This window comes from Sus scrofa, chromosome 14, assembly GCF_000003025.6.
Source record: "Sus scrofa isolate TJ Tabasco breed Duroc chromosome 14, Sscrofa11.1, whole genome shotgun sequence".
NCBI classification, from domain to species: domain Eukaryota; kingdom Metazoa; phylum Chordata; class Mammalia; order Artiodactyla; family Suidae; genus Sus; species Sus scrofa.
In genome coordinates, this window is record NC_010456.5 from 34670411 (window position 1) to 35111836 (window position 441426).

The following is a 441426-nucleotide window of genomic DNA, read 5'->3' on the forward strand; positions in this document are numbered from 1 at the left end:
GGATGAGTGGAAAAGGGGTGTCCCAGCCTATGTCTTGAGTCCCCACGTGGTCCCCATGGAGGTCTCCAAAGATGCCTCCACGTGAAAGAGCCAGCATGTGAGTGCTTACCACAACATGGGGGGTGGGGGGCTCTGACACTCATGCAAGAATGATACCTATACTCACGTGTCCCATCTGAGGCTCCCTTTCCACCCATTCCTCTGCTCCTGGACTCCAGCAAGGAGGGGAAGCTGGAGAGGAGGCAGGAAAGGACACACCTGCCCTAGTCTCCACTACGGCTTCCTGAGCAATCCGTGGGCCAGACCAGAGGGGTGAGGAAGAGGTGTTAAAGTGGATGTGAGACTGAAGTTTTGGTTGGATGAGACTGGACTTCTCATATTTAAATTTGAGACTATTCTGATACTTGAAACTAAAAGCTATGGGCTCTAATGAGGTATTGCCAAGTTCAACACATTCACCAGCCCAGTAACTAGCCCACTATTGATGAAGCTACTCTGAGACACTCATCATTCAGAGGTAAATGCAGTTTCTGGGATGAAATACAATACAGTTCTCATCAGTTAGCTCTAGTTCTCTAAGCTTGAAATTGGTGAGGTTCTTATTGATTTGAGGTGTGAACCCCTCTACCAGGGGCAGCAAACACAAATGCCTTCCAAGTGATGAATGCAGGGGGCTGGGTGGGGACGCTGGTGAACTGCAGAGCCTGTATCCCATCAGAAAGGGCCAATTTTTGCCCAGCGTGGCCATGTTTTTCCATTTTCAAAGAAAGGCCAGACATCTCCATTTTTTGGCCACGCCCATGGCATGTGGAAGTTCCAGGCCAGGGATCAAACATGTGCCACAGCAGTGACCCAAGCCAATGCAGTGACACCACCAGATCTTTTTTTTTTTTTTTTTTTTTTTTTTTTGTCTTTTTTTGCTATTTCTTGGGCTGCTCCCGCGGCATATGGAGGTTCCCAGGCTAGGGGTCTAATCGGAGCTGTAGCCACTGGCCGACGCCAGAGACACAGCAACGCGGGATCTGAGCCGTGTCTGCAACCTACACCACAGCTCACGGCAACGCCTGCCGGATCGTTAACCCACTGAGCAAGGGCAGGGATTGAACCCGCAACCTCATGGTTCCTAGTCGGATTCGTTAACCACTGCGCCACGACGGGAACTCCACCACCAGATCTTTAACCTGCTGCGCCACGAGAGAACTCCAGAAATCTCCAATTATTGGTAGTGTCTCCTGATTTTGGAATTACTGGCAAGAACATTAGTCAGGGTTCTTTGTTGCAAAAGGCACCATCTACTCCAGGTAGTTTAACAGGGTGGTGCTATGGACTGAATTGTGTCCCCCAAGTTCATATGTTGAAGCCTTAACCCCCAGTGGGTCTTTACAGTCTTTAGGAGGTAATGATGAAGTCAAAAGGGTAAAGCCCTAATCCAGCAGGGCTGTGGCCTTATAAGAGGAGGAAGCCACATGAGCCATGTCTGCCACATGGACACAATGAGAAGCAGCCACCTGCAGTCTAGGAAGAGAGCCCTCACCAGAACCCAAACATGCTGTCACCCCAATCTCAGACTTCCAGCCTCCAGAACTGTGAGAAAATAATTTGCTGTTGTTTAAGCCACCATGGCTATGGTATTTTGTTAGGGCAGCCTGAGCAGATTAAGACAGGTAGTTAGAAAGCCTATAGAAACTCCAAGAGGACAAGAGAGCCAGGTTCAGACTATGTAGCTAGGAATGCTTTGCAAACCACACTTTGGGGCTGCTCATGCCATGCCTTTTAGCATAAACACCAAGCTTATATGGGGGAGCACACCTGGAAGCAGGTGCATTGGCTGCCATGCTCACTGTCATGTATATTTCTCCTCTTTGTTGCTCAATTTCCAGTAGCAATCTCATGTGTCTATGGCAGAGCCCATCACATGAAACCTGGCTGCAAAAAAAGGTTCTGGAAAAGTGCTTTGGTTTCTCTTATGGAAAAGTGGGACTCATAATGTGGGGGCATTTTCCAAACATAGGAAGGATATTCAAAGGAGGCTGGGTGGATACAAAGCATAGCAAATGTCCACTGTAGCACTCCATTGGAAAAAAAAGGGGGCAGGTGTCAAACAGAATGCATGTGTGCTGCTTACAATCCTGCCAGGTTATGACCCTGATGGACTACTTTCACTGTTCAAACTTCCACCTCAGAAAACAACTAGAAAAGTCAGATAAAATCATCATCATCATTGTTGTCATTGTCATCATGGTCATTGTCATCACTGTCATCTGCTGAAAGGCATTCAGAGAGCTGCAGAGGCAACGAGGACAAGAGGGACCAAGATTCTGGAGAGAGAGGAACTGTATGGAGGTGAGCTGAAATTGTGAAGCCACTTTCCCCCAGAGGCATTTGCAAATTTGGGCACATCGAATCTAGAGTTTTCCCAGGCAGGGAGCTATTTCTGGGGAACATAGAAACCACAGAACTTTTGTCAGTCTCATAGGGTAGGAAGACAAAACTGGTGATGTTAAGGTCTAATATCGAAGAGAGAAGGAATAGGGGACAGAAAAATGAGCTTGATAGATGGCAATTTCACCCTTAAGCCATTTAGCAAATTCTGAAACAGTGCAGGTCCAGAGGCTAAGAGGCCAAGCAAAAGGTTCCTGAAAGACAGAACAGAAAGTTTTCAGCAGTTTTGCTGTGTTATAGAGACAAGGATTAGAGCTTGGGAGCGGGGTGGGGGGAATGTTCTCAGTGAACACCTGCATTTCTCAGTTGGAAATCTTGAAAGGCCAGGGCTGAGAGGTGAGAGCCAAAGTTAAGTGGTGTCTTATCAAAACTGTAATCCAGGAGTTTCCTGGTGGCCTAGTGGTTAAAGATTGAGCATTGTCACAGCTGTGGCTTAGGTTTGATCCCAGGCCTGGGAATTTCCTCACCCCAAAACAGAAACAACTGCAATCCAGCCTCCATCCAGTTTAGCCTCTGATTGGATTAAGATGGTCAGTCCTCCTGCTGTCTGACTTGCAGAGAAGGGTGAGCCCTCTCCAGAATTAGACAATATCACCTGGAGACTCTAGATATTTTCTTCATGCACAGACATTGTATGGCACTCAATAAAAATGTAAAGGCCTGCCAAGAGACAGGACCAAATCGCTGAAAACAGAGAAGAACAGTCAATAGAAATAGACCCCACAGGTAACCAAGGCATTGGAATTAGACAAGGGCTTTAAAATAACTATGGGAGTTCCTGTTGTGGCACAGCAGAAACAAATCTGACTAGGGACAATGAGGTAGCGGGTTCAATCCCTGGCCTTCATCAGTGCGTTTGGGATCTGCGTTGCCATGAGCTATGGTGTAGGTCGCAGACGCAACTCAGATCTGGTGTTGCAGTGGCTGTGTTATAGGCTGGTGGCTACAGCTCCGATTCAGCCCCTAGCCTGGGGACCTCCATATGCCGTGGGTGCGGCCCTAAAAAGACAAAAAATAAATAAAATAACCATGATTAATATGTTCAAGAAAAACAAAGCAAAATACAGAGAAAATAGGTAAAAAGAGAATTTTACCAGAGAACTGGAGTCCATAAACTTCATAGTCCAAAAGATTGAGGGCATAGAGAACTCACTTGAGTTCTTCCTGGAGGAGAGAGAGAGAGAGAGAGATTTTGAAAATGCTGATTCAGCTCTATATGCGCCATTAAACCCCACCACTCAGTCTTAAAAGTTTGCCATCACTGAGTGTCATTCCTTCTACTTTTTAAGTGGCTTCCTTTAAGGGATACCTACTGTACTATGAGTTTTGATTCTACTCTGCCCCATAAGCCCAGTCCCTGGAATGGAGCTTTGTTGACCCACTGAAAGTTGTGCCTTTTGCTAATTATCCTAAACACATCCTTTGGGCAATGTGTGTTGGGAGTCCTATAAGATAATCAGGGAGATGAGGCCTTTGAGATGACATTCGAGTTGACATTAAGTGACAAGCAGCCAACCAGGAGAGGTTTAGGGGGAATTTTGACCTGGGCAGAGAGGACAAAGACCTCTGAGGCAAGACTATGTCTGGCAATTAAGCCAGGGTTTGGCTAACTTTTCTCTAACGGACCAGATAGTAAATATTTCTAGCTGTTGCCAAGTCATACAGTGTCAGTTGCAACTAAATTCTGCTGTTATAATGCAAAGGTAAAAATGCAATAAATAAACTGGTGGCAGTGTTCCAATAAAACTTTATTTATGAGCATTGAAATTAGAATTCCTTGTAATTTTCATGTTGCAAAATATTCGTTAGACTTTTCCCCAACCATTTTAAAATGTAAAATCCATCCTCAGCTCTGGGAGCCTAGTTTGCTGATATAAGGTCGGTTAGGTAGGCTGGGATCAGATCATGAGGGACATGTAGGACATGGTAACAATCAGATTAAGGCAAAGCCCTTTTCACTCTCCAAATGGAAAGCCACATGTCAGGGTCACTGCAGGCCAAGGTACCAATTCTGGGAGGCACCTTCCTACAGCTCATGGGAGATCATCAGATTTTTTTTGTTTGTTTTATCCCCCCCCCATATCAAGAAGGACAAAAAGATACACCCACACACACCCATACACACCCCCCACACACACACCGAGACGGAAAGCTAGAGAGGACGTGCCCAGGTTTGCGCTGACATTTCTCTAGCACGCACTATGGGGTTTAAAGTTGGGCGCACACCTGCTCCCAGCCAGAGCGCACCTGCTGAGTCGCGCTCTGGCCTCGTCTCGCGAGAGCGGTGCTGTAGTAGGGGCCCCCACCCCACCCCGCCACCAAATCCTTCTCCCCGCCCCTCATCCAGCCTACGCGCTCTAGCACACTCCCTGCCATCTCCACCTCCTCCGGGAGCCGACTCGGCCCGCCGTGCGCGCTTCCCTCGCGCCCACGCCCGCCGGTCGCTCGCTCGCACGCACGCCCGGTAGTAATTTCACTTTGCCACGCGAGCTCCGCATCCCCTAGAAATCCCGCCCCCCGCTCCCCTGGGCCCCTGCCGGAGCCGTCCCGCTCCCTGCCAGGTGCGCGAGCCTGCGCGTTCCTCCTCCGCCTCCTCTGGCTGGTCCCTGGCGCGCCGGGGCCGGGACCCGGCGGGGGCGGATGCGCGCACGGCGCCTTTCCACCAACCCGCTACCCTGCAGGTCCCTCGCTCGTTCTCCATCCCTCGCCTCGCTCCCCCCCGCCCCACTTTGATTGACAGGCAAGATGTCGGTGTGGAGCGAGGCAGGAGCGAATGCAGCAGCCGTCACCCCCGGAGCCCGGCGGCGGCAGCAGCAGCAGCAGCGCGAGGACGAGACAGCAGCCAGCCGCAGTCGCCGCCGCAGCCGCGGGAGCAATGCAGACAGCATCTTGAGAACGCGCTAAAGCACCTCAAACGGTGGACAATGCCGTGTCACTGCAACTGGGAGGGGGGCAAACCAGATTTTTTTTGACATAAAAGCCAGCCAGCCAAAAATATATAATTTTGTCCTTCACGGAGCCGGTGTGTAAAGAGTGAGCGCTATTTTCCTTCTCCTCCTCCTCTCCCTCCCCCTCCTCCTCCTCTTTTTCCTCCTCCTCCCTAAGTGTACAGACAGCATCACATCACCTGGTTCGCTTCTGAGAAACAGCATCTCTCCTTTTCAGGGACCAGAGACTCAGAGAGAGGAGACGTTCTAATGGAGTCTGCTTGATACCCCAAAATAAAATAATAAATTTTGGCTCTTGTCCCCTCCTCCCACCCCACCCCCTCAACCCTGTGTGAGATGTTGGGTTTCTTCTTCATGAGACATTGTTGAGAAGTCGCAGTGGTTGGAGAGGCGGAGGGGGTAGACCTACCTCTACTCCCCCCACACCCCCTTTTTTCTCTCTGGGAGGAGGAGGAGGGGAAGGGGGCTTGCAGAGCAAGCGATGGATGAGGAAAACATGACGAAAAGCGAGGAGCAGCAGCCTCTGAGTTTGCAAAAAGCCTTACAGCAGTGCGAGTTGGTCCAAAACATGATAGACCTGAGCATCTCCAACCTGGAAGGGCTTAGGACCAAATGTGCTACCTCCAACGACCTCACACAGAAAGAGATCCGGACCCTGGAGGTAGGTGTTGCCTATGGAAAAACAGCAATCCTTCCTTCCCTCCCCTTTCTCTCCCACCATCCCCTTTCCCTTGATTCTGTTTGTTGGGGGTGGGGTGGGGGTGGGAGGGGAGCAAGGTGGGCACGGTTGGTCTTCTGTGATTTATCTTGCAAAGCCTTTACTGGACATCTCTTTAGTGTACTGTACTGCTGTCGTCTACGCTTGGCTAGGTGGTGGTGGTAGTAGTAGTAGTAATTGTTATTCTTTATTATTATTTTCGCGGCTGTTGTTATCATTGGCTTCCTCTCTGAGGAGTGAGTTCTCTCTTTTTTCCGCTTGTGGATTTGTTTATATGCCACGGGGGCTTGTGTGCTGGTAAGACATTAAGGCGCTGCAGAGAACCCACGTGACCTTGCGCATTCTGCAGGTGGTCAAAAGGTGGTTTTTGCTCGCAGAATGGGGCTGCCTATAAATATAGACCTCTTCTTTCTCAGCCTCTTTCCCAGCCCCCCTTTTGCTCCTTAGATTTGGTTGGTTGGTTTGCTTTCGGTGATATACATTTCAGAAGGCAAGATGCATGAAAAAGAGATCCCCTTTGAGCTACCCATTTCCAATCGTATCATTTTGATGCAGGGAGCTATCGCAGGCCTAAAACATGTTTAAAAAAAAAAAAAAAAGCCTGGATCAGCACACACAGGTGGTGTGGGAAAATACTCTGGAATTTTGGTAGGACCATGAAAAAAGGGGTCGAGAGGAGGAGTTATCTTTGGTGTGTTGTAGCATTCTCTCCAACAGAACTTGAGGGGGAGTTTGAGGCAATGTTGTGGGGGGTGGTGGGATGAATGCAAAGTTACTCAAAAAGAAGATGGCAGAAATTATTTCTTCTGAAGGCCATCTGGTCAAAGGAAGAAGATTTCGAGAGCTTTAGAAAATGCCTGGCGTCCACGTAATCATTAGGCATCCACGTTCTTTGAAGCACCTGAAGGATTCGACTCACATTCCTCCCTCAAACCGGCCCCGTGGTACACACGGCTTGATTAAATTTGGGAACTCCCCTTAGCTGACTTTTGCTGAGGGTGGTGGCCGTGGGACTGGGAGCAAAGGCGGGTGGGTTTGAAAGTGAAGTGAGTGAGTGTGTGTGTGTGTGTTGTTGAATATGAGATTTGCTCCCCTAGAATGCATCTTGTGTGCTCCTGTCATCTGGGAAAATGATGATCTGAAATGAAATAACCTAAGTGTCAAGGGTTAGCAAAGGGGTGGGAATCCTGTTGAGAGGCACAGGTCTTTTCTTAGAGCTTTGGAGAGCGGTCTAGGCTAGGACTCCACTGATGGAAGAAAAAGTGTGGGATGCCTTGGCCCAGTTTCTGTCTCTGTCTGAGCAGTGCCCTAGAGAAGATTCTGTTCAGAATTTCATCCTGTAAATAAGTAAATAACCCAAAAGGGCCACCGGAGGTCTCTTCTGTTCCTCTGAATCAGGAGTCCCAAATGCTGGTTTGTGGATTATTGTGTAAGTTTCTCCAGTTCTCTTTTCCTTTTTTCAGTATGCTCCATTCTCTGAGAGCTCCCTGGACCACAGTGATTGTTGCAGTGGCCCACAGGTTCCATTGCATCTTTTCCACAGTGGTTTTCTTTTTAAACTGGGGGATGGAGGCTTTGGTAGGGTGGGAGGTGACAGATACTGGGAAGGTCTATTTGTTTCCCAATCCCAGAATGCCACAGAGCATGCCAACCACTTTATCCATATTGTGCAAGAAAGAGTTTTGACCAGTTGTGCCAATTTAGGCTTCTTAAGTTGCTAGGGCTAGGGTGGGGCCCCTGAGGAGGGGCTGGTGCCATAGGGTCCAGCCAAGTCCTGCCAAACCTCCCTCACACAGGCTTTGGATCCATAGCGGGTTTTTTTTTTTTTTTTTTTTTTTTTTTGTTTTTTTGATCCCAGAAGTTGTCAAACATTGTATATCAAAACTACCTGAGGGAGCATCTTAAAAATGCAGATTCTCATCCTCTCACTCCAGTGGTTCTAATTCCATTGAGATTGGAGGGAGCTCTCCTGTATTTAGTAAACGGTCCTGGTATGTCTGATGCATGTTTTCATATTGACCTTTGAGACAAACTTATCTAATAGGAGATAGAGGCCATAGTTCAGCTATTCGATAGTGACAACTCCCTGCTCACAAACCCTAAACAAAGTAGTAAATGGAACAGAATATTCCCCCAAATCTTGCCTCTACCCCTGTAGAAACAAAAATGTACAATGTGGACTTGGCCTCCAAGAAGCAGACTTCATGATGAGGCAGATGAAGCTAATGTATATATCAAATAATGATAAAGTCCAAACAATAAGTCATACAGGAGACAGCATGTGGGTCCATTAGGAATGTGTTCAGATGCATGAAAGGGAAAATCCAACCAATGCGGTTAAGCAAAAAATGGTTTCTTTTTCTCAAGTAGCAGGAAGTCTGAAGATAGGTAGCTGTTTGAGTTGGCTCAGGGCTGATGTCTTTGTGAATTCTCATGGCCTCTTCCTTGTGGTTGCATAATGGCTGCTGAAGCATCAGCCCTCACACCTGGCTTCAAGGCAGTGAAGGGGGGACCAAGCGAGTGGGAAGGAATGAAGGTTTTATACCTTTGTTTGACTTCCACAGGATACCCCCTCCTCCCTACCCCATAGATGATGTCTCATTATGCCTTCTTTGCCAGAGTTGGGTCAAACGGCTCTTCCAAGGTGCAAGGCAGTGGGAACAGCATCATGATTGGTTTACATGGTCATGATCCATTGACTGGTTTGACCTGTTGCCCCTTTATACAAAATCAGGGTTCTGCTAGCATGGAAGAAGGTGGGAAGGGATATTGGGTCGACAGCCAGCAGCTGATGACAATATGTTATCAGCAGGTACTTTGGCAGAGAAGAAAGATCACGAGCTTTGGAGTTGAAAGGAGGTAGTTTTGCATTCTAGCTTTTTTTGCTTACTTTATCTTGACCTAGTGATTTAAATTTTCTGACTCCTGCTTTCATTTTTGGCAAAATGGCAATGAAGAAATAACATTACCTTTCTCAGAGGTGGTTGTGAGGATGAAAGGCGGTGACATTTTTCAAGGGTCTAACACTCTCTGTAGCTCAGTGTCTGCAGGTGCTAAATAAATGACGATTCTTTGATGGTGATGATTAGCATTATGTGGTATAGAGTAGATGACATGGAAGGGAACAGCTTAGACTGGGGGAAGGGAATAAGGAGCTTGAGTGGCATTTCTAAAGTATGTTCTGTGGAACCCTAGTTCTGTGGGATGTTAGCATTATTTATTCTTTTGACAAATGCTGAAATTCAGGCACTGTACTAGATGCTCATGGTCAACAAGTATTCTGTAGGTGAAATAAGTCCCATGGCTAGCACACTGGGGAAAGGTTGAGTTAAGCAAAAGAAATAGGCTTCTTGGCTGCAGGACTTCTCAGAGCCTTTAATACACCATTCAGGTACATTGTAACTCCAAGAGAGGGTAGAGTCTCTTGGGCCTGATGTTCCATAGAATACACCTGGGGAAACATGTGGCAAAGCAGTTAGGGAAACGTTCTTGGCTGGGGAGCTGGGGACCCTGAGTGGAATAAAGGATGGTGGTAGGGGTGTTAAATTACAGCATGTGGGGAAAACTCTCTGGGCACAAACAACAAACCAGATGAAGGCATTTTCCTGCCTTCAAGGGATGGCTTACAGACCAGTGGGCCAGCGTGGAGAGTACCTGGTAGAGTGTCATAGGAAACAAATTAGGTCACAAACTGATGGGGTCTAACTAAGGACTGGGAAGACAGACGAACAAAGTTTCATCCTTTTGAGGGAGGAGATAGAAATCTTCAAAGGTTTTGGAGTGAATACAGTAAAAAAGATGTTTAAAGGTTAGTCTGATGGCAGCCTGCAGCAGGGGCCAGCACACATTTTCTGTAGAAGAACAGATAGTAAATAGTTCAGGCTTTGTGGGCTACATGGTTTTCATCACCACCACTCAACTCTGCTGTTGTAGCAGGCAGCAGCTGTAGACAATCCATAAATAAACATTTCCTAATAAAACTTCATTTATGGACCCTGACATTTGAGTTTGATACAGTTTTCACATGTCACAAAATGTTATTTTCCTTCTAATTTTTTTTTTTTTTGGCCGCACCTGTGGCGTGCAGAAGTTCCTGGGCCATGGATTGAACCTGCACTACCGAAGTAACTCTAGCCACAGCAGTGATAACACCAGAGCCTTAACCCCTTGGCCACCAGGGAACTCGATTTTTTTTTTTGACATTTAAAAATGTAAAATCAATCCTTAGGTTTTGGACCTTACAAAAACAGGTGGTGAGTCAGATTTGGCCTGCGGGCTGCAGTTTGCTGGTCCCTGGTCTCAAAGGGTAGGGGGGATGGGAAAGAACCTGGAGGCACAGAGACCAACTGAAAAGTGAGCCAGTGACTCTGGGATTGGAGGGCATTGGCCAAATACAGGTAATACTGAGTTGGGTTCTATTTTGAGGAGGGAAATATGATGGATTGGGTTGGAGGAGTGGATAGGTAACAGAATCTCCTTATGCAGCAAGGGCATCAGAGCCATCACATGTCAATCATTGGTTCTTTATGATTATGGTATTAACAAACCATATGTAGACTTAATTATGTTTGGGAAACTTTGAACTTCAGACAATAACTTGTTCTTTTCAGTGGTTCCCTGGGAATTGGCTGGGCGGTTCCCTTGCTGGTCTTGCCACATTCGCTTGGCAGATGGACCTGTAGCTGAGACGGCTACGCCTCTCTCTCTCAGTGGCCTCTCCAGTGGGCTAGCCTGGGTTCCTTCCATGGCCCCAGTATTCCAAGTGGGCAAGAGCGAAAGTTGCAAGGTTCTTGAGATTCAGAAGTCACATGGTGTCACTTCCATTGTGCCTTATGAATTGGCACAAGTCACATGGCCTGCCTGGGTTTAGATGATGGGAAAACAGACTCCACTTCTGTGGCCAATTTAATTTTGGACAGGTGTAGATATTTAGTGAGCACTACTATGTACGGTGGGTTGGGCACTGTTGTAGGCACTGGAAACAGAGTGATGAACAAGACAGGTGAGGCCCCTGCTCTCACAGAGCTTGCATTTTGGTGTGAATGTCAGGGTGGGGCAGGGCAGACAAACAATAAACAAGTGGACAGAGAATCTCAGTTGTGTATTAATTCAGAGAGGCTATAACAAATAGGTCCCTGAATGTGCAGTGGCTCCAATATAGTAGCAGTCTTGTTCTTGCTCACAAAACAGTCCAAGATGATCTTGATTGGGAGACTTTTCTCTCCTGCTCCAGGCAACACTGTTGCATCCAGAAAGGGGTAAAATTGTGGAGAAGACAAAGCCTCTTAAAAGCCTCATCCTGGAAGTTGTCCTCATCAGTTCTGTGTGTGTCCCCCTGGCTAGAATTTAGTCAGCACTGCAAGATGGGAAAGTGAGTCCATTTGGCTGAATAGCTAGTCGTCTCTGGCACAGCTAGTGATAAGCTGTCATAACAGTTATCTATTGCTATAGAACTAGCCATCCCAAAACTTAGTGGTTTAAAACAATAGTCATTTATTTGCTAATAAGTCTGCAGTTAGGGCTGGACTTAGCTGGCCAGTCCTGCTGATCTTGCCCGGGCTACTCATACTGTGGTCATCTGGTGGCTCCATGAAGGCTGGATGATCCTGGATGGCCTGACTCACTTGGCTGGTGGTTGGCTTTGTGCTTGGCTGGGGTGCCTCCCTTTTCTTCCACGTGGCCCCTCTATAGCAGGACAGCCCATATTTCTTACATGGTGGCAGCAGCTGTGTTCCAAGAAGACAAGCTCCAGTTCACAGCCCCTCTTAAGCCTCTACTTCCTTAACCTTCGCTAGCGTTCTGTTGGCCAAAGCAAATCACATGGATGAGCCCATAGTCAGCGTGGGGGTTAGTAGCCAAGAGTGTGGATTCCAGCAGGTGTGATTCATTGGGGGCCACTGAACAATCTAATGTAACAGTGTACCACAGCTGTGGGAGAAACCCCAAAAGACAGAACAGAGAAAGATTCACAGACATGGAGAACAGACTGGTTGCCAAAGGGGAGGGGGAGGGAGTGGGATGGATAGGGAGTTTGGGATTAGAAGATGAAAACTATTCTATTTAGCATGGATAATCAACAAAGTCCTACTATATAGCATAGGGAACTATGTCCAGTCTCTTGGGAAAGACCACGATAGAAGATAGTACAAGAAAAGGAATGTATATTATGTATGACCGTGTCACTTTGCTGTACAGCAGAAGTTGACAGAACACTGTAAATTGATGTTTCCGTATGTTAATGTTTCTATGTAAATTAATGTTTTATAAAGTATCTACTATAGTAAAAAAAAAAACTCCAAAGAAAACAAGGTATGGAAAGAGAGGAGGGTCAGGGTTAGAACCCGCAACTGCATGGTTCCTAGTCGGATTCTTTTCCACTGCACCACGATGGGAACTCCGAGGAGGTTTTACTGACTTAAAGAAGCAAGAAGTGAAATATCTGAATGCACCAGGCAGAGGGAACAGCAGGTTCGGAGTTCTTGGGTGGGAATATATCCTGTGTGTTATGAGAACAGCAGGAAGTCCACTGTGGAGGTTAGGGTGGGAGTCAAAGCCAGAATGACTGTGCTTTTGATTAGAGTAATGGTTGGGGAGATGGAGCAAGTGTCTGTTCTCAGGAGGTCAAGTGCATGGGAGATGCTCATGAATTGGATGTGGGAAGTGAAGGAAAAAGAAAGAACAGAGGATAATTCCTAGGTGTTTAGCCTAAGAAGTAAGTGAGTGGTGGTGCCGTTATTTGAAATGTGAAGGTGGGGTGGGATAGGTTGGACTTGACAGTTAAATCCTGTCGAGACATTTACATTTTTGAAGTAGGCAGTTGGGTGTGTGAGCCCGGAGATTGGAGGAAGGCTGGAGATGGGAAGTTCACTTAATATGCCAGGAATATATTTTCATTTCATTAAATATTATCTTTATTATTTTTATTTTTTGGCTGTGTCCATGACATGGGGAAGTTCCTGGGCTAGAATGGAACCCATGTCACAGCAGTAACCAGAGCCATAGCTATGATAGCATTGGATCCTTAACCCTCTAAGCCACCAGAGAACTCCCAAAATATTATTATTATTATTTTGTCTTTTTGCCATTTCTTGGGCCGCTCTCTCGGCATATGGAGGTTCCCAGGCTAGGGATTGAATCGAAGCTGTAGCCACCGGCCTACACCAGAGCCACTGTAACGCGGGATCCGAGCTGCGTCTGAGACCTCCAGCACAGCTCACGGCAACACTGGATCTTTAGCCCACTGAGCAAGGGCAGGGATCGAACCCGCAACCTCATGGTTCCTAGTTGGATTCGTTAACCACTGCACCATGATGGGAACTCCCCAAAATATTATTTATTTATTTATTTATTTTTTTGTCTTTTTGTCTTTTGTTGTTGTTGTTGCTATTTCTTGGGCCGCTCCTGCGGCATATGGAGGTTCCCAGGCTAGGGGTCGAATTGGAGCTGTAGCCACCGGCCTACGCCAGAGCCACAGCAACACGGGATCCGAGCTGCGTCTGCAACCTACACCACAGCTCACGGCAACGCCGGATCGCCAACCCACTGAGCAAGGGCAGGGACCGAACCCGCAACCTCATGGTTCCTAGTCGGATTCGTTAACCACTGCGCCACGACGGGAACTCCCCAAAATATTATTTTTAATGTCTGCATAATATTCTATGGATGTACCATACTTTAGCTTATTTAATTGTCTTATGTGTATATCATTTGCCACTATTCTAAATAATACCACAGTAGATCCCTGTGGCTTGTGGTAATCCTTGCCTTCAATTCCTAGAAATGGAATTGCTGGATCCAAGGATAGGCAAAGTTTTAGGACTTTTGATAGGTTTTGCCAGAGTACCTTTCACCATCAGTGTTCCATACCCTCAGTCTGAGTTTATGTTTTGTTTTATTTTATTTTTTTGGATTTTTATTTTTTTTGGATTGACTATGTTTTGACAACCAAGAGCTCAGGGTTAAGGAGACAGTTGTCCTAGGCTAGAGTCTCCTCTTTCCTGTTTCTAGTTGGGAAGGACCTGGGAACCTGTATCAATGGAAGGAGAACTTGGTTTTCCATGCAAAGTGGCCAGCCTTTGAAGAGCCAGTCTCTTCTCTGCCTTGTCTTTATAAAGACTTCTGAGTTGGTGGAAAGAGTTATTTCTGTAGGGTTCTCTATCCCACTGGGTTTTTGGAGTGGGTTCCACTAGGGAGCTCTTATCCTTCCTCCAATGGGCAGAAAACTGGGGAGTCTCCCTTCTTGCCCTGAGAATGGGTCATTTTCTGGGCTCCCACCCTCCAGGCTCCAGCTTCTGGCACCTGGCATTCCTCCCTGCTGCTCTGGAGCTGAGGAAGACCAGGGGGACCTGGTAGCCTAGAGGAGGATGGAGAAGCTGAGGACTGGGGAGGGGAAAGTGACAAAAATGGGAGAAGAAAGCCCAAGAGTAGAATGATTTTCTTCAGTAGGGTTTCTGTGACCCTTGGAACCTCTCTCCAGTGGTGGTGGTGGGGGGTTGATCATAACCATAGTTGTTCCTGTTTTACAAGCTAGTTGACCAAAGTTTAGAATCACCGGTCTGACCCAGACTGTTAATCCAGGTAGCCACGCCTATGGGAAGAGGCTGATAGCTGCTCTGTGGAGTCCCCCAAAGAGGGCATGGCCTGGAAGAAAAGAAAGCGAAAATGAGAGCAAATAAAAATGAAGGAAGAAGCACAGACCATAAGGGCCATGTGATCAGAGGTGATGGCTATAGGATTCACAAGAGTCACTGTGATGGAATGCTTTGTCACTCACATGCTTTCATTGGTGACCATTCCAAATGATGACTGAAGAGAAATAGGGAACTGACAGAGATAAAGTTGGGCATCCACAGAGACCAGGAAAGATGAGGAAAAGAGAGGGACGCATTTTAGATCTGAGAGGTCCAGTTTGCCAGCCACTTGCCACATTGGCTTTTGACCAGTTGAAATGTGGTGAGTTCTAATTGAATGTGCTGTTACTGTAAAATACACACCAGGAATTCCCGACGTGGCTCAGTGGTTAATGAACCTGTCTAGTAGCCATGAGGTTGCGGGTTCTATCCCTGGCCTTGCTCAGGAGGTTAAGGATCCAGCGTAGCTGTGAGCTATGGTGTAGGTCATGTTGCTGTGGCTGTGGCTGTGGCCGGCAGCTACAGCTCCTATTCAGTCCCTAGCCTGGGAACCTCCATATGCCTCGGGTATATGACAAAAAGCCAAAGACAAAAAAAAAGAAGGCACACCAGATGCCAACCTCGTAGAATGAAGAATAGAATGCACAATATCTCATTGATTTTTTTTATGTTGACATGTTGAAATGATACAATTTTCGATATATGGGTTAAATTTACTATGTTAAAATTAATTTCACCTGTATCTTATTCCCCCCCAAGATTATGAGAACATTTTAAATGACACTGGCATTCACTGTATATTTCAATTGGTCAGCACAGCTTCTGTTCATTGAGGTGATTTCTGTGTTTCGCCACAACAGAAATCTTGTTCTTGATAAAGACTGAAAGCACAGGCCCCCAGGAGTTACTAGGCAGCCATTGATTAAAATCATGGACGTGTGTTTCAAAGATGGATGCCTTCAGTTTCCTTGGACCAGGAAAAAAATGAGATGAAGATTCAACATCATAGCTTAATTGAGTGCCTGGAAATTTGGGTGGGTGCTTGAAGCATCCAGTTATTTGGGAGGCTTAGGCTCCCAGCAAGACTGCTTGGATTCCAGTCTGAGTTCAGGATTTCCTAGCTAAGTAACTTTGAGCAAATAAACTCCTTTCTGAGCCTGGGTTTCCTTGCTGATAAAAATCAGACCAGTTTTACATGAGGAAATTTACATGATTAAATGGAATCATGCGTTAAAAAGCTGAGGAAAGTGCCTGGCACCTGGAAATGCTTAGTAATTGTTAACTTTGGTGGTTTTGATTATCCTACTCTCTGTAGATTGTCATGGGGCGGTTAGGGTGTTTCTGCCCTGAGTGGTGGGTAGGGTGTTTCAGCCATCCAGGGAGCTGCCGGTTCATTCATTTGGTCAGTACAGATAGAGCCCCCAGTGTGTGAGAGGCAAGGACCTACACAGCCTGGCATGAGAAGGAGAAACCCACAGAATCCTTCCATGGGATAATGGCACACCTGCTGGGCTGCAGGTGACATAAGTGAACAAGATTCTGATACCAGGTCTGCATCTTTGAATTTGCTCACAGATGACTCACTTTCCATCAGTGCCTGGCAGGCTTTAGTCTCTCAACCTTGTGCTCATCATAACTCTGAGTTGGAGAACAAAATGCCAGTTACAGGGTTGGGCCTTAGAACTCTGGAGCTTATCTCAAGCTGGTGTGGTAAAGAGCAACATCGGAAACTGTGATATCCAAGGGCTTCAAGAGCATGTTCTTTCATGGCCAGGGAACCCTGAGGGGTTGTGAGACCCACCTCTGGCCCAGGGTCCAGCTTTGGCTTGGTGATTTGGGGTGAGCACTTCTTCACAAGGCAGCCTTTTAAAAAATTCAAAATTTTTTTATTGTTGTAAAGCTATATAGAACCTGAAATTTACCGTCTTATTTAAATTTTTTTTTTTTAACTTTATGGCTATACCCATGGCATTTGGAAGGTCTTGGCCAGGGACTGAATTTGAGCCGCTGCTGTGACCTACATTGCTGCTGCAGCAATGCTTTAACCACTGTGTGGGGCTGGGGATCGAACCTTCACCTCTGCAGCAACCCCAGCTGCTGCAGTTGGATTCTTAACCCACTGTGCCAAGATCTTTGTATTCTAACTTTTTTTTTTTTTTGGTCTTTTTAGGGCTGCATCTGGGGCATATGGAAGTTCCCAGGCTAGGGGTCTAATCGGAGCTGCAGCTGCCAGCCTATACCACAGCCACAGCAACACCAGATCTGAGCCGTGTCTGTGACCTACAGCACAGCTCATGGCAATGCCGGCTCCTTACCCACTAAGTGAGGCCAGGGATCGAACCCTTGTCCTCACAGATACTAGTCAGGTTCGTTACCACTGAGCCACAGCTGGAACTCCTTAAATTCTTTTTTTTTTTTTTTTTTTTTTTTTATGTACAATCAGTTTCTTACATGTATACATTACATCTTAATTCTTTTAAAATGTTTAAGGTTTATTTTATGATTAGACTATATTCTTGCTTGGTGAGTGTAGCAAGTGTACTTGAAAATTCTACTGTTCATGGGTGCAGTTTTGTATCAATGTCAGTTAGATCCAGTGGGTTGATGGTATTAAGTCCTCTATATCCTTGCTCATTTTCTCTCAAGTTTTATTGGTGACACAGGGTGGAGTGTTGATATCTCCTTCTATAATTGTGGATTTTTCCATTTCTTTTTATAGTTCCATCAGTTTTTACTTTCATGTATTTTGAGCTGTTTTGTTAAATGCATATACATTTGGGATGGTTGTTTTCTTGGTGACTTCACCCTTTATCATTATCTAAAATTACTGTTTATCCCTGGTAATCTAACCTGCTCTGCAAACTATTTTCTCTGATATTAATATTGCCATCTCAGCTTTTCTTTTTTTTTAGGTTTTTAAAAATGGAAAATTCACATAGCATAAAATTCACCATTTAAACTCTGTAAAAACATACATTTGAATAGTTTTTAGTATATGTGCAATGTTGTGTAAACATTGCCCCATCTCATTTTAGAACATTTCCATCACTACACATGAAAAAAAAAAACACTAAAAAACCAAAAAAGGAAAACTGCTTGTACCTGTTAGCAGTCAATCCCAATTTCCCTTTCCTTCATCCCTGGCAATGATGAATATTTTCTGTTACTGTGGTTTTTCCTGTTCTGGATATTGCATGTAAATGAAATCATAGAGAATGTAGCCTTTCATTTGCGGCTTCTTTCACTGAACGTGCTGTCTTCAGGGTCCCTCTATGTTGTGGTATGTAACAGTACTTCATTCTTTTTTATGGCCGAGTAATATTCCAGTGCTGCATTCCTTTTTATGAATAATATTCCACCATATAGATATACCCATTTTGTTTATCTGTCCCTCAGGGACATTTGGGTTGTTTCTACCTTGTGGCTGTTGTGAACAGTCCTGATGTGAACCTTGTTTGTGTAAGGGGAGGGGGGCATCCCAGATGTTTTCTTCTGCTCAAAACTAAAGAAACATCCCTAGCTTCAGGCCAGTGTGCAGTGAGGAACCCTAAAGTTGGAAGTTCCTTCCATAACTTTTGTGGTTGTATGTGATGGTCTCTGTGACATTTCCCTGGAGCTCTAGCAGGAGCTTGGTTGGCTGTTCAGGATACATATGCCAGGTTATGAATCGTTCACCCTGACTTTAGAAATGGAACTCAAAAAAGAAAATAGTCATTTAAGGGAGTTCCTGTTGTAGCTCAGCAGTAATGAACCCAACTAGTATCCATGAGGAAGTGGGTTTGATCCCTGGCCTCAATCAGTGGGTTAAAGGATGTGGCATTGCTGTGAGCTGTGGTGTAGGTTGCAGACATGGCTCTGATCTGGCGTTGCTGTGGCTGTGGTGTAGGACGGCAGCTGCAGCTCCAATTTGACCTCTAGCCTGGGAAACTGCATATGCTGTGGGTGTGGCCCTAAAAGGACAAAAAAAAAAAGAAGAAAATAGTCTTTTAAAAAACATTTATAGCCATTAAGCAAAGCATATTCACCATAGAAAAAAATAGAATATGCATTTAATCAAAAAGAAAAATGAATACACTTATAATCCATCTTGTGAACATCTTGTTAGAGAGTATTATAGGATTTTCTCAGTGCAAACATGTACTTTCATATGACTTTTAAGAATAACTATATTTTATTTATTTCATAGTCTCTTTTTTTCTTTTCCCCTAAAAAGTTGATTTAAGACATAAATGCCTTTCCCTGCCAAAACCTTTTTTTTTTTTTTTTTTTTTGCTTTTTAGTCCTCATGGATGCTAGTCAGAGTCATTTCTGTTGTGCCACAACTGGAACTCCCCCAAACCATTTTTTGTAGCATTTCAAATGGCTGGTGACATTCCAGCATAAAGATAGAGCATAATTGAGTTAACCCCTTTTGATGAGTTAGGTTATTTCCGTTTTTATGTTTTTTGTTTTGCTCTCATAAACACACCCTTAGTGACTACTGTTGAAATGAAGTCTTTGTGAAGCATTCTTATTTGTTTCCTTCAGAAATATACCTAGAATTAGAATTACTGTGTGCTTATAAGACTTTTCTCAGAGTTCCTGTTGTGGTGCAGCAGAAACGAATCTGACTAGGAGCCATGAGGTTGCAGGTTCAATCCCTGGCCTCGCTCAGTGGGTTAAAGATCTGGCATTGCTATGGCTGTGGTGTAGGCCAGCAGCAACAGCTCCAGTTAGACCCCTAGCCTGGGAACCTCCATATGCCTCGGATGTGGCCCTAAAAAGACAAAGAAAAAAAGACTTTTTCTCACCTGTGGCCAAGTGATCCTTTAGAAAAAGTGTACCCTTTAAAACTCTCAGAATTTTTGAGAGTAGAGATTGTGGCTTCATACCTTCAAGAATGACAACTGTGAGACATAAAAGTTTCCAGTAAATCTGTGACTTAATAAAAAATATGTAAAGTCATTTTACTGCATCTGTGAATCAACTTATGAATAGCTAAGAAACTGGAGGCAGGCTTGATTTTTAAAGATATGTACTTTCAGTTGAAATAAATACAGGCTTAGAATCGTGTCAACTCTGACAAGGAAGCCTAATTTAAAATGAATTTTTCAGAGTCTGTTGTGGCTCAGTGGGTTAAAGACCCAGCATTGTTACTGCTGCAGCTGGGGTTGCTGCTGTGATGCGAGTTTAGTCCCTGGCCCGGGAACTTCAGCATGCCATGAGTGCGCAGCCCTCCCCCCAAAAAAAAGAAAGAAAAAGAGAAAATGAAAATTTTCTGAAAGGACATTATAAAGGGAGGGATGTGAGCTTTACAGATGTGGTCTTCTGGTTTCCAGGGATCACAAGTCAGTTGTTTTCTGGGTCCAGCCAGGAAACCATAGAAGAAAGTAGGAGAGCAGGATACTTGGGAGAAGACCTCAGGGCCATGGTGACTGGAGAGTGTATATCACATCTATAGCTGTCAATGTTGTCAGTGGATTGGATGTAAACTCCATTTTTATCATGGAATTTCCATCTTCCAGCAGAACTCAGAAATCAAAACTATAAGTAAAAGGCAGGAATTGGCTCATTAGCTCATTATTATCTAATCAAGAACTTCACTATTCTCTCCCCACCTCCCCCCATTTTTTTTTTTTATGGCTACACCCTCAGCTTATGGAAATTCCTGGGCTAGAGATTGAATCTGAGCCACAGCTTCGACCTACGCCAGATCCTTGAATCCACTTCGCCAGGCCAGGGATTGAATCTGTGCCTCCGCAGTGACCCAAGCTGCTGCAGTTGGATTCTTAACCGACTAGTCATGGGAACTTCTGTTCTCTTCCTTAAGTCAAATGCATGTGTATATGTTTAAACATTGTTGGATAAGGAAAAGGAAGGCACAGATAATCAATACTCTTTTCCCTCTTTAAATTTCTTTATTTTTTATTATCGTTGATTTGCAGTGTAGTGTCAATTTCTGCTGTATAGCAAAGTGACCCAGTCATACCTATATATACATTCTTGTTTTCATATCATTCCCCATCATATTTTGTCCCAAGATACTGGATACAGTTCCCTGTGCTGTACAGTGAACTGAATACCTGAAGTAATTTGTGCACCAGGGGGTTTGATAACTGCTGTTTCAAAATTTTTTTCTAATCCTATACTCATCCATGTGTTGAAAGAATGTAGATTGTATTGTTTTGTATTGTTTAGTACAGAGAAGATGAGGGAACTTATTACTTGTTGATTTTATGATCTTAGTGGGGGCCTATTCTTAATCTCCAGTGAGGGTAAAGTTAGGGATGTGACTGGAACCAGATGTGCGAGTGCGTGCGTGTGCACGGCGTGCAAACACACACACACACCTTACTCACAAACCTATACAAAAGTAAGAGAATAGCATAATAGACCCTTACGTACCCATCATAAAAATTTAACAAGTATTAAATTAGGGCCAGTCTTCTCCTCGCACCCCTATCCTCCCAGGATTTTTCTTAAAACATGTCCTAAGATATCCTTTCATCCTCAAATATTTCAAAGATATATTTCTGTTAAATACCTAGTGCTTTGTTTTAAGCATAACTAGATTCCTATTATCCCACCAATAATTCCTTAATTAGATATTTCCCTAAACAACAAATCAAAACATTTATTTATTTATTTGCCATGCCCTCAGCATGTGGAAGTTCCTGGGCCAGGGATCAAACCTACGCCACAGCAGCGACTCAAGCTACGGCATTGACAATGCCGGATCCTTAACCCACTGCACCACAAGAGAACAAAATATTTATACACAAAAGAGAGTTGAACTTCTCAAAACAGCCATGATAGAAGGCATCTATCTTGCCCCAGCTCTATTGGCCTTACTTAAAATGTTCTTGAAAACTGTCTTCAGAGTGACTTTGCGAGTCTCTATTTTTTCTTGACCCTAAATGGTGGCCTTCAAGATGGAAGGCTACCATCTTGACTTGGCTTAACTGATTCCCAATGGCTTTTGTCCATTTAAAACTTATGAAGAGGCAAGTCCACTCTTAAAGAACAAACTGTGTTGCCCCTGAAGATGATCATGTTCATGTTCTGGGGGTGGTGTCTAAGAGAAAACTCAAAGAGCCATAGCTTTGGTGTTGGGATAAGCCTTTAGCCATTTCCAGTGTCTGCTTTGAAAAGGGACCTGGTTGCTTAGCTTCATCATTTATTCACTCCTTCACTCACTCATTTGCTCATTCCACTTGGAGTTGAGTGCATTAGACATACAAAGGTGACGGGCAAAATGTCTTGCCCACCTGGGGCTTAGGATGTATAAATATGTATAGCACATATGGCACTGTTCTAGGTGCTGGAATATGGAATAAACTGACCCATGGATCTAGTGATGTGGTGGTGCGGTATTAGAGCTAAAACCTGAAGGGCAGTGGAGTTAGAGTTGCAAAAAGGCTGTTCCAGGTGAGGGGACAGCATGTGCAAAAGTCTTAGGGGTAGGAGGCAGCCTGGGCTTTTGTGGGACCAGATAAAGTCCAACATGGCTGGCGCATAGAATGCTTCAGGCCCATTTGAAAGCAGGGGGATGGGGCAGCGCTTTTTCTTTCTCTAAACTGGGTTCCTTTGCATCTTCTTCCTGCCTCATCTCCTCCTCATTATAGAAAAACGAGGCAGTCTCGTTTGCCAAATTGAATAAAACTCTAATCTGTGATCACCACTTCTCCATTACGATTTGAAAGCATAACATGAATTTATTGGTCCCCTAAGGTGGAGGCAGGTTCTTTAACACCACAACAAACACAAGCCATCCCATAATAATAATAGATGGGCAAGACCTCGGGGAGGGTGGGCTGGAGGGAGGGAAAATGAAGCCTAGAGAGAAGGAGGTGGCGAAATGGAAATACATTTCCAATCCCATGCTTCGTGGTTTATTATTAACAGCAATGCAGAAAATGTCTCCACTGAGTTATGAAAAATTCATTAGTAGCATGATCCAGGTCTGAGACGCTGGTCATTGTTTGATCAGATTAACGATAATGAGAGCAGTCTTAAATTAACTCAGATTAAGAGGAGGACTCTTCCCCCTACAACTCAGTCATACATGTGTAATCACATTTTCCTCACAGCCAGTTGCCCTTAGTTCTCTGCTAAGATGGGAACTGGGGTCTTTGCAAAGGTAGACCCAGGACAGCAGAGGGTGGGCTATGCTCCAATGCCACCTTGAACCTGAGGTGAGGAAGAGTCTCTGGACCCTCCCCTGCCCCCCAGCTTTTGTCCAGTCTCCCTGACACTGCACTTATATTTTTCAGACCCGTTTCCTTCCTTCTGGGTCTGCCTCTTCTCAACTCATGATTTCCCAGGTTGAGCCCTTGCAATGTGCCACCTGGAGTTCTAGGTGCCAAGGATACATCCGGAGTAAAACAGGCAAAGAGCCCTGCTGTTGTGCAGCTCACATTCTGGTCAGTGGAGACAGACAATAAATAAAGAGTAAAGAAACTAGAAGTGTGCTAGAAGGTGGTACATATTATGAAAAAAGAGGGAATTTTTACTGTGGCTTAGTGGGTTATGAAGCTGACTGGTATCCATGAGGATGCGGGTTTGATCTCTGGCCTTGCTCAGTGGGTTAAGATCGGGCATTGCCGTGAGCTTTCGTGTAGGTCGCAGACACACCTCAGATCTGGTGTTGCTGTGGCTGTGGTGTAGGCCGGCAGCTGTAACTCTGATTTAACTCCTAGTTTGGGAACTTCCATATGCTTTAGGTACAGCCCTGACAAGCAAATAAAAAAGAAAGAAAAGGAGTAGGGCAGTCTTCATGGAAAAGGTGACATTTGCGTGAAGACTTAAAAAGTGAGTCGTCCATGAAGCTATCTGGGATGGGGGAAGAGCACTTAGAGGGAGACAATAGCTCAAGCAAAGGCCCTGAGGCCTTAGAGGAATAACCAGGAAGCGGGTGTGACTGGAGCAGAGAGTTGAGGATCAGTCAGAGCAGCAGTGGTACCAGATCAGTAAGGTCATTTAGGCCAGTGAAGTGAGGTGCACTGGAGTGTTTTGGGCAGAGGAGTAACATGGCCTGGCTTGAGTTTTAATAGCATCCTTCTGACTAACAGACTGGAAGGGGCGTGAGTAGAAGCAGGTAGAGGAGTTACAAGACTCTCACAGCTGAGAGATGACTGTGGCTCACACCAGACTGGTGAGCCATGGATGGATTTTGGATATATTTTAGAAATTACAGCAAATGGGATTTCCAGATATTTTTTACCTTGCCCATGGATTGATGTCAAAAATGACAGTGTTTACGGTCCAAACTCTTTTGGTCACAAGAGACAGGTACCTCAAAATGCTTATGCAAAAAGTGGGAATTCAGAGGTCCCACTGTGGTGCAATGGAATCAGCAGCATCTCTGCAGTGCCAGGTCATAGGTTCGATCCCTGGCCCAGCACAGTGGTTTAAAGAATCTGGTGTTGCTACAGCTGCAGTGTAGGTTGCAAATGCAGCTCAGATCCCTGGTCCAGGGAACTCTATATGCTGTGGGGCAGCCAAAACAAACAAGTGGGAATTCTTAGGCTTATGTAACTGAGAACTCTGTGGGTTGTCCTAGCTTCAGCATGGCTAAATCCAGGTTCTTAAAGAGTGCAGGGGGAGTTTCCTGGTGGCCTAGTGGGTTAAGGATCTGGTGTTGCCACTGTGGTTGCTCAGGTCATTGCTGTGGCTTAGTTTCGATCCCTGCGGACCAAAAAAAAAAAAAAAAAAAGAAGTGAAGGCAAGGAACCACTCTCTTCATCTCTCAGCTCTGCTTTCTCTCTCTGTTGCTTTCATCTAGTCTTTCTATCACCTTTACTACTATGGAGGAAGAGCATCATTATTTCCCAGGGGCTCCAGCAAATAAATGTCTGCAGTGTCCTTTTCACTGGTCAGGCTTGGCTCATTTCTCTCTTCCTCCTCTCTACAGGAGGGCACAGCATTCTCAGAGGTCAGTTCTGGAGCCCAGGGCAAAAGGGCAGCCCATCCCAAACCTCGTGGACTTAGCAGGGAGGTTCTCTGAATGAAAGCTAGGATGTTGTAACAAAAGATAAGCTTGGCTGAAGGGAACACTAGATTCTGTCGTCCTAGTCCTTAATCCAGAATTCCAGCAAATGCAGGAAATTCAGAGGAAAGTATAAGGATCAAAGGGATAAAGCATACCTTGGGAATGTTGAGATGCTTGTAGTGGGGTGTATCAGAAAATTTTTAATTCAGAGTTCACAAAATCAGTGGATTTACGTAGTAGCCTTATGCTGTGAGTCTACTCTTGGACTTAAGAAACCTTTGCATCCGGGGTGTTCTCCTGTCTGGCCTGCCTTTCAAGGTGAGCCATGTACCTCTATTGGGACAGCAAGTCGATGAAAAGCTGGAACACAATGTATGGGTCCCAGCTCTGCCACCCTCTTGCCACTGTCTGGTTTGGACAAACTATATTACCGCTGAGCTCAGTGGATACCAGGAGGATCAAAAGGAAATACACTTTTTAAAGTACTTGGGAGGGAGAGTGGACTAAGTCAGGGCCTTGGCTGTATTGCTCATGGCTAAAGAATTCTTTATATTTGCTGATCATGGGATTTCCAGATAAAATACAGGACGCTCAGTTAAACTTGAATGTCATATAGACAATGAATATTTTTCCAGTGTAAGTATGCCAAAGGTTGCACAGGACATATCTACACTAAAAAATTATTTTTGTTTACCGACATTCAAATTTAACTGCATATTCTTTTATTTGCTAAAGCTGGCAGTGCTAGGTGATCATGACAAGGGAAATGTGTTATTATTACCAATCACTCTCTGCTATCTCTTGATAACCACTTCAGGTGAGGACCAGAAACTTTATCCAAATCGTAGACATCACTAATGTTTTCGGATTGGAGCTACATGAACTTTTTGTTTTCTCTTTGGGCTATGGGTTTACGGCTGAGTTTAAATTCTTGAATTTGGAGTTCCCGTTGTGGCTCAGTGGTTAATGAATCCAACTAGGAACCATGAGGTTGCGGGTTCAATCCCTGGCCTTGCCTGGTGGATTAAGGATTCGGCATTGCCATGAGCTGTGGTGTAGGTTGCAGACGCGGCTCGGATCCCGTGTTGCTGTGGCTCTGGCATAGGTTGGTGGCTGCAGCTCCGATTGGACCCCTAGCCTGGGAACCTCCATATGTCATGGGAGCAGCCCTAGAAAAGACAAAAAGACAAAAAAAAAATTCTTGAATTTGACTGTGTGTGTGTGTGTGTGTGTATATATATATATGAATCCTATAATACCACATTTTGAAATTTTCATTTTAAGATAGGTTTAAGTTTTTGATAACAGTGTTGGCTTTTCCGGTTAAGTGCCCTAACCTTGGGCTTAATCTTCTCTGTGTCTCAGTTTTCGCATCTATACAAAGAGGAAAGTGACAATACTTACCTTGTAAGATTGTTGTGGAGATTAAATAATATTTGCAGAGGGCTTGTCACCTGACGAAAACTCAGTACGTGTTAGCTGCTGCAGTTATGGCAAATCTCTAGAAATTTATCTGGCTGGTCCAGAACAATTTGTGTTTGGTTTTCCAAATTAACCTCTCAGCTCTATTTGGAGTATCTGGGGTTGAACTGTCCCTATGGTTTGGGCTTCATGCTCACCATATCACACCCTTGAAGCAGAATAACAAGATGTGGTCTTGAACTTAACACATATAGGCAGCTTTTGGCTCCAAATCTGGGGGAGGGGGAGAAATGGGAGGGAAAACTAACAGTGATTTGGACTGTTGTTCCTAAGCTTGGTGGGCATGATTTTGGCAGTCTTGGCTCTAGATTTTGCGCCAAACCCACCAGCAGGCATGCCCTGTTTTGCAGGGGGAATGGACATAGGAGCATGACTTGGATCCAGGCCATGGAGATGTGCTCTTTTTTGAGTCATTTTTATACGGCTTCTGTTTATAACTTTTTCTATCCATTCCTCACCTACAGACCCTGGGCAAATGCCAGGGTTTAATACAAATGAACTCCTGGGTCACCAGAAGTATTGCGGGCTGCCCAAGACCAGAGTCTGGACAGGGCCTGCCCAGGGTTAACCCTGTGTGTTACGCATGCTTCTTTTTCTGTGGTTCACTGGAAATGTTTTCAATCTCGATGTCTTATCCATATTCCATTGTGAGAGAAAAGTTTTTAGATGGCTGTGAGAAACACAGCTGCTGAAGTCTCTGCTCTGCAAAATTCTGGAAGCTTCTGGGAAAAGAGTGTGCTTGGGGCTTATGAAATTTCAGAGGCAGATCAAATGGGCTTCTTTCTTCTTGAAATGAGCATAACCTGGGGCTGGTTAGAAATGCAGAGTCTCAGGCGCTGGCTCTGACTCATTAAATTGCATTTTATTTTATTTTATTTTTTTTTTTTTTTTTTATTTTATTTTATTTTTTGTCTTTTTGCCATTTCTTGGGCCACTCCCTCGGCATATGGAGGTTCCCAGGCTAGGGGTTAATCGGAGCTGTAGCTGCCAGCCTACACCAGAGCCACAGCAACGCGGGATCCGAGCCGCATCTGCGACCTACACCACAGCTCACGGCATCGCTGGATCGTTAACCCACTGAGCAAGGGCAGGGATTGAACCCGCAACCTCATGGTTCCTAGTCAGATTCGTTTACCACTGTGCCACGACGGGAACTCCAAATTGCATTTTAATACAACCAAGTAATCCGTGTGCACGTTAAAGTTTGAGAAGCACCAATTGAATCATTAGAACAACCCCAGTATTATTAATTCCATTAATTTTTTTTCTTGTGGTAAAATATACATAATATTTATCATTTTAAGCATCCATCAGTGTATGATTCACTGACATTAAATACATTTAAAATGTGGTGTAATCATCACCACTGTCTATACCCAAAACTTTTTCATCATCCACAAGAAAAACTGTAACCATTAAACAGTAATTCCCCTGGCCCCCTCTTCCAGCCCCTGGTGACCGCTGTTCTACTTTCTGTCTCTATGAATTTGCACATTCTAGGGACCTCATGAAAGTGCAGTCATACCATATTCTTTTGTGTCTGACTTATTTCACTTGGCACAGTGTTTTTCTTGTCTTTTTATGGCTGCCCCTGTAGCATATGGAAGTTCCCAGGCTAGGGATCAAATTAGAGCTGCAGCTGCCAGCCTACGCCACAGCCACAGCAGCACTGCATCTGAGCTGCTTCTGTGACCTACGCCACAGCTTAAGGCAATGCCGATCCTTAACCCACTGAGCAAGGCCAGGGATCAAACCAGCATCCTCATGGATACTAGTTGGATTCTTAACCCACTGAACCATAGCAGGAACTCCCAGCACGGCATTTTCAAGGTTCATCCACATTGTAGTATGTGTCATTGCCTCCTTCCTTTCTGTCTGAATAGTCTTCTATTGTATGGAATTGTACATCCTTTCATTCTTGATGGACACTGATGAGTTGCTCTACCTGCTGACTATTGTGAATGGTGCTGTTCTGAGTATTCAAGTACCAGTACCCGTTTGTACTTTCCTCAATTTCAGTCCTTTTGGATGTATTCCTAGGAGTATTAACTCCACTTACACAAGAAGAAATTGAGATGCAGAGATGTGAAGGGACTTGTCTCAAGTCACATAGCTGCTGGGTGGTGGTACTGGGTTTCTGTATTTATTTGGTTCCTTCCTTTTTGGGGGTGTGGGGGCTGCCCCTTGGCATGTGGAGCTCCAGAGCCAGGGATCAGATCCAACCCACGGTTGTGACCTATGCCACAGTTTAACCCACTGTGCTGGACCAGCACTCCAGAGACATTGCCGATCCCATTGTGCTGCAGTGGGAACTCCTATTTGGTCCCATCCATTGGCCCCAGAGGCCACATGTGTCCCTGAAGATAAAGACAAGAGTTTTTCTTCCTTTGCAGGGGATGACACCATGGCCTGGAGGTAAATATTGGGCTTTGGAGTCTTCCAGATTTGAGTTTAAATCCCAGCATTGCCCTTGCTAAGGTTAATGTCTTGGACTCAGATGAGAGCTAGTCTTCAGCTCTCTTTTTCCTTCTGTAAAATGAAAATGCCTACCCATGGGAATTGCTATGAGAATTATGTGGGAAAAAGTAATTTAATTGCCTGGTTTGTAAATATTTAACAATTCATTGTTTACCATTAAAAATAAGAAGGTTTCAGAGTTCTTTTGTGGTGCAGCTGGTTAAGGATCTAGTATTGTCACTGTAGCGGTTTGGGACGCTGCTGTGGCACAGGTTTGCTCCCTGGCCCAGGACCTTCTACATGTCATGGGCATGGCCAAAAAAGGGAAACAGAAAAAAAATAAGGAGGTTCCTTAAAAAGTTAAATATAGGAGTTCCACTGTGGTGCAACAGGTTAAGGATCCAGGTTGTCTCCATGGTGGTGTGGCTTTGATCCTTGGCCTGGTGCTGTGGGTTAAGGATCTGGCATTGCTGCTGCTGTGGTGCGGTTTGCAGCTGCAGCTCAGATTCAGTTCCTGACCCAGGAGCTTCCATATGCTGTGGATGTGGTGGTGGTGGGGGGGGAGTTAAACATAGAAATACCATCTGGTCCAGCAATTCCACTTCTGGGTAGATACCCAACAGGATTGAAAGCAGGACTCAAACAGGTATTTCTAGATGAATATTCATGGAGGAATATTCGCAATAGACAAGAGGCAGAAACAACCCAAGTGTCCATCAACGAATGAGTGAATAAACAAAATGTAGTCTGTCCATACAATGAAATATTATTCAGCTGTGAAAAGGAATGCAGTACTGATAAATGTGAGAACATTATGCCAAGTGAAGTAAACCAGCACAAAAGATTAATACTGTCATTTTCCACTTTTATGAGACAGCTGGCATGGTCAAATTCATAGAGGCAGAAATAGAATTGTGGTTGTCTGGGGCTGGGAGAGAGGGAAGTGGGGAGTTATTGGCCAACAGGTAGAGTTTCAGTTTGGGAAGATGAAAAGATTCTGGAGATGGATGGTGATATGGATCTGCTACACCGTACACTTAAAAATGGCTAAAATGGTATATTTTATTTATATATTTTAGTACAGTATAAAAAATATGGAGGACAAGGTACAGAAGAGTGACTTTTCCAGGTGTTCATTTTTCCCCCGTATGCCCTGATTACCTTGCTTTCACATACCAGTGTGTGATTGGAGTCTGGGAAAGGTAGGTCCTTTTTTCTTTATTGTGATGAGTGATCAGTGTTGTTACTGGGTGCTGATAGCGTGCCAGAGCTGGGGCAAAGCCCTTTCTGTATATTATTCTATTTTCATCCAGACAACAATCCTGGGAGGTAGGTGCCACCATATTTTTTTTCACAAGAGAAAAAGACAAGAGGTCAAATAACTCTCTCAAGGACACACAGCTAGTTATGGGTGGAGGCAGGATCTCCTACAGGCCAAGCTGTGCTGCCTCCCAGGACGTCCACACAACAGCCGTCTGCAAAGGGCACCCTTAGCTCGAGATTATGCTTCCATGTTGCGGGGAGAAGTTATGAAGAGAAGGTCACTGGACCATCTCTGCCAAAAGCAGGGCCCTCTGTGACTTTTGCCACCTGTGGCCGCTGAGTGATTTTTGTCCTCCGAGTGGGGGTGAATGCATGATGGGAGAAGGAATGTTCAGAGAAACTTCCTTGGTGCCAGCGAGAGCTCCCAGAAACAGCACTAGTAGGAGTCCAGCCCTGGGAGACCAACCACTTTCCTGTGCCTAAAGGAGCCCTGACATATGCAAATCAAACTTAGAATTCACCTCCATAGGGGCAGCTTCCAGATTCCAAACCAAGAGATGCTAAGTAGGAATTGTGGAGCAGTCATCATCCTTGGGGGTGCTCTGCACATGATATCTGGGCTCACAGTGTCCCTGTCAACAAGTCACCAGGACTTCTCTTTTTGTAACAAAAAACAGGATGGACCAGTGAAGCTTCGCCTGGTTCCCTGAGAAGGAAACCGAGGCTGGGATGGGGAGAGAGCTGATCTTTCCCCTCTTTGTTGTTTATTTCCACATCTACATGAGAAAGATAGATGGGCAGCCATTGCTTTGTTTCTGAAAGGGCTATGTTGGGCTGTGTTCCATGTCAGGTAAACACACACTTTAGAATCAGCCCTGGGTTCAGATGTCCGGTTTGCTGTTTATTAGCTGTGAGTCTTCAAAGAACAACTCTGTCAGTCTTATCATCTGTAAAATACAGATTATAACAGGACCCACCTCTCAGGGTTAGGATTTAATGAGATAATACATAGAAAATGCGTTCTATCGGGCATGCAGGAACAACATTAATAGCTACTGCTGTTGTCATTATTCTATAGTTATTATTATGTAAAATCCTACCATGTGTTAAAAATCATCAGCATTAACTACTTCTTTAAGGATTAAGGTAAATAGGAGACAACTTATTTGAAGACTTTTTGAATGGAAAAATTTAATAGATTGTACAATAATCAGCATTTTGCCAGTCTTGTTTCATTTGTCTCTGTGTGTGTGTGTGTGTGTGTGTGTGTGTGTGTGTTGGCATATTTTAAAGGAAATCCCAAAGGTTGTAGACTTTCATCTGTAAATTATTCAGTATGCATCTCAAACAGGTTAAGCCTTTTAAAATAATATAACCACAAAGCTGTTAACCACAGCTTACAAAATAAAAACTAATTTCTTTTCCTTTTGTCCTTTTGTCTTTTGAGGGCTGCACCAGCGGCATATGGAGGTTCCCGGTGTTGTCCCTGCAGTGGCTTGGGTCCCTCCTCTGGCACAGGTTCAGTCCCTGGCCAAAGAATTTTCACATGCCATGGGCACGGCCAAAAAAAAAAAAAAAAGCAAATATATATGTGTACATATACATACATATGTGTGTGTATATGATAAATACATTAATTAATATTACCCCCTTTTTTATACAAAAGAAAGAATACTGTATATACTACATACGATAGTCATCTAAAGTAAAGCTCTCCTGTTTAGTCCTATGTCAGCTCAGTTGTTTTCTACATTGTGCTTACAGATTTGAATGAGTCGATTCTCGTTATTCATTGTAGTTTTGTTCTATAAAGTTATCACCGAATTAAAAAAAGCTGAACCATCGCCCCAGGGTTAGGTTCCTGAAAGCCTCCAGTCATGATTTTGCCAACTGATCCACGCATAACCTTGTTTTATGTGTCTTTCCGTTTAAAGATACTTTATTTAGTATCACGACCAACACTACTATAACTCATGCCTGAATGAACCTTATCTAACACACGTATTTTCTCCATGAAAATACTTCATGAGTCACGTTTCCCAGCTTTCTTGCTTAGGAACTCTAGATAGCACTTCAAAACCATGCTTTGGTGCTATTGAAAAAAAATATATACACATATATATAATATTTGTATATCTTTTATGTATTTATATAAAATATACTTATACATAAAGAATATTTTATATATTTGTATGTTTAAAATATATATATTTCAAAAAGGCACAAAAAAGTGGCTCTAAATAGACCATGAGAAGGACACTTATTTGTAGAACCAGAGCTAAAACAAGAGGCCAGGGTGTCCCTTTGTTCAGTGTCAACTGGCACCATACAGTGGGCAACACAGACCTTTCACTGCTCTGTGTATGTTCCCAATTGACTGTAAAAATGCTGTGAGTATCGATTTGGGGGTTATAAACACATTTTAATAAGTAGGATTTCTGCAATAGGAAATCCACGAATAATGAAGTTGAACTGTATTTTATTTGCCTATCTTCATTTTTTTCCCTTTCATTCTCCACAAAATTGTAAGCTCCATGCTGTATGTGTTTTGGACATGGTAGGAGCTTAATAACAGTGGATGAAGGCATCCCCAGGTGAGATAGATATTTTGTACTTTGGGTTGGGTAGCTCTAATATTTGTGTTTAATGTGGTTTAGATGTGTTTCCATTCTTCTGAAATAGTAGTTCTTTGTCTATAAGGCACTGGTCTGGCACATTAGTCATCAAATCTATCAACTCTGTTGGTTTTGGGTCTTTAGAAGTATCTTCTGTGAAGTCAGACTCATGTAAGATCTCCAAGTGCCTCATTTGTGACTGTTGGTCACCCCTCCCCATATAATTTACCCAGATTGTCTGTAAATGGGAAACTCCACTAAAAGGTGCAAACTGTGCTTTCTTTTTTTTTATTTTTTATTTTTTTGCTTTTTAAGCCCGCACCTGAGGCATATGGAGGTACACCACAGCCACGGCAACTCGAGATCTGAGCCGAGTCTGTGACCTACACTGCAGCTCAGGCAACACCGGATCCCCAACCCACTGAGGGAGGCCAGGGATCAAACCCGCATCCTCATGGATGCTAGTCGGCTGCTGAGACACAATAGGAGCTACCAAACTGTGCTTTCCTTTATCCCAAGTGGATTGATATATACTCCTTCAGTTGCATGGACTCTGACCAATGAGCTCATTACATTGTCATGGTAGGTGATCTTGAGCCATGAATTTTTAGCCTGTGAGGGAGAAATTCTCGCAGAATTTCTCTGAGAAGAAGTTAAAGCATTTGCGTTAGATTGGCTGATGAGTTTTTTGTTGGATGTTGCTAATTTGAGCCTCCCTGGGTTTGCCCTGTCTTCAGATAGGTGGGAACATTTCTGGGTGTGATTAGCAGCCTAAATATACCATATCATCATGCCTGCAGAGGAGCTAAGCTTCCAGAGAGCTTGGGAAGGAGTCCTGGCTTCTGTCTGGGGACTGCTTCTATTAGCGTCTTCATCATACTTTGTTTACATTTAGTGCATCAAATTCGAGGCAAAGAAAATCATGCAGCCTCCATAAATAGCTGTCACACAAACATACATTTGCTAAGCTCTTGAGGGATTTGCATTTATATATGTTAAGAAGAGCATCTACTGTTTACCGATCACTTCCTGTTGTTTTGAAATGTTCAAACCACTTTACTAGCTGTGCATCGTTTTGTGGATGCCTTTATAACATTATTTGTGGTGGGAGAAGGAGTAGGACAAAGTGAGCCCAATGCAATGACTTAGTTGCTGTTGGTGATTACTGTTCTTTAATGAGCATTAATATTTATTACATGCTGGGCAATGGTGCTAAGAGCTTTATATTAATTGCATTTAATTCTCCTGGCAGTTCTGAAGGGGGTACTGTCAACATCTGTTTTATAGATGAAGTAGTTGAGGCTCAGAGAGGGGAAGCAATCTACCTAGAGTCACACAGCCTGTTAGTGACTGAGTCTAAGTCAGCCTGGCTCCAAAGCCTGTGTGTTAACCACCTTGATTAGAAGTGTCTCTAAAAAGCCTCTTTGTGACAAGGTCTCACTGTGTGGTCTTATTCCACCTGCTTAATATTTACTTGAACACATGTCATATGCTAGACACCCCAGTCGGCATTTGTGGAATTAAGAATAACAGCAGCATCCAGCACTTATGAAGTATTTAATGTGCCCCAGGCTGTTCTGAGGATTTTACATATATTGGGTCGTCTGATTATTATAATAACCATTTGAGATAGATTTTATTATTACCCTCATGTTACAGAGTAGGAAACTGAGGCGTAGAGAGGTTAAATCAAATGTCAGAGTCAGACAGTGAGTAAATAGCAGCCAGGACTCACACCCGGCACCAAGGTCTCTGAGCTGGACCACTACACTCTTACTGCCCCTAATGATAAATCAAACACCAACAGAGGAATAAGAACAGTGCCCAAATAACTAAAGTTTAGAATGAGGAGGGTTTTCCCCCCACAGCAAGGCCACAGATTTCCCACAGCTTGTTTGCTGCCCCCCCGGAGCTTGCTGTTTGTGGGGTAAAGCCAGGTGGGTCCCCAGTTCAGAAATTCTGCTGTTTTATCTCAAATTCTTCCTCCCCTCTCCCTGTTCTGTGGTGTGAGCAGCCACCCTGGGAACCTGCCATCCCCAGCCCAAGGCTTGTGTTTATTTATAGGAATTAAGGGGCTGCGTTACAGAATGTAATCTTAGGAAAGCCCCTTCACCTCCTCAAGTCTCCATGGCTTTATTTAAAAATCAGAAATCATAACTAAACCTCTTACAGGGCTCTTGTGAGGTTTCAAGTTAATGCATCCAAAGTTTCTGGTTTAGTGCCTGACATAGTAAGTGTTCAAGAAATGGTATTAATTGGAAGTTCCGTTGTGGCTCAGCGGTAATGAGTCTGACTAGTAGTGAGGATGCGGGTTTGATCCCTGGCCTCGCTTAGTGGGTTAAGGATTCAGTGTTGCCATGAGCTGTGTAGGTCGCAGATGTGGCTCAGATCTGGCATCACTGTGGCTGTGGCGTAGGCCAGCAGCTATAGCTCGATTCAGCCCCTAGCCTGGGAACTTCATATGCCACAAATGTGGTCCTAAAAAAAAAAAAAGAAGAAAGAAATGGTATTAAGAATTACTATTATTCATCTCTCTTATTTTTAATCTAGGCAATGGTTTCCTAGTCTTCCTTTATTCCAGTCAAAGCCACCATCATAGACCTACTTTATTTTCCCTTCATTTATGTTCTTAAAAAATTATTCATATAGCGCATAGTTCATTATCTTAGTGAAAAAAAATAGAGTGTTACCGATAGCTCTAAAATGCTCTTAAACATCCCTTCATTTCTGGGGCCTGTTCTTGCTCCCCAGTATGCTAAGTAGTATGATCAGTTTGCTGTGTATCCTTCTAGATTGTTTTCTTTGTATTTACATATACATATATGTGCTTGTGGGAAATACATGTCATTGTTTAACTTGTATATAAATATATATTTTATACCTTTACTTACATATTATTCTGTAATTTTTTTCACTGAATATGTATGAGTTTCTTTTTCAGATCATCCTTGATTTTTTCTAATTCTTCTATCATTTGCTAAGAGTAGAGTGTTAACGTCTCCAACTATTATTATTAAATTGTTTATTTCTCCCAGTTATGTGAATTTTTAGTTCATGTTTTTTTGGGCTTTGTTGTTAGGTGCATATTTTGTATAGTTGTTAGTCTCATCTTGTAGAGTGCTTGCATTGTATTCTGTAGCATATGTACCAGTCAGCATGGGCTAGGATATGCTGTAGTGACAAATAACCCTTAAATTTCAGCAGCTTAACACAACAAAAGTTTATCTTTATTTCATGTTACGTGTTCAGTGCAGGCCACCAGGGAGCTCTGTTAAACAGCATTACTCATTGAGTGTAGGCTGACAGAGGTTTCAACTTTACCATCACCAAGGCAGAAAAAGGGGATGTAAAAAGAGACTGCCACGCTGGCTCTCAAAGGCTCCCATGTGGATGTGACACATGTCACTTCTGCTTCTGCTTCATTGGTCAGAGCAGGTCACATGGCCATGCCTTACTTTAAAGGATATGGAGAGGTACAGTCTTATGTGACAAATGAATGTGAAATCAGTGAGCAACACTAATGACAGCCATAATATGGGTGTTCCATAGTTTAATTAACCATTTTATTATTAAAAGTCATCTAGAATATTTTTGACTATTTGTTAGTATAGTCATTACTGTAGCAATAGCCTAGTACATGCCTACTTAAGGACTTACCTTCTATCACACTGTATTTAAAGCTGAAGATGCTTCTGCTTATTCCTTGGGGCTCTGGGACTTGTTCACCAACAAGCTACAGATAAAACACAGAAATCATTCAAAACAGGGACAAGATCATACCTGGTTTGAAGGACCAGATAAGGTTTATAAGGTACAATATTTGAAATGGGTATTGAAGGTTGGTTAGGAGACAGTAGGTAGGTAACAGGGTGAATAAGTAGATGAGAGGGCAAGGAAGTTTGAGGTTTGTAGTGCAGTGTGTGACCATATCACTGGGGCATATCATCAAGAGCTTTGAAAACATAGTTTGGTGGAGAGTGGGAGCTGGTAAAATTTCATGAGCAGGAAGCTAGCATGATGAGAGGCGTGTTTTAGGATGCTTACAGGGCACCATGTAGGGCTTAGGTTTGCAAACTCAAATGCTTAGAGATGCCAAAGATGCCATTATGATGAATGGGGGCAGTGTCCCCCGAAATAAACATACAGTCCAAGTAACAATAGCCTGGTTTCTGGGTATTTCAGGTCAATTGTCAGCCGCCTCTTCCATTCAGAAATCCATCCCTGATGGAGTTGCCATCCACTGGATGTAATATAAGAAGGAAGAGGATGGGGGGGGAGATGGGGCCAGTTGGGAAGTGGAGACACTGCTACTAGATTCTAGCTGGGGTTTCCATGTGGGAATGTGGGCTCAAAATTACTGGGTCTTTTGTTTGTTTTTCAAGAGAAACCGGATATTCAGATTTTTCATGATTTCTCCTAACTTTCAAAGTTTGAAAACTAATTATAGACACTTTTTATGGGCTGAATCTGACTGTGAGTTGCCCGTTTTCATCCTCTGGTGCTGAGAAGAAAACAGAACACAGAGAGGCCAGATCCAGTAAGGATTCAGAGTGTTGATTACATTCTGATCTATCTACAGATACATCCATTTTTGGGTGTGGGTATGCTGTCGGTTGGGGTTTCTCAAACTTAGGAATATTCCTTTTATAAAGGAAAAAGACTTTTAGATATGTTATATAGACTTAATTTTTTTTTGGTCCGCACCAGCAGCATGTGGAAGTTTCCAGGCCAGGGATCAAACCTGCACCATGACAGTGATCTGAGCCACAGCAGTGACAGTGCCAGATCCTTAACCGCTAGGGAACCTCTAGACTTAATTATTTTATTTGTCTTTTTTTTTAGGTCCGCATTCCCAGGCCAGGGGTCAAATCGGAGCTGTAGCCACTGGCCTATACCACAGCTCTCGGAATCACAGATCCTTAACCCACTCAGTGAGGCCAGGGATGGAACCTGCATCCACATGGATACTAGTCAGATTCCTTTCCACTGAGCCACGATGGAAACTCCTAGACTTAATTATTTGAATGTTATTTAAATGTCTGTTGACAGAAGCCTAGTTCTTAACCAGGGGGTGGTTTTGCCCCCTCCCAGAGGTCACTTGGAATACCTGGGAACATTTTTAGTTGTCATGACTGCGGGATGGATTGGGTACCACTAGCATCCAGTGTGGAGGGACCAGGATGTGAATCAACACCCTATAATGCACAGGACAGTCCCCACAACAAAGAATTGTCTGGCCAGGAGTTTCCGTTGTGGCTTAGTGTGTTAAGGTCCTGACATTGTCTCCATGAGGATGTGGGCTTGATCCCTGGCCTTTCTCAGTGGATTAAGGATCTGGTGTTGCCACAGGCTGTGGCATAGGTCACAGATGTGGCTCAGTCTGCCGTTGCTGTGGCTATGGTGTAGGCCAGCAGCTTCAGCTCTGATTTGACCTCTAGCCTGGGAGCTTCCATATGCCCTGGGTATGGCTGTAAGAAGAAAAAAAATTACCTGGCCCAAAATATCAGTAGTGCCCGTATGGAGGACCCCTCCTAATGCCCCCACCAACCCACTGCACAAACCTAAGTGTAAATGGCTTATGCTTATAGATGTTAAACAATGATGAAGATGATGCAAATTTGCAAAAATTAAATGCAGACTGCTTTGCAAAGCCAGTGTATTCCAGTGGATAACATCAGGGTGGACGGTTGTTCATTAGAAACCTGATGGAGCTCTGCCTTACTCCTGTTTAGTCGTTTTGTCTTGGTGAGCCTCAGGTGTGCGCCTTGGTGCCTGAGTTCTCTTGTCCTCTGAGGAAGGAAGAATATTGGATTTGGCCTTGAGGAGAAATCAGTTATCTAGGTATTAAGTCTGCCTCAGTCCGATTCTCATTAGCCTGTGATAATTAAAGCGGAACGGCTTGGCACCAAAAGACTCATAAATTACAAGCACTGAAATTGCCGGGTAGGACTGGTTTACCAGGTGGGCATCCAGATGATCCAGCGGGTGTACACATCATGTGCCATTTTTACAAATTAGCTTCGAATTGAAAACTCAAAATTAAGAAATTCTTGTGTGGTGTGTATAGACCCCCAGGAATTCACTTGAGCATTTTCAAGGCTTTATTTATCTTAGTTGGAGGACCACTGATGTTGGCCATATGAGAATGCGTTGGATTGGGAAAAAAGCAAGAAATGAAAGTAGAATTATTTGCTAATCTTGCAGTTGGCCGAATGAGAAGTTGGTCATTTCCTCAAAGTCTGTTTAATGGTAGAGAAGCTTTTGATAATTCCGGGTACGGGGGAGGTGGAGGGAGGGTGTTCTGGGTGTGCAGGTGAGAGGATTTAAATGTGCCTCAAAAGTCTTTTTTTTTTTTTGGCTGTGCTCTGGCCAGGGATCGAACCCACACCACAGCTGTAACCAGAGCCACAGCATTGACTATGCCAGATCCTTAACCTGTTGAGCCACAAGGGAACCCCAAATCTTCCTCAAGTCTTAAAGAGGCTTCCAGGTGAAAGAACTATTTGAATCAGGTCTTGAAAAAAGAGGAACTTTTTCTTAGGCTTTCTCTCATGGCAAAGCTTCTAACCTTGTCAGGATCCATGGAAAAAACACAGATATGCAGTTTTGCCAGAATAGGTTTAGTCAGTGATCAGTCTGGTGGCAGAGGCCACATGTATTCCTTGGCACTGGTTCCCCCACTGTCTGGTGTGTATGAGAACACAGCTGAAGATCTGTTACAGTGGTGAGTGCCTGGTCATTTCGGCTGGAAATGCTCTGCCCTGCTATCTTTGACGTGCACTGGGGCTTATCAGATCTTGAATCTTGAGTTGTACTTAGGAAAAAAAGCCACTGCAGACACAGACTGTTGCTGGTATAGTAATGGATTGGGGTGCCCTTGTACCTCCCACTGACGTTTGGTGTTGCAAACCTTCACTGTGACTGATCTTGGATACGCAAATGTATCTTTTATTGGCCTCATCTTTCTGAGATGCTCTGCTGACCCACAGCCTCCTATGCTTTCAGATCCTGACGTTCACACTGTATTTAGCTTATGTGTGCGAAAATTCATCACTTGTCATATTCATCCAAGTATTGTCCGGCACTTATTACCACCGGGCACTGAGACAGGCAGGCACAGAAGGGACCAATCAGGGGTCTTGTAAGGGCTCAATGGACAATAATCGGAATTGAACTCTCTTAGCTTTGTTTTTGCATCTATGTAATGGGGATAATAACATCTACTTTGTGAAGTTATCTTGAGGCTCAAACACATCGCAAAGTGGAAGCAGCTCGCAAACTGTAAAGTGGTGCCATTTTTGAAATTTATTATTTAGCAGCCGCTAATTTTCCTGCCTGGTTCCAGGAACTGCAGAATCCTTCATTATTCTCTTAGCTCCACTTTTGTCCAAGGCTGTGCAGATCAGTGTAGGAGAAAGTGCCAACAGAGGGGCATAAGCAGCTGAGTAAAGGTATTACCGGTTATGACAGATGAAATCAGTTGAGCATTTCCTGAGTGTTAGGTGCTGTGCTAGATGCTTTGCATGGGAGTTCCCACTGTGGGGCAATGGGTTAAAGGATCTGGTGTTGCCGTAGCTGCGGTGTAGGTCTGGAAACTTGCATATGCCACAGGTGCAGCCATAAAATTAAATAAATAAATGCTTTGCATGGATTACTTCTTTGAGTCTCCCCACACAGGATACAGCTGGCACATTATTCTTCTCAGTTTTCAGATGGGAAGTCTGATGCACTAGGAATTTTATGTGATATATATCCAGTGTCACACAACCAGGAAGTGGCAGGCCCCCTTAGAACCACGTGGGGGCCGCCATTTGCGCCATTTGGAGTGAAGAGAAGAAGAGAGAGGGAAGGTCAGAAAGAGAGGGTGATGGGTAGGAGCTGGCTTCACAGCGCCAGGCTGGAGTACTTGGTCGGTGTGTTTGTTTCCTGGGGCTGCTGCAATAAAATTCCACAAACTGAGTGGCTCAATGCCATAGAAATTTATTCTCTTGGAGTTTTAGAGATTTGAGGTTGGCATCAAGGCATCAGCAGGGCCAGGCTCCCTCTGAAGGCTTCCGTGGGAGGGTCCTTCCTGGCCTCTTCCCGCTTCTGGTGGCTCTGGGTGTCCTTTGGCTTGTGGCCACATCCCTCTGGTCTCTGCCTCCGTCTGCACAGGGCCTGTGTCTCTCTGTGTGTCCTATTTCCATTTCTAATAAGGACACTCTCCTCGGATCCAGGGCCCACCCTAATTTAGAATGATCTCCTCTCAATCTTTACCTTAAGCACATCTTCAAGCACTCTATTTCCAATTAAGGTCACATTCTAAGGTTCCCAGGGGACATGAATTTGGGAGGGGACACTATTCATGTCTAGAGGAGGATGGGCAGCTTTAAAGAAAGAAAGGCCTGGAAGGGCGGGGAGGGGAGTGGGGGCATAGGATGGTGTTGTGACTGCCCCACGGCACTGAGCGGTGGGGACTCCTTCCTTGGGGACAACGTTTAAAGCTCCCCAAGCCCAGTGACACCTGAGCATCTCAGAGTTGAAAGAAACCAGGTCCCCACGTCCTGGTCCAAATTCGCTGTCCAAATCCCAGGATGTTTCTCCTGAGCCAGTAAGGGGTCAAGCACTCTGCTACCAAAGCCAGACAGGCCATTCGTGTCTAGGTTGAAGAAGTCACAGTCCCCCTGCTCCATTTCTGACTCTCCTGCCCAGGGTTGGGCCTCTCACCTCTGGGCCAGCTGGAGAGTCTCATCAAAAGGTTAATTTGGAACAAACTGTTTTCAGAACTGCTGCTAACGGTGTCTGCCCTGAGGGGACTGACTGCCAATGAATTTTTTTTTTTTTTTTTTAAACTAGGTAAGCCCCCTGGCTGGCATTTCACTATCTTTACAGGTTCCCGATTGCCTAAAATACAGCAGCCAAGAAGCTGAGATCAGAGAAAACTCTATCCTCTGGAGCGTTAAGCTCAAATTACTCTTCCTTTTAATCTGTGTTTTCCGTCTATTTTACGTCGTTAGATCTGGCTCCTTGTTGAACATTTGGACAATATGCAAAAGTACTGAAGTGCACAAAACAGTTCCACAATGCCCCTGCCCCCAAGCATTCACCAAAACATTTTTAATATTTTTTCCCCTTTATAATATTGAGGTCATCTGCATATAATGCTTTGTATCTTGCTTTTCTTGCTTCACATTATATTCTCGCTTGACCATTTCTCTGTCATTTCAAAACCCTCAGACAGCTTAGATCCCTGTGGACAAACAGATCTGCAGTTTTCCTCAAGGGTATACATTATTATTATTATTATTATTATTATTATTTTGTCTTTTTAGAGCTGTACCCACAGCATATGGAGGTTCCCAGGCTAGGGGTTGAATTGGACCTGCTGCTGCCGGCCTACGCAGCCACAGCAAAGCCAGATCCGAGCCATGTCTGTGACCTAAACCACAGTTCACATCAATGCCAGATCCTTAACCCACTGAGCAGGGCCAGGGATTGAACCCGTGTCCTCATGGATGCCAGTCAGATTTGTTTCCACTGAGCCACAATGGGAACTCTCTCAAGGGTATACATTATAAGAGAAGTCTCCTTATAGCCAGGTTTTGCTGTGAGTGTCCAAGGTTCTAAATGATCTTAAGGTCACAGGTATAGTTTTTGTGTTTCCCAGAAGAATATAACCTATTATCATTTCAACAGTATTAATCTCTACTTTTATTTATTATTATTATTATTATTATTATTATTATTATTATTGGCTGTAGCATGCAGCAGCTTGATGTGGGGTCTCAGTTCCCAGAGCAGGGATTGAACCCCGGGCTGCAGCAGTGAAAGTGCTGAGTCCTAACCACCAGACCACCAGGAACTCCCTCTACGTTTATTTTAACGAGGAAATTAAGATAAAGCCTTAAACAGGTTTAAGGATCTAAATAGTTTAACACCAGCAAAATAGCTTTTCCCCAGTCAACCTGGCTGCTTAATTTGGTCTTGGGAGAACTTAATTTTCATACTTCGTATATAAACACATTGAGAATTCCCATCATGGCGCAGCGGAAACGAATCTGACTAGGAACCATGAGGTTGTGGCTTTGATCCCTGGCCTCACTCAGTGGGTTAAGGATCCAGTCTTGCCATGAGCTGTGGGTGCAGCCCTAAAAAGACAAAAAACAAACAAAACTGAACCAAAAACACCCCACCACACTGAGTTCCAGTCCAATGACATTGAACATCCAAGACTCTTGTTTATTGCGATATATGCTAGAGGTTGAGGGAGACCTAGGCCACTTTCATTCTTTTTAGTTTCCCAGTATATTGGAAATGAAAAATAAAGGCCCAACCGAATTATGCAAGTTGGTGATATTTTTTAAATGTTTTCATTTAGGAAATCAGCATGTGTAAGCCTTACGATATAGTGAGATTCATGGCCTTTTGAGATGGTGTCAGATGTCTGAATTTGAGGGCCTTTTTGGCTTCAAAGCTCAGGACAAGTGGCCCTCAAGAAGCCTAAGCCCTGACTTTTGCCAAGCAATATGTTGCAGTTTTTTTTTTTTTTTTCTTGTGCTTGTTTGGGATTTCTATTTTTATGTACTTAATTTATATTGAATATAGTTGATTTACAGTGTTGTGCTATATTGGAGTCTTTATTTTTAATTTTTTAAAATTATAGTTGATTTACAAAGTTCTGTCAAATTTCTGCTGTACAGAAAAGTGACCCAGTCATACATACATATAGACATTCTTTTTCTCACATTATCCTCCATCATATTCCATCACAAGTGACTGGATACAGTTCCCTGTGCTATACAGCAGGATATCGTTGCTTATCCACTCCAGATGCAGTAGTTTGCATCCACTAACCCCAGACTTATGCCTGCAGTGATTGAGAATGTGTAATCATCATGAATGGTGCTATGTGTCAATAGAGTAATTTATCCAGCCAGTGTATTGAATGCCTGCCATGTAAGAAATGAAAGAGATGTGGTTCCTGCCCTCAAGGAGCTGTCTTATGTAGACATGGAATTGTAAAGAAAAGCACTTGAAGAATGATCAGAAGTTCTTGGGTAGACACATGCTTAAGTATTGCCCCAGCAGAGGAGGGGGTTTGGTTGTAGCATGTATTAAGTGACTACAGCTTAAGCCGATGCCCTTTGAGGGCACGGGACTAGTCAAGCCTGCTTCTCTGAGCCTTATTCAGGGACAGGCACAAAGTAAGATCCTGTCAGCCCACAGTGACTATTTTCTATGCCAGGCACTGAACTCAGTGTTTTTCATACAATAGCTCATTTGAGCCTCATACCATCCTATGAGGCAAGTATTCTTATTACAAATATGGAAATAGAGCTCTTTCTTAGAAAAAGGTTAGCAAGCAGTGGGGAGTTATTAAGGATAGAATAGCACTAAACTGAAACTCTCTTGGTATAATCTTGATGTAGTTGAAAAAATTGGAAAAAGCGAAGATGTCTCGTACCATGTGATTCAGGGTTATTTAATGCCACATGCACACACTGGCTAAATATCCCCTGATGGTAACAGGTGCACACACTCCACACTTGGGTATATTGTGTCTTAGATAATTGTTTGGGGGCAGGGTGTGTAGAGCCAGTTGAAAGACATAGGAGCTGGGGTGAAGGGCAGTGAAAGGAGAATTGGAGATGCTGAGAAGGATCAATCCCAGTTTATCACCATCCTTTCAGTAAACAATGTCAGGCAGCTAGACTTGGTAAGGAGGGAACTAGCAAATTTGTTTTCTAGGAGATGGCAGTGGGGGTGGTGAAGTAGTGCCCAGGTTTTATTCAGCTTTGGAGCGCCTTTTTCCCAGTGAAATCTTATGAAAGACTCTTAATATAAAAAAGAAGGTAAGGCGTTTCCACTGTGGCTCAGTGGTTTAAGGACCTGGTGCCTCTGTGAGAATGGGGGTTCAGTCCTGGGACTCGACCAGTGGATTAAGGATCTGGTGTTGCCATGATCTGCAGTGTAGGTCACAGATTCAGCTTGGATCTGGTGTTGCCGTGGCTGTGGCGTAGGGCACAGCTGCAGCTCCAATTCGACCTCTCGATGGGAACTTCCATATGCCACAGGTGTGACTGTTAAAAAAAAAAAAAAGTAGGTAAAAATCAAGCTACTGAGTTGAAGCAGCTGAGATTATTGGAACCCCAAGGTTTCCATGGAACCCAGTTTGAAAACCACTGGTATAAGGACATACAACTTGGTCTTGGGGGCAGAACCAAGTTTGAGTCTTGGTGCTGGATCAACCTGCTTCTTGGCTTTGCATGTTCATGCCACCCGTCTATACCTTTCCTCACCTGTAAAGTTGGATTGCATGAGAGGACCTGCGAGGCTCACTTGAGGTTTCCATATTCTCTATAGTTACTGGCTGAAATGAATTAAGTACTGGAATTGGAAGAGACATTTCATTGCCCACCTGCTTCATTGCCTTAACAGTCCAAAAGAAATTCTGTTAACTTGCTTCGGAAACTCAAGTGGGAACTTAAAGTACAAAACCTTTCCCTCTGTGGTGGTAGAATGGCGGCTTATTTGCACATGACTCACATGCTATGTGCCCCCATTCTTGTAAGAATCACTGAAGTTTCCTTGACCTCAGAGATGCTGAGACATCACAACACTGACATCTCTTTGACCTTTGACCTCTGTGGATTTAGATCCCAAAGTTGGAGTGTTATCTTTGTGATTTTTGTGTCCTAGAGATACTTAAAGCTAAACCATAGACATCTTCTGATAGTAGAAAGGGCAGCTTTCATGAATTGCACTGCTGTTTACTGTTCTATTCCTAAGGCTGGTTGCTTAGGAATATTTTGCTTTGATGAAGTCCCTTAAAGGTGAAGGTAGGTATGCATTTCCACTTTTGTTCAGCTTTCAGAACCCTTGTTTTTCTCTCAAGGCAGCTTCACTCAGTAAACATGCCAGTGGACTCTAAAATATAATCCAGAAGAAAGCCAAGCTCAGTAGACTTAGTCCTGCAAGAAAGCATAAACAAAGCCAGAGGGAATGAGTTTTCTAGTTATTTTTTTGCCAGATATTTATTTGGAAATGTATGAAAATGGATATATGACAAGTTCATTTAAATATAATCTATGCTTTGCTTTTCCGTATATGAATTGTTTTCATTTCAACATGAGATACAAATGGAAGCTACTGATGCCATGCTGTAGACTGATTGCTTTCAACCACTCTATCCTGCAAATACCCACCCCACATGTTTCTTTTTCTCATTGCATTCTTCTTTCTTGGGAATTAATTATCACTTTACTTTCACTCAACCTGAATCTTCCAGTATCTTCCAGCTCTTACTGGAAGCTTCCACTTGATTCTTTTCTCTCTAAAAGACAAGCAGTATGTTTATATTGAATACCTTTCCAGTAAGTTGGCAGCTCACAAAGAGGGGCAGTGAAAGGATTCTTATGAAGCCAGTATTATATAACTTTTATAGGAAGGAAGAAGAAAAAATTTTTATAAATGTGGCTACAGTCCCCCCTCCAGATATTCTGGGAACCTTGCACATTAATTTCTCTTCATTTGCATTTCACAACTAAACAGTGTGAGGTTAGCTTACTTTGACCTTGTGCTCTTACAGGTGGTTGGCTCGCTTGCAGCTTTTTCCATTCACTTTTTCTGATATTCTCTCTCTCTTCCTCTCACCCCCCGAGCCCCCGCCCCGCCTGTTCTGTGCTCTCTTAATCTCTAAACAGGTCAGGGCAGGAGAGCAGTTTCCATTGTGGCTGACGTCAATCCAGCCCTGCAGATTAGTTAGCCCAGGGTGCTGGGAGAGGGGTGCAGCTGTTGTGCCTTCACCTGGAGACCAGATCTCACCTGAGATGTCTGGTGTGTGTCATCTTGAGCTCCCAGACCTGGCACCTCCAGGTGTACATGATGGAGGACTCACTGTTTTTGAGTTTACTGTGTTCTGGCTAGAAGTGCACCTGTTCAATCTCTGCTGAATCAGCACAGCAGGACTCCCCCTCCCGAAGACAGTTGAACAGTTGATCTCGATGGCAAATCTCAGAGCTGCTGTAGTCGGAAAGAACTGGGTGTCAGTCTCGGTGTTGTTACTTACTGTGTTAATTTGAACAAGTGATTTAACCTCTCTTAGCCTCAGTTTCCCTGTCTATCCAATGGGGAAAATGAAAGTACCTGTTTCATAGAATTGTTGAAAGGCAGTGGTTCCCAAAGTGGGGGCCACAACCAGCAGCATGAATTAGTGTCACCTTGACACCTATTAGAAATACAGATTTTCAGATCCCACCCCAGGACTTACTGAATCAGCAACTTTGAGAGTGGGTTTAGGGATCTGTTTTAACAAGCCCTCCAGGGAATTTGATGCATGCATGCTAAACTTTTTTTCCTTACTCTTTTTTTTTTGTTGTTGATTGAAATATAGCTGATTTACAATATTATAATAGTTTCTGGCATACAACAGAGTTATTCAGTATTTTTATAGATTATATTTCATTTAAAGTTATAAAATAATGGCTATATTTCCTTATGCTGTTCAATATATTCCTTGTTGCTTATTTATTTTATACATAGTAGTTTGTGTCTCTTAATCTTAATGTTAGGTATATTTGTATGCTTTAAAATATATTTTATTGAAATATAATTGATTTATAATATTGTGTTAATTTCTGGTGTATAGCAAAGTGATTCAGTGATACGAGTATATAATAGTTTACATTTGCTAATCCCAAACTCTCAATCCATTCCCCCCTCTGCTGGCAACCACAGTTCTTTTCTCTATGTCTGTGAGTCTGTTTCTGTTTCACAGATGAGTTCATTTGGGTTATATTTTAAATTCCGTGTGTGAGTGATATCATGGTATTTGTCTTTCTCTGTCTGACTTACTTCGCTAAGTATGATAATCTCTAGTTGCATCCATGTTGCTGCAAATGGCATTATTTTGTTCTTTTTTGTGGCTGAGTGGTATTCTATTTTATATATGTACCACATCTTTATGTATTCATTCGTCAATGGACATTTTGATTGTTTTCATGTCTTGGCTATTATAAACAGTGCTACTGTGAACATAGGGGTGCATGTATCTTTTTGAATTAGAGATTACTGTATCATTTGGTAACTCTATTTTTGTTTTTTTGAAGAACCTCCATACTGTTTTCCATAGTGACTGTACCAATTTATCTTCTCCCCAATAGTGTAGCAGGGTTCCCTTTTCTCCACACTCTCTCTAGCATTTGTTATTTGTAGACGTTTTATTTTTAATTTTTTTATGGCTGCACCTACAGCAGATGAAGTTCATGGGCCAGGGATTGAATCTGAGCTGCAGCTGTGACCTACGCTGCAGCTGCAGCAATGTCAGATCCTTTAACCCACTGTGCTGGCTTGGGGATTAAAGGATTAACCATGCCTCCGCAGCCACCCAAGCCACTGCTGTCAGATGCTTAACCCACTGAGCCACAGTGGGAACTCCTGTAGACTTTTTAATGATGGCCATTCTGACTGGTGTGAGGTGGCACCTCGTTGTAGTTTTGCTTTGCATTTCCCTAATAATTAGTGATGTTGAGCGTCTTTTCATGTGCCTATTGGCCACCTGTATGTCTTTGGAGAAATGTCTATTTAGCTCTTCTGCCCATTTTTTGATTGGGTTGTCTGGTTTTTTTGTTTTTGTTTTTGAGTTGTATGAGTTGTTTGTATACTTTGAAAATTAAGCCTTTATCAGTCACATCATTTGCCAATGTTATTCCCAGTCCATAGGTTGTCCTTTTGTTTTGTTTGTGGCTTCATATGCTGGATGCACACTTAACTCTGAGAACCACTATTCTGAGGAGTCAAGGAGAGAGTCATCAGCACATCAGAAGCTTATCCGTCTGTAAAGCAGAAGCTTCATGAAGACCAGTGTTTTTTTTTTTTAATACATTTCATCCATGAGTCCCCAGCACCTAGAACCATGCCTAGTACATAGTAGGTACTTAACAAATATTTGTGGAGTGAATATTAACTATTATCATGATCACCTGATTATCATTTTTATTACAAATTATTACATGATGTCTTTCTACTTTTTAAGACATGCAATCAGATCTTAAATCAGGTGGTATAATTTAGTCCAGATCTCTTCAGAAAGATAAAGATATATGAGTCCCATTTTCTGGTTATTTTATTTATTGTTTTCCTCTTATTACAGCTCTGTGTCTAGTCCCCAGGCATAGGGCAGAGCTGTGATTCCAGCACTTATCACCCAGCTCTCAGGGTAATGTTTTTCTGCTGCTAGGTGCAGTCCTTACTGGGAGGCGTGTACATTCTTAGTTCCATGTAAATTTTCATCACTGATATTCCATCGCTGTGGTGTGTCACCTACATGTTACATCAGCTCTTTCTCTTTCTTCCTCTGGACACCTGCCTGCCATTATTGTTTTTGCCCCTTCTAGAGTTTCAAGCATCCCAGACTGTGGCAAATTGACCACCAATAGTACATACACACAGTGACTGGGGGCTGGGGTGCGGCATGTGGGCAAAACATTTTGCATTTCAGTAGTTACATGTTTAATTTTATTTCTATTAAACATGCAGTACTAGCTTGTCAAAATTATGGCGTTCCAGATATTTTGATGTCGGACAAGGCTGAAATGAGTAGTGATATTAGGTCCACATTAACTTGAATACAAGTTTTAAGGAAGTAGCAAATGCCGATTTTTTTGGGTGGGGTTTTATCAATTAATTTTTTAAAATTTTAATTATTTATTTTTAATTAAAATATAATTGACTTGCAGTGTTGTGTCGGTTTCTGCTGTACAGCATAGTGACCCAGTCATACATATTTTCATTCTTTTTCTCATAACCATTTTCCATCATGTTCTCTCCCAAGAGATTGGCTATAGTTCCCTGTCCTATATAGCAGGACCTCATTGCTTATCCTTGCTAACTGTCATAGTTTGCATCTACTAACCCCAAACTCCCAGTCCATCCCACTCCCTCCCCTCTCTCCCTTGGCAACCACAAGTCTGTTTTTCATGTCTATGAATCTGTTTCTGTTTGGTAGATACATTCATTTGTGCCACAATTTTAAGTTCCACATGTAAGTGATATCATGTGGTATTTGTCTTTCTCTTTCTGACTTACTTCACTTAGTATGAGAATCTCTAGTTGCATCCACGTTGCTGCAAATGGCATTGTTTCATTCTTTTTATGGCTGACTAGTATTCCATTGTGTATGTATACCACATCTTCTTAATCTATTCATTTGTCGATGGACATTTAGGTTGTTTCCATGTCCTGACGATTGTGAATAGTGCTGCAGTGAACTATTTTAAAGAAACAGCAGTGGCTGTGGCAAAGGTCAGAAAGGGGGTAGAGATGTGACAAGTTTGGGAAACTAAGGAGCTAAAAGCATCATTTTTGGGGTTAAACACAGCTGGGTTTGAGTTCAGGATCTGGCATTTACCAGCTCTATAACCTTGACCAAACCATTAAACATCCTCAAGCAATTGTTTTCTCATCCATACAGTGGGAATATTTCCTCCCTCACAGGGCAGTGGGGAGGGTTAAGTGAGAAATGTATGCAAAATACTTAGCAGAGTGCTGGCCCTCTGCTAAGTGGTGCAGTGCACCTAGTAGATGCCCAGGATACAGAAACCCAATATGTTTAGGAACGGAAGGGGATTATAGGCCATCGATCTGTTTTCTAGTTTCTTAAAGATGGTCTGAATTTCAACAGTGTTGATGTGGAAAATGTTAATATGAATGGTAGACTCTAGACTTCTGAATTCTGCAATTTCAGTCTCCATGCATTTGCCTGAGAACTAACGGAACCATATGTATACTGGACACTCTGTGTGACACTGTCTGTGGAATTTCAACCTCATTCAATGAGTTTAGGTGCTGAGTATTACCAGAAGCACTTCCTCAAACCAGAGGGGTTCCCTTGTGAGGCTGGTGTCCTATGATGTGAACCTGTCAGGACCTGCTTAAGGGGCCTGATGGTCATGGTCACAGCTCTCCCTTTGTGTAGGGACACTGTTATACTCCCTGTAAGCAGTTTTCCCTGGCACATGTCACCTGCTCCCTCAAGAGCTACAAGGTAAAGCATTTCTGACAAACCATTGGGAAGGTGTTTTTTTTAATGTACATTTTTCAAAAAATATTTTTGCCTCCTTGGAGTTCCTGTTCTGACGCAGTGGAAACAAACCTGACTAGTACCCATGAGGATGCCCCTTCGATCCCTGGCCTTACTCAGTGGGTTGGAGACCTGGCATTGCTGTGAGCTGTGGTGTAGGTCACAGACACAGCTTGTATCCCTAGTTGCTGTGGCTGTGGTGTAGGATGGCAGCTTCAGCTCTAATTCAACCCCTAGCCTGGGAACTTTCATATGCCACAGGTGTGACCCTAAACAGCAAATATATATATATATATATATATAAATATAAATATTTGCCTCCTTAAAGGGAAAGATGAAGCATCATGTAACCTGTGGTTATTGTCCTGGTCATCGTTAGCAATATGGATTATAAACATTCTCCTGCAATGATGGTTTAGGCCTTAGACTGGAATATTTGAGCTCTTGTGCACTAGGTAAAAAACAGGATACAATTACATTTGAATTTTACTTAATTTTAGTCTTGTTATTTTTTTGGCAGCACCCACAGCATGTAGAAGTTCCCGGGCCAGGGATCGAACCTGAGTCACAGCAGTGACAACACTGAATCCTTAACTGTTAGGCTGCCATGGAACTCCTAAATTTGAATTTTAGATGAACAGTGAATAATTTTTTAGTATAAGCGTGTCCCATACAATATTTGGGACATACTTATACTAAAACTCTATTCATTTATCTGAAATTCAAATTTAACTGGACATCCTCTATTTTTATTCACTAAATCTGGCAGCTCTATGGTCTTACACTATCCATCACTGTACTGTTGGATATAAATCTATGCTTTTCTACTCCTCAGCAGTATAATCCAGGATCAGCTATTGGCCAGCTCTGATTTAGGACTTCAGATAATCAAAAGTGTAAGTCAAACCCTTATTTTTGGATAGACTTTATTCATACATTTTATCCTTTATTACCATATTTCTATTAAAACTGGTGACAAAGGTGATTGGAAATCTGGCATTGTCACTGTAGCAGCTTGGGTTCGATCCCTGGCCCAGAAACTTCCACATGCTGTAGGTATGGCCAAAAAAGTAATAATCAGCTTGTCACACCTACTGTGAAGATGAAATGTATAAAGTCAGTATCGTGGTACCTGGCACACACTAGATTTGCAATAAATGGTGGTCACTACTATTTTGAATTTTAGATCTGTTTTCCTCTCCTTTCCCTTGATGCCTCCATGAAATGTTCTTTGATTACACACTGTGTGCTCAAGACTGACCATAGCACCTTTGGCTGCTATCAGAAAATCTCTTTCATACAGGGTCTGTTCCTGATGGCTATGTCTTTCTAGCAGTATGTTTCTTTTCTTTTTTTTGGCCATGCCCATGGCCTGTGGAAATTCCTGGGCTAGGGACTGAACCCACGCCACAGCATCAACCTGAACCTCTGCAGTGACAACACCAGATTTGCTGCACCTCAAGGGAACTCCAGCATTGTTTCCTATTAGCTGTGTTCTGGAAAAATATACACTTGAATTTATGTACTGAGTTAGAGTTAATAAGCCTCTGTATTGGATTTGTATGAAAGTCCATATACTTCTAAGTAAGTAGTTAAGGACCTCTGTATTAGTTTTATATTGCTGCATACAAATGATCACAATTTTAGTGGCTTAAAACATACACATTTAGGAATTCCCACTGTGGCACAGCAGGTTAAGGATCTGGCATTGTCTTTGCAGCAGCAAAAGGTTAAAAGAATCTGACATTGCCTCACCTGTGACCTAAGCCACAGCTGTGGCTTGGATTTAATCCCTGGCCCTGGACCTTCCATGTGTCAAGGGTGTAGCAAAAAACAAAACAAAACAAACCAAAAAACCCCAACCAACCAACCAAACAAAAAAACAAAACGCATGCAGTTTCCATGAGCCACATGTCCAGACATGGCTTAGCTGGGTCCTGTGCTCACAGTCTCACTGAGCTATAATCAGAGTGTGGGCTGGGCTGCATTCTCATCTGAAGGCTAGACTGGAGAATAATCTGCTTCTCAGTTCATGTTGTTGGCAGAATTTATTTCCTAGCAGCTTTATGACTGAGGGCTCCAGCTTTTTGCCGACTGTTGCCTAGAGGCCACCCTTATGTCCTGGAAGTTGCCCGGGTTCCCTGACCATATGGCCATCTCTGTAGGCAGTTCACACTGTAGCTGTTTGTTTCTTCAAGGCCAGAAGGGAAGTCTTATTCTCCAGTCTGCTAGGATGGAAGTTTAATATTATGAATCTTAATCATGGCAATGACATCTCATCACCTTTGCCGTATTTTATTGGCTGAAAGCAAGTCACATACTCTGTCCACCCTCAAGAGCCAGGGTTGTACCAGGACATAGCAGATCATGGGCCATCTTAGAAGTCTGCTCACCACAGCTTCCTTGGAGAGAACACTTAGATGTCAGGCTTTGTGAAAACTATTTTATTTCTCACAGGGCTTCATCTATAATGTACTTATGGTTGTGTCCCAAAGAGGGGGTGGGTGTTGCTGGAAGTGTGGCCTAAGGAGAAGTAGAGATATTTATGTTTTTCTCACGTGCTAAGTATCCATGATATACCAATCAAATTATACAACTATTGCAATAATCTGTGCTTCTGTTGGGACCCAGAATATTGAGGTTTTAGGAGAGGGAGGGACTTTCAACAACAGTTTATACCTAAGGAAGAGCCTGAGTTCATTTGATCCTGCTTACTGCCTCCAAGCAGGAATTTAGATTGTCCATACCCCTCCTGAACAAAAGCAACCCAGGAGTCAAAACATTCCCGCCACTACCTCCTACCATTTTCTTAAAGAAAGTGGAATGCTTCCCCAAACCTCTTCTCAAGCTGGAGAGCTTTTGAAGTATGATTGCATTGGGCTCTGTACTAAGAAGACAGTTGTTGAGAGGGGAGAAGTTTGACCATCAGTGTCTGTGTTCACAATCTCATCACCCTTTTGAAGTGCATTTAAATCTCTTAACCTTGGAGATGGGGAACTAGTTTGCAGGAAGTTGATGTGAAGAAGGCAGGAGCCCGCAGGTAGCCACCTGGGAGAGGTGCTAGGTTTCTGAGTGCCATGTAATGTATCACACACATACACACACATACAGGGTGCACAATAAATTGCCAACGCTTTTGTGTGGGTGGACATATTCTCAAGCCAAGTGAAACTTCTGCGGGGGTGGTTTCATAGAAGGCTTCAAAATAAAACAATATTCCTAACAATCTGGGGACTCGAGCACATTATATTTGGGGGGCATCTGCTTGGTGGTTTCTGCTGCATTCATGAGCTGGCATCACCAGGCTTCTGTGCTCTGCAAAAAGCTAGCACCCAAGTCACCTAGCTCACATTAAAAAAAAAAGGAAAATTACCAACCTAGTGCTTATTTTTGTACCAAAGGGGATTTCCACAGGGGGAGAATTTTCCTCCCTTCTGTAGGCCGTTGCTACCTCAAAGACATGTCTATTCAGCCAGGTAATGAGGACAAGCATGAAGACAGGAAGAAGCCAGAATGCGGCCCCTTGCATGGGAATCACAGGAGACGCCAGCTAAGCTTTGATTGTATTTTTGGATACTGCAAGGCTGATGTGGTTTCCTAGTCAACCTTTCATACCTCCTGATAATGGAGGCTGCTGGCTGACTGACTGGAACACTTACTCTTTCTCTTAAAAGGAGCTGAGGTCTCAGACTTGCTGGGTCAGGGAAAGCAACCTTACCTTTCTGCACAGCATGCTGAGCGCCAAAGCTATTCTTAGTTCACATGTATTTCCTTGGCATCCGTGCCTTTTTTTTTCCCCTCCAGATTATTCCTGCCATGCATAATGTGGCTTGAAACTGGTATCTGCCACTGCTTGGGAGATGGATGCTTATGAAGCAATAACTCCTGATAACGGAAGTGTAGGTGTGGCTCCCCCCTTCCCAACCCCCACCCAAGCCCCGGACCAGTCCCTGTTGACTTGAGCAAAGAGCAACAGGGCAAAGGGAAAGAAACCACTCCTCACACCTGGTTAGCAGAGGAAGTGGCACAGCACCTGCCCTGTCAAGCCCCACCTCATCCCTCAGTTTGATTACCATTTGAGCTTTGACCTTGCTGAGATTGTGTCAAGCATGGCACACTCATTTCATAAAGATGCTCTATAAAACTCCTCTGATCATTGTAAAGCGTACAGTTCAGTGGCATTGAGTGCATTCATGGTGTGGTACCACCATCACTTCTGTCTAGTTCTAGAACTTTCTCATAATCCCAAATAGAAATCCAGTACCTTTTAAGCATTCATTCTCCATTCTCCTCTCCTCCAGCCCCTGGCAGCCACCAGCCTGCTTTCTGTCTCTCTGGATTTGCCTATTCTGGATATTCCATGTAAGCAGCATCATTCAAATGTGACCTTTTGTTTTAATTAAAAAATTTAAAAAAAGAAGCGTTCCCATTGTGGCTCAGTGGGAATAAACCCAACTAGAATCCATGAGGATGCGGATTCGATCCCTGACCTCACTCAGTGGGTTAAGGATCCAGTGTTGCCATGAGCTGTGGTGTAAGCCTGCAGCTGCAGCTCCAATTTGACCCCTAGCCTGGGAACATCCATATGCTGCAGGTATAGCCCTATAAAGAAAAAAAAAGGTCAGTAATTGAGATATATAACTTTTTTTGGCCTTACCCTGGCATTCGGAATTTCCCGAGCCCAGGGTTAAACCCATTCCACAGCAGTATTCAGAACCACTGCAGTGACAATGGCAGATTCTTAACCCACTGAGCCACCTGGAACAGAAACTTCAAAATATTTAATATTTTGATGCAGTATTTAAAAATCAAAATTAATGCAAAAAATTCTTGGTAAGCAAAATAGTCAGATTTTGTGTAAAGACAGTCTATGATCCAGCATCGACGTGGCTTTGCTCACTCCCCCTACCCTAATCCTGGCACTTTTGGAGCCTGTCTTTATTTAAAATTTTGAGCTTTGGGAGTTCCCATGGTGGCTCAGTGGTAATGAACCGACTAATATCCATGAAGATGTGGATTAAGGATCCAGCATTGCTGCGGCTGTGGTGTAGGCCAGCAGCTGCAGCTCTGATTCGACCCCTGGACTAGGAACATCCATATACCACAGGTGCAGCTCTAAAAAGAAAAAAAAATTATGAGGTTTTATTCTTTGGGGATTTTTTAATGGTATTAATTTCAAGTTTTAGAAAAGATCGCATTAAAATAGAATCCGTCTTGAGTGTTTGGTGACTCCTTGAATTTTGCAGCCAAGGTGAATGAATGCCTCTCTCGCCTTGCCTTTCTCCCAGCCCTGCATTTACCTGCTTCCAGATGTTGTGAATATTAAGCATCTACTATGTTTCAGTTCCTTTTTTTGATTTTTTATTAGAGTATAGTTGATTTACAATATTGTGCCAATTTCTGCTGTACAGCAGAGGGACCCAGTCATACATATATCACACATGTATATATATTTCTTTTCGTATATCGTCTTCCATGTGGTCTGTCCCAAGAGAGTGGATATAGTTCCCTGTGCTCTACAGTAGGACTGTTCCAGTTCTTTTTAGTTTCATTGTGTGACCTCATTTTATCACACCTAATTCTCACAACAATCCCTTTGAAGTAGGTGATAGAATCCTCAGTTTACATATGAAGACGCGAGGTTCAGAGAGGTAATGACTGTGACCCAGATCACACAGGGTGTGGGTGGCAAGATCAGATCTGGACGCAGATCTTTGTGCCCAGAGTCGTGGCTTTTTGCACATTGCTGTGTTGCTGCCTGCTAGGGTGTCTGACAGGTTCAAGTTCCCAAGCCTCAACCAACCCTGCAAAGTACAAAGAACGGAGAGTATTTGTTCCCATGTACAGATGAGCAAACTGAGCCTTAGTCACAAATTCTTCAGAAACCTGGGCACTTTTCCTGAAAGAGATTTTTTTAAGTTTACATAGAATCTCATTCCATTTTCCCCTTAAATTTCATTAGCAGTTCATTTATTTGGTTCAGCAAATAATTGCTGAATCCTGCTATGTGCACCATGTCATACTGGTTATAGAATAGAGGATAAAACATCCACAGTCCTGTATCTAGAAGTGGAGATGCAATACTATCCATAAAAATCCACTCTGCAAGCAACTTTTCATAAATTCTTTTTTTTTTTTTTTTTTTAGTATGTAGAGCTGGGGTCTGCAAACTTTTCTATAAAGAGCCAAAAGGTAAATATTTTAAGCTTTCCAGGTCCTGCAGTCTCTGTTGTGGCTATTTAACTCTGCAGTTGTAGCACAAAAGCAGTCACAGACACTATGTACACCGAATGGGTGCATCTGTGTTTCAATAAAACTTTATTTGCAAAATCACACTGAGGGCCAGATTTGGCCTGGGAGCAATAGTTTACTGACCCCAGATGTCAAGGAAGTTGTACCTCTCATCAGAAGCTAGGAGGGGAAAAAAATGCATGGAAATACCTGAAATTGGCCTGTTGAAGATAGAACTTTCAGAGACTGGAAATGAAATGAGTTCTAAAAATTGGAAATGGGAAAAAGTGGATATATTATGTTGTGAGAGTCCTCAATCTTGGAGGGAGATCTTCGTTTAGTCTTGAATTTTAAATAGAAAAAAAGTGAGAATGTAAGAATAGAGATGTTTAGGAGTTCCTGTCATGGCGCAGTGGTTAATGAATCCAACTAGGAACGATGAGGTTTTGGGTTCGGTCCCTGGCCTCGCTCAGTGGGTTAAGGATCCGGCGTTGCCGAGAGCTGTGGTGTAGGTTGCAGACACGGCTCGGATCCCGAGTTGCTGTGGCTCTGGCATAGAAGGGCAGCTACAGCTCCGATTGGACCCCTAGCCTGGGAACCTCCGTATGCCACCGGAGTGGCCCAAGAAATAGCAAAAAGACAAAAAAAAAAAAAAAAAAAAAAAGAAAAAAAAAAGAATACAGGTGTTTAAAGGGACATATCAGCTACTCTTTTTGTTCATTTGACTCTCAACTGTCTTTTAAAAATTATAAAAATGTTTATTGTAGTAAGAACATGTAACATGAGGAGTTCCTGTTGTAGCTTATCAGTTTAAGAACCCAGTTAGTATCCATGAGGATGTAGGTTTGATCCCTGGCTTTGCTCAGTGGGTTAAGGATCCGGCATTGCCACAGGCTGTGGAGTAGGTTACAGATGCAATTCGGGTCCTGCATTGGTGTGGCTATGGTGTAGGCTGGCAGCTGCAGCTCCGATTCAACTCCTATCCTGGGAACTTCCGTCTGCTGCAGGTGCAGTCATAAAAAACAACAACAACAAAAAAAGAATGTTTAACATGAGACACACCCTCTTAAAAGATTTTTAAGTGGAAACACAGTTCTGTTAGATTTCTATAGTTGCAATGTCGTATATCAGATCTCTAGGACGTACTCATCGAATGTAACTGAAATTTTAAACTTATTGGTTAGCAACTTCCAGTCCTCTCTCCCCAAACCAATTTTGAAAAAAAGCTTTTTAGATGTACAACGACATTTCTAATAAAAGAGGTGAGCACCAGCTATTGGAACTCGAGGTCTAGGATTTAAGAACCTCACTTCCTTTTCCCATCCCACCCCCTCCCCCGTACACTTCCCATGTGACCCTTGAATGAGCTAAAGGGATGGCAGTGCTTCACTGCATCATCAGGTGACCCAGTGGTAATTCCTCGTCACCAAGGGAATCCAGTAGCCCTTGGAGGAAGAAGATGGGCTGTTGCAATATTCCACTTGGAGACTTCCTTTTCCCATCTGCTGGAACCCATGTCCCCTGGCTCCCAGTCCAACATTATTTCCATTACACCATTTGTGTGTGATGCAAGATTTGGCAGAAAAATGTCCCATGGTGGATCCAAGTGGGAAGAAAAAAACCCCTACGGTTTATGGATTTATAAACAACTTTAAATGCAATGAAATGGTTCTGAATGAAGCATGGGGGAGAGGTCCCACATAAAGTAAGTCAGGCCTGAGATCATGGATAAAATATCTCTCCTATAAAAATTTCTACAGCCTGCAAAAAGCTTTAACCCAGAGCAGACCTTTAAAGAGTGATCTTATTTAAAAATACCAGATTGATAAGCAGGGCTTGCAGGAGAACACGACTGTGGAAATCTGAGCTTGGTCCTCTTCATCTGAAATTTAGAAGCTCCATTGATGGAGGAGGATGGTGGTTGGAGAAAACACATGCAAAATATACCATCCTGGGCTCCTAAGGACACTTGGCTTGACCCTGAAGCCTTGGGGCACCCATGGTGGTTGGAGAATAAATGGATTTGGATTTGAATACTGCTTCTGTCACTTAATAGCTTGAGTGACTTTGAGCAACACCTGTCTCCTTTAGAACCTTTGTTCTCGCATCTAGAAAATAGGAAGGACAGTGCTGATGCCTCAGGACTGTTGTGAGGATGACAGAAGACAGTGCTTCTCACGCTTTAGTCTCTGGATCAGCAGCATCAGCATCACCTGGTTGGATGCAAAATTGGGCATCTCCCCAGACCTCCTGAATCACAGCTCTGGGGTGGGGAAGTTGTCCAGCAGTTTCCTTTCTAACAAGCCCTCCAGGGGATTCTGATGCAGCTCAAGTTTGAGAATCATTTGTCCAGGAGAGGGTTTCTCAGCCTCAACAGTTACAGATATTTGGAGCTGGATATTTCTTTGTTGTGGGGGTGATGAGAGGGGAATGGGGGGCTGTCCCGTACACTTTAGGATGTTGAGCAGCCACCCTGGCCTCTCTGCCCACATGACGTCAGTAGCGGACCCTCCCCTGTAGGTCATGACAATCAAAAATGTATGTCTCCCAACTTTGCCAAACATCCCCTGGGAGCCCAAATTGCCCCTAGTTGGGAACCACTAGTTTAAGTATAAAACAGGTTCCTGGTTCTATGGCAGGCTGTTAAATTAAGCATTAACTTGCTTTACTTTCTTCTGTGGTTTAGCCATTTGAACTGTAATAGGAAAAAAGAAAAAAAAAAAAAGGCAAGATGCAAACCTTTTTTTTTTTTTTTTTTAAACTTTTGTGGGTGTGCCGGCATCGTGGCCTGATGTCTCATTTAAAAATAGTCACACTCTTTAAACTTTCTAACAAAATTTTCTTCTGGGTTGAAGCTAAACATGGAAAATCTCAGCCCCAGGGACGCAGGTTAATTCTCCCCCAAGGGTGAAGTGGCTGCACATGGGGATTTTGGTGGAAAGTTTCAGACCAACGTGAGTGCAGAGCTTGCTGCCCCGATGCGCCGGCATGACGTCCCCTCGACTTCACCTTGGGTTCCTCTCCCGTGAGAGCTGCACAGTTGGTGCCCTCTGCACCTGGCTGCCTCACCCTGCTAATAATAACCAGAAGCGATCTGTGTTCCGTTGCTGGTGAACTGTCTCTTGTGCCTGGATTTTCCTCTGTCATGTGACCTGAGTTGGAAGAGGCATCTGAGGCTGGGGAAGAAGGGAACATTGTCCCCACGTGGTGCCATGGAATTGGGTGACCCTGGTTCTAATTCTGCCTCTGCCGCCGACTTGCGTGGAAGAAGCTAGGCAAGTCATTCTGTTCCTGCATCTGTACGGTGGACTCTGTAATACCTGGGGCTTCTGTGGGAACATACTTTTCCTTTTATTGTTATATATATATAGCATAAAATGTACCATTTTAACCATTTTAAGCAGACAATTCAGTATTAAGTGTATTTGCATGTTGTGTTGCCATGATCCATCCCCAGAACTTTTTCATCATCTCAAACTGAAACTCTGCATCCATTAAATAAAACTCCCTGTCAGCGGGGCTGCCTTAACAAAACTACCACGAAATAGGTGGCTTAAACAACAGACACTTATTTTCTCATGGTTCTGGAGACTGGCAGTCTAAGATCAGGATGCCATCATGGTCAAGTTCTGGTGCGGGCTCTCTTCCTGGTTTGCAGACAGATGCCTTCTTGCTCTGTCCTTACATGGTGGAAAGGGTGCTCTGGTTTCTTCCTTTTCTTATAAGGCTGCTCGTCCCTTCAGTGGGCCCTCCCCCTCATGATCTCATCTAAACCTTATTGCCTCTCAGAGTTCCCAACTCCAAATACTGTCATATTGAGGGATTAGGGCTTCAACGTATGAATTTTGGAGAGACACAGACATTGAGCCCATACACTCCCACTCCCTTCCCCACAAACCTCGACTCTACTTTCTGTCTCCATGAATTTGACTATTCTAGGTGCCTCATATAAGTGCAATCACACAATATTTGTCCTTTTAGAGAACATACTTTTTTGGCCACACCTGCAGTATGGGGAAGTTCTTAGGCCAGCGATCGAACCTGAGCCACAGCAGTGACAATGTCAGATCCTTAACCCACTGATCACTAGGGAACTCCACGAATGTACTTTTGATATGGTGGAAGCTTTTATTTGTAGCATTGACCTTCTTTGAGTTTTCCCAGAAGCTTCATCCAGGGCTGAATCTGAACTTGGGTGGAAAGTTTGGAACTGCCCTTGGGGAAAAACTAAAGATCACATCTGAATAAAAACTAAAAAATATTGGTGGTTTTACAGTTATCCTCAACATGTGTTTAAGCCAGAAGTCATTTGGGGCTGAAAAGAAGCACTTGTTGGGAATACTGTCCCAAGTATTCAGCCTTTCTTGAGGCAAACACTGTGTGTAGCAGACACTCCTATTTGCCTATCCAAAGCCATCCGTATATTCCTCCCTGCTTCCCAAATGTTAAATCTGATTTTGTTTGTGCTTGAGTAGCAGTGCACTTCACTGGATGGCTCATGACTAATGACATTCTCTTTGCAATGATTGGCTTATCCTGACCATGTGACCTCCCATTCTGGCCAATGGGATGCAGGGGAAGTCTAATGGAAGAAGTTTGTCTCACAGAGAGGCCTCTTGGAAAAAATGCTGCCCCTTTGTTGTCACCTACAAGGAACTGCTGCAGCTACTTTGTGCCCACTGGGAGAGCAGTCATTGTACATGGGTCCTTGCTAGTGTCAATGAGGCACTGAATGAACCAACCCTGGGAGCCACTGACCTCTGGATTTCCTTCTCTGCAACTAAAAGATTCCTCTGTTGAAGCCAATTTGAGTAGGGTTTTTAGTTCCTTAAGACAGAGCAGCCCGTGTGTGGGCTAGATTCTTAGGAATCGGTAATGGGCCCTCTTTATTCCATGTGGTTCCATGTGTATACTGGGTTTTAATCAAGATGGGCCTGCATATAAATATCATGGACACCTCTACCCTGCCCTACATACCTCTTCTTAGAACTTTGAAAAGAAGATATTCTTTCTCTTTCCCAGGGGAGGGATGACCCTATGCTTTTAATAATTCAGGTCATAGATGCATAAATATTCATAAATATACATAGCAAAACCAAAAAAGGATATGCTTACATCTGTATTCTGTACTATGCTATTATTATACATGTTATATATTCTATACATTCATTGATTGTATGTACATACATATGATTTCATGTATATTATATAAATAATGTACATATTACGCACACACACGTACACACACTTTTCCTCCAGAGATGACCCTGACAGGGTAGTGAAGTAGGTCCCTCAGCTCTGAGCTAGACCCCTTGTGTTTATTTTTTATTTTTTATTTTTTTGGTGTTTTTGCTAGTTCTTTGGGCCAGTCCCGCAGCATATATGGAGGTTCCCAGGCTAGGGGTCGAATCGGAGCTTAGCCACCGGCCTACGCCAGAGCCACAGCAACGTGGGATCCGAGCCGCGTCTGCAACCTACACCACAGCTCACGGCAACGCCGGATCGTTAACCCACTGAGCAAGGGCAGGGACCGAACCCGCAACCTCATGGTTCCTAGTCGGATTCGTTAACCACTGCGCCACGGCGGGAACTCCCCCCCTTGTGTTTATTTTTGGGCTCCACCTTTCCTGGCTGTGTGGTCTTGGGCAAACTAACCTCTCTCTCTGTCCATTTCATTATTTGTAAAATGTGATTAATAATAATGAATTCCCGCTGCTATGCATCAGGTTAGGGCTGCAGCTTTGTCTCTGTGCCAGCATGGGTTCATTCCCTGGTCCAGTATGGTGTGTTAAGGATCCAGCATTGCCACAGCTGTGGCATAGGTTGCTGCTGTGGCTCAGATTTAATCCCTGGACTGAGAACTTTCATATGCCTCGGGTGTGGCCCCCCCCCCCAAAAAAAATCTACTTCATAGGTTTGTGGCACAGATCAAATGAGATAAGCATGAAGAATGTATGGTATGATGCCTAGCATGTAGTAAGCACTCAATAAAGAGGGGTAGTTATGACTCCTACAACCTTCATTGGAAAGACCTGGATTCTAGGTCCAGCTGTTCCACCTCATAGGTGTGTAACTGTGAGCGGACCACTTTGCCTTTTTGAGGCTGGGCTTTACCATCTGCATCCAACAGGGCTGTTGTGACTGTGCCCATTGCAGTGAAATCTGAGGCCCAAGTCAGTGAGATGATGTGTCCAAGGACACCCACCTGGCGGGGCTCTGTTCTCCCTCCTCTGGGCAGGACCATCCTTTGGCATCACCTGTTGAATGTCTGGAGAGAAGACAGAAAGGTATCAGTTACCTGTATTTTTCTACACAGTAGATGCTATGGCTGCCTCTACCCCCATTTATCGCTGGCGAGGCTTAAATTAAAGAGAAGGACTGGAGCAGGTGGTAGAAGTGATGGAGACAGAGAAGGCTGGTGGGTTTCGTAGAGGTCTACTCAGTGCAGTGTTTTGCATCTGCTTTTGTCCTTTCTACTCACTCGCTACAACAGCTGCAGAGGTCAAAGGATGTATAATTTGGATTTTTAATAACTCTTGCCAGATTGCTTTTCATGAATATATAACTGCTTTTAAGGTTGTGTGTTTCCTCAGTCTCAAGGCAACGTTTCTGGCAACATCTCTTCTGAGTATCATCTTTTGGTGGAAACAATATATGGGGCTGGCTGGCCATCAGGATTCTGGAAAGGTGTTTTTTTTTTTTTTTTTTCTTTTTTATCTTCCCCTACCACTGCACATAATAGTTCTTCAGAAATTTCCCTTTTAGAAGACCATCTTGGGTTCTAGTCATTTGCTGGCACAGTTGAGGGTTTTGCTGGTGTGATACGGAGCCGGAAACGTCCACCTCAGCTCATGTACATGGTTAGTACTGATTGCTGTGTTGAGGCCTTGCCGGAGACAGGATCCCTCCTCATCCTCGGCCTGATGCCTTTTTTCTTTCTCTTTTGCTTGAATCGTTTGCTTTGGGATTGGGGATTATGTGGAGCTGTAGTCTGGAGAAGGGCCTTCACTGTTGAAAGGCAGGAGGAGGCCCAAATGGCCAGCTGACCTGGGTTACAGAGTTACAGGTCCAGAACAGGTAGAGGAGTCCATTAATCCTCTGGGAACCCGTTTGTAAAGTGAGCATTGTGACATTGGCCGGACCCATCCCTCATAAGGTTGCTTTACAGGACAAATGAGATTTTTTTACGCACTTTCTCAGGTAATATTACTCTTTCCTTAAAAAAACCTTCTGCAACATGGGTAGACCTAGAGAATATCATACTAAGTGGAGTGAGGCAGAGAAAGACAAATATTATGTATCACCTATATGTGGCATCTAAAAAATAATATCAATGAATTTATTTACAAAACAGAAACAGATTTAACAGACATGGAAAACAAACTTATGTTTACCAAGGGGGAAAGGGGGGAGAAGGGATAAATTAGGAGTGTGGGATTAAAAGATACATACCACTATACATAAAGTAGGTAAACATCAAGGATTTACTGTATAGCACAGGGAACTATATTCAGTATTTTGTAATAACCTACATGGACCAGAATCTGAAAAAAAAATATAAATGCACATGACTGAATCACTTTGCTCTACATTTGAAACTAACACAATGTTTTTGATCAATTGTACTTAAAGGAAAAAAAAAACACCCCAGAACCAAACTACATAAACAAAAGATGAAAAATTTTGCAGCTCCCTACTGCATAAGAATAATACTCCTTGCAATGACTGTAATAGGACCCACATGATCTAACCCCTACCTACATCTTTGACCTCATCTCCTCCTCCTCTTCCCTTTGCCCATGATCACACAGCTCTCATTCCTGAAACGTGCTAAATGCTTCCCCACCACAGGGCCTTTGCACATGCTGTGCTTGTCTGACTGACCCCCTGTGTAGGGAGATTTCCTTTGGCTGGTCCAGGTAACAAACCATCCTTCTCTGTTACATGCTGTAGGTTCCTTGTTGCAACCATAGCATTTATTGCAACCTGTAGTTCTTTTATTTATTGCTTACTTGTTGTTTCTCCTTCCCACAAAAACAGAAGTTCCATGAGGTTGGGGATCAAATCTGCCTTGATCACCATTTTATCCAGAGGCTTATCACAGTGGTTGGCACTTGCAGGAAATCAATTATTTATTCATTGTCTACTATGTGTCAGGCACCACGAGAGGCACTTTTCAAGCAGTATCTTATTCTACTCTATGGTTTGTTGTAAACTACCATTATCAGTAAGACTAGTAACAGAAATTTATACCACTTGGATATAATAGCTACACAAAGCCTGATATGCCCAATGTGATGTCCTTGGCTTTCAAGATGGGAGTCAATCCTGGCCTCCCTGTGTTTTCATTATATGGTGCTAGGCAGGTACCATGAGCACAATGCTTATATGATGAGTGGATGGTTAGGTGGATGAATAAATGGATGGTTGCCTAGGTAGTTTCATGGATAAGTAGATGGATGAATGGGTGGGTGGGTGAATAGGTAGATGGTGGATGGATAGAAGATGGTTAGGTTCCAGATCTCTGCAATCATAGAGATTCCAGGGTTGAAAGGAACTTCCATTCATCCAGTTCAATCCCCCATCCACACGTGACTCCCCTCTGCTCAAGTGGAAGCTGCTGTGGGTATGTTTTGGGGTATAGGGGACAGCTGAATGGCAACTTGGAAACAAGACATTATGGATGTCTGTCAAGGCCTGCTTTGGACGCCACCTCCTCCAGGGAATTTTCCCAGATTGTCCCTCCTGAAAGTCATGTCTCTGTCCTGGGAGCACTTGGCTTCTGCCTCTATCCTAGGGCCCATTCCCCCTGCAGTCAGCTGGAGAAACTGTGCCGGTACCTGTGTGCTTCACTATCCTCCAAGCTCCTTGAGGGTTGGGCCTTGTTGGGAGTGGCAAGGTTCTTTCCTCATGAGGTTGTCTGGCTTTTTATAGCTGCCGTGGTGTTTCCCTGCGGAAACCTGTAGGTGCCTCTGGGTTTTCAGGGAAATGTATGTCCTCTGAAAATGCACCCAGGATACTTCAGCATACCCTTTGAGGGGCTCTGGATAGGATTGGGTCCTGGGGGTGGGGCCCTATACCATTTAGTATCCTGTTCTCTCACTGTATTTCTTGGGACCTTGAGAGCTATTCATAGGGCCGAGATGCATAGCATCTCTGACCTTGTTGGACTTAAATACAACCTTGGCCCATGGTTCTACCTCTCACCAACTCAACTGGCCACTGTGGCTCATGGAAGGACTTTGGCTTTGCAGCAGGAAGCCCTGGGTCAGCTCTCTGCTCTGCAGCTAGACTTGCCCCCCTGACAAGTCCATGGACATCCTATCTTCCTCATTTGTAAAATGGGGACAATGAGGCCAACCTTGTAGGTGTGCAATAAGGATTTGAGAGAATATACATAGAGAGCCTAAAACAGAGACTCCTGCTGCCATTATTAGCTGCTGAGATGATTGGGAGAAATGACACAGCGGGGCTTGGGACAGTCACCTCCTAAAGAGGATCACATGTCTAAAGACTCTTTCTTCTTCGTTCTCTTGGGAAAGAATGGCTTTCCACTTCTCCCTGCTGTCAACAACCTCATCTCTAGGTTAGCAGATGGTTGGAGTTGCCAGTCTGTTGCATTTGTATACCAACCCCCCTCCACACCAAAACAACAAATAAAAGATGTGATCCTGAGTCAAGGCTGGGAATCCAAAATCCCAGGACCTATGAGGCAGCTGTGGGTCTTGTGGATGGAGAAGGCCTTACCTTTGGTCATTTGTGCATCCCTCATTCATTCGTGAATCCATTCTACAGTTTGAACCACTTCCTCAGGGGACATCACTGTGTTCATTGATGGGAAGATGTGGAGGTAACAAAGACAAGGCTCCCTGCTTAAAATCTGGTGGGAAAAGTAAGATGTGAATAGAAACAACTCAATACGAGGGAATGCATGTTAGTTGTCAGGCACAAACATGGTGATCTTGGAGTTGGGGATGGTGGGTTGTACTGGGTGGAGAAGAAAGAAGGCTTCTAGGGAGAGTGAGCGTTTCAACCAGAACTTGGAGGATGCATGGGAGATCAGACAGTAGGAAAGTTGTTTCAGAAGAACATGGTGCCTTCACGGGGTTAGTCCCTGCTCTGGGAATTGAGATTTGAGATCCCACATCAAGCCACTGTATGCTGTGGCAAAAAAAAAAAAAAAAAAAAAAAAAAAAAGTCACATTGGGTCACCTCCAGCATTTGATTCAGTGGGTCTGGGATGAAGCCTGAGAATTTGCATGACTAACAAGTTCCCAGCTGATGTTGATGGCCCTGGCCTGGGGATCCCACTTTGAGGACTGCTGGTGAAGGCAACGGGGCAGAGGAAGAAAGTATAAGAGATCGTTCATTCATTCTCTTTCTCAATGAACAAATATTAAGCATTTACTACACATCAGGCACTGTGCTAGGTGTCAGAGATACAGAGGAGGATAAAAGAGACTGCTGCCAAGACAGAGGAAGAAGGATGTTAGATAAGGAGACACCAGGGGAATATGATTGGAAGCTGTGATGAGTGCTGTGAAGGTAGAGAACGTGGTGATATAGGACAGAGCAGGTCTCATCAGTCTTGTTGGAAAGGACATGACATGTGAGTGGGGCTCTGCAGGATGAGAAGGCCCTGGCCAGATGTGTGTGGGGAGGGTTCCTATGAAGGGACCAGCATATGCAAAAGCCCTGGGGTAGTAGCAAGTTTGGCTCATTTGAGGAATGGAAGAGACTGCTCATGAACTTGGAATAGAGAGTTGTAGGTTCATGATGGGGAAGAAGTGGGCAGAGCCCTGCCATCCAGGGTAAGGCATTTGGATGGTACTCAGAGTGCACTGGGAACCCAGCGAATGCACATTTGGGGGAGAAGTGGAGAGAGTTTAGGTCATAGGAAAGGAAATCTTGGTTCATAGTCTCTGGCCAGTGGGCTTTCATCCATGGCCACAGCAAGATCTGAATGGGAGACTGCACTGACAGTACCGCCTCATACCTCTGAAGGGACTTTCTCTTAGCCAGCCCTCAACCCTTCATAGTAATCCTTTATTCAACCCCTCAACATACCTGGAAGGTAGGAAGGAGCAGTTATGACTTTTTGCCAAGGGGGAGGAAAATGGGGAGAAGAAACACCATTAAGAAAGGGTTACACCTGTGCTGTCCAAGATGGTAGCCACTGATTACATGTGGTTATTGAAAACTAAAGCAGGGAGTTCCCGTCGTGGCTCAGCGGAAATGAATCTGACTAGCATCCATGAAGATGTAGGTTCGATCCCTGGTCTTGCTCAGTGGGTTAAGGATCCGGCGTTGCTGTGAGCTGTGATGTAGGTCACAGACGCAGCTCAGATCTGGTGTTGCTGTGGCTGTGGCGTAGGCCAGTGGCTACAGCTCTGATTCTATCCCTAGCCTGGGAACCTCCATATGCCATGGGTATGGCCCTAAAAAGACAAAAAACAAAACAACAACAAAAAATTAAATCAGTATTAAATAAAGCTTTGAATTCGGCTCCTCAGTTACACCCTATAGCCGTGTTGCAAACACTCATGGCCACAGGTGACTAGTGGCTACCATCTTGGACAGCATATTGCCATGGTCATCACAGAAGTTCTATTGGACAGTGCTGCCTTAAGCAGCGTTCTATCAGCTTATCTGGGAGAGACCAGAGGGAACCTGGTCTCCTTAACATCTCCCAGCCTGGAACCTTTTTGCTCTCTGATTTCACTTCCATGGCAGCCACAGTGTGCTGAAGGCTTTGATTGCTCAAACCTAAGACCAGAAGGCTCTCACCCCAACCCCGAGCCCCACCTGCCTGAATTAGTGTTCTCTTCTGAACACTGACCCTGTTGCTAAGATCCCAAGAATAGCACATGGTTTTCCTTGCCCAGCAAAGCCCAGGCTAATGTGTAAAACTTAGTAGGAAGCTTTTGCTTTTTCTTCTTCAGTGTCACTTATACATCTAAGCCTGAAAATTTTGAACCAGGGCTCACTCTGGAGAGTGTGTTTTAATCTTTCATTCAATGGATAGATAAACGAGTCTGTGGGAGCTCATGGGGCTTGCCTGGTGCTGCACCCACAGCACATGAAAGCTCCCAGGCCAGGGATCCAACCGTGCTGCAGCAGCCGAGCCACTGCAGTGACAATGCTGGATCCTTAACCCACTGCACCACCAGGGATCTCCCCACCTTTTTAATTGCAAAGCAGAGAGCTGAATGCTGGGTCTCTGGCTTTGTTTAGTCTTTCTTCACCTGGCATTCAAAGGCATGGTGATGGTTCACTTTAGCTCAACCATTTTCTGGCTCGCTTGAAAATTTCCGAGTTTATTTTTGGGTCAGAATCTTTTAGTTTGTGTGTGAAATTTACTAAATGGGAAAACAATCAGAATCGATGAAACCACTCCCTGATTCCATTCAAAGCTGCTCAATATTGAGCGAGGGTCAGAGTGAAAGGAATATCAAGAATCTGGCAAAAATCCACCATAAAATAAAACGGAAGGGGATGTGAGGGTGCATTTGTAGCCTCTATGCTTCCTCCTGCAGATTTTTATGGATGTTCATTCTGGGTTCAATGTCACAGCCAGCATTCCTTATACTGTTCTCCTCTCCCAGGTTTGCTCTGGAGCTATGCCTTATTTCCTTCAGGGGCTTGCATTTTCCATCGGGACAATCCTGAATCATGTAAAGAGTTATATTGCGTTTGCTTCCTAAAAAATCTGCTAAAAATTGGAATGCATTGTAGAGGAAACATTCTCTGAATGACCAACATATTCTACATCTGCATCGTCCACTGGCCACATGTGGCTCTTGACCACTTGAAAGGTGGTTAGTGCAACTGAAGAACTGAATTTCTACTTTTACGTAATTACTTTTTGGTTTTAGAAGGTAATAGTTTATTAAAGCAAAAAAAAAAAAAAATTCAGTACCGTTATTCTCTTCATGATTTAAATTCAGCTTACCTGCAGTATTATTCTATTCATGTAAGTCTAGCAAATTTTAGCAATCATATATAAGGGGATTTTTGCATATGTTTGCTTCCATTGACAACCTTGGTGAATTAAACATCTTCAAACAATTTAAACTATATTTATACATTTGACAGGCAGGAATTTATTTCAAGTACTCAGTTGACAGGCAAGCCTTCCCAATAACTTGCATAGCACATAGAATCTAAAAAATTAAACTTATAAATATGTTGGACCTTAAGCCACTTCCTAATATAGTCTGTAATTTGAATACAATTTCCCTTCCTTCCTTCTTTCTCTCCTTCCTTCCTTCCTTCCTTCTTTCTTTCTTTCCTTCCTTCCTTTCTTCTTTCTCTGCACCCGTGGCATATGGAAGTCCCTGGGCCAGAGATCAAATGTGAGCCGCACCTGTGACCTACACATCCACAACACCAGATTCTTAACCCTCTGCCCTGGGCTGGGATTCAAACCGAACCAAAGCAGAGACAACAATGGATCCTTAACCCACTGTGCCACAGCAGGAACTCCGAATATGATTTCGATATAAAATGTCTAAACTAGGTATTATATTACACATTTCAAATTAGAGTTGGAAAGATTAGAAGTTTTTGTCTAATTGGCCAAATTATATAAAACATTAAGAGAATGTAAAATGAATACTCCAAAGGCACAGCCTCTTTAATTCAAATAGTAATGTTATGGGTTTAATTATCTTAAATATGTCTGTAATTCATCCTAGATTTTTTCCAGCACTTAAAGATGCTAACCCATTCAGGAAATAGTTTATCTCACACAATTCTAAGCTTAAATTCTAATGACGTTTTTTGGGGCAGGTTGAATTGTGTGATTGCCTGAGGTCACATAATGGCCAGTAAGGTTACTTTCTGGATTTTTGTCAGAGGTACCCAAAAGCTGCCTTAATCTTGTTTGGTCACTGAGTCGATTATGTAATTTTGGTTAATTTAAATTTACTTGTACATAGTCCCATGTGCCAAGTGGCTGGTGTATTGGGAAGCACAGCTCTGGATGGAATAGGCTTCCACAGTCAAGGTGAAGTAGCTGTTCAAATGAGACAGGCTTTCAGGGTATGTGGGATTTGTGGGTTGTTTTGTTTTTGTCTTTTTGTCTTTTTAGGGCCGCATCCATCGCATATCTGAGTTCCCAGGCTAGGGGTTGAATTGGACCTGCAGCTGCTGGCCTATGCCACAGCCATAGCAGTTCAGGATCCGAGCCTCATCTTCCACCTACACCACAGCTCTCGGCAACACCGGATCCTTAATCCACTGATCGGGGCCAGGGATTGAACCCACATCCTCATGGATACTATTCGGGTTCATAACCCGCTGAGCCACAATGGGAACTCCCATGTGTTTTTCCATTGCTTCATCTGAACTTGTTTTATGTCTGGGATCTTAGTTCTACTTTTCCTCTTATTCGGACAGTGAAGAATAAGGCAACAGATGGCCTGGGGTAGACCTTCCAGAGATGTTCTTGGCTGATATTTTTTGAGTTTAGCTCTGTCCCCCAGCTGCCCAGGGACCACAGGCATGGCATCCCAGAACTTCTGCAGTTTTCCCCTCAGTCACACCTCCTCTAGTGCAATACCCAGCTACTGGCTTTTTAAACAAATTTTTAAAAACAGCTTCATCCATCTTTGTCACTTGCCAGGAGGTCTCATGCTTCCATGCGTAGATGTAAATGCTGAGACCCCACCCCGAAAGCTTATATGTATCTGTCCAGCTAGGTCCCTGGGGAATGATGAAGGAAGAGGTAGGGGGATGGGCAGGGGGAAGTCATTTATACTAACCGGCTTTGCCCCCCTCAGGCCAGCCCTGGACAAAAGGGCCTGCTGTTACTTATTACCCTTCATGCAGGTTGTCCTTGTTTCAGAAAGGTTGGGAGAGGTTACACCTGGGACACAAGCTAAGTTTGCCTGAGGGGACCCCACAATCTTATTTTCCCCCTGCTTCTTCTCATTTGCAGGATGATCGGTCCTGCCTACATCATCACCCTGCCCTCTCTGGAATCAGCCCCTCAAGACTCGCTCATTTAATCAGATCGCCTAATTGGCACTGCAGGGGCGATGACGGATTAAGAACCTGAAGGCAGTGGTTCTGGACTTTTTGCCTCTGTCAGAACTATCTGGGGACCTTGTTTAAAAGAAATGAGAATCCCCCTGTCCCCAGGAGCATTTGATTCTGCATGTGTGGGTCGAGGGAAGCAGGGGCCCATCCTGCATGTTCTTAACAAGCTCCCCTAAGGGAGTGAAAGGTTGTCAACTTTAAAGTGTGGTATGGAAATAAAGGAATGGGGCAGGCTGAGGGGCCGCCTTAGCCCCTGCTTGTTTGTCCCTGGGACCGAAGGCAAGTTACATCATCACTCTGTGCCTCCATTTTCTCATCTCAAAAATGGGAATAAGGAGTTCCTTTCGTGGTGCAGCAGAAACAAATCCAACTAGGAACCATGAGGTTGCAGGTTTGACCCCTGGCCTTACTCAGTGGGTTAAGGATCCGGTGTTGCCGTGAGCTGTGGTGTAGGTTGCAGACGCAGCTCAGATTTGGCGTGGCTGTGGCTGTGGCACAGGCCAGCGGCTACAGCTCTGATTAGACTCCGAGCCTGGGAACCTCCATATTCGGCCCTAAAAAAGGACAAAAAAAAAAAAAAGTGACCAAAAAAAATGGGAATAAGACAGTTCTTAGCTCTTAGGGCACATAATGACAATCTAGTGACATTAAGGAAGTACTTAGTGTGGTGCCTGGCACATGGTAAATGCTCAATAAAACTTAGCTATGAAGATGATTATGAATGTATTATCGTGTAATATTTATTGATAGCATCCTTCTTAACTAAGCAGTAGGCACAGGGCTGGCAGGTAAAAAGTATCAACAGATGTCAGTTTTATTATTATAAATACATAATATATGCTATATAATATAAATATTGTTTAAAATTATGTATTATATATATATTAATACATATATTTTTTGGTCTTTTTAGGGCCATACCTTCAGCATATGGAGGTTCCTGGGCTAGGGGTTGAATCAGAGCTGCAGTTGCAGGCCTATACCACAGCCATGGCAACACTGGATAGGCGCCACATCTGCAACCTAGCTAGGATCTGCTAGCTCCTTGACCCAGTGATTGAAGCCAGAGATGGAACCCGTATCCTCATGGATGCTAGTCAGGTTCTTTACCTGCTGAGCCATAAGGTAACTCCTGAATTCTTATCTGTGATAGACCTATGACTATAATATATATTATACAGATACAGGCTACATATAATATGTACCATACAGTAGTATATAATAGATCAATATATAACATACTGTATCAATATAACATACTGTATATGTTATGTCATATATAGATATGTTTGAAATATATAGCAAAATGTATTGTTATGGCAAAAATATAAACATTATCATTATGTGAGGAAGTTACCAGTGGGGCTGGCATCTAAGTCAGTACTCATTAAATATATGAGCTCTTTTTTTTCTCTACTGTCTGTAATATTCATTAGCCATAAAAACGTAAAGAGAAGGAAAAGCTACCAGGAACACTGAAAGCTTTAACACAAAGCAGTGGGCGGTTTGGGGTAGAGCGAGCCGGCGCAGTAGGCAGCCCCAGGGCCAGCGCAGGACCGCTGGGTCCGGTTGGCTCCAGCGCGGAGATCCTGTTCTAACTGGGATGGGCTGGGGAGAGGAGGAAGGGAACGTCTCCCAGGCTGCCAGGCTTCAGCAGCGAATTTGCCTGCGGATGCAAATGGCCGGTTACTTGAGACGTGAGCGAGTCAAATAAATTCTCTCCGCTGTCAGCTGTCCCCCCCCACCCCAGCGGCGGGGATGTTATGACAATAGTCTCCCTGGCAACCGCGGGAAGGCGTCGGGCCGCTGAAGATTTCTTTACCCTCCACCACCGCCGCTGCTTCTGAGAACCTGGGAGCCTGGGCCGAAGAGCTGGTTCTGAACGTGGTGTGCCCGCTGGAAAAGGAGTTGGGTTATCTGGGCAGGGGCCTGATTCCCCCACCCCAGTGATGCTGGTTCATCGAAAGACCAAGAAATATGTCTTGCATGCTAGGCCCTGATCTGAACACTGGGGGAAAAGACAGGCAAAGCCCATGCTCTTTAGAGCTGACATTCTGATGGGTGTGTGATGATGATGATAGGGGGGGGCGTAACTATGGAAACCAATAAACAGGATAATTTGCGGGATAGCGATGAGTGCTCCCAAGGAAAAAAAACAGGGTGTTGTGCTGGTGACAGTGGAGGATGGTTGGGAAAGGATGACACTCCGGAGGATAGGAAAGTGCCATTTATGTCTAACGCCAGAGGGGAAGAACTCTAAGCTGTGGGAAGACGTGGGCCATTCGGTTTCAGGGCTTTGAGCTCTCTGCTACCAGCTGCTTCCTGCTAAAGAGAAGACAGCAGTGATATGGGGTGCTTGCTGAAGGCACCCTGAGGGGAACAGACGGCTCTGGAGCCTGTCTCTTCCTCCTGTGATTTTTAAGCCTCAGTTTCCACCTGTGTAAAATGGGCATTGCTATGAGGTTTACAGGAGAGCTGATTTCCATAAGGTCAGGAAGATCCCCAATCTGTACTGCACCCCTTTCCAGCTTCCATGGACTCTATTTTAGTGCTTTTTTTTTTTTATAAGTACCTAAAGTGGTGAAGGTTTTGGACCCCAGCAAACCAAACCTGAGGGGCTTTGCCGGTAGATCTCTCTCATGGTTCATCTTGGTTTAGATTCTGAGTGGAAAGTCCCCCGTTTTTACCTTAGAGATTTCAGACATAATTATTTATAGCTCTGTCACGTGCCCTGACTTTAAACTTTTTTTTTGTTTATGCTGCTAAATTTACCATCAAGCTAATACTGAGTACAGTAATAAGGCTTGAAGATGCTCAGATCCAGGAGGGAGGGTCTGAAGAAATTTTCCATCTGCGATGGAAAGTGCCAGGCTGCCCTCTGGTGTGGAGATGGAGAACTACAGCCTGCTCTCCAAGTCCTGTGATCCTTCTGACCCCAGGCCCAGGAAACCTTTTGTACCAGAGTGCAGGCGCTGATGGTGGGCTCAGCTTGCGAGTGCTATTCCATGGGCCCTGTGTTTCTTCCCTTGAAGATGGAATTTCTTTGAACTTTTTGCAGTTCAGCTCTGCATGGGCTTGAATAGAGGGTGACCTAAAAATAAATTAGGACACATGGGAAGGGTGAGGTCATGGTGAGGCCCCTTTCTAAGTGTTTCTCAACTTTGACCTCTAGATGGTATGAACTTTCTCCGCTTCAGCAAAGTGTTATGGGGAAGAGGGCTGGCAACTGGGCATCCTATCCTGAGTTCGAATCCTGACTCTCCTGCTGCTTTAGTGATGTGAACCTGGGCATAATTCCAAAGCCTCTGAGCCTCAGTTTCCCCATCTGTGGAATTAGTTAGTAACAGCTCAGCATCCACTTCAGCATTGTCACAGTGCTCTGCAAGGCAGTATCTTTAGAATCATTTTGGAAAATAATTTATTTAATGATGTAGGTGGATTAAGACCAATCCCTGAAAATTCCCCAAGTGGAGCTGTGCCTCTCACACTTTGTGTGGGGAAGGATCAGTTTTTTCCTTGCCTGGTACTTTGTAGCCAGTACAAGCTAGGATAAAAAATATCTTAGAAAAATGAAAGAGACCCCAAACGAAATATAAGCCTCTCTTGGGAACTATCAGATTCCACGGAAAATTACCCTGTCAAATAGCCATGACAGTGTCTAAATGCTCTCAATTTCTGTACTTCACTGGGCTGGGCTGCAGGGCCTTCCAGGCAGGGAGGGTGTGTAATTGATTTTATATTGCCCAGCTCTTTGTATTTAGAAAGTACCTAAACACACACAAACACACACACACCACTTTTAAATGAAAGGATGAGAGGCCTTTCTTCTCTTTGGGTAAACGTAGAACTCCCATCTTTATCATCCTATGGTCTTGCAACATCTCTTGTACGAGGCTGTTCTGGTAATTTTGCATCCTTGATGCCTGTGCTGACCCTAGGTGCCCTTCTTCCCTCTACTCCTCTCCTTGGCCTTGTGGTGTACGTTTGTATAGCTAGCTTGTCTGCCCCACTGGGAGCTCCTTCAGGCCTGGACTGGTGCAGCCTGCTCCTTGGATTCTCCAGGCTCTGGGTGAGGACAGCTCCTCAGGAGGTGCTTGGTAGAGGCCTGCTGTGCAAATCAGCCCACAGCCCTTAAAGGCCCCTGCTGGCAGAGTGGGGGTGGGGGTGGGGCTGCTCCCAGGCTTCCAGAACTGGTTTTCTGCCCAAGGATCCGGATGCTTAAGCTTGTCTGAGAAACAAACTGCTTTCCTTACATAATTCAGACAGTTAGATGGATGTTTCTCATGCTTGCCTGATGCGCAGGATCATTGGGGTGCTTATGTTTCTATGACTTCCTGGGCCTTCTCCAGATTCCCTGAATCAGAATTTCTAGGGCATGGGTCTGGAAGTTTAATTTTGAACAAACACCTCCAGATGATTCTTATGGTCAGGAAATTAGAGGGAGAGGGAACTAACTTGTAAAATTATCTAGTGCCTTAGGAGAGTTACTTAAGCTCTATAGCTCTCAGTTTCCTCATCTGTAAAATAGGCTGATGTGCATGTATGTGTATAGTTATATTTATTTATTTTTATGTGTTATATACATTTAAAATTTATTTAATGAAATGGCTAACATCATGACCCACATCTTTTTGTTGACAAGTATCTGACTTTCATGACATTTGTGATTAATTGTTACATAGATAATTCAAGCTTATGGAAAAATTACAAGATGCACAGGCATAAAAATGAGCAAATCTTACCTATAATCTAGAGATGCAGCTGCTAGCTGCTAGGAACATTTTTTTTTTTTGTATGTGTGTGTGTGTGAACATGTGCATTTATATTCAGAAAATGGGATGATACTGTTCCTGTTGTGTTGTTCTATTTGGCAGTAGATCATAACATTCTTTGTGTGTCAATAACTGAATGTTTGTTAGACTTGGGTTCAAATCTTGACTCCTTCACTTAGTAGCTGGGTGACCTTGGGCACGTTATTTAACCTTCCTGTGCCTTGATTTTCTCTACGGTGGAATTGGGACCGTCACTGGACCTGTGTTGCATCGTCACTATGAGGATTGAAGAGATAATTCCAAAAAGGGCTTTATCACAGCATTTGGCTCAGGAGGCCCATGTGAGCTGGCAGCCGTGGTTATTTTACACAACAGTGCTGGAGACCTGGTGGAAAGAGCTGCTGATTCCCAGGGTCCCCCTTTGGGCAGGGCTACTCCATCTCTGCCTAGGGCTGCTCCATCTCAACTTAATGCTCTGGGAAGTTTTCTGGGTCTTCCCTTGCTCAGACTAGCAATATGTATGGGTGTATGTATTTGTCCACACCCATGGCTTATGGAAGTTCCTGGGCCAGGGATCGAACCCTTGCCACAGCACCAACCCAAGCTGCTGCAATGACAGTGCCAGATCCTTAACCTGCTGCGCCACAGGAGAACTCCCAGACTAGCCATATTCTTGTCCCAAAAGGTGATTTTTTTTCCTTTTTGATTCAAGAGGAAACCTTGGACTTGTGGCTGCCCTCCTGCCTCCCCCCTTCCCTACTCTGTCTGCTTTCTACACCCATCTCTCTCCCTCTTTCTTTTGTTCTTTCTTTCTTTCTCTCTTCCTTCCTTTCTTTTTTAAACTTTTACAGCCACACCTGCGACATATGGAAGTTCCCAGGCTGGGGTGAATCAGAGCTGCAGCTTCTGGTCTACACCATAGCCATGCAACACTGGATCCTTAAGCCACTGAGCAAGGCCAGGGATTGAACCTGCATCCTCATGGATACTTTGTCAGGTTCTTAACCTGCTGAGTCACAGTGGGAGCTCCTAGCTTCTTCTTTATATTGACTGAAAAAAAAATGCACAAGGTGAGAGTTATGAGTTAAGTTTTATTTGGGGCAAAATGAGGATTATAGCCCAGGAGGCAGTATTTCAGATATCTCTGAGAAACTGCTCCAAAGAGGTAGGGGAAAGTCAGGATATATGTGATTTTGGTGAAGGGGGAGGTACATGCAGTTAAGCAGACATTTTTTAGAAGGTCACTGCTACTCTTGTGAAAGTTACTGCTAGTCATGAGGAGCAGATGTCACCACAAAGGATGTTAATGCTTTTCTAGATATGAGGATGTGCAAGAATTGGGCTCATATAATCCTCTGAAAATATCTATCTGAAGACCTGTTCTGCCAGTTTTCCCAGAGCACAGGGTACCTCACTCCTGATCTCCACCCTGAACTCTTTTTTTTTTTGTTGTCGTTTTGTCTTTTTAGGGCCACACCTGTGATATATGGAAGTTCCCAGGAGGGGCTGAATCGGAGTTGCAGCTGCTGGCCTACACCACAGCCACAGCAATGCCAGATCTGAGCTGCATGTACGACCTACACCGCAGCTGTGGCAATGCCAGATCCTTTAACCCACTGAGTAACGCCAGAGACCCAACCCACATCCTCATGGATACTAGTTGGATTCTTAACCCACTGAGCCACGATGGGAATTCCTCCACCCTGAACTCTTTCAGGAGGTGTTGAAGGTCCGCAATTGCAGTGGCTCATGGTTTAATCCTTGTAGAGGCAGATGGCAAGTGCCAATATCCAGTGGGCATTTACAAGGAAAATATATGGATGTGTTTATTAAATAAGATAAAGTTATCCTTTGTCTAATATTGGGGCTTTGAAATCAGACTTGGGTTTGAATCCTAGCTCTCTACTTAAACTGTGTTAAGGTGAGCAAATGACTTAATTTCTCTGGGGCTCCTTTCTTCATCTGTAAAATGTAGACCTTAACAGCACCTCAATCCTGGGGAATGTGAGGATGTGGTGACATGATACATGTTAGAGCACATGGAAGTGCATAATAATGGTATTTTATTTTTCTTAGTACTATTATTTCATTTCCAAATCTGAAAAGGGCTCCTTAATTCTTTAAGATATCCTGTGTCTTCATGGCTAACCAATGCAAGAAAAGCAGTCATAAGTTTTATAATAGCATATGTACCAATCAAATGTCAAGAAGAATTCATAAAGATTTTCTGGAGAAGGTGACATCTGAGATGGGCTTGGGAGAGAAAGAGTTCCATGAGTTGATGGGGTGGTGTATCAGTTAGCTATGGGTTCCTCCTAATGCTGCATAACAAAAATCACAAAACCTCAGTTGCATGCAACATAAACTTTTTTGGCCCCCTGATAACTAGTGGCATTCTTGGCTGGGCTCACTCATAACCAACCCCAGGCAACAATTTGCTGTTGGCTGAGCTAGGATGGCTTTGGCTGGGATGTCTGTGAAAACTTGATTTTGCTTTGTGTGGTTTCTCATCCTTCAGCTGCCTAGCTGGCCAGCCTGGGCACATTCTCATGGAGATCCATGAGAGCAAGTAGAAACACACAAAGCCTCTTTCTGTTGGCCAAGGCAAGTCACATTCATGGAAGGTGCTGGCATAGACTCTGGCTCTTTAATGAATTAACTGCAAGTCATATCACAAAGGGTATGGAGGCAGGAGGGGTAAAGGATTCAGGTTATCTTTATAATCTTTCACAGGTGGGTTTGGAAGGGATTTCTATGTTGGAGGAGCCTGAGTGAATGAATAGAGAGGTGACATTGAGGTGATGTGTGAGGGAATTGCATGGAAATGAAAGAGGCAAAGAAAGAGAAATGGAGTGGAGTTGGTAGTCTGAGGAGTCTGAACATTATTCTATCAAATAGTGTTGCCCAAACTCAGCACTCTTTTTGCCATGTCTGTGCATTTTGCCATCAACCAAACGCAATTTTCTAGGAAAATCTATGTGTTAAAAAAACAAAACTGTGTACAACAAAACTGTATTGTAATGGAAAGCCAGTATCACTTGCCATCAACTAAAGGCAACCGAGAACAGAAATACAGTGAAAATGTGTCATTAAATTACTAAACATTGTTACCTGCCCCAGGCTGTCTAGGTCCTGTTCTCTGTCATAGAGATTAGCTGGTGTTGGGTGTTGAGACACAGTATCCTTGAACTGAGACTGTCTCCTTGATATACAATCAGATGACTGATGGGAGATGAGGACAGGAAAGAATGTTTAGTGTTGTTTAGTGCCATGCCTGGGTACCACTCCAAGTTATGAGTGGCACCCATGCTGGGGAAATGCTGATTTTCAAGCATTGGTGTTTAAGCAGTGACATGGTTCCATCACTCCTGCTATTAGTGTCTGGTCTCAGTCTAGTTTTTCAGTCTTCTGTGATGATGACACACGATGTTACTGGTTTCCAGTTGATGCTGATGCCTTCATTTTTTTCACAGGTTGATAGAGCATTGTTATTTATTTAAAGAGAACAGATCCTTATTGCTTTTGTCATATTTGAAACTCAATAAGGCATAAATAGGTATTGAATAATAAACAGGGAAATATTACTTATTCATAAGAAAATGCTGAGAAAGACCAGTCCGCAAAAAGCCCAAAGTTATAGGTATTGTTGATGAGGAAAACATGTATTCCTTTCAAGCAATTTCTGTAAGTTGAGCGGATTCAGATTCTATTAATTTCCAGATAAGGATTTCATTAGTTAACTAAGGAGACCTAATTTTTAAAATCCAACTTTTATTTATTTATTTATGTCTGTCTGTCTGTCTTTTTTTGCCTTTTCTAGGCCGCTCCCATGGCATATGGGGGTTCCCAGGCTAGGGGTCCAATCGGAGCTGTAGCTGCCCTTCTATGCCAGAGCCACAGCAATGCGGGATCCAAGCTGCGTCTGCAACCTACACCATAGCTCATGGCAATGCTGGATTCTTAACCCACTGAGCAAGGCCAGGATGGAACCCACAACCTCATGGTTCCTAGTCGGATTCATAACCACTGAGCCACAGCGGGAATTCCCCAAATCCAACTTTTAGTACTTTTAGGTACACTTTGTATTTTTCGTGCATTCCCTTGCAGTATAACTTTAATCTCTAAACTTTGGTGAAATGTCTCCATCATGTCTTAAACCTTATAAAAATGTCCAGGAGTTTCCTCAGGGCTCAGCAGTTTAGAGATTCAGCATTGTCACTGATGGGGCTCTGATTACAGCTGTGGCACGTGTTCAATCCCTGGCCTGGGAACTTCCACATGTCATGGGTGCTGCCAAAAACAAAACAAAAGAAGAACCCCAAAATGTCCAAATGTCACAGAATATTGAAAACCAGACTAAGACCAGACATGGAATGCCAGGAGCCATATATTTGACCCTTAAAGAATATTTATTTTGGAGTTCCTGTCGTGGCACAATGGTTAGCGAACCCGACTAGTATCCATGAGGACGTGGGTTCAATCCCTGGCCTCGCTCAGTGGATTAAGAATCCAGCATTGCTGTGAGCTGTGGTGTAGGTCGCAGACGTGGCTCTGATCCTGCCTTGCTGTGGCTGTGGCGCAGGCCAGCGGCTACAGCTTGTATTGGACTCCTAGCTTGGGAACCTCCATATGCTGTGGGTGCGGCCCTAAAAAGACAAAAAAGACAAAAAAAAAAAAGAATATTTATTTTATTTTATTTATTTATTTTTTGGCCGCACCCATGGCATATGGAAGTTCCTGGGCCAGGGATCAAATCCCTACCACAGCTGTGGTAATGCTGGATCCTTAACCTGCTGCACCGCAAGGGAACTTCCTATTGTTTGTTTTAAAGTGGATTAATATTGATTTATTAGAAATACTTTTTCTGATGCTGGTAATCAGTATATTTGGGGCATCCCCCACCCCAAGCTCACCATGAAAAATGCTTGTGAATTCATGTAACACGCAGTTGCTATGATATTAGGAGTGATTCTTTCCACTTTGCAGGACTGATCTCTTTTTACTGTTATCACCAGCCTAAGAAACAGTACAGTTGAATCCTCATTTTCCAGCAGATAAAACTGAGGGTTAGAGCAGTTTTGAGATTCCCTTGAGGTTGCTCAGCTACTGAGGGGTGCGGGGGGTCACTGGAGCCCAGGTCAGGCTGATTCTGGTGCTGAAGATTCCAGCCCCTCCCTGATACTGCCTCTTATTCCAACACTTTGGCACTGGGGGACAAAAGTAAGATAGAGTGATGCAACTGAGTTCTCTTCTCTTGTCTGATGTGGTGCTTTTCTATTCTGTTGATGGCTAATTAGTCCTCGACTTAAATCAGTGCACACAGAGAAGCCTTCCAGACATACATGACTGCTAGTAAAAAGTGGCATTGTCTGAGAGATTTCCCCCCCCCTTTTTTTTTCTTTTTCTTTTTTGTCTTCCCCGAGGCATATGGAGTTCCCGGGCCAGGGATCAGATCTGAGCCACAGTTGCCATCTAAGCCGCAGCTGTGGCAATGCCAGATCCTTAAACCCTCTGTGCTGGGCTGGGGATCAAACCTGTGACCCAGTGCTCCCAAGACGCCACTGATCCCCTTGTACAGCAGTGGGGACTCCCATTTTTGCTTTTAATTACATGGTATTTTCCCCCCAATGTGGTGAGGAAAGGTATAATCCTGAGAAGATGTCTCGTTCTAAAATTTACTAGATGTCAGGAGCAATAACTGTTGGATACACGTTTCATATCTCAGTCTTCTGAAATATGGCTTTGGTTCTCTGGACTGAAAATAAAAGAAAGAAGGTGAACTTTTGGTTAATCATATGCTTTACTGGATTCCCAGAGTGTAGCACAGTGCCTGGCCCTTAGGAATATTTTTTGAGTGAATGGGTAAATTATGTGTATGCCAAGTGTGGATACCTAAATGAGTCAAATTTTAAAAATTCTTCTAAATATGAAAAAAGCAAAGCAACACATGCTTATTATAAAAAATACATCCAGAGTTCCCAGATGACTCAGCAGGTTAAGGATCTCACCTGTCACTGCTATGGCTTGGGTTGCTGCTGTGCGCAGGTTCAATCTCTGGCCCAGGAATTTTCAAATTCTGTGGGCATGCAAAAATAAAATAAAGCCAGTGAAAGAACTAGCATTAAAAAAAAATAAAGATAAAACGTTATACATGTATGGTAAAAAGTGACTGTCTCTTCTCTCCATTTTTACTATTATAGTTCATTGTATTTTGCTAGTTCCTATGTTTACAAACATATTAACATACACATAGTTTTTATTTATTTATTTTTATTTTTTTGTCTTTTGTCTTTTCAGGGCCATACCTACAGCATATGGAGGTTCCCAGGCTAGGAGTCTAATCGGAGCTGTAGCTGCTGGCCTACACCAGAGCCACAGCAATGCAGGATCCTTAACCCACAGAGTGAGGCCAGGGATTGAACCCGCAACCTCATGTTTCCTAGTCGGATTTGTTTCCACTGCGCCATTACAGAAACTCCTACACACATTTAGTTTTTAAAACTACAAGGCAATCATATTATACAGTGTCTTTGAAGTTTACTTTTTCATCATTTTGCCAAAGATGAAAATCTTGGAGATTTCCCCAGATCATTATGTATCAATCAATCTACCTTATTTTTGCAGGTGTAAAGAGTATTCCATTCTATGGATGTACTGTAACTCATTGATACTTAGCTTTTTCTGTTAATTTACCTTCAGAAGATTGTTTCAGTTTTTTTTTTTAAAATCACAAACTTAGCTGCAATAACCAGCCACCTTTTTACTCCACATACATACATGTATAATTTCTGTAGGGTGGATTCCTAGAAATGAGATTCCTGAATCAAAATGCATATATATCAAAATGTTGATATTTGCAGGAGTTCCATAAGGTTTGATCCCTGGCCCCGGAACTTTGACATGCCGAGGGCACGGCCCCCTGCCCAGATGTTGATGCTGCCAAATCAGATTGCCTTCCGGTAGCCACCTCAGTGGCTTCTCACATTCTCACTGACACTGGAAAGTATCAGTGTTAAAAATTTTTTTTTTTGCCAAATGGATAAGCAATGAGGTCCTACTGTACAGCACAGGGAACTATATCCAATCTCTTGGAATAGAACATGATGGAAGATAATACGAGAAAAAGAATATTACATACATTCATATATATATGTGACTGGATCACTATGCTATACAGCAGAAATTGACACAACACTGTAAATCAACTATACTTTAATAAAAATAAAAAAAATATTGCCAAGCCTATCCAAACATTTTTTTCCCATTGTTAAGTAGGTAATACATGTACATTGTATTTTCTAATATTGCTAGAAAGGAGCAAACAGGAAATAATTAGATCACTCATAATCTTATTACAAACATTTTGTTCTATACCTTCCTGAGGCTTTTTGTATGCATCTGCACACATAGAGTTTTATCAATCCTTTTTTTTTGCGGGGGGGGGGGGTCTTTTTAGGGTCGTCACACTCACAGCATATGGAGGTTCCCAGGCTAGGGGTCCAATACGAGCTGTAGCCACAGCCACAGCAAAGCGGAATCCGAGCCACGTCACATCTGCGACCTATACCACAGCTCACAGCAATGCCGGATCCTTAACCCACTGAGTGAGGCCAGGGTTGGACCCTTGTCCTCATGGATACTAGCCTGGTTCATTACTGCTGAGCCACCACGGGTATTCTCTATAAATCTTGTATCCATTATTTATATGTTGCAGATATACATATTTTATGCATTGTTTTAATGGCATGTCATTACATGAATACATTGTAATTTAGATTAGCCCCTATTGCTGAACAGTTGGATTGTTTCCAGTCTTTCATGGCTCTTCTGCACTTGGAGCAAAACTTCATGAATATCCTTAATGATTTCTTTAGGATGAGACCCTGGAGCAGGATTGTCCATTAGAAATATAATGAGAGTGACAGATGTGAGCCAAATGTATAATTTGAAAAGCCGAAATATTCTTTTCAGAAAGGAGGGGTGGAAATGGAGACCAGCTAAAGAGAAACAACCGACGCCCACTCTGTCATCCCCTGCTCTGAATTATGTGATCGTGCAATTCCAAGACTGTCTTCTGGCTAAATATTGGTTGACAGGTGCTTTGAAATGGCAAAGGCATTTACACAACTAAGGATTTTTAAATTTTTGTTTCATTTAATTATCTGTATGAAATAGATTTTAAATGACAAAGATGATCCTATGCTTTGGATAACTGTTGAAAACAAAGCAAAAATATATAAAGAAATACAAACATATTTTCTCATCCCATTGATAGAACCTCGCCATCCCAAGTTAGCAGGCTGGGCTGTGTCTTCTGCACCTCTCTCTGTTCATGCACCCTTATTGCCTTTCTTTTGTTGATGGTGTTAGTTTTTACATAATAGGCGATAAAACACTGTCCTTTCTTGGAGTTCCCATTGTGGCTCAGTGGGTTAAGAACCTGAATGGTATCCATGAGGATGCGGGTTGGATCCCTGACCTCTCTCAGTGGGTTAAGGATCTGGTGTTGCCGTGAGCTGTTGCGTAGGTCACAGTTGTGTCTCAGATCTGGCATTGCTGTGGCTGTGGCGTAGGCCGGCAGCTGTAGCTTGGATTCAACCCCTAGCCTAGGAACTTCCATATGCCGCAGGTGCAGCATAAAAAGAAAGAAAGAAAGGAAAAAAACCTTTCATTTCTCATGTCATGGCATCCCTCTAGAAACATGGGTTCAGGTCCATCTCCTTTGAAAAGTGTTTATTAATTTCTGAATACTTGTGTGTGACTTAAGATTCAAAGAGTATCCTGCTGTGTAGCACTGGGAACTATGTCTAGTCACTTATGATGGAGCATGATAATGGGAGAAAATAGAATGTGTACATGTACTGGGTCACCATGCTGTACAGCAGAAAAAAAATTGTATTGGGGAAATAACAATAATAATAAAAAAAAGATTCAAAGAGTACACCTCGGTTCCCCACGCTCCCCCTTCCTGTCCCTGGAAGACTGGGGATCCTTCCAGACAGTGCCTGCATTGTCAAAGATAAATACATGTAAAAATTTCCCACACGAAGGAGAGCGTATTTGTTTTTATTTATCAGAGTGTTTGTTTTCATTTAGAAACCGTTCTGTCATAGGACAAAGCACACTTCCTCATTTTATCTTGCGGCTTCGCAGAGCTCCCTTGTGGGTAGGTGTCATTTATGAGGAGTCTCCTACTGATGGTGCCTCAGGGTGTTCGCAGTCTTTTGCCTCTGCAAACACAGCTATAGGAAACATCCTTGGACACAGTCCCTGGGTACAGGACAGGGTGTCTATGAGATGAGTTCCTAGAAGTGCAACTGTTAAGGTCAAAGGATTTATGCAGCAGAGACTTGGATGTATAGGGCTCAAACCCTGACTCCACACAGAGGGTACAATGCACACCTCCTTACCCAGCAAAAGATTGGAAGCTGCCTGTTTGCTCCTCTTTGCCAGCACAGTTGGCACAGAAATTGGGTCTCACTGCAGTTGGACTGGTCTCTAAGATACGGAGTTGGATGGTGTTGGGGCGGGGAGGGGACAGTGAGGAGATCCTTGCCTCTCCTCCCAGTGGTGGCCATGGCTCTGAGATGCGTCCTCTGTTCTCTGTGTCTCCGCAGAGCAAGCTGGTGAAATACTTCAGCCGGCAGCTGTCCTGCAAAAAGAAGGTGGCCCTGCAGGAACGCAACGCCGAGCTGGATGGCTTCCCCCAGCTCCGGCACTGGTTCCGGATCGTCGACGTGCGGAAGGAAGTCCTGGAGGTGACCAGAGGCGACCCCTGCTCCCTGCCCCCTGCCCCTTCCTGGCCGGAAGCAGCCCTCTGGCAGTGGGGTTTTGGCTGTGTCTGGCACAGAGGTGGACTTTAAAATGTCTTGGATGAAGGCACCGAGCATCTCTGATGCTGCCGGAATGGGGCCATTGAGGGTGTGGTTCTAGAGTCAGGGAGACCCTCCTTCAGCGCTGCCACTTAAGAACTCAGTCACTTGGGCCAGATCATTTTACTTCTTAGTCCAGTGCTGTCCAGCAGGATGTTACACTGTGGTGGAAATAGTTTATATCTGTGCTGCCTGATCCCGAAGCCACCAGCTACATGTTGCTCCTGAGCCCTTGAATTGTGGTCAGTGCCTGTGACCGAGGAACTGAATTTTTAATTGTATTTAATGTTAATTCCATTGGCCAGTGGCTACTATATTGGGCAGCCCAGTCTTAGGACGTTTGTTTTCTCTTCTCTTAAATGGGGTAACGATCATCTTTTTTTTAAGTAGCTGGCATGAGGAAACAAGATGATCTGTATAAAACGTGCAGCCCATAGTCTGGAATCTAATAGTACCCCCGAAAATGTCAACTTATTATTATTATTGTTGTGGCTGTTGTTGAAAACTTTGGAAGCAATACATTTTCCAGTGACAAAAGACACCAGAACACCTGTTGTCTTGCATCCACCCTCTGGGAATGGACCCCGTCCTTACGTTCTCAAGGATGCTGGGATTTCCTTACCTTCTGGGATCTTTGGTCCCCACTGTTTTCAGTGACTGAGTATAACCTTTCCTAATTAAATCAGCTCACATTCCTTGAATCTTCCATGCCAGGCATTGTACTGAGGGCTTTACATGCAGGATCTCAATTCTTGAGACTGTTCAGACCCTCACAAGGACATTTTGAGGTAGGTATGACTACTGCTTCGTTGTACAGAGCAGGAAACCGAGGCGGGAGATGGAGTGGCTCGCACTGCTAGTGAGCAAGCAGGGCCAATGGGGAAAACCCAGCTCTGATTGCTCCGGGGAGCGAGGTGGGAAGCTTGGTGCTCCCTCCTTGTTTTCTTGTTGTGAGGGTCTCCCAGAGGTTGAGAGAGGAGGTGGGAGGAGGGGTTGGGGACCAGGACCAAGTACCATTTCTCAAGGTGCTCCCTGCTTCCTTCTTGAAGAGGCCTGGAAGATCCTCTTCTATCTTTTGTCCTTTTAAAACTTTGTCCCAGATGTGATCTTGCCTAAACCCACCGCATCTAAGAGTCGTGAGCTAGAGAGGCAGGACCCATCCTCCACCATGTCCTCCCAGCCACCCCAACCCCATCCCGCACATGCGCACCAGATGGTGTATACTGCTTTATTAATTTCATCCTCAAGAAGGCTGTTTCGTGTCAATCCCTTTAAAATGAAAGGCCCTGTATAAGCACAGATAGTACATTTTATTTGCCTGGTTCCATACACTCTTCAGAGGCTTTTGGGACCATTTATTTGTCAAGCGAGGCGAAGAAGACCGAGAGAAATCTGTAGGGGTTGAAAAGTGGTGGCCCTCCGCTGTACCTTGTATCTGATGCACAGACGTTTTTTTTGTTTGTCCTCAAAATTATTTTTAAGCCAATTTTTAAAAGTTGGAAGAGTTTGTATAAAAAGCCCCAGCTTTTTGGCTTCTCTTGGGAAATTGGAATAGCTGATCGCACAGAGCTGAATCCCTTTCTGGTGTCAGTGTACTGAATTCTGATGCCTTTTAGGATCCCACAGGCTGGTCAGCAGCTTTGCTCATTTACGTCTGGCCTGCAGGTGCCTGAGACCTGGCTTTTAGTGTAGTCTGTGAGAATCGAGTCCAAGGCCACCAATCTGTCTGCAGCTCATGCGTGTGTCCACCAGAGGTCCCCATTCTGTAGAGAAACCAGCCGCCTGGAGAAAGCTTCCAGTGAGACGCCCTGGGTTCAAACTCACTATGTGACCCTGGGTAGTGGTCTAACCTATTTGAATTCTAGTGTCCTATTTACAGGCTGATGATGATACTTAAAAAGTGCTCACTTTATGTGGTCTTTGTGACCTTAAAAGAAAATCTGTCAAAAGCACTTAAACAGTGTTCCATCCATTTCATTTATTATTATTATATTTCTATTATCATTAGTATATCACACAAAAGTGTATTTCTTCTTTTGGCTCAAGCTTGTTAAGGCATTCTCTATTTTTTCTTTCTTTATTCCTTCTGTGATTGTGTCTGTGTGTGTGTAAACTTCAGTTTAAATTGAATATGAGGGGGTAAATTATAGGATTAAAATGCACAAAGGCAATCTTGCAGCAAAGAGGATAATTCTTTTATGTTGTGAATCATCTCTTCTAAATGAGATTCATTTTGTACTTTCCTATACTAGTTGGTCATTTTTTTTTTTTTTTTGGTTTTTTGTCTTTTTAGGGCTGCACCCACAGCACTTGGAGGTTCCCAGACTAGGGGTAGAATTAGAACCATAGCTACTGGCCTATACCACAGGCACAGCAACACCAAATCCGAGCCACATCCGCGACCTACACCACAGCTCACAGCAGTGCGAGATCCTTAACCCACTGAGTGGGGCCAGGGATTGAACCTGCGTCCTTGTAGATACTGGTCAGATTCGTTTCTGCTGAGCCACAATGGGAACTCCAAGGTCACCTTTCTTAAAGTGGGGCTTCCCTTTAACATGATAAAGTCTCCAAGTGACTCATTATTGTTCTCTCTCTGTCCCTGACCTAGTAAGTTGGAAAGGCACTGACTGGGTTTCAGCTTTTGTCCTGCATCTTTTTTTTTTGGGAAGAGTTTTGTGCTGATTCAGTTTTCACCTTTCTGCCTACCAGATTAAGGAGAGGATGTAGGGCAAAGTGGTGTCTGACTTGGTTGTAATACACAGCTATGGCCACAAGAGGGCAGAAGCATCCCACAATAGTGCCTTAGATTCTCCATCTTTGGATGTCTAAAACTCTTTTTTTCTTTTTTATATCTTTTTAGGGCTTCACCCGGGGCATATGTAAGTTACCAGGTTAGGGATCAAATCAGAGCTGCTGGCCTATGCCACAGCCACAGCGACACCAGATCGAGCAGAGTCTGCGGCTATGCCGCCTGATCCTTAAGCCTCTGAGGGGGGACAGGGATCCAACCCGCGTCCTCATGGGTACTAGTCGAGTTCTTTACCGCTGACCCACAGGGTAACTCCCAAACTGTTATCGTAATAATAATAATAAATGTAAAAACGTTGGTTACCATTAAGTGCTGCAACATGAAGGCTCTTTTTTTTTTTTTTTTTGTAGGCACATAAGTATAAAGGTTTGACAAATTTCAAGATATATCTATATTGTGTACACAGTTATGCGGAAGGGAGGGTAATTGCTGGTGAAGGGAAACGTACATTTATAGGCAGGAATCCTACCTTTCTGTTGCCATCTCTTCAGAGGTGTTCCCTTTCCCACTCCATTCTGTATTCTACTCTTAGACTGCAAAGTCATGCTCCATGGGGATCAGACACAAATCCCGTTTCATTAACAGTACTGAACCACCCAAGGGTTCTAGCTCCCCTTTCCCCTTAGGGTTTCTGAACCCCCAATCTCAACCTTAGAATGTGTGGTGGGAAAGAGAGAAGCAGGGAGTGGAGAACAGCCATCAGGAGCCTTGGGCTGTGCAGTTTGCTCTGCTCGAGTTCACCCTGAATTTGGGAGAAGTCATTGAAATTCAAGCCGGGCAGGAGGTACAGAAGGCGCTCAAGATGAGTAATTTGGAGGCCTGACCATAAGGAGTTCGGAAGCTGCATGTAATAAGTGCCACCATCTGCAGAGCTCTGACCAGGTGCTAGGCATACATGCTGCCTTGCAAAGCACATGAGCTTAAGATTCCTATTGCACAGGTGAGTACAGTGAGGTTCAGAGAGGTTAAGTGGTTTGCCCAAGTCATCTAGCTAATGAGTGGCAAAGCGGAGATTCAAACCCAGGTCTGTCTGACCCCGAAGTCAAAAGACCCAACCATTATGCCAGGCAGACATCCTCCCGCAGCCTGATGTTCCGTGAGATACCACTAGAGGGCGGCATGGAGGCCTCCCTTCTGGGCGCTTCCAATCTACTTACCAGCCTTTTCTGTTACTCCGCTAGGAGATCACCCCCGGCCAGCTGAGTCTGGAGGACCTCCTGGAGATGACGGATGAGCAGGTGTGTGAGACCGTGGAGAAATACGGGGCTAACCGGGAGGAGTGTGCCCGCCTCAATGCCTCCCTCTCCTGCCTCCGGAACGTCCACATGTCAGGTGAGTGAGCCCTGGGGGATGGAGTCCCCAGCTCGTACCGCCTTCAATCCAGACACCTGCAGGCCGGGCTGATGGTCTATACCGCTGGTGAGCAGAGGAAAGAGGGGCCTGGAGTTCGGAGCCAGAAGAAGTGGTCAGGGCAGCTCCTGGAGACCCTTGCCCAAGGGAGACCTTCGGAAGTTGTAGGACATTTGGTCTGGATAGTTAGTGTCCAGATATGGAAATATTGGGTGTGTGTGTGTGTGTGAAATAGCAGGGTCTTTTAAACTTAGACATTTGTATTCTGCCTCAGTATCTAACTTTTGCATTTTTTTTCATAAAGAAAATACATTCATTGTAAAACAAATTAGAAAATAAACAGTGCTGGCTTCCGCAGCACATATACTAAAACTGGAACAATTCAGAGAAGATTAGCATGGCCCCTGCACAAGGACGGCATGCAAATTCCTGAAGTGTTCTGTATTTAAAAAGAAAATAAACAAAAATAAAATACCCAAGTCCCACCCTCTGCTATTATCATTTTGGTATAATTTTTGGTATAATTCTGGAGTTCCCTTGTGGCTCAGAAGTTTAAGGATCTAGGGTTGTAACTGTTGTGTCTCTAGGTTGCTCCTGTGGCTCAGGTTTGATCCCTGGCCCAGGAACTTCTGTGCGATGTGGGTGCAGCCAAAAACCGTTTTTTTTTTGTTTTTGTTTTTTTTTTTTGGTGTAATTCTTCCTGTGGGCATGTATATAGTTTTTTTAAACAGTAAACGATAAAGCAATAAAATTAGGGTTATTCTTACACATTATTTTGAAACCTGCTTCTTTCACCTGGCAAAATAACCTCTGACTTGTTTTATCAGTTTGGGGTCCAAATATATTGTCATCTTTCTTTGACATTTCTCATTCATTTCTCAAATTCCTGTTTGCCTTGATAAGCAGGACACACAACATCATCCTGAATGAGGCTTTCTGTTTTCCCCTAGGCTCATGATTTTCCCACAGTTTCTGGGGCCTTTTCAGTCCTAAGAAATCAGTTTTGCAAACACTAGCCAAAGCAAAGCGTTATTGGTCCACCTGCACGGTTTGTTTAAGTTCCTACCACAAGGGGGCACTGTTGAACACTAGTCTGGCGCGGGCATGTGGATGTCTATCCACATATGCCCCCTAGATGGATTCAACACAAAACATTCAAGGAGCATTTATGGAATGATTATATGTGCCAGCGAGGCTGGGGATACAGAAGTGGACAAAAAATATATTTGAAACGGGTCATTGGCCCAGATCCCCCTTGCATGCCTTTTTGGTATTCTTTCTTGCTTGCAGATTCTGATGATGCATACAGTCAGCATCAAAAGGGACCCGAGTTGGGAGCTGTTCTGTCATTGAAGGATGTTTGATAGCATTTCTGGCCTCTTCCTACTAGATCCAGTAACACCCATCCTGGTCATGACACACAGAAATGTCTCCCGATATACATATTTTTTTTTTTTATGTGCTAGTCTTCTTTTTTTCCCCTACATTAAAAAAATTACAGCATTGTTGATTTACAATGTTGTATTAGTTTTTGCTGTATAGCAAAGTGATTTGGAGTTCCCGTCTTGGCACAGTGGTTAACAAATCCGACTAGGAACCATGAGGTTGTAGGTTCGATCCCTGGCCTTGCTCAGTGGGTTAACGATCCGGCGTTGCTGTGAGCTGTGGTGTAGGTCGCAGACGCGGCTCCGATCCCGCGTTGCTGTGGCTCTGGCGTAGGCCGGTGGCTACAGCTCCGATTAGACCCCTAGCCTGGGAACTCCATATGCTGCAAGAGCGGCCCAATAAATGGCAAAAAAGACAAAAAAAAAAAAAAAAAAAAAACAAAAAACAAACACAAAGTGATTTGTATGCATACACACACACACACTCTTTTTTAAAAATATTCTTTTCTATTATGGTTTATCACAGGACCCTGAATATAGTTCTCTCTGCGTTACAGTAGGACCTTGTTGATTATCCCCTCCATGTATAATAGCATACATCTGTTCACCCCAACCTCCCACTCCATCCCTCCCCCAACCACAAGTTTGTTCTCTATGTCTGTCTCCGGATATTTCTAAATGCTCCCAGGGAGGGTGCAGAATTACCCCCAGTTGACTAGCTCTAAAGGTCACGTTATTCTTCACTCTAGTACAATGCTATTGACTCACCTAATATTTGCATAGAGAAGAAAGCGCTCAGTCACTCAGTACAGACACAACTGGCTTCAGGGTGGTGACTTCTCACTCCCTACAGTGAGAAGCAGCTGGCGGTTTTCTCTCCTTTAAAAAATTAGACCTAATTACAATATCCTATCATAAACATCTTCTTTGCCAGATGTTTTTTTTTTTTTTTTTTTTTTTTTTTTTTTTTTTTTTTTTTTTTTTTTTTTTTTTTTTTTTTTTTTTTCTTCCTTTGCCAACAGATGTATTTCCTGCTTATTTTATTTTTTTAAATGATTTTTATTTTTTCCGTTATAGCTGGTTTACAGTGTTCTGTCAATTTTCTACTGTACAGCAAGGTGACCTGATCACACATACATTCTTTTTTTCACATTATTATGCTCCATCATAAGTGACTAGATATAGTTCCCAGTGCTATACAGCAGGATCTCATTGCTTATCCATTCCAAAGGCAATAGTTTGCATGTATTAACCCCAAATTCCCAGTCCATCCTTCCCCACTCCCCTTGGCAACCACAAGTTTGTTCTCCAAGTCCATGACTTTCTTTTCTGTGGAAAGGTTCATTTGTGCCATATATTAGATTCCAGATATAAGTGATATCATGTGGTATTTGTCTTTCTCTTTCTGACTTACTTCACTTAGTAAGAGAGTCTCTAGTTCCATCCATGTTGCTGCAAATGGCATTATTTTGTTCTTTTTTATGGCTGAGTAGTATTCCATTGTTCATAATATATATATATATACCACATCTTCTTAATCCATTCATCTGTTGATGGACATTTAGGTTGTTTCCATGTCTTGGCTATTGTGAATAGCGCTGCAATGAACATGTGGGTGCATGTGTTTTTTTCAAGGAAAGTTTTGTCCGGATATATGCCCAAGAGTGGGATTGCTGGGTCATATGGTAGTTCTATGTATAGTTTTCTAAGGTACCTCCATACCATTTTCCATAGTGGTTGTACCAATTTACATTCTCCTGCTCATTTTTTTTTTGGTCTTTTTGTCTTTTCTAGGGCCACACCCGTGGCTTATGGAGGGTCCCAGGCTAGGGGTCAAATCGGAGCTGTAGCCACCGGCCTACACCAGAGCCACAGCAACACGGATCCTGTCGCGTCTGCAACCTACACCACAGCTCATGGCAACTCCAGATCCTTAAGCCGCTGAGTGAGGCCAGGGATCGAACCTACAATCTCATGGTTCCTAGTTGGATTCACTAACCAGTGAGCCATGACGGGAACTCCCTCCTGCTCATTTTAAATGCCTGAAATCTGTCCACTGGTCTCCTAATCCTAGAAATGTAGGTTGTATCCATTTTCTCCTATTATACATATTGCTGCAGTGAACAGCTTTACATGTAAAGTTTGGGTACATCTGTGGTGAACCCTGTTGTGTAGATTCATAGCAGCAGGGTTCCTGCAGGAAAAGGTTTATGTATTTTAAGACTTCTGGTGAATGTAGCCATGTAACTTTCCAAAAACTTTGTACCAATTGACACCTACCCCTCCCACTGTTTCCCCCCCCCCCTCATAATGCATGACAAGCATTTGAAGTTAGGTTCCTCTTTGCTTTTCAGGGTTCATACCTTTTCCTCTGAGTTGTACTCCTGAGTTTGAAAAATGAGCTGGACCCCAGTTCTTCCTGAGAGTGGGGTTTGTGTTGCCTCTCCATGGGCCGGGACATCATCCTTTGTTACATTCTGGGCTGGGGAGACCTTGAGATGGCCCCTCATCTGATGTTTTTTAAACTTTTTTTGATTAAGACACACAGCAGGAATTATGATTTATATCACAGCCCTGTCCACACACACACACAAACACACACACAACTGAAAGGAGTTCCATGAGACAATTCTCATTGTTACTATGCATGATGTTTTACACATTGTTTTCTATTTTATTCCCTGTCATTTACCAGATGCTGGTGATGACCCACCACTTTCATTTCGCACCCCACTTTTGGGCTGTGAGCCCTGGTTTGAAAAAACTAAACAAAACACTCATCTAATCTTCCTGCCTCCACCAGCTATTCCCAGGCAACTGAGATTCCTTCAATGATGTCCTACCTCTGATGCCAAGTTAGAGTCACCAGGACCTTGAAACTAGTGGCCCAGGGCTGTGCTTGTACCCCAGTTCCTCCAGCACTTAGCACCTAGGTCAGCTTGGAGAGAACCTCACGTCAGTAAAGACGGTCCACTAAGCTGAGTGTCCTTAATATCACACTTTACTTCTGTCCTTCCTCTGCATAGTGGTGCCACTTTTCACACTTTATGTTTAAAATTTTTATTGAAGTATAATTAGTTTACAGTGTTAATGTCTGCTGTTCAGCAGAGTGATTCAGTTATAGCTGTATATATTTTTCCATATTCCTTTCCATTGAGGTTTATCACAGGGTATTGACTGTAGTTCCCTTTGCTATGTTGTAGGACCTTGTTATCCATTCTATGTATAATAGTTCACATCTGCTAATCGCAAACTCCCAATCCATCCCTCCCCCACCTTCCCCTTGGCAACCACAAGTCTATGCTCTATGTCTGCGAGTCTGTCTTTGTTTCATAGATATGTTCATTTTGTGTCATATTTTAAATTCCACATATAAGCGCTAGCGTGTGATATTCGTCTTTCTCTGTCTGACATCACTTAATACGAGAATCTCTAGGTCCACCCATGTTGCTACAAATGACATTATTTCATTCTTTTTAATAGCTGAGTAATATCACACTTATTTTTAGTTTGAACTTTTTAAGGGAGGGGTTTGTTTTAAATGGCTGCCTCTCCCTTAGCGACCCGAGGCTGCAGGCGGGCAGGGCTTAACACCTGTGTTTACTCACCATTTATTCGCAGCTCCATATCTAGCTCTTAGGAGGGACTCAGTAAATCTCTCTCTGGGTCAGTTCATCTTCCCCCTCAGGTAGCCCATGAAAACTCCGCAGTGGCTCAGGATACCTGGTCTTTCTTTCTTTTTTTTTTTTTTTTTGTCTTTTTGCTATTTCTTGGGCCGCTCCCATGGCACATGGAGGTTCCCAGGCTAGGGGTCAAATCGGAACTGTAGCCACTGGCCTACGCCAGAGCCACAGCAACGCAGGATCCGAGCCGCGTCTGTAACCTACACCACAGCTCACGCAACGCCGGATCGTTAACCCACTGAGCAAGGGCAGGGACCGAACCCGCAACCTCATGGTTCCTAGTTGGATTCGTTAACCACTGCGCCACGACGGGAACTCCTGGTCTTTCTTATGGATGACAAAGCACCTCAGGATTTGGCTTCCATTTGGAACCCCACTATTCACGTCCCCATCCCCACAAGTCCTAAATATCCAATTAATCTATTAGCTCCTTAGGGTGTCCTAGATTAGGCATGGCTTTCACATCCTGATTACTCACCCCTCCACCTCGAGTTCCCTTCCTCTTTGTCCTCCTGGTGAATCACTGCTTATCCCCAGGCCCAACCCCTGCCTCAAAGCCTCTGCACTTTGTTGAATGGATGAATGAATGGCCATGCCTGACAGTGACTCACTCCCTCCTCTGTGACTCCATGAGGCAGGTGCAGTGGGTCACTTGCTCTTCACCCCTTTATTCCCAGCACCTGGCCCAGGTTACGTGCTTTTGTCCAAGGAGGTTCGGGAAGGCTGCCTGACATGCTTGCTACTCATGTCCACCAGGGGCAGCAGTGAGCCACCCGCCAGCGATTCTTGCTTTAAAGTCTCTTCACTCAACGGGGTTAATAGATGCAAACTATTGCTTTTGGAGTGGACAAGCAATGAGATTCTCTGTATAGCACAGGGAACTATGTTTAGTCACTTGAGGTGGACCATGATGGAGGATAATGTGAGAAAAGAATGTGTATATATGTGTGTGTGTGTGTGTGTGTGTGTGTGTGTGATTGGGTCACTTTGCTGTGCAGCAGAAATTGACAGAACATTGTAAATCAACTATAATGGGGAGAAAAAACTAAAAAAAAAAGATCATTGGTTACCTGAAGCTTTGAATGATTTAGGAGCTCGATGGTTCCTGTCATTTCCTGCCCCTCACCTTACGCAAAAATGTTATCCCAAACTAGGAAAAAAATGAAATGCCTTTCCCACCAGACTCTTGTTTCTTTTATTTTTAAATTTTATTGAAGTACAGTTGATTTACAATGTTGTGTTAATGTCTGCTGTACAGCAAAGTGATTCAGTGATACATGGATACTCTTTCATATTCTTTTCCATTATGGTTTATCACAGGATATTGAATATAATTCTCTGCTCTACAGGAGGACCTTGTTGTTTATCTATTCTCTCTCTAATAGTTTGCACCTGCTAATCCCAAACTCCCAGCACCCCCCCCCACCTTGGTCACCATAAGTCTGTTCTATCTGTGAAGACTTGTTTCTTGAGAGTCACACCATCTTCATCTTGGTATCTCCAGCTCTCAGCCAGAAAACTGGGGTCTCCTGCAGTGATGAAATCAGATATTTTAAATTCTGGGGTGAAGTGGGGTCTCAATGCTTGTTTGTTGAATGACTAAGGGAATACAAATTGTTTTGAGAAACTCATATGGAAACCAAGCATGTGGAAATAAGGAAACCTGATGTGTGGCCAAGAATGTGTGTGGTCTCTGTCTTTCTTAGAGGCTAGGGGCAGCTTGAGTTCAGAATTGTTAGCTCTAATCTTAGTTTTCTTCTTGGCTTTTGTGGGTGTCTTTATTTCCCAGTACCCAAGGAACCCCAAAGATAGGAAAGCTTAACTCTTCTCTTCCCACAGCTTATTAGATCAGCTTTAGCCTGAAACCAGAGAACACTCAATCCTTCCTTCAACAAACTCAGGGGACCCTGAGACAGGATATTGTAAGCTTTCCTTATCGTTGATCTTATCAGCTATGATCTGAAAGCAAAAAATATCCTTCCTTCCTTCCTTCCTTTCGCCACACTCAGGGCATACGGAAGTTCCTGAGCCAGGATTCAATCAGAGCGCAGCTGCAGCAATGCTGGGTCCTTTAACCCACTGTGCCTGCCTGGGGATCAAACCTGCACTTCTGCAGTGACTGGACCTGCTGCAGTTAGATTCTTAACCCGCTGTGCCATAGCAGGAACTCCCCACCCCCAATTTTTTTCCACTTATTTAACAGAATTTGTCGAATGCCTATGTATACCAGGTACTGTTGTAATCTCTAAAAATTTGTGCTTAGATGTCTGTCCTCATGGCATTTGCTTTCTAGTGGGGGAGAAAGGCAATAAATGATATTCATACTAAGCATGTACATTGTAAAAGGGGTTAGAACAAGTGCTGTGGAGATTCTAGAAATTTGAGCAGGTGAAGGGGGTTGGCAGTGTTGTCTGGGAAGGGAAACAGGCTGTCGTATTACATCCTCTTCACCGTTCCCCTTTCTGCTGTCTCTCTCTCAATCTTCCGCTGTCTGCGCAGTGTGTGGAATCTGGCATCAGACCAGCTCAGGGTCTGCCGCCCATTAGCTGTGTGGTTTTGAGTTAGGTGTCTCACCACGCCGAGCTTAGTTTCCCAAGCAGTAGGGTGGAGAAGACCGTCATTTCCACCCTGCTGATCGTTGGGTGGATTACATGAGCTGATGCAGACAAAGCACAGGGCTTGGTCTGGATTAGGTACGTAGTAACCTTATGGTGACATTATCATCCTAATTCTCATCATCAGCAGTAGCACCATGCCTGCCCTATACTACAACCACCATATCACTAGTCCTAATCCAGTTCTCACACCAGCGTCATCACCACCATCACCACCATCACCACCACCATCACCACCATCACCGTCATCACCGTCACCACCATCACCACCACTATCACCACCACCACCATCACCACCATCACCGTCACCACCGTCACCACCGTCACCACCGTCACCACCATCACCACCATCACCACCACCATCACCGCCACCATCATCACCACCATCACCACCATCATCACCATCACATCACCATCTCCAGGCCTCTAGGCTTTCTCTGCCTCCAACTCACTTTCCTCCCCCTTCTTTCTATCCTCCTCTCTTTTTTTCCTTCAAAGGGCCCTTGGGCTTGAGTTTTCTAATTCCACTCTCTAATTCTTTGTTTCTCTCTGATTTCCCTTCCTTCTGAGCCACAGCTTCCCTTAGCTTTGATGCTTCTTTAGAATCTACTTCCCCTCTCTGTCTGGCTGGATTGTTCTCCAGTGGTACCCACCTTCCTCTGGCCAAAAACATAAAAGCAGAACTCCAAGCAATTTTTCCCATGGCACCACCCCACCCCTGTGGCCCCTATGGACCTGAGTCCTAGGGTGAAGTTGATTTGCCTACTGGAAGAATATGTACTTGCTTCCCCCCACCCCCACCCCATCCCCACCCCCTGCCTCCTGCCCAAGCTCCATCCAGCCCAAGGTTGGAGATCTCAGGTATGAAGAACATAGGCTCTTTTCCTGAACTTTCCTTTCTTGGGTTACAACTACCTTATCAGAGGAGGGCCTGGTGGGAGCATGGCTCAGATATCTGAGAGCTATTGCTGGGGCATTCTTTCTCTTTTTTGATGTTTCCTCTGTCTCTCTACTCTGTATCTTGGCTTTTTTATCAATTTACCCTAATAAGGTGTGGTCACTTGTACCTTCACTTTCCCAAGGAAAAAGCTATGTTCAAGACAGTGGAAGACCTTGCTTTTCTCCATCCCTCCCACCCAACCCTCCCTCAATGTGTGTTGAGCACTCACTACACGCCTGGCCCTGTGCTGGGTCCAGGCTTGAGGACTTTCTTGAGGGCTTCAGGGTGGAGCTGAGACCAAAAGCAGGAGGAGGTCTCCTAATGATTGGATGGAAATGCATTGCTTCCATATGGAAGCGTGGAGCATCCCAAGTGTGGAGAGACCAGTGTGGCTGCTCCACAGGGAATGCTGGGGAGAGAGGAGGGAGCTGGGGTCAGACAGAGGGCAGGGCCAGCCCCTGCAGTGGACTGAGGCATGGAGCTGGCAGGGCAGCACTTGCCCAGTTTTCAAACACTCTGACTATGGTGTAGCTGGGTGGCTTGGGGGTGAGATGCCGGGAAGTGTAGGGGGAGCCCAAGGCACCCCTAGCAGAGGGGGGTGGGTAGGGTTGGGGTGTGTTGGGGGGACAGATGGACTTCCTTCATTGAGCTGCCTCCATCTCCTCCTCCCCTGAGGGTCCAGGGTGGGTGAACTGGCAGCCAGGAGAAAAACAGGAAGCAAAGTGGCCCTGAAATAGGACAGCCTCGGATGCGCTCTGGCTTCTTTGCAGTTTGGGCGTTGAATGAAGCCCACCAGAACTCCGCTTCCACTGCAGCCTTCCTTCAGTTGGAACAAAGAGAAGGAACCGTCTTGATTGCCCTATTGTTCTGACTGCTTCAACTTCCGGAGGGCTGGGCTGGTGGGGAGGAGAGCTGCCCCTCCCCTGCCCCACAGTGTCTGATATGTTCCAGGGCCAGTGTCCTCACATGTGCTCCAGCATCCCGTTCTGTGGGTTCTCAGGAATCCATCACTCAGCGGGGCCCCTGTGTTAGGACTCTGGATCGTAAGCGACCTTACACAGACACCGCTCATTCACTCGCTCTACAAATACTGATTGACATCCTTTGTGTGGGTCACTGTGAGGGACAAAGGGCACCGTGGGGGTCAAGGCCAGCCAGCTCCCATGGACCACGTGTTCTAGACCCAAGCTGTTCACTATGGTGGCCCCTAGACACGTGTAGTGAATTAACTTATATTCATTAAAATGAAATAAAATTAAAATTTCACTTCTCCTGTCACACTAGCCACACTTCAAGTGATCCATAGCCACCTGTGTCTAGTGGTCACCTTATTGGAAAAGCTCGGTTCTGGTTCCATCATCATACAAAGTTCTATTGGACGGTACTGCTCTGGAATATTTCAAGAGAAACAATAAGAGAAATAACAAATGGTGATCAGTTTTATGCAGAGAATTAAAATAGAGTGATACGATGGTGACTAGGTGGCCGGCTTTGAGGGGCTGGCCACAGAGGGGGTGTCCATCAGAGCTCCACCAGAGAAGCAGAACGAGTAGAATAAATTTATTAAGACATTCATTGCAAGGATTTGGCTTATGAGATTGTGGTGACTGGCTGGCTGGTCTGCAGTCCACGGGGCAGGCATCAGGAAGGGCTGGCTGCAACTGCCAGGCCTGAGCTGAAGTCAATGTCTGTGGGCAGAGTTTCTTTTTCTTCAGGAAAGTCTTAGTACTGCTTTTAATGAATTTCAATGGATTAAATCAGGCCCATCCAGATGATTGAGGATAATTTCCCTTACTTAAAGCCAACTGATTATGGACTTTAATCACATCTACAAAATACCTGCACAGCAGGAATGTAAATTAATGTTTTTTTTTATGACTGGAGACTGTGGCTTTAGCGAAGTTGACATACTGAACTGATCATGACAGTGGACTTCTCTGGGGAGGTGACATTTAATCTAAGACTTGAATGACAAGAAGGTACAGATATGAGCAGATCAGGGGAAGCACATTTTGAGCTGAAGAAATGGATCATCAAATCTCCAAAGCCATGTTAAGCAGAAAGGAAGCCCATGTGGCTGAACCAAGTGGTGTGTTTGGGTGACCCGTTGCTAGGTAACACTGTACTCCACAATTTAGTGGCTTAAAATGACACCTGCCTTGTTGCCTCTCATGATTCCATGGGTTGGCAGGGCTCAGCTAGGTGGTTCTTTGGTTGCATGTGTTAGGGCTTGACTGGGCTGGAACATTCAAGATGATGTAGATGCATGAATGGCAATTGACACTGGCAGTTGGATGGGAGTTCAACCTGGGCTGTTTGTGGGGGTGTCCACATGTCGCATGTGGCTCGGGCTCTTACAGCAGGAGTAAGCATTCCAGAAGGCAGGAAATGGAAGCTGCCACTTGCCTTAGAGGCTTAACTGGCACAGGTACAGTGTTGCTTTTGCTGGCAGTATCATTAAGGGGTCCACCAGAGAGCAGAAACACTGTGAGTGCAACAGAAAAAAGGAAAAAGAATTTATTTTAGGAGTATAGACCTTATACAACTGTAGGAAGAGCTGGGGAAGTCAAAGCTCACAAGGACAAACTGGAGATTTAGAGAAAGGTCTCTAACCTGCCCCCATATGAGAGGCCAGCCTGGGTTGTTGGGAACATCTGGAAGGGGCATTTCTAGCTGTTGCGGGGGGACTACTAAAGAGGAGCCGGTGGAAGGTTATTGGTTCTTTGGAGCTGCCACCGCTGTCAGTTTGCAGGTGTCCATGGGTGGACCTGAGGTCACTGTGGGCCACCATGGTCCACTGATAGGCAAGGAGAGTCGGCTGTGGAGCAGAGATGATGGAGGATAAAAGAGGCCAGCAAGCGCTACCACATCTGCCTCCTGCTGCCCCTCCCCTGTCAGCCTTCAGAGCTGGGTGGCCTCACTCTCCCTTCCCTAATCTGGTACAGGTACACTTTTGGCCAACTCTAACCTGGACCCCTACAGGGAAGGGGATGCAGGAAACATGGTGCCTGCCCAGCCAAGTCGGCTGTGGGCCAGTGCAGCTTATGGAGCAGAGGTGGCAGGAGGGAAGGGGCAGGTGAAGAAGCAGCAGGGACCAGCTCCTGGGGAGCCTCGGAGCCATGGCAGGAAAAGGACAGGAGGCTGTTGGAGGGGTTTTTAAGGGCATCATGCTGATTCCGTTAGACTTTACTCATCAGTCAGGGATGGATGGAGCTGGCTTTAGGCAAAATTCAGTCCATCGGTCAGTGCCCTTCCTTCATCTTAGTTCTGCTTCTCTTAAGGTCGGCCTCAACTTCCCCTGTCTACTTCACTCACCTCACTTTCCCCATCTGCACAGTGGGCATGCTGATAGTATCTTCCTCATGGTGTCCAAGAGTTAATACAAATACTTAGTCTGATTTCTGGCAACTCAAGTGCTTAATATATGACAGCTGCGATTATCCTTATTATTATTTTTTAAGTCAGTTCTCCCCACAACTCCCCAACCCCTGCTCTCCCAAGCTGAATCTGAAGAAAGGTAATCATTCTTCCCACAAGCCTCTGGCTGCTCCCTGCGGAGCAGGATGTTGCCCCCCAGCCTTTGTCTTACAGAGCCCTGGCTAGCACCCTGTCCAGGGCTTCACTGCCCTTCCCCAGACAGCTTTCCCTTCTACTGTCCTGTAGGCCACCTTCCAGCTTCTCTCTAGTCCACCTGCCACTGCTTGCCATCAGCTCTGGCTTTCATGGAACGACCCCCCCCGCCCCCCCACTGAATGAGAACAAAGAGAACCTGGCTTCCCTCTGTCATCTCTGATCAGCACCATGGTTGCGCTCAGCAGGTGCTATGCAGAACTGGGCGCAGGACTGACACTGAACTTGTGCTGTGTGGTCCGCAGGGGCTGAACTGTTTGAGGACGGGGGGGCTCCCTGTGCGCTCTACCCATTGAGCCAAGTCTCTTAGAATCGGACCCCAGCACCTCCCCGCAGGCTCCTGGTTGGGTCCCTGTCTCCCCATGTCTTTACTGGCTCGTCATGCCCAGCTACCCCCACCGTCTTGCTTTTCCTTGTATGGCCTGTCTCAGGGCCTTTGCACAGGTCATTCCTTCTGCCTGTCATGCTCTGTCTCAATCTTCCTCTGGCTGTTTCCTTGTTCTTTGGGTCTCAGCTCATATACCACCTTCTCCTGGGTCCATCTCCATCACAGTCATTCCCTCATTTCTTCATGGTCCCTGTCACGAATAACACGATTTTGTTTAAATCTTGGTTTCTCTACCTCTTATCACTAGAACAGTGGTTCTCAGCCTGAAGGTACATCAGAATCCCCCTGAGGGCTCCACCCCCAGAGTTCCCACTTCAGCCAGTCTGGGGCAACACCCAGGAATCTGCATTTTTTTGCCCACACTTATGGCTTGTGGAATTTCCCGGGGCAGAGATTGAACCCATGCCACAGCAGTGGCAGCATGGATCCTTAACCTGCTGAGCCACTGGGGAAATCCAGGAAATCTGCGTTTTTAAACAAGTTCCCACGTGATGCTTCTGCCATTAGCTTGGGGACTGCATTCTGAAACCCAGAATTGTCCCAGGGCCTGGCTCAGCACTAGAGGGTAAGGCATAGTTACTGAGTGATTGAATGAGTGATGGTCCATGGTCCTCAGAACTCCAAATACTGAGTTCTTACTGGGCCAAGAGCTGTTCTAGGTAATTGACATGCAGCACTGGCTTATTTAATACTTTCGACAACCTCTTGAGGTCCATGTTACTATTTCTAGCTTCTGGTAAGAAAACTGAGGCTCGGAGTCACATAGCAACTGAGTATCAGAGGCTGGGTTTGAACCTGGCTCTGATTCCTGTTAAGCCAGGCCTCCTTCCTTAACTGAGGGAGGCCCATGTATCTCCGTTTGCTCAGCTGAAGTGGGCACCCTTGCGGGGGGGGGGGTTTGCAGGGATGTAGCAGCTTAAATCAGAACTGTGTTAAAAAGAAATTGCTTAAAGCCTGCGTATAACTACCACATAACAGCAGCACTGCCCATTCTCAGAGCACCTGCAGTTGCAGGAAGAACCTGCATAGAGATGGTCCCATTTGATTCTCACCACCCTCTGAGCGGTGGGCAGGCCAGGCTGAGTACCCATCACACAGGTGGGAAAACTGAGGCCAAGAGAAGGTCGTTTTGACTGGCATAAAGTCCCACAGAGCTGGGGTTGGAATCACAGTGTCCCATTTCTGCTTCAGCACAGAGCCCTTTCTGCTGTGTGCTGTGGGGTGCGGGGTGGGGTGATGGCCGTGGCTGTGTTTTCCTCCAGGTGGGATCCCAGAGCTGGAGAGTGGGGCTGCCCTAAGCCGGGTGTGGCTGGGAAAGGTCAGAGGTCCCTCGATCCACTTCAGAGTCCAGAGGACTCTTCCTTCTCTTGGTAGTTTGAGTCTCTCTTGGTGACTATTTCTGCCCTTCTCATTTGTGGTTCTGAGAGAATGGGAGTCATCTCTGGGTATGTGAATGTGTTTGCAAAGTTGAGTAAATGTGCAGGAGGAAGGCAGGAAGGGCAGGGATGATGGAGAAGACATCTAAGACTTAAGACGGTGGTGTTATTTGGAACCAAAATATTCCCCCCCCTGCCATGTCCCAATATTGTGACACCATATTGCTGGAAACTACACGATGGTTCTAATTCATAATAGTTGTGCTTTTCACTCAGGCAGGTTTTTTTTTTTTTTTTTTTGCATTGTTTAATTATTTTCCTGATTATGGACTTATAATCTTACATGAGAAGTTGTCCAAGCTGTTATGGGGGGAAGGAGGAAAAAAGGCTTGTTTTGATCATAATTTGCATACTACTTAGTATTTTTAAAAATGGGTACATGCATTTCTCTGGTGGCTCAGCGGGTGAGGGTCTGGTGTCTTCACTGCTGTGGCTTGGGTTTGATCCCTGGCCTGGGAACTTTGGCATGCCATGGTCATGGCCAAAAAATAGACAGGTAAAGAGAAGCCAGCTGAGATTCTTACAAAAGAAAAGAGTCCATAGAGAAAAAAGTCTAGAAGGAAATACACTTGGATATTTATTTAGCATGATTGTTTTGGATTAGGGCGATTGTGTGATTTAAGCAGAAAAAAAAAATCTGAAGGAAAAACAATCCACCTTGACCCCAGTTTGTTTACCTTTTTCTATACCCACCGCTTCTGCTATTTGGATGAGTTCCTTGCTGATTAATCTCCTTCTTTGCACCTGTTTGAAAGGACAAACTTCCTGCTGCATTTTCCTGAAGTAAAATTTCCTGTGGCTTAGGCAATTCTTGATAATGCCCTAAGAGGCAACGTACATGCCGTCACTGCCGGGAAGATTTCCTGGATTGCTCCCGTTCCACTCTTTGTTTTATTTCCTGCAGTTCTCTTGTGGTTGTTTTGATGTATAAATCTCTCATATCAGATTGGAAATTCCTGAATAGCAGGAGCCATCATAAGTAACAATGATAAATTATTACAAGCAGACTTTGTATGAGGTACTCTCCTAAGCTGATTTTAAGGGTAACTTCACTTAATCGTCAGAAGTTGCCCATGAGATAGGGATTCGTGTAGTCCCTGATGTTTAGGTAAGAGAACTAAGGTGCAGGGAGGTGAACCTAGGGACCCAAGGTCATGTGCAAGGAATTGCAGGGCCCCAGGATTTGAGTCAGGCTGACCACAGGCTCTTATTTTTTGGTTTTGGCATCTTTTGTTTCCTATAAAGGACTTAGCACAGTAGCAAAAGTATCATTGAAGGAATGAACAAATAAATGAGCGGTCATGATTTAATTGTGGAAAACGATTCCTTGAAGGGGGAGGTTGAAGCATTTCTGGATTTGCCCCAGGAGAGAGAAGAGAGAGATTGATGACTTCTGTCTATATCACGGATGGGCGTGTGAGGTACAGCTAACAGATAATGAGAGAGCATTCTCTCTAGTTCCCGGGTCAGGGAAGTGCAGTCCACTGGCCACATTCGGCCCCTCTGCCTGCTTCTGAAAATAAAGTTTTATTGAACTACTGTCACGCCCATTTGTTTACAGTGCAAAATAAAAGTCACATTTTATGGTAAGAGAAGAAAAGTGCAAATGTTAAAAAAAATGTTAAAAAAAAATCTGCATCACGGGAGTTCTCTTTGTGGCTCAGCAGTTAACGAACCCAACTAGAATCCATGAGGATGCAGGTTTGATTCCTGGCCTCGCTCAGTGGGTTAAGGATCCAGCATTGCTTTGTGCTCTGGTGTAGATTGCAGACATGGCTCGGATCCTGAGTTGCTGTGACTGTGGTGTAGGATGGCAGCTGTAGCTCTGATTTGACCCCTAGCCTGGGAACTTCCATATGCCACAGGTGCAACCCTAAAAAACAAAAAACAAGACAAAATCTGCATTATGCCTCAGCAAACCTTCCCCACGGGCAAAAACCCCGATCAACCAACAGAGCACCATGCTCCCAGCATCAACCAGACACCTCCTTAAAGATCACACTCCTCCTTGATTTTATAAGGGGCCATGGTGACGCCTAGATCTGGACTGTTAAACCGTCAGTAATACGCCATTTGATGTACAGCCCACTGTCAAAAAACTTATGGAACCGTGCCTTGACTGCTAATAGGCAGAAAAGTTCTCCGAGCTTTCCAAGATGCCGTTCCCGAGTTTTAATCCTCAGTGTGGCTCAAATAAAATTTTCCATTTCTTTCTTAGATCGATGAATTAATTTTCCATCGACAACCTATTATATTGTCAATGGCTGTTTTCACACAGCAACAGCAGGACAGAGACCACATGGCCCAGAAAGCCTAAAGTATTGACTCTCTGGCCTTTTCCAGGAAAGTTTGCTAACACTTATGGTAAAAGACGAAGCAAGAAATCCTGAGCATCAGCTAAAACAAAGGCACACATGCTCTAAAGCAGGAGAGATCTCCGTGTGATGTTAAGAAGAACTTCCTTTGGGAGGAGGGAAATATGTCCACCCTGAGGCTGGGGGACATTGATGGTGGAGAATTCTAGGAGGAGAGTGAAATGCTAATTGCACATATGGGTGCAACATTACTTGGAGTTGCCCTTTATCGAGCACTTCCTGTCCTCAATGCTCAGGGAGAGGAAGATAGGGCAGGAAGGATGGACATGCCCAGAGAGGTTAGGGAACTTGCTCAGGGTCACACAGCTGGTACAGGGTAGAGCCCACGCCAGATTCACTCAAGACACGTGCTTTCGTTGCAGTGTCTGCCATGCTGACTTTCCTTGTCTCTTTCCCACCAGACTGGGATTTGGGGGGGGGCAGGGAATGGGGATCTCTTGTCATTGTCTCTCAAGTGCCGTCTGGATTGTGCCTCCAGAGGGTCATTCTCCTTTAGGGGGTTCGTCCTACTAGAATTCCAAATGTGGGGCTTCCTCACACTTCAGATCTCCCTGAGGCCTTCACTCTTTACCTGGAGAAAGAAACCAGAAATGCCTCCCTTCTCCCAGTGACACAGACCTGTTGATGTGTCCCCACCCCCACATCAACCCTGTCCTTGGGAACAGAGCTTGGTTTAGCTCCATCATCTGATCATCTTCTTTCTTTAGCGCCTTTGTTCTCTCCTTCCCTGTCTGGTACTTTGTGGAGGAGAAATGAGGCGGACAAGCTTTGTAATCGGATACCAGGACGCCCTCGGTGATGGGGTGACAGACTGTTTTCCCAGCTCTAACTTCTAAAGACCTCCTGCCTTCATTGTCACGGAAGGCGGAGGGACTGAGTGGCAGGGCTTTATTTTTGCTTTAAACCCTAGGCTCCTTGCTTGAAAAAGTTGGGTCAAACAGCTGGTTGGCAGCAAACACTTGGATGCTTCTTCCTCCCAGTATTTGTTGCCTTGGACACCATCCGACCCAGGCTGCTTCTTGATGATTCTTGAAGGCCACCAGAGGGCGCTGCCTGACCATCTTCCTTTAGTGGAGGCGCCAAAGAATTTGCTCAAGGGCCACGGAAAAAAGATCCACTTTCAGGAGCAAACTGGTCTAATCACCTCAAATTTCAAATAGGGAAAAAACCCGAGTCCCTGAGAGGAGAAAGGCTTGATTTATCTACATCAGGAACAATGTGGGCTTAATTCTGTGTTGTGGGCAGAGTATCTGGGCAGGCTGAGAAACTTTAGTCTCTTTTCCGGGCAGCCTCTCGCCAGCCACAGAGCATTGGAGCAGGCCTGCTTCCAATCTGCTCAGACAGGGGTCTTGCTGTCACTCACCTTCCTGCAGCTCTCATAACACTGAAGCTCTCACCTCTGTCTCCCTGCCTCACTGCAGTACCAGTTAAGGGAAGAAAATGATCAGTAAAGGAGGAACCTTGAAATGCAGCCTCCAGATGATAACTAGTGGAGATGAAATGAGCGCTCCAAAGAGATGGTGGCATCATTCCCTTGGGAGGCATCTGGAAAGAGCGTGGGGCCAGGTGTGGTTTAACTCCAGCTGTGCTGGAGCCTCCTGGAGGCTGTCAATAGGATGGCAGAAAAGAGAGGCAGCGGGATGTGGCTTTGATTGAAATCAACACCTCTCCTTTGCCACATTGCCTGGCACTGGGGCACAGAGATAAAAAAGACATGGGATAGGATTTCCAGTTGTGGCTCAGGGGGTTAAGGACCCAACATAGTATCTGTGAGGATGCAGGTTCGATCCTGGCTTCGCTTCGTGGGTTAAGGGTCCTGTGTTTCTGTGGCTGTGGTGTAGGCTGACAGCTGCAGTTCTGATTGGACCCCTGGCCTGGGAACTTCTTATATGCCACAGGATTGGCTATGAAAAGGAAAACAAAATTTAAAAAATAAAAATAAAAAGACCTGGGCTGCAGTTGGCCAGGGTCTGGATTCTTCCAGCTGGCCCAGTAAATTTGTGGCACCATTGGGAGGGTGTGTGAGGTCTGACCCTGGCATGTGAGTCCTGGCAGGGCCACTGGGCTGTAGTGCAGCTGGTTCAGCCCTTTCCCCATCAGGGTCTCTGGGTTTGAAACAGGCATCAAGACACCTGACCGTTTAGTGTTGTCTTGAGGAATAGGTGAGACGAGGTATGTTTTTTCCTCTGACTGGGGCTACCTCCGCCATTTGAGCAGAACTGTACTTTGGTCCTTTGGGCTGGAGTGAGCTGGAAACCCTGTGAACCGAGTGAATGGGCCAAGCCAAGTGGTTTCTGTCTCTGCTCCTCTGTTCTGCTTCCCAAAGGCAGACTTATCAGGAGCTGAATGTCAGGACTTCGTCAAGCCCCCAAATTTGCCAGAGCTAATGCCTCATGGTGGGGAGATCAGTGCTGCCCTTTTATTATTTTGGAGCAGAAAAAAGATAACAACCCATCTCAGCCTTCCTTTAAGACATCTGCGAGGTTGGAAAAATTCCTGTTGTCTTACAGGACCATAGGACTATGTTTATTGGGCTTTAGACAGTGAATCTGTCAGTTTCCACATGGTCGTTCCTCACTGCAGACTGTCTCCCAGCAGTGGGGTGGGGGTGATGTGCTTAAGAACAAGGATCATTGTCTGGTAATCCCATGGGGTGTCTGGGTCACCAGATCTCAGACCCCAGGCAGGAGATCTTTGGCTCCCCGGTGATAGGATGTAAAGGGAAGCTTGGGGAGTTCCCTTGTGGTCTAGTGATTAGGACTCGGCATTTTCGCTGCTGCAGCTCGGGTTCCATCCCACATCAAGATGCTGCACATTGCCCCTCCTCCCCCAAATGTGTGTAGGTAAAGCAAAGCTCAGTGTCTCAACCTTGGCACTGTGACTGTGGTGAGGGCTGCCCTGTGCCTCGTAGGCTGTCAGCAGCTCCATCCTCCTTGATGCCAGTAGCTCCATCCTCTGACCCCTGCCTCTCTCATGAGATCAGAACCGTCTCCAGGCACCCTCAGATGCACCCAGTGGAGAGCCACTGCCTTGACTTCTCCAGGTGCTCCAGGCTTCGCCCAGCTGAGGCCACTCTTGCTTGGACGATGGTGATGATAAGGATGATGACAATGATAACTGCAGTATTCTGAGGCCAGACAAAAGCCAGGAGATTTTTGTGAAGACTAAGGGTCTATGAAAGCACAGAAAGCCGTAATTGAGTTGGACTCAGGCTTATCGTGCCCAGAGCATCATTTTCCCAGGGGTTTTTAGTCAAATTTCCGGGAACCAGATGAAAGCTAGGAGCCTTGATGTTCCATCCTCCCTCCTACACACACACACACACACACACCCACCCTCCTACACACACACATACCGACATGCACGCACGCGTGCGCAGGTGGGTGAAATCTTCCCTTTCCTCCCCAGGGGCCTCCTTAAAACTTCAGTCACTTTTGCAGGTAAACAGCTCTTAATGGCCTGAGCTCTCTGGCTATGGGAGCCTAGACCAGCCACGTGGCCTTCCTGAGCCTGGCGTCCTGGTCTGTAAAACACCCAGGGACAGGAAGGATAGACACTAAAACTTTCCCCCGAGATTCTGTATCTCAGATTTGACCTTCTTGCCAGGCCAGTGAGCTGACAGCAGTCACCGCGTCCCCACCCTCACAGACAGCCCTGCCGTGGCTTCCAGCAGTGATGGCTGTTATTGCATTGACACCCGTATAAACTCAGACACCTTTTTGGGATTCTTTGAACAAAAGAAGTTAGTTCCCACCTTTGCAGCATGTCTTCTGCCTGCTGTGCTCTCTGGGGGACTGGCTCCTTCCCATTATTTGCTCCCAGCTCAAATGCCGTGGGAAGTGCTCACTACACGGTATTAGTCAGATTATCTTCCCATTACTCTTTATAGACTGGGAAGCACCGGGGCTGGGAGAACCCCAGGGGAGGGCCAAACACAGCCAGTTCAGGGAAACTTTCTAAAGGAAGGAACAGCTACACCGAGTTCCAAGGATGACAGGCTGTGTTTGGGCTTCTTCACTTGCTTCCTGGGTTGATGATTATTATTTATTTTTACTATTTTTTTTTTTTTTTTTTTTTTTTTTTACAACCACACCTGTGGCATATGGAAGTTCCCAGGCCAGGGACAGAACCTGAGCCTTTGCAGTGAACTGAGCTGCTGCAGTCAGTTTCTTTCTTTCTTTTTTTTTTTTTTTGCTTTTAAGGACCATACCTGTGGCATTTGGACGTTCCCAGGCTAGGGTTTGAATTGGAGCTGCAGCTGCCGGCCTGCACCACAGCCACAGCAACACCAGATCTGAGCCACATCTGCAACCTACACCACAGCTCATGGCAACCCTGAATCCTTAACCCTCTGAGCGAGACCAAGGATCGAACCCACATCTTCATGGATACTTGTTGGGTTTATTTCCACTGAGCCACAACAGGAACTCTTGCAGTCGGATTCTTAACCCACTGCACACACACCACAGCAGGAGCTCCTTCATTATTTGGTTCTATTGCCCACCAAATCCCAACACTTAAATCTGCTCAAGGTGTTTTATTTTCTTCAAATCATCCTAACTCAAAAAAAGTTTGTTTTTTTTTTTTTCAATATTATCTTGGACTTTTTTTTTTTGAGGGGGGCAATATCTTTCTGGACCATTTTGTGTTGTGAAGGCTACCTGCAGACTTTCAGTGCCAAAGTCAGTCCTGTACACCTTCTGGGGAAAGTGCACCTTTTTCTTTCTTTCTTTTTTTTTTTTTTTTGGAAAGAAGGATGTTGTATGTACAGAAAATGTCAGGACCTCACCCAACTCCATTCCCTTTCCTTTGTTCCTTGTACCTATGACCAGAAGATGAAAGAGAGTTGAAGTTAAATTCCTCCTAACCCCTGACCATGAACTTTATTTGGCCAAGTCTTTCAGGTTCCTGGGTAATGCTAATTCTATGAAGAGGCACTGGGATTTCGGCAAAGGGAAATCATTACATCGGGGTTGGGCCAGAAAAAGTTGGAATAGAGATTCGGGGTTTCGTTATGAAGGAAGGGCTTGGTGTTCAGTGGATTTTTTCAAATGTTCATGGTGCCAATGAATGTGGAAAGGGAGGATTTAAAATGCCTCGAACTCTTCCCCTGCCTCAGGTGTCTGTCTGTGTAAATGTTTGCTCTTCCTTATTGCGTATGAAGCATCACTCCATGGTTCCACGTGGTCTATGAGGGCTTTCTGTATTGGCCACCTGCTATCCTTGTAAAGCTTTTGTAAAATTGGGGCTGCCCTGTCCTTGTGAAGAGGAAGGAAATGGAGTTCAGAGAGGTGGATGAATTCAGCCAAGGTTGCACAGCATAAGCAAATCATGAAGCCAGCCTTACACCTGGGAGTTTGGCACATAACCGCCACTTTACATCACATCCCGGGGCTCTGAGGAGAGACAGGAAGGGAGTGGCATTGATTGAGAGCCCAGGCACTCTACGGAAGTTGGAAGTCAAAAGTCAGAAGTCACTTGGTCAAGGTCACCCCACTTAGATGTGCCTTATCTGGAGGCGTTAGCAAAGAAGAGGTGTAATTGCTCTTGAACTAAATTCCCTGGAGGTCTGGTTTTCGGCCCCCGAACATATACCTACAGACATGATACAAATATCTTCAATGGCCCATCCTGGAAAGCAGAGCCTGGCTAGTCAAGAGATGCTGTTTGAGGACCTAGTTCCCCCCCCCCCCCGCCGTGTTCAGCTTTAATGAGCATTTATCAGATACCGCTCTCCCCCCAGGACTGTGGGACAGGTACCTGCTTTTGGCCTCATGTGAGTCTGGGCCATCATTTCCTGGCCTAAAAATTCAGATAATAGTTGTCCCTCTTTCTTGGCTTGTTGGGAGGATTAAATAAGATAAAATATACAAAGCCTAGTGCCTGGCGTGGAATTCCCATAGTTACCATTAGGTTTCTCCACCTATCTGATCCTATTTAATGCTTCCAGAGGTCCTGCAAGTGCCACTCCGTTTCCCGACCCTGCCTTCTATGTGAATTAAGTGCCTGAGTTTCATGGCCCCCATTTGTGGATGAAGAAAGAAGTACAGCTGCCAAAGCAAATTGGCCCAGGTCTCAGAGAGGCAGAGAAGGGGGTCCTTAGGCTGCTGTCCCTCCTCTGCCTCTATCACAATGGGCCAGATGGGATGGTTTCTGCCAGTGTGATGCTGGCACGAAAGTTCTCATCTAAGGAAAGAAATAGCCAATACCAGTGAAGAGAGAAAAGTCATCAGTCAGAAAGTAGGACAGGAGAAAGAGCTGAGCAGTAACCCAAACTTTTTCAGATGCATTGTTTGGGAAGGCGAAAGAGCAAAATGAAATGAGTTCTGCCTGAACGGACATGATTTAATGTGGCCAGGGCATATTGATAATAATATCAGGGAGTCTCCTGCTCTGGGGGAAGTATTTGGATTTTTCATGCTTCGTCAGTTCCCCAGGAGACAAGGACATGGAAGGAAGTTGGATTTGGGGGCCTGTCACATCTCTTTTCTTTTATAGTCAAGAAAATCTATTTATTTAATTGAATTTCCTTTGAGTTTAGTTTTTCCCTTGAGCTCATCTTCTCTTCTGTTTTCCTTCCCAAGATGTGGGTTGGGCAGAGTTTATCAATAGAAATGACAGTATTAGTAACAATAACAATAAAGTTTGTAATATGATCCAAGCAGCACCACATCCTCTGTTAGCTTAAGTCTGCGGCTGAAGTTGCATCTGTCTCTTTAGAGGAATCTGTCACTAACAAGTAGTTTACACAGATTTTGTACTTCCCATGTCTGCCTCCAGAGTTTGAAGCTTGAGGTCTGAGAGAGTTCTGAGAAAATCTTTTTAATCATCCAGAAACCATTCAGGCTTTAGGAGATGCCATGCCCACCCACTAGCCCCCTTTCTTCCTCCCTCTCTCCTTCTGCCCTTTCCCTATCTATTCTAGCTTGGCCAACTGTCTTTGGGGGAAAACAGGGGAAGACTTTCTAAGAACAAGCCTATCTCCTTTATGCCATTTCAAGATGTATTAAATATCTAATCCAGGGGCCAGCAAACTATGGCCTGCAGGCCAAATATGGCCAGCTGCTTTCCTTTGAAAATAAAATTTTATCGGACCATGCCTACATCTATTCACATATGTGCTGTCTGCGGCTGTTTTGCATTACAGTGGCAGAGTTGAGTAGTTGTAGTAGAGGCAGTATGGCTCACAAGTGGAAATATTTTACTCTATTGTCCTTTAGAGAAAAAAAAATTGCCAATCCCTGTTCTAGTCCTTGACTGTGGTCCTCTGTGGTTTTTCATTTGTTTCTGCTGTGTGTGCTTGTGAACAAGTAAGCATATTCATTTATTCATTCATTAAGTGTTTTTGGTGCCAAGTTCCCTGTTAGGGACAAGGGATGCTTCTTTAAGGAATCATTGCAGTGCACTAAGGAACAAACAGAGGGCTGCATCTGCTGAATGGTGAAATGAAGCAGGAAACAGGCAGAGTTTTGGAGGTGGGGTGCAGGAGAAAGGGAAAACTTCAAAGAGGAGGAGACATTTGAGATGGGTATAAAAGTGGAAACTTTCCGTATGTCTGGGGGACCATGACATTCTGGCATGGGAACAACCTACAGTGAAGCATGTGGTTGTGATAAAACATGACTATCTCAGAGAATTGGAAGTCAACTTGGAGGATAGTTTGGGTGATGAGGGGAAAAGATGAGACTAGTAATATGGGTGAGAGGCTATGTGGGAGCACTCTAAGGACAGGAATGGTGACTTCTGTGTCTGTTGTGATTATTTCCAAGCCACAGCTTAGGGGTGGTGTGTGGTTGATGGGGTTCATAAGTCTGAGGAGTACCTCAAGGTCACCTCATCTGCAGGTAGCTTTGGAGTTGGCTGATCTGGATCCAGGTTGGCTTTTCATTTTCATACCCATCTCAAATGTCTCAAATGTCTTCCTTTAGAAATACTTAATCTTTTTGGAATTTACTCCACTCCTTTTGAGGCCAATGAGAATATTAGCAGTAGAATTATTCAAGGCACAGTTCCTGTTGCACAGTGAAGTACAGATGGCAGTTAGGAGGCTGGCCAGGGGAGAAGAACCCAAGTCTAGTGCATTCTACAGAGGGTCTGGGCAAGTCCCAGAGGGAGAGCCACAGCTATATGGTCTGGATACTGGATTCCCTTTGAGGGCCTGAGACCATGGCTGAGAAGCCCCAGGGTTGGCAGGATTGGGATCAGTTGACCTTGGGTGGTAACTGCCCTTGTAACTTGGGACAGCCTGGCCACAAAGGCAGGTCCAGGGTTTGTACATTTGCTTTGATAAAGGGGCTTAGAGATCCTGTGCTATTTCACATCTGTGAAATAGGGTAATTATAAAGCTCACTTCTTAGGATTATTGGGATAATTTAATGAGTTACAATAGAAAGCAAGTGCCTGGAACAGTAAGCATTCAATAAAATGGTTTAGTAATGAAATTACTCTCCAGGGTAGCAATTTCTAAAGGATGTTAAGGGGTTTTACTTAAAAAAGTCAAACAGGTTTCTTTTCTGTAGGGCTTTTTGGTGCATGTACTGTGATTTTACTTATAACATATGAGGAATGAACCCAGACATGGCTGTGGCTCCCTGTTTTCACTGCATGTCTATTGAGACAGTGTCTCAGGAAGCAGGCTTTGGGGAACTCTGTTTAAGAGGGGAGTTATACCTACCCAGGCTTCCTCTCTGTCAGGCATTGTGCTAGGCTCTGGGACATAAGCGTGAATAGGAAGCACCCGGCCTTGGCCCCCATGGACTTTGATGGTAGCTCCTAGAGTTAACATGAGAGTCCTGAGCTGCTCTTCTACTCCTCAGTGTTAGACTCTGTAGAATGGGGACCATGTGAATCCCTGCTGCATTGTCTTTTGCCAGGAGGTTGTAAAGGTAATGAGAGATACTGACCTCAGCAGGGGTTAAGAAAGCTGAACTTGGGAGGAGTCACATTTAAGCATGCTGTAGGAGCTAAGAGCTCAGACTCGCTGAGGTTGGAGAACCAGCTGTGAAACCTCCTAGCTGTGTGACCTTGTACAAGTTACATAACCTCTCTGGGCCTCTGTTGCCTCTCCTAAAAAACGGGGAGAATATTACTGCTACCTCATAGGGTTGTCAGGAGAATGTAATGAGTTATAAAGCACTGACACATGTGAAGGGCTTTATAAATATTAAACAAAAAATAATCACTAACAATGGTAAAGATAACACCAGCATTGGTGGACTGTTTGCTCTGTGCCAGACACTTTCCATGCATGTGTTTAACTGATTCCCCACAACAACCATACCTGGTAATTACTATTATCGTCTCCATTTAATAGATGAGAAACCCAAGGCTTAGAGTTGGATTGACAGACTCCGGTGCCCAAGATGGTAACCACTGTCCCATTCCCACATAGAGGAGATTATTGTGGAGCTGAATGTGTCTACGAGGTGGGGGGGCTGGGATCCAGCTTAGGGACGCATGGAGGGGAACCCCAGGAGTGCTCCATGGTGGACCACATTGGTTTAGCATTTTCAAAGATCATTCAAATCCAGTCTTTCTTCCTCAGATTTTGGGCACTGAGACGCCTTCTCCTTTTTTCCCTTTTAAAAGGCAGACTTGCTTCTCTTTCATCCTCCTCTCTCCAGTCTTTGTAATGACTTTTTGAAGCCAGAAGTACAGTCCAGGGCTCCTAAGAACAGATCTGTAAAAGAGAGAACTGCCTTCCACAAGTGTTCAAACAAAAAGTGTAGGAACATGGGAGCCCTAATCCTTGAATCAGTTCTGTATGCATGCATGTGTGTGTCTTGTGCATATTTTAAAAAAAGATCTTGCCAAATGCTAACACCTGCCTCTGCTAATGTCAGGCAGCGCTTCATGGAGGTCACCTTTCAGACTTCATGTGTCTCTTGCTTGTCATCTTCTGAATATTTTGAGAGTGGGGGGGCTTGACCTACCCCCTCAGAAGCACTGTATTTTAAGAGTGCCTTTTTGTTTTCTGTTTGTCCATTCCAGTGATTTTTTTTTCCTACTTGTCTTTTAGAATCTCCCCTTTTCCTCCTTCCCAGTGCTCAGCAGCCTGACCCTGCCTTGCTTATCTAAGACAATAAAACAGGAACAAGCTCATGTCAACCTCCAGGGAGAGGTCATTGCTGCAGCTCTGGCTGAGGCTGCAGGGCAGAATTTCCCTGGCCTTTGCAAAGAGAGAATTTAAATACCTTAGCACCTGGGAGGGTTGGGTGTCTTCTCTGTGACCACGTTGGGCTTTGTCAGCTGGTGACTGAGCAGAGGCAGAGGGAGACTTGATCAAAGGGGCAGTTGTCCTGAGTGTGGGTCAAAAGGGAGTGTATTTGCTCATTAACTCATTCATTCATCCATTTTTTCCTCTTTTTCTTTTACCTTCTTGCTATCCTATGCTGTGCTCTATCCATCCATCCATCCCCCATCCATCCATCCACCCATCCACCCATATATCCATCCATCCGTCCATTCATATATTGGTACATCCATCTATCTACTCATTCTTTCACTCACATACCTACCTGCTAACTCATACATCCACCCAACCACCCAGCCACCTAGTAATCCATCCATCATCCATCCACCCACCCATCCATTTTATAGGTACCAAGGCTCTTCTATGCACCAGACACTCTGTTGGGTGCTAGAGATTTTGAAATGTGGAACATGGCCCCTGCCCTTGTAGGGCACAGAACCGTCTAATGAGGGAGAGAGACAGTAGACCATCAGACAGAGAAATGAGATGATTTGAGAATCTGACAAACACTGTGAAGAAAGTAGTGAGAGATCCATGTTCATTAGAAGTCAGCAAAGTTTTCTCTGAGGAACATTTGAACTGAGAGCTGAAGAATGTAAAGCAGTGAGGAACTGGCAGAAAGAGTTCTCTAGATATAGGGAATGCTTGTATGAGGGAAAGGAGTTCCAGTTTAAGAAACTACCCAGAGTTCTCTGTGGCTGGGGCAGCTGTAGCCATACCCCCATCAAGGTACCCATCCACCCATGCATCTGTCCATTCAGCCATTCCCGTATGCATCCCTGCATATATCCTCGTATCTATTTATCTCTCTGTGTACCCATCCAGCATCCATGCTCACATCCATCCTGCACCCAGGCACACATTCCTGCACCCATCTCTCCATCCATGTATCCATCCATCCATCTGTGCACCCATCAGTTATCCACGTGCACATCCATCTATGCACTCATGTGCTCATCTGTGTACCCATCCATCCATCCATCTGTGCATCTAACAAACGTTAATCAACAGCTTGTTTTATATCAGACACAGCTCTCTTTTCTTACTCTTTTAGCAGCATATACAACCATGGGCCACATCTTCCTTTTGGAAACATTCTCTTTTGGCTTCCAAGAAAGGCATATGCTCCCTGCTTACTACCTTTCTGTCGCTCCCTGTTTACTACCTTTCTGTAAAGTGCATTTACTCGTCTTCCTTCCCAGTTGCCCTTCCGGTAATTTTTTTTTCTTGTTGGTGAGGGGCAGTGCTATCTCTCTAGTTTAAGCTGGAAACCTGGGAGTCATCCTTTTTTCAGCCCTACCTTTGCTCCTCCTGTGTCCCCAGGTCATATTAATTCTGTTTCCAAAATGTATCTCAAGTATGCCCACTTCTCACCACAACAACCCTCGTCTTTTGCTTGGATGACCGTAGCAGCCTCCTCTCATTTCCATGCTTTCATACTGGTTCCCCACTAGTCCCTGCTCTACTTGGAGTCAGATTAAGCTCTTATAACCCCAATCAAATCATGTGGCTCCCTTGCTTAAGATTGTATGTACACATAAAAAAAAAAAAGATATACTGGGTAGGAAGTTCTGTGAAGGTAATTCAGAGAGTGACTGTATTTCACATGGGTGAATGACTCTGTGCCAGGCATTGTGCTAAGTGCTGTACAGGCATTATCACATTTAATTCTCCCAAGGGCACATTGAGGTAGGTGCTATTACTGTCCATCCCATTTTACAGACAAGTGACTGAAACACAGAGAGGATAAGTCCCTTGTCTAAGATCTTACACAGAGTTAATGGCAGAGCTAGATGTATCAGATTTTCAAGTTCTTGCCTTTTAACCTCCACACTCCTGGGCTTTGACATAACGAAAGCTCCAGAGTATATCTCCAGACTTGGGTGATGTGGGCCTTTGCGGTGGTCTTGGCTAAGCACTTGGACCTTCTTTTGCTTTGAGGAGGGAGGTATACCAGATGAATGCCATTTAGAACTTTAGCACAGGTATTCCTTAAAAGGCCCTAAATTGCATGGGCACCTAGATGTTTTTTTCATACTCAGTTGGTGAGTTTTGTTTGCACATTTGAGGCCAGGCTGCGGCTGATGAAAGTCTGGTTTGGGGGTGTGGTGTGGGTCTTGGCCTTTGGGATTGGATGGTCCTGGGTAAGAACGTGACCTTGCTGAGGCCTGAAGTCTTTCTCTTTCTTCCTATTCCTCTGTTCCCCTGGGACCTGGAACCAGAGTCTGGTTTTCAAATTGCAAGATAACGATCTGATTTAGTGATTTATCCGATTAGGCTTAAATGTATTTATTACATGCTTAAACATATTCCAGTGAGCTCTGAAAACGAACCACAGGACTGTCCTGGGATGAATTTCCGGGACCCACTGGAGCAAGTTCAAGAAAAGCATAATCTACTTAGAGGAAAACAGAACCAGGCCCTAATCCAATCGGTATCTGTGTTTGGCAGCACATCCCCCACCACCGGTGCCCCCCAAACCTTAGAAGTCTGTCTTTTAAGGGGCCAAGGTCACCTGATATTACCACACTCCTGGATTCTCCCTCCCCTCAAAACCAGTGTGGGGAGAACACCTTATGTACCCCTTATTTACTCTAAAGTAATATTTATTTCTCTTTTGATACCAAAGTCATTTTTATTTGCAAAAATTCTGGAAAATAGAGACTGAAAAAGCAAACCCCAATCACTCCTAATCTTGCTCATATTCACATTTTATGGTGGGTCCTTTCACTATTTAAAAATGCTTTCAGATTTCCCTGGTGGCCTAGCGGTTAAGGATCAGTGTTGTCACTGCTGTGGCCCAGGTTCCATCCCTGGCTAGGGAACTTCCAAATGCCATGGGTGTGGCCAAAAAGTGCTTTCAAAGTTGCCCACCTAACAGAGGATTACATTTTAATTATGATAACTCCTAGACTTTTTTCTATGCATTTTTAATAGACTAGAAACAATATCAAATTGTATAGCTTGTCTTATATCCTTTTTCCTTCATGCATATTTTTTTTTGGCTGTGTCATTAATTAACTTTTGAAAATATTACATTGAAGAACTATACCGTTTCCTTCAGTGGCTGTGGTGAATTTGCATAGTCATTGGTTTTGGTTATGTTGTACTTTCTGTTTTTGTTATTGTTAATGTTAGTGGCCTAAACATCTTTGTATCATCTGGTCTTTGTATTATATCTACTCTCATTCTATTTCTTTTAAAGAAGGTGTATATCTATATATATCTGCCTGTGCCCATGGCATGTGAAGTTCCTGGGCTAGGGATCAAACCCACGCCACATCAGCCACCTGAGCCACTGCAGTGACCATGCCAGATCCTTAACCCGCTGAGCCATAGGAGAACTCCTAAGGAGGGTATATTTTTTAAGAGCTTCATTGAGGTATAATCAACATAAAATAAACTGCACAGATTCAAGTATACAATAGGATACTTTGACATACATATATACTCAGGAAACAGACGTCATGAATCAAGACAGTGAACATATATGTCACCCCCAAACTGTCCTTGAATGACTTTGTTTCCCTTGTACTTTGAGGCGACCTCACGTGTCTGGGATGCTCTTAGCAATTTCAGTTCCCCTTGTGGTCCTAGGACACAACTTAGGATATGCCCTGCCTATAGAAGGTGCCACAGTTTACCAAATGAAAGCATGCAGCTTAAACTCCTGCTTGGTGTATGCACCTACCTGCTTTGAATGCCTCCAGTAACAGGGAGCTCATTCTCCAAAAAAGCTCCCTTCCACTACTGGCTCGTTCTGGACGTTCTACCCTTACGTAGTCTTACATTGGCCTCCTGGCACAGTGTACGCTCTCTGGTTTTACTTCTGTGCTTCCACCTTCTCAGGGCGCATTCCTTCTCTCCTTCCTGGCCGCTGCTTCTTTCCCTGGTCATTCCTCTCCTCCAGGACCTGGTACTAAACGTTTTGGTGGCGAATGCGACATACCCACTTCTTGATCTCACAGGACTCATGGTTAGGTGGCGGAGATGGACATTCAACAACTAAATATGGAAATAGTGATTTAATGGCAGAGTGGGTGACACTCCGAAGGAGAGGGCTGTAAGGAGCTGTGAGACCTCATAATGGGGGGCTGAGCTTTTTCAAGGGGGATGCCCAGGGAGGACCTCAAAAGAAAGTGACAATGTGCTTTTCCTCATTGGGAGATAGCATCTCAGGCTTCTTTTTCGTTTTTTCATCTCTGGACCAAACATTTTCAGTCCTGTGGACCATTTTTCATGGGCAAGATTTTCAGACTTCTCTCCCCTCCTCTGCTTTTTGTTGTCTTTGCATCCCGTGACAGGAGAACGCTAGAGCTGTCTCCGAGGACATGACTTGCCTAATCACACAGCCAAGGACTGCACTCATTTTCCCTTCTCCAGCCACAGGAAATGTTCGCAGGATCCAAGGCTGAGGAGCAATAGTAACCACCATAAGACAGCACCACCCGTGAACATGGACACATGCTTCTCGTTCCTGTGCTCAGCCCTTCCCATGAACCCACTCACCTTCTCCCCAGGACAGTGTAAATCCCTCATGAGAGCCAACTCTTTCCAGTGTGTGGGGTGTGAGGGCTCTGTGGTGAGTGGCTTATGCCTCTTAACTCACTTAATCCTCACAGCGTCCTGACGAGGTCAGCGGTTTTTTTTACTAGTCCCACTTTATAGATGAGGATGCTGAGGCAGAGAGGTTGAGTCCTTGGCCCCAGACCACACAGACAGGAGCAAACTTTCATCATCAGTATTTGGAGTCCCCAAGTGCTATGTAACCTCTGTTACGGTTCCTGTTCTCCAGATCAGGAATTTGAAGGTTTTGGGGTGGGCAATAGGGAAACTTCCCATGGCCAAATGGTGACATTGGGATTTGACCCCAGCAGTGTGACTCTAAAGGTTATCCTTAAACCTTCTTCTATTCCACCTGCTCCTTGGGGGAGCATCTTTAGGGAAGGAGGTTGGGTGGGTGAGACCCAGGCTCCGCAGGGGGAAGATGTCTTTCTCCCTCCACTGTCATAGCCCTCCAGGGTCTAATCCAGGTCTGGTGGGAAGCACCTGTGTCAGCATGCAAATGGGAGGCATGGGGAGGGGGCCGTTCATAGTGACAGCTGTAGGTCAGATCCTGGAAGGGGTGGCAGGCCTGCCGTGGGAAGGTAACACATTCCTGGCTGCAGTGTGCATCCATGATCTGGAATGAGTGTTGTGGCAACCTTTCCCCCTTCTCTCTAATTATTATTGAGTCATTCATTAGAGCCGTCTAATTTCCTGTGCCATTTCTAGTTGGGAAGGTGGGGAGGGTGATGGAGAGGGGGAGAGCTCACATCATTATCTTTTCTGTCACTCTCCGAGTCTAATGAAGTTTTGCTAGAATGGTTTAGAAATTCAGATGTGAGCAGACAGGAGGTCTTAAGGGATTTCTTTTTGTCAGCAAACTTTCTCTTGCAGAGGAAGAAAGACTGTCATGGAGAGGCTCTGACAGTCTTTAAATGGCTCATCAAAACTTCCACGAATAGGGCTTGAACTTGGTTAAACGCTGAATTCTGGGGCTTCTAGTGACATCAAAAGGGTAGAAGTGGCCCAGCCATTCCAGACAGAAGTATGTCCATCTGGCTGTTTGTCTGTCTGGTGGCTTCTTTGTGTTGCAAGTGTGTTGCTTCAGGGTATAGGCTACCGAATCCACCCAGACAGTACTGGGTTGGAATTTCTGCTCTGCCCTTCTGAGCAGATGAGCCACAGGCAAATTCACCTTACTTCTCTAACCTTGTTGCCTTATCTGCAAAGTGCGTGATCATTCCTATGTTGCAGCATGGTTGTGTGAATTAACCGAATCCGCACATCTAGAACCCTCATCTCAGTGCCTGGTCCCTGGTGAAGGCACTGGTCCCCAGTGAAGGCAACTGTCCCATTGGGTCAGTATCTGTGCTGGGTATTAAGAATGATGGTGGTAGAGACGTTGCCTTTAAGGAACACACAGATGCTAGAGGAGACAGAGGTGTAAACTAAGAAATAGAATGAAGAGTTATATAGCTCTGGTCCAGGACCCTCCCTTTCAACCATCATGATCATCCAGTGGTTCCATGATGACCAGGAAAAGACAAAGTCACTTCACAGACACTTGTAAAATGTTATTGTAACAGTTACCGCTGCTGCGTAACAAACCTCCCCAAATATAGTGATGTTAAATAGCAACCATTTTGTTGTGCTCATGGACTCTTAGGGTCAGGAACTGCAACAGAGTATGCTGGGGATGGCTTGTGTCTGCTGCATGATGGCTGGGGGCTGGAATCATTGAAAAGCTGACCCACACTCATAGGTCTGGAAGTTGATGCTTGCTATTGGCTGAAACCTCAGCTGAGGTCTTTGGTGGAACTCCTACACATGGCCTTGCCCTGTGGCTGCTTGCACACCCTCACCACATGCCACAAATGCAGCTAGGCACATTAGAAAAGAAAAAAGAAACAGATAACATTAATGTTTTCTAGCTTTCCTGACATATAATTGACATATGAGATTGTGTAAGTTTAAGGAGTATGATGTGATGATTTGATACCAGGAATGGTGATCTGTGATGACCACTGTAAGTTTAGTTAACACATCCTTCATCTTACCTTATTACCTTTTTGTTATTGTTGTTGTGATGGTAAAATACAGTAGCTCTACTCTCCTATGATGTTTTAAGGATATAGTACAGTATTGTTAACTAGTTATCATACTGTAATTAGATCTCTGAAACTTATTCATTTTAAAGTTGGTAACCTTTGACCAGCATCTCCATATTGCTGCCCGCCCCCAGCCACTGGCAACCACAGTTCTATTCCCTCTTTCTGTGAGTTTGATTTAGATTAAATGAGATCATATAGTATTTGTTTTTCTCTGACTTATTTCACTTAGCATAATGCCCTCAAGGTCCATCAGTGTTGTCACAAATGGCAAGATGTCCTTACCTTTTTTTTGGCTGTACCTGTGGCATATGGAAGTTCCAGGGCTGAGAATTTAATCCGAACCACAGCTACAGCAATGCTGGATGCTTAATCCATTGTGCTGGGCCAGGGATGGAACCTGCACCACCACAGAGACAACACTGGATCCTTAACCTGCTGCACCACGGTGGGAACTCCAAGATTTCTTTTCTTTTTTTTTTATGAATAATATTTCTGTATGTGTATGTGTGTGCATACATGCATGTGCACATGTATTGAATTGTGTGAGTTCCTTCTGTATTTTGGATGTTAATGCATCATATTTATGGTTTGCAAATATTTTCTCCCAGTCTGTATGTTGCCTTTTCATTTGGTTGATTGCATCTTTTGCCATGTAGCTTTTTGGTTTGATGTAATCCCATTTGTTTATTTTTGCTTTTGTTTCTTGAGCCTTTGGTGTCATATCCAAAAATTCATTGTCAAGACCAAGTCAAGGTACTTTTTCCCTGTTTTTATTTTTCTAGCAGTTTTATGGTTTTAGGTCTTACATTTAGGCCTAATCTATTTAGAGTTAGTTTCTGTGAGTGTGTAAGATGGGGGTTCATTTTCATCTTTTTGCATGTGAATGATCAGTTTTCCCAAATACAGTTTATTGAAGAGACTATGCTTTCCCCATTGAGTATTTTTGATTCTGTTGTCAAATATTAATTGACATATGTGGGTCTGTTTCTGGGTTCTCAATTCTGTTCCATTAGACTCTGTGTCTGGCTTTATGCCAGTATCAAACTGTTTTGTTACTATGGCTTTGTAATATGGTTTGAAATCAGTAAATGTGATCTCAAGATTGTTTTGGCTCTTTGGAGTCTTTTGTGGTTCCATAAACATTTTAGAGTTGGTTTTTTTTCTATTTCTGTGAAAAATGACATTGGAATTTTGAGAGGGATTGCCTGGAATCTGTAGACAGATTACTAATTTTAATGTGTTTTACTTAACCCCACATATCCAAGATATGATTATTGCAATAAGTCATCAGGATAAAAAAAATTACTGAGATGGGAGCTCCCATCGTGGCTCAGTGCTAACGAACCCAGCTAGTATCTCTGAGGACGTGGTTTGATCCCTGGCCTCACTCAGTGGGTTAAAGGATCCAACGGTGCCGTGAACTGTGGTGTAAGTCACAGATGCAGCTCAGATCCTGCATTGCAGTAGCTGTGGTGCAGGCCGGCAGCTACAGCTCCAGTTTGACCAATAGCTTGGGAACTTCTATATACCACAGGTGTGGCCCTAAAGAGACAAAAAAAAAAAAAAAAAAAAAAAAAAAAAAAATCCAAAAAACAAACAAAAAACTTGAGGTGTTTTACATTTTTTAATTTTGCACCAAGTCTTTGAGGCTTGGTATGTATTTTACACTTAGAGCCCATCAATTCAATGAGCCACGCTTCAAAGGCTTCATAACCACATGTGCCTGGTGGCTACCCTGTTGAACTGGGCCACTCTAGAGCTCTCCAAGGTGGGTCTTTTGTGAATGTCACCTTGGAGACTTTAACCCAATGTACTCCAAGCAGAATCCTGCTGCTCCCAGAACCCAAGCTCAGGGGATGGACCCCCTCAGGGACTTTCATGGGCATGTTCATCTGGCCTGTGCCAGAAGGATGCCAGCATAATTATGCCCTTCTCCAAGCTCCAGGCAGAGCTGTGAACTCCAAATGCTGCCTTGGATATACTTCAGCTTCTACAGCGTCTCCAAACGTCTTCCATTCTGAGCAGGCACATCTGAGAAGACCTCAGCCCAATTTAGGACTCACCCTCTTTCCATAGCTACCAAATTTTAGGAAATGGGTGATGATGCCTTTCAGCATCATCCTTCTCAGGTGCAGGTGCTGTGTTAGTCCCATCGCAAAGCTTATGTCACTGATTGCTCCCTGCCACCCTGTGATGTGGACGCATCTTCTATGCCCATTTTAGAGAGCAGAAGTGGAGGCAGAGAGAGGATAAAGTAACTTGCCAAGGTCTTCATGTGAAGCAGTATGTTTCAAATTTGAGGGTGTGTCCGAATCCCCCCGGGAGGGCTTCTCACAACACAGATCACTGGGCTCCACTGTTGGAATTTCTGACTCTGCAGGTCTGGGGCGGGGGCCCAGGAATGTGCCGTCTCAGTAAGTTCCCAGGTGCTGCTGCTGCTGCTGCTGGTCTGGGGACCACAATGTGAGAAGCCCTGTGCTGAAGTTAACCCCACCACCTAGTTGCTTCCCCTGCAGAATGGTTGTAGCTACTCAAGGTATTTATCCTGAAAGCAGAGCTGAGAAGGCCACAGTCACACCCAATTGTCGCTTATGAGCAGAGCTGTCACAGGGCAGAGGAGGGCAGTGCTGTGTTGCGGTGGAGGGCAGAGCAGGGCCAGAAAAGCAGAAGTTACCTGACCCTGTTTGGGCTCCATGAAAGGAAGAACTCCCCATTAACCAGGCCTCCCTCATGTAAGAGGATTTGAGCTGAGACTGCATATCGGTCAGAGAGCAGGAGGAAAACCCTTTCTTTGGAGACTTTTATGAAGAATCATCATGCTCTCAACTTTGCTATGTTTTTCAAAACATTGTAGTGCATTTTAATGTGGATTTAATTTTATTTTGTTTCACAACATCATTCTCATTTATTCATTTATTTTTAGCTTTGTTTTGATAAGCTCATTAACTTTTTTCTTTCATTTCTCTTTTCTAAAAGCAACCAAACACAATACCCCCCAAACAAACAAAATAAACATAAAACAAAGACTAGCTGAGGGTCAGGATTGTTGAACATAGTTTAACTATTTCTACATACAGTCGCTGTCTGTCATTTCTTCCACATATTAGCTGGGAGTGTTGAGATGAGGGCTAAGATGTGATGATTTAATTGCCAGTCAGGTGACACCTTTACAATCGAGAGAGGATTTATTTAATATTAAACTGGGGTTTGATGGAGATACTGTAGAGTCAGGATTCATGGAGTAATAGCTTCATGAATTATTGTCATTTGCTCTAAAAAACCAGATCAGTTGGTTAGGTTCCGCTGGCCAGAAGCTCATTGGTGGTCCATCCTTTAAGGAGTGGTGGCCTCAGCAGAGTTTCCAGAGAGAAGACAGAGTTCCTGCTGTGGTGCAGTGGGATCAGCGGCAGCTCTGCAGCACCACGACACAGGTTTGATCCCCGGCCTGGCACAGTGGGTTAAAGGAGCCGGTGTTGCTGCAGCTGTGGTGTAGGTCACAACTGCAGCTTGGATCCAGTCCCTCTCCCAGGAATTTCCATATGCCACGGGGTGGTCAAAAAAGAAAAAAAAATTTCTAGGGAGAGGAAACAGCACGTAAAACCCCTAAGGTGATATATTAGTTAAGACAATGTGATTATTATAGAAGGAAACCTCAGCGGTTCAGCAGCTAAGTAGAGTAGAAGTTTATTTCTAACTCAGTTAAGTCCAAAAGGGATGGTTTGGATCGGAGGTGAGGTGGGGGCTCTGCTCGTTCAGGAACCCAGCACCCTGGTCTCCCATCTTCAACATGGAGCTACCCAGGTGGTCCTGGATATTGACACCCAGAAGGTGGGTGCCAGGGTCTGGAGTGGAGGATGAAGGAGATGGTTTTCATGGACCTCCTTTCCTTCTGTGGTTTCCCTTGCTTCCATCCCTGTTCCGTTGGCCAGAACTCTAACTGTGAAGGAGGCTGGGACATGTTGTGCAGATGTGGGTTCAGGAGGAAAGGGACGAGCGTTCCGTGTTCAACCAGCTAGTGTGGGGATGAGGCCTTGCAAGGAGTTCCCAGGACTGGGGTAGGGCAGGGAGGGGAGTGTGTAGCGGTTGAGGTTGGAGGGATGAGCATGTGCCTCGGCATGCAATTGGACAGACACGCTCTGTTTTCTTAGGAACACTGGCCAGTGGGATGTTTCAGGGCTTGGGCACTGGCCTAAACTAACTAACTTCCTTCCTTCCTTTCTTCCATTGGCCATGCCCATGGCATGTGGAAATTCTTGGGCCAGGAATCCAACTTGAACTACAGCAGTGACAAAGCTGCATCCTTAACCCGCTGAGCCACCCAGGAACTCCATGCGCTAACCTTTTTTCAATGAAAATCTCACTTAATCCTCACACTGACTCTCTTGCGATTGTTACTCTTATTATTCCCCCTTTAGAGTTGAGGTTTAGAGAGATTAAATAACTTGGCCACGTGCTCATGGTCACATAGCTAATAAAGGTTGGCACTGGGATTTAATCGCAGGCTCTGTGGGGCGTAGGCTAGTGGTTCTCAAACTTGTGGGTGCATCAGAGTCATCTGGAAGGCTTGCTGGGCCCCACCTTCCTGGTTCTGCTTAGACAGATCTGCAGGGCCCTTGGAGAGCGCCATATATGTAGTGTGGTTCTCCAGGAACCTTCCTAGGGCTTCACACAACAGGGAGGGAGAGGTGGGGATCCTCTGTTTTCCCAGTGGATTTTACAACGTGGCTGAGAAAGCAAAAGGTAAAACAGGGGATGTTAACAACCGAAGAGAGTATGAAAGTTCCAACATAATTTTCTGGGAGCTGGCACAGGCAGAGCATAATTAAGTACCTCCTGGATAAGGCATACCATAAATATTAGAGGAGCTCAAAAAGGAAGCTGTCACCCCTGATTGGAGGGGCCTGGAATGGAAGCTTAGAGGGATCATAACTCTTCTACCCTCACATCCTCAGTCCCTCCAGTTGTGCCTGGCACATAGTAGGTTCTCAATAAACATTTGTTGAACAAAGCATGAATTTGTGTAGGGACTTCTAAGATGCATTTATAGGTGAGGGTCTGCACATACAGAGGAATAGTTCCTTGATCAGATGTATTAAATGAGCAGAGGAGTTCCCTTGTGGCTTAGCGGGTTAAGGATCTGGCGTTGTTACTGCTGTGGCTCAGGTTTGAGCCCTGGCCCAGGAACTTCTGCATGCCATGGGTATGGTAAACCAGCTATAGTGGGAAAAAAAATCATTTTATGTATATACAAAAAAAGATAAAATTTTAAAAAAAGCCTAATTTCCTTTCCTGCAGGACTTCTCAGAGCCTTTGACTTGAGGACTTGCTTTGGAAATCTCAGGAAGGGGGAGCTGATATTCAGTGGTACCCGAACTTCTTAGAGCATCTGGTCTCTCTTTCCCACAGCACCTGGCGACGTACTGTGGAGCAGTATTATTTGATGGAGCATGATTTGGAAGATGTTCTAAAGCCATGGTGGTTTTCTTATGGATCTCTGCTCCCTCTCTCCCTTTCTATATGGCACCCTCAAGCCATCCGTGGTTTTCAGGTGGTTCTGGGTGGCACCCTGGTGGTCAGGTGGAATTTGGAGGCAGGTTCCCTGATAGGCCCAGAATGTATCGCTGTCATTTTCTCTTTGCCTTGTTTCTTTCTGGAGCAGAGCGTTTGATAAGAGTGACACTGTCTTGTTGATCAGCCCCCCTCCCTGTCAGCTTTCATCAGGGCCTCATGGCTTCTTCATGGCACTGCCAGTTTCCCACCTCAAAAAGGAAGTGTCAGGGCTGCTGAGTGAGTCTGAGGGGGTCTGAGCGGAAGAGGTTCACATGATGTGCCCTCTTTGCCCATGTCCTTCTCTAACAGATCCTGACTTGGGAGGGGCCATGGGGGGAAGGAGTGTGACAGGTGTGAGGAGACAGGTCACTCTGAAAGGTGAGAGGCCTGTTCTGGAGGCCAAGCTCATGTCTTTAGCCTCTACAGGGATTGATTGGAGTTCTGATTCATGGGATACTAGAGACCAAATGTACTTTAAAAGGAAGGAAGCTCTGGAGTTCCCTGGTGTCTCAGCAGGTTAGGGATCTGGCATTGTCACTGATGTGGCTCATGTCACTGCTATGCAGCAGGTTCGATCCCTAGCCCTGGAACTTCCACGTGCTGTGGACATGGACAAAAATTTTTAAAAAAATAAATAAATAAAAGGAAGGAAGCTCTGATTCATACTACAATGTGGGTGAACCTTGAAAAAAGCCAGACACACAAGACCGCATATTGTATGATCCCATTTCTTTCTTTTTTGGTTTGTTTGTTTTTAGGAGGGGAGCACACCCACGGTATATGGAAATTCCCAAGCTACGGATTGAATCAGAGCTTCAGCTGCCGGCTACTACCACAACAACGTGGGATCCAAGCCGCATCTGTGACCTACACCATAGCTCATGGCAACGCCAGATCCTGGACCCACTGAGCAAGGATAGGGATCAAACCCACATCCTCATGGATACTATCAGATTCGCTTCCACTGCGCCACAATGGGAACTCTCCATTTCTTCTTTTTTTTTAATTTTTAATTTAAAATTTTTTCATTTTTGACTACATCCAAGGCATATGGAAGTACCCAGGCCAGGGATCAAATCTGAGCCAGAATTGTGACCTATACCACAGCTGTAGCAATGCCGGATCCTTAACCCACTGCGCCATAGCAAGAACTCCTATGATCCAATTTCTATCAAATGTCCAGGAGAGAAAAACCCCTAGAGGCAGAAAGCAGACTGGTGGTGGCCTAGGGCTGGGCAAGAGGAAATGGGGAGTGACTGCCTAAGGGGTACAGTTTCTCCTTTTGGGGTACAGATGTGTTAGGACTTAGAGGAGGTGCTTGCACAAGATTGTGACTGCAAATACCACTGAAGTGTACATATTGAAGCAGTTTCATATTGTGTGCATTTCACATCAATTAAGAAAAAATTCCTTAGTCTGCCTCCATCAACTTAGAGGGAAATGGAGCTCTGGAAAATTTTTGGGATCTGGGCTGGACTGGAAGGGGAGTTTCACTGCAGGCTGCAGGTACAGTCACCTGGGGAGCTTTAAAAATCCTGGCTGCCTGGGTTCCACCCCCAGAGATGATTAAATTAGTCTGGGTTGGGTGGGGTCTGGGTGGCAGGAAGCAGGCGTTGGAATCCATTGCAGGTGAACAGTAAAGCTGGAGCCAGAACAAGCATCTCCTGAATCCCACACTCCCACCCCATGTTGTTTATACCCACATCCCACATCCTTCCCGAGTCTCAGCTGTCAGGAAATGCCAGACACGGCTCCTCCCACTCTAAGGAGCATGTAAATCATCTAGGGATGTAGTGCAGTGAAGACCTCAGTTCAGCAGGTCTGGGATGGGTGTGAGAATCTGTATTTTCTAACCAGCTTCTGGGTGGTACTGATGCTGCTGGTCCAGGCATCACCCTTAGGCAGGGTCTAAAATGCAAGTAAATTAGCATAGTGAAAATCCAGGTTCCAAGCCTTTTTTTTTTTTTTTTTTTTTTTAAAGCATAGAACCCAAGAGAGTTATTGACTGTTGAGCTGTCTTATGTCCTCTGGTCCTTTTAGTCCTGACACCAGTTCTCCAAGGCAAGTGTTTCGACTGTCCCTGATTTACAGATGAGGACGCTGAGGCTGTGGGGTAGGAGTACCTTGTCCACACTTGTACGATTGGAGTCTCCATCTCTGCCCCTTGCCACTTTCTAGGGGAGGGACCGGAAATGGCCAGACCTGTGTGTCTTTGCCCATAGATGATGCAGAGATGGCCAGGGTGGTCTTCAGAGTCCAAATTCAGCACAGTCAAGCTGGTCCATAAATAGGTGTGTAGGGGTGTTTGGAACCCACAAATAGGTCCCTTGAATGAGAGCTTTGTAGTTGACTTCAGCAGAGCCTCCTGTCTGCTCCTGATGGGGTGAATACCAAATATATGGGGGACAAGAATGACCATCTCTTGCTGGTTTGCTGGGGACTTTCCTGATTTAAGCATTGAAGTCCCCTGTTCCTGGAACCGCCCCCCCACCCCGGCCCCAACCAAGTCCTTGGAAAACCAAGATGATTGGTTCCCTACTTAGAGTTCAGGAGAGGATGCTGTGGCTGGCAGGGCAAGATGTCTGAAGTTGCTTCTACTTTGACTCTCCACATGTATGGCCTGTCGTGGTAAATAACTTTGACCTGTTTCAACTGTGCACCTTTGAATATCCCTGGAATTCTGTGATGGGAAGAAGAGCAGCTAATATCTTCAGAAGAGCCTGTTGAAGGATACAGTTGCAATTTTGATTCTCATTAAGAGCCTAGGAACATTGAAAAACAGTAAACTATTATTAAATATGTGGAAAGGTCTCATGATTTACTGCAGGAAACACAGCAGTTATTATCTTGAAGGCTGGTTCCTTGATGGGGTGGTTGGCAAGATGTGTCTTTCTCAAGGAGATAAAGATGGTAAAAGCATAATAATAACAGTCCTAAAATAACAACAATAATAATGATTGTGATTATTTTGGGTACTGAACACCTAGTTTCGGGACTCCAAGTGGACCATGAACTTGCTGGCAAAGGGCTTAATGCCAGGAGTCAGCAAATTTTCTTAAAGGGCCAGACAGTAAATATTGTAGGCTTTTATAGGCCATGTGGTCTCTGTCACAACTAGGCAACTCTGTTGTTATAGGATGAAATCAACCCTAGGTGGATGATCTGTCAGCAAAGGTGGCCGTGTTCCAATAAAATGGAGTTTGCAGAAATTGGTAGCCGGCCCTTGGGCTTCAGTTCGCCACTCCCTGGTGGAGGGGGAAGAGCACTGTCTTTGGGAGTCAGACTTTGGTGCCCTACCCATCTCTGCCACTTTCCAGCAGGTGACCTTGGACACGTGTAACTTTGTCCTCCCTGAGCCTCAGCATGCTCATCTGCACAATGGGGACAGCAATGGACCCAGTCTCGTAGATTTGTAGTAAGGATGCGTGCACGTCCAGAGAGCCGGCATGGAAGCTAGTGCTCAGGAAATGTCAGCTCTTTTGTACAAGCTCCTCGGTGTTGGGGGGCGGGGTGTAGGGGTTGGGGTAGGGGGTGTGGGGAGACGGCAGGCATCCTGGTACCTCTTTCAGATACCTGGATGGGGGGTTGAGGTTCATTGTTCAAACACACTCCTGCACGGCCTGCAGACTCCACTTGTCCGCACTGCGCCCCCAGCTCTGGGAAAGAACGTGGTGTTCCTTTCCCAGGTGTTGTTCCATGGAGGAGAGGCTGAAGTCCTTCTCTCTCTTTGTTTTCATGCCCAATAAATCACTCTGACAAGGGCTTGTTATTATTTAACTCTGTACATTGTTTCGGCAGTTGCTGGTAGGAGAGGGGAGGGAGAAAGGCATCATTTTGCCTGGAATTGCTTCGGGAATGGAAATATTTTTTTTGGTGAATTAATATTCATCAAATAGATCAGGTAAACATCCCATAATGACAATGCACGGGCAATTTATCAATTCCGGTTCAGAATGCAATTATCAGTCCAATAGCTCCGAGACACTGTAATGAAGCCTGCCTGAAAAATCCCATTACTCCCAGATCGGGGGGTGTGAAGATTCATTTTTCACTTTTGTATGAAGAATGATACCCTTTTGTCAGAGTAAGGTTCTTCTGAGGCTAAGCCTTGGACAAGGAGTTTGGCAAACCCGGGTTGCAAAGATGCATCAGGCCTCGTGGGGATTTCTGGTAAAGAGTTGGGGTAGGAGAGGGAAGAGGGTGGGCCCCAACTGACCGCCCCCCCAAACCTGCTCTGTCCTAGGTATTGCGCTAAGTAATCATTGCATTCTTGTTGTCATCCTCACGCAAACACCGGACATTGGTGCTGATCATTATTATTATCATGATCATCATCATCATTTCCATTTTATAGGCTGGAAAACTGAGGCTCAGAGAGAGGAGAAGGGACTTACTTGCTATGGTAGATGGAACAACAGACCCCCCGAGATATCCTTGACCTAATCCCTGGAACCTGTGACTCTGTCACCTTCATAGTAGAAGGAATTTTGCAGCTGTGATTTTTTATTTTATTTTATTTTATTTTTTTGTCTTTTTCCCTTTTCTAGGGCTGCTCCCGCGGCATAAGGAGGTTCCCAGGCTAGGGGTCGAATTGGAGTTATAGCTGCCGGCCTACACCACAGCCACAGCAACGTGGGATCCGAGCCGTGTCTGCGACCTACACCATAGCTCACGGCAGCACCGGATCCTTAACCCATTGAGCAAGGCCAGGGATCAGACCTGTAACCTCATGGTTCCTAGTCAGAATCGTTAACCACTGTGCCACGATGGGAACTCCTGCAGCTGTGATTAAGGATCTTGAGATGGGGAGATTATCCTGGAATGTGCAGTGTGCCCAGTGCAATCACAAGGCTTCTTATAAGAGGAAGAGGAAGGCAGGAGGGTCAGAGTCAAAGAGAGGGATTTGAGGACACTACACAACTGGCTTCGAAGTTGGAGGAAGGGGCCAGGAGCCAAGGGAAGCGGGCAGCCTGGAGAAACCAGAAAAGGCAAGGAACCAGATTTCCGCCCAGGGCACCCCTCTGCTGACACTTGGATTGCAGTCAACTAAGACTGGTTTGGGTTTCTGACAGTCAAAGCTCTAGGATAATAAATGTGTATGGCATTGACCCACTAGGTTTGTGGTAATTTGTTACAGTGGCAATTGGAAACTGATACCTTGATGGAGGTTAGGTAGCTAGTAAGTGGCTTTGCTCAATATCCCTTCTGTCCGTACATCCTGCCCCCCTTCTATTACCTTCTCAGTCACCCTTGTCTTGGAGACAAGTTGCCATGGTGAGAAACTGGGATCATGTAAAATTCTTCAGCACCCCCTGGGCCACTCAAGAATCCCAGACCAGCTGCCCAATGGCCTTTACTGAGCCACGGGCATGTCCTGACCTCCTGGCCTTTTCTACCTTCTTCTCCATCCTGTTGGAGTCTGCTCTTTTCCAGGCAAGTGGCTGGCGGGGCTTGCTTGGCCTCCCCAGATCCCAGGGACAAGCACCCAAGCCTCTGTGACTCTTGGAGTTTTGTGCTTTGGTGATCAGGGCTGGCAGGTGAGGAAGCACACCATCCTTGGAGCTCCCCGCTCCCCAGAGTCGGACATGTGGTGAGGGCCCAGTATGTGCCACCATGATAGCAATCTGCGTTCCTAGTCCCTGTGATCATCTGAAGTAGTGCCCAGTGGGTCGATGCAGCATCTGCTGTCCCTTTTGATTCCTAACTCTGCCCAGAGGTGAGTTGTAGACGTCCCCCAGAGCAGTCTTATCACAGGTGGTACTTGGGGGCAAGGGAGGCCCTTCAGAAAGGCTGATGGCCATGGGTACCTGGGCTCAGAAGATGCCCTTTGAATGCTCCCCCTAAGTTCCCAGGTAGAGCTGTCATTGAATTAGCACCTCCACTGTCATCTTGTGGGCATGCAGCTGGCCACGTCTCATAGGACCCAGGAGTCAGCCCCGCAGGCAGATTACTTGCCCCTGCTCTGGGTGTCTGTCTTTACTCTCAACAAAGTACAGCTCTGGGAGGTGGAGAAGAGCTGTGGTGCCTCTTAGGTACAACCCTAGTTCTCAACATTTATCACTATTTAGTCATCACTCTGGCCAGGCATCCGTTTACATCCCTCAGCTCTGGGTACTATTCTAGATTAGGAAGCAGTTTCAGAGATGTCAAGTGTCTTATCCAAGGTCACACAGCTCAGGGGTGGCTGCAGCTGAGCTGCAAACACTGATCTACTCGATTTCCTGATGGCAATCCCCTGAAGTTTGCTTTTAGGAAGACTCAAGCTAGTGACTGCTCATCATTGATAATTTTCTTAAATATTTATTTATTGTGGCAAAACAGACAATGTAAAATTACCATCATAACCCTTTTGATGCATACAAGTCAGTGGCATTGATAACATTCACAGTATTGTACTGCTATCGCCATCTATTTCCAAAACATTTTCATCACCCCACGCAGAAACTCTGTACCCATTAAGCAGTTATTCTCCATTCCCCTTTCTCTCTCAGTCTTTGGCTTATCTACTGCTCTCCTTTCTGTCTCTATGAATTTGCCTGATCTAAGGATTTCGTATAAGTGGAATTGTACACTTGTCCTCTTACGTCTGGCGTTTTTCACTTCACATAATATTTTCCAGGTTCGTCTAAATTGTAGTACTTCCTTCTTTTTTATGGCTGACTTCATTCCATTGTGAGGACACCACATTTTGTTTATCCAGTCAACCATTGATGGAAGTTTGGGTTGTTTCCACTCAGTGGCTGTCATGAATAATGCCACAGTGAACAATGGCGTACTGCCCCACTGCTGCCGTAGCACCTGGTGCTTCAAAGCACTTACTTCTGTTACGCATAATTCAGTCTTGTTTTTAATGGAGTGAAATTTACATAACAGCAAATTAACTATTTTAAAGCAAACACTTCAGCGGTAAACAGTAAAGCAACATTTATAATGTTGTGAAACCATCACCTCTGTCTAGTTCCAAAGCATCTTCTCTCCAAATAAAACCCCCATACCCATAGGGCAATCATACTTCTTCCTTCCTGAAGCTCCTGGCAACTCCCAGTCTGCTTTCCGTCCCTATGGTCTTACCAATTCTGGACATTTCATAAATGGAGTTGTGCAATAATTTCCTTTTGCGTCTGGCTTTGTTTTCCCACTCAGTATCATGTTTTTGAGGTTCATGCACATTGTAGCATGCATCAATGCTTCATTCCTTTTTATGGCTGAATAATATTCCATTGTATGACTGGACCATGTTTTGTTTATCCATTCATCTGGGTTGTTTTGACCTTTGGGCTCCTTTGAGTAGCGCTGCTGTGAACACTTGTGTACCAGGAGTCTTTTGAGCACCTGTTTTCCATTTGGAGGGTAGGGACCTAGGAGGGAGATGGCTGAGGGATGTGCCATCATAGTTCTAGGTCTAACTTTTTGAGGAACCATACTCCAGTCTTTGTGTGATAGTTTTCTGCAGGGATGTCACCATCCACAGTCTGCTGTGGAGAGCAGGGGCTGCCTTGGCTCTGCTTGCCATTGTGTTCCCAACCTCTGTGGGATAGAGTGGTGGGATCATGTTGAGTCATGGTGTTTTTCATCTTTCCTAAGTCACTTCCTTCAGGAGAAGCAGAGGGAGTTCTTGTCTTGTGAGCACTTACCATGTTCCTGGTTCCGTGATAAGAAACTGTTTCTCCTCCCACCTACTCTGGGAAGTATCCTTTTCCAGCTGAGGAACCTGAGGCTTGGGAGAATTAAGGACATGTGCCTGGGAAGCGGCAGAGCTTGGGTTTGAACTAGGCCAGGTCTGACTCTGAAGGCCATGCTCTTTGCCCAACGCAATGGTCTTCTTTCAGGTGGAAGGCCTCACCGGGTGCTCTCAGGAATGTAACGTGGGTCTAGAAATTTACAAGGCTATTTCCATCCCATCCACATGTCATCAAAATATGAATATGATGATGATGAGGATGAGATGGCAACTCAGTACTGAGCATGATGCTGAGGGATTTCCTTGCATTATCCTATTTAGTTCTCAACTGATAACCTTATAGGGAAGATGTTATTCTTCCCAACTTATAGACAAGTAAACTGAGGCTCACACCTTCCTCACTCCCAGATGCCTGACTAGACAGACGTAGAGCTTGGATTCCAGCATAGACTTCTGATCCCAATCCCCACTCACCCTCACCCATGTTCTCCTGCCAGTGAGCTGGTGTGACCTCTTTCCTTCCCCTTGGTGGCAAAAGTTATCCTCTGGATGCCAGGGATATCTGTGATGATTCTGGATTGTTCCCAGCACATCTCCATGTCCTGGTAAGTGGAATCTTGTTGTTCTTCTCTGCTGTCCTAGGCTGTTCCACCTGACATGCTGAGCTCCAAGTGAAAAGCACCAGCTCGGGAGTTCCTGCTGTGGCTCAGCAGGTTAAGTAACCAACTAGTGCCCATGAAGATGCAAGTTCGACCCTTGGCCTCGCTCAGTGGGTTAAGGATCCAGTGTTGCCGTGAGCTGTGGTGTAGGTCGCAGATGCAGCTTGGGTCCAGTGTTGCTATTGGCTATCACGTAGGCTGGAAGCTGCAGCTCTGATTCGACCCCTAGCCCGGGAACTTCCCTATTCTGCAGGTGTAACTTTAAAAAGAAAGAAAAAAAAAAACAAAAAAAAAAAAAAAAAGAAAAAAAAGAAAAGCACCAGCTCTGTCCAGGGCATCCTAATCTTTCATCATTTTCCAGAGTGTTGTCACAGGGAGGCACGGGTGATGTCCCTGGAAAGACGAGGCCACTGACAAGTTGGGCTTCATCTCTTTTCTAAAACATCTAGTGGTTTTAAAACCTTGTGCTTATGGCCCCTGAAAGGTACAGGGGAGAAGCAAATGGTCCCAGAAGTGAAGAGTGAATTTCTTCCTCACCCTGGCTTCCTGGGCACGTTCAATGGCAAGGGAGGCCTTTCTAGCATCTGGAGAAAGGGGAGTTGGTGTCCGTTTGTGATGCGAGTTAGGCTGATATGCCAGGGAGCCATTTCTCTGCTGAAGGAGGGAAGCCTGATGCCGCCTTAGAGTAAGGGATGCTCTGGTGGCATAGAAATCAATGACTTTGCTGTAGCTCTGGGACAACTGTGACAGGCAGTGTTTCTGATACCATGGTTAGGCTGCTTCATCCTGTCCCCATGCGGGGACCTCCTGACAAGAGTTCTCTAATGAAATGTCACCATCATCAACTCGCAGTGAGAGTGATAAAGGAGCAGAGGACTTTCCCCCCTTGGCTAAAGTTGGTGTGTTTTCCCACCCCAGTTAAAGTGACTCTGTGTGTGTGCACGTGAGCACGTGCGTGTGAGTGTATACACACGTGCCTGATGCATCCCAGTGTTCTCCGTGGCGCCTTCACTCCCAAGGCACCTGGTTATTTTTAGGGATGACGCACCCGACATCAAAATAACTGGTTATTTTTGTGATTGGGTGCATCAATCACATTATGACATCTTCCAGCTCTGGAGGCCAGACATGGAAAGGGATCAGAGTGAGTCAGACACGGGGACAGAGCTGGAGGGCCAGGGGCCAAGGGGCTGGGAGAGGCTGCTGAGTCCATTGAAGTGGCCGGGACTCCTAATAGGACTCTCTTGGTGGAGCCCTTGGTTGAGGGGTTGCCAGGCACAGTACTGAGCCCACTACCTGTAGGGGCCTGTTTACTCCATGTAAGGGTCTTCTGCTTGCAAAACTGGGTAGGAGATCTTGTTGTCTCTAATTTGCAAATGCAGATGCTGGGGCCCAGGAGTTCAGCATACTGCTGGAGTGCTGCATGGAACATAACCAGTTTTGTACAGATGCAAAGTCTGGTCTTTTTGCGTCTTAATGAGAGAATGCCAGTTCTTCCCCTTTTATAAGCTCCACATATTTCTAAAATGGTCACTTAATTGTGGACACTTTTGAACTGTGCAAGTTATTTTTTGGGGGTGAAGAGAAGTTTGGAAAGAGAGAGAGATAGAAAAGCCATTTCCAGCCCTGAAATGACTACAGAACCATTTAGTTAGGGAGACAAATTTTTTCTTTTTCTTTTTAGGGCTTTTTTCTCTTTTTTTTCTTTTTCTTTTTCCCAGCTTTGCAGCAACACTGAATTCTTAACCCACTGATCGAGGCCAGGGATCGAACCCACATCCTCATGGATACTATTCGGGTTCTTAACCTGCTGGGCCATAACAGGAACTCCCAACAAAATGTAGATTTATGTTGCCATACAATTCGCCTATCTGGGCAGTGTGGTGGGATGGACTGTGATGGGGGTTTTGAACTTTGAGGCCTCCTTTCCTCTTTGACATCTTGTCAGTCATTCTGGCCAAATGTGCCTTGAGTGGATATGTGTCACTCCTCCCCAAACCACTGCTAGTCTCTGCTGTCCAGCCATCCTCATCTCTGCTGGGTTTCCATGTCAGTCCCCCAAATGATCTCACCTCCTGACCCCTTATACCAAGGGATCTTTCTAGAAAGTACCTCTGATCGTGTTATTCCTTGGCTGGAAATCATGCAGCTTCATTTTATGTTCTGGTCACGCTGAAGGGTTTGGAGTTTTTTGGCTGTTCACTCACTCACTCACTCATTCAGTAAATATTTGGGGCCTATTATGTGCCAAGCTCAGTTTGAGGTGGGAAAATGGTCAACAGGATAAACAAAAGTTCCTGATTTTATAGAGATTACATTCCAGTTGAAGGAGACAGACGGTAAATGAATAAACCAGCAAATAGAGAATGACTCACTGCTGGCAGAAAATACCACTTTGATATAGTAGGGAGTGCCTGGTGGGAGAGGGGAGGCCTCCCTGAGAGGAGTGTAAGCTCATGACCCGTGTGACAAGGAGCCAGCTCTTGAAGGGTCTAGGGGAAGAGCTTTCCAAATTGGGAAGAGCAAGTGCAAAGGCCCTGAGGTGAGTAGATGCGTTTGACAGAAAGTAGGAAGGTCAGTGCGGCAGGAAGTGTGAGGGCAAGGGGTAGAGGCAGAAATGAGGAGGGAAAGGCATGGGCTGTGCTCTGATTAGGGAGAGGCTTGTAGGCACCAGGAGGGAATTTGGATTCTAAGGGTAATAGGGAGCCATTGAGTTTATAGTAGGGAAGCGAGGGTCTGTTATATGATTGTAAAGATCAGTTGTTGGAGAGTGGGTTGTAGAGGATCTGGAAGCGAGGCAAGGAGACCAATCTGGAGGCTCCTGCAGCTGTCCAGGCAACAGATGATGGTGCCCAGGACTGGGCAGTGGCAATGGTGAAGGAGAGAGTAGGTGGATTCAGGATGTGTATAGAGGTAGCATGGAGAAGTCGAGTTTTGAGTTTCGTAGTGCTCAAGTCCTACTCTGCAGGACTTGTCAGAGTCTTTAACACACTGACATGCTTTGTGAGTCTCCAAAAGATTTTGGAGGAGTATAGCATGCAATCTTTCTCACATTTACTTGCATGATTCCTATTCCATGGCACACAGTTTGGGAAATGTAGATCTAGTCCAATCTCCCATCACATAGACAACCCCATCTCTAAATTTCTGGTTATTCAGCTTTTTCTCCAAAGCTTCTAGACACAGGGGATGGTTGACCTTATGACATCACTCATCTCTTCTTTTAGAGAGGCTGTTGCTAACTATTAATGTTGGACTTACACTAAGCCAAGTTTGCTTTCCTTTCATTTCCTCCTACTGATTTTAGGAACAACCCCTGGAACCATCTAGGACAAATCTAACTCCTCTTCTGCCTGACAGGAGCAGAGAGATAGCTGTCAGTCATGACCTCTTCCCAGGATTTCTCTTTTCCACTTCCCATCCCATAGATATGGTCTGACTTCTGTTGTTAGGGAAGTGCTGGGCTATTGCTTCTTGAAAATGGCTTCATTCCCAGAGGTGATTACGAAGAGCAAACATTTATCATTGGGCAGGTGGGTATTTCAAGAATCTTCTGTAGTAGTTTATCATCATTCCATCTCTCTGAGGCAGATAGTAGTCCAGTCTATTAATAAAGATCTGGGGCGATCACAATCTTTCTCCTTTGCCTGTTTTGGTGAAGTCTGGTAGTTTTGCTCTCCTGAAATCTCCTTATGCCTAATGGCGTGGTTGCCTTACCTTTCTTTTTCTAAACCTCATTTGCACTTCACTTTGACTAAGCAACCAATTGACCAAAATGACTGACTTCTCTCCTTTGTCCATTTATTCATTCATTCCAACATCTTTTGGTGCCCGCTCTGTGCCAGGCATCTAAGGGTACTACTTGCCAGGGCTGGGCAAGACTGGTTTGCTTTGCTGTCTCTAGGGAGCAATGAGGAAATGAAAAGAACACATAAATATGCTATTTTAAACGTGTGTGAAGTGGCAAGGCAGTGAGGGAGCATAATGAGGAGTGGGGACCAACCTGGATAAGGTGGTCAGGGAAGGATGCTTGGGCTGATGTATAGAATTATAACCCATTTATTTTGATTTCTTAATTCTGTCTGATTGTTTGTATCCTGATACTCAGCCTTAGATTATAAGGCCCCAGAGGGCAGGGACTAAGTTTTTGTATCATGTTTAGTATAAAGACACAGGCATTGTGGTTGATATGCAGAAGACCTGGAAATCTCATGTCTGGTTGGAAGAAGGCTCTCCCTGAAGAAAAGCAACCCACAAGCTATTATCTTCTTTAAGTATCAAAGTATACTCGAGCAAGTATGATGTTATCATTTATTAAGGGTCTACTGAGGTCTGGTTTTCCACTCTCCTTTACATGGCAGTTGTCTCAGGTCTTACATCTGTAAACATTGAAGTGGTTTTGAAGTACCTCCTGGAAATTTTTGGAAGAGCATGAGCTTCTGAGTCTCCTTTGGAGAATATTGATTATTGTTGGTTTTGTTTTGATTTTCTTTCCCTTTTTTTGGCCATGCCTGCAGCATATGGAAGTTCCCAGGCCAGGGACCGAACCCGCACCACAGCAAGTACCCAAGCCACAGAAGTGATAATGCCGGACCTTTAACCCACTGAGCCACCAAGGGACTCCAGTTTTGATTTTCTTTTTTTTTCTTTCTTTCTTTCTTTCTTTTTTTTTTTTTGTCTTTTTGCTGTTTCTAGGGCCACTCCCATGGCATATGGAGGTTCCCAGGCTAGGGGTCTAATTGGAGCTGTAGCCACTGGCCTTCGCCAGAGCCACAGCAACGCAGGATCTGAGCCACGTCTGTGACCTACACCACAGCTCACGGCAACGCCGAATCGTTAACCCACTGAGCAAGGGCAGGGATCGAACCTGCAACCTCATGGTTCCTAGTCGGATTCGTTAACCACTGCACCATGACGGGAACTCCAGTTTTGATTTTCTTAAGCCATCCATCTGGTTAGGTTCAGGCTGTCAGTTTTGCTTTGCTTTCTGTGGGTGATGCTCCAACACAGATCATTCTTCAAAGTTTTTGTGATGCTTCCTTCAGTGGGTTCTGAGCATGCGTGTGAAACACACATAATTAGGAAGGCCCCTCTCCCACTCTTTGCTTTTGGGGATACTTTCCACGTCCTCTGGCTCTCAGGGCTCCTTTCTCTAGTTCTTCTGGCCGGAAGATGGTGTCCTCAGTTTTAAGCTCCTGCCCTGGTGCACAGATCCTAGCTTGGGGTGAAGGGGTGAGAAAAGAGGGGGAGAAACCACCCCTGTGGATCATCCCTGACGTTATTTACATCACACTGGCCCCTGTTCCCAGTTCCTCTAGCCCAACAGAGGAGTTTTCTCTTAGGAGCCTAGGTGCCTGTGTTGTTTCCATGTCATATGAGAGCAGTTTTATGGCTGGGGTGACCCGGGGACAAGGCTAGGAGAAGAGAAAAACAGAGAGAAAAAAAGGATTCTTCCCACATTCTTCTGCTCATGGGACCTATGTTCCCATCCTTTGGTCCCAAAGATGGGCTCCTCGAGGGCGTTTATTCCCCCTCCTCAATGCATTGTTGCTAGATTCTGCCCACTTTCAAGGCACCACTGGGAGAGAAAGGAAATTCACCATCTTGGTCACTCTTTAGGTCTTTGCTTTCCTTGCCACTTCACCTGCTGTCATTTACTAGTTTGAATCCTCAGAAAGTTAGCTGTCTTTTGCATTTTCTCCAGAGTTTTGGGCTGTAATCAGTGCTCTGAAGATGGGCTCTCCCCATCACGGCCAGACCCAGAACCGTCATGGGTGCTTTATAAACGTCAGCTCACTAGACCTCAAAACAATCCTCTGAGGTAGGTGATACTGTCCCCATTTAACAGATGAGGAAACAGAGGCTCAGAGAGACAAAGCTGGGATCTAAAGCTTCAGCTGACTGCCATTTTCATGTTACCAGGTGTCTTGCCTAAACCATCTTCCTGGCATCAAAGCTGCTTACCTGGGCACCTTGTCTCTGCTACTCTACTGGGGCACCCTGGGGTCAGGGGCCATATCCTCCTGATCCTTCATCTCTAAAATAGGGAAATATTGGTATATCCCTTACCGCACTGTTATAAGGACCGGATTTGGTAATATGAGTGCTTAGGACAGTGCCTGGCAACCAGTAAGCTCTCAGTGAAGGGTGCCTGGAATCATTGTCGCTGCTTTTATTTTTTCCTTGTATATTGGATGTTGCTCAGCATGGCAACTGGCATACAGTCGGGCTCAGTAAATACTTACTGAGTTCAGTCATTTGTGAAATCATGTTATCCTTAACCACAGTGGATGGTACCTTGTGGTTTCTTTTCTTTCTTTCTTCCTTCCTTCCTTCGTTTCTTTCTTTCTTTCTTTCTTTTGTCTTTTTGTCTTTTTACGGCCGCACCCATGGCATATGGAAGTTCCCAGGCTAGGGGTCAAATAGGAGCCACAGCTGCCAGCTTTACGCCACAGCCACAGCTACGCCAGATCCGAGCCACGTCTGTGACCTACACCACAGTTCACAGCAAGCTGAGCGAGGCCAGGGATCGAACCTGTAACCTCATGGTTCCTAGTCGGATTCATTTTTTCTGTGCCATGACAGGAACTCCCAGTTAGCGTTTTTGATCTTTATTTCTTTTCTTCCCCCAGCTGCTGACACTGCCCAGAGGATGCTCCCGGGGCGCTGAGTGTCCTGTTCCCATTCTCTGCCCTTTCCCAGTTTCCTCCCCCCCTTCCTTTTCTTCCTCTTCTCCCCCTCTTCCTTCTCCTCCTCCTTTTTCTTTTTCTTCTTTCTCTGCGTCTTCTCCTTCTTCTTTTGCTTTGATGAACCTCTCCTACTTCTTCCTTATTATTCTCCAACCACAAGAGGAAGAAAAGAGGAGCTCTGGTTTCAAAAACTGGCTTTTCCACGTAATAGCAGTATAGCTTAGAACAAGTAAAACTGAGACCTTGCCCCCACAATCTCATCTGTACCTTGAGAATAATTGCTTCCGTCTATGAAAATTAAAAATATGGGCAAAATGTCTAGCACAGTGACCAGCACATAGTAGGGCCTTTAAAAAGGTTCATTTCCGGAGTTCCCGTCGTGGCGCAGTGGTTAACGAATCCAACTAGGAACCATGAGGTTGCGGGTACAGCCCCTGCCCTTGCTCAGTGGGTTAAGGATCCGGCGTTGCCATGAGCTGTGGTGTAGGTTGCAGACGCGGCTCGGATCCCACGTTGCTGTGGCTCTGGTGTAGGCCGGTGACTATAGCTCTGATTGGACCCCTAGCCTGGGAACCTCCATATGCCTCAGGAGCGGCCCTAGAAAAAGCAAAAAGACTAAAAAAAAAAAAGTTCATTTCCTTAGTAACCCCTGATAATATGCTATTCAGAAGTTCCTGTCATGATGCAATGGGAGATATTCCAGATGTGAGAGTAGTGGTGGTCCAGATGCCATTGGCAAGAAGCTGACCAAGACTTCCAGCACCACTCAGGTACTTGCTACATAATAAATGCTCAGTAGCTGTTTGTGGGGGGAGTAAGCCACCGCAGAGTGGAGCTTGGTGCCTCATCCATCAGTATCAAACTACCCTTCGGGGTGAGTAACTAGCCATGAGCGTCTGCGTTGCTAATATCTAGACACACTTTGCTCCATCTCAGTCTATGCTTTTAAAAATCAGTTTAAAAGGCTTAATTATTGTTTGGACCTGAAGGGATATTTTTTACTTTTGCATTTTTTTTTTTTTTTTTTGTCTCTGGGCCTGGCAGCATCTCCCCTTGGAAATGTTCTTTGGCAGCACTGTCAGTGTGATGGTTTGGGCTCTTGTGGCAGCCTAGGTGTCAAGAAAGGTTAGCTGCTATGGGAATAGGCCCACTTGGGTTGGCCTCCTTCAGGTCAAGCTAGCAAATTTTCAAAATTAGAGTATAGTTGATTTATAGTGTTGTGTCAATTTCTGCTGTACAGCAGAGTGACCTAGTCATACATATACATGCATTCTTTTTCTTATATTATCTTCCATCATGTTCTATCTCAAGAGACTGGATATAGTTCCTTATGCTATTCAGTAGGACCTCATTGCTTATCCATTCTAAATGTAGTAGTTTGCATCTACTAACCTCAAAATCCCTATCCATCCCAGTGCCTCCCCACCTCCCTTGGCAACCACAAGTCTGTTTTCCATGTCTCTGAGTCTGTTTCTGTTTTGTAGATAGGTTCATTTGTGCCTTATTTTGTTTTGTTTTGTTTTGTTTTATTTTACTTTATTGCTTTTTAGGGCTGCACCTGCAGAATATGGAAGTTCCCAGGCTAGGGGTCAAATCAGAACTGCAACTGCCAGCCTACACCACAGCCACAGCAATGCCAGATCCTTAACCCACTGAGCAAGGCCAGGGGTTGAGCCCATATCCTCATGGATACTAGTCAGATTTGTTACCCACTGAGCCACAAGGGGAACTCCCCATTTGTGCCCTATTTTAGATTCCACATATAAGTGATAGCATGTGGTATTCGTCTTTCTCTTTCTTATTTCACTTAGTCTGATAATCTCTAGTTGCATCCATGTTGCTGCACATGGCATTATTTCATTCTTTTTCAAGGCTGAGTATTCCATGGAAGATATGTACCCCATCTGCTTAATCCATTCATCTATCAATGGACATTTAGGTTGTTTCCATGCCTTGGCTATTGTGAATAGTAAGCTAGCAAATATTTATTGGTGCCAAAGTTATGCCAGGGGCTCAGGTGGTATGAGGAGATGGAAAGTGCCAGGACATGGCCTCTCTCCTCCAGGAGCTTGTGGTCTAACTGCAGCTGTGGGCTCAGAAGCAGTGGGCTCAGTTCCTAAGGGGTGGCCGTCTGTGCCCTGAGATCACAGGGGGCACCATCCTCTGGATGAAGCCTTGGCTTCCCACTTGGACCCGCAGGGCCCTGCCTGCCTCCCCCCACCTGGCCCCCGCACTCCCACCCTCTCTGCTCTGGCCCCCCGGCCCCTCGTATTTCCTCCAGAGGGTCCCAGCCTTGCACATGCTGGTCCTGCTGGCGGCACTTGCTCCTCTTTCTTTGCCTCATTAACCGCTGCTCCTCCTCCAGATCCCAGCTCAGGGGAGCCTCTTCCCAACCCTCAGCTCCCTTTGTCCTCACTCAATAATTCAAGTGCGATTCCGTGTTTAATGCCTGCCTGCTTTTCTAAATCTGCGCTGGACGTTACATGTATGAGGGGAGGATAAAAAGAAACGTATGACATTCATTTTTTAACCTGCTTGAGTATGCACAACATAAAATGTCCCATTTTAACCCTTTTAAGTGTTCGGGTCAGTGGCAGTAAGGCCCTTCATGATGTTTATAATTATCCCCACTGTCCCCTCCCCCACCCCGAGCTTTTCTCATTGTCCCAAACTGAAACTCTGTAACAATGAAGCAACCCCAGCCCCTGTCAACCACCCTTCTCCTTTCCCTCCCTATAAAGTTCACTATTCCAGGCTCTTCCCATAAGTGGAAATGTTATATTCGTCCTTTTGCGAAGAGATTATTTCACTGAGCATGTTTTCAAGGTTCATCCCTGTTGTGGCATATATCAAAATTGCATCGGTTTTAATGGTTGAATAATATTCCATTGTGTGAATAGACCACATTTTGTTTATTCATTCATCTTTTTTAAAAAATTAAGGAAATTTTTGATTGTAGTTGATGTACAGTGTTCTGTCAATTTCTGCTGTATAGCAGAATATATATACATTCATTTTCTCACATTATCTTCCATCATCTTCATTCATCTGTTGAGCTGTTTTTACCTTTCTGTTATTGTGAGTAATGCTGCTATGAACATCGTGTACTTGTATCTCACCATCCTGCTTTCGGTTATTTTGGGTATATACCTAGGAGCGAAATTTCTGGATTATATGGTGACTCGATGTTTAATGTTTTAAGGAATGACATTAAATTTTATGATACATTTTATATAGCCTGGTATTTCCAAAAGAATTACCCTTTCAACATACAGTTAATATAAAAATTATTAGTGAGGTTTTTTAAACTTCTTTTTCATGCTGAATCTTCATAATCTGTCATGTAGGGTATAAATTCTGTGTGGGTGGAAAAGCTGCTGGTTTTGTGGTTCCACGTGCCTTGTACCTAGTGAGTGTCTACTCTGAGATGAATATGCATAGCTGCCTGGGGAAGGAAACAGAATTACAACTAGGCAACAACAGCAACGTCCTAACTGTGATGGAAGGTGGAGTGTTTGCAAGGTGCTTTATTTTCACAAAATCTGAAAACAACCCTCTGGAGTGGGAACTTTTATTATTCCCTTTTGAGATACATTAACTGCAGTTCAGAGAGGTTAAGCACTTGACTCCAGGTCACACAACTAGCAATTAGTAGAGCTGGGATTCAAACACACTTGGGTCCTGCCATTCTATGCCAAGGAGTTATCTGAGGAGGTGCTAAATCTTGATGTCTTGGAAAAGCCCCGGGTGCCTATGGAGGCGTCTGCCTCGATGAAGAGGGGGTGATGGAGGATAGTAAAAGTTCACCCAACATCTTTTTCCTGGATGCATCCACATTTCTGTCTGTCTCGGAGTCAAGACTACGTGGGTAACCTGAACAGACTGCCTGCCGCACCAGGCTCCAAAGCTTTCACAAGCAATTTTCCTACAGAGGGAAATTGGGAGAGAAATCAGGGCAGATGCTGGGCCCACTGAATCCTCATGGTGAGGGAAGAAGCAGGAGGATTAAGAAAACCCACTGTCCCAATCACTTGTCTGGAGATAAAAATTGGTGCCTTGCTGTACCTAAGGTCATCTAATGCCACCTTCTGCTTTCTTGAATTTGCCAACAGAAGTTATAAAACTAATACAATGCCTGTCACTCAAAGGGAGGCAGAGTGATGGAGCAACAGAGAGTTCTGGAATTAGAAGAGTCTCAGAGAGCAGCCTTCTCTAATGTGGCTTGTCCTCATGTGGACTCTCTCCTGCCACATCCCTGGGTGCTGGTCTGAGCCTGGTGAGCCTCCCCAGCTTCTCACCTCCTCTTCCTTCCTCAGAGGCCCATGGGGCAGCCCATCCTTCTGAAGAGGGTAGGGCAGGCTAGAGACACAGTTGTTATTCAGATGATATAGCGTCAGAAGGAGGCAGGATCAGGTAAGGGCATCTTCCTACTCTCTCTCTCTCTCTTTTTTTGCCGCACCCATAGCATGTGGAAGTTCCCAGGCTAGGGATTAAACCTGCGCCACAGCAGTAACCAGAGCCATAGCAGTAACAATGCCATATCCTTAACCTACTGAGCCACCAGGAAACTCCAGGTCATCGTCCTACTCTTTTTTTTTTTTTTTTTTTCCTGCCATACCTGCATCATGTGGAGTTTCCTGGGCCAGGGATGGAACCTGAGCCATGGCAGTAACCAGAGCCACAACAGTGCCCATGTCAGATCCTTAACCCACTGAGCCACCAGGGAACTCTGGGACATCTTCCTACTCTTTTTCTTTGGTTATCAGATCTTTATCTCTCAAGGCTTTGTCTTTCCAGCGCAGCCCTGGGCAGGAATGGGATTTTAGCTGTGGTAAGACATTTCCTGCCTCACTGCTTGCTGAATTCAGGATGGTGGTACAAACAGTGTTATTAATCATAGCAGTTAGAATTTATGTGTTCAAGAATCAATTCATTCCATAAATATTGAAGTGTCATATAATTTGTGCATCAAGACCAAATAATCAATATTTATTTTAAAATCGTCCCCCAGCTCTCTTCTGATATAATGGACAAATAATGTGGTGCAAGTCTTAGATGTTCCAAATGATGATTGGATACAATATGTGTTGGGGAAAAATATCTGTACTTCTTTGTTGCCAGGCTCTGTGCTAGATGCTAGGGGATGCAGTGGTGAGAAAGTTAGCCCAGGCTTCTACCTTCTCAGGGCTGATATTCCAGTGGGAAAGACAGATGATAAGCAAAACAGATAAATATGGTTGGTCCTAAATCTTTGTGGTTCTATATTCATCTCTATAAATTCACCTACTCCCTAAAATTTATTTGTTGCCCTAAAATCACTACTTGCATTTGTGGACTGGGGAAAAGTTTGAGTCGCCTGATATGCAGGTTCTCCACTGAGAACCCTCTGCCTTCTTGTTTCAGCTCTCACACTGTTAATGAGTGGGTTTTTTTTTTTTTCAAGTTTAGAAAGAGTTTTTTGTGTTTTTTTGGGGTGATTTTTCTGTTTAACATAACCCCTGAGGAATTTCCCGGTGGCTTAGTGGTTAAGGAACTGGCATCGTTGCTGTGGCTGGGGTTTGATCCCTGACCTAGGATCTTCCGCATGCCATGCGCACAGCTGAGAAAATAAAAAAATAAAATAAAATGACCCTGAGCATAGTGCTGAAGTGCTGTCTAGTTTTCCTGAGTGCAAGCAGCCTGTGATGTGCCTTATGGAGAAAACATGTGTGTTACATAAGATTCGTTCAGGCAGGAGTGATAGTGCTGTTGGCCATGAGTCAAATGTTCATGAATCAGCAGTACAGATCTTAACTAACTTACTATATGCTGTCTTTAAATGGAAGTGGACAAAAAGCAGGATTATTATGGATCAGTTGAGGAAAATGTGACTAGAGGCTTATAGGAACCTAGCCTTTTCTTTCCACTAGGAGCAGTGGTTCAGTGTTGGCTAATTCAGTGTTTGGCTTGACTTTATAAAACATAATGATGGTGAATAATGAGAGCAGATGATAAAAAGAATCATTCCACTGAATGCTAAGAGTTGTGAGGAAAGTGAAACAGGAGGGGGGGGGAGAGGGAGGGAGAGAGAGAGGGAGAGGGAGAAGGGGAGAGGGAAGGGGAGAGAGAGAGAGAAGTAGGGTGAAGGCGATGAACAGAGATAGATAAGGGGCACTCAGTGCTGTGGGGAGCAGAGGGGAGCTCTGCCTGGAACCCAGGAATCTTGAGGCCCAGTGCACTCTGCCATCCATTCTGCTCACTGTTTGTATTAGGCTATTGAGAGCTGCATTGTGATGCTGACAGCCACTGGCATTCAGAACTGTGGTTCCCAGGAGACTGCAGTGCACAGTGTCAGAACCATTCAATACTTCAGGGCTTGCTGTCCTACCAGACATCCTAACCACCACTGGAAGGTATTTTATTGCAATATTTCCCTTGCAAATTCTAACCGTGCTACTAACTATGGAGGGCCTTTTTGTTTTTTTCAGTTTAAACTGTGCAGCAGATGGTGGCGGTTGCTCTCTTTATTCTGGAGATGGGATGCATCCTAGTTACAGTTTTAATCGGACTTAACAATTAAAACACTGAATATTGTAAAAGAGTATATAGTAGCGGGAAAAGAACAGGTTGTTTGGAGTCAGATCTGGCACTTTCTAGATAGGTGGACCTAGGGAAAGTCCCTACTCCTCTGTGAGGCTCAGTGTCTCCATCTGAACTGAGGGGCTGGTAATACTGTCACCCTGTATGACCATGAGGATTAATTCAGATATGCCATGTGTAGCTGCCAGGGGAATGTGATCTGTAATCAGGCTACCAAGGTTTTGAGCTTGGCCTTGAGCAGGTTGTTTTGTGTGTGTGTGTGTGAGAGATTTCTATTTTTTCTATTATAGTTGATTTACAATGTTCTGTCAATTTCTGCTGTACAGCAAAGTGACCCAGTCTCTCTCTCTCTCTCACACACACATATACATCCCTTTTCTCACAGACAAGTGTTTTAATTTTCCAAAGCCTTAATTTCCTCATCTATCCCACAGGGTTGTTGTGAGAATTAAATGAAATAAAGCATGAGGATGAATGATGGTGGGGCAGAAGTGTGGTGTACAGTAAGCACTAAGTGAATATTAGCTGTGGACATTATTTTTAGAATTTTATTTATTTATTTATATTAAAATATAGTTGATTTATGGTATTGTGCTGATTTCTGCTGTACAGCAAAGTGACCCAGTCGTATTTCTATATATAAATATAATGTATACACATTCCTTTTCTTACATTATCTTCTATCATGGTCTATCCCAAGAGATTGGACATAGTTCCCTGGGCTATACAGTAGGACCTTGTTGACTCTCAATTCTAAATGTAATACTTTGTGTCTTTAATCCCACACTCCCTGTCCATCGCACTCCCTCTCCCCTCCCCCTTGGCAACCACAAGTCTGTTCTCTGTGTCTGTGAGTCTGTTTCAAAGATATATTCATTTGTGTCATATTTTAGATTCCACATATAAGTGATATCATATGGTATTTGTCTTTCTTTTTTTTACTTACTTAGTATAAGAATCTCTATGTTGCTGCAAATGGCATTATTTCATTCTTTTTAATGGCTGGTAGTATTCCATTGTATATATGTACCACATCTTCTTAATCCATTCATCTGTTGATGGACATTTTGGTTGCTTCTATGTCTTGGCTATTGTGCATAGTGCTCCAGTGAACACAGGGGTTCATGAATTTTTTGAATTATAATTTTGTCCAGATATATGCCCAGGAGAGGGATTGCTGGATCATATGGTAGTTCTAGCCTTAGTTTTCTGAGGAACCTCCATACTGTTTTCCATAGTGGTTGTATCAATTTACATTCCCACCAACAGTGTAAGAATGTTCCCTTTTCTCCATACTGTCTCCAAGATTTGTTGTTTGTAGACCTATTAATGACAGCCATTCTGAGTGGTGTTAGGTGGTACCTCATTGTAGTTTTCATGTGCATTTCTCTAATAATTAGTGATGTTGAGCATTTTTTCTTGTATACTATGGCCATTATTAAGCTGCTTTATTAAACACCCATTAAGAGGGTGATGATAGTAATAATAAAAATGATGAAACAGAAATAACAAGAGTTGGCTAAGATTGGGAAAAACCAGACCCTAGTCCATTGCTGGTGGGAATGCAAAATGGTGCAGCAGCTGTGGAAAAGAGTTTGGCAATTTCTCAGAAGATTAGACATAGAGTTGCCAATGACCCAACAATACCACTCCTAGATACATACCCTGAAGAATGAAAAACAGTTGTTCAAAGAAATACTTGTATGCAAATTTTCATAGCGGTGCTGCTCACAACAGCCAAAAAGTGGAGACAACCTGTATGTCCATCAGCACATGAATATATAAACAAACAAAATGTGGTCTACCCATAGAAGGGAGTATTATTCAACTGTAAAAAGAATGAGATTTCTGATAAAGGCCACAAAATGAATGAACCTTGATGCAAACATTGCATCTTGATGCAGATGAAAACATGATGCAGGAGTTCCCGTCGTGGCGCAGTGGTTAACGAATCTGACTAGGAACCATGAGGTTGCGGGTTCGGTCCCTGCCCTTGCTCAGTGGGTTAATGATCCGGCGTTGCCGTGAGCTGTGGTGTAGGTCGCAGACGCGGCTCGGATCCCGCGTTGCTGTGGCTCTGGCGTAGGCCGGTGGCTACAGCTCCGATTCGACCCCTAGCCTGGGAACCTTCATATGCCGTGGGAGCGGCCCAAGAAATAGCAACAACAACAACAAAAAGACAAAAAGACAAAAAGACAAAAAAAAAAAAAAAAAAAAAAAGATGCAAAGTGGGAGAAGCCAGTCACAAAAGATCCCATAGTTAGGATTCCATTTATATGAAACATCCAGAATAGGTAAATAGGTAAAGATAGAAACAGATTAGCAGTTGCCAGTGGCTGTGAGAAGGGGGTGGAGTGGGAAGTGACTCTTTCACAGCTGTGGGAGTTTTTGTTGGGCAGATGGGCATTTTCTTTGGAATTTATAGAGGCAACATTGTAAATGTACTAAATGCTACTGAACTTCGAACTTAACGGTTATGTGAATTTCACCTCGATAATTTTTTTTTAAAAGGAGTTTTTTAAGAACAGAAAAGCTCCCTTAAAGTTAGTGACCAAAGGTTAATCTGGCTAGATCTCCTGGTGGGTAATAAAATGGCTAAAGCCTTATAGAGATGGGAAGCATTACTGGGTCAGAGCCCTGCCCTGGCTCGTCTCCCAGATGACCTGTACAGATTGGGGTCAGTGCATTGGTTTGGTCCTGCTTGGTGATGTCCTGGGGCTGAGACAGTGCCCAGCAGGACCCACAGTTTGGCCAGATGCCACCCTCATGAATGCAATTTTAGATTAAGATTCTTGCTAGTTTTGAATTGCTTTGGCAATGGTGTGTTTTTCATTTGTCCTTATTTACTTCTTGCATGTACTACAAATCAGACGCTTGAAAATTCGTCCTGGATTTCAGGTTTCACTCTTTCAGGAATTGTGGCTATAATGAGTATCATATTTGACTTACGAAGGATCAGGTGGCATTGTACCCATGGCTGATCCAAGAAGTCTGTGTGAAATGGTTTGGCCTTTCAAGGGCTTTCTGGCTGGGTTTTACCTCCTGAGGGCATTTGGAGGCTCCCAGAAAAACTGAGATGGTGAGGGGTATAGACCTGCTTTGGAAGCCCCACTGTATCACTTATTAACTGTGTGACATTGGGCAACTCAATCTCTTAGATAACTCGCCATTTCCTCCACTCTAACATGGAGACAATAGCAGAGTTTCCTCCAAAGGGTCTCGTGAGGATAATGTGAGGTGATGCATATAAAATACTTAGAATACTATCTGGTACATAGCGAGTGCTCAGTAAATAGTAACTATTAAGAATGTTAATAACAATTGTTATTGTTCCTGTTATTTTGCTTTACCAAGGACTCCAGTGAAATATTTTCAACCAGCATCTAAAAAAGTTCTGTTTCTTATGGAGTTCCCGTCATGGCACAACGGAAATGAATCCAACTAGGAACCATGAGGTTGAGGGTTCGATCCCTGGCCTCACTCAGTGGGTTAAGGATCTGGCATTACCGTGAGCTGTGGTGTAGGTCACAGATATGGCTGGGATCTGGTGTTGCTATGGCTCTGGCATAGGCAGGCAGCTACAGCTCTGATTGGACCCCTAGCCTGGGATCCTCCATAAGCCTCAGGTGCAGCCCTAAAAAGACAAAAAGACCAAAAAAATACAAAATGAAAGTTCTGTTTTGTAGATGGCTGCTTAGCTCAGTTGGTTAGAGCTTGGTGCTGATAAAAGTTCTGTTTCTTGTCACAAAGTGACAAGGATTAAAGTACAAATGCTTCGTTTTTGGTCCATGGTTAATTTCAGTCTATTTAGCCAGCATCTAAAGGTTTTGATTCTTGGGAGTTCCCGTTGTGGCTCAGTGGTAATGGACCTGACTAGTATCCATGAGGACTCAGGTTTGATCCTTGGCCTCGCTCTGTGGGTTAAGTATTTGACATTGCCATGAGCTGTGGTGTAGATTGCAGATGTGGTTCAGATCTGGCATTGCTGCAGCTGTGGTGTAGGCTGGAGGCTACAGCTCCCATTCGACCCCTAGCCTGAGAACTTCCATATACTGTAGGTCCAACCCTAAAAAGACAAAATAAATAAAGTTTTTTGTTTCTTGCTGGAAAGTTATGAAGATTAAACAAACTAACCAGCGTTTTGAAATATTCACAAAATTACAAGCAGGGGTGATTCTGGAATAGTAGACTCTTTGCCAGTTCTGCCTCTGAAGTTAGCCCTTCATGTTCATTCTGATGCTGGCTCTGAAATTCAGGCAAATTCTAAGCCACACGCTTGTCTGTTTATGAAATTTTAATGGAAAGGGACAAAGAAGTTAGACACTTGCCGAGACTTTCTGAAATCGCTTTCTCCCTTGAGAATGGCTTTTATTTCTCTTGGTCCCTTATCAGAGAATGTCAAAAGAAAAATCCCTGCACCTTGAAATGCCTTTAATCAATCCTCAGACCTTTCATTTCTTCAAACCTATTCCCTTCTTCCCACCCCTTTCACGACTTGAAATAAAATGATTTTCCAGAAACGGATGACAAGATAGCGAGGGCTACGATTAATAACCCCCAGAGCACCTGGGTGCCACACCTCCCCTATTTAAAATGAAAAATTACCCGTTTCCCTCAGACTTTATTAAAAAGAGGATCAAAAGAGAGAGGGAAAGAGTTGATATAATACAGCCCATCAGTGAAATACTTCTGAAGCGTCTGCAGAGAGAGGTCGAAATTGCTGTCAGTGGAGCGGCTGGCAATTTGGATAATGAAATGAGGCTTTTTGCTCCTTCATTCCCAAACTTCTGATTTTTAAATGTAAGGGTGAAGGAGAAGAGAGTATGAGGAAGAAGGGAGTTTGGAAGGAGTGAAGCTTTTCTTCCTCTCTTTTGATCTCTGACTTTGAAACTTCAGGACAGGGTACCTCTGTGCTTCCTTGAATCTCATGGAGGGTGTGTGTGTGTATGTGTGTGTTTGTGTGTGTGTGTGTGTGTAGGAACTGTAGGCTGTGGGGGGCAGTGAATCTCAGCTCAGCTTCAGCCGCCATGTGATAAGGGGGAAGCATGAAGGTGAAGGTTTCTACCAACCATGGAACTTGAGCCCTGTCCTGTCACTCATCTGGAACTCATTTATAAAAGAGATCAATAACACCCACAACACAGGACAGGTGGGACAAGCCCTGAGTCCCCTAACTGGCCTGGCAAGACCCTCCAAATGCTAACTTTTGTATTTCAGTAAATGTCGCTGACTCTTAGTTGAAGGCTCTGTTTGTCTCCTAGGACTGCTCTAACAAAGCCATCACTAACTAGATAGCTTAAAACAGCAGAAATGTATCTTCTCATAGCTCTGGAGGGCCTGAGGTCTAAAATCAAGGTGTCAGCGGCACCTTGCTCCCTCAGGAGGCTGTGGGGAAAGAGCTATTCCACACCTTTCTCCCAGCATCTGGAGGTTGTTGGCCATCCTTGGCATGCTTTGGCTTGCAGCTGCATCATTCCAGCCTCTGCCTCTGTCTTCACATGGCCTCCTCCTCTGTGTGTCCTTTGCTCTTCTTAATGTCATCAGTCCATGGGGTGCAGGGTGTGCCCTAATCCAGTGTTACCTATCCTGAATTGATTACATCTGCAAAGACCCTGTCTGCAAACAGAGTCATGTTCACCCACACTGGGGGTTAGGGCTTCAACATAGCTTTTGAGGGGATACAGTTCAACCACAGTAGGACTCAGTGGCTTTGGATACTGTGGATTTTCTCTCCGTAGGGGCAGCAGCTGGCAAGATCAGGGATTAAGGCATGGGAGGCCAGGCACTCTATGTACTTATTCATCTCTTTGATCCTCACCAGCATCATGTAATACAGGTGGTTTTACTCTTGTTTTTGTTAACATTTATGCAGCATTTACTGGGTACCAGAGCTTGTGCTAAATGCTCTGCCTGTGTGGTCTTATTTCATCTTCAGAACAATCCTAGGGGAAAGCTCTCATGTTATCTCCATTTTGGAGATGAGGAAACTGAGTCACAGGGAAGGTGGGGCAAATTAATTTCTTAGCCTCATGTTGCAAAGTCCATGGTGTTCCATGTGTATAAAAACTCCTGGAGTTCCTGTCATGGCTCAGTGGTTAATGAATCCGACTAGGAACCAGTTCAGTTGTGGGTTTGATCCCTGGCCTTGCTCAGTGGGTTAAGGATCCGATGTTGCCATGAGCTGTGGTGTAGGTTGCAGACGCGGCTCGGATCAGGAGTTTCTGTGGCTCTGGCATAGGCCGGTGGCTACAGCTCCGATTAGGCTCCTAGCCTGGGAACCTCCATATGCCGTGGGAGAGGCCCTAGAAGAGGCAAAAAGACAAAAAAAACAAAAAACAAAAAACAAAACTCCTGCTTCTGGAGTTCCACTGTGGTGCTACTGTGGCATGTATTCGATCCCTGGCTTAGGAACTTCCACATGCCACGAGTGCAGCCAAAAGACAAAAACAAGAACAAAAAACCTCCTACTTCCTTGCTTGATGTTTATTTAGAATTAATTCTTTTTTAAAAAATTATGGTCCATTTACAATGTTGTGCCAATTTCTACTATACAGCAAAATGACCCAGTCATGCATATACATACATTCCCTTTCTTATATTATCTTCCAACATGGTCTGTCCCAAGAGACTGGATATAGTTCCCTGTGTTATACAATAGGACCTCATTGCTTATCCATTCTATTTTTTTTCTTTTTTCTTCTTTTTTTAAGGGCTACACCTGTGGCGTATGGACGTTCCCAGGCTAGGAGTTGAGTTGAAGCTGCATCTGTACCTGCACCACAGCCACAGCAAGGCCAGATCCTTAGCCCACTGAATGAGGCCAGGGACTGAACCCATGTCCTCATGGATACTAGTAAGGTTCTTAACCCACTGAGCCACAATGGGAACTCCTGCATATCCATTCTGAATGTCAATTTTTATATCTACTAACCCCAAACTCCCAGTCCAGCCCACTCATCCCCTCTTCCTTCTAGGCAACCACAGGTCTGTCCTCTATGTCTGTGAGTCTGTTAGAATTAATTCTTATTCTTTTGGTTCAGAAAGCAAGTCTTCCAAATGCAGAGACATCTCTTCTTCTTCTGAGGGAGTCAGTCAGTGGGTGATGAGCTCATCACCTCCCCTCCCTGACCTGTAATTCAGGGCCATGGGATATCTGCTCTAAAGATTCAATGATCAGATGGGAGAGGAGACAAAAGGAGAATGTGATTCAATCATGTCATATCTTTCTTTAAAAAAATCTGAGATGAGCTTGACATTCCTGCATAGACTTGGGAGGTTTTAGAATCTCCTGACTGATGCTCTCAGGCTAAAAAATAACTGCTTCCTGAGCAGTGAACAGGGGCCAGGGTTTAACAGCCATGTAATGGGAAGAACCTTGGCCTCCAGCCCCAACCCCCTTCTCAGCATTTGCCCATTGGGAGAGCCAGCCCTTCCTGTAGCATGAGAGGGGTTCATATCCCAAGCCTTGAACAGTGTGGCCAGACAGGAACTTGGCTTCCATGCCATCATCTTTTTTTAATTAAAAAATTTTTTTATGACTGCACCCTCGGCATATGGAAGTTCCTGGCCAGGGGTTGAGTCTGAGCCGCAGCTGAGACAATGCCAGATCCTTTAACTCACTGCTCAGGGCCAGGGATTGAACCTGTCCCTCTGCAGCACCCTGAGCTGCTGCATTCAGCTTCTTAACCCCCTGCACCACAGCGGGAACTCCATGCCATCAATGTTTATGGTTGGGGGAGTAGGCATGACATGCGACTGGGGTCCAAGCCTTGATCTTACAGCTGTATGATGTGCTGGACCAGAGCTCCCTCCCCCCAGCCCCCATTCTGGGTTTGATGGCCTTGAGACCTCAGGTTTCCAGGAGCCCCCCAAGAGGTCAATGCCAGGGATCACTCATGATCCCCTTCCACTGACAAGAGCAAATCCCTGGATGGTCCTCCTTTGCCCTTCTTTCCAGCCTCGGCTTAGATTTCTTCCTCCCTCAGAATATCTCCAGCCATGCTGAAGTGCATGCAGTTCTCCCAACTCACCATGTTCTGCCATCTCCTGGCCTGGGCCCTGCATCCTTCTGTCTGTATCCTTCCTCCTATACCTTCCACTCTGCCTCTTTCCTAGGATGTGCTCCTTCATCCTCAAGATCTGGGCTTAGGTTCTTCCTCTGGGCTGCCTTTCCTCGCCCTTCCCCAGAAAGCTGGCTTCCTCCCCTCTGCTCTCACTTACCTGCACTTTCTCTAACTTCACATGCCCCGTTCCGTATTATATTTATTCATTTATTTAATTAGGTAAAACTCATAGAACATACCCCTGACCATTTAAAAGTGAACAATTCTATGGTGTTTAGTGCATTCATAATGTTGTGCAACCATTGCTTCTATCAAGTTCCAAAATGATTTTATCACCCCAGAAGGAAACTGTGTACCCATTAAGCTGTTGCTCTCCATTCCTTTCTCCCCCCATTCCCCATCCTTGGCAATCACTAATCTGATTTCTGTCTTTATGGATTTGCTATTAGGAACAGTTCATATAGATGGAATCATACACTGTGTGATATTTATTTATTTATTTTTGTCCTTTCTTTTTAAGGCCATGCCTGCGGCATATGGAAGTACAGGCTAGGGGTCAAATTGGAGTTGTAGTTGCTGCCCTACACCACAGCACACAGCAACATGGGATCCTTAACCTGCTGAGTAAGGCCAGGGATGAAACCCGCATCCTCATGGATATTAGTTGGGTTTGTTACCACTAAACCACACTGGGAACTCTAATATTTCTCTTAAAAGTTTTTTTTTTATTGAAATATAGTTGATTTACAATGTGTTAGTCTTCCATTATAGGTAATTACAAGATACTGAGTATAATTCCCTGTGCCACGCAATAGGTCCCTGCTGGCTACACATCTCGTATATAGCAGTATGTGTGCTTTAATCCCAATCTCCCAGTCTATCCTTCTCCCCTTTCCCCTCTGGTAACTATAAATTTGTTTTCTATGTCTGTGAGCCTCTTTCTGTTTTGTAAATAAGTTCATTTGTATCCTTTTTTAGTATTCCACATATAAGTGATATCATATGGTATTTGTCTTTCTTTATCTGGTTAACTTAGTATGATAATCTCTAGGTCTATCCATGTTGCTGCAAATGTCATTATTTCATTCTGTGTGACATTCATGTTTGGCTGATTCCACTTGCATCATGTTCCTCCAAATCGAAGCATGTTATCATGACTTCATTCTTTTCTGTTGGTGGATTCATATTTCATTGTATGAACACACCACCTTTAGTTTATCCATCTGTCAATCCACAGGTATTTAGGTTATTTCCACCTTTTGGCTGTTGTTCCTGTGTTGCTATGAGCATTCACGTACAAACATTTGAGGGCTGCTTTCAATTTCTTTGGGTCTATACATGCACGTGCAATTGCAGGGAGCACTTATGTCATTGTCGTTGTTCCCGCTTGACTGTGAGCATCTTGAGGGCAGGGAAGACAGATACCTGACCCCAGGGGCTGGCCTAGTGAATGCCTGGGGAACAAATTGGATGAATCCCAGGCATCCAGAATAGATGTCTTTCTCATCTTCAGTCACTGTCCATTTGTCTGCATCATTGTGTGGTCCAGGCTCTGCGCTGATGGCTTGTCTCATTTTATCTTATTAACTTGCTCCTTACTTTGCTCTGCTATTTGCTCATATGTACCCCAACATCCTTTAACTTTTCCCCATTTTTAAAAGTTTAATTGAAATATAATTGATTTACAGTATCGTGATAAGTTCTGCTTATAACAAAAGTGATTCAATTATACGTGTACACACATCTATTCTCTTTCAGATTCCTTTACCACACAGACCACAGAATATTGGGTAGAGTTCTCTGTGATACACATATGGCAGGTCCCTATTGGCCAATCATTCCATATACCACAGGGTGCATATGTCAATCTCAAACCCACAGTCTATTCCCCCCACCCCACACACATAAGTTTTTCAATCTATGAGTCTGTTTCTGTTCTGCAAATAAGTTCATTTGTATCCTTTTTTAAAGATTCCACATATAAGTGATATAATATGATGTTTGTCTTTCACTGTCTATCTTCACCTAGTATGATAATTTCTAGGTTTATCCATGTTGCTGCAAATTACATTATTTCATTCTTTTTTATAACTGAGTAGTATTCCATTGTATATATGTACCATATCTTCTTTATCCATTTATCTGTCAATGGATATTTATGGCTATTGTGAGTAGTGCTGCTGTGAACAGTGGGGTGCATGTGCCTTTTTGAATTGCCCAGGAGCGGTATTGCTGGATCATAGAGTAGTTCTATTTTTAGTTTTTTGAGGAAGCTCCATGCTGTTTTCCATGGTGGTTGCACCAGTTTACACTCCCACCAACAGTGTAAGAGGCTTCCCTTTTCTCTGCACCCTCTCTAGCATTTATTCTACATCCTTTTCTGACTGGGGAAATCATTCTCTGCCATTCTTTTTTTTGGTACCCACGTCCAGCTTTATTTTCCTCTATAGCATTTATTATTGTTAACATTATACACAGTGTATTATATACAACATCTTACAGATAATATCAGAGTTCCTTTCCTTTATTTGCTCACCTCCTTTTCGTCTCTGTTTCCCTAATAAGAGTATGAGCTCTGTAAGAAAAAAGCTTTCATCTCTTTTGTTCACTGGTCTATTCCCGTGCCTAGAATAGTGCCTGGTATATGAGAAGAGTTCAAATATATGTGACATATACTTGGATGAATGAATGAATGCATTTAACCCTCACTGCACCCTCCTAGGGAGCCAGGATCATTCTCATTTTACAAACCCAAAAACAGAGTCTCAGAGAGGTCAAGTAGCTGGCCCAAGATCACAGAGCTGATCAGTGGTGGAACCAGAGTTCTTAGCTGAATCTCTATTGAGTCACAATCCCATATTTCTTTTTTTAAAAATTTGTATTGAGGTATACTTGATTTACAATGTTGTGTTAGTTTCAGGTGTACAACAAAGTGATTCAGTTATACATACATATATATCTATTTTTTCAGATTCCTTTCCTTTATAAGTTATTACAAAATATTCTTTTCGTTTCACCCAGAGGAACATGAGCAATAGCAATAATGTCCAATGTACTTCTCTGTGGCCTTGGAGTGTGGTATGTGATTAAGGTAACTTAAAAAAATAGATTTACTTTTTTTTTTTTTTTTTTTTTTTTTTTTGACTGTACCTGAGGCATATGGAAGTTCCCAGGCCAGGTACCGAATTCGAGCCACAGTTGGGACCTGCACCACTACTGTGGCAATTGCTGCATTCTTAATCCACTGTGCCACAGCAGGGACTCCCTACATTTCCTTTCCTTTCCTTTCCTTTCCTTTCCTTTCCTTTCCTTTCCTTTCCTTCCCCTTCCTCCCTCCCTCTTTATTTCTTCCTTCCTTTCTCTCTTTCTTTCTTTCATGAACTTTCTTAAACATATTTTACTTAGGCTAATTTAACAGTGACTTTGTATTCCCCAAGCAAATACGTCGGTTGAGAGCTTGCTGGCTGATGGAGACTCTGACCTGGGCCTGACTGTCTGTCTGCCCTCAGGTCTCAGAGCTGTTCAGCCTCTCTGAACACCAGCTTCCTAGAGGTCCACAGAGTGAGGACAGCATCTGAGACAGCTCTCAGCACAGGTGCATGCTTTTTAAATGGGAGGCAGTAACAGAGCACCGTGATCTGGAGGATTCCAGTCCAGGCAACTAACATGTACAGTGTGCCTGCTGTGTGCCAGGTGCTGGGCTCAGCAGATTGCTTGTGTTATTGTATTTGATCCTCAGGATATTCCCCTTGGGGCATAATCTCATCTCTATTCTCTTATTGTCTCATTTCACTGCTGATAAGGCTAAAGCTCAGAGAAGTTTGATGAGTGCCCAAGCTCACACAGCCAGCAAGCAGGAGAGCCAGAATTGGGGCCCAGTCATGTAACTCCAGAGCTAGCTCTCTCAGTCACTGGACTGATGTATGTGTAAATATTTGAGAATAGACATCATGGTGATAGTGATTTTGGTAGACTGTTCTGGCAAAGTCTGGAAGGAGGGAGAAGGGAGACTCTTGTCAGAAATAGCCATTGTTCCAGCTCCTATTCCCCTTTGGTTGTGTATGATGGTCCAGGGTCTTTGGTTAGCGCAGGTCCCACTCTGTCCCTGATGCCCTGTGCCCTAGTGTTGAGGAAGCTCAGATCCTGGGTTTGAGTCCTGGCTGCCAGTTCCCATCCCTCCTGTAACCTTGGGAACATTGTCTTTGCACATACATTTCCTTATCTACAAAGTGGAGATCAAAATGGTCCTTTGTGCACAGATTTATGAAAATTAAGTAAGATACAGAACAGTCCCAATATAACAAATGAAGCAAGCAGATGACAAACCATTAAATAAGATCGTATGGCACTTCTTAAAAAAAAAAAAGAAAAGAAAAAAAAGGCACAGCAAACCATCTGGCAGGCGCCATAGCCAAGCGTTAATAGGGATGACAGCTAGTCTGTAGAATGACATTGCCTTTTTCCTTATCTGAATTTTCGAAATTTTCTGTAATGCATATGTAATAACAAAATGAGTTGTTTTAATTAAAAAGGGGGCGGTGAGTCAGCGTTCATGAAAGCACTTTGTAAACTGTCAAATTCTCAATAAATTAGCTCTCGTTATGGTCCTTACAGTAATTATTATTGTTATTGCTAGTTGGCTATGAGTTGGAATTTATTTCTGCCCCAAAATCTCCTTCCTGGTGATGGGAAGACCCACTCGGTCGCCTTCTCCAGGTCCTGCCACATGTTTCTTGACACCAGCTAACTTCTCTCCATCTTTGCTGCCAGCACCCCAGTGGAAGCCAGCATCACCTCTTGCCAGGAACTTTGTGGTACCCTTTCACTGGGTTCTCCTTGTCTGAGCAGCAGCCCCAGTGACATTTTGGAAATGAACTTTATTTTATTTTTTGGATTAGTTAAGTTTTATCTATCTATCTGTCTATCTATCCATCCATTATCTATTATCTATCTACCCATCAATTGTCTATTATCTATCTATTCACCAATTGTCTGTTATCTACCTATCCATCAATTGTCTGTTATCTGTTTATCTATCATCACTTATCTGTCATCTATCTATCTACCCGTTATCTATCTCTGTTATCATCTATTATCTGTCTGCCTATTAACTCCATTATATCTGTCATCTATCTATCATTCTAGCTATCTATCCACCTACAATCCATCATCTATCTACCCATTATCTATCTCTGTTATTTTTATCTACCTATTATCTATTATCTATCTACCTATTATCTATCTGTTATATCTGTTATCTATCTATCTGTCTATCTTCTAGTGTTATTGAGAAATAATTGACATACAGCATTGTATACATTTAAGGTGTATAGCATAATGATCTGATTTACATACATCATGAAACAATAACTGCAATAGGTTTAGTGAACATCCATCATCTTATATAGATACAAAAGAAAAGAAAAAGAAAAAAATTCTTTTCCTATGATGAGAACTCTTAGGGTTTGCTCTTTTAATGACCCTCATATATAACAAATGATGGTGCTAGTTATAGTAATCATGCTTATTTTATAACTGAGAGTTTGTAACTTTTGACTGCCTTCATCTAATTTTCCTCCTACCCACCCACTGCCTCTGGTAATGACAGATCTTCTTCTATGAGTTTGTTTGTCTTTGAAGCATAATTGACCTACAACACTGTTAGTTCCTGGTGCATAACATAGTGATTGGATATTTCCATCTATTACGAAATGATCACCATGATAAGTTTAGTTACAGCGTGGGGAATGTAGTCAATAATAATGTAATGTCGGGAGTTCCCGTTGTGGCTCAGCAGTTAGTGAACCTGACTAGCATCCATGAGGACGTGGGTTCAATTCCTGGCCTCACCCAATGGGTTAAGGATCCAGCATTGCCATGAGCTGTGGTGTAGGTTGCAGACACGGCTTGGATCCCGTGTTGCTGTGGCTGTAGCGTAGGCCGGTAGCTACAGCTCCCGTTGGACCCCTAGCCTGGGAACCTCTATATGCCACAGGTGTGGCCCTAAAAAGACAAAAAACAAAACAAAACAAAAAACAAAAACAAAAAAACAATGTAATATCTTTGTATGGTGACATGGTAACCAGAGGAATGAACTTTAGATCAAAACCCTCAATGGCTTCCCTTTGAACTTGGTATGAAATCCACACTGCACCTTGGCCCATGGGCCTGGGGTCTGTCCTCATCTGTCCCTTCAGCCTCCTGCATCACTTGCGCCATTGTCACCATACATCTTCTTCAAAAAGACACCAGAAAAGGAATCCAGGAAAGTGCCTGCCCTGACTTAGATGGTTTTGGAGCTTGTATGTTTGGTCTTAGTATTTCACTCTTACGGTTTTATATCTCTTAACACAGAGGATGTAGAAGGGCTGGGCAATGTAGCTCGAAGGTCTGTACATCAGACCAAATTTGTATTTGTATAGCAAATGAGTGAGAAGTCTTTTTTTTTTTTTTTTTTTTTTTTTTTAAGGGCTGCACCCTGCACCCTAGTTGGATTCTTTCTGCTATGCCACGACAGGAACTCTAGAGTGAGAAATCTTAATGTTCCACTAGATTTATTTTTATTTTCGGATTCAGCTTATGTCAGGGCTGAAAACCTCAAGTTGCAGTCGGACAGTGGGATTTTAATTTTTTTTTAATGCTGCATTTTTTTCTAATAAAGTGTTGCACAACCAAAAACATCCTCTTTCTACATCTGTACTTTTGTCCTTGCCATCTTCCTCCCCTCCCCTCATACCTACCGTGCTCTTTCCTTGGCTCTTGGCATGGCCATCCCCTTCTTGTCCCCAGATACCAGCTTTTTATTTTATTTATTTTTTTATTTTTTATTTTTTTTTTTCCTTTTTGCCATTTCTTGGGCCGCTCCCACGGCATATAGAAGTTCCCAGGCTAGGGGTTGAATCAGAGCTGTAGCCACTGGCCTACACCAGAGCCACAGCAACGCGGGATCCGAGCCACGTCTGCAACCTACACCACAGCTCATGGCAACACCGGATCGTTAACCCACTGAGCAAGGCCAGGGATCGAACCCGCAACCTCACGGTTCCTAGTCGGATTCGTCAACCACTACGCCACGATAGGAACTCCTATTTTTTTAAAGTTTTATTGAAGTATAGTTGATTTACAAGATTTGATAATTTCTACTGTACAGTAAGGTGATTCAGCTTTTCACATACTCATATCCATTCTCTTTCAGATTCTTTTCCCACATAGTTTGTCACAGAATATTGGGTAGAGCTCTCTGTGCTATACAGGAGAGCTCTCTGTGCTATAGCTCTCTGTGCTATACATTGGCCTATCATCCTATATACCACAGTGTGCATATGCCAATCCCTAACCCTGAGGCTATCCCCCGCCCTATACCAGCTTAAATGTTACTTCCTTAGGAGGCTGATCACATTACTTAAAGTAAACCTCCCACCTTGTATTTAAAATTTTTTTTCCAGTGAGATTTTTATTGAGCTAACTGTAAATTTATATGCAGTTGTAAGAAATCAGAGAGATTCTGTCATAGTCAGTTTGGGCTGCTATAATACATAACCTTGGACTTGGTGGCTTAAACCTTGTATGTTCATTTCTCTCAGTTCTGGAGGCTGGAAGTCAGAGATCAAGATGTTAGCTGAGGAGTTCTTGTTGCGGAGCAGCAGAAAAGAATCCAACTAGTAACCATGAGGTTGTGGGTTCGATCCCTGGACTCGCTCAGTGGGTTAAGGATTCGGGGTTGCCATGAGCTGTGATGTAGATAGAAGACATGTCTTGGATCCTGCGTTGCTGTGGCTGTGGTATAGGCTGGCAGCTGTAGCTCTGACTCAACCCCTAGCCTGGGAACCTCTATATGCCTTGGGTGCAGTCCTACAGGGCAAAAAAAAAAAAAAAAAAAAAAAAAAAAAAGGTGTTAGCTGATTTGGTTCTTGTTGAGGACCAGCTTCCTGGCTTGCAGACAGCCACCTTCATGGCCTCGGGTGTCCTTTCCTTGCAGCTCTTCTCTCTTCAGTTTCTCACAAGGGCGCTAATCTCACCATGAGGACTCCACCCCCATTTAAGCTAATTACCTCCCAAAGTCCCCACCTCCACATACCATCACCCAGGGGGTTAGGATTTCAACATATGAATTTCAGGAAGACACATTTAGCCCATAACAGAGTCCTTGTACCGTTTGCTCAGTTTCTCTCAGGGCTAACTTTTTTGCAGAACTGCAGTGAAATACCACAACCAGAATACTGACATCGATACAACCTACTCTCTTGTCCAGATCTCCCCAGTTTTGCATGTACTTGTGTGGGTGTGGATTTAGTTCTGTGCAGTGTTGTCACCCTGGTGGTTCATGTATCCACCCCCACAGTGAAGATACCGGACAGTTCCAACACTATACATGGTCTTCATGTTGTTGTTGTTGTTTTGGTTGCACCCATGGCATGAGGAAGTTCCCGGGCCAGGGACTGAACCTTCCTGAACCTTCGCCACCTCAGTGCCTTCAACCCCAGCAGTGACAACGCCATGTCCTTAATCTACTAGGCCACCAGGGAACTCCTCATGTTGTTCTTTTACAGCCACATCCACGTCCCCCCTGCCTCTGTCCTTCCTCCCTCACCCTTGGCAACCTCCAAACTGTCCTCCATTTCTAAATGTTATCATGTCAACAATGGTACACAACTGGAGTCATACGGTGACTTTGGGATGGGCTTTTTTTCGCTTAGCATAATTCTCCACAGAGTCACCCAGATGGTGTGTCCGTCTTCATTCCTTTCTGAGGCCGAGAAGTGTTCTGTAGTTTGTATCACAGTTTACCCATTCACCATTACAAGTACCTTTCTTATCACATCATTCTGTTTCTCTCCCATCACTAAGAACCGTCTGAAATCCTTTCCCAAGTACGCTTTCTTATCTGTTATATCTTGTCTATCTTGTCCTCCTTCAGCAGAATATCAGTCCAGGGGATCAGAGCCTGGATGTGTGTGGTCTGTTGTGCCTTTTCCAAGCACAGCACCTGGCATGTCCAATGAATGCATGATCAAGTACACAGCAGTGATAGATCCAGAAGCATTGTGCCATAGCTTAATAAGCAGCCAGGGAGTGATGGGCGTGAACTTGATGTCTGCGGAATTCATGTATCTCACCTGGGGGTTAGATATGAAAATTGCTGTGTAATTGAAAGGTTATCTTTGAAAATTCTTTAAAGTGCTTTGAGACAAAGGCTGGAACTAGGACCCTTTGATGCTCAAAAGGCAAGAATTAACCTCTTCGCTTTTCTGGGCATTTGAATTGTGGGCTTCTCAATCCAGGGACAGTGAAGGGCAAGGCTGTTGAATGGGGGCTACAGGGAGAGGGTCAGTGAAAGGATTTCATTCTTTTTGAGAGGGCCAAGTGGGTGTGGTTGAATTTATGTAAATGTGCCTACGGCATATCAGGCATAATTTACATAAATGTGACGTACAGCACATCAAGTTTACGCTGTAGTCTGCACATGGTGTGCGGTGAATACGGCGTAATGTTCATACACGGTAACGTACATACAGTAATGTGCATATATGGTAACTCATGCACCTGGCTTTCTCATGGCTCATCCGTTGTCTCTGCTCCTTTGTTCCAACTCAGGAGGCAACCTTTCCAAACAAGACTGGACCATCCAGTGGCCCACCACAGAGACGGGGAAGGAAAACAACCCCGTGTGCCCTCCGGAGCCGACCCCGTGGATCCGCACCCATCTCTCCCAGAGCCCCAGGGTCCAGTCCAAGTGCATCCAGCACTACTGTCACGCCAGCCCCACCCCCGGGACCCCCGTGTACACCCACGTGGACAGGCTCACCGTGGATGCCTACCCGGGCCTGTGCCCGCCCCCGCCACTGGAGTCGGGCCACCGTTCCCTGCCCCCATCCCCCCGGCAGCGGCATGCGGTCCGCACCCCACCGCGCACCCCCAACATTGTCACCACCGTGACCCCACCGGGCACGCCACCCATGAGGAGGAAGAACAAACTGAAGCCCCCGGGGACCCCACCGCCTTCTTCCCGGAAGCTGATCCACTTGATCCCGGGTTTCACGGCCCTGCATCGGAGCAAGTCGCACGAATTCCAGCTGGGTCACCGCGTAGACGAGGCCCACACACCCAAGTGAGTGCATTTGGTGGGTGCCCGGGGCAGCTGAGCCTCCCAGTTGGGGAAGGCTGTTTTCAACTTATATTTCCCTCCTCCAGGGGAATGAAACGTGGAGTTTCCCTAATGGCTGCTCTAGAAAATGAATAGAAGAGAATTTCCTAGAAATGACCCTTTTTACTAATATTAATGCTCTAAAGTAGGGGTTGGAAAACTATAGTAGCCCAGGAGCCAAATCTGAATTTATTGCAACACGTCTGGGTTCATTCCTTTCTGAATTGTCTGTGAGTGCTTTCCTGCTGCAGTGGGCGAGTTGAATATGGCCCCCAAAGCTGAAATCTTTACTATCTGGCAACGTACAGGCAAAGTTTTCGACCCACAGAGTCGGTCTTAGTCAGTGCTACTCTTGGAAATAGGAGGCCAGCTGCATATGCAACCATACGTTTTCTAGTAGCTGCATTAACAAAAGTAAAAAGAAGCAAGTGATATTAATTTTCAAAATATGTCATTTAACCCATTATATCAGTATGTCATTTTACCCAAAGCATTACTATTTCAAGGTAGAATCAGTGTAAAATATTATTACAGAAATATTTTGCACTTTTTTTCTTTTTGGTCTTTTTAGGGCCGTACCTGCAGCATATGGAGGTTCCCAGGCTAGGGATCAAATCAGAGCTGTAGCTGCTGACCTACATCATAGCCACAGCAACACCAGATCCGAGCCACGTCTGCGACATACACCACAGCTTATGGCAATGCCGAATCCTTAACCCACTGAGCGAGGCCAGAGATCAAACCTGTGTCCTCATGGATGCTGGTCAGATTCATTTCTGCTGAGCCACTATGGGAACTCCCCAATATTTTGCATTCTTTTCTCCATAATGGTTTGAAATCTGGAGTGTGTTTTACATCTGTAGCTCATCTCACTTTATACTGGCTACATTCCACGTGTGGAATGGCTACCTGTGTCAAGTGGCTGCTGGATGGTGCAGCTCTGACTTGCTCTGTGTTTATACCTAAGATGCAGGCCCAGCTCTGCTTGGGGTGGGAGGGGGCTCAGGGTGTGGCGAAATGGACTATCAGAGCAAAGGTCATCATACAAAAGTTGAAGGTGGGGAACCAGGGGAGAAAAATCATGAAAGTGGATGTGGTGTGTACCTGGCTTTGGCTTGGAGGGGGGGGGGTGTACCTGGCTCTGGTTTGGGGAGCGGTTCTTGAGGCCAGCAGAGGGTGACGTGCTGTCTGTTGCTGCATGCCAGAAATGGAGAAGTGGAGCAACGCTTTTCAGGGCCCCTCAGAAGGGGACTGTGATCTGAGTCCTTTGCAGGCTTTTGAGATTCTCAGTGTATTAAAAAATGGAAGAAATGCTAAATAGGGTCACAAAAGTGGGTGGCATGTTTTAAATATTTACATTTTACAAAAGTGCATTTGAAGCATAGACGATGAAATGGTTATATAGAATCTTATTAGGAGCTGCAGGAAAGGGTCTAAATTTGTGGGGGGGGAACTATTGTGTGCGAGAGGCCTAGACCCCTGTTCTGGGAGTTTGGATGTGGGAGGAACATTAGGGAATGTTTCATTGCATTTCCATTTCAATGATTTAGCCTGTGTTCCCTGAACTCTCATTACCATATGCACTTGACTAAGAATCTAAGATGTTGATTGTAAGATGCATCCTGTGAGAAAGGTAAAAATATATGCATCTTAGAATTGAGGGAATGTGATGTGTTCTAGGCTCTGGGCTGGGTGGCAGGGGTATAATGGTAAGGAGAAGGAGACATAGCCCTAGGCTTCGTGAAGACTGACTTTAATCAAATAACCAAACATAGGTGTTATAATCTTATGTCCAGTAATTACGAACAGTGTTACTGGAGAAAGTGCAGGATACTGTCAGAGCTTAGGGACCTGATTGAGTTTTCACTGGCAGGGAGGTGAGTGGGGGGACTGGGGAGGGTTTGGGCAGGCATGGTTCCCAGAGAAACTGTTTGGACTGAAGGCTAATGAGGGATTAAGATGGTGGAAGGGGTGGGAGCTGTTCCAGGAAGGGTGCATGGCACATTTGAGGAATTGCAGAAGGCCTCTGTGGCTAAGGAAGCAGGCCTGTGATGTAAGAAGAAACTCTCAAGTTAGGCAGGGGTGGCACTAGTCACAGTAGCCACCAGGTGGGAACAACCCAAGTGTCCATCAGCAACAAAAGATTATTCGGTCACAAAAATGGTTGTAATTCTGACACCTGCTACCACATGGCTGAACCTTGAAAATGTTATGCTAAGTGAAATAAGCCAGGCGCAAAAGGGCAGCTATGGTATATGATTCCTCTTATATGAGGTGCCTAGAAACCAGCAAGAGAATTCTTCATATTCACATGGAGATAAAGTGGAATAGAGGTTGCCAGGGGCTGGAGGAGGGGGCATGAGGTGGTAGTGTTTACTGGGTACAGAGTTTCAGTTTGCGAAGTGCAAATTTCTGGAAGTGGATAGTGGCCATGGTTGCACAACATTGCAAATGTACTTAATGCCACTGAATTGTGCCCTTAACCAATGTTTAAAATGGTAATTTTATGTTACATATATTTTTCAACAAAGACAGAAAAAGAGTTAGGCAGGAAAGCTGAGCATTGGCACACGTTTTCTGTAAAGGGCCAGATAATAAAAGCTTTAGGCTTTGCGGGGGCAGGTGGTCTACATGTCTCTGCTATCGTCGTAGGAACAGCCAGACAACAGCTGAATAAATAGGCGTGATGCTGTGCCAATAAAACTTTATTTGTAAACACAGGTGCCTGGCTGCATTTGGCCCTCAGGCTGTAGTTTGCCCTGGCAGAAACTGATGTGGAAAGTGATACTCCCCTCTAAGGCCTTAAAGGGGAAGGCCTTGCAGTGATTTAGGTGGAAGACACGATCAGATCTGATTTTACAGAGCTCCTTTACTCAAGCTTCTGTGTGAAATTTAGATCAGAAACATACCGCTTCAACAGATATACATAGGACATCAGAGGCTTAATCAGGGAGCAGATAGATTTCCTCTTTTTTTTTTTTTTTCTTTTTTTCTTTTTTCTTTTTTGGGACTGCATGTGCGGCATATGGAAGTTCCCAGGCTAGGGGTTGAATTGGAGCTGCAGCTGCCGGCCTACACCACAGCCACAGCAACATGGGTTCTGAGCTCTCTCTATGACTTAGGCCACAGCTCTCAACTCTGGATCCTTAACCCAGTAAACCAGCTATGGAACCTGTATCCTCATGGATACTAGTTGGGTTCGTTACCTCTGAGCCATGATGAGACCTCCCAGATGTTTCTTTGATTGGAGTTGGGCTTAGTTTTTATGGTTTTCTGAGAGCCAGAGAGATGGAGGGGCTGTTGAGACCTTAGGGGGAGGGTGTGGGGAAGGCTGCAGGAAGGCTAGAATATAGGGTGCTGCGGTGGAAGGTAGGAGAGGCATTTGGGGTCTGTTTGCCATGGTGGGGTGGTATTTGACCAGAATGCAGAGCCTGCCTGGTGAAACAGACACGTCATCTTTTAATCTACCGGGTAGGCTGCCTTTGCCTATTTGTTTTTTCCCCAGCATTATTGAGATGTAATTGACAAACAACAGTGTAGGTTCAAGGTGTGCAGTGTGTTGACTGAGCATACATACATATTGTGAAAGTATTGTGAAATGGTGATCACAGTAAGGTTAGTTAACACATCCATCACCTCACATAATTACCTTTTTTGTGTTTGTTGAGAACAGTTGAGATTTACTCTCTGAGCAACTTTCAAGTACTAACACTACTGTATTGTTAAACAGTCAGCATGTACATTAGATTCCCCAGAACCTATTCTTGGAACTGGAAGTTTGACCCCTTTGACCAGCATCTCCCAATTTCTCCCACTCCCAATCTCCTCAGTCCCTGGCAACCACCGTTCTATTCTCTGTTTCTATAATTTGATGTTTTTAGATTCCACATAAAGTGAGACCATGGAGCATTTGCCTTTCACTGTCTGACTTATTTCCCTTAACATGATGCTCTCAAGCTCAATCCATATTATTGCAAATGGCAGGATTTTCTTCTTTTTTATGTTTGACTAATAGTCCATTGTGTGTGTCCGTGTATGTGTGTATACATATGCTACGTTTTCTTTATCCATTCATCCATAAGTGTGCATTTAGGTTGCTTCCATGTCTTGGCTCTTGGCAGTGAACATTGGGATATAGATATCTCTTAGAGATGACAATTTTATCTTCTTTGGATATATATACCCAGGAGTGGGATTGCTAGATCATATGGTAGTTCTATTTGTAAGTCTTTGAGGAACCTCCCTACTGTTTTCTGTAGTGGCTGTATCAATTTATAATCTCATCAGCAGTACCCAACTGTTTCCTTTTCTCCACATCCTCACTTGCGCTTATTATCTTTTGTCTTATTCTTGATAACCATTCTAACTGGTGTGAGGTGATATCTCATTGTGGTTTTGGTTTGTATTTCCCTGATAATATGCATATGCATGTTGGCCATTTGTAAACTTGTAAATCTTCTTTGGGAAAATGTCTATTTAGGTCTTTCGCCTTTTTAAATTGAGCTTTTTTTTTTTTTTAACTATTGAGTTATAGGAGGTCTGTAGGTATTTTGGATATTAACCCCTATTAGACATGTGGTTTGCAAATATTTTCTCCTATTCTATAGGTTGCCTTTTTATTTCTGATTTTTTTCTTTTGCTGTGCAGAAGCTTTATAGTTTGATATGTCCCACTTATTTATTTTTGTTTTTGTTTCTTGTGGTTTTGGTGTCATACCCAAAAAATCATTGCCAAGACCAATGTTTCTTTTTTTTTTCTCGTCTTTTAAAAAATTGAAGTATAGTTGCTATATATTATAAGTGTACAATATAATGATTCACAATTTTTAAAGATTGTACTCCATTTATAGTTATTATAAAATATGGGCTATATTCTGTGTTGTACAGTGTATTTTTATAGTTTATTTGATACCTAATAGTTTGTGCCTCTTACTCCCCTACCCCTATATCATCCCTCCCTGCTAGGGAGTTTGTTCTCTACTGTCAGTCTGCTTCTCTCTCTCTCTCCTTCTTTTTTTGGGGGGGAGGGGAGGGCCGCAGGTGTGGCATCTGGAAGTTCCCAGGCTAGTGGCTGAATCAGAGCTGCAGCTGCCAGCCTGCACCACAGCCATGGAAAGCACTGGATCTGAGCTGCATCTGTGACCTACAGTGCAGCTTGTGGCAGTGCTAGATCCTTAACCTGCTAAAGGATCGAACCCACATCCTCACAGAGACAACATCAGGTTCTTAACTCACTAGGCCAACAATGGGAACTCCTGAATCACATTTTAAATGCATAGGAGTAGCTCAGTATTAATTCTGTTGTAAATCCCCCTCCTTTTTTAAAAAAAATTCTTTTTAAAAATAATTTCCGACAATGATTTTGTTTCAATTATAGAACTATTTCCCAGATACAGCTTTCTTTTGAAAATAAAAGCAGTATAAAACGGAAGCAGTACAAAGTCAAAGTCCCCTTTGCCTTGCTGTAGAGGATGACTAGAACTGCTCTTAATACTTTGATAAGCGTCCTTGTGTACATATATTATGTCTGTTTGTGCATATCTAGTTCCCTTTCTTCATAATCAGAACCATACCATATGGCTTTTCCAATGTGACTTGCCTCTATTAACCCTGCATAAATATACATATTCCATTTATGACCTTCTCACACCTTATCCCTTTTAGAAATCTTCTTTTCCCTTAAGGGTCGTTGAGAACATTCCTTTGTTCAGACCTCTGCTTTCAGGCCTCTGTATGGTTTGTGTATGAGTACATTTCACCTCTGTCCTCCTAGGGCAGAGTGTGAAAACCCTCAGCTGACGTGGGCATAAAGAGAATAGACTGGAGGAAACCCACACTCCATCCTCATGCTGAATTCATACCTCTGTATCTGAGACCTATATCATTTGTAGCTTGTGTGAAAACAGACTTTCCTCAACAGATTCATTATGTGAAGGAGATGTCAAGGGGGCTCTTTTCATTTATTTTAGGAGACCAATTATTTGAAATAACTCAAACTCACTGGCATGCACCTACGGATCATTGTGCTAATGCTAATAGTGAACTCTAATGTATATTTTTTTATTTTTTATTTTTTTATGGCCATACCCACAGCATATGGAAGTTCCCAGGCCAGGGATTGAATCCAAGCCACAGCTGCAACCTGAGCCACAGCTGAGGTAACACCATATTCTTTAACCCACTGAGCTGGGCCGGGGATTGAACTAGCACCTCTGCAGCAACCTGAGTTTCTGCAGTTGGATTCTTAACCCATTGTTCCACAGTGGGAACTCTGAACTCTAATATATTTATAAGGGTGAGAGTGGAGTATTTGTGTATCACAACATAGTTATGCTTATGCCCAGGGTCCTTTTAGGTCAAACTAAGTATTTAGACTCGTGAGATTAATATTGGTCACACTTGGCATCTGACTGATGCAGGAGGATACAGGGCAGCGTCATGTGTAACATTGTTGGTCCTCAGGTTGTTGCTCTTCCTTGTCCTCACCTCCAAGTGGCAGTTGAGGTGCAGAGTGATGAGATCCACACCAAGCAGGTGTGGGAACCATCCTGGCTTCGGGGATAATAGCTATTATAAAAACCCCATTAGTGTTGCTCCTAGGGTCCCTGCAGGGAACCTGCCCGGTTATAACCATTGCACTCCTCCAGGATCCCCAAGGCTGTGGATTCCTCATCAGGTATTTCAAGTTGACACTGAGAACGCCCAGTCTCCATGCAGTCTACCCACTGGAGGCATTTCTGTCATGAGCAGCATGGTCTATTCACAGAGTCAAATTGCCCCTTTAGAGTCAGAAGATCAGAGCTTAAAAATCAACCTAAGGTCAAATTGCCATTTGCAAAAGATGAAAAGGTTGAGGTCACCCTTCACCCACAGCTTCCCTTGAAAAACTCTGCTATGTGGACTTGCCTCCAACTCACACTGAGTTCCCTATTTTGAATTAGTGAGGTCTTTGACAAGGTTTTTGATAATGTTTATAACAATATATGCTATGTATATTATATATAACATAGTTTATATTTATTTGCAGTAAAATTTATGCTTATCAGTTTTTTTCTTAAGTGTTGTCATTACCCGGAGTTCCCACTGTGGTGCACTGGGTTAAGAATCTGACTGCAGCGGCTCAGGTTGCTGTGGAGGTATGGGTTCAATCCCTGGCCCTGTGCAATGGGTTAAAGGACCCAGCATTGCTACAGGTGCAGCTCAGATTCAATCCCTCTCTGGGGAACTGCATATGCCATGGGTGTGGCCATAAAAGGAAAAAGTATTGTCATTACCTCGCATAAGAAAGTTCACAGCTGCGTCTTCCCATTCAACCTCAACCTTCACCTTCTAGCCTAGATTCCAGGCCCTCCTCCCTGGGTCTGGAGTAAGAATAAGCTCTTACCCTCACTGAGGCCTCTCCTTTTCCCTGAAGCTGCTGACCCTTTCATTCCTGTGATGACTCCCATGAGACGCAATTAGAATCCGTTTGCCTTTCCAAATATCCATGGAGCCGTCTCTCCCTATTTGCCCTGGAGGGTTATAAAAACACCCTCCACCCCACCCTGCCGTGAACCATCCCTCGATACATTCCTACTGACATAGCAGCTCTGAGGTTCCGCAATGAAAATTTAGCTCGACAGTGTGCTTATTTTATTATGATTTCTTGCGGTGAGGTGTGCTGTGGTTTGGGGAATAGATATTTTGTCTGAGGTGCCTTGTTATTGACCAGGAAGGATTGACGATATTATTCTGGTGAGATTGGTTCTGATTCTCTGCAGAGTCATTTTGCTTCCCAGAGCCTGCCTCTGTCTCTTGTTATTTCTCTTTATGGAGGTGAGAGTTTCCTAGGAGGCTTTTGGAACAGCTCCATTTGCTTAGCTCCCAGTTTTAGGAGGAGCCTGGGTGTAATGGTGGTGGTTCCAGCTTTGCCGCTGACCAGCCTTGTGACTGGAAGCGAGTCGTGAGGGAACTGTCACTTCCCCTGAGAGGAGTCTGTGTCTGCCCACTGCTTGCATTACTGAAACTCGGCCTCTGTCCACCAGTGCCGAATAGAAACTCATAGACAGAGTTTTGGGTGAAGAGGAAAAAAAATAGCTTTTATTGTCTTGCCAGGCAAAGGGGACCACGGCAGGCTAATGCCTTAAAGACTGTGCCCTCCCTTGGGGAAAAATTGCAGGGAGTTCTATAGTCTAAAATGAGAAAAACAGGGTGTCGGATAAGAATCAGGATTGCGGAGTTCCTGTTGTGGCTCAGCGGTTAGCAAACCAGACTAGCATACGTGAGGGGTTTGATCCCTGGCGTCGCTCAGTGGGTTAAGAATCCAGCGCTGCCGTGAGCTGTGGTGTACGTTGCAGATGCAGTTCCCATCCTGTGTTGTTGTGTCTGTGGTGAGGCTGGTGGCTACAGCTCCAATGTGACCTGTAGCCTGGGATCCTCTGTATGCTGCGGGTGCGGCCCTAAAAAGACATTAAAAAAAAAAAAAAAAAAAAAAAAGGAAAAAAAAAAAGAATCAGGATTGGGGTAAACCTGCATTTTTCTTTCTTTGGGGGAATCTTAGTCATTGAAACTGGTGTCAGGAGATCTTGGCATGATCCTGGTTGTGGTCCTCTGGGTTATTGCCTGGAATAACAGTACTTGTGAAAAGGGCATATAGATCAGAGATTAGAACAAATTAGGAAACGTCCTGAAAAAATCATGTGCTAATGATCTTTAACCCACAGACAGTTGTGCTCAGGGTGGCTGATCTTTAGCTCACAGATGATTGTTTTTAGGATACAGTCCAATGAAGGAAAAGCACAAGGAAGGGCTCAAGCTGTTCACTTTTAAAGTATTCGTTTTGGGGGGGATGGAAATGCTATAAAATTGGCTTGTGATGATCGTTGAACAACTATAAGTGTAATAAAATTCACTGAGTTAAAAAATATGTAAAATGTAATAAAATTCACTGAGTCATGAAGAAGAATAAAGCACATAACTTTTCTCTTCGGTGTATAAGATACCTACATTATCATGTGACTCCTTTGAGAGGGTCAGGACCCTGTCCCAAGGCTGTACTGTTGTTTCTTGACTGTTCCTCCCTGGTCTCTGCAGCCCCTTCCTTCCCTGATCAGCAACTGTCTGAACCTGCCCCTTGGAACTCAGGGAGGGCCACGGAGGCTAAATGAGGCCCATTTCCTAAAACAAGAAATGGGGGACATGGAAAGGGTTTTGTGCCCAGGAGCCCCACAGGGCCCTGCTCCGTCACACAGGTGGCAGGTGTGGCTCTGCCTGCACCCCCTGGGCTGGATGTTACCTGCAGCTTTGGGGACAGAGCCTGGGCACACCCAGGTCCTACCTCTGGCACCTGTGGCCCTGCCTGGGGGCTTTCTTGGGGTAGCAGAGCAGTGCTTGAGGGCAGAGCAGTCCATACCCGCAGGAGCAAGCTTTGACCAGTAGGGATAAGAGTTGTGCGTGAATCTGCTCTCAGTGGGGCCATTCTGGAATGTGTTCTACACACCCTCTTGGAGGGTCCTCAGAGGGGCCGAGCCCCAGGTGTCCACAGTGGAACAAGACTCCCCCCCAGTAACACATCCTCTGGGGCTTTTCCTTCTTTTCCCTGCCTCACCTCTTACCTCATCATGTTTCCTGGGACCACCTCCCATGTATCCTGCTTGCACCCCCAAACCTGCTTTAGGGCCTGATTTGGGGGAAAACCAAACTAAGGAATAAAGTTAATCACTAATATAATTGCACTGAGCTCTAGACACAGCTGCGTGGACACATTTTTACTCAAGACGTTTGCCGATTGAATGATTGTTAGGCTAATACAGATCATAGCTGTCACTTATCGTGTTGTATTGCTTTTTGTATGCTGGCACCTTACATAGTGTATCTTATTTAATCCTCAAACATTCCATTTTACAGGCAAGGGAATTGGCTTTAAGAGAGAGTATGCCTCGTCCAAACTTATTCAGACCAGTTAAGTACCGGAGTTGTGGTTCCTTCTAATCCAAGGCCCATGGTGGCATTAGGGCATGGGTTCTGGAGCCAAGGGGCATGGTCTGCATTCTGACTTCACTGCTTCTTGGCTGTGTGACCCTAGACAATTTGATTACCCTCTCTGAGCCTTGGTTTTCTCATCTATGTAATGGGGCTCATATGGCACCTAGTTTATAGTGTTGTTGGAAGAGTTTATATCTGTCAAGTGCTTAGAACAGAGCCTGACACATAGCAGAGGCTAGATAATTGTGCTATTCATTGTCACTATTTTAAAAAATCTTTCCTGGTGGTTATTCAGAATCCATGATAGTAACCTTGATTGTTTGCAGTTTTCCTGCAGGGGAATAATTCATTAATAATACTCTACGTAGAAAAGAGGATCTGATAGGACCCCTGCTGCTTTTAAGGAGCTTCAGTTCTAGTTTGAGAGGACAGGCATATTGTTAAGGCATAATCTTAATAATGTAAGACAGATCAAACATAAAAATAGATTTGCAAGTAGGAAAAAAACTGACAAATTTGTTGCCTGTGGCCTCAGGCTCTTAGCGTTTCCACACAGGGCAGCTCTGAGTGGCCACATAACTGTAGCTTTCCTCTTCCTTACCTTCCTGCAGGCAGAGTTAGAAAACCTTCCTGTTAGATCTTGGACTTTGCATAAGCCAAGACCATGGAGAAGTTCGTATCAGGCTTCAACAGGGGGCATTGCTTCCCTTTTGTTCCGTGACTGGGATGTATCATGTGACTGATAGAGTCTAGGTTACTTTTGAGTCTTGACTCTTGCAACCAGCGCTGCAGTAAAAATTCTCGAACTTCTTTCCTTGTGTGTTAAGTGCAAGGGTTTCTCTCTGAAACCTCCTTTGAAATAGAATTGCTGAGCCAGGGGCATTTGTATTTTAATGGGGGAAGGAGTTGCAGTGTTTTCAAGGATCAAGGGAGGACTCAGGTACTAAGGTTGGTGATGGGGGTGATGTTTTGGTCTGGACTGGGGCAGGGGGGTCTTTCTTCCTGGAGTCCATCAAATCAAATATCTTATAAAGCTGGTGCTGCCGTCTTTGCTTTTTGCTTTTGACCATCAGTTAAGTTTCAGAGCCAGTGGGGGAAAGTGGTAAGGCACTGTCCTTCTCTCCTAATTACTTTTCTTAGATGGACTGGGGATTCTCCTAGAGGAAGTGCCCAAGAGGGCCCCCAGAAACAGTGGCCTAAGTCAGGCTTGCTGGGAGAGTGTTTGCATTGAGCTGGTATTATTTCTTTCTCATCTTTTTTTTTGTCTTTTCTAAGACCACACCCATGGCATATGGAGGTTCCCAGGCTAGGGGTCTAATCGGAGCTGTAGCATCTGGCCTACACCAGAGCCACAGCAACGAGGGATCCGAGCTGCATCTGTGACCTACACCACAGCGGCAACACCAGATCCTTAACCCACTGAGCAAGGCCAGGGATTGAACACACAACCTCATGATTCCTAGTCGGATTCGTTAACCACTGAGCCACGACGGGAACTCCATCTCATCTTTCTTTATCCTTGTCATTATCATCATCTTCCTGGAACGGGCCAGGTTCTGTTCATTAGAAACAGTCATACCTTGGAGTTCCCTAGTCATTCAGTGGGTTAAGGATCTGGCATTGTCACTGCTGTAGCATGGTTTGATCGCTGGCCACGGAATTTCTGCATGCTGTGGGTGCGCCACCCCCCCGACCCAAAATACTCATACCTAACTTATGTCCGTCTAACTGTGTATCTTGGCTTCCTCCTGGAACTCTTCTTTGACCTTGGGCTCTGGGAAGGATTGGAGGGCTTTGGTCAGTTCTTCCTGCCTCCTTTGCAGCCCCCTGCATTCCCATGGGGGCTCCCTCGGGCTTCCCTCCCTCATCTTCAACCACCCTTTAGAGTCTTTCCCTTCTGTCTTCTTCCCCATGCCATCTTTGCCACCACTCTTAGTCCTGTCAGACTCTGCTGGTTTTGCTCACCATTGGGTGCTTAGTGACAATATGGCAGACCTTGCCTATGCATTTGTGAATGATTGGGGAGGGAGTCAATATTAATAACACCATCATTGATTTATTGAGTGTCAAGGACGTCCCAGGCACCACGCTAGTTACTTAAAAGCACATTTTCTTATTTAATTCCCTCAGCATCCCCTATAAAGTGGACGCAGTTATTATCCCCATTTTATAGATGAGGAAACTGAGGCTCAAAAAGGGTAGACAGATTACTGAGAGCCACAACTAGTAAGTGGGAGCCAGAGTTGAAACCCAGCCTTGACTCCAAATCCCTTTCCCTTGCGCCTTGCTGCTTCCCGAGGAGCATTGACTTCTGCCCAAGAAAGACTTGGGTTGGAATCCCTGATGCTTGGAGCCCCAGAGAGGGGAATGGTTGCCCCCTTGCTGCATCTGTGTGCTTGTGGAGCAAGACTTCAGGACAGTGATTTGGATACCCTGGGACTCAAACTGCTGTGAGCAAGATGACTTGATCACCTACATCGGGCAGCTTGAAACACTTGAAATTATTATGTTCACATTTTCATGTTATTAGAAGAAAAAAAATGTGTGGCTGACACATCAGATCCAAGATTCAGTCAATGTTGTTGGTTGCTTAAGGTGATGCTAAAATAAAAAGTCCCTTTAGGAGTTCCTGTTGTGGCTCAAAGGATTAAGAACCCAACATAGTGTCCATGAGGATGCAGGTTTGATTCCTGGCCTTGCTTAGTGGGTTAAGGATCTGGCATTGCTTCAAAGCTGCAGTGTAGGTCACAAATGGGGCTTGGATCGGGCATTGCTATGGCTGTGGTGTAGATCTACAGCTGCAGCTCTGATTTGACCCCTGGCCCGGGGACTTCCATATGCCACAGATGCAGCTGTAAAAAGGAAAAAAAAAGTCCATTTAAAGAAACAGGGAGTTAAGGTCGTATTTAGTTATGGCAGAGCTTGAGCAAGTGGTTCCGAGGAAAGCTTCAAGTCACAGTCTCAGCACGAAAGATTAGATTTAATTTTCCAGTGTGGGTGAAACACACTCCCAAGTTCATGGAGGTGGAAAGCTGTGTTTGGAGTCGAGCATAGAAGATTTTGGCTGTCAGATGGGGAGGGGCGCAGTCTTCCCTGTGGCTCTGCAGCTGGATGGTCAAAGCCGAGGAGACTGGTTCTTGGTAGGGAGGAAACCTGAAATAAAGTCGTTGGAATCTCCCCCTGGCGATGTACCTATACCTCTGATTAGTTTCTAAAGTTCTTGCAGTGAGATGAGGATGGGATGCGATTTGTTCAAATGGAACATGAATTCAGCAGACATTTCCAGGCCCCTTCCATGGACCATGCCTAGGGACAAGCCTGGTGGATGCAGAGCTGAACACAGAGGCAAATTCCCCCAGTGAGTGTCAAAAGTGCTAAAGAAAGAGCAGTTTCCAGAGTCAACCATTTTTGAACAAAGGAATGTTTATTTTGCTCCACACAGAAGGGAACAGTGCCAAGGAAAGCTCACGTAAATAACTGATCCTGGGTGACATGTTAATGGCACCTCCTGGATGCGACTGGCTGGGCACAGAGAATGGGGAAAAAATTTTAGTACCCATTTGACCTGATTCAACGATGGCCAAATGACCGAAGGCAAGGTTGGCATATCTGATAGGTATAAGGCTGGCCATTTCCCCTTCAGTTCCAGAGGAAGGTGTTTTTCATGGATCCTAGTATGACTTCAGCATCCTTTTCAACACAACACCCCGGACTGTCACTATCAGTCAGTTGAAACTGGGGTGTTTGATTAATTAATGTCTAACATATTCCATTCCTCCCCAAAGCCCTTCATTCTGTCGATTAGAGCAAATGGTTTGTCTCTCGATGGGGTTGGGACTTCAGATATGAAACAAAGACAAGTAAGAATAAGCTGGAGGAAGAGTGTTACCTAAGCTCTTAAACATATTTCTTAGCTTCTATTATAGGCACCCTGTTGTTTGTGGTGCTGCAATTATCTTATAGATGCACTTTCCCAGAATCCTCCAGAAGTGTCATCCTAAAGACTTGCTGTTTATGCAAACCAAGGGCTGCTCAGCCACAAGTGGCGTGAGAACAGTTTGCATGGCACCAGTATTGGTGTCTTGCGTTCAGAGGGAAATCAGGCCCCACTTAACACCCTGTCCCACTGTTTGCCAGATGGAAGGATTTTATGATTGAGTTTCATTTGTTCATTCATTCAGTCATTCATGCTCTTGAATGAAGAATGATCGTCATTGTTATTACCAGGATGAAAGCAAAAGCACAAGAATTAGATTCAGAATTGAGATGCCTAGGAATAAAAGCCCATCTTGCATACAGGAAACTGCTGGGTTTCCTGATGGACCTCATTCGTTGAGTAGAATTTATGAGTCCTTTTTATCTTTCTTTGTGGAATCACGTTGAGTTTTTGCTTCTCTCTCTTTCTCTCTGCTTTGCCACTGGCAGGCGCCAGCCTTCTGGGGGCGGGGGAGGGGGGGGAGGAAATGTCACTTTGTTGCCAAATCAAATGGCCCAGATCTATCCACTTGAGAGGGTGGTACCATTTCTGGAAAAAACAAAACAAAACAAAATTAAAAAAAAAAACAAAACAAAGAGAAGGCACTGTTCTCTCTCTTGCTATCTGACCCATTTGATAAAATTTGAGACGAACCGTTTAGTGTGATAAATGGGGAGGCAGAAAAATTCCTCCCAGGGCCAACTTCTCCACTGCGTTTCGCTCCTGGATGGCAACTTGAGTCATTGAGGGCAGCCGCCCAGTGCTGTGATTTAAGATAATAGGGGCCAGGATGTGGGAGTGATATCAGCGTGAGGGGGGAATGGGCACACCGAGGCGGGCTGTAAGTGTGGCCTTTGAAAGCCCAGGCAGAGGTCAGGAGCAAGGCTGGGCACAGCTGAGACCCAGAAATGCAGCCAGAAACTGGAGGCCATGATGCAGAAGCTGTTTAAAGCCAAGGGTGTAGCCTTAGCACTTGGATGTAAGTGGCCACAAAACAATCATGACTGTCCTTATATGTTCCCTTTTGTGTTCTCTGTATTCACGTACCAGTCCTGGGTCCACCCCAGAAGAAATATACTGTATACTGAATGGAAAGTTTTTTTTTTTTTTTTTCTTTTTAGGACCACAGTGGCAGCATATGGGAGTTCCTGGGCTAGAGGTAGAATCAGAGCTGCAGCTGCTGGCCTATGCCCCAGCTACAGCAATACCAGATCCAAGCCGAGTCTTTGACTTACACCATAGTTCATGGCAATGCCAGATCCTTTAACCCACTGAGCGGACCCAGGGATCGAATCCACTCCTCATGGATACTCGTCGGGTTCTTAACCTGCTGAGCCACAACGGGAACTCCTGGATGGAAAGATTTGATGATTGAGTTCCATTCATTCATTCATTCATTCATTTGTCATGCATTTTTGCCTACATGGTGCCAAGTCTTCCAGGGATTCCCTAGTGAGCAAATGATCCTTACTTATGGCTGAGCAAAAAAAGCTATGTTAGCAGACTAAAATAGTCAGATGTGCTGAGAGGGATAAAGAAGGCCTTTGGGGAAAGTTCCCTTGTAGTGCAGCAGGTTAAGGATCTGGCATTGTCACTGCAGTGGTTTGGGTCACTGCTGTGGCATGAGTTTGATCCCTGGCTGGGGAACTTCCACATGCCGTGGGAGTGGCAAAAAAAAAAAAAAAAAAAGAAGGAGTTCCCATTGTGGCTCAGCTGTAAACAAACCAGACTAGGAACCCATGAGGATGTGGGTTTGATCCCTGGCCTCCCTCAGTGGGTTAAGGATCCAGCATTCCTGCAAAGCTGCAGTGTAGGTCACAGTCACGGCTCAGATCCAGTGTTGCCGTGGCTGTGATGTAGGCTGTTGTTTGACCCCTAGCCTGGAAACTTCTATATGCCACAAGTGTGGCCCTAAAAAAGCAAAAACAAAAAAACAAAACAAAAAAAAACCCCAAACCAAACCAAACAAAACAAAAAAAAGAAGAAAAAGGAAGAAAGAAAGAAAAAGGTATCCTTGGGGGTTACCTTGGAAGCAACAGTAGGATTTAGAATATGGGTCCCCACTTGGAGCAGTCCATCCCGAACTGTTAGTGACACTGTCCTCTCTTCTCCTTGCATTTGCCCTGGGAACCATTCCCCAGCACCTCCTTGCTCACTGGTTGGGCTAATGCTTGGAACCCTTCTTGTGTCTCTGTTCATTGCAGGGATTTAATGCTGCCATGCAGTGCTCTGGCCACATTGCCAACAGCCTGAAATTAGTGGTACTCTATTTAGTGGTATTATAAAGCTCTCCAGCCCTGCATCAAACACTTATCTGCTCATTCTTTCATTCAGGAGAGCTTATTTTTCAGTGCTTATGAGGTGTGAGGTATGTGTAAGAAGCCTGGGGAGCAGAGTTGGAAACAGAACAAAAAACCAAACCCCCAAACCAGCCTTCCTTTCCAGGAGTTCAGGATTTGGGGGAGACAGGCTAGAAACCTACACTCTTAAGTCAATGGAGGAAGGACTGGAATAAAGGAAGCCAGACTAGGACTGAGGGAGCCCAAGAGAGGATCACTGGAAACTTTGGAGGGAGCCAAGGACAGCTCCCTGGAGGAAGCTTCATCTAGGGCAGGAGTCAGAAGACTTTCCTATAAGGGGTCAATGGACTAAATACATCAGTCTCTGAAGCTCATCCACTCAACTCTACATTTGTAAGTGAAAGCAGCCATAGATGGTATGCAAATGAACAGCACAGCTCTGTTCTAGTAAAACTTTATTCACAAGCTGCCGGGGGAGGGAGAGAGAGTGCGGCAGGCAGGGTGGGTTGGGGCAGTAGTTTGCCAGCTCTCGACCTAAGAGGAAACCTGTAGAGTGCGTGGGAGTTGGCTGCGTGAAGGGGGTAGAGGGGAAAGGTGTACAGACAGGAGAAGAGCCAGCGAAAAGTTCTGGAAGTGAGGGCTGCTTGGGGAGCTGAAAATAGTTGTGTGACCAGACTTGAGGTGTGTGTGGTGTGGGCAGGGATGAGAAGGGAGGATGAAGGAGTTGCTGCTGGGGAGTTTGGAGTTTCTCCGTAAGGCAGTCAGTGGGAGCCTCTGGAAGGGCTTAGCGTGGAGGAACCTGAATCATTTTAGCTGAGGAGTGTTTTGGCTTCTGGGCCTCAGTCCAGTTGCTCTGAGCTCTTTTCTTCCTGTTTGCCATTAATTAATTCTTTCAGGTATGCAGTGTGCCTCTCAGGACACAGGAGAGCATGGTGCCAGTGACACGGCTGAGCAGAAGTCAATGGGAGGCTGTGCCATCTGCTTCTGGTGGCTGATGGGAGAGCAGGGATCCCCCAACCCCACTTCTGTTGCAGCCCACTTCCCCGCGGGCGCCGCCTCCCACGACCTTCTGGCCTACAGCTTCTGTTGAGCAACACTGGGACTCTGACTTAATATGAACATGGCCTGGGGCTTTCCCCTCTCTAGCAGTGAGATCTCCATCCCCTCCTCTTGCTCTCCTCCGGCTGGAGGTATTTATTAACTCAAATTAATAGAGGAAGGATAAAAATATTAACAACTCTTCAGGCCTCCAGCTGGGGCCCCCTTCTGCCGTGGCTGGGCTCCCGGAAGCAGCAAGAGCAGGCGAGGTTAATTTCTGGAGTGCTGCTTAATGATGTTCAGGAAGCAGTCACTGAGCCCCTTCCTTCCAGCCCTGGTCATGCCTCAGGATCCTGATTCATACATGAGACAGAGATGGCTCGTCTGTGTCCATCCGCTGAGTCAGGCACTGGTGTGTGGGTAGCCCTTTGCCAACCTGAATCTTACCACCAAGTCGGGGCGGGATGTATTTGGGGAGAGAAACCGAGCTGCCAGGATGTCATCACTCAGGACCTGTGGCTTTGATTTCACTTTCCAAGACACCGAGACTGAAACCATTTTCTTTCCAGTGAGGACAGGGAGGAATATCTGAGAAACACGTTCTCTGCCCAGGAAAGGCCCTGATGCATTTTCTTACATCCTTTCTTTCATCAGAAGTTTGTGTGTGAGGACCTGAGAACTTTCCAGTTGTCAGAGAGGTTTTTGGACAGCAGCTCGGCCCTGCAGGAAACTTGGGTGGGTCTGACCTTGTTCTAACAGGTAGATATTGAGGCTCAAAGAGGTAACATTGCCTTTGGTTTTCCTCACACCAAAAGGACCCTTGGTGCCTTTCTGCTTCCACCTGCACACTTCTGTATTCATACTAGAGTGCAATGACTAGTAGTAATAGCAGAAATGGCATCCTTACTGTGTTGTGGACACTGTGCTAAGTGCTTTACAGGTAGCAGCCACTTCTATTGCCTAGGAGATAGGTGTTATCATCTCTCTTATGTACTGAAGGAAACTGAGGTGTCGGGAGATCAAATCACCTAGGATGGCATCTTCCCCATCAGGGGCTGACAGACTAATACCTGAGGGCCCAATCTGGCCCACCACCTGTTTATGTAAATAAAGTTTTGTTGGAATGCATTACGCCCATTCACACGATGAGGCAGAGTTGAATAATTGCACCAGCCTGAAATATTTGTTCTCTGGCCTTTTTGGAGAATGGTTCAGACTCCTCACCTTAGCTGAGGTGACAGGTATAATACGCATCTGATCCAGAGGCTGAATTCATGTGCTTACAGATACTAGGCTGCCTCTGTAGTTGCCATGTCCATGCCTGTCACTTTTCCTCTAGTAGGTTTTAAGTCTCTGTTCTTTTCCAGACCCTAGACTGTGAATTCTGTGAAAGAGGGACCTTGTCTTATTTATCTTTCACTTTGCTTAACACAGCACTGGGTACAGAGTTAAAGACTCAGTAAGTGTTTGTTGAATGACTGGAATGATGGCTGGATGGATGGATGGATGGATGGATGGATGGATGATTTTTCCCAGCTCCCTCAGCATCTGAGGCCGTGCCTCCCTACCCTCAGTCTGGTGCTCTTCCTGTTAGAGAGTAAATGCAAGAGAACCTATGCAAAGAGGGCCCTTGTCGAGTATGGTCCTTTAAAGCAGGAATGGAGGTGACTGATGTTCTTGCCAAAGATACCTGCCCCATCATTTCGAGCCCTGCTCCTGCTGTCAGGGAAATGTGGGAGCAGGTGGATGATGCCAGAGGAAGTGGTCTTTGCTGTTCTTTTTGGCAGATTTCTTGAATTAGCTTTGCCTGGAATTCAGTTCTTAAGGCTCCTAACAATTCAAGGGATGTGTATCAGCCCGCATGGCAAGCACAGTCCCGAGGGTGAATTTGTGGGGACTCTTTCCTAGAGCTTCTACAGTACACCTGCAGGAGTGGGGGCCCCAGTCACCCAGGCATCTGGGAACTCCAGGGAGGAGCAGAGCAGCATCACCCTCCTCAAAGGGCAGCTGGGAGGCCAAACCCAATGGCCTGCCCAGAAGTGTTTTGCCCCAGGCCAAGGCTACAGAAATGAGGTCTCCAGCAGGGAAGCTTTTTACAAGCAAGGAAGTCATTCGCATGGAATTCGCCACTTAAGTGAGGGCTGCTAACCGCTTCTCACACTAGGAGCCCAGCCTTTCCAGCATCCCTTCCCCACCTGGGGTATCTCCCCACCACTTAGCAATTCCCCCATTGCTCAGATGAGGAAATGACTGTGGAAAGAGCCCAGGGAAGAAGGAGTCTCTGCACTTGGACTCTGTGCTCTCTGGTGCCCAGATTAATGATTTTGGCCTCTCCCTGCGTTTCAGTGACTTGGCTTGTGGCTGTGGGCAGGGCGGCTTTGAATGCCTTGGCCTCAGTCACCGCTTCCTACCTGAGCCCTTCTGCATCTGCGACTCCCTTGGGGCCAAGTCCCAGCATCGTGTCCTAGGAGAGCCCGTGCTGTCTGGGCGGTGAGGGCTGCACAGCCGTCATTCACGCTTGCAGTATTTCATGCTGCTGAGGGACCCCACAGGTTGCTCAGCAGACACTGAGTTCTGAGTTTTTCTTCACTTGTCCATTTAGGTTTTCAAGAATATTCCTGAAGTGTGGGGAGGCTGTGGGTTCTCTGGAAGCCAGAGGGGCCTCTCAGAAGTTAATGTTCCATTCCAGGTTATAATGGACAGCAGCTGGGAGGTCTTTCTGGGCCAATTTGCTGTCAACAGCTCTGCAAACCTGGCCTCCAGTGAAGAATTTTTGAGTTTACTTAACCGTGGCAAGCGCAGGTGTAACATAGTGACGGGACTTGGAGGTGGGGATGGAGTTGCTGGCATGTTCAAAGTTGGTCTTTTTCTTATACAGCCCCTTGCTTTCTCCCTCTGTTCCTTATCTGCCCCTTATCATTGTGAAAAGGTCATGTGCTTCCCAGTTTTCTCTTCTCTTGACCCTCTCTTGTTTCCAGTTTTGACAATCGAGTACTAATTTACATGCAATGAGAAACACAGATTTTAGGAGTTCCTGTTGTGGCTCAGTGGTTAACGAATCTGACTAGGAACCATGAGGTTGCAGGTTTGGTCCCTGGCCTTGCTCAGTGGGTTAAGGATCCGGCGTTGCTGTGAGCTGTGGTGTAGGTTGCAGATGCGGCTTGGATCCCGAGTTGCTGTGGCTCTGGTGTAGGCCAGTGGCTACAGCTCCAATTAGGCCCCTAGCCTGGGAACCTCCATATGCAGCAGGAGTGGCCCAAGAAATGGCAAAAAGCCAAAAAAAAAAAAAGAAACACAGATTTTTAAGTTCAATGAGTTGGATAAATGTCTATCTCCAGGTCCCCATCACCCCAATCAAGATATAGAATATTTCTCATCCATTCTGGAAAGCTCCCTTGTGCCCCCTTCTCTAATTATTTCCATCTACCTGCAACCGCCATTCTGATTTTTTTTTTTTCTTTTTAGGGCTGCACATGTGGCATATGGAAGTTCCTGGGCTAGGGGTCTACACCACTGCCACAGCAACTCGGGATCTGAGCCGCATCTGTGACCTACACCACAGCTCGTGGCAACACCAGGTCCTTAACCCACTGAGTGAGGCCAGGAATCGAACCCTCATCCTCATGGATGTTAGTCAGGTTCTTAACCCTTTAAGCCACAGCAGGAACTGCCACCATTCTGATTTTTATCACATGGCAGGGATCACTTATAAAATCTCATATATATGGAATCATATGCGTTGTACATAGATTGTTTCATGTCTGGCTTCTTTTGCTCAGTACAATGCTTTTGAGATTAATCTATGTTGTGTGTATCAGTAATTTATTCTTTTGTATTGCTTTATTATTATCTATTAATGATATTTCATTGTGTGACTCCACACCAGTTTATGTATCCATTCTCATTGTATTCGTTTCCCAGGGGTGTTATAAAAAAGTAATACAAACTTGATGCCTTAAAAGCAATAGAAATTTATGATCTCACAGTTCTGGGGGCTAGAAAGCCGAATCAAGTTGACAGCTGGGCCTTACTTCCTCTGAAGGATCCGGAAAAGAATCCTTCCTTGCCTCTTGCATCTTCTGATAGCTCCTAGCAATCCTTGACATTTCTTGGCTTGCAGCTGCATCATTCCAATCCCCATCTCTGTCTATCCTTCCCCCTCTGTGTATCCTCTCTCCTTCTTATAAGGACACCAGTCATTAGATTTAGGGCCCAGTAGGACCTTATCTTAACCTGATTGTATTTGCAAAGACCCTATTTCTAAATAAGGTATTGCTCATAGGTCCTGGGGGTTAGGACTTAAGCACATCCTTTTGAGGACCCAGTTCAGCCCACAACCCTCATCAAATTCATAGATATTTGGAGCGTTTCTAGTTTGGGACTATGGAAAATAAATCTGCTGTGAACATTCTGTACAAGTTTTGTTTGTTTGTTTGTTCTGTTTTGGTGAATGTATGTTTTGTTTTCTCTCAGTAAATACCTCTGAGTAGAATTCTTGGGTGGTAGTATATGTATATGTTTATAAGAATTGGCCAAAGGGCTTTCCAGAATGGATGTACACTTTCCAGCCCACTAGCAATGTATGAGAAGTCAGTGGCTTTGCAACCATGGTTCTCAGTGTGGGCAATTTTGTTGCCCCGAGGACATTTGACAATGTCTGGAGACATTTGGGGTTATTACAGCTTGGGGGGAGGGTGCTGCTAGCATCTAGCTCCTGGGTAGAGACCAAGAATGCTGATAAACATCCTGTAATGCACGGAACCGCCCCCACTTTTGCCCCTCCTCTCCCCAGGAAAGAACCGTCCAGCCCAAAGTATCACTGGTGCTCAGGTTGAGAAAACTTATTCTACATCCTTGTCACTGCTTGATATTGTCTAACTTTGTCCTTTCTAATAGGTATGAAATGGTATCTTATTATTTTAATTTGCACTTATTAATCGATTGATTTGCATCTTCCTAAGGGCTCAAGATGTTGAACGTTTCCTGGTCATTTCTCTCTCTTTATGTGAGTTATCTGTTCAAGTATTTTGCCTGTTTTTTTTTTTTTTTTTTTTTTTGTCTTTTTGCTTTTTCTAGGGCTGCTCCCACGGCATATGGAGGTTCCCAGGCTAGGGGTCTAATCGGAGCTGTAGCTGCCAGCCTACGCCAGAGCCACAGCAACTTGGGATCCGAGCCGCGTCTGCAACCTACACCACAGCTCACGGCAACGCTGGAACCTTGACCCACTGAGCAAGGGCAGGGATCAAACCCGCAACCTCATGGTTCCTAGTCAGATTCATTAACCACTGCGCCACGACGGGAACTCCTTTGCCTGTTTTTTAAATCGAATTGTTTATGTTCTTAATACTGTATTGTAGGCCTTTTATCAGAATATATATTATGGATATTTTCTCTCAGTCTGTAACCTCCCTTATCTCTTTCTTACAGTTGTCTTTCAAAGAGCCAAAGTTTTTCAGTTTTTATGGAGTCAGTTTATCACATTTGTTCTTTTGTACTTAGTGCTTTTTTATATTCTTTGCAAATCCCAAAGTCACCAAGATATTCTCCTGTTTTCTTTTAGAAATTTTAGCTTTGATGACAGGTTCATTATCCACCTCACATTAATTTTTGTATGTGGTGTGAGGTAGGGTCAAGGCTTGAATATCCAATAGTTCCAGCACCATTTGTTGCAAAGACCATCCATCCTCCACTGAATTACCTGGCATTTTTGTTGCATATAAATGGGCCTTGTCTGTGTGGGTCTGTTTGCAGATTCTCCATTTTGTTCTCTTCTTATGTCAGTCCCACACTGTCTTTTTTTTTTTTTTTTTTTTTTTTTTTTTTTTTTTTTTGTCTTTTTGCCATTTCTTGGGCCACTCCTGCGGCATATGGAGGTTCCCAGGCTAGGAGTCTAATTGGAGCTGTAGCCTCTGGCCTACACCAGAGCCACAGCAACTTGGGATCCGAACCGCATCTGCGATCTACACCACAGCTCATGGCAACGCCGGATCCTTAACCCACTGAGCAAGGCCAGGGATCGAACACGCAACCTCATGGTTCCTAGTCGGATTCGTTAACCACTGCGCTACGATGAGAACTCCAGCCCCACACTGTCTTGATTACTGTAGTCTCCTTGGCCCTTCTCTGCTCATCCATCTCTTCTGTCATTTCCTCTCTTAACTTCCCCTCTTTCACTGGCCTTGCGATGAGGGCTCTTGGGAGGAAAAAAAACTGAGTTAATTTCTTCTTTCATACCTCTTTGCAGTCTAGCTCTCTTTTCATCTTCTCTCTCTCTCTGTCTCTCTCTCTCTCTCTCTGTGTATGTGTGTGTGTGTGTGAAATTGACTTAACCAGGAGTAAAAAGCATGTGACTGCACCCAACATCCTTGTTCTTGTTAACCAGTTTTCTTGTTTTTCACTCAGCCCCTTAGTTCTCACTTGCCCCCCGAACATCCTATCTAAACAGACTGACCACAACTTATTCCTCCCCTTGTCTTCGACTCTAATGACTTCTTGAAACCCATGCCCTCCCCCGCACCAGTCTTCCTGGAATCAATAGAAAAAGGTCATGTTTTTTTCCTAATGAGTGACTCATCAAGCCAGGGCTGAACACTCACAAACAGCCATCCCTACAAGGGATCAAAAATGTTTCTTGTCTCTGTTGATTCTCTTGTCTATTCTTGGTGTTTTCTTGTGTGTCTGGGCTGATGCCACTGGTTATGTCCTGGTGTTGCAGGCCCCCTGCCTGTTTGACGTGGATTGTGGAGTATCCAGCAGCCCAGAAATGTACAGATGGAGTGTGGGGGGCAAGACTATTTTTGCTAATGAGCCGGAAGGTGATGCTTGTTGTGCAGCTACCAGCAGCAAAGCCACTTAAAGGCTCATGACTCTTTAGGACTACGTGGAAAGGTTATAGTGCCCACTGCATCCCAATTTAGGAAGAATACAGTTTCTATATGCAAATGATCAATCAGAACCTGTACTGATTCCTCAGCATCTGAGGGGCATTGCCGCTTATTTCCAGGTACAGTTTAAAAGATATACATTAGGGAGTTCCCGTCATGGCGCAGTGGTTAACGAATCCGACTAGGAACCATGAGGTTGCGGGTTCGGTCCCTGCCCTTGCTCAGTGGATTAACAATCCGGTGTTGCCGTGAGCTGTGGTGTAGGTTGCAGACTCGGCTCGGATCCCGAGTTGCTGTGGCTCTGGCGTAGGCCGGTGGCTACAGCTCCGATTAGACCCCTAGCCTGGGAACCTTCATATGCCGCGGGAGCGGCCCAAGAAATAGCAACAACAACAACAAAAAGACAAAAAGACAAAAAAAAAAAAAAAAAAAAAAGATATACATTAAATCATACCCCCCAACATGTTATGTTTCAAAGAGTACATTGAAATAAATAGTAAGAGCATGGTTTAAAGTCAGCGTGCATCTAAAATACTTACCTAATAAAAATTTGGGATTACTGTGCTGTCTTTATGTGATTTCCTTCCCTAAAGCATAGAATGGTACTTCCATGTCAAATATATACAATAAACATCATTTTGCACAACTTCCCAAAAAACCCACCTTAACTTTTAAAAAAATAACCTTTTATTATAAAATGGTTTAGTACTCCCAGGAAGTTGTAATGCAGAAGTTTCTGTGTACCCTTCACCCAGCTTCCCCCATTGATAGCATTATATGACCATTATTGTCAAAACCAGGACATTGACATTGGTACAACACTGGTGACACAGGTTCAGGTCTTATTTGGATTTCATCAGTTTTACATGCATTTTTTTTAAAGGATTTTTTTTGTTTGTTTGTTTGTTTTAGGGCTGCACCTGTGGCATGTGGAAGTTCCCAGGCTAACGGTCCAAACGGAGCTAGAGCTGCTGGGCCACACCACAGCCATAGCAATGCCAGATCCAAGCCGCGTCTTTGACTTACACCACAGCTCAAGGCAATGCCTGATCCTTAACCCACTCAGTGAGGCCAGGGATCTTTTCTGGGGTTTAAAAAAATAATTATCTTAGAGTCCAAAAGATGAACCAGCAAAATAAATTTTTTTAGGTTTTTATTTTTTCTATTATAGTTGATTTACATTGGTTTATAGATTTTTGCTGTACAGCAAAGTGACTCAGTCATTATCCTCCATGTTCCATCACAAGTGACTAAATATAGTTCCCTGTCCTCTACAGCAGGGTCTCATTGCATATTCACTCCAAATGCAATAGTTTACATCTACTAACCCCAAACTCCCAGTCCGTCCCACCCCCACCCCCCCCACCCCCGCCTTGGCAGCCGCAAGTCTGTTCTCCAAGTCCATGAGTTTGTTTCTTTTCTGTAGAAAGGCTCATTTGTGCCATATATTAGATTCCAGATATAAGTGATCTCGTATGCTATTTGTCTTTCTCCTTCTGACTTACTTCACTTAGCATGAGAATCTCTAGTTTCATCCAAGTTGCGGCAAAGGGCATTATTTTGTTCTTTTTTGTGGCTGAGTAGTATTCCATTGTGTATATGTATATATCATATCTTCTTTATCCATTCATCTGTTGATGGACACGTTATGTTTTTTCCATGTCTTGGCTATTGTGAATAGTACTGCAATGAACATAGGTGTGCATGTATCTTTTTGTCTGGATATATGCTTAGGAATGGGATTGCTGGGTCATATGATAGTTCTATATTTAGTTTTCTGAGGTTTACCTCCATATTGTTTTCCATAGTGGTTATACCAATTTATGTTCACACCAACAGTGTAGGAGGGTTCCCTCTTCTCCACATCCTTGCCAGCATTTGTTATTTTTTGACTTGTTAATGATGACCATTCTGACTGGTGTGAGGTGGTACCTCATAGTAGTTTTGATTTGCATTTCTCTGATAATTGGTGATGTTGAGCATTTTTTCATGTGCCTGTTGGCCATGTGTATATCTTCTTTGGAGAAATGTCTATTCAATTCTTCTACCTGTTTTTCAGTTGGGCTGTTGTTTTTTTGTTGTTGAGTTGTATAAGTTGTTTTTATATTTTAGAGATTACCTGATAGCTGTGGCTAGGACTTCCAATACTATGCTTAATAATATTGGTGAGAGTAGGCATCCTTGTCTTATTCCAGATTTTAGTGGGAAGGCTTTCAGCTTTTCTCCATTGAGTATTATGTTGGCTGTGGGTTTGTCATAAATGGCTTTAATCATGTTAAGGTATGTTCCCTCTATACCCACTTTGGTAAGAGTTTTTATCGTGAATGGATGTTGGACTTCGTCAAATGCTTTTTCTTCATCTATTGAGACAATCGTGTGGTTTTTTACTTTTCTTTTGTTAATGTGGTGTGTGATGTTGTTTGATTTGCATATGTTGAACCAACCTTGTGAACCTTGGTCATGGTATATAATCTTTTTTATATGTTGTTGGGTTTGATTGGCTAAAATTTTTTTGAGAATTTTTGTGTCTGTATTAATCAAAGACATTGGCCTGTCATTTTCTTTTTTGGTATTATCTTTGTCTGATTTTGGTATTAGGGTGATGGTGGCTTCATAGAATGTCTTTGGAAGTATTCCTTCTTTAACAAAATAAATTTTGGAATAAGAAAACCTTGGAGGCAAATTCCAGCTCCACCACTTATCTATGTATGGGATCATGGGCAATTTGTGTAAACTTTCTGAGCCTCAGTTTCTTCCTCCATAAAATGGGGATGAGAAGAGGTGCTTATAGGGTTATTGTGAGGCTTACATAACTTACAAGAGCATACAATGCTTGGACACTGTTGCCCTAAGTTTATTGAAAAATCTAAACTCACTGAAGTATAAATATGAAGAAAGCAGCTTATTTTTCCTGTGAGATTGATTGAATGTCTCCTTTCTCATCCTTGATGACCACCTGTGCAGATTCATTCACTTATGGTTGGAAGAGTGTAAACCAGGCTTGGCTTCCTTGGCAATGCTCTGGTTTGGTCTGAGTCTTCTGCTTGGAGTAGTTTCCATAAAATTGATGAGCATCTTTTTCTCTGACCTCTCTTCATGTTCATCTAGTCACTGGGCACCACCCTTCTTGGAGGATCCCACTGGCCCCATCTGTGGCACCACCCTTGGCCCCTTTTCTGGTGACCCCTTAGACATGGGTAGATGCTACTCCTCCATGAACCTTCATGCTCTTTCCCCTGGAGCTGTGGGAACACTGGGGTACCTTCTCACACTCTCTGAGGGGGTGGCGATCTGGGATGGAGTAGGAAGTATCCTCATTTTCCCCCTGGGTTCACCACTTCTGTGTCCTTTCAAATGGCTCAGATATCACGTGCTCTCCCCGCTCTGGAAATATCTAGACCTGTACCATCCACTATGGTTGTCACTTGGCACAGGGGACAGTTATTTAAATTAAAATTAATTAAACTTAAATCATATTAGACTTTCAGTTCCTCACTTACACCAGTCACATTTCGAGTGCTCAATAACCGTACTTGGCTGGTGGCTGCCCTACTGGACATCACCGATGAAGAACATTTCCATTATCACAGAAAGTTCTTTCGGACATTGCTCATCTACACAAAGCATCTTCCACCTTACACGTACCCGTGTTCATCTCTTCCAAGAACTTTCCTTCCCTTCTCTGCTTGGGTGGTGGCATTAAAGTATGGCTGGAGGACCTGTATTTGAGCAGATATCTAGTCAGGAAACAAGATGCCAGTTTCCCTTTCTTGCATGCACCTCTGGGGACTAGGAATGCACACACTTTATGAATCCTATATCCTCACCAGGTCAAAGACCAAAACACACCTCATCCTCCTCTTCTTCTGTAGACTGGGGAGGAGGTGGTAGTGAATACTGGGGTGTAGGGATGATGCTGCCCCTTTTGTTACCCTTGTGGGAAGGAATCTGGTCCCAGCTTTGACCAGGGAGGGCAGTTCACTTTAGAAAGTGGAGTTATTTATGTCTTTCATTTTTAGCTTTGGGCCTTAACCATAAATCCAGGATAATAGGAGAAATCCCGCTTGATATCCTGTTACTCTATTGTTCTTGATAGCATCGTTCTGACTGAATAACCTTCTAGACTTGCCTACAAGTGTGGAGATATCCTCCCCTCCATTTCTTGTTTACACTCATATATAGCTGTTCATTTCACATCAGCATGTCCCCAGATTTCTCCTTCGACTAGAATTTCCATTTTTAGATAATATTGCATTGTGTCGATGCCCATGGTCCTCTAGTGATTCCTCTTTTTGTTGGAGATTTCCATTATTTCCAGAGCTTTGATGTTATAGATAGCACTGCTGCGAGCATCTTGATGCATATAGTGCCTTGATTTTGATGATTTCTTCCCTTTGGAGAAAATTTCCCAGACTTGGGACATGCAATTGAATTTATGAACCTCTTAACTCTCTATCAGAACTTAAAGTAGCCCTGACTCCACCGCACACTATTGTGGGTCCGATGGCTGAATGAAACCTTAGAGGTTATCTAGTTGACATAGCTACATGTTGCCTGTACTGCATACACATGGCTTTTCTCTCTGGTTCCATCTCATTCTGTTCTCCCGTCCCTTCTGCCCCAGGGACTTTGTCCATGCCCTTCTCTCTGTCTGGATATCTCTTCTCTGCATTCCCCACCCCCCTTTAATGATCTTCTCTTTGGATCTCAGGTCTAGGCTTAAGTGTCATTTTCTTTGAGGAATCTTTCCTCACTCCATCTACCATGTTCAAATATGTCAGACTCCTTCTTCAAGACTGGTACCCATTCTTTCCCATCATAGCATTTAGCATGATGTGTGCTTGGACACTGATTTGTGTGATAAGTAGACTAGTGTTTGGGTCCTTTGTTAGGACTCCCAGTGGAGCTCATCCCCTCATGTGCAGTGATCACCTGGCACTCGGGCACTTGAGGTGTGTTGAATGAATGCCAGCATCTGAATGCTGAGCAGGGAGGCTGCCAATCAGGATGTCAGGCCTTTGATCAGCCTTGTCCCGGCATCCTCTCACTTTAAATAACTCCTCTTTGGGGTCAAAAACCAGTCAGGTATTAAAAATCGATCTGAAGTCTGTGAATGGGCTTCAGGGTTCTGTGAACAACCAGGATATTCTGTGTGCAAGTGTGATGTAAACAGGTGTGTGGCTTTCATCAGATTCTCAAAAGGGGTAGTGAACCCTCAAAATGATAAGAACTGTCAGCCTAGATGATTGTTGGAGTCTTTGGTGCACTTGATAACCAGCTCTCCTTCCCTTATGCTCTGCCTGAGCTCTGAATTGGTTGAAAAATATGATTAAAGAAAGATGCAGATGGGGATCAAAATAAAACCTTACTACTCCAAATATGGAGGAGAATGAGCATGGAGAGGGGCTCCCTGGGGTCAGTTCCTCCCCTAGACTATGTTGCCCTCTCTCCATGGAAGGAGTGATTGTGGGTGGGGAGGAGTCCCAAACGGGGTGCTGGTGGAGTGTCTTTCATGTGGAAAGGTCATTGAAAGATTTGAGAAGCACCTGCCTCCTCCTCCTACATCCCCCCAACAGTGGCCTCAGAAAACTCTTACAGTTCTGTTTTTTTCTGAGTTTGAAGGGACCTTAGAAGCCTCGTCTTCTGTCACCTCCTTGCTTTCTAGGATTTTACCAAAAAGATATACTAAGCAATTAATTCGTGTGCATTTTGCAGAGCTTGTGAACCTCAGTACTTAATAGGGCCAGGCAGGAAATTCAAATGGACAAGAATGGCCTGGTGTAAGATGACAAATGACAACTGACATTCTGCTTCAGATGAAGGAGGCCAATAGGTCAGGGTGGAGAGTGGGGCAAACCCATTTACACACCTTGTCTCTAGTTGACTATTGCCATGTAGATTGCAGGTTCTGCATTGTTGCAGTCTAGTAATGAAAGCCGCAAGTATGGAATTTTTAATGTGGAATTTCTCTATTAAAAAATGTTGCCAGCAGCTACAAACTTAAGCCTCATATGAGCCAAATAAAATTTGCTGTCCAAATGTAACGCTTCAGGTCATTACTTTCCACTAAATTTAAAATCTTACAATCTCATTGAATAAATGTTTTCCTCGAAGTCCACCAAAATAGAAAGCCTGCTGGTTCCATTGCAGGATGGTTGGTCGAAAGGTGGGAGGTCCTTTTTTTAGGGAGATAGTGACTCTGTGACACCACCTTGGATCTTGTCGGTATCTCCAAGTTCAAGCTGTGTATAGCAGAGGGGACACAGAGAAGACCAGCACACAGAGAAAGGTTGTACTTTGCCAGGGCTGCTATTGGCATATTTATTCAAACCTATGCAGAAGAGGCTAAAATAGTCTTAGGTGTTTGGGTAATGGTTTTTTGCTTTAACAACCTTCAGGCCTTTGACACTGGTCACCTCATTAATCATGGCAGGGAGCCTGGCTTGGAGGGCAGAGCTGGACTTCCAAAGTCCATACATTTATTTCTGACATATGTGACTCTCAGTTTCCCCATCTGCCCTGTACCACCCACTCACCAACCTTGTAGCTGGCTAAGAAGGTGACCCGGGAGCCAAGAGTTGAGGGTAAAGAAGCAGGTTTCCCAGTGGAATTCCTGGTGGCAACAGAAGGTTTTTCTCAAGTAACAAAAATAAAACCCTGGAGGCCATATTAATTTAAAGCCCCATTAGTCCAGTTCTGAATTATTCCAAGTGGAGTGACTTGTCTGAAGCTTCCTTTTGCTGAGTGGTGTCTTTCCTTCCATGGACAGTGAATAATTGGGTTTCAGTAAAATGGTCACAGTGAAAGTGCCCTTCTTATCAACCTCTGTGTATTCTCAGTGACTTTAGAAGAGTTTGTTTGTGGTTAACTCATAATCTAGTTATATAAGATTCTTAGGAGCACCTCTAGACAACACTCTGTTCACCCAGATGGAGTTACTACATTAATTGAAAGTCATAAAAGTGAATTTATTTTAGAATGCACTGTATTTGACCTCTTTTTGCATTAGACAGGGTCCCTTTGGTTGCAAGTGATTAAATCTCAAGTTAAACTGGCTTCTCCCACAAAAGGCACTTGTTGGCTTTTGTGACTGCAAAGTTCAGAGGGAATCTGGCTTCAGGTAGAGTTGGATCTAGGTGACTAACAATGTCTAAGAGATTCTGTCTTGATCCTTTCTCTGTGATAGCTTTGCTTTCTTGTGGTGGCCTATTTCCTCCAACTGCATGTCTCAAGTAGTTGCAGACTTAAAATCCCAGTGGAAAGATCAACTCTTCTTTCTTGAAGGTTCCCATAAACGTTATGAGATTGGTCCCCACTAGATCACCTTGGGTCTTGTGCCCATCCTTGAAACCATCGCTCTAACCAGGGGGATAGAATAAGCTGATTGAGGCAGGTACATGTATACCTGTCTGCCCTACATAGACCAAGTGGGTGAAGACCAAGGAAAGAATGGGCCCTCGAGAGGGAAAGAATTGTGCCTATGTGGGAACTAGAGGAAATGGATGATATGCAGACTAAACCTACAAAGTTTTCTACATTTTAAAAATAATTAAAACTTCAGCCCTGGATCAGCCTAAATTTTGTAGAGCTCTCAAGGGTGCAGTTGTCAATGTGCAGTATGAGAGGGGGTTGTCTGAATAATCAAGTTTTCTTTAACCCTGTCATTGTTTGAAAGATCACCCAAAGTGGCCTCAGAAAGTGAATCATGCATCCACTTGAGGATCATAACAGTGAACTTGAGGAGTCTGACAGTGGGCTTGTCTTGCAAACTCCTTAGCTTCTGAAATTCTGTCCCCAGGAAGGGGCTGTGTCACTTGGGAGAAAGAACCAATATTGACTCCAGAAGTCAGACCATGAGGGTCAGAATTTGGAAAAGATGGAGGAAGTTAGATCATAGTCAGGAGCCAGTGAGGGAGGAAAGAAACCACTTGGGGATTTAGAAACAGAGTCAGAAAATCTCATTATGTAAGAGCTTGCATTTGTATAGATTTTTTTTTCCAGGCACTTTTGTATCCATTATCTCATTTGAGCTACAGCACAACCCATATAGTTGGCAGGTCAGAAATTCTTATATTCATTTGTTGCGTAAAGAAACCAAGACCTGTTGAAGCTAATTGACTGCACCAACATCAGAGAGCTAATTAGTAAGAAGTCTGGGAATGGAATTGAGGAGGTTCTAAACCATGCTACTTAACAGACATATAATGTAAACCACATATGTAACTTTAAAAACTCTAGTAGCCACATTGAAACAAAAGTAAAAAAAAAAAAGAAAAAAAGAAAAAAAGAACCAGCAAACAGATGAAATTGATTTAAATAATTTATTTCATTTCACCCAGTAAATCCAAAATACTGTTTCAACATAGCGTCAGTTTAAAAACTTGAGGTATTTTACATTCTTGTTTTTTCTGCATGAAGTCTCCTAAATCTGGTGTGTATGTTCACAGCTCATCTTGACTTAGACTGACCACATTTTAGTTGCTCTCTGGCCACATGTGGCCCATGGCCACCATATTGTATGGCACAGTCTACGCTGTACTTGCTATAATGGGTGAGGCCATATTTTGGAGTCAGCTTTTCTAGTTTATATTTCCTAATTCAGTTCAGTAAACTATTTGTTGAGCATCTGATATATGCTAGATGCTAAGAATATAATGGCAAGTTAGAAAGATTTGATTCCTCCCTCTCGTGGAATTTATATGCTAATAGGGGAGGCTGACACAAAACCGATTTACAATGAAAGAAATAAAGTCATTTCAAAGTATCTCAAGTGCTATGAAAGAAACACACAGGGTGTTGAGATTGAGAATAATGGGCGTGGTCAGGAAGGCCTCTCTGCATAGAAGAAGCTGAGGTCAGAAGGATCATAGGAATGGCTATGCAAACAGCTGGTGGTGGGGATGGAGGAGGGTATTGTAGGGAAAAAGAACAAAGGCCCTGAGCAATATTCAAAGGCCCTGTGCAAGGGGAGCAATTGCATGTTCCAGGAACTTTCTGAAGACCAGTATGGCTAGAGCTACTTGGAGAAAAAGTTGAAGGAAACTCATTTGTCTTGATATCCAAAGGGTCTGATGTATGGTAGGTTGTCAATGAATATTTGTTGCATGGATGGGTGGATAGATTAATGAATGGATGGATGGATGGATGGATGGATGGATGGATGGATGGATGGATGGTTAGATGGCTAGGTGGATAAATGAATGGATGGATGGATGGATGGATGGATGGATGGGTGGGTGGACAGAAGGGTTCATTTCGTATTTGTTGTATGTGGCTGCTTTGTGCCCAAATAGCAGAGTTGAATAGTTGTCACAGAGATTCTGCAGTCTACAAAGCCTAAAATATTTGCTCTCTTGCCCTTTACAGAAAAAGTTTGATCATCTCTGATTTAGAAAATGGGGACAGTGATATTTTGACTTCTTCAAGCACTTGTTGTGGGCATCAAATGAGGGGAGGATGTCCCTTACCTGCCCCAGTGATGGCTTATTTTACACTCAGCAAACGTGAATCTTCTCTTCAGTAGTCCCAAAGTCTTCTCTGAACTCCCCGTCCAGGGCTCCTGTGGACCTCTCATGTTCTCAGGCAGCTGAAATGGGAAATTGAATTCTCTCTCTGAATCCCTCAGTTCCTCCTGAAGGTGGCGTTGTATTTGCTTGAGGGGTTAGGGGTAGCATGGGGTGCTCTGTAGCCCATAGACTGCTGCAGTCATGTGGGTGGACTTAGGGGTTTCATTAACGTTCATTAAGGCCTCGCTTCATTTCAAGGGAGCACCAATTCCTACTGCTCTCAGTGGAGAGAAACTTAGATTGTGCCCCTTAATGAGAAAGTTGTGCTTCTCTTGCCACCGTGAAATTGTGAGCATGAGCATGAATTTAGATGAGAATTTATGTAGCTGGGGGCAACGCAAGAGGCAAGAATTCCCCAAATACCTGCTCACTGCCAGATGAGTTTTGTCCTGGGCGTTGGGCAAAAATATGAGCACTAGGTTGAATTTCTAGATTACCAGGATGAAAGCTGGAAGCTGCTGGGGTGATTTTACTTGCCTTCCTCATAGTGCAGACGTTCTCCATCTTCACACCGTTGGCATTTGAGGCTGGATAATTCTTTGTGGTCAGGAGCTTGCCTGCACCCTGGGGGATGTTTAATAGCTTCCCTGGCCTCTACCCACTAGATGCTGGTAGTATCCCCTCTCCCCAAGTTGTGACAATCAAAGATGTCTCCTGACATTGCCCAGTGTACCTTGGAGGGCAAAATTGTCCCTGGTTGAAAAGCATGGATATAGAAGAACTCATGGATATTGATGCCCATGTGAGTTAGGAGGCAGCTGCTAGAGGGGGCGGGGCTAGGAGGTCAGACAAACTGCATCCAAATCCCTGGGGTGAACTCTGCTTCCTGTGTGACCCCAGGCACATCACTTAACCTCTCAGAGCATAATACCTGCTTCAGAGGTTGTGGGAGAGATGAAATGGGACGGTGTGAGTGAAGTGCCAGGCATACGGGAGTTTCGTTCTCTCCCCGCTGCCCATCACCATCCCTCCAGCCCTGACGCTGAGAATCTTAGCTGATCTGTAGGGACAAATGGGTGCAGGTTGCCCTCCAGTTTTCCCCTTGCTCTTTCTCTTGCCTTTCTTCATGAGATTCAGCATAGGAGGGCACCTGTTGGAGTGAAGAAAAAGTTGCATTTGATTACTTAAAGTTCCCTTCAAAAAATGGTGCGGTTTTCTCATTTGCAACTGCATGAAAGAGTTCCACCCGCGGCTCCAAAAAGAATAATAGATCAGTGAGATTCGAACCTTAAATCCGATCATCCTTCTGCAACGGTGACAGGAATTCGAATGAATATTTAATGGGCCGGGCTTTGATAACGAAAAGCTGCTGCTTCCCCGGATCCTTTCCCCAAATCAGGAAAGAAAATCCCTCTTCTTCATTCTCGCCTCCTAGATGAATGAGAAAAGGATAAAGTAAAATATTGGCGCACAATTTGCCCTCCCCAGCTCCCAAACATCACAAGTAATGCTGTGCAGAGCTCATTTAATTCTGACTTCGAAGCAGTGGGTTGCTGGCATCCAGGGAGCCCAGAGAGTTGAAATTGATTCAGCCTCTGGGAGTAATTTGTGTTTTTGCCTCATCCCTCTGGGAGCAGCCCCATTTCACCTCTCACTCTAGAAGCCCTTTTGCTGGTACTTGCACATCAGGGCTTAGAGAAAAGAGGAAGGAAGAGGGGGCAAGGATGTGATGGGGAGGCTGGATGGGTGTTCCTTTCCTGGACCAAGACAAGCTCTAAGGGAAACATAGACATCAGCCATGTGGCATGAAGACTGTTCTAGGCAGAGGGAACAGCATGTGCAAAGGCCTGGAGACAGGAATAATTACAGTGTGTTCTTGGAGAGACGTTTGGCCTGGAGAAAGCCTTAAGGTGAATGAGGAGATGTGGCATGGTGCTTGGGAGATAGGCAGGGACAGAGCTTGCATTTGTTCAATATCACCAGCATAGGGCACTCACCATTTATTCTGCCCTGATATGTAACAGTCCCTGAGTAAAAAGCTTTACATAGTTCCTTTAATTCTTACAACCCCAGGTATGATTTTTCTCAGGATATAGATGAAGATACTGAGATTCCCCCCACCAAAGGTTAAGTGGCACCCTCCAGAGTCCCACTCCTGCAGCCTGCAGGGGCAGACTCAAATTTGAACCCAGGACCCCAAAGCTTTTAAACCCCACAGAACACTTTCTTCTGTCTACACTGTGTTCTAGTTCCAGGTTCCTTCTGCCCCAGTGTCCCAGGCCACCTGGGGTAAGGAAAGTGTGAGCACCCCTGGCTGCCCCACGCTCCAGCTTTCTGCCCTACCTTAATATGTGCTTTTTTCTGTAAGGCACGTGAACATTCCATTATTTCCGTTCTCCCAAATGCTCGGAAACTTTCCCATTTCCTTGTTAAATAAAAGATGAGAGGCAGATAATGAAATCCAGATGCCCTCGAGGCCTTCGATGTCACCTGCCAATTTTTCTGTTGGTCCTTTTTTTTTTTCTTTAAACAAAACAGAAGCGATGGTTTGATGGTTCGGAGCAAGAGGCCATATTCAAATGGCATCATTACCTGTCGGGCCTCGCTATGTTTTATTCACTCTTTTCTCTCCTTGGATTCGGGGCTCAGATTCAATATTCCAGCTGCCTCGCAGACAATTTTTCAAATACATCTCAAATGCCAAAGGTCCTCTCCAGATCCACCCCCTTGAGAGTTGAGGGCAAACTCACTCTGTGACCTTCTTTCTTAGGACAAGAACTGGGTGGGGAACTAGCCTCTTTAGGGTCAAGTGCATTTAGTGTCTGTCTGTCCCATAGGCCAGTGGTTCTCAGTCTGGGTGGTTCTGCTGTCAGGGGACTTCGGGTAATGTTTGGAGTTAGTTTTGGTGCTACTGGCACCTAGCAGGCAGAGACTAGAGATCCTGATTGATAGCCTGCAATGCACAGGCCCTTGCAACCAAGAATTATCTGCCCACCACCATGTCAACAGTACTGAGGCTGAGAGACCCTGAATTAGACTGTGACTCCCATGGGAAGCTATTGACCTCACCACCGTGTCCCCAGCCAAGTGTTGGGCCCTCAGGAGAGACTCAGTACATGTTGGTTGAATGAATGATCTCATCTGGCTCCTTTTAGCTGGAAGCTTAGGATTGGCCCATCGGCATCTCCCATCCTTCTGCAGTCCATTCCAGCAACCCCCAGCTAGTGTAGTTTTCTTTCCTTGTTCCTTTCTTCATGTCTTTCCTTGCCTTCATCCCCTGGCTAAGTCCTGTTTACTCTTTAACACTCAACTTAGGCATCAGCTCCTCCAGGAAGCCTTCTTTGACTCCTCTGCAGGTGTCCCTACTCTGAGCCCTAGCACACTCTCTGCCACCCTTTGACAGTGCTCATCCCCATGAGGTTGTGAATAATCCCTTCCCTCTCCAACATCCCTTCTGTATTGTAACCTATCACCTGCTTCCTCCTCTCCCCTTTCCTGCGGACCACCATCCTCTGACATGTCAAGTGCTCTCTCAGGGGAAAGATCATACAGAGCTTAAGAGCTGACATTTCTGGATTTTCATGCTGTGTAGGTCTCCCAGGACTGCTGTGACAAATGACTACAAAATTTGTGGCTTAAATAACAGAAATATATTCTCTCACAAATTTGGAGACCAGAGGTCTGAAATCAAGATGACTTCAGGGTTCAGGGCTCTGAAGGAGAATCCGTTGCATGCTTCTCTCCTAGCTTTTGATGGCTGCTGGCCATCCTTGATGTTCCTTGGCTTATAAACACGTCACTCAAATCTTTACCTCTGTCTTTGTAAGAACTTCCTCTCTGTGTGTCTGAGTCTTAAATCTCCCTCTCCTTTCTCTTATAATAAGGACACTACTCATTGGATTTAGGGCTCATCCTAAATCTATGATGATCTCATCTTGAGATCCCTAACTTAATTACATCTGCAAAAACTTTATTTCCAAATAAGGTCACATTCACAGGTACTGGGTGTTAGAACCTGGACATATCTTTTGGGGGAGACATAGTTCTGCCCGCTATAGAACCTTGAGGTCAAGTTGACTTACTATCAATTAGCCTGATGATCTTCGACAAGATATTTGACCTCTTGGAGTTTAAGGGGAAATGGTGTTCTCCTGCTGGGTCACTGGGATACATAAGACATAGAGCATGCCAGGTGAACAGGCCAAGCTCCTGGAGAAGCAGCCTCTGAGATGGAGAATAAGGTGCAGGGCATTGATTAAGATGTGCTCTTGGGATCAACACGTGGGGAAGAGAAGGGTAGAAACAAGATGGCTGTGGGAGGCAGAAGAATGGCCCCTCAAAGATGCCCACATCCCTGGAATTTGTGAATATGCTGCTTTACATGAGAAAAGAGACTTTGAAGATGTGATTAAGTTAAGCATTTTGTGCTGGGGAGATTGTAAGGTCTGTATAAGTGGGAGGCAGGAAGATCAGAATCCCAGGTGTGACAGTAGAAGCAGAGGTTGGAATGATGCACTTTGTGAAAATGGAGAAAGGGGCCATAAGCCAAGGAATGGAGGTTGCCTCTGGAGACTGGAGAAGGCCAAGGATGGATTTTCCCTAGAATCCCCAGAAAGAATGACGTCTTAACTCTAGCCCCGTGAGACCTGTTGTAGACTTCTGACTGTCAGAACTGTAGGATAATAAACTATAGGATAATAAATAAATGGTTTATTAAGTCACTGAAATCATGGTCATTTGTTACAGCAGCAACAGGAGACTCATACGCTTGGGAAGAGGGAGGAGTTGGGCTGTGATACAGTCTCAGCAGAGGTCTGAGGTGAACCTGCAGGAAGGTTTGAAGCTGGAATGACTTTTAGCATAATTACATATTGGAGTAATTGGTCATGAGATGTGGTCTGTTCCCAGAAGGAAGTGGACCTTGGCCAAGGAAGTTTTCTTTGGCTCTGGTCAGTTCTCAGAGAGGCTGATAGTGGAGAGCTGGCAGCAGTCATCAACTGGGGATTTGGGTCCTTCAGTCCTCAAGGGAGATCTGGGTGGCACCTCACACCACCCACTCTACCAGGTATTAGTTACCGTGGTTAATAAGTGATAGGATGTGACTGAGCAGCCAGTCTGGTCTGGATTCAAGTTTTTTTTCAAACTTTTAAAAATTATAGTGGATTTACAGTGTTGTGCCAATTTCTGCTAGTAGCATAGTGACTCAGTCATACATTTGTATATATACATTCTTTTTCTCATACTGTCTTCCATCATGGTACATCCCAAGAGACTGGATATAGTTCCCTGTGCTATACAGTAGGACCTCATTGCCCATCTATTCTAAGTGTAAGAGTTTGCATCCATCTACCAACCCCTATGTGACTGCTTGTTAGCTGAGGCAACCTCCTCCTCCAGAGAACAGGGGAAACCCCAGCCACTTCCTCCCTGTTCTCAAGAGGTTCCTATGAAATCAGGCAGAGAGCCTGGCACTGGAGTCAATGGGAGAATGGAACTTGGAGTCTTGAGTCGAATTTTAAATTATCATCATCAGATTTAACATCTAATAGTAGATTCACAATGGTCTAATTGAATTCATAGATGGCTGTTTCCTAAAGTTTTTTTTTGTTTGTTTGTTTCTTTCCCCAAAATGTAGTACCACAAGAAGCTCTCAGAAATGGGGTATGGCCAAATTAATTTTGAAAATTCTAGGTGCAGTATTCTTGTGTATCTCTGCACAAATATGTGTGTTAAAGGCTCTGACAAGGCCTGTGGCCAAGATGCCCACTTCACTTTATTTAAATGTCATAGTTTTCAAGCTAATTTTCTTTGGGGGCCCATTTTTCACATAATACCTATCAACATCAATGGGAATTAATGTTCTGAGGAACCTCCTAGGGGAAATACTGCCAGAGATCAATGATCTAGGAGGACTTAGGAAACAGGTTTAGGAATATTTGTAACCTATTACAGTCTCTGCCCAGGTGGCTATTCTTTGATGCTGGTTCACTTGGAATAGATGGGTGACCACAGGGCTAGTCCAGGTGCCTCTCTGCTGTCCTCACCTCCCCACCTACTTCTGTGTTTCTCTCGGGCACAGCCTGTGTCAGGCTCATGATGCTTAGTGCTCTCCATGCAGTAACCTCATCTAGTTCCTGTCCATACCATATGTAATCGTGCAGTTGTTATTCTTACCCTCATTTATATATATGACAAAACTAAGGGTCAAAGAGGCCAAGGCACCAGCCCAGGGTCACACAGCTAGAAGGTGGTATAGCTCAGCTTTGAACTCTGGCTGTCCAAGGCTCTATAACTATCCTTCCTATTTAATTTAATTTTTTAATAGCTTTATTCTCATACTGTACGAGTCACCCATTTAAAGCACTCAATTCAGTAGTTTTTAGTATTGTCACAGAGTTGTGTGACCATTATTGCTATCTAATTTTAGGACATTTTTGTTACCCTAAAAAGAAAGTCTGTGCCCTTTAGCAATCACTCCTCACTCCTTGCCACCTTAGCGCCTAATGACTGCTTATCTACTTCTGAGACTGTGGATTTGCCTATTCTGGGCATTTCCTGTGGATGGAATCCTACACTATGTGGCCTTTTGTGTCTGGCTTCTTTCACAAGGCATCATGTTTTCAAGGTTCATCCATGCCATAGCCTGTGTCAGTACTTCATTCTTTTTTTGTGGTTAAATATGATTCCATTATATGGATAGAACACATTTTGTTTATCCATTCTTCAGTTGATGAACATTTGGCTTCTTTTTACCTTTTGGCTATTATGAATAATGCTGTTATGAACATTTGTATACAAGTTTTTACGGGGACATATATTTCCACATCTATTTTAACCCTCCTGTTTTTGATAATATCTATTTCATATTTATAGCTATAGATAGAGCCATTTATAGCCATGTTGACCAGGCCATTTTTTTGGGAGACGCAATCATATTTGTTCATTTGTTTAACACAAAATACATCTATTTTAATACAATTAATGCATTTCAGTAAATGCAAACCTGGTCAGCTTTCACCCTACCCCAGTTTTAGATGGTGTCCATCACACCAAAAAGATTTCTTGCATCTGTTTGCATTTAATTCCTGCTTCTACCTCAGCTCTGGGCAACCATCAGTCTGCTTTCTCTATCTCTACATAGGTGACTGAGACACTTTATTTTTTTAAGTTTTTTAAAATTAATATATAGTTAATTTACAGTTTGTACCAATTTCTGTTGTATAGCAATGTGACCCAGTCATACATATGTATACATTCCTTTTCTTATGTCTTCTTCCTTCATGGTCTGTCCCAAGAGATTGGATATAGTTCCCTGTGCCTTACAGTAGGACCTCATTGCTTATCCATTCTAGATATAATAGTTTGCATCTACTAATCCCAAACTCCCAGTCCATCCTACTCTCTCCCTTCTCCCCCTTGGCAACCACAAGTCTGTTCTTTAGGTCTATGAGTCTTTTTCTGTTCTGTAGATAGGTTCATTTGTGCCATATTTTAGATTCCACATATAAATTATACCATATGGTGTTTATCTTTCTCTTTCTCATTTACTTCCCTTAGTATGAAAATCTATAGTTGCAACCATGTTGCTGCAAATGGCATTAATTTTTTCCTTTTTATGGCTGAGTAGTATTCCATTGTGTATATGTACCGTATTTTCTCAATCCATTCATCTGTCAGTGAACATTTAGGTTGTTTCCATGTCTTGGCTATTATGAATAGTGCTGCAGTGAAATAGGGTGCATGTATCTTTTTGAATTAAAGTTTTGTCTGGATATATGCCCAGGAGTAGGAATTCTAGATCATATAGTGCTTCTATATTTAGTTTTCTGAGGAACCTCCATACTGTTCTCCACTGTGGCTGTGCCAATTTACATTCCCCCCAACAGTGAAGAGGGATCCCTTTTCTCCACACTCTCCAGAGTTTGTTATTTGTAGACTTATTCATGATAGCCATTCTGACTGGTGTGAGGTGGTACCTTATTGTAGTTTGATTTGCATTTCTCTAATAATTAGTGACGTTGAGTGTTTTTTCATGTGCCTGTCATCCATGTGTATATCTTCTTTGGAGAAATGTCTATTCATGTCTTCTGCCCATTTTTCTATTGGGTTGTTTGTTTTTTTGTTGTTGAGTTGTATGTGCTGTTTGTATATTTTGGAGATTAAGCCCTTGATTGCATCACTCGCAACTATTTTCTCCCATTTTGTAGGTTGTCTTTTCATTTTTGTTAATGGTTTCCTTTGCTGTGAAAAATCTTGTAAGTTTGATTAGGTTCCATTGGTTTATTTTTGCTTTTTATTTCTACTGCCTTGGGAGACTGACCTAAGAAAATATTTGTGTGGCTGATGTCAGAGAATGTTTTGCCTGTCTTCTCTTCTAGGAGTTTTATTGGTGTCATGTCTTATGCTTAAGTCTTTAAGCCATTTTGAATTTATTTTTGTGCATGGTGTGAGGGTGACTGAGCCACTTTAAAATCTGTGTTCCAAGCAGAAGGGCTAATACTTAGAAGAATGTCTGTCTATTATGGGGATGTGGCTAGGGACCAGGTGGCTTGGGCAAGTGATTTCACCTCTTTGGGCCTCAGTTTCCCTGTCCGTGAAATGGTGTTGGTTATTGTAGGTAGTTTATAGGATTGGGAGTTGTAACCAGTAAATACATTCAAAACACTCAGCCCGATGGTCTTTCATGGTGGCCACTTGGTGAAGTTTGGACATCTTGATCACACCTCCCCTTCTCTTAATATCTCTTTGGGATGGGTGTCCTCAGCCCCATTTTACAGATGAATACACTGAGGCTTCAAAGTGAATGGAGGTGCTAGAAATGAATTCCAAAATCAGTGGCTTGCAGAGTCTGGGCCCTCTCACTTCCCTGGATTCTCAGATTTTGCAGCAAAATTCCCGAAGAGGAGGCCAGTCCCCCACCCCAACCTTGCCCAGCAGGTTCTGAGTGCTTTGTTTTGGCCCAATCTATCAGGAACCAATTACGGCTGAGAGCACTTAGTTGCAAATGTGGTTTCTGGGTAATGATGGTAATGAAGCAGATGGAAACTGTCACCGAGCAGCAAAAGGCACACACAGCTGCTTGCCATCAAGCTGAGGCCAACCTTGAGGCTGGGGCCATGGGATCTCAAGGCATCAGGATAAGGATTGGGTCAGGGACCTCTGCTCCATGTCCCCCAGGGGCCCTGTGCAGGGACCTGCCATTGCCATTGTACATTGAAGAGCTAAGAAAGGGTGTCCCTGCACCACACTGTTTTGTGTCCTATGTCCCTGATTGCAGACTCCCAGTAGTGTCTTGGGACACAAGTGGCCCTGTTGTATCATTGGAAGAAGTGGGAACAAACGGACACAGGTGACATTTTTCAGTGCAGGTTGAGAAACGAGACATGCCTCTCCTACTTGGAATGTCCTTTGCCTGACTGGTCCCAGCTCTCCTGTTGGGCCTTAGCTTCTCCAGGGACCCTTCCCCGGTCCCCTTCTCTAGGCTGCATGCCTCTGATCTGCTCCAAGAGGACCCAGGACCACCCTTCTGTAGCACTTTCCATCATTGCAATGAAGACACCCTTTACAGAATGTGCTCTAAGCCCTTTGGAGGTGGTGCTCAACTGTTGCAGTTGAGGGAGGTGGTCCACATCTCATCAATGGATTTAGAAAGGGCTTGCTTTTGGGGTGTGTGTGTGTGTGTGTGTGTGTGTGTGTGTGTTCAACACAGCAGATCCCATGCAATGACTTCCATTGTAGGGGCCAGAACAGGTGAAATGGATCCAAGTTCAAAAGGCTTTGCTTGGAGGTAAAGAATTCTTGACCCTAAGGGAGTCATGGCTTAGTGAGTATTTGTCTTAATCAAGGCTCTAGTGGATGCAAGGAGCAGAAGTCCCTCCAACTCTGGAACATTGACACTTACACACACACACACAGACACACAGTGAGATTTGTTGCCCCAGGGAGGTGGAAGTTTAGAGTTGCATTCAGGGACGAAGTATGGCCTGGACCCAAAATAGAAATAGAGTGGGGAACCCAGGTAGCCATGGCTTCCCTGCCCCTCTGTATAACCCCTGTCCCTTTGCTGGTCAGCCTCCCTGACTCTGCACACTCAACCCCAAGTTCACATGGTGCTCCTAGGGCAGCTTCTGCAGCTAATCGACCAAACGCACTAGGTCCAATTCCCAAAAATCTCAGGAGAGAAAATTTGATTGGTTCATCCTAGGTCAGGAGCCTTCCCTCATGCAATCACCTGTTGCCAAGGGAGTGAGTACATGTAGGACAATCATGGCTGAAGGATGTGGGAGTCTTCACAGAGGGAGAGGTGGGTATCTTGAAAAATGTCCACTAAAAGGAGGAGCTAGGAACTTCTTCCTGGTGATTTTTGGAATTAGGAAAAGCATGAGCAGTGAGTTAGATGAGAAGTGTGCACCCCAAATCTTGCCCATAGAGAACCATATAATGTGACCTCATTTGGAAGAAGAGTCCTTGCAGATGGAATCAAGTTAAGATGAGGTCATTCTGGATTAGGGTGGGCCTTACATCTAATAAGAAAGGAGCAGGACACTCAGACACAAGGTGACACAGAGGAGAAGGCCCTGCAAAGACAGAGACAGAAGCTGGAGTGAGCAGTTACATGCCAAGCAATGCCACAGTTTGCTGAGAGCCATCAGAAGCTGGAAGAGGAGGAGAAGGATCCTTCCCTAGAGTCTCTCAAGGGAGTGTGGCCCTGCCAGCACCTTGATTTTAAACTTCCAGCCTCTGGAAAATAAATTCCTGTGGTTTTAAGCTGTCCAGTTTGCGGTGGTGGCTTCAGGAAGTGAACACGGGTGGTTTGAATATCTGCCTTGCTCAGATTAAAGCTAGCACGGGTAGGCACCGAGGGCTTTCCATGCATTATCTCTTTACAGAGGCCCCACGGGACAGATGCTGTTATCATTCCCATCCTTCAGACATAAAGAGCGGGGCTGGGATTTAGACCCAGGCATCTGATATGGGAGCCCATGTTCTTGGACGCACTTGGCCTGCTGGAGGCACGACATAGTGGAGTTCCAGGATTCCCTCCCTCCCCAGCCACCTGGGCTGCAGGTGCTGGCTTCATTGCCCAGTTATTGAAGAGATGGAGAAGTGAGCTCTGAGATCAGTAGCCATTGGATTCTTCCAGTTTCACCTGGTACTGGTTTCCCCTTCCATGCTGGAAACATACTTTTCTACTCGTCCACTGGGCTGGAGACGGCAGTGGGTGGGATATGGTCTTGGAGGGGAGGACATGTTTCCCTCACTGAAAATGATTGAAATGAAAGATCTTTCAGGGGCACCTGCAGTTCAAGAACAATCATCACAAAGGCATGACTGTGAATGTCTCCCTCTGTGAATACGAAATGCCCTCCTCGAATTCAGAGAATCCTGCAGATCATAGGTCTTCTGTTGGAACCCCATAAGAAGCTGTGCACAGATCAAATCATATCCCCAGATGAGACTCAGCTTTTACCCAGAAACCGTCCAGATGCCTTCTGTTTAGGTTCATGCATCCTAGTTGTAGGCATGTACAGCTTTGCCCTTTGTCTCCGCAGTGTCTTTGCAAAGTAAAGCTGGTCCCACTGCATTTTATTTACCCTGCACGGAGCGGGGGTAATTTCGGGGCTCCCAATCCAGACCCTGATGTGGTTGGAGTGCACGGTGATCGGACTGGGAGGATGGACACCCCAACAGAGCAGGTCTGGGACAGACTGATATTTATGGGGTCTATTTGCGCCAATTTCCTTCGACCTCTAATCCTACTCTCTGGGAAGATTGCTGGGTAGCTGTGTGTGTTTGATAAATTCAGCCTAGCCGGGGACACACGAGTGGTTTTTCAGCAGGAGGTGGAATTGCCTTTTAAGAGCTTCAGGGTACAATTTCTTTGCTGGGCTTTTTTTGTTGTTGTGGCCAAAGGGATCAGTGTCATGACATGTAGACAAGTTTTCTCCCCTTCAGCTCTGAGACTTCATGTCAGTGGAACAGATGAGATGGTTCATTGGTAGACCCCAGCCCCTAGCACTGGAGCCAGGGTGAGGCGAATGGGGGCATAGAGAGCAGCTTTTACAGAGATGCTCACTCTGGAGGCTTGGCCAGTGCCCGAATCCCATGTCCCAGGTACCTTACCCACCCCACCCTAGTTCTTACACTGCCTAGCACATGGTTGGCACCCCATGAGTATTTTTTGAATGAATAAGTTAAATCCTGCTCTACAGGTGAAATGAGACTAAAATAGGTTAAATAACTTGCCCCAGATTTGGCACACGGCAGGTCCTGAGTTTGTGATTGGAACCCAGGCTTAATTCCTTCCCTCTCTGACCCCTGCTCCATCTGCTTTTCCTCTATCCTGTTTCATTTCTGGGGAGAGGTTTTTTTTTGGGGGGGTTGATAAGTGAGTTTGGAGAAAATGAGAAGGGAACAAGCTCATTGCTGGAAAATTGTCCTTCCTCACTTTCTCCCATCTTGTCCGCCCCCCAGGGGAGCTGGGCGGCTTCACCTTCATCCAGCCAATTGTCCAGCCGTGAAGAGAGAAAAATGGCCCCAAACGTGGAATAATGTAGCTCTGAAAGATCTCATCCCACGCTGAACGTCCCATTAGCCAGGGAGGAGCTTTAAAAGGGCCACCATGTGCCGGTCACAAGCTCCAGCCGTTCCACCAAATTTCTCTCCTTTTTGAAAGTGATCAGAGCCTTTGCCTTGGTCTCTGGGAATATTCCAGTTTGGTGCAGAGACATGGATAAAAATGATCCTTAATGAGGAAATTAGTTCTGCCAACACTGGGGAGTCTGGGAGACAAGACGTCCTGATTTGACACCATCTGAAGGCTCTGGAAGTTGTTTCTGAAAACTTTGATGTGGCTTTGGGAAAACAGGTTGGGCTCAATTGCCTCCTCACTCCAGAGACCTCCCCGCCTCTTTTTTAAATTTGATGGGTCTATTTGATTTCTGGCTATAGAATCTGCTTTTGAGCTTCTCTGAATTGCTCTTCCTTTCAACATTCAATCAAAAAATGGGGAATCTTTTATTTATCAGGCACTGTGTGCATAGCTCTGGGAATGAGTAGAAGACAGACGTGATGCCCACCCTCATGGGACAGTTCTGATGTGGGAGATGATTGAATCCCACACCTTTGCAGTGGTAACCAACATGGGCTACTAAAGAGAGGTGCTTGGGCATGAGAAGATCTGTAAAGGGGAACTCGTGCTTGGCCAGTGACATCAGGAAGATCTTCCTGAGGGGAGCTGTGATTGAATTGCTATCTGAAGGTGTAAGAGAAGTTGACTGGGGCAGACAGCGGCGACAGCATGTGCAAAGGCTCTGGGGCGGGCAGGAGAGCGTGTTGCATTTGAGTGACTGAAGAAGGGTGATGCATGTGAAAAGAGAGAGTGAGTGTGAGGGGGTGCATCCTACGAAGACTTGGGGGGCTGTACGAGTTTCCTGGGGCTTTTATGACAATGTACCCCAAACTGGGTGCCTTGAAACAACAGACATTTATTTTCTTATCATTCTGGAGGCCAGAAGTCTGAACAAGGGTTCAGCATGGCTGGGCCCCCTGCAGAAGCTCGAGGGGAGGATCCTTCCTGGCCTCTTCCAGCTGCCTGTGGCCCCAGGCGTTCTTTGACTCAGAGCTGCATCCCTCCCATCTCTGCCTCTATCTTTATGTTGCTTTCCCCTCTGTCTTGCCTTCTATGTGACATCTCCCTCTCCCCTCTTCGTTTGAGGAACGCTTGCCGTTGGATTTAGGGCCTAGCTGGGTAATCCAGGATTATTTCATCTTAAGATCCCTGACTTCATTATGTCTGCAAGGACCCCCCCCTTTTTTTTTCTTTCTTTCCTTTTAACAAATGGATTTTATCCTGAGTTTGGGGACAAAATACACACCATTATCTCTTTATCATGAGCGTATCAGTGAGGTTTCTGTACAGAGGAGGAAGAGAAAAATGGCATGACCTCTACCCTTTCCCTTGCCCCACATCAAAGCTCTGGATCCAAAATGTACTTGTCCAAGGACCACCCCCCACCCCCCCGGCCCCGCCAAATAAGGCAACATTCACAAGTCCCAGCAGATATATCTTTTGGGATGAGGGGCACCATTCCACCCACTGCAGAGGTGATGGTAAATAATTTGATATTTATTTATTTAATTTTTTAAAATTTCTTTTGCTTTTTAGGGCCACAGCTGTGCCATATAGAGGTTCCCAGGCTAGGGATCACATCGGAGCTGTAGCTGCTGGCCTATACCACAGCCACAGCAATGCAGGATCCAAGCCACGTCTGCAACCTACACCACAGCTCACGGCAACACCAGATCCTTAACCCACTGAGCAAGGCTAGGGATTGAACCTGCATCCTCATGGATGCTAGTCAGATTCTTTAACTGCCGAGCCATGATGGGAACCCCAATATTTATTTTTTGACTTGGGGAATTCACTAAAAGTTTTAAGCAAAGATGTGACCAGATTTAACCTTTCAGAAAGTTTCTTCTGCTGTAGTACAAAAAGAAGATTGGGGAAGGGGACGTCAGGTGCAGCTGAGAGGTTTTTTCCCTAGTTGCTCAGAGAGAGATGTTGGGGGCTTGTTCTGCAGCAGTGGAGGGAATCACTTTAAGAAGTGAATGGAAATAAACGAGAAGTTTCTTTTTGTTGTCTAGAATCATTTATTCGCTGCTGCCCTGCGTGATGGCACTGACGTTGAGCGCTGTACAGAATCTGTTAAGAGGCTGTTTCAGTCCTTTGAGCGAGCCATTCTCCCTCTTCTGAAAGATGCCGACATTTGCTCCCACACTGACAATTCCCCTCATTATGTGGCTTTCTTGTGAATAAATGTTTTCTTCAGTGCAGTTAATAGCGTCCTCACCTAGTTAAGTACACACAGTGGCAGGAAGCCAATTAAAGCATGGGCAGGCTTTATAGATCTCCATATAGCTCCAAGGCATCAGTGCAGCATCATTATTTTCCAGTGACTTATTCTTTTTTTTTTTTTTTTTTTTTTTAATAACAACCAGGTCAGTCCCTGTGCTGGAAAAGTAAATAAGAAAGGCAATTTTGTGCTTCCTACTGGTTGCATTTAATTTGCATTTCATAAAGGATCTCACTCTAACAGTTCAGATTGTGGCTGGGGAGACCAAGTGGTAGGTGGTGAGCCTAGGAGGTGCGTGGAGGGAGCAAAGAGGATGGTCCAGCCCATGGGCTCTGAGATCGGATGTCCTGCCATAAGATCCTGCCTCCACCACCCTGTAGCTGTGTAGCCTTGGGAAAGTCTCATAGCCACTCTATATGCCATCTGTAAAAACAGAAGAATCAAAACACACTGTCTTTATTGAGCTTTTGGGAGAATTAATGAGATAATATACAGACAATACTCAGCAAAAGGATAGTGATAATCATCATTGATATTTCACAGAAAAGCTGTAACGTGGATTTGTTCAGAGGCATGCGTTGAATGCCTGGCACCCATTATGATCTATCTTAGGTACTGGGCTACAAGGAGAACAGAACATCCAAAGGCCCTGTGCCCATGTGGCTTGATGGAGGAGATAGATAATAGGTGTATAAACCGTTAGATGCATACAATGTCAGGTGACAATCACTGTCATAAAGAAATTGAGCCTCAAGGGAAGGGGATAGAGAGCATGGAAGGGGGCTGACATTTTATTTCTTTATTTTTTATTTTTTTAATTAGAGTATAGTTGATTTATGGTGTTGTGTCAATTTCTGCTGTACAGCAAAGTTCTCATATTATCTTTTTCTCATATTATCTTCTATCATGGATCATGGTCTATCCCAAGAAACTAGATATAGTTCCCTGTGCAACACAGTAGGACCTCAGTGCTCATCATTCTAAATGTCATAGTTTGCATCTACCAGCCCCAAACTCCCCGTCCATCCCACTCCCTCCCCTTTCCACCTTGGCGACCACAGGTCTGTTCTCTATATCCGTGACTCTATTTTTGTTTTGTAGATAGGTTAATTTGTGCCCTATTTTAGATTCCACATATCAGTGATATCATATGGTGTCTGTCTTTCTCTTTCTGACTTACCTCACTTAGTATGAGAATCCCTAGTTTTTTCCATGTTGCTGCAAATGGGGCTGCCATTTTGGATCAGGTGGTTGGGATGGCCTTATTGATGTGGGCTCATTTAAGCACAGAACTGAATGAAATGAGGGGACAAGCTCTACAGATTTCTGTATGGAGAGAAGTCCAGGCTAAGGGAACAGGTTATGCAAAGGCCCCGAGGCAGCCTTGAGGTATTTGAAGGGAGGAGCAGTCAGGGAATGTCTCTTTGAAGATGTTACTATCAGGGCCGTGTGTGTTCTAGAGAGCTAGGATCTGGAAGTGGCTCTGCCCCATCCTTTTTGCTCTTCCATGTTGAAGGTGATTGTGAGCTCAGATGGAGGGAAGTGAGGGGGCTTCTCTAGCTGTGGGCAGATACCCCAGAGGCCCCTCCCGGCAGGCTCCACTCTGATGTGGACCTGGAACTCTGATTCTAGGTGTCCATGATCCCCACAGCAGAGCCGTGGACAAGACTAAGAAAGGATGACAGAATGTTCCCTAGTGGCACAACAGGTTAAGGATCTGGCATTGCCATAGCTGTGGCGCAGGTCATAACTGTGGTGCCATTTTGACCCCCTGACCTGGGAACTTCCATATGCTGCGAGCATGGCTGGAAAAAAAGAAAGGATTGTGAATATAGTGATTAAAATGAATTCTCTAGGAGCACACACAAACATCCCTTAGCCACTGTTAAGAGGTCCCACGGGGACCTCTCAGGAGCTTGATTGAGAATTAGAGAAAGAGACAGTGGGGGTATATTAATGTCCCAATAGCAAAGGTCTGTAAACAGGGTGGTGTAAATGACAGAAATTTATGGTCTCTCGGGTCTGGAGACTAGAAGTCCAGAATCAAAGTGTCGGCAGTGCTGGTTCCTTCAGGAGGAAGAGTCTGTTCCAGCCTCTCCTCTGGCTTCTGGTAGTTTGCTGACAACCTTTGGCCTGTAGGAGCATCACTTGATCTCTGCCTCCATCTTCACCTGGCAGTCTCCCCATGCCTCTTCATTCATCTCGTGTATCCGTGTCCAGATTTCCCCATTTTATAAGGACACCGATCTTTTTGGGTTAGAGGCCCACCCTACTCTAGTATGACCTCATCTAAATGTAACTAATTACATCTGCCACAGTCCTATTTGCCAATAAGGTCACAAGCTGAGTTACTGGCTTAGAGGAGGGGAGCTCAATTCTACTCACAACAGAGGGATATTTAAAGTTTTTATTGAAGTCTCACATATATAGAGAAAAACACATGCTAGGAAGTATATACCTCCTGAATTTTCATCATATAAGCTCATCTGTGCAACCAGCACCCAGATCAAGGATCTGAACATTATCAGCTCTCCGGAAGTCCTCTAGAGGGGGACTTTATTTTTCATTAGGTTCCTTTTGCTGCTGTTCTTGACATTTTGAAACTATACAGGCTTATTTTACAATAAAACCAAATTGGACTTGGAAATAAAGAGCTCAAGCCTGCGGGCCTGCGCGGAGAAGAAGCACATAGGATCCCCCATCATGGCAGGAGGGAAGCAGCTGTGTTTGTTGTCCATGCCTGTGCTTTCAGTGGAGCTTCCCAACCAGTGCCCTGCAAAATGCTTAAAGGTGCACTGAAATATTGACCAGTTCCATCCCCTGGGTGCCTGGGGCCTCCGGGGCTCCCTCATCTGTCTGCCCCAGTGCACAAGTTGTGTCCCTCTCTGTGTGTACCATGAGATGTACAAGGCTGAGGAGCCCAGCTAGACATGTGCCGTCTCAGAAAACCTTTGATGTAACCCAGGGACTACTATTCATCCCATTTTGCAGGTGTGGAGGCTGAGCTGTGCAGGGTGACCTCCCAGGTTGTTTCTTAGGTGTTTTCTTGACATCAACTGGACCTGGCAAGGGATGGTCATGGATGTCCTTGGATGTCTGGAATGACTCATGAATTGCCAAGCTAGCTAATCTCAGAGAGGATTGGAACCAAAGGGGTCCTTTGGGGGAATGGTGCCATCTAACCCAGTTCGGTCCCTTGACTGCAGAGCTGAATCCCATTTCGACCTCTGAGCCCACACCCCAAGTAGCTTCATGATACTTACTGCCCCCAACAATGCTAGGATGTAGGTCATCCCTTCTTACAAAAGAGAAATCCAAAGTGCAGGGAAGCACGTTCGAAGTTCGACTCCAAATCTGGATTTTTCTTGGCATCTACTGTGAAACCTAGCTGTGAGGGCAGCCCAGGTTATTCTAGGATGGCCATTGCCACGATCACTTCTGAAAGTTTGTACAAGTTGTCCTCCTGAGACATCCACTCTTGATAGGGTTCACTGCCCACTGGTTTTCTTACGAGCCGGATGATGTGTTGATCATGGGTGGAGAGGGACCCCGAAGAAACCCAAGCTGGGGCCTGGCAGCCTCCCCAGGGTGGCAGGTGGCAGGTGGCAGCGCAATGTGCTTGAGTGGGCCTGGGTTTTATGGCTCCTTTGCCAGTGGTCATAAACTTGGCATTAGCTTTTTGGTACTTGGGGAGCCCTGCATCTTTGATGAAGTTGGGTCTGAGCAGCTGGAGAGTGCACAGCTAGAGAAGATGTGTAGCTGCTGTGGAGAAGGCAGGGGCCCTGGGCTGGGCTGGTTGATGGTTCCTCTCGCAGTGGTGGCTGTGAGCTTTCACTCCCCATGCTCAGCTTCCTTTGCTCAGGAACTGGCACCATGACTCTCAGCAGCCCTCCCTGTGGTCTCCTTAAAGAAAAGGAGTTTCCTGTCCAAGCGTATCTTTCTCTCCCTCCCTCCACAGGACCCTCCTCCCCAAACATCAGCAGAGGTTGATGATGCTAACACATTTTAAAATGCTAATATATTTTAAAAATTATGATAAAATATCTGTAACATCAAACTTGTCCCTTTAACCATTTTTAGGTGTACAGCTCAGTGGCATTAACTGAACATTATTCTGCAGTTATCACTGCTGTCCCACTGCCAGAACTTTTCCCATCTTCCTAAACTGAAACCCTGTCTCCATGAGACACGAACTCCCTATTCTCCCCTACCCCCACCCCAGAAACTCCCATTTTGCTTTCTCTCTTTCTCCCTTTCCTTCCCTCCCTTCTTTCTTTCTTTCCTTCTTCCTTCCTCCCTCCCTCTATCCTTCCCCCCTCCCCCGCCTTTCCTTCTTTCTTTCTCTTTCTTTCTTTCTATGGCTGCACCCATGGCATATGGAAGTTCCCGGGCTAGGGGTCAAATGGGAGCTGCAGCTGCTGGCCTACACCCCAGGCACAGCAATGTAGGATTTGAGCTGCATCTGCAACCTTCATCACAGCTCATGGCAATGCCACATCCTTAGCCCACTGAGCAAGGCCAGGGATCAAACCCATATCCTCAAGGAGACCATGTCAGGTTCTTAACCCACCGAGGCTCAATGGGAACTCCAGAGAGGGTCTTCTTGAAGCCTGAGTTTACCGTTCCCAGGAAAGATAGCTTGAATAAATGATGCTGCCTTCTAAGTCTCAGGTGTCCCAACTAATCAGTAGGTCATAGCAGGACCTGCTTTTTAGGGTCGAGAGGGTTCCATGGGACTGTACATATAAAGCATCTTACATAGAGTCTGACAGGAGATGGGCACTCTGAGAGTATCGCTATTATGGATGGAAGGTATTCACCCACCCAGGACTTATCAACCACCTGCTGATGCTAGGCCTAGGGGAAAGAGACGCCTGCTATCTGTCATGTTTGTTGATTCTCAAGACACAGGCTTTGAGATGCAAGGGTCTTTAGAAGCAGCCACTCATCTTCAGTGACCCAAGCAGAGATGTAAGGGAAGTAGAGGTCTAATTTTTGAAAAATGAACTTCTTCTTCCAGTTCAGGAATATTCTAGAAAGTCAGCCCCATCCTCCAGGCTTCCATGGAGTGTAGATTGGGAGTCATTCATTGCCCATGGGGGTTCATTTTAGGTTGGTTCTTTCTCTATAGCCTATATTCTTCTTTGATTAAGCAAGGCCAGCAGGCACTTGCCATTTATATCACACTGTGGGTTCCCCTTTATTTTTATTTTTTCTTTTCTGTGTAACTTCTTGTGGGAGTCTGTCTTGGGTCCTCAACTAGACTATCAACAGCTTGAGGGCAGCACCATCTCATGTATTCTGCCCTATCGTTCAGTAAATATTTGCTCAGAGAGTGAATGGGGATCTTCTAACTAGATACAGCCTCCGTTTCCTTATCTGTAAAATGGGGACAATAGTGCCAGTACTGACCTCAAGGGATGTTTGGAAGAATTAAGTGAATTAAGAATTAAGAGTAAACATTGCATAATCAGGAGAGTGCCTGGCAGATAGGAAGTCCCTCCTGAGTGTTATTTCCTAGAGATGACAGTTTGCAGTATAACGTGGGGGCTCCAGGGACTGGTGGTGGGTAATATGTCATTAGGGAAAACGTGCAACTTTGACCAAGCATCCACTCAGTGTCAGGTGCATGCCAAGCTCTTGACACATGTCACCTCCTTTAATCCTCACGACAGCCCTGCAGGAGGTGCCCTGTCCATCCCCATTGTAGAGACAAGGACATGGAGGCCTGGGGCACTTGGAGTGACCACAAGTATGAGGCACAGCCTCCAGCATCGAGTGAGTGTTCATCTCCCTCTTTCTTCTCTCAGTCTTCCTCATCTTCTTCCCCCTACTCTTTTGGATCCCTCCACACTCAGTATCTCATTTGTGCAATAAACACTTTCCCTTGAGACTGAACAAGAAGTAGGTGGGTGATGTCAAGTTCTTTCCCGCCTGCCTGGGACCTGGGACCCAAGGCTGTTCTCAGGACTTTGTGATGCAGCTGGTCTCCTTTGCTAAAAGAGTCCCTGAACACAGGCCGAGAAATAGTAAATGGTGTCCCTGTTCCCTGAATTATTCGGGACTGAGTGCAATTCAGCAGAAGCCCCATGACCCTCGTGCTTGCTTGCCTTCAAACCTTTCTCAGGGGAAAGGTTCTGTGTGCGTCACAGGCACCACCAAGCCCCCTACCCCTGCCCATTGGCTTCATCAAAATCAACTGGACCATCTCTGCAAATGCCCTCATCACATGCCTCCAAGCCCTTCTCCCTTTGCTAGAGCTGTGGGATTTGGAACCTGTCAAGAACAACTCTTCTGTACTCTCTTTTGATCCGCTTTCATCATCTCCCCTACTCTTGAGCTGCCACCAGCCTGAGTGTAGCAGTGGCACCTTGCAGAAGCAAAGGAACACGGATTTGTAGCCAGTGGGGTCAGGCTGGAGGGCCACATCTGTGGGCCCTTGCGCAAGCAGCTTCCACTTTCTGCACCTCAGTTTCCTCATCTATAAAGTGGGGGTGTGGTCCTTTATCTCCATAGCTGGGCTCTAAAGGTTGGAGATTATGTAGGGGAAATATTTATCCCAGTGTCCAGCAGGAGGAGGCCCCCAAGAGATGGTAACATGTTTCATTAGCTTGATTTTTATCCCTGTTCCTCAATTTAATTTGCAGTTCATGTCTTGCTCAGGACACATGCCATCTTCCTGGAAGCCTTTGCCTCCACCAGAGATCTGTGATGGACACTATCCATAGTGATAGAGACAGACATACAGCTTAGGGATGCTGTACAAAAGTGAACAGGGGGGCAGGAGGGGGCCTCTTGGAACCTCTTGATGTGATGGCACCCAGTGTGGCCTTTGGTGGGCAGCTGTCTGTCTCCGTCAATCTGCCAAACCACTCTGCTACATAATTCATCTTGATGCTGAAATCACACTGAAGGCAGCAGAACCCAAAGGGCAGGCGAGTTTGCATATTCAGGAGAGGCGGGCCTCTTGTTTAGTTTCCCAGGTACCTGTGGCCTAAGAGGAGGGCCCATGACTCAGTGTTCACCGTTGCAATCTTCCCCTGTAGCAGTAAGACTCCAAGTGGTGTCATTTCCCAAAGATTTAAAGATTGTACTTGACATTGCAAAGATTGTACTTGACATTGCTACCCCAATCCGCCAGTTGAGATGCCAATTGCCCTTGATTCCAGGGCACTGTGGAACAAAGTGTCCAAAAGTGCAGCAATTTTCTTTCTACTTTAAAAATCCACTTGCACAGCTTCCCAGTTCTCCTCCTATACCCTCAAATACACAGCCCCGGCTTCTTTTGAAAGTCACCTTTACGGCATTTTCATCCCATGTTGGTCCCCACCTCCGGAGCCCTGTCCCTATTTTTGAGAAAAGATTTGCAGATTTTCCTCTGAATCAGAATCTGTTTGCCTGTGGCTGGAAAACACTGCCTGGCATTTAGAAATGCGGTTTCCTTGGAGATGGAAACATCTGCCTGCAGATCTGGGGACCTGCATGACCACAGACCAGCTTCAGTGCCTGGGCGGGAACTGGAGAACAGATCTCTAGATGTGGAGCAGAAGCCATAGTCCTGTTTCTCTTTTTCTAAGCCGGCCGCGTGCCACAGAGCAAGACCCCTTTGACGTGATAATGGGACAATAAGAACTGAGTTTTCTTTTAAAAGATCACTGTCATTTAATTAACCTGTTCAAGACATTTAAATGAGTAACACACAGCCAAATTCCCCTTCTGTCTGCTTATGTCAGGGGCTTAGGATAGTAGTTGACTTGTTAGTTCCTTAGGTTAATAGCGAGAGGCTGAGTTTTGTTCACTCTTCCTAAAACTATTTCTTGAGCTACTATGTCCCGGGGTCTGTTCTAGACACTAGAGATGGAGCAATGAGCAAAATGACTATGACCCTGCCCCTATGGAGTCAGTCTCCTAGATCAGGGATCAGAAACCATGGCTCACAGACTGAATCTGACCCATTGCCTAGTTTTATAAATAAAGTTTTATTTAAAATCTTATTACAAAAGTTTTGTACATGTAAGTTTTATTTGAACACAGCCTTCCTTCCTTTTTACCCTCCTTTGGTTTGTATTTTTTCTTCCTTCTTTCTTTCCATTTATTCTTTTCTTTCCCTCTCTCCCTCCTTCCAAATTACATACACATTACACTTGTGGTTAGCATTTTCACTGGAAAAGCTTTACACACATAGTCAGATGTGGAAGTTTCTCCCACTCCCTCACTCCCACTGCCTTTCTTCCCATTCTTTTTCTGTGACCTTAAAATACATCATTGGAATATGTAGTAACTATAGTCAAAAGTTATGCAAATGTGTCTGTACACATCTATGTTTATGTACATTTGTAGAGACAAGATCACACCAGACGTGTTGCTCAGCAGTTAAGTTTCTCCTCAAATCAGTGTGTCTTTGAATTTTCCACATTTGCTCGTGGAGAACAATTGGCAAACCATGGCTCTGGGCCAAATCTGGCCCACTGCTCGTTTTTGTAAATAAAGTTTTGTTGGGACACAGCCTCACCCATGTGTTTAAGTGTTGCCCAGGACTGTTTTTCTGTGCTTCATTGGCAGAGTTGAGCAGTTGCGACAGAGACCCCATAGCCTGCAATGTCTATAGTATTTACTGTCTGGCCCTTTACAGAAAATGTTTGTTGATCCTGGCTATAGAGCTGCCTCATTTCTTTTTAATGACTGCATAGTATTCTAAAGTGTGGTTGCATTGCATTTTATTGGGCCACTCCCTTTGTAAGACATATCCTGCTTTGCTCTCTTTACCTACTCCAGAGGTGACCCACTAAATAGGGCTGTCCCTGCAGTGTGCCAGAATTAGTGTAAATACCGAGGGCTTTTCTGATGGGGAGGGTGGTGAAGCCCAAGCCTTCAATGCTTACAGCAGAAATGGACTTTGTGGCCTCTGCAGTTGTGTCCCTGTGTCTGCCCTGGAGAGCGTCTTTTGGTGATAGTTCCCCTCTCTTCTTCTGGCATGCTTCAGCTCTGGTCTGGCTAGACACTCTGGCCTTGAAGTCTGGTTCTTGGAGAGCCTGAGTGGACACCGGCCATGTGAGTGATACTTTATTTCAGAGTGTCAGCCTGTGCCAGACCTGCCAGTAACAGTCCAGGCCACTGTCATTGCTGTTGAATTACCAGGCAGAGCAGCGGTTTTCAGGAGTGTGGAGGTGGCTTTGGAAAGCTTGTTAAAATGTGGATGTCTGGGCCCCACCCTACAGGATTTGAGAAACGCTGGAGTCGAGAGTACTTAGTCTGACATAGTGAAGCATGGAGCTATAAACCTTTTTGAAAAAAAAAAATTGTGCTCTGATGGTCTCTCTGCAGGGTGCACTAAGGGTCTTAGTTTGCAAACAACGGAAGCCCACTCTAGCTGGCTTAAGCAGAGAACTAACCGATGTGGAAGATTCTGGGGTAACTCTCAGGGTCCCCTGGAAAGCTCAGAAAGGGGTGGGACCCAGGGTGTCTTGGAAGCTCTAAGTAGCAGGAATGACTTGAAAGGGTTTTGGGGGGGAGACACCAGTAGATGAACCAAGCTTCAAAGTTTTTTATTCATTATGTGTCACACCATACAAGATTCATATTCTCAGAGTTCCCACTGCAGCTCAGTCAGTTAAGAACCTGACACAGTGTCTGTGAGGATGCGGGTTTGATACCTGGCCTTGCTCAGTGGGTTAAGGATCCGGCGTTGCCGTGAGCTGTGGCATAGGTCGCAGATGCAACTTGGATCACGCATTGCTGTGGCTGTGGTGTAGGCCGGCAGCTGCAGCTCTGATCTGACCCCTAGCCTGGGAACTTCCATATGCCTCAGGTGTGGCCCTAAAAAGGAAGAAAAAAAAAAGAGATTCATATTATCTAGAGACTCTGATGGGTCTGATTTGGTACCTGGTGACTTGGGGTGGGCAGCTGTGCCCTGGCTGACATCCCAACAAAACTGTGGACAGAGGAGAGAGAATTCCCCCAAAGGGTGGTGGGGAAGGTGAGTGCTAGTGGGTCACAATCAAATGTCCACTACATGCCACACAGGCCATTGGCTAAGATATTGAAATACCTGAGTTCTGCTGAGCAGAAAAAAATTATGTGGCCAAGCACGTTAAGTTATATCTCCCAGTGGGCCCGCCCTCTGCAGTTCTTGATCCCCAGTGAACACATTTTGTATGATAACAAGTCACTGTTGGATGCCAAAGCTGAGAGCATGTAGAAGGCCTTGATTTGAAAAACAAAACAAAACACTGCTTGCAGGCCACTGTTTTCAAACTCACATGGAAAAAGAGTTTCCGACTTTCTTCTCAGAGTCACTGCAGGGCAGTCATGACTTACTGGAAATTCTGCACTGCTGGGATCATCGCAGCTGAGGGTTTACTGTGCTTACGCTGACTCATCTGCCCCCACAGAAGCCAGGGGCAGACAGGGGGTCTGGAGAGGTTAACCCAGGGCATAAATAAGAAGATCTGAAGCCTCGCAGATTCTGACCTGCCCAAGGTCACACCGTAAGTCTGGAGGAGAGGGGCCCGCATCACAGAAACATCTTAGTGAGGATGGATGAGCTTTCCAGGATGATCTGCTTTAAGCTCTCATTTTGCAAGTGAAGAAGCTGGGAGCCTCGGGAGGTTAAGCGGCCGGCCCCGAGAGCCCAGCCAGCCCCATCGCTGTCTGAAGCCCTCCCAAGCCCTCTAGCGCTGGCAGAGGCTGCTGTCTGTCTTCCAGACTGTGATGGACACATAGCAGTGTGTATCTTGTAGAAGTACCAGATTGAAATATGTGCTTTTTAGGCATGTCTGTAAAGATTCGCACTCAATTAATTGTTCCCAGGGTACATAAAGCTTCTATGAAGTGTTCCCTAAGTGGCAAAATACTCACAGTTTCCCTGCAGAAACCTTTCCAGCTGACCTCTGGCTTTGCAGAGAGAAGGCTTTCTGCTGGCTCACCACCTGGCAGACAGTCGTCAGTTCTGCCTTTGCCTAGGATGCTGACCCTAGGGGCTTTCACATGGAGATACCAGGGTGCTTAGAATCCACATGGTGGTGTGTTACATGCCCCAAGCAAATTTAGGTCTTAGGGAGGCTGTAGTATATGTTAGGACCAAGAGCATTGAGGTCAGGCAGAAACGATTTCAAATCCTGGCCTCTGCCCCTTATGTGCTGTGTGACCTCAGGTGAGTGGCTTAGCCTCTCTGACCCTCTGTTGCTTCATCTGGAGATGATGGTCGCCATTGTAAAGACTAAAATGAGCTAATGCCTATAAGATGCTTAGCACAAGGCCAGGCTCATAGTAAGGCAGCTGTCACAGGTACCTGTCACAAGGGACAGAGTACCACAGAGTGAATCCCTGCTTTGACAGGGAAGGAAACCAGTCTCAGAGGCCATGGTGACTTGCTAAGGAATGACAGAGCCGAGTCAGAAACGCAGTCTTCTGCTTCCGCACCCAGTGATATTACCACTTAGCACATGGCCTCCCTCGGGGTCACCCTGGACAGGTCACATCACTCCTGTAGGGTGGGTGTCATGACTGAGGAGGTGATGCTGCTGAGTTTCCCTTTCCTGGCCCCATCCACCCCTCCCTTCTTTAGGGTTCCTGATTTTAAGGGATGTTCAGTTAAGTGATTCCCATACCAACCCCGGCCATCACTTTTTGGGCTGATGGAAGCCTGCCCATGTCCTGCTGGTCCAGGGAGACAGCAAAAGCAGACCTTGGTACCAATTTATCTTGGAAATTGTCTTCTCTTCAGGCAAGGGGAGGGGGGAAGGAAAGCTAAAAGAAAACATCCAGCCACATACCGGTGAAATCTCTGCCCAAAATCAGTCATCCTTTTTAATAATGAGGGCTGTCATTGGTTCAGTCGGAAATGATGGCCTGTGTAAATATTTGGTCTGTAACTGATTTATGGGTTGGGGAACAAAAATATAAGATTAGTTCCTAATCATGGGGAGGCAGGAAAATCAGCGGGCCTGGACGCCAGCACAGATCAGGCCTGGAAGGCAGAATCGAGGTTGGCTGTCTAGGGGAGCATGGATGGGGTGGGGAAAGCTGGGCCGGACTATGTCACGGGCTTTGCCTGGAGAGGGAGCCATAGGCTTCTGGACTATTCCATGGAGCAGAAGCAGCGTGATCTGTGTCCAGGTCAAAAACTGGCCAGACTTCTGGCAAGATGCCTAGTGTGCAAGTATAAGATTGGTTGTCCCCTGCCAACCCTGAAGTCAACAACCTGGACAACTCCAGGTCTGCCCAGGCAATGCTATAAAATGGAACTATATGCAATCAGCCCATCCAGTGGAATTGACAGAGTGATTAGGAATTGGCTTTGGAGTCAGTTAAGTCTGTGATCACACCCCGGGCCTTTATTGAGATGTGACCTGGGGACAGTAACTGTGGAGAACCCCGGTTACATTCCCTGGGAAAACGGGGATCATAATTGTTTCTACCCCCAATGAGATGATGTGTCCAGAACATAGCCTCTGACCCTCAGCATCTCTGCCAGACAATCTTAGTGCTGATACCAGGAGTCCCGTGATTACTGGAATTCAACCCCCCTCCAGGTGGGCTAGTACGGGCACTTATCTTTTCTGCAGGTTAACCACCCCCATAGCCACCCCGGGCAACAAATCCTTCCTAATCAGAAATAAGTACATAGGGTGAGCACCAGCCTGGCCTCTCCCCATGGCATTGAGGCAATGCGGATGCATTGGACGCCACCCCACTCCCTGACTCACTTCTAGGAGGAGCCCCCCAAACATTCAGGCGAAGGTACAGTGGGTGCACTTGGACCTTCATACGCTGGTTTCATTCACTGAGCTCTTACTATGTGCTTGGCCCTGAGGATCCACAAAGAACAAGTCCCACACAATCCCTGCCTCCTGTGCTTCCCAGTGGGTGGGAGAACCCACGTTCATCCCATAGTTAGAAAAACAGATGTGTGTTCCAGCCCTGTGGCTGGAGCTTGAAGAAGTGTCTAGGTGCTGTGACAAGACCCAGTCTACCACTGGAAGGGCAGAGTCAGAACAAGGAAAGGAAAGACACCAACTAAAGGCCAGGGGGCAGAGGCGGCGAGCTTTTGGGGTGAGCCAGGCATGGGCAGTGGGATTCAGGGCTGGTTTTTTTCTATTTTCCTTCTTTCAGGTAAGTTCAGACCCTACTAGGACAGGGGTTGGCAAGCTGCAGCCAAGACTCTGCCCACTGCCTATTTTGGTGGATGGTTTTATTGGAATCCTCACCCGTCTATCATGTGTGCCTGCTCGGGGCTGCACTGCAGAGTGGAGTAGTGGTGACAGGGAGCGCAGGGCTGGCAAAGCCACAGATATATTTTCTCTCTGGCTGAGGCCCTCTATCCTGGAACACCTTTCTATTGCTCTCCTGACCACTTTTTGTCTCTTGTACTCACCCTGGATCTGAAGTGCTTCTTAAGTGGGTGGGAGGGGAATGTGTGTATGAGAATAACATGCTCTTTCCCCAAATCAGGTCCTGGTAGAAAGTCTCTTGTACATTGAGAGCTGATCTGTAACTGAGCGAAGTTCAGCCTTAAAAAAAAAAAAAATACTATATGTCTGTTCTTAAGCATTTTATGATTTTTGGAGTTCCCATCATGGCTTAGTGGGTTACAAACCCAACTAGTATCCATGAGGGTGCAAGTTTGATCCCTGATTTCGCTTAGTGGGCATTGCCATGGGCTGTGGTATAGGTCACAGATGCCGCTTGGATCTGGCTTTGCTGTGGCTGTGGCGTAGGCCGGCAGCTGCAGCTCCAATTCAACCCCTAGCCTGAGAACTGCATATGCTGCATGTGTGGCCCTAAAAAGGCAAAAAAAAAAAAAAAAAAAAAACCAGGAAAAAAAAGACATTTTGTGTTTCTCAAGTGCATTTTTATGTTCATATATAACATATAATTTATATATATTTGTTTAATTATATATTATTTATCATACATAAAATACAAAACTATATACATTTAATTATATATCATATATATATTTAAAGTATACATATGTGTTTAATTATAGATCATCTATAATGTATTTGAAACATCTATACAGCATAGATATATGTTTAATCATATATCACATAACATGTAAAAATATAAAAGTATATATGTTTAGTTATATATCATATAATCTATAAAATATTAAAGTACAAACATATGTTTAATTATATAGCATATATAATACATAAAATATAAAAATATAAACATATATTTAATCATACATATATAATATATAAATGTGTACCATCTGCACAATTTATATATTATATATAGTTAATATTATATGCAAATATAATATTGTATAATTAAACCTACATGTTTAATTTCTAGGAATCTATAAACAACCACATTTTAATACCTGTCAGCTAAATCTGAGATATCAGTTATGAGCTAACTGATACCAGCCATTTAGGAAACAAAATCTGACTCAAATTTGATCTTAAATTTAAAACTTGAAAAAAATAATGAAACGTTTGAAATATTAAATACCAATTGAGCACATTATTCCATGCCCATACCTCTGTTTTCTAGTTTTTTTTTTCATTTTAATAAAATAAAGAGGGGAAATTCAAGCAAAAACACTATATACCATTTAAAAATTATCTTTTATTATTACAAAAGAATATTCCTGTTACTAAGTCCAAATGGCAAGGAAAAGTCTAAAAGTAACAAAACACCGGAGTTCCCGTTGGGGCACGGTGGAAACGAATCCAACTAGGAACCATGACGTTGCGGGTTTGATCCCTGGACTCACTCAGTGGGGTTAAGGATCTGGCGTTGCCATGAGCTGTGGTGTAGGTCGCAGACAAGGCTTGGATCCGGTGTTGCTGTGGCTCTGGCATAGGCCAGCAGCAATAGCTCCGATTAGACCCTTGGCCTGGGAACCTCCACATGCCTCGGGTGCAGCTCTATAAAGACAAAAGACAAAAAATAAAGTAAAATGATAAAATAAAATAAAATAAAATAAAAGTAACATAATATCTACTCTGGAATTTGCAGAGTAGATATTTTGCTGCTGCCTGCTGCCTCTTGTGTAACCTTAGACTGAGTATCTCCATCTAAGACAGGGGATCCGTATGACACGTCGGCTTAGAAAACATCTCACGTCTCTTCCTCTCACCCTCATCACACTGAATTGGCCAGCAAGTTCTGGGAGAGCTGAGTCACCAGTCCCTCCTCCTCCACCTCCATGCCTGAGACCTTGGTCCATGCTGCCAGCATCTTTTGCCTGGGTGCCTCCAGCAGCCTCCTCTCCTGATCACCACTTTCCATTCTTGCTTTCTACCACCATCAACTCTCTACACGTTGGGCAGAGTGATCTCTTAAGAACAGAATCAGATTTCATCATCTTCCTTCTTAAAACTCTCCCGCAGTTTCCCACTGCTTTCACAATCAAACTCCCTCTCCTTACAGTGGTCCCTGCGGCCTTTCTTCTCCTCCTTCAGTATGAGTTGACTTGCCCTGGCCTTGACCTTCCCTCACTGTCTGGTCCTTTCTTCCTTCAAATTTTTGCAAATCTGGTCTCTCCTTGACATGCCAGTCTCAGCCTGAAGATCATGTCCCCAGCGAGGCCATAGCACCTAGTCAGCACACCCGACTTTGCATCTCCACATAGCTCTTATTATTAACCAGTCTTTCCTTATTATTTCATCTATTTGTCTGGACCCCTTACCGTGATACCAGCCCAGGGGCAGCATGCCTCTTGTCTGCCTCCCTCATTGCAAGAGTAAATATGGTTTACTCATTCCTCATTGTCCTAGGAATAGTTATTGGATTCAGGTTTTTCATCAAGATGAATCTTTTAAAAATACAAATGAGGTCATTCTATACACATTGTTTTTGCCTCTGCCTTCAGTAATAAATGTTGGTGTTTTTACTCTCCTGATTCTTTTAAACACCTACTCCGTTCCATCAAATGGAATTACCACTTAATGGGCCAGCCCCCTATGATGCATGTTTTAGCTATTCCCAGTCTTTTGAGAAGCAAAGATAACTATTTAAAGGGGGGATGGGAGGTGAAATCAGAGAGGAGAGAGAGATGGGATGGGGCAGAAGCTCTGGTGGCAGACAGTGATCACCCTGCCCTGGAATGCCCAGAACAGGATGATGTACAGCAGCCGAGTCCAAGAGAACTTTTGGAGATGATGGAAGTGTCTTATATCTGCTGTGTCCAATATGGTAGCCACTAGCCACATGCGACTTTTGGGCATTTAAATTGTGGCAGTAGGAGTTCCCATTGTGGCTCAGTGGTTAATGAATCCAACTAGGAACCATGAGGTTGTGGGTTCGATCCCTGGCCTTGCTCAGTGGGTTAAGGATCCGGTGTTGCCCTGAGCTATGGTGTAGGTCGAAAACGTGGCTTGGATCCTGAGTTGCTGTGGCTCTGGCGTAGGCCGGTGGCTACAGCTCCGATTGGACTCCTAGCCTGGGAACCTCCATATGCCGTGGGAGTGGCCCAAGAAAATGGCAAAAAGACAAAAAAAAAAAAAAATTGTGGCAGTAGATGTTGCATTTAGAATGGATAAGCAATGGGGTATAGCACAGGGAACTATATCCAGCCTCTTGGGATAGAACATGATGGAAGCTAATATTAAAAAAGAATATATACATATGTTTGACTGGGTTATTTTTCTGTATAGCAGAAATTGGCTCAACATTGTAAACCAACTATACTTTTTTTTTTTTTTTTTTTTGTCTTTTTGTCTTTTTTTGTTGTTGTTGTTGTTGCTATTTCTTGGGCCGCTCCCGAGGCATATGGAGGTTCCCAGGCTAGGGGTTGAATCGGAGCTGTAGCCACCGGCCTACGCCAGAGCCACAGCAACGCGGGATCCGAGCCGCGTCTGCAACCTACACCACAGCTCACGGCAACGCCGGATCGTTAACCCACTGAGCAAGGGCAGGGACCGAACCCGCAACCTCATGGTTCCTAGTCGGATTCGTTAACCACTGCGCCACGACGGGAACTCCAACCAACTATACTTTAATAAAAATTTGTTTTTTCTTTTTAGGGCCACACCTGCAGGTTCCCAGGCTAGGGGTCTAGTTGCAGCTATAGCCGCAGACCTATACCACAGCCACAGAGACTCAGGATCCGGCCACGTCTGCGACCTATATCACAGCTCACGGCAACAGCAGATCCCTAACCCACTGAATGAGGCCAGGAATCGAACCCACAACCTCATGGTTCCTAGTTGGATTTGTTTCTGCTGTGCCATGATGGGAACTCCAAAAAAAAAAAAAAATTAATAAAAGAGGAGTTCCTGTTGTGGCTCAGTGGGTTAAGAACCCAACTAGTGGCCATGAGGATATGGGTTTGATCCCTGACCTCGCTCAGTAGGTTAAAGAACCAGCATTGCTGCAAGCTTCAGTATAGGTCACAGATGCCACTCAGATCTCACATGGCTGTGGCTGTGGCATAGGCCAGCACCTGCAGTTCCAATTCAACCCCTAGCTTCGGAGCTTTGATGTGTTGCAGGTGCGGGCGGCCCTGAGGGGGAAAAAAAAAAGAAAGTAAACAAAGGTAAAACAACAGCAAAAGAGAAAAATGTTAAATTGTGGAAGTTGAGACTGATAAACAGAATTTTAAATGTTATCCTCCTGAATTTAAATTTAAAATTTAAAACCATGTAGCTAGGTTTAGGCAAAGGGCTTTTTATTTACCACTGAGAGTTGTTGCCGATGCCTGACCCTGGATGACTCAGGCCACTGTGACTGGGCCACAGGGAGAAAAGGGAACAGGACAGCAGAGTGTTCATTATTTAAATGCAAAAGGTCAAGAGAGAAGCTGTCACATGAGGGAAAATAAATCCCAAGCATACTCTGGTTCTCTTTAGGATTTTTTTCATGGACAAGGAGTCTAGAACAGGGGTTGGAAGTCTTTTGCAGGAAAGGGCAAGATAGTAAATATTTTTCCCCATACAGCCTGTGCTTCGACTGACCCTGTGGTTGTCAAACTAAAGCAGTCACAGACAATGTGTAATGAATGGGCGTGGCTGTGTGCCAATAAAACTTTATTTATAAGAACAGGCTGAGAGCTGGATATGGCCTAGGGTTGGCCCATAGTTTTTTAAACCTCTGGACTAGAAGAATCTGGCTGGATCTGCTCAGTTCAAACCAGAAGGCAACTTCCCAGAGAACAAAAGTGGAACAATGCCTCAGATGGAACCCAGGGTTTCTTAAATTTTGCACACCCAGCTGGTGTGCCAGGCAGCCTAGGCGACTTGTTTCCAGGGAAGGACAGTTTCTGGTGGATCACACTTGAATTGGAGGTATGGTGCAGACTCCTGCTTTCTAGCTAGGTCTGTGCTTTCTAGCTAGGTCTGTGCTTTCTAGCTAGATCTGTGCTGGTGCAGAAGTGCTGCACGAGGTGGGACTGCCGAGAATGGGCTGGGCCTCACGTTTCCTCTGTAAGCCCTGTAGCATCTAACACATTGCGCTGCCCTTCCAGGGTGCTTGAGTGACCTGTGCGGGATTTGCAACCAAGTGCCACCTCCTCTCTGTGAACTTTAGTTTCCTCATCTGTAAAAGGGGTGTAACTGTAGCACCTTCACCACAGGGCTTTGGGGAGGACCGAGTGAGTTACCACAGATGCAGGGCTGATATCTGGACTGTAGTGAGCGCTCAGAGCACTACACAGATGCACCTGCTATGCTGTTGATGGCAACCAAGAGGCAGACGGTCCTGGAGGGCTCTGAGCTGCTCATCCTTTAGCCAGGTGTTTAAGGATGTGAGGAAGGGCGTTCCCGTCGTGGCTCAGTGGAAAAGAACCTGACTAGTATCCATGAGGATGCAGGTTTGATCCCTGGCCTTGCTCAGTGGGTTAAGGATCAGCTATGGTGTAGGTCACAGACATGGCTAGGATCTGGCATAGGCCGGTGACTACAGCTCTGATTCGACTCCACTTGCCACATGTGAGGCCCAAAAAGCAAAATAAATTAGTAAATAATTTTAAAAAGGATGTGAGGAGGGAAGACGTGATAGCGTTCTAGCAGAGTGAAGGGAGAGAGAAGCTGAGGTAGCGCTGGTTGGAGGGGAGAGGAGACTGGAAGAGAGGTGAGGCCACGTGCCTTTGGAAAGTAGGAATTTACTGGAGACAGTGCAGATTCATACCAAGAGGGTGGTGCCAAATCTTACCCCTTATAGGTTCCTTTTATCTCGCGGGACCATTTCCCCACCTCGGTGACAGCCCTCTTTAAAAAACAAGGTGAAAGGCTTAGATTGGGGAAGTGACTTGCCAGAGACCACATAGCTAGCACAAGGGGTGTGGGACCACCATCAGTCCTTGCTGAACACATTACTGCCCTGTCTGCTGTCCTCATCCATGGAAAGCCAGCCTGCACCCTGCGGAGGTCCCTCGGAAGTCCCTTGGATCACTTCCCAAGAGCCTCATTACCCCCGGACCAGATTCTGTGACTTGGGATCCATGTTCCTCCCTAGCTGGATCCTGTGTCTTAGGAGCTGGGCTTGATAGGATAGAGGCAGGCAGCATCTCTTCTCTGGCACCTTAGCAGTTCTGTTTCCTACTTTGGGGACACTATGCTTTGGTTCTTGCAGGAATCTGTTCCCTGCTCCAGGTCTCTGTGTGACCAGGGTGAGAAGGAACCCCCAGTCTCATGCAAAGAGCCCCAGAATCCTAACTTCCAGTCCAAGAAGATGTCTGGGTTCAGGATCCCGAGCTTTAGGGGGAAATTCCCTCCCTGGTGCCTGACTGGGATGGTATCACATGTTGTGGAGATCTGGGTTCTGGATTTGGACCAGTTGATTTTGAATCCTGGTGCTCTCTGGACTCAGTTTCTTCATCTGTAAAATGAAACTGCATGTGAGGCTTGGTGTTAATATTCACTTGTGCATTCATCCAAAATATAATTTGAGGGGCACTCTGTATGAGGCATTCCCATTGGTGAATAAGACTGAGATGGACCTCATATTCTCATTGGGGGAGACAGAGAACAAATGAGAAAATTAATGCATCACTAGAATAAGAATTTCATCAAGTGACCAGTCCATCCCCCAGTGACCTCCCTATCAGAGGCAATGGGTGATTCTCTTCTTTTAGTGATAAAATTATTCTGAATGGTGCCAAGGGACCCCTTAGGATGTAATAGACACTGATGGCGAGAGCCTCATGGAGTCCTAGGAAAAACACAGTAGAGGGGAAGGGGTCCCTTGAGCAAGTGTTCCTCACCAAGCCTTTTCTCTGGATGCCTTTGAAAATCCTGCTGTAACTGCCCTTCTTCCAAGAAGGCTCATGCCTCCCAAGTCTGGTGTCATCATCCCAGCGATGGGTCTGTGTGGTCCTCAGACCTTCCTGCGCTTCTCCTGAGGCAAGACGTCCAGGGTAGAGAGGACTTCTTTGGCTTTCATCATGGATACTTATCCATCTTCTCTTGGTTTTGAATCCTGACCTGTTTCCATATGGAAGAACTTTGCCCATAAGGAGCCTTAGTCTATGTCTAGAGGAGAAGAAATTTCTTGGCAAGGGATGAATGCAAGAAGAGCTACCTAGCTTAGGTGCCAGATACTCTGTAAGGCACTGAATCACATCATTCCTTCCTTCCTTCCTGCCTTTCTTTTTCTTTTTCTTTTTTTTTTTTGTCTTTTTTGTTGTTGTTGTTGTTATTGTTGTTGTTGTTGTTGTTGTTGCTATTTCTTGGGCCACTCCCGAGGCATATGGAGGTTCCCAGGCTAGGGGTCGAATCGGAGCTGTAGCCACCGGCCTACGCCAGAGCCACAGCAACGCAGGATCCGAGCCGCGTCTGCAACCTACACCACAGCTCACGGCAACGCCGGATCGTTAACCCACTGAGCAAGGGCAGGGACCGAACCCGCAACCTCATGGTTCCTAGTCGGATTCGTTAACCACTGCGCCACGACGGGAACTCCCCTTTCTTTCTTTTTTCTTTCTTTCTGTCTGTCTGTCTGTCTGTCTCTCTCTTTGCTTTTAGGGCCACACCCACGGCATATGGAAGTTCCCAGGCTAGGGGTTGAATCAGAGCTGTAGCTGCTGGTCTATGCCACAGCCACAGCAACACAGGATCCAAGCCACATCTGTGACCTACACCATAGCTCACGGCAACACCGGATCCTTAATTCACTGAGCAAGGCTGTGTCCTCACCGGATCCTTAACCACTGAGCCACAGTAGGAACTCCCTGAATTACATAATTTCATTGGCTCTTCCTACAGCCCTGTGAGATAGAGGCTTTATTAGGTATTTTTACAGGTGAGGACATTGATGCTCATAGAGGTTCAGTAATTTGATGAAGGTCACACAGCTAGGAAAGGGGAGAAACATACTTTCTGTATCACTATTATTTTTTATTGCTATTATTTTTCTAATGGCAGTAAAATACACATCACATAAAATTTACCATTTTAAAGTGTATAATTCAATGGTACATTCAGAATCTTGTGCAACTATCAGTGCTATCCAGTTCTAGAACTTTCTCATTGCTTCCATTGGAAACCCCAGACCCACCAAACAGTCATTTCCCATTCCCTCTCCTGACCTCAGCCCAGGGAAGCCACTAATCTGTTTTCTATCTCTATAAATTGATGTATTCTGGATATTTCATGTAAATGGAATTGTAATATGTGGCCTTTGCTTGTGGTTTTTCTTTCACTTAGCTAATGTTTTTGAGGTTCATCTACATTGTAGCATGAATCAGCACTTCATAATACTGAATAATATTCCACTGTCTGGGTAGAGCACAATTTGTTTATTCGTTCGTTTGTTGATGGACATTTGAGTTGTTTCCACATTTTGACTGTTGTGAATGATGCTGCTGTAAGCATTTTGTGCCCTTTTTGTTTGAACACCTGTCCTCAATTCCTTTGGGTGTGTATCTAGGAATAAAATTGTTGGGTCATATAGTAATTCCGTATCTAACTTGCTTAGGAGCCATCAAACTTTTCCACAGTGGTTGCACCATTTTACATTCCCACAAGCAACAGACAGGGGTTCCCATTTCTTCACATCCTGACCAACACTTTTTTTTTTTTTTTTTTGTCTTTTTAAGGCTACTCCCAAGGCACATGGAGGTTCCCAGGCTAGGGGTCAAATCGGAGCTGTAGCGTCTGGCCTACGCTACACCCACAGCAGCTTGGGATCCAAGTCACATCTGTGACCTGCACCAGAGCTCAAGGCAATGCCAGATCCTTAACCCACTGAGCAAGGCCCGAGGCCCGGGATTGGACCTGCGTCCTCATGGTTACTAGTCAGATTCGTTTCCACTGAGCCATAACAGGAACTCCCCGCCCAACACTTATTATCTTATTTCTTTTCTTTTTTCTTTTTTGCCTTTTTGGGCCACACCCATGGCATATGGAGGTTCTCAGGCTAGGGGTCTAATTGGAGCAACAGCTGTCAGCCTACACCACAGCCACAGCAACACCAGATCTGAGCTGCATCTTCAACCTACACCACAGCTCACAGCAATGCTGGATCCTTAACCCACTGAGTGAGGCCAGAGATCAAACCCGAAACCTCATGGTTCCTAGTTGGATTTGTTTCCACTGCGCCATGTTGAGGACTCCCCATCATCGTATTCCCTGATTATGGTCATCCTAGTAGGTATGTAGTAGCATCTCATTGTGGTTTTTATTTGCATTTCCACAGTGACCAATAATGCGGATCGTCTCTTCAGGTGCTTGTTGGTTATTTGTATATCTTCTTTGGAAAAATATTGATTCAAGTCCATTGCCCACTTTTTAATTGAGTTTTTGGTATTTTTTATTTTATTTATTTGTTTTTTTTAATTTTCCCACTGTACAGCAAGGGAGTCAGGTTATCCTTACATGTTATTTTTTATTTTTTACTATTGTTTAAAACTTTTTGTAGAGCATACCTTTCATTCAGAAGTAAAATGCACAATTTTTGTGTACAGTTGGAGAGTTTTTATTTATCAATACACCCAGATAACCACCATCAATCAAGATCCGGTTCCCAGAAGGATTCTTGGTTCCCCTCCCTATCAATAACCTTCTCAAAGAAAATCTGGCCTCTCCTGCTATAGATTAGTTTTGCCTGTTCTTGAACTTCATGTCAGTGGACTTGTAATGGAATCATATGGTATATGCTGTTTTCTGGCTGGCTTCTTTGATCCAACACTGTATCTTTGAGACTTTGCCATATTGTAGTATAGCATAGTTTTCTCTTTTTCACTGTCATGCAGTAGTCAAATATATGAGCATACAACCATGTATTTATCCATTCTACAACTGATGGACACTGAGATTGTTCCCAGTGTTTGCTTGTGTGAATGACATTGGCATGAACATTCTTACATGGCCATTCATTTTGGTTGAGGATACAGTACCCCGAGGTAAAACTGTTGGGTCAGAGCAAATGTTCAGATTCAGTAGATACTGTCAGATGGTTTTTCAGAGTGGTTGTACCAATTCACAATCTCACAAGCGTTTTATGAGAATGCTGGTTGCTCTGTATCCTTGCCAACATTTGGTTCTGTCTGCTCTATTTTAGCCCCTCTGGTGGGACCTATACTAGAATTTACTTGACATTTTTTTTTTCAACCAACATCTCTTTCCCCTTCCCCTTTCTTCCTCCTCATCTCCTTCTTCTTCTTTTTCTTTCTTTTCCTTCTCCTTCTTTCTCTTCCTCTTCTTCCTCCTCTTCTTTTAATTCTCCTTAGTATATCTTATACAAGGCTGTATACTGGGAAATAACTGCATGAAATTATGGATTTGATGTGCAGAGTCAATATTTCAAATTTTAACTGTTAAAATACAAAAAAAGGCATCTGTGTCTCATCTGAAAGTATTGCCTGTTCCTCCACACCTGGGGAAATGCAGCTTATGCTGTTTGACTGGCTCACAGGTGGGTTTTTTTTTTTTTTTTTTTTTTTTTTTTTTTGGCCAGGGCCCCTCTTAATTCTTGCCATGTCTGGAGCATTCTTGAGCCAGAATTGAGGGTTGTTGCCTGTGGCCAGGGGGCAGAATGGATTCTCAGTAAACATCCTTCCAGTGTTAGACTTAGCAGCCCTTTGATTTTCCAAACTTCCCCCTTCCCTGGGCTCTGAGAAGCTGAGCTGAGAGCCCCAAGTTACCCCTGCCTCCATCCCTTCTCTCTCGAGAACTAGTGTTATTCTTTGGTTTTGAAAATCGTCTTTCCTGGAGGTCTCCTCTTGGCTGTTCAGATCGAGACAACCGCTAAGGATTTAAATGGCCCAGTTTGAGAGGGAGGGCAGCTTGTGCAGTCCTGGGGTAGGCCAGTGGGCATTTTTTCCTGTTTGGGACAGTGGCTACCAGATTCACACCCCAGGGTGTGTGTGAGAATGAGTACTTGAGCCTGTCCTCCTGCCACACCCGTGAGGGGCTTCCTGTTCCCAGGCCTGCCATTTCCTCCCAACCATCAGGGCCAGATGCCCCAGACCCCATTAATGAGATGCTGAGGGATTTGGCCAGTGAAAGCGCTTGTGTTCAAGGGGACAAAGCTGCACACTCAAGGAAGCCATGGAGCCATGTGAGCCGGTGATTCGCCTTAACTCAAAATCCAGCAAACTTTTGGGAGAGGAAATGGTGCAAAGACTAACCACCAGTTTGGGACTTCCCTTGGCAATCTTTGTGAAGAAGGCTCTGAGAGGCAGGCTGGCAAATGGGTATCAATAGAGAGCCTTTTGAGTGCAGGGCTTGTCTGTGAGATCTAGGCAGAGGTGGCCAGAGGCTAGCAAAAGAAATTAGGTACATCTCTGCCATCAAGGGAACCATAGTTGTGAGTTAGCTGGGAAGATACTGATAAAGAGTCATCCCAAATCACAGGTGGAAACTGGGCCATGCCCTTTAGAATTACTCCAAGTTGGAGGATGTTGGGTGGTCCCAGCCTGAGTTGGGGGACATGGACTTGGATGGACCTGGCATCGGATCCTGGCTCTGCCACTGTGGAGTGCCTGCTGTGTGTTAGGTGCTGGGGATATAGGTTCTTCCCTGTGTGGTGAGCACAGGCCATGGGGGAGACAGGCACTCAGTAACCACATAAGGAAATGCATGATGCGCATTGGGATGCGTGAGAAAAGGCAGATAGTGCTGGGAGCACGTGATGCCTGGAGATCTGTTAGTTCTGAGGGTTGAGGTCAGCGTCTCAAAGGAAGTGATACCTAAAGGTGAGTAGGTCTCCACTAACAGGCAGGATGGGGAATAGTGTCCCAGGCAGAGGGAATAGCATGTGCAAAGGCTCTGAGGTGGATGAGAACTGATGTGTTCAAGGACCAGTGAGTCAGCGGGTGGCAATTTGATGGTACAAGAAGTTGGACAGTGGGTTTGAGGGTCCTATTGAAGCTTTTGTAAGCCACAGCAAGGAAGAACAATGTTTTGAAACCCTTTGGAGGTTTTTAAGCAGGGGAGTGTCATGATACAAGGTACCATTTTAAAACCCCACTAACTGCTGGGTAGAACATACATTGTAAAGAATTAAAATCAGGGATGGTATTATTCAGCCACTGCTGGGTAGAACATACATTGTAAAGAACTAAAATCAGGATGGTATTATTCAGCCACTAAAAGGAATGATGTTTTGATACATGCTACAACATAGATGAAACTCAAAAACATGATGCTAAGTGAAAGGAGCCAGATGCAAAAGGTCACATATTATATGATTCATTTCACTTATATGAAATACCCGGAATAGGCAAATTCTTAGAGACAGAAAACATATTAGTGATTGACCGAAGCTGGAGGGAAGCAGAATGGAGAGTAACAACTTCATGGGTACAGGGTTTGCTTTTGGGATTAGGAAAATATTTTGGAAGTAGATAGAGGTAGTGTTTGCACAGCACTGTGGATACTTCTTGGTACTGAGTTGTTTACTTTAAAATGATTAACTTTATATTGTGTGAATTTTACCACAATACAAAAAAAAAAAAAAAAAGCAAAGCAAAAGAAAAATAGTGGGATTGCAATTCTGAAGCAGCAGCAGCCGCCTTCCTCCCTCACCTCCCTTAGGTGAGGGAGGAAGGCAGCTTGGACCAGAACTGTGGGGCTGGAGATGGAAAGTCATCAACCAGTTTGAAGAGGTAAGGATTCTCAGGATCCTTTTTGTTAGGATGTTCTATGCAAATGAGGCATTAGGAAGGTTGGAAGAACTTTCGTAGATGCCAACATTGGAAGAGTCGTTTGCTGTCCTTGGTAAAACCAGCACATTTTCCTAGGCACAGTTTGTGGCCCAGCCTGCCATGTCAGAGAGCCCATCCAGGAAGCCACATGGCCCCCAGGGCTGATATAGCCCCAAAGCATGGAGCTGTCTTGCCCACGTTTCATGCCATCTCACCTGGCTGCTTTCCCCAGAATTGGCCCCATTTCCAGAAAAGACATTTATATAATAGATATCTAATATCATGCAAAGATCATGGAGAAGATGTTCTTTTTAATTACATCTGCAGGATCTACCCCAAAAGAGCCACTAGATTTTAGTACACAGTTACAGTCATCAGACACAGTCAGTTGTGTCTGTTTTCCCCTTCAAGTATGGCTGGGTAATGAGGGCAGGTGGTAAAAGTGGGTCATAACATCCTGTCCGCAGAAACTTCCTTGGTAGGTGGGAAGTGCTAAAGGATTTCCTTCCTTCTGATCAAAAGCCATTTATTCTCCTACTTTCTCTTCCTCCTGTCCTCTCTTCCTTCCTTCTTTCTATCCACCTTTCCATCCTACCATCCTCTCCTTCATTAAATTCATCCATCCTCACCCTTTCTTTTTTTTTAAATGTTTTATTGAAGTATAGTTGATTTACAAGGTTGTGATAATTTCTGCTGTATAACAAAGGAATTCAGTCATACATATACACATATCCATTGTCTCTCAGATTCTTTTCCCACATAGATTATCACAGAATAGTGTGTAGAATTCCCTGTTGGCCCATCATTCCACATACCTCAGTGTGCATATGCAAATAAGTTCATTTGTATCCTTTTTTTAAGATTCCGCATATCAGCGGTATCATATGATGTTTGTCTTTCACTGTCTGACTAACTTAGCTTAGTAGGATAATTTCTGGGTCCATCTATGTTGCTGCAAATGGCATTATTTCATTCTTTTTTATGGTTGAGTAATATTTCATTATATATACGTACTACATCTTCTTTATCCATTCCTCTGTCAGTGGACATTTAGAGTGCTTCCATGTCTTGGTTGTTGTATATAGCACTGCAATGAACATTGGGGTGCATGTATCTTTTTGAGTCATGGTTTTCTCCAGATAGACGCCCAGGAGTGGGATTGCTGGAGTGTATGGTAGTTCTATTTTTAGGTTCTTTGAGGAAACCTCCATACTGTTTTCCATAGTGCTTGCACCAATTTACATTCCCCCCAACAGTGTAAGAGGGTTCCCTTTTCTCTACACCCTCTCCAGCATTTATTTGTAGACTTTTTGATGATGGTCATTCTGGCTGGTGTAAGGTGGTACCTCATGGTAGTTTTGATTTGCATTTCTCTAATAATTAGTGAGGATCTTTTCTTTTTTTTTCTTTTCTTTCTTTCTTTCTTTTTTTTTTTTTTGGCCATCTGTATGTCTTCTCAGATCTAACTCCTAGGGTAATGAAGATAAAAACAAAAATAAACAAATTGGACCTAATTAAACTTTAAAAGTTTTTGTACAGCAAAGGAAACCATAAACAAATGAAAAGACAACCCACAGAATGGGAGGATGTATTTGCAAATGAAGCACCTGACAAGGGTTTAATCTCCAAAATATACAAACATCTCCTACAGCTCAATATAAAAAAGAAAACCCAAACAACCCAATCAAAAAATGGGCAGATATAAATAGACATTTCTCCAAAGAAGATATCCATCACCCTTTCATCCTTTGACAGTTTCACCCATCCATCCATCCATCCATTCTTCCTTTCACTCATCCTCCCATTCTCCCCCGTTCCTTTTATCCATCCTTCCATCTTCTCATTCTCTTTTATTCTATTCATTTTTACTCCCATCCTTTCATTCTCTGTCCATCATTCATTACATCCTTTCACTTTTTACTCCTTTTCCCATCTATCCACCCATCCTTCCATCCATCCATCTGCCCAATTAACATCTATTTGTATACCCCTTCTCTGCTCCATCTGTGGCCACAAGTGAAGGCAAATTGACTCTCTGCTGCATTGAGCTACTGTTACACGTGTGCTGGGTTAGACTCAGTTCTTGTACAAGGGATCTGGCCTTGTCACTCAGTGACCCAAGCCCTCAAGGCTCCCATTTGTGTTCTGGAGCTAATCATGGTATCTATTGCCAGTAGATTTGACTGCATCCTCTTTATCTGCCAAGGGTAGGGGTGGGTTGAGGGAGCTGCTAGATGTTTCAGGTGAAAACAACAGTTTGGCTTTGATTTTTGGCTTCTTCAGGTTTAATCCCATACTGCACAGATACCCAGTTTAACATGGTCATAGCGACATTAGTAACAGGTAACCTGAACCCTCCTTCTGTGGTGGGTCCTGTGCACATGATCTCATAGGATTGTCATGATGTTCTTATTAGGGTAGGTGTTATGATTTTCCCCCATTGTTCAGGTGATTAAACTGAAGCACAAAGAGGTGAGATCACAGTCAGGTCCTGAGCTCCAGAGTCCCCAGCCTCAAAGCCTGTGAATTTAACTCCTACATTACATTCCCTTGGTGCAGACTCCTTTTTGAATCTCCATCACTGGACACTCATATGGATGAAATACCACCCCTTATCCCCAACCCCCTTCTCCAACTACGGGCAGGGTGAGCAGCCAATGTGAGCTGCTACAACAGAAGGAGACCCCCCGGGGAGATAATAAGCAGAGCTGCCAGCGCCGCCAGCACTATGAGGGGGCAACATGCAGGCACACTTGAACTCCTGAAAGCGGGAGCAGTGGGCCTCCTGGTGAGAGTGACTTTTAGGCTGCCTCTATGGGAGGCCTCTAGTCTTAAATTAATGCGGCTTCCCTGGCCCTCCATCCAGAACTGTGAGAATTTGCAAGGAAGGTTTGCTCTGGCCACAAGAGGGCGCCCAACTCCTGAACACACCTGTACAGGGCACTGGGGGAGGTTAATTTTGGATGCAGTTTTAACCCAAACTCTCTTAAACTGATCACCTAAACTTCTGGGAAAGGGGAGAAATGTTTCGAAACCATCCCAAGAGGTCCATTCTCTTCAGCTTGTGCCACGCTAAGGGCTGAGAGTTCCAACAACAAAAACCACGGGTTCTGACCCTCAAGGAGCTCACAGTCAGGGGGAGAAGATGGAAAATTAAAACGCAGTGTGATAAGCGTCAGTCTTCATTCAGATTGATCACTTAATAAGCATTTCATTAACACCTACTGTGTGCCAGGCGCTGTGCTCCTTGCCGAAGACAGAGAAACAAGACAGAGTCATTGACCTCAATGCACTTGGAAGACAAAGCTTAAAAGAATGCATTTGGAAAAAATAGGAAAGTGCAGCCACAGAGGTATATGGAGAATATTTTAGGAAGATGGAGGAGGAACCCCAACCCAAGCTAGGAGGGAAGGGGGAGTATCAGGGAAGACTTCCTGGAGGAGGAACACTTGACCCTGGCTGGGATGGATTGTGGTGTCAAGAAATGCTCCTTGGAGGAGAGGACATTGGAGCTAGAGTTAAAGACATACTCTAGATGGAGTTCCTTGGTGGCCTAGTAGTTAAGGATCTGGCATTGTCACAGCTGTGGCTTGGGTCTGATCCCTGGCCTGGGAACTTGTGCATGCCAAAACCAGAACAAAACAAACAAACATGAAAATTGACCAGGCAAAGCAGGGGAGGGTTGTCCAGGCGGTGGGAACTGCATAAGCAAAGGGTCGGAGGTGAGAAAGAGCGCAAAGCATGTGGTGGGGGTCCAGTGGGAGGGCTCTCAATGGGGCTGGGGAGCGGGTACTGGTGGGTGCACGCTGAAGAGAGTGGGTCGTTCCCCCCCCGCCCCCCGCTCTCATCATATGTGTGTAGGGTTACATTTCCCTCTCCTCTTTCTGTGCCTCCCTTTCAGAGCCAAGAAGAAAAGCAAGCCCTTGAACCTCAAGATACACAGCAGCGTGGGCAGCTGTGAGAACATCCCCTCCCAGCAGCGCTCCCCCCTGCTGTCCGAGCGCTCCCTCCGCTCCTTCTTCGTGGGACACGCGCCCTTCCTGCCCTCCACCCCTCCTGTCCACACCGAGGTTAACTTCTCAGCAAGTAAGTCGGGGCGCCCTGGCGGCTGCACCCACTGCCCTCCGCGCTGGGGACCTGCCCTCTTCTTTTCCTTTGGGAAAATGCTCGCTGAACGCGCCTCATCCGCGGGCCCCTGCCGCCCCCACCTGCGCCTTGGGATCTTTTCGGAGAGAAGGGGGTGTAATTGGGAGGTTGACTGACTGTTGTCATTGGACCCGCGTGCCTACTCCTTCTTGCCTGCAGGTGTGCAGGGTTGACAGCGGGAAGCAAGCACGAAGGGCATGAAAAGAAACATCAGCCTTTTCTTTCCTCTGCTGCTCAGCTGCGGGTTCCCAGGATTATGCCTTGCCGCTGTGGATAAAGCATCTGTGATTCAATTTAGTAATTTTCTCCCCCCATGCAGGCCAACGCATATAACCTTTATATCTCAGAGATGGATTTGGGTTCAAACTGGGCAGAGCATGGCCTGGGGTGGTTTACAGTTCTCTCCCATGAATTTTTCGGCCAAGCGGTTATGCCTGGAAGCAGAAATGGAACTTTCTGGTGATCCAGGTCTGAGGTCTCAGAACGTGTTTAATCTTTTCTGCTTGCCTGTTTGGCTGAACAGGCATGGATGTAGTCGGGGTGGGGGGTGGGGGAGGCCTTGAGAAAAGCCCAACCAGTCTTCCAGCCAAGACAAGAACTGTTATTAACTGGGGAGGCGCTGCTGGAATGGGGAGAAAATAACCCCTTGCCCTTAATCCAGCCAGACTGTGTGCATGTGTTGTTGCTCTGATAAATACTAAGTATGTATTCATCACCCCCATACATGATTTCATTTAGTTCTTGCAATAACCAGTGGTGCAGATGGATTATTCCCATTGTATAGATGAGGACACTGAGGCCCAGGGACATCAAAGAATTGCCCAAAGTCACACAGCTATCCAGTAGTTGAGTCAGGATTCGAATCTGCTTCTAACTCCATAGCATACAAGTTTAACCCTCATGCGTGATTTCATAACCAAGATTCCTCAAATATTAGCAAGATGCCTTTCTCTGAATATGGGGTTCTGTGCTTTACTTAACAAAAGGGTTTGCAAAGTTTGTTTGGGAAGGCCATGGGCCCTTTTAGAATTGGATGCAATCTATTAATTCTCTTCCTGGAAAATGGCAAATGTAACATCCAACACACATGTCTAGTGTCAAGACTTTCAGAAGCTTTGCCTTAGCCCAGCTGGAGGGTTGGCCTGGGGCAACATTGAACTCAGTTTCACATTCCATGAGTGTGTCTGATAAGTCCACTGCAGGAATCTGCGGAGGGTCTGGTACCAGAAGAGACTCAGGTGGACATTAGTGAGGAATAGTTCCAGAGTCTGTCTGGCTTATCTCAGTGCCAAGAGGGTACAGGCCCTGAGTCAAGTGAACTGAAATAGCCCTCGTGACACACATCAGCACCAGAAGGCCAATTTATCAATTTGTCAAGAGAAATCACTGTCAGAGAGACCAGAAATGCTCCGTGATGGTGGATGGGCCTGCGTGGCAGTCAGGGAGCTGCTTGGTGAGTCTAGACCAGGAGAAGGGGTGGTGACATATCCAGTTTGTAATGGCAGTGGGGTGGGGCAGGCTCTTGTGGCCCTGGAGGGAGCCACCTGGGGTCCAGTCCTAGCTGTAACTTTTGAGCAGTGTGCTGACCTGTAGCCAGTGAAGAGCTTCTCTGAGCCTCAGTTTCTTTATCTGTAAAGTGAGGATAACAGTAGTTTCATGTCATAGATGATTGCGAGGATAAGATAAGCTCATGCATGTCAAGTTGTCTCCACATTGCTTGGTACATTGTAAGCACTTAATAAGTGGTGGCTGTTGTTCTGATGTTTATTGGCTCCTTTTCCTAGTAGCATTTCCATTCTCTGGCTCCACAATTAATTTTGAGGCTGTGGTTAAATGCCTTTCAGCTCACCCCTCTACTTCCTCACGGCCCTAAGAGTGCTTGGAATTTACCTTGGCGTGATGCTGGGAGGCTGCCTCCGGCAGCCATCTGTCTTTGAGCATCACCATCCTATGAGTGAATGTCAGCATGGCCACCAAAGAGGGTTTGACCATAATTCTGCACATTAATTCTGGCCGGAGTAGAGACATTTCCAGCTTGCTTTAAACAAACAAACAAACAAACAAACAACAAACTCTACAAACTTGCACGTTCAGACCCCTGCTTCTGCCAGAATTTTGCAAGGATTCACCCTAGCTCCCCACTTTCGTGCTTGACCCAGTCTCCATCTGAGAGGAGAGGCTTCCCTGCTTGTCTGTGGACAGGAGCAAAGTCCTTAATTAAAATCAGCTCCTGACACTAAGAGGCCCTCAGGCACAATTGCCTCTTTGGACACTCCTGGCCCTTGTGTGCAATGAGGTCACTCTCTGATCTCTCAAGAAGGAAAAGATAACATTTTAGAGTCTCAGTGGGAGAGCAAGTGTGTAACCCAAGTATTAGCTGGAACCCGGTGGACCAGTCCCACTTTCATTGATGCCGACAAATAATAGAAACAAAGGTAGCCTGGTGGGATAGGCTGCAGATCAGGAAATGAGAAGCTCTCTGTTGGAGTCTCAATGTTGTCACGAATTGTCTGTGTGACTTTTGTCCCTGCTGGGCATGTCAGCTGCACTGTTACAGTTGGGACTCACTGCAATCTTTTAGGCAGACATCTTTAGTCCCATGTTACAGATCAGGAAACTGAGGCTCAGAAAGATGAGTGGTATTGCCCACGTTGTAGGTTTTGAATCCAGATGCAGCTGTAACCTGCATCCTGTCTTCCTTTCTCTATCTGGGTCTCAGTTTCCCTAGCTATACAAAAGATTCCATGAAGGTCCATTCCAGAGCTTAGAGATGCTAAGGCTTACCCAGTGAGTATGCAGGGTGGCTTTTTCTAGGCAAATCTCTGACTCACTTAGAATGCCGGTTTGGGAGACTCTGGGCTAGGGCTGCTAGGAGAACACAGCTGCTGGCACCAGCTCCTCCTTACTTCTAACAGTCCTGTTCTCATGCCATTCTGGGTTTCAGAAGAGAACTTCCTGCCTCTGGGCCCCACTGCCAGCTTTCCTCCTGTGACCTAGCCAAGGGAGCCTCTCAGGCTGTGTCCCTGCCAGGCTGAGTCTGTCTGCCTGTTCGTCACTGTCAGCTCTGACTGTGGCTGCACCATGAAGGGTGGCGATCCTGCATCTTGTCACCCCTGACGGTAATGCCTGGAGTCAGCGTTAGGCAGCCTGGCTGCCGAGTGGCCGAGTCTCAGACCCTCAGGGTGCCTCGCCACCTCGGATGGGATGCGAGAAGGACTTACCTCCTTAGGGCTTACCTTGCTTCCGTGGTCTGGGGGGTGACAAGCAGGGGGAGGGCGGGGAGTCAAAGGAGCTCTGGCTTATGAGGAATCTGTCTCTAAGGTTAACCACAGACAAAGCGCAAGATAACAGGCTCCCCGGCTCCATGTGGAAGATGCTGACTCAGGAGTGAACCTGCTCCCCAGAGAAGTGGAAAACCACCGACTTCCCTCTCCATCTTTGCTGGGTTTACTCGGTGCTGCATTCACGCATGCCGTGTTGCCCCTGTGGTGTCGGATACCCTCCACCCATGGACCATTCTTGGTCCAACAAGCTGTGTGTCTGTGGCTCCTTGGAAGCTGTCTCTGATCTCAGCTGACTTAGCTCAGTAGCCTCTATGATCCTAATCAAGAGGCTTCTTCAGAATAAAAAAAGCGCCACCCACTTGGGAGGGGAAATTTTTTATCATCACTCATTTCCCTGGCGGAAGTGTTTGGGGTTTACTAAGCAGTGGTGGACATCACTGAACCCCGTGGATCTGTTTCTCCTCAGCAAGGATGTAGTGAGGACAAAACAGGGAAATCCTGTAGGCCAGTGCTTAGAGCTCTGAGTCTTCATAATGGTAGCTTGGGGAGCTATTGCTGTGCATTATTTGATGGAATAGCTTGTAACAATGACAAAAACAGTGATAATAATAGCAGTCAGCATTTATTGTGTGTGGACAGTGTCCTGAGCATCATCAGTTCAGGCAAAGCAACTTACTTCGTTTAAGCTTCTATTATTCCATTTAAGCTTCACAATCCTCCATCAGGTAGGTATTATCATTATCCCCATTTTACAGATGAAGAAACTGGGGCTGAGAGATTTTGGTACCTGGCCCCAGGTCCCCAGGCCAGGAAGGAGGTGGAGTTTGCACCCATTCTGAAGGTGCTGTCCGCGATGCATTCCCATGCTGTCTCCATGGCAACTTGCTTGCTCAGCACAGAGGGAGCTCAGCTTGTTCAAGGTCTCTCTCTGGTGCCCTTGTCTAGTTGGGGGATTGTGTTGTGGAGGGATAGCCTTGCTCCAGGGGAGCAGCTACCAAAGCAGGTTTGAAAGACCCATCTCACTGTGCCCTCTTATCATCTCTTCTCCAAGCAACGCCTGTTCTTTGTCCTGGAGATGCCAGGACAGACACCCTACCCTCAGTTGAGGGCCTGGCCTCATGTGCCTGGAGGCCGAGTCAGAAGCTGATTTGTTAGGGAGGCAGCCGCAGTTAGCCATAAAGACTGATGAAGCTGAGCAGTGAACTCCCAAGAAACCAGCCCCTGGAAGGGAGATAAAGAGACTCAGGATGGGGGTGATTATATAATGAGGTTTAATGAGGCTTGAGGCCAAGGTTCATTACCCCCTGGGGAGAGGGGGCAGAGGATCTCAAGTCTTGACAAAAATTGGCTGCCTGACCCATGTTCTCGTCTCAGAATCCAGAGAGATTTTGAGAAATTTGGGTCTGACCTGACTCAGTGGAGGCCGTTCCAAGGGGAAAACATATATCCCATTGGAGTAACCCCCAGGAAATTTTCTCACCCAAAATGAGCCAGAAGAAGCCCTGCTCCCCACTCCCCCACCCAGCAGACACAGGAAGAACCCCTGTCGCATGTCTCTTGGCATCTGTGCTATTTTTTGGAAACTGAGGTCCCAGCAGGTCCCTAACGCATACTGATCATGTGCTACTTGCTGGGCAGGTGCTGGCGTAGGTGCTTTGTCGGCATTCCGATAGATGTGGCTGGAAACAAATAAAATGATACGGAAGGGTTACTAGTGAAAATATTTGTCCCTTGCACCATCCTTTTCTCAATCCTGCTTTGAAAAATCTCTTTTCTGGGTCTGCTGCTTCTGGTGGTCACTTCCACAGTTTAAATGAGGTTGTACCAGTTTGTGGTTCTCAGAGCATGTCCCTAACCAGCATCACCTGCAAGCTGGTGAGAAACGCAAATTCTAACTTTCCTCTGTCCAGACCCACCGAATCAGAAGCTCTGGGGAGAGTCCAGGGTTCTCTGTTTTCACCAGCCCTCCAGGGGATTCTGCATGGTAGCATTTGAGAATTGCTCGGTTATGTCTTTTTTTAGCTTTTTTTGGGGGGGAATAGTTTCAAACTTACAGAAAAGCCTCAGAAACAATGTAAAGGATTCCTAGACTCCCTTAACCCAGAATTACTAATTTTAAACATTTCTTTACGTTTGTTTCCTCTCTCCAGTTCCCCCCCAACCCTGTCCCCCCTCCTTGTAGTGGACCATTTGAGACTAGGTCGCATACTCTCTTCCATAACCATACAGACTTATAGATTTAGTAAACTTGATTTTGAAGAAAGATTTTCATCTAACCGTCATTCAGTTTCAGCAATGTGTCTCAATAGTATCCTTTATAGCACTTTTTTTTTTCTCTTGGTACGGGATCCAGTCAAGGGTCACATTTTGCATTTAGCTCTTGTGTCGACTTTGAATAGTTCCTTAGCCCTTGTCCTTTGTGGCTTTGACATCTTGGAAGAGGAGAGATCAGCTGCTTTCCAGAATCCCCCTCAATTTGGGCTTCTGATGATTCTGTGTGCTTAGACTCAGGTTGTGCAGTTTTGGCAGGTCTTCTACATAAGTGGTATTGTGTTTTACTTGGTATGGCCCCTGTTTTGTGGCCCAGGCTGCCAGATCTTTGGCTTTTTCTTTTTCTTTTTATGGCTGCTCCTGAGGCACATGGAAGTTTCTGGGCTAGGGGTCGAATCAGAACTACAGCTGTAGGCCTATACCACAGCCACAACAACACTGGATCTGACTGGCAGCTTCAACTTCGCCACAGCTTGCAGCAACGCCAGATCCTTAACCCACTGAGACCAGGGATTGAACCCAAATCCTCAGGGACACTGTGTTGGGTTCATAACCTGCTGAGCCACAGTGGCAACTCCACATTTTAAAAAGAAGTCATAGACTGTGACTTTTAGAAGAAATTTCCCAATTTTAAATTGTAAGCACCCAGTGAAAAATCTTTCAACACTGTGTGAACCAGCTGAAATAATCTCATAGATTTGTGGGTCATATTTGGTCTTGGGGTCCCCAGTTTTTCACCTCTGTTCTAGAATCATGAAGGTCAGAACTGGTAGGTGCCTCAAAAAAATCACTGAGTTCAAGCCCTCATTTTATAGATGGAGAAACTGAGGCCAGAGGCTAGAAGGGACTTGCCTAGGGTTACAGAGCTGCCATGTGAACCCACATCTCCTGAGGCCCAGCTAATGGTTGTCTCTGTTAAGATAAGATGGTTGCAAAATTGTAGCTTCTAAGAGTGCTGCTGAAAGTGCTCCAGAGGAAGAAAACAGTGCCTTCATTTGAAAGGTGACATATTTTGTGTGTACAGAGGGCTGGTGATGTAGGTGTGTGTGAGAGGCATGTGTGTAGGTGTGTATGTTTTGTGCGAGGCCACTACTGGGTTTTTATCAGCTCCCTCACTTCTGATCTGCCTGTATATTTTGCAATTCCTGCCTGAGCACAAACAGTTTGGGCTCAGCATGCAGCGGACAACCTTAGACCTTTTGTTATGATTGCTCCCACCAGGAATTGTGGCAGCAAAAATTGGTTGGTAAGTGGTTGGCACTAGGAGCCAAGGGGGGGTCATTTGTGCCTCTTGGAGTGAGTCCTCATCCCTAGCCAGGTACACACTGTTGGTGTGGGCATACTGTTCCCTGTCATCAGGACCTGAGTCTGATTGTGCCTTTGTCCCACTAACATCTCCCATGTCATCCTCCCAACCCCAGGAGGAATTTTCAGGTTTCAACTGATTTCATAGCAGTAAGAAAAAAAGCAACAATGCCTCTGTAGAACTGCATAGTTTATGCCAGATATTTGTATTCCTTATCAGGGCTCCTGCATCCCCATTCTGCGGATGAGAAAACTGGTATTTCTAGAGGAGAAATCCATGGTTAGAGGCTCTATAGTGCATCAGAGCCAAGAATGGAAAACCACAGCATCTTTAGACTCCAGGCTGTAGGTACTCTTTGCACATAATTTGGCCCCATCTTGTTTCCATGAGACAGTAGGTTGGTGCATGGTAGGTGCATGGTAGGTTGTGTTAATCGAATTTGCTTCCCTTCCCAATAAAATAGACTCCTCTCTAGTGGCCCCATCTTGTACATCTGCTCAGTTGGGCAAGTCTGCATCTTACCTCAGTGTGATCTTGGGTCCCTTCTTCTCCCAGTCTGCCCCATCTCCAAGTCTTGTTGAGCTAACCTTCTAAATCAGAAATCAGCAAATATTTTTGATAAAGACCAGATAGTAATTATTTTCAGTTTTGCAGGCCAAGTGATCTCCATCATAACTACCCAACTTTGCTGTTGTAGCACCAAGCAGCCCTAGACCATACAGAAACAAATGTGTGTGGTGGTATTCCAATAAAGTGTTATTTACAGCAGCAGGTGGAGGGCCAGATTTGGCCAGATTGTGACCTGTTTGTCCACTTTTTCCAATATCCTCTTCCATAACCACTACCCTGGCCCCAAATATGCAATATTCTCCAAATGGATCTTTCCATAGCCTCCATGGCCCTAAATCCAGTCCATCAAAGTGATCTTTCCCAAATGAGAATCTGGCCATGATCTCCCATTATTCATAGGTGATAGCCCAGATTCTTAATGAATATGGTCCTCAGTCAAGGTCCTAAATGAACTGGCCCCTCCCCTCTCTCTAGTCCTTTCTTGATCCTTCTGCCCCTGCCACCCAGGCCTTTTTGAAAAAAATTCCATCAGTGAATATGCTTTGTCTTACCTTAAACCCTTGGGCTACTGGACACCTGTAATTGTTACTTCATTTCAATCTCTACTTCCTTGGGAAAGCATCCCCTGACACCCTGGGCCATATCCCTTCCTCCTTCTCTCATCTCCTGTACGTTTCCTCAGAAGCACAAGTCCCAGCCACCTATTTATTTATAGGGATATTTGTTTAATGCCCTGGTCCCCCATCATTAGTTCCATGAGAGCAGTGACCATATCGCTCTTGCTTATTACGGTATCTGCCGTGCCTCACATGGAGCTAGGACAAATAAATATTTTTGAATAGACAGTACAATTTTGGGGCATTCACTTTGTGGCCAGTATCATGGGTCTTCAGCTCCTCAGAATCTAGAGGGAAAAGGAGAAAGAATTCTGCTCGTTGCCCTCCAGAGCTGCAGAGCTGGCTGGTTCTGGCATCACTGAGCCCATCACTGCAGTCTTTGTGATTTTCTGATGGTTCTCCTGCTTTAATTGACCAGAGAAGCAGATGCTGTAGCAAAACTGCCCAAAACTGTTTCATTAACTGGAAAGTAAGCAGGTCATTATCACTGCGTGATGGTGGTTGTACTGACATATAGATAGCTCTGGACTCATGGTTACAAGTGACAGCTGAAAAAACAAGCTTTTTCTAGTGTGAAAGTCATTTATTGGCATATGTAACTGAAAAGTCCAGGAGTTGTGTGGCTTCAGGTGTGGCTGGATCTAGGGGGTCAGTTCATGTCAGGACTCTATATATCTTTGTTCTGCTCTTCTCCAAGATGTCTCCACTCTTAAGCTTTCTATATGGTAGCAATGTGGCCTTGGAAGTTCCAGCCCCTTCCCTCTTCTGAGGTTCATAGTAAAGGGGTGAGGATGTTTAAGTATGAGATTCACTGAGTCAGCAGCTTGACCATGTGCTCACCTTTGAATAATTCTGTAGGGCCAGGGAAATGGAATGGAAACATATTGGCTTAATCCTCAGCTGTGATCTTTACTTTTGGACTTAGAAATGGAGAGTTCCTCTTTAAAAAGGAGAGTGAATACTGGTGTAGCTGAGAGCCAGTGTCCATTAGAGTAAAAATGAGTAATGAGGGTGTCTGTCCTCAGGGGCTTTGAGAAGCATCCCCTAGATGAATTAATGTATGATCCAAGTTAGTGGGCCCATGTCTCCACCACTGTAGAGAAAACCAACTGGTTCCTTCTCAACCAAGGAAGCAGTTCTTCCCTTGGTTAAGAGTCTAGGCATCACCAGGTGGGCAGGGTGGACACAGGGCCCACTTCCATCTTCCTTTACTCACCCTCACCCTTGCCCTCTTCCTCCTTTGTCTCAGTGTCTCCTTGGGCTGTGTTACTCTGTGATCCCCACTAAGGAGTTTCTTTTCCATCCCTCTGACATTCTTCAGGGGTCTCCAGGAAACACCCAGCCTGCCAGGGAAGGTTAACCCGTGGTTCCAGGTGGAGACTCAGTGCCACTCTTCAGGCAAAGCCAGCATCCTGGCATTAGCCAGGCATGGGGTTGAGACTTAGACAAATCTGGGTTTTAATCGCATCTCTGCCAAGTGTTAGCTAACATCTCTGAGCCTCAGTTTCCACACCCTCTTCAAAATGGGAGCCTAATAGGCCTTTCTTGTGGTGTGGTTATCAGGATGAAATAAAAGGATGCTGAGCACTGTGCCCGGTGTGCTCATCAATGCTATTACATGGAGTTTGGGTTTTGGTTGTCTTTGATCCTGACTGGTTTCCATTGGTCATCGCCACCTCCCCCCAACTCCCTGCCCTGCCACACCTGAATGAAACCATCACTACTGATTGAATTCCTGGCATGTAAAGGGTGATACTGTCTTAATTCTTTGGGCTGTGTGGGTCCTTGTGACTGGGCTGGCCATAAAAGGCGTGTCCGTTGCTAATTCTTATGACGGGAGCTTTACTTTTCTGAGGCGTAGGGTTCACTCTTCTTATCTCTGGGGCTGTGCTCCCAGCCTCCCCTCCTCACCTTTCCCACCATTTAGGAGCCACACGGGCTGTCCTGATCCAGGGTGGAGCTCCCAGGCATTTTAACTTACTTCTTACTTCTTTTGAACGGGGAGAGTCCTCCTTCTCCAAAGAACAGGCTGCTTCCTAGGCCTGGGGTGGCTCTGTCACAGCCCCCCAGCCCGGGTGCCCCCTCTTGCCGGTCACTGGCGCACATCCTGGCTTGGATGCTCCAGCCCTGTCAGCTGCTGGGCAGGAGCTGAGAACCCATCTTCTGTCCCAGGCCACGTTCTTCTCAGCCAAGATCTAAGTGGCACGTGTCCCACTGGGCCTCCTGCTGCTCTGTTTGAGGTCCCTGTTAAAGCAGGTCTTCCCTTGGTTGAGAGTCTGGGCATCACCAGGCGGGCAGGGTGGACACAGGGCCCACCTCCATCTCCCTTTACTCACCCTCACCCTTGCCCTCTTCCTCTGTCCTGTCTCAGTGTCTGTCTGTCTGTTCCTCCAGATTGGCCAGCCTCTTTTTCTGTTGGTTTCCCCTGAAACAATTATTACCCTTGTCTTTTCTCCGTCTGTGTCACCTCCACGCTCTCAGATCCACCCCCACGCACTTTCTCTGTCTCTCTCTCATCACCACCTCTTTCTCTCCTCTCCTGTCTCCACTGCCCCATCTTCCCAGCCTCCTGACTCTGCCAGCGGCTCTGGGCCACATTCCTTACCAGGGATGATCTGGAGTTGGTGGGTTGGGGGCTGGAGGGAGGGAGGACTAACCCCCGCCTCCCACCTCAGAAACCAGGTGTCTGGGGGGGGGGGTACTAAGCACTAAGGAGAGGGAGGGAGGGATGGATGGATGGCAGAGGTGTCCTGGGACAGGGGCTGGGTGCTTCCCTCTTCTGGGTGATCCCCGCTGCTGATCCCGTAGCGACAGGCCTGGGATCTGAGGTCCTTAGGTGCTAAGTGGCATACCCCAGCCTGCTTCCAGCCAGGGTCATTATTTTCTGTTTCTCCAAGCCTTCTGTGGCCTCACTCAATGGATTAAGGGTCCAGCGTTGCCTTGAGCTGTGGTGTAGGTCGCAGATGTGGCTTGGATCCTACGTTGCAGGGGCTGTGGTGAAGGCTGGCAGCTACAGCTCTGATTCAACTCCTAGCTTGAGAACTCCCATATGCTGTGGGTGTGGCCCTAAAAAGCAAAAAAAAAAAAAAAAAAAGGAAAGAAGAAAGAAAGCACAGGGGCTGTGCCTCAACCTGACCCTGAGCAGTACCTCACCTCTCTCTTTTCTCGTGGTCAGTATCAAACTCGCCGTTGAAACAAATGAGCTGTTACAGGCTGTAACACTCTATGTGAATGTTTAGGCCAGGGTCAGTTATGTTTTCTAAAGGTCCAGAGTGCAGATATTTTCAGCTTTGCAAGTCAGCAGTTCTCAACAAATAACTCTTTGGTAGCAGCAGAAGCACAGCCTTAATTGAAGGGGCAAGGCCTTGTCCCAATAAAGCTTTATTTGCAAAACAGGCAGTAGGCCAAATTGGGATCAGACTACAGACCTAAAGAAGACCTGGTTTCAGGTCCCAGCTCTGCCCCCTGCTGGCTGGGAGGCCTCGGGTAAGTGAGGTCTCTGAGCGGCATTTCTCATCTAAGAGCGGCCCTTAGGAGTAATCAGGCCTCCCTCACGGGGTGGTTGTAAGATTAAATGCGAGAACGCCTGTGAGCTGCTAGCACAGTGCCAGGCACATGGCGAGCAGGTAGTAAATATCAGCAATTCTTATTTATGTAATATTATTAATATGTGCCTATGTTATATATAAAACATATGGAATATATATGTTATATCTTAAGCACATGCACATACACCCCTCTTCCATGAGATGCAGTTGTTTTCTGTGCTGGATTTAGGATTGCAGGAAGAACCAAAGCATTGAGTTTGGGGGGAGGCTTCTTCACCCACCTTATTTAATGAGGCCATGTCCCAACTGGTCCTCATGAGACACCAAGGCTTTTATCCAAGGTCCTGTTTCTTCTGTCAGGGGCCTGCCATGCCCACGACCCAGCTCATCCACACTGAGGTGACTGCCCCTTCATAGCCTCTTCCTGGCAGTCTGGGATTCTTTTTCCAGGGACACTGATTGGGGAAGCAGACTCTGAAATCAAGGCCTGAACCAGGAACATTACAACCTCTACTCATGTGTAAACTTAATTCTGAGAGCAGATGTGTGGTGTGGGGGATCCAGGCGTCTGGACAGAAAAAGCAGTCCTTACTCAGGTTTTCTTCCTTTTGGAAATCCCACAGAACCTAGACAGGGGAGTAGGGGTTATTGGTCAAAGAGGGGTACCTAGCTTAGAAACTCCCAAGACTGCATTTGTCAGGGCCTTTTCTGAGGCAGAGACCCACCACATACTGGCTGAAATAAAAGGGAACTTGCTGGTTTAGGTACTAGGAAAAAAAATCTAAACATAAACCAGGGCTTCAGGAATGGCTGGATCCAGGATCTCCATGTCATCAGGCCATGTTCTTTTTTCTCTCCCATCTCACAGTCCTGCTTTCCTCCTTATAGGTTTCATTCTTAGTTAGGCTCTTCCTTCATGGTGGCCTTTGGCTTCCATCTTTATAGATCTAAAATACAGCAACCCCACTGAACCAACTAGATTATGATTAAGGGGAATAGATCTCCAAGGAACACCTGGATGATGGAGCTCCAGAATAGGGATGTTGAGCAGGCAAGAGCAACAACTGTCTCTATAAAAACCCACTGGTCTGTGGGTTGGGCACCTGTGATTCATGCTATCATTTGTTTCTCTCCTCGTTAAGTAGCCAGGGGAAATATGAATGATTAGTAATTCAGAAGAGGAGCACGAACCTATTTGATGGGGACTATTTCCCTTTTTTCTCTCTTGAGATTCCCACTTTAAGAGGGAGTCAGGAATCTCTCTTTTCCCCCTCACTATCAGTTTTCAGCTGGCTGCAAAATAAGAAGGAACTGCTTCTTGCCTGCTGGTTCCAACCCTGGTGGTATATCCCAATCACCTGGGGGGAGGGGCTTTTCAAAATTCTGATTCCCAGGCTGCACCCCAGTCCAGTGACATCAGAGCCACTGGGGCATGAGGCCCAGACATCAGTACTTTTTAATGCTCTCTGGATGATTGCAAGGTGCAGCCAAGGTCAGGACCCATTGATCCAGCCAGAGTGGCCAGCAATTAGAAGCTATCCTAGGCAGGTGGAGGTAAGTTCTTATAGAATTTTCTGAACACCTATGACATCAGTGTAAGCACTACACATTTTCTCCTTTCATCTCAGGCTCCAGAAATAACTAGAAGACAGGTTTTGGTCTGCAGAGTGATTTCATGTGATTTACAGGTGTTGAGGCCCTGCTGGGGCAATGATTCACCCGTGCCATTCCTGCTTACTAACACACTGATTACTGTCACATTACCTGGTCCCCTTGCTGCATCTTCAGCCGGACTGGCACCCAGGCATCAGCACAGGTCTCTGAATGCACTTTGGCAGAGGTGGAGGAAGTGAGTGGGTGGACAGGTGTGAAATATAGACAGGACTGTGGTTCCTGGGGCAGATGACAGACAGCTCAGCCTTTGCGGACAGGGCCAATGAGGAGACTTGGACAGCTGTCCAGAGGGCCGAAAATATCTGCTCTTCCCCACCCAGGTCATTCATTCATTCAGTGCTTGTGAAGGACCAACAAAGTCAGGAGCTGTACAGAAGTGTCAGAATCGAATTATTGACCCCATACCTAAGATCCAAGCAAGAGGAGATCCTAGCAGTCCCTAAATGCTGGCTCTAATGCTGCAGCTGCTTCAGAATCAGTTTCCCATCCTGTTCTCCGAGGCTGGGCCCAGATACTGGGTATTGAACAAGCTCCCTTGAAATCATGACACAGAGACAGGCCTCCAGACCAGGCTTGGGACCTGGTGCTGTTTTTAACCAGCTGCCATCCAGATTAAAAATAAATAAATAAATAAGGACAAGAAACATATTGTGTTTCCATGAAGTGAATTTAATAAACAGCCCTTTAGTTTGAGATAATATCCTTCAAACCTTTTTTAGTGTTAAATGTCCCTTTTACAGTGAAATGACGGATAATTATAGACGGTGGTATTTTCTTATGCAGTGTCCTTACTTAGAAACAGACATTGCTAACTCCAGGCACTGTCTTTTTTATTTAATTTTCTGGTCCATAAAAATTCAAGTCAGGAACCCTTTGTCTAGATTGGAGTTTTAAAGGTTGATGATTAATGTTATTAAGCAACAAAACCTCTTCTTCAGAAAGAAGCTTATATAACCCCCAGTATATGAATCAGCAGGTGAAAGTGGAGTTGTTCTGGGTTATGTCCTGGCATCCCATCCCCTGGGTCCCCGCAGTGGTGGCCTCTGAGATGCTTCTTTGAAACTCACTCTAGAACTGCTATCTTAGAAATTTCTTTAAATGATTTGAGTGGGAAACCCAAGGCCCTAGGATGGAAACCATTTTCCTAAATTCTTGATTCTTAATTGAGCCCAGTCATCCCAAGGCCAGCATGTCACTGATGAATTAAAAAGACATCCCCCCACCACCAGCTCCAGGATGGACTTAGCACCTGGTAGGTGTCAGGGGGGACCGTGGTCCTTATTATAACAAGCCTTATTTTCTCATTTTGAAAATGAGAACTGCATGGTCCAGGGAAGTGACATGACTTTCTCGGGGTCACTAAGAGGGAGAAAAGACTAAGGTCATGACCTGAGGTCCAGAGCACTTTTCCACTTTCCCTTATGCTACAAAGTCAGCTCTGGCGTCTGGGCGGAAGCTTTGAAAATATTCAGGAACTATGGCTTTTCTGACAGTATAACTTCTGAGTTTATCTCTTCAAGAGTCATTCCTCCATCTGTCCATCCAACAAAAAATATTTTGGAGTGCCCCCTCCCTGTGTGGGTACCAGGGATACAGGGATGTGTAGACATTCAAGATCTCCATCTTCACGGATCATCCATTCTGCCGGGGGAGACAGATATGAGTCGGTTCTGGTGGTGATGAGAGCCTCAAATGGACGTCCATAGAGTGATGATGGGGAGTGAGGCTGAGCAGGGATGTCTGATCAAGCTGGGGAACCAGGACTGTTTATGCTGAGACACAGCCTAAATAGGGTTAACCAGATGATGACTGAGATGGACATGCATCTAAGGCAGAAGGAACAGGTTAAAAGAATTGGACAGGTTTCAGGAACCCAGGAGTCTGAGGATGAGGCAGGGCAGAGAGAAAGAGACGAGACTGGAAAGGCCAGCAGGAGTCTGATCGAGGATGTGAGTTTAGTATGTGGGGTTTGACCTCCGTGCTGAGGGAAGCTTTTAAGCCTCAGGCTTCTGCACTGACTCACCTGTGCTATTTCTGCGCTTCCCTTCGATGGCGACTTCTGCACTCTGACATGTGGATCTGTTAGGGGTTGAATTGAGATCCCCCAAAAGATAGGTTGAAGTCCTAGGCCCCAGTCCCTCAGAATCTGCTTTTATTTGGAAAGGGGGTCAGTGTAATTAGTCAAGTTGAGATGAGGTCACGCTGGAGTAAGGTGCGCCCCTCATGTAGTGTGCCTGGGGTCCTTCTAAGAAGAGGGAATTTTGGCCACCAAGGCAGAAACATATAAGGGGGATGCCATGTGACCATGGGGGCAGAGATTGGAGGGCTGCAGCTTCAGACCCAGGAGGATCAGAGATTAACAGTCACTACCAGAGTTTGGAAGAGGTAGGGAAGGATTTCATTCAGTCACAGTATCCTGGCCCTGCCCACACCTTGATACTAGGTTTCTGGCTGTGAAAACTAAGAAAAATGCATCTCTGCTGTTTTAGGCACCCTGTTCAGAGTGCTTTGTTACAGCAGCGCTAGGATACTAACAAGTGTCTGTAAGGAGCACATCTTCAGCCCTGGCATATTTGAGGACCCTGCTCTCAAGTCAGTCTCCTGGTGACTGTATAATCAGTCTGGGAGTAAACTGGGTGCTTTTTGGGAAAATGACATTGCTCCTCTCAGCTGTGAAATTGCTCATCAATCAGTGCACTCAAGTGATCACCTCACCAATGGCCTCTTAGTGACCATAAAGAGTTAGTGCTGCATCCCCAGGTGCCCCTCTGGCTCCCTGGATGGCTGTTTGCCTCAGAAGAGAATCTGGATGCGTGGCCCATGGGGGCTGTTGGCAGAGGAGGGGCAGGAACTGATTAGAAACAGCTGTTGTCGCCTACCACCCTCGGGCACATAGGTCTATACTGCCTGCAATTCTGTGGGGATAAGCTCTTTGGATTAAGCCTTCCTTCCAGCCAGAAATGCTTCATCGGAAGCCACTCTGCATCCTGTTGTCACTCCATTTTCTGATTTAATGGTAAACTAGGTAAGACACTTCTTAACTCACAAAGGATGCCAGTCTGACGTTGGCATCTGATGGACTGGTTGTTGCATGGATCCAGACCCCCGGTGTGTAGAGCCAGAGTCTGCCTCACTGCGCAATATTGACTGGGTTAGCCAGTCTCTCTGAGACTCAGTTTCCCCACTGGAAAGTGAGGATTTTTGCTGCTTCTCCCACAGCAGTATGATAAAGATGAAATTCAAGAATGGATGGCAAAGTGGCTCTTACGCTGAAGAATTCTGCCCCATTGTGGAAGGCTGATTGAGAGGTTACTAGGCAGGTTGATGGGGGCTTGAATGAAGCCCCCTACCCCTGTTTGGGGTTTGAGGTAGGAAGCATCCCTCGATCTTACTGATACATTTGGCAGTGGCTGCAGTGGATCTCTCCTAGCCCAGTGTTGTGTTGGGTGTTCTGCTCACTATTTTTTTTCCTTTCCATAAAATATTAAAATATATATATATCCCAAATGAAAAATAGTATATTTGCATATATACATAATATGTATGTGTATGTGCTGATATGTGTATGTTTATAATCTATAAACACTTTAAAGAAGAATAAACTTTTCACACACTGTTTTAAAATAACAGGTGAGGAGGAGTTCCCGTCATGGTGCAGTGGTTAACGAATCCGACTAGGAACCATGAGGTTGCGGGTTCGATCCCTGCCCTTGCTCAGTGGGTTAACGATCCTGCGTTGCCGTGAGCTGTGGTGTAGGTTGCAGACGCGGCTCGGATCCTGCGTTGCTGTGGCTCTGGCATAGGCTGGTGGCTACAGCTCCGATTAGACCCCTAGCCTGGGAACCTCCATATGCCGTGGGAGCGGCCCAAGAAATGCCAAAAAGACAAAAAAAAAAAAAAAAAAAAAAAAATTGGTAAAATGTATAAAGATGTCTCAAAACCTTATAGTAAAAACATAATTCCAAGAAAACAACAACAACAAAAGCAAAAGAAGACCCCTGGCCTGGGACCTTCATATGCCACAAGTGCAGCCCTAAAAAAAAAAAATAATAAAATAAAATAAAATAACAGGTGAGGAAACTCTGGCCTGTGGGCCAGCTGCCTGTTTTTGTTAATAAAGTTTTATTCAAACCAGGGCTGGGATTAGGGAGGGGACAAGTGAGGCAAGGTCATGTATGTGCTTATATGAAAGTTTGATATTATGCTTCTCATGGATTTTTTGCATTCATTTAAAAATGTTGCATTGAAGCATTTTTGTCTTGATACCTGAGTGTTTTGGCCACCCCCTTAAATCGTTTTGCTGCAGGTCAGTGTCTCACTTGCTTCGCCCTAGTCCTAACCCTGATAAAATTACTGAGAAACTAACTTGAATTTGAGAAATAGAACATCCCACGTTCCTGGAAGCCCTTTTTAATTTTTAATTTATTTATTTTTTGTTTTTATGTTTATTTTTTTAAAGTTGTATTGAAATAGAGCTGATTTACAATGTTGTGATCATTTCTGCTGTACGACACAGTGGTTCAGTTATACGTGTACACACATCCATTCTTTCTCATTCTTTTTCAGATTCTTTTCCCGTATAGGAAAAGAACATTAGGTAAAGCTCCTTGTGCTCTGTAGCAGGTCCCCTTTGGCCAGTCATTGCATAGACCAGTGTGTTTTATATGTCTTTCCCTTCCATTCCCCTGAAGTGAAGCCATCCAGGATTTGTTTTACTATGTCTTGCTTTTCTTTGTGGGATGCCTCATGTGTACAAGTCCCTAAACAGCATATAGTTTAGTTTCATATGTTTTTGAACTTCACAGAAATGGAATTATACCTCACCTATTCTGTGGCTTTTTTTTTTTCTTGAATATTCTGGCTTTGAGATTCATGCTGATCTGTGTGAATAACTGTAGGTCATTCATTTTTAGGCTGTCATATCCTGTGTTTCACCCACTCTAAGACGCAAGTCCCCCCTCCCCCCGCAGTCCAGTACCTCTGTCCTTTGTGAACTGTGGCACCTCATGGTCGCTGCCCTCATGGTCATGATCCTGAGGTTGGGCTGTCGTTGTTATCCCCTGCCTGTTCAGTGCTTATAGACGTGCCCCTTCATAACGTCGTCACCTCTGAGACCCTGTGCTTTGTTGATCTTACATGAGTTGAGTTTAGTTGGAGTTGAAGAGACCTTCAAAAATATTATTCCATGACTTGGCCTTGAAATAAAAAACTGTCTATATGTATTGCCTATGCAGAAAGGCATAAGAACAGAGCAGCATGATATATGATAAAAATATGTCCAAATAAATCTAGAAGAGATTTTAAAGTAACACTGCATTAAAAAATTTTAAGTATAAGAAAGCACTGTATCACAGGTAATTGACAGCCTCTTTCTATCTTAGTGGTTCATAAATTAATATCCTTATACTCAATGTCATCTTAAAAGTCAGTGAAATAAGGTAATATTCCATTGTATGAAGAGGCCACAGTTAATGCCTGCATTCCTCTTTGGTGGACATTGGGGTTTCTTCTCTGCTTTTTACTCTGAAGCACCCAACTTGACAAGATCAGAGTTTCTCAACTTCAGCACTGTTGACACTTGGGGATGAATAATTCTTCGTGGTGGGGACTGCCTTGCACACTGTAGGATGTTTAGCTGCATCCCTGGCCTCTTCCCTCAAGATATCAGCAGCATCCTTCCCTGGCAAAAACACATCTAAGAAACCAAAAGCTCTCTAGATATTGCCACATGTCTTCTGGGGGCCAAAATCACCCCATGGCTGAGAACTGTGGACTAGACGAGGTGTGATTGGATGCCAGAATGGTTGCATCAATTGATTTGTTCACCAGCAATGCGTTGGTGTTCCCTGTGCACCATATTCTTGCCAACTTTCATATGGCCAGACTGTTGCACTGTGTTGCCCATCTGGTGAGAATAAAACGGTGTTTCTGCTTAGTTTCTGCTGGTGCTTCCCCTATGCTGGTGCAGTTGAGCATCTTTAGTGTTTTGGCCTCGCCTGTTTTCTCCTCTGTGAAATGTCTCTGTCTTTTGCCCATATTTCTTCTTCTGTTTCTCTTTTTTCTCTTATTGATTTTTAGAGACTTAAAAAAATTCTGGGTTCTAATTCTTTGTGACATGTGTGGCAGATATCTTCTGATTTGTGGCATGCCTTCTCACTTTCCTTATTGTTTCTTTTGATGAATAGATGTTTTTAACATTAATGTAGTCAAATGTATCATTGCTTTCCTTTATGGTTTTTGCTTTAAAAATCATATTTAATAAATTCAAACATATTGTCCTCTCCCCCTGGAATAGATTTTTGTGTTTGGTATAAAGCAGCTTCCTTCTCTCCCCACCCCCCACCCCTGCCCCAAATGGATAACCAGTTTCCCAGCACCATTTGTCACATAGGCTTTTTTTTTGCCCCACAGATCTGCTGTGTCAACTTGTCATTGGTCAGATGTCTGAAATCACACAGGACTCTTCCTCTTCTTTTCATTCTGTTCCACTGGTAGTCACTTGTTCCTACCCCTCCTTTTTCATATAGATCTGTATAATTTTTAAAAATTTGCTTTAGTTTTCTTTTTAAAAATTGTTTGTTTGTTTTTGGTGATGCCCATTGCATGTAGAAGTTCTCAGGCCAGGGATCAAACCTGCAACCACAGCAGTGACAATGGTGACTCCTTAACCACTAGGCCATCAGGGAACTCTTTTTTTGTTGGTTTTTTTTTTAAAAATAGTCTCTTTTAAAAGCATTATGGCATCACAGAGCAGGGAAAGGATATTGGGGGGAAAAGTAGTAAAATGCAAATAAAGTCTAGTGTTTACTTGATAGCAGTGTACCAACATTGGTTTTCTTAATTCTGACAAATGTACCATGTTTATGGAAAAAGCTGCATAAAAGGAATATGAGAACTCTCTGTTCTATCTCTGCAACTTTCCCAGAAATTGAAAAGTATTCCAAAGCAGTCAGTTGATTAAAACATATTTCTCTCATTGCTTAAAAATAATTTTTGGCCTTTTTTGTCACTAATGCCTTCCTTAATCCTTCACCCCGTCACTTTTATATTTTAAATGGATCATCTCTTGAGTTTAAACTCTTTAGCTGAATCTTCCATCTCTTTTGCCCTCCATCTTTTAAATCTCTGCGTCTTCGGCCGACAGTCATTTTTATTTCAAATTTCCTTTCTTTTCTCTCACTACAAAAGGCAAAAACTTGCACTGTCTTCTTTGGCATCCTAACTCATTTTTAACTTTTGGATTATTCATCTTTTGGTTTGCTCTCACCCTTAATCTCTTCATAATCACCTACCCTCCCTTCATGATTTAAAATATATAATATTTCTCTTCTCTGCTTCTTTCTGAATCTATTCTCTTATTTTTTTCGTCATGTTGGTACGGGCAGAAAACCTCAGCTGTGGGGAGACAGTAAGGAGGAAAAGGCTTCATCATGAATGGGACAGGAGGCTTGCTTCTTTCTGCTCCTGAGTTTTAGCAGCAGATTCCGGCTTCTCAGGGACCTCCACCCTGGAAGAGTGGCCCTGGGTTAACCCTCTCCAAGCTGCAGATGGCATGTTTGATTTGCTGCGGCAGCTGCATCTGGTACCTTGGCCAGTATCCATCATACCTATTCGTAGCATCACCACCTTGTAGATTCATGGCCTGGTGCCTGGAGTCAGTGCATTTGGGCCTCCCTGACCTCTGCGGAATGAACTTGATCTTACTGCTCTCACATCCCCGACTCTGGGATGGCCAGACAGTCTGCTTCTGGGCCTGATTCAGTTTTCCTGGAAGAGAGATAATGATTTATCTCAACACTGACATTCTCCTTGCCAAGAAAAATACTATTGGCTTGGAGGTAACCCTAGTTGGTTCCAGACTTCTCAAGGGCAGGAGATCATTTCTGGGGTTCTGAGTGCTGGGCGTGGCTGATCTAAGGGGACCCAGCCCTGAATTCCTACCTTCCCTGTGACAATAGACGTACAGCTTGAAATGGAAATTCCTCCTTCCTGGTGTATTTGAACAGTAGCCTGGGGAGAGACAATTCCTGTATGACTTTATTCTGGCGGCATCTCCCTCGAGCCCCTTTCTGCTTGGAGTGAAATTTTTCCTACTTTTATTCTTGGCCTGGCAACTGTCTGCATTCGCGGTTGGCCTTTGGAGGTTTGGTGGCTGATGCATGCCTGCTGGCAGATGAACTCAGGGGCTTTCAGACTCTACAGGGAATCTAAGCTTTGTGAAGGCCTTTTATTTATTTTTTATTTTTATTAAAGTGTAGTTGATTTACAATGTTGTGTTAATTTCTGCTGCACAGCAAAGTGATTCACATGTATACACACACATATGTATATTACACACAATACATATGTATATATGCATAAATATGTACACACATGTACAACACACACATAACACACATGTGTACACACATACACATGTATTCATGTATATGCGCACACATGTACATGTATGTGTGTATACATATGCACACATATATACATGCATTCTTTTAAAAAATATTCTTTTCCATTATGGCTTATCATAGGATACCGAATCTGGCTCCCTGTGCTATACAGTAGGACCTTGTTGTTTATCCGTTCTATACGCAGTAGCTTACATCTGCTAACCCCAACCTCCCACCCCATCTCTCCCCCAAACCTCTCCCCCTTGGCAACCACAAGTCTGTTGTGAGGACCTTTTAAAGCTCTATCTTACATACTCCATCTACCTCCTTCCATCAGAATAGATACATTTTTTTGTGAGAGCTTTAATGATTTTTTTTAACACTGGAATTTTATCTAAGGAATGATAACAGCTCACATTTTGTATAATACTTTTTGCCTTAAAAGTGCTTTTTCATGTATTATCTCATTTGATAAATGGTAATTATCCCCATCCTACCCCCAAGGAACTTATTTCATCTTATTTGTGAGTATGTGGAAAACTCTGAGGTTTCATTTGGATTCCGGGTGTTAATTAACACTTAGTATGCTTAGAAAAGGAACTGACTAAAGATTATCTAGATTTATTATCATAATATTTAGCATATTGGAATATAGATGAGGAAAAATAATTAGGCATGAAAAATGTAGATAAAAGTCAAGATTTTTTTTCTGATGGAGAAGAAAAGTCCTAGATTAATAATAATCACAAAGAAAAATCATGAATTTGTTTTTTGATCATAAGAGTCTATCTAAATAATTTTCAAACATAGAGATAGTTATATGAGGTCAGACTGTCATCTAGGCTTATAGTTTTAAAATGGCAGTTCCCTGGCCACTCCAGACTCAGCCATTCATTCCATTTGTTCTTTCAATAAACTTTTCAGAGCCTTGTTTTACCATCTGCCTTTTTTTCAGCCTAGGGAGCATTTTTACTTTTCATGGAGCCCATTGGCCTGGGTTGCAAACCCTCAGGTCTTTGGTGAACCGATACCAACAGGAAATAGTACCATTGTCTTTTATCTGCAGGATTCCTGCTTTCTACAGAAGACACAGTCCTGTCCTCTGCTTTGTCTGGCTGTCATTGACATTCCTCCATTCTGCCCATCAGTACCTCTTTCCTTCAGTGACCACACTCTCATAAAACCTTATGTTCCCAGCTCCTACCTATTGTCATTCCCTGGTTCTCAAATTGCTTCTTTCCACTTACATTTCCCTGCTGGGTCAAAGCCATTCCTACCCCAGCCTCAGCTTCCTAACTCCTCCTCTCCCTTCACCTTCTCCCAGTTTATGGCCCTGCTGAAGCCAAGGAGATCTGTGCAGAAGGCAAGTGTGATTAGTTATACCCTTCCACAATCTCCCTTTGCTCTCAGGTCAAAGAGAAAACTCCTCGATGTGGCACCAGACTGAGTGCTCTGGCCCCTCTATCTCCAGCTTCATTTGTATCATTCCTGACCTAACCCCCACCTCTCCCCCTCAACACACACACACACACACACACACACACACACACACACTCTCTCTCTCTCTCTCCTGCCCTCTCTGTCTTTGCCTCATCTCTCCTTTCCCTCTTCCAGCGGCACTGGTTTCTTTCATGCCCTCATACCACCATATTCTCTCCTACCCCAGGACTTTTGCATATGCTGTTTACTTAGCCTGGAACATATTTGAGCACCCAGAATATGTGTCAACCCTCAGTCTGCCATGCATTCATGTTTCTATAAGGGGTTCCTTGAGAGACATTACTCACAGGAATGTATTAGGCACATGTAGCTCCATGTCCTTAGAACTTTAAGGTTTTCCTTGCTTCCTCCTTGGGGTGCTGGGAGAAGCCCAAAATTACTTGTGAGGGGTCTCCCTGGCCTGTTCATGAACACTCCTCTGACCCACTTCTTTGTGAGACCAGTGGGCTGAACAGTAAAGCAGATGGTAGCACAATCAGTGAAGCTGAAGTCAGTCCACTTAGTTGGGGACTGGCTAATGTTTCTTTTTTCTTTCTCTTTTTTTTTTTTTTATGGTCGACCCATGGCATATAGAAGCACCCAGGCCAGGGATTGAATCTGAGCTGCAGCTGTGGCAATGCCAGATCCTTTAACCCACTGTGCTAGGCCAGGAATAGAACCTGAGCTTCTGCAGTGACCTGAGACACTGCAGTCAGATTCTTCACCCACTGCCCCACAGTGGGAACTCCTAATGTTTCTTATTTTGCAAAATGTTGACTGATGGGAGCAGAGCTTATGGAAGGTGTGCTCAATTCTTCTTGATACGCCAAAGAAGTCTCTGTGATGATATCAGGACTTTGTCATTTTGACTTCTCACAGGATTACTTTCACTGACCTACATTCTTCATCATTAACTGGAACATTTTAGGAGAGTCCCAAGAGGGTTTTGTTGAGGATATTTCTTGATATAGTAACCCAGTGTCCTGTGGAGAACCTATTTCTGCTATCAGGAACAGGAAGAGTTGTGATTCTCACACACTCTTTTTTCACTTTTTAGGTTATGGAACCAGTGCCTGTGTCAGGTGACTGACTCTCTTTGCTCTGGCTACCAGGAAGCTCAAAATCAAAATTTTGGCCAGCTTCTTGCAGTTGTCATCTTAGCTGTTATGTCTGTTCTCCTCCAGGCTTTACATTTGTTTCCTACTCTCATTTTCTTCTTGCTCAGCTTTTTAAAAAATTAGTTCATTCAAAAAACTTTTGAATATATAATACGAATGTAAACAGCTTTAGATCCTTTCTGGAATGAAGAGAGAAAGGCATTAAAAAATAAAAGTGCAAATGTTAGGTATTATTATATATGTGGCTACTCAATCCACAAGGGCCCATGGGGAATCTACCATGTGCCAGGCATGGGGGTACATTATCAAATTTGCATTATGAAGTTTAAAGAAAAGGAAAATGAGCCTCAGAGAGGTTGGGTAGCTTGCCCAGAGTCTTAGATTAGCACTTTAGTGTCAGCTCGGTTTCTTAAAAATTGTGCTTTGAACTTAAACTTCCTGCATTGGATCATTTGCCTGCCTCAGTGCGCTATAATGTTTGACTATGTGTCTTTCTCCTGGACCTGACTGTTTATTCCAGGGAGAAAATGTTCATGGCTTGTGTCAGATTTCAGCATTCAGCACCATGTTTGGAGTGTAGAAGAGGTTCAATAAGTATGTGTTGAGTGGGTATCATCTTGAACTGGATTTGGGGGACAGTTTCCTCTTATTCCTAAAAGTAGAGTAAAGAACATTTATAAATAATTCATGATTCTGAAAATTCTATTTAAAGTTTTGTTTTTTTTTTTTTTTTAAGTATCTTATGAACCTGGGAGTTTTCTGCAGATGTAAGAGAACCTTTTTCAACCAGTGCAAGTTAGTCATGGTGTTGCCTTTGTTTAAGGTAGTGGAGGGTATTAACATGTGTTTAATCCTGTTTGACCTTGTCTTCTGGGGACAGGGAAAAAAGAATCTTGATAACTAAATTGCACAACACTCAAATTGCACAAATAGGCTCATTGAGAAGAAGATGCCAGTTGAATAAAATAACTTTTGTTGTCTTATCAAAGAGGCTCTCTGCAAGAGAATCTTTCTGTTGCTTTGCAGATGTTTTGGGTGCAGTTTGTGAAGGCTAATTGTGAATCTCGATAGTGTTGACTCTGTGAGCTCTTGAATTACACATGTAAAATAAGATGCAGGAAATGATGATTCAATCCTGAGCAAATCACATCCCCAGTCCTGGGATGATTCTTAGAGGATCGGGTACTTTTTCCATCCTCTCCTCTTTTTAAAAAATCAGAAGGGCAGAGAAGTATGGTGGCATGCCTATAGTTACACTGAGAGTCATCCATGGAAATGGTCTTCTTATAAGATGGGCTGGAGTTTTGTAACTGGCGCCATCTTGGTTGAGACCAACACAGTTATGTAATGTTCATGTGCTGAATGAGATCATCCCTTAGCTCCCTGAATTGATAGAATAGGGCATGCGGATGCCTCCTCAAGATGTCCATGGCATGTCTCTGGCCCCTTCATCCATCTCCTTTTGCATATTTTATTGTGGCGGATACAGCATGAAGGTGTGGATGGTGGTAGAGGATGGCTGTTGGGAGAAGGTCTGTGTTATGATTATTATTTTTATATTTGGCTTTGGAATTTTTTTTCTTTTTTTTCTTTTTAACATATATTTTTTTAATTTTCCCACTGTACAGCAAGGGGGTCAGGTTATCCTTACATGTATACATTACAATTACATTTTTCCCCCACCCTTTCTTCTGTTGCAACATGAGTATCTAGACAAAGTTCTCAATGCTATTCAGCAGGATCTCCTTGTAAATCTATTCTAAGTTGTGTCTGATAAGCCCAAGCTCCCGATCCCTCCCACTCCCTTCCCCTCCCATCAGGCAGCCACAAGTCTCTTCTCCAAGTCCATGATTTTCTTTTCTGAGGAGATGTTCATTTGTGCTGGATATTAGATTCCAGTTATAAGTCATATCATATGGTATTTGTCTTTGTCTTTCTGGCTCATTTCACTCAGTATGAGAATTTTTTTGAAGTTTTTTTTAATTTTGAAATCATGTTGGACTCATGAGAAGATGCAAACATAGCATGGAGTTCTTGTGTACTCCTCCCTCAGCTTCTCCCAATGATCTTACCTTACATAGCTAGGGTATATTACCAAAACTTGGAAAATGACATTGGTATGATACTATTAATTCAACTACAAAAGAAGGTCTGTGTTAGGTACATGCATAGATATGTGCACTCAGTAAGTGAATTCTTGGTCTGTATCAACCCCTTTACATGCTGATACAATATAAATCATTGTAAGAACCTGTTAAGATAGATTATCTCCATTTTACAGATGAGCAGAGTGAGGCAGAGAGAGGTTTAAAAACCAGCCTAAGTGCATCCAGCTACTAAGTAGTACAGTTGTGACACAAACCTGGATTCTGATTTCAGATCCTGTGCTCATGACCTTTTTTCTCTGCTGCCTTCCAACTCAGTAATAAAATTCTTTGGACGCATCAACTTAGATTGTATACCCTCCTGATCTTCCTGCTCTGATTTTACAGGTTGAAGGGGCTCACTACATGTTTAGGTTTTGTTTTGAATACATAGGTAGGGGCTATGAGATGTGACTATACTGGATCTTTTTCTCCCCCTACTTCTCCAGAACTTGCTAATAAGTCTAAGTTATGACCTGACCCCCTTGCTGTACAGTGGGAAAATAATAAAAAAAAAACTAAGTTATGAGAACTAGGAATGAAACAGATTGGAACAAAAGAAGAATGGAAAATATCTGCACTAGTTACTGATCATGGACCACAGAAAGGGGTTTGTCCTGGTATCAGCATCCTAAGCCACATAGGCAGAGAATGGGCCCTCTTTTCTGGCCTTTGCTGTCCATCCCATTGTGGAGCTATGGGCAAACCTAACTTGTCTCTATCAGATGTCTGTTTCCCAGGACCTCTGGAGTACATAAGCTTCAGTAGCAATTAATCCACAAACCGTCATGCTGGGTATACTTCCTTAATCTCTTCACTTGTCTTTCCTCTGTTTACCTTTGGTCAACCATAACCACAAATGTGTGATTCCTAGGTAAATATCAACTAATGGCAGTCAGTGTGAGGTCACTCACAATGGTACCTGGGGATGGTGGATAAGGATAGGGACCGGAACTAAATAGAATAAATTGATTTCAGTACAACAAATAATTATTATGCACCCATGATGGGCCAGGCAGTGTGCTTACCACTCACTGGGACCAGCTGTGGCTTTTAGGCAGCTTGCATATGATGGTGGAAGTTTTGTAGAAGAAAAGAGCTCTTAGACATGGGTTCAAATTCTGGTGCCCTTGTCATTAACCAGATGATCACCTTTGGGCAAGTCTCTTAATCTCTCTGATCCTTAACTTTCTCATTTGTAAAGTGAAAGTAACGATACTTTCATTAAAGATCAACTGTGATAAATGAAAGAAGACAAATGTAAAAGGCCATGTATTATACAATTTCATTTGTTTGAAATGTCCAGAAAAGGCAAATATATAGAGACAGAGAGTAGATTAGTGGTTGCCTGGGGCTGGGAAGGGGAACAGGAAGTGACTGCAAATGGGTAGAAGGTGCACACATTCTGGGGTGATGGAAATATCTGAAAATTGGGTTGTGATGATGATCACAACTCTGAGAATTGACTGAAAGTCACTGAACTGTACACTTAAATTGAGTGAATTTTAAAATTTGTAAATTAGACCTCAACAAAGTTGTTTTTTAAAAAAGTATCAATTATGCAGCTCAAGAGAGATGATGGAATGGCATCATTTGAGATATTCTGACATGCTGTACAGATGTGCATCATCAGAATAATTTTCAAAATTGGAAGATGACCATTCTCTGAGACCAACTGCACCCAGAAAATATTGCTGGGGAGAGCATTAGCACCAGCTTGGTATCCTAGCAGTCTAGCAGACATCATTGTAGCTATTAATGAATATTGAAAGTTGTGTCTGGAAGGTAGGGTCTGATCTTGGATCTGGGTCTCCCCAGGAGAAGAAATTCCTACTTCCTGCAATGGTGATTGAGCTATACTTTTGTGAACCAATCCTCCTGCCAAGAATAACTAGAAATTCTGGATAAGGTATTTTTAAAAATCCGTTTAAAGGCATCAGCCAGGTACTCAGGTAGTGAGGCTCCCAGAAAGAAAGGAGGCACAGAGAAGTGAGCCCAAAGTTCAGTACTGATCTTCTGCTCAAGGGATTGGCAAATTTCAAGGTGGTGGCCGAGAGGCTGAGAAGCTAAGAACTTTCTGCACCTCCTGGGACTGAGGAACAAAAATTGGAGCTCAAGACAAACAGAGGGGGACTCAATAAGTAGCAATGTGTCCAGTGGAGACCTGAGGGATTATACTCTAGGAATAAAGGTAAACTAGACACATACCAGTGCTTATAAAAATAAAGCTGAGGAGGAATTCCCGTCGTGGCTCAGTGCTTAACGAATCCGACTAGGAACCATGAGGTTTTGGGTTCGATCCCTGGCCTTGCTCAGTGGGTAAAGGATCCAGCGTTGCTGTGAGCTGTGGTGTAGATCGCAGATGCGGCTCGGATCCTGTGTTGCTGTGGCTCTGGTGTAGGCCGGCAGCTACAGCTCCAATTGGACTCCTAGCCTGGGAACCTCCATATGCCACGGGAGCGGCCCAAGAAATGGCAAAAAGACAAAAATAAATAAATAAATAAATAAATAAATAAATAAATAAAGCTGAGCTTCAAATCTCTTTAGTCCCCAGTTGGATTAATGTGCTTTGTCCCTTTCTTAACTGCCCGCCAAAAGCAAGATTTCACTCCTTTTTGTGGAGAAAAATAACATCACCCAGAATCTCAAATTATTTCAATTTTCAGACACAGTTTTAGGAATTCAGTATTAAAAAATTACCAAGCATATTAGGCAAAACTACGTGATTTAAAACCAGAAGAAAAAGATATCCAGAGGAGTTATTTGAGTCATCATACATGGGATTTTTAAATTTTATCATGATTCATGTGATTTGGGGTTTGCCAGAATTAGAAGTTAATTCCTCAGCTAGTCTAGGTCTAATTTTTTTTTTTAATCAACATACTGAGGTATAATGAGTTGCATCCATTTAAATTTGCTGTTGGATAGATTTTTGACAGATGTATACACCTGGATAACCACCACCACAATGAAGATACAGAACATTTTCATCACTCCAAAAAATTTTCTCATATCCCTTTGCAGTTAATCCCTCAATCTCCCTAGTCCCATCAATCACTTCCCTCTGTCACTATTCATTAATTTACATTTTCTAGAGTTTCATATAAATAGATTCATACAGTATGTGTTTCTTTGTGTTTGGCTTTCTTTACTCAGCAAAACGTTCTTGAAATTCATTTCTGTTGTTGCAGTTATCAGTGTTTTGGTATTTTTTTATTGCCTGTATTTCATTGTAAGACATGGACTTTAGCTATGGTTAAGATATATAAGGAACTCAATGACAAGATGGAGAATTTAAGCAAAGATCTGGAAACTATAAAAAATCAAATAGAGGAGTTCCCGTTGTGGCTCAGTGGTTAACAAATCCGACTAGGAACCATGAGGTTGCGGGTTCAATCCCTGGCCTTGCTCAGTGGGTTAAGGATTTGGCATTGCTGTGAGCTGTGGTGCAGGTCAAAGATGCAGCTCGGATCCTGCATTGCTATGGCTCTGGTGTAGGCCAGCAACTACAACTCCGATTAGACCTCTAGCCTGGGAACCTCCATATGCTGCGGGAGTGGCCCAAGAAATAGCAAAAAGACAAAAAAAAAAAAAAAGAAAAATATTTGTATCACTTTATCCAAGAAGTAAAATAAAACATCCCAAAACTTAAAAAAAAAAAAATCAAATGGGCATTTTAGAACTGGAAAACATAATAACTGAAATTAATAATCCAATATGGGGGTTTAAAATTATAGACATATTGAAGAGAGAATTAGTGAATAGGAAGGTGGATCAGAAGAAAATACCCAGACCTAAGCACAAAGGAAAAATAATAATAGAGAAAATACTGAAAAGAATGTATATGAGACATGTAAGATATATTGAGATGGTCTAATATGCTTGTAATTGGGATTTCAGAGGAACAGGAGATAAAGAAACAAAAGCAACATTTGAATTGATAATGATAGAGAAATTTCCAGACAAAAGACATCAAGCTACAGCTTCAAGAATACCTTGAACTCCAGGCAGAATGAATACAAAGAAAAATATACCCAAGTACCTCTTAGTAAAGCTATTAAGCTCAGAGTTTATGTGGTGGCTCAGCAGTAAAGAACCCAGCTAGTATCCATGAGGACTCAGGTTTGATCCCTGGCCTTTCTCAGTGGGTTAAGGATCCAGTTGCCATGGTGTAGGTTGCAGATACGGCTCAGATCTGGTGCTGCTGTGGCTGTAGTGTAGGCCATTAGCTGCAGCTCTGATTCAGCTCCTAGCCTGGGAACTTCCATGTGCCTTAGGTGTGGCCCTAAAAAAAAAAAAAAAAAAAGATAAAAAAAAAAGCATATGAGCTCAATGAGCTTCCTGATAAGCCCAGTTCCTCTTCCATGGCAGGCTCTCATTCACTGCTCAGTACATGCATGCATGAGTGCATGAATGATGAAGGAAAGGAAGGAGGGAAGGAAGGTAAAAAGGAAGGAAGATGAGTCATGAAGCCCAGCTTTCTTTTCCTGACTTGCCATGTGTTGCAGGTAGTTTCCTGGGAAGCAGAATCTGAGATGGTAATTAGCGTGTAGGAAGTTTCTTAGGGGGCACTCTTGGAATCTACAGCTTGGAGGAGTAAATGATACAAAATTGGATAGAAGGAGAATTTGGGCTGTGATACAGTTTCAGTAAAGACCTCATCAAACCTCACAGGGCACTTGAGCTGGGCTGGTAGCACAGAGATATTCTCAGTTGGAACAAAGGGCTCAGGTCTTTATATGCCTTCACTGACCAATATTTAGTAGTGGGCTTCCCTTGGGGTTTTGCTGTGGGCAAGCCTGCTTTCTTTAGCTAAGGGCAGTTGCTGCTGGGTGGAGTGGGTATCTGGTTGGTCCATTCGTTCTCTGATATTTCCTTCCATTCCCTTTCCCCATGAAAATAACTGACATGGGAACCCAGCATCCCAAGCTCTAGAGCCTTCTGAAGTTACCCAGTTCCTAACACTCATATAAAATAACTTAAGCCCTCACACTGTGTGAATGAAGAAAATGTATTTTCCTTATGAAGGCATGGTGACTGGAGGGCTACTTACCTATTCTGATTTTTTCTGATGCCTTTTTGTTTTTTCAAAATCCATCGATTAATTATTCATCCTTATTAAAATATTTTTGAGGCACTGTACTAGGCATTGACATTCTCTTAAAAATCTAAAGCCATTGTCTGTTACAGCATGACAGATCTTAGTGGCTCAGAACTTTGTAGCTTGAAACAACATACATTATTATCTCACAGCTGTGTAAGGAATTTTGGACCAGCTTAGCTGGGTGGTTTTGGCTAAGAGTCTTGCATGAGAGTGCAATCAAAATGTTGTTGGGCTGCAGTCTCAACTGAAAAATTGACAGAGAGAGTCTCAATCATATTATTACATATTATTATGGAGCTGCTGTAACAAAATACCACAGACTGGATGGCTTATAAACAACAGACATATATGTCTCACAGTTTCAGAGGCTGGAAGTCCGGGATCATGGCGCCAGCATGGTCATATGAGGACCCTCTTCCTGGTTTGTAGCTGGCACCTTCTTGCTCTGTCCTCACATGGCAGAGGGGCTAGGGATCTCTCTGGAGCCTCTTTTTATATGGACACTTATCCTATTCATGCTTAAGTACCTCCCAAAGGTGACATGTGATTAGGGTCTTAACACATGAATTTGTTAGGGGACATATTCAGACCATAGCTGAAGCTAAAGGATCCACTTCCAAGGTGGTGGGCTCACTTGGTTAGCAAGTTGGTGGTGGCTTTTGGGAGGAAGGCTCAGTTCCTCTCCATGTGAATCTTTAGGGTTGCTTGAGTGGCCTCATGACACAGCAGCCTTAATTTAACAGGAACTAGTCACCACCTCTCCACATCAGTTGATCCCTCCATTTTGCTTTGTTCCATGGTGGACACAGTCATAAATTGATGTTTTACCAAAGACTAAAGACTTGGGGATGGGCTGGTGATAAGGGAGGGAAGGGGAGATAGCAAGGAACAGCCAAGAATTCAATGTTGGTTAGCAGGTATTACTCTTCCTTATGACCTTGAGTCACTGGGCAGGGCTTAACCCCTCTGCCTGAGCTGCTCTGATGCTTTTAAAGCCAAAAAGTTATTCTAGACCAAAATGCAATATGGTACCTAAGTGGGTTGTGTAACTGGAGAGAAGGGAACATGCTTTCTTAGCAGTGTGGGTGTGTCTCACCAGGAGAAAAGATTCCAAGTGGTCACCTCAGCTGTTACCCCAAGATTCCTCCTCCTGTAGCAGGTACTTTGGAGTGGGAAACACCCTAGAGCCCACAGGTGTTCCCAGTGTGGATATTGGGTGAGAAGAGAAGAGAATGAAATAGATTTTCTTTGAAGATACGTTTTATCTTGCTGCAACCACTGTTAACAAATTCAGGCCCAATCTTACTTTAGCACGTCAAAAAAAGATGTCAGGGCGGGAAACAGAGAGCAAGTGTTTCCACACTCATATATTAATAGAGAGATAACACTCAGAGAATATCGAAGTAAATTTCAGAGGCGGTGGTGACACTTCCAGAATAAACATTAGTTAAACACTTATGAACGACCGTCAGAATTATTTCACAGGTGTAAATTAAAAGTCACTCCTGTAATATTGATTCATTTTCCTCTCCCCAAGTTCCCACAGTTGAATGCGTGGAGGTACGACAGGAAGATATGAAGAGATCTTTCTCCACATGGAGATGTCAGCTGCCTTCCCTTTCATCTGCTGTTGGGTTCCTTTTTCAGCAGGATCTATCATTTACATCTAATAGCAGTATTAGATTCACATTTTATTAGATGATGAACTAGAGTTCTGAGCAGCCCACCCAGGGAGATGTATTCCAAGAGTTTCAGGTCATTTTTTTTTAATCCAGGCTGAACAAGTCTAGTCAGTTCTCAATTATTCATTTGTGTCCTTTCTTTTGTGTGTCTTATGCTTAGAATAGTTTTCTTCAGATTTTTACAACTTTTTATGTTGGCAAGATGCAGTTTATGCTATCACAACAAATTCAAACAATAAGCACGTATATCATGTAAAAAGGTCAAATGTCACCACCAGAATGCGTCCATGTAAACCAGTCTTGAGCGTATCCTTTCAGACTTTTTTTTCTGTATATATAGTAGTGTTTCAGAAAAAAATGTATGAAATATGTTATTTCTGTGTATTTTCACTACTATATCAAGGGCATTTTTTTCACATCAGTACATATATGCTTATGGTATTAAAACATATACTATTTCATACTTTGGATGCAGTAAAATTTATTTACTTGCTCCATATTTTTTTAATCAAAGAAAAGTTTATTTATGGGGTTATATTGGTATCAGGTGTACAAAACAGTGATTGATATAGATAATTCCAAAGTTATTATAAAATATTGGCTATATTCCCTGTGCTGTACCTTACATTCTTGTATCTTATTTATTTTATACCCTCTTTATCTTCCTCCCGTAATTCCCTCTCCCCTCTCCCCATTGATAACCACTAGCTTGTTCTGCGTAAGTCGGTTTCTGTTTCGTTGTATTTGCTCCCATATCATATTGAACTGTCATAACCACAATGTCTTGTATGCAGATCTCTGAGCATAATGTTAGTTGTTTTAACCTGCCTCAAAACACAGAGTCTGAGGCAAGGATTAAGTGCTAATGCTTTATTTGGGAACTGCAGTCTCAGGGCATCGAGAGTGAGGGGTAAGAGAATAGAGAGAAGTGGTGCCATCCTGGCCACTGATCCACTGTGAGCCCCAAAGAGACACAGCATAAGCATATGCATCTGCTCTTCTGCATGGCGTGTCCCAGGACAGGCTGTGCAGAGAAACTGAGCCTCAGGAACAGACCACTCAGGAGAGGGAGGGAGAAGAAATGGATCTGCCCCCCTGCTTCTCAGGTCTGTCTTCCAGTGGTTGTGGTTCACTCCGTGGTGCACTTATAGGTTATGTCGTTCAGCCCATGTGGCACCTGCTCAGAGGCCAGATCCCATGCCGCATGGGATGGTGTTTCTTCTAAGTGTAGTGTGGGAGACTCCAGAGACTCTGGATGTGCTGTTGATCACGTGCAGGTGGCTAAAGCATACGAACCTCATGCAGTCAGTCTACAGGGTGGCAGCTGGGACAGATGAGCAGCTGAGAATCTAGGAGGCAGTGAGGCTGGGAGAACCTTGGAAAGCCAATGAGATGGGTCTGATAAACTCGTATCTCTATAAGACATAGACATAGTAGAATTGTTTGGTCAAAGGTTATATAGGGAGTTCCCATTGTAGCTCAGCAGTAGTGAACCCAACTAGCATCCATGAGGTTGTGGGTTCGATCCCTGGCCTCCCTCAGTGGGTTAGGATCTGGCATTGCTGTGAGCTGCAGTGTGGGTCACAGAGGTGGCTCAGATCTGGCATTGCTGTGCCTGTGGTATAGACTGGCAGCTACAGCTCTGATTCAGCCCCTAGCCTAGGAACTTCCACATACCATAGGTACGGCCCTAAAAGAAAAAAAAAGTTATGTACCTATAGAATTTTGATAGATTCCAACAAATGTCTTTCCAGTAAGGTCATACTGACTTACAGTCTCGTAAGAGAGCATGAGTCATTTCCTATACTTTCACCAACCCTGGATATTATCAGTCTTCATCAAGATCTCCAACTTGATAGGTGAAAAATGATTTTGTTTTTATCAGTGATTATTTAATTATTAGTGAGGTTAGACATTTCTTTCATAGACGTATTGGTCATTGGTTTTTCTTCTGTGAGTTGCCCATCTACATGTCTTAGAACAACTTAAATCTTCTATTTTTCTAGCAATCTAGATGCTTTTAACTGGGAGTACAATTTAAATATTGTCCTAGTGACCTTAGAGAAATCAAACCTTCTTCCAAGAAGAATTGCATCATTCCTTCCAAATTCAAACAAAAATGTGACTTTTTTCTCATTGTTTTTATTGTAAAATATATGTAACATCAAACTTACCATTTTTAACCATTTTTAAGCATACAGTTCTGTGACATTAAATACATTTGTGTTACTGGGCAGCCCTCACCACTACCCATCTCTAGAATTTTTTCATCTTCCCAAACAGGACCTCTATACCCATTTAATACTAACTCCCCATGTGCCCTGCCCAGTCCCTGGCAGCCACCATTCTACGTCCTGTCCCTGCAGTTCTACTGCTCTAAGTACCTGGTATCCGTGGGACCATACAAAGTTGGGTCTTTTGTGACCGGCTCTGTCACTGAGCATAATGTCTTCCAGGTTCACCCAGGATGTAGCATGTATCTGAATCTCTTTCCTTTCTATTTATTTATTTATATTTTGTCTTTTTAGGGCCGCACCCACGACATATGGAAGTTGCCAGGATAGGGGTCAAATCAGAGCTGTAGCTGCTGGCCTACGCCAGAACCACAGCAATGCCAGATTCGAGCCTTATCTGTGACCTACACCACAGCTTATGGCAACACCAGATCCTTAACCCACTGAGGGAGGCCAGGGATGGAACCCGCATCCTCATGGATATTTGTCAGGCTTGTTTCCACTGAGCCACAACAGGAACTCCTCCTTCCTTTTTAAAGCTGAATACAAATGTGATTTTCAATTGTCGCCAGCTCAGATTATCTGTGGTTCTCCAGTAGACCATGGGTTTCTGAAGCAATCATTCGAAGAGGCTCCAAGTTGCTACTGAGCACTGGGTTCGGCCATTATTTCTGCTTAGGGCCTGTTTTGTTTTTTGTTTTCTTGGCCACGTCATGGCTCCTGGGCCCCCCAGGTGTCCCCTCATTTTCCCTGTCTCCTTCCCATGAACATAAGCTTTACTGGTGCTTATCTATGCCATGACTTACCCTCTTGTTACCCTGCTTACTGATAACAGGTAGCCTGCAATGAATACGTGTGTGTGCATGTGTGTGTGTGTGTGTGTGTGTGTGTGTGTGTGTAATGTCAAGTACTGCTCAAGTGCAAACCTTGATTTGACTAGTTTGGAAACTTTAAAACAGACCATCTGTTAATCCTGGTCTTGCCACATCCTGTGGAATCCTCCAAGCTTTCTTTTGTAAATCAGAACCAAGTTAGAGTTGCCCAAACTTCCCTTGAGTCCCTCCCCACACACCACCCCCAGCCCACAACCCCAGCCCCAGCCCCAGCCCCACCATTTCCACCCAATGACTCGGACTGACTACAGGCTTCATCTCACAACTGCAAGCCCACCTGTGTTGCTGCGGGTGAGAGGAGGGGAGGGAGGACTGAAGATTTCAGGCTCCTTTAAAAATTAAAATCAACCATGCGAACTTGACTTTTACACAATACTGATAAGGATCTGTTGCAGAAGTAATCTTACTTCTCAGAGAGCATTCTTATTTGTACTGGGAAATGTAGATGTTGCCAGTGTTTTCTCCCCTCCCCCCACCCCACGTGTATTTTTACTTTTTTATTTTACTGGAATGTCTGTGTATATTTTTTCTAACTGGGATCAACTTGAATGGGTGCACAGTGCCCTGTGTTTCATTTACCCGTTCTCTGACTGCTGGGCGTTTGGGTTGTGCTCTAATTTGGGGGCATTCTAAATAATTCTACAATTTGAAAACAATCTGCGGAGCTACAGAGCTTTGGGTGCAACCATGATTATTTCCTTAGGTGGCGTTTTTTAGAAGAATAATTTCTGTGTCACAGAGCATGCATATTTATAAAGCTATTGAATTATGTTGCCAAATTACGCTGTGAAAATTGTACTGATTTATGCTCCCTGAAAGCTAAAAATCTTCCTACCCAGGAGGCTGGGTAATAATACAGTAGAAGGAACATTCCGGAAAGATGTAAAAATAAGAAAACCATTCAAGCAGTCCACGCTCTGCCACTATCCAGGGGGCACAATACGGGCAGTTCTGGCTGCTCGTCATAACTGTTTCTTCATGTATGCAGACAGGAAGTTAAATTGGCCAACTTTTCCTATAAAGGGCCAGAGAGGAAATATTTTAGGTTTTGTGGGCCATACGGCAGTAGTTTTCAACTGGGGGTGATTTTCCATTCCCAGTGTCGAGAGACACTTTGGTTATCACAACTGGGAAGAGAGGGCCACGGGGATCTAGTGGGTAGGCACCAGGGATGTTGCTAGGTATCCTACAGTGCACAGAGCAGCCCTTACCACCAGGATTTATGCAGCCCTAAATGTCAGCGGAGCCCAAGTAGAGAAACACCCCCATATGGTCCCTGTCACAGCTACTCAACTCTGTCCCTGGAGTAAGAAGCAGCTAAAGACATACAGAAGTCAGCGAGTGCATAAAACTTTGTTTGTGGACACTGACATTTGGATTTCACCTAATTTTCACATGTCACAAAATGTTCTTTTAAATCACTTAAATATGTAAAGACCATTCTTAGTTTGAAGCCACACAAAAACAGATGGTGGGCGGCATTTGACCTTCAAGCCAGTTTGTTGACCTCTGGGGTTAGTTGAACTCTACTGCATAGAGATTGGATCAGATGGAGGCAACATGTATTACTTCTTAAGCATTTAACAAATGCCAGGTACTGTACACAGATTGTTGTCTTGCTGACTCTCACGTCCACTCTGTGGAAGGTTCTTATCCCCATTTTAAAGATGAGGGACTCAAGGCCAAAAGAGATGAAGTCACTTGTCTGAGATCTCTCATTTACAAAGTGGCGGAGCTGGGGGTGGAACCCTCCTGGACCCAGTGCGTGAAATTCAACAAGCCACCTGGCTCTAAAATGACATGTCTCTTCCCCAAGCCTGGACGTGATCTACTGAGAAGGTGAGAAGAGGTGATAAAGGGAGGTTTGGTGGATGAGGCGGGAGTGGGGAGGAGTGAGAAGTGTGTGAAGGAAGAAGGTTGGGAGAAAGCCCTTCTTCCTGTTGACAGAAGGTAGGAAGGAGGCTCCCTGACTGAGGGTGACCTCCCAGAATTTCCTGTGCACCCAAGTTTGAGCTATTACTCCTTACCTTCTCCACCTCGGGCCCCCTGGCACTTGGCTCCATCTATTAGCCTCCGCTCATAGCTCTGTGCTGCTTCTGTGGGTGTGTCCCCATGAGGTCCACCCCGACCAGGTGCCCTGAAGCACTTTTGCCTTTGTGAACCCTTTCCTCTATTGTAAAAATGAAAAATCATATTTTGTGACTATACTGTTGCAGAGACAACTATAGCCCATGATGGATTGATTATTATTTACTCATTATTCATACATTCTTTTTTTTTCACTAACTTAAAAATAAATGAAATTCTTATGGGAGCATTGTCGTGGGCCCCCATAAAAATTGGGGGCCCCTCAGCATTGTCTTTCCTGTGCCAACCAGAGCAGCAGCTCTGGTGCCATCTTCCCAGAGTTCTAGGGTCAGGTCACAACTGCAAGGCTCTGAATTCTTGAGCAAGTTTCTCTACTTTCTGAGCTAAGATCTTCTTGTTTGAAAAGTAATAGTGATGCCTCACAAATCTGAGTCAGGAGGCAATGATAAAATATTACATTTCCCTTGGTGTGTTTGTTTCTTTGTTCAGCAGATATTGCTTCTCTTAAGTGAGTAACTGCTCTCCGCCACTTCTTTTCTAGGTGCTATGTAAGACACCGCCACGTCTTTGAGGAGCTTGTGGTCCAGGCGAGCTTGTAATATAACACTGGCAAGCCTTAGACATCACTAGCATCTTTTTTTTTTTTCTTTGTCTTTCTAGGGCTGCACCTGTGGCATATGGAAGTTCCCAGGCTAGGGGGTCTCATCGGAGCTGTAGCTGCCAGCTTATGCCATGTCCACAGCAACCTCAGATCTGAGCCAGGTCTTCGACCTACACCACAGCTCAGGGCAATGCCAGATCCTTTAACCCAATGAGCAGGGCCAGGGATCAAACCTGTGTCCTCGTGGATACTAGTCAGGTTCTTAACCCACTGAGCCACAATGGGAACTCCCCATCATTAGCCTCTTGACGGGCAGTTTGTCATTTAATAAGCCCAGGAGGCAGGTGCTATTTTCAGCTCCATTGTACAGATGAAGAAACTGAGGCTCAGAGAGTTTAGATAATATTCTCAGAGAAGGTGGCTCCCCTTGCACAGTTGCCCACGAGGCAGTGATTCCTATGGGCCAGGCATCCCTGCTGAGGAGCCATTGCCTGCACTTCCATGACCTTGGGGACAACCCAGTCTCCTGTGGCACCATCTGTGCCCAGACTTTGCTCTGCTCTCCTTGGAAGGTCCCCAGTGGTGTCAGAAACCCTGCACCCTCCTGTCATACCTGTCTGTTGGCCTCAGATCCATAGAAGCCCGGTTTAATATCCTGTCAGCTGAACGCCTGACACCGTCAACCCCCTGCCCATCAAGCCTGCTTATCATTTCTCGGAAGTTTCCTTTCCAGGGAGGTCTGTTGATGCAATGCAGGTGGTAGAGCACGAGCCCGAGGCAGCTCTGAACTTCACCTGATCCCCCTTTGGTGACCTCCCTACTGGGGAAGAGACTGGGGGCTTGGAGAGGTGGGGTGATGCCAGGGTTCCCAGCTCCCTGAGCCAGGAAGGAGCACTGGTCCTTCCTGAGTGGTACAGACTTGGCCCTTTGCAGCTCTCTGAGGATGCCCACCTGAGCTCAGTGCTGGCTTTGCTGCCGACCAGCCGTGCATCTCTCTGAGCTCAGTTTCCTTATCTGTGAAAGGGGCATGTGTGTGCTTCTCTCCCCACAGTCTTTGGGAAGAGCAAAGGCAGTCGAGTATACTAAGCTCTTAGGACAATGAACACATTTCAGTTATTGTTCATTACAATTAGAGGGATTTCCCCTGTGTGCAGACTAACCTAGCCCTACCTTAATTTCATGCACCTAGATCTTTGGTAGCCACCCTTTTTAGCCACCTGGGTGCTGCGCCAGCACCCAGGAGGCTGAGATGAACCATACCTGTCTCTTGTCCTTGAAGATTATTGCCACTGAGCACAGAGAGACAGCAGTCAACCTGCAGGTGCTGCCCTGGGACGGACCTGGCTGCCCAGGGTCCCAACACCTACAGAGCTGCCTGTGGATTCCGGGGTGGGCAGAAGTCTGGGGAGGCCGAGTAGGCAGAGAGCACCTTTTGGGGCCCCTCCATCCCATATCGAGGACTTTGTCTTCTTCTGTCCCTACTCCTGGGTTTATTCAGGTGAGCCTCTCTTTACAGCATTCATTTGCTTCCGTATTTTCTAGGCATTTCGGAACGTGTCTGGAAGGAATGGATTGTTTCTTAAGCAAAGAGACTTTTTTTTCTCCCTGTTTCCATATGCCTAGAGCCACGCCCACTGTGTGAGTGGAAAAGCAGTCAACAAGTGCTTGCTGCAGAAGGAGGGAGGGAGGGTGGCAAGCAGTGTAAAAGTCAGCAGGAATCATCAAGAAGAATGTCTTGTCCAATGGGGCCGCTGTAACAAAAGTACCAGTCTGGGTGGCTTAAGCAACAGAACTTTTTTTCTCAGTTCTGGAGGCTGGGGAGGACAAGATCAACGTGCTGACAGATCTGATGTCTGGTAAGGGTCCACTTCCTGTTTTGCAGAGGCCTGTCTTCTTATTTCTGTCCCCACATGGTGGAAAGTAGAAAGAGAGACATGTGTCTTTTCTAAGGACACTAATCCCATTCACAAGGGCTCTACCCTTCTGACCTAATCACCTCCCAAAGGACTCGCCCTCTAACCTCATCACCTTGCAGGCTAGGATTTCAGCAGTTGAATTCTGGAGGGTTGTTGGAGACTGCCTGTCTTTTGCTTGGATGCCAAGAGACTGCCTGTCTTTTGCTTGGTTACCAAAGCCTTGGTGCCTTGTTTAAACTTTTTAACTTGTTCACCCTTCATCTGCACAGCCCACCTCTGGACTAGGCTCTGTCCTGAGCCCTTTGCATGCATTATCTCATTACAGCATCGTACATGACCACCATCCTGAGGCATAGACTTGACTGATTTACAACAAGGAAACAGGAACACAAAGAAGTGACTTGCCCAAAGTGCCTGACTGGGAAGTGGCTGAGCTGAGATTTGAGCTCTTGACGTCACTCTCATTAATGGATAGAGTTGGAGCACTTGGACTTTTCCTGTCCTACCCTTCCTTAGAGGGAGCCTCTGTGACCTTTTCTGTCCTTTGGAAGTGAGGGTCACAGCCAGAGAGGGGAGAAAGGAGCTAGGGATGGAAGACTGAAGCCAGGGCTGGTAGGGAGTTATGTAGAAGCTGCAGGGGGCTGTAGGTTACCCTTGGCTCCATCGCCCCTTAGTGGACAAACCAGAAGCAAGGAGTGATAATCTGGGGTGTCCGTTGTGTGTTTGTTGAGTCCTAGTGATGTGGCGTGTTAATAGGTATGTTGGGAGTGGGAGGGTAAGGATTCCAAGGTCAAACAAATTTGGAAAAATCTAGGTTTATAGCAAGTCAAAGTCTTTTTTACTACAGGACTTTTCAAAACTTGTGACATTAGTAACATCAACAGTGACTCTTCAAAGTTTACTAATCATAGAATCCTTGGAGTTTTTTTCATGGGGCGTCTATTAGGGTTAGTGTGGTATGTGTAATAAGTGTCCAGACAAGCTGAATTATATCTTATAACCCGAATGCTTTGAACTTACAAGTCAGAGAAGTGGTCTCCATGGTCTCTATCTAACGGATGAAGAAACTGAGGCACAGAGAGGTGGAGTGACTGACCCCAGTTAGTACAACATCCCTCAAAACCCACAAGCAAGGCTTTATTGCATGTCTTCCAGCTTGCTCGCCATAGCACTTCTGCCATAGCAGAGCCCGACTTCCTTTTGTGGATGAACCTTCTTCACTTTAACTTCATTTCTTTGGTTTCTTTTGCTTATTTCTGGATTCCATCTGAGGCATGAAATATGTGCAGTATAATTTAGTCCTGTGAACCACTGCCCCCACTGCAGCCCTGATAGGGTAAGAAGTTTGGGGTCCTTGTCGGCAACACTAGAGGAACTTTAGTGGATGTCCGACCCTTGCTGGCTTGAAGAGAGGCTCTTTAAAACCCAGTCACCAAGTCTGTCCCAGTGGCCCTCACCCAAACTGGGGGTGCATGATTCTGTCTGTCAACAGACCCTTGGGAGAACCTCGGAACTCACAGCTCCTCTCAGAGCCTAGAATCCACTGAGAGCCCAGAGAATTGATTTGTGCCCCTCTTTAGAAGAAGTCACCAACAACATTAGAAGCAGGCACAAGAGATCAGAGGTCCTGACCATGGGCTGCTTGGCAAATTAATGCCAATGAATTAATCTTTCCCTGAGTTAATTGTCAACATTTAACATTGGGAAATTTCATATAACAATCTGAATTTTCTGGTTTCTTATGGAAAAAACAAGAAAATCTAGCAGCAGTAGACCCTCATTCCTGCTTGGCCACAAAGGACCAGAGCTGAGTGGTGGTCATGGTCAGTACTTTAAATCAGTGACTGGTTTTTAATTCATCATGGTCCCCCCCCCCACCAGCCCCGTTGTCTCTCCAATCATGAGGCAGAATGCCAGCCACCAGCTAGTGCTACATACCCTCTGTCATTTTAATCTATATACAATTGGATTGTCATGAATGATTTCCTGGATCCACGATTCTATGAAAATTAGGAAAACTGTAAATCAACTGAGAGGGCCCCATGTTTTATTTTTCCAACTTGTTCGTTTTATTTGTCTAACTTGTATGCATTGAGATTTCACCTCCTTGCTCTGGACTAAAGGTTGGCAAACTCTGATTTTCACCAGTCAGATCTGGCCCACTGACAGAAAAATGGTACAGCTACTGTAGGAAATAGTTTGGCAGTTCCTCAAAAAGTTAAACATAGAACTACCATAAAACCCAGTAATTCCACTCTTAGATATATATCCCAAAGAATTGAAAACAAGTTTTCCCAACAAGTACTTGTACACAGACGTTCATAGAAGCAGGATTCACAATAGTCAAAAGGTGGAAACCACCCAAATGCCCATCAATAGATGGATGGGTAAACCAAATGTAGTCTATCCACACAAAGGAATATTATGCAGCCGTAAAAAGTAATGAAGCACTGATGCTTCATTCATGCACTACGGCATGGATGAACTTGAAAACATGATGCTGACTGAGAGAAGGCAGTCACAAAAGGCCATGTATTGTACGATTCCATTTGTATGAAATGTTCAGAATAGGCAGATCCATAGAGACAGAAAGTAGACTGGTACTCAGCAGGGGCAGCAGGGGGCATAAAACAGGTAGTGCTTGCTTAATAAGCATCCTTTGAGGGTTATGAACATGGTTTGGAACTAGACAGAGGTGATGTTTGCACAACACAGTGAAAATACTAAATTCCCCTGAATCCTACACACTGAAATACTTAATTTTATGTTATGTGAATTCCACTTCATTAAAAAAAACCTGGCCCCCTGCCTGGTTTTGTGCTGCCTGCAAGCTAGGAATGTGCTTTTACCTTTTTAAATAAATGAAGAAAATCAAAAGAAGAAGAATATAATGACTCATGAACATTATATGAAATTAATTTTAGTGTCCATCAGTACAGTTTTATTGGAAAACAGGCATGCCTGTTCGTTTTTGTATGGTTCATAGCTGCTTTTGAGTTATAGCGGCAGCCTTGAGTAGCTCCTACAGAAACCGTATGGGCTGAAAAGTCTCAAATGTTTTCTATCTGATACTTTACTGGAAAAGTTTGCCAACCTCTGCTCAAGGTCTTTCCCTAGCAGGTGATGGAAGTCAGACAGAAATCAGTATCTCACTTCCTGAGAGACTGGAGTGGTCACTGACCTTGTGCCGGGAGGTGGAGGGATAAACACACCAACTTCCCTTGATGTTCAAAGTGTTAGTTTCCTGGGGCTGCTCTAACCAAGTCCGACAAACTGGGTGGCTCAAACAACAGGCAGTTATTCTCTCCTGGTTCTGGAGCTGGAAGTCTGAAGCCGGGACATTGACAGAGCTGTGCTCTCTCTAAAGCTTCAAGAGATGGGTATTTCCTTGCCTCCTCCTGGCTTTCAGTTGTTGCCAGCAACCCTTGGCTTACAAACACATCATTCCAGTCTCTGTCTCTGTCTCCAGGTGGCCTTCTCCCTGTGTGACATCACTTCTTCTTACCTCTTTGTGCCTGTCCATTTTCCCTTCTTTTTTTTTTAATTCAATGGATTTTATTATATTTATAGTTGTACAATCATCATCACAACCTAATTTTAGAACATTTTCATCCAAAACCTCCAGTCCCCTCCTCCCCCAACCGTACTTGTCCCCTTTGGTAACCATAAGTTTTTCAAAGTCTGTGAGTCTATTTCTGACCTGTAAATAAGTTCATTTGTATCCTTTTTTTGATTCCATGTATAAGTGATATCATATGATGTTTGTCATTAACTGTCTGACTAACTTCACTTAGTAGGATAGTTTCTAGATCCATCCATGTTGCTGCAAATGGCATTATTTCATTCTTTTGTATGGCTGAGTAATATTCCATTGTGTATATGCACCACATCTTCTTTATCCATTCCTCTGTTGGTGCACTCTTAGGTTTCTTCCATGTCTTGGCTGTTGTATATAGTGTTGCAATGAACATTAGGATACATGTATCTTTTTGAGTCATGGTTTTCTCCAGAGAGACGCCCAGAATTGGGATTGCTGGATCATATGGTAGTTATGTTTTTAGTTTTTGAGGATGCTCCATACTGTTTTTCATAGTGGTCGTACCAACTTACATTCCCACCAACAGTGTATCTCCTCTTCTTATAAACCATCAGATGAGCACCCACGCTAACCCTCATGACCTCATCTTAACTTGGTTACACCTGCAAGGACCCTGTTTCCAGGGTCACATTCTGAGATTCTGGGTAGACACGAATTTGGCGGGGGGGAGCTCTGTTGAATCCAGTACCTCAGGCACCCCCCAGTACCTTTGATTCTGAATGAGTGAGCACAGACTATTCATGCCTTGTTAGAAGTACTCTGAGTGGAAGTCAGCAGAAAAATATTAACTAAATATTTGACTAAGTATGAATTAAGCACCTTCTAAGTGCTGGGCACTATTCTAAGCACTTGATTAATCCTCTGAGGAACCAATGAGGCACAAAGAGATTAAGCAAGAACTTGCCAGAAGTTTTACAGCTGACGAGTAGCAGGGCCAGGATGCCAAGCTAGGCAGCATGACTCCAGAGTCTTATTGAATCTGACGGCCACCTTGCAGGGTTGCTGTTTAAATTTTCATTTTGCAGGTTAAGTAAGTGAACAGTCTCCAAGAGGATAAATGCCTTGGCCAGCGGCAAAGCTGAGATGTAAACTCAGGAAGTGGGACCTTGCTCTTTCCACCATACAGGAGTGCCCCCTCCTCACAGCCCCCACACCTTTAATCTCCAGTTCTTACGCACGTGGAGAAGGTCTTTTGCCTCCCCTCACTCAAGGGTGAGAGCTAGGGATGAAAGAAGCTAGCAGATGCAAAAAGACTCACCTGGAGGCTTTGAGTGAGGCTCCCAAAACCCTGAGCTGGCTCTAAGCATTCACCCATGAAAACCCTTTCAGCCTTTAGAGAATCAAGGTCCTATTGACAGATGCTAAGTTGTTGACACACGCTTGAGACTGGCTGCCTGCTCCAAGGTGAAAGGCATAGATCAGGCCAGTGAATATGCTTCCTCAGAGTTCATCAATCCTGCTTTTGTTTTGTGCTTAAGCGAGGACGATCACATTGAAGGAATCCATCATTAGCTTGTGTTCCTTTCCACAAGAATAGAGGCACCGCGGGGTGAGGAGACAGAGGGTGTGGTCCAGGAGCACATTCAGAGCCCGCCTCCATGGAGAATGAGGGCAGGTGTCAAGTGAAGAGGCTCTGAAAACGCGTCTGATTGCATCCACACCCATCCATCAGCCCGGGGTTCGGCCCCTCTTCCTTTGCCCACTGGCTGTCAATCATGCGGCTTTTGCAAAACCTGAGAAAATAGCATCTTAGGGTTTGGCTTGCTGAGCTTGAGAATTGAGAACCTGGGGCCCCTTCGTGAATGTTTTCCCCTTTGATATCTGCAATCAGACCATCTTTGAACACTGGGTGCCTTAGCTGGCTCATGCTCACTCCTCAGTGATTAGTCTGGTTGGCCATTCTGTCCTTAGTGATGAGGTTGAGTCACTGCACCTGAGAGAGGTGGCTTCTCTGGGAACTTTGGGAAATTTTGCAGACAGTGAGCTTATGTGGCTAGTAGAACCTGTGGCTGCAGGACTGACCTTACCAGGCCCAGAGGAATTACAGTCTTGTGACCTATCCCCAGCCCCACGGTGACCATTCAACCCACGCCCTTGATAAATAGTTGGGACCATGGTCAAGAGCCCCAGCATGTTTGGGCAGGGGGGTCCCATTCAGTGGTTCTCTTCTTCTTGTACTTTCTCAGTATCTTTAGCCTAGAGCAGCGATTCTCAACCAGGGGCAATGGTGTCCCTTCTGCACCCACTTCCCAGGGACACTTGACAGTTTGGGGGGATGTTTTTATGTGTCACAGCTGGGGGAGTGGGGTGCTGCTGTCAGCTAGTGGGTAGAGGCCAGGGATGCTGCTCACCATCCTATAATGCACAGGATGGCCCACACCGCAGAGAATTATCCAGCCCCAAACATCAATCACGTGGAGGTCAGGAAACCCTGATCCAGAGCATCGTTCTCAAAGTGCAATTCCAAAACTTAGCAGCATCCACATCACCTGGAACTTGTTAGAAATGCACATTCTTGGTCCTCAGCCCAGACTCAGTGAGTCAGCAGCTCTTAGTCAAGAAACCAGTGTCTTACCAAGCCCTCCACGTGATTCTGATGCATGAAGTTTGAGAACCACTGACTTAGGGCAATTCATTTTTTCTTTAATATACATTTTATTTATTTTTATTTTATTGACGTACAGTTGATTTACAATATTGTGTTAATATCTGCTGTATGTCAAAGTGATTCAGCTATGCATATATACATTCTTTTTAAATATTCTTTTCAATTATGGTTTCTCTCGGGACATTGAACATAGTTTCCAGTGCTGTACAGCAGGACCTTGTTGTTTATCCTTTCTGTAGGTAACAGTTTGCTTCTACTAACCCCAAACTCTCAGTCCATCCCTCCTCCTATCCCTCCCTCTTGGCAAAACAGAAGTCTGTTCTCCATGTCTGTGAGTCTGTTTCTGTTTCACTTGTGTCATATTTTATATTTCACATATAAGTGATATCATGTGGTATTTGCCTTTCTCTTTCTGACTTCACTTAATATGAGAATTTCTGGTTGCATCCTTGTTGCTGCAAATGGCATTATTTCATTCTTTTCTATGACTAATATTTATATGTACCACATCACCTTTATCCATTTTTCTGTCAGTGGACGTTTAGGTTGTTTCCAAGTCTTGGCTATTGTAAATAGTGCTGCTATGGCCATTGGGGTGCTGTATCTTTTCTTCTAGGTCATATCATAACTCTACTTTTAGTTTTTTGAGCTACCTCCCTACTGTTTTCCATAGTGGCTGCACCAGTGTACATTCCCACCAACAGTGTAGGAGGGTTCCCTTTTCTCCACGCCCTCTCTAGCATTTATTTTTTGTGGACTTTTTTGCATTTATTTATTTATTTTTAGGGCATATGGAGGTTCCCAGGCAAGGGGTCAAATCGGAGCTACAGCTGCTGGCCTATACCCCAGCCACAGCAATGCCAGATCCGAGCCATATCTGTGACCTACGCCATAGCAATGCCACATCCCCAACCCACTGAGCGAGGCCAGGGATCAAACCTGCATCCTCATGGATTCTAGTCATGTTCATTAACCACTGAGCCACAAAGGGAACTCCATCTTTGTGGACTTTTTAATGATGGCCGTTCTGACCAGTGTGAGGTGGTACCTCATTGTAGTTTTGGTTTGCATTTCTCTAATAATTAGCAATGTTGAGCATCTTTTCATGGGCCTGTGGGCCATATGTATATCTTCTTTGGAGAGATGTCTATCTAGTTCTTCTGCAGGGCAGCTCATTTTATGAAAGGTCCAGGGAAGCAACTGTGGGCCCAGGTCTCCCTACATGGCAGGGATGCCTCTCTGACCTCAGAATCTGAGTTGTCCATCAGCACTACCTCTTGGTCCCATCTGAAGTTCTGTTGGATTCCAGACAGCTAACATTCCACATCAGGGCCACAGTGTGCCCATCTGAGAGGCCAAAGAATTTGAAAAGTAAATTAAAACATTGCTGTTGGAGGCCAGATTACACCTTGGGTTTCTCTGGGTGGTGCCTGCTCTTAGGACCCTGGTAGATGAAATTCCTTGATTCCAGAAAGAGCAGGGCAGGGTTTCCCTTGATTTTGATAATCATGGCATGTTGAATCCTATTCACAGATGCTACCATGCCAGCCCCATTGCTTCAGGCTGCTAAGTGGATACACAGATTTTGTTCTTCCTTGTGGGAAATTCCCGATAAATAAAGGAAGGAGCAAGAAATCTCCCCACTCCTCCTTGACTTGCTGTGCTGGTAAATTCCTGAACTTCTCTGATCTGCAGTTTTCTCTTCTATAAAATGCGATATGGTCCCGATCTTTCCGGTTGCTGTGAGCATCCTGGACCTAAAAGTCCAAGCATGGAGTAGAAGCTTAATAAATGCCCAGTGACACTTGTTCTTCGAAAGATGAATTGGCAGCACATGCCTATATCAGTTTCTGATTGCTGTCGTAATGAATTGTCCTAAGTTTAGTGGCTCAAAACCACATAAACATTCTTTTACAGTTTGGTAGGTCAGAGGTCCATAAAGAGTCTTATGGACCTAAAGTCTGCAGGGTGTCTGCAGGGCTGGTTCCTTCTAGTGAATCTAGGGGAGACCCATTTCCTTGCCCTTTTTACCATCTAGAGGCGGACCTCATTCCTTGGCTCATGGTCCACTTCACATCACCATTTCTGCCCCAGCTCTCCCAACACAGTCACATCACCTTCTTCCAGTGACTTTCTTGATTCCCTTTTATAAAGATCTTATTTTCTTTTTTTCATTTTACAGCTTCATGTGCAGCATATGGAAGTTCCCAGGCCAGGGGTCGAATCGGAGCTACAGCTGCCGGCCTATGCCACAGCCACAGCAATGTGGGATCTGAGCCTCCTCTATGACCTGTACCACAGCTTTCAGCAATGTCGGATCCTTAACCCACTGAGCAAGGCCAGGGAGCAAACCTGCATCCTCGTGGATACTAGTTGGGTTCATTACCACTGAGCCTCAATGGGAACTCCTATTAAGATCCTGGTGATTACATATAGGGCCCACCTGGATCATCCAGGATAACCCTCCCCCCATCTCAAGAGCCTTAATTTAATCCCATCTACAGTCCTTTTGGCCACATAAAGTCACATTCATTCATAGGCTCCAGGCATTAGGATGTGTCTTTGAGGGCCATTGTCTAGCCTACTACAATGTCTTAGCCCACTTGGGCTGCTATAACAAAAATGGCTCCAACAGCAGAACATTGAATGCTTATAGTTCTGGAGGCCAGGAAGTCCAAGATCAAAGCACCAGCAGACTGGGCATCTGGTGAGACTGGCTTCTTGATTCCTAGAAGCCTGTCTTCTTGTTGTATCCTCACATGGTAGAAGGCAAAAGGGAACATTCCAGGATCTCTTCTATTAGAATCTTAATTCCATCCATGAGGGCTTCACCCTCATGATTTAATCACCTGCCAAAGGTCACACCTCCTAATACCATTGAGGATTAGGTTTTCACCATGTGAATTTGCGGGGGACACAAACATTTAGTCCGTAATACACAGTGTCTAAGGTCCTTGGAAATTCTGTAAAGTCCTTTGCAGGAAACCCAGTAGTGTAAAAACCGTAGCACTAGGTTTGGTCATGGGATGATATCTGGGGACTGCTGTTTCTCAAGGCTGCTCTTAAGTTTATGGCAGGTGGGGAGCATCATACACCACCCAGTGGTTCTCAGAGCAAGGTGACTGAACCAGCAGTATCATGTCACCTGAGAACTTATTTAAAATGCAGATTCTCAGGTCCTCTTTCAGATTTAACTGAATTAGATTCCCTTGCAGTAGAGCCTAGTAACCTGCATTTTAATAAGCTGTCCTGGTGATTCTGATGCATGCTCCAGCTTTTTTTTTTAATAACAGCTTTATTGAGATATAATTCACGTTTTAAAGTTTACTTTTTTTTTTTTTTGTATTTTTGCTATTTCTTGGGCCGCTCCCACGGCATATGGAGGTTCCCAGGCTAGGGGTCAAGTCGGAGCTGTAGCCGCCAGCCTACGCCAGAGCCACAGCAACGCGGGATCCGAGCTGCGTCTGCAATCTACACCACAGCTCAGGGCAACGCCGGATCGTTAACCCACTGAGCAAGGGCAGGGACTGAACCCGCAACCTCATGGTTCCTAGTCGGATTTGTTAACCACTGCGCCACGACGGGAACTCCTTAAAGTTTATCTTTTAAAATAATTCAGTAGCTTTTAGTAGATTCATAGAGTTGTGCAACCATCACCACTATCTAATTCCAGAACACTTCCATCACCCCAAAAGGAAACCTCACATCCATTAGCTGTCACTCCCTGTTACTCCTTCCTCAAGCCCCTGGCAACCATTAATGAGCTTTTTGACTCTATGTATTTACCTATCCTGGACATCTCATATAAATGAAATCATACAATATTTAACCTTTTGTGTCTGGACTCTTTGGCTTAGTATAATATTTTTAAAACTCATCTATGTTGTAGCAGGAATAAATACTTCATTCTTTTTCATGGCCAAATAACATTCCGTTATTTGGATAGACCTAATTTTGTTTATCTGTACATCACTTGATGGATATTTGTGTTGTCTTCACATTTCGGATATTATAAATCATGCCACAATGAATGCTCAAGTTTGAGAACCACTGTGAAAGAATTCATCAGAACCCAGAAATCTGGGTCTTGCTTTCCCAGTTCAGAATACATATTCTGAGTCAGATTCACATTAACCAGACTTTCGAGATTGATGTATAAAATCAGAATGTCTGTTTATTAGTGTACAATGAGAATTCACTGTCACAGGTACTGCTTTTCTCAAGGGTCATGGGATTAGCCCATTTCCTCTCTGCAGCCCACCCTTCCTGAAAGCCAGATTTTCATTAGGAGTTTTCCTGGTAAATGTGGAGTAGAGAGTAGGAGAGTTTGGTATATGAAATGTTTGAAGGCCTCAGGCTGAGACACTCTTCTCTTCCTGGGCAAGGTAACTGAGAGTACAGGCAAACTGCCCAAGGGTGGAAGGGTGGATCCTAGCCCTACCACTGACTATCTGTGTGACCTAGAGTAAGTTATTCAACCTCTCTGAACCATACTTTCTTTCTCTGTGAATTTGAGATAATAATAATGAAGATGTCATGAATCTGTTGGGCAGATTAAATGAGATAACACCTGTAAAGTGTTTAGTACTGATGCCTAGTACATGGTCCTTGAATGGTGGGTGCCACCACCTTCACGGTAATTAACCATCTCATGTTTGGATCCAGCGTTGCTACAGGGACTGGAGATAATAGAAGTCTGCTCTAAGGTCTGTCTCTGTGACCTTGGGTAAGGTCAGCATTCTTCTGCTTGTAAGTGAAACAACTCAAAACTGCTTTAAATCTTTAAAAATGAGGATTTAACAGAGAAGCTCCAGGGGCTCAAATGATGTATCCACTTTTGGTTTCTCTGCATCTCTCCACCCTGCTTTTCTAGTGTGTTGGCTTCCTCTTCAGGCAGGCCCTTCTCACAGGTATACTCAGGTGTGCAGCCCACCAGCATAGCTGTTCCAGGGAACAGAGGATATCTTAAAAAAAAAAAAAAAAGTCTAGGGTGTTTCATGGACTCTGATTGGCCCATCTTGCACACATGCCTACCCCTGAACCAATCACAGTGGTCAAGGGGTTTGGAATGCTTTGGACTCTCCATGCCTGAGTCAAAGCCCTACCCTAGGACTGGGAGGTCCAGCCTGCCCTGAACCTCTAGGATTGAGATACCAGAAAAGTTGTTTCCCAGTGCAAAACCATGCTGCTGTTACTAGAAGAAGGAATAGGCTCCAATGCCAAAGACTCCTGTCCCCTGGATGGGGTGGGTTGGGTCAAGCCAAAATCTACCCCTGGGACTTTCTTTACCTCTTTTTATGGTTGACTAAACTCCTCTTTCAATCTGTCCAATAATTAATCAGATTGCATCAGGCTCTGGATCTAGGTGCCTTCCTGACTCTTTGGATAGGGATTCTCAACTCTATAAAACTATTGCCATTCAGAGCTGGATAATTCTTTGTGCTGGGGGCTGACCTGTTCTTTGTAGGATGTTTAACAGCATCCCTCGTTTCCACCCACTAGATGCCAGTAGAATCCTCCCCCCCAGCTGCCCCCCGCCAAATGTCTCCGGGTGCTTGAGAACCACTGCTTTAAATTAATGTCCCTGTGTCCTCTGATCCACTGGGGTTGGACTAGTTTCACTCTTGGAGGGTCAACTTCCTTATTTCCAAGTGTTTGGGGTTCTCTATACCCCTCCAATACTGACAACACTTTTTGCCGAGAAACTATAGCCATATTGTAGCAGAGGTTCCCTGTCTCCATGGCCTCGAATTCAAGGCTGCCGCATTAGGACCAGGACCTGTCACATCTCCATCACCTCAGCCCCTTTAGAGATGCTTTGGAATATGGATGCCCCATCTTGACCTTGGACTATGCTCCATTACAAGGCTGTCTCCACCATGTCTGCAAACCACAGACAGTCTGGACCCCTCTGTGGACATCACTTTGAGCATCAGGGAGGTGATGGGGGAGGATATCTATTGCCTGAAGTTCAGATGCAGGAATGCCTGGTGTCTTGGGTTTCATAAAGTCGGACTGGGGTCTCTCATAGCAAGCTGGTCTGTCCCAACTGAGTCCAGTCAGGCAGTAAATTCCATGGAATGAGTCTATGTGGGGAACTTCTCAGCAGTCCTTTGTTCTATGGACAATTAACTTTTGCTGAACATTGACTACAGGGTGGCTGCATAATTTTAAAAATGCCACATTTCCATTGTGGAAGAATTTCAGCCCAGGCAACTCTGAACGACTCTGATTTAAGATCCATAAACCCAGTTCAAGGCAATAAATATATAAGTAATTGATGATGTAGTGTGTGAGCAACTTAAGACCCATCCATCACAACCGGGCAAGCAAGCGCCGTGGACATGCTCTGAGAACAGGATGATAGGAGGGGGATAAATGGTTAGAGGGACCTAGACGGTTCTGCTCTCTCCATAACTCACTGCTGCTTCTCCAGAGCATCGTGGCCTCCCTTTACAAAGAGCCTCCTCCCTTCTTTTATCTTCTAAGACTGGGGAGAAGGGCCGCTTAGGAAAGTACAGACAAGCACCTGGGTTGCTCAAGGGGAAAGGTACCTTTATTGCACACCTACTACGTACCAGGCACTTGCTTTGTATTCCAGTGCCCAGGTTCCTTAGAGAAACTTGGCAAGACGAGGGGTTTTATCACTCCTCTTTGAGAGGAGGAAGTCCAAAGAGCAGAGGACAGGAGCATCACATGGACAGAGGCAGGTTTGGGTAGGTCTGCACCTATAGTTAATTCCATCCAGACCCTCTGCCTCTTAGGTAGAGGGGAGGGTGGGGGCCTCCGTGTTGCCTGGATTGTGGAACGTGCCATCCATTAACACGTTTATTGCCCGTTTCTGAGTCCAGATGTCAAGTCTGACTTGCTGATCCCAGCCTGTGGTCTGAATGCAAACTGCCCCCTGCCCCCCACCCATCCCACGCCTGTCACCGATACTGCTGTTTCTGTTGGTCTGTTTCAATGCGAGACCATTTACAATTGAAATTGATGGAGCACAGGGCTGGCTGTTTTCCTCCCTTCACAGGGACATTTGCGATGATGGCAGCACGGGGCCTCTGTCTGTCAACTCTTGTTTTGTCCTCATTTAAGCCTGAGCAGGGCGCAGTAAGCCAGCCTCTTCCAATTAGCATTTTCCTTCAGGTCAAGGAGACAGGTCCTGTGTCTCTGTGGTCTGAGATGGCTCTGCATTGCTAACTGGGTCCCTGGGCTTCTCTGGGTTCCAGCCTGCCTTTCCTCTTGCTCAGGGCTTCTCTCCCAGGGAGGGTGCACAAGAAGACCCCTTTGCCGCCTCTGCTGGTAGTCTCTCCTCCTTTCTGAGCATCTGAAGAGAGAGACCATGGTACTCAAAAATGGGGCTCTGCAGTCCAGGAGATCTAGGTTCAAATCCCAGAAGGACACGTTCCTCTGAGCCTCAGTTCTCCCATTTGCAAAATGGGATCACTAGTACCTATCTCACAGGGTGAATTGTTCGTTCATTCATTCATTTTTTCCTTTATCAATAAATATTTGCAGGGATGCTTACTTTGTGCCCATCTCTGCAAGCTGCTGAGGATACCGGAGGGAATGAAACAGATACGTTACAAAGAATCAATGCGCTAATACAGGTGAAGCACTTAGGCCAGTGGTCCCCAGACTTGTCTGTACATTAGTCTTACCTGAAGACCTTTTGAAATTTTCGAAGTCAGAGCACACCTGTTCTGATTAAATCAAGAATCAGCTAAGTTTTTATTAAAGAGCCAGATAATAAATATTTTAGGCTTCGTGGGCCATCAGGTCTCCATCTGGCTATTTACCTCTGTCCTTCTAGTACAAAAGAACCTGTGGATAACTGACGTGTTGATGTGCCAATAAATCTTTATTTGCGAAACAGGCTATGGCCCAGATTTGGCTCATGGACTGTAGTTTTCTGACCCCTGAATTAAATCACAATACCTGGGAGGAACCCAGGTGTCAGATGATTCCACCATGTGGATAATTGGGGAACCAATGACTTGGGCAATGCATAGCTTGCTGCAGCTCAGAGAAGTGAAGTAACTTGCCCAGTGAGGGGGCCAGAACCAGGACAATAACCCCAGTCTTTCTAACTCTAAACTCCATTCTTTGGATCATTTCTCTGTTTTAAGCTCTCAGAGCCTCAGTTTCTTCATCCGTATAATGGGATTGATACTAGACCTCCCTGACAAGGCAGCTAAGAGACCTGAATGTGAATATTGACATAGGTGGCAGGTCTGCCCTTGGGAGGGACTCTGTCAATGGCACCCATTTTGGGTGAGAGGGGGAGTTGAAAATGTTCCAGGGGTCTTGACCTCAGTGGCTCGGGAAACTGTGGAGCCCTGGACGGATGAGCACAGGGGAGAGGTTTGGGTGAGAAGTAGTGGGTTCCATTTTTGAGCATTTTTGGGCTTCTTTGTTTGGCCAGCCACCCCAGCTAAGATCCTGGCCCCGGCTCGGAGCCTGAGAGCTGGGGCTAGACTTATGGGTGGGTGGCCAGGGCAGAATGGGCCACCTGCCTTCTGGGACCTCTCACTAGTTCAGGCCCTGCATGGCCATCGAGAAGTGAAGCCTCCATTTGGAGGGCTAAGCTATTGACTTATTTTTGCTAGACTTAGCAAGAAAAACCCTTCACCTCTCAGCTCTCAGCCAAACTCTGCATGAGACCCAACATGTAAAGATGAATAAATGGCAGCTTTTACTGTCCAGGAGCTCACGGTCAAGTGGGTGGTGGGAGATCATATGTGTAAACAGAGGTTCTCATGCAACGAGGCAAGTGGCCCAGAGAGGTAAGCACAGGATTCTATGGGAGGAGCATAGCAAGGGTGTCCGTCCATGTGATTCAGGGAGGGCTTCCTGGAGGAGCCCTACTTGAGCTGGATCTTGGAGGAAGAATTGGCATGAGTCAGGCTAAGGGAAGTAGGGAGCAGAAGGATGCAAAAGAATGTCCTAGACAGAGAGGACAGTATCTTTGAAGTTGGGAGGTGCAAAAGAGCAGATCCATGGTGTGACTGTGACCGGGGGAAAGCTGGGAAAACAATGCAGCCCCTGGCAGTTTTCAGCCCAGGATTAGCTCCAGGTGCTGTCCTTCTGTTTTCTCAGAGGCACCAGGCATTTCTTCCTCTTTGGCCTGCAATTGGCATATTCTTCCCCTACCTCTGACTTTTCTTGGTTGCTTCAGTAGACTTGATGCTGTAACAAAGGTCCTGGAGATAATGATTCTGGATCTACCAAGGCTGCCTTCAGGATTATATTTAAGGAATCTACCCCCTCCCCCTTTAACTCCAGAAGCATCACATGTATTTCCTGATTGATAATTTATTTCCTGAGTGCTTCCCAAATAAACCAACATGGGTCCATTATCCTAATGAGAGTCTTCTGGACTCCTCGATAATGTTTTATTCCCCCCCCTTTTCTTTGTATTTTAATTTTATTATCTTATTATAGAAACTGATTTAGACGTTTCAAGAAGATGACCCCTCTCTTTCTAGACTGTAGCAGCAAAATTATATCAAGGGGGACTCAGAGGGGAAGGTTGTGGGTAGGGACACTGGGAGGGGGAGGGAAGATGGGTTTTCTAATATGTCTCATTTTTAGAATTGAGAGAGGATGGCTAGTTAGCACCACTTCCTGCTCCAATCTGTGGGGTTGTGTCTCGTGGAATGAGAGGCTGATTTCTTCACTTTTCTTGTCACTGCGCCCCGTCAGCCCCACCTCCCCACCCCCACACCGCCTGCACGCAGACCGGACCTACTGTTAACATCCTAGATTTTCCACCTATCATCCCCATGAGGAAGATAATTACTCACGTGGCACCCGGCTGTCCCATTGTTTGGTTATGAGGTTAAAAATCCCTGATACACTTTAATAAATTCAACAGTGAGCGCATTATAAACTGTAATTAAATGCCTCAGCCATCTTCTCTTTCTTCACCTGCAATGAAATTTAATTGAGGCCATCAGAGGGGGCTGCAGTAAATCACAGGTGATGACTCCAGGCTCCACTCTCTTGCTGGGAGGGAGCGTGATGTTATCACTGTCCAAATGTGTGATTTCTGGGCAATTGGGAGCCAGGGGGAGGGGAGGGCGGCGGGGGGGTGTCCCTGCTCAGCAGGTAGCTGCCACAACTCAAATGCAAGGGGTGATGGTCTTTTAAAAAGAAGAGCATGATTTGGAAGGGAGATGTTGGAATAAATACATCTGGCTTTCTCACTAGACCCTGAAGGTAATTCCAGTTGGGCTTCACCATTAAAAAAAAAAAAAATTTAGGAGTTCCCATTGTGGTACAGTGGGTTAAGAATCCAACTGCAGCAGGTCGGATTGCTGCAGAGGTCTGGGTTTGATCCCCAGCAGTGGGTTAAAGGATACAGGCTGTGGCTTGGATTCAATCCCTGGCCCAGGAACTTCCATATGCCGTGGGTGCAGCCTTAAAATGTATATATTTTTTAACCAGACCTTTGGCCAGGAGGAACAGGTGATGGGGAGAACTTTGGTTGTAACTTACTGTGATGTCTGCCCCTCACATCCTCTGTTCTTTTCTGCCTCCTACCCCACATAGCAGCCATCTCTGTGCTGCCGTTTGCTCAGTGCCCTCACTACTCACCTGCCCTACCAAGGTAGGCTTCTCCCGGGAGTCATACTCAGGAGAGCACTTTATTCTCCTCGGCCATGACCAGCACCACCACCTCTCCTGCTGTAACTTACACATCCTCAAGGTCTTCTCTCTGCTTTGGTAAAGTGACAACTGGATAATTGTATTAATTAGCCCAGGCAGAAGCAGTGAGAGGAGAGAGTTAATTTTCCTTTGCCTCTGTCTTCATGAGCTGATGTGGATTTCAGCAGTGGCATGTCATCAGAGACATTGCCTCATCACGGATTATTCTACCAGGAGACAGTGAGGGCTAGAAAGAAAACAGGCTTGGGGTGAGACAGGGATAGGTTAGAACCTTGGCTGGACCGCTTACTGGTCCTACTCTGCATGGTTCTTCTCTTCTGTAAAATGGGCAATGGAACAACACACCCCATGGGCTATTAGGATTTAGGTGAGCAGGGATGGGTGAGCCCACATGGTCATGCACACTTTGGCTTGGAGAATGCAGACCATTTGTCCAAGAATTCCCACCATATCAGTGACAGAAATGGGTCTACAGCCCAAATCTTCTGGCTTCAAAGAAAAAAAATCTTTCATAGTGTGTATGCATATCAAACCATCATGTTGTATACGTGAAACACCTTACAATTTATCAATTATACCTCAATAAAACGGGGGAAAAGAAAAAGAAAAAAAATCTTTCTGCTTATCAGCTGGAGAAATGAGTTACACAACTGTTAATCAGACATTGACACACTTTTTCTATAGAAGGCCAGGTAATAATTACCTTTGGCTTTGTGGACTATATTGTCTCTGTCACAATTACTCAGACTCTGCTGTTACAGTTCAGAAGAAGTCACAGACAATATGTAAATGAGTGGATGTGGCTGCACGCCAATCACACTTGCTTTACAAAAGTAGATGATTGGCTGTATTTGGCCTGAGGCATCATAGTTACCCAACCCCTGCTCTAAACCATAGTCCATGGAGAGCTTTGTCAGGTTCTAATTGATGTGTTAATTGTAGAGGCAGAGTAATGATGACAATGACAAAAACAAGAATAACCATAATATGTCAGGTGCTCGGCTGAGAACCTGTTCCAATTATTTTGTTCCACTTCATCCTCCTAACAATTCTATGAGGGAGATATTATGACCCCCCTTTTTTTATAGGAGACAAAACTGAGGCTCTGAGAGGTAAAAGTGCTGACCTGATGTTGGAACACAGGTCTACTCACTTCCAAGTCCCACACTCCACTGGGCAACTTGATAAGCTGGAGGCTCTTCCCATTCAGAAATGAAGTATGCTACTCTGTCTCCAAAGGATGTCTATACTCAAGGCCTTGTGGCTGGTTTAAACCCCACGTCCATGCCGATTGGTTTGACCTTGATACCTCCATTCTGCAGTCTTCGTATTTCTAGGCAGGTAGCTTTACCATTGCTCTCTTTTTTTTTTTTTTTTTTGTCTTTTGTCTTTTGTCTTTTTAGGGCCGCACCCACGGCATATGGATGTTCCCAGGCTAGGGGTCTAATTGGAGCTACAGCTGCTGGCCTATACCACAGCCACAGCAACACCAGAACTGAGACACGTCTGCGACCTACACCACAGGTCATGGCAATGCCAGATCCTTAACCCACTGATTGAGGCCAGAGATTGAACCTGCAACCTCATGGTTCCTAGTCAGATTCATTTCTGCTGTGCCACGATGGGAACTCCCACCATTGCTCTTTGTTTTGCCTCAATGTCATCGGGATCCTTAAGAATCTCTGAGTGGTCTGTTCCATCAAGAGTAAGCAGCACAGGGAGTTTCCATTGTGGCTCAGTGGGTTAAAATTCAAAATAGTGTCCATGAGGATGCAGATTCGATCCCTGGCCCTGGAAACATTCACATGCCACAGGGGCAGCCACAAAAAACAAACAAAAACAATAAAGAGTGAGCAGCACAACTTTTGCTCACCCCTAGCGTCTCTTTATCACCATTAATCTTTTTTGCTTTATTTCTTCCCCCAAGACATAGCCCCCAGGCTCACTCTCAGCTGCATACTCGCCAATGCTAAGTGGTTCCCTGGACGCCTTGGATGAAGTTTTTCATCAAGACCTCCAATGATGAAATTTGGATGTTAAGAAATGGGTGGTAGTTGTCTCAGGGAGAAAATTATGCCCATCTACACAGAGAAACTGAATTTGGCTTTGAAACACCGTGGAGCTGTAACCTTTAGAGCTAGCCCATGATTCAAAGACTTTTAGATCTGATGTATTTGAATTGGATATTAAAACAAATAGAGATGTTCCCTGCTATGTGAATAATAGCATGAAGAGCTTTCGTCAAGGATTGGTTGGCACCTTGGATGAATCAGTGGGATTTTAGCTAGTGACTGGCCTATGGCCCCCAAAGAAAAGTTGAATGCTCTAAGTTTTATTAATTGCCGGAATCTTGCTAAAGAACTTGCTACTTGCTTTGAATAATGCAGCACCATTGTTAAGTTCTCAGTCTGTCCTGTCCCTGGGCTGGAAGCTGAAGGGCAGTTTGTACCTTCCATTTTACTGGTGGCATTTCTAAGGATGAGTTCTGAGGCTGGACCGTCTTAGCTCAAACCCCAGCTCCCCCGCCTAAAATAGAGTTAGGAGATTAGATGAAATAATACATCCGAAGCATTTAATCTGAGCCCTGCCATATAGTAGATACTCAATAAATGTTAGCTGTTATTATTAATAGTATTATGTGCTCAGCGGTCTTTATCTCCATGGAAACATTTAAGGATAGATTAGCTCCTTTTCTCTTCAAGAGAGTTTAAGGACTCAGACTGCAATAGACAGTTTCCTGTGGTCCTTTCCAACTCTCGGACTGCAAGATTTGAACAATAATTTTTACACCTGTATCAGAAGGAGACATAGTATAGGAAGGCAGTATGAGGTAGGTTGAAAAGCTAGGCTTTAGTTTCATAGGAAACTGAGGTCAACTCTCAAGTCCACCAAAGACTAGCAATAGGACTTTGGATTATTAATTATTCTCACTTTCCTTATTTCTATACTAGGGATACAACCTCATAGGGTTGTTTGGATTAAATGAAGACACTCGGCTCCAAAAGGCATATCCCCCTTTGGGGTACGAACCAGAAATAAGACTATACATTGCTGTTTTGCCAGGCATTGGGCTCATTACTCTGGGGTATGAAATTTTTATTGAGGGCTGCAGGTGGTATCATGACATGACAGCTCAAGTGGAAGGGCCTGGCCTGGGAGATGAATGGCCTTGTAAGGGTAGGACTGAAGCAGGGGTGGAGAGTTAGAGGGGGTGGGGATGGGGCCCTCCTGTTCTTGCCAGAGCCTGGCAGGCTATTCTCCTCTAAGCCGCCAGAGGGAGCTCTTAAATGTGTAAGACCCTGCACAGCATTCTGCTTGTATTCTAGTGTACTTCATGGTTCCCATTGCCTTAACACAAATCTCAAAGTCCTGTTTGATTTCCTTCATGGAATGGATCAAATTATGACTCCTCTGTAGACTCTGAGTGCAGAACACTTGATTATCCATTTCACCACACCCACCCCCAGTTCCATACCTGGCAAGGGGTAGCGCTGTATCCGTTTCCTATGGCTACTGTAACAAATTGCCAAAATTTAGTGACTGACAAGAACACAGTTCTGAAGGTCAGGAGTCCAAAACCAGTCTCAGGGCTAAAGTTAAGGTGTCTGCAGGGCTGGTTCCTTCTGGAGGCTGTAGGGCGCATACATGTGTTATATGGATTAAATGAGATACTGGGAGCTCCCGATGTGGTGCAACAGGATCAGCAGTGTCTTGGGAGCACTGGGACTCGGGTTTGATTTCTGGCCCAGCAAAGCGGGTTAAAGATCCATCAGTGCTGTAGCTGCGGCTTAGGTCGAGACTGCAGCTCAGGCCTGATCCCTGGCTTGGGAGCTCCAGATGCTGCTGGGCAGCCAAAATGAAAAGCAAAAGAGTTGTCATTGTGCCTCCGCGGTAATGAACCTGACTAGTACCCATGAGGATGTAGGTTTGATCCCTGGCCTTGCTCAGTGGGTTAAGGATTCCGGCATTGCTGTGAGCTGTGGTGTAGGTCACAGACGTGGCTCCAATCTGGTGTTGCTGTGGCTGTGGTGTAGGCTGGCAGCTACAGCTCTGATTCGCCCCTGTCCTGGGAACTTCCATAAGCCGCAGGTGCTGTCTTGGAAAAAAAAAGAGAGAGACAAAAAAGGAGAAAAAGAAATGAGATAATATATGTAAAGGGCTTATTTGGCAACAGTGCTTGGCACATAGTAACACTCATTTTTATGTGATGTTTCTGCGTTAAGTGGTTCCATGTGTTTTCCCTGTGCCTGAGTCCTCTGCTAGCCTGAGTTCAAATTCACCAGGTCAGAGCCTGAGTTTTTCATTTCAAAGCTCTACCTAATGTGACACGTTATTACTGTGACTTCCTTCTAGCGCGGCTTCTGTTTGTCTATCTGGCTACCAAGGTGCTTTCAAAAGCCAAGCTTCCTGGTACTTTTGAGAGGGAGAGGGAAGGAAAGCCCTCCTTCCCTCCAGCGCTTTCCCTCGCCCTGCACTACAAGTGAAAATATCTGGGAAGAAATGTCTGTTATTCTGCTCCTGGGACAGAGGCACCAGGGATGGTCACAATTCTGCCTCCGTTGTCTGTGTGACTTGTTATCAGAAAATTAGAGTAGCAAAGCAGCTTTTGTTCAGCTATGGAGACATCTTAATAGGCACTCTGATTGTTAAACAGGAGTTTCTATATCAGTTTAATTGCTATAAATGCTGTTTGCCTTCTCTGTTATGATAAGGCCTGAATTCTCATAGATTTTCCCCTTTAAACAGTTTTCCTTTGCTTTGAGGCTTGCATTGGCAAGTTTAATGAAATCCAAACGAAGCAAGTAAAGAGAGGATCTCAGAGTTCAGTTCTGCACACCCACGGATGAAGCCATGTGGAGGTTATTACTGCTTGAGACTAATGATGCTGCGGCTGCTGAGCATAATTGACAGAATTCGCCCCTTCAACCAGATATTGGGGGGTGAAACCAAACTACGAAACTTAATTACATCTACTTTTTGGAGAAGGTGCTGTAATTGAGAATAACAGAATAACTAGGATATGAATCTAACAGTGAGATGTGCTTATAATAAAAGAGGATTTGTTCTCTGCTGAGTTGAGCTTTAGAAGTACCTTCTCAAGTTTTGGCGGGGGGGAGGGATGGGGCTATGGAGACGGTCAGAGAAGTGAAAAACATCTCCATCAGGGTTTCTCAACCTCAGTCTGTTGGTTCTTAGATGTAGGGGTCTGTCTTGTGTATTACAGGAGGTTGAGCAGCATCCCTGGTCTCTGCCCATTAGATGCCAGTGCTCCCCCTCAGCCCAAGTATTTGGCAGTTTCTCCAAACAATGACACATGTTCCCTGGGGCAAAAGGGCCCCCAATTGAAAATGCAAATGTAGGGGGTTTTGGAAGACTCAAAGAATAATTGCAGTTACTCCTGAGGTTCTACCAGTGCCTGGGTGTGTGACCTTTGGCAAGTCACTGCACCTCTCTGAACTCCTGTGTCTTCCTTTGTGCAGTGGGAAGGAAAGCACCTACTTCAGAGAGTCATGGCTTCTGGCTGTAAGCTTACAGAATAATGCCTACTACATAGTGAGTGATCAGTAAATTTGCTGTTTCTAGTATAATACTCTTGGATTCAGCAAACATGTATTACATTCTTACTTTATCCCAGGTGCTTGCTGTGCTGTGAGGCAGTGATGCAAAGATGAAGACATGGTCCCTGTCCTTGTCGGAAGTGGCAAATACATGCAGACTTGTTGGTACACCTTATTCTCCACCCACGGCTGACATTGCTAATCAATCTCAATGCTTTTTTCTATTGAGCCTCAGAATCCTTCTCAACACTCCTTTCTAGACAGGAGCTCTCCTAGTTTGTAGAGTCCCCATGAGGATGCTGTGTATCTGAGCTAACCCTTCCTCAGCACAGCCAGGCCCCCTCTCCCAATCCCTGGCACTGGAGAAAACATTTCAAGGCATTAGCACGTAGCAGCCTTCCTCCCAAATCTGACTTCAGTCCTCTGTTCTCTCTCTCTCTCTCTTTTTAAATTGCTTTTCTTTCTTTTCTTTTTTGTTTCTCTCAGTAGCTGAAACAAGTAATAAAATGGGCTTGGACTTGATGACATTTAGTTTTTAGTTAAACTCGAAGAAATTCCACTGGCTATAATGCTGATGATTTATCACTCTGTCTCCCACTTGGGTTTTCTCTGCCCTTTGGGGTTTGGGAAATCATTAGCTCTCCCGGAAATGGTCCCAGCTTTACAAGGGCAGAATTGGGGTTGCTGGAAACAGCTTTCAGATGGCTGCCGACAGTGTCATTAGACAGAAGAGAGGAGTGAATGGGTTAGGGTTAAGCGCTCCCTGATTGGTTCAGACATGCCTAGCTCCCCGATGAGTGCGCCACTCCATAACAATTGCCGTGAAAAATGAGGCATGCATTTGCAGCCCTGAGAACGCAGAGCTGGCTCCATCCATCTGGCCTGAGAAATGAGAGCTGGCGTGGGGCTCGGCCACTTCCCTTCTTCTCTCCCCTTGCTGGTGGAGATTTCACAGGCAGCACGGGTTCATTTCTGCTGTTGTTTCACACCTCTCTGGGGCCTTCGAGGGCTGCGAGGAGGGGGATGTGGGCAACGAAGCAGTGGAGTGAAGGTGGGGGGCTGGTGCCCAGAGGCTGTGGAAGAAGTCTTGGAACTCAGTCAGTGGCAGAGTGACAGTGTAGGTCACTGGCATGTAGCCTAAGTCATGAAAGAAAAAAAAAAAACAGATGGGGACAGGCATCCCGTGTGAAGTCTGTGCGATTTATTGTTTCTTCCACATTCCCATTCACCCATCAGTTTACCCATCCATCCATCCACTCATCCATCCATCCACCCACCCAGCCATCCACTCACCTCATCTGTCCATCTACTGATTTATTTGTCCATCTACCTACCTATCTTAACATCCATCCATCCATCCACCCACCTACCAATCCATTTCTCCATCCCTCCACTCATCCACCCACCCACCCACCCATTCATCCATCCATCTACCCACTTATTCTAGCATGAGTTTAGGTGGTCCATGGTTAGGCATATTTTGATTACTTATACAGAAAGTGATATTGGTTTTCCATATAGAGTTTGCTTTGACAATAAATGTGTTGAAACAAACAAAAAATAATTCCCCTTAAAACATTAAATAGATAGTTTTATGGGTTGTACAGGAACATGACAAAAATGAAGAAAGTGGGACTTCTGTGACTGGCATTTGGAATCTGCTGTGTTGGAACTGGGTGAACATAGGAACGTGTCCTAGGTCCCTAGGTTACACAGCTGCTCTGTGGTCTCCAAGTTGTATGACCTTGAGCAAATGACTTCTCCTCTCCAGGCCTCCGTTTCCTCATCTGTAAGGTGGGATGCTAACAACTCCAAATCTTGGCGATGTTTTGAGAATATAATGAGCTAAGGCCTGTGGATCACGTAGCACCTGCCTGCACATAGTAAGCACTCAGTAGTTGGGAGCCATGCTCAGTTTTATTCTTCCCACAGCTGGTTTCTTTTCAGGCACTGTCTGAAAGCCTCACCCAGGGGACCTTGCGTGAGTTAAGGCAGTACAGGCTAAACCCGTGTTCCACTTGGCTTTGGTTTAACAAGTGATGGCGGTCAATGTCTTCCTGAGGCCGGCAAGCCTCTTGGGGCTTGATGGGAGCCCACCCCCGCCTCTAATTCTCTGTGTAATGGAACCTTCTCCTCCTCTCTTCTCTCCCTGCAGACACACTGTCAGTGCCACGCTGGTCCCCGCAAATCCCTCGCAGAGACCTCGGCAACTCCATCAAGCACAGGTAGGCTGGATCCCTGTGTGCACTGGGGGCCACCTCCCAGCATGATGAGGGTTGAGGGGCTCTGGACCCCGTATGGGGAAAACCTGGGCAGTTCCTATATCACCATACTCTCCTCTGCTAAGCTGAGCCTGAGTGTGGCAAGGGACTGAGATGTCTGCTTCTTGTTAACCTGGCTCTCAGAAAATTAGCACCTTGTGGTTAAAAGCCCAGGCTTTGAAGTCAGACTGACGTGTATTCCAATCCCAGCTAGTAAAGCTTTGCAGCTTTGAGGAAGTTACTTAACCTCTCTGAGGCTCCATTTTCTCATCAGATAATTCCGCCTCCTCATAGGATGGTCGTGAGGATTAAATGAGACAATATATTGAAGTGCTAAATAAGCAAGGGGCCTGGTACGTAATAACCAGTCAGTAAGTGGTATTAATATTAAGACAGATGCTCATCCTAATTTTGGGTCTCCTCACCCAGAAGACAAGATTGTGGGCTGAATTCAGAGATGCTCACTTTCTGCTGGAGTGTAGGTCAGTCCAGGGATCCAGCCCTGTTGGGTGCATGGGTCAGCCTCTCCAAGGGCACGCTTGCCCTTTTCAGAAAGGAAGTCTCTATCTGCTAAGTCATCCCTTAAACGAAATTAACTTTCTACGTTTTATCTCATCATCCCCACGATCTGTTCACAGACTCAGTGCTTTAAGTAGCACAAGTGTGGGCCCGTCCATTTAAGGGATAGGGAAACTGAGGCCCTGAGTGACGAAGTGATAGACCTACGAGCTCATTAATCCCAGCACTTTGTGTTCTTCTGACATCGCTGCTGAGAGCTTACTTGCACTGAGGCCTCTATGACCAGCAGAGAGTTCACTCATTCATGATTTCTTTCCACGGGTATTTCAAGGGAACATCTGTACCAGGGCTGCTGCAATGAGCTCCACGTAAGGCTTTCACCTTCGGGTAACTCACAGTCTAGTGGAAAGACAGACAGTTAACAGACTGTGACAGTACAGAGGAATCAGGGCTGGGGCTGGGGGGGCGGGTGGAATGGCGATAGCAGGGGCAGACATATCTTGTCACCATAACCCTGGGCCAGGCAGGAATGAGCATACTCTCCAGGAATGACGTCTCGTCAACACTTTTGGAAAGAAATATGTTGACAAGATGGTTTTTAAGACTCAAATGAGAAAACGGTGGAGGAAGGCGTGACAAATACACGACAGACACGTCAGTAGTCAGGCGGTGAGATGCAGAGAGAAAGGCATCAAAAGGAAGCCTTTTTTGGGTTTCCCTTTATACAGCTTCCTCGCTCAACTCCATGCCTTGGCCCAGCTCCACCCCTGGACTTAGTTCCACCCTTTGATTGGCCACACCCCTGGCTCAGCCCCACTGCTAGACTCTAGCACCCTAATGTTAGACCTGGTGGTACCTCAGATTCAAATACTGATGCCAAGAAGAGGAAAATGATCTGATGATCTTGGGCATCAAGAACATTTTCTTAGAGGAACTGGCACTTGGGATGTCCTGTTACTTTTCAGTCTCACCCTGTGTTTCTCTGTGGGATCCGCGCCAAGACCAAGAGACTTAAGACTCATCCCAGCCTTGGGGAAAAAATGAAATTAAAATCCCATACCATCCACTGTCCTCAGAGTCACCTCAGCCACAGCTTGGGTAGAGGGGTTGCTGATCCAAGGGATGGGAGAGGGCTGGAAAGGAGAAGGAACTCCCACCTGCCACTTATACTCTCTCAGTTCCCATGTGAGTGGAACATGAGCCCATTTGACATTCCCCAGAGCTGCCAAATCCTGCAAAATAGATCCTGCCAAACTTACTGGCCCCAAAGATCGGGCAAAAAGGGACTCAACCAGCCTTCAGTACAAAAGTGGAAAGGGAGTTTTCTTGGTCACAAGAGTCTCTGTTCAGAATATTGCTATTTGCTTAGACAGGGAGGCTTTGGGCTGCAGCTCATTCTGTTTGGAGAGTGACTGACCCAAATCAGGCGAGATGGTACAGCAGAGGGATGCAGGCTTGCCCTCACAATTCTCAAGCACTAAGTTACATAATCACTTCCGATTTTCATTTTGACACTGTGAGGCCGTGGAGATTAGATACAACTGCTGAAGGCAACAGAAATTGAAAATGAAAATTAACTCTGACCTGGCAACCTTCAATACTTTTCTTGGGCCCAGCCCTGCTGCTGCCTGGTATCATGTGGGGGAAAAAGGACCCTGGCAGCAGCAGGGAGCCCCAGAAGTTAATCAAATACACCTCTGTTCCGACTGGTTCTTAGCTGTGTATCAGAAACCTCCAAACTGCTTCATGTTTGCAGCAGGTGGTGATGGCTGGGGAGGGAGATGAGTTGATGGTCTGAAAAGGCTTTCACTTTAGGGGCCTCTTCTCTGCTGCTAAAATTTGAGGTCTTCAGTTTTTTTTAGGGGGGGTGACAGCACCCCTCTTGAAGCTCCTCAGGTGAGGTAACTAGCAGTGATGGGAATCAGCTCAGGTCAATGATGGGGCCACAGACACCTTGCTCTGTGGTTCCCTGAGGACAGTTCCAGCCCCATCCATCTGTCCCAGAGCTGAACTTGGCCTATAGTAGGCCAGCAGGCAATGTTTGTTGAATGACTGAATGACTGTTATGAATGTTTGGGTAATAATATAATCACACCCCACTTCTGTGAGCACTTTCTGTTCACCAGGCACTCTGTGAAACCCTTGATGTGCATGACCTTGTTTAATCCTCTGAACAACCTGTGAGGTCAATGGTGTTATTATCCCCACTTTAAAGATGAAGAGACTGGAGCTCCAATGGTTTAAGTAACTGGATAAAGTCACCTATCTTGGAAAAAGTGGAGCTGGAATCCAGGATCCATGTGCTTATCCTTTCAGTGGTCATCCTTCTAGAGACTGATTAGTCACCATCACCTTGGCCTTGAACGCTCTTTATCTCTCTCTCACAGGTTTTCCACGAAGTACTGGATGTCTCAGACCTGCACAGTCTGTGGGAAGGGGATGCTTTTTGGCCTCAAATGTAAAAACTGCAAGTAAGTGGCTGTTCCTAAAAGCATGTTTTCACATGCCTGATGTCAGCAGGAGCCATCCTGGGCTCTGAAATAGCTTATGGAATTTTGGCTTTTTGGCTCTCAGGTTGCTTGCTCTGTTTTTCAGAAATAGATCTTAATCTCTACACTTAAGTTGTAGGGTCAAGGAGAGCACTTGGGAATAAGAATCAGAGCTGATGGGTGATGCTGGATACACATAATGCTGTCTGCAGAGGCACAGTGGGAACTTGCATTTTCATAGCATTTCAAACCAGGGCTTGGCAAACTTTTTCTCTGGTCGACCAGATTAAAAATATTTTAGGCTTTTCTGTTCATAGGATCCCTGTTGCAACCACTCAAGTCCTCTGTGTAGCTCAAAAGCGGCTATAGACAGTATATAAACAGATGCACATGACAAAATTTATTTATTCCAGTAAAACCTTTTTTTACAAAAATAAACTGTGGGTAGCTTTGGCCCCTCAGCCATAGTTTGCTGATCCCTGAATTAAGAGTTTACAAAGGCCTTTTCCCCTTTATTTTTTCTCCTCGTGGTGCCTCTCTGGGGGTGAGATGTTCTGATCCTTCCCATTATACAGATGTGAAAACTGAGTCCCAACAAGGCTAAGTTACCTGTTTCGAGGTCACACAGAATAAGAAGCTGTCAAGACTTAGACTCTGACCCCCTAACTCCTGCCCTTTCTGTGGCATCATGTTGGTCAAGTTCTGGTGAGAAGAGAGGACCACTCAGGCACACTGCCCCCTTCCCCCAGCATCCATACTCCCATTCCAGGTCATGGCTGGCAACAGATAGGGATGCAGGAGAGACTCTGATACCCAGCATGGGCCCTGGAGTCAGACTGAGATGGGTTTACATCCTCATCCTGCCACTGTCTAGCTTGGTGACCTTGGACATGTCCTCTCACATTTCTGCTGCTAGTATTTTCCTCTGCATGGAAGGAGTCATCGTCAGGCCTGCCCGGTGTGGCAGTGAGCGCTGACTTGATCAGCCCTGAAGGATGTAGCCCAGGGCCAGGCTTAGAGGTCAGTCCTCTGTCTAAATGCCTTTCCATCTGACCTTCCTCTTTCCTTCTATAAACTTGTATTAAAGACTCGCTTTGGTCCAGTCACTGTAAAATAGTCAATACCATTCAGCTGTATCTAAAGGTTACTTACAAATGAGTGTCCATCTGATAGCTTTATGGGAGTCACTAAGTTCGAAAGCAGGAACCCTTCTTTCCCCTGGAGCCTTGTTCTTCCTGGTCCGGCCCAGGCTGGGGACTTTCATTCAGACCTTACCCCATACTTGTCCTTTGATGGAGTTCTTACTCCTCCCCCAGCCAGGGCATCTCAGGTTGAGCGCTCTTCCCTCCTGGAGTAATGGGCATGGGGAGGGGGGGATTATTTAGTTCCAGCCCCTAAGGAGTCTTGATGTCTATGGCACAGGGTGGGGGTTGGTGCAACACCTACCAAGACTCAGTGTTTGGAGGCCCACATCCCCACCTTGGTCCTTTAGAGACCCAGGTGAGTCCCCAGGATGGGGCCTTCTGGTCTGCCTGACTTTGAGATGCATGAAGCCAGGCCCCCGGCGTCCAACCTGAAGTTCTGTCTGAATTTCCCTGCTCACCAGCTTCTCGGGGGGCCTAGCTCATCTGGGTGTAGTTGCACCACCTTCTGAGGAGAAACGGCAGCTCTCACATCCTCACACCTGCCGAGCAGAAGCTTTGAAGTCAGGTAATTAGGTGACAGGGACCCAGCCAGGAGTCAGCAAGGCTGAAGGCTTCCTGAGCCGTTTTAATTTTCAGCGCTAGAGGCAGAAGTCTGAGGTAGCCTTCCCTTGTGCTCTGTGTTCTAGAAGTAATGAGCAAAGACCCAACCCTGCCAAGGCTTGGTGGAGGGGTGGGGAGCTAGGGAAAAGAGGTGGCTGCAAGAAGCAGAGGCTCTGAGAGCATCCAGAACAGAGTTGGGGCCCCACCTGCACTGCCGAACTCTGGGTGTGTGAGCTTGAGCCAGAGACTCCCGTCCTGGGCTTAGTTTTCTTCCCTGCAAAGTGGGCATGATATTAGCACCCCCTCCCCCAGGACTGTTGGAAGGAGTCTGTGAAATGCCCTTGCTCCAGGTAACAATGTTTTAATCAAACGTGCTTCTCACTTCACCCTGCGCAAAAATGGCCCCTGGAACTGTAAGATGCACAGTGCAAACCAAGCCTTGGTTGTAAGGCACCCTTGATCTCACCAGTCTGCTCAGCACTTGGAAAAACTGCCCCAAAGGTGACAGCCGAATCTGTAGCTGCTGCAGAGTTCCGGCATACTTCAGGAACTTTGACCTTGTCCTTGTGTGACGGTGGCAGAGTTTAGTGCATGCTCTGGTATGCAGTTGGGAACATGCATTACTGATCTCTCCAGCTGAAGTTTGACCTTATGCTTCCGTGAATGAAACTATCCGGCTTTTACCTTAATTCTAGTGAGGATGGATGGCTGTTCATATGTGTTTTCAAAGAAGGGCAGAATTTGGGATGGAAAGGTTGGATGAAGGACAGAAAAGGGTAACATACCGACCCCATTGTCAGGGGCTTTATGTGAAGACACACCTAGAGAGAAAGGAATTTCAGTGAAACTGAAGTGCATGCGTAAGAGCAGCCACAGTGAAATCCCAGAGAGCGGCACTGAGGATGGGGAGGGAGCTTCTCATAAAAAATGGGCAGAGCTATTTGTTCATTTACTCGGCTCATGTTCATTGAGCACGTACTGTGCGCCAGGCACTGTCTCAGGCACAGGGGCAATGACAGTGAATGAAACAGACAGAATCCCTGCTCTCACAGAACTTAGGTGCTGGTGGGGGGTGGAGATGGGGGAGGGCAGACAGTCAACAAATTGGTAAAAGAGGTCATCTGTTCAGATGATGCCTCAGTGCTGAGGAGAAGAGCAAAGCAGAGAAGGGAGGCAGAAAGGGCCAGGGAAGGGGCTGCAGTTTTCAACATTCAGGGAAGGTCTTTATACCTGAGTGGGATGTTAGGAGAAATGTGGTGTGTGATACAGGTCATTTCTTGTTTTCCTAAAGCATTTCTAGAGGCTTGGGTTTGAATCTCTCCTGAAGGCAATTCTTCTTCTCCTTCTTCCTCTTCTCCTCCTCCTCCCCCCTTCCCCTTCCTCTCCCCTTCCCCTCTTCCCCTTCCTCCCTCTCCTCCCTCTCCCTCTTCCCTCTCCTCCTCTTCCCCCACTTTCCTCTCCTCCTCCTCCTTCTTTTTTTTTTTTTTTTTTTTTTTAACATAGGGCAGTTCTGCTTGTGTTACTGCCAGAAACTCCCAGGTTGACAGACCCATGCTACTTGAAGTGTGGTCTCTGGACCTGCAGCCACAGCATCACGTGGGAGCCCATTAGAAATGCAGATTCTCAGGCCCCAGCCCTGCTGCATCCGAACCTACATTTTAAGGTTGTCCTGGTGATTCCTGTGCATGTTAAGTTTGAGAAGCACTCCTCTCATGAGCTCCAAAGTCCCTTGCAGAGATGATTTTATTTTTCTAGCTTATGGGTCTCAAAGTAAGAATCAGCATCCCATGGAAGGTGTATTACAACACAGATTCCTGGACCTGCTCCTATCTGAGTCTCCAGCTCAGTGGGTCTGGGGAGCGGTTCCTCAGAATTTGCATTCCTATTGAGTTCTTAGGTGATGCTGGTGCTGCTGGTCCAGAGACCACAATTTGAGAACCCCCTGCTCTATATGCAAGCAAGAGTTTGGCAAAACCAAACTTTATTTTCCAGGCTGACATTTTGGCACATGAGGTTTTATCTTGTTTTTTGTTTTTTTTCAAAAGGTTGGTCTGTCTTTGCTGATGATTTTTCAGGCTCTTCTGCTGTTGCTTCCCTTGGCCTCACTCTGTAGACGCGAGGCTTGTTCATCCTCTTCTCTCCAGGAAATTCATCCAGTAGATATTTGCATGGTGTGATGAGGAACCCAGTCTCCAGGTCAGACACCCACACCTCTGTGGGATTACTGACTCTGCCACTAACTGTGTGATCACTTCGGAGCCTCTGTTTCTTCTTCTATAAAAAAAAGAAAATAGCATCTACCTTACCAGATTGTTTTAAAACACAACTGAGATAAATAAGGGAAAGTGTTTATTAGCCTAGTACTTGGTCCTTTATAAGCACTTTATAAATGCAAGTTAGTGTCATGAACTGTATGAATTAATTTTGGGGTACCCCTCCACTCAGGAAGCCAGGATACTTCTGAATGTCTAACCCCTTTCCCTCCTGCTTTGGTTCAATGCCCACTTCCTCCGGAATTATCATCAGCTGTCTTGTTGGCATTCTGAATAGAGAGATTAATGAACTAATAGGAAATTATGTTCAGAAAGCAATTTGCAGTTATCTAAATCGAGGCGTTTTCATCTAATAGGTTCATGAGCATGGAATGGAGTTTAGTTCTAAGTGGTCGGATGTCAGCACAATCCACACATTGTCTGATAACGATGGATTCAGCTGCCTGAAGTTTGCTTTTGCAGTAAGATGCTGATGGATTTCCCGGGCCTCAGCCATGTCTTATCTGCGTCCTTCCTCCTTCTCAGGGTCCTTCCACAGAAGGACCTTTCTGCAGAACTGAGGTCTAGTTCTTTGGAAACCTCTCCACTTTTATCTCCATTTCTTGCAGAAACACTGCCAATGGTGCTTGGGTAGCTTGTACTCTAGAACAAGAGTTCGATTTGAACCCAGGTTTGTTTTTGTTTTTGTTGTTGTTTTCTGCAGAGGCAGGAGTCTAGGAGGGAGGGGATGTCTTCCCAAACCACCAGTGGAGAAGTAGCCCAGACTCCTGGCCCCAGCCTGGCCCAACCTCTGGGCATAGGGCCTAGAAATCTGCATTTTTATGGCCGAACCTGTGGCATATGGAGTTCCCAGGCTAGGGGTCGAATCGGAGCTGCAGCTACCAACCTACACCACAGCCAGATCCTAACTTCATCTGCAGTCTGCACCACAGCTCATGTCAACACCGGATCCTTAACCCACTGAGCAAGGCCACATCCTCATAGATACTAGTCAGGTTTTGCACCCACATCCTCATGGATACTAGTCAGGTTTTGAACCTGCTGAGTCACAATGGGAACCCTGAAATCTGCATTTTTAATCAACCTCCCAGATAATTCATATTTGCACCTAAGTATGAGTGTTCTAGGCTGAAGAGACAGCAAAGGCAAGGATCAGGGCTTAGAAGAGTTGGAACATGTTTTGCAGGCAGGCCCAAGAGAGGAGACTGTTGTTGTGACCCATCCTGGTGCCTCCTGAGGTTCCAGGCCTGCACGGGGCACTGCTCACTGCCCAGCGAGCTGTGCTCCTGAGAAAGCAGTCTTGGACCCTGAAGCTCTCATCACTTTGGAGCAGTTCGCTTGGCAGGACAAGGCCCCAGAAAGGAGAATGTGCTGACGGGATGGCCCTTTCTCGGGGTGGCGGAACGGGGAGTGGAAGCCAGGACTTCTGATGTTCTCAGAGTCACCTGCTCTCAGAGCCTGAGATGGGAAGTTTATTGGTGTCAGAAGACCTGGCAGATGTTTAAGACTCATTTTCCTCTAGGACCGCAGAGTACTCACCCCTATCCTTTGAAGAGAGGATGATAAAATCAGTGGCCACTGAGCACCACCCTAGCTCACCCACGTGTGTCTTGACGTCCTGCTCACTGTCCCAAAGAGCTCGCTTAGGGATGCTGGTGCTAACGGTTCACACCTGAGACCTTCTGGAGGCTTGCCCTTGGCAATTGCAGCTCTTCTCTCAGGTGGCTCAGCGCCAGGGCCCGATTGGTGCAGGCGTGCATAATGCCAGCTCTCTTGCCTTAAGACAGAAGACTCTATGGTACAGTTGACACTCCAGAGCCCCCTGAGGGATCAGGCTGAGACTAGAGTCATCTGAAACAACATCCTTGCCAAGTGTCTCTGCCCCTGCCCCAATTCCCATCCTGCTGAGGAAGATCCTAGAGAACTCCCTTCAGAAATCACTTGCAAGAATATCCATCTCGAGTTCTGCTTCCAGGGAGCTCAACTTAGGACAATAAAGCAGTGGAAAGCCCCAGACTCTGGAGCTGGAGAGAGCAGGTCCTGGCTCTGCCGCTTCCTAGCTCTGTGACTCTGGATAAGTTTCTAAACCTCTCTGATGTAAAATGAGGCGAATCGGTTCATTTGATGTGTTAAGACATATGAGTGCCCTAATCACGTTAATGACACAGATCAGAATCTTTAAATAAATTGTTCGGCCGTTATTTCATTGCAGAAGTGGATTCTCTCTTAATACAAAGTAGAAAAAGACACATACTCACCTCCATGAAGGGTTTAAGAAGGTCAAAGTTCTAGAAAAGTTAGCCCATTTCCCACTCTTCTGTAGTTCTTGTTCTCCATTTTTCTTTGCGGATTTTCAGAACCAGCCAACTTCTTGGGAGACGTGTTCAAGGTTTCTCAACCTTGGTACTATTGACTTTGAGTTTTCTTCTCTTTCATTTGAGAATTCTTTGCAGTGGGGGTTTTCCTGTGCTTTGAAGGATGCTCAGCACCGTTGCTTTTACCCCTGACTCCACCCTCAGTTGTGACAATTAAAAATGTGTGTCCCCTGGTTGGGGAGGGGGACAAAATTGCCCTTGGAGGAGATTTTATATATATATATGTACATGTATATGTATGTGCAACACATATATGTGTGTTATATAATATATAATAAATGTGTTAATAATACATAAGATGTATGTGTATCATATAATAAATCCCTCACTCCCAACCAATGGGACTCTACCCATTGTTCAGTTTTTGAGTGCCAGCATTAGTGTGCCATTACTAAAATCTTCAACAGAGTGATCAAACAGCTCGATTTGCCTGGGACTTCCCTGGATTGACCACTGAAAGTTCCATGTCCCAGGTGGCCCGGGTTGGTGGAGGCAGATCTATACTGGTAGAAACATTTTCCATATTCCAGTTAAGGTTAAGGTCACTGCTCACTTCTGTAGGCTTGAGACCCATCATCACTTCCCTAGAAAGGCAGAGAGGGATGTTTGGAAACAGCGTTAGATTTCCAATTTATTCCAGTGCTATTTGAACGTGCTTTACCTGGGTCCCCTCTCCTCCTGCCCACAATAGCCTGGCTGAGCACGCTTGCACTTAATTCTTTTCACATAAGCAGTCACTTTGCTAATTTCCATGCACTTCTTTGTCTGGTTTTGCTCTGTTATTGGAGCTTTTCACTTGGATTTCATGTATTCTTTGGTTCCCTCCTTGTTCTGTATGTCCTCCTAGCTCCTGTCCTTGCATCAAAATACAGTGTTTTACCTGAAATGTTCCTGTTTTTTGCAAAAATGACTCCAGGCACAGGTGACAAGGAGATAAAAGCATGAAGTAAGACATGGTTGGTTTGAGCCACTGGGCGTATTCATTTTCCCAGCTCTGGGGAAATGATGAGCTAGTGTTGCAGCTGCCGTGAAGTTCCTGGAAGCTTCAGGAATCTGTACAACAGGCAGGATATTGGCAGGATATAATTATGAGCGTGTGTTTCAGAGATCACCAGCTTGAAGGCTGAACTTACTTTTCCATTAATAGAAACACTTTAGTTTTTGCAATAATCATCATGGGAATTAATGGTCCCTTAGATGCATTTTTACTTATTTTAAGCAAAAATTGGGGTCCAATTACAGTCATCCATGTGGGATGATTATAATTCTCCTGGAGGCTGAGGTGGGGACTGGATATGAGGATGGTGATGAGAGTGGTGATGACAGCATCATTTTGCTAAGGTATTTTGCTACGTCCATCAGTGCATCATCTCATTTAATTGTTACAACAACCAGGGAGAGCAGGATCTATTATTATTATCCCCATTTTACAGAGGAGAAAACGGAGGCCTTTAGGAATAAATCGTTGGTCCGAAGTCTCCCAGTGCACTCCTCAAACCCACTGATCCCTCTGATTCAAGATCCCAGCATCTTGACCACTTTACATGCACAAAGGACCAGCCACACAGTTGCTGGCCCCTTCTCTGCTTCTCCTTGAACCAGATAAGCGGCACAGAAGATGATAGGCTGATCTCAACCTGACCCTGGATCTGAGCTATCAGTCTTTTTTTTTTCTCCCCTGCCTGCTCCCCTCTCCCATCATCCCTTCTGGAATTGAAAGATGACACATGGGTCTCTGGGACGTATGTACACCTCTGTGTTCAGGGAACCAAGAAGACTCTGTAGTCACACTCTCCTCTCTCAGGGAAGTTAAGGAGGTCGGGGGGGCACCCCCAACAGGGAATAGGGATGAGGCTTCCTTCTAGTATCCTCTTGTGGAGAGAACAGTGCCGGGGTTTTCCTGATGATCTTTCATTATGTTTCTGGAGCATTCGGTCTGATTCCTAGATTCGTGCACCCCATCTCCCTTGCTCATTTCTGCTGTTCCCTTTTTCTTTCTAAGCCAGTTGTAAGCCACAGAGCTCAACCCCACTGAGCTGTCAGCCTCAGGGGACGGGATGTTTTGAGATCCTTCGCTGAGAGCCTATGGAGACATTTCTAGAAGCATGGGCTCAAGTGAGAGACCACAGGGGAACGAAAATGAGACAGAACTGCCTCGTTGGGATATTCAGTGAGACAAGCCCACTGCAAAGGGGGTCATGATTTGGCTTAGTGATTTTTCAAGAAGTCCTAAGGAGCACTTCATGCAGTGATGGGGGGGTGGGACGAGCAGAGGCAGGGAGCAGGAAAGATAACCAGGGAAGGGAACTTCCCTGCCCTGCGCCTGCAATTGTAAACACCTGCTGCCAGATGAGGTCTTTCCAAAATGCTTTTTCAGCCTTCACCTCCCTGTTTAAAACCCTTCATTGGTTCGCCTGGCTCTCAGGATAAAATCCAGTCACTTGAGGAGACCTTGCACCATCCTTATTTCTCCTTCCTCCTGCCTCGCCACTTTCCACCTTACACCCAGAGCTCCAGCTTCATCGAGCCATCAACCCCACAGCAGAACCCATGCCCACTTACTGCTGCTTCTCTGCACCCTAGTGCTTCAGCCTAGATCTTGCTTGCACACCTCTGCTAGCTCCACTTTTTCTTCCGGGCTTATTAGCACCATTATCACTTCCTCCAGGAAGCCCTCCCTGACTCCCCTCAGATCCAAAGTGCCCTACCCTACCTTCCTGATCATTCCATATAAGATAGTACATGTTGTTTGTCTATTACCTGTCCAACCAGACTTTATTTGACAGTGGGGCATGTCTGGTTTTGTTTACTGTTAATGTGTCCAGGGCAAGCACAGCACTTGGCACATAGCAAACACTCAGGAATTACTAGTTGGTGAAATAGATCCCAAAGGGAGTCTTTGGAGGGAAAGTGATTCTTGCCAACCCAAGATGCTGGGAACCTGGTTCCAATCCAGATGGGATCATTTCTAGGAGGCAGTTTTGAGGTGAAAGGATGAGTGGAAAGATGTCTGCGTTTGAAAGGATGAGAGAGGGCTTTACATACCCATCTGGATAGTAAACTTCTTGCTAGATGATTCCAAGAAAGAGGATTAAAGAAAGAATTCTTGCTCTATTTTATTATACACCCCCAGTGCCTCATACATCACCTGACACAGAGGAGGAAGGAAGGCAATGATGTTTTTGTGTGCATGAATGAATGGTTATCCTGACTCTGCCATTTACCATCTGTTCCATTGGACTGCTTCCTGGGCCTTGGTCTTCCTGGCTTTAAAATGGGTATAACAGTATCCCTCTCTTATGGAATTGTTGGTCAGAGTTATTGAGGGTTATGTAAGAGCACCTGGCCTGGAATGCTGAACATTCCCTCAATTGGAGTTAGGGGCCAGGTTTTTTGTCTTGGTTTGGTTTGGGTTTTCTTGCTTTTTTTTTTTTTTAAGGGTGCACCTGCAACATATGGAAATTCCTAGGCTAGGGGTCAAATCGGAGCTGCAGCTGCCAGCCCACACCACAGCCATAGGAACTTGGGTTCCGAGCCTCATCTGCAACCTACCCCACAGCTCATGGCAATGCCAGATGCTTAACCCTCTGTGTGGGGCCAGGGATCAAACCAGCATCCTCATGGATATTAGTTGTGCTAAGCCACAACGGGAACTCCCAGGGTTTTTTTAAAATTAATTTTTTATTATAGTTGACTTACAATGTCACATCAATTTCTGCTCTATAGCACAGTGACCCAGTCACACAGACACACAGACACACACACACACACACACACACACACACCACACACACATGTATATATATATACATTCTTTTTCTCATATTATCTTCTATCATGTTCTTTCCGAAGATACTGGATATAGTTCCCTGTGCTGTACCGTAGGACCTCATTGCTTATCCATTCTAAATGTAAGGGGCCTGGTTTTTTAAACATCCCATTTGCCCTCTGTAAGGAAAGGCATATTGCAGAGTGAGCTGGTATGAGACCAGAGAAAGAATCAGGGATTTGGGCTGCTTGGAGCAAACTTTTCATTGATTGGTTAGAATCACCCGGTGAACTATTTGAAATGAACATGACTGTCTTCACCAGTGAGAGACTTGGTGGCCCCTCCTCCAGGAAGGCTGCCCTTCTCATCCGGGCAGCCTCTGGGATTCTGTCTGCTCCAGGGGGCTGCTGGTGGCCGGACAGATCCATTAAGGAAACAGCAGAGCTACTCATAAAAGGGCCATTTGTCCCTCACAGTTCCCGGGCAAAATCCCTGGGTGTCCAGTTTTCTTCTGGTCAAATCCCCACCCCGCTACCCCCACATCCAGGGAGGAAGGAGGGGCGGGAAGGAGAGAATGGCAGAGCAGTGTGTGTTTGCATTTCACAAACTTTGAGGGATACAATTTATAAGAAATAGAAAAGCTTTTTTTGTTTTGTTTTGTTTTGTTTTTTTAATGGCTGCACCTGTGGCATATGGAAGTTCCTGGGCCAGGGACTGAATCCGAGCCACAACTGTGGACTATGCCACTAGATCCTTTAGCCCACTGTACACGGCTGGGGATTGAACCTGTGCCTCAACAGCTACCTGAACTGCTCCAGTTGGATTCTTTTTTTTTTTTTTTTTTTTTTTTTGTCTTTTTGTCTTTTCTAGGGCTGTTCCCACGGCATATGGAGGTTCCCAGACTAGGGGTCTAATCGGAGCTGTAGCTGCCAGCCTACACCAGAGCCACTGCAACACAGGATCCAAGCCGCCTCTACAACCTACACCACAGCTCATGGCAATGCCGGATCCTTAACCCACTGAGCAAGGCCAGGGATCGAACCCGCAACCTCATGTTCCTAGTCAGATTCGTTAACCACTGAGCCATGATGGGAACTCCTCCAGTTGGGTTCTTAAAATACTGCTCAACAGTGGAAACTCCAAGAAATAGAAATCATTTTAAAAAATTGGTGGAGACTATTAATGCCCCCACACGAGGACCATCCAATGAGCTTTCCCTTCTGGGCCTGCCTTTTTCTTTCTCTCCTCCTCTCTCTCCATCTCTCATGTATCAGGCACCAGCCACTAAGCCAGGCACAGAAAGCAGGGTGGGAAGGGTGGCTGCAAAGATGAGGAGTGCTCAGATCTTGCCCTCCAGATAAATTCACATATTGAATTTTCAGACAGAGAGGCTCTCTCATTCGGCCGGCAGCCCCTCTGCAGAATGAGATAGCCCACATAAGCAACTTTTCTTGATAACTGAAGCTTATCCTATTACCCTTTGAAGTTGGGCGAGGGAGTGGGGTGGGGAAATGAACTCTTTTCAACAGAAATTTTAAATAAATCCTTTCCAAATTTCCAGTGTCTGAGGTTGGCCTGGCATGCTGTGTGTGCCCCCAAAGGTGCCTCAGCCTCTCCTGCAGAAACCATGACCTATTTGCTGCCCAGGTGGGCACCACTCACACATTTTCTCACTGGCTCCTCTGGGCAGTTTTGCAGGGAGGAACCCAGAACTGGGCAAGGCAGATGGCTGCCCCCTTGGTCTGAGAAGGGTTGAACTGTGATTCGAGCCCAGGTTGGCTGAGTTCCTGAGCCCAGCCTTCTCACCACTTCTGGAAACACATGTGACCTTTTTCCTGTGCCCGGGCTTGAACAGAGCCACCATCCTAACTCAAGGTTCTCCTCCTGGCCATGTCAATTTGGAGGTTTGTCCAGTGCAGTCAGCTGTCTCCTCTCCACCCGCCCTTTTCCTCCTGGTGGGGCAGAGCACGTGAAGGACCAGATTCCTTAAGAACTGTGGGCTAAAGGGACACACGAGGGATAAGGAGCAGAGGGCTTGGTTTTGGTGTGAAGCTTTGGGACAGACTGCATTCCTCCTTGAAGAATCATGGTGTCTTAGGTGGGCTCCTCTGTTTCTGTACACCTTCAGGCAAGCGCTTTCTTGGAGAGGTGATCCCAGGCCACACCCTCAGGGGAGTGGGAAGAGAAAGGGAAGGGAAGGTGGGTAGCCTGGCCTGGGTGCCTGGAAGAGCTGGTGACAGCTGTAGGCACCTGGCATCTAGGCCCATGTCACAGCCTGAGTTGTCCCACCCAAGGGAGAGGAGACCAGTCTGTCCATCAACCCGCTCCCACCCAGGGTTGTTTCAGGGCTCAGGACAGTCCAGCCAGCCCACACTCCAGCTAGAGGAAATCCTTCAGGGGAGGGTAGTCTTAGGGGCTAGCTGTAAAGGCTGCACAAACAAGCAGGAAAAAGACAACTCCCACAATAAAAATGAGAGTACCCATTATCACTTATATCTTGAATCTAATAAACAGCATAAATGAGCCTATCTGCAGAAAAAAAACTTATGGACTTGGAGAACAGACTCGTGGTTGCAAGGCGGGGGAAGACAGAGAGGGAGGGGGATGGACTGGGAGTCTGGGGTTAGCAATGGATAAGCAATGAGATCCTGCTGTGTAGCACAGGGAACTGTATCTGGTCACTTGTGATGGAACATGATGGAGGATAATGTGAGCAAAAGAGTGTGTGTGTGTGTGTGTGTGTGTGTGTGTGTGTGTGTGTAAAACTGGGTTATTTTGCTGTACAGCAGAAATTGACAGAACATTGTAAATCAACCAGAATAGAAAAAATAAAAATCTTACCAAAAAAACCCAAAAAAACAAAAAACAAAAACCAAGATTAGCCACAACTTCAAAGTACTTGTCCAGGGCACCTTACTTCTGTCATATTCTTAGTTTTCGCTGCAACCCTATGAGATGGATGCTCTGTCCCCACTTTACAGATGAGGAAACCAAGGCTCAGAGGGGGTCAGCCACTTGCCAAGGTTGTCACAGCCAGGAAGTGATGGTGTCAGACTTTGAACTCAGATTTGTTCTGTATATTATCCTGATCCCATTTCCTTTTTTTGGTGGAGGTATGACAGGGAAAGGATGCTGCCTTCTGGAAGATTTAGGCATCCAGACATCTCTCATCTGGGAAGACATCCCTCTTCTTCCATGGGTCTTGAGCTCCTTGCACTTTGCTAAAAATTCACATCCCAGCACCTCCTGAGTCAGAATCTGGGAGGGTCTGCCTTGGGAATCTGATTCTGAAGCAGGTGGTCTCCTGACAGATTGCATGCTAGTAGCTCTTTTCTTTCATGGGCAGTGAAAAGGAAAAGTCTAATTTGGGTGGAATCGTGTGTGTTTCCTGCTGGAGAAATGATTCTTCATCGGCGTGACATTGTGTCTGTGTCATGCAAAAGTCTGGCCTCGGTCTCTAGATTCCCTCCCCTCCAGGGTCTGTGTGATTTCAGTGCTCGGCTGTTCTTACTGATTTGATCAGCAGGTCCTGGATATATGGGCTGTAGTTCTTGACCCTATGAACCTTCGTGCAAGGTTTAAGTGTCAGAGCATCAGGGAGTGTTCTCCTGGGTTTTCTGTACAAGCAGTGGCTGTGCCACCGGTCCTAGAGCTGCCCATTGAAGCCCTGGCTGGGAGGACCAGCCTTCCATCTCCCTGCTCAGCCAGAGGTGGAGGAGGGCTGCTCCCTTACTGTGAGAGATGAGCAGCAGGGACACAGAGAGGAAAGCGCCAGGCGGAGGCAGGAAATGGCTGAGTGGTCTTGCCTGCCTTGTCCCGATGGGACCTGCTCCAGAGGTTACACTGAGTTGCTTGTCCTTGTGCTGTGGTGCTGCCACTACAGGGAACGGGCCGCTTCACCTGCTCACCAGCCTTCCAGCTGGGCTTGTTTGAGGAGACTCCTAGGTGGGGTGGCAGAAAGGCACAATCTCTTTCTGGAAGCTTCTGGGTAAAGTTGAGCTATTTCCAAAAGGAAAGAGTGCAAGTGCTTGCTGGTTCCACTGTCTTTTGGCCTCAGCAGTTTCCCCTACACAAGGCTTTTCCAAACACCAGTCTGACCCAATCATAGTCACCCGAAGCCTCCAGTGGTTTCCCAGTGTTTGTGGAATCAAATACCAACTCCTTGGTGGGTGCTGGGCCACCAAGCACCTCAAAAATGAGGCCACTTTTGGCAGCATTGACCAGGACAAGTCGGTTAACCTCAGTTTTTCCAGCTCTAAAATGGGAAGAATAATAATATCTATTTCAAAAGATTGTTATAAAAGGTCTAATGACATAGTGGATGTAAGCGGTTTGGTACAATGGCTGGCATATGATTCTTCAAGTAAGTCAGTGATGATTATTAGGATTGAATGATGATAATGATGATAAACATAGACCAGTAGATAACAGTGTCTTTCAAAGCATGAAGTCCAAGTGGGCACTGCTGGTGAAACACTTGCTACCCACTCTTGGACTACCCAGGTGAGTGTACGATGGCAGCAGACTCTCTCCAGACATAATTTTTTAGGTTTCAAGGGTATGCCTTTGCAGTAGCTGCCCTATCTCATCTCATATCTTGATGTCCATAGCACCCAGAGCTGTCTGCACCACTGATGTGTCCCATCCATCCATCCATTTATTCGTCCATCCATCTATCCATCCATCCATCCATCCATCCATCCATCCATCCATCCATCCTTCTCTCTCTCTTTCTCTTTCTCAGGTTAAAGTGCCACAACAAATGCACCAAAGAAGCCCCACCCTGCCATCTCCTAATCATCCACCGAGGAGGTAAGTATTTAACACTTACTGCCCTAGGGTAGGGGTCGGGGGGGGCTCCTGAAGGCCACCTGAGATAGCCATCCCACCCAGGTCAACTCTAGATGCCTCTTGACCCTTGCCTGTCTTATTTCTTTCCCTCTGACCCCTTCTTCCTGGCGTCTGTCTCCTTAATCTATCCCCTATGCCTGTTTTCCCTGTTCCTTGCCCCTGGAACTGGCCTCTCTGATACTTTATCCCTCAGATCCATCTTCTCTTCCCTAGGTCTTTTTCTCTCATTCTTGTCCTCTCTCCTAATCTTTACTCACCTCCCTTTCCCCCAATCCCATTCCTTTCCCTTCCCACTTAAAAAGAGTGCTAGATGAATGTTTTTCCATTAGTACTCTTCAGACGCAGTCAACTGGCCCTGCAGAAGTAGGCAGGAGGGAGTTGGGTGTTTGCATGGGCCTGTTGGTTTGGGCTGTCTGTGTTCATCTCCAGGGGCCCTGGGAGTGTCTGGGCCAACCTGTCCAGGCAGGGAGGTTACTGCTACTTCTGGGAAGACACTTCCAGCCCTCCACTAGGCAAATCAAGACCAATTTAGTGGAAAGGAAAAACTAGAAGGAAAGGCTTTTCCCTGCCTGCCAAGGACTTAATAGGAGACCTTGCAGCCCAGCTTTCAAAATTGTTCCTCTGGGAGTTCCCGCTGTGGTGCAACGGGATCAGTGGTGTCTTGCATCTTGGAAGCCACTGGGACGTGGGTTCAATCCCTGGCCCGGCACAGTCAGTTGGATATCCCCTGTTGCCGAAGCTGTGGCTTAGGTCACGTTTGTGGCTCTGATCTGATCCCTGGCCCAGGAGCTCCATATGCTGTGGGGCTGCCAAAAATGACAACAAAACAAAACAAAAATTGTTCTTCTGATTCCATTATCCACACTGCACTTCATCCACTGGGGGACCCCCTAAGGCCTGCACTGTTTCAATACAGTAGTTACCAGCAACATCGATTTAAATTTAGATGCATTACAATGAAACAAAAATAAAAGTTTAACTACTTCGTCATACCAGCCACATTTCAAGGGCTCCGTAGCCACATGTGCTACCATATTGGGTATGTAGAACACTTAGACTGTTGCAGAAAGTTCTGCTGGACAGTCCAGTCCCTTGCTCTTCCAGCTGTGGTCCAAGGACCAGCAGCAACAGGGGAATCATCTAGGAGTTTGTTAGAAATGCAGAACTTTTAGCCTGACTCCATATCAACTGAATTAAAATCTGCATTTGAAACAGCATCTGCAGGCGCTTTATCTGCTTTAAAGCTCTGCTCTAGTGGGGAAGTTGCAAACTCAAAGGCCTGCCAGGGTCAAGCAGGTACCCTAAATGAAAAAAGCTGACTACCAGGAGGGGTGGTGCACTGTCTGAGAGCCCAGGTGCCAGGTGGAGGGGATGGCAGTCCAGCAACATGGACCTGCGTTGTACCATTCCTCATGTCTCAGAGAAAAGCCCTCATAGTTGTATGTGCCATAGACTTATTTTACAATGTTAGCAAGGAGGTCCCATTGTGGCTCAGTGGGTTAAGAATCCAACACAGTGTGCATGAGGATGAGGGTTCAATCCCTGGCCTTGCTCAGTGAGTTAAGCATCCAGTGTTGCTGCGAGCTGTGGTGTAAGGTCACAGACACAGCTCGGATCCCGCATTGCTGTGGCTGTGGTGTAGGCTGGCAGCTGTAGCTCCAATTCCACCCCTAGCCTGGGAACTTCCACATGCCCCAAGTGCAGCTGTAAAAATGAAAATAAAATAACAATAAAATGTTAACAACTTATTAACATTTTTGCCATTCTTGTTGGCCCCCTCCCTGTCACCATTACCCCCTCCTGTTGATAGGTTGGAGGAGGCTTAGAACCAATCGTGGGGAACACAGTTTGCTCATCCTTGCCCTCCGACCCCACCCCTCTCAGCTCTCCTGGCCTTGGGTCAGTATGGGCTCCAGGGGTCAAGGGTGAGAGAGTCTGCCTTGTTCTCAAATGAACCCAAGGGAAACTCAAAGAGGGAGGCAGATTGCTGCCTGCTGAAAGTGCTGGCATGGCTTCCAAAGCCAATGGGCCGTTGGTTTTCAATGATCTTTGCATTGCTTTCCTCCACAAGGAGAGGAAATTGCAAGAGAAGGAAAAGTCTTCAGCTCCTTTATCTTGCCCTTTCCCGCCTCACATCCTTAATTAAGAACCATCTGGCCTTGGAACCACTGTATACACACCACAAGGCTATTTTTAACCTGAATTCTCATTGTTCCTGAACCCTTGGCTTGGGTCATCTTCGTTGGGAAGATCCCCTCCCACTGGGTTCCCCTAAGTGAACCTTCCTCTGCTGGAGCCCGGCTGTCACATGGAGACCAGCACCAGCCTGCTGGGAGGCGACCCGCTCTTAGATACCCACATCTGAAGAAGGGCGCCCTCCCACCCATCTTCTCAGCCATGCCCCCTTTACTCAAAGGTGGCAGGTGCCTGTACACCTGAAGCAAATGGAACTTTTCCAGAGGTCCTCCAGCTTCTAGTCCCCATCCCCCACCTCCTTGGTTGGAAGTTGAAAATATAGTTGGTTTCCATAGTAATGGCAGCTCAGGCAAAGCAGAGAAATTAAATCCCTAGGTCAGTCCAAAGCTTTAACTTTTCCACCAACACCCCCACATGAAAAAAAAAAAAAAAAAAACCAAAAAACAGCTCACAAGTAACATTACCAGCCACCAACTTTGAATGTGAGCTTCTCGCTTTGACCTTCGCTGTGGTCCCTGTAAATAGTAAATAACAGAGGGGTAATGGGGGAGAGGGGCTTGGGTGATGTGGTTTGGATCAGCATGCATTTATTTAGCATCATCAGGTGCCCAGCTTTTCGTGCGCCTTTAGGGGTGATGAAGAGGGGATCCATGTTGGCCTTGTTTAGGACAAATGTGTTTTGACATGCAACAGGACGCTAGGGCCTAAGAAATCCCACAAGTCACACAAGATGATCCTAACACAGGCTTAGATGGGGCAGGGACAGGTGGCCACAATAAGCTTGTCCACTGATGACAGTCCGTAAGAAATCAGGGACCTCTTCTGTGTTTCAGAGGAGGCTCAATTCTGAAATGAATACCAATGTGAAACAATGATGGTATTGGGGGGAAAACTGATAGCTTCAGTTTCATTGTTATAAATATTGTCAAAAGCCATATATTGACAACACAAGCATTTTAGAAACCACAGAGGAGTTCCCATTGTGGCTTAGAGGGTTAAGAACCTGACATAGTGTCTGTGAGGATGCAGGTAAGAGCCCTGGCTTCACTCAGTGGGTTAAGGATCCACTGTTGCCATGAACTGTGGTGTAGGTCAGAGATGTGGCTTGGATCTAGCATTGCTTTGGCTGCACAGATCGGCAGCTACCTCCGATTTGGCACCTACCCTGGGAATTTCCATATGCTGCAGGGGTGCAGCCCTAAAAAGAAAAAGAAAAAAAAATAGAAACCACAAGAACTTGGGTGGAAGGAACAGGGTCCCACTAGCATTACACAATGATATCATCTTTTAGGGCATTCCCTTTCAGTTCTTGGGGGGTGGGCCTTTGAGGTGGGGTCCAAGCTCTGCTCTCCTGGAATGACAGTACATAGTGAATGTGGTACTTAAACTCCCCGATCGCTGTTTTTACCCCTACGGATCCAGCAAGGTTAGTCCGGACAGAGTCTGTCCCATGTGACATCAACAACCCTCTCCGAAAGCCACCCCGGTATTCGGACCTCCACATCAGTCAGACGCTCCCCAAAACCAACAAAATCAACAAGGTAAGACTGGGGTTCTGCCAGGACGGGGCGTGCTGGGGCTGCCACTGCCAGAGAAAGGGCAGGAGAGAGGAAGTTTCTCGAACAGGGGTGGGGGGAATGATCTGGGAGCATTGCCCTTATTGCCCAGCCCACCTCGGCTCTCCTCATTCTGTGTGGCTTGTGTCTAGAAAAGACACTCGATGCAGAGTGAGTGTGCCTAGGCTCTGTCGAATTTAGAGAGAGGGCACCTGGAAATGAGAATGAATGACTGTATTGACAGGGGCACAGTGGGGATAGAAGGAGAACCTGAGAGAGGGTCCTTCGTGGTCCAGAGTCTGCCCTCTTTGCTCCGTGAGAGGTCTCATGATCTGCCAGGATGAGCTATGCAGATGGTCCTATGCTTTGTGACACATCTGTTGAATCCAGTCACCAAGGGACAAGAGTCATTTTTGAGCTCTTGCTAGAGACTAAGTAGATGGGTCTGTGTAGGGACCTCAAGCTCTGAGCCATTAGCCAGTCTGATTGGCCTCTGCTGGTCCCCGGATGGTGGTCAGCCAAAGGCCTCTCTGTGCATCTTTCTTTCCAATGTGGCCTGGAAATTTCCAGTGTGATTTCCATGTCCTTTGTTAGATCTGTTGGTTGGACAGCACCAAAGCCATCTCAGGGACACTTCCAGCCTCACGTGTGTGTAACCACAAAGGTTACCTGTGTCAGCAGGTGATTTCTCAAGCCCTATAATGCCTTCACGTATTGTGTGGAAGGGAGATAAAATGAGGATCAACCCAAACATGTGGGAAGTCACCAACCTGTGTTCAGGTCCCAAATGAGCATCCTGACTTCTCCCCAGCAAAGCATATTCTCCCATCTGTGCCTAAGGCTAGAGAGGGCATTGCCCCTGCTCTGAGCCATTCTCTGCACAGCAGCCAGAGTGATTCTTAATGAATGTAATTTGAATCACACTACCCTCTGTTTAAAAGCCATCCAGTGGCTTTCTATGGCATTGAGGAGACAAATCAAACTCCTTATTGCAGCCTCCCAGGGACAATTTGGTCCCTCCCTCTGTCTCCGACCTCCTTTTCCACACCTCCCCGCCAAAGCCCATATGTTCTTTCTCTCTTATGCTGTCACCCACTGTTTTTACTACTGGATCTCAGTCATTCACCATCTGGCTCCTTGTGGCATCATCTTAGGTCTTGATGATATAACTTGGCCTCTGAAGTCAAGCCACCATGGCAACCAGACTTGGCTTCCTCCACTTACTAGCTCTGAGACTCTGGGCAAGTAACTTAATCTCCCCGAGCCTCAGCATTCCTGTGTATAAAATGGGTGTGCTCTAATTATCCACTGTACCACCTCAAACGTAGTGATGGACACAAGCAGCCCTTTAATTATGCTCAGAGTCTGTGGGACAGGCATTGGGAAGGGGGTACAGTGGGGATGGTTTGCCTCTGCTCCATGATGTCGAGACTCAACTGGGAAAGCTCACCCAGCTGGGGGCTGGAATCATCTGGAATACAGATTGGAAAACTGTGACTCACAGACCAAATCCACCCCATTACCTGTTTTTGTGAATGTATTTATGTTGGAACAAGCCATACCCAAATTATCTGTGGCTGTTTTCATGCTGCAATGGCAGAGATGAGGCATTGCAATAATGATTACTTGGCTCACAAAGCCCAAAATTTGTACTGTCTAGCCATTTCAAGAAAAAGTTTGCCAACTCCTGATCTAGAGGTTTCTTCACTCACATATCTAGTACCTGGGCTGGGATGAGTCAAAGGCTGAGCTCAGTAGGGACTCAGCAGGAGCACTTACCGGTGGGCCTGCCTCGTGGCTTGGACTTCCTCACAATATGGCTGCTTCAGAGCAGTCGGCTTCTTTCCTGGCACCTCAGGGCTTGAAGAACAACTGTCCTAGCAACCAAGGTGGAAGCTGCAAAGACTTTATAACTTAGCAGTATGAAAGCCCATGCATTGTCTTGGCCTGTCACTCTCCAAGAGCTGGCAGTGTCAGCTCTGTTGTTCTCTATTGATGGAAGCAGTCACAAGCCTACTCAGATTTAAGGAGAGGAGGCGTGATTCCACCTGTGGATGGGAAGAGTCTAAGGAATTTGTGGCCATGTTTTAAAATGTCCCCTCATGCCTAAAAAGAGCACCAACCTCAGAGGGTTGTTGTGGGGATGAAATGAAATAACCAACATAAAAGCATTTAGAGAGGTTCCTGGCACATGGTAAGTGTCCAGGAAACTCTAGCTATTTTTATCAGCTTAAATATTTGGCTTCTAATTATAATGTCAGGCTGGGTCCATTTTTCCTTTGTCATTTGTAAAAGATGTTGGTCTCTGGGGAGGGGCTCCCCACCTCAGGGGTGGGGGTGCTTAAGGGGCTCCTGGGAAGTACCTGAGCACCTATAACCATCCTTTCCTTTGTGATCTCGGGGGGGGGGTAATTGGCTCAGAGCCATTTCGAGACTTTTCTCTATGGCTTCATAGATGCAGTGAGCCCCTTGGTGTCAGATGGGACAGAAACATGGGTCAGACAGATCGGTGACTGTGACGTTGTTCTGCCTTGTCTGCCAGCAGGAGAATTTGATAAGAGAAATAAATTAACCTCTATTTAGAAAGCAGCTTTGACATGAAGGTGGACAGGACCTATCAGAAGCTGGGTTATTTTTTCCCTTCTTTCTCTTCTCACTGGCTTCACCCAGATTCTTTTTGTCAGGCAATGATGTGGTTAGTGCAATAGATTTCTGAGCCAATTTGGTCTGAAGATTTCCTTTTCATTACTCTCTGTCTCTTCTCTCGTCTAGCTCTGTCAATCCAGGTTCACAAAAGCCCAACTTGTTCACCCAGCATCATGGTTTGAGCGTACATTTTAGAGTCACAAGGTCCGGGCTTGAAACTCCGTTTCTTCATGTGCTGTGCAACCAGGGCAAGATCCCTCTGCCTTTGTTTCCCACCCTGTAAATTGGTCATTATAATAGTAGACGTTCTTGGGGTTGTGGAGAGGAGTAGATGCAGTGATATGTGTAAAGGGGTTAGTCCAAAATGGGATACTCAGGGAATGGAAGAGCTTGATGATGAAGACAGTGAGGAGGAGGAAGAGGAATAGAATGGAAGTAGGAGGAAGAAAGGGGATGGAGGAGCAAGAAGAGGAAGAAGGAGAAGAAAGAATAAGAGGAAGAAAGAAGAGGAGGGAGGAAGAAGTGGCAAAAAGAAGGATGAGGAGGATATGAAGGATGAGGAAGATGAAAAGGATGGAGGAGATGGAGGATGAGGAGGATGGGGAGGATGGAAGAAATGGAAGAGGATGAGGAGGCAGAGGAGGATGAGGATATGGAAGATGATGAGCAGGGGGAGGAGGATGAAGAGATGGAGGAGGAGGAGCAGCAGCAGCATCTGCCCACTCCTGAGGGGACCAGTCTACAATACTTGTGCTTCCACATCAAGGCGTCTAAAAGTCCCATCTGCAGTGGTGTCCAAGGCTGAAGATCTGCCTGCTGCAGTGACGCCTTTTGAAGTAGCTGTATACTGGCTCTCCTTTTCGACTGGTTGCAAAGAACGGAGACTCACATAGGCTAGCTCTGCACAAGGAGTTGTGTATTGGAAGGATGGGCACAGGGCAATAAGAGAGAGGAAAACCACAGTTGAGAAGCTAGGTCTCATGAAACTGGACATGGGGGACAGTCTTGTGCTCAGGCCAGCTCCTTGGACTCTCAGCAGGACCATGGGTCACTGTACTGCTCCTCCAGCACAACCATGGCCTGGCAACTCATTGTGTATCCACTCTGGTCTGTTATTATCAACTGATTTCTTCATTCTCTGTTCTCCTCTTTTCTCTCCATTATCGCTTCTGCCACCATTTAGTTCCTACTCTTTGTGGCCTCAGGTGATTTGTTTTCTGACCTGTTGTGGCTCTTCTGTTCTCTTGAACCTCATCTCCTCTTCCCTTTTGCTTTGCTTTCCACTTTTCTTCCTCTTAGCCCTGCTCATCTTTTTATTACACATCCTAAGACATTGACCAGCTGCCGTGATGCCCTGACCTATGACCCTGAGTTGGTAGTCAGCTGTGGAGATCACAAGACAAGTAAGGCTGTTTAGGACTGTCCCTTCATCAAAGTCCATTGAGTTGGAGGGTGGGGTCGGCTTCCTTAGGAAAAGTCCATGGGAGAGATAGTTAACAATCACCGCCATATTCAAATCAGCGCACATCTGAGCGAAGGAGGATCCTGGGAGGTGAACTGTTTGATTTTCAGAGTCGGATGTGAGTTTCCTGTTACTTGGTTCAACCCTCTGTTTCTGCTTCTGGGCTGGAGACGGGGACCTGGGCCACCCACTCTCTGTGACTCCAGCAAGTCACCCTCCAACTCTGAGTCTCAGCATCCCCATCTGCGGAATGAAGGGGTGGGACTGGGTGGTCTCTGAAGGATGGTTCCATGTTTCAGCTGTGCTCAGAAAGAGGGCTTGTGCCATTAACCCTTCCCTGCCTGATCTGGTAGAGTTTGAGTTTCCCTCTGATGGACTGCAGCCTCCAGCTGCTGGTCCCACTGGGACACAGATGGAGGTCTGACCTGAGGAGGGATTTTCCCCTCCTGTTGTAGCAGTTCTGCCAGGGAACGTGGGCACCATATGCTGCTTTCTCTTTTGCTGATTCTGTTCATTCCCATCAGCGCTGAGCCACTGAGACAAGAAAGACTTAATTCCTGCGTAACTAGTTCCTCCATAAAAATGAACCTCCTCTCCTCCCTCCCTTCATCTCTTCTTCTATCCCTCCTTTCTTTACGTTCATTGATTCATATAACTTTTGTTAGCTCTTTCTAATGTTTTGTTTTCTGTGCTAGGTTCTGCAGATTCCAAGGTGAATAAGACGCAGGCTAGTAGAAGCAATGAACAGATTGGGGTGTCCCTGAGAACTCTCAGCTCTACTGACTTTGAGCAGTGGGAACCCCTTCTCTGGGCTGTGGAGGTTTGCTAGTATTATTCTCATTTACAGTGGGCAAGAGTGAGCAATGGAGAGGCTAGGCATTTTGTTCAGGATGCATGGGGAAGAGGTGGCCATGGGATTTTGAATCCATGTTTGTCTCGCTGGGGATTCTGCTCGTGTTCGTTTCCTGGGGCTGCGGTAACAGATTACCACAAACTGGGTAGCTAGGACAAAGTGCATTTATTCTCTTGCCGTCAGGAGTCTAGAAGTCTGAAATCAAGGTGTCAGCAGTGTTGGTTCCTTTTGGAGAACCCAGAATCCATCCTGTGGCTCTCTGCTAACCTTTGGTGGCTCCAGCAATCCTTGGCATTTCTTGACTTGTAGAAGCACCAATCCCCTGTATACATCTGCACATCGCCTTTGCTCTGTGTATCTTTCCTTTTCTGTTTCTTGTAAGGACACTTGACATTGGATTTCGCACTGCTCCTCCCCCCACCCCCACCCCCCACATCTAGGATAATCTCATGGGTAAATCCTTACCTTAATTACATCCGCAAAGACCTTTTTCCAAATAAGATCACTTTCGGAGGTTCTGAGTGGACATGTCTTTAGGAGGGACACTCCTCAACCCCCTCCACCTCACCCTGACCAGCACCATTCTGAGGATGCACACATAGATTCTGTCTCCATCTTGGCTTTAGAATGGTTTCAAGGGCCAGGAGAGGCAGCACTGGTTCCCACTGAGATGCGAGGGGAAGATGCTGAAGGCTCGCTCACGCTCTCTTGAGCTGTCAGGCTGTTGATTCTTTAATAAACACTCAGGAGGAGAGGTGTTAGGATGGGAAGAGCACTCTGGGCACCTCTGCATGGGACTTTCCAAAATCAAAGAGGCCCAAGGAGCGTGGCTGTCACTTCCACAGCTTTCATTATGTGGTAACCTTTCAATCCGGGCTCCAGGCAGTGGACAGGAATTTGACTCCAGAAACTGTTTTTCCACAGCTGGATGTAGCTTGGTGGGGATGCCGAAGCAGGTGGGACTGTGGAAGGATCTGGTGGGTGAGGAAAATGGAAGAGGGGCTGAGGATGCTGGGGCAGGGTCTCTTCCCATGCAACTCAGCCTCACTGCTGTGACTCTGCTTCTCTGCCTTTCCCCTGCCCTGTTTTCTTCCTGCAGGACCACATCCCGGTTCCTTACCAGCCAGACTCTAGCAGCAACCCCTCATCCACGACCTCCTCCACACCCTCCTCGCCAGCGCCCCCACTCCCTCCCAGTGCCACACCGCCTTCTCCCCTGCACCCTTCTCCACAGTGCACAAGACAGCAGAAGAACTTCAATCTGCCAGGTACCTCCATGCTTTGGAAGTGACAGGGGAATTGGGTTCATGCCAGAGCCATGTCCAGGCTGGTCCATGCATAAAAGTGATGGATTGGAGGCATAGGGAGTGAGTCTTACCATATGTAGGGCAGTTGCTCCATCATTTGACCTTTAGAGTAGCCATGAGATATGATCAGCTCCATTTTACAGATGAGGAAACTGAGGCTCAGTGAAGTACAGGGACTCTTAGAGACTCGATCTTTTGGGAAGCCACAACCCGGGGTCTCCACCCAGGTCTGAGTCCCAGGAGAGCATCTGCTCTGGAGCTGGCCACTGTCTTACACACAAAATCAGTTGAAATTGGCAACGGGTTCCTGCGCCAAGGACCTCAGGGGCCGCACACCCGAGCAGGGCTGCATTTAGACTGTTACACTAGACATCAGGATCAGGCTCTGAATGAGTGGGCTGGAGTCCAGGATTCAATATCCAGCTGTCTCATGTCTCTGCTGCGTGACCTCTGATTCCAGTTTTCTCCTATATCTGAAAGGATATAGATGGACGAAAGGACCCCAAAGAGTATTCCAGCTCCTTGCAAATTCCATGGCATCAGCTGCCAACCTGAAACGATGTGCTGGGCTGTAAGATGATGGAGAAGCCCTTATGTGATGTTTTGGCTTCTTGAACTTAAAGGGATCTTTCACTGCTCTCAGGTGGGCCAGACCTGAGAGGCTTCCCGCCCCTTCTGGGGCCCAGCCCAGCCTATTTCATGTTCTGGGGGTCCAAGGGTACTTCCAGTTTAGCTGTATTTACAGCACAATATCTGGTTTCAAGACAGAGGCTGGTGGGATGAGGTCTGGCTTGGCTGGTTGGGACCAAAGACATGGTCTGTGTTGATCAATATATTACCCTCTAGTCACATGTGGCTATTTAAATTTAGATGAAATAAAATTAAATAGAATGAAAATTTTAATTCCTGAGTCACACTGGCCACAGTTCAAGTGCTTCATAGCTTGGTGTGACTCGTGGCTGCCATATTGGATAGCACAGGTGTAGACCATTTCCCTGTGCTGAAGAAATGGTCTACACCTGTGGAGAAAGGTGGAGAAAGATCTAGTAGACAGTGTTGGTCTAGGAGCTGATTTCCTCCTGAGCCAGTGAGCTGCACACAGGGGAAAAAAATCACAGGTCCTCAGTCACAGGTCACACCTCCAAGCCTATCCAGCCAGGAGTGACTATCTGGGAAATGAACAAAGACCCAACCCTACATCTGGGCCACACCCAGATACAACCACCCATTGAGGGCAAGTTGTTCATGTCACGCCCACACTCGGTGATGTTTGGATCTAGGCGGTATCTAAAAGGGGTAGAGTGTGTTTTGAAGACTTGCATCATGGGGATTCTGTGGTCAAGTTCAAGCCTGAGGCAGCCTCGTACTTGTAATTGAGGGCCATCCCCCTGGCAACAGCAAGGACCATGATGTGAGTCACCAGCTGGAATCATCTCAGTAAGTGCCCCTGAGTCAGTGAGGCGAAATGGCCCTGTATTTCCGTAGACCAAGGGCTCCCACTGCCACCTCCAGTGTAGATCATTTCCACTTCTCAGGTAGGGGGTGTATGGTTAGGGTTGGGGTTCCAACAGTGTCCTGACCCTCTCTGGGGAGTGGGCTAAGGGGTCCTTTGGGGGAAAGCACTTTGGAACAGCAGTTAAGAGTGTGGGCGCTAGAGCCAACTTGGGACAGATCCCAGCTTTACACTTGATATTTGGGTGACGTTGTGCAAGCTGCCTACCTCTCTGTGCCTCTGTCTCCTCATCTGTAAAATGGAGATGCTAAGACTACCTACTCTGTAGAATCCTTGAAGGGTTAAACATTACTATACTCGTACAAAGCTTAGCAGGGCACCTGTCTCGTCAACAAAGGTGAGCTACTTTCATTATTGTTAGATAAACACAGGAATAGCAAATTCCTGAGGCTCCCACTGCTAAGAAATATGGGCCTAACCAGGATTGTGGAAATAAGGTAAAATCACCATATCCCTGGTATCGGGAGTATGGAACAAATTAAACTTTGGGAGAAGGTAAATTGGCATTGTCTGTCAAAGTCTGAGGTGTGCATTCCTTGGACTGCCAATATCACTTTTAAGGATTTATATGCAGAAATATTTACACAGGGCACAGGGGTCTGCGTGTGAGGATTTCACGACAACGGTGAAAAGTTTGGACTCAACCCAAATGCCCATCAGGTGGAGAGTGTTTGAATACACTGTAGTTTATCTGTGTAACCAAATACTCAGCCACCCTTAAAAACAATGGAGTAGCTCTTTGTAGATACCCTGACATGGAAAGATATCCATATTGTCTTCTAAGTGCAAAATAAATAAGTGATTTGCAAAGTGTTTGGTATAATAATTCTATTTATTGTAAAATAATTTTATATGCTTGTATATGTACAAAAATGTCTACAATTCTTCACAGCAGGTGTTCTTTCTAAGAAGAGAAATTGTATTCCATGCACTTCTGTAATGTATATAATAGGAAGGGACACATACCAGTTTTATAATTGAACAATAACAATAAAATGCAGTGTTGGAATGGAAAACTAAATGGGACCTCCAAAAGGACAGTCAGACCTTCCTCCTGACTTGGGTGGTCTTGGGAAAATTCCCCCAAGATGACAGGTGTCTGTTCTGTTCATACAAGGCCCTGGTCACCTGTCATACTCTAGACTGTGAGTCTCTGTCGATGGGACAGGGAACTTTAGCTCTGGTTTCTTGCCAGATGTTGAGTTTTCTGAAGACTATCCAAGCTAATGCCTGGGCATAACAATGTCCCTGGCATTGGTTGATCTAGAACATTCCTTTTGAAAAGAGGTTGTTCAGTTAGGCTTTCGGCTCACTTGTTAACCTCAGGACACATGAAGGACACCCACAGGCTTGGTGAGATTGTGCTCTGCTGGTTGGATGGACCTCCTTGTTCTCCGCCACACCCCTTCAGAATCCTGGGGCCATGTCAGACATGGCACAGTGTAGGGTGGGGTCAAGAGAGCCACGTGTGCAACCAGATTTGCCCCTTCCTACCTCTGTGGCTTTGAGGGCGGCACTGACTCTGTGTCAGTCTGTTTCTCTTCTGTAAAATAGGTCTAACATGCAAGGTTGTATGACATTTGCTGTAGGAAGGTACGTGAAGGGACTTTGTAAGGGACTGTTGGGTGGGTTACAGGGACTGGTGCTCAAACACCTTTCTTTGGAGCAACCTAGTGCTACGTTTAGTGTCTATCTCCTCCATCAGAATGCCACCTCCATGAGACTAGGAAACATGTTGGCTTTATCCACCTCTACACCCAAAGCCCAGCAGAGTACCTGCTGCCAAAGGCACTAATTGTTTGTTGAATGAATGAATGCATGATCACATAACATGAGGTTCATGCACTGCCTAGACCCACATTTCCCCCCCCCCTTAATCTGTCTTCAGGCCTTCAGACTGAAGTCATTCATTCATTTCCTTAGTGGATATTTTCTGAGCATCTACCACGAACCAGGTACTGTACAAGGCACAGGTATGGAGCAAGGCACAAACCAGACATGCCCTGTATAAGTTTGTCGTTGCTGCTGTAGCAAATTGCCACAAGGTTATTGGCTTAAAGCAGTAGAGATTTATTATCACAGTTGTGGAGGTCAGAAGTCCAAATCAAGGTGTCTGAAGAGCCAGCTTCTTCTAGAAGTTCCAGCAAAGAATCCACTTCCCTGCCTTTTCCCAGCTCCTCATGGCTGCCCGCATTCCTTTGCACATGGCCCTGTATCACTCCAACCTCTGTTTCTATTATCAGTTCTTCTCTTATTTTCTCTCTGATTCTGATCCTCCTGCCTCCCTCTAATAAGGACCCTGGTGATTATACCCAGGTTCACCCAGGGAATCCAGGATAATCTCTGCCTCTTAAGGTCCTTCTCTTAATCACATTGGCAGAGTCCCTTCTGTCATGTGAGGTTACATATTCACAGGTTCCAGGGATGAGGAGTTGGAGGTCCTGGGGATGGGGATGGGGGTTAGGGCATTATTCTGCCCATCATGGCCTCTGTTCCCATGGAATTTATGGCCTTGTGGGAGAGACAGGTGTTAGCCAAGCAAAATATATGTGAAAATAGGATTATAAGTTGTGACAAGGGCTCGGAAAGGAAAGAACAGTGCTAGGAGTGAATTCAAGAAGAGAACAGGTTTAGGTTGAAGGGTCAGAGGCAGCTGAATTCCAAAGACAGGGGTGGGAAGAGTTGTCCACCCAGAGAGAGGGGAGCAGGTGCAATGGCCCTGCCGTGGGGAAGAGTTGGGAAAAAAATGTCCCAGTGGCTAGAGTGCCATAAACAAGGCACCCGGCAAGGCTCAGAGCTGCAGGACTGAGGCCTGGCAGGGCCTCACAGGGTGTGGCAGGAATTAAGAGGTTTTTTTTTTTTTTTTTTAGTTGCCATATTCCTTTTTTTCTTATACTTTTTAAAGTTATAGTTTATTTATGATGTTGTACCGATTTCTGCTCTACAGCAAAATGACCCAGTCATACATAAATATACATTCCGTTTCTATATTATCTTCCATCATTAGATTTTATTTAAAATGCACTGGAAGGCCGCTGAAAGGCTTAGGCAGGGGATGGTTTGATCTTCCCTCCTCCTTCTAGATCCTTCCTTTCAGATGACCATGAAGGCTAACTCTCTGGGGAGCCCATAAGGAGGGAAAAGGGGCTTCAGAGTGGAAGGGCCTTCAAAAGGATCTGCTTGTCCCTCTGACTCTGGTCATCTGCAGCCTCCCAGTACCCAGGTCCTCTTTGATGCCAGGCAGCCAGGAGCTGCTCGGCTTCGCTAGCTGCCCCTTGGAGCCGCTTCTCGCCTGTCCGTCATCAGCAATAAGGACAGGGAGAGCTCACGGTGCCCTTTCTCTCCTCCTCTGGCCAAGACTCCCTCTCAGCCACCAGGAACAAGCTGTGCTCAGGCACATGGAGGGTCCAGGCAGGGGTTGGCTCTGGGTAGGAAGGCATTTGCACCTGTCCCTTCTCAGAGCCCTGCTTACTCTCCATCACTCAGTCCCTCCTCTTAAAAGAACATTTAACTGCCAGCTAACCTTTTCTGTAGACACCTAATCCCCAGTCCAGTTGGGGAGGAAAGAGATCAGCTGAGTCTCTTGAGAATCCCAGGGGTGGTTTTGCTTTTTAAATTTTAACCCTTTGTTGACGAACACATCTGCACACAGTGAAGAAACCTAAGTTATCCAGTGCAAGAAAGGTCCCTGACCTTTGGGTCGGATTTCTTTCCAAACTTTATTCTGCAACTCTGAATGAATTGTTTCCCAGCTCGGACATGTCATTTTCTGGAATCAGAAATGCATCTCTTTGGATTCCACCCGTCTGAGATATTTGGGGACTGCTGTGGTAAAAGACTTGTAAATCAACAAACACGAGTGGTTCATCACTGTGTGCAAGGCACCAAACCAGGTGCTTGAGATACTGAGATGCTGAGACTTGCTGTCCATCCCGGGGGAGCTTCTAAATCTGTCCCCACCTCTGGGGCAGCTAATGACTTAGCTCTTAGAGACTATCTGATTGTCTACTAATTAGAAAGCATTCTTGTCTGTTAATTAAGAGAGCTTAGAAAGATACTGGCTTAGTCATCGCAGTAAATCCTGCTTCTGTTCTTACACTCATTCATTGCTCAGCCCTATCAAGGGGAAATTGTAATTATTCCCATTTTATACATCTGGAAACTGAGACTTGGTGAGCGGTGCCCAAGCTTTTACAAGCAACCAAAGAGAGAACAAGGATTCAGCCCTACAAGATCAGCCTCTAGATCCTGGGCTTGGAGCCACTGTATTAATTCTTGGGGAGCCAGCTCCCAGTTAGAGCTTGTCCTTGAATGAACAGAATTGTTTCCAGAAGTACATTCACCAACTTAGACTCATATCTGACCCCATACCTGCCTTTACTTGAGGATACAAAGCTCTGTGTGACCTGTCCCCCCTTCCCTAACACCCCTTGTGCCCTGTGATTCAGGCCCCCAACCCTCACTGGAATAGTGGTAACGTTGGAAAGCTTGGGGATGTATGGGAAGCTGGCCTCCAGGGAGTGGACTGGAAGTAAAATGACTCGTAGAAGAATGAGCAGTGAATTTGAAGAAGCTTCTTTGATATGATTTTCCCTCTAAATATGGACATTAATTCACATGTTTGGTAGGCAGAATAATGCCCCCCCCAAAAGAGGACCAGGTTCTAATTCTGGGTTCTGTGAATATGTTATTTTATTTTTATTTTATTTATTTATTTTTTTGCTGTTTCTTGAGCTGCTCCTGCGGCACATGGAGGTTCCCAGGCTAGGGGTCAAATTGGAGCTGTAGCCTCCGGCCTATGCCAGAGCCACAGCAACGTGGGATCCGAGCCACGACTGCAACCTACACCACAGCTCACGGCAACGCCGGATTGTTAACCCACTGAGCAAGGGCAGGGACCGAACCTGCAACCTCATGGTTCCTAGTCGGATTCGTTAACCACTGCGCCACATCGGGAACTCCAAACATCATGTGCTGAATGTGTTATTTTATATGGCAGGAGGAATTTTGCAACCATTACTAAATGAAGGATCCTGAGGGGGAACAATTACCCTGGATTATTTGGATAGACTCAATGCAATCATGAGGATCCTTTTAAGAGGCAGGCAAGAAGGTCAAAGACAGTAGAAGACGATGTTAGGAAAGAAGCAGAGTGGGGTGATGGGACTGTGAGCAGGGTGAGCTCTACAGATGGAAAAGGCAAGGAACAGATTCTCCTTTGGAGCTTCCAGAAAGCACCAGCCTTGCCAACGCTTTCATTTAGCTCCTTATGACTGTTTTCAGGCTGCTGACTTCCAGAACTCTAAGAGGACAAATGTGTGTTGTTTTAAGTCATCCAGTTTATGGTAATTTGTTACAGCAGCAACAAGAAAACTGATACAATGCTCAATGCAGAACACTTGAAAAGCATAGGAAACACATAAAGGACTTTTCCCAGTTTATTGAGATAGTTGACATAGAATCTTGCATAAATTTAAGGTGTACAACATAAGGATTTTATGTATATATATCTCTCTCAAAATTATTACCGCAGTTTAGTTAATATCCATTACCTCACATAGTTATAAATTTTTTTCCTTGTGATGAGAACTTTTAAGATCTACTCTCCAGGAGTTTCTGCTATGGCACAGTGGCTTAAGAATCTGGCTGTAGTGCTTGGGTCGCTGTGGAGGTGCAGGTTTAATCCCCGGCCTGATGCAGTGGGTTAAAGGATCCAGTGTTGCCACAGCTGTGGCCAGATTCAGTCCCAGGCCTGGGAACTTACATATGCCATGGGTGTGGCCATAAAAACAAACAAGTAAGATCTACTCTCTAAGCAACTTTCAAACTTACAATAAAGGACAAGGTAGTGTTAACTACAGTCATCCTACATTATGTCCCCAGGACTTATTTGTCTTACAACTAGAAATGTTTACCTTTTGACCACCTTCACCCAAGTCTTCTATCTCCATCACCCACTTCTGGCAATCACAAATCTGATCTGTGTTTCTGTGAGTTTGATTTTTTTTGGATTCTGCATATAAGTGAGATCACACTATTTGTTTTCTTCTGTCTTCTGTTTTCTTCTTATTTCACTTATCACAATACCCTCTAGGTCCATCCACATTGTCACAGATGCAGAATTTCAGTCTTTATTATGGCTGAGTAGTGTGTGTGTGTGTGTGTGTGTGTGTGTGTGTGTGTGCGCGCGCACATTTTCTTTATCCAGTCATCTTGATGGGTACTTGGGTTGTTTCCATGCCTTGGCTATTGTAAGTAATGCTGCAGTGAATATGGGGGAACAGATATCTCTTTGGGATAGTGATTTCATTTCCTTAACTTTATACCCAGAAGTGGAATTGCTGAATCATATGGAATTCTATCTTTAATTTTTTGAGGAACCCTCATACTGTTCTGCATAGTAGCTGTGCCAATTTACATTCCTACTAATGGTGCACAAGGGTTCCTTTTTCTTTACTTCTTCACCAACACTTGTTGCTTCTTGTCTTTTTGATAGTAGACATCCTAACAAGTGTGAGGTGATATCTTACTGTGCTCATAAAGGATTTTTTTAAGCTGCTGTCATCACTCTGTCAGAAGGGAGAAAATTAATGTGTTAAATTATGGCTTTAGAGGTTTTTTCTTTATGTGTATGTGTCCTTATGCACTAAGCAAAGATGGGATTGCAGTCAGCTTGACTCTCCTAGGTGGGGTGTTCTGTTTTCAAGGAGTGTCAGTGGGAGGGTTGGCTTGAATGTTTCTGGCTTCTTTACTCATGTGCACAGTCCCTTGGAATTCTGAAGTGTCTGCAGAAGTCAAGGGCGGGCAGAGAACCCACATGGTGGCTGCAGGAGCCCCAGCTGTTTCATGAAGGGTCAGCTCCAGGGTGGTACTCACTGTGGTGTTTTCTTTCTTTTGCAAGCGTCCCACTACTACAAATACAGGCAGCAGTTCATTTTCCCAGGTGAGTTTGTGTTCCTTCCAAGCAAGCCTGCCAAGGTGCGGGACTGCTGAAAGCGAGTGTTGCTGGGGTGGACGAGCTCATGGAGGATGGGGTGGAATCACCAGACCACAGGCTAGCAACCAGCTATGGAGGCGGAGAAGGAAAGGGGGGAGGTCCAAGGGCACAATGAACCGACAAGGTCCCAAAGCGTAGTGAAAAGGGGAGGATGGCCGAGGGTGAAGAGGGGTCCAGAACCACAGGGCAGGGGAGAGATGGTCAGAGCAGCTCAAGTTGGGCCCTGGGAGGCATGAATCCCAAAGAGTACTCAGGAGTGAGGAGCATCCAGAGATGGTACCTCGACAGATGCTTCAGACCAGAGGCTTGGTGGCTCTGGCAGGCTCCTAGGTGACACTGGGGAATTTTGTGCAGGATGTCATCTAGACCACAGGTGCATCTGACTGGTAAAGTTTAAGTGCAAGTGGCTGGGGAAGGGAGAGAGGGAATTGGTCAGCCTCAGGGACTTGAGGTCTGGTGAGAAGTTCCTGACTGCCAGCATCTCCCAGGAATCGGGCTTTGGGGGGTGGTTGTGGACCTCACATTTGCCTCTGACTGTCTAATCTTTGGCTCTCAGATGTGGTGCCGGTGCCGGAGACGCCAACCCGGGCGCCCCAGGTCATCCTGCATCCAGTGACCTCGAATCCAATGTAAGTGGCACAGAGACCTTCCCCTGCTCTGCCCCTTCGGTTTGCTCAGGAACCCTGTCATTTCTTTTCCTCTCCCTGGAATTGATGGGGTGGGAGGCAGGGTCGGGGGTATAAGGGGGCCATAGAGACAAAGGAGTAACTCAGGCAAAGAGAGAGTGTGACAGCCCAGGCAGAGAGAGAGGAGCAGTGCTGGCCCCCACAAGTCGGTTCTACCCTGGGTTCCTGGACCTGGCGACCAGGTGTGATTTCCAGATGCTGAACCATTTCCTTCAGAACCCCAGACTCTCCTGTGATTGAAAAGCTAATTTTTCCCAGTCATATCTAGAGCTTAATGAAAGGACAGTTATTCTACATCATTATCCCTCTTTTAAAAAGTATAGTTTAGGTTAAAAAAAAAGTATAATTTGGGTTTATACTAGGAATCAGCAGCTTACAGCCTATGGGACAAATCCAACTTGCTACCTGTATTTATAAATAAAGTTTTACTGAAACACAGCCACACCCATTTGTTTACAACATGCTATCTACAGCAGCTTTCAGACTATAACAGTAGAGATGAATAGTTGCAGCAGAGACTGTGTGGTCTGCAAAGTCTAAAATATCTATTCTCTGGCCCCTTACAGAACAAGTTTTCCAATCCCTAGTTTATAGCATTATAAAAATAAAGTAAGCTAATGTGGGGAAATGTGGACTATGCTGTTAAAAAAAGAAAAAGACAGAAAAAAAACCCACTTATAATTGCACCACTTTTAGATGTGTGCTCCTTCTATGCATGTGTTACTTACTTGTGATCCATGCTGTATGCCGTCTCTATCCTGCTTTGATAACCCTTAATGCTATAACATCACATTTTTCATATTATTCTGGACTCTTCATCCACATTGGTTTTAATGTCTGTAAAATATCATATCATTGTGGAATAATTTCCTTAACCACTTCCCTATTGCTAGGTCTTACATCTTCTCATAGTTCATTGCTTTAACTGTAAACAGTGCTGTAATGAACATCTCCGTGTGTGACGTCTTCAGCATCCTTAGGCTATAGACCCTTTTTGCAGGTGGTCTGTTGTTTCTGCAGCACACCTGAAATCACCCTCCTCAACTTGCCTTCTTTGGTAGTAACTCAAGTCTGCGGCTTGCTAGGGATGTAATTTTGATTTGACTGCTTTCCCAACTCACGTTTTTGCCTACTTGGTTTTTCTTCTGGCTCCCCTAGCTGCTCCATCCTTTCTAATCCATGTTATAGACTGTGTTAAAGACCGAAATGGTACATCTCTGAAATCAAAGGAACAGCAATTTGCCAGGGGATATTGTGCTGACATCTCGCCCTGGATCGTTTCTCTGCTGCACATAAACCAATTCCACAGTTTGTGCAAGATGAACTCTAGCTTATTAACTGAGAGTCAGGGAGTGCCAGTGAAAAACAGAGTCAATAAGTGCCTGCGATCTGCTTAAATGTGCGTGCAGTGATGGGAACTGACTCTTTGCAGAAGGGAAATAATTTAATAGTGCGGCCGCTGTAGTCACGCCTTGATGCAAACAGAGGGCAGTCCATCTTTTTGGGTGTGAGGAGGGACTCCAGCTGTATTGTTCCACCCCAATCTCCCACAGGGCATCAAGTTCCCAGCATATCAGTGGTTTCTGTCTTCCCAAGCTGTACTAGAAAGTATTGGTTAATATGATGACAAATGCTACTTCTCTCTCCTTCTTTAAGTTCTTATAATCTTTCAGACTCCCTCCAGCAAGTGGATTGATTGACTCTGTCTGCAGGGTCAGCAGCTTCCTGGGTGAGGTCTGAGGGTTGTGATGGGGGAGCCCCCCCAAATGAGGAGATAGGTGGGGGGAATCCACTAAACTTCCACTGGGGAAATAGGAAGGGGGTGTGGTAGCCAGTGTGATGCCTTCCGCCCACCAGTGCCAGCTTACCGTGAGCACATACACATCCTCTACTCTAGAACCCACTCCCTGCCAGATTCTTTAACAACACAGCAGCCCCACATTTCTGTCACATCCCATGTGCTCCAGTACGCCCACACATCCCCAGTACATCCCCAATGACACCGTCAACAGCAGCACCCCCCTCAGCTTCCCCAGTGTGTACACTCAACCCACGTGCACGTAGACAACCCCTGCACAGAATGCATCCCATAATACCCACACAGTCCTCGATTCTTAGCCTCACATCATGCCCCAGCTCCCAGAAAAAGCACGTTCCGCTACTCAGAACACAACTGCAGCTCAGGAGCTCATGAATGCATGAGACACACACACACACACACACACACACACACACACACACACACACGCCATTGTCTTCCAGTCCAGTCCTATCTCCCTTCCTCCCCGTCATTCTCATCCCACACACCTCTGTTGAATGTAATTGGCAAGGTCCAACTCAAAACACCGTGAACTTTCCAAGATATCCAGTAACCCTCTGTCCTGTGAATTTCCATCACCTTCCATTGATTCAATTCATACCTAACTTTCGACCTTGTCACTTGTAGCCTTTCTGCACACCAGTAGTAGTATAAATATTCCTTCAATTCAGGAGCCATGTCAGCTTCAACTTTGTATTCCTTGCAGTGTCTGGCACTGTTCCTGGCACATAATTCTGTTCGAATGAATGGATGGATGAGTGAGTGAACGAGCGAACAAATGAACACTAGGATCCTTCCCAAAGATTCAGAACTGTAGTGATCTGATTAATTCTTTCCTAGGGAACACCTAAAGCTCTGAGTACCCTGCCACCTGTGGCATTTAAGCCAGTTTATAAGGAAGCTGCTAGATTGATGGAAACGAAAGCAACAAAGAAAACCAAGCCCTGAGCAGACCAGAAAATCTATTTAAAATGATGTCCTTGCACACTGTTCCTTGGTGGCGAGGTTATGGGTTATTTTAGACACACACATTGAAGTAAAATTGGAGAGAAAGGCTTGATGGTGAAGACTTCTCATTTTAAGGCATTTCACATGTGAATCAAGTCAATACATAGACCCACATTTTCACCTGAGGGTCACATTTATTTTTCTTTCTTTAAAGCTTGGAAGGAAATCCATTACTTCAAATTGAAGTGGAGCCAACATCAGAGGTGAGAACGGACAGCTGTGAAGCACCTTGGCAAAGGCAGTTGCTGTCTTTAATGACGCAGAGGGCGGGCTGTGGGTGCAGGGGCCCTGTTTGCTGGATGTTCTAACTCCAGGACGACTAACGAGCCGTGGGGAGGGGCCCCTCCCGGCACCCAGCCTAATGGGCCGTTATATGGCGTGCATCACGGAAAAGCTAGTTGTGCGGAAGTTGGCAAGTGATTTGCATTCTTAGTTGAAAATTCAGCTCAGGGCTGGGTGAGTACCCAGGGGGATGCGCCCCACTGCTTTCCAAAGAAGACATGGGAGGAGGAGATGGAGCCTCAGGAACATGGGTGTGGTGGGGTGTTGAGAATGTTCTGGGGCTTCTTCCCACCTGCCAGAGCTGCTGGAGGAGCCAGGACACCTGAATGGAAGGGAATGGAGTCAGGGTTTACAGAGAAAATACTGTCCTTTTCTGGAACTATTGCGGTAGTTGGAAAACGATCCTGAAAAATAGTTATCTTTCCTGTGTCCTTTCCCCCGAGTGTGCTGCTGGGGACAGCTTGCTCAGGTTTGGGGTCAGACAGACCTACACATAGACGAGCAGTCACCTTCTCAGACCGTCTCGTCAGGCTCCGAGCCCCTGAAGATCCTGCCTGGCTTAGACCCCTGGCTTCTTCCCTATTTCAGCAAAAGAACGCAAGAGGCAGGGCCCCCCAGCCCCAGGCACCCCCAGGCACCCTGCTGAGATGGCAGGTTCCTAGACCCTGAGTGTCTTTTGTGGTGGTCACGTCCGAGTGAACCCGAGTCATGTGGGCATGCAGGATCAAAATGCAGAGTCCTGGCCCTGGCCTGTTGTTCTGATTCAGAAAAGCTGGGTGGGGCCTAGGAAGCTGCATTTTCTCAGCCATCCCAGAGGATGTTTCACACAGGTGGTCAGGTCTGTGCAAAGAACTCGATAAATCTCCGCCTCATGGAAAAGCTCGCCCCGCTTCACGGGGGCAGATGTCATTAGCCTTCCTTTATGATGAGGAAAGGAAGGCTCAGAGAAGCGAAGTGATTTGCTCAAGGTCACACAGCCACCAGATTCCAGCTCATTTGGTCCGACCGTTAAGATCATTCTGTCAGCCTCTCATTCTTGTATCCCCAGCCCTCTAGCTACACAGGAACCCCAGGCCTCTGGCCAGAATGAGTAGCTCTGACATCTCCCTGTTTCTGCCTCATCAATTCCAAATTCCTGAGAAAGCCAAGGCCCTCCATGTTGAGAATTGCCATGTGGTATATGCAGGTGTGGGATGTACTCGTATGTCAGCCTGTCGTCTTTCTTGCTCCCACGTAAATAACCAGGCAAGTTGAAACATCATGATAAGAAGTTCCTGTTGTGGCTCAGCAGGTTAGGAACCCGACTAGTATCCATGAGGATGTGGGTTCCATCCCTGGCCTCGCTCAGTGAGTTAAGGATCTGGCATTGCCGTGAGCTGCGGTAAAGGTCAAGGATGCAGCTTGGATCTGGCATTGCCATGGCTGTGGTAATAGTTGGCAGCTAAGGCTCCAATTTGACCCCTAGCCTGGCAACTTCATATGTCACGGGTGCAGCCCTAAAAATAAAAAAGACAAAAAAAATTTTTTTAGAAAAACCCATCATGATAGAATAGGAGGGCCTCGGATATTAGGAGTTGAGAGACTTGAACCGTAACCCTAGCTCTGTCCAGCTGCCCAACCTAGCGTGAGGCACTTCCCATGGCGACTGGCCGTCCCCATTGCCCCGTGTCCCAAGTGTGGGACTTTCAGTGCCCCAACCAGCAAAGTCTGAGGGAAGCAGCATGGGCAGGCCCCCAGCCATTCTCCTCTCTGAGCCTCAGCCTCCCCTTAGCACAGGAGAGAGGGATTGCCATCACTCCCATTCAGCTCCTTCACTGTAGTGGATTCTAGACAAGAGGCACCTGGGCAGATAGGTGCGTATGCACCAGCTGAAAAGGCACAGTGGGGCTCAGCGGGAGCTGGTGAGAAGGTGGGGCAGTGGCAGGAACTGACCCCTCTTCCTCTCTGGCCACAGAACGAAGAGGGCCATGATGAAGCCGAGGAGTCGGAGGATGACTTTGAGGAGATGAACCTGTCCCTCCTCTCGGCCCGGAGCTTCCCACGCAAGGCCAGCCAGACCAGCATCTTCCTGCAGGAGTGGGACATCCCCTTCGAGCAGCTGGAGATCGGCGAGCTCATTGGAAAGGGCCGCTTCGGGCAGGTGTATCACGGCCGCTGGCACGGTGAGGTGGCCATCCGGCTGATTGACATCGAGAGGGATAATGAAGAGCAGCTGAAGGCCTTCAAGCGGGAGGTCATGGCCTACAGGCAGACACGGCACGAGAACGTGGTGCTCTTCATGGGTGCCTGCATGAGCCCGCCCCACCTGGCCATCATCACCAGGTCAGTCCCACCCGGGCTCCCAGCCCAAGGATCTCCCGAAGCCCTGCTTCTGGCAGAGTTGAGAAATGGCAGTTCTGGTAGATTCAGCATTCTGGTGAACAAAGAGCCTCTGGCTTTATCAATCACAGTTTATATATATATTTTTTTCTTTCTCTGGCCATATCCACAACATATGGAAGTTCCCAGGATACGGGTCAAATCAGAGCTGCATCTGCAGGCATATGCCACAGCCACAGCAGTGCAGGATCCAAGTTGTGTCCGTGCCCTATGCTAAAGCTTGTGGTAGCAACACTGGATCCCTAACCCACTGAGTGAGGCCAGGGCTTGAACCCGCATCCTCACAGGGACAATGCCATATCCTTAACCTGCTGAGCCACGGTGGGAATTCCACAACTTAAATGGTTTTAAAATTTGGGATTCCAGGAGTTCCCTTGTGGCACAGCAGGCTAAGGATTGGATGTTGTCAGTGCAGCAGCTGGAGTCTCTGCTGTGATGTAGGTTCAGACCCTGGCCTGGGATCTCCACATGCAGTGGGCATGGCCAAAAAACAAACAAACAAACAGCACAAAAGATTTAAGAATCAAGAAATGCTATTTTATTTTTTTTGGTCTTTTGTCTCTTTAGGGCCGCACCTTTGGCATGTGGAAGTTCCCAGGCTAGGGGTTGAATCAGAGCTGCAGCTGCCAGCCTACACCACAGCCACAGCAATGCAGGTTCAGAGCCATGTCTGTGACCTACACCACAGCTCAGGGCAACGCCAGATCCTTAACACACTGAGCGAGGCCAGGGATGGAAATTGTGTCCTCATGGATGCTAGTCAGATTCGTTTCTGCTGAGCCACAATGGGAACTCCCAGAAAATACTATTAATGCTAGCTTTGGCAGCATAATGCCTTGGAGCAAGCACCATGTGCGACGTCAGAAAAGTTGGTTCTGAACCGCCCCCCTGCCCCGTGCTTCTTATTTATGAACAGCATCTCTGAGATTCACTTTCTCCAAAAGGGCTCAATATTTTTGGCTTTGCGGGCTGTACAGTGTCTACAGCAACTGCTCAACTCTGCCACTGTCTAGTGAAACTCAGACAAGATGCAAATGGGTCTATGTGGCTGTGTACCAATAAAACTTTATTCACACAACCAGGTGATGGGCTGGGTTTGGCCCACAGACCCTAGTTTGTTGGCTCCTGGACTTACATTCTGATGACTTATTCTGGCTTTCATTAAAACAGAAGAGCTCATTTGTAGGGCTCTGTCATTGTTTTTTAAATATCCAGGACCCATGGTCTGTAGCTGCACAAAAAGGGTAGTTAACAGAGAATGGACATTAAAAAAATGTCAACTGATAAGAACTTTCTTGGACCTGCTCTCTCTAACCTCACCCAGTAATGTAAGCACTGGAAAAAAGAGCTTTGGTTTCCATTGAACAGTTATGGAACAATCCTTTGGTGTGTTTTTAAACTCTGGCCTTTGCTTCCCTGTTGCACTAGGACTGGCCACAACAGCACTGTCCGTAGTCTGGCCTGTGATGCCAGGGGTCAGTGAGGAGCCTATTCTTATTCTCAACCCGGGCATTCAGCTCCCAGATACACAGCCTGGCATCTTGGCAGGTACTGTAGTGGGAGCTATGGGCTCAGGAAAGAGCTGGTATGTCTTTGATCTGTTCCCTTTTGACCCATAGAAAATCCTCTTTGAGTCCATTTATTAGACCTTGGTGATCGGTGTGTTATTGTCTGTCACCATCAATTATGCAGTTGGTGGGTTGACTGAACCCATGTGTCAAATGGTAAGTGCTTGCAAAGGATGGGAGATCTGGGGATGGCCCTTCAACTCTCCTTAAACCAGGGTGAAAATTGGTGGTTCTCAGCTCTACACAGGACTGGAAGTGGCTCTCAAATAATCAGCCCAGATCCTATTCAGGACTGTTCTGATTAGGCGAGTGTATCAGTAAGCTTTTGGTGAGTAACAAACTATCCCCAAACTTCATAGTTTCTCTCTAGCCTGCCAACAGTTCTTCTGAGCTAAGCCAAGTTCATTACCCTGGGTTCTTGGATGTGCCTTTCATTCCTCAACAGGCTAGCTTGGGATCATCCCCATGGTGGTCTCTGGGTTCCAAGTGCAGCAAGGCAGCAAGAGGTCAAGCCCTGATGGACAAGTGCCTTTCACATCGCTGTATTACATTGGCTTATGTCCATTGGCCAAAGCAGGTCACGTGGCAAGCTCCATCGAAAGCTGGACAATAGACTCCACCTCTGGATGGAGGATTTGCAGTGCCATGTTGTAAGGATGTGATGCAGGGAGATGGACAGTCTGTGGCAGTTTTTACAACCTCCCACTGCAAGCAAGACCCTTAGCTCCCTTTTCTTTTCCCTTTCTAGTATGTATCGTCTATATTAGCAGGCTGTCAACAGCCCTTCACTTAGGGTGCACACAACTGTTTGAAGGGTGGTCTTCCCCCCACCACTGGCCTTCTGCCTATGATGCCCACCAGTCTGTTACCCCAGCTTTCCTTCTGGTCAGCTCCTCACCCTCTGGCATGCTAACCCCTATTTTTCAAATCCCCAAATTAAAAATTTGAATTCTATCATCTCTTCTCCCTGGCCTGGCCCATCTAAGGACCTCCCGGCCTCTGACTTATTCAGGGGTATCAGTGGAACCCCACTACCCAAACCTCCCTCCCCACTTTCCAAAGGCTGGCTAATTGGAAATGGATGGATTCAGTTAGCAACCATCCTTGAAAAAAGAGTGGTCATTATGAAAATGTGTCACTCCCCCTGCAAGCCAGCTGCATTGGCGGCCCCTTTTCTATTATATACAAAATTCTGAGTCCCCCTCCCCAAGCACCATAACTGCCTGCAGATTTCACAAATAGCACTGCCTTTTCCTGGCACCGTGATAAAGACTCCACAGCTTTGGGACATGTAATTGGTCTCTGAAGTGTTTTGGTATTTTGTTTGAAGAAGCCAGATGAGCCCCAAAGAAGTGGCACTTATCCCATATTATCATGTCATTATATATTTGTCTTAGGGAGGGGTTGGGTGCCCTCCTCTCTCCCATTCAGCACCAGCCACTTGTTGGCCACCCAGGTTTCTTATCTGAACGTTCAGTTTGAAACCAAATATTTGAGTAATTTGATTAATCACTCGCATTCGTGCAATTGGCTGGCAAAGGTTGATGGTTGGATGGTAGCCAACCAAATGGAACGGTTTCTGGACCCTAGATTTATTTTACAGGGAACATAAGACCAGATAATTACCTGGCATATTCCGGATAAATTCACAATGGCATGTTCTAGCCAATTACTTAGTAATTATCATTGAAGTTAACAAGTATTTCTAAGATTAGCTTCCCCATAATGTGATGTGTATGGCCCTTGGGGAATGAGTAATAACCAACTAGTTACCCAATTGCTAGATCCACAAATGCAATTAGCAGCAAGATTGCTAAATCATTTCATGATTGGGTCATTATGAGACTATTGCACAGCTATCGACAGTCTGCACAATCGCTCATTTTTTAAAACTCCGGATGGAATTTGAAAGCCAATAAAGAGAGAGTTGAATGAAAAGCATCTCTTGCCCTTCTGCCTTGCAGCAGAGTTCCTTAGACCTCAGTTTCCCCATCTGTGAAATGAGGAGGTAGAAACAGATGTTTGTTGCAGGGTCCTTCCAACTCTAGCAAAATTCTTTGGTCCTCTGTGAATGGGCAGTTTCAGAAGCAGCCTGGAACAGCTCTGGAGCAGTGCTTCCCAAAATATGGTCCACCAGCACCTTCTGCATCAGAGCCACCAAAGGGAGGAAGGTGGTAAATGCAGACTCCTAGGTGCTACCTCCATTAGCTTCCTAGGGCTGTTGGGACAAATTGCCACAAACTTCATGCCTCATGATGCCACACATTCATTCTCTTATAGTTCTGGATGTCAGAAGTCTGGTGTAGGTCTCTCTAGGCTAAATGAAGGCAGGGCTGAAGTCAGAAGTCTGGTGTAGGTCTCTCTAGGCTAAATGAAGGCAGGGCTGCTTTCTTCTCTGGAGGCTCTTGAGGAGAATCTGTTTCCTCACCTTTCCCAGCTCCTAGAGCTGCATCCCTCAAAGTCCTTGGCTTGTGGCCCCTTCCTCCATCTTCAAAGCCAGCATCACGGCATCTTCCATCATCACTGGTTGCATCTCCATCTTATAAAGACTCTTGTGATGACATGTGCAACCCACCCAGATGATCCAAGATCATCTCCAGTTTCAAGATGCTCATGCACACTGTGGTCTGTGGAGTGACTGGCCAACAGGGACCTGCTGTAGAGCACAGGGAATGCTACTTAATATTCTGTGATGCTTTTCCAGGAAAAGAATCTGGAAAAGAATGGATATGTGTACCTGGATAACTGAATCACTTCGCTGTACAGCAGAAATGATCACAATATTGTAAATCAACTCTACTTCAATACAACTTTAAAAAATGAAAACACAACAGAAATCAAGATGCTAAACTTAATGACATCTGCAAAGTCCCTATTGCCATATAAAGTAACAGTCACAGTTTCTATCAATTAGGAGCTGAATATTTTTAGGGGCCATTTTTCGGTCTACCACATTACCCTCAATCTGTGAATCAAGTCTCTTTGTCTGTCAGTGAAGCCTTTTCAACCAGGCTTCCCAACCCATTCTAATACAACAAATATTTGGGAACCCTTCCCTAGAGAATATCACCATGGAGTACTATGATGTGCCCAGCATTGATGCCAGATGTGTCCTGCTAGCACAAAGGGAAATGGAAACAGGGAAGTTTTCCCAGGAAAATAGACGAGGCAGAATTACAAAGTATTGGGATCTCAATGGAGAAAATTTGTTATTTATCTGGTGACAGGCGTATGGGCCAACCAACCTTAGTTCGGTGCCGTGGAGACAAAGACAAAGCAAAACCCTGAAGTTGATGTCTCCAAGAAGGCTTCCCTGGAGGAGCCTGATCCTGCTGAACCCATCCCAGCCGTAGTACAGCTGCGGAAACTGAGACCAGGAGAGGAGAGAGGGCCAGGACAGGAGCACAGATCTCCATCATGGGTACACCTATTCCTCTGACAGCTTGAAAACCCCATCATTCAGTGCTTCCTCATCCATCCATCCATCCACCCACCCAACAGATATTTAGTAAACACTGACTAAATGCCAGGCTTTTGCTGGTTGCTAGGGGACTGTGGTGAGCAAGTCAGACATGGACCCAGTTCAGAGTGCTGTCATTTTAGCAGGGGAGACAGAGCAGTACTATAGACATAATGAGATAAGTAGGTCCCAGGGTTTTGAAGGAAAAAAAGAAGAGATATACTATAGAAGGATTGGGTGTTGGGGCTATTTTAAGGGTGTGGGGGTCCAGGCAACATCTCTGAAGAAGGGATATTTGAGCAGGGACCTGAATGCTAGGAGGCAGCTTTGCAAACGTGGGGGCAGGACATACCCAGCAGAGGAAACCGCAGATGCAAAGGTCTGGGGATAGAAATGAGCCGGGAGGGTTTGAGGACCAGAAAGAAGACTGTGGTCCAGAGCATGGTGGGTGAGGGTAAGAAGGTAGACAATGAAGGTAGAAGTTGGCAGGAGCCAGGCTGGGGAGAGGAGGGGCTCTCAAGCTTGGGGGTGGAGAGGTGCTTTTAAAGGAATACCATACCTACCCCAGTCTCTCAACCGGGTGCTGTGACATTTGGGGCTGGATTCTTCATTTATGGGCCCATCCTGAACTTTGTAGGATGTTTACGGCTTTCCTGCGCCCAGCCTACTAGACACCAGTAGTACCAGGTCTCTAGCTGTGATCACCAGAAGGTCTTCAGGTATTGCCAGGTCCCCTGGGGCAAAGTTACCCCAGTTAAGAACTATTGCCCTAGTGTCTTTAACTTAATTAGTCTGGATGGGGCTCGGACCTCAGTACCAAACCCACCCACACGACTCTCTCTGGCAGCTCTGTTGTAGGACCTAAAAGCCTGATGAGAGGTCTGGATTTTATGTGAAGGGCTGCAGGCAGGGGCAGCATCTCATGCCTTTGAGGGCAAAAATAGGGAAATTTCCAAAATGAAGGCCCAAGAGGAGTATTTTGACAGCTGCAGAGGCAACAACACTTTTAGGAAGTGTCCATTTATCTGCCTTAACTTCCCAACATGATCAAAGAGCTGATGGCTTCAGCAGCCTCAGCCTCCTCTCCTCCAGCCCAGCCCCCTGGTCTGTGCTGTGAAGACCACCCTACTGAGGTTGCTGTTTTCACAGTGGACAAGGGCCTGCACCAGTGGAGGGGAAGCTGCAGTTCCACCCTTGTCGCCACCAAGGATGAGGCTCGGGAGGGAGAAGCTGCGTCATTCTTCCAGAAAAGTTGATGGTGATGTTCCCATTTCCTCCTCAGCATCTGTTCCACCTCCCTCAGGCCAGGAGGACATGGCAAAGACTGTGGTTCTGGCACATGCTTCCTTTTCATGCAGCTGAAGGGGGCACAGCTGATCCTCATTGTTGAAACTATTTCCCTCATGTTGAAACTATTTCCCTGATTGAGGGGCATTTATTTAATGTCAGTAAATGCAGACCCCTCCCTAAATAACCCCCCACAAGCAACAGATTCCATCAGCCTTCAGCAAGTGCTTCATTTCAGGCCAGGTGACAGTCAGTCTCCCGATTATCACTGTGTGCCCATTTAATGGATGGGAAAACTGAGGTCGATGATTGGCTCTAGATTATCACTGTGCGCATTTTACAGATGGGAAAACTGAGCCCAATGAGTCCAAAGGAGCCCTGCCTAGGTCATAGAACACAGATAAAAACTGGCAGAATCTGGAATTGAGTGAATGTCCATCTGAACATTAGTCTAGCATGTTCCTTCTTTGCTGGGGCTGCCTTGGCCTGGTGGAGGGGGCTGGGCTCAAATTGTGAGCAATAGCCTATTGGGGGAGTTGGCCACCTTGAATTTTATCCAAATCAGCTGGAGCACTTGGTAACATACAAGGTCCAGGCCCCATCTCATGCCAACAAGGCAAGGCCCTGACATTTTTATTAGGTTCTAGAGGATTTGGTAACCACAGTTGAGTACCACTCTCTTACTAAACTGAGTTTCATTTTTTTAGAGCTTTAATTCTCTATTTATGTGTTTCTGAAATGCCCTGTAAATTCCAGTGGGGCCAGTGCACAAGTGTGGTGCTGTCTCTCTCTCTCAAACACACACCCACACCTTCCATATACACCCTAAGTGATACACCAACTCTCTCCTTTTCTCTGTCATTTTTGTCCTCTCTCCCACACACCCTCTCTCATTCATACAAACACATGCTTTCTTATCCTCTTTCCCTGCAAAAGACTCATTTAATTAATATAGCAGCTCACAAAGGTTGGGGAGCCCAGAAATTCCTACCCCTCAAATGATTATCTAGAATCCCCAAGTTCTTTAAATCCATGTTTCATAGCGTGGACCTCTGACTAGCATCACCTGCACCCCTAATGAGCATCACCTGGGAACTTGTTAAAAATGCAAATGATTGTCCCCTCCCCACCAATCAGAGGTTAGGGGAGTGGGCCCAACTATTAGTGGTTTAAGAAGCCTCCCCAGAAGGTTCTGATGTGCGCTCAAGCTCTGACCGCTGCTTTGAAGAAACCTGTTTCTGTTTCCTATGCTGAGTGGGCAGAAATTCTACTGCCTAGAGCTTCCTGCAGAACCCGAAACCTCCTTGCCCCTCACTCAATGATCCTTCCAGGTGCCACTAAGAGGTAAGCTGCTGAGTCCAAAATGAGTAAGGCTCTAGAATGTCCCAGTGTGAGAACCCACAGGGGCCTGAGAGTCATCTCTTTAGCTTCAGTGCTCATGTGAGTTCAGTAAGGTGCCTTCACATTTACTGGCCCCGGCTGAGTGCCAGCTTGCACGCTGGGCGCTCAGAACATGGTTCCTAGGGTTTATGCAAAGACTTTATTTGCTAGTAGTAAAGACAGACAATAACAAGTTAAACAATTAAGAGAATTAAAGTATTGTGTTAAGTGCTCTGAAAACCACAAAGGGGGGCTGATCAGGGTGACTGGTGTGCTACTTGAAGAGGGGCTCAGAAGAGGTGTCTTGGGGAGGGGGTGACACTTGAGCTGAGACCTAATGATGATGAGGAGAGGCAAAGAAAGTAGTCTGGGTAGGGGTACGGCAGATGCAAAGGCCCTGAGGTTGTTACAGAACCACATTTGGGTCCTCTTGCCTGTGCACAATTAATATACTGACACCAGGTTATGGTGAAGGAAGGTACAGTGTGTTTTGCAGGGCACCAGGCAAGGACTGTGGCCCAACTCTCTGATGGCTCTCAGGGAACCATTTCTAAAGACAGGTGACAGCGGGGGCTTCTGGCATGCATGATCAGCCTAGGGACGTTCTTCTGATTGGTTGGTGGAGAGGTCATCGGCAGTCCTCGTCTCAACCTTCTGGTTCCAACCAGTCTGGGGTCTAGTGCTTGTGGGCAGGATACAGTTAACTTCCTCCACCTGGTGGGAGTTTTAGTTGCGAGGCAAAACAGCTCAAAGGATTTGGCTCAGAATATTACCTGCAGCGCTTGCGGAGAAACTAAAGGTCTTTGACTTGTTTAATGGCTCAACTATTATTAATTTGTTTTGCTTGACTGTTTTCCTTTGTTTTTGCATTTTCTCACTCTCCAATTAAATATGTTCTTTGAAACTCAGGGAAGGCCTAGGAGGCTGAAGTTTTCCTTAAGCCAGAGGCAAGGGGAGGATGTTGGGGGGGGTCTGTCTTGGGAAAGCCTCATAGGGTCCTACTCAGTTACAAGCCCCCTTTTCTTTGATACCCCTCAATCTTGAGGGGGAACAGATACAGGACAAGAAAAGGAATGAAGTCTTGTATAGAGAGGTCAATCATGAACTTAGTTTTAGGGGATTCAGTTTCAAGGTGGGAATGAGGTGGGCACTTTGAGGACTGCCAGCCAGTGCAGTGATGGCAGGGTGGGAGGAAAAGGGGCTGCAGGGCCTCAGAAGGGCAGGTAAAGCCATGGAGTTTAAACCTTACGCACAGGGAAGCCAGAGAAAGCTTTTAAACAGGAGCTGCTCCCACCGCTCTGGGAGTTTCCTGATGGCCTGGCTGCCGCCTCCTTGGACACTGGGCTGGTTGTGTCAAATGTGTCAGAACTCATTTGCTTGAGAGCAGTGATGCCATCGACCAAGCCCAGCCCTGAAGGACACAAGCAGAGGAAAGGGGGCTCTGGGGTGTCCAGGCCGTCAGCCTGGTGTTTCTGCCGCGTGGAACTCCCAGAAAGATGCTGAATGGTTGCTCTGCATTTGGGAACAAACACAGTGAACCTCCCTGAGATGCTTTTGTGGGGATGGGAGTAGGAGGGATCCAGACATGAGGGGCTTGGGCTGTGTACCTCAGGAATGAGAGGAAAGGAAGGACAGCTTTTCTTCACTGTTCTCAGGAAGGTTTCCTCATTTTGTGCATGTCCTCCATCCCCTCACTGGGTGCCCAGGGTTCAAGAAGGGCCCAAGAATGGGCTCTTATCTAACATTCAGGAATGAATTGTGCAAGGAGACACATGTGCTGACAAAGCGAGAGACTTTAGTGGGAAGGGGCACCCGGACCAAGAGCAGGAGGGTGAAGGAACCCAGGAGAACAGCTCTGCCCCGTGGCTCGCAGCCTCTGGTTTTATGGCAATGGGGTTAGTTTCCATGTTGTCTCTGGCCAGTCATCTTGCTCAGCCCATACTTGGTCTGGTCCAGGGTCCTTCCTGGTGGTGCCCACATCTCTCTGCCAAGATGGATTCCAGCACAAAGGATCCTGGGAAGTTGGTCATCTCCTCCCTCCTATTGGCCCCTCCCCAGGTCCTCCTGGTTAGTCTTCAGGGCAGCACCACGTTCCTTAGCAGGGCCTCCTGTTGTGAGACAGTTCATGCACGTGCCTATTACTGTGCCTGGCCAAGGTGGGCTGTTTCAGTCAGTGGTCCCCTAACACAAGTGCAGCTCTGCAGTCGTGTTTCTCATCTTGACTGTATTACCCACATGCACGTGACATCCAGCCAGTACCCGTCTCCGGAGGATGAGGTCGTAATGAAATCCCACGGGGCCTCATTTGCACAGCATTTTAAACCTGGTAAATATTGGGAGCTACTTAATACGTTATTTATTTCCAACTCCAAATCAGCTCCTGTTTTTTATGCCTTCAAATATAATAGCGCCAAGCTGCTATGTTTGACCAGAGGACCTTCTTCTGCTAAGACGGTAATGTGGTGCCGGAATGAGGTCTCTACTTACTTTCTCTGTAACTCTGTCCTTAGGGGCTTTCTGATTTTCTTTTTTCTTCAGGCCAGTTGGATTGTCCTATATATATCATATAAGAGTTGGGGGCCTGAGCACATGAAGATTCCATTCTGCCCCCCACCCCCAGTCATCAAGTGGAATAGGCTTCCTTTTATGTTTCAAAAAGCTGAATTGCTTTCCCGTTATAAAGCACAGCTGAAAAGGTTTTTGTCTGTGGCTGTCTTTAATTGTGCTGGAATGTAAAACACCCCGGGACTTTTGTGAAGGAAGCGCTATAAATGTACTACATTATTATTATTATTATTAGCATCATCTTATGTATATTATACATTCCTGTTAGTAAATTATCATGTGACCAGGAGAGGACTTGTGTGGGTGAAGAGTATGCCAATGGCCACCACTTTTCTCGAATTTCAAAGATTCTACATTGGCACGGGTGACATCTGCCATCACTTAACTTTTGCGTCTTATTACACAAGTGATAACTCATTTGTGGTTGAAAATGCAGATCAGCAAAAAGAAAATGAAATTCACCCAGAATGTCTTCAGCCAGAGAGAATCATATTAACATATTGCTGTATATCCTTCAGGCAGTTTTCCAAGTATACATGTGAATTCACCGTTTGTATTTGTCAGATTAATGGTAGCTGCCATAACAAATAAGCCTGGGAACATTAAGTGGCTTAATACAAGAGAAGTCTATTTCTTGCTCATGTAATAGTCCAAGGTGGGTGCTTCTGGATGGCAGGTGGCTGTTCTCCACACATGGAGGGATTCACGCCTAGCCCCATCTTTGGAGCTGTCTCTAGGGCTCAGAGTCCTTTGCTTCTGGTGGGGGAAGAGGAAAAGCATGGTGAGTCACATCAGAGTTTTCTGTGAACTTAGCCTAGAAGCAGTGACATCACAATTTCATGGGTAGATCTTCTCCCATTGAAGATCGAGTCCTCTACCAATCCTGTTCATGGCTGACTGTTTTCACTAGATGATTTCTATTTAGTCAACATACTTGTTTTGGATTCAAATCTATTATTGACGTTTTCACTCATGTTTGCCTCAGTCTCCTCATCTGTGAAATGGGGATAACATTGATCTCTCTCACAGGGTAGGGATAAGAGATCTTGTATAAAAAGGCTACAGCTGGAGTTCATTGTGGTGCAGAGGGTTAAGAATCTGGCTGCAGCTCAGTTTGCTATGGAGGCATGGGTTCAATCCCCAGCCTGGCACAGTGGGTTAAGGATCCAGTGTTGTTGCAGCTGTGGTATAGGTCACAGCTGTGACTTGGATTTGATCCCTGGCCTGGGAATTTCCATATGCACTGGGTGCAGTCATTAAAAAAAAAAAAAAAAAAAAAAAAGGCTATAGCTTAATGCTCCTATAACTGGAGGTGTTCTATACTTTGTATCTCCTGGTGGCTGTAGTAATGATGATGACAGCAATAATGAAAATGATAGCAGGAGTTAGGAGAAGTAGTGCATTTTCTCTCTGGTGCCAAAGCCTTGGCGCTACAAAGAGAAGATGCTTTGTGTTTATTATAGTAGCAGGGGATGGTTGTGGTTTGACTACTTGGGTTTGTGACCCAGCTCTGCTCCAGGCTTATTACCTTGGCCAAGTGGCTTAACCTCCATAAGCTTCAAGCTGCCCAGGAGGAGATGTTGAGTAGGGGCTGGATATCCTGGTCTAAAGCTCAGATGAAAGGTTGAGGCTGGAAATAACCTTGTGTGAGTCACCTGAGTGGAACTGGTGATTGAAGCTGAGGTCCTCCTGTGTTCTCCCCTGGATGATCCTGGAGGGTCACCCAAGGGCAAAGTCTGGAGCACCCCCAGCACTGGGTGGCCTGGTTAGGAAGGGTCACCCTGCACAAGACACTGAGAAAGAAGCAGGCAAGGCAGTAGAAGCAACCAGAAATGCATAGAGTCAGGCAAAGCCAATTCAAAGCCTCTCCTGCTGCCCAGCTTCCCTGCCTGAGTCCCTATTACATCACTATTTTTCTTAAGATGCTTCTCACTATAAGATAATATTGTGTTCCTCAGTTTGTTTGTGGCCTCTTCCCCTACATTCCCTCCCCGACCTTGGGACAGAAGCCTCAGGAACACAGGATCTCAGCTATTTGACTCACCTCTGTGTCCCCAGCCCCTAAAATATGAGGTCCTCCTTAAATACTCATTGAATGAATAACAGATTCCAAGAATACATTCACACGCATTAGCACAGCCTGCTTCTCAAAGCAAGTATAGCAGCAAACAGTGAATGGTACTATTTCCTTAGCATCACTGCAGAATGAATGGGACATAAATATAGTACAAACCAGTTCGGGGGTGGCTATAGGGTGTGGGAGAATTACTGGTGATGGAAAGGAAAAAAGATGCCAGTAAGGTGATGTAGATGATAAAAGTACAATAAAGAAGCTAAATGGTTTGGGGTTGTTTGCCTCGAGCACTCATTACATATAAGATCCTGGCAATGAAAAGGGGGGGGGAGGGGTACAGTCTCTGCACCTGTGGTGCTTAGAGGCAGACAGGTAACTGGATGATTCTCAAACAGTGTCCTTATAGGATCATGGGGGCTGGCTGTGGGATCCTGGAGCTGGCCGCCTTATCCAACCCATTGGCCAGATGGGCAGGAGGGTGTTGGTGTTCCTAATACAGGGACTACACGTGCAAAGGGCTGGAGGTAGGAAGCGACAAGGTGGGGACAGGGGGTGGTGGGACACAAGAGTCACGAGCTGGAATAGAGGATCCATGTGGGGAATAATAGATAAGAAGCTGGAGATGTTTTTATTGGGCCTCAAGAGCCAAGCTAAGGAATCAGACCTCTCTTCCTAAAGGCAGGGGGAAGCCACCCAGAGCTGTAACCAGAGGAGTGACACTGTCTGGTTTGCATTCAGAAAGGGAGGTTTGGGGCACACAAGATTGCTGACGTACTTCCCTCCCTTTAAGAAGGGTGTGGACAGTTGGTGTTGATCCTAATCTGATCTCAGTAGGAACCAATGTGGATTTTAAGGCCCTAGATCCTGAAAGATACTTGGCCTAACTCCCTAAGGGGAAAGCAACTGCGAGCTGGCAGTCCTTTGGAAACGAGGGCGTCTTCAACAGCTTTCTCTATTTACCCAAGTTAAAAATAGCCAGCTGCACTCTCATGTTTTGAAGGCAAATGTGGGCAACATCAGCTCCTTAACATGAGTTCCAGAAACCAGAGGGACAGCTTCTTTACTTCTGCTGGCAGGGGGTGGTTAAACAAAGATTCAGGAGCATGGGGGGGTAGTAGCTTCATGGAGGGAGGTGAAATTGTGATTAAAAGCTGGCTTCCCTGCAATCTGATGGACCTGCCTGGGTTTTCTGTTCTGACTCATTTTAACAACTCTCTGAAGCATGGCGCCATTCAACGCTCTGGTTCATAGATGGAGAAATGGGGAGATGAAACAATGTGTTTAAGGTTGACAGAGCTAGGAAAAGGTGGGCTTTTAAACCAAAGACTGTCTGATTCAGACCAAAGTCCATATTAAACCATCTTCTTGTCCTCTTTCCCTTCTCAGACCTACCTAAGCCCATCCCCCTTCTTCGTGCCCCATGGCCCTCTTAGAACCCTCCACTGCTGGGTCTTCTCTGCAGAGGGCAGAAGTTGACCCATTTCCTAGCCAGATTCATTGTTCGAGCCACCAAATGTGCCAGGCTTGTACCTTGTTGACCTGGCCTCATTATTTATCCCTTTCACTCCCTTCCCAGGTGGCAGACTGCAAGGCGGTGTGAGTGGGCAAGGGGTGGGAAGTGTCAGATAGGTTGGTTTTTCACTGCTCTGGGAACTTGGCGGCCCTGGGCTTGGGTTTGATGTCTTCCCAACCTGGCTACACTTGCTTGGGCACTGCTCAACGTCTGCTTTGTCCCTGCCTGATCATGTTTAAGATAATTAAGCCCATAAATCAAATAATAAATAGATATTGACTCTTTGTCATGGAGTAGATCAGAATTGATTGACCACTGGGAATACTGCTTTCCTCAATCAATGGGGAGCTGGGGAGATAAATAAATCTTGATAATGACTGGCAAGAGGAAAACCAATAGGTATATTAATATATGCATTGGGAGCATATGTCTCCAAGTGTGAAGTAAGAGTTTGTTTTCTCAAAAGGGGAGAACAGGAGAGGCAGGGCAGATAGGCAGAGGCTGACCGTCAGTAGATTTACACCCAAGTAGAGTACCTGGCACACAGTAGGTGCTCCCTGATGTTTGATGAACTGCAGAAATCTCAGGAGAGGTTTGCTTTTAAGAGAAACTATATTTAGTGTTGACTATTTCTATTCTCGGGTGCCAAGCTCCAGAAATTCCCTTCGCTCAAGGGCTGAGTTGTTCTGTTCACACTTGGCCTTCCCGTGTCACTGGAAGGAAAGGTGGGGAAGGATTGGAAATGAGAGGGCGGGGAGGGCAGATGAGGGGAGAAAGGGCTGCTTAGGTGTTGGCAACACTCTTTAAGAAAGAGATTGCAGAACCGCATCAGATTTGGGGAGCAAAGTCAAGAATTGGGTCAAGTTTGGGGGGCCACTGCATCTTTCAAGGAGTGATGTTAAATAGGCATTTAGATGTATTGTTGTTCAGCCATGAGTTCTAGCCCAGAGATACAGAGCCAGCAGCCACCTGTGCTCTGAGATATTAAGAATCATGGGCTTGCAGAGCTGGCCCAAGGCAGTGCTTCTCAAACTTAACTTTGTATCAGAATCCCCTGGAGGGCTGGGGCAAACAGATTGTTGGGCTGCAACCTTAGTTTCGGATTCAGTACCTCTTCTTGGATGGGAGACTAAGAAATTGCATTTTTAATGTGTTTCCAAGTGGTGTGGATGCTGCAAGTTTGGGACCCCACTTTGAGAAACAGTGGTCTGGGGGGAAAAGATCAAAGTGAGAAGAGAACAGAGGGTTCCTGCAGAGGCTGCTAAGTAGGGGCCAGAGAGTCAGAGGAAAACCAGGAGAGTGTGTTATTGTGGAAACCTGGGGCAGATGGCATTTTAACAAGGGGAGGTGGTCAGCTGGTGTTGAAAGACAGGCAAGATGCAACTGGAAGAGCGGCCCTCAGAATTCTTGCAACCTTAAGAGTTTGCTCGCTTGCGGTTTGATCCCGACTTGCAGACTTGCCTATTCACCTACCCAGTGACCTTTGACGACCCCACCTGTGATCCGGGGGCCTCCCATGTGCATTCCAGGTTCGGGCTAGGGTGTCAGGTCAGAATGGAGCTCTTCACCTTCCAAACCGGAAAGAAGGTAGGACTGTTGCAGTGATGCTTATAACAGATATTGGGAGGGGTGTGAGGCACAGCTAGAAGATCCAGTCCCAGAAACAGTTCCCAGCACGAAAGAGCTGAAATTCATCAGAATGGCTGTGTGGAGTCGCTGAGGCCGGAAATTAATCTACTGGGGGAGACATTCTCTTGGGCACTGTATCATTGTTTTCAAAACCCATCATTGATGCCCAGCCACCACCATCCATATAAAAATAAGGGACGTTGATTGTGTGGTTGAATCATTTTAAATATGAAAGAGAGCTTTGTCATGAAAAGGCACTCTGAATATTTATTAAGGGGAACATTTGTTGAACATCTACATACTGGGTTCTATGCTAAGAACTCTATAGATATTGCTCCACACAATTGTCCCCGTTTTACAGTTGAGGAGCCTAGAACTTAGATCAAATGACTTGCCCAAAGACAAAAGCTAGTGTGAGGCTGAGTCAGGGTCTAACTTGACTTCCCTGACCCCAGAGCCTGAGCCTTAACTCCACCAGGCTGGCCTGGGCCATCTTAAAGACTGGAATTACTTCTTTGTTTGAAAAGTCTTTTAAAATTATTTTTTTTCTTCCAGTTTTGCAATGCAGTGGACATGCAGTGCTGTATAAGTTTAAGGTGTACCGCATGATGATTTGACTTACATCATGAGATGATCACAAGTTGAGTGAGCATCCTTCATCTCATAGACAGAAAATTAAAGAAACAGAAAAAAAAAATGTACTTTTTCCTCGTGAAGAGAACTCTTAGGATTTACTCCCTTGACAACATTCACATATAACATATGGCAGTATTCTTTTTGGCTGTTCTCCAAGGCCCTCTAGAGATAGATGAGTTTTATAGATCACCGTCAGAGTCTGACCACTTCTCTTACCCTTGGGGATAGAATCAAATTGATGGGAATTTCCCCCCATACGGAAGTTTCAAACTGAAAAAAAGAATGTTCTTGCATGTCAAAGTCAAGTTTCTTCTGTGTTCTTCCAGTGCCTGGACCTTGTGGCTCATCAGCAAACACAAGGTGATGGTCACCAAAAGAGCCTCTGAGGAAATGTTTGGTTTACCAGTTGTCTGACTCTGAGTAATTAGACTTTGTGCAGATTTGCCAACACAAGTTTTCTCTGGTATCGGTAATGATTTAAGTTTTCTGAACCTCAGTTTCTGCATCTATACAATGGAGCTAATAATAGTTTCCATGTCATGGGTTTATTATGAGGTCTAAATGAAGTCAAATATATAAGACACTGAGAACAGAACATGGTTCACACCAAGTGCTATGTAAGTGTTAGCATTTGTTGTTATTGTAGTTATTATGGAGGTGACATAAATACAACTCTTGTCCTATGCCGCAGTCACTAGAATGTGAAATATAGAGTTCAGAGTCCTGGGTGAATGTTCTAACCTTATTACTTGCTGCCTCTGTAACCTCTCTGAGCCTCAGTGTTCTTATCTGTAAATTAGAGATAACATGTATTTCCCTGGGTGGCTAGGATGAGCATATGAAATGTCAAAACTGAAAACTTTTCCTAAAGTGACAAGAACTAGAGAAATGTGGGACTATTTAAAATCATACCATCATAATAATGGTTTATTAAGCATCCAGTATATGTCTGGTAGCATTCTAAGCATCTCGACTTTTCCCACCTTCCAGAGGTTGTAATGGTGGAGCTGGGATTTGAACTTAGCTCTGCCGTTGTCAAAGCAAGTGTACTTAAGTACTTTATTGGCAAAGAGTACTTTCTCACGTTGGCAGTGACACAGGTTGAAAGTTGGGACTGAAACTGAGGGGACCTGCAGCCAGTCCCCGCTTCTTGGGGCTCAAGCCCGTTGGTCTCCAGGGAAGTGACCGTCCTCAGGCTGCGACTGACTGAGAAGCAGGGCTCCCTCTCCCGAGTGCGCTTGTCATCTTCTCTCTTTGATGCTAACAGAGAGCCTTGTGGCTGAGAAGTTGCTCTTGCCTTTAATCAAAAGGTTTGTCTCTGAGTCCTCTTCAAAAGAGGATTCCGTTTCTTCTAGGTGTTCAAAAGACCCTGAGGAGCGCCGAGCAGGGAACAGATCAAGTATCTTCAAAGGCAAGGAAGGGGTCGCGCCCGTCTTTAGCGTCTTCCCAGCTGAGGCCATTCCCTCCAAGGCAGTGATTAGCACAGCCCACTGGGACTTTGAGGCACAGATCAAGGATTCTCAGCGGATTTGTCTGGAAGCATTTGTAGACCATTGAGGACTGACATAGCGTCTGAGTCCTTGGAATCTGATCTTTCTGAGCAACAAGAGCCACCTTTGACAGTTTCTCAAAATGGGAGATGCTGCACCATGGCCCAGTGGAGTATTATCCTGTCTTGTTAAGAAACCACTATTTCTCAGGCTCAGCTGGCCTTGCCACCCTTCCTCTGTAGGAACTCTGCCCCCTCTGATCTCCTGTTCTGTTTCTTCCTCTCCTGCTTTCAGCCCTAATGTTGGCACATCCCTGGGGCTGATCCTACTATCCAGATATGGAGTATAGTAAAGAAATGAAAAACTGGGGCTTTTTATGGTACACCCAGAGTGATGAACCTTCCATCAGGTGCTAAGTATGACAAGGAAAGAGCATGGAAGGAAGAAGGAGCCCATCATTCAAGAAGTTCTGCTGCTGTGACCTTAGGCCTTAAACCTTTCTAGCAGTTTTCTTGTTTGTGAAATGATTCTGATGTTACCTGCTTCATTCTTGGGGTCATTTACCTCCATGTCTGAGCCTGGTTGGCCTGCAAATTAGCAGTTCAAACAATATCACAGGGGGTAGATACTGAACTCTTAAAAGTGAATGACCTCTCATCTATCTTCTCATCAATGTATCCATTCATCTTGTACCCCCTCCCCCCTCCATAGACCTATCCACCCACCCACTTGCCTTCCCCATCATTCATCCATCCAACATCGTCCTTCTCAACTCTCCATCACCCTTCCATCTCTCCATTCATGCACCCATCCACCTACTCATCTGATGATGCATCAAGCCATTTAGCAAATAGTTGCTGAGCACCTGCTCTCTACTAGGCACTGCCATTTGCTACAAATGAGTATTGGGGGCTTTTCTTTAGGGATTGTGAGAGTCAGTGTGTCACACTTAAAGCCAGTCCTCGAGGCAGTGTAAGATGGCAGGGTAGTGTGGGTAGGCTGTGGACAGCATCATTCTGGTATCACTGGGCTGGAGCCAAGGACAAATGTGTCTATGGGAGCATCCATGAATGGGAATTTCAGCAGAATGCACATCTCCAGAAGTGAGCTGTAGGCCATTTTCCTAGACCACCCAAATGAAAGACAAGGCAGCAAGACTAAAAGACTGAGAATCATCTCTGCATCCATGTTTCCTTCCATGCTGAGAAGCATGGAAGCTGAGACCCTGGTGATGAATGGAGGAGAAGGTGGTCAGAGGGTGATCTTGGGCAGTGAGATATGGGGGAGGAAGGTGCCAATTTAGGAGGCTCTGAGTAGCTTAGCATATTTTCCAAAGGGTGATGGTGGGAGGGGGCCTGCAGACCAAAAGGCACAGGGCTGCTCACTGCCTGTGTTACACCCCATTAACTCTCAACTCATGATAATTTATCAGTGGCAGGCTGGAGTTTACTAATTCATTATTTATAGAAAAAGTGTTTGCTAAGCAAATTAGCAGTTCAAACAATATCACAGGGGGGTAGATTTAACCCACTCAAGAAACCCAACCAGAGCACATTTGATAGCTGAAGGCAAATGGAGCTGCTGGTGACAGACAGACACATGCTGGCCTTAATGGTCCCTGCCTTGCAGCTCCAGAAATCTTCACTTGATCTCAAAATGGTTTGTCTCTAAGGAACACATCTCATACCCTCTCTGCCTCATCTAGTCCAAATTTCACAATTGACTCTAGGTTGCCACTTCAGTATTGCACTAAAAAACCCTTTTGTCAACTCTAGTAAGAATATCTTTGGGAGTTTCCGCTGTGTTGCAGTGGGTTAAGGACCTGGCATTGCCACAGCTGTAGTGTAGGTCAAAGCTGCAATTCAGAGTTGGTCCCCAGCCTGGGAGTTTTCATATGCTGTGGGCGCAGCTAAAAAAAAAAATTTTTTTTAAAGAGTATCTTTGGAGTCAATTATCAAAACCACATTCCTTGAACAACGCTTACCTTGTGTGAGATGAGTGGCCATGGCTTCCTTTAAATGTCTTAAAGATCTGGTCCTGTTGTTTGAGAAAGGTGTCTTGGACTTGGAGTTGGTAGACCTGCGAGACCTGGTTTCCCATCTTGATGCGTGGCTTCAGGCAGGTCATTTTGGCTCTGTGATCCTCTGCTTCCTCATCTGTAGAATGGGCACACCAATCCCCGTGCTACAAAGTTGTTACAAGTAGTCGATTAAACCAGGAAGGTGAAAATATTTTGTTAAAAGAAAAAAGAAATTCAAAACAGATGTGGGAGGACCAATAGTTTATCAGATGGATTTCAGTGAAAATGAGATTTTTAAATTCCTTTGAGTCAGGATGAGTGGTTTTAGCTTTTCCAGTAGTTCTGAGCCTTGGCTTACCATTAGGATTACCTGGGCAACTTGTTAATCATGAGTGATGCCTGAACTCTCTGCCTCCCACCCCCAAAAGATGCTGCTTTGGTTGATCTGGGGTGGGGCCTGGGTGTTTACACTATCCAGGTAATTCTTTCATGGAACCAGGGTAAGGAATTCTGTACAATTCAGAATGAGCTGTGTCAGACTTCTCTTTCCTCCTCTCAGAATCGGAAGGACATCGCGATAGGGGCCTTGGAATCTTACAGACTCTGGTGCAGCCATGCCTCTGGAACTTCCTGGCTACTCTGTTTAGGGTAGAATATCTTTGTGGTGAGGGTTATTGAGAAGAGTAAATCTGATAAGAGCACAAGTGCCTTTCTTTGATGCCTAAAACAGTTTGGGCCCAACTTTTTTCTTGTTGGGGATTGACCAATAAAATCCCAAGTACAAGTGGCTTCAGGGGTTTCCCAGGACTGAATTCAGGGACAAAAAAATCAGTTTCCAAAAAGCAGCAGAAGCCATGGCAATAGAAACAGTTCTTCCTAGAAGAGCAGGAGTAATAAGAGTAATGTCCATCGAGAGAGTTCCCATTGTGGCTCAGTAGTAATGAACCTGACTAGTGTCCATGAGGATGCAGGTTTGATCCCTGGCCTCGCTAAGTGGGTTAAAGATCCAGCATTTCCATGAGCTATGGTGTAGGTTGCAGACATGGCTTGGATCTGGCATGGCTATGGGGTAGGCTGGAAGCTGTAGCTCCAATTTGACCTCTAGCCTGAGAACTTCCATATGCCACACACATGGCCATAAAAAGAAAAAAAAAAAGTGATGTTCATCGATATTGATTGAGTACCTGTCAGGTCCCAGGGTTCCTGCTATTCTGCTAAACCCTTTACTTGGACAATTTGGGGTCATCTTACAGCTACCCTCCTGAAGTGTGTATAAATGTTATTCCCATTTACAGATGAAGGGTTCAAGGTAAGTGACTTCCCAGGCATCCAGGGAGGAGTCAGGCTGGGATTAGAGCTCAGCAGCCAGACTCCAGAGCCTGTGCACAGAGAGAGAGGAAGAAGGTAACAACTAGAGTTGTGCTGCTCCAGGTGCCTGGCACCTTTAAGTTTCTTCTAGAGCCAAGAAAGCATCCTCACACCTTGTCCTCTCAAGAGCACTAGACCTGCATCCCAGTCCAGTCTCCCTCGACTTGTGCCCAAGAACAGTCAGGAAGTCACTTCCCCTCCCCCAGCCTCCATTTCCTACCCTGTAAAATGGAGCTGATGAGCATCCCAGTCTCTCAGGGTTCTGTGGAGGCTGGAAGGTGGTGATGCCTATAACAGACTTGGAACAGTGTGCATGAGGATCAAGAGTGAACAGTGGTGGTTATTGTAGCGTACTCCGTGAGCCAGACACAGCAGTAAGCATGTCAGATGGCTCATCTACCTGGATGTTCAGAACAGGGATGTAGGCTCATGAAGCCCAGCTTATGGATGAAAAAACCCAGGCTCACAAAGATGAAGCGAGGATTCACACCTATGCATCTTCTTGACCCTCAGGAGGATGGTTTTATCATCCTTTATCTTGCAGAGAGGGAAACTGACACCCAGGAAGGTTAACTAATGTATCTGGGTTACCCGACTAGGAGGCAGGCTAGCCTGCGTGTGACTCTGAAGCCCACGAGCTCTCTCCTGGGTCTCTGTCCAGCTGTCCACCCTTGCAGGAGAAAATCCACAGTTTATTTCTCTGCTCTCCTCCTGGAAAAGCCTGCAGAGCAGACTCCCTTCTCCCATCTCCTGTGTGGTTTTTGAAGCTGCACTAAAAAGAGACAGCTGGGGCTTGTGGGCAACACAGGGCTGCTCTGACACCGAGAGGATGGTATTTCTGAATATCTGATGTGAACATACCCTCTCGTGCACACACCCAAGAACCACAAAATCACAACCAGAAATGGACAACTTGGAGGGGGGAAATACCAGTGTTTCTAAGTGGGGAAAGGAGCCATATTGGTTGGGGAGAGAAATGTCATTTTCAGGCTGCCAAAAATAGTGTTAACATATAATACAGAGAGCCCATAAAATCCACAGTCTAATTCTTCTGGGCCACCTAGTTGAGATACTTTACGAAATTTCGTCTGAGCGCCTTGACATGTAGCTCCTACTCTTGCTAGAGATAGTGGGGGTTTTTTGGCCCAATGTGGTGGCATCCATTGTCAATGCCAAAGCCTCCTTCTCAGTCGTAGATGCCCCAAACCTGTGTCCCCAGCGGAAATGTTCAAAACTGGCCTTGTTAATCATTGTGTATCTGTTCATTCATTTGTCCATCTGTTCACCCACCCATCCAACACAGTTAAGAAACTCCATAATCATTGTATCAGATAGGAAGGGTTGAAAAAGGTGTGCAGAGGGTGTGATGAGAATTTGCAGTGAGGGGAGATGGGCGGCTTTGTGAAGAATGAGACATTTGGAAGAGACAGAGGAAGGGTATTCTTGATGGAAGGGACAGTATGGGCAAAGGCTAAAAGGTGGGAGAAACAAGATGCCACATCTGGAAAAGTACCAGTAGTTCAGTGGGGTTGGAACACATGGTGCCACATGGTGGACACTGGACACAAAGTGTGGGTTAAGTAGTAATCATATAAGGGAGGACAGTTACTGAGTCCTACTGTTCCATAGGGAGGTTTTTTGGTCTCGTCACAGGAGTTCAGAGACAGAAATCGAGAATGCAAAGTGAGGATTTAGTTAAGTGAGAAATACACCCCCAGAGGGGAGCAGGCAGGCAGGTGAGCAGCTGCCCTGCATTTCCTTGGCACACCAGCTATGAGGGGCATACAAATGAAGGCACGGGATATTTATTGGGAGGGAGGGGTTTGAGTGTCTTATTTCCCAATTTTCATTCCAGCTCCACCTTCCCAAAAGGAGAAGGGATTTTTGTCTTTATTTAGCCTTGATTGAAAGCGTCATGGCATCAGTGCAGAATGGGAACTTCTTATCTGCAAGGCTAATTTTGTTGTAATGAGGGCATAATGAGCAAAAGGTTACATTGAGACACTGGAGATTTGTGCCTTTTCCCATCTTTTTTTGTCTGCCTCCAGGACTCTTATCACCCAAAATGTGTGGTTTTCTGTCAGTCTGGAGGTTCCTACTTTTCTTTGTCTGCCCATGGACCCCCACTTTTTACAAGATGTGTGGTTTCCCACCACCTGGCCTATGCCCCCTCCCTTTCTCTGCACATGCATAGCTATCTGCCTGCTGGAACAATACTGTGTGTCACACATATGCTGAGCCTGTTACTACATGTTACTTTGTTATTGGAAGCGCACAGCCACCCTGAGAAGTGAATGGTTATTTGTCTCCATTTTATAGATCAGGCTCTGTCTTGGACTGTTCTGGCTGCTATAACAAAATACCACAGACTAGGTGGTTTATAAACTGCAGAAAATAATTTCTCATTGTTCTAGAGGCTGAGAAGTCCAAGATCAAGGTGCTGGCAGATGCCATGTCTGGTGAGAGCCCACTTCTGGGTTCATGAATGGCTGTCTTATCACCGTAACCTCACATATTAGAGGGGGGTGAGGGAGCTCTGAGTCTCTTTTCTAAGGGCACTGACCCCATTCATGACCTAATCACCTCCCAAAGGTCCCACCTCTAAATACCATCACTTTGGGGGTTATGTTTCAACATATGCATTGGGGAGGGGAGACACACACTTTCTGTCTATAATTGTGTCCAAGAAGTTTTGTTACTTGCCCAAGGTTCCCTGGGTGTGAGCAACAGAAGTACAACTATGCTTGAGCAGGAGGCTGGGGTGATCTCATGGAGAAAGACAAAGACATGGAAACAGTGTCTGGGTTATAGTTTTGGGTGGAGAGAGTAGAATCACCACGTGGGTTAGACCCTAAACCTCCATTTCCTTGGTGTAAAATGGGGTCCACTGTACTGATTCAGGCAGCGAGCCTGAAATGATATAGCGGGGGAGGACAGTATAGGCACTGAGAAGAGGTCAGGACTCAGGTCCTGAGCTGTGTAGAGCAAGTGGCCTGGCTGGTCCTAACTTTTCTTACAGACATCCCAGGCCTGGGTACCCCCTCCCACAAACCTCCCCAGGGTATCCCCAAAACACATGAACTTTGGAGGTCGAGGTGGCCAGTCCCTTGCTTGTCCTCTTCGCCCTTGAAGCTTTGTAGGTAGAGCCTAGAATGGCTCTGAGATTAAGGAGGTCTGGAAGGGCAAGATGACTTGGGAGAACATTGGGAAGAGCTTCTCTTGGTGCCCTGGTGTTAAGAGCTTAAGGGGAAAAAAAGAATCCCAAATGAACTTGAGTAGTCATTTTCGCCCATCTTGGAAAAATTGACAAACTTACATTTTGTTCCTCCACCTTCCAATTGGGTTTGGGGGAATGACAGGACTTGCAATTGAAACAGATTACCAAGGTGAGGCTTGGTGACTAATGGAAATATTCATAATAGGATTACACAGAGTTTTCATCTTTCCATGAAGATGTGACACTGTCACATGACAACCTTTTGGGGCACAGAACCTGTGTTTTTAATCTCTCTGGACATTTATTTTCTGTTTTTAAATGATTGAGAGGTGAGGTCACATCCCTGAGGTGACTTGCTTTCTATCTGTGGGAAGCAGGAGAAAGCTATTGACAAAAACATGAAATTGGATCTCACTGAGCGTGGGTTCCCACTTGCATCTGCTTCTTTAAAACCACTGGGCTGTCCAGTTACATCTAAATGGAAGTGTCTGTGCACTATTTGGAAAAGAACCATCCTTCTGCAGCACAGAGGAAAACGCAGCTCCCATCCCAGAGATTGGTTTCCCTGGTGATGGTTGCTGTAGAAGCGTGGGCCTAGCCAGAGTATTTTATTTTTGTTTTGCTATTGTGTCTCTTTCCATTTTCTTATGCCCTCACTCACTTCATCACTGTGTGACTCAGTGCTGGCTGGGGGCTGATGGTACCCATCCTGCCGCTGGGAAACCCCCACATCTGCAAACCTTTCCCTCCTGCCAGTTACCTATCAATCAGGTACTATAGTAAGGGTAGGATAGGCTTGTGCTGCAATGACAACCAACCTTAAAATCTCTTTGGCTTACTCAAAGTTTCTCACCTGCCTGAGTTTGCTATAGGTTGGGCCAGGCTCCAGGAAAGCTGTCTTCCATGCAGGTACTCAGGGATCCAGGAATCCCCAATCTTATGACTATCCTGTCATCACTGTGGCGCAAAGAGAAGAGGCTGCAGATTCAGCAACTGGCTTCTCACTCCCCCATCCAGCAAGTGCCAGGTCACTTCCCATTGGCCAGAACCAATCACGTGACACTGCATGGTTACTGCAAAGAGACTGGGAAGTGTGGTCTCAGTGGTGCCTGGAGGGAGCAATAGGAAACAGAAGTTGGTGATCACAGGGCATTGTCTCTTCCATGAAGAAGTTTTCTCATTTAATCCCACAGGCCTGTGAGGTAGATTCTGCCTTGTCCACCTGCATTTCTCTTACGAGGTTCGCCCCAGAGGCTATAATATAATTTAGGCCTGGATCTGGAGTCTGGTTCTGTCTGCCTCCAAATTATGAGCTCTTACCTGCTGGGCGCTACTACCTCCCCAAGGAGTTCTCTCCTCTCCACTCTCTGTATCTGTTTCAACTTCTGAAAGGAATGATTACTCCCAGTGCTCTCCTGGCTCTGGATTTTTCTCCACGCCTCTCCAGGTAATGAAACGGTGGTTTATTTCCCTCCCAGAATTCTCCCCAGTGATTCTGCCCAGCCAGCGTGCCTAAAATCCCCTTGGCGTTCTAGATTTATCTCCAAACTTCAAGTGCAAGGGACACAATGTTCCTTGCTGTTGACCTGGCAGAGGCATAGGTTCTAGAAAGTTGGGGGGGGGTGTTCTCCCCTGGTGACATTTCTTCCCAGACTGAGAAATTGGGAAGTTTCCCCAGAACATAGCTCATATGTAAAGGAAATGGGAAGAAGTGGGAATTTTATGTGAACTTTGAGTTTTTTTCTTTTTTTAAACAACTTTATTGATATAGATATGTAGATGTCTCACAAAATTCACTCATTCATACCTTTCAGTGGTTATATATGTACAGAATGGGTGCGCCTATCACCAAATCTAATTTGTATTCAAATGTAACTGATTTACAGTATTAGTTTCAGGTGTATAACAGTGATTCAATATTTTTATAGATTATACTCCATTGAAAGTTGTTCTGTGATTTTAGAACATCTTACCACCACCCCCTGAAATAAACCTGTACCCATTAGCAGCCACTCCCTAGGCCCAGCCCCGGCAACCTGAGCCTCCAGTTTTCAGACCATCAGTGTTTTCATTGGAGCCTTTCAGAGGCGAGGAAAATAAAAATGCAAGTGAGGGAGACTGTGGCGGTTCTGCAGTTGGCATGACTGTACCTGTGTTGCTTTCAAAAAACATACCCACAGGTAGATACAGGTGTACCTATAAATGCAAATACACACAAATACACAGAGGCACTTACATAAATATGCAAACACGTACTACATCCACACATACACACACACGCATTCACTCACATGTTTATACCCACGTTCCAGGGCACATACACATGTGCATGTGGGCAGAGGCCCTCAGACCCGTAGAAACAGTGCCCATGTACCTATCAGTGCCCACAGATGTGTCCTTTGCTACAGTGATCTTTGGTGTGGTGGCAGCAGATCAGGTAATTTCCCCCGTGGTGGCCCTGTCCAAGCCAGTGGTCTGTAAGGAAGGCATTCTAAAGCAATTTAGGATTTGCTTCACTTGAGTGAATATTTGTCCAGCAATTTCATGCCCAGGGGCTGCCCAGGAAGGCTCTGGTAAGGTGCGGTGTGGGGATTCAGGAAGGGAATAGCAGAGGGGAAGAGGCAGGAGGCTTAGAAACATGTCAGTTGTATGACACGGACTTGGCATGTGCTTCTGTGATGGAGCCCTGGTGCGTTGGGCTTGGGGAGGGTGTCCCTGATGGAGCCTCCCTCCTGTCTGGGGTGGCAGTGGCCAGTGAAGTGTATACTGTCCCCAGTGTTGCAGAGCTTAGGCTAGCAGAGAAGTTCCTGGCCCACGTTTGCACTGGCCCCAAATCTCTTGCCTTCTCCCTCATCAGCCCAACTGAATTCTAAGCAGAGAGCCACACTCCTGCCCTATGACACTCCATATCCCTGCTGGGAGTATTGGCTTGATGCATGGATAGATGGATGGATGGATGAATAAGGGAGTGAATGAATGGAAAACCCACTTGATCTTGACCACACCTGGCTCTCAATGCAGAGGAAATGGCTCACATTTGCCGAACTCCTAGTTCTAGCAGCCTGGTTGCCATTGACCCACCCTGATTTCTTAGAACAAAGATCAACAAATGTTTTCCGTGAAGAGCCAGACGGGAAATGCTTTGAGCTGTGTCGCACAGTCTCTGTCAACTCCTAATCTGCCACTGTGGCTGAAAGTATCCACAGATGGTATAGAAACAGAGGGTGTGGTTGTGTGCCAACAGAACATCATTTCACAGAAATTGGAATTTTGTAGCGTGTTCACAGGTCACAAAATATCATTCTTCTTCGGAATTTTTTTCATTTTGATTTTAAGGTGTTACAACTAGTCTTAGCTCATGGGCTGCACAAAACCAGGCAGTGGGCTGGGTAGGGCCTTGGGCCATAATTTGCAACCCATTTTAGGTAGTTGGTTCTAGTAGGCCTGCGTGTCCACACTCTCCCAGATTCTCTGCACATCTCTGACCTGAGCAGTATAGACAGTGGGCTAGTTGAGGTGTGTGCTAGGGTGGCCCAGTGCCAGAGGCCTTCTCAGAGAAAGGAGAGGTGGTGGAAAGCCCTGGAGCTTTGGGCAAACTGGGTCCAGATCCTGCTTCCACATCCTGAAGGATCCTAGGCAAGGCATTCATTCCCTCAAGTTTTTCCTCCTCATCAAAAAAGTGGGAGGATGGAAAAGGTCGCCGCCCCACCAGCCCCAGGCTCTGGTGAGGGAGAAATGAACACAAGGCTTGTCTTCAGAGCGTAAAAACATCAGCTTCCTTGTCCCTCAGCCTCTGTTCTTTGCCCTCCCCAAAGAGGCTGTAGACTAGAGGTTGAGAACAAGATTCAGGTGTCAGACTGAGGGTAGAATGCCAGGTGTGCTTCGTGAATCTCACCTGTCTGAGTCTCCGTCTTCCCCTCTGTCAAGTAAGCACAATACTTCCCCCAACAGGGTGCAGCTAAATAAGATCATTGTGTAAAACCTTTAGCAGAATGCTCACGGGAAGATTCAATGGATGGTACTTATTATTCTTAGGTGGCTCTGTGGCTGCAAACCCAAGCTTTAGCCTCAGGCAGGTCTGGGTTCGAGCCAGGCTGTGCCAGTTGAAGCATGACCTTGGGAAATTCCATCCCCCTCCTGCATTTTGGTTTCTCTGTCTCTTCCATGAAGGATGTGGACCTGATGATCGCTAACACCTGTCTACCACCTGAATTCTAGAAATGTCTGTGCATGTTCTCTTACAGCAGGACCAGGTAGGTTCCAGGCCAGATACATTCCCAGCATCCCCTAGGAAGGTAGAATCCCCCCTCCCCCCTTCTTCCCCTCCTCCCTCTCCCCTTTTCCTCCTCCGCCTTTTCCCCGTCACCTTCTCTTTTCCCTCCTCTGCTCCCCTCCCCCTTTTCCCTCCTCACCCCACTTTACTGCCCCAGTCCCTGTCGATAGAAGGGACACAGCCACTTTGTGGGGTTACTCACACCACTCCTGCGTTTGCCCCTGACCCCTTTACTAGCCCCATAGTCATTTTAAATATCAAACAGGCAATTCCTTTTTCCTCATTAGGGATTGAATTTTTTTCAGGGAGAGAAAGTTCCATTGAGATTCGCAGATATGGGATTTCCTCATTAGGGATTGAATTTTCTCAGGGGGAGAAGGTTGTATGAGAACTTACAGGTGAGAGCTGAGAAGGTAACTGGCTGTGCACCCTGAATGGGCTGTAAAGCCTGTGCAGAGGACAGAAAGAGCACAACACTGCCTCCTGCCACAGCCAGAGCACTTCCCCAGCAAGACCAGGCTGCTGGAAGGATGAACTCAATTCCAGCTCTACTTTCTCATTTCAGTTTGTCACCAGTTCAGTATTTTTCAAACTGTCTATAGAATAAACCTGTCTGGTTTCATTTCAGTCTGTCTCAGAAGTGCTTTTTTCCTTTTTTTTTTTTCTTTTTTTCTCATTTACAGAAGTAATACATGTTTATTGGAGAAAAAAGTAGGAAAGAGATAAGGAGCCAGAAAAAATTTTTTTTTGCAAAGCTTCTAATCCCACGACCCAGGGCAAGCCCTGCTAACACCCTGGAGTCTATCCTTTCTGTGGATTTTAATGCATATAAATTAGGTGGCATATGTATACATTTTAAAAACAGTAGCTCCATAGACTGTTCAGCTTAAAAAAAAAAAAAAAAAAAAAAAAAAAAAAAAAACATGTGGTTCTGGTCAAGGGGCAATAGCAACTGCTGTATCTTATCTTCAGCCTCTGAGGGAAGCACCTGGGGTCAGTCTGGTCTTTTTGTGCCTCAGGGAACCTTGTGCAAGGAAAAAGCTGGAAGCATCATTACTAATTTGATATGATTTGGTGCTGAGCCAGTAGGGAAAGACCTGCCCTGGCCCTGAGCATGGCTCTTCCAGCTCCAGTGGACACCAGGGAGAATGAAGGTGGTTGCAGTCACTCATTCCTTCGTTCATCCATTCACTCGTTCTAGAAGCATTTCCTGAGCACCTCCCCTGGGCCTGGCCCATGTGTGCTGCCTGCTGGGCAGGCTCAGATGCCCCAAGAACCTCTATAGAGCCTTTCAGGCGGTCTAGCCCTCCATCCTGCCTTGCCTGTCTTTGGATGGCAGTTGGGAATTCCCAACCAGAAGCAGGGAAGAGGTGATGAGGTCAAATGAGGGCTGGTCCTGAATTGAAAATGTGGAAGGAGAGGCCTAGAGTTGGGGAGGGAGGAGGGAGTCTCAGCTCAGTGGACACCCAAAGGTTTCCAGAGGCCAGGCTCTCTGAGCTGGGCCATCCTTTCCCAAGGGATCTTATGAAATCCTGGAAAGAGGATTTGAGATCAGGACTCAAATCCTGACCCTGTTGCCTGCTGACTGCAGGACCCTGGGAAGGTCACTTAACCTTTCTGCATGTGCATTTTTTCATTTGTAACCTAAAGCCTCCCCTTCCAGGAAGACTGGCATGACAGGGTCTCAGCTCAGTGGATGAGAGAGCTCCAGTGCTAACTAGTAGGTTTTAACCTGCATGGAGAGATCACACATACACCCTAACATATAATCAACCCCTTTTCCAGAATCACCCCACCTCATAGTTTGCATACACTCAAACTGTGAGTTCCAAAGATTTCAGGTCACTTGTCCAAGACCGCATAGCTAGAAAGAGTGAATTTTATCTCAAGTGGTTCTGATTCAGAAGTGTCTGCTTCTATCCAGCCTGGCACATTGCCTCAGTTTCCTCATGTGTAAAATGGGAATACCGCTTTAGAGCGATATTGGAAGCATTTGGTGAGATGGTGCCTGGAAACCTTTTGGCTCTGTTCTGGTTCTCCGGGATGCTTTTGGGAGATGGTCATCATCCTAAACAAGACGATGCTGGCTCTTCTTAGAGAAATTAGATAAGGGGCATCCAGAGGCTTTGCCCTGAACCCACACAATGTGGAGGGAAGAGGGCCCTGCCATTCCCTCCTGACTACCTGTTAATGGAGGCACCTGCCTCCATCCTCTCATTGTCTGCCAGACCCCATGTGCACGTCTCCACTGCCCTCATTATGACCCACAGTTATTTTGTTTGCTTACTGATGGAGAATGTCAGTTCCATTGCCAAGGAAATGGCCTTTTTGTCTTGTCACTTCACACCTGACCTGTTGTCCTTGTTCATACATAATTGGCAGGAGTACGGGATTTGCAGGCCTGAGGATTAAATGAGTCCAACTTTCTTCCAGAAGGTGGGACAGGTACCTCTAGCCCCAAATAACATTGAATCACATAGTGGGATCATGATTTTCCCTTCAGTTCTTTCTCCATTCTTCTCACCAGAGAAGGAAAAAGTCTTCATTCAGTGCTAGTATTCAACACCATCCTTACGCTTACTTCCCTTACTTGCTAAGCTTTTTTTTTTTTTTTTAAGGCCACACCTGCGACATATGGAAGTTCCCAGGCTAGGGGTTGCATTGGAGCTGCAGCAGCTTGCCTACACCACAGCCACACCAGATCCTGATCGCATCTGTGACCTACACCACAGCTTGCGTTAACACCAGATCCTTATCCCACTGAGCAAGGCCAGGAATCAAACCCACATCTTCGTGGATACTAGTCAGGTTCTTAACCTACTGAGCTACAAGGGGAACTCCAAACTTTTTCTTTTAAACAAAAGAGGAGACCTTAAGTACAGACCATTTGGCAGGCCATAATGACAAGCAAGGATTTAATTTGGGTTTTTTCAGTGGGCTTGTTTTCATTTAATGTATTTTTACATTTGTGGCTAGAGATTCTAGCTTTCCCTCTGGTAATGATAGAAGGTCATGATAAAAGTTTCTTTTTAAAATACATTTATTTTTCAAAGCTTGTCCATCTAAAGAAAACTATTAGCAAGTGATAAATAATATGATTTGCCTGATATAGGAAAAATCCTAAGGTGGCTCTGGAATGATGAGTGTGAGGGATATGGAGTGACATGTACAGTCTGACCCTTAGGAGATGCTGAGAAAAGATGCTATAGAGTTAGGGAGGAACATGTCCTGGGATGTCTTTGGACAAGGTCAAGAAGAGCAGGTCTTGGATGGTGGCTGGACCAAACAATCTGATGAGAGGCAGAGGAACCAGACAGGCTACAACTCCCCAGAAGTTCTGGAAGCCCACCCCAGCCAGCTACCTGTGCCCTTGGAAATTCCCTTACTTATAAAGCACAGACCAGGGAGGGAAAAATATTCACCAGATGCCTAGAAGCAGGGGGTCATAGTTAGGGACAGGAGCATCCCCTAGTGGGTAGAACCCCCATCTCAGTTCTTGAAGGGCCCAAAGCAGCTGACATCTGGCCTCTCTGAATTTAATGAAAGCAGAGGGAAGCATAAGCTTCCTTTCCCTTCCCAATTCTCCCAGCTTTGTAGGGACGTCAAAGGCTGGAGATGGGTATGGATTTGAAAAAAAAACAAAAAAGCAAAAAAAAACCCAAAAACCAAAGTTCCACTTTCCAGTGCAGCCAGCTTTGTAGGGACGTCAAAGGCTGGAGATGGGTATGGATTTGAAAAAAAACAAAAAAGCAAAAAAACCCTAAAACCAAAGTCCCACTTTCCAGTGCAGCCAGCTCCTGCTTTGCATATTTTGATGCCTGGAGGGCCACTCTTCATCTTTTCTTGTCTGGCTGGGCCACATGCCTTACCCCAGCCAACTCGTTACTTAATGGAACTCTATAACTCTTCATTTCCTGGACACATGTCAGGTTAAGCAGGTGGCAAACAGCTGGCATTTCTCACTTGCTTTCTGGCATTTCCCATTTTATAGGAAGCTAACCTGGCATTTTTTTTTTTTATTATAAAGCCCCAGAGTCCCAAGGTTTAATATCCTCCGTGTTAGATTCACAAACGACTTGGAAGAGGCTGCCGGCGGCTGAGATGTGATGGAGCGAGAGCAACTTATCACTTGACATGGCATTTATTTGCTTGAGGGAGGGGAAGAGGGAAGGGCAATTAAGTGGGTTTTGAGTTTTGAGAGGTTGGGGAAGCTGAGAAGTGAGCGAGGGGGCAGAGAAGCCGAGGGGTTGTGAATCCCTTTTGACAGAACCCAGTGTTTTGAAAATAACAGCTGACTCTGAATCCACCTGCCTTGGGAGCTAAAATCAGGCAAAGCAGAGAACTGTTTCCACCCAGCTGTTTCTTTTATTCAGAGGATCAACCCTTGGAGGGCAGGTAGTGGGAGATGCCCTCTAGAGCCCAGCCCTGCCAAGCCACATGGCCTTGGCTGTGTGATCAAGCATGCTGCATGGGGCCTGCCTCAGGGTCTTTGCACTGGCTGGTCTCTCAACCTGGAACTCACCTTCCCGGGATTTTCACACGGTCAGCTTCTTTCTTCCTTTTCTCTCCACATGGTCCCCCTCCCTGGAGCAGCTTTCCCTGAACATCCTGGTTCAAGAGGTCCCCAGCCCACCACGCTTTGTCTAATCGGTCTGTTTATTCTCAGAGTTCTTGTTGTGGCTCAGCAGGTTAAGGAGCCAATGTTGTCTCTGCGAGGATGTGGGTTCAATCCCTGGCCTCGCTCCCTGGGTTAAGGATCTGGTATTGCCACAAGCTGCGGCAGAGTGTTGCCATGGCTGTGGTGAAGACCGTCAGCTGCAGCTTTGATTCGACCCCTAGCCTGGGAATCCAGCTGCCACATGTACAAGGACAACCACAGTTAGCTTCCTATAAAATGTGAAGAGCTGCAAAGATGGTGTGCATGGTGCCACACGGGAGAGACCCATGGGAGAGAAGGGACCTAGCTGGGGAGGCTTCTAAGGACAGATGGCGGGTGGATGTTGCTGGCTGAGAAAACAGCCTGAGCAAAGGCCCTGCAGTGGGCTGGTGTGGCTGGAGCTCGTGAACGAAGGGGTGGAGCAGTCTGCAGGGGCCAGACTGTGCAGGGCCTTTGGGCGCTAGAGAAGTTGGGTCTCTATCCGAAGAGCAGTGGGAACCACTCTAGCAGGGGTGTGACCTGGTCAGCTTCGCATTTTGAAACCACTGCTCAGAGTGCTATACGGAGAATAGACTGGGGAAGCGTCAGGGTGACCCTGAGGAGTGGTGTAGTCATCCAGGCAGAAGAGCCTTATCATTAGCAATAATATTAGAAATAACGTTATTGGCCGTGAAATGAGCAGCGTTCAAGGAGTCTACGTTCTGGCAGGATGCTGGGCGGAGCCCCATGACCTCATTTTACCCTCATTCTGTGGCAGAACTTACTGGCCCACGGCATTGGTTTCCAGTTGCTGCCATAGCAAACTACCACAACCTCAGTGGTTTGGAAATTTATCTTAGAGCTCTGGAGGTCTGAGTCTAAAATGGGCCTCACAGGGTTAAAAATCAAGGCCTGGGTCAAACTGCATTCCATTCTGGGGACCCTTGCCTTTTCCAGCTTCTAGAAGCTGCCTGCACTCCTTGGCTCACGGCCTTTTCCTCCATCTTCAAAGGCTGGTTGAGTCCCCACATCACACTGCTTCCTCTTCTTTTTTTGCAACCTAAGGTATTTCCCAGACTAGGGGTCAAATCAAACCTGCAGCTGCTGGTCTATACCACAGCCACAGCAACTCGGGATCCAAGAGGCATCTTCGACCTACACCGAAGCTTGTGGCAACGCAAGATCCTTAACCCGCTGAGCGAGGCCAAGGATCGAACCTGCATCTTCATGGATACTAGTCAGATTCTTAACCCACTGAGCTACAGCAGGAACTCCTCAACTTCCTCTGCTGTACCCAGGTCTCCCTCCACTTCCCTCTTGCCTCCTGATTCACATGGCTGCCTTCCTGTGACTTGCTGGTCTCCCTTGTGGTATGCTGGGCCCACCCTGATCATCCAGGATAATTTCCCCACCTCAAGAGCCTTAATTTAATCACAGCGGCAAAGTCCCTTTTGCCATGGAAGCATTCACTGTTTCTGAACATTGGACTGTGCATATCTCTGGGGGACCACTATTGAGTTGACCACACCCACGGTCTCAGATGAGGTACAGTGAGTCCCCAAGGCCGTGTGGGCTGAGGGGGGGAGGTGTCAGAGCTGGCTTGCAGGCCCCTCTGTTGGTCTTCAGAGGAGGTTGCCCCCAGCCCCCACTCCCCACCATTCACACTGGCCTGGCTGCCTGTCCTTGATGGTGAGGAGTTTGCAGGAGAGAAAAGAAACAGCAGCCACAGGCATCCACATTTCCTTCCCAGCCACTGTTTTGGGAGAATGAGCCAGTGTTTCCTTGGAGAGAAACTTCCTAGATGGTTCTATCTGATTGTTTCTGACAGGTCTCTTTTTGGCCAGTTTACAGCAAAAGTCTTACACTTTGTCTTGGCCAAAGTTTTGCTGTGTCACCTGTGATGTGGGGTCAAAAGAGCCTTCTGTGAGCTGCCTGGGGCCAGAGCAGAGGGAGCTGGGGGCTGCAGATAAGATAGGAAATTCCCAGTTCTTTGTCCTCTTCTTGGAAAAACGTGGTCTTTGTTGCAGAGATACTGTGTACCCTAGCCCTAGTGCCTGCACCCCAAAGCTAGAGAGGTACTAAATATATTGTGAAGCCACCAAAACACCTTCTCTTGACCTCCAGACTGACTCCGCTACCCAGGCCAGCAGCCCTCATTAATCTTCATTGCCACAGGTGATGTTAGTAGCAATAACACAGCAACCATTTACTGAGGGTCTGTGACACGTTGGAGTCTTAAGAAAGTGGTTAAGAAACAAAAGATGGTGGTTAAGGAGCACCCTGGTGGCCTAAAGGTTAAGGACCCAGCATTGTCACTACTGTGGCTCTGGTTTGTTCCCTGGCCTGGGAACATCAGCATGCTTCAGGTATGGCCAAAAAAAAAAAAAAAAAGGTGGTTAAGGAGTTCCTCTCGTGGTGCAGTGGAAATAAATAAATAAGTAACCATGAGGTTGTGGGTTCAATCCCTGGCCTTGCTCAGTGGGTTAAGGATCCGGCATTGCCGTGGGCTCTGGTGAAGCTCACAGTTGTGGCTCGGATTTGGCATTGTTGTGGCTGTGGTGTAGGTCGGTGGTTACAGCTCCAATACAACCCCTAGCCTGGGAACCTCCATGTGCCACAGATGCAGCCCTAAAAAGCAAAAAAAGCAAAAAAAAAAAAAAAGGGTTAAGAACATAAACTCTGGAGTCAGCCTGCCTGGGTTCAAATCCCAGATCTTCTTAGCCTCTCTGGACCTTTGTTCCCTCATCTGTAAAAATGGGGCTGATCTTGTATTTCATTAAATCTAATGGTCAGTCAGAATATGCACCATTTCTTTTATGTTCTACAAAGAAAGAAAGGTAGTACCCAAAAAACTGTGACCTGTCAACAAATGCAAAACACATTCTAATTTCAGCGATGTTAGTTACAATGTGAGGAAACGTGCATCTTGGAATCAATGAAATAATGAGCAAATACCCACCTCCCGGGACTCTCATGCTTAGGGGCATATAGAAAGGGCTCAGTCCATGTTAGCTGGTGTTGTTACTGTTGTCCCCATTTTACGGATGAGGAAGCTGAGGTTGAAATCACTTCCTGAGGTCACCCAACAAGCAGGAAATGGTAGAGTTGGGACTTGGGTTCCCTCAGCTGTGCATCTCTTTCATGGCCAATAACCAGGCACCTCCCCCCTCCCCCCGCCTTGTGAATGAGAAGATGAGAGAGAGGTCAGCAACAGGCTGGCACCATGGCTGTGTGTCGGTGAGTGGGTGAATGAGAAGATGAGAGAGAGGTCAGCAACAGGCTGGCACCATGGCTGTGTGTCGGTGAGTGGGTGAATGAGAAGATGAGAGAGAGGTCAGCAACAGGCTGGCACCATGGCTGTGTGTCGGTGAGTGGGTCCTCTCCCCTCCTGGTTCCCATATCCTCCCCTGTAAGAGATAAGTGATAACGTGGACCCTGCGGGGCTACTGGGAAGCTGCCTAGAGGTGAGATAGGTCCCACATGCTCAGTAAACCTTCCTCCTCTCCTCCCTTCCCTTCCTACACCCAGCCACAAGGGGCTTTTAGGGCACTGGCATTAGCCACAGAAATCCTAGTCTCAGAGCTGTTGCCCTGGATACTTGGACCAACTTGCCTGACGACGATCAGAGCTTTGGCCACCCTGGACATCTGCCTAATGTCTGCTCTTGCTCAGAGCTCGACACCTCTGATAAACATCCTCTGATAAATGACTGGCCAGGCGCAGCCAGGCCTGGAGCCCCCCATTCCCCTATAGACACTGCCCCTCGGGAATGTGTGAAGCATTTAGAAATGGATCCCTGGGGGGTCAATATTGGCTTAGATTCTCAATTTCAGCACCGTGTATTGATTGTTCATCCTTTCCTCACTGATTTTGTTTTTTTGTAATTTTTTTCAAAGGGTAACTTACCTGCCAAAGTGTTCAGATGCTAAGAGCATAGCCTGATGAATTTCCACTAAACATACATCCGCATAATCAGCACCCAAATCAAAGTACAGGACATCGCCTGCTCCCAGCTCCCCTCAGGTCCTTCCCAGCCTCCCCACTGCCCAGGGTCAGCTCTATGCTGACTTCTAGCACAGGGACCAGTTTTGTCTGCTTTTGTACTTTATATTAATAGAGTCGTTCAGTGTTGTGTGTGGCTTCCTTTACTCAACATTATGCGCATGGTTTTGCAGTTAGCAATACTTGGCTTAGTAACAAGTCAGTACAAATATATTTTCTTATACAGATCTATCATATTTATCCATTTTTTTCTGTTGATGAACATTTGGGTAGGTTCCAGTTCAGGGTTATTATGAATGGGTTACTCTTAATTTTCTAGGGTATTCTAGCATAGTCATGTCTGGGCGAATCTGAGTACACATGCCTGCTGGGTACTTACTTAGGGGAGGAATTGCTGGTTGTGGCTTATTTGTATATTTCACTTTAGTAGCTATACCAAGCTGTAGTCATACCAATTGACATCCTACTGGGCAGTGTGTGTTTGGCCAGCAGTGCCTAGTGCCATAGGGTATTGAGAGAAGCAAAGACGTTAGCAGCTGCCGCTGGAAAAGAGGATGTATGAGCCCGGGGGAAGGAGATGGGTGGACATTTGGATCCTGTGACTTCTGCACAGTTACTCTGAGTCTGGGAGCCTCCAAGCCTGCTGCAATTGTCTGCTCTGCCGTCTACAGTGGGGATGTGTTTCTCCTGGACTCTGGTGTGGAATGAGCCTAGGTGGCTGTTCAAGAATGGAGAATCTGGGGGAGGGAATCCACCCACAGTCTCTACCATCCTGAATATTCAAATGTCACTATGGTCTAATTGGCTCTGCAGCCCACTGCCCCCTCCCCCACCTTCCTGCCAGCAGCCATGGCAAATGCACTGCCTGAAACCACAGAGGGAACAGCTTTGACTCTTTGGGCAAACTTGGACAGGTGAATCAGCTGCCTGGGAATCCCACCACCTGAGGCAGGTGAAGAGATGAATCTTAGTCAAAGATCATGGGTGATTGATTATTGATAGCATGGTAGGTGGGTGGATAGACAGATAATGGACAGATAGATGTGTGTGTATCAATATATAACATATATATGTATATTTTTGCACACAAGTGTGTGTATATGGTCACCATTTTATTGATCACTTACCATCTCTCATAATAGCCTGCATTTCACGAATATTTGCTATGTGTCGGGCATGGAAAGTTGCCTAAACCTTTATACACCTGATTTCATGGGATTCATCTAAAACACTTTGTAAGGCAAGAACTCTTGGCCTCATTTTACACATAATGAAACTGAGGCTCAGAGAAGTTAACTCACCTGCCAAGGGTCACACAGCCACTGACAAATCACAGTTCTAACCCAAAGAGTCTGACTCCAGGCCCCCATTCTTCTAACCACTGTGCTCCACTCCCCACCAGCAAGTTCTCTCATTCCATCCTTGTACTAACTCTTTGGATAGGTGTCATTAGATCCCTTTGATAGAGAGGAACCTGAGGCTCAGAGAGGTTAAGTAACCTACCCAAAGATACACAGACACATAGTAAGTACAGAGCAGAGCTGGGATTCAGACAGATCTGATTCCAGAGTTCTGGCTATCACCACATGATCTCAGCTAATTCTGGCCCACAACAAAGGCTCAGTAACTACTAAAGGAATGAATACAAGGCCTCAAATATTTTAGCAATGAAGTCACAGATTAAAAGAAAAAATTTAAGCCATTATTTTGACAGAGATGGAAAATGAACTTTCCTAAAGTCATTCCTTCTTCTTTCAGCCAGTGTTGGATGCTGTGAGCCAGAGGTGGTGCTAAGGGCTGGGAATGTTATGGTGGATCTAGAACTCAGGCGTTCACTCATTCATTCAGTCGCTCCTTCATTCTTTGACTATTTAGAGAGTGCCTGGTCTCTGTGTGCCAGGAATTGGGCCCAATGCAGAGGAAAGGGGTGAATGAACTTCCCAGCAATTAAATGAGCTGGCGTTACTGTCACTATATAATGTCCTTTTCTGTCTTGTCCTTCATGTTGAACCGCTGGACCTCGAAATGAATGCAATGAAGCTGAAAACAATTTGAAAACCCTCCATCTAGAGGGGCATCTGGTTGTGGGGGGTGCTGTTATTGGTTTATACACCCCCATCTAAAGGTCTGAATACATCGTTCACTGAAGGTACTTAGTCCACACCAGCTACTGCTTTGCTGGTCTTTCATCACTGTCCCCACATATCAGTGGCTCCTGGCAAGTGGGAGCTGCTGGGACAAGGGGCTGGCGGAGTGCCGCTTGCATGCTGAGGATCCCAGAAGTTTTCGGTTTACTCTCAGATTTCCATCTATGAGACCCTGGGTTAAACAGTATATGGCAACTCTTCTTCTGGACCAGGCTAGACTCTGCAGGTGTCCTTGGGCACTGGGAGGAGCTGGCAAAGATCTTGAAGAACCCCGAAGACTTTGCTCCCAGACCCTCATCTCATAAGAGCAGAGGTCCTGTGCCAGGCTTATTATCTCATAGGCATAATGGTGGCATGTCCACACACGCCCACTCTCTTCTGTGTCAGCTTCAATAGCTCTCATGAGTGGCCCTTCTCTTGACAACCAGCAATTAATTTTGTTCCTTTGTTTTCCAGCCTCTGCAAGGGACGGACACTCTATTCTGTGGTGAGGGATGCCAAGATCGTCCTGGATGTCAACAAAACGAGGCAGATTGCCCAAGAAATTGTGAAGGTACCATAGTGTCTGGGACCTCCTCCCTGAACCTTAGAAAGACCCCACCCCCTCCTGAGACTCATGGTCTGGCTGCAGACCAACCATCTGGGCTTAAAAGAAATCAAACTTGACCTGAAAAAATACCAGGCCATGTGTATGTAAGAATTTTGCCAACATCCAACCACTAGGTGTGGTCTACCCATGTTTGGTTTCTATCATGATGATAATTGGATGTGTACAGGGGTGGGGGGGGTCTTCTCATTGCTGGAATCCTTTACCCTTCAAATCCTTGAATTCCCATGAATTCCCAGCTCTCTCCACAACTGCTAGAGAAATATCAAATTGTCAGATGGTGGTTGGGATTATGAAACACACAGAAGAAACATCCTGTGTTTTCTGGCCAGTGCCTTATTAGTAGTCAGTTGTATTAGGTTTTTATTTCCCATTGGAAATGTCAGGACTGAGCTGCAAAAAGAAATAAAAATATGACTGCTCATTTAAGGCAAAAAATTTTAAAAAATATAGACAGTCACCCTTGAGCTTGATAGCCAGTAAACCCTTCTCCATGTTCTCGGGTATCATCTGTGATATGTCTCTTAAGGAGCTTGGTGATTTTCTGTAGTGGCCTGGGTTAAGTAGATCTAAGGAACTGGTCTCCTGCAGAGCCATGATTTTGCAAAGAGGAGGTCGAGGGAGGTGGTTGATGGGATTCCTTTCTCTGGAGACCTCTTTTCAGGTTTGTCCCCACCCCTTTCCTTCTAGGGAGATCTTCCTTTGTTTCTTCTTCAGGAAGCAGAAGAGCTTAGATGGAGATAGTTTTATGGTGGTCTGAGGGTGACTTGGGGCCCCTACCTGTTCCCTCCTGCTATGCCTTCTCCACCCCACCTGCAGACATTGGCGTTCGGGTCTCAGATCCATAGCTGCTCAGCATGTGTGGTCTCAGTGGAAAGGCACAGCATGTGAACCGTGAACCCAAGCCAGGCTGGTGGCCAGCACACAAGTATTCTCTGGCAACTCCCCGTGTCCTTGTTTCTTGCAGGGCATGGGCTATCTGCACGCCAAGGGAATCCTGCACAAGGACCTCAAGTCCAAGAACGTCTTCTATGACAATGGCAAAGTGGTGATCACAGACTTTGGGCTCTTCAGCATTTCCGGGGTGCTGCAGGCTGGCAGGTGAGAGGTGGTAGAAGGGCCCAGAGGGCTTCTTGACAGATGAGGGTCAGGGCATGGGAAGTCACCCAAATGGCTTTAGTGACCTAGACTCAGTGTTGGACCTGAGGTCCCTTAGCTGAGCAGCTAGGCCGCTAGGCCCATGATGCAATGCTGATGCTCTGATTTCCATGGGGCCTGTCTTGGAAATGGCACTTCTGAATGGGCACAAATCATCCTAAATCCTGCAAGGTGCTTGCCCTTGAACTTCACTGGAGGACTCTCTCCTTACTCCATGTGGAGGCTGGAATCACCTAAGAGCTTCAGTTCATTCATTTTAGTACAGCAGGAGTATAGTTGAGTGCACAGGATTTAAAGTCAGACCCACCTGGGTGCCAGCTTGGCTCTGCCTTCAGCTTCCTGCAAGAGAAATGATGGGCATGATGGTGCTTACTGTCATGGGTTCTCAAGAGGGTAGGGTAAGATAAGACACAGCCAGCATCCGCACAGTGCCCAGAGCACATCAAACACTGCAAATATTAGCTGCTCTGGAACTGTTGTATTTAGTATGAATTTGCATTCATCTCCCTAGTATCACCCAGGAGGATCATTAACCATTGTTAACTAATTAACTCTCAGCCACCGCTCACCCTAGAGCAAGCTGCCTTGAGTTGACCATGGGAAAAACAGTCTGATCCCAAATAAATAACCTATGTAATCCAGAAGGTCTACCCTTTGTGACTTTTACTTGGAGTGTGTGCACATGCATACACACACCCAAACTTTAAACCTCTAATCATGCCTCTCATAACAAATGATGCACCTCTCCAGAAAGGGCAGCCCCCACCCTGTTTCTCTCACTGTACTTCTGTCTCTGCTGCCTTAGAGAATCCCGGATCCCCCTGAGGAACACTCCAGGACCACCCTACCAACAAAGTAAATTTTGTTCACTCTCTACAGCACCTTGAATCTCAGACCATCTGAGCTTTGGTGACGCCTGATCTAGCTATTCCTATGGGATGCGGTAACAAATAGAAGCTTAAGGGTTTTTCGTTTTTTTCAGATTTCACTCCACCCTGGGAGATCCATCTCCAGAATGATGTGTAGTCCCTAAGATAAGCAGTAGACAGGAAATGAACAGATAGATTCATGAATAGATAGTTGGAGAGAGTTGTCAAGTCAGAACCCAAGAAGCCAAGAACCCACTTGGGTTCCGGTTTGCTGGCTGGGAAATCGCTCCCTCCCTGCTAAGGGCAGAGAAAGCAGTTAGTGATGGCACCATGAACCCCAGTGTCTGTGTTGAGACTAGAAGAGGCTTAGCAGGTTTTCTTTAACCTGATTCAAGGCCCTATTGAAAAAATCAGCTTCCTCCATCCCAGTGGCACGTCCATACTTGTTTATTCTCCTTGCCCATAGCTTCTCCCCCAAGTAGAGGAAAGAGGGGCAGGGCCCCTGATTTTTTTTTTTTCCTTTGGATTCATGATTTTCTGAGGCCACTAGGAGGAGAAAAAGCAAAGGGAAATAGAATGACCTGCAGCTCATTCATGGAGGCTCAGTGTCGACCAGAAAGGGAGTTCAAATCAAGGGCAAGGTGGCTTCTGGCCTTATCACCCAAACAGCAGTCCCTCTCACCCTGTCCCATCCTGGCTGACCTCGCAGACCAGTTAATGTCGCAAAAGGCCAGGAAGCCCTTAGCACCACCGCCCAACCAGAAGTCCGATTCCTTGTCTTCCCAGGAGTAGCCATCTGTGGCTTCCTGTGCTTTTCCCCCCGTTGCAGTTCTGTGTAGGGCTTAGTTCAGAGTTGTGCTCCCAAAGGATGCTATTTCTCTAGGAATTTATGTAAAATTGTTATCAGGAGTCTAGTCACTGGAGTTTTAAAGACTTGTGGTCAAATGGATCTTCATTCTCTCACTTATTACCTCTGTAGCTGTGGGAAGGTCACTTAAACTTTTTGAAGCTCTTTCCTCACTCATAGAACAGGGGTGATAACATGAGAATAAAGTGGGATGGATAACCTGGTATATGGTAGGCACTCAGCAGGAATTCCTTGCCTTCTTGACCGTCCCTCAGTTAGACCTTAGGACATTGGCAATACTGGGTGCCCACAGGAGGGAGATCAGCCAGGCATGGGGCAGGGGTGGGGGTCACAGTAACGTGAGCAGTTCTGAACATCTGCTCAGAACTAGATGCCAGGGCTTCCACTGAGCCCATTCTCGGCATTGCCTTGCATACAGCTGTTCTGCCATCATCCAGAAAAGGTGTCATCTAAGATGCTAGGGCAATCATGCCAGCCACCCACAGACTTTTATTGATCGTGATGACCATCATGAAGATGATTTGGGTTGGTCACCAGCAGGCCCATCACCATGGGAACAGGACACCCCAGGGCATCTGTACCAGGCCTGGTGCCTGGTCCCTCTCAGGCATGTGCTCACGTCCACCCCAGGATGGTGGTGATCAAGTGGCCAGCACTCTTCCTCCTGGCCCAGCCCTGAAATTCCAAACCTCCACTGCCCCTGAGAGTCAGGAAGAGGCGAAAGGGCCTGTTGAATGGGATGGGAACTGGGAAGTTTGCCCTTCTGGCAGCAGCACCCACCCACCTGCCTGGTCAGGCCAGGAGAGTAGTGGTGGCCCAGGCCCCAGCCCTCTTACTTCGATGACCTTCTTCCTTTGAGCTGTAATCTCAATTCCACACCATTGGCAACAGCATGGATGCAACTAGAGATTCTCATACTGAGTCAGAAAAAGACAAATACCATATATCAGTGGAATCTAAAATAGGGCACAAATGAATCTATCTCCAGAACAGAAACAAACTCATACACCTAGAGAACATACTTGGGGTTGCCAAGAGGGAGGGGGGAGGGAGTGGGATGGACAGGGAGTTTGGGGTTGGTAGATGCAATCTATGACATTTAGAATGGATGAGCAATAGGGTCCTGCTGTATAACTCAGGGAATTATATCCAGTCTCTTGGAACAGACCATGATGGTAGATAATATTTTTTTAAAGAATGCATATATATGTATAACTGAGTCACTTTGCCATACCGCAGAAATTGGCACAACATTGTAAATCTATACTTTAATAGAATAATTAATTAATTTAAAAGAGTACACAATAGAAAAAAATGCCCGTAGGGAATGGTAATGTCCAATAATGATGTGGCCCTCTTGGCTGATCAAGCCATTCTCCTTTTCATCCGTGCACCAGCCAGGTGAAGGCCAAGTGCCTGTATCCATGCTGCAGATGGGAAAATGGTCTGCTCAAGGGCACACAGCTAGTAAGCGACAGATGGGTCCTTAAACCCCTGCAGGTGTCCCTGATTCTAGAAGCAAGAATTCACTGAATGCTGCCAGTGCGAGGGCCGGTTAATGGACTGGAGTCCTCTCTTCTAACAGAAGACGTGTTCTATCAAGTCCACTGTGTAGAGCACCTGTGTCACTCAAGCTGAAAGACTTGAAATTTGGACTGTTTCCTTATTCTGTGCATAAATTAGAACAGTGATTTTCAGTCTGGGCTCTCCCACCCCACCCTACCCCAGGGACATTTGTGATGTCTGGATACATTTTTGGTTGTCACAACAGAGAAAGGGGTGCTACTGGCATCTAGTGGGTAGAGGCCAGGGATGCTGCTAACCCCCCTACAATGCACAGGACAGCCCCACCACAAAGAATTCTCCAGCCCAACCATCAGAGCTCAAACTTCCAGGGCCTCTTCCTTCAAGGTCCTCTCCCCACCCCCACCCCACTTCCGAGTGTGATCCACAAGCTGACTTCAGGGAAAATGTAAACAAACGTTTTTTATCTTAGTTTTAAAGGTGTACTAAAAAAGGGCTAGTTTCCATTTATGGTCATGTTAAAAAAATAACCTATTAAAATATATATAAATAAAAAATCCATTAGTAATAAGTAAGAGTCTAGAGCAGCCCTTGCAAATATGGTCGCCATATAGAGCCATGTAATTGTAACTGAATTAAAATGAAACAAAACTAAAAGTTCCGTTCTTCATTTGCATGGGCTGGTTTTCAAGTGCTCAATAGTCACAATGGCTAGTGGCTGCAGAGATGGAGATGGCAGAGATGGAGAACACTTCTCTTGTCATGGAAGTTCTGTTGGACAGCACGCTCAAGAAGGTGTTCAAATAGAGCAATAATCATGAGTGTGGGATAAGTATGAGTGCAGTTAAGTGAGCAGTGCATCACAGTTTACCTAACTCAAAGCTTACGCTAGAAAGTCTGTAAAATCCAGCCATCCCCAGGTTCCCAGAAGGTCCCCCCACATGGTAGAGGATCTGGTCCTTCACGATGTCACTCTTTTTTTTTAATTATTTTATTTTATTTTATTTTTTCCCGCTGTACAGCATGGGGATCAAGTTACTCTTACATGTATACATTTTTTCCCCACCCTTTGTTCTGTTGCAGTATGAGTTTCTAGACATAGTTCTCAATGCTACTCAGCAGGACCTCCTTGTAAAGCTATTCTAAGTTGTGTCTGATAAGCCCAAGCTCCCAATCCCTCCCATTCCTTCCCTCTCCCGTTGGGCAGCCACAAGTCTATTCTCCAAGTCCCTGATTTTCTTTTCTGAGGAGATGTTCATTTGTGCTGGATATTAGATTCCAGTTATAAGGGATATCATGTGGTATTTGTCTTTGTCTTTCTGGCTCATTTCACTCAATATGAGAGTCTCTAGTTCCATCCATGTTGCTGCAAATGGCATTATGTCATTCTTCTTTATGGCTGAGTAGTATTCCATTGTGTATATATACCACTCTTCCGAATCCAGTCATCTGTTGATGGACATTTGGGTTGTTTCCATGTCTTGGCTATTGTGAATAGTGCTGCAGTGAACATGCGGGTGCATGTGTCTCTTTTAAGTAGAGTTTTGTCCGGATAGATGCCCAAGAGTGGGATTGTGGGGTCATATGGAAGTTCTATGTATAGGTTTCTAAGGTATCTCCAAACTGTTCTCCATAGTGGCTGTACCAGTTTCCATTCCCACCAACAGTGCAGGAGGGTTCCCTTTTCTCCACAGCCCCTCCAGCACTTGTTATTTGTGGACTTGTTAATGATGGCCATTCTGACTGGTGTGAGGTGGTATCTCATGGTACTTTTGATTTGCATTTCTCTATAATCAGGAATGTTGAGCATTTTTTCATGTGTTTGTTGGCCATCTGTATATCTTCCTTGGAGAATGGTCTCTTCAGGTCTTTTGTCCATTTTTCCATTGGTTGATTGGTTTTTTTGCTGTTGAGTTGTATAAGTTGCTTATATATTCTAGAGATTAAGCCCTTGTCTGTTGTATCATTTGACACTATTTTCTCCCATTCTGTAAGTTGTCTTTTTGTTTTCTTTTGGGTTTCCTTTGTTGTGCAAAAGCTTGTCAGTTTGATTAGATCCCACTGGTTTATTTTTGCTCTTATTTCTATTGCTTTGGGAGACTGACCTGAGAAAATATTCATGATGTTGATGTCAGAGAGTGTTTTGCCTATGTTCTCTTCTAGGAGTTTGATGGTGTCCTGTGTTATATTTAAGTCTTTCAGCCATTTTGAGTTTACTTTTGTGCATGGTGTGAGGGTGTGTTCTAGTTTCATTGCTTTGCATGCAGCTGTCCAGGTTTCCCAGCAATGCTTGCTGAATAGACTTTCTTTTTCCCATTTTATGTTCTTGCCTCCTTTGTCAAAGATTAATTGACCATAGGTATCAGGGTTTATTTCCGGGTTCTCTATTCTGTTCCATTGGTCTTTCTGTCTGTTTTGATACCAGTACCACACTGTTTTGATGACTGTGACTTTGTAATATTTCTTGAAGTCTGGAAAAGTTATGCCCCCTGCTTGGTTTTTCTTTCTCAGGATTGCTTTGGCAATTCTGGGTCTTTTGTTTTCCATATAAATTTTTGGATTGTTTATTCTAGTTCTGTAAAAAAAAAATGTCATAGGGATTGCATTGAATCTGCAGATTGCTTTGGGTAGTATGGCCATTTTTACAATATTGATTTTTCCAATCCATGAACATGGAATATATTTCTATTTCTTTCATGATGTCACTCTTGATGGTTTGCAATACACATCCCACTCTCCCTGTGTAACTGGCCCCTTTCATTGGAATCTTGAATCAGTGGAAACCTTGCAGGAGTTCAAATTTAAGGCTCCAATAGGTAGCTCTGTACTCGCGAAAGACTTACAACATGAAGAAGGAAGCCAGCATCCTTTCTCTTCTAAGAATTTCTCCTAAGGAATAATCACAGATGTGGATGAAGAGATAGATTCACCATATCTATTCAAGGATATCCATTGCAGCTTTGTTTATAATGAGGAGAGGGGGAACCACCAAAGACCCATCAACAAGGGGTTTGTTATGTACAATTTAATAGATACATGGGGTAGCATGATGGGTCCCAACTACACTGATATTCTTTAGCTTTCTAGAACACCCCAAAAAGGGCCTGCCTTGGGCCTTTGTCCTAACTTCCCTTCTGCCTAGAATATTCTTCCCCTTGTTCTTATGGCTGGATCCTTTATGTCATGAAAGTCTTAGCTCACTTTTTACCTAAAGTAAGTGCCCTCTTATCTTTAACACAGTCTCCTATTTTAATTTTCCCTATTTATTTAATTTACTTGTCATCACTTTCCCTTACTAAAAAGTGCAAGTTCCAGGAAGACAGGGACTTTGTCAGTCTTGTTCACTGCTATATTTCCAATGCTGAGAACAGAGCCTAGGCATAGTAGGTGCTCATAAATACAGCCAATCCTCATTATTCACGGATTCCATATTTGTGAATTTACCTGCTCACTAAAATGTATTTGCAACCCCCAAATCAATACTCATGGCACATTCACAGTCATTCGTGGGCATGGACAGGGAGGTGAAAATTTTGTCTCAGTTGATGCACATGTTCCCAGCTGAATCCAACAAGAAGATGCTGTGCATCCTTGTTTCACCTGTCACTCAGACAAGCAAGGGATGGAGATGGGACGGGGTGGTGCAGGACAAGAAGCTCCAGTTCTGGGGCCAGTTGGATAGGTTGTGCAGTTCTGCCCCCTGGTAATGAGGCAACCTCAAGCAAGTCACTTAATATTTCTGAGCCTCATTTTCTCTTGTGTAAAATAAAATAGGCTAGGATGAGTTTTTGTTAGGATTTAAGAGTAAAATCTATGTGAGATGCACGCATATGTGTATGTGTATATATGTTTCTTCCAGGGGCAATAACTCCGTATTCACTAATTCAGTGTTTACTGAGACTTTAGAGAACACAGTTACCATGAATAACAAGAAACAGCTGTATTTGTTAAATGAAGATGGAGAACAGGGCTCCTCAGAGGCAAAGGGACACAATGATGGTTTGGGTGTTGAGTGTCTCTCTCCAGAACAGCCTTCCCTGGGCCTCCCACTGAATCTTGCCCTCAAGTACAAGGTCAGGCAGTATCTGATGGGGACAGAGTGAGGAGGAACACAAGAAGGCAGAGGTGGTCCAGGGACTTGGGGTCAGTGCTAGGGGACTGGTGCTCCTTAGTCTGAGCAACAGGGCTCACTCCGTGCTTTGCTTCTCCAGGCGTGATGACAAGCTGCGTATCCAGAATGGCTGGCTGTGCCACTTGGCCCCGGAGATCATCCGCCAGCTTTCCCCCGACACAGAGGAAGACAAGCTCCCCTTCTCCAAACACTCAGATGTCTTTGCGCTCGGGTAGGTGGCCCACCCTGGTCTTCGAGAGCCCCAGCCTGGGCAGAGGGGAACTTCCCCAGCATTCCATTAGTGCTTTTGGAAGGGGCCAGGCACCTGTCTGTGGGGACAAAGGTGACTGGATTTCTGGGTGAAATTGGGGAGATCTGAGCGGCCTGTAGTAGAAAGAGTGACCCTAGCAAACCTTCATGCCTGGTTTCTTTTTTTTTTTAACTCTTCCTTTTCATTTTATTTTATTTTTTTTATTTCCCCAATACATTTTTTTTTCTACTGTACAGTGTGGTGACCCAGTTGCACATACATGTATACAGTCTTTTTTCTCAGTCCCACTGTTGGGCATATGTCTGGACAAAACTTTCCTTAAAAAAGACACATGCACTGGCATGTTCATTGCAGCACTATCCACAGTAGCCAAGGCATGGAAACAACCCAAATGTCCATCTACAGATGATTGGATTGGTAAGATGTGGTATATATACACAACAGAATACTACTCAGCCATAAAAAAGAATAATGCCATTTGCAGCAACATCGATGGAACTAGAGACTCATACTGAGTGAAGTAAGTCAGAAAGAGAAAGACAAATATCATGCCTGGTTTCTAACTGATTATGTGACCACAGCAGGTTACCTGACTCATTCATTCATGTGATAGCTATTTACTGGGTGCCTGTTATTAACAAATTACAAAAACATGGTGGCTTAACATGACATTGATTTTCTCAAGTTTCTGTGGCCAGGAATTTGGGAGTGGCCTACCTGAATGGTTCTAAGCTGGCTTAGGATCTCACATGAGGTTGCAGTCAAGATGTTGGCCAGGGATACACTCTCATTTGAAGCTTTGACCAGCTGAGGATCCATTTCCGAGATGGACCATTCACATGGCTGTTGGCAGGAGGCCTCAGTTCCTCACCACACAGGCCCTTCCAAAGGCTGCTTGAGTGACCTCACAGCATAATGGCAAGAAGCTGCATTGCTTTTGCAACCTAGTCCCAGAAACTGTGTTGTCACTGTTACCACATTCTATTTGTCAGAAGCAAGTCAGTAAATCAAGCAGAGGGGAATTCCACTCCACCTTTTACAAGAGGGCATATCAATTTGTGGACGTTTTCAAACCACCAAAGGTCCCTATTCTTTCTGATATAGTGGAAGACAAACAAGGAAACAGCTTTTTTTTTTGCAAAGTTCAATGACAAATGCTATGCTGAGGATAAACACAGGACTGTAGGAAAAAAAGAAGGAACTAAATCCAAGCCTGGGAGATCAGAAAGGGCTTCCTGAAGGAGGTGACTCTTGCAGGAGGAACCTATGTTAAAGATTGAGTATAAGTAGTCCAGGTGAGGGTAAGGCAAAGTGTTCCAGATAGAAGGGACATGTGAAAGAGAACAAATTGCCCACAATGGAGAAACATGGGGGGGAGTGAGGAGGGGAAGAAAGGAAGCTGATGGATGGAGAATCAGAAAAATGAGTCTAGGGTGGTGAGATGAGAGGCTAGAGAGGAAAGAAGGCACTCTTACAGAGACTTAGAGGCAGAGTTAAGGAGCTCTTCTACAGAGCACCAGGGAGCCACTGATGGTTATTAAGAAGTCACATCACACTTTGAGCTTGAGAACAATTACAACTGTGTCAGAAATAGAAAGGAGAAGGACAAGACTGGGGCCAGATGACCAGTCCAGGGGGAGATGCTGAGGTTCTCTGCTCAATCACTACCAGTGGGTGTGAGTGCTGGAATGGGACATAAAAAAGCAGCATTTTGGGGGTGAAAGTGATAGTGCTTTATTGTTGTTTGAAATGTGGGTGGTGCCAGACAACTACCTGAAGCAGCTGGGTAGAGGGTAGTGTCCTTTACCAAGTAGAGACCCTGCTCTCCACCCCTACTAGAGATGGACAGGGTTGTGGCGTACAAGGAAGGCAAAGAGAGAGAGCAGGTGTGGACACTGTGAGTTTGAGCTGCCTTGGAGATGGACAGCCAGTTGCAACTGAATCTATGTTTTAAGTTAGGGAAAGAAGCATTGAGGACTTGTCAGCAAAGAAATAGGAACTGCAGCCTGGGATAAGAATGTGATGTCCTTGAAAGTACAGAAGAGGGGCGTTCCTATTGTGGCTCAGTGGGTTAAGAACACAACACAGTGTCTGTGAGGATGCGGGTTCAATCCCTGGCCTTGCTCAGTGAGTTAAGGATCCAGCGTTGCAGTGAGCTGCAGTGTAGGTCTCAGATATGGTTTGGATCTGGCATTGCTCTGGCTGTGGCGTAGGCCAGCAGCTGCAGCTCTGATTCAGCCCCCAGCCTGGGAACTTCCATAAGCCACAGGTGTGGCCATAAGAAGCAAAAAGCAGGGGGGGAAAAAGTGCAGAGGAGGGACGGTCCAGGGAACAGCCCTAAGATGCAGATCAAGGCACTCTGAGAAGCTGCACCAGGAAGGCTTCTGTGCTCCTGTCCCCCAGATGGCCATGCTAATCCTTGCCTTACCTTGACCGTGGGGTGTTTGCAAGGGCTGACAGAGATAACACTGGGGAAGCTGTTTGGGAAATTTGGAGGCCTTCAGATACTTGCAGTTGGATTTAGCACCACCAAGAGAAGTTACAGAGACCATCTTCCATGGCAAAGTATGCTCACTGCATCCTCTTTATAAAGCTGGGGTTGGGTGGGGGCGATGTTTGCTGGTACATCAGGATTCTCACATTTGTCACTTAGATCCCTTTAGAGGATGTCATTTGCCCTGATTAGTTTATGTTCAAATCTTTATCTAGTTAGATATTGTTATCTGAAAGCCAAATTGCAATAATTAAGTTGGTATATCTTAGTATCAATTTAGCAAAAGAAAAAAGAACGTAATTAACAAAATGTACCAAAGTAAGTAATTGATTTTCCACTGGAGTTTTCATCTTTAGCAATTTTTTTTCCCCTTGAAGCCAGTTTCTCTTAAAAGTTAGGTTTGAAAGGAAGTTTTAATGAGGCTTTTATTCATGACACTGATGAATTCCGAGGGACCTGGTGCTCTTGGTTTCCTGCCAATTAGGTGCATCTTGTTGCTTGGGAACATCATGCTGGGGCATGACTTGGAACAAAAAGGGACTTTTAAAAGTGTATTTAGCACCACGTCAAGCTTAGTATGGGCACTGTCTTAGGATATCTTCAGAAGCACACTTTGAAGCAGGAACCATTGTTCCCAACTGGCAGATGAGGAAACTGAGATTCCGAGTGAGTCAGTGACTTGCCTTATAGTAACTGGCAGGGGAGCAGGAAGTCAAGCTTAGGACATCCTGCCTCCACAGTTGAGCTTTTAACCACAGAGACTCCAGGTGCTTGAGTGTCAGTTCATCACTCAAAGCCCTACTTCTCTCAGCCATAAATCAAAGACAGTAAAGTCTGTTGAGATGTTCTAAGGATTGAATGGGAAAACACCTATAAGGCACCCAGCACAGGGCCAAGCTCCAGATAGGCTCCCTTCCCCCATTCACTTGAGTGGTGTCTATATTCTATGCTTCTTCACCAAGCTCCAACCATCACTTATAAGGTTGCCTTCTCAAATAGTCTCTGCCCCAATTATAAAGTGCTCTCAAATAGGATGGAATGTAGGTTTCCAGTGTAGCATAATGGCCAATGGTCTAATTCTATAGTCAGGAGGCTTCAACTCTGGCTACACCTCTTATTTTGCTGTGCAACCCGAGTAAGATAGCCTTCTGGAGCCTCAGTTTCCCCATCTGTAAAATGGAGCTGATAATAGCACTTCTTGCTTTAAACATAAGTTTGATTATTATTTGGGTATAATGAGGCCAGTAGATCAGGAAACCACTGCCATTGGAAAGATAGGTTGTTGTTCACAGTTCCCCAAAGGAGGGAGGGCCACATGGGGAGGCACCAGGGTCAGTCAGGAGGCAGAAGGAGCAGGAAGAAGATGTGGGCAAGAGCCTTTAGGATGGTTTCTGCAGGAAGCAATGGGAAAGGCGGGGTAAGCAGGCTTAGGACTGGCTTGTTTGACTAATTTCAATGGGCTCTGGGATATGGGGGCTGTCCTGGGTAGGGCAGGGGAATATTGGCTTTGAATGTGAGGGCCTGATAGAGGAGATGGGGGGAGGGCTTTGGATTGGTTAGTTTGCTTGTTTAAAAGCACACTTAGGCGTTCTCATCATGGCCAGGGGAAATGAATCCGACTAGGAACCGTGAGGTTGCGGGTTCGATCCCTGGCCTTGCTCAGTGGGTTAAGGATCCAGCATTGCCATGAACTGTGGTGTGGGTCACAGACACGGCTCAGGTCTTGAGTTGCTGTAGCTGTGGTGTAGGCCGGTGGCTACAGCTCCAATCAGACCCCTAGCCTGGGAACCTCCATATGCTGTGGCCCTAAAAAGACAAAAGACCAAAAAAAATAAAAAATAAAAAAATTAAAGCACACTTACAGATCAGTCCTTTACTATCTCTAGGAATTGGCTAGCCCTGGGAAGGGCAGTCCCTCCAGGGTCTGCAAGGACCTGGCTATCAAAGCACCAGAATAAAAAGGCATGCTTATTGCACCTCCCCCATAATCATAATAAAGGCAGAGAGCCTAATGTCTAGCACCGAGTGAAAACCCAATGTTATTGTCTATTATGATGATAAATCCAGCACCTTGAGAACTTCCTGATCATCTAACTCAACATTCCGACACCTGAGCGGCATCCAGAGGGATGAAGTTGGCAGGGGAGAGAAGATGCTAACTGAAAGGTGGACCCCTAGAAATAGCCGGATTGATACAGTCCTCTATCAGTAAAAAGGATAACCAGAGTTCCCGTTGTGGTTCAGTGGGTTAAGAACCCAGTGTAGTCTCTGAGGATGGAGGTTCCATCTCTGGCCTTGCTCATTGGGCTAAGATCAGGCATTGTCACAGTCTACAGCATAGGTTACAGATGTGCCTCAGATGCAGTGTTGCCGTGGCTGTGGCATAGGTCTCAGCTGCAGCTCTGATTTGACCCCTAGCCCAGAAACTTCCATATGTTGCAGGTGCAGCCATTAAAAAAAAGGGGGGGGATAACCAAATGCTTTGTGTTCTTTAACACAAATTTACATAAATTATCTAGATTAGAAGAAAGATCATTTCGGATTGTTTCAGATAACCCCTGAGTTGGGGAATCTTCTCAGTGAATTGAGACCTATCCCCATGGTACAGCTCAGTGACACCCCAACACCTTGTGAACACCCCCATGGCACCCGCTTAGACCTCACTGCTGCCCACATCTCCCAGCATCACTTACTCAGTGCCCAGCCCATCCCCCCATCCATCCCCACAGGCTCTGCTCCGCTCTAAACAATATCTTCCATCATTACACTGTCATGATTTCTGAAACAGACAACATAGTCAGTCCCTCTAGTATTAATTCCAGCATCAAGTTGTTCTGGCATTTGGCATCCCTGATAAACATTCTTCCACTGCAATTTTATCATCATTCTCATTTGGTGGGTAAGGAAACCTGGACTCGGAAGGGATGCAGACTACCCAGTGATCTACCACTAGCACAGAATAGAATCAGGACATGAACTCAAGGTCATTTGACCCTCAGATCTTTTTTTTTCTTTCCAGTTTTTCACGGGAGTGAAAACACAAATAGGAAAAAAAAATGATGCTTTCTATCACTGAGAGTTAGCCATTGTTAATATTTTTCTGTGTTGCTCTTATTCTCTTGTCCATACATACATAATGGTTTTCAAAGGTGTTACATATCTTATATACAGTTTTGTATGTAACTATTTTTACTTGAAGTTATATGTTGAGCATTTTTATGTCAGCAAAATTTCTTCGAAATATTATAGTAATAATAATATAGTATTCCATTTCATTTTATGGATTTACCATAATACTTTTAATCAGTTCTTGTTAGTGAGCAACTGTGTTATTGTTCCTTTTTTTCAATGCTTTATATAATGGTGTGTAGAAAACCCTTGTAAATAAAGTTTTACCTATATCCCTAATTTCCCCCTTACAATAGTTTCCTAAAATTACAAATGTGGGATCAAAGACCTGGGGCGCATTGCATTAAAGTGTTTAGGTTCCAGCTTTTGATCATCTTGACTCAGGCACCAGAGAAGATATCCTGGAATAAGCATGACTTTTAAGACATTGGGGAAGCTTTAAGTACATCTTAGGTAGCAAAACACTAGTCCTGTGAAGAAGACTTCAGGGTGGCAGAGTGACTGGTGGTTAGGGAGGGGGTGTGTTAGAGAGGGGATACAGAGTTGCAAATGACATATCGCACCCTTTCACAATGTCTGCCCACAGGACAATCTGGTATGAGCTCCATGCCAGAGAGTGGCCTTTTAAGACCCAGCCAGCAGAGGCAATAATCTGGCAAATGGGCACAGGCATGAAACCCAACCTCAGCCAGATCGGCATGGGAAAAGAAATCTCGGTAAGTCCCAGGAGAGTGCTGGCTTTGAAAGACAAGGGGAGAAGCAGACACAGGTCTAGGCCTTCTTTTTCCTGCACGTTAAGGTGACAAATGCTTTCCAGAGGGTGATGAAAAGCATGGCCCACAGCCTTGTCAGATGATGATTTGGAGCTTCGAAGGAGAAGCTTTTGAGCTATGCCTGCAATTCAGGTTCCTACCATCAGGGCACAGTAATATGCGGCCAGATTTTGCCTAACAATGGATTGCTGGTCCGGTAGAACCAGGGAATCCCTCTGTTTCTGTTATTTTTAAAAGATAAACATTAAAATATCTAATTTCATTTGAATCCACATTAAAATTTTAAGGCATCGCCCAACTCAAAATAAGATACACAGAAACAGAGAAGCCTGAGTATAAATCATCATTAAATAATCATCCTCTGAAACACATTAGGAAGAGTCCTCTTCTGATCACAAGATAAATGAGTCAGAGAAGCAGTAATTATCTGGTATGTTTTTAAGGATCACCTGTCTCTAGATTTCCTTTCTCAGATAAGGCAATTACTAAGAGTAATTTTCCCCTCTGAGATGTTGAGGAGTGCTTATAGTATTAGGATTTGGTTAGAAGTCTCAAGATTCCCTTTTCTCCCTCCCTTTTGAGAAACTCCTTGGGGAGCATTAATTGATTTCAGTGTATCCCAGACCTTCTAGAATATGATTTACCTAATTTGTTGTATAGGCTCAAAAAATAGATGAGTGGATGGATGGATGGATGGATATATGGATAACGGAGGAAGGATGAACTGAGATGGGTAGATGGATGAATGCATGGTGGGTGGATGGATAGATGGATTGGTGGACAGATGGATGCATGGATGGGATGGATGAATGGATGATGAGGGGGGAATCTGAAAGTGGAACAAATGGGTAGACAAATAGATCCAATGAGGGGCCACAGAGTAATCAAGAAGTAACTATTTATGTTAAGTCACTATATTGGTTACTTCTAGGATATACTTCTCTTCTGCTGGGCCTTTGAACAAGAAGAGAGACCTACCTTCACCAAGCTCATGGACATGCTAGAGAAACTGCCAAAGCGAAACCGCCGCCTGTCTCACCCTGGACATTTCTGGAAGTCTGCAGAGTAGGTGCTCCCCCTTAGTGGCTCTCCCCACTGCCCTTGTCCCAGGACCTTTGTCACTTTTTTGCTCCCCTCTTCAGCTCTTCTGCCAACCATCTCCTTTGTGTATACCTACCTCCCTCTCCTAGCCACCACCTTTCCCACTGGGTTTCTGTTCAGGGGAGTCTCTCTTGGGATTTGGGTCATAGAGGTCCTAGAAGGCACAGAGTCTGATCCCTATGGCTGCCATGGTGACATTTCCTCTTCCTGTGAAGGTTGATGCTCCAGTGAATATGAGCATCACGTGGTAAGGTGGCATCCTGAGCTCACCAAGCCCCCATATGTCAGCTGTTCATCAAAGTCAAAATGCCCTGGGGAGTACCTACTTCAGGGATAATAGTATGTGAGGCAACTGTGCCCTATTCCTGTACCCATGGTAGACAGGACTAATTGACCACAATACATTTGTCATCCCTTGGTGGTACTCATCAGCAGTTATTTAGAATCAGTGCATAGATGCTTTCACTGACCATTTCAGATATATCCAAACTCCTTCTTTTACACATGGAGAAACTGTGGCTTGGAGACATCCAGCAATTCACCCAGATCTTTGTGGGGTGCTGGTGACAAAGCTGGGGACAGAGGTCAAGCTCCAACTCCCTAGTCCAACGTTTGCTCTCCCCACAACATCAGCTCCTGTGGACTCTTCACTCATGCTTATCTGGCCTTGAGATGGTCACTCTGGTAGTGTGATCCTTTCAGAAACCACCTGGGTCAACAGTGGATTAGGGGAGGGCTTGTAATCTACAGAGGGGACTGACCGAGGGGTCTCAGCTGCAGCTGGCATGTTCCAAGGAGGTGAGAAGCTAGCCTGAAACTCACCTCTGTGGTCTTGGGTTCGCCCCTCCAGTGGCTCACATCAAAGGAGCTAATGTTTCTAGAATCCCAGTATGGCTTAGCACATGGTTAAGTTGGAGGCAAAGCTGGGGCAAGCCAGCATTCCAGAGCAGTGCATTTCAAAACTTAACATCCTTTCCCATCACCGAAGGACTATGTTAAAATGCAGATTCTTATTCTCTATGTCTGGGGTGGGGCCTGAGATCTTGCATTTCCAACAAACTCCAAGGCGATGCTGATGCTGCTGGTCCATGGACCACGCTTTGGACCTGTGTTGTCCAGTAACAGCCTCTCACTGTGTGTGGCTGTTGCACACTTGAAATAGGATGAGTCTAGATTGAGATGTGCTTTGAGTCTAAAATCTGACACGAAATTTCCAAGACTTAAGATAAAAAAAAGAATGTAATGTAATTTATTATGTAATATATGCAGAATTGGTTTCATATTAAAATTATAATGTAGGATATATTGGGTTTTAAAATATGCTATTAAGGTTGATTTCAAGGAGTTCCCATTGTGGCTTGGTGGGTTATGAACCCAACTAGTATCTGTGAGGACATGGGTTCGATCCCTGGCCTTGCTCAGTGGGTTAAGGATCCGACATTGCTGTGAGCTGTGGTGTAGGTCACAGATGAGGCTTGGATCCCACTTTGCTGTGGCTGTGGTGTAGACCGGCAGCTGCAGCTACGGTTCGACTCCTAGCCTGGGAATTTCCATATCTACATGTGCGGCCCTTTAAAAAAAAAAAATTTTTTTTAATACTTTTTGCAATATGACTAGAAAATTGATAACTACGTATGTTGCATGGTATTTCTTTTTTTAAAAAAACAGCTTTGTTGAAATGTAGTTCACGTATCATGTGATACCTGAAGTTAAAATGTTCAACTCAGTGGGTGTGGGTATATTAAATTATTTTTTAAATGTGGTTTTATATATATATATATAATATATGGCTAAAGTGGAAAATTTTGGTTTTGTATATAGAAAATAATTTTTTAGGAGTTCCCGTCATGGCTCAGCCGAAACAAATCCGACTAGGAACCATGAGGTTGCAGGTTCAATCCCTGGCCTCACTCAGTGGGTTAAGGATCTGACATTGCCATGAGCTGTGGTGTAGGTCGCAGACTGGCTTGGATCTGGTGTTGCTGTGGCTGTGGCATATGCCGGTAGCTGTAGCTCCAAGCTCCGATTCAACCCTTAGCCTGGCAACCTCCATATGCTGCAGGTGTGGCCCAAAAAAGAAAATAATTTTTAAATTTGCCATTTTAGCCATTTTAAATGTACAGTTCATTGGTATTAATTGCTTTCACAGTGTTGTGCAATCATCACCACTATTTCCTAAAATTTTACGTCACCCCGAACAGAAACTCTGTAACTGTTTAGCAATAACTCCCCAGTCCCTCCTCTCCCCAGCACCTAATCTCTCATCCATGCTCTGTCTCTATGAATTTCCCTATTCTAGACACCTCATATAAGTGGACACATACAACATTTGTCCTTTTGTGTTTGGCTTCTTTTGCTCAGCATGTTTTTCAAGCTTCATCCACATTGTAGCATATGTTAGACCATTGTTTTTCTTATGACTGAGTGATAGTCCATCGTATGTATACACCATACTACGTTCTGTCCATGAATCTGTTGATAGACGCTTAGTTTGTTTGCACCTTTTGGCTGTTGTGAATAACTCGGCTGTGAACATTGGTATATAAGCATCTGTCCAGGTCCCTGCTTCCAGTTCTTTTGTGTAGCATTGTGTATGTGATGCACGGCTCTGGTTTAAATCATCACCATGACCACCTGATCTCCATCATCTGGGCACCACTTATTAAACACAGGTGTGATAGGTACCATATCAAGCATTCTCTGCATTATCTCACTGAATCCTCAGAGCCCCGCTAGGAGTAGTCTGGTGCCCTCAGGGGAAGTACTGCCTCTGTTTTACTTATGAGAAAACCAAGGCACAGAGAGGTTAAGTGCCTCCTCACAGGTTGCACAGCTAATAAGGGGCAGAGCAAGTATTGGAACCCAGGTTGATCTGGTTCCTAAATCCCCAATCTTGACTCCTCTGCTCTTCTGCCTTCTAGGCAAAGATTGCCTGTGTACCTTCTGGGTCTCTTTCTAGAGCCATCCTGGGAGAGTGGGCATACACACCTGCCCCTGACAGCCCAGATCCTAACTCAACAGTAATCAGCAAAGCCTCCACTCCTAGCTGGAGTCCATGGTGTGGGCCTGGTCTCACCTCCTCTTCCTGTATCTCCAGCCCTTACCAGGCATTCTCAGCAACTCCACATGGCATGCAAGCTGGTGTTCCTGTCCCACCTGGCCTCAGCCCAGCCCACACCCAGGTGACCAACCCTAGTCCAAAGGCTGCATGCTCCAGCAAGAAGAGCCCGCTGCTTCCTGGCTGTGCACCCTTGGGCAAAACACCTAACCTCTCTGAGCCTCAGTTGTCTCATCTGTAGGAAGCATGTAATGTGCCTTTCTTGCAGGCGCTCCTCAGGTTTAAATGAGATCAGGTGTATGCGGCATTTGCATGGAGCCCGGCACAAAGCAGGACCTCTGCCTTTCCTTGTAGAGGACAGAAACAGCTTACCTCAAACCACTTGCCCTCCTCGAGGGCGCTAATTCACAAAAGATGGCGTTGTCGTACCCACGTGACCTCTTGCCACTGTCTCGCTTCTCTCCCTGCTCCAGGCTGTGACCACTGGACAAGGGGACAGCACTCAGCTGCCTCAGCACCCGAGCCACCTCTCTTCCCCTGCTCTGCCCTCTGCCAGCTCAGGAGGCCAGCGGCTCACCATCAGAGGGTACCGACCCCGGCCAGCCTGGGAGTGCTGCACAACTGAGCCCGGCGGCTTCCCTGCACCCCAGACCCATGTCCACTCACTTGGGCATGGGGGGGACCCCGAGCTAGGATTTCACCAGGACCAGCCAGGGAGACACAGAGTGGATCAGTGAGGCCCAGGGGCCGGTGTAGAGAAGAGAACTACGGGCTGGATGTGGAGCCCCTGGGCCATGGAGACTAGGGTGGGAGGCCCACGCGGGCAGGCTCGTGGGACCAGTCTGTGTGCGTGTGTGTCTCCGTGCGCGACGCCATCTGCTCTCCATTCCCCTTGGCAAACAGGAGTCAGGCTGCCCCAGCTCAGGAGCTGAGCCCTGCCCCATCCCCACCCTTAGCCCCCCCGGGGCTGTTTTCGTGTCTGTCTGGAGAGATGACCAGGGGATGCAGAGCTGAGCAAGAGGCTACAGGCAGGGGACTCACCTGTTCCTTTGCAATCTGTTCTCAGAGGCCCCACCCCAAGCCCAGCAAGGTTGGGGCACCTTTGCGTATCACTCTGCAGTGCATGTCTTTTGCGCTCTGGGTCTCTCTGGGGCACACTTGCCTGTTTCTGCCGCCTTCTCCTGCTCTGTGACAGCCTCGTCCCCCTTTTCCTTGTGGCCCTACCTACCCCGCCCTTTGGAAAGCACAGTGGCTCCCTGGCCAAGATGACTTCTGGGAGCTCCTTACAGCTCACCTTCATCCATGACACCCCCCTGAAGTCTGAGCCTTGGGAGCTGGGGCTCTGGGAGGGGCAAGTTCTAGGACATTCTTTTCCCCTCCCTCTGCTCTGGCACTTGCACCAGCTAAGTTTGTCCACCACACTGATGGATACGGGTCACTGGGGTGTGTGTGTGTGTGTGTGTGTGTGTGTATGTGTTAGGTCAAATGGCATGTGCACAGAATCCTATTTGCTAGAAGATCTCTACCCTGCCGCTTCACCCTTAAAAAGTCCTATCAGGCAGCCAAGGAGGGCGGCCATCTGTAGGGGTTCTGCATTCTCCACTCCAGCAGGTGCCGAGTCTCAGGGTGGCTTCCCCGTTTGATGTCTGTGCTCGCTCAGTGCCCCTGCCTTCCATGCCTCACCCTTGCACCCCACCTGGGCCAGCTGCTTTTTCTGACTACACTGGGAGCATGTGTTCTAGGTGCAGAGTGAGGGGAGAGCCTCTGTCTCACATTCCTTACCTTTCAAGGGAAGGTCTTATGTTCCCCCAGCCCTCGACCCCATTCATCTGACCTGGCATCAAAGGGAAATCTGTCCCCCAGCAGGGCACTAGCAGGACAGCGGGGCCTCTAGGCAAGATGCCAGGGGTGGGCCTACAGTCCCACTGCACTTCCTGGGCCCTGCCCAGGCGCGGTTTCTTCTGGTCACTACCTTATCTAGACATCTCCCTCCCAGAGAGGGGACCTCAGACTTCAAAAACCCTATCTGAGCTCGGACGCAGTGTCCGACCAGCAACGCAGGAATCATCCCCCACTTTGGGTCCCCTTTCCCCCCATGGTTCAGGCCCTGGGGGCCAAGCCTGCTTCCTAACTGAGAAAAAGGATGAGACCCGTTATACTTCTGGAGACCCTCGGCCAAGGGAAACCCTTGTGCCTCCCCCAAAGGCCTTTCTGAATTCCTTCCCAGGGCTCCCACCTGCCTGGGACCAGTGACTTCAGGCCCCCACGTGGGCCATTCTTAAACATCCCTCTTCTGGGGGCATCTGTAACTGTGGCCCTGGGCCCATCACGTGTCTATTCTGGAGGCATTTACACCTGTTTGCACAAGCCCCAGGTGCCTCCCTGTCCAGGAAAGTCACCCAGCGGACCCGCCCCCCAGGTCAGGGCTTGGGTCTCCATCTCTTTAGTCGAACCAGGCTGCTCTCGTCCCTGGACTCCAGTCTGTGTCATGGACCTCTCTGCGCCAGGGGCGGGGGGAGGGGCAGCTCCCTGAAGCTGGAATTCTCACCAGAACTGCAGCCCACTCCCTCTTGCCTCTCTTGTTTCCAGGATTAACTAAGGTGGCCACCCAGAGTCTTTGGTAAGGCCCAGGAGCATCTCCCCGGGCTGATTTTTCCCATTTATTCACAAAAAACCAGCTCGAGATTAAGAATGGAGCTTGAAGGACCCAAGGAGAAATTCCAGAAGCCCCTGTGTCTTTGGGGTTCCTCTGCTTATGGAGCAGGACTCCTTGGGGCCTCTGTGGTTCCCACATCATTTGCTCTTATCTTCTCCTTTGCCCACATCTTGACTTTGCTATCACCTTCCTCACTCTCCACTGTAGCCAGCCCAGCCCCTCCCTGCCCTCCTCCTCTGGCTACACCACCCTGAATTGTTTAGAAGCCAGCTTTAATTTGCAGCCATTTCGATCCAGGAAGAACCAAACCACTGCTTTCCCTGTTGACCTCAAATCCTTATTCATTGAAATACTGGGAGGAGGTCAGGTTCATTAATCTATTGCAAGGGGGAAAAAAGGGTGGTGTGTGTATTTATCGCACTTGCCAGCCCCCACAGTGACTCATGCTGTAGAAACCACACAACACAGATTGTGCGTGTGCAAGTGTCCAATCACAGCTGCATGCCTGTGCCTGGCACCCAACAGCAAGTTGTTTCTGTTTCTGCCTCGCTTTCAGTAAACCCATACATACACAGGCCTCCCAAATGGACCAGTCCATATCGTCAAGATTCACTAGGAAGCCTTGACCTTGTTCTTTGAAGGGCAGGGGGATTTGCACACTGAATCCCAGCCAACTCTGCTTGGTCACAAGTCTTTCATAAAATAGGGGTCCCCTTGCAGGGACACCCCCCCCCCGGCCTTATGTGGGGACATCTCCACATGTCATCCCCAGAGCAAAGCTAGACATCCAAGTCTCCACTTAATTCTGTTTGTCCGGGTTTTCTTTTTGTTGGTCGAAGAGAAAAATCTTGTCTTGCCAAGGAGCCCTTCTCTTTCGGTTTCTTCCTTGGATTCCTTGTTAGTAGAAGCCCTAAACTGATCTCGGGAGACTAGATTCCTGTATCTGGGAAACCCTGCTCTACTGTCTTTCCACCTCCCACCCCATATGCACACCTCCTGCCCACCCTCCCCCCCATCCTACCTCCCACAGTTCTTTTCCCTACTTGGGACTGACCATCTAAGGAACAGGAAGGAAGTGGTATATACTTAGGCTCAATCACTATGCTTAAAAATATAGACTTGGGGGTTGACAAATTATGCCCTGTGGGCTGTATCCAGCCCACCAAATGGCTTCTACAGCATTTAACTGGGGGGAAAAAGATTTCATGACATGTGAAAACTCAATGAAATTCAAATATCAATGTCAATAAACTAAATTTTACTGGTGCACAGCCACACCATTCATTTACACATGTATGGTTTCATTTGTGCTGCAACAAAGTTGATTACTTGTGACAGAGACGGGGTGGCCCTTAAAGCTGAAAATAGGTATAGTCTTGCCCTTTACAGAAGACTTGGCCAACCTCTGGTCGAGGAGACGTGTCAGAAGGGAAGAAAAAACCAATTTGCCTATGGTTTCCTATGGAGGAATGGGAGCCAGGGCTGGGAGTTACCAGGCAGAGAATTTGTTCTGGCAGGAGAGCTTTCTAACAGCATTTTGCCTTGGGAGGTAGAAAGCTCCCCATCCTGGGAGAGGTATAAGCAGACACTGAGACCCCTTGGTGTGCATGATCTGGAGGGAATCCAGGCCCCAGAGGATGGAAGGGCTCCCTGCCTCCATGTAGTCTGCTCCTGCACCTGTGATGAAATACCCCAGCTGGCAGGGCTGCAACAACAGAAATGTATCTTCTCACAGTTCTGGAGGCTAGAATTCCAAGATCAAGGTGTCGGCAGGGTTGCCTCCTTCTGAGTCCTCTCACTGTGTCTTCACCCGGCCTTTTCTCTGGGCACAAACACCCCCCAGTATGTCTCTCTTCTTACAAATACACCAGTCTGTCATAGTCCCGTCCTGCCCTTCTAACCACTTTAACCTTAATTATTCTTTAAGGGCTCTGTCTCCAAACACAACCACACTGGAGGTTTGGGATTCAACACATGAATTAGGGGAAGGGAACACAGTTCAGTCCTTAACAAGGACCTACCCCAGTTATGAGATTTTTTTTTTTTTAATTAAGACACTTGAGATCTTTGAAGACTGATTGTAGGGGCTTTCGGGGCAAAACTCCCATCCCTGGCTGGCTTTTCCATACTTGTTCTCAACCTTGAGTTCTTAAACATGCCCTTCCTGCCTTCAATCCCTTGCCAGCCTTCTTTTGACCCACCCATCCCTTGAGAGCTAGCCTTGTTTCAAATATGCCACCAGCGTGCTCAGGCCCCCCCTCCTGCTTGGTACCAGCAGCTGGCGAGGGCTGCTGCAGCAAAGTACCACAGACCACAGGAACTGATGCTCACGGACTTCCCAAAGCCAGATTCAAGGTGTGGGCAGGACCACTTTCCCCTGAAGCCCATAGGAAGTCCTTCCCGGCCTCCTCTTCATTTCTGCTGGTTTATCTGGCAATTGTTGCCATTCCTGGGCTTGGGCTGCATCTTTCCAATCTCTGCCTCCATGCACCTAGCTGCCTCCTTGTGTGTCTTTTCTCATGACCATTTTCTTAGACACCAGTTGTATTGTAATAGGGCCCCATCTTATTCCGGGTCAACTTTTCTCACCAGTTCCATCTGCAGTGACCCTATTTCCAAATAAGGTCATGTTCTCAGGTACTGGGGTTAGGACTGCAACATATCTTCTTTTTAGGGGAGGGCCTGATTCAAGCCCTGCCATCCTCCAAGGAGCTTCTCTTGTGCCTTGGCTGGTCACCTTGGCTCTTCTGCGGCAGCCTCCCCTCCCCCGCACCAGGAGATAGATGCCCCAGAACTCCTGGGCCAGGAGGGTCAGCCTATCACTGTCACTCTTATCAAACTTGCCCCCCAACCCACACCTCCATCCCTGGGGTCCATTCATCCTAGATTTTATCTCCATGGATGAGGGTACGCGGCCCACCTATAGTGTGACTATTGCTTAACCTTTGAACGAATGTGCTTCAACCCAGTCTAAAGGGGTGGATGACATGATCTTTTATTTATAGTCTCACTCAGCGGCAAAGGAACAGACCTGGGTGAGCTGTGCGTTGGCTATGTCCTTTTCCAGCTTTGCCTTGACGTGGGGAATGTTTGAGCAGGCTCAGGTGGACACCCTCCCTGGCCCCCAGCCTCACCACCCCCAGCCCAGCCCTCACCTGCACGCACCTGTAAGGGGATCATCCTGACCTCCGAGGGGGAGGAGATGCAGCAAATGTCAGCCTGGACCCAGGAATGTGGGAACCCAGAGTCTGGAAGGTCCACATTCTTCCTGACCTTCCTACAGCATGCTCTGGCCACGTCGTCTGTCTCTCTCCCGACATCACTCCTGATTTTCACCACAAGCCACCGACTTCCCTCTCAAGGCCCAACCATCATGCTTGCCGCCCCCCCCCACTCCCCCCCCACCCTTCCCACTCCCCCACCCTGATTCCCTCAATAACCTATGCACTAGCACCGAGCATAGCTCCTGGCACATAGTAGGTACTCAATAAACATTTGCAGAATGAGGAGGGAGGGTAGCTGGGGCAGAACAAGGCCCTGGCATGGGGGTCAGATGGCTTTCCCTGCAGCCAGTGGGCTCCACTGGCAGCACTAGGTGGTAATAGGATCCCACAGCCAGGCCCTGTGTTGTGAAGCCCACATCACCCCCAAATGAATTTGCCAGATTGAATGGTCATGACTCCTAAAGAGACCCAGTGGGGCAGGGTGGGAGGTAGAGTAATGGTCCATCGTGCACAGCCCCTCTGCACTGAGCACTTACTATGTGTCCAGCCATGGGAACCCCCATGACAGGATGGTCCTAGGAAGTAGGTACTGTCATCCCATTTCCCAGGTGAAGGACCTGTGGGAAATAGATGAAAACCAGCCCATGGAGCAGTAAAGTCAACATGTGAAAAGTGATTCTTTGGCTGGTCCGTTCCCAGGAAGCCACCACTGTTTAGAGTGGTGTACGGCCAGCTTCCCGTCAGGATGTCACAGTCCCCACCTCTGAGGTTATCTGTAGCTTGTAACCAGGAGAGAGGGAAGAAAAACAGGAAGCCATTGCAGGAGGATGCAGGGCAGGGTGGGGACTCTCGTGGGAGCTTGCACTTATGCTCCCAGGCTGCCAGGAGCCTCCTGGTTTCCAGGAAATGTGCATCCGGGTTGGCCAAGCCACTCCTGGGTTCCTCCAGCACCCCTGCACCAGGCAGTCTGCACCCTCAGCCTGACCCCCTCCCTCTCCCACACTGGATGATTGACTGTGGTCCTTTGTCCCAAAAGGCTCACCTGTGTGTCCTTCTTGCTCTCAGTGATCACGCTGACCACTGGGATCAGACTGCCCCTTTTCCTAAAACCAAGAATATGAAGGATTTATCCAGGGAGTGGAGGGCAGGGGGAGATGGCTGCTCTCGCTTTCTTGAGGGCTGAGCTGGGGGAAGTGGGCTTTGCCTGATCCAAGTTGACTCAATTTACCAAGTGAGTTCCATAGACCTTTAATTCCATGGCAGACTAGATGGATGTTGCGTTATTGGGAGGATTCTGGAACAAATATGCATTGGAAATGCTTAGGCAGAACAAGATTGAACTGAATTTTTGAGTGCAGGATTTATCAGAGCTTTTAAGACACTACTATGTAGTTAAATTCTCTAGAAGGCAGACAGCAAGCTGCTCATCCCAAGCTGTCTCAGCCTGGTTTCTGAGTCCTCAACAAGATCAACCACTGTGAATTCAATTTGGTATCTTGGATGGTAGTATGAAAGCAAGTGCCAGTGTACCAGTCCACAGAAAAGAGAAGGTCACCCCCAACATTTACCCACAACTTTCTAGGAGTCTGGAAAGGTAGATCAGCCCCATCCAGCCCCACCTTCCCTGGAAATGAGAACAATGAACCTGCAAGTTGAACAAGACACATTTGGCAGAGAAATGCATTGGGCAGCTGGGGGTGACCACTGGCCTCAAGCTGCTCCTGAGCCCCAGAAAACTTGAGCCTTGACCCTGCCACCACACATACCCTGCCCTGGCCTGATGGAAAACCCTGGTTCTATGCATGAGAACTCTTCTGTGCATGAGGATGCTGCAAAGGAAAATTCTGGCTGATGGCATCTTCCAGTGGAGGGGTCAGATGTGGTGTGTGCAGTCACTTCCCAACATACCATGGCTCAGAGGTCAAGGTGGAAATAGTAGAGGTGATCGTGCCCTCAGAAGGGCCAGCTAGGTCTTGACCTGAGTTTTTATCTTCAGCCAGGTCATTGCTGTGAAGATCTAGAAGGATGGTCTAGTCCAAGGAGTGTAATATATGTGACATTTCTATCACCACTGTCCAGCCCTGTGCTCTTGGCAGACATTGCTCATCAATGACAGCACGCTTTCCCACTTGATGTGGACACGAGTAGCTATCCTGGTCGCATGCCTCCCTTTCACAGGAGAAAAAACTTGGGCCCCGAGAAAGGAAGGTAAACTCTCCCAAGCTAGGTCCCTTCTTAGCGGCAGAGGTGGATTTAGAACTAAGGCATCAGAAAATCCCAGAAGCCCAGTCATTTGTAGTCTTGGATCTCACTAGTGGACATTCTCAAAGAGCCCAGTAGAGCTTTATTTTCCATCTGGGAACTTGGAAAAGGTAAAAAGACTCTGTCCATAAGATCTTGTGTCTAATCCCATTTAAAATGGGTTTGCTTGGAGAGAAACCATTGTCTTCCAGGGATTGGCTTCCCCTCAAGGCCTGAATGCCACCCCCACCCTTGTACCAGCTGGGCTGGAAGGCCCCAGGACCTTAAGAAAATATTGTGTGTATGTGTGTGGGAGTGGCAGGGCTATTCTTAACTTGAGGCAGTTTGTAGAAGTTTCGTTGGTTCATTCTGGACGTGTCTAGAGATACGGAATGTTGCCTATAGAGGGATGGAAAGGAAAAGTGACTCCAGTTGCTTTTTGGTTTCTTCACTGTGCAGAAGGCTCAAAATCAAGTTTTCATCCAGATAAAATTCCTGGGGTCCTAGTGGACCACCAGCTCTACTCCTGAAGCCCTTGACCTGCCTTTAGTAACCAGCTTGGTGGCTGAGAGTAGTTCCCATTGGTTATGTCTTCCTTTCCTTCCTCCCCTTATCCTCCACCACCACCACCTCCTGCCAGATAACATCTCCCCCAGACCGTGAGCCGAGGAGAAAGTTACACAATAGTAGAGATGAAAAATAGCTGCATGCATTTAGCTTAAATTAGCTCAGAAGAACGGCTCCCTCCCTCCATTGAGCTGGCAGCCATTGTTTATGCCAACATGCTATTTGCATCATGCTTTCTTAGATTTGAAAGTCTAATGATTAAAACAAATCTTAGTTTTTCTTTTCCACCACTTAAGGGAAAAAAGGGCCAGCTTGGCTAGTTTCTCTAGTTTAAAAATACCCTGACCTCCAGTGCTTAGAGTTAGAATTTTGGAAAGACTGGTGCCAGGATAGCAGGGGAAAAAAAAAAAAAAACAAAGGGGCGGGGGGTGGAAACAAAGGCAGACAATATAAACAGAAGCCTGTTCTGAAGTGGTGAGCGATGGGCTGGTCAAGGTGGGAGAGAGGCTTTTGCGCCCTCACATGGATGTGGGCATCGGGGTCTGTTTGGAATTCCCTGAGGTTATTTCTTCATAAGCCATGCATTCTATGTGTTATTTATTGAGCATCTCCTACATGCATACATCTTGGGCATTCGGTGATGAGGGGAACAAAGTCTCCCCATTCCAAAAGTGGAAAACTCAAATCAGGGGCTCCTTGAGTAACTGTGGCATGGGTGGGTTTTAAAAGCAATATTTAGCATCTTTGATGGTTGGAAGGCTGCCAAGGCGAGGAGGACGTTGACTTGCCCATCACCATCTGCATGGACAAGGCAATGTCTAAAATCCCCTCTTATGGGGTAGGAAGCCACCCATGGGTCATCCACTCAATGCCTGGCCTCCCTGCCACATCCCCCCTTCCTTTCACAGTAGCCTGCTCCATCCTCTTACTGAATCAGATCCTCTACTGAACAGACATCTTAGCACCTGCATCAGGCAATCCCAGTGCTGCTCTCAGGGGCTACTCAGGGAAGTCCCCTCTGTCCATCCCCAGGAAGCCAAGTCCACAGATATCCTAGTACCTCCCACCTTCCTTCCAATCCCCAGTTAACTGTGGAGAAGAGAGCTATAAGGGCTGACTCTGGTGGGGACAAAGCAATAAAATGGACAATGTGGACAAGAGATGGCTGTTCAGTCCCATCCACATGGCTGATTTGGGGATGGACTTGGGTGGTGAGTGTGGACCAGCTCTATAGGTCCCACTGCTCCACCCCTACAATCAGATCTGGGAGCTGCCACCAGTCCCAGGAAGGCGGGGAGTGAGGAAGTTGGCATCATAAAGGACCAGGGCTGGGAAAGTTGGGGAACTGGAGACACTCAGCCAAGCACCTTCCAAGAAGGATGCGGAGGTGACTGGGGCACCGTTTCCTGGTGAGTCAACCTCTCCCCAGCCCAGCCCAGCCCTGCCTGGGTTGGAGCAGTGGCAGCTTAAGTATGTCATGGACAATTAATGCAATGCATTGGTCCTCCAAGATTGTAGTCACTTTCCTCTGTTTATTTTCTATCTGTGTTGCTACTACTGCTGCTAATAATAATAAAAATGGGTCCATATGAACTCGTGTAAGTTCAAGTAACTGCTGTATAGCTACAGTGTAGACACTAGGTTACCCTAACGTACCTGTCCTGCCACACCAAGGACCCCCCCTCCCCACCTTCTGGCCCAGCCTCTCAGCTGCAAATGGGGCAGAGCCTTGGCCAGGCCTGAGCATGGTTGTGAGGTGTCTGAAGGCTTTTCTTGGCTCCTCCCTCCTCTTTCTTGTCAGTCTTTCCTTCACTGAGGCCCCAGTGCCCGCTACCCTGGGGAAGGTGGTAGATAATTTCCCTTCTTCTACGCATACATCCCAACCTGTCAGGAATAAATCCTCCGGAAGCACCAAGCATTGGAGCACAATGGCCGGAAGCCCAAATGGTGTCATACATAGTGTCACCCAAGCTTCTCTGACACCCCCTCTGAGCTGTCATCCAGTTGGTAACCTTTACCCCCCATGGACCAGCACCCCCACCCCCTGTATCCTCATGGGCTCCTGCATTCCATGTCATGGTCCCCTGGTGCCACCGTAGCTCCTACTTTTAGCCCATTGCTGGCTCTAAAATGCCTCCCGCTGAGCAGCTAAAGGATTCTAAGAAAGGCTTCCCCATATTTCAAAAGCACGTGTCCCCAAATGCACTAGCTACACCCCCAGCAGAGCACAGCATCGGGCAACAGTTTCTCCTCCTTCCCCAAGATCTCAGCTCATAAACTCATCCAGTAAATATTTAGTAAGTGCTTTCTCTGTTCCTAGAAAAGAAATCAGGAAGAAAAGTAGCCCCTACCTTTAGGGAATGCAAGTCCAGAGGCCAAGATAGAGAAGTTCTGACAGGAGCCTTGAGGCCCTGGAGGATCGCCCAACCCTGACAAGGGCCTTCAAGGAAGGTTTCTCGGAGCACGGGAACTTCTGAAGCTTGTGTTGAGATTTGAGTCGAATGGGAGTGGGTGGGGGGAACAGTGTGCCAGGTGGAAGGAACAGCCCATGTGCAGGCTAAGAGGTAAGATCAAGATTTATTGGAAGCCCACCCATAGGCTCTAGCTCTGTCTTCCCCTGCTTTCTCCCAACCCTGATGCAGAACCCTGGGTAATTCTAGCCCTGAAGAGAAAGTGCCCTAGCTCAGACATGGGGACCTCAGCTTCTCCCCACATCATGTCTGATCCAGGTTATTGGCCTTGTCCAGGGGAAGATGTCCCAGGTGTGTTTTGTGCTTGCTGGGTCAGGCCAGTACTTAGGCTGCCTCAGATTCTGCATCTCTCTCTCTCTCTCTCTCTCTCTCTCTCTCTCTCTCTCTCTCTCTCTCTCTCTCTCTCTCGCTGCCTGCCTCCACACAATGTCTGTTTCCTAGTGCCCCTATAGCAGGGCCTTTGGTGTCACTTCTATAGATTTATTGCCCATCAGCCCTTCTCTTTAGGGCTTCTTTCTCCCTGTCTTTGCTTCTGCTTCACTCTTCCTCTGCCTCCTTTGGCATCTTGTGTCTCTGTTCTCCCTGAGGCCCATACACCTGTCTTGCCACACCAGAAAGCCTCCCTTGGCTGTCTCACCATGGTCTGTTTCCTGGAGAGTTTATGTCACCCTTTTCATAGGCCACTGGGGTGTTGCAGTCGAGGACATGCATGAACACAGAAACTTACTGATGGGAAGAGCTGGCTCTAAGGGTGTCCAACATAAATGACAGGTGTAATGGGAAAAATACTGGTTTGTTAACAAGCTGGTGGAAGAAGACCTATAGGTCATAGTGGACCACAGGCCAAGCCTACATTGCCGCCTAAAGTGTGGGAGAAAATGCATCAGCCCTTTAGGCGGGATGATGTGTGCCATTGTCCCTATAAATATATGTCCTGGCTTGAAGGATGGGAAACATAGTATCTTTGCTGACCATAGGACTCCCAGGGTGTGTGTGTGTGTGTGTGTGTGTGTGTGTGTGTGTGTGTGTGTGGTTGCTGTAAATTAGCAGGGCTTGTGCACTTGCTTCATTGTGATTGTGAATGATGATCTCACCATCATTTTCTTAGCTCCAGCAGTTCTCCCATTCCTTGAATTTTCTTAGCTTCATGCAGCCCACTTGCACTTAGTATATCCCTAACCCTCAGGGTTATTGGAGGGAGCAAATGAAATGATGAATGTCAATAGCATCACATAATACCTGGCACACTGTAGGTGCTTAGTAAATGTGGTTCCTCTCCTCAATAACCCAACTGAAGCTTCCCTGGTAATTCCATTGCTAAAGGGATGTTCCTGAATAAATGGAAGCCTGGAATAGAGAGGTGGGAGGGCTTAGATGCCGGTGCCCTGATGGATTTCATAAAGATACCCCCCAGCTGCCATGGGGGTCAGCATCCATAGGGCAGAGGCTCAAACTTAGGGAGCTGGAGAACCTCCAGCAAGATCAGCCTCCTCCGAGGCCCCAAGACAGAACCCAAGGGTATGCACTGGGGCCAGAGGAGTCTGGTCATTGGGTGAGTGCCCTTGCCTATGGCTGGGTCAGGCTGAGGACATCCCACTTGGGTGGTTCATTGCCACTCCAGGTCTCTCATTTCTTCTCCCTGAGCTTTGATCTTGCACTGGGATCCCCTTCACACACTTACCGCATGATTCGTTTGGTTGATTACTAAGTCATTGACCTTAGGAAAATTCTCAGTTGTAAAAAGGCTTTCTCTATGTAAATTATGCTGTTACTTTTTCTATACACAAAGTATATATACCTATAAATATTATACATATATATTATATATATATATATATATATATAAAGACTAATTCTTGTACAGACCAACCTGGACCGATGGCCCACATTGTTTTCTCCATGTTTGTGCTGACTGTTGCAGAACGAGTTCATGGAAGAAGTGGGTTTCATGTTTTCCTTTTGGGGCCACTTCTTTATCTCCTTGTCCGTCTTGGTCTCTGTCTGCCTGTCTCTCTCTGTCATTGCCAATGTCTTGTTGCTGGAAAAGAGCAGTCGATTCACATGCCATCCAAGCAGGAAGGCCAGCTGGATGGAGGGTCCACTGTGTATATTTGTACAGAATCATTTATAAACTTTTCTACACTTCTCAAAAAAGTATTTCTAATTTGGCCTGTTGGACAGGTTGTGAGCCTCTGAGCCAGCAAGCCTATTGTTTCTCGTGTTTAGTGCAATGTTTAGTAAGAATCCAATGTCTGAATTATTTATGCCAATAAAGAATTCGAGAATTACTGCATCACATTGCTGCCAAAACAGGTCTGAATTCTGTTGTCTGTTGTACAGAATGAAACTGAAAATGTGATGTCAGTCAGTGTATCAGTCAGCTATTGCCACAGTAATGCTGTGTAACAAATCCTCCCCCAGTCCATGGCTGACAACAACCACCATTAATTCTCATGTCCCTGAGTCTGTAGGCCTAGTTTGGCTTAAATAAGAGTTCTTTTTAGGCTTCAGGTTAAGATCAAGTCTGTTCCACCATCTTCCTATTTCAGGACCCAGGCTAAAGGAGAAGCTCCCTAGGGGCATGCCGTTCCTATGACAAATCATCAGAACAAAAGAGCCAAGCCAAACTTCATCAACACCTTCAAAGCATCTTCTCAAACCACATCCACTAACATTCCAGTGGCCAAAGCAAGTCACATGACCCATCCTTTCAGTGGGAAGGGGCTGTTAACTCCACCTTAAGTGGGAGGTGGGAGGAAAGTGAATGTTTACTGGAAAGCAATGCAAACTATCATAGCCACCCTGGCAGGATGTTCTTCTATCTGGCCAGTCATGGATGAGTTCTCTCCCTAGGGATGAATATACTGGGAATGCACAAATATACACACATGTATGCACACATGGTACACATACACACAGTACACACACACACACACACACACACACACACACACACACGACTCTACATCTGCGCTATGCCTGGCCCAGAAAGTACTAAGCATTGTCATGAATGCCCGTGACCACCCAATTCCATCTGACAGATGAGGAAGCTGATACAGAGGGATGAAGTAACCAGCCCAACCCAAGGTGAGAACCTAAAGGTCGTGCTTTCTTGGTTACACACATGGCACATTGGGCTCCTCAGTAATGTGGATTACTAAAGCCACTTTGCAGAGAGTGCTTTTATGAAAAAGATTGCTTCTCATCAGGAAAACCAGCTGGTGAGACAGGGACTATCCCACTGATTTCAAGCAGAAGGAACTGAGAGCAGGGAAACTAAAGTATAACTCTGACTGGAATTCCCACCTCCCTCCCTGGAGACCACACTGCAAATAGAAGAGCAGTCTCCTCTGTTGCAGTGAGTTCTCAGCACATGCTTCAGAAGCAAGAGTGTGTTGACGGACCTGGAGTCAGATTCTAGCTCGTGCAAGCTGTGTGGCCTTGGGCACATGACTTAGCTTGTCTGAGCCTCCATTTCCATTTCTATAAAATGGGCATGATTGTTACACCTCTAGTACCAACCTCCCGGTATTAGGCAGCTCACACAGATTAACAGTACTTGGAGCAATGCCAGTCTCTAAACACTCTACGAATGTGAGTTGCTCATGTTGGTAGTTATTACAGCTATGGGATGGGGCCAGCCTGAATAACTGCAGAGCAACTCCACTCCAAGTTTCTGTACCCCAGAGTACCCCATCTCTGCTGGGAGTTGACCCAGGCCCCAGCCAACCACCGTGTCTTCTCAGTCTCAGCTGGTGTCTTTTTTTTTTTTTTTTTTTTTTTTGTCTTTTTGCCATTTCTAGGGCCACTCCCACAGCATATGGAGTTTCCCGGGCTAGGGGTCTAATCAGAGCTGTAGTCACCAGCAGTCTATGCCACAGCCACAGCAACGGGGATTCGAGGTGCATCTGCAACCTACACCACAGCTCATGGCAACACCGGATCCCCAACCCACTGAGCAAGGCCAGGAATTGAACCTGCAACCTCATGGTTCCTAGTTGGATTCATTAACCACTGAGCCAAAACGGGAACTCCACAGCTGGTGTCTTAACGCTCTACACTGGCCAACCATTCTTTGTAAGCTTGATTTCTTCCCTCTCTCCACAATCAAATGAAGTGGGTGGTATGAACTGCCCCCATTTGACAGCTGGGGAAACTGAGCTTTTGAGAAGTAAAAGTCTCCCATAGCACCTGAGTTTCAGTCCTGGGCTATGTTACTTAGACCAGGTGTGTGACCTGGTTGGCTGGTAATGTCAACTGTCAAAGCTTCAATTTTTTTACCTGTAAAATGGAGATAATAATTGCTCTCACTTCAGAGGGCCGGGATCAGGATTCAAAGCAGGTAAAGTACTGAACACACTTCCTGCAATAAACAACCTATAAACATTAGATATTTCAAGCCCAGATCTGACATTTAGCCCCAGGGTAGTGTCGACATGGAGAGAAAGTGTGAGACTGACCAGAAACTTCCATCCCCACCTCTCCTATTTCAAGCAGAAAGGAACAGAGTCTTCCCTGGGGCCTGGAACTAATTGATTGTCCCAGTTCTAGCTTGTGGTCCTCCATGGCCGCAGGGCCACCATCAATCAGGCGCAGCAGGTGTTGAGCTGAGTGAAGGAGGCCTTGCAAGTCATCGGAACTGAACAGCTCATTAACCTCTGTGCACAGGCTGCAGGGAAAATGACTGGGAAAGTGACAGCCACAGAGGAGGTCATCCAGCTGCCCCAGTGGCAGGGACAAGGCCTCTCAAACCCCTCTAGCCCCTGGGCTCCTTCTTGCCCTTGCCAGGACTGAGACCCTCCAGAGCCCACCCTCCTCTCCCATCAACTGATTCCCAGGCACAACGCCAAGCAAGTTACATTTGTCACCTCAGCTAACCTTCACCATGGCCCTATGAAGCAGTGCAAGCAAACCCATTGTCCCCATTGTACAGATGAAGCAACTGAGGCTCAGAGAAGTTAAGTGACTTGCCCAAAGTTACACAGTGGTGAGTGTCATGTAGAGGCAGGACTCACACCCAGATGATTTGAATCTGGGGCCCATGCTCTGAACTGCAATGCTGGCAGGACTCCAGGGAAGACAGATTACAGTGAATTCAAGTGATTGCAATGAATCAGTGGTTCTCAACAGGGGCAGTCCTGCCCTCAGGAGATATTTGGGGCCCCACCGAGGATGCTGTTGCCTTCTAATGATGGAAGCCAGAATGCCGCTCAACATCCCACAATGCTCGAAACAGCCCCCTCCCTGCAACAAAGAATGATCCAGCCCGAAATGTCAATAGGGCCAAGCGTAAGAAACCCTACTACAGGAGTTACCTTGTGGCACAGCAGATTAAGGATCTGGCATTGTCCCTGCAACAGTTCAGGTCACTGCTGTGGTGTGGGTTGAATCCCTGGCCTGGGAACTTCCCCATGCCATGGGCGTGGCCAAAAAAAGAAAGAAAAAATACTAAGAAACCCTGCTATAACAATGGCTAAGTACAAGACAGGGAAGGGAGCACTGGCCAGGATAATGGAGAAAAACTGGGAAAACATTCCTGGAAGAAGACAGACCAAGCTGGGAAAGCAGTTTATCCCCTTTCACATTACAAATGTCTCAAGAAAAGTTACGAGTTGATAAGGGATGGCCTCAAACTCAAGGAATAGTCACTACATGCCTCCTCCATGGCAGGCATCATGCCGGGGATGCGGTTGATTCATACCTTTAACATTCATTCATACACTGCCTGCTTCATCCCAGCCCTGAAGGTGGGCACTCTCACCCACGTCTTGCAGTTATGGAAGCTGAGGCTCAGAGAGGTGATTTGTGCCCAGAGTTACGCGCTGGAAATGGTCCCAGCTGACATTGAACCCAGGCCTCCTGTTATTTGCACAGCCACACTTTGAGAACAATAAACCAAAGGCACTAATCTCAGGGCCTCCAGCCATCCCCAACCAGCTCTGCCACAGCCAGGAATATCTTCTATGCCTAGGCAGGTGGGTAACCCCAGATGTGGGTTTGAGTCCTGGCCATAAACCACATAGCAGCTCTGTGACCTTGGGGAAGTCATTTCATCTCTCAGGGCCTCCATTTGCTCATCTGTAAAATGGATATCATAATAGTGATTTTCACGACGCTGTTGTGAATACCCAATGACGTAACATGAAACACTTAAGGTGTTAAGGCCTCCGTGTGTGTTTCAATTGGGGCATCTGGATAACAGGGTTGGGACTTGGATGGGGACATTTGCTGAGGGCCTCGGATGCCAGATGAGGTTTGGGATCTCAGCCTGACAGGTGGTGGACCTTGGGGGCTGCCTGCCAGTTGACATGAAGGGGTCAGACACGGGGACCCCGAGGAGAACTGAGGTGTGTTTTCCTCCCCCGCAAAATGATTTTCCCCTTCGGCTTGTCCTACATCTTTCCAGAGGCTTTGGGAAGCCCAGGCAGGGCCATATTGGGGTCAAGCAGGTAAGGCCTGAACAGGTAGGGATAGAGTTGGCTCAGAGCCTCTTCTCATGAGCATCTAGTTTCCAGAGGTGGTCCCACCATCAAGCCCCCACCTTATCTTCCAGGATCTGACCTCCACATACAAAGATATGCATGCACGCACACACACACTCTTATTTCCAGAACACTCAAATTCTCACTGTTCACCTCACACTCTCATTCATTGCCCCCTCCTCAGCCAATCCCTTCGGTCTGGTTGGGACTGAGTACATGCAGGCCGTACTTGACACGTGCATTTGTGTGTCTCAAACATGCCTGAAGGTCACTGTTGGTCTGAACAATCCAGAATTATTGCTCCTAGGGGTGGGCTGCCAGTTCTGGGGCTGCAGGCAGGAAGGAAGGCAACCTGGAACTCACTCAGATCTAGTATTACCCGACGGCATAAAGGTAAGTCCTTGCCCTTCCAAGGGCTCTACCACAGTACTTGGCAATTGAGTATTGTTTTCCCTGCCCCATTTATAACTAGGGAAGTAATCCTGGGGGTTATACACATGTGAAATGCCCTCTCAGCCACTAACAAGCCAAACAAGGGTAAACTAACATTCTTTGGCAGCGAGAACAATCACTTCAGCCATTGCCTAGAGTTTTCCTGAAATATGTTCATGGCAGGTAGTGAGTGGTCAAGAAGCAAAAGGGTGTGACAGGCTAGTTTCACTGGGTAAAACTAAGGTGTTGTTTCTTTGCTGCAGGACTTGTCAGAGCCTTAATATGCTCATGTACTCATAAACCCTCCCAGAGGGGTCTAAAGCATATAGATTTCTCAACTTATTTGGTCCCAGAACTCTTTGTTCACTGCATCTTAGAGGATTCACATTCCATGGGATGTTTTGAGAATCGCTGCTCTCAGCAATGAGAAAAATTCAAAGTATATTCTTAGATGCTTTACAGACCATGTAGTCTGGACCATGTTTTCTGAACAATTAGATGAAAAGAAATTTAGGGAAATATATCATCTTGGCTTTTTATTTTGTTTTGTCAAAAAACAAAACAAAATCCAAATACAATCTCTCCAACTTACTACCATTATTGTAATATAGAAGAAAGGCTAAAACTTAGCACAACCATAATGTGGGGAATAAAAGTTAAAATCTCCTTATATTTTTCTTATTTCTCCAAAGCCCAGTTTACACTTTGACACAGACCAGCATGAGCCCATACACAAGTGTTTGGGGGCCACCCACTTAGTATTAAAGTCCCAGGCTGTGAAGCATGATGCCAGGGCTCCGAACCCCAGTTCTTCCATTCACTGACCTTGAGCCCTGAGTAATGACCATTATGTATGCCCCTCCCCCTCCTGTTTGTGCTTTGCTTCTAACAGCTGCACCTGTGCTCTCAGGCATCCCCCACCCCCACCCCAACTCCGGGATGACTGCTCACCATGACTGACTGGTGACCAGAATACCAGGCGGCCCTTGCCTTGAAGGAGGATGACCTCCAAGTTGTACCTTACACTTCAGAGCCCCCCGCAGGATCAGGCTGAGGCTGAGATGTAGGCTGAAATAGCTTCTTGCCTGCCTTCTCCCCGCCGCCACACACACCCCATTCACCCCCAACAATCTCCACTGGGAACATGTCCTTAATAAATAGCTGGCACAGGGCTCCTTAGGGTCTGCTTCTAGGAGAACCCAAACTAAGACAGTCGCCTCATGCCATTCTCTGATCCTGAATTTCCTCAGATGTCATATAGGGATGATAATCGCATCCACCTTATTAGCTGGAAATGAAGACTTAGGGAGATGATATATGTGAATCATTTAGCATGGAGCCTAGCTCATAACTCAAGAAAGGCTGATACTTGCTATTGTTATTAGATTGGTATTGGAACTTATCTCTAGGGTTTGCAACAGCTCCCTCCAGCCCACAAACCCAAGAAATGGGTCCTGTGCACCAAAGACTGGCCATTGAGTGATGGTGCACCTGCCATCTTCTCAGCTGAGGCTGCAGACCCAGCCCCTCCCTCACCCCCACTCCCTGCCAGGGCACATTCCCGCAACAGGGACTGGAGCTTGAAGCTCTGGCATGAAGTCCCCTCTGCCACTGTGCTCCTTCCCTTCTGACTGTTCATCTAGCGAGAACACAGCTTCAACACCTCCAACCAAACCTCTGAGGATTTCAATTTAGATTGCTTCCTCTTTTTTTTAAACGTCTAGCTTCATACCAGCAGCCTGACTGTGGGGCTAGGCTTAGGGGCAGAAGGTGGGAGCAGGCCTATGATTTTCTGTCCAGTGACATCCTGATCCTTTGTTCTATGTGACATTTCCCAATCCTAATGAGATTTAAAAAAAAAAAAATGAAAATCAGATGCCACTTAAAGAATAATGGCTAGAAGTTCTTTAAGAAACAAGAAATTGCTAGTACCATCTTGACAAGGAAGCAGATGTGAAAAATAGCTGAGCAATGTCCCCTAGACCCTGAACTAGAGGAAGAGCTGGATTGACCAGCATCACTCACTGAGGTCAGATCTGCAACTGCTTTATTAGATAATAAATTAAGTCCTCTTAAGGCTGATTGACTTTCCACTTGCAACCTATTTGAAATGATGTTTGTTTCCATGGCTGCTTTCCTCTGTCTTGAGGTAAACATTTAGATGAAAGGATTTAATGTCACTTTTCATTACAGCAGGGGGTCAGCAACCTCCACCCCCCAAACCCCATCTGACCTGCCACTTATTTTTTCACAGCACACAATATAGGAATGATTCTTACATTTTTTTAAAGGTTGAAAAAAATCAGAAGATTCTGTAACATGAAAATTATATGGAATTCAAATTTCAGTGTCCATAAATAACGTTTTATTGGCACACAGCAACACTGGTGGTATGGTCTGTGAAGCTAAAAATATTTACTAACCGGCCCTTTCCAGAAATTGCTCACTGACTTCTGCATTATTGAATTATTAGCACTCCCTAGAGAAGAAGGAGACAGGCCTGTTCAGGGTGGGACAGTGAGAAGACATCAAGCCACATTGGACTGGGTTTAGGGAGATTCTTTCCCAAAGATAAGGATGCCTCTTTTCTGGCTGCCCACCCTCTGTTCTCCACCTGGACGTATATATCCCAGCAGTGCTGTCTGCTCCATGACTGCGGTTATTTGACCCCGCCCATCCATAGCTGATTGGTTTAGGGGTAGACACCTGACTCAGGCAGGGCCAATCAGATGTCCTTTTCTGGGTATTTAGAATTCTAAACTGGGGCTGACAGGGAAGGATTGAGCACTATTAGGAGCTAAGTCTGTGACTCAAACAGGTTCAAGAATTTTTGCTGCTGACCTCCCCAGAGCAGAGTAGGTTTCTGCATTTCCTCAGGTTCTTTGGATTCTCCCGGTGCTCTGCATTCTAATTGGTTCTTCCCCCTTCCTCCTCTTTTCCCCCAAAGCTCAGAATTTTTTTATCACTCGCAAACCAGACAAACCTGAAGACCTAGTCTCTAGACTACATCTCTCTGCCCAGAATTTATATGATACGATGTTAAGTCTTAATATCATGTCTTCTGGCAAAGGGCATTACAGAACATCCAGAGCCAAGAAAATGAAGACAGTGACCCTCTAAGTAAATTAGAAAGATCTGAGCAAAGATGATAGGTTTTATTTTTAAATATAAAAACATTGTACAACCCTGTTTCAGAGTCAATTTCATTAACAGTGTCCTTAAACTAATATTTTATTAGATGGGTTGTTGAACCTATTGGTGGCCCAGTTTTTTCATCATCACCAAATGGAAATATGGCATGACCTTGTAAAACGAATGTCAAGATCGATGCAAAATTACTGAGAAGCTATGGAAACATGGCTGACTAAAAAAAAAACCACAACATGAGAGTTTGTGAGTTATGTTTCATTGGGGGCACACTGAGATTACAGCCTGGGAGGTAGCATTTCAGATAGCTCTGAGAAATTTCAAAGAGGTAGAAGAGAAGGTCGGTATATATGTGATTTTGGTGAGGAGGGGGCAGTACATTGCCATCAAGCACACATTTTCTAGAAGGTTGTTGCTGTGAAGATTACAGCTGGTCCTGAGGAGCAGATGTCACGATGAAGGATTTTAGTAGTATTCCAGATACAAGGAGATGCAAGAATTGGGCTCATAAAATAGCACCTGACACTATATCTGAAGACCTGTTCTGCCAGCTTTCTCAAAGCAAGAATGCCTCTCTCCTGATGTCCACCTTGATCTCCTTTCAGGGTGTGTTAAAGGTCAGCAGCTGCAGTGGCTCATGATTTAATCCTGGTAGAGGTAGATTGGCAAGTGCCAATCTCCAACTGGCAACATAAAGGGAGTTGCACAAGGGAACAGTATCACACAGCAGGGAAAAGAGTGAGGGATTCACAGTCTGCCAGACTTGCTTTGGAATCCCAGCTGCCTTGCTGTGTGAACTTGGGCAGATCGCTTAACCTCTCTGATCCTCAGTTTCACAATTGATATTATGGTGATAGTACTAGTCTCTAAGCCATAGAGTTATTGTGAGGATTAAATGATATAATATAGGTTAAACCATTCAGCACCATGTCCAGCATGTAGTAAGCCCTCAATAACTGATAGCCACTGTTACCAGTTTTATGATAGATCACCCAGAGAAAGGTCAACGCTATTTCAAGGTAGGAGCAGGCTGCACCCCCATTTCTCACAGTTTAAACAGTCCTGTGGCCTCCACCTCCTCTCATCCCCACCTCAAATATGTGGGCTGCCTGGTTCAATCCATGCTTCCCTCACCTTCCCATCTTTCCTTCAAAGGTTGACTTTCAAGATGCAAGGCTTTTGATGGAATGACCTTGCAGCAGCACCTCTGAAAGAGCAGGCTCTTCTGAGAGTTGAGGCTTTCAGTGACTTCTTTGTCTGAGGAAATTTTATCAAAATATTGACATTGCAAATGGCCCCACCCTGATCCCCTCAGATGCTTCTTTCCCCAGCCTTGAGGAAATTTCCTCACACCCACTACTGGTACATTAAATACTCTAGAGGGACCTCCCCAAACGGTCTTCATAGGCCCACCAGCCTGGTCAACCAGGCACCAGGTGGTGAAAGCCTGTCCTGTGCCAGGAACTTTAGACTTCATTCCACTAGTCATGTTTAGAAACTGTGCTTCTGATACAGTAGCCACTAGCCACATGTGGTTATTTAAATTTAGTTAAATCAAATTTGAAAATCAATTCCTAGGATCGTAGGATTGTACAACTATAAATGTAATAAAATCCACTGCATAATTAAAAAAAAGAAAATCAATTCCTCCATCATACCAGCCATGTTTCACATGCTTGATAGTCTCATGTAGGTAGAAGCTACTGCCTTAGTGCCCACGTGGCCATCACAGCAGAAAGTTCCACCAAGCAGTGCTGTGCCAGATGAAACTGTCATCACACCCACTTTCCAGATGAGGAAATTGAGGCTTAGCATCATGCAGCTGGGTGGCCAAGCCAGGAAGGACATCAGGCCTCTGGTTCCAAACCACCAGACTGTCTCACTTCTCCTACAAGCGCCTGCCAAGGACAGAAAAAAAAAAAAAAAAAAAAAAAAATCAGACGAACTCAGAGGACAGAGAGGTGAGTAATGAAAACCTGATGGTACCACGTGGCAACCTGCAGGCTCTATGGTTTCAGGGACACCTGACCCATTGAGCTGAGAATATCCTGTCCAGATTCCTTCAATCAACAAAACTTTGCAGAATGGTGTTGTCCAAAACAGAAGCCACAGGTGGTTATCGAGCCTTTGAAACGTTATGGGTCTGAATGGAGATAGATGGAGGTGTAAAATACCCACTGGATTTCTAAGATGTTCAAAAAAAACAGAAGGTAAACTATCTCCTTAATACTGTTGCCAATCATCCTTCAGTGCACAGGACCCCCCCCTCCCCCACCATCCTGAGGAATCATCCAACAGTGCTGAGATTGAGAGTGCTGGTATATGGCAATGGCTGTCTGTGTAACTATTATTAAAAACACCTGAGAAAATTACCTAGTTAAAGACACAATCACAAGATTGTCGATTCCATGAAGGCAGTGATTTTTTATCAGTCTTGCTCACTGCTGTATCCCCTGTGCCTAGAGCAGGACACAATGGACTTCTTTGCAGAACAGATACTGACTCACAGACTTTGAAAAAACTCATGGTTTCCAAAGGAGACAGGTTCGGGGGGTGGAGGGATACGCTGGGGGTTTGGGATGGAAATGCTATAAAATTGGGTTGTGATGATCACTGCACAACTATAAATGTAACAAAATTTATTGAGTAATAAAAACAAAACAAAACAACAACAGAAAACAAGACAAAAAAGGAATTCCCATCATGGCTCAGTGGTAACGAACCCAACTGGTATACATGAGGATGCAAGTTTGATCCCTGGCCTCACTGGCCTCACTCAGTGGGTTGAGGATCTGGTGTTGCCATGAGCGGCAGTGTAGGTTGTAGATGAGGCTCAGATCTGGCATTGCTGTAGCTGTGGCATAGGCCAACGCCTGCAGATCCGATTTGACCTCTAGCCTGGGAACTTCCATGTGCTGTGGGTTCTACCCTAAAAAAGACCAAAAAAACCCCAAAAAACAAAAACAAACCAAAAAAAATGAATGACATATGGCAGAGCTCCTTGCCGTCAAAGTCTCAAATGCTCAAAGAAAGGACATTGCAGATGACCATTGTGATCTGTACGTTTATTAATACAAGAAATGTTTGCTGATCACCTCCTGTGTGCCATGCTCTGTGCTTGGGTACTGGGGGTTTGATGGCGTGTTCAGGACAGAAGAGGTAGAACTCAATCTTATGGGCAAAAATAACAGGCACTTCTGACACCATGCAGTAAATGCTGGGGTGGGGTGACCCCAGTGACTGGGGGAGCTCCAACAGAAGCTCCTGCCTGGGATGGAGGATGGACTCAGAAAAAGCTTCCAGAAGAAGGTGATGTCCAAAATTAGGCCTGGAGAAGTAGAAATCAGAAGTAGAAGTGGCTTTTTTAGGAGTTTCCGTGATGGCTCAGAAGGTTAAGAACCCAGCAGGTGTCCACGAGGATGCAGGTTCGATCCCTGGCCTCACTCAGTGGATTAAAGGGGCTGGTGTTGCTGTGAGCTGTGGTGTTGGTCACGGCTGTGGCTCGGATCTGGCGTTGCTGGGCTGTGGTGTAGGCTGGCAGCTGCAGCTCTGATTAGACCCCTAGCCTGGGAATTTCCATATGCCACAGATGCAGCCCTCACCCCCCCTGCCAAGAAAGTGGCTTTTCTAGAACACTATCCCCATTTCTGGAGTCCCCTTAACAGCATCCTTCTGGAATCCTTTAATTGATGGGGAGCTCATTCCCTCACAAGGTAGTCCACTCTGTGATTTCTCACCGTTTCTTATTAGAATGTTCTCTTCAGTAGTGAGATTCACCAGCAGGGGCTGGGGTGCAGTCACCTGAGCTCAGAGCCCTTCCCTTGTCATCCTGAGGCCCCAGTCTGTACCCTGGGCACCTGTCCCATGTCTGGCTCAGGAGGGCCCCGTGGCTGACAGCCCAGCCACCTGCCTGCTTCCTTCTCAGCCTGACAAGCCAGGCTGGCTGAGTCACAGGTTCAACTTCTTCCAACCCACGTGGGGTCTGGGGCTGGGCCAGGGGGATGAGCTGCCTGCCAGAGTGCCCTTAAATCAGACCAAAAGGAGCCCATGAGGCTCACTCAGCATTAGACTTAAGAACATTCTGGAATGGTACGCTCCACCTTGGAGCTCCTGGAGGGGCAGAGCCAGCGGAGAGGCATGTTATTCTACCAGAGAGGAAACCAAGACACACAGTGTGGGAGGGTCCTGTCCTGCCTGAGAAGGGTATTATCATCGTCATCACTGCTATGTATTGTCACAGTTCACTATTAGAAATTGTCATTGTCTGTTAGACACTATTAGTTCACTATCAGAAATTGTCACCTCTCTGTGAACAGTGCCTCATCCGCATTCTTCACTCCCTATATGCCCAGTGCCTCTAACAGCATGTGGCACATAACAGGTGCCCAACAATTTCTTTTATTGAGTAAGTGCATAAACAATAGCTCCGTCTACTTTTTAAGGACATTCTGCAAGGAATTACACGTATCCTTTTGTTTTAATTTATTGTCTGTCTCCATCACCAGGGCACGGACTGACTCCATTTTGTCCACCGTTGTGTGCCCAATGCAGTGAC

General features: G+C 45.5%; 1 protein-coding gene and 1 long non-coding RNA gene across 6 annotated transcripts; both read left to right on the forward strand.

The window, feature by feature from the left end:
• On the forward strand, positions 4939-419597 carry KSR2 (kinase suppressor of ras 2). 4 transcript variants are annotated; one of them, XM_005657319.3, is made up of 20 exons: positions 4939-6051; positions 86246-86386; positions 90494-90644; positions 168838-169351; positions 247848-248032; positions 313593-313662; positions 316605-316688; positions 331613-331680; positions 335332-335456; positions 341532-341700; positions 350154-350195; positions 350806-350878; positions 353917-353965; positions 355999-356366; positions 396145-396241; positions 397263-397396; positions 404926-405057; positions 411306-411435; positions 412424-412557; positions 416125-419597. In XM_005657319.3, the coding sequence occupies exons 1-20, from the start codon at positions 5872-5874 to the stop codon at positions 416129-416131; spliced, it is 2853 nt and encodes a 950-aa protein (XP_005657376.2). In that variant the 5' UTR covers positions 4939-5871; the 3' UTR covers positions 416132-419597. The 4 variants fall into 4 exon arrangements, with proteins under 4 accessions (XP_005657376.2, XP_020929637.1, XP_020929638.1 ...); XM_021073978.1 differs by having other exon boundaries at positions 335338-335456; XM_021073979.1 differs by lacking the exon at positions 416125-419597 and adding an exon at positions 332666-332678 and having other exon boundaries at positions 335318-335456; positions 412424-412561.
• Positions 357120-385530, forward strand: LOC110256852. 2 transcript variants are annotated; one of them, XR_002338904.1, is made up of 4 exons: positions 357120-364082; positions 381824-382077; positions 384666-384883; positions 385209-385530. It is a non-coding gene; the product is annotated as an uncharacterized LOC110256852 (long non-coding RNA). The 2 variants fall into 2 exon arrangements; XR_002338903.1 differs by lacking the exon at positions 381824-382077.

Coding starts and splice junctions, on each gene's coding strand:
- KSR2 (XM_021073979.1), top strand. CDS start 5,872: ATGGATGAGGAAAACATGACGAAAAGCGAGGAGCAGCAGCCTCTGAGT. Junction 316,689..331,612: donor CTCAAATGTAAAAACTGCAA/GTAAGTGGCTGT, acceptor TCTCTTTCTCAG/GTTAAAGTGCCACAACAAAT. Junction 341,701..350,153: donor GAAGAACTTCAATCTGCCAG/GTACCTCCATGC, acceptor TTCTTTTGCAAG/CGTCCCACTACTACAAATAC.